General features: G+C 45.1%; 16 protein-coding genes and 4 long non-coding RNA genes across 55 annotated transcripts; 9 read left to right on the top strand and 11 right to left on the bottom strand.

Moving 5' to 3' along the window:
- Positions 1–8,842: 8,842 nt before the first annotated feature.
- On the bottom strand, positions 8,843–12,571 carry LOC135421847 (uncharacterized). Its single transcript, XR_010434236.1, has 4 exons — positions 12,378–12,571; positions 10,171–10,397; positions 9,297–9,502; positions 8,843–9,039 (listed from the first exon to the last, which is right to left on the bottom strand). It is a non-coding gene; the product is annotated as an uncharacterized LOC135421847 (long non-coding RNA).
- A 347-nt stretch (positions 12,572–12,918) lies between these two features.
- Positions 12,919–52,017, top strand: CBFB (core-binding factor subunit beta). 2 transcript variants are annotated; one of them, XM_064670639.1, is made up of 6 exons: positions 12,919–13,052; positions 13,245–13,331; positions 17,680–17,796; positions 34,540–34,656; positions 38,784–38,879; positions 49,755–52,017. In XM_064670639.1, the coding sequence occupies exons 1-6, from the start codon at positions 12,975–12,977 to the stop codon at positions 49,821–49,823; spliced, it is 564 nt and encodes a 187-aa protein (XP_064526709.1). In that variant the 5' UTR covers positions 12,919–12,974; the 3' UTR covers positions 49,824–52,017. The 2 variants fall into 2 exon arrangements, with proteins under 2 accessions (XP_064526709.1, XP_064526711.1); XM_064670641.1 differs by having other exon boundaries at positions 38,784–38,910.
- Positions 50,191–61,685, bottom strand: LOC135421846 (uncharacterized). The gene is made up of 2 exons (XR_010434235.1): positions 60,621–61,685; positions 50,191–53,214 (listed from the first exon to the last, which is right to left on the bottom strand). It is a non-coding gene; the product is annotated as an uncharacterized LOC135421846 (long non-coding RNA).
- Positions 61,672–95,278, top strand: PHAF1 (phagosome assembly factor 1). 3 transcript variants are annotated; one of them, XR_010434234.1, is made up of 18 exons: positions 61,672–61,759; positions 62,019–62,140; positions 66,832–66,914; positions 70,526–70,609; positions 75,246–75,289; positions 75,556–75,635; positions 80,139–80,233; positions 82,717–82,814; positions 84,420–84,532; positions 85,336–85,469; positions 86,071–86,154; positions 86,844–86,926; positions 87,662–87,705; positions 89,627–89,670; positions 91,021–91,079; positions 92,576–92,648; positions 93,096–93,559; positions 95,192–95,278. XR_010434234.1 is itself a non-coding variant. In XM_064670633.1 (17 exons), the coding sequence occupies exons 2-17, from the start codon at positions 62,077–62,079 to the stop codon at positions 93,183–93,185; spliced, it is 1,272 nt and encodes a 423-aa protein (XP_064526703.1). In that variant the 5' UTR covers positions 61,672–61,759; positions 62,019–62,076; the 3' UTR covers positions 93,186–95,127. The 3 variants fall into 3 exon arrangements, 1 of the variants encoding a protein (XP_064526703.1); XR_010434233.1 differs by lacking the exon at positions 95,192–95,278 and adding an exon at positions 94,886–95,127; XM_064670633.1 differs by lacking the exon at positions 95,192–95,278 and having other exon boundaries at positions 93,096–95,127.
- B3GNT9 (UDP-GlcNAc:betaGal beta-1,3-N-acetylglucosaminyltransferase 9) lies at positions 94,513–112,050 on the bottom strand. Of its 2 annotated transcripts, none has more exons than XM_064670635.1 (3): positions 111,693–112,050; positions 104,932–104,974; positions 94,513–104,126 (listed from the first exon to the last, which is right to left on the bottom strand). In XM_064670635.1, exon 3 carries the CDS (start codon positions 104,061–104,063, stop codon positions 102,816–102,818), a length of 1,248 nt encoding a protein of 415 aa, XP_064526705.1. In that variant the 5' UTR covers positions 104,064–104,126; positions 104,932–104,974; positions 111,693–112,050; the 3' UTR covers positions 94,513–102,815. The 2 variants fall into 2 exon arrangements, with proteins under 2 accessions (XP_064526705.1, XP_064526704.1); XM_064670634.1 differs by lacking the exon at positions 111,693–112,050 and adding an exon at positions 108,643–108,929.
- A 2,243-nt stretch (positions 112,051–114,293) lies between these two features.
- Positions 114,294–124,764, bottom strand: TRADD (TNFRSF1A associated via death domain). 3 transcript variants are annotated; one of them, XM_064670636.1, is made up of 5 exons: positions 124,686–124,764; positions 122,584–122,735; positions 120,738–121,015; positions 118,911–119,103; positions 114,294–117,693 (listed from the first exon to the last, which is right to left on the bottom strand). In XM_064670636.1, the coding sequence occupies exons 2-5, from the start codon at positions 122,723–122,725 to the stop codon at positions 117,386–117,388; spliced, it is 921 nt and encodes a 306-aa protein (XP_064526706.1). In that variant the 5' UTR covers positions 122,726–122,735; positions 124,686–124,764; the 3' UTR covers positions 114,294–117,385. The 3 variants fall into 3 exon arrangements, with proteins under 3 accessions (XP_064526706.1, XP_064526708.1, XP_064526707.1); XM_064670638.1 differs by lacking the exon at positions 124,686–124,764 and adding an exon at positions 124,154–124,260; XM_064670637.1 differs by lacking the exon at positions 124,686–124,764 and adding an exon at positions 123,647–123,830.
- Positions 122,557–148,660, top strand: HSF4 (heat shock transcription factor 4). Of its 11 annotated transcripts, none has more exons than XM_064670626.1 (14): positions 122,557–122,686; positions 127,064–127,208; positions 131,928–132,036; positions 133,073–133,200; positions 134,069–134,193; positions 136,433–136,508; positions 137,928–137,992; positions 139,347–139,446; positions 140,207–140,331; positions 142,134–142,355; positions 143,591–143,696; positions 144,993–145,061; positions 145,435–145,522; positions 146,001–148,660. In XM_064670626.1, the coding sequence occupies exons 3-14, from the start codon at positions 132,006–132,008 to the stop codon at positions 146,195–146,197; spliced, it is 1,332 nt and encodes a 443-aa protein (XP_064526696.1). In that variant the 5' UTR covers positions 122,557–122,686; positions 127,064–127,208; positions 131,928–132,005; the 3' UTR covers positions 146,198–148,660. The 11 variants fall into 11 exon arrangements, with proteins under 11 accessions (XP_064526696.1, XP_064526694.1, XP_064526693.1 ...); XM_064670624.1 differs by lacking the exon at positions 122,557–122,686 and adding an exon at positions 124,353–125,210 and having other exon boundaries at positions 145,416–145,522; positions 146,001–146,136; XM_064670625.1 differs by lacking the exon at positions 122,557–122,686 and adding an exon at positions 124,354–125,210 and having other exon boundaries at positions 144,996–145,061; positions 145,416–145,522; positions 146,001–146,136.
- Positions 148,661–149,793: 1,133 nt separating this feature from the next.
- On the bottom strand, positions 149,794–160,664 carry DNAAF1 (dynein axonemal assembly factor 1). 3 transcript variants are annotated; one of them, XM_064670610.1, is made up of 13 exons: positions 160,388–160,664; positions 159,634–159,759; positions 159,030–159,165; positions 158,100–158,191; positions 157,510–157,731; positions 156,611–156,777; positions 156,234–156,355; positions 155,483–155,697; positions 154,747–154,998; positions 154,058–154,167; positions 152,017–152,085; positions 150,535–150,889; positions 149,794–150,236 (listed from the first exon to the last, which is right to left on the bottom strand). In XM_064670610.1, exons 1-13 carry the CDS (start codon positions 160,647–160,649, stop codon positions 150,130–150,132), a joined length of 2,235 nt encoding a protein of 744 aa, XP_064526680.1. In that variant the 5' UTR covers positions 160,650–160,664; the 3' UTR covers positions 149,794–150,129. The 3 variants fall into 3 exon arrangements, with proteins under 3 accessions (XP_064526680.1, XP_064526681.1, XP_064526682.1); XM_064670611.1 differs by having other exon boundaries at positions 150,535–150,886; XM_064670612.1 differs by lacking the exon at positions 159,634–159,759.
- Positions 160,665–160,707: 43 nt separating this feature from the next.
- Positions 160,708–166,194, top strand: HSDL1 (hydroxysteroid dehydrogenase like 1). Of its 2 annotated transcripts, none has more exons than XM_064670618.1 (5): positions 160,708–160,730; positions 161,684–161,916; positions 162,541–162,986; positions 164,756–164,983; positions 165,899–166,194. In XM_064670618.1, the coding sequence occupies exons 2-5, from the start codon at positions 161,697–161,699 to the stop codon at positions 165,992–165,994; spliced, it is 990 nt and encodes a 329-aa protein (XP_064526688.1). In that variant the 5' UTR covers positions 160,708–160,730; positions 161,684–161,696; the 3' UTR covers positions 165,995–166,194. The 2 variants fall into 2 exon arrangements, with proteins under 2 accessions (XP_064526688.1, XP_064526689.1); XM_064670619.1 differs by lacking the exon at positions 160,708–160,730 and adding an exon at positions 160,831–160,851.
- Positions 166,195–166,883: 689 nt separating this feature from the next.
- Positions 166,884–193,872, top strand: MBTPS1 (membrane bound transcription factor peptidase, site 1). 5 transcript variants are annotated; one of them, XR_010434230.1, is made up of 25 exons: positions 166,884–166,977; positions 168,549–169,038; positions 170,117–170,374; positions 170,781–170,984; positions 171,359–171,469; positions 172,680–172,789; positions 173,163–173,279; positions 174,254–174,321; positions 174,913–175,015; positions 175,709–175,860; positions 176,788–176,949; positions 177,514–177,658; positions 178,744–178,932; positions 179,481–179,653; positions 180,291–180,406; positions 182,247–182,403; positions 183,250–183,374; positions 183,792–183,869; positions 185,375–185,515; positions 187,855–187,986; positions 188,483–188,609; positions 189,305–189,435; positions 191,713–191,834; positions 191,958–192,655; positions 193,619–193,872. XR_010434230.1 is itself a non-coding variant. In XM_064670609.1 (23 exons), exons 2-23 carry the CDS (start codon positions 168,852–168,854, stop codon positions 190,648–190,650), a joined length of 3,183 nt encoding a protein of 1,060 aa, XP_064526679.1. In that variant the 5' UTR covers positions 166,884–166,977; positions 168,549–168,851; the 3' UTR covers positions 190,651–191,273. The 5 variants fall into 5 exon arrangements, 1 of the variants encoding a protein (XP_064526679.1); XR_010434231.1 differs by having other exon boundaries at positions 191,958–192,024; positions 193,619–193,868; XR_010434229.1 differs by lacking the exon at positions 193,619–193,872 and having other exon boundaries at positions 191,958–192,024; positions 192,585–193,306.
- Positions 193,873–194,081: 209 nt separating this feature from the next.
- On the top strand, positions 194,082–197,563 carry SLC38A8 (solute carrier family 38 member 8). Of its 3 annotated transcripts, none has more exons than XM_064670614.1 (10): positions 194,082–194,311; positions 194,785–194,983; positions 195,207–195,360; positions 195,494–195,598; positions 195,937–195,994; positions 196,259–196,373; positions 196,486–196,636; positions 196,720–196,919; positions 197,089–197,143; positions 197,281–197,563. In XM_064670614.1, exons 1-10 carry the CDS (start codon positions 194,117–194,119, stop codon positions 197,375–197,377), a joined length of 1,329 nt encoding a protein of 442 aa, XP_064526684.1. In that variant the 5' UTR covers positions 194,082–194,116; the 3' UTR covers positions 197,378–197,563. The 3 variants fall into 3 exon arrangements, with proteins under 3 accessions (XP_064526684.1, XP_064526685.1, XP_064526686.1); XM_064670615.1 differs by having other exon boundaries at positions 194,084–194,311; positions 196,489–196,636; XM_064670616.1 differs by having other exon boundaries at positions 194,085–194,311; positions 196,489–196,636; positions 197,092–197,143.
- Positions 197,492–263,551, bottom strand: NECAB2 (N-terminal EF-hand calcium binding protein 2). Its single transcript, XM_064670617.1, has 13 exons — positions 263,310–263,551; positions 254,301–254,325; positions 230,368–230,476; positions 213,501–213,526; positions 209,736–209,833; positions 202,408–202,544; positions 200,366–200,484; positions 200,158–200,237; positions 199,514–199,570; positions 199,278–199,390; positions 198,877–198,954; positions 198,421–198,512; positions 197,492–198,252 (listed from the first exon to the last, which is right to left on the bottom strand). Exons 1-13 carry the CDS (start codon positions 263,505–263,507, stop codon positions 198,224–198,226), a joined length of 1,161 nt encoding a protein of 386 aa, XP_064526687.1. The 5' UTR covers positions 263,508–263,551; the 3' UTR covers positions 197,492–198,223.
- LOC135421840 (uncharacterized) lies at positions 223,085–226,217 on the bottom strand. Its single transcript, XR_010434232.1, has 2 exons — positions 226,147–226,217; positions 223,085–223,236 (listed from the first exon to the last, which is right to left on the bottom strand). It is a non-coding gene; the product is annotated as an uncharacterized LOC135421840 (long non-coding RNA).
- Positions 263,552–271,343: 7,792 nt separating the features above from the next.
- Positions 271,344–275,844, bottom strand: LOC135421834 (uncharacterized). The gene is made up of 2 exons (XR_010434227.1): positions 275,724–275,844; positions 271,344–271,840 (listed from the first exon to the last, which is right to left on the bottom strand). It is a non-coding gene; the product is annotated as an uncharacterized LOC135421834 (long non-coding RNA).
- A 5,648-nt stretch (positions 275,845–281,492) lies between these two features.
- Positions 281,493–344,062, bottom strand: OSGIN1 (oxidative stress induced growth inhibitor 1). The gene is given in 9 exon segments (XM_064670597.1): positions 281,493–283,891; positions 284,553–284,644; positions 284,946–285,137; positions 285,453–285,589; positions 287,249–287,351; positions 321,507–321,587; positions 321,589–321,635; positions 341,647–341,695; positions 344,000–344,062. Coding segments are annotated over 8 exon segments (1,656 nt in total). The 5' UTR covers positions 341,657–341,695; positions 344,000–344,062; the 3' UTR covers positions 281,493–282,897.
- On the top strand, positions 319,661–336,994 carry LOC135421830 (receptor-interacting serine/threonine-protein kinase 2-like). 2 transcript variants are annotated; one of them, XM_064670600.1, is made up of 12 exons: positions 319,661–319,794; positions 322,127–322,280; positions 322,950–323,103; positions 323,303–323,458; positions 323,578–323,720; positions 323,946–323,995; positions 324,997–325,158; positions 325,910–325,995; positions 327,451–327,519; positions 327,808–327,973; positions 328,863–329,015; positions 330,356–336,994. In XM_064670600.1, the coding sequence occupies exons 2-12, from the start codon at positions 322,129–322,131 to the stop codon at positions 330,658–330,660; spliced, it is 1,596 nt and encodes a 531-aa protein (XP_064526670.1). In that variant the 5' UTR covers positions 319,661–319,794; positions 322,127–322,128; the 3' UTR covers positions 330,661–336,994. The 2 variants fall into 2 exon arrangements, with proteins under 2 accessions (XP_064526670.1, XP_064526668.1); XM_064670598.1 differs by having other exon boundaries at positions 319,714–319,794; positions 322,119–322,280.
- Positions 344,063–344,168: 106 nt separating the features above from the next.
- On the top strand, positions 344,169–371,252 carry SLC7A6 (solute carrier family 7 member 6). Of its 6 annotated transcripts, none has more exons than XM_064670606.1 (10): positions 344,169–344,354; positions 349,974–350,536; positions 352,774–352,899; positions 354,552–354,696; positions 356,616–356,739; positions 367,656–367,759; positions 368,679–368,775; positions 369,022–369,171; positions 369,880–370,063; positions 370,419–371,252. In XM_064670606.1, exons 2-10 carry the CDS (start codon positions 350,014–350,016, stop codon positions 370,511–370,513), a joined length of 1,548 nt encoding a protein of 515 aa, XP_064526676.1. In that variant the 5' UTR covers positions 344,169–344,354; positions 349,974–350,013; the 3' UTR covers positions 370,514–371,252. The 6 variants fall into 6 exon arrangements, with proteins under 6 accessions (XP_064526676.1, XP_064526672.1, XP_064526675.1 ...); XM_064670602.1 differs by having other exon boundaries at positions 347,945–350,536; XM_064670605.1 differs by lacking the exon at positions 344,169–344,354 and adding an exon at positions 346,175–348,105.
- Positions 371,253–371,308: 56 nt separating this feature from the next.
- On the bottom strand, positions 371,309–376,337 carry SLC7A6OS (solute carrier family 7 member 6 opposite strand). Its single transcript, XM_064670607.1, has 5 exons — positions 376,129–376,337; positions 374,950–375,411; positions 374,579–374,773; positions 373,555–373,678; positions 371,309–373,111 (listed from the first exon to the last, which is right to left on the bottom strand). Exons 1-5 carry the CDS (start codon positions 376,270–376,272, stop codon positions 372,990–372,992), a joined length of 1,047 nt encoding a protein of 348 aa, XP_064526677.1. The 5' UTR covers positions 376,273–376,337; the 3' UTR covers positions 371,309–372,989.
- Positions 376,195–391,744, top strand: PRMT7 (protein arginine methyltransferase 7). 2 transcript variants are annotated; one of them, XM_064670591.1, is made up of 18 exons: positions 376,195–376,278; positions 377,206–377,384; positions 378,174–378,210; positions 378,719–378,868; positions 380,234–380,342; positions 381,067–381,179; positions 381,921–382,162; positions 382,305–382,482; positions 383,121–383,248; positions 384,432–384,570; positions 384,989–385,072; positions 385,785–385,832; positions 386,627–386,716; positions 387,363–387,524; positions 388,754–388,828; positions 389,575–389,735; positions 390,882–390,978; positions 391,540–391,744. In XM_064670591.1, the coding sequence occupies exons 2-18, from the start codon at positions 377,290–377,292 to the stop codon at positions 391,693–391,695; spliced, it is 2,064 nt and encodes a 687-aa protein (XP_064526661.1). In that variant the 5' UTR covers positions 376,195–376,278; positions 377,206–377,289; the 3' UTR covers positions 391,696–391,744. The 2 variants fall into 2 exon arrangements, with proteins under 2 accessions (XP_064526661.1, XP_064526659.1); XM_064670589.1 differs by lacking the exon at positions 376,195–376,278 and having other exon boundaries at positions 376,789–377,384.
- A 9,190-nt stretch (positions 391,745–400,934) lies between these two features.
- Positions 400,935–465,442, bottom strand: SMPD3 (sphingomyelin phosphodiesterase 3). Of its 4 annotated transcripts, none has more exons than XM_064670594.1 (8): positions 465,327–465,442; positions 434,935–436,555; positions 423,092–423,167; positions 416,223–416,378; positions 412,782–412,871; positions 411,626–411,689; positions 406,637–406,799; positions 400,935–405,494 (listed from the first exon to the last, which is right to left on the bottom strand). In XM_064670594.1, exons 2-8 carry the CDS (start codon positions 436,264–436,266, stop codon positions 405,393–405,395), a joined length of 1,983 nt encoding a protein of 660 aa, XP_064526664.1. In that variant the 5' UTR covers positions 436,267–436,555; positions 465,327–465,442; the 3' UTR covers positions 400,935–405,392. The 4 variants fall into 4 exon arrangements, with proteins under 4 accessions (XP_064526664.1, XP_064526662.1, XP_064526663.1 ...); XM_064670592.1 differs by lacking the exon at positions 465,327–465,442 and adding an exon at positions 447,107–447,192; XM_064670593.1 differs by lacking the exon at positions 465,327–465,442 and adding an exon at positions 447,033–447,108.
- Positions 465,443–482,982: the final 17,540 nt, after the last annotated feature.

Below are 482,982 nucleotides of genomic sequence, written 5' to 3'. Positions count from 1 at the left end.
TTCTCGCACTTAACAACTCGTGATCCTGTTTTCTCACTTCTGTGTTGTGGCAGTGTTGCTTTCCTCGGAGAAAAGTTCTTGTTTGTCATTAAATATCAGTGTTTGAGAAACAAAGCGGAGGAGGATGGTGCTTTCAAACCAAGGGCATCAGCATGTGTAACAGCCTGCCTCTGTGCCTGGGACTGCAGCTACTGATCCAAGGTGCTCAGTTTTGCCTACGTCAACATAAAAACCAGGTGGATTACAGGCAGCTTCAGAGAAAAACGTGCAGACCTGACTTTCAAAGCACTTTGCACGGCCCTCACATGCAGCGGGGTGAAAGCTGGTGTGCAGACAGCAAGGAGCTCCCAGGCAGAGAGTTCAGTCCCTGCACGGTGCTCCTGGGCTTTTGTTAGATGTTTGCTGACAATCACATTATTCCTAAATGCAGTGCTAGTGATAAAAGCCGGGAAAGGGACCCACAGTGGAGCAGGGCTGGGACTCTGTGTACTCCTGTGCCTGGGTGGGGACAGCAGTGCTGTGTGGCTTTGACGCCGAGCTCGGGTTACTACAGACCAGACTGACTAAACCAGCTCTAATTTCAGCATGTGCCAAAGTAATTCAGGGACTGCAACTAATTGAATTTAAAATTACTAGGGTGTTTTTTTTAGTGGACAGAAAGTGCAGGCTTTTCCCGGCTTTGTGGTTCTCGGGGGGAATTTTCTTCCTAGAGACACTTTTAGATATCTACGGCTTCTTCTGTGGGAGATAAAACTCCTGCCATGTTGCCAGTGGGAAAAAACCCACTGAAATTCAGCCTTTAGCAACCGAGATGTACAACGTGGTGGGTGGCACACCTTGAAACAGGAGAGTTGGACCTTAAGGCTCTGCCCTGAAATGCTTTATTGGCAGCTCTTACATGAAAGTTAAAGTGCTTGAATTAATATCTTCTGCTGAGACCAATTTTCTTGGTCACTGTCTCATCCCCTCTCAGCTGAGTGATACCCAGACTATGTCTCTCCTTTGGCAGAGAGAAGAGGCCTGCTGTGACAACTTAGTAACTGTGAAGGAGCTGCAAAGTAACAGTTGGTTAAGCTTGATTTCTCCTTCATAATGACCTGCCAGCTTTGCCTCAGAGGTGATGAAGGACTCTGCTGCCTGCAGGCAGATCTCTCAGGGAGGTAATCCTTGAGTGCCACTGCAGGTTGTCTCTGGCAGGTTTTCATCCAGGCTGCTTACTGGTGAAGCCAAAGGTGTGAGTCCCTTCAGTCTGTGCTTGGTTTTTACTGGAGACAGAAGCCTGGGTGGACAAACATACCCTGTCTTGACCCTAAAACAGCAGCATGAAGAGCACTCCTGGCTTTCATCTTTGGAAATGAATGCTGCTTCAGGTTCCTGCCATCTAAAGACATATTAAAGGGCAAAACTCTGAAGTGGCAGCAGACTCCTTACAGGAGCAGAAAAGAACCCTTAGGATACCATGGTGGAAAACGAGTCCATTGCCAAACTGAGTGTGAGCAGATGTGATAGGGGCCAGGATCCAACACTGTGGGAAATCAGTCTGCAAAGTGCAAAACGAAACCCTCTGGATCTCAAAAGATCTGTGATGCTCAAAACTGATACATTTGTTGGTACGTGATAATATCAAGGAAGCTGCTGTTAAGAGCAAAAGCAAAGAGCTGATGAAACAAGCTGTTCCCAGAGGGATGAGCTGCCCACCAGACATCCTTAGTTGGGTAGCAGTAGGATGTTCTCTGTTGAATCTTCTGACACTCTCAAGTGTCTTCCTCTGATTCCCAAAGGATGCTTCTTTGACTTTCTTCGATTTAAATGAAACCTTGAACAAGAAGGAACAGAAACAGCAAATAAACAGGTACCCCCATTTTATGACACAGTTACACATACAGTGAAGATCTGCCAGGCTGGAAGTGCAGGGATGGAGCTGAAAAGTGGATGATGAAAATGGGGAGGAAAAGCTCCCATCCAGGATCTTTACTCAGAAAGTTCAAGCACAGCAGACTGCGAGATAAAAGGGACACAAACAACCTTGGATCTGAGAGCAGAGTGGAAATCCCCTGGCTGGAGAAAAGAAGAAAGAGAGGATGCAGTAGCTGCAAGAAGATCCTAGGGTACTGGGCTCAAATAAACCCTAGAGCAGAAGAAGCAGCAGTCAAAAAAGGAACTCCATCAATCAGGGGCCATGAAAACGTGTGTGTGAATTTTTAAGAAATTCCCAAGGAGAAGAACAATTTGGGTTGAGAAGAGATGAATGCAGAACTCTAAATACTGGTGTCACTGGCCCTACCCAAACTAGTTTACTATTGAGCATGGGCAGGTCATGCAGCCTCCATGTGCCTCTACTTCACCACTCCTTTCAGATGGGGGTAGAGATATTGTCTCTTTTAAAACATGGATGTAAAAAACTTCAGCAGTTATAAAATCCTTCCACTAAGGGAAGGGTATTATTGCTCACTGTTATCATGTGTAAATGGTTGTGTATAGAGTAAATATTGAGGAGTCTCAATGTGTCACCCAGTTCACTTTTTGGCTGCTCTTCAGTATGTCAGGGATGATTGTACTCCATCTGCTTCTGACAACCTCCCGTGATGGAAACTCAGTTCTCCTGGGAAACCTATCCCGGGATTCAAGTTATCTTTACAGGTAAATATTCTCCTGTTACCTCATCTTGATCTTGCTGCTGTGATTTGAACCCATTCATTAGTGCTTCCCCTATCTGCTGTGGAGTGCAGGTTTCTGTAGATACAGGAGGTGTCTGGGTTTTGTGAGTGGGTTTGTACTGATCGAGTGTGTCGGGTGGTTTCATTCTAAGAAGCAGTCTGACTACTTACAGCTTTGCCAAAGCTCAGCTATTTAGGCTAAAGCCTTTCCATGCCAGGCATTTCCCTCAAGCTCTTTTCCACCCCCTGCTTTTTTCCTCCTCTTTGCCTTTTTGTTTTAAAATGCAGCCAAAAATCTCAGCTGTTTCTGAGAACGAGGTTAGAGAATGATGCTGCTGCATTAGGAGAACATTCAGACACTGCTGAACAGGAGAACTGGGGTGGGACTATATTTGGAAACCTTGAGTGCTCTGATCTGAAATCTGAGGGAGGGGCTGTGACCTGAGGATCACCCAGCCAGGTGCTAACCCCCCAGAATGACAGCTCTCCATGGTGGACACAGGTTGGTTGGTCTAGCTCCAGCCTGGGAGTCTCAGTTCATACTGAGATGTTTCTTGCAAGAGGTTCAGGAGTCACTCTTCTCATCCTGAAAGAACTGTCCATCCAAAAGAGTCTCCCCCTGCACAAGCTTAGTTGGATGCTGGACTCACAGTAAGGCAAGGTGAGGGAGCTCCCTACACCTGTGTGCCTTTTTTCCCTCTTTTCTGTTCTCCTGCACCACGAATTGTTGAGTCTGCAGGTCAAATGCAAGCGAATTTGAGCGTGGAAGGGAAAGCTTGTTTCAGAAATTCCTTCAAAAGCCTTGAAATCACGTGGCAGGGGTGAAAGGGGAGAATGGAGGTGCAGATCCTGAGGAAGTCTCCCTACCTTTGTTTTAGTGCTCTGCAGAGCAGCCTGTGTTTGTGGAAGACATTGTCATGTGTTAACACCCCTGTGACAAGATCCAGATATGTATTTGAGATGTATTTTTCCTCCTTTTCTTTTCAGCATGGTTTGTTGGGGTTTTTTCTTTCCCCCGAACAGTTAAGACTGTTCAAAATCTAAGATCTCTGATGAAACCAGATCTGCCTTCGATACACATTAATCATGGCTGGATTATGGGGTTGGAGTAGCCACTGGAATTTCTTTCTGGTGAAACTGGAAGTGACCTTTGTTTCTCCTTGTTCTGTGGGTCAGTCTCAAGCTTAACTGGACATCTACAAAGGCTGAACTGCTAACAGAGACCACAAAGGTGACTGAGAGGTGAAGAACAACCTTTGCCACTCTCGTGCCTCGATTCTTTTGCTGCTTCTGTAGCATTGGCTCGTAGATGTCTTGCTGGTCTCCTTCCTCTTGGTAAGCACAGCTCTGAGCAGGGGGAGAGAAGCACAGAAATGCAGCAAATTGCAATGCTAAAGACTTGAAGAGGGGGAAAATCCACATCTAATAGGACAATCCTGTGGTAGAGTGTGCTGAGGAGTCTGTCTCGGGACATGAAGAAGGCTGTTGTAAATATACCCTTCAACCTGGAACGTGCAATGAAATCTGCAGGGGGGAAATTTCGGTGCCCTTACGAAGTCAGGGCAAAGTCTACGAGCTTCGTTTTGACCCGGGGCACGCCCGTTTGGATCAGGGTGGAAGGCTGGGGCCATCCTAATTCCTAGTCAGTGAAAACAAATAGCTCCAGCAACAGAGGAGAAGCAGGAAAACAAAGTTACTGTCAACACCACCCTGCCTTTTTGAAATGCCTTCCAAGCTCTCCGAGGATAAGATCAATGCGAACAAAAACAATAAGGGCTCTGTATGAAAAGCAGGTGAAAAGGCAGCTCCCTCGGCAGCACACGCCCCAGAAATGGGCTCTGCTTTGCTTTCTGACAGGAGACCAGCACGATGCAGCAGCACCCCGAAGCAGCAGCCAGGGATTTTTTTTTAACTTTACGAGCTCCATAATGAAAGCAGCGGTCGGTGGACACCCCCTGTGCCAGAGTGCTCCAAACCTGCCCACGATGGAATGTGCTGATAAGGAGGAATGTTTCCTTGCGGACTCGGTTTGAGATGTAAATTTAAATATTGCTAATTTCCAGGATCAGCCTCAGCAAGAGCCTTCACCTCTCAGTGATCCATCTGTAAACGGTGGCAGCTCTCCCCAGCCTTGAATGTCTAATCAGGCAACAGTCTTCACAGCTTTGTCTCCCAGCCTCTGTGTTCTGAGTGGACCCCTGATTTCTCTGAAAGCACAGTAAACCAGCTGCCAATCCATTTGTTACAGTGAGACGTGGCAGCCTGGTGTGTGAGGTGTATGGAAATGTGAAGTTTTGATGTGGTTAGTGAGTAACAAGATAGAAGAACTCCTCTGCTCAGTTCTGAAATGTTCAGCTTGAGAATTAAATTAATTCTTTAGGTCAGAACAAGATTTTTAGAATAATCCAATGGTTTAAAAGTCGACATTTTGCTGCCTTTTATGAGGCAAATTTAAAGTTGGTCATGTGGATGAAGTGTGAGTGACTAGGATGACTGACAGGAGACAAACTCTGACTTACAGAATCTTCAGGAAAACTTTTAGAAAGAGAAGGTAAAAAAAGCTTCACAAAAGCAATTTCTTTCCATCACTGGAGCTGTAAGAGGAAAGAATTATAGCTCAAAGCCTGCAAGAGTAATCTCTTTAGAAGCTGAAAAATCACTTGGACATTATCTGTACCAAGACTGAATCACCTCTAACTGCTGTACTGAGTATAATCAAAAGCATGACAGACTATAACACAGCTTGCTCAGTGATAAACATTCACATGTGAAACCAGAACGGGGCTTTGAGTCACTGTTTAGCTTTCTGCCCCATGATCTCAAACCCACGAACAGCCATCCCTACAAGTGCTTTGTTTCCATGCTTGGAATCCCACCATGGCCTGTGCTGCTCATGCAGGAACAAGGAGGGGAGGCTGCAGGACCAGATAACAATGCAGGACACAAGCTCCTCTCTCACATCAGCCACCACCTTCGTTTATGTCAACCAGTGTCAACAGCACTGTGTGTGTAACAGGAGGGGGGAAACCCAACACAAAACCAAAGCCCAAGACCCCCTGAAGACTGGAAACAGAAGAGGAGCAAATATAATTAATCCAGAGTGATGATGTTGCATTTAGGTTGTCAGATCAGTTCAGCTGGTGGAGGCTACTAGAGCATGTGTGTATTTTGATTATCTTTTAGACAGGGACTCTGCTTGTGGCCATTTAGTGTCACCCTCATTCTTTCATCTGTAAGAAAATTTCAGATATCCTGGGTGGGCAGGTTCATTTCCACTCTGAGCTGCCCAAATCCTACAGCTGACCTGTGCTGGGCCTGAGGAACTGAAACTGTCTGCACTGTCCATTCTCATGTTGCTTCCTGGAGGCCCTTGAGATCTGAAAATCTGCAGGGACTTTCAGAACAGCTACAAGATTACAGCTCTTGTCTGGCCCTTTCATGTCTGATTGTGCTTGATGTTTTTTAAAATGTATAAAAGGCACTCCACTGTCTCATGCCACCCGTTGAAACATGCATGTGCTTTGGAAGGAGTTCAAGGGAGGCGGTTTTGTCCCTTTTTGCTGCTCTGGTGAGACCCCACCTGGATTACCACCTCCAGCTCTGGGGGTCCCAGCACAGGAAGGACATGGACCACTTGGAGCAAGTCCAGAGGAGGATGTGAAGATGATCAGAGGCTGGAGCACCTCTCCAATGAAGACAGGCTGGGAGCTGGGATTGTTCAGCCTGAAGAAGAGAAGGCTCCAGGGAGACCTTATTGCAGCCTTTCAGTACTTAAAGGGCTTATAAGAAAGTTGGGCACAAATGTTTTAGCAGGGCCTGTTGCAATAGGGTGAGAGGTAATGGATTTAAACAAATAGAAGGTCGATTCAGATTGGATATAAGGAAGAAATTTGTTACAATGAGGTGGGGAGTATTGGCACAGGTTGTCCAGAGAGATGGTGGATGATGGATCTTCACTTCTGGAAAAATTCAAGGTCAGGTTGGATGGGGTTCTGAGCAACCTGGTCTAGTTGAAGATGTCCCTGCTCATTGCAGGGGGGTTGAACTAGATGGCCTTTAAAGGTCCCTTCCAATCCAAACTATTGGATGATCCTAAGTTTGTAATGGATTGTGAAATGCAGTGTGAGGAGACAGTGTGGCTGATAGCACAGTGGATAACACAGGAAAAGCTATGCCTGCCATTAGCACTGGCTGTATACTGATAATGGCATCTTCAGACATAATTTCACAAAGGCAGTTTTTAAACATTTCCTTTTATGTATTTAGGCTTGTGTGAGTCACAGCTTGTGCTCAGTTAAACTTTCTCCTCATTGCTCAACATTAGGGATAATGATAGTTCTTTACATAGGGATCTCAAGATCATCATCTGGAGATCTCAAGTCACTTGATAAGTGGGTGAATTGAGGCATTAGAGGTGAAGCCATGTGCCCAAAATCACTTAGCAGGCCACAGGCAAGGCTGGAAGAGGCACCCAGTCCTGGCCTCTGTTTGCCAGACAATGGAGACTCTTGAGTTCAAGTATTTCTTTTAACAGTTTGTGCTGCAATTGGTAAAATGAAAAAAAGAAGGGGGTTAATATAAAACCTTCATAGTTCCATTGCCAAAACATGCAAGGGTAGTACAAAATCATGGAATGTATACCTACTGCAATAATCATCATTGTCCCATTGTCCCAAATAACCAGTATGTAAGTCAAGTAGCCTTCTGGGATAATCTGGTTTGGTTCTCTAACAATTGTGTAGTTCACTCCATTACATCATTTGGAGGAATAATTGGTTCTAACATCCTTGAGTTTCAGTTCAGGTTGGTTTTCCAGAAAAAAAATCTGTATTCCATTGGTTAATTAAATGAATTTAAACAGATTTTCAATTAATTAAGATGCTGTGTGCCAAGCTCAATGATCACAGGCTGCCTTTGTTGCACCAGACTCCTGTACCTGTATCACACTGTACTTTCCTATTTGCACATCCATGACCTTTTTATGAGTAGTTGCTGGCATGCAAGTGTCAGGCTGTACAGCCCATGCTTTTGTGGGATAAGCTGCACATGTAATTTGTTGAAACAAAGGCTATTCCTTTGTGAAGCATGCTGTTAAACTGCCAGTGCTTATGAGCAGAAAGAGCCCAGGGTGTCCAAATCACCCAGCTGAGAAAGGATGGCTGTATTTACTGGCTTTTACTTCAGGCCTGAGCACGAAGAGCCAGGTATTTTGTTGCACTGTGGTAGTAACCCATGTTGAAGCAGAGATGTGGACACAGCTTCTCCAGTATGAGAGTCCTGGTGACTCTGGTGGTCACTGTGGAGGCTGGGAATTTGGGTTTCAACAGCTTCAGTGTGGGAAGGGTCTTCTGTGTCCTTGCTGAGTACTCCAAATGCTTGGGAACAACAAAGGCAGGCAGGAGAGATGTTTTGATAAGGGAGAGTCCCATTCACTTATTTCAAGTAGCACCTGCAGGCATATTGTTTTGGGAAAAAGGTTTCAGCTTTGGTATCTGGAGTGAAGAGCTGCATCCATCTCGTAGCCTGGTTTCGAGAGCAGAGACAGGAGGTGCTGCTTCCTCCCTCATACCTGCCGTGCTTGGCGTTTTTTAACTGCTAGGCAGCTTCCCACTCAGAATGCAAAATTATACACTTGTTTTGTTTAACTGTTGTGGTATGGCTCTTATCTCTCTCTGTGTGCTAAGTAAGATGTTTAGGTATCAGCTCTGGACTTGGCCAAGTCCTGAAAGCTGCACGTTGTTGCCTTTGGAGTCCCTGCATCCATCTCTGCATGAAGTGCTTCCACAGGCACGAACCAATTCTGATAGCTCGTGGTCCTCTGCATTGCCCATATCCCTCATCTGGGTTGTTTTGGGAGTCCTGAGATAAGATAGATCTTTGTGCTGATGTCTGTGGGCTAGACATGAAAGGCTGCTCCGGGGGCGAGTTGCAGCCTTTCAGGATGGTTTCTGCATGTGACTCTGGGTCCGTGAGCAGATCAGCAATAACCCACAGCACCAGGGGGGTGACTTCAGTGAGGATATTCTAGCTGGGAGCATCAGTTGTAGTAGTAGGGAAATTAAATTAGTCTGGGGGAAAGAAGTCAATTAATCTGCTCAGTTTCTCCCCCTCCCCCCAGAATTTCGTGGAGCCCATAAGCACAGACCTTGCGTAAGTGGATTGCATTTCACACCTAATGTGCATAATTATATCTTGCAAACAGTTTATTAATGGATCTATAATCACAGAGTAGCTTGTACATACATAATGCTGGTGTTTGATTATACTGCAGCTGCCATAGATCAATGGATACACAGGAGTCTGGCTTATTACTGTCTCACACGTGGAGTCTAGAGAACAATATAACACTGGTGCCATGCAGTTGTTCATCAAATGCTGCTACCTAGGGAAAACCAGAGGTTTTAAAGACGTGGTAGGGAAGGTTGGAAAGAACAGTACATAACAGGACTTGGCACTTGAAGAAAGCTCCCTTTCTCAAAAACATTCCATCTGCAAATCTTTCAGTAGCCTTCTGTCTCAATTATCAATGTGCTGTAAACATGTTAGATCTTATTTTGGAAAGGGGTCTGTTCTGAGAATTCGCTCTGAAAGCAGCGTGTCTACAAGCTTGACCATTTCTGTTTTCTGGAGGTGACTCACCCAGAGGACTGATGAATAGCCCAAGTTCTTGTGAATCAAAGCCCAGTGATTTGCAGGCTAAGCTGAGTCTCCCACCATCTGAGCAGCCCGAACCGCACCGAAATGGTTTGCAGAGATACCCCCCAGCTGCCTTTGGGAAGCAGTCCCATTTGGTTACGCACAAGGAAAAAGGTTCTAGCTTGTTTTGGGGTGTTGATGATATAGTGCTAAAAGCAAAGAAAAAAAAATAAAAATGTTTGGTGAGCTGCAGAATTCCCCTGAGATTGTATCCCACCTGCAGCACCATAACCTGGGCCTTCCCTCTCATGTCCCCCAGTGCCACCTGCAGAGCTGCCTCTGATCTGTGCTGACTGTCTGGCCACTGGCCAGTGACTGGCCAAACAGGGTAAATAACTGTGCAAATTATCATCTAGCCTTTCTTGCAGCAAAGACATTAATTTGTGTGCCTCTCCTCTGTCTAGCTGGGAACAAAACAATAGGAACTTCTCTGTGTTTAAGGCCTGAATTGCCTTGTGAAATGTTGGGGGGTGCGTGGGGCAGAGAAAGGAGGATTTGGTGTGATTTTGTAGCTTTCCTTGATGGGAAAACAGGCCTAAAATAATAGTTTCCTCACAGATATATCTGTTACAATATACAGAAATCAGTTCCCTTTGCTAAAAGGGTATTCTTCAGAGCAAAAGCTCTTTTTGTTTTGTGAGGGTCAGCTTACTGTAGAGAAAGTGGATGAATTCAGAAGAATAATATGATCCTGTGCCACTATGTTCAGTGTCATCCATTCCAGCTATCCTGTTTCTGCATCAGCCTAACTGAGGCAACAAACAGAGGCAGTGTCTGATCTCTTACTTTATCAGACTTTCTGATAATAGTGACTCACCTTATTTAAAATAAAAATTTTGGAAAGATGAAAACTGTGGGATGACAAATATTAAACAAAGAGCTGCGTGGGGGAAAGCAGACAAACTTGATCTTGTTTCCAAAGTCTTGAAAAATATATGCCAAGGTCAGAACACCAAACTTACTGGGTGATATTGTCTCCTGTTTTCATTCCAGGGCTTTACAACCACTCGTCTTGCTTTTGATTTTGGTAATTTTTTTTGCAAACTGTAGTTTGGAAGAAGGCAGAGTCAGTTTTGGGGGGTGAGGAGGTGGAACTGGGTGAGGTACTAGCAAGTAGTGAAAGATTATTGGAGGTTAAGAGAGCAGATTTCTGCCTTATGAACTTGGCAGTTCTCCTGCAGGCCTATGCTCTTGGTATTGATCTCGTTGTAAGATGAATAGTGATATGGATTTTTTTTTAAATGTCTTATTTTGGGACCTTTTAAATGTGCCTGACATTCACGAGAATTTTGCTTAAGGGTTGGTATTAATCTAAATGAATCAAGATAATACATAACATTTTATGTTTTCAATCTCAGTGTATTTTCTTTTCAGATTTGGTTACTATCGAAAAAACCTTTTATAACAGTTCTTTTAGTGCTTTTAACTTCTGAATTTACCCATATATCTGCATTACAGTAACATACCAAAAATCAGAAGATACAGCTTGAACACGTACAGAGTTATTGCCTAAATCTGCAGTTCCTATTGATCAGAAATGTATTAAGCATATTTTCTACATTTAGAAAAAAAGTCTAAAGTTTGTTTTTATGAAGTCTGTATATAATTAGTTAGGGGATACAGACACTTCCCTCATTTTTTTAATTAATTTGCTCATACTTCATTCAAATCATGCCTTCTGGCTAACCTTAGCATTGCCCTCTTCAATTTGCATGACTACGTGTAACGTTAAGATTGTAATACTGAGAGATTAGAAAGCCTCATTTCTTTATCAAAAGATCTAATACACTCTAATATTTTTATGTTGGCAATAGGTATTGCAATAATCCAACAGCTTTTTGGCTCGTGCAGCCATTCTTATGATGCTTCAGAGCTGTTAAAAACCCGGAGGAGTGATTGCAGGGAAAAAATCAGAGTTGGAACAGACCTACAAGGATCACTGAGTCCAACTCTTACCCCTGTGTGGGACAGCCCCAGGAATCGTGCCTATCTCAGTGGCTGAGCATTGTCCAAACCCTCCTGGAGCTCTGGCAGCCTTGGTGCTGTGCCCGCTGCCCTGGGGAGCCTGGGCAGTGCCCGGCCACCCTCTGGGGGAAGAACCTTTTCCTGAGATCCAACCTAAACCTCCCTGACACAGTGTAAGGCCGTTCCCCTTGGTCCTCTCACTGGTCACCACAGAGATCACTGCTTGCCCCTCCACTTCCCTTCACAAGGAAGCTGTAGCTGCAATGAGCTATTGGGGTATAACTGGGGTATGTATGAAAAAATGGATTTAGGGACACGTGATGTATGTCCTGCTGTGCTTCATGATTGAATTGGCTCCAGTAAAATGGATATTTGTGAAGATGAAGAATCAAAAGTTCAGGCTGCTGTGTTTTTAGCATGAAAGTGAGCTTTCCAAGAGCTGGGGAAGCAAAGTGCTGTTTTTTTTTTCTCTGAGCTGACACCACAACTTCAAAGACAGTGAGCAGCCCTGCTGGGCTTCCTGAGGTGGCGGTGGGTGCTCCTGTTCCCCTCGGGAACAACCCAGTGTGGGGCTCCACAGCGGCCACCGGGCAGGCAAAGGGGCTGGGGCACCGTGTTTGGGGTGGCAGCCGGAGAGCAGCCTGTGTCCTCTGACAGCAGTGGGGTCAGGGATCACCCCTGGGGCTCTGGGACCACACTTGGGGCTCTGGGACCATCCCTGGGGCTCTGGGACCACCCTTGGGGCTCTGGGACCATCCCTGGGGCTCTGGGACCACCCTTGGGGCTCTGGGACCACCCTTGGGGCTCAGAGACCACCCTTGGGGTGCAGGGACCATCCCTGGGGTCAGGGACCACCCTTGGGGCTCAGGGACCATCCTTGGGGTGCAGGGACCATCCCTGGGGTCAGGGACCACCCTTGGGGCTCAGGGACCATCCCTGGGGCTCTGGGACCACGCTGGGGGTCCGCCAGGCTTTATGCTGCCCCCGGGGCCGGCCCTCGCTGACCCGGGGGAGGGAGCCAGAGGAGGCCGGTGCGAGGCCAGCGCTGTCCCTCCCCACCTGCTCCATCCTCACGGCCGCCCCGGCGGGGGGGACACGGCGCGCCCACCGCCCGCCCTCACGCCGCGGCAGGTGCGGGGCCCGGCCGGGTCCCCGCCGGGAGGGGGGCGCGCCCCATCGCCCCCGGGGCGCGGGATGCGGCCGCTCCCCTCGGGGCAGGGCGCGGGGCAGCGCGGCGGGGCGGGAGCCTCAGCTGAGACCCGCCCGGGCTCTGAGGGGGCCCCTCGCCGCCCCTCGCCCCCCGCCCGGGCGCGGGGCGCATGCGCGGCGGCGGCGCGGAGTTGTGAATGGCGCGGCTGTTCGGGCCGAGTCCGGAGCGGGAGGAAGTCGGAGCGCGGGGAGGGAGGGAGGGAGCGGGCGGGGGGCGGGAGCGGCGGCGTCGGGCTCCGGCAGCGTCGGGCTCCGGCGGCTGCGGCTGCTCCGCGTGCGCCGCGGGAGGAGGAGGAGGAGGAGGCACGGGAGGAGGGGAGCGGGGGCGCCGCCGGCGGGGGCTAACAAAGGGCGAGGCGAGCGCTGGGGCTGGGACAGCGCGGGGCGGGCGGGAGGGAGGGAGGGAGAGGAAGGAGGGCAGCCGGCGGCGGCGGCGGCCCCACCACCATGCCGCGGGTTGTCCCCGACCAGCGGAGCAAGTTCGAGAACGAGGAGTTCTTCAGGAAGCTGAGCCGCGAGTGCGAGGTGAGGCGGCGGCGGGGCTCCCCCTTCCCTCCCTCCCTCCCTCCCTGCGCGGGGAAAGTTTCCGCGGGCCGCGGAGGGGCCGGGGCAGCCCCGGGGCTCGGCGGAGCCGGGCGGGGACGCGCAGTCAGTGCACTCCGCTGCCCCCTTATCGCCGGGGCTGGCCCCTCTGATTGCGCGCCCTGTTCCCCGCAGATTAAATACACCGGCTTCAGGGACCGGCCGCACGAGGAGAGGCAGGCCCGCTTCCAGAACGCCTGCCGCGACGGCCGCTCCGAGATCGTAAGTGGCGCCGCGCTGCCCGGCCGGGCCCCGCCGCCGCTCCGCGCCCGGCCCCGCTCGCCCGGAGTTGCGGGAGCCTTCGGGGCTGCGCGGGGCCCGGGCCGGAGGGGCCGGGTGGGACGGGACGGGACGGGGGGAAAGTTTTCCTCCGGGAGCGGGGTGACACCGGCCGCCTTTCGAACAGCGAGGGGCAGGAGGGGTTCGTCGGCAGGCAGCGTTCGTGTGCCTCGGCAGCAGCTCCGCTCCCAGGTGCCGGCTCGCTCCGCGGCGGGCACGGAGCGCGTCCGGAGCGCCGGGTGACAGGGGAGGGAGGGAGATCCCCCGGCTGTGCTCCTTCCCGGGGCACGTGCTGCAGCTACGAGCTGCTTACTTCAACATTCAGCTTTTTTGCCCCCTCTCTCTCTCTTCCCCCCCCCCCCCCCCCCTCCGGAAACAGTAGCCTTCAGAAATGAGTAACATTGTTCAGAAGGCGATGTCTAAAAGCCTTGGGTGAGCTGTTTGATGTATTCGTGAGCTAAATCAAATGCTTTTAGAATTAGGCTTTGAAACTTGCAACTTCAGCCCCGTTTCTCTCATTCATTAAGGTTAGTTACAGACTGCTCTCTTCTGAATTAAGAAGTGAGATGAAGTATGGCTTGGAGTAGTCAAGAACTGACTCGGTATTTCCTGATTTGATCTGCTGTAGGTTGCTTCTATAGGATCAGTAGCTCATAGCATTGTCAAGTTTGTAACTCTTGTCTATTAAAATGCAGAAGTAACCTCTTTTTCATTTACAGTATATAGTGAAAGACAAGGTAAAATAGAAAATAAACCCCACTTTCACCAAGTTTGGTTTATGAGCATTCTTTAATTTCACATGGTATATGTATTGCTAGTCAATTCACAATGAAATTATTTTTACACACAATGAAATTACTCTTATACTCCAAACAAAAATAGTTAAATACCCATTACTTTAGCTGATCTCATCATTTGCATTTGTCAGTAAAAGGATACACACTCAAGAACATGATTACCTTTTACTGAGTAACTTTATTTTAGCTGAATCTTAGCCCTGCTTGTTACCACTGGTCTTAGAACCTGTAATATTGTCTTGTGAGAGGCCCTCTGTAGACAGGTTCTTAATTTTACTGTTTGTTTTACGTTCAATTTTCGTAGTGCGTGTTTGCTTCCTTTAAGAAGTCACCAGGGAAACAATAGGTAGGTAAGGAAGACATAGTTGGCTAGCATTGGAAATTCCTGTACGGGTGAAAGTGCATAATATACTCGAATCCCTCCCTAAAAAAAAAACAAAACCCAAAAAAACCCCCATGTAGGTTATAAATCAGCTTGCTAATGCAGCCTATGCAGCTATTTGTATAAGTAGGAAATCGCTGTAGTTTCACCTTTGTGCTTCTAAGCCTGCTGCTGTCTTTTTCTACCACAGCTTCAGCCCTTGGAAGCAACCAGTGATGCCTGTTCTACATATTTTCACTTCTACTTAATTATAAAACAGGCTCTATATTTCTTGATCTGAAACATCTGGTTTTGTTTTGTGAACAGGGCGCGAGTAGTCAGGTTTATTTAGAAATGTAATGTGTGTAATGACTGATGTTAAAAAGAGCTAGTAATTTTACATTATTTTTTTTTTTTTTTTAGTCTTGAATGTTTTTCCAGACATCAAGGATTTATTCTTTTATCTCCAAAGGGAGCCTTTGCAAATGACCTTACATATTTTTAAGCAGACAAAAAAGCAGAGAGAACAGCTTAGGGGTTTAATGTAGAACCGGCAGTGTGGTGTTGGCTCTGTCTGTCAAATAGCTCTTGATTGAATAAAAAAAAGTAATTACCACTGTTACAAGAAGTAACTGTGAAATATATTAAATAAGATTTCATGTTTGCTGGTAATGCTTTGATAACTTGAAAATACCTTCACATGTTTGGTTTGTCTTGGAAGGGGCTTGTATTTACGTTGTCTACATGTGGGTCAGGTCACCCTTGGAGTACCTGAGAAGCTTTTTGCAAAATTTTGGACTTAAATGTCTGATAGCTTTTCAAACTGGGCTTTAAAAGGCTCTGCATAGAAAATTATAATTTTCCTACTTTCAAGTTTAAAACTAAACTAGTGGTGTGACTTTTTTTTTTTTTTTAGTTTAATTTGCTTGTTACTTGAAAAATGTTGGTCCTGTGTGGTTAGAAGCGAGTCTGTTCTCAAGTTTTTCAGTACTGACCTATGATTTGATTTGAGAAGCCCATGAGTATTTTAACTGGATGGTTTTATCTGTTCCAAGGGAGGGAACAGGCTTCAAAAATCCAGAGAAAAAATATCTACGTAGCTTTTTAAATACCCTATGGTTTAAATGTTGCCTGCATGACTCCACGAGGAGGTGGAATTTGGGTACTTTTGTTTTCTTTTTTTTTCTCTTCTTTTTCAATGGTTTTTCCTGGCCCTCTAGCACACACAGGGGTGGGAGCAGGGAGGCAGGGGCACTTGGCTGGCTTTCCCAGAAGGCAAGAATAATCCTTCTGAGCCAGCACCAGGACTGGGGTGCTCTGTAGGGCTGCAGTGCTCAGCTGGTTTACACTCAAAAGATCTCACTCTTTGGCATTTTAAGTGCATAAATTGAGGAATATAAAACACGTATTTGCTAAAGATGCTCGGAGGTAGGAAGGTAGTTCTTGAACAGACTGAGTGGTGAAGACTTACAGTCACAAGTATTTGGAGATGATATTTTGTTGGTAGGTAAATAGAATCCCTCAGAGGGGCCAAGGGACAGCACAAGGTAGTCAGGCTGACAGTGATGGTCTGCAGCCCTGGCAGTTTGGATGCCTCCTATTTATGCAAGTGTATCCTTGGTAAAGCTTCTATTTCATTGATTGAAGTGTTTGAGTATCGTAGGGCAAACAAATATTAATGTACCAGTGCAGTATTCCCCTGGTATTACTAGGACCCATTTGTTAATTTCAATGACATTGAGAAAATGCTTACAGGAGGTTTAAAACAACAAACAAACAAGCAAAGAAAACTTACAGAATCTGTTATTGAGGATAGCCTGGAATGGGACCTGCTTGCAGAGCATGAGCCTCCCTTGGCAGAGGGGAAAGAGTCAAGACAAAGCACTGCTACTTTGGAAGTGGGAGGTATTAATCCTGTGGCAGACTGCATTGCAGCCCATGACTGGAACTATCTTAAATAACATGTAGAGCTATTGTGTCATAGGTAGCAGTACAGTTATGCCATGAAGTTCCTGAATTCTGGGTTGCTTGAAAGAAATCTGCTTCTCAGGAAATTCCAGCTATTAGGGTAGTAGTTGTATAGCTTTTAAGAAGAACTATGTTCTAGATTAATGACCATTTAAATCTAAGTGATCATGGTAATCAATACAGTTGTTTGATTGCAACAAATTACAGTTAACCCTGGGATTTTGAGTAGAGTGATATTCTGGGAGCATGTGTGAGTATTCTGGTTCTTAGGGGACGATGTGCTCACCTGTACCAGAGAAGAGTATAAATACTGCAAATCCAACTTCTGCTTGCAAAAATAATTTTTCACATCATGTCTGTAAATTGATGTACTCTTTATGGCTTGGAGTTAAGATATGCAAATAAATACAGAGAACTATAAAGAAAACTGAAGCCTATTTTCGTTTGAAATCGTAGAAAATTATTTGCTTGGAAGCAACGTGTGCTTTTTGTATTACGATTAAGTCGGTCCCTTTAATGATTTCACAAAGGGCTGCAGCTGAGAATTCCTACAGTTGCCTGTTCTCCCTGCCAGCATGTGCTGGTCTGGATTTCACGGGTGCCTCAGTGTGGCACGAGGACTTGGTCCTGTGAGGTTTGACTGAGCCGTGCCAGGAGATGATCAAACAGGAGTTTTTACGTTTCAGTGAAGTGTTTCTCTAGGTGTAAGTAGATTGTGAAAGGAGACAAGTAATTTTCTTTTGAAAATAGTTGTTCCTTAGTCTCAGGTCTCGGGAGTTAATTTTCCCTCAGCAGTACTTCTTTGAGAGATAGGCAACCTCTCTAAAATCATGGGCAGTTTTTAACGTTGCAGGTACTAAGTTGGTGCAGGGTATCCAGACAGAACTGAAAGGACAGATTCTAATGTCAGCAAAACTGATTTGAAAGAAGTATTGATTCCATGTTGTATTTTATATCCGAAGCAGCCAATGGCAAATGTTGTCAAAATGGAATCAGATGTTTGTAACTTAATACTTAAGAAAAATGATGAGTGCATGTTTTTGACTTTAAGTATTCTCTATGCTGCCTGGCTTAAGACATAAACTGATGTAAAAATAAATGACTGCCTGCATAATTTATGTAATGTCTTGCTCCCTGATCCTGTTTGTATTGATTTTTCTAAAAGGCTTTTGTGGCCACAGGAACCAATCTGTCTCTCCAGTTTTTTCCGGCCAGCTGGCAGGGGGAGCAGCGGCAGACACCGACCCGGGAGTATGTCGACTTTGAAAGAGAAGGAGGCAAGGTAAGAGGGAAATTGATGTGACTGAAGGAAGTTTGTGTGCTGTGCTGCTGCTGTTGTTAGTATGGACTGCACGTGTTGTGCAGAATTCCTGGTATTTCACGTCCCCACGCAGGTAGGTGGTGACGGGAGTGCAAGGGAAAGCTGGCAGGATAAAATCTGGCATTGCTCTGTTTTAAAGCATCTTGATGTTTCTGCAGGGAAATGTGGCCAGTACTGGTGGCTTTTTATTATTTTGAAGGACGAACTTTAGTTCTGCTGCCGCGCTGGGATAAAATTTTGGGGAGCAATTTAAATTTGGTGTTGTGCAGCCGCTTCTAAGGTGGTTCAGAAATTAGACTTTGTCCAATGAATTGTGGTAGGCTACATTTGCACTTTCAACAGGTTATTTCATTGTGTCTTTGGCTGCCTGTTGATAAAGCAAGCAGTCAGTGTGCTCTTAGTGGGATGAATCTCTTTCTCAGTTTCACCATGAGCTCTAACACAGAAGCAGCATCACTTTCAGAATTGATTTCTGAATCTCTCTTTTCTGGGGTGGTTGTCCCATAGACTGATATTGAAAGCTAGAATTCCCTGGTGACAGTGATGGTTACTGTGAAGCTGTATTAGATTTAAAGTCAGAAACCTTGCTTTGTCTCATCAGACTAAAGTTACTGAAATCACTTACAGCTGGTTTTGTTTTACAGGAAAAACATACCTTTAAAAAGTAGACACTGCCTCTTATCTATGCTATTGTAGGTGCTTTGGGACTAATCCAAAGATCACTGAATTCGATAGGAGACTTTCTGCAGACCTCAGTGGGTTTGGACCAGCACTTAAGCCCTCACAGCCTTTCTCTTTCAGGCTAATTTCTGTATAATTTTTTGATTTTAAAGACTTTTAAAGGACTACAAAATTCTTCATTTGCCTGAATTTTTTTACCTACCCTTATAACAAGAAACAGCTAATGCTACCAAACCTACCAGGCTGGAGGAAATACTTGAAGCCTATTCAGGTTTAATGGCATATTGGGTCTTTTAAATACTTCTAGGTGGAAGATAAATATTTCCTATAGTGGGAAAAGTTGATTGGAAGAAAAAAAAATTCCTGAGGGCAGTTATGGTATTTGGAATTCAAGTTAATGAGTTTTTTTGGAAAAAATTGTTTTCCATTTAGTCCTGTGAGGCTTGCAGAAGTTTGACAAATTGGGGGAGAAGGAGTGAAGCTGGCTGTCTGGGTACTGGCTGCTTTGCTAAGGAAGCTGAATTGAATCTGGCTCTTACTGAAAAATATTGATTCTGGCTCACAATTGAATGAGGAATTTTTCTTGTAATGTGTAAGAAGACTGAAGTCTCTCTTCTTGCCAGTTCAAAACTAATTTTATTTACTCCTATGATTTTTTTAACTTTGTTTTCTCTGAATGAATCCTTGAAGTACTGAACTACTTCATCCATTTTCTTGTGTTGCCTTAATCATGTAAGAGCGTGGTAGATGTGCTGTGTATTAAAATAGAACATGAGCCTCATTAGTGAATGCCACTCCCTCTTTTATGTGTGTTTACAGTCAATTTAGAGTGCCTCACTAAAACCTTTAGGAGAAATCTTCTGAATGAGGCTGGAGGTGGACAAACTGATAAGTGGGAATAATGTTATAGTCTGGTATGAACAAATCACAGATCCCTGGTTGTAATCAGACCTTGCTGGGTAAATCACACATGAATGCAGGGCTTGCTCTGCACAGAACTGAACTTCTCTGAAAGGGAGCCACTCCCACGGCCTGGGCAGAATGGGAGAGGGTTTCTGACGTTATCAACGGAAACAGTTCAGTGTTTCATGACAATTGTCTGAGATTTTGTGCTCTAGATTTTTGTCATTTGGCTTTATTAAGAATTTCTTTCATAGGCTCGAGCAGTCTCTTAAGACCATGTGATTTTTTGTAGCTCTGTGCAACATTGTTTTATGAGCTTTGATTCTTGAGGCAGTGCATAATGTGTGTTTGTTCATCACTGGATTTATGCCAGCAAGGCATGTTTTTAATTATATGAATAAAAAAAGGCTATGGGGGGAGCTGTCAGTTAATTATTATCTTAGGCATTAGTTTGAGATCTAGAATGTAGATAAAACTTACCAACACTAGAATATTTTTATTCTGGAATTCTGCTTCAGTGTTTGGCCAAGCAAATGATGGCCCAAAATAGTTTATCCAGATTTAAAGTATGTCACTATTGTGCCTAAGCAGTTTTGTACACACATTGACAAAGCTACCAATGCAGCATCTGCTAGAATTGCTGCTTAAATGATTGAATTTTGGAAGGAACAACACCCTTGTGAGAGTTGGGATTCTGAAAATACATACTCCATAGGCTTGAGATTTTTCAGTCTGGTATTTCTTAACTGAAGGGGTTTTTTGTATGCTTAATTTGCCTTTTAATTTGATGCATCTGATGTTCACAAGGGGTGGGTAGGCCTCTGGTGGATACCCTGTCTTCATTAATCCAAGAATTGGATAGCTTAGTGTTCACTTAATGTTTCTACTCATTTTAAACCCAAGTTTAACATTTTTTTTGAGATAGCTTTAACATTCTGTGCTGTCTTTGACCTGCAGCAAATTTAATTGTGTATTTGAGCAATTTTTCAGGTTTGTCATGGCAAAAGAAAACACAGCACTAAGAATAGGTCCCTAGATCATAAAAATCATAGAACATTGTATTTCATTGTGATTGTGGGTGTGTGGGGGGTGTGTCAGACTCAGTGTATGTCCCATTTCTGGAGGACTGAACCATGAAAGGCTTCATGATCCTTTGTGTTGTCAGCCAGTGTCCAGGTTAGTTTTTTTTTTGGTTAAAGAATAAGTGAATAGGTGTTGTTAAGAAGTTCAGAGGTAGACAGTGTAGTAGTCTAATGTATTGCCTGAAATCTTACATGATGAAACCCTGCAATTAAATGGAGAGCTGTGTTTTCACCTTGGATCTCCGGTATCATTAATTACTTAGGCTGGTTTTATTGTGGTTAATGAAGTTCTTTAATTTTTATTTCGGTTTTATACTGGTGCTATATGAACTTCAGGCTGAGCTCTGTGTGTGTGTGGACTTCAGCACGTCTTAAAACCTAATTTTATCCAAAGCCCTTTTGTTTTATTAAAAGCTGTGTGAACAACTTTCTTTGCACGATTCATTTTGTGTCCTTCTCTCAGCAAGATAAATGTCCTGGGTTCTCACTTGTTCCTCAAGCTGTTTGTACAGCTCTGCTCTCCCTTACTTGAGAGAACATCAGTTCTCCGATATTCTGTCTCGCCGTTTAAACACCGGTCACTGATGAAGTGTGTGAAGTTGCTTTGCTTCCCCTCCCCTTTATAATACCATTTATAATGCTGTTCTCCAGCTCACTCGAGTGCAGCTTTGCTTCCTGCCTGTGCTGCTTGGGGGCAGCTGCTGGTAAAGCAGAGCCTTCCCCGCTCACTGCAGGGAGATGTGCTCTGAGCTCTGCAGCCCGGGAGGAGAGCACAGCAGACAAGATGTGCACTGCTTCAGAGTGCCTGCTGTGCCACATGTGAGCTGGGGTTTCTACTCATTAACCATTAACTTTGTTCCAGCCACAACGAAAGAATTCCAGTTTTCTTCTTGGAGATGCTGCACGTTTCTACTCGTGCAGTTTTTTTGTCCTAACTGAGAAACTTTATTTGGCTGTAAGTTGTTGGTAACTGCTTGGGTGAATCTGTTACAGCAGTAGCAGAAGTGTCATGAGAAAGGTGCTGTATTTTAATAAAAACTGTATTTTAATAGTTTTTAAATAAAAACTATATTTAAATGGCAGGCAACAGCATCAATTTTCCACTTGTGTCTTGTTTTCCCACTAGAGGTTTGATAGATAGGACTTGCCCACAGATTAACTTGTCCACAATTAACAGATTATTGGAGTGGTGTATTGGCTGCTCCATTTCCTGAGCAAATGCAATTTCCAGTCAAACACAGGATCACGAGTGTTTGTAGTAGAATTTGCTTGGAAGGGGAAAGCCTAATTTATGAGAAATACCTGAACATCTGTGCTAAGATGTATTGAGTCAGAAGTTTTATTTTAATCTCTTTGGTCATCACCATTTTCTGAAGAATTTAGGTGTAACATTAAGTCTTTCACAAAGCTTTTGTTTTCCTTTCTTTAGGTGTGCTTACTTTTTGAAAAAAGGTGAGGTTGCCTGGAAAGCCAATGTACAGTTTCAGCTCTTGTTTTGCCCTCTCTGTAGTGCTAATGAGCCCTACTCCACCAGTCCCTCTATTTTCAGTCCTGTAGTATTTGGGGTTTTTGCATTGTCATCATCTAAAATATTCTCACAGTTTGCAGTTACTTGTATGTGTTCCCTGCAATTCACTGAGTCTCTGGACAAAAGGATTTTACCTTTTCCCATATCAGTGGGAAAGGGTGTCTGATGGTAGGGATTTATAAAAAAAAAAAAGCCATAATATATTAATTAAAGGTCACACTGTGGTGTGCCACCACACAGGGCAAACCATCTCAGCTGTAAGATGCTTGTGGTCTTCACAATTATCAAGATTTCATCGCTCTATTTGTAGTAATTTAATGCTCCTTCAAATTATTGTGAAGGTCTCGATTTAGAGCATTTCAGGAGAGGTGCTGCAGCCCTGAGGAGCTGGGCATCACCTAAGGAAAGTTCATGGAGCTGTTTGTGTGTGGTGGAACTTATGGACATGTAAGATGTAACTCAGTTAAAACACTAGCAACTGTCAGCCCTTAAGGAGTATCTTGTAGTTCTCTGTGGATCACCTTTTAATATGTGTGGCTGTTCTGTTTCCAAGGAGCTGTCCTGCTCATAAACTCTTTCTCCTGCAGAACAGGAGATGTTTCCAGATCTGAAGGTGAGGAGAGGTTCACTGGGTAGGTCTGTACAGTCCTGGACTGATTTTTAGCTGGTCCTTTAATACCCTGGTGGGTTAGGATAACACTGTTTTGGGGTTAGATTTTTATCATGTTCTTAGTTTCTGCTCACCCCAGGAACGTGGGGCAGGGCAGATCTCACTGGTGCTTTTCCTGAGCACCCTTAAACAATTGCTATCCTCCTACTCGTGCCTACCCGGTGGCCCCACAGCCCCAAACCCTTGTGGTAGCTGGGAGGATTGTTCTGGGGGAGCAGCAGGTGGGCAGTGGAGGCCCCTCAGCTGCTGGGCTGTCTGTGCTCAGGGCCCTCGAGCTCCTTTGCTGCCCGGCCAAGGGAAGTGGTGCTGCCCTGAAGAAACCCCACATCACGTTCCTTTTGATCTTTCTCAGACTTTTTCTGTTTGCCTTAAACAAGAAGGTCAGTGTGTGGTTATTCTGACAGCAGATAAATGGGTTTGGTGGAATATCTAGTTTGTACCCAGCCTGGCTGAACAGCTTGATTTTTTTTTTTTCTCAGAGTTGCTGGGTGGGAGTCCTGCAAAGGTTTGGTGAATGAGAAGAATCCACTTTTCTCAATCACCCCCTTCATTAGTTTTTGTCCAGGATCATCTATATGGTTTTGAGTAAAATATTAGTCTTCTATAGGTACTTGTGATTCTAGAATTTATTATTGTGTTTGTGCTTAAGAGTCTTTTATTTGGCAGAGACTTCTCAGTTTCTTTTTCTTTCTTTTCTTTTTTTTCCAGGTATGTAATTTCTTTGTTTGTGCTCCTAGAACCATTTCTGCTTTAGAGGAGAGTGAAACTTTTTCTTTTCTTTTTCTTTTTTTTTTCCCCCTAGATACTTGGAAGTGTTCTTTATTATGACCTGCTGTTGCATAGAGGAGAGCTATTTAGTCAAAATTCCATTTGAAGCCAGGTAGTGATAGTGTATCTTTGCTTATTGACCTGACCTCTCAACTGGGAGATGCAACTGGGAGTTTATACACTATGAACAGTTAGGAACTTGGATTTTGGGAAGAGCAGTCTTTAGGGCACGTAGATTGCCAGGACACGTTGTCCTGTGCTGGCAAGCAGCCACTGGCTGGGTTTGGACAGTTGTTCCTGCCAGAGTGATTTATCACAGGGTGCCCTCTGCCACAGAGCATGAGTCACACCAGGCATCTCTCATGTGACAAGTATCCCCAGCCTTCTCCTGTAATCCTTTCACCCCCTCCATCTCTGATCCTTCTGTTCCTGTGCTCCCTCGTTGGCCATTCCAGGCAGGCAGTGATGATGCCACTCTGGAGCAGTGAGTTTGGAGCAGTGCTCACAGCAGCACTTGGAGCGTGGCTGTGGGAGGGCTTGAGCTCTGCCAGCAGCAAACCTGCCTTTGCTCAGCTCTTCTTACCCAGTGTAGCAGCAGTTATTCAGTCACAGAACCTTGAACTCTTTCCAGTGGTGTAAATGCACTCATTAGAGTTGTATAGACAAGATTTCAAATATATTCATGTCATCATCCTAAAGTTTCCCAGAGGAGGAACAAAATCAGAGTTAGCAAGCTCACTTCTGCATTTGGGAAACAGCACAGGGCACAGGAGTGCTGTGTGGATAAAAGCAGTACTTGAGATCTCTACAGCACAGATGCTGGAAGAAATCCAGACATTTGGATTGTTGAATCCTGTTGTTTGCATATCAGTCTCCACTTACTGAGCAAAGTTGTTAACATTGTGCTTCTCTGCTCTTCTTATAAATGAACAAGTAAGAGCATCATCGTTGAGAATGTCTGCTTCTTTGTGAAAATCACTTAATACTTCATATTAAAAATAAGAAAATTCAACAGGATGATGAAACATCTGCTACAAGAAACTGTTACTTTTCTGAAAGTTACTGTAATGTTTCTTCGAGTTTTGTTGTCCAAAGCACAAGTAGCAAAATGAGCTCATTAACTTGTATAATTGCAAGTTTGATGTTACTCTGTTAAAGAAAATTCCCAGCCATTGCCGAGGATGTTCTCTGCAGAAGCTGACAGTTTTCTACAGAATATTTGACACTATGAAATTTTATTGAGTGATGAAAGCTGCATAGTTGTTATAGTTTAAAAAAGACAAAAAATTAGTAACGTTATTTTAAGCCTTGATGCAGCACTACTTGTTGAATAAATGTTCACACAGTTTTCCCAGACTTGAATCCTGCTTAAGGGGGAAGAATGATGCTATCAGAGTGCCCAAGAAGGTAATGAAAGCCAAAGGGCAGAAGAAGCAACTTTTCTTGCCCCTCTCCTGCTCGGGTCCGTTCCTGGATGGTTTTTATTAGTTGCTTGCCCATATTGTCAAAGTCAGGTAACTTCTAGTTGAGTATACTTGCATTACATGCTTGAAATTTTCAGTTCAAAAGTAGGGGTTTAATAGGCTGTTTATTTGCACCCAGGTAGCATGGTGTGCAGATGATGACTTCTAGATAAACCTCTTTTTCTAACCCTCTGTTGCAGTTGCTGGTTATAACTCCTTTTTGCTATGTGATCTCCTGAAAGCTTGAAAAGAACGAATTTCCCAAGGCATATTGAAATTTCTGTCTGGAAAATATTCTGTCAACGTGGCAGAAAACTGTGTGTGCCCCTGTTAGTTACTGGGTCTGGGAGCATAAGTATGCATGTGTGCTTGCAGCAGCAAACCAAGCAGCAGTCTCCTGGGCATCTTTTGCTGCAAAAACATTATTCTTTTTAATTGTTGCAACAAAAATGGAGTCTTTTAATGCCTGCCCTCTCCACTATAAAAGGGAGAGTAGATTCCAAATGCAGCCATCTTTCTCGTGTGGAATCTGGTAGTAAGGATGGACTGATAAAAGACCCTGTGGAGTTTCACGGGGGAAAAGCCCAGCAGGTATTTGCCTTTCAGATGCTCCTTATCTTCTGCTCATTGCATTGGGTTGATTTTCAGTTCCAGCTGTGTGGTTGGTTTTGTCTTTGTAAGGTCAGACAGGAGCCTGAGGTGCAGGTCTCCCTGGGAGGCATCAGACCTTTCTGCAGTGACAATGTGAAAACTAGAAGCTGCGACTTTTTGCTTTGTGTTGGGGGTTTTTTGGTGGTTGTGGTCAGGTCTGGTTCATGTTTTCTGCTTAGTCCAGAAACTGCAGTATTTTGGAACGAAGAGCTGTGTCTGGAGAGCCTTGGTTGTTATTAAATGGATGGGTATAACTTCTGTGCAGTAGCATTTTGGTGTTTTTCTGTGCAAGCTTGTAAGCAGAAGTACTGAACAGTGGTCTTAGTCCAGGAGTAAAATGCTGCAGTTTCCACAGATTTTAGTCTGACATCCTTACTGCTTCGTATCTGTTCTTAGTTATAGACTTGTTTTTTAGTTGACTGAAATAGCAACGTGCATAATTTAATGAAACATCGATCTGCTTTCAGAAAGGAGTCATGATTACATACTTGAGCTAACTGTGCAGAAAAACTAACAGATGAAACCAACAAAAAAACCCATAAAAATACCAGGTTTTCTAAAAGGGACTTTCAAATTCTGACTCTCCAGTAAAGTGAGGAAAATTCTTCTGCTATTCTTTTTGTGACATTTTAGAAACTAAACCCCATTACTGTAGTACTTCAGTAGTACAGAAAACATGTTGGGAGAGGGTTTGTCACAGCTCTGATATGACTTACAGAGACATTTTCAATGTGAGTCTGCACGTGGATATTTTTGCTACATGAATTTGTAAAAATGGGTTGTGCTGCCTCTGAATTGAACCTTCTAGGTGGATGCTTTTCAAAACTTTGGTGATATTTGTAATAACAACAGGTGACTTCTATAAGGACACTTCAAAAGTGACTGAAGTCCATAATCCCAGCCCATCAGGTTTTGCTGTGAAGTTGGCAATTGCAGTATGTTCTGAGGTGTTTTTTAGTTCTGAACTGGAGTGCATTGTTTCCTCAGGGAATACACCAAGGAAATACTATCACTTGTTATCCAAACACCTTCTGCTGTAATTAGAGAACTGAAGTAATTTTTTGTGTTGTTGATGTTTTTGAATGGAACTTACTGCAGAAGTTTTTTGAGATTTTTTTGTTGTTGTGAAATGCCTGAAGTTAATATTTCAAGCTGTATATTGAGTCATCCATAAAATTAGCATATGTGTGTGTCTATAAGCATGCATTAATTTATAAGTTTCTATGGAGTAGGGGGAATGCATCTATGAGTCTAAAATTTAGACTAAAAAGAAAATAAATTCCTATGACTCCTGAGTCTGGCAAGTGGAGTATTTTGTTAAGGGTCCAAATAAAAGACCTTTTTGAGAAATTAAATCATAGTTGCAACTTTATTAATTGACTTTAAGCAGGAGCAGAAGTACACAGAAGCAGAACAAACCAGGGATATATTGCTCTAAAGGGGGAAAAATGCAGGAGTTTAAAGTATTTAACAACAATTTTAACTGCTTATGTACAACAAATCTCTGCAGATAATAGTTAACTTACTCAACCCTGTGCTCAGCTATTTTTACTTGTTGCTATTAAAATTCTAGTACAGGCTGTTAGCAATTTGAGGGATATTTTGTATTTCAGCAAATTCTTTTATTCAAGATATCTTGTTCCTCACAGTCAGTGAATTTGAATTTCCAATGCTTTTTGTCATGTTAAAACATCATGGTATGAAAGGCTGCATTTAGAACTTCTGTTTTCTTTTTTTTTTTTCCCCTCTTAAGCATAACAGTCTAGATTGGAACTCTTATCAAGCACACAGTTTTGTTAATATTCTGGGTTTGCTTGAGGAATCAATCTGTGTCAGAGCTGATGAAGCAGAGAAACCTGATTTCATTTTGAATGTTTTGCTCTCTTTCCAGAAATTCTTCTTGTGTTCTGTAAAAACTAATGCCTGGGTGGATGCTTTTTGGTCTGTTTGGTTTCTGGGTGAGCTTTTTGGTGGTGGGGTAGAGCTGTGACATGGGTGCCACCCCTGAGAAGCTTGGAGCTGTAGTCATCTTGAGAGCCACAGTTGGGTCATCTGTGTGCTGCTGTTTAGGAAAGACGCTTGTTTGGTCAGAAAGTATCACTTCCTTCACGTTTTTGGTTTAAATGTTAACAAAACCTCATTTTCGTATAATGGAAGGTGCTCAAAAATCTAGCTTATAAAATAGAAAACATTTTTTTTGCGTGTTTGAAGAAAGAATAATAATGTGCTTTGAGGCATGAGACAGAAGGATTGATCCAAATTAGAAACACTAAAAAGTCTATTTCACTCATAGTGACTTTCTAAAGGGGATTCTTTTCAACTGTTTGTATTTACTGTTTCATTAACAGTTAAAAACCCCTATGTTACAAGGTTATTGTTTTGGAATTAAACCTACAAAGTCAGAAAAGTGCTGTAAGCTCTGTCTGTAACTTGGTTGCTTGTCATTAATTTCTTTTAAAGTAAGAGTGATGGATATCTGACAGTGTAGTCTGAAGCCTTGTGTGGAGTTGTCAGCTTTTGCTGTAACTTCAGCTGTTACTCTTTTTTTGCATTTCATAGATTGCTTCCTCTCCTCTGCTTTGCCCTCTCTTTGAAATCCAGGCTAGACACCCTTCTCTGGGATATGAGAGTGAGTCTTGGCATTTGGAGGGAACCCAGGGATGGGACTGACTCAACCTCACGTTTCAGCACAGTCATGCCACATGTCCATGGCAAGACTACAGCATTTTATTTATAAAGATGTATATATACTCATATAAGGTTCCTGTTAAAGGAAACAGATAAATACATAATTCCTTACTGGAACATTTTGAACAGGCAGTCTCCTTTTGCCCAGCAGTGTATATAGATAATGTAAGGAGGAGCTGAAGTGAGGAGGTCAGCCCTAACTGACTGAACAGCTTTCTCTCTTGGAGGAAATGTTTCCAGCTGTTCCTTTCTCAGTGGTCAGTGTTTCATCCACGCAGTCCCTGGGACACTGCTGTTCAAACATGACCAGTGGGTGTGATCCTGGGGGAGGTGGGTGAGCAGTTGGGAATGGGCAGGTGTGATGAGGCACAGGGTGAGTCAGGGCTGAGCCTCCTCTGACAGAGCCTTCTGCTCCAGAGTGCTGGGAAAATGCAAACAGCAGGGAGGGACTGCACCCCTTCACTGGGGACTGCTGTTCCCAGGGCTGAGCTGGGGGCTGAGCTGAGGGGTGAGCTGGGGGGGTGAGCTGGGGGCTGAGCTGGGGGGGTGAGCTGGGGGGGTGAGCTGGGGGGGTGAGCTGGGGGGGTGAGCTGGGGGGGTGAGCTGGGGGGGTGAGCTGGGGGGGTGAGCTGGGGGCTGAGCTGGGGGGCTGAGCTGGGGGGCTGAGCTGGGGGGGTGAGCTGGGGGCTGAGCTGGGGGGCTGAGCTGGGGGGCTGAGCTGGGGGGTGAGCTGGGGGGGTGAGCTGGGGGGGTGAGCTGGGGGCTGAGCTGGGGGCTGAGCTGGGCTCCTCCTGGCTCTGGCTGATTCAGGAGTGGGTGGGTGGGGAGAACGGGGCAGCCCCTGGGGGAGGAAAGGGCTCAGTTGCTGTGGGGAGCAGGAGCATTGTCTGTAACTGCAGGATGTGTGGATGGAGCTGTGGGGAGCAGGAGCACTGTCTGTAACTGCAGGATGTGTGGATGGAGCTGTGGGGAGCAGGAGCACTGTCTGTAACTGCAGGATGTGTGGATGGAGCTGTGGGGAGCAGGAGCACTGTCTGTAACTGCAGGATGTGTGGATGGAGCTGTGGGGAGCAGGAGCACTGTCTGTAACTGCAGGATGTGTGGATGGAGCTGTGGGGAGCAGGAGCACTGTCTGTAACTGCAGGATGTGTGGATGGAGCTGTGGGGAGCAGGAGCACTGTCTGTAACTGCAGGATGTGTGGATGGAGCTGTGGGGAGCAGGAGCACTGTCTGTAACTGCAGGATGTGTGGATGGAGCTCACAGATAGCCTATCTCCAGCACATCGGTTAAATACCCTGGTGCTGTGAGATAAGGATTTACTAGAGGGCTAAAATAGGATGTGAAACCGAGGTTTTTCATCTTGCACTCAAATAAAGCAGTTTTAAAAAAGTCATTGAGAATTGTCCTCTGCTTAAATGGCTTGGTTTTTAAAATATGAATGAATTGTGTGACAGGAGCCACGTCCCTGCCTATTTTTAACAACAAAGATAACTCTCAGTTAGTTGGAGTTGGAGGAGAGAGTTGCTCATTTAAATGCAGATCAGAAGAAATACCAGATTAGTTGAAAGAGTGCAAAAGGGAGGGTGAGATACACTATATGTTGAAGGTGTGGCACAGAGGTGCTGGGACTCCAGCTGGGACTCCCAGAAAGCACAAACTTAGAGCCCAACTAAGCCTATTCATGCAGCACCTTCTCAAGTTTATGTGTGTTTGTGGTGCTGTTTGTCCTCTGTCCAGATAATCTGTCAGGAGATAAGAGTGTTTACTCTTACTGCTTGTTCAATCAGCAAGCAGAATATTTGTTCTAACACTAAAAGGCTGCTTCCAAAGCAACATGTCTGCTTTTCTCATTTAAAAATTCTAATGCTACTTTGATCTGTAGTAGAAGTTGGAAATGGAAGATGTCGTTTGAGATGAAATTATTTGTACAATAGCCACCTGAACAAAAATTCAGCTGCTAGTCTAGTAAAAATTGCATATTTTGGTATATGACAGTTTACTTGGCTCTCAGTCTGACAAACCAGCTTTGGCCGTGCCAGTGTGTGGAAAATGAGGGTGCAGAATGAGAGAGGACTCACTCTCATCCTTGAACTTGTGTATTTCTTTACTCAGCTGCACAAGTGTCTCTTCTCAGTGTCAGAAAGGCCACACCTCGTGGGGTTTATAGGTTGGGCTACACTGAAAGGAGGCAGCTGTATGATTGATCTCTTCCTCTTGTATGTCCCTGTAGTGGTGTTTCTTTATGTAGCATTAGATTTGTCCCCTGAATATGAATTTGTTAATTGCCTGACTTCCAACCTTCCTTCTGCTCTTTAGTGCTTTTCATCTGTCTCTGGAGTTTTACAGGACTGACTTCCAGGTGTTATTACAAAAAGCACCCAGAGATGTGTGGAGGACTTATAAAAATATATAAATGCAGTTAACCTGGGGTTAACAGTAAAACCTTGAAACAGTTACAAAAGTTCTTTTGTCTACTTCTAATCAAATTATGTAATTGTATAATATTAATGGGGGGAGAAATAACACAGTTTTTGCTTTTGATCTCCTGCTGTGACTGTCTTGAGGCAACTTTCAGAGCAGGCAATTTTGAAATTTTTTAAAAGACCACTTTGCTGGATTTTGAGGTACCATAACAGATCATGTGCTCACAGGCAGAGCAGTAATTTATTAATTATTCTGTTAAGTTCAGAAGTTGAAAGGGAACCAGCATGGCTTTATCGAAAAGAAGGAAATGTGTGGTTAAACGTTTTTGGCTATAGTCTTAGGTGGTTTCTATTTTCCAGAAAGAGGAGAGAGGGGAAAAGGAGTCTAAATTCCTTTCTCTAAAATAAATTAAAAAGTATCAGTATGCTTTATTGTGTTTTAATGAGAGAAAAGTTCCTGCCTAAACTCGTGGGGTTTCAATATGAATTATACTACATTTGAATGATTATATGGTAATTTCAAAACCTGAATATCTTGCTAAGGAATTCATCTTTCAGAAGGGAGAAATTATTATTTATCAGAGGTTTGAAGAGCTGCTGAATGGGTGGTGGCTCTGATTCGGGAGCAAGGGCACAGGATTTATCTGGAAAGGTCAGGCCGTGTGCCAGAGGTTCCCCAGCTGCTGTGTCAGCAGCTCAGCTTTGGGCAGCCTGCTCGGGGCAGATAGCACCAGGAATCACAGACAGAGGGACCAGGGATCCCAGAGAGCAGCCTCAGGGATCCCAGAGAGCAGCCCCAGGGATCCCAGAGAGCAGCCCCAGGGATCACATTGGCTCTCACAGCTTGGTTCCCTTTGACTTGTGTAGATCTCCACAGGATTCCCAGCACTGCTCAGGCTCCCAGGTGATGTGTGGGGCATTGCATTTGAAGCCCTGAGCCCTCAGCAGCTGTGTCTGAGCTCCCTGCTGTTTGCACTGAGCCAGGAAGTTTGCACATAATGCCCTGGCAGCTGCAGTGACCAGGGCAGTGAACAGCCACTGAAACGAGGTAGTGGTGGCACAACATTCCTTGTCAAAGAAACGAACAAGAAGTTACCCCTGGACAACTTGGGAAGGCAGGTTTTGTCATCTGTGGGAAGTTCTAAGTAAATTCTGACATCCCAGGCTCCTGCTGTGGGCCAGAAGGGTAGGGGAGGCCAGGTGAGAAGTAAACCCTAAGTGAAGATCAGCAAAGGGCTTGTTTGCTCCTGTAAAATATAACTAGATTAGAGTACAGGCTGCTTTGTCTTTACAGACCCATAGTTGGCTTGTGCAGTTTTTTTATTTCCCCTCTTGAATTATTCTTCATTCTTCTTAGAAGAGAATGACACTTGATACCAATAGCCTCTTTTAACAGTTTTTCACTTCTAAACTAGTGAAACACATGTATTAAATTGATGACGTGCACTTTGCTCCTTGTGAGATGGGTGAGTGAGGGCTGTTCTGAGAGGGTGGGATGTGTTCTGCGTGTTTGAAATGCTCAGTCTCGAAATGAGGGCTGTGGGAGGTGGTTTCCTGGAGTCCACGTCTCACTCACGCTGGTTGTGACACCTCTGCTCGCAGAGGCCGTGGGGCAGAGCTGTGCCCCGAGCTGTGCCCCGAGCTGTGCCCCGGGCTGTGCCCCGGGCTGTGCCCAGAGCTGTGCCCAGAGCTGTGCCCAGAGCTGTGTCCCAGAGCTGTGTCCCAGAGCTGTGTCCCAGAGCTGTGTCCCAGAGCTGTGTCCCAGAGCTGTGCCCCGAGCTGTGCCCCGAGCTGTGCCCCAGAGCTGTGCCCAGAGCTGTGCCCAGAGCTGTGCCCAGAGCTGTGCCCCGAGCTGTGTCCAGAGCTGTGCCCCGAGCTGTGTCCAGAGCTGTGCCCCGAGCTGTGTCCAGAGCTGTGTCCCAGAGCTGTGTCCCAGAGCTGTGTCCCAGAGCTGTGCCCCGAGCTGTGCCCCGAGCTGTGCCCAGAGCTGTGCCCAGAGCTGTGCCCAGAGCTGTGCCCCGAGCTGTGTCCAGAGCTGTGCCCCGGGCTGTGCCCAGAGCTGTGCCCAGAGCTGTGCCCCGAGCTGTGCCCAGAGCTGTGCCCCAGAGCTGTGCCCCGAGCTGTGCCCAGAGCTGTGCCCCGGGCTGTGCCCCGGGCTGTGTCCAGAGCTGTGCCCCGGGCTGTGCCCCGAGCTGTGCCCAGAGCTGTGCCCCGGGCTGTGCCCCGAGCTGTGCCCCGGGCTGTGCCCCGAGCTGTGCCCAGAGCTGTGCCCCGAGCTGTGCCCCGAGCTGTGCCCAGAGCTGTGCCCCGGGCTGTGCCCCGGGCTGTGCCCCGAGCTGTGCCCCGGGCTGTGCCCCGAGCTGTGCCCAGAGCTGTGCCCCGAGCTGTGCCCCGAGCTGTGCCCCGAGCTGTGCCCCGGGCTGTGCCCCGAGCTGTGCCCAGAGCTGTGCCCCGAGCTGTGCCCCGGGCTGTGCCCCGAGCTGTGCCCAGAGCTGTGCCCCGGGCTGTGCCCCGGGCTGTGCCCAGAGCTGTGTCCCAGAGCTGTGTCCCAGAGCTGTGTCCCAGAGCTGTGTCCCAGAGCTGTGTCCCAGAGCTGTGTCCCAGAGCTGTGCCCAGAGCTGTGCCCAGAGCTGTGCCTCTTCTGCTCGAGTGACCTGAGCTGGTGAGTGTGGAGCTGAGCAGGGAGGCACAGCTGGGCTGCTCTGAGGTGCTGAGCATCCATTAGGCTTGGAGGAGGATGTGTCAGAGCATTAATTTAGAGCTGTTAGAGGAAGAGCTGGGTGAGAATTCCCCCACCTGGCTGAGCTGCTCCAGAAGGCTGAAAAAGCTCTGGATTTGATCTGAGCAGTCTTCCAGTCTGAAGTGGGTACAGGCCTGCGTGCATGGTTTGCCTCTCTGGTGATTCAACACAGACAAACTCTGTTCAACAAGGGGTTTTGACTTGCCAAGTAGGCTGAAATAACCACAGAAGGTTGATTTTTATCTTTGCTTTTTAATTATTTTTTTTTCTGTACAATTGGGGTAATTTTGCTGTGACTTTTGTTTGAGGCTGATGTCATTAAATATAACACATCAAACTCATTTAATGTTGTATTTGCTTCTTTTTAAGTTCCCTTGTGTCATCACTTTGTCATCTGCCATTATCTAGATGTGGGGCCTTAAGCTCATGCATTATTCCTTGCTGCAGTTCAAGGCACTGTGCACATTGGTGCTGTACTTGGGTTTTCATCATCTGGTGTTGCTTCTTTTGAACAGCCTTTCCCACATGCTAGAATTGACACAGGAAGACTTCCTTATTTTTAGCACAATGTGTATATAGAGTGTATTTTATTGAATTCTGACTAGTTCATAGGTTTGAGGAGGACTGAAACCAGTACGTGCTCTTTGATGAAAGCTCTCGTGTGTTGGGGTTCAGTGCAGTGCTTCTTGGGAGTAGGAAGGTGTGTGTTCATTTAACTGTTTAAATGTGCTGTGAAGGATCCTCCCTGTCTGGCACTGTGCCACTTCCTTTGTGACAGGAAGGCTAGCTGACAAGAAAACCAGTTAATTTAACTGAAAGGAGTAAGAGTTCTAACCAAATCTTGATGCATGCCAGTTTATAAAATGAGAACACAGCTTAAACTTGTTCCATCCAGTACAGTAGGCAAAGGTTAAAGCACTCACTTGATTAAAATGAGTTCTTGGAAAGGAGGCAGAAGAAGCTGTTAAATGGAGTCTCATGTTACCAGCTGGTTTGGATGTTCTTCTAGGAATGCACAGAGGAGCTTCCTGGATCAGTCTGTTCATCGTGCAGGCACGTGTGGGAGCGCTTTCAAACTCACAGCGTGTGGTTGGCTTTTGTTTCAGGTGTACTTGAAGGCACCCATGATTCTCAATGGTGTCTGTGTGATCTGGAAAGGCTGGATAGACCTACAGAGACTGGATGGAATGGGCTGCCTGGAATTTGATGAGGAGAGAGCACAGGTAAGACAGCCTGCCCTCGGGTACTGTGCCTCAGACATTTGTTCTTCTGGGAGGAAACACGCAGTCAGGGAGTGATCACAAATTCTAGTTTGCTTTTTTTTCTGCCTTCACTTTGAGTACAAACTCCAAAGAAAACTTATGGTTTAGAAGTTCAGAAATATGTGATCAAATATTAGGGGTGGGGATCACTTGTAGTTTACAGCCACACTGTTACTGTGCTACAGAGTAGTAAATCAAAGTGTTTGAAAAACTATGCATGTATCCTGTAACAATTTGATTGGCAAGTCTATTCTAGCTGGTTTTTTTAGGGTGATAGAGGTTTTTTTAAGTAGCTTTTTGTTTTATTGCATGTGGGTGAGAATGAAGAGTGGTTTTATTTGTCCCCTAACTCTGGTGGACTCTCTGCTCTGTTAAGGTGTGGCAGCCTTTGAGAACTTACCTGCCCACTTCCTACCAGCAAAATTCCTGTCTAGCAGCTGAATCTTTGGACATGTACAAGAACAAAGTCAAGACAGAGGAAATGCCTTTTACTTTAAAATCTTGTCACCTAGACAAGATTCACTTACACAGTAGGATTTAACACTAGGACTTCTCTACTGAGAGCAGACTGATGGGAACATGCACTCAGAAGGAGACAGTGTCACTGCTTTCTAAATTTTTTCCTCAAAAAGACAAGCACCCTTCCAAAAAGGAGAGTGCTCAGGTGACCTGTGGTTCAATTTTTCTCTTCTTAATTTCGCAATAAATATTTTTGCAAGTGCTTAAGCTATTTTAGTTTCTTGATGTGTAAATGCTGTCTTAACAACACCTCACAACTCGTTTTTGCTGTCTGCAGGAAGTGTCTGTGCCCTGGAGCTGTGGTTTGTGCTCTGTCTGTGTGTGAGGGGATGTGTGTGTGCTCCCAGGTGTCAGTGCTGTCTCTGACACTCACCCTGTGAGTGCAGGGTGCTGAGCTGGAGGTATTGCCCTGTGTGGATGTGTTTGCACTCAGTTACAGGCGTGGAATTCGTGTTCAGTTTGTGCTTCCTGGCGATTGTGAGCTCGTCCTTGGTCACCTCATTTGCTACAGCAGTAGTACCCAAGGGCTCCTGGTGCCATGAGGAACTGTACAGGCACAGAAGGAGCTGCACCCTTACATCTGTTAGTATTGGAAACATTTGGGCAATCTTTCACAGTCTTAAGTTTCCTTTTTCCTGTATCTGTCACTCTGCTTCCTTGTTTAAAACTGTGGTAATATTGCTGGAGGCCGTTGACCCAACTGCTGACATTCATCCCAAAATAACCCTGATGTCACACTGGGCTGAAGTGCCTCCTACTCTGCATTGTAGGGCCTGTGGTACCCACTGTCCCTTGTAAGAAAAGGTCCTGCTGGTGTGCAAACACACCCAGTTTCTGGAAGGCTTGCCTTGTACAAAAGTAGTGCTCTCGCATTTTCCTGTCTCTTGCCACTTCTTTACTAATGCTGAGATCAGATAAAACTTCTCTTTGCTGTCACACTTCAGAAATGATACTGTCCTTCAGCAGGTCAGCAGATATTTTAGGAAGAAAATTCACATGCATAACACTGAAGTACTTTAGTTGTAACTGTTAACCTACTGTTTTCCACTTAATCCTCAGCCTGTTCATCTCTGGTTACTGAGCACTTCTACTTTTTATTGCTAAAGGCCCTGATTCTGCTGCTTGTTCAGCCTTTGATGCACTCACACACAGATGTACATATACCCTTGAATATCTTCCCTATTTGGGGCTGAAATTTCCCTGGATTTGATATTTGAGTGTCCTTAAGAGGCTGTTTCTGTCTCCAGCAGTTTTGCATCTCCTCTGTAGCAGAGCATCCTGTTATCTCACCAAACCTTGTCCTACCAGGCTGCTCTGGGGGGTTGTGTGTATAAGTGGGGGGGTGTAAACTTCTGTCTTGTTTTTTTTTTTTTTTTAATTTTTCTGGATTGGGAGGTTTGTTCTCATTCTGTTGTTGTGTTGATACAGCTCATGTTTTGCTTATTCTTTTTTTTCTTACTAGATTCATACCAGGAGCATTTCTGTGGAATAAAACTAAGATGTATAAATTGTTTGGTCTCATACAGCTGCATTCACTAGGCTGTAATTCCTAGAATTGAGTGACATTTTTAAAAGTGTTTGTTAAATTCCCGTTCTATAAGATTGAGACATTGGTTAATTTGTTAGAATGTATCACCAAGAGTGGAGCAGATTTTTTTTTTTTTACTAAAAAAGAGAAAGTTCTGATGCTTTTTTCTTCTGCTTTCTCAGACATTAGTAAACCAGTGTTTCAGCTGTCAGCACATCTTCATCCTGCATGTCAACATACTGATTTTTTTCCCCCCCATAAATTTCTCATTTGGCTTCTTTTGGTTATGACCATTTCTTTAAAATATTCTGGCTGAGGCTGTGTGTCATCCTTTCAGTTTGTGACCACTGTAAATGATGGCAAAATGCAAAACCCTTTGATGATAAAAGAATCTGCTTCTATTTAAGTCTGTTTAAGAAAAGGGTAATAAAGACATAACCCTCTTCTGTAAACCAGGAGGCAGCTTTCCTGTAGCCATCTGGGAGATGAGCTTATCTGTTTTCTCTCTCTCCTTCTGCATTATTAAGAACAAACTTACTTTCTGCTGTCTGACCTTGATTGCTGTGCCTTGGATGAACATTAAGATAGCTATAAAGGGCCAAATTCTACCCTTAAAAATAGCAGGTAGTGTGAAAATGTTGTTGGCAGCTTTCAGCCTTGCCTTGCTCCGTGGCTTTCCTGGGAGCTGTGGAGCAGTGGATTGGCACTGTTTGTGTTTCCCTGCCCCGGGCCCGAGGGAGCCCCTTCCCATCCCTTCCCAGAGCAGCTCCAGGGCCCTGCACTGTGCCCACGGCAAAAAAGGCAATTTAAGGTTTTCTGGGGCTGGGCTTGCTTTATCTGAAATTAAAAAATTGATGTGCTCAGTCCCCTGGTAGGTGAACACTTAGCTGGGCTCTCTGCAGGTTTGTGTCCTCCAGCAGTCAAGGTTGGCTTCTCTTAAAATGATCAGCTTTAAATAACGTCTGTGTGTGGGAGTGGTGAGCAGGGGCAGGGGTAATTCCAGCTGGAGAGCCAGGGGGAGGGACAACCAGCACAGTTTGTCCTCTACTGTTTTGTGGAACCTCTTTAGACTCGACTCCTCCATTCTGAAAATGTAAAAATTCTGATGGGGAACAGAAAATATGTGTTAAAAGACCTCTTCAAGAGAAATGACTTCTAAGCCAATTAATTATGGCTTTACATACTAATAAGAGTTTATTTAAAACATTTTTTTAATAGAAGATACAGTTTGAAGGATTTTTTTATCTGAATGTTAATTTATTAAATCTATTCCTGTGCATAAGCCATTGTTGAAAATAAACTACAGAGCTGTTGAAAAGCTGCAGGTTTCTCCTCCAATGTATGGGAATGTGTGCTAATTAGTGGAGGAATAATTTCTGCTTTACACTTTCTTATGCACCTAAATTTAAATAATAAGGATTTATTATTATATAATTTAATTTATAAATGTATATAATTTTAAATTAAAACTATATAATATATGGATTATAAATTTATATAATTATATGAATTTAAAACATAAGGATTAAGAATGTTCATACTAATGCACCTGCAGCAGCTTTTGATAAAATGAAGGATTTATTTGATTTGTAACTTAGATAATACTTTTTTTTTAAATGCAAGAGAATTACATTACCATAGTTTATGTAGTGATGCTAGTGGACTCTGACTAGCTATACCTGTGAATACTGCCTTCAAAATTACTTTTATAAGGAGAATAAGATGTATTGCCTTTTTCATACAACTTCTGAGAACTCCTAGCTTTTTCAAAGAACAGCAGCATTTAAACTACTTTGGAAAAGCAGCTCTCCCTTGAAAATATATTTTAACCAGAGCTGCCCCAGCCCTGGTTGTCTCTGCTGCATGAAGGTGAGTGTTATTTCATTGCCCTGGGCTGGCATCTGCTGGAGCTCGTCTCTTCTGGCAGGTTCTGTGGGACATTCTGGCCTTGGCTGCCGAGTGATCCTTACTGTGCACGAGAGCTGTGATGTGGGAGAAGTGAGGGTTGCCTTTTGTGTCACTCTGTGTGTCTGTTTGGTAGCAGGAGGATGCCTTGGCACAACAAGCCTTCGAGGAGGCTCGGCGGAGAACCCGCGAGTTCGAGGACAGAGACAGGTCCCATCGGGAGGAAATGGAGGTGAGGGTTTCACAGCTGCTGTCAGTAACTGGTTAGTACTTTCCCAAACCTTTAGATTGTTTCCATTTGTTTGTCTGTTTGTACAATGTTGTGTATTTTCTGTTTGTTCAATGCCGTCATATAAAGATTGCAAAATGCATTGGTTTTAACTCTTGTAAAAATGGATTTAAAGTTTTTAAAGTTTTTATAAGAATTCCCTGATCTTTATCCTTTTTTCCTTTCTGTAGATGGCCTTTTCTATGGGTACTTAAGCTGTAAGGACATATTTATTCACAGAGTTCCATTTCTCTCTCAAATGATACTTTAATAGCAGGGAGAGGGATCTTTTGCCCCATGCATTTCTCATGAACACAGAAAAGGCTTTGGGAGCTGTGGGCATAATTTTGGATCTCACTATCCCATGTTGTGGGAAACATTATCAGTGAATTTAATCAGATGCCACAGTCTGCTTTCTTGCACAGGCTGGTTCTATTGTCCTCTCACCTTCTTCTTGCTGGCAGGGAGCCTTGCTCCTCTCTCTCACTGGTGTAGTTCCCCCTGTGTTGTTCTTTGCTTCTTCAGGGCCCCACAGTATTGAATCTTGTTCTTTCTTGATGAGAGCAGAAATTACTGAGCAGAAAAGAGGAGCCAGGAAAGGGAATGGAAACCAGCTGCTCTGAGATGTCAGAAAGGCAGGAGCTGTAAGAGGACGAGTAATAATGCATGAGGGGAGTTGGCAAGTTAAGGCAGAGAATAGGGAGAACACAGAAATGCTCTGAATTTCCCTCACTAATGCTGTTTCTTACTTCCTGCTTCATCAGTGCAGCCTGGCTTTGCTATAATCCAATCTGATCAATCTGCTGGTGCTCCGGTTTTTAGAAAATTTGATTATTGTTATTGCTAAGCTACTTTTCTTTTGGCATCCCTTCTGATAACTGGGATGATGAGACAGACTTTCTTCCCTTCCAAGTACAATTGGAAGACGCTGAGCATGAGAATGAGAGGGCACAGGCAGACAGAGAACACTGTCTCTCACTTTGCAGGGGTGGCTGGGGGGTGTCTCCTTGCAAACACTGCTGCAGCTGGGTCAGGGATCTGCTGGAACAAGGGTCAAATCCTTGCCTTGGAAGCCTGGCTGCTGCTGGATCCTGGGAGCAACAGCTGGATTAGCTGAGTGATTCTGTCACAGCACAGCTGGAACCTGCCTGTGGGCTCAATTCAGAAGGAAGGTAGAATTAGCTTTAAGCCTGTGGCACCTGCTCTAATTTTAACAACATAGAGTAGGAACTTTAGGTCTGGCCTTATGTCTTTGACCTCAATTTACTTAAAGCTTTTCTTGATTTATTTTCCTTTACTGTGTCCTTCATCCCCACTCCTGTCACTGCAGAGAAGCAGCTGTGTGCATACTGAATGCTGAAGGTTCAAAAAGAATGAGGCTTCATGAAATAACTTCTGCAGTTCTGAGAGACTTAATTTTTCCTCTGAGTGTAGAAAACACTTCCTTACAGCTAAGCTGTGCAAAAAACCTCTTTCAGTTAACAGTGAGATTGAGGTAATACTGAGCATCTGGGGGTTCATGACAGACATCAAAACTCCTGACACTGAGACACAAAAAGCACCGTCCCTGGCTGTCTGCAGGAGCTGGATTCAATAACTACTGAAAAGACTCTTGCTCTTAATAAGGCAGCAGGCAGTTGTCATTAGGTGATGTCCTTATGAGCTATTAGTACCCATTTTCTCTTGAAACAACAATAGTTGTTGTCCTAGCTCTAAAGCACAGGTGTAGATCACCTACAGAAAGGAAGAAAAGGAAAAATTACTGATTTGAAATATGTTTAAGCAGAATAAAAACAATGTCAAAAGGTGCATCAAATTTATGTGATGGCAAATACAGATTTTTAATAATTGCAATACATTTTTGTTCATATTTTGCTATTTATTTTACTGTACATGTTTAATATGTGTAACCAAGAGATTTTTACCTCAAATGTAGGTCTATAATTGGTTTTCACATTTCAGTTTTCATTTGTGTGTTTAGGGTAAGATGTTCTGACTGTGTCCCTGGAATGTTTACAGATGAGCTTTTGCAATCTAGATCTTAGGACTGCATAAAGATTGGGATCTTCTGGGTGGGACAGGGGAGAGAGCAGAGACAGACTTACAGTGCATTCCTAAACAGGAACCAGGTTTCCAAACCAGTCACTGCTTCCTTGACTTCCACTCTAATGCAGCAGCTGGGCAGAGTCAGCTTGGAAATAGGGTTTGTCAGTGGTACCTGCTGACCCTGCTCTGCTGGCAGCTGGAAAAACCCTCATCCAGCTGCCCTGGGTACTGCCCGTGCACTTCAAAGGGTCAAACAGCATCTTTGGTTGTGCTACAGAGATGATACTTGAAGGGTTTTTTATAGAAAAGGTCAGTTCTAAGTGTGCTGAGTGAATTTTTGTGGATGTTATGCTGCACACACATGAAGGTACTGCCCTCACAATCTCTTTAATATGATCTCCACACAGCTCTCAGCATCACTAAAACTTGAGATTTTTCTTTCCTTCTAAGCTTGGCACAGACAGCAAAACTCAGAACTGGCAGCCGTGGAGCAGGATCTCATCAGTGTTAATGATGGCTTTAGGAATTGCAACACTGTATAAAATCAGGATATTCCTGACAGTAGAATTACAGCCAAAGTGCCTTTAATAGAGACCAGATTCTGCTTCAGTGGGGGAGGGAAGGGGAATCCTGCAATATTCCACCCACTCCTACCCAAAACAGAGGCGCCAGCTCTTTGGAAACATTTATCCATCCAAAGCCTGGCAGCATATGAAAATGATCAGATTAAATTCTTTATTTATACAGCTTTCTGGGTAAAAAGGATTCCCTATTCTAAGTCTCTTTGTAGACTTAAAGTGGTATATCCTTGCACAGGAGTGCTCAGTGATAAGTTGTTGAAAGGAGTTAAAGTGGATCGTATGTGGCAATTGGACACATTGAAAGGGGAAAAAATAGGAAGTGTGGTAACAATTTAGAAATTATTGCTTTATTAATTTTCATTTTTAAATATCCTAAAAATACCCCAACCAATAAAAAAAAAATCCCCACCAACAAAAAACCTTCAGAGTGCTGTCAAGTTTGTTTGCCCTCTTTTCTTCAAATACTTCCATTCATGACCACATTAGCACACCAGATCTTTATTTGAATGAACATACTCTTTGCATCTGAGAACAGAATCTGAGGTAGGTTGTGCATGAATTTCCAGTGGTGATTGTGTTTTTGTGCACTCCTCTAATGTAAATAGGGTGTGAGTGGATTTAGGAATTTTCATTGAAGTTTTTAAGCACCTCTGAGTTGAACTGTGTTCTGTTACATTTTTAACATAGTTTGTTTTGAATACAGGATGCTTTTGAGTTTTTGTATCAACTTGTGTAGCTTGGTTGCATCAGATACTGCAAATCCTGCCTCGCTGTTCAGGATTCCTTTGTTTCAAAGATGCTTTTGAAGTCAGTGAGTGTTCTTAGTGCCTTCAAAATTAATAATGTATTCTAATGGCTTTTACTTCTACAAAAACATTGGAATGCTGAGACAGTGAATGTTTAATGATACACACAAAGAAAGACTTTGTCCCTGGTTAAAGATTATTGTAAAAAAAAAATGAAATAAATGATGGAAGCTCATTAAGTTTAGGAACACTGAGCTGCTTGTCAGACTTGGACTATTTAGTGGCTTCACACCAGTCAAAGGCAAAGTTCTCTTTCCATGAGCAAGTGCTACACCTGGGAAACTTGGTCTAAGGCTGTTACTTTAGGGGTGTATTCTGGAACAGGAATATGAACTTGAAGTGTTTGTGCCCCCTTTACCAGACTAACAGAAGAGAGTGAGGAGACTAAAGGGACGTTGGTGAGGCAGGTATTTAATTTTCATTGTGTCTTCATCTCCTCGTGTCTTGGTTGAGAGAGTCAGTCAGTAGGAGCACCTCTGCTGTTTGGTTTCACTCTGAGTGCCCAGGGTTGAGGGGCAGGAGAGGTTTTCTGCAGAAATTCCTGCCAAGTCACCGTCTAGAAACGCTTCAATCTTCCGGTAAAAACCTCTGCTTGTTCTTCAGTCTTCTGGCCCCAGTAACGTGCTGCAAGAACGTGTTCCACTGTCCTGGGTGGCTGGGAGAGACTCCAGCAGCTCCTCCTGGTGAGATCAGAGCCTGCACAAAGCGAGGGCCTGTGCTCAGTGCAGAGCAGCCACAGGCAGGTGCCTCCTCCAGTTCCTGCTGGAGCAATGGCACAGAGGGGGATTTTCCAGGGGTGGGAGGTGAGAGGAGGCTCTCTGGGGTGTTGCTGCACACAGGTCAGGGTGTTTTGGGAAGGTTTGTTTTGTACAGGCACTCTGTAATTTCGGACTTGAAGTGGTCTGAGGTTGCAGTTTGTCTGACTGTGTCACTGGAGCTCAGCTAAGGATGCTCCCACTGCTCTACCTGGGGAGGGGCTGGATCTGTTCTCAGCCTTCCAATGTCATTTCTTCAACCACTATTTTTGAAAAGTCATATTTTTCTACTTTGTGTTCATTTCCTATGTTACTGCCATGCTCTTTGTTTTAGCAACACTGTGAGTAAAGAAGCAGAGTGGTTTGCTTGTCCCTGAGACAGTCTAGTCTAGCAATCTGTCTGTTTGTGGTCTTGTGCTAAATATAAATTACATTAATGCCTAAGCAGAACCATTTTGGGAAACTGCATGAAATTCCCATTTTAAAAACCTTCATTTTGCTGAAAAAAAACCCTGGTTTGAAACCTTTGTTTCTTCCAGTAGCAGTCCTTCTCAATGCAAAGCACCAAAAAACCCCCACCAACCCCAGCCTTTAAAAACTGCTGGAGAAAAATTTACCTACATTTTAAATGCTGAGTCCTGCCCTAGGTTTTTACACGTTTTTGTTGTTTGTCAGGAATGTTTTCATTTAATTGTGCTGAAGTCCTGAACTCTTAAAAAGCAAACAGGATTTTGCTACAGAAATGTAAACACTTTACAGTTGAAAGAAAATGAAGTAGTAGGACTGACTTTTATGCTTTTATGTTCTTCCAAGGTTCTAGACGGTAAAATCATTCTCCCTTCTTTCTTATTCTTTTTTAAAGATGAAACTCTTAGTGTAAATAAATGTTCTAACTAATTATAAGTGTTTTTGTCAAATCTACTGGCTTCAGAAGAAAGTATAGCATAATTATAAATTTGTAGGGGTTTTTGTTTAAATTTTGTTGTTTTTTTTTCTTAATTTTTTTCTCATCAAACTCTATGATTTTTAAGGATTTTTTTTTTCCTCAAAAATTAATCTGGAATTAATTTAACTAATACTTATTGTAGGTACTCTCCAAACTGACAATGACATAAAAATAGTGTAAGCTTTAATCCAGGTTTTTGGGTATGAAAGAACCCCAAACTGTTAATTTTTCATATGCAGTGGGTAGTGTACACTTGGTAAATGCTTCTGTGTGTGCACAACCATAAATAGATGTAATTTGTTTATGTGCAGGAAGAATACAACATAATTTAGAAAGAGGCATTAAAGTGGGTGTGTGGATTTGCCTCAAGAGGTTCTGCAGTGTGAGCACAGTACGAGTAAGCCAGTTATGTTATGACTAGTTTGCTTCACAAGAACTTAGCTGGTGTTTGTGTGAAAGTGCCACGGAATGCATATATCAGAAAAACAATTTGTGCTGTGCAGAATCAATGCTGACTGCAGGAGGGAGGAGATCAATCTTGCAAATCAGGGAATACTGTAATATAAGCGTCTTCTTTCAGTCAATGAAGGTTAGAAAGGGGCTGAGCAACAGAGGAAAACTGTCTGGAGGCAATCAATATTAATTATAAATTTATAACCTTTAGACCAGCCTTCAAACAATACTTTCTAAAAGGGAGCATTTCAAGCTTTTTTTCTTCCCTTGGAAAAGAAGTTCTAATACGAAAGTAAAAATTTCAGTCTCAGCTCGAAGCTCTTCAGAGCTCCTTGCTCTTGCTGTGCCTTCTCCTTTCCTTTCCTTTCCTTGCAGTGTGGTGTACCAGGGTTGGTACCTTCACAAGGGCTTTTAAACAGAGATGCAGCTGTTGCAGAGGTTTGGGGCAGAGGGTGCCTGGGCAGCCAGCAGATGTGCTGAGTGGCCTGGCCCTGCTCTGGAGCTCCCCAGCAGCTGCTGGCAGAGCAGGCTGGGCAGGTGGCAGGGCCGAGGTGTGTCCTTATTTCAGGGCTTTTGGTTTGGGGGGGTTTTATCCTGCAGTTCTCTTCTTTTTAGAAAAGTATCTGCAGTGTATTCTCAGGTTTGGTTGGTTGCTTTTTTTTTATCCCTTTTCAAGAGGCTGACAGTCCTTCTAAGAGAATCCAAATGTTCACTGTTTAGTTTTTCATAACATAGCCTGATTTTTCACTTATTTAGTAAACTATAGATGGCAGATGCCAGGGCACACAATGCATCTGCTCTGTTTCAGCAGGATGGAGCTGCCAGAATCCCATTAAAGAATTGCAGTGGAGTTGTCCACAAGGAGACTTTATTTTGGCTGCTCTTCATGGCAGCCCTTCTTCCTTCCCTCCTCTTCACCAGTGTCCCAAGTTATATGTTGTACTTGTCACGTCACTGCCTGGCATTCCGAGGTCTCAATTTTCCCTGCTGGTTTTTTGAGTGATTCATGGAAAGGGAGGGCCATCTTCATGGCAACCCTGGCCATGCTTGCTAAGTTTGCTCCCAGCTCTCTCAGTTCTGCTTTCTCGGCGCTCTCGTGTAAACCACACGGTGGGACTGCAGCCTCTGTCCCCGATGAGCTCATGTGGTGACAGGGCTTGGCTGCCCTGGGGACATCAGAGGCCTCAGAACACACACAGGAAGGGGGGAGCTACAGAGGCTTTCTCAAAGTCATTTTTAGGAGTTTTGTTGGCACAGTTGAAAGCACCACTGGCTGCAGCGTGGGTCAGGATTGAGCGGAGGAGGAGGAGGAGGGTGTCTGACTCTCTTGGCAGCTGGAGGAACTGCTCGTGTGCCTCCTTCCTTAATTGCCATTATTCTTAGATTTGTTTTTCCTAAGCGCCCCAGGAACAGATGTAAAGGCTCCAACATGGTCCTTTTTCAAAACAGTCAGTGATAAAAATTAATGATTTGACGATTTTAGGCTATCTAATTTATTGAGAAGAAAAATAATATAATACAAATCCTGCATCATGCTCTTAATGTGACTTTCAGTCCATACCAGCTAACATATATTAGGCTTGGAAAAAGCTCAGACATCAGAGGGTTGGAGAGAGCACAGGTGTAAGAGCATTGCAGGGGCCACGTTTGTTTGTTTACCCTCCAGTCAAAACGTTTTTGTTAGTAACTCTTTTTTGTCAGTAACTCTTTTTTGTCAGTAACTCTTTTTTGTCAGTAACTCTTTTTTGTCAGTACATCATTACCCCCGTGGTATCAGCACTGTGAGTTCAGCATGAATAAATCTAGAATAGCAGGTGACAGGAGGCTCTGGGGTGGTTCTTTGCCAGATATGTTCCTGCAGTTCTTTCAGTGGGCCATCAGACCATCTCCAGGGCAGGAGGCTGGGAATGGCTCCTGGCCACTCACAATTCCTGCCCTGCTGCAGATTTGCAGGGCTTGGAGTGCTGGAAGCTGAGTGCCAAGTATTTTTGGGTGTTGAAACTCTTGATGTGTCCACGGCATGAACTCTTCGATTTTAGGACATTTGGAAGGAAACTGGCAATGTTGGTTAAAATACAGTCATTTTTAGGAACATTACAACTCTGGTGGGATCTGTGTGCTATTTACAAGTTTCTCTCATAAGCAAATATTTTTTTATCCTTTTGCTAAATAGCAGATGAAGGACATCCAAAGTAGTGCTCCTTCAAACTTAAAATCAGCATTTGACTGAAAAAAATGAAATATGCAGAGAAAAAAATGAATAACTACTGTTTTCTCATGGCTCATTATGCATGACTCATGGCAGGGTATTCCATTTCCCAATGGCAAAGATAGATGCATCTTTCTTAATTGAAGCAAGTCTCCTTAATCCTTGAGAAGCTGAGCTCATTATTCACTGAGAGTAATTCTGGTGCTTTGCATGGCAGCAAAAGGTATGCATTTCAAAAATTACAGCAAATGCTGCAGTTCAGAGGATTGATGAGCTGTGCCCGGCGTGTGGGACCCTGGGCTGAGAGAAGTCTGGAGAGTGCCATTTTACATGTCTAAAAGGGAAGTTTTAGCTTCCTGTAGTGGGCTGAGAACCAGCAGACACTGCCACACTGGCAGTCACACTCCTCCTGCACGTGGGGTTCAGGAGCTTGTGGCATTTCCTAGGAAAGTTGTGTTTTGCCAATTGCCAGTGAACCAAAGCAGCCCCAGTGCCTGGTGCTGCCCAGGGTGCTGCCTGCCTACAAACCAGGGCACTCCTCTGGTCTTTAAGGAGCAGGTTTTATTTCTCCTGGTGTTCTCTGAGTGCGTGGGGCACAGTTGTGGTTCCTCACTGTGCCTTGGCAGGGTGGTTGGGGACAGAACCAGCGTGTTCCACATGTGCTGTCCTGCAGAGCAGAAGAGCACAAGCAGAGGAGGGTGTCTGAGCCAGAGCTGTCATTCTAACACATTACCATTGCTTGTGTAAATCCCCACTTACTGAATTGCAGAATTACTCCTTTACCCACACACACTGGTGTCAGATATTGTAATGAGTGCCTCTGGTGCACTGGAGGGTCGTTTGTTGTGCCTCCTGCACAGCACTTGAAAGGGCAGATCTGGTGGTGGTTCAGCAGTGGCTTCTGCACACTCTGCAAGCAGCAGTGAGGTCACGAATCACACAGCTTCTTTCATATGTTTTGAAAGAAAAGACCACTTTAAGCAAAGCATAAATGCAACCATATGCCCGTATCCTGGAATCTTCACTGAAATTTGACAATAAAATTGCTGTGTGTGTGATTTGCTTTCTGAGGAAGAAACACTGTTGCTTTTAGAGCAGCAGTAGAGCAGCAATTAACTTGCTGGTCTTTTCTAGTTAAGTGTAAAAATGTTTATCGAGTGCAAAATTGGTAGAAGATTAGTAGAAGTAAGATTTTGGTAATTCTTATAGACAGTGCTTGCCTTTGTTTCCCTCTAGAAGAAAGAGGCAACAGTTAAAACCAGAAGAAATCTTGTTGCAGCCAGTTCAATAGGAGAAGAGTATGCAAAGTGGAACTGTTTCTGTTTTGTTAATCTTGTAGAACTCTATGTAGATACTGTCACACTAATTTAAGACTTGTTGAACAACCATTTCATATTAAGAAAAATCTTTACAACACAGTTTACTTTTCTGTTGAAAGGAGAAAAAAAAAGTGTGGGCTTTCCTTCATTAACCTTTCCACAGTGATTTTGATAGTCAAAGCTGAATGGTTTGCCTTTTGGAAATTATGTAAAAATCTTTAATTAAACACCATCTTCTAATATTCAGCATCTCCACAAAGAGGACAGCTTGCAGAAGTTGCTTCAGGGGCTGAAAGGAAAATGCCCTTAAACACTAAAATCGTCAGTGCTGTGTGTGATTAGAGCCGTTTGCTTTAATGTGATTCCTCAGGAAGATTACTGAGAAATCTGGGGGGTTGTGCACCAGCAGTGATGTTGGCTGACACCTTCAGAGTTCTGCATGGAGGAGAAGCAGATTGTTCCCTCAGTCAGAGTGTGACCCACCCAGATAGAACAGAGTGAAAAGATTGACTCACCCCTGAACACCTAAAGTGCAACCAAGGGCAGCACTGGATACATAAAGGTAGCAGGTAGCAACTGTGATATTTAAGACAGTGGAGGTGTTTCCAAAACAGCAATGGCAATGTGACCACTAAGGAGAGTGCAGGAGGGAACTGTCTGCTCTGGAAACATGTTGGTTACTGGGGGATTTATTGAATGAGGTCCGTGTGCATCAGAGTGGGAGCACTGCCCATGAAAGGAAAATGGAACTTCAAATCAGTTTTTAAGCAGAAGGAACAGCAGCTTTTAAACAGCAGTTCCCTGGGTGCAGTAACCAACTGGGAGCATCCAACTGGGCAGACAAGAAGAATGGTAGATAAGGGAGGCAGAAGTAAAGAAGGACAAGTCAAAGGTAGCCTCTTTAACTGTGACTGACCATCCTTAATTTCCTCTTTACAATGCCATCAACTCAAACTGTTTAACAGAATGATTTCTTTAAAGGAGAACTTACGTTTGTTTTAATACAGGGGTGCAATTATCAGTCCCAGAGTTTTCTCAGTTTGATATTCTTGCCAACTTTGCAGGTGCACTGAAAAAGAAATTATGTGTTAAAATGTGTGTCAGTCTATCGATTAAATTATGCTTGTGTGTTACCATGTTATAATTCCAGAATTATATAATTCCTGATTCCTGAAGAAGCTGAAGTAAATGTTTCCCACGTAAAAATGCTGAGGGGAGATTTATTTGGAAATGATGTGACATGCTCTGCCATCCTGCATTGTAGCCTTTCCCTCTAAAATCTTGGTACTGAAAACATTTACAGAAAAGGCTAACAGAAGGGGAATAAAATTATTTTGGAAAAAGAGACACAAAATTGTTACCTAACTGTTCTGGAAGTCTCTTGCTGCTTGTTAAGGTGCTGTTTGAAGCCTGGCTGCAGGAGGGCCTTTGGAGCAGTGGGATGTGCCCACCCTGCCCAGGGCTGGCTGGGGAGGCAGAGCAGAGCTCTGCACCCCTCTGGCTGCTGGTCCCTCACCTGGGATTCCTGCTGCTTATGGGGGATCATTGAATTGAGGGGCACAGAATGATTTTGGTGTTAAAAATTAACGCTTTTGCTACTGCTTGAATTGTAAAGTTTCTGCCTTAAATTGGTTGTGGTTTTAGTCATGTTAATGCACTGAATGAATTGACTGATGACGTCGGGATTGCCTTTTTTGATCTCCACCGTGTGTTTGTTGCTGCAGGCAAGAAGACAGCAAGACCCTAGTCCTGGGTCTGCCCTGGGCAGTGGAGATGATCTCAAACTCCGTTAATGGGCTGCACACGTGCATTGCTTCTACTTGGCAAAGGATTGAATAAAAGACCAGAAACTGTGAGAACTGGGTATATTATGGTCTGTTCCTGACCTGCGGCAGTCCAAGCACCACCAGCTGCCATGGTTTGCACTATGTTTATGTTACAATACCTGCATTTCCCATTTTAAGCATGTAGCCAGTGGCAATTTGAAATTTTGTTTTTTTCTATGCAAACTTATTTTTGTTGGCACTATTTTAGTGAAATGGAAACTTATGCAGCTATAAAACCGTTTTTCTCAACTGTAATAAAAATTGTCACTTAAAAATAGGTCAAGATATTGCAGATTTAGAACTTTTTTTGTTGTTGTTTTGTTTTTTTAAAAAAAAAAACTGCTGGAAGCCAATGCATTCCAAGCTTAATTTTTTAATATGGGCTTTTGGAATTTTCATTGTCCTAACTGTGCTCCTGCTTTATTTTAGATACGCATTCTTATCTTTCTTTCAGTTTTCTTTTTTTTTCCAAATTTGCAAGACCTTCTTAAAACTGCTGACATTATTTTGCGTTATTTCCAAGCTAAACCCAGTGAATCAGAGCTGTTGGAATCAGTTTTCAAACTTTTGTGGGTTTGTAAACGTTACGGTTGCAGTATTCTTTTAACTGCTAACGATTCATTAGTTCCACTTTTTAAATGATAAAACTCTTCCAGTGTATATTTTCAGGCATTAATGCATCTGCCCCGGTCTCTGGCCTGGGTTTTGTCTGTATCCCGTGAGTTTGGGTGGCTCTTGGCCCCTGTGTATAGTGCTTTACTGAAACTCAGAGGAAGTCGCAGGCTGGCTTCTGCTTTATTCAGGGATTTTTTTAACTCCTTCTGGAAAGGGATACTGCAACTCCACAATCAGATCCAACAGCATTTCAACTGGGAACAAAATGATCAGCTGCCAAGGTGATATGTATGAAATCATGTTTAAGATAACTGCTTTAAGTATATTTTATATCTTAGGCTTTTTGTAAAAGTTGTGCTGGATGGTGAAAAGCTGAGATGAGGTTGTGTGCAGAAGCCTCACCCTGCACACAGGCCACTGCTATTAAATCTTATGCAAGTTAAGACTACATTGCAGTATATATTGCATTTTCTAACAGGGTAAGATTTGGGATGAATTAATGTGCGAATTAATCTTGGTTTATTTGGGGTGATGGTGAATGGACTTGTTCCAAAGTTTTCATTGCATCCAATATTTGAAGAAAATTGATTGGAAATGTGATGTCATTTGGCTTTGTTAAAATGTGGTGCTTCCTGTACAGCCTGATTGATTAAAATGTCACTTAAATACCTTTTTAAAATAGGTGATCTGACTTCAGTATTTTAAGAATTATTTTGAAGCTAGAAACTCTGTATGGTTAGAACAGTTAAATCTTTATTAAATTCTATAATTAAGACAATTACACGTTCTTCATTAATGGCAAAACAATTGATGCAAAAGAGGTCTTGCAAAAATGTAAGCAGATGTCAATGTGAAGGAGAATCTTTGTATGTTAATAATATGAATATTTAACATTCACTTAAAAATGTCATTAACTGTAAACTGTGAGAATCTCATCAAATAGAAATATTTTGATACTTCAATTTAAATGTGATTCACCTGAAAGATAATCTTTTTCACTCTGTGGCCACGTACTCTTCTTGCTTTTCTTCCCCAAAGAAGTAATTTTTCTAAAGTGTTTCTGCAAAGAGTTATTTAAGGGACACACGCATGCAGCTGCACGCAGCCCTAGCCTTGGATCTTCTCTGCCATCTGTGTATTTTTGATGGAATAGTCTGAAGATTTATTTTAAAAGGTTTTCCTAACGTTTCAGACGGTGGTTTTGAACCAGAAGTACACAGGAAATGACGCTCTCAGATATTAACGTTGCTATCTCTGTGTAAATACTGAACTTTCCCTATCATCATTTAGCATTCTGCTGCTTCCCATATCTTAATGCTGGCATTAAGATCACAGCCCTTCCCCTCTGCTGGTTAGTGCAGACTTTTTAAAGTGCATTTTAAGTTATTGATGCAATTTGATATTTTTCATGATTTCTATTTAAACTGAAGTTGCATCATCTTTCTCGAATTCATCTCCTGTAAGAGTTGCCTTAAGCTACAGGATTGCTTTTGCTACTTTTTGTGTTGTATGTTTAACTTTCATAATAAACTTCTGTGTAGTGAAACCGAGGTGCTATAACGTTCTTTCTGGCTGCCTGGCAGTCCGGGCTGAGGTGTTGGTGTTTGTGGGGTGCCTCTCCAGCCGTGCCCGTGCAGGGCTGCCCTGCTGGCCATGCCTAAAGCAGCAGTGACATCCAGTGGTCACTCGACTCACCGACCCCCCTCCCTCGTGTTCAGCAGCTCTCCGGGAGGGAACCTTTAATAAAAGGTCTGCACTGGGGAAAATGTGGATTTTGCTGCCCTAAAATCCTTGTTTCTTGGGACTGCTGTGCCCTGCTTGCTCTGAGAGCAGGTCGGTGCTCCAGCGCCCCAGGCAGTCGTACCTGGTTGGGTTGTGCCCTCACAGGAGGGTGTTGTTTGTGGCACGTTGTCATAGCAGCCATTAAACCTTGTTAATTGGGCTGCTTTGGGCCAGGGAGAAAGAAGGGGGTTTGCACGTTGGAATTCAGGAAATGGGGAAATGTGATAAAATACTGTGGGCAAAATATGAGTATTGTAGTGCTGCCATGAAGCTGCTAAAATTTGAGGTGGTATAACTTGAAATAGTTAATACTGAATGACTGACAGTGCTGGTTATGCACTGAAATCAAGCAGAGCATTGCCCAATAACTGGAGAGCTGCTTTCTGCTTTGAGAGCATTTACATGCAAACAGACAACGTGTAACCTCGATGTATCCTTTCACAATCTGACTGTGAACAGATCAGAGAACAACTCCTAAAAACAGCCCTGCTGTGACCTGTGGCTTTCCTGAAGATGTTCTTCAGTTTGGGAGGTAGCTTGTAAAAGAGACATACAGGGAAGAATTTCTTCTGATATCTAATCTAAACCTCCCCTTTATGTCAGTTTGAAGCCATTTCCCCTTGTCCTCTCACTTCATGCCCTTGTTGAAAGTCCCTCTCAAACTTTTGTAGCACTTTTAGTTACTGAGGGGGCTCTAAGATCTTCTTGGAACCTTCTCCTGCCTGAACAACTCTATACACAGGAGAGGTGCTCCAGCCCTCTGAGCTGCTTTATGGCCTCCTCTGGACTTGCTCCAGCAGGTCCATGTCCTTTTGTTGGGGACCCCAGAGCTGGATGCAGTGGTGCAGGTGGGAATCTCAATGTTTAGTCCATTTGCTGAGGTTCTCAAAGCCTGGATGAGCAGATTTTCCTGGTCTCTCTCAAGGGGAACAGCAGCTGTCCTGTGTTCATGGTCTCCCCTCTGAAAGCAGAAAACAGAAAATGAAACTGGGGGTGAAAACAGCAGCTTTTCTGTTCCTGAAGATCTCTGGTGGTTTGTCCAATAACAAGCCTTGTTCAGGTAAGGGCTGGGAAGTTAAATGAAGGAGATGTGGTTTTGGAGACCTTCAGAACTGCCTGGCCTAGCACAGTGTCAGCAGGACTTCAGCATTTATTTTTGCCTGTCAGTAGTTCAGGTCTCCACTCTATCACAGATGTAGTAAAGAATCCATCCTGTCTGCACAGAAGAAGGACCAATTTCGGTGAAGTTACATTATTTTTTTACTACATTTCCAATGCAAATAAGAGAATGACAAAAATGGCTTCAAGGATGAGAATTACAGTGAGAAATTGGAGCAGAGTGAACATTTGCATGGGCAACATTTCTCATAGCTCATTTGCTTGACATCCTGTCTTCACACTGCCATGAAATGCAAATCCCAGGCCATGCATATTCATCAGCTGTTGCATGCTCAGAGCTGCTCCGGGTTTAAGTAACTATTAAATAGGTTTCTCAATTACAGGTTGAGAGAAGTGAATTTTCAGAGTTGCCTCGGGCTCGTTTCTTAAAGCTCAGGAGTGAGAGAAGGAAAAAGCAGCGCAGAAGAGCCGAGTGCTGCCTGGGCTGGTGCTGTCACCGGGCACAGGGGATGGCTGGGGAAGGAGGGGGAGCTGAAATGCTCCTTGCTCAGCTGAGTGCCTCTTACTGAGCCTTGTCCATGGTCCATCACAGCTGGAGAGACTTTTGCCAAGTCTGTGGTGCTCCCCACAACTCTTCTGATGTGTAACTCTGTTTTCCACCCTGTTGGACTTGACAATGTGGGCTTGGAAGATGTGGCTTTTCCTGGTGCTCTGCTTTCCCCTGTTCCACAGGCTGATTCTCTGTTTTTCGTAGGAACTGGTGCCATTACTGCGTTTCCCCCTTTGCAATCTTCTTTCTTCCCCAGAGCAGATGATGGGTTTAGCTTGAAAACAGAAAGACCTTCTAGAGCTGGAGCAAAGTTTGCTCCTGAAAGCTCCTGGCTTTTCCAGCTGTTACCCACTGGTTTGCTGGGAGAGTCTGTCCCTTTGAGCCTTTTCCAGCTGCATCCCCAACGCTTTCAGCTTTTGCTGTTCCTACCTTACAAAACCCCAGCAAAGTATAGGTGTAGAGAAACAAGCACTGTAAGAGAACTAAAGCTTTTTGGCTGTGGGATGCTCTTGGCCCTGATCACTTCCTGTGTGACTGACTGTTCCTGGAGCAGATGACTGGGGTGGCTGTGCTGCTGCTGCTGCAGGATTTTGGAAGCATTTCAGGGCTTCAGCCCTTCACAGCAGTGATGTAGATCATGGCTGTTCAAGCCATGCCCCTTGGGAGAGCTCAGACATGAAGAGGTGAGGTTGGTATGGGGAGAAATAAGTTGGTTCAGGGAAGAAGCCCTGGGAAGGTGGATTTAACCACATAGGTTGAGTGTAAGCCTTTGGCTTTGGGAAGTGAGCAGGTACTGAGCACACCAGGGTGGAAGGGAAAGTGGGGAGGGTGGGGAGGAAGGGGTCCCACCAGTGCAGGTGTTACTGACACTGAGCCTCCCTTCAGTGGGCACTGTTGGCTCTGCCCCTGCTTTTCGGTGGCCAAAATGGTTGTGGCTCTTGGTTTGAGTCTTGGGCAGAGTGGGCCCACACGGTGCTGAGTGCTCATCCCCAGTGCAGTGGTTCTGGGTGCTGAATACAGGACTTGTTCCAGTCTATGGATTTGATGAGGGAAGTGGGAGGGATTTCCCTCAATATGAGCAAGGATGCAGAGTCTGGACCCCCTGCACCATGTGTGAGTCCCTGAGCTGTCCCACCTCTGCCTTCGGCTGGAGACACAACATCATGTCCCTGCCCTCCCCTCCCTGCTGCTCTGAGCCCTTTGCAGAGGGGTGTGTAATCTTGGTTGTGACCATATATCACAGCTTTTCAGGAGGTGGGGCTGAGCAGGGCTTGCCCCAGGAGCTGGTTGCCACCAGGGCAAACAGTGTCAAACAGGGACAACGTCCCTGCTGGGAGGCACTTGCTGCCTGCCTTGGGCCTTCAGCGGCACTCGGTGGCCAGAAGTGTTGAATTAATTGCCAAGGCTCATTCCTGGCTTGTTCAGTTGACTTGTTCATTATAACTCAGCTCCTGGTTTGCACTCTGTCCAGTCGTGGTGCTGTGGTGCTCTGCTCAGCTCCTGAAGGATGTGGGGCAGGAGAGGGACTGGCAGCTCCATGTCCAGCTGCAGGTTTCTCTTCTGCAGTAGGTGTCCATGCCTCTCGAAGTCCTCCCATCTGGATGTTGAAATTGCTCTCAAACACCGGCCTCGATCTGCACCTCAGTGGCCTTCCCTGGTGCCCCAGGATCTCTGGCTGCTGTCTGTGCCTTGCCACCAGCCTGCAGCTGCTCAGGGAGCCTGTCCTCAGAGCCAGGAGCCTGTGCCCACAGCTGCTGCAGTCCAGGAGGAGGGGGACAGCTGGGGATGCTCAATCCTACATACAAGCCAGCTGTGGTCCAGCTCCAGGTCATAGAACCAGAGAATGGTAAGGTTTGGAAGGGATCTTAAAGAGCATCCAGTCCAACCCCCTGCCATGGGCAGGGAACCTTCCAGGTCATTTTCCCTGGCTGTGTTTGGGGTCTGGGGGCCAGGGTGAGGAAGGAGGGCAGGGATAGGCAGTGCTGCAGGCACAGACAGCTCCTGAGCTGCCCAGGGATTGCCTCCTGCTCGGGTCAGAGCAGCTGCTGCCCCCGAGGAGTCCCCGAGGGCTTTCCTGGCGGTGATGGCCCCAGCCCGGGCTGCTCGGCGGATGCTCCCACACAGAGGAGAGGACAGATCCTCTTTTTAGTTCTGCTTTCGGTTCTGCTCTGCAGACACGTCTGGTGTGTGACTGGGACCTGGTGCTGGTGGTCCTGGGGGCTGCGTGACTTCCTGAAACCACCAACGCCTACGAGGTGCCTCAGCCACCAGCTCCTTCAAACCCTCTCAGCACCCTCTGCTCCTGCACCCAGGGCAGGGGGTGCCAGCAGGACCACAGGGGCACTGGGGAGAGGCTCCTTGAGCACCTCTGTTGTCGGTTCTGTCCATCACAGCCCATGATTTGAGTCACTCCCACACTGCTCATTCACCAGAAGTCAGTGACAAAGCCAGAGATCTTCAGGGGCTCTGAGAGGGACCCTGCAGCTCTGACTCATCTCCTGCTAAATGAGAAAACCTTGAGCACCAGGCCTGGAGCAGGCTGGTGTGGGGGCTGACCCCTCTGCCCCCTCCTTGTGCACTTTGACCCATGGCCCTTCCTCATCATCTGCTCTGCCACTCAGACACCCACTTTGGAAACATCTCTGGAGGAGAAACTCGGCCCACATGAAAGCCCTGCCACCCATGCAGCACTCCTGGCTCCATAAACCCTTGGAATAAGGGGTTTGGGGATTCTATAGAATTGTAAATAGGATTCTATAGAAACCCCAAATCCATCTGTTACTTTTTTTTCATAAAACCCGTTGCTTTAAACAATTTTATTTTTACAGAATCCCCCTGCTTTGCTCCAGGGCGAATTTCCCCTCGAGTTTTTGATGCACGATTAAAACCCCAAGTGCCTAGCTGGGCAGCAGCCAAAGGGGCTCGCTGGAAGGACAGACGGCCCCCTGGCAGCAGCTGCTGACGCCGGTGGCTCTGCGCTGACCGATCCGGGAAGGACCGAATGCCCATCACCTCTGCCCGCTGCCCCCGCGCCCGGCACCGCCAGCTGGGCATCGCGCCCTGCCCGCGCCCGGGCTAAACCACCCCGAGGAGGAAACAGAAACCAGCGCATCTGTTTCTAATGAAGCCGAAGCCAGTTTAGATCTAGCCCTGCACGAATGAGAGCTTTTAAAACACATCTGGAAGGGACGAGCTGTGCGAAGCGCCCTGCCCGCGCCGGCCCCGGGCCGGGAGCGCTGCGGGGGAGCTGCTCCCTGCGGGGAATGGCCCCTCCATCGCGGCTTTAACGCTGCTCCCTCCCTTCTCGGAGCGCTCCATCCTCACCCACCTCCTCCCCCTCAGCCCCTGCCCTCGGCCCAGCCCTGTAAAATGCCCCGTGTGGGGCAGGAGCCGCGCCGGCTGCGCTCCTCGGGCAGTGTTTGACAGAGCCTCAGAGCATCGCAGCATCCTCGGGATAGCGCTGGGACCGGCCCGTTTCTGCCCATCTCCCGACACCAAGCGCGGTGCAAAAATACGGGGGATCTTTTGTAGCTGCCAGGAACCCAGATCCCGGCATGTGAGAAGTGATGTCTGTGACCACCTTGGTCCTGATAGAGCACAGCGTGTGCCAAAGCCTTGCCGTGCTCCCCGGCCCGTGCCAGGCTCATCACCTGCCTGCTCCCGGGCAGGCACAGCATCACCTCAAAAACCTTTATTGCCCACGGCTGCGAGTCCCGCACCCCCGGCAGGGAGGAGGACCCTCTCCCGGAGCATGTGAGCCCCAGCGCAGGGAGGCTCCGGGCAAGGCTCACCACACGCTGGAGACTCCGCGTGTGCGGGCAAGCGGCCCTTTGTGCCCCCCAGCCCTGCGGGTGCAGAGCAGCTCCTCGGACCCCGGCAGGGAGCTGACGCTGCACATCCTGCCCGTGTTAACCTTGGCCGCCGCTCCAGCGGCTTTCTGGGTGATTGAAACCATCCCGGCAGGGCAGGGCAGGGCAGGGCAGGGCGGGCTCGGAGGGCAGAAGTGCTGAGCCAGCGAAAAACAGAGCCAGGGGTCTCCCCTGGGAAAGGCCGGGTTCAGTGCTGCCAGCCCCTGCCCACGCGGGGACCCCCACCCTGGCACCGCTGGGGCACTGCCCACGGTGGGCCCCCAAACTCCTGGCTGTGGGATAAATCCCCCTGAAGAGGCGGGATAACCCTCCTTGGAGAGTTCCAACACTTCCCCCAGCACACGAGCAAGGCTCCCCCCCGCCTCGGGAGCTGCCGGCGCTGTTTGGATCCATTCCTAAGTGCCATCCCAAAATTCTCAGCGGGGAGCGCACCTCCAGAAAGACCAGACCAACTTCAGAGCTTTACGGCAAACATCCTTCCCGCGGCCAAACCAGCGCTGCCCGGCCCGGGGCCGTTTCCAGCCCGTTTTTCCGGGCAGCCCCAGGGCAGGTTCCCGCACAGCCCCGGTCCGTGTCCCTGTCGCATCCCGTCGGGAGAGGGCAGCTCTCCTTCGCTCGGAGCCGCCCGGCCTTTCCCCACGCGCGGCTCCGTCCCCCGCAAGCCCTGGTGAGTTTTTAGTCCCTCCTGGTAACTTTTGCATTTTTTCCTCTTTTGTTTTTGACCGGTTGGACTGCAAAGCCCAGCTCTTCCCTACCGACACCCACCCACAGATGTGTGGAATTTAGGAAAAATAGGTAAGAATCCAGTAATTCCCTGAAGCTGTCGCTCTCACCCCAAAATGTGACAGCACCACAAGGCTTTGGCACCAGGGGACATGGATTGTCTCCGATGGATGCACCCACTGCCATTCCTTCAGTCAGAAACATTAACAGCTCAGCCAGGCTTTAAAAATTGATTATAATTTTCAGAGAGCTGCACATTGCTTCCTGAGCCCCGGGGCTGAATTTGGGCATTTTCCAAGAAGTGCTCCATAATCTGGAGAGCGAGGAGGGTAATTTTATTCTTTTAAAATTTAATTTTTGCCTGTCACGAGCAGTTGCCCAAATGATGGTGGTTTGTCCAATCTGCCTTGAAAATGCCATCCTGCCTGGAGTCACTAGGGAGCCAGGGGGGCTTCTCCAGTCACTCTGGGGGGGTTTGATTTCAGCTGCCCACGTTGATCCCTGCTCAGGACCCTCAGCACTCTGGTTCTGTGGTGGGGGCAGGCAAAGGGGGCTCCATCTCAGCACCCCACAGACAAGGCTGCTCCACACCCCTGAGTGCAGCTGCAGCACAGAGCTGCCCAGGGGGAGAACATCCCAGTGTCCCTGGGCAGCTTGCTGGTTGTTGCTGGGTTTGGGGCAGAAGAGGTGTTGGAAGGAGCTGGGAATTTTCATAACTGCTGGCTCAGCTGTGCAAAAACCATGAGCCAGCCCAGCCTGCAGCTGGATCTCCGGCTGGGACAGGCTCTCCAGGCGGGAGGAGCAGGCCAGAGAGGGATGTGCCCAGTGGAGCTGGGGTGGTTCTGGGGGTCTCCAGCTTCCCTGTGGAGCTGGTGTTCACCTCTGCAAACCAGCCCCTCCTGCTGCTGTTGAAGTGAGGGCTCAAAAGCAACCCTTGAGCTGTTCTCCTTCGCTGGTGCAGCTGAACACCAGCCCTGCAAACAGCCTGGGGGGGGTTTGCTGCCTCCTGTGACTTCAGATTTGGTTTCTTCTTGTCTTGGTTGTTGGAATGAGAAATGTGGTCTGCATGGAAACCAGCTCCTCTGGGAATCCAGGGAGGATGCCTCAGGTGCATGGGGGAGTTTTCCTCACCGATGGAGAGGTTTTGGTCTCAGTGGTGGGCATGGGTGCAGGGGATGCTCCACCTCAGCCCTGCCTGCACTTGCTCCCCTTCAGGACACTGTGTGGGATCTTCAGCCAGCTGGGATTTCCCACTGATCTGTGCCTGTGCCTGGGACTTCCCTCCTCAGCCTGGGGAGCCACTGCAATGACCAGCAAACCCCCAGGGCTGTTGGGTGCCACTGCCCCTGCCTGCCCCTGCCCAGCTCACTCTGCCCTCCTGCCTGGGTCAGGGCTGTGTTCTAAGCTCGGGGGTGTGGAAGGGGCTGGCATCCACCATCCAGCATCTCAACCTGAGGGCTGCCTGTGCCCTGGGCCTGCTTAAAAGTGGTGCTGCGTGTCCTTCATGCCCTGTTAAATGACTGGGATATGCACATTTCTCTACATATCTATTCTCTCAAACACAGTCCTTATGGATGTCACTATATGAATATATATATAAAAATAATATGTCAGTATTGTATATATACATATTTTATGTATATAGTGATTTGGAGATAGTGGGTGACTCATAAGGGTTAGCCCATGCTCCTGGGAGAGGAAAGGCTAATTTCTCTCTTTGAGCCAATAAAGATGTGTCAGAGGGCTGGAGTGAAGGGGAAACATTGGCAGCACCTCTGTGCTTTTCAGCATATTAAGATGTCACCATGCTTGCATAAAAAAAAAAAAAGGCAAGCAAGGCATGAATAATAAATAGAGCAACGTGCAGCTGACTTCAAGGGAAAGCTAATTTCCCTGGGGCTTGCTCCACGCCATATACATTAAAATCTCACCTGCTTTGACAGCTCTGTGACCTGAACAGAGATGCTGAGACACGTGGTGTTCAGAGCAGAGCCTGGCCAAGGTCCTGCTCCCAAACGTGACTGGGATTTCTTTCTAAGGCTTTGATTCCCCCTGCCAGCAATGGCTTGCTCTGCCTGTGGGAAGGAGGTGTAGTGGAAAACCTACCTGAAACAACGTTTGACTCTCTCTTTTTCTCTTTCAAATACGAGATCCCCAAACTCCTGTGGCTGTGGCTGTGGCTGGCTGCCTGAAGGGAGTTCTCAGCTGATGTTTTCTGTCCTGCTGGGGGATATTCCATGTGATGGGGCTGGCCTGCTGCTGACCTTGCTGGGACATGGTGGGCACGTGGGCAGCCCATGGATGGTGGGGTCAGGCTGGGACTGAGCATCACCCCCCGCAGGGATGCAGCAGGGATGCAGCACGGGAGAGGGGACAGGAGATGGGTATCGCCCAAGGAGAGGCCTTCTGCTGCCACCTCTAATGAACATGGAAAAAATGCATGTCCTCACACTCCCTGCCCCTCCTGGAGCACCGACCCGCCACCAGAAGGGGTTACAGCTGCTTCCACACCCCCTGCACTCTCCCAGCTGTCCATCGCTGGTGCAGCCCCGCTCCAGAGAAGGTGTCGCTTTGCACGGGCCTGGCACGGGTCTGGAGCCTTGGGTTTTCTCAGTTACTTTTAATTATCTGCTTATTTGAGCAATGCTTGACCTGGTGCCTTTCATCTCGGATGGAGTTTCCACTGTAAAAAGGGGTGATGGTCTGCCAGGGGGTGTCCAAGGGGTGGCACATCCCGGGGAGCTCAGTCTGCTCCTGGGCTGTGTGGGTGCTTCTGCCACCGGGGTCTTTGGGTGTGAGTAAGGCAGGTGAGCCCCCCCAAGGGAAACATGGGCTTCCTTGGGGTCAGAACGCTGGGGTGGCTCAAACAACATCGCAGAGTCAATGACTTCGTTACTATTCTTCCTTACTGAGTCATTCCTGTGCTTGTTCCAGTAACTTTGCTTGGGCCACTGACTAATTCCTCCTCAACTCTTCTCTCCCCCACCCTGGCCCTTCAACAGGAAAAACTGGATGCAACCGGCTTGGTTTGGGCTGGTTGTTTTTCCCTCAGTCCAGAGCTCACCGGCGCGACCGGGCCCTGCGCTGCGGGTCCCACACCCGCCCGGCGCCGGGACTCGAACTCGAGGCCTCCCCGAGCCACCGCCCTCCGCCCTCCCTCACGGCCGGCCCCGCCCCCGCCCCGCCCCCCGCGCGGGCGCGCCTGACGGCAGCTGCAAAGCAGTTTTTCAGCAGCCGCAAGTGAGGTGAGTGGCGGCCCCGCGGCGCGGGGGGGGTCGGAGCCCCCCCGGCCCCTCAGACGGGCCGGGACCGGCCGGGAAGGGACGGGACGGGCGAACGCGGCCGCGGCCCTGCCCCGCGCCCCGGCAGCGGGCGGGGGGCGCGGGCGGCGGGGCCACGGGCCGGGGAGGGGCGGCCGGCGGGTGGCCGCGGCGGCGCTGCCCGCGGGGCCGGGGCCGGCGGGACCCCCCGGCCGCCCGCGCTGCCCTCCCGCTCCCTCCGCAGGGTCCGGCGCTGCCTCCCCGAGCCGCCGTGCGACCCCGCGGCCCCGCGACCGGAGCCAATGCTCGATCTGGAGGTGGTGCCCGAGCGCTCTCTGGGGAACGAGCAATGGGAGTTCACCTTAGGTAAGTGTGTCCGCCGCCCCCGGCCCCTCGGGACGGCCCTGGGGGCTCTCCCGCAGCCTTCTCCGAGTTTCAAGGGAGAAGGCTTTGGCTCTTTCCCCCTCACCCTTGTCTGTCGCTAAAAGTACTGATTTACGAGCTCCGAGGATTCCCCCGCAGTGTTTAGTTTCATGTTTGGCTCTCGCACGCCGGGTCGTGCTTTGTTTATCAGCTCCTGCGCTCGCTTCTGCTCGTTTGCCTTGTTTTGTCTTGGCCATCTTAGGCTGGTAATTTTTTAAAATAACTCTTGAAAGAGGAAGCGTGAATGTCTGACTGTCACCTGAATACACATCGGGTGATACCGGCAGCCTCACCTGTCACTGGTGCTCAGCCTAAACTCTGCTTTTGTGGACAAACTCAGCATAAACACGAGTCGAGTTTCACAATTTCTTTGTTTTGTTGCTGGGTTGCGACACAGTGCAGAAAGTAAACTTATGAGATGTTTTCTCAGGGTTAGATAACAAGTATTTCTCCCCCCAGTCGCTTGTATTTCTGGTCTCACTGAGTAGTCCCTCCCTCCTAGTCACTGTTTACTGCCCTGAGAGAGACCTTTCCCCCCGCTGGTGCACATTTGGGTGGTGCTCAGCCCAGGGCACTTAAAGGTTCAGTTGGGACTCGGATGGTGTGGGTTCTTCAGGTGACTTATGTTCTCAAGCAGGTAGTGGTGGTCTGCAAACTCTCCGAAAGTGCCGCAGGTGTCACGTTTTTCCAAGTGGTTGTGTGAGGTCTTGGAGCTGGGCTCTTCCTCTCCGTTCTGCACTCTGCTGTAGCTTTGTGTGAAGCACAGTTAATGGAGTCTGGCAGGTGTAAAAGGGCCCTGGGTGTCAGCCCTCTGTGTCTGCCTGGACTTGAGCTGCACTGGGGCTGCTGCTGTCACCTGTGACAGCAAGGGGACAGACTGTTCCCTAAAAACCCTGTTACACAGCTGAACTCAGGACACACCAGAGGAGTGGGGCTGGGCCTGGAGTTGTTTATATGAAAGCCATCAAACACAAAGGGCTGTTTATGCTGCTGTGGCTGCAGAGTCAAGTACAGCTCCATGGTTGCAGGGAGTTAGAATGGCTGTTGCAGGCTAATTATAGCCCCTCAGGTCCCAGCCCTTGAAATCTTGGTGATCTCCCTGTGCTGCCAATGGGTGCTGTGCTCTCAGCTCTGGGTGACCTTCTGCCCCCCTTTAGAGCCTGTGTTACCCAGGAAAAAGCAATCTCTGACTCTGGAGCCTGACAGTCTTCATAAATACAGAGTACCAGCTGCCCCCCATTCTCCTTACCAAAACGAAAAAAGGGAAGTGAAAATGGTTTTCATTTTCCCAAGAACCCCCAAGGAAGCCTGTTGGTGCAATCTCATGGTTAAACTTGTGTCCTGTGTGTCTGTCTGTGCACACACACACATGCTGAGATGTGAGAGGGAGGAAGCTCAGCTGTATTTCTTGGAGTAAACATAGCCACCACGTGATGTGGCCAGTGTATAATTAGCATGACCTGCTGGGGCAGAGCAGGAGGCTGACTAGGTATTAAGATACTTAAATTGTCCTGCACCAGGGATGTTGTGTGAGGATTGTCCCTGCTGGCAGGGCTGGCTCAGCTGTGTCGGTGGCAGTGGGGTTGGTAGTGGTGTAAATGGGATTCCTGCTGCCAGCGGTGTCCTGCTCGTGGTTTGTTTAGCTCTGCTCTCAGCAGAACTAATGGCAGTATTCCTGAACTGCTGCTGACTCTGGCTCCCAGCATTGTGCCCACAATGGGGATGACTGAGGGGAAATGCCAGGAAAATTTTGTACATGAGTTCTTGGATTCTGTTTCTGGCTCCAGCGTTGACTCACTGTGTGACTAGAGCACAAAAAATTTAACCAAGGCTGAGTTTAGATACCTGTGTCACTGCAGCTCTCAGGCTATATTCCTGCCATTTTAAAGGAGGACAATTAAATACTTATTCTGGAGTGCCTATAGCTGTGTTATTAGTGTTTGAGATGTATAATTTCTAAGGCACACTTGCATTTCTCTTGCTTTTTACATTTTCCTACTGAGTTTCACATATCTTTATTTAATGCTTAGTGATTCATCCTAGATTTTCTTTTATTCTTTTCTTAATCTTTATTCACTTCTCTACCCTCCTTTCCCCTTCAGGACACACAGTCTTAGCACAGGCTAATGTTTCCAGCCATGAAGTTCCTGAGCAGTGTTGGGAGAGGAGAGTCTTGTGCTGTTGTGTCCCTCCAGCCTTCAGGAGCGGGGAAGGTCTGGGATAGGGGAGCCCTCACACTGGTCCTTGGGGGTGTTACTTGCCATGGCTCAGTTTGGTTGACTGGAAACCACGTTTGCTTCCCTGTTCCCCCTGGCTGGTGAGCAGGGGAAAAAGAATTCTTTGTTTTCCTCTTTGACTGCAAAGGCTGACGAATGTTGAGGAAAGGGGGGTGTTGTCTGTGAGAAGGCTGGAGAAAAATAACCCATTTTTTTACTCTTCCTTTGGCTTTCTGCTAAAAGAGGCAAAGGGAGGATACTGGCTCTTCCACACATGTTTTTAGGTTCTGTGAGCTGTTCTTGGAGGACTTGGGTTGCTCACTGTAGCTTTGCTGAGCAGCTGTGTGCCAAAATCTGGTTGCTGAAAACTGAACAAAGTCAGTCCCTGTGCATTTGCTGAGAAAGCTGTGAGTAAGAGAGTCACATGAGCCATGTGTTTGCACACTTACCAGCCCAAGATTGCATCAGTTTACATCGGGCTACAGACCCAGCTTGGTGTTTCTGTGCACTTTTTTAGCCAAATGCTTTTTTACTGAAACCTTAACCTGCTGCAGGCATTGCCATTGGTGTCTGGGTTCTGTCAGCTCAGCCACAGGCTTTGCTTCAGCCTTTGCCACTTGTTTGGTTTTTAAATGAGTGCCTCTGCAAGTCTTATATGAATACTGGCTTAGAAAATGGGGTTTATAGTTTAAATCATCTTTACTTTTACTTTTGAATCATACTTTTTACTGGGTTAAGAAATGTGAAACTTGTACAGGAGCATCTTTGATCTTAGCTTCTTGCTTTTATTCATGTTTCTGTTCCATTTTGAAAATATTATCTAAGGCATAACTGTCATCTTAAAACTCAGCTGCTTATACTACAAGACAACTGCTATTTCCTAGATAATAGGAAACAGTGCTGCTTTATTGTGTGTCTCTGTGTTTAATTGTATTACTGTCATTAAAATAATAACTCTTCTTGAATTTTATTTTATATCATCTACTGATGTATAATTTCTAGCTGCAAAACAAATTGTTTCCAGGATTATGGGCTAAGGTGAAAACCAGCTTCACAGACACGTCTGGATATGGTATTTACAAACTGGATCACTGCAGTTCTAACCTGTGTGTCTGTTTTGCCCAAACCAGATTTCATAATTGGAGGAAAGCTGCAATGCATGGGCATGACAGTGACAATGATATTCTGGGGTTTTTTTTAGTGCTGTGCTAGTATTACTTTAAAGCAGTGCCTGTGGTGAGCCAGGTGTGTGTGTGATGTATAGATATATATGGAAAGAGGGAAAGAGTTTTCTCCCTTTGATACTGTAGGTAGAGCCTAAAAGGTCCTTTGGAACATGATGTACAGTCTGAGTTTGAGAGTTGTAGCCAGTAACTGAAAGTTTGAATGTAATAAAAGTGTTGGTTCCAAGGTAAATTTTCCCTAGTCCAGGCAACTTTCTTATTGTTTAAAAACTAGAAATACAAAAGAATGGGGAAGGGAATGGAAATAAAATGTCAGATAACTAATCTAAGTTGACTTGCAGCAATTAGTAGGAAAATAAAACTTTACAATTAGGAGCTCATAATCTCTCTATAAATGCCTGCTTTGAATCCAGGAGTGTGATCACACTTCATTTGGAAAGGCAACAAAGGTTTAAAGTGTGATAAAGGATGAGATGGTGTGGTGCTATTCTTTTTGCAGAATCAGCTGTTTCATTCCACTTTCAAAAATTTATAGCTGTTAAGATAAGATATACACTGAAGGGGAAAAAAAAAGCCCTTGAAAATGTATGGGAGGGTGAATTGAAGTGTATTATTTCAATTGAATCAAATTGTTTAGTATGTTTATCTTGTCTGTAAACTGAGAAGCTGAAGTTTCTTCCTTGACACAAATATAGCCATATTGGCAGCTAATGTGGCCTTTTAGGGTAAGGAGAATCATTGCTCTGTTCTACTATTTGTGTCTATCTTGTGCAGATGCTCAGTACTTTATCAAGGTTAATAAAAAATGGGTGCCATAAAATGCTGCCTGGGAGCCTCTTGCCTGTGTCCAGGAGTGCTCCCTGCAGCCCCAGTGCAGTCTGGTGTGGGCTGTTACCCCTTTGCATTGGTTACCCCACAGAGCAGCAAAGTCTGTGCACTGCTGGTAGAAAGATCTTTGCTTTTTCTGCCTGAACTTTGCTGTTTAATTTTGTCTAGAGATCCTTTTTCCATATATGCCAAACGAACTGGTAGGTCAACAGTGACTTTTGTGTTTCCAAACACCAGGTCTGTGCTGATACCATGACTGGAATGGGCTGGTTTATTGACTGCATATCTTTCTGTTCTAATGCACTGGGTGCTCCTGGGGCTTTGGTTACCTCATCTGTAACCTTGCTGGTAAAAACCCCTGTTCCTGGTGTCTGTGCTGAAGAAATACAACTGCTTTTATTTCCAGGAATGCCTTTGGCTCAGGCTGTAGCAATTCTTCAGAAGCACTGTCGCATCATCAAAAACGTCCAGGTTCTCTACAGTGAGCAGGTGAGTAGTGCATGGGCTGGCCAAGAAAGGCACCTCAGTGTGTCCCAGAATTAAGACATGTACGTGTTGTGGGAGTTGTGGGGTTATTTGAAGTTGAATTACACCAAACTATGGCCATGGCATCAGAGATGTAGCTTTTGTAACAGTTTCAGCACAGCTGGCAGTTCTGTATGTGCAGTGGTGGGGTAGCATTGCTCTTCCTGTAAGAAGCAAAAGTTATGTAATTAGCTGGATAATTTAGTTCTGGTCTATTTACTTTATCCTTGTCAAGTGTTCCTAATATGTTTGACTTCCATCAAAAAGGGGACTAGAAGTAAAACCTCTCTGCTAGACTGAGTAAAATGTGTTATACGCCCACCTTTAGAAAGAGGAGATGGGACAAAGGAGGATTGTGACTCTCCAGATGTATTTTATGTGAAATGCAACTAATCAGAAGATGATATTCATATGTTGCAAATAACATATTGGCATGAGAAAAGGGCAGACTCTGGGTGGAATGTCAGTTTGTATCAAAGCACAGATTGAGGCCTCTGTTTGCTGTGAATACAGAATGGCTGAGAACAACGTGGGCTCTGTTCACTGCTGGAGATATATTTCATATTATTAATGGAATTATCCTTTTTTTGTTTCACATTATGTAGATTTATGGGGTTTGTGATGGCTGAATGGCAAATGGAAAATCTGGCTCCTTGTACTCCATCCATGGGAGCATCTGCCTGGCAGGGAATGCATTCCGTGGTTCCTGTGCTCTTTGGAGGCTTTTAGTTTTTCCTACCACGGTGCATTTCGAATTATTTCTAGGTTTGTTTAGGTAAATGATGAGATTCCTGTTGCACTCAGATTTGTAGAATCACAGAAGGATCAGTGGTGCAGTGCTGGAAAGCAGGGTGTACCACTCCTTGGCTCTTTACACCTCTTGGAAAGATACTTTGTGCTGGACTGTGTACACTGAACTTCTATTCTGTCTGCAGAGGGCAGGTTTAGGGCTTTTTTTCTCCAAACTGTAATGAAGGTAAAGATGTTTTTAACATCTGCATAGTCCAACAAAATAGTAGCTCTTAACTTCCTTGAATAGTTGAGGCCATTATATTTTTTTCTGTCTTTTATTGCAATTCAGTGCCAATTATTGCAATTGGTGCAGTTTTTCCACAGGCCCCTCAGGGTCTGCAGTTGATTGTCTGGCTCTATCCTTGCCCTCAAGCAGAGCATCATGCCCTTCATTAGCAGCTGAGCACAAAGAGCTCAGTTCTCAGAAGATTCAAAGCTTTAAATAAACTTCACCATGCTCAACTTCTGTCTAGCTAAACTGTACCTGAACAGCCTTCATGTCTTTCCTCTTTGCTTTTTAAAAGAATGCCTTTGAGCACAGTGATCAAGTGTTATTTAAAGCTGTTGCATCTAAAGCACTGAATTTCTGATCCTGGAACTCCAGCAGTGAGTATTTCCTTTCAAAAATTTATATGGCAATTAAATGCAATTAGATCTGCCCACGGTGCTCTCTTTAACTTGACATAAATGGGATGCCCAAACTGTGCCAGAAAAGCTTGATGACTCCTTTTCTGTGAATGAAAGAATTTGAACTCCTTTTCGGTCAGTTTAAGCAGGGTACTTAATTGCCTTTGTTTGTTTTCCTAAGCTGCTTCCTCTGGATTTTTGTTGATGGGATTGTTCAGTGATAACAGTTTTCCCTGCATCTTTATGTAGATTAGCAGTGTAACTGCACATCTGTGGTGCTTCCTTCAGGAAGGACCCTCCTGTTGCTTCTTGGCATCATCATTCATACTCGAGCCTCTATTTCGTGTATTAGAAGTCACATGAACTAAATTTGTGCCCTTGAAACTTTTTCTGCTATTAGAAAATATGCCAGCATAGAACAGAAGATCTTTGCTGTACTAATTATCAAGCTTTTCCTTAGATGTTTGGTTTTTTTTTTTCTCCACCTACTCAAAAGTATTTGTAATGCTCTTGTTAATTTTGGAATAACCTTATGAAAATTTTGCTTAGAAACCAGTGAAATGCAGAGCATATCCTATGTCAGAACAACTCTGTTGGTGTGTTGGAATGCAACAGTCCAAGGTTTTTTTGCTCTATCTGTAGCTTTTCTAAATTAGATTTATAAGGGATTTAAAAAAAAGACTGTCAGGATCAACATTAGATCTTTTTATGTCAAGCTCATAGTTCATTTGCAGTGCTGCTTCAGTCCTGCCCAGCCCCACCCAGGTTTGCCAGCAGGAGTGAGGCACTGATGGCATTGATGCCATTGTGCAAAGTGCTGTGGAGGTGCCATTTAGGAGACAGTTCACAGGCCAGATCACCTGTGTTTGAGAAAGATGAGCTCCAGCTGAACCAGCTGCAGGGAGAGCTGCTGCAGAGATCAAGGGGAATGGGAAATCTGCCTCACAGGGCATGGAAAGCCCTGTGGCTTGTTTTGACCTAGTGATGTGAAGTCTGGGGTCTGTTTCCTTGAGTACACAGTTTGGGAAGGGGTGGGAGATGCACGTGGAAATGCTCAAAATTGTCCAGGCTAGAAGGTAGTGCTGATGTGAGAACAAAGAGGTGAGAGAATTTAGGATGAAAACTGGACTTCTGACAGTCAAAACCCAGAGCCTCTCCTGGTAGAGCAAAATAAGATAGCTTATGCTTAATTCATTAAAGGGTGTGTCTGCCACTGTAGAAGCCTTTCTGTGCCCCAGATGTCCCATCCCCATTCTGTCTTTTGCTAGATAACTGCTGGGTGCAATTCTAGGGCATGGATGTTGCTGCCTGCCTCTCATTCAGCCCTTTTTCTCCTCTGAAGAGACAGTTGGGGAGGGTAGAGCTTTTTGAAGCAAACGTGCTTTAGATGGTACGTGATCAAATAGCTGAGCTGGGGCAGCTGCCCGTGTGTGTGTGGACTGTACTGGTGCAGCAGTGAGCAGCTTCCCCAGGCACAGGCTGAGAGGGTTGAGAGCCTTCCCAGACACCAGGACAGCCAGTGGAATGTCTCCTATTGACTCCAGCAGACTGCAAATTAAGCCTTTAGTTGTTATGATTCACAGTAACTAAGGAAACCTAAATTCACAACGTAAGAGTCTGAAGGCTTCCTTTTGAGGCCTGAAAAAAGGCTGTGACAGTTTGGTTTTTGAAGTGCAAAGCTCTCTCACCATCTCTTTGTCAAGCACACCCTGGGTTCTGATGTGAGACTTGCTGAGGTGGGCTGTTATTTTTGTGTGCCAAGAAAGCAACAGATTCCCTGCATGATGCCTCTGATGCTAAACTTGGAATGTTAATTTTCAAGGTGTTGGGGTTTTTTTGATGAGGGGTGGGGATTGTTTTGTTTTGAGCTTTTTGGTTTTCCCCCACTTAAAGTAATGGACAAAGTACCCTTGGGGAGTTCTGGCAGGGTGCAGATCTTACATGGGCACTGCTGTTTCTATTTCAGAAGCAAACTGAAGAGTTGAGAGGTTTGGCCAGATGTATTTTAGTTATGCTTATTTGTTGAGTATTTTGGGTGATTTTCTCAGGCAGTTTTGTTTTTCCAAAGTAACGCATTTATACTTTTACAGTGATATAAATCTTAACAAAGAAGCCTTGAAATTAAAAGCCTAACAGCTTTTTTTTTTGTTTTACAGTCCCCTCTTAGCCATGACCTCATCCTTAACCTGACTCAGGATGGAATCAAACTGCTGTTTGATGCTTTCAATCAGAGACTTAAGGTAATAAAACACCCTTCGTGCAAAGAGACAGTGCAACCCAAAACTTCTAGGATATATTGACACTTACCACAGCATAACTGTGGAGCTCTTTTAGACATCTGTTATATATATCTAGTGCTCTTTTGTGATTATGAACTGCATTTCTTCAGTTCGGGAGTTAAATCTTTGTTTATAGGATTAAGGCACATTGTACTGGGGCCTGTCTGAGTGCCACAGGAGTGTGATGGTCCAGTGTGGTCTCACTTGCCCATCCTGTCTCAAGTTGTACAGAAGCTGCAGAAGGCCCTCACTCCAGCTGAGCCTTGGATATGAGATGGAATCATTGGTTAATGCAGACCAGACTGTGTTGTTTTCTGCCCAGGTTGTTCCTTTACCTGCACTGCCATTTTATTTATGAAATTAAACTTGCTCCTATTTGTAGTTTTCAGCTGAGTTAACTTCACAGAGCACTTGTGTGGCTGTGAATGTGTGCTTTCCCCCAGAAGGCCACATCCAGGCCTGTTGTGAGCAGCTGCTTCCTGCAGTGATTCAGTTCTGGATGAGTTTTTATTCTTGTCATTGATGTGTTCAGTTGTGCTTGTGTGCTTTTCGGTGACCAGGTGTCGATCTGCCTCTCTCTAGGATGCTTTGTGGAGTTAAGATGCAAAATAAAAGGCTGGTCACTACCCTCCCATGGCATTTACCTTTGCAAAATATCTGTGTTTCATCTCTACAAAATGGGCAATTGTGAGACTGTAGAGGTAGGAAGAGATTGGTTCAAAATTTTGAAAAGCTCTTAACTGAATCATTTAAAATACCTGGATGTAACTTCTCAGTTGTTCAGGGTGGTCCTGTCAGCAGGAGCAGCCCTGCTGAGCAGTTGTCACTGTGGTTCTCACGTGGTGCTTGTAAATGTTTTTGTGATTTAAGTGCTTAGGTGTTGATTTGCTAATTGGGTGCGAGTGAGCTGCTCCAACTGCTCTAACATTTGAAAGCAGAAGTGTGGGGTTAATCGTAAAAATTGGAATGCTTGTCCTGTAGGTAAGTCTGGAGCATGTTGCTCACATCCTTACTTCCAGGGTTTGGAAGAGTGGCCTTGTGCTCTTTGCTCACTCATGTCTGAAATAAAACCAGCAGAAGAACACTTCTCTCCAAAGTTCAGCCTAGTGCTTTATCCCCAACCTTACTGCAAGAGTGTGCTATCAGCTGAAACTTGAGCTCTTTGTCTACTTTGTGTATATTAAACGATTGAATAGCAACACGGATTAGTTGTTGAAGTACTTGCTTCTCTAAGAATAACCTGTAACACCAGGGTGTGCTTATATTTTTCAGAAGTTCTTTTACATTAACTAGAAAAATACAGATTATGAAGAACAATTTTTGGTTCAAATTGAGCTCAGCTGGGGGACAACTGAGCACCTCTTTTTCCAGTTTGTAATTGCCTTATGGTAGTTTCTGTTCATGAAGTCATTTGATAGTAATGAAGTCATTCGGTATTTTTATTTTTATCAAGTTTTTGAACTTTATTCAGATTGTGTATGTGAATTTAAAATTTTTAAGAGAATATCTTGAAAATTCTTTGTCAGAGGGACCTTTTCATACAGCAGGTGTAGCTTACACTGATAATCTTTCCAGTTATATTTTATTCTGAAGGAGACTGAACTCAGAACTGGCATAATCATTTCAAGTGCCTGACTTGCTTACTGACTTTTTTGGGAATGTTACGATCCTGTAGTGTTTTTGAAATGTTGTAAGTAGTGTATGCCTTGTCTCTTCATTTCCAGTTTTTGAGGGTCTGATTTTGTCATTTCAGCACTCAGTGCTGAAACTAAGCAAGAGCTTTCCATGTCTTTCTCCATGATGTCTTAAAATTTGTTTTAAACTAAAAATATAAAACTCAAATTCTTCTGGTATGTATTTTTAGGTTTGTTTCAAAAATAAAAGATACAGGAAAACCAGTCTCTTCTGGTATGTTATGGTTCAGTGGCCTAGTGATACCTCCTGTTTGTTTGAACTATGAAAAGTCAAGTTGTGTAAATGCATAGAGTGCTATGAAAACCTGTACTTGTAAGAGTGCTCAGAAAACTTTATAGAAGAAATCCAGTGGGATCAGTTCAGCAGTGAGCCACAGGACTTGTTAAAGGATAGTGTAGGTGTAGAGTAAGTAATGCCTGGGTTTAAGATGGTGTGACTGCTTTCAGTGTTGCTCAGCAGCAAAACTGGAAAAATCAGGAGGCCTTTTTTTTTTTTTTCTCCTTTGTGTTTTGGCTTTTAATACACAGTTGCTATTAGATTTGACTGTGAAAAAGAGATTGAAATACAGGTTGCTAAAATGGAAAGTATTGATAGTTCCAAGGAAGATGGTGCAGGAATAAAGTCATAACAGTATTCCTAAGAAGCTTCCTTCCTTTTCCAGGGAGTGGGGAATAGCTTGTGCATAGTCTCTGAGCTCACCTTCAGCAGCCAAAGCTCTGCAGGAGTTGTCACTATTGTGGGCTGATGTGAATTGGTAGATCCAGGACCAGGTTCTGAAAACATTGCCATGAATTTTAGCATCAGGGTCTCTCATGTGCTCCCTCTGGGATGGAAAAAGAGTTCAGTTCCACAGGGCTGATCTGTTCCTGCTGCTCAGTGACACCTGAACATTTTGGAGTCTTAGCAGTGATTGTCAATACAGTGAGTGAGGAAACATCAGGGTTTATTCATTTAAACCAACTGCCTTCTGGCTGTGTAGGAAACCCATCACCAAATAGTCCTTGGTCTTCTCAGTTTTTGTTCTCTGCACATAGAATCACATTAATCCCTTTGTCAGTGTAGCTTCTATAACTTAGAAAACCTTTTTTAGTGCTCTGTCCAGTTCTTCCATATATGTCTTTCATGACTTTATGAGATCCTTTGACTGCCATTAATTTTTGCTAAGTTGTGCTTGTTTCTTCCTCTGCTGTTAGTAAAAAAAATGTTGAGATGAATAGATCAGTCTGAGTCATGGGAAGGGGATGGAAGGCAAACTGGTGCCTGTTGTTGGCTGCTCTCAGGGTGTTTCTTTTGTGGGGAACCTCGTTTGTGCAATGTGCTGTTCCTCCTGCACTGCTCCTGTGGTTCAGCTCCTCCTTTTGTCTGCCCCCACTGCATCTGTTTGAGCAGAACTTGAGGGGAGTGCCCCGTGCCCTGCAGTGGTGGCTCCAGGCTAGATCTGGGGTGGGGCTGCTTCTCTCTATTTTCAGAAACATTTTGTGGGGGGACAAGTTGTGCAAGGTCACTAAAAAATGTAAAATCATTCCTAGCTTTTCGTAAAAGTAGCCTTTGTTTTTATGTGCAGTAAAGGAAACCTGGACATGTCAAGCTGCATTTGAATTAAAATACTAGATAACCAGGTTTTCCCAAGAAGCATAATTCCAAGTGTATTTTATGAAGAAGAAAAATTTATTTTCTCTCTGAGGTTGGTTTTGCGAGAATGTTAATTTGTTACTTGCTTTGTGCTCTACTTGTTGATTGTATTCTGAAATGCCTTCAAATGTTGATTTTTTTTTTTCTAAATATATATAGGTATAGTGGTTTAAACATGGCAAGTTGTTTTATTTAGGGCTATTTGCTGGGCATCTCCCAAAACCAAGACTTCCTCCTTAGCTGGTGATATTTTTAGGCTTTAAAGCCACATTTGGTAGCAAGCTCCCTGGGAAATACTGCTTTATTTTTTAGTTGGAAAGTGAGTCCTCTCTAAATCTGCTAATGATTTGTTGGAGGATTATTCAAACCAATAAAAAGTGCTTTACTTTTTCTTTACAGCAGCTATGATGTGCTGTACGTGTTTTCTTTTCCTGCTGACATGGGAACACGTACGTAGGGTGGAAGAAGCTTGCATTTGTCCATGGTTACTTGCCAAAAATGATCTGCTTAAAGCCCAGGGTAGCCTCAAAATCCAGTAACAGTCACATAAAAATCATATGAAATCAGTGTCAGGGACGTGTTTGCAATGTTGTATTCAGAACAAAGGATCTGTACCTTGGAATATTCAGTAAGGTCTAAAACATTTAATAAATATCAGAACTAGGTGTGTTGGCCCACTCTGTTTCTTTGTGGGCTGCTCTTCTGATTGTGTTCTGCAGTGCTTGGTGAGATGGCAGGATGTCTTTTTCTGTAGTGCTGAAATGGGATCCTGCTGCTTGGTCTTGCTGGGTACACGTTTTACCTCAGCAGGAGCTGGAAGGTTATGGCAGTGCAGTCAGTGCTGGGACTTGGTGTCCTGCACAGGCATCCTTCAGGGCAGCCCCAGCAGTGGCCTGCTCTTTGACACTCATTAGAGGATTCCCTAATTAGCTGATCTTTGCTGCTGCCTGCCTTTGAATTCGGTTAAGAGTAGATGTAGTAGCAGTCATGCTGCTGCTGTGTCAGTGCAAACCCTGCTTCCTGCAGGCAGTGCTGGGGTCCCTGGGCCATGGGGTTCTCTGCTGAGCCCAGGCTGTGCAGTCCTTGGGTCACATGTGCAGCTGCTGAGTCGCTTTTCGTGGTTCCATCGCTGACAGTGGGATTTATCCTGGCACAGCTCTGTGAGGGCACTGAGCAGCATTGGCTACTCTTGCCTTTTGACAAGAATTTCCCTCTGTAATGATTTGCAAATGTGTGAAGTATGATAATGTTTCTGTTTCCTGTGTTTCAGGTGATTGAAGTTTATGACTTGACTAAGGTGAAGTTAAAATATTGGTAAGTGATTTAAGACCTTTCATGATTTCTTGGTTAGGCTCAATTTTTAAAATTCTGAATTCATTTTTTCAGTTATTCTTTTTAAAAGACCAAAACACCTGTCATAAAGTAGTTTACATAATTATCCTTCCTTGAACATAGCACTTAGTCAAATTAGCAGTTTACTCTTTTCTTCAGTCTTGGACATTTCTTACAATTTAAATGTAGTATTGCCATGAATAAATGTTTGTAGCATCTGTTCAGATTAATTCTGTTTCCTTTTTCAGTGGTGTCCATTTTAACTCTCAGGCAATTGCTCCAACCATAGAACAAATTGATCAGTCATTTGGAGCAACACATCCAGGAGGTAAGCCAAAATATTCCTCAGAAGCACACCTAGACTGACAGACTTCTTTCTAGGAAAGCTTTCCTGTCTGTCTGCCTAGAGCAATGTGTAGGCAGCTCTGTTGTCAGCTGATCTGAAGCTGTGTTCCAGAATGGCTGTATTCTCACAGCTGGAAGATCATGGCAGATGTACTGTAAGTTCAGTTGTGACTTGTTCTACAGTGAAATGGTGAGGCAGAGAGTCACTGACACAGGATGGTGTATTCAGATATCATTAGAGATCTGTTTGGAACTGCCAGTACCAGCAAACTGTGAGCTCTGTTGGTGATGCTGTTGTTTTTACACATTGTTATGCATGGTCAGCTCTCGAGTGTCCTTAGGGACTGTGTATGCCATGACCATACAGACACGGAGCTGAGCTCTGTGCACACTCAGCCAGGGCTGTGTGCTCAGGCTCTGTGCTGGGGCAGGGGCAGAGCTGAGCCTCTGGGAACTGGTTTCCATCTTGCTGTGCCTCCCTGCTGTTACTGGGAGCACTGGGGGTGTGAAGGCAGCCTACGTGCAGCAGGAGCAGCACCGGGACAGGTTTGTTTAACCTGGCTGAACCCGCCCTCACTCCTGCACTGCTGCCTGGCTGTTCACCAGCTCTGGAGCAGGAAAAAGACTGTCTTTAAGCTCCCTGTTTATATATGAAAATGGAGAGTGTATTTGGGGGGTTTGTTGGGTGATGAGTGTCTTTGAGGGGTTTGTTGGGTGATGAGTGTCTTTGAGGGGTTTGTTGGGTGATGAGTGTATTTGAGGGGTTTGTTGGGTGATGAGAATAAGGCAGTGGTGAAACTTTGAGGAGGATATTTATAATTACCCAGGAACCTTCCAGAAATGGAGCCCCAAGAGAGAACATTAACTCCATATAGGCAAGACATTGTTTTTAGAGCCTCATTCCTATTTTTAGCTTAAAGCCAGTCCATTTGCAGTAGTCAGGCTGATCCCAAGCAGGCGAGTGTTCTTTGTGATGGATGGCACTTGCACATCCAGGCTTTGTCTCTGTTCTCTGCAGAGTCTCTTGCACGTTACAGAACAGGATTTATTAACTGTGGAGGGTCATGTGGCCAAAGCAGCATCATTGCAGAAAAGCCTGCAGTAGTGGAGGAATATCAGATTGAGATAAATGGAGGATTTCTAGCCATAATACTCCAAGGATCAGAATTAGCCTTTTGAACTTTGGTTGTGACCTTAACATTTCCTCTTGGGCAGAAATTGAGATCTATGGTTAGATCTGTTATGGGAATAGTATGTACAAGGGACTGTAGAATTTAGGAAGGGTAAAAGTGGTTCCATATCCTGCACAGCTTATAATTTTTACTTGTTATTTGATCATGGTTTATTTGCAAATGTTTAGAGGTGAAGCACTTCCAAAATTGTGATACTGTGATCTATAAAAATACAGACCCAGCTATAAGCATTGCTTATGGTAGTAGTAGCTTGTTGTCTTATTACTGCCTAAAATCATATGCAAGCACTTAAAAACATAGTCTGGCACCACATGTCTTTGTGCTGAATTTGCAGAACTTGTGCACCTGTCATGTTTAATTATGAAAACTCGCATGCTTGCTTCATCTGATGATAGTTTTTCATAACATCTTTTCATCTAAGGACATTAGATATGAAAATTTGTTTATTAAAATGTTGGCCTCTGTTACCATTTCACCGGTGCATTTGCTTATTCAGCTTCCTCCTTGGAAAGATACTTCTTCCATTAACAGCCTACTTAGCAGAAGTAAATGCTCTATGTCAGGCTGCCTGTCATAAACAGCTTGAACTATATTATACAACACAAGTCTTTGATAACTTGATTTGCATTTTCCAAAAAAAAAAAAAAGGCAAAAAAAAAAAGGAATAGTTTTCAGACTGTGGGGTGGATGGTGATGGTGTGTTCATGTCCCACAAAAATTGGGGCTGGGGTGGGAGGAGAAACCTTCCTCTTAATGTGCTAGTTTTGACGAATGAAAGGGTCATAACCATCCCTTTTCTTCTCTGTACTAATACTCCTCCAAAACTCCAATGGAAGCACTTTGAAAGTATTTTGTTGTTTATCTCTATGTTCACCTCCACTAGAATTTCACACAAAATGTTGTCTTTCACTTAAAACCAAGGTGGTTGCAGCAGAACTTTCCTGCAACAGGATACAGTGCTAGTTTCAAAATGTATTTCAAAATGTTAGCAACAGTTTTGTGTTGAAACCAGCCTTCAATGAGCAGGTTTGGTTTTGCCAGATCAGTGGTTTTAAAAGAGAAGAGTCAGAAAAAACTGTAACCAGCTTCATTACTTTTTGGCTGATGTTAGTTTGAGACATTGCACTACCTTTGTCATGGGGCTTATTGAAATATGACCACTTTGTTGGTCAGCACCTTCATGAAAGCCAAGATTTTTATCCCACGTTTCCATGAGTCTCTGACCTGCCCTCCTGCTGGGAAGTGCTTGCCTTTGCCAGTGGTTCTGTTGAAATCACATCCTGTCCTGAATCCTGATGGGTGTGGCTGTTTGCCAGGGTGCCATTCAGGGTGGATCAGGGAGAATAAAAAGCCCATCCTTCCCTCCTACCCCAGAGGCCTTGCAAGGATGGGGAGGGGGTTCCTGTCTTCTGGCCCTGTCACTGTTGGACTGCCCAGGCTCCCCTGAGGTGCCAGCAGAGTCTTGTGCTTGATACTAGTAGGACTTGACTTTGGATCTGCCTCTGCTTTCACTAGAACTGTGTCTGTTCTGCAGCCTTACTGGTGTTGGTGGCTTTGTCCCCTCCTGCTCTGCAGAAACATTTCCCAGCTGGTCCCACTCTGCTGCCTTCCTGGAAGGCAAACTCCCCCCTTCCCCACCCAGAGTGCAGCAGCAGAGAAGCAGTTGTCTAATTCTGTCAGCAGTTTTGGGTGGAGTTATTCTGCAGGTACCTGTGTGATTAATAAATAAATAAGAAAAAAGAGAAATAGTTAAAAAAATCTTTACCTTGTTCAGTCATGTGGTTGTGACCTGTGCTTTTGAGGGAGACATGAGAGAACTTCCCAAGAATAAAAGCATTCCTTGCCCTTTAAGCCCAACAAACATGGGGATGGGAACTGATGCGATTTGTATAATCAGATATCACACTTGGCATGACTAGGGGAAAAACAGTTCTCCAGCTGGCTGTGGGCTTTGGAAAAGATGTATCATAATTTATCACATGAGAGAGATTTGTGTAATTTTCCTGCCGATCAAAACATTTCCCTCTCCCCACACGTTTTCCTTCGACTGACAAGCATGGAAAAGACTCTTAACCAGCACATTCTGCTAGAAAGGCAAATGATGACTTTTGAAAGCTTAATGGTTATTGCTCAACTATTATTTTTCTATCCTGGGTGGCCTGGCATTGTCCAGATATCTTGTAATATGTCTCTCAAGTTGAACATTTGAAAGATGCTTTGGGAGGGAATAAAATATTTATTTATATGCATTTTGTCTCTATGCTATGTCATCTTAAATATAAAACTGTAAGGGAAAAAAGGGACTGTTGAACCAATTTCCTTTGGTAAGGTGGAAGAAAGCAACTTCTCTTGTTAGAGGGTTCCTTTATTGTTTTTAGCCTCTGCTGTTTTCAAGCTGTCAGGTCCTGTGTGTTACAAAAACACTCTGTTCCCCTGGCGGCTACCGGGCACAGGTTGAAGTTCGTAGCACCAATCCCAAAACAGTTCCCAAGCTCCCAGTCTTCTGGGATTATTTTTTAATCTTTCCACAGTCTCAGAAAACAGTATGTCTTGTTGGAGTCCAAGTCCTGCGATGACATTTATTGTTGTTTATAGCTGATGTTGTGCAACCGATTGCAGTGAATGAGGACATCTCGTGATGTGCTGACTGCTGGGAGCCTGGGCATGCTCTGCTTTATTGGTGCTCTCTGGGGGAGCTGACCGGGCAGCTGCTGGTTCTGGGCACGTTATTTGTAATTATGCTGGTAAACGGCCCTGGGCTGTGTGTCTGAAGCACTTCCTCCTTGTGCCGGGAGGGCACTGAGCTGATCCGGGCACGGGAGCTCCTCTCCGGAGGAGGGGTGCAAGGGCAGGTCACAGGGTGAGCTGCCCGGTGGGGTGAAACAGGGAATTTGTCAGTGTTCTGTGCACATCTGCCTGAAAGACTTCCTGGTTAATGTTGTACGGTGCTTTACATAACAATGGACAGAATTGTGTTGTGCTAATGATGGCTGTTTACTTTAGAGATATTAAGGTATAATTGATTGTGTCCTACTGTGTAATTGTATCGTTAGGGATAGGTTAGTGCCTGCAGGCTTGTGGAGGCAACTGTAATGAATCCATGGTTTCTCTTATTGCTGTGTTTTTACTGCAACAAATTAAATGCAAAACTATGATTGTCCTGTGTAATTGTGTCCCTCCTGCATTTTGAGATGTTGCAAATTCATTGAGGTGATGAAGGAGCTGTTACATGTGAACTGGAGAATTCTTAGATTATTTTGGTAACTCTGCTTTTCCTTTCTTTTCCCTTTTAGTGTATAACTCAGCTGAGCAGCTCTTTCACCTCAATTTCAGAGGACTGTCGTTTTCTTTTCAGTTAGACTCCTGGACTGAAACTCCGAAGTACGAGGTCAGCAATCATTCTTAGTCAGTGGATGGTCTTTTTGCCTCTGTGGTACTTGCAAAGTATCACCTACATTGTGTCTCACTGCCTTTTGCAAGCAAAAGAAACCAGTAATTTGAAAGGAATTTGACTCCTCAGTTGTGCTCTTATTCATGCTATGTAACCATTTCAAAGTTAAAAACCTCCTTCCTGTTAGCAGGAGGCATTTGCTCAGAGGTTTTGCTTGCATCATGAACTGGGACCAGCAATTCTGTTGTTGAAAGGAGTCTTCTAAAAATATGAGTGCTGTCTATGCAAATACATAAATATTAAGCAATCTACTGGGAGGCTGTTCTTTTATCAGATATTTTTGAATCTCATCAAAGTGATTATGCAACTAAAGTAGGATAGGGTTCATAAAATGCATTTTCATCTTAAGTGCCCTTCAGTGTGAGTGCTTTTAGCAAGCCAAATGAATGAGCTTTATTTGTAATGCCTGTTTGCATATTCACCAAATGTTTGGATGAGTTACTGAATAATTGAACATACTACTGTGTTCTCTGAAATTTTTAGTAATCACTGTCTAAAGTAGAAACAAGATCAGGTCCTCTGTGGTATATGTACATATAACTTGGTTTGTGTGAGAATGAGTTGTATAATCTAGGCCTATCAGTTAAAAATAGAGGAGCATCTAAAGAGCCAAAACAAAGGGGGAGAAATAACCAGCATGAGGACACATGTTTTATGTCACAGCCTAGTACTTTAGTGGTTGTGGTTGGCATGTGAGAAAACAGGGGGGAACCAGGGGATGTTATTATTTAGCAGTAGTGAAGGTCAGTTGGGTTTCATAAATATTGGTCAGTAAATAGAAACCAACTAAGCCAAACAAAAAAGCATATCCCAACAAAGAGTAGTTGCTTTTCTTGCAAGAGTTCCCAGGGTGCTGATGAATGAAATGGCCAAGCTACTGAAAAAGTCAATTGTTACACCAGAGATTTGAAAAGACAATAAAATATCTCGAGTTGGAGGGGACCTGTAGGGATCATTGAGTCCAACTCTCTGCTCCTTGCAGGACTACCTAAAAGATGTTAAAATAAAACTGCTAGAACAGTGAGAAAATAATTTTGCATTCTCCAAGTCTTTCATTCAGTTGGTCTAGTGAGGTTATAAAATGTTCACACAGAGTGAAAGGCCAAAGTCTTCCCAGGAATATAAATAGGTAGAAGTAGGATTGTTAAGAAAATAGTAGTATGAAACAGTCCACAGGGAAGATGATTGTTTGTGGAGCTTTTTAGGTAGGAACATTAGGAAAGACTACAGAATGAATTCAAATTTGAGTATATCAAAATCTATCAAATTCAGGGACAATGGTATATGAATGCTGAACTGCTTACAAAGCAGTGTAAGCTCTGCTTATGGAAGTGAACAAACTCTGAAGAAGACTTTGGAGTTTTTTGTATAGGTGGTAACAAGTTGTGAGAACATGAAAACCTACTCACACTGTTTCTATTAAGAAATGAGGGCCAGGCACTTCTGTGGCTCTGTTGCTAAGACACAAGTATGTTGAAAAGTAATCTAAAGTCTGACTACTTTAGGAAGCTAACATTGTTCACGTTCTAGGCAAATTCAGGAAGAGAACTGAAATCAGGGCACCTCTAGATCAGCTGAGTAGTGGAGGGTTCCCTTCCAAACACCTACAGCAGTGAAAGGCATTGCTCTAGGTTAGTCTTTTTTCCTAGGAAGAATTTTTTGTGTTTACCCTTATGTGATGTCCTGCTAAAGTAGACCAGGTAATAGTTTGCACATTATGCATCTTGGTTTTGTGGCAGAGTTAGGGTTTTTTCTGTCTGGTGACAGCAAAGTAAGTATATTGTCAGTCTTGAAGAAGGTCCTGTCATCTTCAGAGCAGAAAGAAATTCATTCTTCTAGTGTGGTAAGAGTCAACCTGACTTCCTTAGCATGCTTTTTATTTGCTGAGAGCACTCAAAATCCCTGTCAAAACAATATGTGTGAGAATGCAGTGATAAGGAGAGCGGAAAATCTATTTAATGAACGAGTTTCTGTTCATCAGATAGAGGCATTTTGCAAACCAGTGAAAATGTTAAAAGGCTGAAATTAATGCAGAGGGAGAGAAAAAAAAAAAAGAAGTTTTCCATTCAGACAGATGACTTCTTAGACCTCAGATGCAGCACATCAGTACAAACACCTTGATTGTGCTGGTTGCCGGTGATCAAACAAGAAAAACTGAAATTCTCACTACACACCACAGCTGATTGTCAGACTAATGCCTGATGGATAAACCTAGTGAGCATTTCACCCCAGCTTGGGAATCCAGGGCTGGTGTAATGTAAAGAAACACCATCTAGATGGTTGGGGCTTTTTGTTGTTTTCCCTCCCTTGTCTTTGGCCAGAGACTTACTTGAGCTGGTAAGCATACACCATATTTGTCACGTAATTTCTGACTTTGAGCTGAAGTGTTGTGTAACAAGAGTGATTTTGTGTTTCCACAGCCTAACTTTGCCCATGGTCTGGCCTCTCTGCAAATTCCACATGGGGCGACTGTGAAGCGCATGTACATCTACAGCGGGAACAGTCTGCAGGACACCAAGTATGTGCAGCTGCTCCTGCTCCTTTGAGCACTTATGTAGTGTTTGGCAATTGCTAAATATAATCATGTATGTTTTTAGCTCAGTTTGGGTCTTTTATGAATTTGGTAATGTGCAGGATGCCTTTAGATACCGACCTCTTTCACATTTCCCTAGGTGTTGTCCTCAGACCTTATAATCCAATGTTGATTTGATTTATGTTGCTATAAAGTCAGCTCGGTTCAGCTGTGGTAGGCAAGTTCAGTTGGCCTGAAAATGAATTAATTAAATAAAGTAGAAAACATAATGAATCAAGTAAGACATGTGGTTAGGCTGTTTTTAGTCTAGATTTTTGTTTTGTTAATGACCTCTCCCTAAGCAAATCAAACTTGGTGCAGGCAGTCAGTCAGCTGTAGTGTGTTGGTACTATGTGTGTCATGTCAGGGTCCTACAAGGGTCTTAAACTCTCTTGCTATACAAAAATAATAAAATATGCCATGTGCATATATTCAGTGCATTTGCAGATACCTGTCTGAGCTGTCTTCAAGGCCAGGCTGGGTGGGGATTTGAGCAACATGGCCTAGTGGAAAATGTCCCTGCCTGTGGCAGAGGGTTGGAACTTTGGGGTCCCTTCCAACCCAAACCATTCTAGGATTCTGAGAAAACTAATCTTCATGCCTTAATACTGAGAGTAGTTTATTTTACTGTGGTTAATGTTTTCTGTGGTATTGTATTCTGTCTTTTTTTTTAAGCAGTGACTTATTGTACAACATCTGATGTTTTGCTCTTTCTAAAAACATTGTTTCCTTACTCAAGGAAAAATTGAAGGCACTTCTGTAAATTCTTCCTTTCAGCTTATAAATATCCAAACTGATAAGGTGGTAATTTTTGCAGAGACAGTTATTTTAATACCAGGAGAGAAACACATCCTGGGATTACTGCTCAGGAGGGGAACCTTGTTTATGCATATTGTCTCCTAATTAGAAATAAGTGCACTTCAGAAAAATGCTGTTGTCTGTACCCATCTGTGACGTGTTGGGCTTTAGTGAAAGCACTGATTGTCACATGGGGCTCTGCTGTGTGTGTGTGTGAGGGAGCTCAAAGCCAGACTTGTAGCTCGAGTCGTTCACCTGGAGGAGGAATTCACATAAGAACAGTGAATTTTAAGGAGCATGTGCAAACTAATACACAGAAAAACAGCCTTCCCATTGAAAATATCTTCTTGGGGCTGTTACTGTTTTCTAAAATAATATTGTTGTTGAAGTAAATGGAGAACTTTCCCAGTAAGCAGCACAATTGCATTTGGTGTAGCTGTACAAGCTGATTTCATGTTCTGGGTTATGAAGTACCTTCCCAAGAGCAGTGAGAGCATCATGGAGAAGGCTTTGAAACTTGCTGTTTGTTTCATTAATAGTAAAGATCCTGCATTGGAGTGCTGTCTCGTTCCCCTTCTTTTTTCCCCAGACTTTCTGATCCTTCTGTTTAATATAACTTTTCATCTTTAGTCTCAGTTAAATGCAGCTTTATCAGAATTCATGTGCTCTGTTCCAGTGAACTGGCACCAGCTTGTTAATGGATAATTTGCAGCTGAAGTGAGTGTTGTGCCCATTTTGTGTGGTTGGTTCCAGGGCTCCCCTGATGCCTCTCAGCTGTTTCCTTGGCAATGTGTACGCCGAGAACGTGGATGTTCTGCGGGATGGAACTGGACCCTCAGGTTTACGGCTTCGCCTCCTCACTGCAGGTATGGGAGGCACCCAGGACACTGAACTGGCTGCTTTCCTCAGGAAAGGAGGGGTAAACCTGGATAAATTAAACATAGGTTATCTGTCATGATTCTGTAGGTGATTTCAAAGTGTTCTATCTACTTTATTTTGAACTACTGGAAACAAAACCAGTAAAAACCTTGTGAAGTTGAATCTGCCTGCTGCCACATTTTCCTGGCCCTGGAGAAATCACAGAACTGTAGTCCTGTGCTCAGATGTTCCAGCTCCTTAGAGTCTGTTTGCAGAAATTGAATTTGTCTCCAGGTGTGTGTGTAGAATAAAACAGATCCCTGGTTTTAATGTTGTGCAGGAACATACTTGCTATTGATTTACTAAGTTATGGGAATCTTGAATAAAGAATGTTTTGTGATACAGTTAATATGGATACAGAATTTCACTTTATGGGATTGACTTTTTTAGCTGGAGATGCATCTCTAGACTGCTAAAGCAGAATATTTTAGAGATAGAAATCATTTAGTGCTAATCTGATCAAACTGAAACCGGCTAGAAAACCAAGTCCTGTTCATGTGAAAGGCAAGTAAGTGAAGACAGTCTGACTGAAATTGGAGGTTAAAGTGGGGAACCATCCAGCAGTCAGTGTCGGTGTGACAGGAGTGTCGAAGCTGTTGTGGAGTGCACGGTTACATTAGTTTGGCACTGTTGTCTGAGGAGTGCAGCTGTTTGGTCTGTGATAACCAGAGGAATGCCACCCTTGTGGTGTTGCTTTCCTGCTGTGTTCTGTGATGAGGAGGGGTGCACTGTGAGCTGTTTCCATCCCCAGGCTGTGGCCCAGGTGTTCTAGCCGACGCCAAGATGCGGGTATTCGAGCGCTGCGTGTACTTCGGCGACTCGTGCCAGGACGTGCTCAGCACCTTGGGCTCTCCACACAAAGTCTTCTACAAGTCCGAGGACAAGGTGAGGGAATTGCTTCAGGCACAGCACTTTGTTCAGTGGTGTCTCAGTCTCATCACAGGGCTTGTGTTTTGCAAGGTCAGTGAAGATAAACTGCCATGTAGCACAAATTACAAGTGCTTCACTTGACACAATAGACCAGGATGAACCAATATATAATAGGTTTTAAAAAGCTTTTTCTTAAGCTGAATTGGTGCCAATCTGTTTAAATTTTTTTTTGAAAAACATCTAATTGCATCATTTTAACTGGTTTAAGAATTGATACAAATGGGAGCATTTTGAATCCAAACGTGCCTTAGCAAGTGTGTGCTGCCTGTTTCTTCACTTATAGTTTATGTACAGTAACCTCAGCATATACTTTGATCCTTTGCTAATGTTTTTACACAGCAGCATGTAAGCAAACCTTTTAATTCAGATAACTGAGTAAGCTGATGTGTCATTGTGCTGCTGCAAGCAGGTGATGGTCACCTGCAGGCACAGTATCTTACATATTTGAACAAGGGCTTCAAATGGCACTATGGCAGTTTGTTTAAATGTAGTGATGTTGTTAATGACATTCATCTCTGAGTGTTATTGAATATATCTGAAAACTGTGTTTTTGCAGATGAAGATCCATTCGCCCTCGCCCCATAAGCAGGTCCCATCGAAGTGCAATGACTACTTCTTCAATTATTTCACACTTGGAGTGGTGAGTGGGGAGTTTCCCTAAACAATTCCTATGAAGTTTTGATTTATTACACAGCAATCCTCTCAAGAGGCTAAAGGCTGTGAGAAATGAGAGCCTGCAAAACTCTTGATTGCTGCCTTAGGAATGTCTTTATGAAAAGCTACACTGACTTTTCTCTAACACAAATTTCATCAGTCCCGTTTTATCTCCACCAGTGGATGGAGGGCTCTGTGCACTTTTGCATCCTCTTAGGTTTTCTCCTTTTTCTGCAGTGCCTGATGCATAAGTATACTAGTTCTTCTTTGAGATCCATGGCCTTATCCCACAGTGCTGAGGCAGGTTTGCCATAACATCATGTGTGAAAGTTTACTGAGCTGTGGGATGTGGTTCAATCTTCATGTCCCTCCTTACAACTGTTTTGCTTTAGTCTCTGTTCCTGTAAATAATATGCAGAAAAACAAGACCTCCTTAGAAAACTTGCCAGCATTAGCAAGTGAAGCTGCAGTTGTAATTGAGTGCTGGAGGAGATGTGTGTTTATTTGAATTTACAAATAGTTTTATTTTCAAATACTACTTCTCATAGTTCAGTTCCAGTATATAGATATATATTACTCTATACTGGTACTATTATAACTAATCTCAGGTTAGTTTGGGGAAAGCCATCTTCCTTTATCCAAATTGCTTCACCTGCCTTCTTTTGTCTTCAACAGGATATTCTCTTTGATGCAAACACTCACAAGGTGAAGAAATTTGTCCTGCATACAAATTATCCTGGTCATTACAACTTTAACATGTGAGTGTGCAGAACTGGTCTCTTAAAGAGTATGTTAAAACATCTGAAAGGGAAATCTTATGTTCCCTTTTTAGAATTCCAGTGTTTTTTCCTAAGTGTCTTTGGTGTATCTGGGAACCCGTGGAGGTTTCAGACATCATTAGTAACATTTTTATTAATATTTTCTTCTTACTTCTGCCTTTGTCAAGTATGTCTTAAAGCAGTGAACGAGGTCAGGTAGCTCTTGGTCCAGCTATAATGTGCTAACTCTTGCTAGAGGCAAACTTCATATTAGCAGGAGTATCCATTTACTGGTCAGTTAGTGATTAAAAAAAAATTCTCTCATGCTTCTGAAGATGTTTTCAATACTTTTTAAATGTAAACTCTTTAGAGGAGGAATATGAGTCAAAGAATAAGCGATTTGATGTCTGATTAAAGCAGTTAGTGACAGAGAAATCTATAGTGCTGCTTCTAAGCTAAATATTTCTCCATCCTCTCTGTGTAACAGCAGAGTAATTTGTGCTGAAGGACTTTTTGTGTCCTCTAGAAAATTGTGCTAGGACATTTCTAGGCTGCTGCGTTTTTTGATGTAGAAGATCTAAGTGAGAGCTTAATCTGCTATCATAGATTCTCACTTCCATTTTGTTATTCATGTGACTCTTCACAAAGTGGGTTATTAAGAGCCAGGAGTCTGTGGCTGTGCAGTTTCTATTGGCTCCTCTGTTTTCTGACAGCTTTACCATTTGCACTTTCTAGTTACCATCGCTGTGAATTCAAGATTCCCCTCGTCATTAAGCGAGGTGAGTGTTTCCCCTGCTGTCCTGCCTCAGAATGCTCCCAGGGGAGGGAGGATCACTTCTCATTTCCAATGTGTCCTTCCTTGCCAGAGGATGCTGTGGTCATTGAGGCAGGGGAGAAATTCTGGGACTAGGTTTCTATTTCAGTGGAAAAGATACTTCAGGGCAAGTTAGCAGTTCTCTGATTTTACTTACACTACCTTGTTTACTTATTTGGAGCACACAAATATTTGCTGCAACATCACTGATTTTCTGTAATGCTGCCCCTCAGCTAAAATCCACTGCCTTGTACCTGGAGGCTCAAAGTCTGTAAGGCAGTGTCAGTCTGAGCTCATCTGTCCAGTGCACCGATCTAGTGCTGGCTTGCTCTTGAAAGGCTTATTTGTGATATTTAATATAAACTGGTTTAGCTGGGAATGAGAATAAACATCCAGAGTACGTTGGCTCTGTGTGCTGTAAACAAAATATAGCTGTTGTTGGTCACCTGAAAATCTCTGCTTGAAAAAATACATATATAAGGCAAGGTACTGAGATGTCCCCAGCTCTGTGCATGTAACTCATCTCAACAGAGCAGGGGAACCCTGTTTGAAGATTATAGTGATTGAAGTTGACTCCTTCCATGTAGGAATGAACGTGTCCTGGGAAGGTATGTTGATTATCCTGGGAATACCACATGCTGGCTAGGTTTTTGGCCAGGGATACTTTCTTTGTTCCAATTGGTTTTCACTGAAAGCACTTTCCTGTGTGAAGTTTAGCTCTCCTGTGGCTGTCACAGCAGTTTGAGCATATGGAGGATTAAAAACCTGAACAAACAATGGCTGTGTATACAAGCTTTATATGAAAGTTGATTTGTACTTCAGCCAAGAGAATAAGCATGAAAATTCTCACTTTTTAAATTATTTTGCCTTAGGTTATTGTACAGTACTTCAAAGCATTCATTTCTGAATAATTTCATTCACCTCAAGTAGCATCATGAATTTCTTCTGAATGTGTCTGGTTTTTTGTTTGTTTGGCATTTTTAACTTGCCTTTCTGGTCTCTAGCTCATGTTCAGGACATGTAACAAGTTGTAAACAGATGTTATAACCTTTTTGAGAAGCCCAACTTCTTCCCTCTGGTGGCAGTGCCTGATGCAGTTTTATTAACTCCCTTTTGTAGTTCAACACCAGACGATAAATTGAGAGCCAGAGTTCAAGTTGCACAGACACTGAACTCTCACACAGAGAGCATGTTTATTTAGCAGGTGGAAAATAAGAGGAGCAAATGGTCTTTAACTTGATCAAGAGCTGTGTTCAACTTGTTTGGTGCGTGGGAATGTGCTTTCAGTATTTAGAGTACTCAAATACATGTATGAAAGTGCTTGAAACCACCACAGTTTCTTTTTAAGGCTCTAAGTGTAAATGCAGTGCTGTCCTTACCTGCAGCTTTCTTTACTAGCCAGACTGCAATTCCCAAGCTGTCTGCCATCCTTGTTTGGAAAGAGGGTGTTTTAGCTGATTTCAGGCCTGCCAGCTCCTGGGTCTCAAAATGCCAGTCTTAGCTGGCATCCTTTCCAAGTGCAGTGGAGTGTTTTGGACCTAATGAGTGACACTCCTGTTATCTCCACAAGTGGCTGTTCTAGGCCCGTTAACTTGGTGCAGAGAGATGGAGTTTATTTTACAGTGCTGTTCTTCCCTGGGAGTTACAGCTTACACATCTGTAATCTTAGAACTGGGAACTTGCTGGAAATAGGCAGGTTTGTTTAAACACCTTAACTGGCATTTAATCAGTGTTACTGACAATTCTGTTTGCTGGTAAAGGCTAGTAAATTTGTATATGAACAGATTTATGTCTCCTCCTACCTGAGCTAACATCTCAAAATAAAGGAATATATAGGGGACTTTTCAAGCACAAGCTATAAAAGCTTTTTTGTTTCTTTTCAACAGACAGTGCTGACTCACAAACAGAAACATGTACAACATACAGCAAGGTAAGCCTGTGCAGAACTGAGTGTTTTCCTTATTTTCTTAAACCATGTAAATGATCTATGCCAAATTTACAATACACTCTTAAGAAATTATAGCAGTGGTATCATGTTGTTTTAAAATGGAATAGTTGAAGGCCAGAAGTTAGAGTATGTTTTGTGATTTAAATAGTTTGGTGTGTTAGGGATTGAAGACATTGCACTCTTCAGGTAAAGCAAATTACTGCATTATGGCATGGCTTGCATTTTAACAGCTGCAGGTGGAAAGAGAACAGTAGAGTAAGTGATCCAGGAAATGACAGCAGTGGTGGCTGAATGTTAGCTGGAAGACATGTCTCTAAACAAAATTTTCAGAGCTGTTCTACTAAAGAGAGCTCTTGAGGACATGTAGGGTTTAACAAGACAGTCCAGTGCCCTTCCACTTCCTTCTGAAGGGTGCCAGCAATGGGATGTTCCTCAGGCAGCCGTGACAAAGATGTCACTGTCAGTGTGACACCTCCTGGTGACAGCAGACTCCTTGGACACTGTTTAGCCTTTCCACCTAAAGGAAACTCCCAGCTGGGCCCTTGCTGCTGCATATTTGAGAGCTACATTAAGTTGAAAAGCTTCTCAAAAACTGTCCCCAGCAATGTGTCTGCAGTTAACGTTCAGCCAAGGTCAGTGTTGCTCTCTTGGCTCCTGGGGTGCCAAACGAAGGCTTTCCTTGGTGAATTTTGGGTCCCATACTGGGAAGAAAAATTGGAGCCAGCAACCAGGAAGCTGCCATTCTGTGCTTTTTGGTTTGATCACTTAGACCCTTCAAAGTGCTTTGACTTATTTCAGTCCTGTGTGTGAAACTGCAGCTTCTTAGATTCTGGTTAGTGAGGAAAACTGTTGGGCATTCCCAGTTACTAAGTAGTGCAGCTTTCTTCCTCAGTCTTGTTGCTTAAATCAAGGGAAGACTTTTGGGAGAGGTAGTAGCAGTGGTATTTTTCCCTTCTATAAAGGTGTGTAAGAGGATATTTTGTTGAAGTTCCCCACAGCTGCTCTGTTCTCTGAGGTGCTCCTGAAATGCTACAAGACTTTCCAGCTACATTTTGCCTATAAGACCCATAGAATTTTTTATAATAATAATTCTAATTCCAGGCTATTTTTAGACAATAATGAGAAATACCCTGAGAGAAACTCCTAGCCTTAGTAATGGATAGTTCCATTACTGAATATGGCTCCAGTCACAAAATACTTCTGTAAATACAACCCTTGAGGATATTTGGGAAATGAGCGTGTCACAAACAAATGTACTTAACACTCTTCCTAGATAAAAAGAAGTGTTTTGCTGTGCCTTATTTTAACACAAAGTTCTTGATGTATTTACAGTGGGACAGTATTCAGGATCTACTGGGGCACCCTGTAGAGAAGCCAGTGGTACTTCACAGGTAAAAATCTCTCTTTATTTTGCTTAGCAGGGATTGAGCTGATAACAGAGGATGAGGAATAGTGTTTATTGCATTAGTTACTTTTGCACTACTTTGCTGGTTAAAGATTCAGGTGTTTTTGGCCACTAACCAGACCAGATAGCTACTCTCAGAGGAAATAAACTGCCATGCTGCATGACAGCATTTCCAAAATTCCTTTGAACTGCTAAAGCCAGAGAAGAGCTAAGCAGCATATAAAACAGTCTCTCTCTTTATAAGTAATAAATAGTGCAGAGGTTTTTTACTTTTTCTAGGCATTTCAACACTATATTGTTCAGCACAGTATATATGGATATGCTGGTATATATGATACCATGGTTGTTCCACAGTTATTTTAGGCTGCCTGAAAATACAATAGTCCTTAAATTTGCTCTGAATTGAGCTGGATATTGGGTTAAATGGGCATTTCTGTTTGCAGAGTTATCATTTTATGATGTGAAACCATGATTTTTGTCTCAGGACAAGTGTAAGCAATGGGTACTGTGAAAATGCTACAGCAGTTTCAAATAAACCAAACAATGTATTTTCATCTGACTTTCACAGGATTTTGATTTATTTTTTTCCCCTTAATCACTGTGCTCTTTGTTCCCCTTTACTCCTGTCTTATGCCAGTGAGATTAGAGCAGAAGCCATGTCAGTGAAGTAAAGGTGAGGTGAAATAGTGATGACACAGAGCCCTTCTAGTTTTTCCATCTGTGTTGTAGAGAGTAGTTCAACCAGAGAGCACTTTACTGAGCACATCTCAAATGGCTCAGAATGCAGTTTGAAAAACTGAGCAGTTTACAAGAAAGGACAAGAGGTAAATATTTTCTACGGGTTTTTTTGGCTGTAATCTAAAAGTCATTGCAGTCAACAGAAGTCTGCCATTGTCAATATATGATACAAAAATGTCAGAAATAGCTGAAAGGCAAGTGATCCATAGATCTTGAAAAATACTGTTTAGTAAAACTTGGTTTATTCTGTTTCAGCATCTTACAGGGTAATCTTTTTTTACATGCTCAAACCCATGGATTAATAGACAGTATATAGTAAATATAAATAATCGACTATATATGGTAAATACCTATGGTAGGGGCTGAGACATAAAGGGAAGGATCTTGCACAAAAAGTACGTGTAATAAGTTACATGGTGCTTCTGTCTTCCTGTGTGTCTATTTATTTTTAGGGTTCTTCCTGTTCAAGTGAAGTGCAAGAGAGTTTTCCTGTAGAGGTCACTAGTAGCTTTTTGATTACTTTCTCCCTGAGTATTAATAATGGCTCTGCCATCAAGCAGAGCTGTCCTCTGGCTCACTTGGAGTCTAGCAGTGGGATAATGTAGATTTACTTTCTTTTGATGAAAGCCATGATAAAGATGCTGTAATTTACCTTACATGACTGAGTAGTTCTTCTTCCCTGAGGGGTTTCTGATCCTCACACATCCATTTTTAAATTCTTCTTTTCCCCTCTCTCCTGCCCAGGTCATCATCTCCGAACAACACTAACCCATTTGGGTCAACGTTTTGCTTTGGACTGCAACGAATGATCTTTGAGGTTAGGAAAATACCTTTATTTTTGTCTGAGCAGGGGAGAGTGAAGAGTTTGCTGTTATTATGGGTGGCCTTTTACTCCCCGTTGTGATAAAAGCCAGTGCTTGGGAGTGGCCATATTTTTAGTGCCCACTGGCAGAAAGAGGAGACTTTCCAAGCTCTTCTCTGAGGTTGTACATTTGCATGTTAAAGCTGGAACTTTGTCACCTGGAACTCGTGCCAGCGGGAGGTACATGGCCGTGGCTCTGAGCAGTGGTGGAGCATGCTGGTGTTTAGCTGTGTCACAGAAATCCAGACACTGTTTTTGGGAACCAGCCAAGCGCTTGCTTTCTGGCGTTGGGATTCCTTTTTTCGGGCGGATCAGTTCCATATTCACCACTTTCACCCTTCTGGGTTTCTGTTCCCTGTACCAGTGCTTTTAACTCGCCCTTGTCCTGCTGTGCCCTTGCAGGTGATGCAGAATAATCACATAGCCTCTGTCACCCTGTACGGCCCCACGCGGCCCAGCAGCCAGCTGAGGACGTCGGACCTCCCCCAGTGAGCCTCCCCTGCAGAGTCAGCTAATCTCAATGCTACACAATTAGTACAGCGTGCCTTGATTTGCTGCCACTTATAATATGGAAAGCACGTTATGATTTATTTTTTTTTTCAATAAGCCTTTCCACCCAGGAGCGGTGTGGAGAGGGAATTCTCTCAACCCTTCATCATGGGGCATGGAACTGTTGCTGGAGGAAAGCAGCTTAGGTGCCTGTGCCGTCGTTTATTCCTCTCCGTTGCCCTCATCCTATGCAGCACAGACCTGAAGAGACTGTCCCCCCTTCTCAGCTGGCAGAAGGGGGAAATGGAAGAGGGGCACATAATGACTGCAAGAGTTAGAAGCACAAACTTTCTGAGCCTTGGAGCATCTGGAAGCAGGTATTGATTTTAGTCTGTTTGTGTTACTGTATTGATGTGGTGGTCACATTTTAAGAAAAACGTGTGTGTATATATATATAGATATAAACACATCGGTATTTCTGTGGCTTAGGACATTGTACCAAGTGTGACAAGGATGTATATATGTCCATGATTTCAGGCACCACATCTTTGTGTAACTTTAAACCAAGCAAGTAGCATGTGCATAATACTTGGTTGTAACATTTGCACTACATACACTTTAATTACTTGATAAATGTTTATCTTCACTGAGGAGCATCTGTGTACTGGGTGTGAGTGGGGTGTGATGGTTATTTAATGTACACTGCGCATAAAGCTTATTTATACAGTGGATCAGATTTATCCACCTTCCTGCACTAATATGTACTTGATATGCTGATACAATTTTTTTCTTTCATGGCTGGTTTACTAATTTTTTTCATACGCAGTTTCAAAAAAAAAAATAATTCTGGAAGAAGTTGTTTCTATGATTGAATTATGTTTTAGTGAAAAGATTTGATACAATTTTTCATACTAGTGAAAAATTTCACAAAGAAATAATGTTGCCTCATTTGCCTCTGTTGCAAAATCCTTTATTCCTACTCTGTTTCCTTAGAGAAAGAGGAGCTGTATATAATGGTATCTCAGACAGAAATCCCCGAGTTCTGCCATCACCAGGAAAACCTTTTCTGTAACTTCTGATGTGTGATTTTAATTTATGCCAAAGGTTTAGCCAAAGACATCCTTGTTGTAGTTCCACCATTTCTGTACATATATGCTAACTGCACACCCCACCCCAGCAGACAGGATAGAGGCTTCTTTCTAGTTGGGAGATGCTGCTCGCGACATTTTATCCCAGGAGGATACTTTAGGTTTCTAGTTCTCTTACCAGTCTTATTTGGGAGAAATAGATGGTCTGTCTTTGAAACAATGAACCCTTTTTAAAAATGGACAAGAGAAATGTATAATTTTATCCCATTTTTAATATTTTGGTGTCGCAACTTGTGATACATAGATGACAATTTTGTGAGTTTTACTATGTGTGTACAGATTTTTGTAAATATGACATTTTTGTAATTTTAACTCCATGTACAGTGTAATCCTGTATAGTTTATCAATGAATGAGAGATAGGAAATCGAATGTTAACTGAAGTTTTGGATCCTGGACCAGTAGCAGGGATAAATGTGTGTGTGTGTGAGATGTTCTTTGCCATTTAGTCTTCCTGTATACTGTGATACTCTAAACTGTTTTGCTAAAACAAACAAAAAAGCCCCATGGAAAATCTAATGGATAAGGAAAAAGTTACTGTTTACCTTTATCCCTAGGTGTCACTCCTGTTGAATCCCTGTTCAATCTGTGCTGTCTCCCGTGATCGTTGCTTGCTAAGAAAATTCTATGCCTCAACCTTCCTTTTTGTTTCCTCTCTAATTTTAATTTCATTTTACATAGCCCTTCTGTAAATTAAATGGAATAATAATGAGCATGTACACTGAAAGAAAAAATAAAAAGAGACTCTCAGTTACTGTTTTTGTGTTAAATACAGTTGCTGGGTGTTTTTGTAATAAAATCATGGATGTTCTTGCTTTTTTTTTTTCTTATCAAATAGTTCTTTTTATTTTACTGTCTTTCAGAGATCATATTTGAAGTACCTGACTAGTGTTGTTCCTCTATAGCCAATTCAGTGTGTTCTCCAAAGAAACAGTAACTAACAACTTGCAGTCTGTTTCCTGGCAGATCCATTAAAGTGTTTTATAAGTGTTGGCCTGAGGTGTGGAAGGTCGGTGTGACTTTGGGGGATGGCCCGGTGGGTTCTCACCGTGCTCACAAGGGCAGTTGTTCTGCTCCTGTCTGCTCTTGGGATCATGGGGATGGATGGAGTTTCCAGGAGTGTGAATGTTGCCCATTGGGAGGGAGGGAATGCCTGCAGTGACAGCAGCAAATGGGAATTCTCACCCTGTGTTCTCCTGCCCGAGGTGCTCCAGGAGAGCACGGGGAGTCTGCAGAGCCTGCAGGTGTAAGGACAGGGCGTAAGGAATGGGACTCCTGTTTCTGTTCCTCCACACTGGCTGTGTAATGCAGGGTACAGCACTTGGCCCTCCTCGCACATCCCTGGGTGCTGGAGTGTAAAATGACCTTGCTTAGTGCTTGGCTCAGTGTGCTCCTGCAGGATTTTGTGATCTCTGAATTGAGATGGTGGGCGTGCTTATTCTTGTTGCTAAAATATGACAGCAATCCTGATGCCGACTTCAATTAATTTTATTAATCCTTTTCTAATGAAGGCTCCACAAAAGCTGCAAGAGGAGATAAATCCTTGATGGGAATATTTGACTAATGGCTATGCAGATGCTGCCAAGATCCTTCTCTCAAGCATATTCAGTTGAAATTCTTCAGAAGAGTGAGGTCAGGCCTGCTGCTGTAACATGCACCCCAAGCCTTAGGGCAGGAGCAGCACCAAAGGTGTGTAACAACTCCTGGGACTCCCATCTTCACTTGTAATGCTCCCGTGTGTCCAAGTGACTAAAACAGTGCTCTCCTGACAACCCAGATTCTTCTCTAGGTCAGTCCCTTCATACTGAAAATTTCTCTGCACAGACAAAAAAATAAAAGGCAGCTTTGCCTGCTGGCTGCTGCTGGGCTGAGCACAAAGCCTTTGACTCTGGGGAGAGGCAGATCTGAAGGAGCACCCAGGGAGGTTGGAGCAGCTCCTCTGGGTTCCCTCACCCTTCCCTTGTGAATGCAGCTGTTCCCAGGTCACTCCTCTGAGATGTTTGCTCCTCTTTGGCCTGAACAAAGCCAAGCTCTTCCTGTGCTAAAGCATTAGGGAAGCTACTGAGGAGCAGCTAAGGACTTGCTGGCATGAAAAGTTTAGGAATGGGTGGAGGGGACTGATGGTGGTTTTGAAGCACCAGAAAGAAGAGAGCAAGGAGCAGGGAACAGAGGAACTCTGGGGAGAAGGTGAGGAAGGGAGTGTGACAAGGAGGAGGGGCTGGCACAAGGGAGTTTGTGTGACCCAGAAGGTGTTCTGTGCACAGGGCTGCTCAGGGTGCAGTGTGTGCCACCTCCAGCTCTGCCAGGGGATCATCACCTTCCCCTCCCAAGGAAATGAGGTTTGGGCTGCATCAGATCCCATCTCAGCAGGTGCCCTTGTCCCTTCTCAGAATTATGTGTGGTTTGATACAGATCCTGCATGTTGGCAACATGTGCATTGGTCCATCGTTTTGGTTTCATATGATAAAACTGTTTGATATAAAGTTAAGTACAATTGCATTTTTAATAAAACACACAGTGCATATTTTGATGTGTGCCTTCCTCCTTTGTAAAGAAATGAAGAGTTTATGTGTGTGTGTCTGCTTAACTTGAATATTGCACTATTTTCCACAGAATTTCATTTGTTTACACCTAATAAAACTGCCTTTCTTTTGGAGGTGAAGCTGACATTTCTTCCTGTGTTCTTCAGGCCTGCAAGCAGTCCCTGGGCTCCTGTGAAGACTACAGGCAGTGCTACATAGATCAGTGCTGCTGTGTAATACTAGAACCCTCTGTTCCCCAAAATGCAGTTCCTGTAGAGAAAACCCAATCTGCTGTTGCTGGGAGCTGTCACACTTGTAATTCTAAACAGATTTTTTTGCTGGAATAGTAATCAGGTGGTGTGTGAGAACTGATTCATGTGCTCATGATGGTTCATATTCCAGAGCTCCCATCAAACCTGTTTAAAACAATCTTTCCTGGGGCTCAGCATTCCGAGAAGATGGTGACTCATCGTTCCTGGGGGCTGGCTGGAGGTGAGGGGCCAGCTGGTGTTTTCCAAAGGGACATCCTGGGTGTTGCTGCCCACTTCACATGGGTTTCTACCTGTTGTTAGAGCCTGTTAGTCACTTCACTGCCAAGTTGGACTTGTGTGAGGTTTTGTGTTTGATGGCTCAAAGTGTATATTGAGAGTGAGCCTGCAGGTGTGAGTCAGTGTGGCTCTTCCTGGAGAGAAGTGCTGTGCCCAAGCCCTCAGTGCTTTCTTGCTTCAGAGTGTTTGGGCAAGGACCAAGTTGTCTGATTTGGCACAATTTCACATGGGCTGGTTGTGTTTCATAAGTCTTTGAGTTTGGAATAATTCTTGGTGTCATGCTGTAAGAAACATTATTCCATGCTAGTTACAGGTGGTCCTTTTCAACTTTTGCCCAATGAACACCTTTTTTTTTTCTTCTTCTTTTTTTTTTTTTTTTTTACTGTGAGTACACCAATGCAAAGCCTCCTCTGTGACTCTGTCACACATAACCTGACACAGCACATGGAGCCAAGTAAATGCCTCACTTTGTGTGCCTGGGGAGTTAAAGTACAAGTTAGTTCTGGTTGGTTCTTTTCATGTAAAGGTTCTTTTAGTGGCCCAGGATGTTTCAGAGAGAAGGTCGAAGCAAAACAGGGAGAAGTGAGTAGGAGTTAGTGAATCAGGGGGTTTTGTCACGGGCCATGGTGGAACCAGTTCAGAGTGAAAACTGCACCACGAAGGGATTTGGTTTTGCTGGGCTGTGTTACCTGGGGGGCTCGGGGGCAACTTAAATATATTCTTTACCTGTGTGAACTTTTGCTGTAAATAGTAAAGTCACTGTTTAAGTGTTCTGTCTGCCAAACCTTACATCCAGCGCTTTTGTGGTGTTTGCAGGGATGTCTGTTTTTCCAGCAGGCAAAATCATTCCTTCTCCTAATCTGGGAAAACCAAGTGCTCGAAACAGCAGGAAAGGTAAGCTGGAGTTTGCAGAGCAGGTCACTCACTGTGGTGTAAGACAGCATTGTAACAGTAACTTTTGTTCTGGACTGGTTGTAATGATTTCATGTAATCTTTTCTCTTTGATACACTAATGAATTCCCCTTTAAATGTTACTCCTTCAGTTATTTTAAAGTACTGCATATTGCAATTCTGGAAGCTGGTGTTAAATGCCTTAATGTTTCACACCTACACTAGATATTCCACTGAGTGCATAAGTTTCATGCCAGTATTATTATCCTTCAGAGAGACATTTAGTGTAAATACCAATCACAAAAACCCCTGCATGATTATGCAATGTGCAGTCTAATCAACTAAATAATCAAAACACTCTGATTCACTGTATTTTCACCTCTGCTCGTCTCTCCTAGAACTGCAGCCCTGAAATCCCGAGTTCACCCCACCCCTCACTGGTAGCTCTGTTGCACCCACAAGTATAGAGGCTGTGGAGGTCATTTCACCCCTTTCTTCTGCTCCCATGGCTACAGACACCATTTGTTTTAATATCATGCCTTGATTCCCACTCAGCTCAGTCAGCCCCTGGGACAAGGCTGTCACTGCAGACCTGTGTTATTTTGTACTTTTCCCCTGTTTTTAGCACAGGGCTTCTCAACAGATGGGCTGGGAAAGTGAGGGAGAGAGAGAGAGAGAAGATCCGTGAGCTGGGTTTGGATGGATTGGAGGGAGCATTGGGCTGGTCAGGAATGGTGGGGGAGCTGTTTCCCACTCTCGGAGAGACTCAGATGTGCTTCTTTGGGGTTTACTTTCCCCTCTCATGTCTCACTATGGTTTTCTTACTGACCATAAGCCTGGAAAGTAGTGACAAGTTGTATTTAAAAGTTCTACTGGTTTTTAACACTGTCCATGGAGTCAGTGGCATCGTTAAGAAATGTGGACATTTTCTGGGCTGCTGAGACCTGCAGCTCCAGCTGGAAGAGGTGCAGCCCAGGAGACTGGCAGTTCTTCAGGCTGGGCTCTGGGCTGGACTCTTTCTCTCTGATCTGATGGTCTTCCAGCACTCTCCAGGGAATGTTCCCCGTGCTAACATTCAGTGAGGGCTCTCGGAGCTGTTTGATTATTTTGTACTGTTTGAATTTGCAGTTGGGCTTTGCTTCCGAGAACCTGCTGCAGAGAGATGAATAATTAAACTGCAGACAGGAAGAACAAGATTTTACCACTCCATTGCTCAAGCCATCTTTGGCTTTCTGTTTGATGGTGCTGAGCCTGCAGTGGCTTGACTGACTGACGGATCTTGGCACTCACTGCCAGTTCCCGTGTCCAGAGACGCACTCGGAGGTGTTGAATGTGAGGTTCAAGCCAGCTCTGCTCGTCAGAGTGACCAAATCTGGCTACTTATGTACAGTAGGAATAAAACATGACTCTGTGTGGATCCCTGGGATTCAATAAAACCTACTGTACTTTATTAATTTCAGAAGTCTATGCCTGTCCTGAGAAAGTCTGCTTTGCTTTTTCTTGCTACTGGTGGAACCCACTTGGGATGTTTTTATGTTTTCTCATCATGGGTTAGTCGTGAAAAAAAATTGCCAAGCAAGGCTTTTTAGCAGACATGACTGGTGTGTTGAATTAGCCAGTTAATTAAAGCTACTCAGAATGTCACTCTGAAATGGATGGTTTTGTTTTTCTGAGGTGCATCAGAGAAGTCAGTAGAGGGTCCTTCCTGCCAGCTCTCATGCACACAGGATTTTCTGAAAAGACCCTCATCTTCTAGGAAACAATCTCCAGCTTGTGTGAAGTCCAAGATTTTTTGCCTGCTGCAGCAGTAAGTAGAATGTCATGAACTGCAGGGGCTGAGCCCTGTTCTCCAGCATCCCCAGAGCTCACACACAGGGCTGGGAACTTCCTGCTCAACTGCAGAAGCAAATGGGAACTTGAAGCCAGGTCAAACAGGCCATGCAGCAGAGGCTGGGGAACAAAAGCAGATGTATCTTTCCTTAACAGAGACTCGATTTAGTAATCACTGGATAAAAGAAATGAGCTGTTCCCCAGCCTGAGACAGTGGAGTAAACAGTTTGCTCTGGTCTGGGCTCTGCCAGCTCTCAGGGTATGTGCTGGCACAGACTGTGTCAACACAGATGTTGGGCAGCAACTTTGATCTGGGACAAAATGCACTCATTATTGCTGTGTTGTGGTAGATTGCAGATCTGAAGACAGTATAGAGGGAGGAGCCAATCTGTGCATCTCCAGGCTTAAAAGGAAGACCTTACTAAGGACTGCTGAACCTGAACAGCTGCCCTGTGGGAAATGGGAAGGTAAGCCATGTTTATTTTTCTGTCATTGCCATTAAATCAAGTCCAGCACAAGGAAAGACCAAGTTATCCGAAATAATGAATAATGTATTTTTCATGTTAATGTCTTCCTGAAGAATCCCTGTGGTATCAGTCTTACAACGTGTGTGCAGGTGTTCTTGACAGACTCACTCCAACATCCAGAGGCATGTCTGCATGCTGTCTTTTAATTATGGTATAAATAACCTCCAAAACTGTAAACTAATCACAGGTAATACATTCTTGTACAAGCTCACAAATACACAAGTATCACACGTGGTAGCAGACAGGGGCAAGGGTGACTTTCTCCCACCAGCAAGGCTCTGGCTTAGTTCCACTCCCTGCAGAGCTCCTTGTGCAGCTCACATGAGCATTTTGTGTTTCAGGATCACATCTTGAAAAGATCTCAAATGTAGGAATCTTTTGATTCCTATACAGCTGACCTCTCCTTGGAAATACATTACTGTAAGGCTTAAATTCATGGTGAAGATGAAGAAAATGTGAGACTGTTGCTAATAATGTCCCAGTGGGTACCAGCAGTGTCCCAGTGCTCCGTGGTGTGCACAGCTGGGACAAGCACTGAGCCTGAACTGCTGCCTGGGGGGAGGAAGGTTCTACACAGGGATGGAATGCAGCTGCTGCAGGCTCTGTTCAAGGGACAGCAGCTTCCTGGATGTTTATGACTGATAGTAATTTCCTCTGAAGCTGTGTTCATGTGGCACTGGGGCTTCTCTGATGGATAGGAGTTGTTTTTTTTTAAAGGGAAAAAACTGCAAAAGAACTAACAAACACAGTATCAAAGGTTAATTCAGGCTCTTTGCCCCATGAATTTAGTAGCTTTTTAACCCTGATTTAGAGGAATTTACTTCTGCTCTGATGTCTAAAGAAAGGATATTCTTTTAAGGTAGTCTACTGTTGGAAAAAACAAAATGCAAAGTATTCACTATTCTTTGAAAAAGCATGTAATCCAGTGTTCTTGCCTGATGCTTAAAATAGTTAAGAAGTTACTGACTGGACCTTGGAAATCCCAGCAGAAAGATTGCTCTGTGGGTTTGATTTCTTGCAGTAAATTTAGACGGGCTTTTATTCTGAAGCCCTTTGGTCTGAAAAGTACTTTTCCCCTTCACGACTCCCACAGCAGCATGAAAAGTCTTGGCTGCTCTTTGCAGCTGCCTGTGTGCCAAGCAAGAGGTCTAGAGAAAGCAGCCCAGTCCATTGACAAGTTGTTCTTTGGTCTGAAGCAGCTCCCAGATGTGACGCAAGCAGCAGCTCTGTGTGGTTTTACCCTTAAAAGCAAAGGCCAGAGGATCTCTGGAGTCAAACCTTCTGAAGATGTGGATCAGCTGGTGAGAGCAATCAAAAACTGCTGGATGACTTTTGAGTTTTCACTGAATGTCAGTCAGCACAGTGCAGAGAGCCTGAGCTCAGGGAAGTGTCAAAAACTGGCCCTCTGAGTGCTGAGTGTGTCAGTGGAGCAGGTATTTGAGCAGAGGAGTGCTGGGAGTAACAGAAGATCAAGGCTTAGAGGGATCAGCTCAAAGTTCTTGTCCTTCTTTAGAGGCCCTTTGGAAGTCTGTTCCTTCCCAGTTATCTGTGTACCTGTCCTGTGCTCAGCCAGCCTCAGCACCCAGTTTGATTCCTTGTAATCCAGCCAGTCTGCACCATACAGGCCCCATTTCAGCAGCTCCCAGTTGTTCTCCCAAGGCCTCCAGAAAAGCAGCCAGGCAGCAGTGATTCCAGCTGAGCCCACGCTGAGGTGACCTGATTTCCTTTGCCCTCATTACTGTGTGGTCGTTTGTCAATGAGTCCAAGTCAAGTAGCAAGCTGACAATGATCCCTGTGCTCCCTGGTGTCTGTGCTCTTACCTTGTATCTTCTTTCATTTCTCACGTTTCTAACAATGCTGAAAAACCTCCAAGGACTGCATTTTTCAATGTCCTTTTACACAGTGTCCTGCTAAGCACTAGTATAATCCTAATAAATAATAATAAATTACATATATTGCTATGATTATTTGGACTCATTAATAGAGGAGGACCCACATGACATGTATGTGCAAATGTGGAATTTGGGCAAATTCCTGCAGTTGTTTGCTGTGTTCTCTTAACAATAAGATGTGCTAAAATACTTGTGCAGTTGGTTTGTCGGGCTGCACCAGCTCCAGGTTCCCTTTCTCAGCTGGTTTGCTGCGTGTTTGTGCTGCAGTCTGCCTGCATCATCTCAGGGGTGATGTTTGTGCTGTAGTTTGAGCTTTCTTTTTCCACTGGAAAGGCTTTTTCACTTGCTTCTTCTGAGTGCAGGAGAGACGTGGGCTGTGGAGCAGGTTCCACATCAGCCAGACCTCGGCGACTTTCAGACTGTGAACTACCATGAGGTCCTTGTAAAAACAGGGGTCGAAGGTCTGCAGGTGTGGGGCAGCAGAAGGCTTGACGATGCCAAAGGTCTTGAATCCTTCATGCAAAATGGGCTTGAGGTTGATTCTCTGTAAGCACATGCCCAAGAAGACGTCGTCGATGGGGAAGAGTTCCACCTCCCTGCAGGCCCTCGAGAGCCTCCTCATGGTGCGGCTGGAGAGCAGGAACCCTCCTCCCCCCGCGTAGGCCGGGTAGATGCTGAGCCCGTACATGGTCTCTGGGATGTAGTATTTGCTCTTCTGGACGCGGATGGGACGGGCGTTGTAGATGATGTCCCCAACAAAGAGGTCCTCAGTGGGGTCGTGTCTCTTGAGGAAATCAACGATGTTCTCAATGTTGACAAAAACGTCGGCGTCACCTTTAAAAATGAATTTGACGTCGTGGCAGAACTCGGCAGCCCAGCTCAGGAAGTGGATCTCCTTCAGGGTCAGGTTGAAGAAAGTGTCCATGAAGTCCCAGAGCAGAATGTCCCGGTATGTCTGACTCTCCTGGTGGATCAGGGTCTCCCACGTGGCCAGCACTGTCCTGTTCTTTGGTGTTCCCAGGAGGAACACTCGCTGGATCTGCTCCCCGTTCACCAAACCCTCCCTGCCCCAAGTTTTCCGGACGATCTCGCGCCTGTCAAAGTCTTCAACCACCGATTTGATGGCAATGAGCAGGAAAGGCCCCCCAGGTGTTTTCCGGCATTTCCTGGGCTGGTTGATGAGGAGGTTGAAGTTCCTCTTGTCCTTGTTGAGGAGATAGTGCTGGAAGTTGAAGGCAGAATCAGTCGGCGGGGGGGGAGTTGTAGCTTGGACCCTGTTCTTGGCCACTTCTGCTCGTCTAATGACAGGGGTAACTTGGGGTCTGGGTGCTGTTGCCTCTGCTGGCATCAGTCTCTGAGGTGCTCGGGGATCTGAGGATACTTTTGGGGTTGCTGGAGGCTTCTTCTGTGTTGGCTCCTTGTTTCCTGCCCGGACTAAATATTCCAGCTGGGAGTAGAGTAAAGAGCAAAGTGCTACCAGCAGGAGGAGGGTGCAGATCACATCCCCTTTGAGGCGAACTCTCATTGTCTCTGTGGTGTTCCTGGACTGCTAAAAGCCTTGTTTGAGCTGCCTGGCACCAATGTCCATCTGTAAATAAACAGAGGGTGTCAGCAGCAGGGATTTGGCAGGTCTGGGGCATGCAGGAAAGACTAACTGACAGATCATTTAAAAAAACCAGCAGCCAAGTGTGTTTTACTCAGACAAGCACTGAGACACCTTGAGGAACTTGCCCATGGGGTTGCAAACCTGACCCTGAGCCTGGCACTCCAGCTCTGTGACCTGGTTAGTTCAGTCATCATTCATCCTGAAAACCACTCTCTAAGCACCACCCAAAATCAGCCCTTCCTCCTGCATCCCTTGCTGCTGAACACGTTTTGCTGTTCCAGAGATTTCCCTGCTTTGGGAAAAGCAGGATGGAAAAGGATGAACGGTGCCATTCTTCCATAAGTCATTACTTTTTTCTTTTTCCCCCAGCTTTGTAACTGTTACTTGCTGCTTTTACCCTTTTTGACTCAAGACAGGGAGGCCCAGAGCTGAGGGGCAGACTCTCCAGTGGCAGTGTGTTGCTGGTGTTTCCCTGCATACAGAGCCAGCTCTTGTTGAACCTACAGTGATTTATATTCAAAATGAATACATCAGGCATGCTCTGGAATGCACACAGGGCGCTTTTCCTGCCAGTAATCTTTATAAAATATTAAACCATTATAAATAACTTCCATTAATAAGGTTAGAAGGGGCCACAGGTGTTCTTCCTCTGCCACATCACCCTAAGCAAGAGGTGGGGAAATAAATCCCAATATGCAGAAGCAAGACAGAGCCTGGGGTCAGGAACGTTTTGTTCACGTACGATAGATGGGGCTGCCCTGTGAAACACAAGATATTCCTCACTTACCCTCTTCCTGGGGATCTTCTGTCTTACTCCATCAGTTCTTCAACTGCAAACAGAAAATAACAAGGGAAGAGCAGTAAGAAGGCAGCAAGGAGCAGGTAACCAGCTCAGGGAGGCAGCTGGCCAGGCGTGGGCAGCAGCACAGGCAGGTTCTGTCCCCAGTGCAGGAGCAGCCAAAGCTGAGCTGTGCAGAGGGCAGAGACAGTCACAGTCCCTTCAGTCCTCAGCAAGGAGCAGTTCCTGAGTTTAGCTCCACCCAAAGGTTTTCCCCCAAGTGCATGTAAGTGTTTTATACCCCCCTGACAGTGTGTGACACTCACACGTGGCACCTGCGGGATCTGGGCAACATTTCAAGACTTAGAGGAACCAAAATGATGACACTGGTTGGTTTCTTGGCCAGCCCCTTTAACACTGTTAGATGGACATTACTCAGACCTCATCATTTTAATATTGTGCTTTTTCATTACTGGTTAACTGCTTCTCTGAGTTATGTTGAAATAGAGAGGATTTCATCCTCATATGCTATCACCTGTCTTTTTCTCAAGTGCAGCTCCAAAATGTTTATTGACCTCATCTGCTTTGTCTCCGTTGTTTCTGAAACCTTTATTTTGGCAAACAGCAGGTCTGTGCCTTGGTGTAAGGCTCTGGTGCATTTAAAGTCACTTCTTCCTCGTCCTGATGACAATGGTTTTTTCTTCAGGCCTTGTTTCTTGCCTTTTTCTGGCCTCTCTTAGAGACCACTGGGGTTTTCTTCTTTTGTTGGCTCTTTTCCCTGTACCTTTCACTCCTCTCCCAGCCTGGGCAGATGTTTTAACTGGCACAGCTTTGATTCTAATAGCAGGAGTGTAGAATTTCCTCAGACCTCTTGTAAATTGTTGTTAAAATATTTAGACTATTCAGGATCTGTTTTCTGTTTATGTTCTTTCTGGCACATGACTTGGCTGATAACTATTTTCAGCCTCATGAAGCAGTCCCTGTGACACGTAGAGGATGTGTTTGCATTTCACATCTGTCACATGCAACCCCCCCCCGGCAGGTCCTGGTTACTCCAACATGTCCCAGTCCTGCACTAAATCTTCCTGGTTAAGATGTGGTTCCCAGCAGGCTTTCCCTCATGTCGCCTTCAATAATTTTCCAGAAGTTCTGGGGACATGAAGGGATGGTCTCACTGCACCCAGGATGTGCCACTGAGCTGGATCTGCTGAGGAGAAGGAGTCTGTCCTCCTTTGGCCTAATCACAAGCAAGAGTTTTTGCTGGGTGCTACTGAGATACCTATAATAGGGATCCTGTCTCAAAAAGTTCATAAGAACTAAAAGTGAGGTATCTTTGGTCCTTGTGTTGTGCTGGAAGGAGCTGCACTGAGGTGCTGTGCAGCTCTGTGTGTGTGGTTTCTGAAGCCAGTGGGAGATGCACATCCCCAGTGGGATAGATCCTGACTGCACTGGGCTGGTCGTGTCTCCCCTTGAGCTCCTTGTGCAGTCCCATCTCTTCTCTCACAGCAATAGCAAATTTATTTTTTCTTTTCTATAGAAAAGTCTGATCTTATTTCAGCTGCCAGACTCCAGATGGTAATTAAGGAGCTGGATGAAAGTCCTGGCTCTTTCCTGTGTTTAATTTTATTGTCAAGGGTTTGGAATAAATTGTGTGTGTCATGAAACTCGTAATTTCCATGGCTTACAGATTTATCCTGCCAGTATCTCAGACTCTGGCAATAAATGCCCTTGGAAAAGCCAAGAAAAACCCTGAATTGTTACAAGCCTGGGCTGATAGCCCGGATTTTCTTCTGTGTATTCATTTATTGAAAGTAAAGGATCTGAAATGGTGATTTCCATGCTGAAATAAAACAGTTCAGTGCTCAATACAGACATCTCATTTTCAAATGAAGTTGCCAGCCCTTGAAGTGATTCCTTGATCTAATTATATGGATTTTCCAGTCTTTGTTAGATATTTCTTCCTTTGGAAGGAAATACCCTCGGTTATTACACAGGTGTAAGCTCTATCCATGGATGGCAGTGTGGGAAAAGCTGTCCTGTTCTGGAATACAGAGGGACTGATGATTCTGGCCAGTGCTCTGGTATGTCCTAAAGCCAGAAAGATTATTCATCCATCTTGACACCAGGGGAAAAAAATTACAGGGCTATTGAAGTGAGCAGGAAATACTTGATGCCAAACTAAAGGGGTGTGAGCACAGCAGAGCATTTCTGAGCACAGCATATCCCTGAGTATATCCCTGAGGATCTGCATCCAAGGCAGAGGCACCTCTGCTTCCTTGTGGGGCATCTCCATCCAGCTTGTGAAGCTGGGCTGGGCTCCCAGGCTGCTGCATCCCTTGGGGCCTCAGGGGACATGGGCTCAGCTGCCAGCACTGCCTCCCGTGTCCTCTGGGCTTGGAAAGGCAGGCAGTTGTCCCTCTGTGGCTGCCTGGGGATGGATGCAGAGGGATCCTGGGTCTGACTGGGACAGTGCAGTTTGTCCCCCCAGGACAGCAGGGTCCTGGGGAGGGAGGGGGCTGTGAGCCCCAGTGATGTGAGAGGGCTGAGCTGGGCAGGGGGAGCAGGCTGACAGGTCCCATGTCCAGGAGGAGCCCATAAATAAGGAATGTGCTGCAAGAGCCAAGTGGGGCACAGCCTGCGTGGCCCAAGAGGCTACAAAAGGCTGGAAAGCTGGAAGTGGCCAGAGCTGGGCATGGCACCCTGGTGAGCATCCAGGCAGGAATCCGACCTGCACTGCTGCACGCTCGGGCAGAAGGCCCAGTCCTCTGCCTGGTTTTCATTTATGTGAGAGGAGGATTCTGAAATATGGCCAAGAACAGCTGCAATAAAAGCAGTTAAATGATGATTTAAAACAAAAATTCCTAATCCTTCTTTCCCAGTTGAATGACGTGAAGCCTTGAGCTCATCCTGGAAATCTCCTTCCCTTGCATCACTCATCACCCCTCCAGCACTTGGCACTTCTGTTCAGGGCCAAGGTGGGAAAAAGTCTCTGGATGCTGTCCTCGAATTCAGTCGAGAATGGTGATTCTGGCACGTTGCTTTGTGCCTTGAAGAGCAGTTATTTGACCCACCCAACCTGGGGACAAGCAGCTGTGACAGTGAGGTGAGCTGAAAATGGGGTTACACCGAGCCAGGGGGTCCCAAACTGGCACCACGCTCTGCTGGCCACTCCCAGCCTGGCTCTGGGCACATCCATCCCACAGGCACGCCCTGGCTGTCCCTGGTCAGCTCTGCCCAGCTCCACCTGGAGTGTTCTGGCTCCCTCCTGACCTGGAGCTGCCCCTGGTGGGTTTGGGCTGGGCAGCAGAGGGGCCATGCACTGTGTGGCCATGCAGCACGTGGGGCTGGGCCTGCTGGTGGAGGTGTCTCACCTGCTTCTCTCTAAAGTGATCTAAAGAACACATGTGGGATCCAGCAGTGATGGGTTTGAGGAGATTTTTTTTGTAATCATCAGGGAAGCTTGTAAAATTCTGGTTGGTGGGGTGCTCTGGGGCAATGCTTCAGGTTTGGGGTGTTTGTTTTCATTTCATGTGGGTTGAATGCTTTTCATGAGAACAAAGCCATGTGGTAACACCCAGGGCTGGATACTGAGACCTGCCTGGGCTCTGGCCTGCAAGGGGAGAGGTCTGAGTGCATGTCTCCCTCCTGCCTTGTTTCCAGTAGTTTTTCCATCCTCATTCCCTCAGCAAGAGCAAAGCAAATTCCCAGGACTCTCCTCACCTTGTGCTGCTGTTCCTCTGCCTCAGGAGGAGTCCTGACAGTGTTCAAGGAACAATAATGCCTAGGCCCATCCTGCAGCTGGACCTGTGTAAAATAGATGTGTTCAGATGAGCTTCATCCCCCCAGACCAGGATGCTGGCACCAAAAAGCCTGCCCTGCCTGAAGCCCTGCAGGGAGGCTGCATTTTCCCACTGACTTTCCCTTGGTCCCATCTTCTGAGCCCCTGAGGGCTGGCAGAGTGTTTGACTTCTGTGTCTGCACCAGCTTAGTTTAGATGTCTTGCTGAACACACAGACATGAGAAGCACTCTGTTTTGGGTAAGGATCACTGGTTTTGCTCTCTTCAAGCTGCCATCCTTCCCTTACCCTTCTACAGAAATCTGAAGGGCAAAGGCCAAGGCTTCAAGCTCTCAGCTGAGTTACCCTGGTTTGGGTCTTGTGGTGGCAAAACTTCATTTTTGCACCTGGGCTCTGGGGTACCCACAGAGAAATGTGTCAGCTCCCAGCACCGGGTTTGTTCTGCCCCCCACACAAAAACATGCATGAAACAACTTGGCTTTAACCATTTAAGATGTGTTAGAAGCATTTAAAGGGGAGAAATAGCTGTGTGTGTTGGAGCAGGGGAAGAAGCTGTCTTCCATTTCTGTGTTTGGGTGTCATGTAATGGGTTTTATTCCTGCCTGGTTTCTTTTTTTGTTTCTTTGTTTTGGCACACCCCCTTGGCAAAGTCAATAACCTCCTCAAAGTTACTGCTTTAAGTGGCTTTGGTGCCAGACAACTCCTCTTTGCATTTCAGGGTGTTTGTGAAGAGGTCTCATTTGGAGTTACAGGATCACAAAGTGATGCTGATTGATTGGATCCTCTGCACTAGAAGACAGAGGAGGCCGAAATACAGAGATGCCCCTGGGTACACTGGTTAATGCAAAGCCCTAAAAAATGGAGTAACCAAAACATCTGCTGTGCTGCCTGACCAGAACAAAGCTCATCTCATTCAGCTGCTTAGAAGTTCTGAAGTCTATAAACAAAGCAAGAGCAGGCTGTAGGATTTAATTAGCTGAATGTCTTGAGAGCTATCCCAGGAGGTGGGGATGAAGCAGAGCCCAAGGAACACAGCACAGAGGGGCAGAGGTTCAGTGCCCAGCTGCACACCAGGTTCTGTCACACACTGGGACAGTGCCACAGTGGCAGCACTGTGCCATCACTGCTGCTCTTACTTGCTGTTGCAGCACCTGGAGGCAAAAGCTCTGTTGGGTCAAATGCTGCAGAAGCAGGTAACAAAAATGCAGGCCCCGCTCCAAAGACAATTTCCAACTTCCCTATCAGAGCTGCTTTTCAGACTTTTTTTGTTTTTCCAGGCCAGAGCAAATGAATGGATGAAATCCATGCTGTTACAGGACAGGGGGCCCTATTTATCTGCTTGCCCCAGTCCTTAAATACGTGGTTTGCTCAGCTTCCCAGCTGGCTGGGCCCATTTTATTGCAGTCTCTCCTGCTGGCACTGCCAGCCCTGCCCTCACAGTGCCAGTCACAGTCAGGTAACCCCCTGCAAACGGCCACTGCTGTCACCTCCTCTTACTCTCCACCCCACCTTTATGGAGTGTACAAACTTAAATGCAGAGGAACTGCAGAGCTGCTGTGTGAAGGCAGCAGTTGGATGCTGAGATGTCTGTTTTCACATACAGGGGTCCCAGGAAGGAACTTGCAGTGTCCCCACTGTGGTGCCCTGGCAGAAGGAGGTTGGGATCCTGCTGGCCCTGGGCAGAACCAGCTCCTGCCCGACAGTCCCCAGGACCTCTGGGCAATGCTGCTCCTGTCACCCTGCTCACCCGGGGTAAGTCCTGGCGTACACGTGGCACACTTTGGGGGCTGCAGCTCTGCTGGATTTAAGCAGTGCCTGATGTTTTGTGGCCCTTTCAGGGCAGGATGAGCCATTGTGGCAGTGCCTGGGCAGGATGAGCTGCTGCCCAGCAAACAGGGAAAACTGCGGCTCCTCCTGAGCACCACGGCTCTAACACTGCTCAGCTGCCTGCAGGGTAGGAGAAGGTAACACACCATCCCCTTCTGCAGGCTCAGCAGCCTCGAGAGGTGTTTCCCTAAGTTCAGACACAGTCTGGTGTGCTGGTAACGTGATTTTCAGAATTACAGAGAGCTCAGCTCACAGCTGAGTGCTCTGGGGAGATGGGCCCCTCCTGAGCAGCCAAGCACAGGGTGAGGAACCTGCCCTCTCTCTTCCAAACATTCATTTTTCTTGGCCCCAGGAGGAGAATAAAGCCTTGCAGGCTTGTGAAGGGGTAAGAAACAGTCCCACTGAAACAACCACCTTCCTTTCCCAGCCCTCCCCAGGCCATAGCATTTGCTGCCTCTTCAGCTCACAGACCCTCTTCTGATCTGATAAATAATTTCCCTGACGTGCCCCAAGCCCCAGCAATCACAGTGCATTAGCATGGATGTATTATTACACCCAGACACAAATGGGAAAGGGAGCAAGTGCTGGTGAACCCCCCTAATCTCAATAATTTTATCAGAATCTGCCCAAAAGCTATTTAAAAATGTGATCGGTGACTGCCCATTTCACAGGGATTGAATTGTTTTCTTTCTATCTTTGTGACACTCGAGAGGTTGGAAATTCCTGTGTTTTGCTCAAACATGGGAAAGATTCGTGTCCTTTTACTGATGAGGAATGGCTTGTAAATGTAACGTGCCACCACTGGAACGTGTTATTGCTTGAGAGGAAACCCAGTCTGAGAGCACTGGAGGCACTGTGCAGAGAAACCCCAAGCTTCTGTAAAAACAACTGAAAAGTTCTTTGGAAGGTACAGTGTAAAGCAGATGTATGAGGCTGGAGGCTGCGTGTTCAGAGCCTCAGCCGACCCTGCCGTGTTACCCAGCACGGCTCCGGCTGCTGCACGTACAGCATGGCAAGAGCTAAAAGGCAACCAAAAAAAGAGCCGCGGGCTGGAGGCAAAGGGAAGCAGCGAGGACAGTCTGCAGGTCCCCCCGCTCGCTGCACAGCTCCCCCAGCCCACCCCGATGGACACACACAGGTACTCACAGCCCGTTCCATAGCGCCGATCCGTCCCCGCCGTGTCCGGGCAGCGCCTGCCAGGGCGGCACATCTGGACAGTCAGTGCGGGACATCCCGCGCCCTCAGCGCAGCCCGGGAGCTCCGGGAGCTGGGAGCGGAGCTCCGGGAGCTGGGAGCGGAGCTCGGGGAGCTGGGAGCGGAGCTCCGGGAGCTGGGACCGCTCTCTGTTCCGCTCTCCGTTCGCTCGGGCCGTTCTGGGGCGGCCCCGAATCGCCCCCGCCCGGCCGGGCCGGGCCGCCTGTGCCGGGGCCGCTCCCGGAGCCGCTCCCGAGCCTCCCGCGCTCGGTGCCGGCAGCGAGGGAGGAGCAGCGGCCCCGGGGCAGGAGCTGGGCCCGGTCCAGGCCCGGACACGTGATGGGAGCGGGGCCGGGCCGGGCCGGGGGTGTCCCTCAGCCCCGACAGAAGGTGCGGCGCCTTTTTCTTTTTTTTCCCGTAACTTTTTTTTCCAATAGGAAACGCGCTAATTTTTTTCCCCCTGACTTTCTTCTTTTCGTTCTGCAGTTTGGGGTTTTTTGTTTGTTTAGTTTTTAATCCCCTTGTGAGTATTTACCTCTGCAAGGAGTCAAACTGAAAAACTGAGGTTGGGTCCAGCTCAGAAGTAAAACCCAGTTGGGGGTTGGTTGCTGTTTTTCCTAGTAGGGAAATAATGGGAGGGAGTGAGAGCTGAGCAGTACAGAGGCTGAAGACAGATTCGAGGGTCCCTCCCAAAACACTGAAAAAAACCCAAACCCCACCTGTTTTGGTTTTTTCCCATTTAATTTGAAATAGTTCAAAACAAAACATTTGTATTTGGAGCCAAATCTAAATTGCCATCACTACTCATCTGCCAGCTGAGTGCAGCCGTAGCACTTCCAGTCTCTGTGGCTGTTTCTTTGTCTCTGCAGTATAAACAATGACCCTCATTCCTCTAACAGAGGCCAAGCATCTGGAGAGTGCCCAGACCACGGCCTCTTTAGAAAGCAAAGTTTTTTGTGTACAGTGAACTTTTCATAAAGGCAGGTTTTGATTTACTCTGTTGTTTTCACAAACAACTGACTGTTTTTTAAACATAATGTAAAAATCTCTTTTTGTCAGCATCTGTGCTTTTTTGAGGTATTTTTGATTTCAGCTCCAACGTTTTGCTTTACTGAACACAGTGTCATGGGGAAGGGCGGGTTCCTGGTGAGACACCCTCGGGCCCTGCACTGAGGGGCTGCAGCCTGGGAAAGCCCTTTGGTGCTGATCAGCAGCCGGACCTCAGTGGCTCCCTGAGCTGCTCAGCTCATCAGAAACCTCAGCCAGAGATGTTGTTCAGATTCACACTTTCCCTGTGCCAGCCCAAGGTACCTCTATCCTTTTTCTTTGCAGCAGCAGCCCCAAGGTATCTTTCATCCCTCCTCTGTAAGGATGCAGATGATGGTCACAAACAGTAGGTTGGTGTCTGCCTTTGCTGGGAGGGACTGGCTGTGGAGGGAGGAGACAGCTCCCTAAACCATCAGGGACTCACAGCAGGTATTTCCTCCATGATCCCCAACCAAGGTTTTGAGGCCTGCTCCCCTTTTCACTTGCTCCCATGGGGTGAGAGTGAAAACAGAGGCTTTCCTTGATGTGTGGTGCCTTTGTGGCTGCCGTGGCTTGGAGAGTTGTGCAGGCAGCTTGGGAGGTGGAGCAGCTTCTCCATGGGTGCTTCTATGTGCTGGTTGTCTCACCTGGACCTTGTTCCCTGGGCACTGATGCACAACTGGTTTATTCTTCTCACTCCCAGCAGAGGTGCCCCTGGTCTGTCCCGTGCTGTGTCACTGTGTCACCAGGCTGGGTCAGTGGTCTTGCTGACCCCCATCAGGTCAGCCCTGTTGACCCTGGGCTGGTGTGTCCTTCCAGCTGCTGTAGGGCAGAGCCCTGCTCCCTGTCACTGTATTCCTGCAGGCATCAAGCCATGCAGTTGAGAAATACAGCTTTGTGGTGGATAAAGAAGGGCTGATCTTGTGATTTTCAAATGGTGTTTCAGATTTAAGTGATTCAGGGTGAGATACAGCTCTGCTCGAGTTCTTGGCAAAAGGAATTTCCCTGGATTCAGCTGTCAGGTCAGCCAGTGGCTTCCTGTGTAAAGCTCCTGGAGATTCCAGGTCCAAGCTCCTTGGCTCCCCACCTAGGGAGCAGGCAGCCCTGTGGCAAAGCTCAGTACCAGCGAGGCACTTGGCTTTGCAGTGGGGCCGTGGCCTCAGAGGAGCCCCAGGTACCTCAGCAGCACTGAAAGGAGCACAGGGAGCTCTGCCAGGTACCAGGGCTGGGAGAAACCTCCCCTTCTGGCCATGGTTGCTAAGAACAGGCTCATCAGAGCAGTAACTGGAAGCTGAACAAACAGGGTGGCTTGGCTTGGTTTTGACCTGCAGCCAGAGCCATCCCCTTGCAGGTGGGGCACCCTTGGGGTGTCAGGAGGAACATCTGACCTCGGGCAGGACCCTGCTGTGCATCCAGAGCCTCAGGCTGGATGTTCCTCCGAGAGCTGGGGATCGCCAGTGTGGCCAGAACTGCAGTGAACCCCCTTCTTCCTCCTGCCCTGAGTGTTCAATGAAAGTCTCTGAGGCATTTGTCATCAAAAGTATGTATTTATTTATAAAAAAAGAATAGAGAAAAAATATACCAGTGTTTTTTTCTATAAAAGACAATTCCTTGGAGGTTAAATGTCCTAGACCCAAAGATACATGGCATTGCAGTCCATAGCTGTAGATGGCTGATCCAGATCTGATGCTGAATATCATGGGAATTTGGAATTAGAAGATTTGCAAGTGATTTTCCACTGACAACTAAGAGACTTCAACCACACATCTCCTGCAGGTTTCAGTTAGAGATGTATGGCCAGATCCCTTCAGTGACTAAAATTCAATCCACAGAAGGCAATAATATATAATTTTTGACTCTAGGCCTTAAATTGCTTCACTGTCTGAGTCCATCTCCATACAAAGGACAAGGGCAGACCTTGTCTGGTGTAAAGCCAAGGATCTCACCAGTGTCCTGCACACACTCCAGTGTGTGGGTTACACTCACAAAACCCTCTTGACTCCTGTTCTAGTTCCTCCTCAGTTCAAGGTGTACAATACCAGGGGTTCATGGCTACACCAGAATTTTCAGTTAAACTAAATCATCAGTGTAAGTGAATTTAAGAGAGGCTCCTCATTGCTGTGCATACTTGCTTTTGGTTTCAAAGTGCAGGGGTGTGACTTGGAGGTGGCTCCCTTTGGAACTGCAGGTGGGAGGTGACACAGTGACCCAGGACAACTTCTCAGTGCCAAACCCAGGTTTGAAATGAATGGGAAATAAAGAGGTATTTTCCTCTGAGATGATTTCATATCAGAGTATCCTGACAGGTTTGTCTCTATCAGATGCCTCATGTCGAAGTATATCTGGTGAGCATTTAACTTTCACTCTCTTCTTTATTATCATCTGTTTGAGCACTGTAGCTCAGCTATGCCAAAACAAATCATTCAAATTCTCCTTTGGATGGATCTTTTATTCCTTCTGGCAGACTGAAAGGAGCCTCCTTCAAATCTGAAACATGGTTAAAACTACAAAAACAATCTGCACCACAAAAAAAAAGCCCTCTTGGATCCCTTCCTCTAAGCACATTTTGGGCTGTTTTTTTTCTGTTTTATATTTTATCTATTTCAGGTCTTATATGCAACTGATTAGCACCTTTATTTGCTTTTAATATTGTGTTTGATTCTGAAACACCACCACCCCCCCGAAAATATCTTTTTTTTCCCCAGTGCCAGGTGTGTCACCAAGTGTCCCCAACATCTCGCTCTCTGCACTCCACTCACTGCATTGCTGCCCAAGGTAAGGACATGCCCCCCATTTCTTCAACAGTCTCTGCTAAGGGTTTTTCCTTTGTGAGTGCTTCTCCCTTCCCTGTGTGATAAGAGTTCCCTTGTGTTTGCACAGTGGTGTAAAAACGCTGGAAAATCTTCTGGGTAAAGCAGAAGTAAACTCAGAGTGGAGCTCCAGCCAAATGCCACACAAGGCAAATGACATCCTGTCCTCACCATCCAACTGACCATCCAGCTTTCATTCTAAGGCCTCTGGGAAAGTTGTTTATTTCTGTGCCAGATAATAGTAACAAAAGCTGCTCTTTCAGCAGGAAGGAGTCCACTTGAGACCAGAACTGAAGTTTTCATTGCACCTGATGCTGATGACTGATCATGGAAAAGCAGGTATGAAACAGCCACTGCTATGGTCCTAAAACATGCAATGCACTTAATTTCACCATGGAATATCCCTGGAAAACCCTTTTCCTGCAAGTCTCTGCAATGAAGGCACCTGTGAATGCTGTTAAAGATGATGATATTCCACAAAGGTTGCCAGAGGCTCCAGCACTTAATGGCACTTTTGAGAGGGAATGTGTGAGTAAGAGGCAATACCCATGCCAGTGCTGGCAGAGAGGGACAGTGCACAGTGCCTGCAGCCAGGAGAAAGCATCCAGGCTTAGTGCTCTGTAAAACAGCAATGGCTGCAAAGAAGTTTTCTGGACTTGAAGGTGATGCTGAATAATACAACTTTCTCATTTTAAGCATTAACAGGTACTACAAAAACTAGTAATTCTCACTACTCAGAGGCTGCCTTATGTGAAGGTTGTGTACATGAATACCTAGTCTGAGAGCTTAGAAAAACTTATTACAAATAAGACAGCAGGCTATGCATATGACCTTGTCTTCTTTAAAAAATCATTTCTGCAAAATCAAGAGCAAACCCTCTTGCTGTTGAAGTAATTTCCGAGTTTCTGATTTTAAAAATTTTTTGAAATACCATTTGTATGCAGCTCCAGCCCACGATGGTCACTCACTGACCAGGAGACTGCTCTCCACAGCTGAGGCTCCCTCAGCTGCCAGGCAGGAGCTGAGCACGATGTGCTCAATGTATCACTGTCCACCACAGACCAGGGAAAGCTGAGAATCGTTGTCTGAATTTGAGTTTGTCCGCACTGCTTGTTCAGTGCCTGGAATTTGTTCCACAGCAGCAGTCTTGTGCCCTGTGGAAGATTATGGCTGTTCCAGCTGGAAGGGAAACCTTCAGGTGGTGAGTGTGGGAAGGAGCTATAATAGAGCAGGGCAGGACAGATGCACTTGCCACAGATATTTTTCAAACAGAAAAGGAAAATAATATAAAATAGACTTTTCCTTAATTTCCCCTCTCTTTCCTTGATGTCATGCCTGAGGGCATAAATGTCTTCAATATAAAAAATATATTGCAGCTCCCCAGGTGATGGCCCTGAGACACAGCCTGAGAAGCAGTGGCATTGTCTGCTTCCCAGAAAAATTCTCTGAGATTCCTTGCTTGCTTTTCTCCTCTCCCCCACTCTCCCCTAGGGCTCTCTGTCTGGCTGCTTCCCTGTGACAGTCCTGAAGGAAGCTACCTTCCCTTCCCTCAGTCCTGAAGGAAGTCAGGCTGGAAGCCTCTCTCACCAGTTCACAGGAAGATAGTGCTGACTTCTGGAAACACAACAAAATAGGGAAGGTAAGAGGTCCATGCTGGCTTCTGTGAGCACAGAGCCTCTCCCCTGGACATTCCAACCTAGATGGAAACCTGTGGTGATTTTCAGGGCTTCACATTCCCAGAAACTGGCAGCAGTTTCACACAGTAGCTAAAGCAGGAAAGCCCTTAGCAATGGCACTGCCCTTGGGGCTCTAGGAGCAGTCCTCGTTGGAGTGGAGGCCCAGGAGCTCCTCAGCCAAGCTGATGAGACCGTTTTCTTCCAGGGCTGTGATCAGCCGTGCTATTGTGGCCTTCTTGCCCTCTGACTGGATGAACTTGAGGAGCAGCTGATAGGCCTGTTCATAGAGTCCCTCTCGCTCGTACTCCAGGGCCAGGTTGTCAATGACAGGATCCCGCAGGGCCCGGCAGCTCTTCTGCAAAGAGCGACCCACCTGCTTCCACTTCTTGGACACGAGCTTGGCAAATTTCTGGTGGTCATCCAGGGTGATTGTTCTGTTGTCTGAAAGGGACAGAGGGCAGGTAAACACAGAGCTTTCATGGCTGATGTGATGCAGCTTGGGCCGGTCCAAGGTTTGGTCAGTGTTCTGTGGAGCAGGGAAGCTGTTCAGTGTCCACAGCACGTTATTACACTGCTGTGAAGCTGCTCTGCCTGTCCTCTGGTGTCTCAGCACTCTGAGGTTGGGGCAGTGAAGTAAAAAGGACTGTCCTGCTGGGAGCAGTTCCCCCACCACTGGAAAGGGAAATCCAGCAGGAGTTAAGCCTCCCTGCTCACCGTGCATCAGCTGCACATCTCAGTTCTCCACACTCTGCCAGCCCCCAGGGTGCTGCTGCTGCCTCGGGGGCAAACCTGTAGCACGCGGTGACACAATTACCTGCTCACAGCCATGTGCCCTGGCACCTCTGAGCTTCTTGCCTTGCTCATGCTGTTCCCTTATTGAAATCCTCCCACAACATCATCAGAGCATCTGGGCTTGCCCCTACCCTGCAAGCTTGGCAATGCCTTTTTTCTTTTTCTTGTTTCTCCCCCAGGACTGTGCTGTTGTTTGCCAGAGCTCTTTTTTTTCCTGATGGACATCCTCTTCATTTGTTTTAGCCTTTCAAAAGCAACTTGGTAAGTCCAAGTCTCCTGTTCTCTACCTAAGTATCCTCCAAATACTGAAACCTAGACAAGAGCTCTCTCCTCAGCTGTTTAGCACTGGAGCCTGCACACAGCTCAGAAGTGATCTAGCTGATCCAAGCTACCATTGCTATGTGAGACTGTCTGAAAGCTCTCTGTAGGGACAGACCCCAGGGGCAGCTGGTGTACTGCAGGGAGCCTGGACAAATCAGTCCTGTCTAAAAGCAGGGCTGAGGGTGTCCATAGTAATCTCCACAGTCTAATCCAACCTATGCTATTAACTCACCTCAGCCAGTGACATGGAGGAAGAGAAAAATATATTCTTCCTTTCAGTATCAACTTTAAAATGTGAGGAACCTGGAAGGGACACAGACTCTGAAGCATCTGGTTTTGTGCCATCCCAGAAAAGAAAACAGGTTGAGGCCTGATCTGAAGCACTATGACAATATTTTAGGACCATTATAATTCCTTCCTTATGGGATGCTGGGAAATCCTTGATTTATCTGAGGTAGACCCCCAATGTGCAGTCATGCTAATCCTCCCTCAGGCTGGGAGGCAAGGAAGACCAAGGGTTCTCTTGGTTAGTTCTAACTACTCACCAAACTGCTGTCCCTGGAAGATGAAGGTGCCTGGTGGGGGAAGGGAGCTGCCTGGAGAAGGATAAGGCAGAGATGGGGACTCGAGAGGTGCACAGTCTTTTATAGCCACATTGTTGTTGGTGCTCTGGTGGACAGTCAGGCTCTTGAGGTGTTCCTCCAGCTCCGTGAGCTCCTCGTCGCGCAGGCGGTCAGGCTGCAATGCAAACACCCTCAGGGACTCCTGCCAGGGGCACCCTCCTGCAAAGCTCTGGGTACTTAGCTAGAAGGTGCAGCTTAAGATGATGGTGTCAAGAGGAGAGTGATGAGATAGCCACAGCATGAGCTGTAAGCCAGCTAAATGAGACAGTCTGATGGAGCTCTGGCTGTTAATGTGTGAGTTTGAATCTGTAATGTGATATGACACAGACCATCTCCCCTCCTGGGTTTCTCCTGTGCAGTGCTTACAGGTTGCACAAAACTGCTTATTTTCAGCAGCCTTCTGCAAGAATTAGGGTGCACTATAGGCAGCAAGGCTCCTCCAAACTCCACGAGGGTCAGACCCACAGAACAGGGTGACCTGATCCAATGGCTCATGGCCACCAAAGCAGGCAGCTCCTGCTTCTGTCTCTGTCCCTCTGTTCCCTAAGGTTTGTTGTTCCTGGGTCCTTGCCAAGCCAGTTTTTCTCATTAACCAAGGGAAAACTAGTCTGACCTCCAAAAAGCAGGTAATGGGGAAAGGAGTAAAGAAGGCAAAGCACATGGGAAGAGTCAAACCTGGTGAGTGACTCAGTCAGAGCTAACCACTAGTTCATCATGTGCAGCAGGTCCCAGCACTGCCCTCAGCTGCTGACAGCTGGGCCCCACTGCCATCTTTCTGACTGTGGCCTGTTAGGTGAGGTCAGACTGAGACAGACACTTTTGGGGAACTGAGAATAAGCCCATCTCTTTTGTCCAGTCAGCTAGTTCAGCAGAGGGAGGGAGCAGCAAGCCAAAGCTGACAGGGTATGGGATAACACGTGTTTGGTCCAGGGATCAAAGGTTTGAGTCTCATTCTCTGCTTGCAGAGAAGCAACCTGGCAAAACTTGCTCGTGTGCTTATCTTCCTGAATACATGGTGACTACCTGTTTCTCAGGACCTTCTAGAGGAGCCAGAGCTATAGTTCCAGATGGAAAAAAAGGAAGGTGATGAGTTTAATCATGTCAGGTGCCTTGCTTTTGTGGTGAGATGACACGATCTCACAGTTCTTGCAGGCAGGACTAGAGTGCCAGTGCCCAAGTGTGTGATGTGGGCTCTGAGAGATGTTGCTCTCAGCAGGGCAGCCCACTGTGCTGGCAGCAGGTGCTGTGTGTCCCCACTCTGTCACAGGGGGTTGGTGTGACATGCCCAGTGTTTGCACTCACACTCATTTCTAGGTGCAGTTGCTGTGGCTGCTCTGGGAGCAGGGGGTGTGAGAGGCAGGGCAGGAAGGTGCTGAGCAGTGCTGGTTCCACACAGGACCGCTGTGCTCTGTGCCCCCTCACAGCTGTACCAGGCACAGCTGTGCTCTCAGCTGCACCCTCTAGCATTCCTCCTCTTAGTGGGGATAACACCATGCTGTTACACACAGGAGCCACAGGGATTCAGCAGGATCTCTGTAGGATGTTTTAGGGAATGCTACTGCCCTTCTGCAAAAGTGTACGGCTCTTTTCTGGGGAAGGGCAGAGCTGTTTCTCCACATTACAGCTGAGAACTAAAGGAAGAAGTTTGTCAACCCAACATGCTGCATCAGAACAATATCTGCAGCCACCTTCACAAGCCCTGTGCCACCACTCCTCATTGCTGCCTGCCCTCCCTCCCCTCCCATTCACCTTTTCTCTGTAGATGCACTCCAGGCAACGATCCTCATCCTTCAGCATGTTGTCAAGGTGCTCACTGCCAGTCTTCAGCTCCATTTCCAGAGGCACAGTGGTCATGGCCAAGGAGAGCTGGAGGTGATTCTGGAGGGCCCTCTGGAGCGCTCCGTCGCGGTAACTGCGCAGGAAGCGGCGGCAGTTCTCCTGCCTGCAGAACTTGAGCTGCACTATCAGCTGGGGGTGGCTGCAGTGCACCTTCAGCATGTCCACACCATTCATGCTGCCCGTGGAGTCTGGCAGGGAGAAGTGAGGAGAGTCACTATCCAGGCATGAGACAGCCCACCCAGACCCACTCCCATCCACCACCAAGCCTGCAATGGAGCAGCTTCTGAATTCTCTTTGTGACAAAGTTCTCTGGGATGAAAACCCTGCACGTAAAACCAAGAGGGAAGGATTAAGTTCTTGCTGCCACCATGGATCTCCATGAAGTAAGGTGTCCAACTGAAGATGTATGGAACTGCATCCCAGGTAATTGTATCAACACTGTTTATTAGGGGAAGTTTTAAATTTGAGGTTCCATTTCCAGGGCTGAGATGGTTATGCTAAATTGGTAGCACAGGAAAGTTTTACAGATGAAAGCTCAGTGCTCACTCAGTCTTCAGTCCTTGTGACTGGAGTTTTATGCAGTGATGAAGGTCCTCGAAAGAGACCCAGTGTTTCCTCTCCAGTCTGTGCCTGGAGGTAACTTTGGCTGGTGAATGACAGATCCAGCCATAGGAATTAAGCTGCTTGAGACTGGGTCTTGACTTGTTAAGGTCTTTTGCACAGAGGATTAATTCACAGTAAAATCTTAGCAAGGAGAAGCCAGGGATGTACCCTCTGACATTACTATAGGAGGAGCAGGAGCAATGTGGACAACAGAAATTGCCAGGCTTCCTTTTCCCAGGAAAATTTAATTTTTATTAGCTGTGAATATTGATCTTGTCTCCACAGTGACTTTATATGCTGATGATGACAGTTCAAAGTATATGGTTTTTCTTTTTTTGCAGCAGAGGCCCATGGGAGGCTGCTGTACTGCTTCCAGACCTGACTCAAACTCTTGGCCTGTCATTACACAGGGCTGTGTGGAGGCACCAGCTCAGACTGGCACTACCTCAGGTACTGCTAAACCACACATCATGGCATGGAGGACAATCCCAAGGTAAGAACAATCCCATGCTTGGAGGACAATGTGTGCTCCACACTAGGCAGGACAAGTGATCTGCCATCTAACAGTGGCTTTACATGTTTACTGAGTCCTGGTTGCATCAGAAAGTCTAGTTTGGACCAGATGTGTAACTGGGACATGGGGCATTTTAATTCACTGTGGATGACCAGAAGTGTCTTTATCTCTTCCTTTATACTTTTTTTTTTGTGAGTGCTTATTAAACAAAAGCTGCCATAACAGGATAAGAGGGATGGGGAGGAAAAGCTGCACAGACATGGAAACCTTGATGAGTAGTGTTCAAGAAGCTGTAAAGCTACCTTGAAAGACAGGACTTTGCAACTGCCTGTCTTCATGGGGAAGACATGTCCTTCTGTCTGGTGTCTCCCTCTCATTTCCCTCTCCATCTCCCCCTCCCTACAGGTATCAGCAGGCTGTTTGCTAGGTCCCCTGAAGCCTTTCTTCCCCAGGCTGAACAGGTCCAACTCCCTCAGCCTCTCCTCACAGGGTGAACCTCTGCTGAACTTACTCCACTTTCTTGTCTTTCCTAAACAGTGAGGACAAGCTTTCCCTGCCCTTGAGTGTGAGATTAGAGAAAGGTGTGGCACTGTGTGAAGAGAGGAGGCAGCACACCAAGAGATGAGAGAGAACAGATACCTGCCAATGCCAGCTTCAGTGCCCTGAACACACCGGGCTTCTCCTGGGAGCTCTCATAGAGGGATGGCAGAACGACGGTCTTGCTCGTCGACTGGAGGAACAGGTAAGCACTGCCAATCCAGGGAGTGGAGCTGCCTGCCATCTTCAGCACCCTACAAAATCACACAGCCAGCTGAGAGACCATAGGGAAAATGGCCTGATGCCAGGGGAGTGCTTACAGCAAACACTGAGCCACAGGCATGATGGAATTATGGGGATTTACCCTTATTTCTTAGAGCAGTGCTGATGTTGTTAAAGCAAGTGTAACCTTTGAGGACTTTACTGTTACTCTGCAAAGCACGGGACAGCAGGGACATAGTGTCCCAAAAACAGCAGCTCACAAAGCTTTGCTTTCATTTTCCACTGGAGTCCATTCATTTCATAGTCCAAATATACTACAAAGCAAAGAGTTTCAGTCCTCAAGAGTTTCAGTCCTCATGCCTCTGACTGACCAGCCAAGCTGACAAACCCTGAAGATGCACGGTTGAGGTGCTCCAGGAGTCCTGGTTCTGGCACTTTCCCATGGACTGAAGCCCTGCTGCTGGCAGAGGCATTCTGCCTGAGGTCCCAGTCCCCTGGTTGTCCTCAGTAAAGGATATGTTACAGAGCCCAGAGCTCTCGTAGCAGAACAGTCTACACAAATAGGACAAGGGGTAATGGTTTTAAACTAAAAGATGGCAGATTTAGACTAGATATCAGGAAGAAATTTTTTACAATGAGGGTGGTGAAACGCTGGCAAAGGTTGCACAGAGGGGTAGTGGGTGCCCCATTCCTGAAAATATTCAAGGTCAGGTGTGACAGGGCTCTGAGCAACCTGGTCAAGCTGAAGATGTCCCTGCCCACCACGGAGGGGCTGGACTATGCCTTGAACGGTCCCTTCCAACCCCAACCATTCTGTGATTCTGTGACTCAGGACTACTCCTCTGCTTTGCTTGTGCCCTTGCTGTCGTGCCCCTGCAGTGTTATCCCAGCAGGTGAATTGTGCAGCCCCGTGAGCGCTGCCCGCCCCAGTCCCCACTCCCACCCTCGTGCTGTCGGAACACCAGCCCCGGCTGACAGTCTCGTTTGTGCCCATGGCTGTTGCCCTTCTCGCCGACTCCTGGCAGGCTCGGGCGCTGCCGCTCCCTGCCCGCCCCGGCCTCGCGCCGTCCCCGGGGAAGGCGCTGGAGCAGCGCTGCCCTCGGCGGTGCCGCCCGCGGGGCCCCGGGTGTGCCCCTGGTGTGCCCCTGGTGTGCCCCTGGTGTGCCCCGGGAGTGCCCCGGGAGTGCCCCGGGAGTGCCCCGGGTGTGCCCCGGGTGTGCCCCTGGTGTGCCCCGGGAGTGCCCCGGGTGTGCCCCGGGTGTGCCCCTGGTGTGCCCCGGGAGTGCCCCTGGTGTGCCCCGGGTGTGCCCCGGGTGTGCCCCGGGTGTGCCCCTGGTGTGCCCCTGGTGTGCCCCAGCCCCTCGGGCCCGGCCCGGCTCTGCCCGGCCCGGCGGGACCCGCCCGCCCCCGGCCCGGCCCGGCCCGGCCGCAGCCCCGGGCCCGGCGTTACCTCGTCCCGCGCTCGGCCTCGGCCCCGGCACTTCCGCCCCAGCGGCACCGCCCGCCGGGCCCGGGCTGAGGGAGGGGAATCGGCCCGGCCCGGGACAGCCGCGGCACCGCGCCGGCCCCTCAACCGCCTGCTGGCCCGGCCGCCCTGCCGGTGTCCTCCCGCGGGGCCGCCCGGGGCTCCTCAGCCGCACACCCGGCCCCGGTGCTCGGCCTCTCGTGTGGGTGAGGGTGTGACACTGGTCGGGAACGCTCCGCTCCGGGGCCGCAGAGCCGCCCACGGCTGGGGCCGCGGGTCTGTCCCGGGCCGTCGGGTCGGAGGCGGGGGGTCCATGGGAGCCCTGCGGACACACGCGGGGCTGGGCCCGGCTGGCACCGCTCCGCTGCCCCGCGGTGCTGCTGAGGAGAGCTCCGGCAGGGAGGGAGGATAGACCAGCTTCTCCCGAGTCCATGGGAGGGCCAGTGCCAAGCAAAGCAAGATTTGGGTCTGCATCACTGACCCTCAGGTCACAGCCTCCTGCCCAGGCTGCGTTCACCTTGCACAGGTGTCCTGTGAGCAGAGGGGTAACTGCAGCCCCCTGCTCTGTCCCCAGCTGGCAAGAAGCTGGCGTGGACCTGGGGCCGGATTTTGTGCGAGCTGCCATCGTCCCTCTGGCTTGGCAGTGATTTGTGCAAACTCCCTGGGGACCTGAACTTCAAACAAAAGCAGGAAGCATTATAAAGGATTAAAAATACCTATGCATTTGATGGTATTTTACAATAGTAGTATTTTAACAATACAAACTTAATTTGTTTGCCAAAGGGAAAATGTGATTGAAATAGCTCTGGGAAGGGGTTAATCTAGGCTGGCTCTGCTGGGTGCTCTGGTTTACAGGTGTCAGAACAGCACCCACAGACCCTGTCAGGGTCAGCAGGCCTGGCAGTGCCAGCACTCCTGGAAGCCAGGCAGGTACTTGCTGACAGTTTAAGCAAGCAAGTTCATGCATTTAAGGGCTGATGGGCTTCAATGAGCCCAGACATCTCAACCTTCCCCTACAAAACCCAAAACTGGGAACCACAGGGTGAGTTGCTGTGGGGAGCACCACCCAACCGTGTCCTGTGAACGTTTTTTCCTTGAAGCTACTCTGTTTGCTGCATATTGTGGGGACAAAAAAGAAAAGGGTAGCTGAGACCTGAGTTTCTCATCTGCTAACCCTTGCTGAGTATGTGCTTTCAGGGAGCATCCCATGGGGTGGGATAATGAGCACTTAGAGTTTTATCCTGTTGTTTCCCACTTGGGAAGTAAAGTTGGCCCAAGCCTGCTGTCCTCACTGGGGTGGGCTCTGAAGGGGGGCCCAGGCCAGCCTGCAGTGCTCAGAGACCATGAACCCTGTTTCTGGCTGACCCAATCCCATTCAGCTGCTTTAACTCTATTAACTTTGCCCTTCTGCCTCCCTTCCTGTGCTCAGGCCATACTCTTCAGCTTTTCCAAGCAACCACCACAGGTAAAAATGCACTCTTGCTGTCTAAGAGATTCAGGATCCTTCTTAATGGCTCCAAAGGCTTTAAAGAAATCATAAAATGAAAGGAGCTGAACACGCGAGATCTCACGTAAGGCCTTTGCCTGGTTTGACATTTTGGCAAACATGTATTAGAGCGAGTATTAAAAGCAGCTCAAAGTAGAAAAGCAGGGTCCGAGCAGTCAAGGTGATTGTCAGAGAAAATGCTGAGTTCCCAGGAAGGAAGCAGGACCGTGTCACTTGGCTGCTCGAGCCCTGCTGGGTGGAAGGGGGCTGATACGATGGCAGATAAGATAGTAGAGCTGTTGTGCCGTTCACACTCAGAATAACCAGCTATGCTTCAGAGCCTCATATTCTACAAAACTGTGCAGTTGTGTTCCTCTCTGTGTTATGCTTTCTGCCTCGCTGCTCCATACTTGCTTCATGGTTTTTCAACTCTTTCCCTGCTTTGAGGATCTCTGGATGCACAGGTTTTCTTTTCAGTGAGACCTGTGATGCTGAGATAATGCTGTGACTCTGAGACCTGGGGCTTCCAAAGCAAGAGGGAACGCCATGAATTTCAGAGAAAGAGTAAGAGACTTGGCCCATGCTCCAGTGCTGGTCTAGGAAGGGGAAGGTTTGCTTCTAAAAATCCCTTGTTTGGTCATGAGAGGGCTGAAAAAATATGTCATGGTGGTGGTTTTGTTTGTGCAGAAATCTCAAAGATGGATACAACGCATTTTGGAAGATGGATAGAAAAGGTCTGATGCTCTGAACCTCAGCCTTCTTTCCAGTTGGTTATTCTTCTGCATTGTAGTTCACAGGGAAGGTTGATCAAAATATACTTTTCCCTTTTTATATCAGATGTGTAAATGCAGTTTCTACAAACTGGAGTCACAGTTATAAAACGTTTTTATTTCCAAACTGTAACATCTCATCACAGGCAAGGACCACTGTCATTATGCTGCTGATTTCTACTCTAGGCCTTGTGTTGCACTATCAGTAAAAAATGGATATGTGGGGCTGTTTTCTGTTCAGAGCTTCTGCTTGCAAAGAGGTTTTTTCCCCCACAGTTTGAGAAATCTGTCTCAGCTTTTTGAATACCAGTGCAGCAGTACTAGAAAATTCCCTTGCATTTTTATTACTCAGGGTAGCAAAACCTCACTGTAGGAAAAAAGACCTTTTTTGCCCCCAAAGCTTTGATCTGGCATCTTTAACTCTTGAAAAGTATCACTTAGGTTCTTAGGATTGATCAAAGAAAACTGTGTAAAACAACTGGCCAACAGATTTTCCTTGGGTTTTGTGTTCAAATTCGAAATTGGGTGAAATTTCAAGTTTGAATTTTTTTTTTACCTCCTCTGTGGTCCGGTTGCATTGCTTTGATTTGTTAAATAGATCCTAATGTGTGCTGTGTCTCTTCTGTTTGTCTGCTGCAGTTCCAAAGCTGTGGAGCTGCATCCCAGAAGAACTCCTTGTGCAAACCTTCTGTTCTCTTCTGGAGGTGGATGCCCAGTGCCCCGGGGTGCAGCCCATGGGCTGCAGCTGATCCTCCCGCTCCGGTGGCCCCTGCACAGAGCTCAGGTGAGAGCAGTGGGTTTCCATATCCCAGCATCTTTGCAGGAAGAACCAGGTCATTGTTTCCAGTGCATATCAAACCACACACCACTCTGCTATGACATTACTGACATTGTGACTTCTCTGTGGGATGATGTTATCTTCATGACTGACACCTGCTTATATAATAGAGAAATTTGTGTTTATGCTGAGTTCTTTCAGTTGCTGCTGATGATTCAGGCTCTAGGGGAAATGTTCCATTCTTAGATACCTCGTTCCAAGTTGCCTTTTGAAAATGGCAAAGAAAAGTTACTGAATTGTTATCCTTATCCTGTGTCTTACTTATCTGATGGGTCCTTCTGGTGACTGATTCTTCTCACCTCCTGACTCCTTTGGTGTTTGGTCTTAAGGGACTCTGCAGGCTTCAGGTGAGAAGAACTCTCTTTCATTTTTTTGCAGGAATGTCAAGCTTAGCCTTTGCAGGTTTTTGCTAAGGACCTCAGGAAAATTTAATTTTGATTTTACATGTTATTATGTTATTTGAAGAGCAGTTTCTGAGTAGAAATGATCCTGGCATTAGGCTACACTGCGAGCATGTATTTAGAGCTACCTAAAGCATTTATATTGATAATAAAAGCATATTAGATTCTATATGTAGCTGTTTTTAGCACCCTCTCTTCTCACCTAAGAGACAGATAATTTCTCTTGACAAATACTATGGGATCTGTGGCCAAACCAGCTTAAAATTTTGACAGCCCTGAGGCCTGGCCAGCCCTTGTTCATCCATGCCAGCCAAAGCTTAGGACAGGAAAATTCCAAAATAACAATCCAGATGCCTTCACAAACCTGGCCCTGCCATGCCTGGGCATCCCTCGGGCTCTGGGCAGGTGGGTTCCCTGCGGTGACTTTGCTCCCCTGCCAGCAGAAGGTGCCCAGCACGTGCCCCCTTTGCATGACGCTGCGTGTTTATTCACCGCGCCGAGATCGGCTGCAGTGCACTTTCATTCTCTGCTTTGTTCTCTGGGCTGGTGATGCCATCGCTTTGTGCTGAGTTTTGAAGAGTGCGAGCAGCACTGCTGATGTGACTCCCTGGACGCCTACTTTCCACTGGCCTGGGATAAAATTGGGTGGCTCAGTCCGTGCGGGACGCAGGCGCGTGCGGGGAGGCAGGTGCGCCACAGCCATGGGGTTAGTGGGGCTGGGGCACTGAGGAGCTATGCAGGATTCCCCCAGCTCTCTGGTGATGGATGGGTACTCCAGCAATGTCCCAGCCTTCCTAACGAAACTCTGGACGCTGGTGGAAGATCCTGAAACAAACCATCTCATCTGCTGGAGTTCTGTGAGTACAGGGAATGTGGGGTGTCGCTGGCGCCTGCAGCACCAGGGAGAGCCCAAGCAGTGCCTGGCCCAGCAGTGCCTGGCCCAGCAGCTGCCCCTTGCTGTGCAGATGCTGCCCAGCTCACTGGGAGAGTGCAAGGCAGTTCATTTAGGGCCCTTTTAGCTATACTTGCTATTATTTGCCTGCAATATTGTGACTTTTTTATTTCAAAGGGACAACAGTTTTGGGAGTGTTTTAATAATAATATTTACACACTTCACTTGAAACATTTTAAAAGGTGTCCAATATTTTCATTCTAAAAATTCCAGACTCTTCGAGAGAGAGGTTTTTCACCTTGTTTGAATCTGCTGCTCCCTAAAATTTTCTAGAGAAGGTGCAAAGACCTTAAAAAACTTCAATGCTGTTTGTATTATTTCACGTGTGTTTCTTAGCAGCCTTTCACAAATGTCTTGGGAGAAGGCAGCAGATAAATAGTATTCAGATCTCAGATTCCAACCTAGAGTTTAAACAGATCTCAGACTGGCACCCTAAATCACTCATTTTGTAAGTGCATTACTTGATTTTTCAGTGAGTCTGTGTGATGGTCGTGGTGACGTGTGTATATATTGTCTGTACAGCTTCATAGGGATAGATTGCTTTGCTTTGGCTTCTTATATGTCACTGAGGCATTACTATGCTAAGTGCAATCACAGAATTAAAATGATTTATTTGTTCCCTTCCGACAGCACTTTGATATCACCACATTGTGCTTTTGACCTGGCTGAGACTTGCTGCAAATAACATGATTTGTTTTCAGTATGGAGTTATCAGATGAGCTGTGTGCATAAACTTGTTCTCCAGTGTGAAGAATCTATAACAAAAGCAGATGTAAAGGGGAGGGGCAAAAAAAAGGTCTAAAGCACCCTTTCTGTCCTGTGTTTGTGTCCAGTAGACTTTTCACTCAAAACTTGAGATAGGATTTGAGCTGCATTGTTGTCTGTGCTTTGATGCTGGTATTACATGGTCATACCTCTGAGAACCACCAAGTTTTGCTAAGGTGTGTTTTAAATAAGGATTTTCAAACTAGGAATGATTTTCTAACCTGTACAAATAATCCCCTCTCTGTTACACTTAGAACATTGTTATTTTTGACTGACCACCACCATGCCCTGCTTTCCTGCAATCTAACATAGGCTACAACTTCATTCTTGGAGGTTTTGGTAAGGCTCTTAGATGTTTAAACTTCCCATTGTCTCAGGTTCCCATGTTTCCCATATCTTCTATACATCAGTGATGTTGGAGCTGAGAGATTGTGTGCATGCCTAAGATTTCTGGATGTAATCAGAACTTGTAGAAAATAGGACTTATAAGGACCTATGAACTGTTTCTTAGCGTGAAGAAGAGATGGAGAGGAAATGTAGTAATGGTTTATATACACACTAAAGGCTGTTAGGTGGAAAGGAAAAGTCTGCTCTCTGTGTCTGTGGTAGATAGGACAAGAAGTAATTCAATTAACTCTTTAAATGGAAGATGCAGTTAGGAAGAACTCCTGGCAAATTCCTGGAGTAGCACTTGTCTGGTTAGAGCACCGAGTGTCTGTCATGGTGAGACTGTCAAAAGCAGTTGATAAGTGTCTGCCACGATTGTCATGCTGCAGAGTCAGTTTTGCTTTGGGCAGAGAAGACTTTCAAAGGTTCTCCCACCTTGTGTAAGACAGACAAGGCCCAGCTGCTGTGTGGGAACAAGCTGGCATATGCTCAGTTCGTTGTGAACACACAGTAACTCTGAAGTCTCTTTGCTGTAGGAACCTTTTTGGATGTGCCAGCTTCTGAGAACACTGGCCCTGAATTCACAGGAATGACCTCTCAAGAGAGGCCATAATGAGATGCTGAGGTACTGAAAACCCTTGTGCTCTTCATTTTCCATCAGTGGATCCAGCTGGGATGCACAGCTGTATCCTTAACCAACCTTTGGTCCTGCTGCGGGGGTAAGGAATGATAGGAGAGACACTCAGAATGGTCCAGTGGCACTGCTGAGGCACAGTCATGGGTGGTGTTTGCAGCAGGGAACAAGGACCAAGAAGTGCAGCTGACCCAAAGTGGTGTGTGTGTGGGTGTTAATTGTCAGAGCAGCCAAATGAGCCCGAGCAAGAGGGAACTGGCACCATCTGGGGATGGAAATGGAGCGGCAGCCAGTCGGGCAGCAGGGTTTGCCAGCTGCCTATTTCCTGGTGGCCATGGGCAGGCTGCAGGCACTCACCAGCCCTTCTTCACTCACTGAGCTTTCTCTTGGCCTTGACTCCCTGTTTAGAAGTTTCCAGGCTGCCCTGAGTTCACCTGTGCAGCTACAGACCCTGTAGTGGGGGCGTGGTGGGACCCACACACCACAGGTATCCTCTTCCTGCACACAGCCTGAGGGCTCTGATTCAACACTGTCCTCTGTCCCAGCCCAGCCCTCTGTGAGAGATCCCCCCGAGCTGACACACCACTGACTGCTGGTACTGACACAGAACTCAGCAGGAGGATGACTCTGGGGTGCTGGGCTCAGACTCCTCCCTGCCAACACTGGGCAGACCTTGGTGTCTTTAGGTAGCTGTCCCTCAAAACTCAGCTGAGCTGGGAGGTCCCTCATATCTGCTGATGTCTTTGCACTGACAGAGCTGGCAGCAGGTAGAAGGCCAGGCAGGGAAAGCACATGGCCTGCAGTGTGTCTCTGACAGCACTCCCAGGCAGTTTGCCTTGGTTTGCAGTCACAGATCTTTGCAGTGCAGCCCCAGACACGGATCCTTTGGCTGGTTAACATGTGTGTTGCTAGTTTGGATGGCAAAGCATGACTGTCAACTTTTTGTGGGTTGCCCTTGTGGCTGTGTACTTTTAAAAATAATCAAGAAAAGGTGCACAGAGCTTCTGGATTTGTGTGGTGTCTTCAGAGCCGATTTGTTTCTTGCCTTGCTGTGTTTCTTGTGCCGTGTCTCCAAGCAGTGCTCCCACTGGGACTGCTGTGCTCTGCAGCAGATGGGTTGGAGTTAGAGCTGAACAAGCAGATTGAGGAGTTATGATGGCAATTCCTACTTTCCAGGCCTTTTTAAGATTCCAGAGTCTTTCTGTGAGGTCCACACAAGGGGGGATGATCACAGACTCCCAGCTATTTGGACACAAGTCAGTGGTTTCTTTCTCACATCCACATCTCACAACTTAGCACTGGCAGAGCTTGGTGGGAAAAGGTCAAACCTGCAGCTGTAGAGGACTGAGCAGAACTGCACCAGAACTGAAAGGAGCACCTCTGTCACCAAGGGCTGTTGTCACTCTTCTTAGCTTCCAGGTGACAACTCAGAGAGAATGACTCCCCTGCTGTAGGACTCCTCCTGGGCCCCTCTCGTGGTCAGGGCTGCTGCTCTGACTTTGCCTTTGTCCTTGTCTCCTTTGCAGAATGGCACCAGCTTCCACGTGTTCGACCAAGGACGCTTTGCCAAGGAGGTGCTGCCCAAGTACTTCAAGCACAACAACATGGCCAGCTTCGTGCGGCAGCTGAACATGTGTGAGTGCCACAGGGCCCTGCAGGCAGGGGGGAGCCACAGGAGCTGGGGGGGGGCAGGAGACATGGAGAGAGCTGTGGAGGGAAAGCTGAGGTCTCATTGACCTTGAATTCCAGCAAGAAATTTCTGTTAGATCACATTTTAAGATCTGAGCTAAGAACTTTCAGCCATCAGGTGTTCTGCTTCTCTTGCATCAATTTGATGACCTATTATTATTTATTTTTCACTTTATTCTATATGGAGCTTTTCCAGCAGCCTGATACTGTGACACCTCCCCAAGGAACTGCTGCTTTTGAGGGTTGTGTGCCCAGAGCTTTTCCATTTCACCAGCTGTATCCCTGAACTAATAATGGACAGCACTTCTCCCTGCAAACCTGGCCTCGCTGATCAGACATTTTCACCCCTTAAAGGAGTTTTAGGTAGTTTTCAGCCACTTCTACACCATGATTGTATTACACACAGCTATTTTCTGGTAGTTCTTGTAATTTTTTCAATTTACAAAGTTCCTCAGTCAAGTTTTAGCTTTGCTATTTCACTGTGCAGTAGCATTATTGTAAATTTTAGGCCAGTCCTTAAATACAGTTCAGAAACCTTTCCAGGATTTCAGAGAAATACTCAAAGCAGATTTCCAAATGTGCATGTGACTCTTTTTTCCTGAAGTGGCACCTGATGATGGGCTGTGCCTTTGAAAAACCTTCTGAATCCCTTTGGCTTGCAAATTGAACTGGAAATTCCCTAAAAGCTGGCATTTTGGCTCCTGGTTGACCAAGGTGCCCATGGTGGCAAGGTTTTTGTGGCATGGGCTGTCAGCAGGGGTGGCTGTCAGCAGTGGGATGCACAGGGCTCTCCCTCATTTGGGGTCCTTGTGGACATGGCCCCAAAACGTGCCCAGCTGTGGCAAGGGGCACGACTGTGCCCTGAGCACCAGCAGCTCAAAAAGTGTGGAGAGTGACCAGAAATGCCCTCAGAAGCGATGGGTGTGGGAGGCAGAGGGAGTGCCAGGGCCTGGTGGCCCTTCAGCCTGTCCTCTCTGTGCAGATGGCTTCAGGAAGGTGGTGAACATCGAGCAGGGGGGGCTCGTCAAGCCCGAGCGGGACGACACGGAGTTCCAGCACCTCTGCTTCCTGCAGGGCCACGAGCACCTCCTGGAGCACATCAAGAGGAAGGTGAGGGGTGCTGGGTGGGCAGGGGGAATGTGCTCCTGCTCAGTGGGACTCAGGATCACCCTGTGCTCTTGTTCCTGACCTCTCCACATACATGTGCAGCTGGGACAGGGGTTCTTGGTGTGCAGGGCTTGGCTTTCAGCAGAGTTTTATCTGTGTTTTTTTGCTCTGTTGCTCAGTATCACAAGACTTTCACATAGTGCTGCATGGCCAGGCTTACTTCCCACGCCTCTGCCTTTGAATTGTTACCCACTTTCCTAGAGAAATACAGCATAACTCCTTCATGGACCCCAACAGCCATCTCCTTTTCTTACAAAAGAGAGAACCTACTCCTGCCCTCTGTCTTCTGTCTTTTAACGTGTTATAAATGCTCCAAAAGGGCTGTTCTCTTACTGAATTAGCATAGGAACTTCAGGAAAGAGACTTCAGCAAAAGCCTTTAGTTTAATATGTCAGTTTGAAGCATTACCTCAGACTCATCCCTGCAAAACACGAGGCTGGATTGGGTATCTCTGCAGAATAGAAAGATTAAATCAAACAGTCTAGTTCAGTTCCTCCCTGGTCCTCAAAATACTTTTGTTTTCCCCCCAGGCTGATTTGAAATAGGTCCCCACTCTGGCAGGGAATGTTCTTCTGCCAGCAGATGTTCTGTATGAATAGATTTGTCCTGCACTTTGCTCTATTTTATCCTTCTGGCCCTTGCACTAGTACTGTGAGGACAGTTCAGACTCTTGTGCACGTTGCCTGTCCTCGTATTTCAGCCCAGTGGAGCCCAGCTGGTGACAGTCCTGCCCCTGAGCCACCACAGGGCTCTGTGTGTCCATAGCCCTTCTTGCACCAGTAAAATCCCCCTGTGATCTTTTCCTCCTCAGGTGTCAGTAGTGAAAAGTGAGGAGACCAAGATGCGGCAGGAGGACCTCAGCAGGTTGCTATACGAGGTACAGATACTGAGGAGTCAGCAGGAGAACATGGAGTGTCAAGTGCAGGACATGAAGCAGTGAGTTGAATCCTCCTCAGGCTGCTCCTTACATTTGCTTCTCTGGAGTTGTGGATTGTGGGGAATGGTTGGAAGGAGGAGCCTTACACACCTCCCTCCCAGGGAGCACGTGGTGAGCCAGGGGCTGATCACAGGGACTGGATCTGTTCAGACAGCAACATGGAGAATTTCTGTGCACACCTGATCTACAAAGTATGAATTAGTGCTCAGCCTCTCTGTCTTTATGTTTTCCCTTTACAGATGAGGAGGGCACCAAGGAGGTCATGTAGGAAATATGTGTATAACCTGGGGGCTTAACTCAGATAACTATTTCCTCGAGATAGAAAGGATGGTAAAGATGTAACTCTCTCACATGTAGAAGAGTCCTTGGCAGAGATGTGGTGGACTCCATTCCAGCTACTAAAAAAATAAAAATATAACTCTCTGCTATCCTCCACTTCCAACATTTATCTGCTTTACTGACCTAAAAAATATAGTACCTTATAATATATAATACAAGAACTGCTGTAGTGTTTAGTCTGTGGAATCATCTCTGAAGACTGTGTCTTCTGCCACGGCCAGAATTGTTGTGTAAGAGCAAACCAAGCAGATGCAATGCTTCCTGCATGTGGCTCCCAGACCTCCTGCTGTCTGAGACTCTGGGATCTTCTGAGTCAGACATGGTCACTAGAAGCTTAGTAAATGGATAAGGTTTTATAAATCATGCATTTGAAGAGGTTTTCATTTGCCTCCAGATTTTATTAATCTTTGCAGAGATCTTTGTTTAAGAAGCACTTGAATAATCAAAAAGACCCAAAACCTTTCCCTTATAATGAGAGCTGATATTCATACTGCACGAGATTCATTCCAGCTCAGCACCTTATGTGCAATGGATAAATATTTGTATCCTACATAATTTTTTAATAACTCCCACACTTAGCACATGCATGAGATGGCACTGTGAAATCCAGGTACAGTGGCAATGAGTTTGTGGGCTTGAATTTGTTTTAATTTTTAAGGAATTCCAGTATCATTTATTTGGCCTTGATTTTAATTTATTCTCCCTTCTTATTTGCTTGCTCCCTCCCTCCATCTGGCACAAGGCAAAATTGCATTCAAATAATGAGAAGAATACAATTTTTATAAACTATGACAGAGGAGAAGTCCCAGGCTGAAAGCATGTTAAGGAATTTACCCTAGTGAAGAAGCATTAGTTCATAACTCCAGTACGAGCTGTCAGACTAAGGAATGCTGCTTTGCTGGAAATCCTGTCAGTGCCAGCACAGAAAGTTCACTGCAGGGGTTCTGGCTGTACAAGCTGCTCTGCTGTGCTCTTTCTAGCCCTGGACCTTATCTTCCCAGTTCTAGCATCCTCACTGGAAAGACTCAAAAGCAAAAGGATTTATTGGTTTCACCTGTACGATGGGTTTTGCTGGCCTGGCAGTTCTGCTACATCCATATACTCTGGAGATAAATTGACTGGCAAAACCCTTTGCAGCGTGGACTTGGCTGGCATCCAGTTTGGAGGCAGCACAGTAAATAAATTCTGCATCTCCCCATCCCACTTACTGGGGCTGGCTGTTAAAGGAGGCCTGTAAGCTCCCCTCTGTGCTGCTTCATCTGCAGACAGAAAACAAGTTCTCTCTGTGCAATGTGAGCACAGGTCTGTGCTGGGTTAAATGAGTCACTCCCACTAATCAAATCATTACAGTCCTCTTGGTTCAAGGCTCTGAGGGGCAGAAGCATCTCTTTAGCTGCTGCTCCAGTCACTCCAAACGTGCCTTTATAGCCCCATGTGTAGGAGGTTTCAGCAGGGAGAATACACAGTGTCCCTCTATCCATAGGATCTCGTTGTCTTTGGGAGAAGTGGGGCAGTTGTAGAGAGGTTGGACTTTCTTGGCTCTTGTGGAAGGATAGTCTTGGTGACCTGAATCAGTCACAGTCACAAATCAGGCCTTGCTGAAATTCCTAGTTTGGCCCAAATGTTCCACAAAAACTAAATGCACTTGTTCTTTGTTACCTTCCCCTATAAACGTTGGCATTTCCTTGTTTGTTTTTCCTCCATGCTTTGGTCTATAGTTCTTTTGAGGTCAAAGAAGAACAAGGAAGGCAATTGTGTGACCCTATTTGGGACACCTGACAAGAGCCAAGCACAACAGGAGCCCCAGAGTGAGGCAGACTTTGCACAGATGGGTCATGGCAGCACCATGGGCTGTTGGGACGTTTCTGTGCTCACAGAAAATTTCTGTTTCCCTTCCAGACAAAACGAAGTCCTTTGGCGGGAGGTTGTTTCTCTCCGGCAGAACCACTCCCAGCAACAGAAAGTGATCAACAAGGTAGTGGTGACAGAGACCCACCCTCGCCTGTCCTGCCTGCCCCACCTCCTCCTCTGATGCTTTTCTCCTGCCCCATAATCTCCACGCTCTGATATCGCAGTGAATTTATTTTCCCTTTCTTTCAAGCTGTGTTATGCTTTTATGTGTCCTGTGGAAAGTGGGCATTAACAAAGCATAGACTCTGCCCTAGAGCAAAAGATTTTCATTTCCCTGTCAGTCCTTGCTGTGGTATTAGAAACCCCTTTTATGTTGAAGTCCTGAGTAAGAGAGCACAGCTGTCACTGATTGCCCTATGTTAGCTGTGTTCTGGTTGTACCAATGCCTTTGAGCTTCCCAAATCTTTCCTCTTTCCTTTGTGCAAGGCAGAAGCCCCCCTCCTGCCAGCACAAAGCTGCAGGTGGCACGTTGGCCAGCCATTCCCCCACTGGGACTATTACATTTTCTGGTGTGACAGGTATAGTCAAGGAATTACTGTACAACCTTTTAGATTGTGGAGCCATCTCCCTTAAAATCTGGCATGACCAGTATAGAAAAGGCCTGTCCAGTGATTCCTGGATGGTGCTGACATGACTGAGCACGTCACATTTCCCAGGGCCCGAGAGCCATGTTCTGACCCTCACGTGGCATCACTGAGTCACAGGACTGGACAGAAATGCACGAGGCTATCAAAGCCTTCCTCCAGCTCTGAGGCTGGACCAGCCACACAGCTCATTGTAGAGAGGCTTTTATGCAACTCTATTTTGTTATATTGAGCAGTGAGTAAGAGCCAGCTGTGATATATAATAATAATGCTCTCTTTGTTTGGAGGTCAAAGCAGAGCATTAAGTTCAAGCTGACCTGGGAATATGTTGCTAAGTGATTCCTCTACAAAGCCATTCTGCATCCTTTTTAGTGTCCTGTTTTCACAGAAGTGAAAAACTCAACTGAAAGAGCTCAGACCTCCATGCAGGGTCTCCTCTCCTGAGCTGCCTCTTTCACGTGCAAGAGCTTTGTCAGACTTTACAGCACCTCTTATAAACATCTCTGAAGACTTTAACAGAGTCCAAGTCTAATTCAGGCCTAGGAATGTTTGCATGTGCACTTCACAGGCGTATTCCCAGGTGTGATAGGACCATCTGGAGTTCTGCATGCACAGAAGGGGTGAGAGAAAGCCCTGAGCACATGGATCCAGCAGCCTTTGCACAAAGCAGGCACTGGGCTGTGTCCCTTGAAAGCCAGGCAGGCTGTTTGAGTCCTTGGACAGGTTATTTCTGTTTCAGGCTCCAGTGTCTCGTGCAGTTTGGCTCCTGTATGTCATGGCTGCTCCCAGCTTTGGGGTGCTGCAGGGAGGGAGGGACGTGTGAGACAAGAATGGCTGCGGGAGCAGGGAGTGCTGAATCACTCTGCTGATTAACACCGGATTTTGATCTCTCCTGACAGCTGATTCAGTTTCTGTTTGGCCAGCTGCAATCCAGCCCCAGCAGCACTGGGATAAAGAGGAAGCTGTAAGTACCCTTGTGTGGGTGCATAATGTGCCCCTCGCTAAAAGCACAAGCTCAGCTCGCCCGGGCAGGCGGTCACCGGACCAGGGCTCCATGGGTGGGCAGTGAAAGGGCTGAACTGCCGAGTCAGACCTGCTGACAGGCCCCATTCACTGCTCTTTAGAGAAGCACCGTGTCAGCTCGTGACCTTTATCTGGGGAACACAGAGCGTGAGGGGAGATGGGAACGCTAACTAGTGGGAGACTAAAGGGCAGGACCCTGCTGCTGGTCCTACACGTTCCAGTTTTGCCACTTGACATCAGTAGGAGCAGGGCTGGGCCCAGCCAGCCCGTGGACACCTTTGGTTTGACCCACAGTCACTGAATGTGGTGTGTATCCAACACAGGTTTGGTGGCATGGAACCAACAGAGAGGAAGGTGGGGAAAAATTTTAGCCAAGGGGTGTCTTTAGATAAGCTCTTCCAGGCAAGTGAGTAGAGGAGCTTGAACTAGGAAGCTTAGTGCCTTCTAGGAAAGCAGCCATGCCTTTGGTGCTTTTGGAGAAAAGGAATTTTCTAGGCATTTTTATAGGGTCATTACAGCAGTGGCAATAGTGGGTGTATAGCAAAATATCCCAGTTCCCTGCTTCTCTGGGACTGTATCGCAAAACCAAGCTCTGCCACCCAGGATGTTTCATGATGGAAAAGCAGTGCCATTTTGAGGCTCCTTCATATTTTTTTCTTGATTTCAGTCAAGAAAACAGACATTCCCACTACAGGACCAGCCCACAGATCTGTTGCTTCTTGTTAATGACCATCTCTAAAGGCCTAGTCAGTCACTTTTTGAAAGCCCATATGCAATGAGTTCAGGCTGTGCTCTGCTTTGTGTCTTCCTCTGCTTTATGACTTACCTAGTGGGTGGCACAGGTTCCTCTTATGAAGTGCTGTGTATGGGGATGCAGTTTTGCCAGAGAGGCTCTGAGTGTGAGGGAGTTGTAAGAAGGAATACAGATTCCCAGTATTGCACTAATCATGTCAGCATAACTACCTCCAGTAAAACAAGCTGAGGATCCAGCCTAGAGCTTGAAATCACTAGCAACTAGGGGTATGAATTGAATTTGTTATTTTACTGGCATCTTTCAAATAAGATCCAGAAAATCTGCACCATCCCTTCTCTATATGGTAGTGTTCTTTTTTAATGGTGACCTCCTACAAAACTTTTCCCTTTCTTGTCCATAACACTGGACAAGAAAGACCCTCACAGCTGAGGAAAGACAGAGCACCCAGGGGAAAAGAGCCCTTGGCTGAGAGACATTTCTTGTATGAGCAACCAGGAACCAGTCAGTATGTGCTGGAAAACAAACCTGTTTCTCTTCACAGACCTCTGATGCTTGACAATGGGATCTCAACTCCCCCAGTGTCCAAGTTCAGCCGGCACTTGTCTGCAGACCCCCTGCACGACCCCTATTTCATACAGTCGGTAGGTTGGCACCGGCCCCTGAGCTCGGGGGGGTTGCTGTGCCCGGGGGGGAAAGGCTTAAAGCAGTAACAGAGATTATGGAATAAGTAATTTGGCAAGAGTTTGGCAGTGAAAGAGGTTTGCAAAGCTGAGTGACGTTTATAATTTCTTCAGCTCCCCAGTTTCAGGGATGTCTTTGTGTGCTTGTGCTGCTGTGTTCATGTGGGAGGCCGTGGGAGTGAGGGGGAAAGGTGGACCCTGTAACCAAACTCTCCCTGGTGTTACCCCAGCCTGGTTCACCTCAGGGGAAAAGAGGAAGAACTGTGTTCTGGAAGTGGGTACTATGATCTTTCTGACCAGAGCCAGATTTTTGTAGCTGCTGAGGGATCCCCACCATCCCCCTAACCCACCAGAGCAGACAACAGACACTTCTATCCTGCAGTTAAAATATGTGGGTGGCATGAGACACCCATACTACCCTGTTGGGTTGGATCTTTCCCTCCAGAGGAAGCTGAGCAGTCTAGGCAAAATGTCAGACATGGTAAAACCTCCTGGTAGCTGACACTTCAGTCCCAGTGCTTATTTCACACCTGTAACTCTGTGTGGTTGAGGAAAGGTGAGAGGAAATTAAAATGTTGCAGGGTTGGTGAAAGCGTGGTTGGTTTCTGTACAGGGTGGACTCAAGGTCCCAGTGAGTAAACCCCAACAATGTCAGATAGGGCCTTGGACTTGTTCTGGGGCTCAGAAGGATAAATCTGTATGATTTTTGCTTTCCTTTTAGCCATCAACAGAACCTGCCTCTTGCTTAAACAGCCCTGGAATTGCTGGAGGACCCATCATATCTGATGTTACTGAAGCATCACCATCCAACATAATAAATATGCAGCCCCCTCCTGAAAATGACAGGTAAACATGTTTGTGATTAGAAATGGGGAGAGTCAGGTCTGGACACACTCATGCAACTCTTCAGAAGAGGTTTTTTTCATGGCTGTAATTCTACCAAAGTTTCTGTCTGATACACAGACCTCTATAGAGATGGTGGGATGAAATACTTTTTCCAGTTTGCAAAGTGGGTCAGATTTTCAGAATTAGAGAGGGATAATAACAGCATAACTTTCAAAACAAAGTCCTGAGTTTCATGTTGAGAGCTTCCACTCTTTGAGAAATATTCTATGTTTCTCTTTATATTTTGTCCTCAAGACAGGGGCTGTCTCAGGCTTAATCAACTAACTAGATACTAACACTTGTTGGGTTTGTAGAGAGAGAAATAATGTTTCCTTTTGGCTTTGGCAGAGAAGAAACAATCAAATTGTACATCTTTCTGCTAATGAGAACAGAAAGGTTGCATCACAACAACTTCCGATTTTTGACAACTTTTCTGTGAAAAGGCCCCAGTAACTTAAGAACTGAATGCAGAGGTATTTTAATGCTTATCTCTTCCTGCCACAGACATGCAGTGTGTTTAGGGCTAGTAGCAGAATAGCTACAGCTATGTCAGTGGAAAGTAAGTAGACAGATGAATCATGGAAACAGTTTCTGAGGCGTAGAGGCGAGGCAGTTATACTCTAGAAATTGCCTGTAAATCTGCCACATAATTGAAACCATAGCCATAAAATTAGCTAGGAGCATGCAAAGAGCCTCAGATTAAAAAAAAAACAAACCAACAAAAAACAACCAACCCTGGAAGCCATTTCTAAAGCAGAAAAACTTTAATATAACCTTCAAGTTAAGTTACTTATTTCTGCTAATTACTGAGTGCCATCTGGTGGCTCCTGATCTATGCTGCTGATGATCTGAGTCAGCCCTGGCCCTCATCAGTTCAGGTGTGGTACTTGCTAAATCCACATGAGCTGCTGGTGGGAGCTGAGAACCCAGGAGACCAGCAGATGATCAGAAGGGGCTGTTGAGGAAGGCTCTGCAGTGTCACACACCATCCTGTGTGTGACATGGTGTTGTCTCAGCAAAGCAAGTCTGTGAGTGTTGGGTGATAAGAGTTCTCAGAATGGCTTCCATGCCCTGTGCCTGTTGATCTACGGGCCTTTGTCATTTTGGCTTCAGCTCTGCAGGTTCACAGGGAGCTGTGCAATCTCCTGTAAGTGATGTAGAATAGACCTGTACATCCAAAATGCTGCTAATAAAAACTTCATTGGTACATGTCCATGTGGGAATAACGTGGAGTGCCTCTCCCACTGGAAGAAGACAAGACTCCAAACAAGTAAAACTGACTGGACTGTCAGATTGTGATAGCTTCTGTTCCAAGCCCTGGAGAGCCACGAGATCCTGACCTGTGTCACTGGGATCTCTAGAGTGCTTGCCTGTCCAAACCTAACTCCTGCATGGGAAGGTCTTACTGATCCCATTCCTATCTCTAGGGTGGAGACTTTTTCAGGAGAACCTCTCTAGCCCAGTGACCCTTTAACCTAACACTCCCCCGAGGAGTGATCAACCCATGGAAGTGCATTTCCCATGTTTGCAGAACAATTGAATGGGGCAAATTCATTTTAACTAAAGATATTTCAGCTGAGCACGTTTCTAGAGCTTGCTGAGAAGAAAACAAGGCTGCTGGTTCCTTCTGCTCGTGGGGGGAGTGGAAAGCCCTCCTGGGGCAGTCTGAGGGGAAGTGGAAGCAGCCCTTGTGCCCCTGCCCTGCCCAGCAGCAGGAGCCCGTGCAGAGCTGTGTGAGGTGCTGAGCCCTGTCTCTGGTGCAGGGAGAAGTGCCTGATGCTGATCAAGGAGGAGCCCGTGAGCCCTGGCGTGAAGGGCACGGCCGAGCCCGACGTGCCCCTGCCCGGCTGCCGGGCCTGCCCCGAGCCCCCGGTGCTGCCTGTTGCCATGGTCCAGTCTGTCCTGGAGGGCAAGGGGGGCTGTGCTGCAGCCCCAGGGACCTCCCAGCCGCCAGAGAGGAGGGGCAGAAGGGCTCTGCTGGACAGGTGAGGCGAGGAGGGACAGCTGTGGCCCTGCCTGTTCCCATGGCCCTGCCTTCCCACTCGCAGGGTGGGGAAGGGGGGAGTTGGGGAGGGAAGGAGGGAGGGTGACTCCAAGTTTCCAAGTGCAGCCTGGTACCTGTGGCACCTGCTAGAGGAGCCTCAAAGTGCAAGGGACAGCTCACAGAGCTGGGGGGTCTGTGGGTGACTGCCTGAAGGACAAGCAGAGCTGTCAGAGGATGTGCAGCAGAGCCTTGGGAGCAGGAAGAGGGGGATTTGCCCAAGGCCCAAGTGAAAGCTGGAGCCCAGAGCAGCATCTGTGCTGCAGGCTGGCAGGCCACTGGACTGTGCTGCACATCTGCAAGGGGCACCAGCACAGTGCCCCTGGGCTCAGCCACAGGGCAGGCTGGGAGAGCCTCTGCTGCAGCTGGGGGCTGAGGCTGAAATCCCAACAGCTCTGAAGTCACCAGCAGAAGGAGAGCCTGGTGCAGCTTGGTGGATGATGTGGAACTGCAGGTCATTCTCTATGGCAGCTGCAGCACTGTAAGGAGGACTGGGGAGGAATGGTGGGGAACCCAAAACACTCATTAGGGTTATCAGAAAAGCTTCCATTTTCCTTTAGGTCCTTACAGAGAATCAGAATCCTCCTTCTGAATCCACTGGATACTTCAAAACATTTTATTAGAAGCAAAATAATCCTTTTTTAAAGACCTGAGTTTAAGAGACATTTTTTATAGCTTTTGGGGGGATTAAACCCAGCAGGGCCTCACTGTTGCTCCTTTAGCTGAGTATTTCCAGTAAATGCAGCCTGCAGGCTGAATGCCTGCAGCTAAAGGTCACTCCTTTAAAAAGCATCAGTTAACAGTAATTCTTGGACCAGTAAGGACGGCAATGCAGCCTGTTCTGGTTTCAAGTGCCTCTAAAAGGATTTCCTCTAAGGAAAGGTTTAATTTTCCCAGTCTCAAGGAGGTGCTTACAGACTATCCATCCCCAAACCACGTGTGTCACCCAGGAGAGGGGGAGTCTCACTTGTTTTACCATCAGCCCAGTCTCCTGTGTGCTCTGCTGAGTTGTGCTTCTGGGATTAAACCAAGTTACATGGCATAAACCCAGACTGGCAGTGGGCTCTTGGTTTTCAAAATGAGATTCAAGCACCCTGCTGGAAGGCTGCTCAGTCCTGCTTTCTGTACATATCTGTGCAAATGTCCTTTGTGGCAACATGTCCCGTTGTGTTTTCTCAGAACAGATATTTCAGACCCGTTGGAGGGCACTGACTGGAGCCTGGAGGGGCTGCAGCTGCTGCTGAGGAGCCAGCAGTACGGCCTGGAGCCTGCCAGCCTGCTGGATGTGAGTGCTGCTGCTCGGGGTGGGGCTGGGTCACAGCTGGGAGGGTCACAGGGCTTCCCTTGGGCTGCAAATCAGACCATGCTGCTCCTTCCTGTGTGGCATTTTGTCTGCCACATGCTGCCTGTGGAGTCACAGCCCTGTTTCCACCTGCTCACAAGAACTAGCAAGATCTCAGATTAAATGATGCTTTTTCTTTTTGCACTGAAAATAAACATATTTGAACTTCTCAGAGCACAAAACACGGTGCATTTGGTAAAGAAATCAACAAATGTATGTAAAATAGGTTTAACATGACTCTCTAGCTAGTTTGGTAATTACTTTGTGTGGGTTAGTTTGCTTTCTGCATCTTAGATACTCCTAGATAGTGTTTAGCTTTTACTGCCTTCCCCTTTCCCCCTTTCCCACGTTCAGGGAAGTGTAGCCAATGCCAAATTCTCTCTCTGCTGAGGCATTTGTCTGTCTCAGTTCTCAGGTCACCTCTCCTTAGAAATGGATGGTGGCTTTTTCTTTGCTATACATGCAGAAATAGGAGGGTTTGTTTATTCTCTATTGTACATAAAGTTAGTATGTGAAAGGTTTTTGCCAATAATCGAATAACTCTGTCCGTAAGGAAAGAATCTGTATGTCAAAGATGTGCTCCCTTGAGGAGGTGCTTCAGATAAGCTTTCATGGATAAATAGGAATGAAAAATCATTTAAAAATCAATCTTATTCTCTTCAAGTCATTTCCCAAGTGTCTGTGATTGATTTTGACTTTACAGGGAGCATTTCTAATGGGCTGCTCTATCACTGGCTCTGTTGGTTCCTGTTTCTTGTTTCTCATTAGGAAATGTTTCTCATTTTCCTGTTACCCACACACGTCTCTCTCTGTGCAACTAACGTCACGAGAGTGAGAATGAATCATGGAACTGTGCCCCAGATCAACAGCTCCTTTTCCCAGACTGCTCAGACTGACTGCCATGGAAGCAATGATGCAACAGGAACCTGCCCTCTGCTACTGAGTTTTGGAATGCTTTTAAAGCCCACGTGGCTCTGGAGGTGTCCTAGAGCAGTGAAAAGGGCTTTAAGTTGCATGTGCAGTGACACAAAGAGCTGCCCTGGTCTGTGACCCCTCCATGGCACCCGTGTCTGTGCTGTCCCTCCAGGCAGCAGCAGGGCCTGGGGGTCTCACAAGTGCCCCTTAGCCCAGCACACAGGAGCCTTTGCCTGTAGCTTCCCTTGTGCAGGGCTACAACCCTCCAGCAGACAGGGGAGGACCATTCCACCCTTCAGAGCCCTGACTGTGTTTGTCTCCCAGCAGGTCTTTAATCCCAATCTATCTCTGAGTGAGTGGAATATGACTGAAATGGAGGCCAGTCTGTCCCCGGTAAGAGAGGAGTATTTCTGAGCTATGAAGATAATAATCACAGAGGCACAGAATGGCCTGGGTTGGAAGGGACCTGACCCAGCCACGGGACACCAGCCTGGCCACCTCAGGTGACAGGAGCCACGTTAGCCAGTGCTCCAGGGGGGATTGCACCTCCCTGCAGCCTCTCCTGCAGGCAGATCTGCCCTGGAGCCCTGGGTTTGGGGCTTTGGGAGGTGCAGTGAGCTGGGGGACAGGCAGGGCAGGAGGGTGGCTGCTGCTCCTGGGGGGTGTTGGGAGCGTGATGAAGCACCGATGCTCCCAGTGGCCTAGTTCTAACGAGCTCCCCTGTCTTTGTATAATTGTACATTGTAGTTTATATTTTTGCATCAAGATGCAGCGACTCACAGTGGATCTGGAGAAGAATGCAACTGAGCTGCCCCCAAAAGTGTTCAACGCCCCGTTTAACAGCACCTGCCCAGGTAGGAGCAGCAGCTGGGAAGGGATGTCACTGAGGTGCTCACAGTGGCAGCAGTGGATGCCACCTCCAGCACTGACTGTTTGCCAGGGGAGTTGTTATTTACTTCCAGACCACGGTTGTTATTTTATTCCATCATTGCCAGTCAGCAGTGTTGCCACAGCAGCTACTGAGCCAGTTACTGCACAGTGGGGAAAGTGTGAGGGATAAACTGAGGTGTAAATGGAATTGAACTGCCCCCATTTCTGCCATGGGTCCTCTCCAGGTCTGTCAAGCATCTGCTTTCTCTGCCTGTTCGTGGCCACCTCAGGGCACTGTGGTGATCTCCGTGGGTGGGGTGGTAAGAGCTGCACAGGTCCTGGGTTTCCTCTGCTCCTCACTGCTGTTGCAATGAGGATTTGTCACTTTTCAGTTCCACATAATAAAGTTGGGTAACTTGCCCTGCAGAAGCTGAGTTTTCTCCTGTGTGTTTGCATTCCCAGGGAAAGATGTCATCCTGGAGAGTGCCCAGCAGTTCCTCATCGACCGTCAGTCCATCTTTGGAAACGACCTCCTCAGCTTGCCTGAGAGTTCATCCCTTTATGTTCCACCTGAAAATGTGGCTTCCTACCTGTCCTCTGTGGGGGTCCAGGGGGACATCCCTTTAAACCTGAGCTCTTCAACAGACAACAGCCAGTGATTTTGCTTCCAAGAACCAACATCTCCCTCCCACCCATCCAAGCATCCACAGGTTTGAATGTAAAGAAACCAAAGTGACTCAGAAACCCACTAGAGAGTTTCTTTTTGTGCCCTTTTTTTGGAGTAGATGGAAATGGTTGGTAGCTGTTGCATTGCTCTCCCTGCACCTGGTTTTCAGTGTTTTTTAAAACAAAATACTGTTTCTGGTGCTTGCTCCTAGGGGGAGTGAAAACTTGGCAGGATTTTTTTTTTCTTGAAAATGCTTTTAGAAATTTCAAAACTTCTAACAAAATTTAAGTGAAAAGTAGCTTGAAAGTCCATCTGGGACCTCATAAAATAGTGATCCTGACTAGTGTCTGCTGCGGCAAACTGTGGGATTTTACAGGGGCAGCACAGATTAGCTAAGATGCCTGACCCTTCTCCATGCTCTTCTTGAAACAGGAAAATAATCTAATGCTCTACAAATATTTTTTTATCCATTTTCTGGGTTTGATGGGATGCACCTGTGCCTCTCCCTTGTCCCCCTAGGGTGAGTAGGAAACAGATCTCTCAGGGTGTGCAGAAGAGAATTTTCTGAGTGACCCCCCAGGACGTGTCTCTGTCTCCAGGGGAGCCACAGACCATCACAGGCCACAAAACATCCCACGCTGAGTTGAGAGCCTTTGTTGTTTGGGATTTGTTTTGCCCCAAATTTCTTTTCTCTTAGATAAAGGCAGGGCACTCCATACTTAAAAACATAAAAAAGGGATAGACTCTTCTGCACACGCAGTTTTTCATGTGCAGAGGGGACTGAGGGAGCACACTCTGGGGTTTGGTGCTGGCTAAGTATTCCATGTCCAGTCCAATGGTTTTTTTTCCCTTGGCTTTGACCTGTTCTATTTCCTCTGAAGATGTGCCCGTTGGTTTATTGATGTATAAAATCTGATTAAAGAGTTCAATTGATTGGATCCCCCTTTTAGAAGGACTCTCAGCTGCTCAGTGTAGGAGAGAAGCAGAAGGGTTAGTCCACCATGTCCCACAAACTTTTCTTCTGTCCTTTGTGCATCTGAGACCAGCCTCAAAGGCTGAACTAATCTCCCCTTTCCATGTGGTTTCTGATGACTGAGTTTCTCAACAAAGCAGAGCTTTGTTTTTTATGCTGTAGTTCTAATGAGAACATATTATTTATCTCAATATCCTCTGCCTGAGTTGCTTTTCCTTAGGAAAGCTACTCAAATGCAGTAGAACAGATCCAGGAAATTCAATTAACTCAGGCCTCCTAAGGGCTTAGACAGGGAGGTGTAAGCTGTGCCAGTGTCATTTGAAGAAATGCTCTGTCCCCTTTCATTGCCATGACAGTTCTTGGTTATAAACCAGATTTCTGAGCATCTTGGTCAAGCAGCATCCACACCAAAATGCAGTCAATCAATCAAATGAGTGCAGGCTCAGAATGACAATAAGATGAGCATGTTTTAAATGGACCTTCCTGTCACAGCCCTTTCCTCCATCCATTTATCATTATGTGAACAGATGTGTTAGTTCAGAAATGTTCACTTTTGAGCACATTTTCCCCCAGCTGACTCCTGTGTGCTGGGAGCTCTGTCACTGCCTTGGTGGTGCAGTCTGTGCAGGAGCAGGGTGTGAGAGCTTCTGAATTAATCCCAGCCACTGTTTTTGTGTTCAGGACTAAGGGAAAATTCTGGCAGCCCCCATTGGCCTGGTACTTAGATGATGTGCTTGAGTGCATCCTGGAAAAGGTTTTCCTTTTCAAGGGATTTGTGCTCAGAAAGTTCACCTAGATCAGCCCATTTGCCACTATTTTGCCATTTCCAGCGATGGAAAGTCATTGAGTTGCACTCTGATTAATTCTTTTCTCATAGATAATTGAAGGCTGGCTGGTGTCTGCTGACACCCAGCAGTGTGTGTTCAAGATTCACATCCTTCTCTGAGCTCCCACACTCTCGGCTGCTGAAATGTTAACACTGAATGTATTGATCCAACAAGGTATTGAAGCACATGCTTAACTTCAAGCTCCCGAAGCCTTTTTCCGAAGCCTGTGGCATGCTTGAGGTTGGCTGTGGGTTCAGTGCCCTCCTGGCTGGGGCTGAGCAATGACCCACCCTGGGGAGCTGCCTGTGCAGGGCCGGCTCAGCTCGGCCCAGGGCCCGACACCGTCCCGGGCTGCGGCGTCTGTGCAGGGGCAGCCTGAGCTCGTGGGGAGCAGCCTCTCGGGAGGGTCCCTGGGGTTTTCTTTAGGCTTTTTGCTCTACTATAAACATGGGATTGGAGCTTGACAGGGAGAGAGGAACCTCCAGGAAGAGAACTTGGGAGCCACTCCTGTGAAGAGCCAAGCTCGTGTTCTCGGCTTCTTACCCTGTTAACTTTACTCGAAGGTGACGTGCTGAGACTGCGTTTTGCACTATGCTGTACATTTGTAAAGTTTTACAGAGAACACTAATTAAACATGTTTCCTTTTTCTCATTTAGTCCTGCTTTGGCATTTCTCTCACTCCTTTCGCCTACCCCTCACTCCTTTTCTCCTTCCCAGATGCAAACCTCCCGTAAGATTCAGGGGATTTACCTGTGAGCTCAAACAGGCCCTGCTGGAGGGTCGTGGTCACTGTGGACACACAGGACCTGGAGACACCTCACATGTAAAATGTGGCAAAGTAAACACAGCTCAGAAAGCTGCTGAATTCTCCAAACTAAAATGCTGGTCAGGGTGGGTATATCTGTTTATACCCACAGTAAAGGAATCTGTACTTCTTGAAACCACTTGCTGCCTTTTTTTTTTTTTTTTTAATGTATCCTGGTTTTCTTGCTTTCAGTGATAATAGAGCTCAAACTTCACTCTTGGATTTCTTTTTTAAAATCTTTTGTTTACAAACATAATATAGTCCCTCCTTGTTTCTAGTATAGGAGGAGGGTACCAGGACAGGCACTAAAACACAGCACAGAAAATGCACAACCCAAAGCCCTCAAAGTGGTCCTTATCCAGCTTCCAGAAAAGGAAGCAGCTACTTTTTAGGAGAAAGCTCCCACAGGTTGCTGGCAGCATTTGCAGCTTTCTGAAGGGCAGATTCCTTTGCTGGTCTTTCAGACAAGCCTGTTCTCCACAGGCCCTTGGCTCACCCTCCCACCCTGTCCTGCAGCCCAAGGATTTTACCAGCATGTTTTAATCCATGGAAGGTGGAAAATGGCTGAAATTTAAAGCAATTGTGTTGTCTTCCCTGAGGGCTTTTACAATTACTTTGTGTCACTGTGAGATCCAGTTCTCTTGCCACCAGATGGCACCTAAGCCCAGCTAACTGGAAATACAGCTTTTCAACAAGCCCAGAGTAATATGTTATTTCTCTAAATCTGCACATCTACAAGACCTGTTTATCTATTTATTCTATTATTTATTTATCTGTTTATTCTATTTATTTATCTGTTTATCTATTATTCTATTTATCACGAATTATTAAGTATTTATAGAAACATGAAAAAAGACACTCACCTGAATTTGAGCAGGGCTTAGTGAAGTGAGGTCACTCAGAGCTGAGGCCATTGCTGATGTGGTGGTGGTTCTGTCACAAAAACATTGTCAGCCCTTGATGATGAGGCCACTCTCACAGGGTGTGGTTACAAGCAGAATCTTTATTTGGTTCAAATGACAGATACATGTTACATTTTGCTTTGAAACTACATCTGTATTGAAACCCTGAGATATGAACATTTAACTAAGTAATTTCTAGAAGGATGCAAAGGCACAAAGAACAGGAGGATGGAATTTAACCTCAGAACAGCAGTTTGCAAAGCAGAGAACAGCCCCTGCCCTGCAGAGCCTGGGCCAGGGGGTTTGTGTGTCACGGGGTGGTGCCAGTTCCAACTGATGGTCCCACTGCTGGGCTCCATCCTTTGGGATGGTCCCATGCACACAGATCCAGATTTGGTCCCTTCTTTTCCAAAGGGATTAATCCAATCCACTCTCAGTGTCCTTGTCCCCTGGTGCTCTGTGAGGACACCCTTCACCCTCAGCCAGGCCCTCCATCACTGGAGCTTCTCCATCACTGCCAGCCCCTGTTAAAAGCACAGAGGTAACACACAGATAAAAATCACTTCGTGGTCTTTAATGCTGAAAAAAGAAACGTAGAGCCCAATTTTTTAAAACCATTTCAATGAAACTCAGCAAGAAATCCTCTGTAGAAAAAGAGAAAATACCATTTTAATTCCTAATTTATTAGGATTCCCACACAAATAAAAGGAAGAGGAGATTGTAACTAGCAATCTTCAATGAGAGCTGAACAGACCCTTACTTTTAGTGTGCATGTGCCACCCACCTTTTCCTCTGTGATCAGTAATGTCACTGTAATCTTACCATCCTCTTCCCATGGGCTTGGGTCATCTGGTTGATGGCAGACTGGTGACAACAGCAGATGGTCCTTGGGCTCAGTGACTACCTCTTGTATCAAGGGTTTCAAGGGGGCTGCTTTTTGATCTTTGATCTCCAGGTGTCTTTCTGAATTAGCAGGCTCTGTAAAGAAGCTTTCAAGAAGGGGTCTTAAGTGCTCCTCCTCTTCATGTTCTTTATGGCTCTCACATGCATTTGAAAAAATTGCTGTTGGAACTTCCTCTACTGATTCCTCAAACGTGCTTTTATTGTTTTCCTCTAATGCAGAATCGCTGTCATTTGTCACTTCAGAAATTATTTCAATCTTTGGGTGATAGTCCTGCTGTAAAGGTAGAAAACATAATTGAAAATATATTATTCTTAGATATAAAAGCTAAAGGATGGGTAACTATCACTTGGATCCATGTAACAGTTGTCAGCTTCGATGTGGTGTTCTCCCAAAATGTAGGGAAGATGTGCTTCCCCCCCAGCCCTGCTGCTATTAGCTCTCAGGTTAACTATTCCTCAGGCTTCAGTGACCAACTGACCATAAACCAGCAACAGTTCATAAAAAGCCCTATTTCAGCAATTCAGCAGTGTGTGGGCTGCACTGGATTACTTTACTCCAAACCTGACTAACATCTTCATTTGTCTTCAGTCAAGAGCTGAGCACCCTTTGCAGCATGACAGCTGCTAACACAGACTCCTTCACTAATCCTTGGTTCCCTTCCCTTGCCTTCTTTTAATTGGAGGCTTTGTTGGCCAAGACATTTTGCAATGCTGCTGTGAGTCTGTGACCAAAAGAGAAAATAAATTCCATGCCTTGTGCTGTCAGAAAAGTTACCTTGGAGAGACCTGTAAGAACATGTCCTGTACCAGCCCCTGTCTCCAGCAAGGCCAGGATGATTCTCTGATTAGCAGGAGAGCCAAAACTGTGCTTTTAGTCTTTGGTGCCTTCTTTTTGCCCCTTCTGTTTCTGCTTATAGGCTTTTGCCTAAAAGATTAGCTTGAGCAAAGCAAAGTGCTAATGTGCACGAGGACTGGCCTGCAGTGGAGCAGAGGAGGGTCAATCTCTGTTTTCAGCTGAAATGTCAGATTTTATTCAGCAGCAGGTGCTTTGTTCTCTCTATTCAGTCCTTTGCAGCATAGTAGTACTGGTAAAGTGTATTTTAAGAGTAATCTTCATTATAACATTACATACTGCTAAGAAATTAAACTTATGTAACTGGTGCATTACTTGATCTTAGGTTTTCATTCTCCTATTTTTGCTATAGAATAATATAAAAACCAAATTAAAAAAAAAATTTACAAGTGGATATGATCTGCTGAAATCATCCATTTTAGTTTATAAATGCATAACTGATTGCACCTCCCAACCCAGCATTTCACAACTTAGATTATCCTCACTTTGCAAAACATTTGTGAATGTGTTTAGGCAAGCTTCATTACTGGAATTAATAAACATGTTACCTTCTGAACAAAGATTTCCTCTTCTGGGGGAAATTCAGTTACATCTACATCTTCTAAATCAGGCAATTCCTGAAGACAATCACAGATCATGAATCAGGGATTAGCTACTGTAACCCATGAAGGAGGACACCTCTGCTCCCTGGGAACCTTCTCCAGGGCAGTGCTGTCAGGGTGTGAGGTCACGGCCAGCAGTGCCCCCTGTCCTCCTCTCACAGCTGGGGCCAGTGCAGCATGGCCTGAGGTGACACAGCTTACAAAACCAGCATTCAACAAGTACAGCTTAAGATCTGAGACTAATGTTAGTGGGTGGAATGTGGTGCCAGCAGGGAGGTGAAGTAGCTGTTATTGTTGCAATCAGCAGGCTGCACCTGCAGACCAAACCAAAATCACTCACTAAAAGTCCTCCTGGTTTAGTACATGGAATGTCGTCGAGGCCTGTGCAGCAACAGGAGCTTGTTTCTGCTTGACAAAGGGATGTCACAACCACCACACAAATCCTCCCCACTCCCCTCCCTTATCTCACTCCCCAGACCATCCACAGTCGGGATCCGAACCAGGACAGCTGTGCTGCTCCAGAGCTCCTCAGCAGCCCTTCCCAGCCCTTCCCAGCCATGGCAGCACTCTGGCTCCTGGGAATGTCTGCACTGACGTGAGTACAGGAGGGGGTTTGCTGGGAGAAGCTCTTGCTGTTACTAAACGTGGCTGGAGAACAAAGTAGCAAAGGACACTGAAATGTGCATTAGTGTGTGATCTGGGTTTGGCTTTTCTCCTGCAGAATTAAAATAGTCCCTGTTTAAGATCTAAAGAAACCCCAGGGGTGCATGCTGAACAGTTCTTTATGTCACAGTTTGTGCAAAGGAGCTTCCTATGGTGCCACTGAGCACCAGGGGAAAAACAAACACTGAACTGATGAGTTCCTCACATTGTGGGTACCTACAGTATCACCACATATTTAAAGCCTTTATTTCAGACCCTGCAAGATCTGCTTTTAAAGATAGTATTGTGTATGCTTTGAATTGCTGCCAGTTCTCTCCACTGTGTTTTTTAAACCCATTATTAAAGACAGCCAAGCAGGAGGAGGCAGCAGCAAACCCTCTACTGAAGCAGTGGGTTGAGCCCTTGGAGAACATGGAATTTTTTCCTGGGAGATTGAGAGCATGGCAAAGATATGAGACTTTTCTGGCAGTAGTTAAGCATGGCAGTGTAAGGTATCAAAGAGTATATGAAGTGCTCTGGGAAATGGTAAGGCCAGAAGTTTGTTCTTGCTGGTTGTGTCACAGTGTGACACTGTCAGTGCAGCAGCAGAGTCCTTGTCAGGACACACTGAGCAGTTCTGCTCTGAAGGGAAGGTGTATTTCTCAGTGGTATCCATGTCCTTCCCAGGGTTAAGTGTAAACATGTTTACACTTAAACATGTAAACATGTTTAAAGGTTGCATCATCAGGTAGCAGTCTTAGATAATACAGGACCATATTCCAAATGTCAGTGACTTATTATATACCTGAATAATGCAAATTCTGCTTTTCTTGGAAATAGACCTCCAAGTTCTATCTTGAGAATTAATTTATAATACCTGATACTGGTAGGTAACATTGACAATGATGGGGTTGCTATTTCTTCCTTATGCTTTTTCTGCAATAGTTCACATTTTCAACTGCATATTTCATTTGAGTTTTGCTTAAGAGGATCAATGTACCTACTTGATTCTTTTTGATATGATTTGTTTTTAAATGAGAGCCCTCATTAGCTTCTCCAGAGAAATCAAAGAGATAGAAGGTCAACTTCAGGTGATTTATAGGACAAAAGCACTTGTAGGACAAAAATTTTAAGGACAAAATAAACTTTGGAAGCAGTGGTAAATTCTTTATATATGCTACATGGACAGAATGAATACCTCTGCAACTTTACCTTTTGGGTTCCTTTTACTTATCCTAATAGTAGAGCTCTCTTAAGAACCTGGGCATACTGGCCTGGATGTTACAGGAATTACCTTGGAGAATACCCACATGTAAACTTCTCAACATCTCAATCCAATACATACATCAAGATAAAGTTTCTCCAGTGTCTCCACTTTGAACTGCTCCATTCCAGCATATTCATCCCCTTCAGGAAGCAGGGCCTTGTCAGTGGCTGCCTCCTGTCTTGGCAGATCTAAAGAACAAACAACAGTCAGTTGGAGAGAACTAACTGAATAAAACAATGTCTACATTGCAAGGGCAAGCACTGCAGAACCAAACTGCTGGGGACTGACCACCACTGCAGAATTCACAGCTGAATCCAGCACTTGGGCTTTCCAGCACATTCTTGGTCTCTCTTATATCTTATATTGTATAAATTCATATTTTCAATTGGCAATAATGGATTCCACAATCTATAAAGCATTCTTCCATGTGTGAAGGCACAAACCCACCTCTGGAGGGATGACCAGCTTCTGCTGGCAGACAGACTGCACAGTGGCACCAAGGGCAGCCTGTCCTGTCACTAAACCTGGCATCTTTGAGAAGTGCAGTTCCACCCTTAAGCTGCAGAAGTTGCAGGTTAAGCCCTCAGAATTTTTTTATTTTTGTATTTAAAGAATATTTTATCCAGTATTGCTTGATTTTCCCTAGTCACTGTGGAAATCTAATGGAATGTTCTTATCTATGAATCAGCAGAGGCTGCACTAAGGCAGAGTTTGGCTCATCATCTCCGCACCCTCAGTTTGCTTTGGTTCCTCACTGGGTACGTTACCATCTGTCTCCTGGTTGAGATTTGCACATTTGTAAAAGTCTGGTTCCTGCACATCCTCTTGAACTCCAGCAGGAATATTTCCAGATGTGTTATCTTCCCTATTTGGCAGAAGTGTTATCACTTCATCACTAACATCGAAACCTTCATCTTTAAATTTCTCAGTCTTCTCTTGAGCTTCTTCCTCTTCTGATATATTTGAAGGCTTTGATGTATTAGAATTTCCATCACCATCTTTTGAATTTGCAGGTGCTCCTACAGAAGAAACAAGTTCATTAAAATTGCTAAGTCAATCTACCACTGCTCATTCTAAATATCCAAACATTACTACACTGGCCTAAAATATGCAGCAAAAGCTCCTACTTTGTTTGAGCAGCTATTTGTGGATGAGTAGTCCTCCCAAGACTGCAGCAATGTTGTGGGTTTTCCCATCTCAACTCCCCAGCAAATAAAGTTCCCAGGCAAAAAAAAAATCATCTAGAGAAAACACTGTAGTAAACAACTGGCTGGTCCTTATAGTTAACTTTGAAAAGACTCACAAGTGACTACATATTTACATATATGCTTGAGGACTTTGATGAATCAGCAACAAGTGCTGGTTGTCCTCTCCTTTGTGCAATTCACTTGCTTGCAGAACAAATTTTACTTGTTAGTCAACCCAAAGAATATCAGATAAAGACTCCTCTGCACATTCAAACTGAAGTGATTACAGACAGCTTCCAAAGTTGTAAGCACAAACCTTCTAGGATATCTGTTGCATCTCCATTTACAGATCTTGCACTTGTATCTCCTTCTTCCATGCACTTTTGTCTTTTATTTTCCTCTGCTTTTTGCCTCATTGCTGCTAATGCATCAATGCTATCTTGGATTTTTTTTCTCTCTCTGGTTTCCCATTTTTCCCTTTCTACTTTCTCAGCTTCAAGCCCTCCAACAGCCCAGGCTTCTGCACAGGCTCTAATGAAAACACAAAAGCTCACTGTAATACAGCTATAAAAGCCCATCTTTGCAATGACAGAGAAATTTAAAATAGCTTGAAACAGCACAAAATAGAAAAAAAAGCATTTAGCTGTGACAATCCCTTATGCAACAGGGATGAAGGTGTATCTCATCCTGTATGTGGCACTGAAACAAAAAAATAAAGCTGGCCAAATGCTGGGGATCCCAGCCCCAGAGATTGGGCTGGGCTTGGCTTGGCTCTTCCAGACACCCGCTCAGATTCTGCTGAAATCTGGATTTGCCTCTGCTCTACAGACTTGGCCTAAGAGCATTCTGCTCAAGAATTCTTTTGTGAAAAAATAGATTGCTTTTTTTCTAGGTATGTTAGATGTAGAAGTCTGCAGTACAATACTCTTGTCCTCTAAGTCACCCACCTTCAATAAATTATACTGGTCAGTTCCTTTCCTTCCATGACAATTTTGACAAAAAGTGTGTGAGTGATCATTAGCATTTGATCTTTACTGCTGTGTAATGAAGAAGGCTGTGTTTCTTACCTATCCTTTGGGAAAACTGGTCTGTCATCCAGATATGTTAGTTGTTTTAGTCGAACAATAAGTGTTTTTCTGTAATTAGCAATTTTCCTTATCACCTCGTTTCCCATCAAATTCAGCACGTGCTAGAGAAACAAGGGGAACCATTTTTAAAGTTGAGTAGCAAAATACCCCAATCTGGGTATGCACTTTCCCTGTCATTTCAAAAACAAGAGGTGAATAAAACACCCTGAATGTTACAGGCAATCAACAAGAAATAAAACAATGGTTAATAATGTTTCTTTTACACCAATGCCTGTTGTGCACCGAACTACCCACCCAAAGCACTCCATGGGGCTCACCCACACACAGGACAGGAACCTGAGCTGTGTTTGCCTTACCAGGTTAGGCATGGTCTCCAGAATAGTTACAATACTTGGATCACTGAGGCAGTTGTGGGAAAGATCCAGAACAGAAATACTGGGGCACTCCTGCAGGTGCTGGATGTCCTCCACTGTCCTCAGCTTGTTGTGAGCAATCTGCAGAGTCTGCAGGACTTTCAGACAAGCTGCAGGACAACAAGGACAAGGACAGGAAAGGTAAGAGTTGTTGCTTCACAGAGGGGTTCCTGGAGCAAGTAAAAAACTGCATTGTCAAACTAATTGTTTGTACCGAATTTGGAGATTTTTTTGAAATTTGTTATTCTGCTATATGCACTTTTTGGCTAGGCCTCCAAAGCTGCTTTCTTCACCCTGGGAGAAACAGCTGTTTGGTTTTGGGATAGTGGTTGTCCTTCATTCACATTTCAAACTAACTAGTTACACACGTTTCAAAATTTTCCAATGTATGCAAGTGGTAATGTAGAGGAATTGTTTTTATTTTCTGCTGAAGACAGAATAAATCTTTTAGCAGACATAAGAGATTCAGTAATTGTGTCTGCAACTGCCAAAGCACATCTTAACTGTAAAGTAAATAGTGAAAACTGGATTGTCAGCCTGTCTGCAACACAGATAAGACTGAGATGGCACTAAGAAGTGAGGAAAAAAATACCTAATTATTCTAGGTATCCACGTGAAAGTAGTTCCTACGTATTTTCTCTTTTTTTCATCGATTTAATTTGCAAAATACATAGGTTTGACTCCTCAACAGAAGCCCTGTGGACTTTGGTATGGGATATTGTGCAAAATTCTATCATGAATAAAATTATCCCTTGAAACTAGTGCCACTGATAATAGCTTAGTCAGAGCTTAGGAACGTGGGCTTGGCCAAGGTTACAACACATTGTACCAACAGTTCTTACAGAGATTCTCAATGGTCTTAATGTAGTTGTTACTGATGTTGAGGGAATCCAGCTTCTGTAAGGGCTCAAGGTTTTCAATCTTCTCAATTAAATTGAGTTGCAAGTAGAGGCAGCGCAGCTCTGTCTGGGCCTGCAGGTTCTCGATTTTCCTCAGGCCGTTGCACTGCAGCCACAGACACTTCAGCCCCGTGTACTCCTCCAGGTTCTCCAGCCGGTCAAACCCTGCACACAACAGCTCTTTGTACCAGCACATTCAAGGAAAAAAACATATATTTTCCTCTGAATGCAACCCAGACCAGTATTTTAAGACACTTCTCAGAGGCTGTTGTTTTAGGAAAAAAACCCAAAAATATGTCCCTTGATTGCTACTGATCCCTTGAATGGCTACACAAAGTGAATTAGATGTATAATCAGTTTATTTTTCTACCTTCATATTGAGACATTTTGTTTCCCAGTTCCAGTATTGTATAAAATTATGTTTTTAATTTAAAAGAATGACTAGATATCTTACTTTAGTGAGCCATGAAATAGCTTCTCTGCTAAAATGCTACTTGGAATGATAAATCTAAACAGTCATGTCCACATCTTACCTTTATAATGTAAGTAAAGTGTATCATTTAAGTAGGGGGTCCAGTATAACTTCTGCTGTTTACAGATGTCCAGCAGAGTCTTTTTTGTCATTCTAAAATAATAACAGAAAGCAGAACAAAAAATGTATTTCAGTGCACATTCTGAAATCTTTTGCTTCCTTACAGATTCCAATGCAACACAACTAATAGTTCTTTCACACAATAGAAATAGCTACAGCTTTCAAAACTATATTCCAAATTAAAAAAGCAGTAGGTTTTTTTAGAGTGGCTTCTCATTTCTACCTGTTTAAGTGAGTTACCAGACCCTTCTGCTAAAAACCAGAGAGTACGTAGGAAAATGGGTGGGGAATTAGAGAGTCCATCTTCCTGGAGAAGAGCAGCGTGATTCTATGTCAGCTTCTCCTTCCTTCCTCTCCAATCCTTTCCTCTGTTCCTAGTTGCTTTGGTACAGGACCTTGGGTGGCACAGCCACTATGCAACATTTTTTCTCAGACTAGAAAAATCAATAGTTCTCAGCCCAACTTTTTAATGAAATGCTGACTCTGAAATAGCACTCAATAAAGTTTTACTGTGCAGCTGTGGCTGGCTGGGAATGCCACGAGGAATTAACACAGTGCCTTGGAACTGATGCTGAGAAATGGTCAAATCTACTGGCAAATGACTCCCACAAGAGTTTGCACAATTTTCTCCAGATCCACTAAATAGACTACCTCATGTGGTTAGAATGTAGTTTGCTACTGTGGCCATAAAAACCCCAAACATCTGGACAGATGCTGGAGATATCACTAATTCCTGATTCATCGATTATTCTTAAGTTCATCTGCAAAATTGTTCTCCAGAGTTAAGATCAACATGCAGAGCAGCAAAACTCCCACTGACTTCAGTGATGCCAAGATTTTAAATAAAACACATCCACAAGCAATGCATTACCTTACAGAGCCCCTCTTTTCTGCTGTCCTTTGACTGGATGAGCTGGTCACAGACTCGTGATCAACACCTGACTTTTGTTCATTCTGTTGGTCTGCTCTGGACATGCAGTTGACGGCTTTCTCTTGAGTTGTAACATCTTTGTAAGTAAGAAAAGGAGTTGCAATTTAACAGCAAGGGTGGGGAAAATGTGTCATGTTGCCAATTGCTTTAGAGAAATATTGAAGAGCACTTGAATGTGAATTTCAGGAGGAGGAGGGTTTTAACCAAGATTTTTGCTGACAATTTTAATGAAACAATGTTTTTAGAAGGCAAAGTAGTAAAATAAGTAGTAGCAAATTTAACTGCTGAAATCTGCATTTATTTTTTTTTTAAATCTGGAAGTCAGGTAATACCCACTAGTCTTAAGATTATTATAATGTGCAGTGACAATAAAGTACTGGCATCAATGTTCTTATGGTCTTAGACATCTACTATGTATTACCATTAATTAACACTAATTTGCATTTAACAAGACTCTTAACTCTGCATGTAGAGAGACTACAGTAATGGTGTCTCTGAGTCATCCCAAGCACTGTCTGTTAGCTTAGCTCTTCTACAGATTTACCCTTTTGCACTCCTTGGAAGGTGTCTGCAGAGCTGCACTCATTCACACTGTCTTTACACTGCCTTTGAGTAACTGGAATTTCAATGTTCTTCTCTTCAGAATCTTGCTCTGGACCTTCTAGTTGCACTTGTAGTCCGCACATTTAAAAAGAGACAGTACAAACAAGATGACTGTACCAGCTCATTTAAATATGATTGTAATTGAAACATAATAATAGGACTTATTTAATAGGACAAGAGGCAACGGGCAGAAACTGATGCACAGAAGTTCCACCTGAACGTGAGGAAGAACTTCCCTGCTGTGGGGGTGACCATGCACCGGGACAGATTGCCCAGAGAGGGTGTGGGGTCTCCCTCACTGGAGATATTCCAGAACCTCTGGATGCAATGCTGTGCCATGAGCCCTGGGATGGCCCTGCTTGGGCCAGATGGTCCCAACCACGGGGGTCCCTTCCAGCGTGACCCATTCTGCAACCTGTGGTGTGTGATTTAGAGGTCAGGCCAGCTGTGTGATCACAACACAGGAAAAAGTACCTCTCCGGCAAGAGGAAAGTAAAGAAACAGAGGTAATGGTAAAAAAAGGGTCAGGCAGGTAGCAATTGAGCACGCCTCAGGTATGGCAGGATTTCCATGACTTTGCTGGGAGAAAGCACAGCCTCGCATGGCATCCAGGTGAGTAGTTAACAGACGATGCCAGCGCATTGTGTTGGCCAGAGTGTCCCGAGCTGGTCCTGGCGAGCCAGCCCGGGGCTCACCTGTGCTGCCAGCGCTGCCCTCACGCTCTGAGGGGGCAGCTCCGGCTGCGGGGTCGCCCGGCGGCGCCTCTGCCGCCTCTGGCGCTGTGATCTCCCCTCCGCCGCCGCCGGCCCGCTCTGTGGCGGGCGCTTCCATTCTCACAGCCCCCGAGTCAGCACTGGACTCACGGCCTGACTTCTGCGGACGAAACGCCCGCAGGTCCCGGCAGGGCCGGGAGGGAGCGCGGCCCGGCCCCGCCGCCACAGCCCGCACCGTCGCCATGGCGACCGCGCGCGACGGCCCACAAGGCGGTGCGGCCGCTCCCGGCGGCCCCGCGCGGCGGCGGGGACGGAACGGCCCGCCGTGAGGGGGGACCGCGGTGAGGGGGGACCGGGGTGAGGGGGGACCGGGGTGAGGTGCAGGTACAGAGGGTGAGCGGGGACCGGTACAGAGGGTGAGGGGGGACCGGGGTGAGGGGGGACAGGTAAAGAGGGTGAGGGGGAACAGGTACAGAGGGTGAGGGGGGACCGGCCCGGAGGGTGACGGGGAACCGGCCCGAGGGTGACAGGGGACCGCCGGGGCACGGCCGGGCTGCGGGGCCCCTCCGAAACAGCCCGGGCCGCGGAGGGGCCCGGACGGGTCCGTCAGGGCTGCGCGGGCGGGGCGCGCCCGGCCCCGCTGTCCCTGCTGCCTGTGGCGGCCCGGGGGATCGGGCCCGGCCCCGGGGATCCGGCTCGGCCCGGGCGGCGGCGGTGTCTGAGCTTTGTGCTTGGTTTGCAATTGTATCTCCCAGTAAAAGGCGTGAGGGCTCGGCAGGCGCGGTGTGCGGTGTGGCCGATGCGCTGCACCGCGCCCTGGTTCGGGGGCGGCGGGAGGTGCGGTGGGAATGAAGTTCTGCCTCAGGGCTTGCGTTCTCTCCCGCGTAGCTTTTCGGCCTTCAAAGAGCCCGTTGTTTCTTTACGTCTCAGCTCTGTCCTGCTGATCATCCTTGCCTCTCTTACAGGAAGTTCTTCATCTTCCAAAATTAGTTTTGACATGTTGGGCTTCTCCTGCTTGAATAGTTTTGTTTGTGGTGTCGTTGATCAGTGTCATTGCAGTGTAACTGATTAATAGCTAAACAAGAGCTAAACAGTACCTATATCAGTGAAGATGATGGTAGGTGATACCCAAGTTTTAGCAGGCCAACTTGTGGGTTTTCTGTATCAAAACAGTGATCAGACTGTAACATGCTGAATCTCAAAGGTTATCCATTCAGTCTGAAAAGTTTACATGGCCCAAGAGCTGGTTGTAATTGCCCATATCTCTCTTTTTTCCAGGCTTCTAATCACCATGGCAGCAGTGGATCATTTCTCCCTCTTGTACAGGGAAATCAGTCGTTCCTGCAGTTTCTACATGGAAGCCCTGGCTCTGGTTGGAGCTTGGTACACAGTCAGAAAGTGTGTGTCTCTGGCGTGTGGCACTTACAGCATGCTGCGGCTGCACGTCATCCCCAGGCTGGGCGGTGAGGTTGATCTCGTCAGGCAGTATGGACAATGGGCTGTGGTCACTGGTAAGAGAGGAAGTGTCATATTTGCCTATATTTATGTGACATACTGTGCCAGTACTGTGAGACTTATAGCTTGTGCTGCTGGGTGAGCTTTATGTCACAACCTGGGGCCTGTATTACCTCTGGTTGCAGGTTAATCTGCTCGAGTGACAGTTGCTCATTGCCTTACTAGATTCAGTTCCTCAGGATATGGACAAGCTAAGTGATTTGACTGACTGCTGAGAAGGAATTACAGCAATTTTCCCTCAAAATTTACAAGGTACACCATGAACACCTGCAAGTGTAGACAGAGATGCAGACGAGATCCTTTTTTTGCTATGATGTTTTCATATGTGCTCTAGTCCTTCAACACAGTTCGAGTCCTGTACCTCTGACATCTCTGCCTGTCATTAAGGTTCTGCTTTGAGCTCTCTCTTGTCATAGAAACTATAAAACTTGTGTGAGGGGGATTGCAGAAGGTGGCTACTGACAACGTTGTCTTTAATGTTGTGGCTTTGAAATCAACATCTTCAGTGCCACATGATCTCAGAAAAGAGACTAGAGCTATAATTGAAAGAACTGTCAAAGAGAAGGCTGGGGTTGCTCTGTTTCTCACCTTGTTCATCCTGTTGTTGTTCTCCCTGGCAGGTAGCACGGATGGCATCGGGAAGGCGTACGCCCAAGAACTGGCAAAGCGGGGAGTCAACATCATCCTGGTCAGCAGGAACAAGGAGAAGCTGGAGGCCGTGTCCAGGAGCATATCTGAGACCTATAACGTGGAGACAGAGTTCATTGTAGCTGATTTCAGCAAGGGGCGTGAGCCTTACCCGGCCATTAAGGAGGCTCTGAAAGACAGAGAAATTGGGATTTTGGTGAATAATGTGGGAATGTTTGCTGGCTACGCGAACTATTATACTGATCTGACTGAGGACATGCTGTGGGACACAATCCACACCAATATTGCCTCTGCTAACATGATGACACATATTGTGCTGCCAGGTATGGTAAAGAAGAAGAAAGGGGCAATTGTGAACATTTCTTCTGTATTCTGTAGTCAGCCGACACCACTGGTAACAACCTATGGAGCCTCTAAAGTAAGTTGGGGTGTAATTAATGGTATGCACTGGAAAGTACATTATAGTTTGGTTGTGGTATGGGTTTTTTTAAACACTTGCAGCAAGGATATCAAAGTACTTGAAGGTTTTCTAGGGATTTGTTTATATATTGGCAGTGACTAATATATGTATTATGCAGTAAACTCTTCATCCTCACCAGTGCTGGGCTTTGAACCAAAGTCAATGCTCTTTGATTTTGGGTGAACTGTGGCTTAACAGTAATTCTGGGAGAAATGTTGCCTTTCTCAGATGCACAAAGCAGAGTGGCAGAATTTAATCTCTCTCTTATTCAGCTGAACTGTGCAGACATAGCTCAAGTCTCTTACACACCAGTATTTGGTAGCTAGAGGGGCTGTACTCATGCTCAAGCCACCATTGTGACAAGGGCTGTGGCCAAATCAGGCCAGTGCTTCACCTGACACCAAGGGGTGGAAGGCTTTTTACACCATTGTACCATATGTACAGTGAGCCAGTTGTGTAAGGGAGAGCATTGGCATGATCCACATCACAGGATCTGCTTCTTATTGGCCTTTTCCCTTATCTGGCTCAAAAAACAACTTGTTTCTAAACAAAGGTTGATTTGTTGTGGTCATTCTCTGGTCCTTACACCCTCTGTACCTGGGCTGTTACCATGCAGGAAGCACCCACTGCTTTTGCAAATTGTTTGAGCCACTAACCATTAACATTTCAGTCTCTATGCCAAGGTGTAAAATTCTTTACGTAAGATTTTCTTCAGTGTGGAAACTGGCTTAGGATTCCTGTTTCTGTGCAGAGTATCTGCCTCCTTGATGATGCTAAGTGTGTGTAGAACTGCACTCTGAACTAAAACAATTAAAAAGCTTGAATGAAAAAGAAGGAACAAACCCAAATATACCAAAGTTTCTTTATTTAGCTGGCATCATTAATGCAGTTCCTAGATCAGCAATCCAGTCTTAAGCCTGGCCTGGGAACACAGAAGGGAGAACAAGCTGCTCTAGTGTTCTCAGCCTCTTTGTGCATTAACAATGCCCAGTATTTGAAGTGATTGCTTTAGTTTTCCTAAATCACTTGTAAGAGCGTTTGTACAAGGTGCTTTCCCAGCAAAGTGTTGGGAAAGCCTTTTGTGAGGCCATTTGGGAGCAGAAACACGTTTGCTCACAGGCTGCTCTTTCAAATGCCTTTTCTCAGGGGTAGTGGCTGTGTGACAGGGCAGGAGCAGCAGCCTGGCATCAGTGGTGCTGCCCTGATAAGGCTGAGCCAGGCTCCTTCTGTCTGATTCCAGCAGTCCCAGTTACCAGTCTTGTGCTTTTTTTTGCTATTCTGTAAAAGTAAAATGAGCTAAAGGAGGTAACACAGGTACACATAAACAAATGAATAATTTTGCATAAGGGAGTCCCTGGAAGTAACTAACCTGCCTTCTGGGGAAGACAGTTGAATGCAAAATTCCCCTGTAAATGTATTAAAGAATGAGACTTTATTTTGGCCTTCTAACTGGGCATAGCTGGCTTTAATGCCTCCGAACACCCCAAAGATGTTTGTTTTAGATGAAATAAATGTTTCTGTGCTGTTTTTAAGCAGAAATTGTCAGATTTTGTTAAGCAGCACTTTGTCCTGCAAGTTACTGTACTGTGGCAGGTTTATAGCAAACAAATAACACATAGAAACACACTTAAAAGTGCACTTTTCTCTAATTTTAATAAGACTCTGCCCTGACATTTGGAAAAAAAGAAAAAAGAAAAATAAAGATGTCTCTGCTTTTGTCTTTCTAGATCTACTTGGACTATTTCAGTAGAGCAATACATTATGAGTATGCCTCAAAAGGAATTTTTGTTCAAAGTCTAACCCCAAGTACAATTGCTACAAACATGGTAGCATTCAACAGCTGGTTGAACAAGAGATCTTTCTTGTTTCCTTCTGCTGAGGAATATGCAAGTCATGCTATTTCTACTCTTGGGTTATCCACAAGGACCTCTGGTTTCTGGAAGCATGAATTACTGGTAATGGAATTCATTCAACTATTTTGTGTGGAAATATTCATTCAGCTATTTGTCACGTAGAAATAAATCAAATTTTTACTTTCTTAGGAGTCTCAATCAAAACTCTGCTAATATTCTGAAAAAGTGCCATGTGTATTGTAGGACCTCAAGGCATTGTGCCATGTTTTCTAACTAGTTCTGCTTTAGAAAATTATGCTTGGGCATGCTTATTTTTAAGATGGGAGAGTGAATCCAGTTCCCACTTGAAATGCGCTGCAAAAATGGGAAAGTGACAAGTTTTTATTAATTGGCACAGAGCATCTCATTTCACTTGGGGTGTTGCTGACTGGCCAACTGTCTTCTGTGAACAGAAACAGCTTTTTTCAGTCTTAATGTATTGAGCATATTTCTGTGTTGGGGAAGAGTGGGTAGGGAGCATGCATTAATAGCAGGGAAAAACTCCATACTTTTGTTCTAATTTATCTGAAAGCAGGTTCTCCATTTGTTAGGGTTTTCATTTTTGGGGGGCAGATAGTTTTATGCACATTGGTCACATCTCACGTATCCTGCCTACTGATTTCCTGTACCATGAGGTTGATAGAAGGAAGTGAAGCAGTGGGGTTTAGTCCAAAGGGAATAAAAGAGATGGGAAGAATTCTGGCAAGATGTGGCAATTAAAGCCAAGTGGACAGTACTGGTGTTGGGAACTTGTCCAAACTGCTTTAGGATTTATTTGCAGAACTTTACTGTTCAGCTGTGGGTGCTCCTTCCAAAATGGCTAAATAGCTTAACTTCCAAGGGCTGGAATTTAAGGCTTAGTTGCTGATGCTCAAGCAGGTTTTGCTTTGGTAGTGATTTGAGAAGCAGTTGAATGGAATGTATCCTAACATGTCGCTCCCTTTCCCTGTGCTCTGTTCCCCCGTTGCCTCTCCACAGTTCGCGCTGGCCGAGCGCCTGCCGGAGTGGATGTGGGCACGGCTCGCCCTGTACCTCGGCGGCATCGTACGCGAGCAAGCTTTGCACCCCAAGTGAAACAGGGGCACCCACATGTCCTGTGTGACACATGGTGTGCTCTGATCAGTGCTGCAGAGACGTGTCATGAACCTTGGAGGACTTCCTGTAACTTACCCAGACCTTGTTAAACAAGCTATGTAACCTAGACAGCAGGAGTCTGGATCCTTTCTGTATCCTTGTATTAAACAGCTCCTCTGGTGCTTTCCTCTGCAACAAAATGCTGATGTTCTTGGTGTTAATCTCTGTTCACTTTCTCATTGAGGTAGCTGGGCAGCAGCATGTACAGTTTTATTTCTGACAGTAAGTGACCGTCTCTCACATGATGTCCATTTATAAAGCTGACAGAATCTGAGAATCCTTCAAATCCCCCTGAACCGGCTGTTCACAAAGACAATCCCAGTCGACTGAAGAAGTTGTGAAGACAGGGAGCAGGCTGGGGGGCACAGGGGCAGGGACCCACGACATGGGTTTGCCTGCACCAACCAAACCCCACCTCAGCTGGCCCTGAACACCTCGTACTTTGTGCAGTATAAAACTAGGGGTTGTATGGCCAACAGTGACTTAGGCTCGTTTACAAAGGGGAGTTAAACACAAGTAACTTTAGCAAGGCCTTAAATGAACCTTGAGACAGGTGAAGCTGGAGGATATTTCTATCCCCGTCTCTGGTACTACCCATGTGTTCCTTGAGCAGCCAGACCCCTCACCCGGCCCCGTGTCCCCACATTCCCGATCTCCCTCACCCAGCCCCGTGTCCCCACATTCCCGATCTCCCTCACCCAGCCCCGTGTCCCCACATTCCCGATCTCCCTCACCCAGCCCCGTGTCCCCACATTCCCGATCTCCCTCACCGGCCCGCTGTCCCCTCACTCCCAACTCCCTCCCCTCGGGCAGCGGCTCCGCCCGGTGCCGGGCACTGCGCGTGCGCAGCGCGGGGCTCTCGCGAGAGCTCGGTGGTAAACAGCGCCCAAGATGGCGGCGGGCCGGGCGGCGGCGGCGGAGCGGTGAGAGCGGGACGGGAGGGGGCGGGGGCGCTGCGGCTCCCTCAGGGCTCGGGGGCGCGGGCAGGGCGGGCAGGCCCGGCCGCCCTTCCCGGGGCTCGCTGCCCCTCGTCTCGGGCTACCTCGCCCGCCGGCTGTCAGTTCAGCTCCGCCCTGCCCGGGTCGGTGCCGGCCGCGCTCGCTGCTCTGCCCCGGCACCGGGCACGGCAGCGCTGGGCTCGCCCGTTCGCCGGCGGGGCACCGGCACAGCTCCCGGTGCTGCTCCCCGCGGCCACGGCCGTGCCCCCCGGGGCTGTCCCAGCCCATCGCGGTCCCTGTGCCCGTCCCGTGGTTCGGGAAGAGCTGCGGCGAACCCCAAGCGCAGCTGTCCCGGGGCAGGTTGGCAGGGTGAGCCCCGTCCGGCCCCTCGTGAGGAGGGCGTTAAACAGGGAACTTGTGGGCGTGCTGTTCCTTTGCGCTTAGTTTCCATCGTACTTCAGCATCGTGCTCGCGTACAACCTGTTATCAGCCTTAAGCGTGTTTGCCTTGCTTATTTGTTTGGTTGTTTTATTTTATTGCCATAAGGGTTATAAGCGAGGGAAGTGATAAGGCTGGCAAAGCTCGGCCAAGACCAGCAGTCAGACTACTGTGCTGTAACTGTGTCGACTTTAGGGATGAAGGGGAAACTTTATAATCACAAGCCGTCCCCAGCCTATCATGGTGTTGTCAGTCAAGGGAAAACTTAGTAATGCTAAATAAAGTTAAATAAAAATGAAGCAACAGCTGTCACATTCAGACCGGCTTCCTTCTGTGGCTGTGCTGTGAGGTCAGTCCATCCTTCCCCTAAATAGTGTGAACCCCCTAATAAGGCTCCTCCTTTCCAGCCCTGGTCACAGCTGCAGTGTGCAGTTCTGCTCTGCTTCTCCAGGTGGTGTGACAAACCAGGCATAAATGTTCCTCTTTGCTTATCTCTTAATGGCCTTTAATCTAGCAGTTGCTGGTTAAGTGTTTGGAATGCAAAACAATACTAGCATTGCAATTTTTCCTGAGTGCATTATGCACTTTGGAACGGGGAAGAGGCTGTCCCTCCAGGTGGGAAACACTTCCAACACGTTCCTTTAGCTTCACATTATTGCTTTCTGTAATCAGCCCTTGTTTTCTCGGGTGCCCCTGTTTAGTAATGCATGTCCCAGCTCAAACAAATTTGAAAGACTTTTTTCATACTGCTTTTCAAGCACAGGGACTGCAAGTTTACCTCCTCTTCTGTCTCTTGTCCTTACCAGGCCTTGACATAGAGTTTGAATCTGATTTTTTCCTCTTTGCTTCCCTTACACAAAGTGTGGTTGAGTTTGGTTGTTGCTGTTGACTGTTCTATTGTCAGATTAACACCCAAGTGTTCCACATCTGCTCTGGTCTGAGCAAGGGAGAGACTTGAGTGTTACTGAAAAATTATTAAGTGACATGTGAACATTTTTCCTGATTATTTCTAAAATGAGCTACCGAGGGTGTCGTGGTTTGGGGTTTTTTTAGGTTGTCAGATTATACAGTTGCACAAACATCAATCTAATTATTTTCTATATTGCCCTGCCTTACAGGTTGGCTTGCAATCAGCTTTGCTAATTCTAGGGAGTTAACTTTGCCATCAGAAATGGAATACAGGACTCAGCTACCACATCCTGAGTGACCAAATCGTTTAATACAAAATGGAGAAGAAGCGTAGAAAGAAATGAGCCTGTTTGTTAGGCTTGACCTGGAAAGACCATGAAATCTCCACTTATTCTGGACCCAGCTTTAAGAATATCCAGTTGATCAGCACAGCGAAAGCAACGTTTACTGAAACAAAAATGAACTAGTTTATAAAGAAGAAAATTGTGATTTGAATATATGGAATTTTTGGAATGAAACCATTTTCTTCCATGACCATGAAGTTTGCAAACATCTGGTTTGTTCTGGTTGTTCTTTTACTCTGTGGCAAAAAACACTTTGGTACCAGACTAGGGAATTCCTCTCAGGAGGCTCACATTTGTCCTGGATGTTCTCGCCTTACTCTGAAAGTGGAGTTCACCTCGACAGTCGTGGAGCATGGTAATAAAGAGTTAAGCAGTAAAAAAAATCCATGTGAAGTTCAAGTGTATGGTACTGATTTGTGGTGTTGTGCAGTTGTAACATTCAGGGTTTCTGTAGAAGAATCATGTGCTAAATTCTCTGTATTCAAAAAGAGAAATGCTTTTTCTGAGGTTCTTTGCTTATCTGGATACTGTGTTCAAAGAACAGGGGAAGGGAGAGGGAAATAAAGAGGGTGTTAAAGGTGGAAATGGAGTGTGAAGGCTCAGTGGGCAAGTTTGGTATGTTCAGTAGCTGTTTGTTTCGACCTGGTGCTGTGGTTGAGGCTCTTTTATGAAGTGTAACTGCACAAGTGGGCCTCGAAGGAGTGACAAAGGCAAGAAGTCTCTGTGGATTTGCTTAAGTTTGAAAGCGACAGTATGTGCATGGGAAAAGTGCAGATAATTGCACAGGGAGCAGGTGAAAGGCCAGGTGAGGCAGCTGTGGCTGCTGAGATGGCAGGGGAAGCAGTGGGACACCTTGGCCCTGCCTGCCCTTGCTGCCTCAGGTCCCTGTGGTGTCCCCAGGGTGCTGTGCTCCAGGGAGGGTGGCAGCAGTGACATTGCTGTGCCTGGGGAATGTGGGGGGTGTGCTGGGGCTGAGCCCACTCCCAAAGCACTGCTGCACATCAAGGACTGCACTGTTGGATTGGCTTCATTGTCTGAGCATGTGATAGTTGGGAAAGTCAGTAATTTGCACTAAAACTCAGTACCATGCAGAGTCTTAAACCTTACCTGTTAAACACTGAATTGGCAGATAAGTTTGTACTGCTGGATGTAACAGTAAGCCTGTTCCCTCTCCCCTGCTCCTGCTGCATCATTTCATCTTCCATGATACTTAAAATTCTACCTTCCTTTCAAAGGTTTTTATCACATCTTGCAGGTTTCCTGATGCAACACCCCCCCCATTATGTAGCAGAGAAATAAATTGCAGATTTCTAAAAGCAATTAAAAAGTGCCTCAAATTGTGGTTATTTGCTCTAAGTAAAGAAAGAGTCAGACTTTGTGATGTGAATGCATGAGTAAGCTACCAGTTCTGATAAACTGTGCTCTTGTTGCAGAGTATATTGTGGCTTTTAATGGATACTTCACAGCTAAAGCCAGAAGCAAATTTATTTCGAGCGCGCTGAAAAGTAGTGATATTGAGAACTGGAGGATTGTACCTCGCAACAACCCAGCCAGTGACTACCCCAGCGATTTTGAAGTCATTCAGATCCATGAGAAGCAGAAGGATGGGGTGCTCACACTGGAAGACCACCCGAACATCAAGCGTGTGACACCTCAGCGAAAGGTCTTCCGCTCGCTCAAGTATTTGGAGTGTAAGTGATTGTCTGTGATCAGAGATCATGAGATCTGCTTTGGAAGTGTTCTCAGCCTTATTCCAAACCATCAGCGGAGCATTACAGAGATGAGAAGTGTCCTGCAGTTTTTCTTTCATTTACAGAAACCTGTTGTTTTGCTTAGAAAATTACCATGGTCCTGTCACAACCTTTGCCAAAGCATGGCAATGGTTCTGTCTACAACACAGAAACACTTCCTTTGCAGCACTCAGTTACCTGAGACTATGGACCTCTGTATCCCTAGCAGATAAACCAGAAGCTTTTACTGATTTTGATGAGAGAAAATAGATACTCAGTAGTAACAATATGATGTGTATATTTGCATAAAAATCAAATTTTTTGTGTTTTTCCTCATACTGTTTTTCTTTATCCTGATACTGCCTAGCTGATCCAATGCTGCACTGCAATGAAACCAGATGGACTCAGAAGTGGCAGTCATCCCGCCCCTTGAGGAGAGCAAGCCTCTCCTTGGGTTCTGGCTTCTGGCATGCGACAGGGAGACACTCCAGCAGGCGCCTGCTGAGGGCTATCCCTCGCCAGGTTGCTCAGACCCTGCAGGCAGATGTCCTCTGGCAGATGGGTTACACAGGTGGGCTTTTGCTTGTTGGCTTAGAACAATAACCTTGGAAAAACAAGTGAAGTGTAAGGAGAGGCTAACTGACTTCTGTGTGTTTATCTCTCATTGGGTGCCAGATCCGGAAAGACAGAAATAATTTGGTTTGAAATGCACTGTGTATTTATGGAGTGCTCATCTCTCTGTGTGTGTACTGTGTTTAGGAGAAGCTGGTCATATTTATGATCTTTGGCTGAACTTCTGAATTGGAGTGGGAGTTTATTTAAGATCTGTGACTTACTGAGGTTGTAAATCGCATGCTACATTAAACAAAAGTTCTCTTTAACTTGATAGAATAAATTTACTGTGGAGCTGAATCAGAAAAAGTAATAATGCTTTTCTATTAATAGGTGCTGGTGTGAGAGTAGCAGTGTTTGACACTGGCCTGAGTGAGAAACATCCACATTTCAAAAATGTAAAGGAGAGGACAAACTGGACTAATGAGAGAACCTTGGATGACGGTGAGTTACTGTGCAGTTTTCCAACTATTCCTGACCCTGGTGTGTTTTGCACTTGCTGCTGTGCTGCCAACATCTGTTCAAGCCTTATATTTTGAGATTTGAAGCTGAATTCTGCGGTGTCTCAAGCACTTTGTACTCAAACCAAGTTCAGCAAAGGGTATTAAGGTTCCAGGAGGGTGTTGCATAAATCTCCTTTGAATCATACGTGACACTCCTCGTGGCTGTGGGAAAATGTCAGGGCAGGAAGATGTTGTGTAGGTGTAAATGCACTGTCACAGTAGGTGGCAGTGAGAGCAAAGCCCACAAGGCTGTTTGCTTTCCTACTCCTTTTTATGTTGCTGTTTCATACTTCTGGGGGAGAGCATTTACCTTCTTTACTGTGCAGTCCTAAACTGAGCAGAGTTTTGGCACCTTCGTGGAAAGTTTTTCTGTTCTGTATAATTGAACTTTTTATTTTCCACAGTATGTTTATGTTCCTTTTTCAAATGTCGTCCCTAACCTGCCCTGACTGTGTGCTGTCACAGATTATTAACTCCACACAGTTTGGGTCAGTGAGTCAGCTGGCAGTTTAATCTCTCTCGAGTTCAAGGCAGATGCTTGTATTGCTGAGTCTGGTGTGCATCTCTGTGGTTTTATCACATGTAGTATTTCTTTACATTGCAGCAGCTGCTTTTGGTAGCTCTGTTCTGTGCCCACACGGTTGCTGCACAGGCAGACTTGCAGTACAAAAATATAATGTAGGCAGTCCAATAAAGCAAAAGCTAAATTACTTTTTTGAGGAGAGGGGAAAAAAAAGGTGTTTCCTTGTCTCATTGTTCATACTTAACAAAATACGGTTAGTGCAGAGTCGGGATAAAAATTCTTTAAGAAGTTTACATTAAACTGCATTGACTTTGTGAGTTGCATTTTCCAGAATACTGTTTTTCTCTCGTGATTCCATTGGTAGCAATCAGGAGTGGATGGACTGCAGAGTGTATCACTCAAGTTTCAGCAGCTGGTTTTCTGGCTACCCAGGGCTGCAAACTCTGTCCCCACTGAACCTGGTACCAAAATGCAATTCAAAAAGACTAGGACTGAACCCAGTGTTTGTGGTTGGTTGTAAAGTCTGATAAATTGATGTGATTTTTGCTGTAGGTGATGCTTAACACTATAAATCCTTGGCAATGTTTGTCTTCTAACATCTTATTTTGTTTCCTTCTCCTGGTGATAGGTTTAGGCCATGGGACTTTTGTGGCAGGTGTGATAGCCAGCATGAGAGAATGCCAGGGATTTGCTCCAAATGCAGAACTGCACATTTTTAGAGTGTTCACCAATAATCAGGTAGCTATTTTACATGTGTTTCAATTTCTGCCTTTCTGGGTTAATGCTGTATTAATCCTTTGGGAATATTGCATGCACTTGTAAATGTAGACATGGATAAATAGGAAGGACAGAGATATTTGTAAGAGACCTACCACAAGATTTCTTACAGTTTGCAAATCTGGTATATTTTTCAGAAATAGTATGTGGAAGTCTGATCTGTGTAGTGTGGGAGCAATCACTCTAATGTACTGAGCACTAGAAATTTAGGGAGACCACTGTCACTTTTGTGCTTTATTCTGTTGTTGCTTCTGCTCTCTCTCTGCAGTCTGTATTGCCATGGAATCACTGGATTTTTTTAATGATAACTTTTCCCCCCTTTTTCTTTGCATAGGTCTCATATACGTCTTGGTTTCTGGATGCCTTTAATTATGCAATTTTAAAGAAGATAGATGTGTTGAATCTAAGTATTGGTGGGCCAGACTTCATGGATCATCCATTTGTTGACAAAGTTAGTATGAGGAAATAAAGTGGTCCTGGTGTTTGTATCCCTCACACAAATGCTGGACTTGCAGAGCTGTTTGTTTGCATCTGGTCCTGCTGACAGTTTCCATGGAGGCTCATTTGATGAGAGAAATTTTGTGCAGTGTACAGGCTTTTAGGAATATATTTAAGGAATGGATTAAAAAAACCCAAGCACAACCCAGATGTTCACAGAGCCATGGAAAATACTCTTTTACAAAATGCTCTGTGTACTTCTAGGAGGTGACTCCCAGGCAGATAACTAAGAGGACTTTTAAAGAAGATGCTTAACTGAAATCCACCCTTCTTTGGTTTTTTTGCATCTTTGCATGGTTAATTTATTTAATGGTAAAAAATATGTATAGTGTGAATTTAGTGAATTTCCTAAACCAGTTTGTTTAAGAGCAAATAGGTAAAAAGGTACAGGTAGTTGATTCAGCTGTGTGGCAAGATATTTGTTTCAGGTTGGGATGGAATTAGGTTTTTGTCTTTGTAAATGTCATGGTTCCCTGAATCGTTGGTCTGGCCTTCAAAAGCATTAAGTGGATAATTTAGTTTTTAAAAAAGGATACAGTCTTTCTTTGTAAAGGGTAATTAAGAGGTTTGAGGCATACAAATTCTTCCTTGTTTTTTTTATGATAACCTACATTGAAATGTGGTTTGACAGTGACATCACACTACTGGAGGGGATTCATAATCACTGCTTGGCTTTGGCATCTGGACTACTTTGTTATGGACAGGAGTTTTTCTTTGGTGTAGTATAAAAGGGTTCTGTCAGCAGTGTCACATAATCTTGAGTAAGTTTGGAGCTTAATACTGGATATACTGGATGTATTTTGTGAGTCTGAGTAAGAAAGAGGTGTTGGACTAATCCTTCACTTCTGTCAGGCCCCATGGGGTATTTGTTTTTTAGAAAAGACTTTTTTGGTGGCAGAGCCTTATGGTGAACGTTATTTTTTGTAGGTTTGGGAACTGACTGCTAACAATGTCATCATGGTCTCTGCTATTGGCAATGATGGCCCTTTATATGGGTGAGTTTCAGTGACCACTTCAGAGAAAACCAAGCATGTTGTTATGTGGTTTTGGAAGTAGTTGTGCTTGCTCAGGAAGTTTTCTCTCCTTTTTTTTCTGTGATCTGTTTATAGAAAGTGACTCAAACTCTTTTCAGTGTCCTTATTGCTTGCATTTTGTGAAGTACTTAGCTAAATATTTTTCATTGAAACAGTGGAAAGTCAGTAAAAGAAGAATGGCAGTGCTTCCAGCTGACATTTCTCTGTTAGTATGAGCAGACTGACCTTGGACTAAAGGGATACAGAAGGGATCAAGCCACAACAATTTGTGGTATATTTCTAAAATAAATGCCTAAAAGGGGATTTTGTTTTGTCTTCAGGATGTGTGGTTTGGTGGTTACTGAGTTAGTGACTGCCTGATAAGTTGCTCTCACTTGTAAAGTATAACTGTATCTGTTTAGGCCAAAATTTGTTTCTGTGGAGATTAAAAAGAGTATCTGACAAAAATCTGGTGGCAGCGTGTCTGTCACCAAGATAAATTTACTACTGTGTCTTGGGGTTTGGGTGTTGGTTTGTTGGGTTTTTTTGTTCCTATCTCCCAACTTGTTGTAGGACTCTCAATAATCCTGCTGACCAGATGGATGTGATTGGAGTCGGTGGCATTGACTTTGAAGACAATATAGCTCGTTTTTCATCTCGGGGAATGACCACTTGGGTAAGACACTGGCCAGCCACACTTGCACTTTTTCCAAGGGGTAATCCTGTGCAGATGGGGTGTGCTGGAGCACCAATGAGAAAAGATTTTGTGAGAGATCAGAGTATTAGAGACTGTAAGTCTTTAAGCAAGAAACTTAATGTTCTTTTCAGGGTGTCTCCTTATTAATCCTGACCACTACGGACATTTTTGGTAAATTTGGTAAAATATCCAGTTCCTTTGGATTGATGGTGAGGACTTGTCTGTGGGGTTAAATCTGCAAACATGAAGGCCTGGCCATGTCCCTTAGTTTAAAAATCCTGGGATTTCCAGATGCTACATGTAACATTGCACTTACTTACCTGTAGAACTGAGGTCATGGTTGCTGCACACGTGATTTCAGATGAGCTTGCACTGTGATCTTGATGGAGGGGAGTATCACATGGTTTTGTTTGTGGAGCCAGGTGGTGGCCAGGTTCTCATTTTGTCAGTGGTTTCATGCTTAGATACTGATCAGCAGTAACGTTGAAATGTTGAGAACTTCTCATGAACAGCCTGAGTCTTTCTTTAGGTTGCTGTTCTGTGGTGCTGAACCTCAGCTAATTTAGGTGATAATTTTACTTCTGAGTGACCTGCAGTTACTTTAAATGCCCAGGTGAAGCAAGCAGTGTTCATTATGCATTAGGGCAGTAACCCATCTGTTTTCTTTCCCAGGAGCTGCCTGGAGGTTACGGGAGAGTGAAGCCTGACATTGTCACCTATGGCTCTGGGGTGAGAGGCTCTGGCATGAAGGGTGGCTGCCGCTCCCTCTCTGGGACCAGTGTGGCATCTCCCGTGGTGGCAGGGGCTGTTACTCTGTTAGTGAGGTGAGTCCTAAATAAGAACCTCTGAGAAGACAGCAATCAGGAGGGTCATAAAGGAATTCACTGAGTAAAACTAAGCTGGGTTTAGATGTAGGAAAACAAACTTGGACTGTTAAATCACTCTTTTTCTGCCTGACACATTACCTTGTCTGGCTACCTCTAAGTTTCCTGGGAGAAACTTGAGAACTGTTTTGTATAATAGATAACTGGAAAGAATAGTACTATAAAACAATTTTGTCCCATTTTTTAGTCATCTGGAATTGCTGGGCTTATATTAATTGTATTCTAAAAGAGCAGGTGCTCAAAGTAGGCACCTGTAGCAGATAATTATCTGCACACTTGTGAATTTTTTAGGATGTAGGGTTTTATGGCTTTTACCCAGTTGCATAACTCAGCTGTTGCAGATGAAAGAACTTGGAGGTGAGAATGGCAGGTGTGTCCTTCATGTTTGCCATAGCTACATAAGGATGAAACAAACCTTTTTTGGAGAAACATGCTAAAAATTCAAAGTCCTCATTGCATTTCCCCTGTAAAATGGTGCATTTTTCTTTGAACAACAAAGCTATTTTCTCCCCTTGGAAGACAGAGTATTTTATTTAGCATATAAAGATACTGCCCTGATTGTAATGACTGCGGGTCATGGAGCACACTGTAAGGAGAAAAAAATCATGTATTACACTATAAGGAGAAAAAAATCATGTATTACTAGTTTTTAAGAGAAACACATCAGAAACTTGTCGCTGTTCTACCTGTGAATCAGTGAGAAATCAAGCAATAATAGACCAATATGAACAGAAGATGTTACAACAAACTGATTTTTTTGATTGGATTTTCTTTAAATCAAATGGGTGCTAAGGCAGAACATTAAACAAGGCTGGCTAAAAACTAGAGTAAAGGCCACCTAATGGGATTTATTGTTTCCTCCTGCAGCACAGTGCAGAGGCGTGAGCTGGTGAACCCAGCGAGCATGAAGCAGGCGCTCATTGCGTCAGCACGGAGGCTGCCTGGAGTCAACATGTTTGAACAAGGACATGGCAAATTGGATCTTCTGAGAGCTTATCAGATCCTCAACAGCTATAAACCACAGGCCAGGTTAATTTTAATCCTTAATTAATCAGTGGTGCACTGTAATGTGTTCTGTTCTTCTGAGAGCAGGCGGTGCAGGTGTCGCTCTGTGGAGCAATCTGTGCTTGGGCACCAGCAAGGACTTGCACAGATCTCACGTAATCCTGAGGCACAAATTTGGAGAAGGCAATGGATGAAAAGTCTAAAGGATTTTCTGCCTAAGTTATAGCAGTGTAGGGGATGCTTTATTCTCTCTTATAGCCTTAGAAGTTATGAGTAATGTAACCTGGAACACGGCAGAAAAGTACTTAAGTTTTAACTTTTGGGGATAAGAACATTCTCCCTGTGCTGAAAAGTTTCTTTTTTTGTGTGTGAAAATCTTTTCACAAAACATAAAATGTAGAAAAAAAGAGAGGGAGGGAAGAAGATTTTAGGGCAGATTTGGGAAGTGAGGTGAGAGCTTGATAGAGCTCTATGACTGGCATGGTTTATCTGTAATTTTTTCATAGTTAGTTATATGCAGTTGCATGTTCTTCTTCTGCCTATTGATTTTTTTTCTCTTTAAATTTTCCCTCCTCCTTCCTGCTGTAGTTTGAGTCCAAGCTATATTGACTTGACTGAATGCCCCTACATGTGGCCCTATTGTTCTCAGCCCATCTATTATGGAGGGATGCCAACTATTGTTAATGTTACAATCCTCAATGGTATGGGAGTCACTGGGAGAATCGTAGACAAGGTAAGTATTAACATTGTTCCAAGTTCTCACTGTTAATGTTGCTAAAAGCTCCCCAGAAAATACTCCTTTAGCTATGCATTTCCTAGAACAAATGTCACTGCTGAGAGCAAGAGATGCAGTGTTTGATTAAAGGGTGCACCCAGATGGGTACATTTGTAAACATGGGCTGTCCACAAGTGTTCAGGCAATGCACTGGTTTCAGAGGTGTGTAGCCTTTTATCTTTGTAAAACCAGTTTGAATTGAGATGGACTTAGAGATTTCTTTGTATTCTCTAATAGCATTTAAAATCTTTTGGATAGACTTTCCTCTTTTTTTTTTTTTTTTTTTTTTTTTTTTTTTTTTTTTTTTTGTCTGGAGCATAAATGATCTTAATAAAGAATCCTGACACTGTAAATCATGCCTCTTCCATGGGTCAGAGTGACCTGAATGTATGGACTTAACCAAGCTCTGCTGCAAAACCTGTTCTTTCACACCAGTGATGTTGAGCATGTTCGTTGGGTAGGGAGGATTTTAATTAAGTTTAAATGTAGAATAGATTTGGGAATTGAGACAAGTTAAATAAGGCACCTGTTGGATAATTCTAGCCTATGTAGATGAGCCCAATTTCCATATTTAAGGGTGAATCCAAGGGTGTGTGTTGGATTCAAGCTCACATTAAAGGGTGTTGAAGCTCGTGCCTGAGATCGTTAGCTTGTGGTGATGCTCACCCACAGCTGCTGTAAGTTGGGGTCTGTTGCACTGTTAGCTCTCTTTACTGAAAGGAAATTCTGTGTCCTGACCAATAAACCTTTGCACAGGACCTCAGAACACTGAAGCAGGTTCACTTGGGCAGTGTCCTGGTCAGGTAACTTCTCACAGTCCTGCCTCTGAAAAGCCTGAGGTCTGGGTCATTGGGCTGTCACAATTAGGTGATTCACTGACACAATGCCAGCCTTTTGAGCTTTGTGGGCATTTTTAGATTTGACATAACCTTCAGAAGAGCTAATGTTTGTTCCTTCTTTGTGCAGAGGAAGAGGGCTCTGTGTGTGGAAATTGGGGACTGCAAATGCTGTGTTACCAACGTTGTGTGTTCTCCATTCCACAGCCAGACTGGCAGCCCTACCTGCCCCAGAACGGGGATAACATTGAGGTGGCTTTCTCCTACTCCCCTGTGCTGTGGCCCTGGTCTGGGTACTTGGCAATTTCCATCTCTGTGGCAAAGAAAGCAGCATCTTGGGAAGGCATTGCTCAGGGCCATGTTATGATCACAGTGTCATCCCCTGCAGAAAATGAAGTAAGTTCTGTGTGTTTTGGGTTTTCTGGGTTAAGAAATGTTTAAACTGCATCCAGACATAAAATACCTTGTTTTTAAGGGTTTGCTCTGGTCCTGTCATTTGCAGCATAAGTTAAATTGGGGTCAGGAAATTGAAGAGTACGAATAGTGATCTTTATAGTTGAGAGCAGGATTAACTGCAAAGTGGATATAATTTAAAATCAGAAAACTTCTCCTTGAGACTGACTTCATAATTTTACTTGTTTATGGTGAATTTTTATGTGTTTTGGAAAAGATTACTCAAATATGTTTCTTCTAGAACCACGTTTAATTGTTCCTGAGAAGCTTTTAAGGTTTTGAACAATTGAACCAAATCACAAAGTTGTAACATACGTTAAGTATTTTACATTCTGAGCATAAATATAAACTGTTGAGTGCAGAGAAAAGTACTGTGGTGACTCAAGGCAGAAGTCACCTCTCTGTCTCTAGAGCTGGTACTGGTGACTAAAGGTAGATTTGGTCCCTCCATTTCTCTGGTGTTTCACACTGTGGTTGGTTCTGTCCCTCAGTCCAAGAACAGTGCAGAGCAGACCTCAACAGTGAAGCTGCCAATAAAGGTGAAGATCATTCCCACCCCCCCTCGCAGCAAGAGAGTCCTGTGGGATCAGTACCACAACCTGCGCTACCCCCCAGGATACTTCCCCAGGGACAACTTGAGGATGAAGAATGATCCCTTAGACTGGTATTTGTCTCAGGTTCTATTAAATCAGTATTTCTTGATGTGTTGATGCTATGGGATAACTTTACTGAATGCCAGAGAGCTCTGGCCTTTTTCAGTGTGGCATGGGATTACCTCTTCTAAGAAATCCATGGACAGCACTTGGACTCTGTATGCTTTTGGTGCAGGATTGTTTTTTGTGCTTTATGGTTTTATTCACATGAAATGAAAAGCTTTTAAAATGCACATTTAAGATACTAAGATTTTTGTTTCACTTTTCTGCTCTAATTTCTCCCAGGAAGTTAAGGGGGGCACTTTATTAACTGCTTCAGCACTCACTTATCAAACAAACATGAGAATTTAAAAGACTGAATCCCAAAGAACAGACCCCTTGTCTGTTGAGGGAGACTTGGTTGAAGCAGGGAAAGGCTTGGCTGAGCTGTTACCTTTGGTAGATGGAGGGGGAAGCATCTGTAGGAAGGATCATGCAGCAGGGTCTCAGTGAGGATTGCTTGGGGCAGTGACCAGGACACAGGCTTTTGGAAGGCTGCTTGGAGCATGTACACACAGCAGGTGGACAGGATTTCAGGAAATCAGAAAGGTGGAAATCAGATTTCTGCATGCCAGATTTAAATGTCTCCAACACTCTTTTCTTTCTAAGGAATGGTGACCATATCCACACAAACTTCAGGGACATGTACCAGCACCTGAGGAGCATGGGCTACTTTGTGGAGGTTCTTGGTTCCCCGTTTACATGTTTTGATGCCAGTCAGTATGGTAAGCATGAGTTAATTGCCTTGCTCTCCATACTGTTAACTTCCTCCTAAAGCAGCCTGGATTTTGGAAGACCTGAAGTGTTGTGGGTGTGCAAATAAAAGTTCTCATGGTAGTAGAAAAATATTATGACAGTGAGTGTATTTATTATTTATGTGCTGATACGTCCTTATGTCAAGTGTTGCTGGAGAAGCTTGCTTGGCAGTCCAGGGGAGTTACTGCAGTTCTCTGTCCTTAGCATGAAAAAAGGAGAGGGAAAGCCCACCTCTGAGTGGCTTAAAAGTCCCTCTGTATTCAGTCCCACAAAGTCAAAACTGTCTTTGCCAAAAGATTTTGGCACTGTCAAAATGCAGCATGACCTGTTTAGCAGCCTAAAATCAAAAGTGTCCATCCTGGTTCTTTTTTTCTGTTCAGTGATCTTTGGTTAGATGAAACACTGGGGAAAGTATTCATCCAACCATATGTAATAGCAAAGCAGAGTGGGGCTTGTTTCTGTGTTCTTCAGGAAGGAAATTTGATAGACTGGACAGGGAGGGGATGAACCAAGCTGTCTGTGCTGTCTTCTGCTCCCTTGTGCCCCTCTGTTTAACCATGGTGTGCTGCAACAAGACCCCTTCTCTTTTGGGCTGCAGTGTTCTTCACTGCACTGTAAAGTCAGAGTGCATTCTCCTGACAGTTTTTTGCTACTTTTTAAAAAAGTAGCAAAACAGTTTTTCTTCTGAGACCACTAGTTTTATAGTTGATAGAGAACATCATTAGGGAACTTCTCTCTCCTCTGATTCACCACTATGTTGTACCTCATTTGATGAGTAGTTTTTTGGACTTCCAGAATTTCCAGAACTTCCTCAAGAAGTGAGAGGAGGAAAACTCAGTGATCTGTGGTCCATCTGCCACTTCTCCCGGGGTTGTACTGTTGCACACTTGGGTGAGAGTGCACCCTGTCCCATCATCCATGTCATTAGCATGGTTTCTACATGATCTTTATCAGAAGGCTTTCCAAACACAGACTGCCCAGACCTGTGGAATTGGCTTGGTTGCGAGGGACTGTGAGACATGGAGCCAGTGTCAGTGGTTTATCAGGTTGCTCAGGGTGTCATCCTGTCAAGATTTGCATTGTCTGTGAGGGTGGAAATTTCACCACCTCTGTGGGCAGTCAGGAAGCCAAGAAGCAGAATGGCTTGGTGTTTAGAAGCAGTCTAAAAGCATAAGCACGTTTTCAGGGAATAAAAATATGTTTTTCTGGTAGTGTTTTTTCAGTGATGCAGAGAAGGTTGTGCTTGCATGTTCACAGGAGTGGAGAGGATTATATGCAAGTGGCAGTGGCACTTTAGTGAGGTCTCCTAAAATGCAGCTGTAGTTTTCAAGGTGTGAGTCAAACCACACTTCAGTGTGATTGCTGTCTCCCTGGCTGCCAATCTGAGTGGTGAGTGGAGTACCTTGTAGAGTAGTAGCAGTGAAAAGCTTCTAACCACGGTGCATCTACATTAACACTTCAGTTTGGATCAGTGGTGAATCCCCCACAGTTTGGGTGAGACCAAACTGCAGAATGCACACCTGACATACACAGCATTTGGTTCATGAGACCACAGAAGCATGAGTCATAAGTAACACCCTAAAAGCTTACTGTGCTGCCAAAAAGATTTTTGGATACATTTATAAACCAAAAATGTCTTATATTTTCCATCCTTAAATGTGACTTCATTAGGTGAGCTGTCAGAGCAGGGTACACAGACCAGATATTGCCAAAATGTGCACTTGTGTTGACTCCTGCCTGGGGTGTGTGAACAGTGATAACATTGTAGGGAACAGCCTGGTGAGCTCCTGTTTCTACCTTTACACACAGGGACTTTGCTGATGGTGGACAGTGAGGAAGAGTATTTTCCTGAAGAGATCACCAAGCTGAGGAGGGACGTTGATAATGGACTTTCACTGATAGTCTTTAGTGACTGGTACAACACATCTGTGATGAGAAAAGTCAAGTTTTACGACGAAAACACAAGGTACTGATTTATTTCCCAGTTCTTCAGGAAATAAAATGCCACAGAACTGCCATTTTATGCAGTTATACCCTAAAAATCCCAGATGTGATATGCTGTACTTAGCACTTGGATGCTGCCCATAAGAAGTGATTACCTGAAGAGCAAAACTGACCTTAAGCTGCAGCTTAATGAGCATAGCTATGTTATTATAATTGCAAAGGCCCCTTTGGTAATGTAATCTTCTGAAGCCTAGAAAAACATTTACAATGAAAAGAAATAAGAAATGGGGGAGTGGCAAACAAAGAAAAATGGATGTGTTTTCACATTAGGGGAGCAGAATAGAAAGAAAATGTGCATTGCAAGCAGCCTAACCAGGTTGTGCACCTGTTACTGAGATTATTCCAGGTATCATATAAAGAAAAAATACTTCAGTATCCCCAGTGAGTAACTGCTGTAGTTGCCAGGCTGTTCTGTGTTACTGTTGAGCTAGAGAGATCTGTTCTGCAGTTTGTGAGCAAGTGACATTTTGCTTCATTAGAAAAATGAGAAGCAGGTAAAATGACTGTTGGTTTTGCCTCAGCTTACCAAACAAAGAGCAAACACTGAATTCCTTCCTAATAAATTGAAGTTTTCCATGCAAGTGAAATGCACTGAGAACTTTACATGAGTATTACTTAACTTTTGCTCAAAATCACTGGTGTCAAAGAGAGACAGCTGCTCACGTGGCCCTGGACTTAAATAAGGCTTTGAAATGTAGTTTATATCTAAGTGACTTTGAAAAAGTCTGTGTGCAGAAGACACATGACTTTTGGTTATCCAAGTATATTCTGTGTATTAGTAAACAGTGTTACACTGTAATTTTCACAGGCAGTGGTGGATGCCTGATACTGGAGGTGCTAATATCCCAGCTCTCAATGATCTGCTTTCTGTCTGGAACATGGCCTTTAGTGATGGGCTGTATGAAGGAGATTTTACCATGGCAAGTCATGAAAGTGAGTACTGGAGTCCATTGCCCACACAGGCTACAGTGGGGTGTTTGGAAAACAGTTTTCTGAAGGTGTGAGTTGGGTGAGAGTGAAGGGAACCACTCAAATTCAGTGACAAGAGGCTCATAAGATGCTTAAGCAATTAATTCCTTTGTAGACGTTTTCGTAGTATTTGATTAAGCTTTTCAGTTTAAAAAAAGATAATGCCAGTCTCCTAAATGGAAAGATTTGAAAACAGTGTGTAAAGGTGAGCTTGCAAAAGCTGTGCTGAGAAGTGCCTCGTCTGCAAATACACACATTGGTCAAAGTATGCAAATTCATGCACATAAATGTGCAACGTTTTCTTCTGGGCTTGTTTTATGGTGGGAGGGGAGAGAGTGTTGTTTTTGGTCTAAACTGCAATTTTATGGTGATGTCTTTCAGTGAATTATGCATCAGGGTGCAGTATTGCAAAGTTTCCAGAAGATGGCATTGTCATTGCACAGACTTTTAAGGATCAAGGTATGAGCTTCTTGTCTTTTCTCTGTGTTTTAGGTAGAACTTGGGAGTCGGTGCACAAGCAAAGATGCAAAGTCTAAAGGTCTAAAAACAATGAGTGTAAAACCCCATGGACAGGGTTGGTGTTTTTTCATTTTGCCTTGAACATGTAGTTCATGCCCAACAGGCAGCTGCAACATGACTCTGTATACAGTTGTTCTGTAGTACAGCATCCCAGTGTGTATATTCAGTTTATTGTGATTGCTGTGTGTGAACACATCCACATGGACATGTTGTGCATCTCTGAAGGGGATGTGTTGTAATTGTGTCACTTTTTCATGTTTGTCACGAATTTCAAGTGCTACTGAAATATATCCCCTAATCACTGCCATAGTGAGCATGAGTGTCGTGGTAGCTGTGGTGACCTAAGGGTATAAGTAAGGAAAATTTCAGTAGACAAAATGTCAGCAGCTGGACTCTCATAAGGGACAATATTCTGCATACAGGAGGCCTGTGCTCTCAGACTTCAGTGATCTGTGCATATCTGTTCTCTTTTATCATAATATCTTGTGAGGTGGAAATTCAGAACTGTAATGGCAGCAGGCAGTTAAAGAAAAAAAAAAAATCTTGTATTTGCTGGGCCTTTAGGAAGTGCTGTGCAGGAGCAGAGGAGCAGAACTGTCAGTGTGCTGCAGGTCAGGCTGGTGTCTGTGGGTGTGCAGGGTCTGAGTGAGAGCAGAAGCACCTGCAGAGCTTCTCATACAACTCAGCAGCTGCCAGAGAAGATCAGTGAGTTCATCAGATTTTTGACTTCTGATGTGCAGTGGAGATGATTACCTAGTGGAGAAACTTTCTGGAACAGTGAGGAGATCATCCATGTGAGCCTTTTGGAGGAAAGACAATATCCCTGTATGCTGATGACTTCCTATTTCCTTGTGTGAGAGAGAGGAAGGCAGAGTGTCAATTTGACAAGTAGCCTGCTAGACCTGCTTTTTCTGTTGAATCCTTTTCGTTGCATTTCATGAAGCTGAAGAGCTCTCTGGTTTGCTTCTGGTGTCTAAATGCAGTGTCTCAAGCAAAGGGAATAAATTTCAGATACAAATTTGAAATTTATCGGTCTTTATTTTTTAAAATGGGTGTTCGAGGTGGGAAACCTTTAACCTAAAGTCAGCTTTCTGTGGAATTCTGCAGAAGGGCTGAAACAACATAAAGAGCAGAACATTTTGGTTTTAAACCTTTTGCTGAGGATACTAGAATTTTTCATCTAAGCTTGTTCAAGATAATCCAAGTCGTGAGGTCCTTTCTTCTTCTCCACCAAAGAAAGAAAAAATTTATTATCAGTAGGAAACTTTACAGCCAGGGTCCTGAAGCAGTTTCATTTTTATCATAACGTCATGGGGGCTTTGAAAACTTTTCTGTGAAGGTGTGTGCCAGGGCCTGGGGCAGAGCTGCCTTTGCCAGTTTGCAGTGGAGGGGAAGTTGATATTGATGCTCTGCAGGCTATGGAATTTATTTGTGCTTTGCTCTAGGTCTTGAAGTTTTAAAACAGGAGACTGCTGTCATTGAAAATGTCCCTATCCTGGGGCTTTACCAAGTTCCCTCCGAAGGCGGTGGCAGGATTGTCCTGTACGGAGACTCCAACTGCCTGGATGACAGCCATCGACAGAAAGGTGGGGGAACCTCGTTGTCTTAAACTGACAGCTGTCCTGGGGGGGTTTACAGCTCCATCAGAAATAGCTGGGGTCTGGGGACTCTAAATACTCCTTCCTGGGGATTAATCCCAGTTCTGCAGAGCTCTGCTGGGACGCTGGAAGGTTCGGTTAAACAAAAGAGCTCCCACGTTCAGTGGCCCTCTGGGCCCTCTGGTAGATGGGACTGTTTCTCCCCCACACCATATTTTTCTGTTCCACAAGCTTTGGAGGCTGGTTTGGGGATGGTGTTTTTTGCAAGGAGGGGTTGATTGGGGTTTTTTTCCTTCTTTGGGGTGCTTTTGTTTAAAGAAAGCACAAACAGTTACACATGCTTGATTCGAGCTGTGAAGGGGCCTTTAGAGGATCCCTTCACTTGTTCCCTAGTTACATTTCCAGAATATTTATATGGAACAATGCATTTTATCTTCTGAGTTTGCTCATCAGCCTGCCTTGTTCCCTTTGCAACATTTCCTGTGAGGATTTGTGGTGATGTTCAACATTTCAGTTGTGCATTACTATTTTCTGTTTATTCTGCTTTGACACAAACCAGCTGCTGAAAATGTGTCAGAAAGTAGGAATTCCCATTTGTGTTGTCAAAGTGTTTGTTTGCAGCTCCAGGTAGCAAGTGTGTGAGGGGGGGTGTGTGTGGTTTCTGTGACTCCCAGAGGAGCCATGCTCTTTGCCTACACACTGTGGGTGATTTTTGTAAAACATTTTTTTTTCTAACACTTTGTTTGATCTGACTTCTCAAGTTTTTAAGAGGTTGCTTGGGTGTCTCATAACATGTAAAGCACAAGCTGGTAGAACTGTGGCTTCAGGGGACAAAGATAATCCAATATGCAAAGTCTTTCTGCATTTCCACTGAACAGAACTAGATTTTCCTTTTGTGATCAAAAGTACATCTATAATATTTTAAGCTTTTGTCACTGATATTTTAAAATATTAGGTTATGCAATCCATCCCTTGCCTAATTTATTTAAGTTTAAAGGAAGTTACTGCCTAAGGGAGCTCTCCCATCTGTAGCTCATTTCTTTCTCTCCACACATTTTGGGGTTTTGTAAAAGTTCTCCAGTTTCTCCTTATCTGTCTTTGAATTGCTCCTGTGAGTTGCCCTAACACCTGCCTAGCAGTGCCTCAGTGCTTGCTTTAGGTTACTGAAAGCACAAAGCATAGGAGAAGATACATAGCTTTAAATTAAGTAATAGAAAATAACTCTTTGAGACCTCTCAAATGCCATCAAATTCAGTGTGACCTCTGAAGCAAGAAAAAGTGGAAGGCTTTAAAGAAATCCTTTAAAATTAGCTTTTAAATTGTGAACCAGGAGCTGTGTCTCCTGCAGAGACATCGGTGGCTTTAACTGAGGTAAATTCCTAACATTTGTGAATATAAATCCTTAAAATCTGATTGACCTCTTTAAAAAATCAAAGGTGAGGGTTTAAGGGACACCAGGATTATGAAGATTAATTCCCATTCCCAGCCAAGTGTTCCCAGGGGGAGAAGTTCTGAGAAAAATAGTTTGCTGTGTGGTGGAAATAGCTAATAAGGCACAGTCCTCCTCCTGCAAAGGGAAGTCTTAGAGAGTTGTGGTGTTAACTGGCTGGAGTGCTTGTTTGTTAGGAGGAGCTCTGGATTAAGGTAGCAGTAGTTCAGGAGAGAATCAAAACCAGGGATCACGTGCTGTTGAAGTGCAAAGGAAAACCATGATCCAAGTGTATTGTAGCATTGATTCCCAGGCTGGCCTGTACCACAGCTGCTGTGGGTACTGCTTGTGCTTTGCCTGGGATGTAGCCAGAACGTTTCCCCTTTGTTTATTTATTTTTTAAGCTTGTGGAAACAAATGAGTCATAGCCTTGCACTGAAAACACTACCTTGTTCTTACTTTTCAAGGTATTTATTTTGTCCTTTAAAAAAAGTAGTTAGTTCTCCGTTTTGCTGTTTAAAAATGATACCAAAAGCTCTGAGCTTCCTGTGTTTCCACACTGAAAAACCTTGTGATTTTTGTCAGGACTTGGACGGCCTTGCACAACCTGGAATTCCTCTATTTGAGGCCTGCTGTTTTATGTCCTGCTCCCCAAAGGAGCCTGGTTTGGTACAAAAGAGAAGATATTTTAGGACTGACCAGATTAATTTTGTGTTTGGGGATAGTGTGTGGGAAGTTGCATCTTTCTGAAAGATGAGTCCTAGAACTTCAGGAGAAAAGCAAGAGCCAGAAAAATGGATTGTACTTCTGAGTGTCATTGGAGCCTTCTTAACAGAAAGATAAGCCATTTTAAACGTGGCATAATGCATGTCTTGTTTTGGGGCTGTGAAATCCACAGATTGCTTCTGGCTGCTGGATTCCCTCCTGCAGTACACGTCCTACGGGGTGATGCCACCCAGCCTCAGCCATTCCGAGAACAGGCAGCGCCCGCCGTCGGGAGCAGGACACTCCCTCCCTGAGAGGATGGAAGGTGAGAGCCTTCATCACCCAGCAGAGCCCTCAGCTGAGGGACTGGCAGGGTAGGAAGTCTGGGGCAGACCCCTGGAGTTACATGCCAGTAAGGGCAGTTTGTTGTGAGCTCTGCTATGGTCTGTTGTTTTACTAGAAGAGAGCACTTACTGTGAGGTTTTGTCGTGATGTAGTTGTGGTTAGACTAAACAAAGTGTTCTGTTCTTACAGATGGAATATTTAGATGCCTGGTTCTGCTAGGGAGCATTCTAGTTACTGGCTACAGAGCAGTTATAAAGGATTCAGTCTTATCTCACGTGCTGCCAGCAAAGCTTGGGTCACCTGCTATGGCAGGTGCAGACTCGAACTGTTGTGTAAGGTACCCTTTGGTTAATTCTCCCTGAGATGTAACTGTGAGTCACAGTCACTAAGCAGCACTGTTTGGCCTGGGGTGAATGTTGGTAACTCTCACCCTGCCTGTGTTTGGTAACCCAGCCTCTCTCTGCTGTGAGTTGCAGGTAACCATTTGCATCGATACTCAAAGGTGCTCGAGGCTCACTTGGGAGACCCTAAACCCCGGTCCCTTCCTGCTTGTCCTCACCTGTCCTGGGCCAAGCCACAGCCTTTGAATGAAACTGCCCCCAGGTTAGTGTACATCTTTCTTACACAAGAAGTCTCATTTTCGAGTTCAGCTGAAAAATTGTTTTCTCCATCTGCTTTTGAAAGGGACAACTGGAATGCCTTTCCTAGAGAACTACCAGATTGCAAAGAGGAAATAATCATAAATGCCTCTTCAGTGAATAATTGTGACTCACCTAATAGCTACACTGGGAAACTGTGGCATTTTAAAAATAGCTTCACCAGTCACTGCTGTGATCGAATGATCCCAGCTCTGAGTGAACAGTGTTGCCCAAGCCCCTCATCACTGTGTGCCTTTGAAATTTCTGAAGCAGCTTCTTGGACAGCTCTCCCAGTGCTGCTTCTGTCGTGTCATTTGTCAGGCACTCAAAGGAATGTGCGTTAGCACACAGCCCTTACCTGTCTGCTGAGCTGGTCATGGGTCCTCTTGGTAGTCTGTGTGCAAGAAAGAGAGTTGTTAGTAAATAGTTGCTCATCTGGGTTGTGTCCCTGTGGTGTCTGAGTTTAGATTTGGAGACCTGCAAACTGCAGAACCTAAAGAATGGAGCAGATTGTCATCTGGGTCCAAACTAGTGAATTAGACGTAGGTTTCAACTGTCACTTTCTGTATGTGACAGAATTTCTATATGAATTCTCTTGCTAGAGAATTCCTTGCATTACCAGTAAGTGGGCAGACACCTCTGTCTTTAAATTTTTTCTAGCAACCTCTGGAAACATCAAAAATTACTGTCAATTGACTTGGATAAAGTGGCACTGCCCAGTTTTCGACAGAACCGACCCCAAGTGAGACCATTGTCCCCTGGAGAAAGTGGAGCATGGGACATTCCTGGAGGTAAATACTGAAAACTTTGAAAATTGCTGGTTTGGTTGTGCTTTTTGTATAAGTTGTGAAAAAAACCCCAAAACCCAGCACAGCCATATGAGAGGCCACTGTTTATTTTCAGTTGCAAAAAACACACAAGTAAATGTATGGCTGTGTTAGAAAAGGCTGACAGATGTGAACTTTTTTTGCATATGAAGAGTTTATTCAATACAGAGCGTCATGACATGCTGGGAGGAGGATTGTGGTGGGTGCATTTTGTGTAGTTGAGATTTGTTTTGGCACTGTTCAGACTGACAGGTGTCAGCAGCAGCCCCTGTCCTTGGGAGCTGTGGCCACATACCCACTGCTAATTAAAGTTCCTTCTGTGAGTGCCCAAAAGCAGAGTCCAGAAGCGTTTGTTGGATTGGTGCCTTGGGCAAGTTATTACACTGGCAAATCATGGTGAGGACTCAAACCAGCTTTCAGTCTAATGGTGGGCTGCTCTCCTACACAAGCTTGGCACTGAAGACCCAGCTGGAAGCAGTATGAAAGCCTCATATGGACTCTTCCCAGTTTGAGCTGCTAGACCAAAGGACACCTGTAAAAATGAAGGGTTTGTTTCTACAGCTCATTCTCACCGTGCCCACCCCCAGTGTCTGGAGCAAGCATGAAATCACTTTCCTTGTTCCATCAGGACTGGAATTGCAGCAATCACTTCCTAGTAAGATTATGGTCAAGCATCTGCATCTCTCTTCTAGTGCAGAACAGAAGATTGTTGTTACAGGGGAAATCTGGGTTACACTTTCATGTGCCCAGATAGATCAAGGTGGAAGTGCTGGTGCTTTTCTGTAGCGTTAGCATCCTGTCTTATTTTCACTAATCGGTCTGCAGCTGTTAATCTCTCTGTCTGAAATGTAATCTGATTAATGGCTGCCTGCTCTTTGAACAAGAGTTCCCGTCGGGTGGTTTAGGCAGGTGGCATGAACAGCACACAACCATTGGAGCTCACGTGGTAAGGACTTGCCTCCAACCCCCTTTGCCTTTGCAGGTATAATGCCCGGCCGGTACAACCAGGACGTGGGACAGACTATTCCGGTCTTTGCCTTCCTCGGTGCCATGGTGGTCCTGGCGTTCTTTGTGGTGCAGATCAACAAAGCCAAGAGCAGGCCAAAGAGACGGAAACCGCGAGTGAAGCGCCCGCAGCTTATGCAGCAGGTTCACCCACCAAAGACACCTTCTGTGTGACGGCTCTGCCTCGCCAAAGATGAGCTCCTTCCACCGGCGGCTTTCCTGGCCATGGATCGCTCCCGGGGAAGGTGCAGCAAAGGCAGCACTGATGGGTCTAGTGACGTGCACCTGACATCATCTCATAGTCTTTGGCTTCTGGAGAGAAAACGAAAGGACCTCATTTGATCATCTGTACATAAAACTGCAGCTTTAAGCAGCTGAAGCCACCAAAGACTTGAATACTGTTTAAATGGCTGCTTAGTCACTACATATCCCAAGAGGGAGAAAATGGACCTTTTTTTTAAGCTGACCAAACTAAAATTTATTTGTTTAGAGGCTATTTTCTATATTTATTGTTGGGGAGGGCGGGGGAAAAGTCACTTTAAGGACCTCTGCTAAGGAAAAACAAGTGCATTTTTTTGGATGGGATGCAATTTTCTAGAACGGTATTACGCTGAAGAGTATAACGTGCACCATTAAAGAAGGGAGGGGGCAAGAGAGACCAGTATAAATCAGTGAGGCATACTCCTGCAGTTTATTTTTATAAAGCCAACTACCATGATGTTTTGTAATTTTTGGTCATGATTTCACCGTTGTTGGTGAAGCAGATTTTCAATAAATATGTTATCTATATGAAGCAAGGACAACGTGCTAAGTGGCTCTTCTTTCCACTGGCAGTCACAGAGAGCAAGTTGTTGAGTAGAGGAGATACTCATGTCTCCCCTCTTCCCACCATATCTTTATCCTTACCAGCAGCATCCCAAGCTGCAAACTTTCCTTTGGATCACCAGCTGGGCAGTTGTACAAACGGTGCTTGGCCTGACTGAGCACGAGGTTCTGGAAACCTTCAAAACGCAGAAGCTTGTGGTGAGAAGAGTGCTCCCAAAGAGCTGAATAAAAAACTGTCCTGGGGATGGCACCTGACAGCACAGTGTGGTGTGTCACAGAGCCAGAAAGCTGGTGTCCTTTGGTTGGTCCTGCCTGAAAGCCTGTGACTTGTCATTGACTTCAGTAAGTTGCCCCTGTCCATGCGCTGCTGGTTAATGTTGCCATCACTGAAATAGCTTCTCTCTTTTGTAGCAAAGCTGTGAGGTTTTCCCTGCCAACTGCTGCTATCACTGCTCCACATGAGCACCTTTTCCCAGGAGGAGCCAGGAGCTGGTGTCTGCTTCTGTTGGTCAACAGAATTGCAACCTGGGCAGGTAAGTGCTCTGCACTGGTGAAGGGTCCTGGGTGAGCTCTTGGGCAGCCCTGGGCACAGCTGGAGAAAGAGAAGGGGACAGGGACAGCCCTTCTGGGTGGTCTGACTGCACCCATCCTGTTAGGGCTTACGATCCTGGATGGTGGTGCTGGGCCTTGGAAAGGGCACTGCAGGAGAGAGCATTCCTCCATGTAAGCTGGGACAAGCCTTTCAAGGGGTGGCTGTGGATAGGGTTTGCCAGTGCATGAGTATCCTGCAAAAAGGATTTGGAAAAACCCATTTTCCCTAGCCTGGAGAGTGGTAGGTTTTTCCAGCATGTCTCTTCTGAAGATGAGGATGCACTCGGTGCAGGAAGAGTCAGAGTCCTGTTGCTATGCCAGAGAAGGCACTGAGCTTTTGCATTGGAACCATTAGTTAGAAGCTCATTGGGGCTGAGGAGATGGTCCCAAGGTTGGGCTGCTTGTGCCATCCCAATGGGATTGGAGCCCGTTGCTCCTCTATCTTCAAACATGGCCCTATGATGGCAAGGGAGAGGTTTTCACCATCACACCTGTGGCATTGGGGTCTCTCATAGGGCCAACCAGCAGCAGCTCTGCAAGTCATCCTGGTTACAAAAGATCTCTCAGTAAAGGTGTGAAATCTCAAGGGCCAGACCTCAGAAAGGGTTGCAGGTAGCAAAGTGTAATTGTGGCTGGTGTTTTTATTTGTCCAAAACGAGGACTGTCCATTTGCGTTTCTGTACCTTTGACAGTCTTCAAAGACAATAATGTGCAAAACACATCAACAGCCCCTTTTCCACCTGCCAAGAGGACACAGCAGCAGGTAAAGCTGCCAACCCACAGGGACCCTTGGGTTACAGCTTGCAGCTCAGGGACTGGAGCACCTAGATAAATGGGAGAAAGAGGGGAAAATATAAGCGAGGGAGCCCAGAGCCACTGAACAGAGAAGCCGCCTGGAGCTGCTGTGCCATCGGGGGAGAGGAGCTGCATCCCTTTGGTCTGAGGTCCTCTGATCCATCAGGGGGAGCCTGGAAAGCTGTCACTGCTCAGGTCAGTGCTAATGAGGAGTCTTGCTCCTCTCATTGCAGCACTAATGAGAGATTAGAGCCCCACTGCAGCCGTGAAACCAGAGTCAAGCTGTATCAAAGCCCCAGTCCGAATTAAGAGCCTTTCCCAGTGGCTGGTATTTTACAGCCCAGTGGCCAATTTCTAAGTCGTAAAGGCCAATTATTTCCGAAGCCTTTGGTGTGCAGCTAATGAAGGCCTGGAAGGGCCCTTCTAAGTGGTTATAAGCCCCGTAGGTGGCAGAGATGTAATGGAGGTGGCAGGCACAATTAGCCATCCATAATTCCGCCGAGCAGCTGATTAAAGTCTCTTTATCCGTCTTACCGAGATCAGAAGGGCACATATTTGGGAAATCAAAAATGTATTAGAGGCTGTCAGCCAGGGTCTGTGTGCTGAGCCCGGGGCAGTGGCAGAGCTGCTGCCTGTGCCCCACGTTGGGATGGGACCCCCACCCCTGTGGGTGCAGCCTCCTCTGTGCGGGTCCCCGGTGGCACCAGTCACTCCATCCTGGTGTCCCAGCACCCCTTCCCCTGTGCGGAGCAAGGGGTGGGATGGGGTGGGATGGCTCCTCTGCAAGGTCTCTCAGTGCAGGAAAGTGCCACTGAGCTTTTAGATGCTGTGGAGACATGGAGGGGTGCTGGGCTCAACAGCCCAGCAAGTGAGGGAGTGCCCACCAGCCAAACGGGCACTTAATGCAGCCGCCTTCCCTCGCCATTCCCAGGGTGCTCCAAAATGCCCCGTGGTGGGAATTTCATGGATGGGGTGAACACAGCAGGAAGAGGGAGGCCCCAGCCCTGTGGTGGGAACTTCGTGGCTGGGAAGAACGCAGGCGGAGCGGGGAGCCCCCAGCCTGCCCGCCCCAGCCCTGCTCTCGGAGCTGCTGGGGCTGCTGCGGGGTCTGTACGAGCTCTGTGAGCCCTGGGGACGCGCAGGGACAGCGGGACTCTCGAGCCGGGGCGGTGCAGGAGCCCCGCGGGCTCCGGGACGATGCCCGCTCCCCGCGCCGGGGTGGGAGCGGGACGGGGCTTTCCGTGGGTGAGCTCCTGGGAGGGGGTTCCCACGGGCGGCTCCTGCCCGGCCCCCGCCGCCCCCTCCCCACTGCCCGCGGGGGCGGGGGGTCCGCGCTGCCCGCGCCCGCCCCCGGGGGCCCGGCGGAGGGCACGGGAGGGCACAGCCCCGCACGGCCCCGCACACCCGCACGGCCCCGCACAGCGCTGCGATGGAGCGGGCGGCGGGCGAGGCCCGGCCCCTGCTGCCATCCCCGGGGGGCTCCGCCGCGCTCCCCGCCCCCGGGCTCTCCTCCGCCGGCGCCGTCTTCATCCTGCTCAAGTCTGCGCTGGGCGCGGGGCTGCTGAGCTTCCCCTGGGCCTTCGGCAGAGCCGGCGGGGCCGTGCCCGCCCTCCTGGTGGAGCTGGTAAGGGGGCACTCGGGGGGGACACGGGGGCGAAGGGCTGCGGCACAGGGAGCCGAGGGGCGCCGGGATGGGATGGGATGGGATGGGATGGGATGGGATGGGATGGGATGGGATGGAGAGGGGGGTTCACCTGCTCTCGTGTTTGGGAGCTGGCGGGGACCCCCCTTCGCACAGCACCCCCGTCCCGACCCCGCCTGGGGCAGGGGTGCAGCAGCCTTAGGGGATGCCCTTTGCAGCTGAAGCCACACTTGTAGCCGGCTTGTGGCTCAACCTAAAATCAAATTGGTGTGCGCTCCCATACATGTCCCCAAAACCCAAGTCTAAACCCTGTGTCTCCATCCGTTTGCTGACCTGTGTTACCCGGGGCCACAAGGCAACCTGGCTGCTGACCTGGGCCCTGGTCGTGGCCCTGCTGGGTCCCCGCGGGTGTCGGGGGGTCGGTGAGGTGCTTCCTGGCGGTGCTGTCCCCGCAGGGCTCGCTGGTGTTCCTGGTGAGCGGGCTGGCCGTGCTGGGCTATGCGGCGGCTCTCAGCGCCCAGCCCACCTACCAGGGGGTGGTGCGGGCGGTGTGCGGGGCGGCCGTGGGGAAGCTCTGTGAGCTCTGCTTCCTCCTCAACCTCTTCATGATCTCCGTGGCCCTTCTGAGAGTGGTGGGCGACCAGCTGGAGAAACGTGAGTTGTTTTCCCCCACCGCGTTTGGGGCTTGCTTGGGGCCGGCAGCCCTCGGGAGTGAGGGGGAGCTGGTCCCAGGGTGGGCTACGCTCAGCCCGGGGTTCTCCTGGAAATTCTGAGGACGTGGCGCTCCCTGGTCCTGGGGCTCCTGCCACAGTGTGATGCTCCCGACCCCCCTGGGCCACCTTTCAGGGTGCAGCTGAACCTCCACTGCCCCCCACAGTGTGTGACTCCCTGTACCCCAATGGGACGCTGAGCGGGGCCCCCCAGCTGCCCCCCTGGTACGTGGACCAGCGCTTCACCCTCTCTGCTCTCTGTGTCCTCGTCATCTTCCCGCTCTCTGTCCCCAGGGAGATTGGCTTCCAGAAGTACTCCAGGTACTGCCTGGGCTATCCCTGGGTCACCCCCGGGTACCCTGTACCCCAGGTCTCCTCCCAGGAACCTGCAGGGCCACGGGACCCCCCTCCCTTTCTCCCAGCTGTGTGCTGACCCTCTGCCATGTCCTGGCAGCATCCTGGGCACACTGGCTGCCTGCTACCTCACTCTGGTCATCATCCTGAAATACTACCTGCAGGCAGAGAGCCTGAGCTTGACCAGCCCCCCCCAGCCCTCCAGGTAAGGGGGTCTGCGCCGTGTCTCTCCTGCCCTGACCTCCATGACATCAGCAGTGGTGTGGGGCAGGGCTGGAGGTGGGGCAGGGCTGGAGGTGGGGCAGGGGTGGTCCTGGGCCCTTGTGTGTGGGGCAGAGGGAGCTGGGGACAGCACACAGTAGTGGTAGGTGAATGGCAGCTCCCAGTCCCATCTTTCACCCCAGCAATTCCTCTTTCTCCCAAAATCACTGTGGAGGAGGTTCCCATGGTGGCATCCAGGCTGCACAATTTATGCTACCGAGGTTCCCTCTGCTTTTTGAGCCTCACACCCTCTGCTCTGTGCTTCCTCTCTACATGCCACAGGTCTTCCTCCTGGGCCTCTGTCTTCAGTGTCATTCCCACCATCTGCTTTGGCTTCCAGGTAGGTCACCCTGGCCCCCCGGTCCCAGCTGCCAGGGCAGTGCTGGCGGCCTCCCATAGCATCCCAGACTGGGGATGCCATCCCTTGAAGGGGAGGCTGCAGGGAAGGGGACCTGTAGCTGTCACCAGAGGTGGCTGCAGGGCAGGATGCAAGTCCCTGGGGATGGGACAGAGCAGGGCAGGGCACCCATAGGTGACAGGGAGGATGCTGGGGGTGGGGGTTGTCCCTGCATGGGGCTCCAGCACCATCCCCCTTGCCTTGCAGTGCCACGAGGCGTGTGTGGCCATCTACAGCAGCATGAGCAACCAGAGCTTCTCCCACTGGGTCACCGTCTCTGTGCTCTCCATGCTCGTCTGCCTGCTCATCTACTCCCTCACGGGTAACCCAGCACCAAACCCTTCACCCCTCCTTGCCCCTGGGGTGCCCTCCCCATGGCTCACCCCTCCTCCTTGAGCTCCCCCCTCCTCCTTGGGCTCTCCCCTCGCTGTCAGCAGGGCTCTATGGCTACCTGACCTTCGGCGAGGCCGTGGCCTCCGATGTCCTGATGTCCTACCCCGGGAACGACCCACTCGTCGTCGTTGCCCGCCTGCTCTTCGGCGTCTCCATCGTCACCATCTACCCCATCGTGGTGCTGCTGGGCAGGTGAGGGTGTGGTGACGGGCTGGGTGCCCCCCAGCCGGTGCAGCTCCTCTGAGTGCCACAAGCCCCCCGATCCCCTCTTGCAGGTCGGTGGTGAAGGATCTGTGGGCAGCCCCCAAGCGCGGGGCCGCGGCGGTGTCCGAGGCGCAGGAGCGGCGAGGCCGGGTGGCACTGACTGTCACCTGGATGGGCACCACCCTCGCCATCGCCCTCTTCGTCCCTGACATTGGGAAGGTCATCGAGCTCATCGGGGGCATCAGTGCCTTCTTCATCTTCATCTTCCCAGGCAAGAGCAGGCAGTGGGAGGGGGGGAAGGGTTCTGCCAGTGCCGGGAGCATCGCTGGGGTGGTGGGTGGCCCGTCCTGGCCCCGTTTTGGGGGTGCAGGGCCAGGAATGCCACAGTGGGGCTGGGTCGGGGGTGCTGTGGCAGAGGGGCTGAGCTTCTGCCCTGACAGCAGGGCTGTGCCTGGTGTGCATGACTGGGACCCGCAGCCTCAGACCACGCAAAAAGTGAGTTTCTGTGTGACTGGCAGCGGTGGGGGGCTAGACCCTGCAGAGAGCCCCACGCCAGGGGGACTGGGGCACAGGGAGTGGCCCATTCCTGGGGTCAGCTCTGCCCCAGTGGCCCTGTGCTGGTGTCCCCACAGGGCTGCTCTCATCGCCTGGGGTGTCCTCTCCGTGCTGGGCGGTGCCTTTGTCTGCGGGCAGAGCGCTGCCCTGGCCGTGCTGGGGCTGCTGCGCTGAGGGCTCACAGCCCCACCGGGACTCCCACCAGGACCCCTCCTCCATGGCCCCTCCTCCAGGGCCCCTCCAGCGCCTCCCCCAGCCCACGGCCCCGGACAGACCCGGACACAGCACTGGATCCCATCAGGTTTATTTGGCGTCACGGCCCCGTTGTACAGTGGCTAATAAAGACAGGACAGGGTATCAGAGAGGGTCCTGTGCCACACACCCCGAGGGACCCCCGTGCACGGGGGGCTGGGTGCAGGATGGGCACGGACAGACAGACACACAGACAGAAGTACAGACCCCAGGAAGGGGTGGGGGGGCAGCCACCCTCACGCCTGCAAGGCACTCACTTCGACTGCACAAGGAAACCCCTTGGGACCCTCCCTGCCCAGAAAAGACTAAGGGTTGCCTTGAGAGCAGGGATAATTCCCCCTTTGCCACCACCTTGACTCCCCCAGGCACACACACACTGTGCCAGGCACAGCCTCAACTCCCCCAGCCCCTTCCCTGGGTGGCCCTGGGAACTAGCACGGACCCCCAACATACTCCCTGCATTCAGGAGGGGCTCCAGCCTCCCACTCCCACCTCTACTTCCCAGTGCCTGCCTGCCTATATCTGGGGGATGTTCCCCTCCCCAACCCCTGCCAGCCCCTCCCTGACAGACCTTCCCTTCCCAGGGACCACCTCATGCCAGGGAGAGACGATCCAGGTGATGGGGTAGCTGGGGGAGGACTCTATGGGGTGGTGGGGACACACATGGGGGTTTCCTTCACTCCAGCCAGGTCCCACCCACTCCCCACCATGCAGGGGGTCACGGCCACCCTGCAGAGGGGCCGGTCTGGTGGCCCCTGGCACCGACGGTCAGTCTCTGCTCAGGGTGCACCAGGCAGCTGCAGGGGAACAGCACAGGAGGGTCACCCCTGCCCAGCCCACCCCACCCCAACCCCCCTGCCCCAGCCAGCCCAGGCCCCCTGCCCACCCCTGACCCCCAACCACTGCAGTGGGGCTGGCTGCCAGGGGCTCCCCGTCCCCCCCAGGGCAGGGCACTGCCCTCCTACCTGGCACTGCCACGCTGGACACGGCCTCGGGCTGGCTCAGCGTGTCCACCTTGACGTGCTGGAAGCCCTTGCAGGTGGCACTCTGCAGGTGCCTGCATCCAGGTGGGACAGTGGGTGACCCCCCACCCCAGAAACACCGTCCCAGCCCCCCACAGCTCCGTGGGCTCAGGCAGGGGCCGGGTGCCAGCAATCCCACTCACCTCCCCTTTAGCACAGCACCCTGCCTCGCTTCAGGACAGTGATGCCTCCCACATGCAAAGGCATCCCCAGGTGGGAGGTGCAGAGAAACCCACCCCAAGCCCCTGTCTCATTTACAGGGACAACCCCAGGACAGACAGACAGCTCTTTGGCCCTGCCATCAGACAGGGGACAGAGCTAGGGGCTCAGCAGCTCCAACAACCCTCCACACCCCAGCATCCCACCAAAAAAATGGGCTTTTTGCACCCCCTCTCCTACCTCTTCCAGTCCTCCTCGGTCTCCCAGAACTCGTAGACGATGAAGGTGACACCATCAGGCAGCTTCACCGCGGTGACACTGCCACAGGCAGGGAGAGGGGGTGAGCCCCCAGCACGGGGCATCCCTGCCCCCTGGGCCCCTGCAGCCACAGCTGTGCTGCAGGCTGGGCTACCGAGGGGTGACCCAGCCCTGACAGCCCGGGGAGGGGCAGCCCCCCAGCCCAGCACTCCCCAGCCCGTGCAGAGGGTGTTGGTGACCGAGCAGGACCACATCCCACATCTGGGCTGTTTTGCCCAGTCCTTCACTCGGTGGGGTGCCCTTTGCTGCAAGGGCAGCTGAACATCCTCTGCCCCCCCCCCAGCCTTCCCAGCACCCCCCGTGCGGCTGCCGGTGGTACCCACTGGAAGCAGTCCCGCTCCCCGGCCACGCTCTTCAGGTACTGCTTCAGGGAGCTGCAGAACTCGCCCAGGTGCTTGTGCGACACCGTCATCTCGTTCCGCACCAGGAGGAGGTACTGCCGGCCCCAAACAGCACACGTGAGCCCCGGGGCACAGGGACCCCGAGCCTGGGGCTGCAGGGACCCCCAGCCCCGGGGGGACACAGGGACCCCCAGCCCCGGGGGGTCGGGCACACTCACCGTGCAGGCGGAGCTCTCGCTGTCCGACAGCCGCTGGTGCAGGTCAAACCACAGCGTCTGCAAAGGGGAGGGAGCAGTGCTGGGGGGTGGATTGGCTGAGGCTGCCCGTGGGTTTCTGTCCCCTGCCCAGTGGGTTTCTGTGCCCAGCACTTGGCATGTCTGGCTGTGCCCCCTTCTCTGCAGGGGACAGCTCCAAGAGCCATTTGCACCTTCATGCCCTGCAGGACGCTCTGCAAGAGCTCCCCGTGCTCCCAGCACAGCCAACATCCCCAACACCATGTCCTCGCCCCTGCCCCAAAACAGCTGTCACTTTTTCACAGTCCCTGAACTGTCCCTGGAAAGGCAGGACCAGGGGGTACCCACTCCTCCTCACTGCCCTCTCACCCTTCCTAGCTCTGGCACAGTCTTAGCCCCTCTGGTAACCACACTCACAGTCAATTGTTCCACATTCCATAGCTGCTGTCAGCTCATCAGAAAGAATATCCTCCAGCACCACCAGCAACCCACCCGTGGTCCCTGCACACCACAGCACTGGGATGGGCATGGCCACCTCTTGGTCACCTCTGGCCCAACGTAGCAGGGAGGTGGTGGGGCTGTGGGGACACCCCAGGGACAGTCCCACACAGGGAAACACTGGCTCTTACCTTGTCCTCCAGCTTGCCAATCAGCTTGGCCAGCCTGTTGATCTGCCCTTCCAACCCCTCTGCCTTGGTGTCGGGGGAACCTGCAGAGGCAGGAGGCAGTGATGGGGTGAGGGGCACTGTGGGCACTCCCTGAGAGCCCTGTGCTGCTGCTGGGACTGCAGCTCCCGTCCCTGAGCCCTCCCAGCCACCCCAGGCAGCCACCACTTACCAGCCTGGAGGTTCTTGCCGTGCTCTCTGGGGACCACCCAGGTGGTGGGAGTGTAGTTGGGCACAGGGCTGTCATACCAGGGGTCACTCAGGCCATGGCCAGCCTTGCTGGGGTAGTGCCTGCAGCCAGAGAGCACAGGGGCAGTCAGGATGGCAGAGCTGGCACACCCAGCACGGCACGAGCCAGCCCCAGGGAGCCAACAGTCCTGGCAGCTCTGCCAGTGTTGCCAGACCCTCTGCAGAGCAGCAGTGCCCACACTGTGCCCAGGCAGTGCAGGCTTCCCTCCTGTAACCACAGAGGGAGAGGCTGAGCAGCTCAGAGGGTTTCCAGAGTCCCTTCCAGCAGGAGCAGCTCTGTGCTGGCTGACCAAGGTGCCCAGGAGCCCCAGCTCCTCTTGGCACCTTCTGTGGTCACACAGCTCCCAGCTGGAAATGGGATGAGTGCCAGGGAGCTGACGGGCATCACACCAGCCAGCGTCCTCCTGCCCCTCCCCTGGCTCCTCCAAAACAGGTGCCCTTTCCCAGCCACCCCACAGAGTCCTTGGGTGCTGCAGGAGCAGTGCCCAGGCTGCTGCTGGCCCCAAAAATCAGCCAGTGTGGACTCAACCCTACACAGGGGAACACAATGTGCAGATCTGGTCCCAAGGAACGTCCCCAAGATAAGGAAGCAAGAACAACAATAAAGGTGGCAGGAACATCCTTTTGCTGTGCAATAATCCCACTGCTGGTGCTGGATAATCCCCTGTCAATAGGCAGGAAATTAGGTGAAAACAGACAGAGATTTATTTTAATCACAATTTAATGAGGTGTTTCAAGCTTGGACCTCTGCCTTTGCATTTTGGTGTTCAGCCCTTTATTTTGGTGCTTTTTAGGCCACCTCTTTGTCTTCATGTGGATGCAGGAGATAGATTTTTTGGGTGACTTATTTTTCTTTTTGGCTATTATCTTAGTGAGAAAACAACTACAATACTCCCCACTATGAACCAGGCCCACACATCAGAAATAAAAGCCAGCAAAGTCTTTCAGAGGCTCTAATTGCTCTGCCTGATGTTGGTTTTTTTTCCTCCTCATAGTTTCCCACGAGCTCCTGCTTTTTTTCTGTACAGTTTGCCACAAAATAGGGAGAAGAAGGAGATGTGAGATGAGGAAACCCACAGCACTCCCCAGGAAAGCTGGTGAGGTGGCACCAGAGCTGCCCAGGGTCTCGCTGTGTTCAGGGAGTGGTGTCTGAGCAGGGAGCTGGTATTTTCACTCTCTGTGGTCCATGTGCCTCTCTCCCTGCCCACAGCCTGGGGAAGCCAAGACATCCCTCTGGAAGCATCCTGAGGCCTCCTGGCTGGCAGGTATGGCAGGAGAGGGATTTGCTCCAGGACTATCTGACAAATGGCTTCCGTGGCAACCTGTCCTGTTACAGCTGGTGATGGTGGTACCTGGGGGTGACACTGACCCCAGGGGGGTGACACTGACCCTCAGGGTGCTGTGCTTCACGTGAGACCAGGGGACAGCACTACCTGTCCTCAACAAGCACCTCTAGCCTCTGGACGATGACACTTGCTGGGTGCTCTGGCAGGAGGAACAGCACCCCTGGCAGGGAAAGCTGCCCCTGCAGGCTGTCCTCAGCACAGCCCAGACATGTCCACCCCTCTGGGGGTGCCTGTGTCGTGCCCTGGGTGGGACTGGTGGCTTTGCTCAGAGAAGCAGCCCCATGCCCCAGCCCCAAGCCCCCAGCCCAGTGCCAGGGTGCTGCCCCTTGTTTGCCTCCCCACACACTGCTCGTGAGCTAAAAGGGATCCTGAGGGCTGTGGGAGAGTGTGGGCAGTGCAGGATAGAGTGGTGGAGAAAAGCCCCCCAGCTCTCAGGAAGCTGGGAAGGGAGGCAAAGAGAGAGGCAGCTGCTCCCCCAGCTCCCCTGTGCCCCACACAGGGTCTGCTGCGCTGCCCTGGCCCCGCAAAGGCACCTTCCTCCTCCTCCTCCTCCTCCTCCTCCTCCTCCTCCTCCCCCTTCATCCCCCCGGCCCAGGGAGGAGGGTGCAGTGCTGCAGACCTGCTGGGGTTGGTTTGCTCGTCGATGGCATCCACAGCACTCTCCACGGAGCTCAGCAGGGACTGGGTCTGGTTCGCTGTCTCCTTCAGCAGGAACCGGGTCACGAACTGCTCCACGTTGGTGCCGCTCTCGTACACCTGCCAGGCACACAGGGATGGGCTGAGCCCCAGCACCTTCACCCAGCACCACCACCCAGCAGTGAAAAGGGGCCCCTCCTGTGCTTTGGAGATCCCTACTCTGAGAACTTGAGCATGTTTTACAGTGCTCTAGTCCACAACCGCATGGCCAACCCAGCACTAAAGAAAAAGGAGTTTGGGATGATTAACAGAGCTGGATGTACTCTTTGAGAAGCTCCCAGGGTAATCCAAACCCTTCTGAGACAGAGAACATTCTAAAATATTTTAATAGCACAGTTGATCAGCTTGAAGCACCCAGGGCCCCTTTCCCAAAACAGCTTTGCTGAGCCCTGCTGATGGCATGGTCCTGCTCCTCCACCTCCTGCCAGCCAGCAGCAGAGGTGGGACACTGGCACAACTGGAATGACCCCAGCACACCCAGATGGACACTGGCACAGCACATTATTCCTGTTTTATGGCAAAGAGATTAGCAAGGTTTATTTCCATGGCAACTGGAGCAGCTCTGCGAGAACCCAGAGGGCCTCTATCTTTTATATTAAATCATAAAAGAAGAACGAGCTGAAGGAAAAACCCTTGGGGTTCTGATCACAGAACTGATTTCTCACCCTTGAATTTGTAGGGAAGCACGAGATTCTTGGCAGCTCCTTGAGCATCCAATTAGCAGAGGTTAATGACACCTGTCTAACACAGACAACCCTGCCCCTCCCATGTGGGGCCCTCACCCAGGCAATTATTTCATCACCTAATACATCTTCCACTGGCCACACTCGGGCCAAGGTGGGTGTATTAAATGGATACATTTCCTTGACAAACACATATCACTGCATTTGGGATCAAAACCAATTTTTTTGCGGTCTCCCCCTCCTTGGCTGCTCCCCCCACAGCCAGCCCTGCCTGCAGCCAGCACTCTGCCCGTGCTGAAGGCACGAATGCACTGATCAGACACTCCAGCAGGCCCTGCTGTGATCACAGATGGCTCTCACACCCAGCCCAGCTCTGGCTGCTCAGGATCTGGTTGCTGCCTGGGCAGAGGGCGGCTGCTCCCACGGGCTGGGGGCTTTGTCCCCCCCCTGCATTTGGTGCAGACCTGCTTTCAGGAGGTGCCCCCACTGAACACAGAGCTGGGTCTACTCCTTCCCCTGCTTGACTGGGCTGTGCAATCCCTTGGGCTCTCCTCTAACATGATTTCTTTGGGATTGCAAAAACAAGTCATTAAGAAGACCGGCTCCAAAGGAATCCTTCCCATCGTCTTATTAAAACATTCATCAGACTGTCCTGGTGAGATTTAATGAGGTTTGTTCTTATTAATCTCACCTTGAAGAGTTATTTCTTCCTTGCTTTGCCTGAGAAGTTAAAATATTTATGGAGATAAATAATAATTGCTGCTCAGTGAAGCTGCTTTGTGCCAGAAGCTCTTTGACATCTCCAAGCCTGCTCTTCTCCATCCATCACTTCCAGGCTGGAAAGTTCCAGTCCAACTGCCTGGCCTTGATGTCTGCTGCAAACAGGTGCCTGTGCCCATTTGCAGTGAGCAGCAAATGTGAAAGCCTCGTTGAAATAATGGCCTTGAGAATTGTGTGTTGATGGCTCTCAGGAGAGCCTCAGAAAGCATCACCACCTGGGAAACCAGGGCATGAGCCAGAGACGTGGAAAAATGAAGGAAAAGTGGGATAAGGAAAGCTTGCTTTATCAGGGAGATATTGCACAGTGCCAGGTCAGCAAGATGAGGTCCAAGCCCCAAATCTCTCCCCCCTCTTCACATCACAGGCTTTTCATGTGTCTGCAAGGCACCTTTCCCCACACAGCAGCAGCAAACCTCGGGCACAGTCTGCTCAAAGCCCCACCACGGCTCTCCAGCTTCTCATTTCCACATGCATCCACCCAGAGCTGACCAAATTCTGGAACAGATTAATTAAAACACCCTTGGGATGTGTTGCCTGTGCAAATCACAGCTGGGACTTTGATTTTCAGGTTATTCTTGAACTGCAGAATTCCATAACCTATCCAGAAATCCACATCTGGTTTGTGCTGTGGAAGTTGATACAGAAATTGTTCAGAAATATCATTCAAAATACACGGAAAGATGACTCAAACTTTACCAATTCACTGACCCATCACCACTCCCTTCTTTTTTCAGTCACAATCATTCACCATGATTACATTTTAACTGCATCATAGGAATGTTTCATCATATAATCACCCATTCAGGAATGGGGGGAAAAAGCCAGTGATAATCCCAAAAACAACTCCCTCCATATGAGGGCAGATCTCTGTGCTGCAAAGGTGAGGACAGGAAATGCTCTGAGCCCTCCAGAAAAGGCAAACTGGCCTTTTGAGCAAACAACTTGGCCCCTGAGGAGCCAAATCCTTCCCAGGGGGAAGATACCCTCAGTGTGACGACCAGGTTGTTCAGCAGAGCAGGAGAAAACCTGCTCATGTAAAATGAAAGGCTGAGATAAAGGATTAGCTGGAGCATGGAAAGAAAAGATTTTTTTTTTGAGGCTTATTTCTACTGACTATTTTATCTGGAGGTGTCATCGTTGAAAAAAGAGCAATATCACATTTGGCAGGCTTAATTTTGACAGGTAGGGATGCGAGAGCAATCTACATTGCTGGTCTTGGTTGTGCTAAAAAACAAACAAAAAAATCCACCATTTTTAGCATCCAAGGCTGCTGGCAGATGGTGCTTGCTCTGGGGCTGTAACTGAGCTGCTCAAACGAGCACAGCTTTGAAGTTTGCTTCTGAGGGCTGAAAACTGGGAGAGACCCACGGCCACCCTGGCACGAGCAACAGGGAGAGCAGGTCTGATGGAGCAGCAGCAGCTCCCACTGAGCCCCAGGGCCTGACATCTTCTGCTCACTGAGATGACAGCTCGTGAGGCAGAGACAAGAAGGCTGGATTGCTGCAGGAACATTTTAAATCACAAATAACACATGCAAAACTATTCACCTGTATGTAGATACCTCTGAGCTCCCTAGTGCTGCTGGAGCAGCAGCAGCTGGTATTGAAGGTCAGTGCACTCAGTTTTCCCTTTATGATTTACATATTTTTCATCTAAATAATGATTCCCAGGGGAAAACGTGTTTGCAGCTGTTTTGGGTACAGTGCCAGTCCACAAGACACGTGTGGTGTCTGGCACCCTGACATGAGAAGGCTCTCAGAGGGTGATGTGTCACCACATGGTCATATTCCTGCTCCAGGTCCACTAATGAGACAACTGATAGACTGGCAGTGGAGCTCTCAGTAAGCAAGCAAGAAGTAAAACACTGTCATTCACATCTCCCTTTTTCTCCCTGTCCAGGACCAGCTGCTGAACATCAAGCAGAGGTTGGTCCAGGGCCCCCTCAGGCCCTCAGGCCTCCTCCATAAACCCCTCCTGCAGTACCACCACTCTTCCCTGAAGCCACTGTCATTGCAGCATGTGCATGAGGGCTTGCTGCAACTTCAGCTGCAATTTTGGGCAGTTTTGCTTTCCAAGCACTCTCCTTCCATCTGGGACAGGGCAGGCACCAAGGTCAGTCACCAGTTCTGGTGCCCAACAGGAGCATCTCCAGGAAGGAATGATTTGACTTTAAATCTCAGCTGTTTTGTCCTTGAGGGCATTCATCACTCAGCATTTTTCTGGAGCTTCTTTGCATCTTGCTTTTCATAAGTTTGACTCACCACCAAAGGTCAGCCTTGCTGATGTTTCCATGGTCAGTCCTGAAAATGCTTCCCTGGCAGGAGCTGGAGGCAGGACAGCCCCAGTGCAGCCGGAGCTGTGCCCGGCAGGAACGGGGCTGATTGAGCCTCTCAGGTTCCAAACCCCACAGCTTTTGTTAACCCAGCTGAGGCACATCCCTGGGGTGCCCAGGTGAGGGTTTGTTCCGTGGTAACCACCAGCTCATGCCATCCCTCTGGCTCCCTGGGCACTGTCCCCTGGCACCCTCGGAGCTGGCAGGGAGGGTGCAGGCACTGGGTGGGCACTGCCCCACACTGTCCCCCAAGGCTGGGGGTCAGGGACTGTGGCAGAGGAGCAGAATTAACCTGGCTCTGCTCCCCCAGCCCCCCCGTACCCACACACCCTTCAACACTCCCCAGTCACACAAACCACCCTCCCCAGTCACGTTGGGTCTGGTATTTGCCAGCAGCACTACTCAACAGTAAAAAAGAATTATAAAAGAACATCTCCTGCTGTCAGCCTTTTTTAGATCCCGAAAGTTCATTTCCTCTCTCTCCAATTTCCCTTTGCATTCCCACCGTCACTGACAGTCATGTGAACGCAGCACAGACATCACTGTATTGGAAAATAATCACACTGACAGATTTTGTTTGGCTGCATGAGACCTTCCACCACCGAATCTAATTGCTGCTGATGCTTTATGAGGTCCTCCAGCACGAGATAATTGCTGCTTTCTCTTTTTACGGGCAAGAAATAATTGTCTTTGAAGGTGAGAAATATAAACAGCAATTAAATGCTGTGGTTCTCCATGCCCTCCTGTCAGCTGGCACCTCTCGCCAGAAAGGCAGCACAGAAGAAGGTTGAGCTTCATTCATCATTTGCACTGAATACACTGTTTGAAAGGGAGGGAATAGGAACACTTCTAAATGATCAGGAGTGATCTCCAGCTTCTGAAATGTGTATTTGTTATGGAGAATCAGGAGCAGCTCACCAGCAAAGCAGTCTGCTCACAAGTCACAATGCTCAGCATCATCACCAAGCCCTTTGCAGGATCTGGCCACAGAAAAGGATGCAGAGACAGCAACCTGACCCAGTGGAATGTGTCCCTGCTCACGGCAGAGGGGTGAAACCAGATGAGTTTTAAGATCCCTTCCAAACCAATCCATGGTTCTGTGATTCTACAAGACCTTTCTGGGGGCACCCATTGGGCAAGTGGCAGCTGACACCAGCTTTTGTAATCCAGGGGTGTGAAAAGCACTATGGTTTGCACCTGGAGAACCTTTGGATGCTGCTGCCTGGATGTTTATCCTATTAGAACACTGGAGATGAGTTTCTCTACCACCCACAACAGCTTGTTTTCTGTTGGATTTTCTCTTCCCCCGCTTCTTTACCTGAATAAAGTGCCTGTGTTTGAATAATTCATTCATGAAGTTTGTACCACTTTGTTCACAAAATCACAGCAGGAGCAGTGTTTTTGATTAAATCCCTCTTTGCCAGCTCCTCTCTGTGATGGAGTCTTGCTCTTGTTCTCTTGCCAAGAGTCTGCCAGGCAGTGAAGAGCAACAGCCCCATGGGCTGATAGAGTGTGGGTGCTGAGGGGATGCTGGGCTGGCACTCCCTCCTCTGGCTTGGGAAGCGTCTGCATTTGAGATTAAGGGTGTTGTGATCCTTCAGTGGGGCAGGAGGAAGATGCCTCCAGAACTCCAGCTCTCCCTGGTCCTCTCCACCAGCTCCTGATGGAGGTGACCAGCTCAGGTTTGGGTGAATACCCCCGACCTGCTGCAATTAAGGCAGGAGAATCCTGCCACAACCTGCTGAATCAGGGAGGGACAAAGATGCTCTTCTTATGAGTGGACTGAGATTATGAATAACCATCCTGCTTCCACTGCAGATGTCTTATGCAAGGTAATACCCACATGCTCAGATGCCTAATTTATGAACAGGGAATAAGCCATGTTCCTCTTGCAAAATATTGGGAAGAATTAGTCATATATATTAACCTCACATTGGAAAAGCAATGGTGGAAGGCATCATGGACAGCAAGGTGGAGTGAATTACTGAGATCTCTATTAGCATGTTAATATTTATTTAAAATACATGGTTGGCAAATCTGACTGTCAGAAAATTTGCTAATAATGAATATAAATGAGGCACAAGCAGACACAGCAACTTAATTAGAAAAAAATGAACTATTACTGTTGTCCTGAATTTTTTCATCCTTTCATAATGTTGATAAAAAATTCATGAACACTTCAGGCAGATCAGTGATGGGCCAAAGGCCCTTTAATTTATTATGGCAAGACATCAACATGTGAAATACGTGCCTTCACTTTCCACTTCACAAACATCAGAAGGGATGGAATTCGATCAAGCAGGAAAATCAGGCTCTTTACTCAGCAGCAAGATGGGAGAGAAATTTGCTGTTTCCCACTCTAACTCCTAAAACTTCTTATCATTACCACACCTTTAATGTGGAGTAATTTGAGTTTCTCCTCTAGCTTCAAAGATAAATGCAAGGGAGATTTCAATTTGGATTACTTGCAGGAGTGTTGTGGTTGGACTAGGAAGTCCTTGTGGCTGCTTGGAAAAAGCAAAACCTCCCTCCTTGGCTTGGTCCTCAGTGTACCCCATCACTTGTGAGTGAAGAGGGACACGACTTTTCACTCACTGTGGCACAAAAGAACAAGGCAAATATGGCTGAAGGTAGAAGTGGGAGAAGGGATTGATTACTCTGAGGTAATAAATATCACCAGCATAGCCCAGTTACATTATTCAGTGGTATGGAAGGAAAATGATTTCCAAGAAATTATAAGTCTATAAACACTTCTCTCATCCTGGTAAGACAACAAATGGGTGGTGCAACTCTCAGCAGGGATATTCATGTGGTACCTCAGCTCAGATTTTCTAGGTATTCATAAATAAACTTCAATATGCGTCTTGACCAGTGTCATTGTCTCTATTAGTCCATTATTAACACTATCATTAAGGTATGTGGTGGATTTTTTAAGAACTTGGGGCTATTTTGCATATATAAAACAGGACACTATGTCTTAGGTTTGGTGCTTGCATGATTCCCCTCTGCTCTGTCAAACACAGCCCCCTTGTTTCCAGCACAGCAGCTGCACATGAGGGACTGGATTTCTGGAATGCAGGATGCCTTCCAGCATGGAAACAGGATTTCTGGAATGCAGGATGCCTTCCAGCATGGAAACTGGATTTCTGGAATGCAGGATGCCTTCCAGCAAGGAAACTGGATTTCTGGAATGCAGGATGCCTTCTAGCATGGAAATGGGATTTAATGGCAGCTCTACAAAATGAAGTTTCCAAAAGCCCTCCCAGTGGCACTAACAAGACCCTGTGCATCCAAAATCCCACCCAAGAGACCCTTGGGCCATGTTGCCTGTGGAGCAGGAGGAGGCAGCACTGCTGAGGAGGATGAGGACCTGGAGGTTTCTGTGCTCTGATCACACAGCTCTGACACCATTCTCTCCAGGCCTGTGGAACATGAGGTGCAGCAAAGGGCACTCACCCTCTTGGTGTAGTCCATTGCCTTCAGGATGGAGAGGTTCAGCATCTCCAGAGAGGCCAAAACATCTTCATAGTCTCCCATGTGGTCAGCAAAATAGTCTGGGAAAACCAAGAGGGACATGACAGGAACATGCTGAGGAAATTTAATCCTTCAAGGCTGCATGACAGCAATGTCTGTTTATTGGTGGTAAGGTAAATGTGAGAGGATGGTTTCATGGACATTTTTATACTCTAAACACCGAGACAAAGTCACAACTTGTCCTGCAGGGATGGGAAGTGGTGTGATTCCCAAGAAGTTTGGGACCATTGCACAAAGGAGGTGCAAGGCCCAGTAGCCCCCACTGAAAATAACTCATGCCCACTTCTGCATTTCATTGTATCTGGTCTCTCCCCTCCTGTTGCAGGCATAGAGGGAGAAGTCTCAAAAGAAATCCTCTTTCCACTCCCTTGACATTCTTTACCACCCAAAGCATCCAAACTCCTCTCAAGTTAAACCCAATTTACATGAGCTGAGTCTGGTCTCACATCTTTCCCTACATTCCTGTCACATTTGCACCTCAGCCAATGACCAGAGGCTGAACAAGCTTCTGAGAGTAAAATGTGCCTCCAGAGGAAGAAGAGAAGAAGAAGAGAAGAGAGAAGAGAGAAGAGAAGAGAAGAGAAGAGAAGAGAAGAGAAGAGAAGAGAAGAGAAGAGAAGAGAAGAGAAGAGAAGAGAAGAGAAGAGAAGAGAAGAGAAGAGAAGAGAAGAGAAGAGAAGAGAGAAGAGAGAAGAGAGAAGAGAGAAGAGAGAAGAGAGAAGAGAGAAAAGAGAAAAGAGAAAAGAGAAAAGAGAAAAGAGAAAAGAGAAAAGAGAAAAGAGAAAAGAGAAAAGAGAGAAAAGAGAAGAGGAGGAGAGCTGCAGGCTGGCCCCAAAGCACACGTTCTCCATGGAGAGGGAGCCCACCCTCCCTCTGTGCCACCCTCGTTCCTCTGCAGGAGTGGAGATCACCCCAGGCTGCACCCCCACCCCAGCAGGGGCCTGGCACAGTCCCAGCTGCCCCTCACTGACACAGAACACAGTCACCACTGGTGTGTCCCGGGGCTGATGGCTCCCTGACACACGTGAACACAGTTCTCTGCTGGAGTTCCCACGTCCTGGAATTCATGTTTGTGATGGGAACAGCAGCAGAGGAGCAGGACAGCCAGATGTGCAGGGAGTTTGCAGCACAGACCCAAAGTTTCCCTGTTTCTGGGTGACTGACACAGAGTAGAGCTGAAAGCTGTTCCTTAAAAGCCACCAGTGCTGCTCCTCAGCACTGAGACACGAAGCTTCACACTGAGGTGACATCTCTGTGGAGTGCAGCAAGACAGAAACTTCAGGAAACAACTCCACTAATTAGGTTCTCTTGGCTTAATTAGAAGTGCCTATAGCTATTTACAGTCTGAGAACATATCCAGAGGGAAGAGGATTTTGGCAGAAAGAGGAATGTCACAGCATGACTGACAGCAGCTGTTTGCTGTTCCACGATGAGCCAAACAGCTTATTCTCATTGCAGGGTGTTTATTTGTGTTGTTCTTCTGACTTCATTTGGGAAAGAAAACCTGAGCAGATCTGAAAGGTGAAGACTTTTTGTAAATCCTGAAATAAAAAGCTGGACTCACACATTTCAGGAGAAATGAGCTGCTGTGGGCAGAGCACAGCCCTTGAGCCTGAGCAAGGAGCACCTGGGAGCAGAACAGTGTGGGCTTTAACAAAGTTAAAGCTGCTTTAGCCTCGTTAATTCATGTGAACACCTGAGATCAGCTCTTCCAGTCCTACAAGGTCCTTGCTCAGGGCTGCAGAGGCAAAAGTCAATGTTCAGAGGAAGAGCATCACTGCCACCCCAGACTGGTGTGGGAGGGGTGGGTGCCCCACAGCTGCCCCCAGGAGATGCCATCACCCTGATAGTCTGTAAGAGGTTGATGTGCACCCCCTGCTCGTGGAGCACACTCAGTTCTCAGGACACTTTGCACCATTGCATGACTGTGCACTGATGGAATTAGAAGTGGCAGGTACAATTTGGCTCCTGTACTCACATTTTCTGGGCTTATTAAGAGCTCCTAGCTATGGCTGGGAGCTCCTCTGCCAGTGAAGAGCTATACAACCACCTTTAAGTCAATCAAGCTGCTGGTGATTGTTACATTCCTTGGCAGGAAAAAAACCCAGAACTTTTTAAGATGCTGCCTGATATGGATTAACAGCCATATCAAAGTTATCACATAAGCTGCAGGGCTCAAGAAATCCCTTTTAAGATGCTCCCAACATCTTATAATACACAACCCATTTCCAGAGAGACACCACAGTTCCCATTTAGCCAAAATGAGGTTTTATGTTTAAATTAATACTTGGAAGAGAACAAGCAAACAAGAATTTGCAGGCAAGGGCAGGAACTCAGCAGATAACAGATGCAGGCAGGAGCTTGTGCTGATCGATCCTTCCTCCAGCTTTCCCAGCTTCCCACAGGAGGTGATGGGTTTATCTCCCTCCTCTCCCAGCAGCTCCACCCCTGGGAGAGGCAGCAGATGGGTGACAGCCATGTAATTTTCTGATTTTATCAGAGTGATGGAGAAAGCAGTGTGGGGTCAAGCAATGCCGTTATTACCCCTGGATTTCCTGGCAAAGTTGATGGTACAAGCTGTGGGGTTTTGATTTCTTGGTCAGCTGGCAGGGAGCCCTAACACAATAACAGTGGAGTGATGGGAACAAGCCCATCATATCATCAGCAAACCAAAAGGATTTTATGGAAGTCTTCGTTTCTTGCATATCAAAGCAGGGATAACCAGCAGAAAGGGGAAATGTTGCTGCTTTTGCTGCAGGCCTGGATGCTCAGAAAGGTGTGGGCAGGAGTTAAGCACTCCAGGAGCAGAGAAACCCCGGGCAGTGTCCTGTTGCAGGCAGACCCACAGACCACCATCAATGGACAGGTCTTTCAAATATCAGGACAGGTGCACAGGCACACAGCAACCACCTCTCTGGCTGCACAACCCCCTCCCAGCTCCCTCTGGAGGCTTTAACTGGTGGCAAAGCAGTGAAGGTCAGTGGTGAACACCTGCTGAGGGGGCTTTATGTCTTCTTCTGATCCTGGCACAGGAGAGGAGCAGCAGAGATGGATGAGCCCTCTGCAAGGCCACACAACTCTGCCTCCTCATCTCTTCCCCAAAAGCTGGGGTGCAGGAAACATTTCCAATACCAAGCATCCACGAAAAAACACACCCGAGTGAGCAGCACGAGACATCTCCCACTGAGGCAAAGCCCTTCAGGAATCCCGGCAGGAAATTCTCCCTTTCTGGCCAAGGTGTGGGACAAAACATTATCAGAGATTTTCTTTTCAGCCTTTAATTCTGGTGAGCAGTGGGAGGTGCAGTAGGAGAGGTGTACACCTCAGGCAGCCTGCTGGAAACATGGAGGCTGGCCTAAGGACAAACATGTCATGGGTACTGCAGAGGGATGAGGGTTTATTGAGCTGCAGAGCAGAGCTGGGAGCCATGACACCTCCAGAAATTAAACTCCAGCTTGTTCCTGAATGGGAGCCAAGCACTTTGATCAGCTCTGACCCCATTTGTGCTGCAAGAAGATGAAGAAAAATTTTGCCAATTTTCCTGTGGCATAAGGGGCAAAGCAGCAGGAGGGCTGAGATTCCCCCTGCCCTCAGCTGCCACAGCACTTTGTGCTGGGTTTCATGCATCCTTCAGAGCCCCACATGCAGCAAGGATTGCTTTCACCCCAAAAAAAGGGCCACACTCACCACACAGCTCCTTGGTGTCCACATTGCTGGCAGAGGGGGAGAACAAGGCAGGGGAGGAAGCAGGAAAAAAAGAGAGAGAAAGAAAGAGAATTTTAATGTAAAGGACAGATGATGGCTACATTTAGGATTCCTGCAGGCTTAACCCCAGATACCCACCTGTAATGTCACCCACCCTCTGGGCATTGCCCAGCCACCAGTGTGGACAAACTGTGCAGAAGGAAGGGCTGGTGCCACTCAGGGCATCCACCCCCCACTGCACCTTCAGCATCTGTGCAGCTGGAACTGGTTCACACGTTATTTTGGATATTCCCTGAGGGGCAGATGGGTCCTTGTGCATCCTCCCCCTGCCCAGAGGGAACCTGTGCTTGAGGGGGACCCAGCACACCTGACATGAACTGCTCTGACCTCCTCCCAAACATCCACCCTGGCAACACCCTGGTGAGGCACTTGATGTGCTGGCATTTGGCACAGGAATGTGCCAAATGTGCCCACTCAGTCAGTAAAAAAATCTGCAAAATTTACTTTTCTAGATGGATCAATTCTCCTGTTTCTTCCCCTGCAAAGCAGCTCCTGCCCAGGACTCCCTGCAGACAAAACTGCACCATTACTTCCTAACACACGAACATTTAGTTTACATAACAACATCTCAACAGACGACCTGCTTGGGAAATAAAGATTGCTGCTAATCTCTTTGTGCCTCTGATTCCCACACAATTGTTAGTGCCATTCAAGCACCAGAATGATCTCTTAACAGAATTATATTTTATCAATCCATTTATGTCCTGGAAAAGTTATTTCTTTAACTAAACTCATCCCTGCTCTGTCTAACCTGTCAACATAAGTGGATTAGGGAAGGAGAAATTTTCAATAGCACTTTCATTGACAGCATCTCCTGCAGCCCTGCCTTGATCCCCAAATCAAGGCAAACACCAGCATCAGGCCCTGGGAGATGCTGCCTGCCAGAAAGGTGCCACTGACCTGTCTGCTGCTGCAAAAGCACATTCCTGGAACACAGCCTTTTGGTGAGTGGTGTTGGTCATGTGTAAAGAAGTCACCTCTTGCCTCAGAGAGGTGCAGGACACGTGGCTGCTGCTGGCAGACAACAGAGCTGGGTGGGCAGCACGTGCCTCTCTCTGCAAAGGCAGCTTTTGCACGACTTTATCTTCATTCTCTTCAAGATTTATCATCTTTCTCAAACCCTGCCAATACTTCACTGAATCCTACAGAACCCCCTGGGGGTGCTGTGAGCTCTGTTTCCCTGGCTTGGTGTTCTCATGCCCAGACCCACTGACCATGCAGACACAAACCCACCAGCAGAGCCCAGCCCTGACCCAGGAGCTCTGGCAGCCCCAGTGCCCTGGCAGCACAGAGCCTCAGCAGTGCCCAGGCAGAGCAAACCCAGGGGAACCCCTTTCCCAGCTGGCACAGCCCCGTGCCAGCCTGAGCCCCACGGCTGCGGGTTCATCAAAGTTCTCTCCAGGGCAGGCCCTGGGAATTCACCTGCAGCTCTCAGGCACAGCCATGGGAGTCATTTGCACATCAGCACTGTCCATAAAGTGCTTCAGTAATATTTTTCAGAAGACAGTGTTTATAAACACCTGCTGAAGTGGTTATGGGTTTGCAGCTAGGGCACGTTCCTGAGGAAAAACGTCTATTATTGTATTCCACATGGTTTTGCATTGTAATAATTGATCTGCTGCTGCCAAGAATGGTCTTTTATTTCCTCACATCTTGTCATCCTATTTAACTGAATTGTGCTTGAATGTTAGCTTGTCTGAGAAGTTGTTTTTAATTTTAAGCCATCTTTCATTAAGAATAAGATGAAAGAAATTACTGAAGTCACAAGCTGACAATAAAAAAATATGATAATGTTCAGATGAAAATTTGTCAGGAGAAATCAGTGGGTACTTGAGCAGGATGTTTCCACCCCAAGGAGTGTGCCTGCTGGGAACATTGCTGGCACAGCCACGGCCCCCTTTGTGTTTCTGGGGCTGTTCCTGCCCACTGTGGGAGCTGCACCTCTGACCAGGCAGTGCAGGGCATGGGCAGTGCCCAGCTACAGCACCAGTTATGAGCTGATCCAGTGGTTTAATGCTTCAGTAACTAACCCCCACCACGGGCTATGCCAGGAGGATTTTATCATGTAAATAGTCAGAATCTGGGTTTCAAGCCCCGTGAAATGGGAGGTGGCACCTTTGTCATCCCCAGCCTTTCATCCCAGAGCTGCCCTTCAGAACCTGTTTTTGGAGCAGCCACGTATCACAGGACTTCTCAGCATGAAAACATTTAGGTGAGAATTAGTTACTGATTTTTTTTCAGCTGCCAAATATTCAACATTCCTGTATGCCACAACAAGCTAAAAAGAAAAACGGCAACAAGTTGTTTTCGTGTTCTCAGAAAAAAAAAAAAATTAAAAAAATCTTTCAGCCAGAATAACACTTGGCTGTGAATTAGCTTTCAATTTTAACTGTAATTACATTGATAGTGTGACTAATTCAAGAGCTTATTGAAGCCATGATCCAACTAAGCAGAATATCATAATGTTCAAGTTTAAATGAAGAAATCATTAAAGATTTCTGTGCTATATATTTTTTTCTGCATAGTAAAGGCCACATCTATCTGACCTCTCTCTAAAACAAAAGTCTTTCTTTCAAATGAGAAAAAAACCCCAAGAAAATCGAAGTTGTTTTGGTTTCAGGCCTTTTCTCTGTTTTCCAGCCACTGAGGCTGTAGCAGCACAACCTGGCACTCCCAGTCTTACCAGGGATGTGCACCCTTTGAGGTTATTTTCCAAGGCACTTTGAAGATCCTCCATCTGCCATTTGAGACCTATTTGCTCCAACAGAGGTACCAGGCAAAAACAAGAGCTCAGATTTCAACCCTTCTGAGAAGTCAGAGCCCAAGCCATGAACTGCTTTGGCCACAAAAAGGACTGTTTATCACTCACAATGTGATAGTTTGACCAGATAAACATACTGGCAATAGGGAAATAGTTTTCCTTCTGGTTCATATCCAACTATTTCAAAGATTAAGAAAAGACCTCAAAGTGTGACACCACTCCTGTGCATGTGGGAGTTTAAAGAGTGACGACCCTGCTGTGAGAGCATCTCCTCCGTGGGCTTAATTAGGGGAACTTGCCCAGAGAGTAATTACTGCTGCGTGATTAGTGAGAGGAAGAGACTGCTCAGAGCCATGGCTGTGCCTCTGTGTGCTCCAGAGACAAAGACATTTCTCCCCCCAAAGCCCCACCCAGCAATAAATTGCAGTTTGATGACACCTGAGCTAATGAGGATCCCTGGGAAGTCACATCTTTCCATGCCCTGTCCCTGATTGCAGATTATCCAGTGGATGGGCTTTTATCAGTTTTCCTGTACTGACTTTTTGCTGCTTTTCTTTTAGAAGATTTTTTCCCTCCCTGCCTGCCTTTCTTGAAACAAGATGCCCCCTTTGACACTTGGTGGCAGGGAGCAGGCACTGCCAGACAGAGGACAGGCTGCAGCAGGGTGTCCAACAGCCCAAGGATCAGGGGCTCAAGGTGAACATCCCAGAGCCAGACCCCGGGGGGTGATGGTACCCAGTTACCTCCAGGTCCTGGCTCAGAAGCTCCAGCCACACTGATCCAGACCAGCCCAACACTTGGTTTGAGCAAATCAGTGTTTTCCGCAGGGAAAAAAAAAGGTATTTCTGGAAATCCCCCCGGAGTTATTTGTGTTACCTCTCAACAAGCAAGGCCAGCCCAGCACAGGGAGGGGTCACCCAGAGAGCATCCCAGGAGCTCTCAGCATGGCAAAGCCAGGGATGTCCTGGCCCAGTGCTGCTGCTGACCTGCAGAGGACCCTTCCAACAAACACAGCTGTGACTCTGCCATCCAGCATCTCTCCCTCTCTTTCCCAGCACCTCCTGCCTCCCCAAGGCCAGGCTGATGGCCTCTGACTTGCTGTCATTAACACACTTCTCCAGGCTCCAGCCACGGAGAGGAGAGGAGAAGTTATCTCAGAATGGGGGAGATAACAGGGAGGAGCAGAGTGTGAAATTCCCGTCCTGGGTTCCAGCTCAGCCAGGGGAAAGGTGTCCCAGGCTCTCCCAACAGGCAGCTCAATCAGAACCACGATGGCAATTCAGAAGTTGCAAATACATCAGAGTCTCATCTTCACACTTCTCATGCAAATATCTGCCTGGATGTGCTGCTCAAAAGCTGCTCAATGCCCCACGGCTTCAGCTGAAGATAATCACCCTTTTCCTTGGGCAGATGAAAGGTTTGCATCAGCAGCCCCACGGCTTAGTCACTTCACCAGCACAGAAAATGGAGGGCTTTTTTTTTCTGAAATCACGTTCTACTTTTATTTCCATCTTCTATTCACAGCTTTGGGTTTGCTGCAAGGCTTCAAACGAGCACGGAAACAAATTATCCTCTAGCATTAGCCACCTGCAAAACTCATTTTCATTTAGGAAAGACTAAAAAACAACAAGTGCAGCTGGAAAATATTATTACATTTGATGATATGGCTTCTAGTCCCAGCAGCAACAGTGCTGTGTTATCTTAACACCTCAGAAGTGCAAAATGTGCACCCAGATGCCTGGTAAGGGGTCACAGATGGTCACTTTTGATCATTAGTTTCTGAACTCAATTAAACATTTTTACACAAGCCCCAGAGCGAGAGAAATTATTCCAGGCAGAGCAAGCAAAATACCAAATACTGGATGATGGCCAGGAGCTGAATAACTTCAATTCTAAAGAATTAAGTAACTTTCCAAGCCCATCATTGAACCCTTCTGGAGAACCCCAGTAAATTCTTCCCAAGACCTACCCAAGTACCTCCCCTTCCCCTGCCCACTTGCTTAAAAAAAAGCCCAAAACACTCTTATGGTATGACTTAAAAATGGACTTCCAAAACCTGAAGTGCCACATGCAAAGGAACAGCAGAAAGCATATGTGAAGGCTGTCCATGCCCAGAAGGACGTGGAGCCAACTGCAGCTTCAAACGACACAGGCAGAGGAGGACTCAGAACATATGTCACTTCTGGCTTCCATCTCCTGAGCTGTGGCAAGCTGGCAGTCAGGGCTCTGGTGCCTGCCTTCTTACTTTGAAGGATGGTTTTCTCTCTTGCCAAATGTCCCTGCTTCCTGCACGACACAGATTTAAAGTGTATTTCGTGGTGTGCTTCAGCAGGGGGAAATCAAAGGTGCTCGTACTGGTGCAGGCACAGCTGCCCTGCTCACTGTTCAACAAACAGAGAGAGCAGTGAGTCTGAAAAAACCCAGCAGGTCATTTAGCTCTGCTTTTTCCAGCAGGGCAGAAAGTACCACCTGTCTGAATTCCCAGAGGGAATGGAGGAGAGCCCGTTGGCATGAGCTGAAAAAGGTTCACCACTCACTCCAGACAGGGGCTTCTCCAAAATTCCCTGTTCTGTGAAACAGGCAGGGTTTTGCAGAGTCCATTTGGATCACCACCTAACTGGGACACTTCCAGCACTGGAGCACCATGATTTAGATTAAAGCACCTACAGAACAGCTCCCACGGGGACCCTGAAAGGGAGGAAAATGCTGCCTTCTCCAAAGCAAAACTAATAACTTTGTCCTTCCCTTGGCATGTGCTCCATCACTGAGCACCTGGGGAGCTCAGCACGGGCCTCTGAGAGCCCAGCAGTAAATCAGGTTTTCTCCAAAGCCCTGGTACCACAGAGAAGAAAAAACAGGGACAAAGAACTGCCCAGAAACAGAGAGAAGCAAAAGGAAGACAAGAAGGATTTTTTATGAAGTTTCACATATGGATTTTGTATTACAGAGTCTCATCACCTGTGGTTTGGGATTGTACATTCCATGTACTTTGGGAGATGGTCTCTTTCCTCCTACTTGCCCTTGCTATGGGCAGGATTTTCATTCCCCAGTTTGAAGGTTGAAATCTGGTGTCCTCAAGGATGTTCTGCTCACCTAAATGCAGGGTTCAGCACCTTCCTGCTCCTGGCACCTCTTTCCTTGGGATTTAGGCAGATGATGACCAAGACAGGGACAGTTTTCCATCTTTTCCACACTGTGACAACCACGGCTCATACTGCTCAGCAAGACAGAAGGTGAGCAGCAACAGGGCTGCACAGCAAACCTGTATTCAGGCTCATTTTAAATATTAATATTTCAATATTTAAAATATTTTAATAATAATATTTTCATACGGCTTTCTCTGCAGTTCCTTGCCTTTATGAGCCATCTGCATTCTCACTAACACAGACACTGCCCAGAACCAGTTTCCAAACCAGACTCCCACGTTCACTGAAGTGCTGATGCCCAAAGCTGTGTGCTCTGCAGCTCGTGCTTTGCTCCAGAGCACTGGGGCAGCAGGCTCCTCATTAAAAGCCAGTAATCTGGAAAATGCTGATTTTTCAAGGTAAACTGAACTGACCTTCAACACAAACAAGCACAGTAAATCTGGCAGGCTCAGAGCAAAACACGCTCCTTTACTCATCCTGCTTCAAGGCTGTTCCCTCCCTGCACGTGAAGCTGGTGCAGAGTCCAACAGGGAGCACAGGATGGATTGTTCTACCCACAGGAGCACAGGATGGATTGTTCTGCCCACAGGAGCACAGAGAGAAACCAGGAGGTCCCAGCTCTCCCTGCCCAAGCCAGCCCAAAGCATCTCAGCCATCCACATCCCTCTCAGCATCACAAAAGATGCTCCTCTAGGTGACCTTCTGGCACGATGGGAAAGGCCAGGAGAAGACCTTTACTCCCTTCTCCTCCTCCTTGTTGGGGAAGGCCCTGGGCAGACCCCTGGGCGTGGCTGGTGGCTCTCCTGGGACAGTCACACCCTCACCTCAGGGCCACTGTGCAGCCCAGGGTGTAGGGTCCACAAGCAGACCTGCCCACTGGCATCCTCCCCACCATGGCAGAGCCCGAGCTCAGCTCAGAGCAGCTTTCATGCCCCCTCAGTAAGGTGTCTGTGTTACAAACCCTATTCCAGCTCTGACTGCAAAGGAAAAGCAGGGGGGAAAAAAACATGGTTAGCACTAAATCCTGACTCCTAATTGATACCTCGTGAGGTTGAATTCCCCAGGTGGGTTGCTCTCCCTTTGGAGAGCAACAGGTCCAAAAAAGCAACTTGCTCCACAACCAGTGTGCTGCTGGAGTGCAGAAGCCCTGCCTGGCAGTGTGGGGCACAAAGGGGCTGCCACAGCACTGGACACGAGCAGGAATTGGGGCACGACAGGAAAATGTCTCTTGTCCAGCCAGTGACCCTCAATACGGTTGCATTTCTCTTGTAGCAGTAATAAACCTCATTAAAATGATGCAACAAGGCTATTAAACTTGCTAAATACAATCTCTGAAGCCCCAAACCATCCCAGCACAGGTATGGATGCAGCAGCTGGAGGGAGCTCTGCCCCCTGTGACCCCATCTCTGCTGATCCTCTCCCATGGGATCCATCCCCACCTCTCCTGGCACAGCCCCTTACCTCCACCACGCTCTCACACTCATCACAGTCCTCAGTGAAAGGGGTTTGACGTGGATTTTCCTGGCTTTGAAAAAGGGAAAGCTCTTCAGCAATGACAGCTCACACTTTGTCAGGGGCTCCCACGAGTGACCCCTGCCAGCCCCCAGGGACCCCCCTCCCCTCCCCAGGCGTGGGCACGAGCTGGGCACGAGGGGTGAGGAGCAATGAGCTTGGGGCTTGGTTTGCCTGTGCTGGCAGAAACATTCCTGCTCTTGCTTGTGTGGCTGATCAACCAGCAAGGGCACCTGTCAGGGGGGAGGACAGAACACTGCTTTTTGCAGCACAACTCTGTTTGTTTCCTTTCAGGGACTCAATATTTACCATAAAGATGAAGGCCATCACAACATAACACATTATTTGCTGGTTTCTCATTTTCAAAGACTGCTGCTGTATTTCAAGGCTGGTTCAGCTCCTCACTCCCTTGGCATACTGATGTGTTCTGCAGCCACACACACTTATGAAACACGGGGTCACAGCTAACCCAAGCCTCCCTGTAACCCAGTTTCCTACATACAGCCAGAGGTAGAGGCCAGAAATAGCACAGTGAAGACCCCAGTTGCCTCTCCCCCATCCTCAGAAGGTCCCAAGCTGCAAACCATCCCCGACACAGACCAGATGCTTTCTGTCATCAGTAGTTTCAAGACAACCAAAATAACATCTTCTATGTGGTGAAGATTTGACAGAACAAAACACCCAGCTCCAATCATCAAGGGCACCAAGAAAAGTGACTGAATATGGATAAAAATGAAACCACGCTCTGGATGTTGTTGGAAAACATACTCTAAGCTCTCGCTAGTTAAGAGAAATATATGTCACTTTAAAAAAAGGCAGGAGCAATAAACTGGCACCTGCAGAGCACCAGCCATTTGTTTGTTCATTCAGCAGCAGCTGCAATGTGGCATTTCAGGCTGTCAGTTGGTGCCACCCCCTCTGCTCTGCCACATCTCCAGGGCTGAGTCTGGGCACAGCACATGGGCTGGGCTCAGCATCAGTGGGGTTCTGCCCTCCTGCCCTCCTGCTGCCATAAATTAGCATCCCCAATGCACCACAAAGGTGCAACTGTCCACAAAGGGGTGACCACGAAGCCAAATCCCCAGCAGGAGAGCCCTGAGGGCAGAGCTGGGCTGGGACAGCACTGCCCTCTGCAACCCCCCTGCCATGGCCAGCCGGGCCACCCAGGCTCTGCATGTCAAACACTGGTGCAGTTGTTCATGCCCATAGAAGAAAATTTGGGGTATTAAGGCGAGATCCTCTTGCATCTCTCCTTGTACCTTGTAAAATCACTTCACAGCATATTAAAATTAATTATTGTCTTCTCTCACTGCTTTGACACAGTTGGCCAGAACCTCTCACCACTCACTCACAAGTGAAAAATCTCTTGAAAAGCTCAAGAAAACTCTGAACAAGATGACAACACAATAAAATGCCTGTTTATAGCACAGTTAATATCCTGAAAAATATATCAATGCAGCACACTGATTTGCTAACCTTAATCAAACGGTTCCTAAGCACAGTTGCCACCTTAAGTAAAACAGACATTTAATACAGTATGAAACATTTTCAAGTCTCTACAAGTGCCAAATTCCTCATAAATTGCCTCTAAACCCTCCTTTTTTTTTTTTTTTGATGGATGACTTGTTCTTGAAAATGTCACTCTGCCCACAAGTGCATCAAAGAAAACAGAAGGCAGGTTTAATTACAGCCTACAAGCAACTTAACTGCTAGGTGGAACGGCACTTCCAAGTTTATTAAGTTGATGATCACTACATTCACACTGGGGCCCAGTGTGTGCATACCCGGGGTTATATCCCTCTGGTTGGATTTATCCCTGGGCAGTGCCAGCCAAAACTGGGACTACAGGCCTTGGAAGGCTGGGTTGGCCATGCCATGGCCAGCACAGAGGCACCACAGGCCACCCTTTTGCTCTCAGGTTTCCCACCCAGGGTGATTTTTTGATGATGATATCATCGTGGGGCATTGAGATAACGGATTATTTAATTTGGACATCCCGGCCCCACGCAGAGCCAGCCTGGATCCTGCACCACAGCCCACCTGTAAACCCAGCTCTTCATCTCCCCGTGCATTACACAAGCAGTAAATACAGCAGTTAACAGCACATCTATTTTGTTGTCAGGCTTATTCCAAGTGATCAGCCTCGAGACAGCTTTAAATACCAGCTGTTTGCGTTTGGACCGCTGGGTAATGTCAACCCTGTTACTGGGAGAGCTGCAGTTTGCAAAACAGGGATTTCCTGCTGGAAGAAAAATATAAAATAAATAACAGGAAGGAAAAAAATGGTTTCAGGCTATGATGCTCATTCCCAAAATCATGCCATAGCCTTCCTGTCATGGAGTGCTCACTGAAGTCCTTTAAAAACCAAAGAAACAGAAAGTTGTCCAGAAGGGCTCCCACCCCACTGCAGCAAACACAGGGGCACCAAATACCCCTGCAGGGAACCCGGGGGTACCAAATACCCCTGCAGGGAGCACAGGGGCACCAAACACCCCTGCAGGGAGCACAGGGGCACCAAATACCCCTGCAGGGAGCACAGGGGCACCAAACACCCCTGTAGGGAGCACAGGGGCACCAAACACCCTGCAGGGAACCCGGGGGCACCAAATACCCCTGCAGGGAGCCCAGGGGCACCAAACACACTGCAGGGAGCCCACGGGCACTCCCAAAGCTGTGCTGCTTGTCAGTGCCCACCACAACAGGGACAGACCACGACAGGCATGTGAATGCAGTGATAAACGAGTTATAAAGGTGGACAAGATTTAAGCAGGCACAACAGGGACTGGAAATCTGCCTGGATTTCAGAGTGTCCGTGCTGGAGCCTGCAGGGCTGAGTGACCCAGGGAAGAGCCACTTCCATAAGGGACTGAGGCCCTTTCCCCACGGTGCTGCTGGGGTCCTGCTCCTCCCTGGGGCAGGAAAGCCAAGGGATGCTGTGATTTTTCACTTTCACAAAAGAAGGCCAGTGGCACAATAACTCTGCCTTGCAGCAAAACTATACTTCAGCTGTTTTTTCACACACTTCCCTTCACTCCTTGGCCCTCTCATATCCATCAAAAGAAGTAATTTTTAACCCCTCATTATTTCTTTTAGCTCAATTTTCAAAGGAAACCATTAAAGCAAATAAATACTCTTTCCTTTTTTGGGAAGCAGATGATCTCTCAGGTTTTTATGCACAAACTGTCAACAGTAAGGAACAGCCTTTTTTGACGAGTGAATATTTAACATTTTGCCTGTTTCTACTTGACATGGAAGCCTGGGCTAATCTGATTTCTGTTTGTAATCTCTGTAATATTGAACTGCAAAAAGACAGGGGTAAAGTAATTGCTTGGAGCTCAGCTGAATGGTTTGCTAATTGCCAGAAGCAAATGGCAAGATATTGAGAGCATGAAGTAAAATTAAATCAGCCTTCTCCTTCTTTCAGATTTTGCAGGTATCTTGTTTAACACCAAGGTTATATGTAGGAGAGGAAGAAATCAGAGCATCAAATGTGTATGTTTGGATATCTAACACAACTGGCAGGGAACTAGTAAAAGAACAGTGAAGTAAGAAATCCCTGGACTCTGTTGCTGTATTTTCCTCAATATCTTTGTTTCTCCTGTATTCTCTTCTCCTGCCATTGGAAAATGATATTAGAAAATCTCCTGTTAAATCCAGTCCCAAGGCAGAGAGCTTGCTCTGCCTCCCAAGCAGCAGCTGGACACCTCTGCTGTTTGGTGCTGGTGCCCTGTGCAGGTTTACTGAGAAAAAAACACAGGGATAATTTTCTAAGACTGGATTTGAAAGCAAAGTTTCCAGTCTCTTTGAATGCCTACATGACTCAAACACAAGTGGCTGATTAGAATGAAAGATCTCAGTCACTTTTACGGTTTTAATGCAAGATTTTGGTATCTTTCCATTCCCTGGAAAACTTCTAATACAGAATGGCCCTGCAGTGTCAAAAGAAGGTGCTGAGCTGCAGTGCCAGGCAGAAAACTCTGATGTGATGTGATCCTTCTTCCCTCCATTTGCACAGATAAACCCTCCTGGTCCTCGCCCTCTGCAGCAAACCCCAGCCTGCTGCTCCCAGCCCAATCTCTGGCTGTCAGATTAAACAGCTCTCCCCAGGGATCCTGCAGAGAGCCTGCCCGGCAAAACACCTGGGAAATAGGATTAGAAACAGAAAAATGTTCTCAAATGTTAGTTCAAACAAGATTCTCTGCAGTTTTTCAGCTTTGTGTTTCTCCCAATGACCTTCCCAGCGAGTGATTTGTTTTTTAAGCCCCTTTTCTTTGGTGAGGCTGAGAGGTTTTGTAGCTCTATCAGCACAGCACCAGCATTGGAACCAAGTATTTCTTCACTTAAATGAAAAGTAGAGCACAGTACAGTTTAAGTGACACGTTGGTACAGAGAAGAATAAGCTAGGACTAAAAAACATCTTCCATATAAACAAAATCCACCAAATGCCCATGCTCTTGAGAGCCAGAAATTAGAGCCAGACATGTAATTTTTGTGCAATCATTTTGTCCCTTTCAGAAGAGACAAGAACTGTCTCTTGAATCAGTTAATCAAAACCTCAGCTGATTAAACAACCCGTAGTTTGTTTCCCAGAGAGCTAATTGAGAACATTTGATATTCAGAAATGAAGTTGGTTTCAATGGGCACAGCCATCTCCACAGTGCAGGATTCAGCTCCCAGACAAATCTGGCACTCCACTGAATCAGGTTTGCAATGCAAATAGCCAAGATTAGGGAGGGGGAGAAAAAAACAGGAAAAAAATACTCAATCATAATCATCATTGTTCCTTGCCCAAGAAGTGAAAGCACTTTCTGTTCAACCTGGAGAGCACTGGGCTGCAGAAACCTGGAGAAAAGAATGGGCAGCAGAGCATTGCTCCAGAAGTGTCTCTGGCCACAGTGGACCCATCAGATGGAATCTTCTCACACCAAAGGACACCAGACCTGATGTGGGTTGTGGGAAGGCAAAGCATCTCAGAGGATGTGCCTGGAGTGACTGTGGCATCCAAACAAAGCACTAACAATGGACCTTTTCCAGCAGCAGGACAGGAGGACAGCAGGACAGCAGGCTGCATCACCAAAGGTACTGGAGGTGTTCAGGTCTGGAGCAGGACTGTGTGCTGGAAGGAGGGTGTGGGGAACCTCATCCTCACCTGTGCTGATGTGCAGCTCCATTTCTGCCCAGGTGGAAGCAGGGGGTGTAGCTTTAGCCTGCACTCAGCTGCTCCTTGCTTTATATTCGGGAACAGATTTCGAGCTCCTTTACCTTTGCCTCTGACCCTGTCAAACTGTCACACTGCTTTTATGCAACACCAAACCAGGAGTTTTCAGAGCTCAGAGAGCTGCAAGGCTGCTACCAAGGCATTTTAGCTCCTCTCACAGGGAACAGCATCAGTCTGGACCCCAACTACACCAGCAGCACCTTGCCAGCATCTCCTCCCACTCCTTGGCTGCTGTTAGCTGTTGTAGAGCATTCAGCTTCATAGCCATGGGCACAGTGTTTGTGTAAATCAACTTTATTCTCTGGGTATCAATGCATTTAAAGTCACAGAGAATCAAAATTCATAGATGGAAGCTATCAGACCCATTTTGAGAGCTTCTGGCCCAGCAAGTGCCCAGATGATGTTGGTAAAGCAGGGGCAGCACAAAGCTCCCCCCTGTCCTTGCTGGCTTTGCAGGTCTCAGCATGCAGGAGCTGAAGGTGCTGCTGGCAGCAGCACAGTGCTCTCGGGGTGACCTGCTCTGCTTCACAGTGGGACTAATTAGTGCAAGCAGAGAAGCTCATCAGCATCATTACCTGCTCCTGGGGTGGCCCTGCACAGCCCTGTCCCCCCAGCTCTGGAGCTGAACAGGTTGGTAGCTGCCCTGACCATATCCCACTACATCTCCCTAAAGTGATCCCAAATTAGTGATTTATAATACAGCTCCCTGTGGCATCTGAGCAGCTGAGGGTGCAGAGGAGGAAGGTGGATTCATGTTCCCAAAAGGATGTCGTTCAGCATCCCCAAGGCAGGTGACCACACCCCCCCTAGGCAGTGGCTGAAGGGATGGGAGGTGGCACTGCCAAGTGCAGAACAGCCTGGAGAACCTGAACAGCTTCAGTTCTCCATTGGCACAATCCTCTGGCAACAGTGACAGCCTGGGGAAACTGTGAAGGCTTCTGAGAAGAGATTCCACTTCTGTTAATTGTCCTCCATGCACATTCCAGCCTTTGCTGGTGTTTGCCAGCGGAGAGAAGAGCTCATTTAGAGAGGGGACAAGGGGAGAATAGAGCCATGAAAGGAAGAGCTGTGAGCCTGAGGAGAGGTAACAAAGGCAGAGCAGCAGAATGCTGGTGCCACAGCCTTGGCTCCCCCTGAATGGAGCTGTGCAGCTCCTGGCAGCAGCCCTGCTCCAGTGAGCAGATCCCTCCCCACAGGGCTGTGCTCTGCAGCTCTGAAAAATGGACGAGACAGAAAAGGGATTTTCAAAATCCCCTGCAAGGAATACATTTGTTCAGTCAACCACCACGTCCGACCTCTCCCTGCTTTCCCAGGGGCTCAGAGGTGCTTCTTCCTTCCCAGGGCATGCAGAGTGAGTGCCAGCCCAGGGAGCTGGCAGAGGGTGGGAGCTGTGGGTCTGACAAAGCAAGCTTTGTCCAGGCTCATGGTAACATCTTAATGAGCTTCACCTCTTCATTCATGAACATAAAACTTGTTTGACTTTACATTTGCCATGACTTTTTCCTTTTAAAATTGATACATCTTGTTAGGAAAAAATAAGAAGAGTTGTAGATAACTCTGCAAATATAACAGGATTTCCCAGGTAAACATTAATCTAATGTTTTATAGCCCCATTCTGCCACTAAACCAAATGTATATATTTAATTATGTGTGGCCATACATCCTTATGCACAGATATTGCACATTATTTGTGCACAGCAGTGTTGTTATTAATAGTAACATATCATTCCCTCCCCAGTAATCTTCAGGCAGCTCCCCATAAAGCACTGTTGAAACCTCCTGAAACAACAGCTAAAACCAACAGTGAAAAATCACCCAGCAACATCTTGGTTTTGCCTCCTGCTTCAGCTGGGAGGAGGGAAGGAGGGCAGACGGTGTGAGCAATGGAGAGAAAAATGCTGCTTGGTCATTGTTTGTAAGGAACAGCAGGTTTGTGAATATCATTTTGCCAAAACACCCAAGAGGAACACATGACACATTTAGGATGCTCCTACTGCCAGATGAAACAACTGGTAATGATGGGACTCACAGCACAGTTCCTGCACGAAGACACCTGGTAAAAACCCCAGCGTGGATGTTTGGAACTCATGCTCACCACACCATTAACCTCCCACAGACACTTCCCAGGCAGTCAAGGAGAAAGGAAGGAACTCATTAATGCCCCTGGGTTATTTTGGAATGTTTTTTTCAGTTCAGCATCCTCCCAAACTGCACCTTGCTGCCAACTGGTTGTTTCCCTGGGGCCTGGGCTGCCCAGGACAGAAGCACCCACTGCTCCAGTCACAGCTCCACAGCAGCACAGCTGCTCCTCCACCCCTGACCCACCTCATCTTCCCACTCCACTGCCCAGCTTTTCTCTTTTCCACTCTCTCCCCAGCTAATCCAAGCTATGAAACTGGTACAGACATTCATTTTATCCACTCCAGCAAGGCAGTTTGCTGCTTCTAAAAATACCCCAGGAAATTGAATCAACAGTTTGTAATTGGCTGGTAACAGCAATTACTAATAATAAGCAGGAACATAATTTTCATCATTTTCTACTCTAGCTGTAATGTAATCTCAATAGCAAACTTTGGTTTGCACACTAAACAAACATGATGGCCACTATGAGAAAAACAGAGAGACAAAATGGAATACCAAAAACCAGCCTTAAAACTAAACAAACTTCTATCAAATAGCAAATTACTGTAATTCCAACAGCCTCTGGGAAAGATAAAGTTAATATTGTTCCTATGTTCCCCTGTAAAATGGAAACCCCAAAGCTGCTCTCCACTCCTCCTTGCTCAGTGGCAGCAGCACTCAGAACTGCCACCCCAGCACCTGGGCATGCTGGAGGCAGCTCCTGTCCTGCCCAGCTCCCACAGACCCCCCAGTCACTGTGCAGGGAACAGGAGGCAGAGCAGGGTGAAGAGCACACACATGACCTGAAGGACTGCACTGGAGGCAAGGCTGCAGTCAAGCAAACCACTCGTTTCACAGTGAAAAACACTTTTTCAGAAGGAAGCCCTGCTCTGAAGTAGGTTTTCTGGAGAATGAGAGAGCTCTTGCACATAAGAAACAAGGAATATTTTCCTTCCCCAACCTGATGAATTTGCTGTAGGTGTCTATGCTTTCCAAATCAATAAGCAAGTGCCAATTCATGCAAGGATTTAACTTGGAAGGAGGTTCAGCTCATTTCTTTTCCTTCCAGCCAAGAACAGCAAGATGCTATGCTGCTCTCTGCAAAGCACTTGCACAGGGCTCAAAAACACCTCAGACCCCACCAAAGGCAAAGGCAAAGGCAGGTAGAGGGGAGGGAGCCTCAGCTGCCAACCCCAGCTCAGGCTGTCAGCAGGGTTTGATAGCTCAGCACAGCCACAAACTCCTGATGGAGGGAGTGAGGGCAGGGAGGTGCCACCCTTGGCTTCAGCTTTGGTGCCATGTCACACCAAAGCACCCCTAGAGCCTCCTCTGCCCCTGTTCTCCCTGCTGCTGCTGTGGCTGTGATGCTGACAGGGCAGGGTGCTCCTGGTGCAGCCCCTCCTGCCCTGCCCAGGGTCTGTGTGGGCAGAGCAGCCACCCCGGGCTGTGGGAGCAGAGCAGAGACAAAGCACCCACAGCAGGGGCTGCAGGGTTGGGCTGAGCCTGCCTCCAAGAGAGGGTCACTTCTACCAAGTGCTGAAGTGATCCCTGCTTCCCAGGGCACAGTTTGGACAGGAGGTGAAGCAGGCAGGGTCCAAGTGCAGGAGATACAGAGACATCACAGAGACAAGACCACAAATAATAAATTAGCTGGATAGGACCATGCTTAGAGAGATTCACACCATTGCCTTTTATAGCACAGCAAAGCTTTTAGATAAAGTGAAAAAGTTCAAGAGACATTTAAATGCCCCCGTGGGTAAAACTAAGCATAATTTCAGATGCTGTTAAGGATCAGGTTGCACTAAAGAAAATGGCCTAAAAAACAAACCACAAAGACAAAAGGAGTCATGGAGGCTGCCACAATGAGACACAAACCAAGCAGAAATGGAGAGTGTGCAAAGTTTTGCAAAGCAAGTTGCAGCCCTGCAGCCTGTGCAGGGCTCAGCTCCCTGGAGAAGCAGTGCTGCTGTACCCCCACCCCACTGCCCAGAGGCACTGGGAGATGGGAGAGCATCAGCATGAGGGACTTACTTAGTGTTGTCTGAGTCAATGGTGTGAAAGAGCTTCTCGAGTTCTTCTTCGTTGAGTGTCCCATCCGAAAAAAAGGCCTGGAACTCCTCCAGTGACAGCTTCCCATCGTCTGCAAACAGCAACACAGCCCAATGAGGGAACCAGCAAAGACAGGGGCAGGACTGAAATTATGGAGCATTTTTTCTCCCCTGTGTTCAAATGCTGCAGGACACTCATTAAGGGACATCTCATAGATAGGACAAGGCCCTGGGCTGAAATTAAAACAGACTCTGCAGTACCTTCTGCCATCTCCATCCACCTGCATCTTCTCACAGTCTGTCTCCCCACTCTGGACAGAAACCCAGGAAGGGGCTATAATAAGGACTTCCTTGCAACTTTAGCTGATAAGGTGACAAAGGCTTACACTTAACTGATAAATCTGGATAAATCTGATAAAATTGGATAAAACCAAACAAACTGATAAATCTGACAGATCTGTGCTCTATGGACAGGCACACAGATGGATGTGAGAAAGCCTGGAGAAAGCTCCTGGAAAGTTCAGCAGTAAAGCAACAGGAGAGAGACAAAAGAAACTTTAAGGAAACCTTAATTTACCTGTGATTTCTTGTTCAATCTGCTGGCACCGTGCTCTGGTGTGCAGCAGTGCCTGGGAGAGAATAACTACCCCAGGTCACATATTATTTAAAGTCTTTCCATTCATATCCACAGAAGAGCCATAGGCTGGAAATGCTGCCTACTTTGCAGTAGGAGAATATATCATTTATTATTTAATCAAATCAATTGTAAACTCTGTTATTTCTTTTTCAGAAAATGACGCTGGAGGACAAAATCAGCCACCTCACCAGGTACACATCAATATTTCTTCCCCGAAGTACGTCAGTCTGCTGCTCCTAAAACATACCTGCATTGCCCAGTGCTAACCCAGCTTCCCTTGCTGACCCACACAAATTCAGACTGGTGATGAACTAAGATGCCTATTTAATTGGCAATTATGGAAGGAACACAGCCAGAGAACAAAGTCTCCAGCAACACGGGGTGAGGAGGGCACCGTTTCCAGAGCACCACAGTGGTTACAGACAGGCCCAGCTGCCTGTATTGTTTTTGTGTGTTTCTTCCCCAAAACGTGCCCTCCCTGCAGCAGGCAGGGAGCAGAACAGCAGGGCCCAGCTCAGCACACGGGTCCCAGGTTTGCTGCTGCTGGTTACAGAACACTGAAGCATCTGTACTTCAGCAAGGACCTGGTTCTTGGAGCATCCAGCAGTGCCACCTGGACACCCCCGAGTGGTGACACTCACCTGCCCAAGGAGATGAAAGGAGCACGTCTGGAGCAAAGCTCCACCCACACCACCCATCTCCACCTCTGCTTTCTTCTCATCCTGACTGGCAATGCACCAACATCCAAAGGGTAACAGCATTTCTATCCCATGAGGGCTAAACACTTCTTTATATACAGAAAACTTTACCTGTAAAAACCTTAAATCAGCAACTTGTTCACCTCAAAACTGTCCTTCCACACAGAGGGCAGGCAGAAATAAATTCCCAGGAAAGTCACATAAATCAACTTACTGGGAAAGAGAAACTGTAAAGTGAAGTGGATTTTTTTTCAGGAGAGTACTTTGATCCAAATTTACAGCTTGCTCAACTCTGGAAGACACAAAGGTGTTTCTAACTTTAAGGAAAAAAACCTTTTTCCTTTATCTAGTTTGTATCTTAAAAATTCTCTCTTTCATTTTACTCTTGCTTGATTTGTTTTGCTTTGGGTTTTTTATTTGTGGAGTAATGTGCTCTAGGGCACATTTTTATTGCAGCCCCTGAAATGTCAGTGTTTAAAATCTGTGCCAAAACATTGCTGTGACTCCCATCTCACGGCCCCAAAAGAGAACAGGGTGGCAGTTACCAACTACCATGACAGGCTGGATCTCTGGAAACCAGCATGCACTGAATTTTTGTAGGCATTTAGCAGCCCAGAGCAATACAGGATGATCAAAGGATCTAGAGAAAGGTGGAAGTGACAGTGACTTTTATTTCATTTTTATTGTTTGGAGACCCCACAGAACTGCTTGATTCCTGGCTGGAATTTGAATAAAAGCACTGATTTTAAAAGCAAGCAGTGCTCAGGGCTCTCATCCCCCAGCAACCATCACCACAAAGTACCAGTCAGCCTAAAGCTGATGGCTATTTAATACAAACTGGAATCCTTGTCTGCAAACACACAAAGCAAAAGCCTCCCCAAGCCAGGAGCTAATCCTTGGGCTGCATATCTGTAATTGTGGAGTGGCCTGAGAGCTGCTGTGGCTGGAGCCCAGCAGGCAAGGAGGCCTTCAGGGAACCCAGGTGATAAGAGGGAGAGGACTGGGCTGGGATTTGCCAGCTCAAATTAAACTGGTAAAACTGCAGGGCAGAGCAGCCTGACCCCAACATCAGTGATGCCAGGCCTGCTGTGATAAGGGCTGGTGGGACACTGTGCTCCAGGAGCAGCCTTATCAGGACAGGCACAGCTCTTCCTCACAGCACGAGTATCTACACTCAGTGGAGAATGGATAAGTCCTCCAGAAACCATCTTTATGCTGGAAGCTCCTGGGCTCAAGAGATACAAAATTCTCCAAATGCACACGCTGCACCAGCTCACTGCCTTTTGATAGGGAGGATAATAGAAAACCTGAGATTCCACACCAAATCTCACTAAACAGAGTTTCCATCTTTAAGATCTGGATCTACAGAACTATTTGTGACTTTTTCATCTGGATGACCATACTAAAAGCCAGGCAACATCCTTTCACTGACTCACCCTCTCCCCTTTAAATCCAGTACTTGAGGTCAACACCTGGCTGGCAGCAAGGACAAGTGCCACTAACCAGAAATCAGCTCCACTGGCACTGATTGGCTGAGAAAAGAGATAATCAGGCCACAGCTATCCTGTCATCATTTCTTCCTGAGAGCAATCCTCATTTTACTCTAGCTTTTCAAAATAATTCAGTCACAGGCAAAGGCCAAAGCAAATTACCAGCCCAAGAGTCATCAAAGTTAAAACTAAGTGAAGAGAGAAGGACGTAACAGAGAACATCAGAAAGCCCCAACTGGGATGTTATTATATCTCCATTTCCCATCATGAAAATCTGAGTCCAGAGGTGGCTTTTACACCTCCTAACTCACACAATCAGGCTGTTCTCACAGCCCAGGGAAAAATCAAACTGAGCTCATAAATCGTCCAAAGTATGGGAAATCTGATGGCTGAGTCTCTGGAAATTCACTCAGTGATACAAATAGCTTAAAGGAGCTACAAAATAAGGCACTGTTCTGAGCCTAAGTTTCCTAAATCTGTTTTCAATTACATGAGGCTGAGACTGCTCATATATTTTCTGGCTATATTATGAATATATTTTCTCGCTATATTACAAATATATTTCATTACTTACTCCTATTACTCTGTGAGTTCTGAAATGCTTTAAGCTCCACTTAGTGTGCAAGCACCCAAGAGTTATGAGTAAGTAAATAGGATCTTATTGTGGCCTGCGAATAAAAATGATAACTCTATTTTTTTATTCTTTCTTGTGTGTGTGTGGGCACAGATACACGAGCCAGTGGGAACAGGGACTGGCTTCTCCCCTGGACCCTCCATCCACCCCCCTGGAAGCCGTGGGAGCAGCTTCCTTCATTTAAACCAAGGTGGATACAGGCTGGAGTTTTCAGCTCTGGGCTGTTGGGAAAAATTCCCTCCAGGTGCACAGATGTGCTCTGTGCTGAGCCCTTCCCCTGGGCAGAGGAGGGCTGTGTCCCTGCAGCACCCAGCCCACCCCCAAAGTCACCCCCAGCTCCTCACCCCTCGCTCAGGCACCAGCAGCCAGCACAGAAACACCCACCCCTTTGGTTCCAGTCACACAGGGGCCTCTGGGGGCAGCTGCACTGAGCTGGAAGCAGGGCTGGGGATTCACCCCCACACCTGGGGACTCACCCCCACACCTGGGGACTCACCCCCACACCTGGGGACTCACCCCCACACCTGGGGATTCACCCCCACACCTGGGGATTCACCCCCACACGTGGCTGAAGCTGCAGAGCCACGGGAGCTGTGCAGGAGCTGTGCAGGAGCTGTGCAGGAGCTGTGCAGGAGCTGTGCAGGAGCTGTGCAGGAGCTGTGCAGGAGCTGTGCAGGAGCAGCACAGCCCACATTGGGGTGGCTCCATACCAGGACCCTGCCATTGCCACTGGAATGGAGCCCCTGCAAATGGCTTTGCTAATGAGATGTAACACACATCATTAGAAGGAAATTACTACAATTACAGTCATTTTCTAGTGAAAGAAATTTACAGAATATCCCCAAAATCACTTTTTTTTTTTTTTTTTGAAACTTAACTAATGCCCAGCACAGATGTTTTCACAAGGGTCAGCACAAACCAAGTGATCTGCATGGATAACCTGAGGCTGACTGATGATATGAAGGACATACTCTGTTCCTTCACTCTCCCCTACCAGGAGATCATTCCCAAGATGTTGCAGCCATCAGCAGACCCAGCTTATCTCCAGACACAGCAGCCACTGCCTCTCAGTTATTTTTCATCTTAGTTGACCTCAGACTCTCTTTTATATTGGGTACTATTAAATGGATGACTGACTTGGAATAACCATAGCTTTTTAGCACCCCTGATTTACTTACCCAGTCTAACTGTGTGCTGTGATTACACAAGCCCAAGCCACCACAGCAAAGCAGCAGAACCCTGAGCAGAGCTTGCAGCTTCCTCACCCAAACAGCCTGATTGTCCCTCCCCAAGGGTTTGATTCTCCACGTAGCCAAACATCTGCCTTGCTCTCTCCATGGTTACCCAGTCCCACACCTCCCTGCCATCCTGAACATCTCCTTCCTTCTCCATCAAATGCCTTCAGCATCTCCCCTCCCCACACTTCCCACCTTCCTTTCCTTTTTGAACTCTTAGATGTAACATATAAGATGCTGTAGACACATCTGTACAAAAGTAGGATTTCTGTTTTAGAGGAGATTCTATGCAGAGAAAAGGATGAAATATCATCAACCTTTGATGCCTTCCACTTGATCCCCAAAATTTCTGGTTGTTTCCCAGGCAGCCTTGTGCTGACCTGTTCTTCAGTCACCCCCCTGGAATGGCCTCAAGTTGCAGCAGGGGAGGTTTATATTGGATATTAGGAGAAATTTCTTCACTGAAAGGGATGGTCTAACATTGAAACAGCCCAGGAAAGTGGTGGAATCACCCTCCCTGGAGGTATTGAGAAGATGTGTAGATGTGGCATTGGGGACATGGTTTAGTGGTGGGTTGGCAGTGCAGTTCATCTCACAGGGTAGCAGTTGATTTTACAGGGCTTTTCCAACCTTAGTGATTCTATGATTTCAAAAACATCAGCAAGCTCCCCACTACCAAATCCCCAGTCAAAGCCCACGAGCTACTCACAGCCTCTCTAAATGTTTGATCTAAAGCAGAAATAAAACACAAAGACAGCACAGCTTGTCATTAATAGGAGATCACTCCATGCTCCAACCATCCCAAAGCTGTAAAACCTGACTTCAAAACTTCCTCCTTCCATTTAAGGTGAAATTCTCACAAGGAGAACCTGCCTCCTTCAGTGCCCTAAAAACAACTATTCTGCATGGGAACTACTACAGACCACGAAAAATACAATAAAATAAACAGGAGGAGAAAAACTGATATTTGGATACTTATAATAAAATATTAAATAGTATAGCTGCTGTTTTCCTATGCAAAAAAAAAAATAGTTAATCTCTATGTATCAGCAAACTGCAGTGCTACACATAATTCCCTGCAAGGTTAAGTGTTTCTTTGTGTGCACAATAGAGGTGGCCTGGGAATCACAGAGAGATATTTAAATCTGCTCCTGAGCTCTGCCACATCAAAGCAAAGCAGTGGGTTTATTTGGGAGAGTGTTTTCAATTCCCCCCACACACATCAAACACCACACATGGTCTCAAGCTGTTGCAAGGCTCTTACTCCTGCCATGCCATGGTGCTTCTCCAGATGCATCCCAGTGGATATGCTGAGAGGCAGAAACCTTGGCGTGATGGGCAGAGATGTAAAGCCATGGAAAAAACCTCTGTGTGAGTGTGCTCTCTTACAGGTCTCCTACAAGAACATTATGGGATCTGAGGCAGCTCAGGCTTTCCTGAGCTCCAAGTGACATTCACCACATCTGAAAATAAAAGCCTGAGAGAAGCTGCCATGGGTAACATGTTCCAGATCCCCTCTGTCCAGGCTGGCTGAGGATGGGTCACACCCACACCAGTGCCTGTCCTTCAGCAGCAAGGATGGAAAGCTGGGTTCCTCTGTAGGGACAAGACAAAATATCACTTCTGAAGCTTTTTAGGTCACTCACTCCCAGTTCCTGGAAGTGTTCAGGGTGAGGCTGGATGGGGCTTCAAGCAGACTGGTCTAGTGGAAGGTGTCCCTGCCCACGGCAGGATGACTGGAACTAGATGAGCTTTAAGGTCTCTTCCAACCAAAGCAATCTATGATTCACTTCATCTCCCTCTCCAGGTGGGCAGCCAGAACTTTTGTTTTGCTGGAAAGCAGCCCCTGGAGCTCCAGTTCCTGCCAGCCCCTGGACAGCCCAGGAGAGCACAGCTGATACTCTCAGGTAGCTGCTGGAGCACAGCAAGGGCACAGCTGCTCTGGGGCTGGAGCACAGGGTGGATGTTCTGTGGAACCCATCAAGTTTGGGAACAGCTCAGAGCACTGAGACCAGCAGCACACCCAGACCATGGAGCTCACCCAGCTCTCAGTCTCCCTGGAATCAGCAGTGGGCCCATGTCCAGGGCAAACAGGGAAGAGAGAAGGAAGAAAACTTTGGCAAGTTCTTCATCTTCAGTCACGGGGGGAAACTCCACAGTAACCTCACACACTCCTAAAACACTCTGGAGTCTGCACAGGGCCCTGGCACTCCCAAAAGAGCAGCAAACCAGGCAGCCCTCTGATGAGGTCTCATAACACCAAATTTGGGTGTTACTTCACTGGAAGAGCAAGAAGGGAAGGCATGGGAATCACCTCAACCTCCCCTGCCAAATAATGTCTCCACTTCTGTCTGAGGACAACTCAGAACACAGATTAAGAAAGACAACCTGTGGAGTTCTGCACCGTGTCCCAGCTGGGAACATGTCAGCCAAAAGATTCATGAACTATCAGCTCCAGGCAGACTGCCAGCACTGAAGTTTTCAAACTTGCTCATTAAATTTGGGCATAAACATAAAAAAAAAGTGAACCCGGGATGATCTACTGGAAGTTTCAATCAAACTGAAGCAGAAGCCAACACTCTCAACTCCAGTACATCCCTGCTCTGCAACAGCCTATTAAATCCAGATTCCTTGAAAAGCTCAGAAATAGGCACCAAACATCCCCAATCCCCCTCTGCTCCTCATTAACCAGCCTTCTCTCCTGCTTCTTTTCAAGAGCAGATGAATATTTCAGAGTGCAGGGCAGGGTGTGCAGCATTTTCAGCTCATTACATCCAGCACTCAGCTTCCAGGAGAGGAAGGGGCAGGTGTTTGAGCAAGAGAAGGAACATTTATGAAAATACATGGTGTTGCCTCCCTAAAGCCTGGTCCTGGTGTGGCCAGGGCACATCAGGGACAGGATCTCCCTGGGCTGGGGCTGCTCTTGGCAGGGCTGGCAGCACCACAGTGGGTCTGGATGGAGCCCTGTGCTCTGCCAGCTCCTCCACGGGCAGCCCAGCAGGGATCAGAGCTGCCAAGTGGGATCACAGCTGCCATCCACAGCTCCAGCCTCTCCCAGGGACAGCCTGGACTGCAGCTCTGGGCAGCATTTCAGCTGCTGCCCTTCCCAGGGAAGCACATTGCTCAGCTAAATAAACTGCCTGGATAGAACTACAACACCTGGTTTGGTCTCCTGATCTCTGCCAGCAGAAGCTGCATTTCAGCCTCGCTGAAGGATTTAGTACAAGAGCCAGAAGCAGCCCCAGGGTGCAGTGGCTGTGCTGGGTCCCTGTGGGATGGTGGCATGTGGGGACACAGCCACAGGCAAGTCTGAAAACTCACCTGGGTTCTGTCACTGCAACAGTTACCCTCTGAATTTTCCCCCTCCTTGTGAAATGAGCATTATTCTGTGCTTAGTGAACTGCAGTGGATGGAAGCACTGCTAAAGGTGCCCTTTCACTCAGAGCAGCCCCAGGCAGGCAGCAGCGGGGCTGTTCAGATGCTGTAGCCACTGGAGCTGTTGACTGTTGACAAATTAGCAGCAAATTAGTGCAGATTAGAGAGCTACAAACTCATTGCTTTCTGCAGTCCCATGAAACAATATCCAGATTGCACTGGCAGCATCAACAGCTTTCCATTCAGCTAACAAGCTGTGCAGAGATGAAGAGAGCAAATTAAACCAACCCAAAAAGCAGATTCCTCATTTGCATTCTCGGAAGTTTTCCTACTGCTTTATCATTTGCAGCATACAGGACATCCAGCTCCTTGTGCCAGGACTCAAGAGGTGCTTGAATAGCAAATGCAGAACCTGAATAATTAATTACTTGCTTCCTCCTGTTAACCCCTGAACCGTGAAATGCAGGTGTAAGCCAACAACAGTGACCTCCTGCAACACAAATGTTTCATTTCTTGAAACTTAATGGTCTCAAAATTTCTGCTGAAAAAAGTTTCAGGCTCTAAACTGAACTGCTGCTCATGTTTGATGTTCTCTCTCTGAGAAACTTTTGCCAACAGCTGAATCTGCTCCTGAAACTTCTTTTTTGGGGTAATCTTTGCTTTAGGACCCAGTATAAACGTGAGCCTGTGGTCCCTCCCCACAGGATGCTCCTGGAGGTCTCCAGTGCTGTCTGTCCTGGCTCCCCAGGGCTGCCCAGGGAGCACAGACAAACCAAACCTCACTCAATCCCTCACAGTTGCTCTTGTTTTTTAAGCTCCCACTTAATAAGCTTCTGCATTTCCCATTTATTTTCTCAGTGAAAATGTGAGCCCTGTGCTCAGTGTCCCCAGCTATCTGTCCAGGGCAGGATGGCTCTCAGCTCTGTCAGAGATATTTAACATCTCTAAGGCAAACAATGCAGATCTTCTTCATACTCTTTCATCTGTTTGCTCCGGCAAAGTGGCTGAGCAGCACAGAACAGAACAGTCTTGCAGAGAAGGCACATCTGCTCTGAAAAGATTGCAAAGAAAAAACAAAACCTAAATACGTTTTCCTGCTCCGGTGAATTAAACAAGCACAGCTCTAATCACTGACTTCTGCTTTTAACAAAGCTGCAGCATTAATAACTTTTCTCTTTATTTTTTTTAGCTCGCCTGTTTCAAAAGTAGGTTATAAAAACCCCAGAACTCTTATCAAGCTTTTTGGTTAAGGGAGGGCAAAGATAAGATACTCTGCTGTCTTTGCTGCGATGCCTCACATTGTAGAGAATAGAGAACAAAGTACGAATGGCAAAATATAAATTTAAACAAATGATGAATAAAATAAGAACAAGAGTCACCCCAGCATGGAGCTGCACAGTGAGAACCCCCCTGGCCCACCCCCCCGGGAGCTGGTTTGACAAGTAGGTCACTGCAGAAGGCAGAGCTGCTCCCTCTGCTCCTCCCCACATCTAACTGCAGAAGCAGCAAAGCCCCGTTAGAGTCGGCACAAAAGGCAGAGGGGGAGCTGTGTGCCAGCTCAGGGCTCCTGCTGGGAAGCACCCCCTGACCCCCCCGCCCATCTCAGCATCTCCCGGTCAGTTCCTTCCGTCCTCGGCATCACAGCCACTGACCCGGGGGCTCTGGGCTTCAGCCCAGCCTGCTTTGCTTTGGCTAAATCTAAGATTTAAGAGGAAAAAAAGTATTTGAAGGACAAAGCCATTGGAAAAATGCCTGTAAGTTTGTTGTGGTCTTTTTCCAGTCAAAAATGGGGTCACCTGGCTTCTCTTCTCAAAGAAAGTTTTCAAAGGAACCTTTGAAAATCCCTGACCTGAACTATCTCAAGTTTTGTTTCAGTTTAATCCTTATATCTTCCCCTGAACACCGACAACGGCCTCTCAATTTTTAGCTTACTTTTCTACAGCAAACCTGACCAAGCTGACAGACTTCCTAAGTATGAAAAGAAAACAAACCCCCTCTGCTGCAGTCTGAGAACCACAAATGCACAAACAGTGGGGTGACCAGTGCATGGGGCTGTTTCCTAGCACAGCCCTGGGGAAGGGTCTCCCTGCCCCCTCAGCAGTCCTGCTGCAGCTCATCAGAATGCTTCTGTGAACACAGAAGGCTTCTTTGGGAGCCTGTGTTCCAGAGAAGCCTTTGTGAATTTTTAATGCCCTGTGCTACTTAACGTTTGCTGAATCCACGATTCTTCCACCCCATCTCAGCAGCACCTGCTGCAGTTGTGGGACCTGCAGCAGCACCCAGCCCTGCCCAGCACAACCAGGAGCTGGGGATGAGCCAGAGCCCCAGGAGAGGCACAGGGGGCACTGCAGGGAGGTGCTTCCAGACCCTTCTGTGGAACCCTGCGATGCAAAGCCTCCCTGAGCCACCCCCAGGTTCAAGCTGGACTCCAGGGGTGCCCCCACAGGAACACCCAGCGATGTGTGGGTGTGTTCAAACCCTCCAGGGCAGCCCTTTGTGCAGCCCCTGACAGGAACTGCTGCTCTCATCCCTTCTCTTCTCTTTAGGGTCTCACAAAGCCCAGAGGTGATGGCTGGAGAGCAGAGGGGGAGGCTGGCATGAGAAACCAGCTGGGTAACCAATGCATTGTGCTGAAGGAGGAGAAAAGGGGAATGTGGGCCATGAAAATCAAGATACACAACCTGTTTGACACAAATGACCCATCTGCTTTTGGCAGAACCAAATTTACTGAGGGCCCCCAGCACTAAGGGTGATGCTTAACAGTTTACAACACAAATCACACTCATTTGAGCTTTCTTCTGCTCCACTAGGCTCTGACAGCAAAATCATTGGAATTCTTTTATAGTTAAAAAAAAAAAAAAGAAACACCACCAAAAAAAACTTCCACCAAAACCCAACAGCATCTGGATTTCACAGAGGTGCCATCCCAGGAAATGCTACAAAGATACTCATAAGAAAACCAAATTGCTAACACTTTTTTCCCAAAGCTGGGGAGCCCTGAGATGGGGAGCACAGCCCTGCTATGTTCTGCTCAGGACTTACAAACAGGAGTAAAGATAACTCAGGAACCAAGAAAGAAAAATCAAGAGCCACTATGCTCGTGGAGAACTCACTGCAGGTTGCCTGGCTTGCCCATGGAAACGCCTGAGGGAAGCCTGTACTCCTTTGAAACACTGAACATTACAAGCTTTAGCTAATGGAATAGAAAATGTTAGGTTTAGCCCTCAATGATATCTCCTGTGATGTTCCATCAAACCCTCCTCGTGTGGAGGAGGTGATTCATTAGCAGAGAGTGGATCCAGTTGAAGGAAGGAGCATCCTGGTGCAGGAGCAGGCTCATCTGAGAGCTTCATCAAAGGAGTAGTTTGCAGAGATGTTTTCTGTCTCCCAGTGCTAAAAGCTCACAAGTTACTGCCAAACTTGTCATGCAAAAGCTTTTCAGAGAGCACACAAACATTGCTGCAGCCTCTCAGCTCTCTGCAGGAAACCCACTGAACACACCTGCCTTCCCAAACTATCAGCACAGGCTGCATTTCTAGACCAGCCCAATGCACAGAGGCATGGTGACTTTAGCAGGATTTCTGAGCCACTCCTCTCCTTATGGACCTGTTTGCCTCTTTGTACACATGTGAGCCTGAAATATTTGTGTCTTATTTACACATAAAAAGAGACAGAAGAATAATCTAGGATATAGGAAACAAAACAGTCCCAGCAAACACAGTGGGGCTGGTGAGGGTCATGGTGCTGGTCAGGCCATGCCAGGGTGCCAAGCACTCAGAGCAAACCTCTGAACAAGGGCTCAGATGACATCTGGTGTGGGAGACAATATGACATTTGCTATTTCCTGCTATTTCCATCCTAATTCAAGAGGTGCTGATTCCAAAGCCCATCTGTCTCTCTCATGGAGGGCACTGCCATGTTCTGCAGAGAGAAGGGAGCTCACAGATGATCAGCTCAGTGGTTTCCTACCTGCCCAAATCCCACAGGACCTCTGTGCTAAGGAACAAGTTGGTTCCTGCTGCAAGATCAGCCTCTGTGAATCTGCACCGATGCTGCAACAGCAGTGCTGTGATTTAATCCTCATTCTTGTTTTATGAAAGGATCAAAATGCTCAGCATGTTGACGATTCAAAGGTTTAGCAGTCCCAGTCCCGACATCCAAGTACCAGAGGAGAGAAATACATACTGCAGGCTTGTAACTTGAATACCAAAATGGGAGAGGACAGGAGGTGAAAGGAAAAAACCCTACTCGTGCTGTACTGCAGTGGCCCAGTCCTGTTCTGTGCTGATTTATGAATATATGAAAACCGCTTTCTTTTACCTTGCCTTGGTTATTCAGCTGCTTCTGTATGAACACATTTGCTCAGGTCAGTGTGGGGCTCTCAGGAAAAGCCCATGGGAAGGCAGTGAGTGGCTCCAGTGACCCAGAGTCCAAGGCTCATGATGTGGACAAAGCCATGGATCTGTTTGCCCAGCTGATCTTTCCTCGGGCTGCACCCAGCCCTCAGCTGGGTTCTGCTCTGGGAGCCACAGGAGAGGGCTCTCCCTGCCAGGGTGGAGCAGGGACATGCTGAGGTGCCCCCTGTGACACATCACCCAGGGACCCAGCTGCCAGCCAGGAGCTGTGTCCCTGCTGCCCTGCCCTGCAGAAAGGTCCCCCTGCCAACACACACCTTCTGCTTCCACCCTCTACCCAAATCTGCCCTCAGCATCCCACGGGTCTGTCTTTGCCCACTTCCTCCTTCTCCCTAGAGGGAGAAGAAATGGGAAAAATATCAGGTATCCTTCCTCAGTTGGGTATTGTAAATCTGTCTTAGGAAACATCTGCAGAAAGAGCCTTCCCAGGCAGTGCCGCAGCCCCAGAGCCTGCTGTGAAGGACACGGCCAGGGCGAGCACAGTGTGACTGCATTTGCTGAACAGCAGTCACCCTCTCCCTGGCTGCTGACCTTTAAAATGTCAGGCTCCTCATTTAGAAAGCAACAATTGGGTCTGAAAAGTTTTAAGTGCCTGTATTTTGCTCCAGCCACTTTTGCAGAAGATGCTTTGCAAGAACGTCTCCCACTGCTTGATTTTCCTTTCCCCTTCATCTCCTCAGGATTTCAGCATTTAGCACCTCGTTTGCCCTCGCTGCTGTTGTTATAGGAGGATTTAATATTCCTTAATACACACAGTTCCATTTTTATAACTTCTTTTCAGTTAATTCTGCCTCCAGGTAAATGATAGAAAACCATTTTTTTTCTTTCATTTCCAGCTTAGGAATTTCTTTTCCAAGATCTAAACTCTGCTGTTTTCCTACAACTAGATCACAGGATACAGAGGAGAGGAAACTAGTTTGGTTCCTTTCTTTGAAAAGATATAAATATTTTATCTTGTTTTTACAGTCTTATGCAAGTACTTCCATTTATAGCACACATTTTTCCCCACTGTTTGACACATAGCAAGCGTTTTAATTGATACCACTATCACTCCAGCTACAAAAGACAACAAGACAGTTCTGCACGTGGCTGTGTTTGCACATGGTTAAAGCCTGAGCTCACAAAGCCCAGGGGCAGCCTCACATCCCCATCCCCTGCTCCTGGTCTCCAGTTTGAAACGGGGCCAGGCGAGCTGTGCCTTCCTGTCACACGGGCAGAAACACTTCAAATTCATTCCCGGTCCCTTCCTGCCCCTGCATCCTCCCTCTCCTCTCATCCCAGCCCTGGGGATGGCACAGGGGTTGATGGGTGCTGCACGTTTGCTCTCTGCAGCTGGTGCTGGTGCCCAGGCAGGTGGTGCTGGGGCAGCTCTGCTGCTGCCTGCCAGGGGGGCAGATTGCTGCCCCAATTATTATTGTTATTATTATACTGTGAGGAGCCTATTAATGTGAATACACTCATTTTGGTAAATCTTGAACTATTTGCCAATATGAATTCAACCTTTTTTAGAAGACAGGGAGGGAGGTGTAATGAGACAAAGAAAGCAACTGTTGGTACCACAAAGGCAAGGAAGGAAAAACAGCCCTGCCTAACAAAGTGTAGCGTGTATGAAAGGCAGCAAACCAGCCAGCTGGAAAAGGAACATCTCCATGATGAGCAGAAAATCCTTTGCAAAGGAAAATAAGCCTCAGTGCACTTATTTTTATTGGCAGACCAGGCACAAACCTGTGCTTTGGTGGTGGTACAGCAGAGCAGTAAGGAACTGAATCCCCCTGTGCCTGAAGAACACACAGGCTCTGCAGGCTCCTGGAGTCAAGTATCTGAAGGAAAAGAACCCCTGTGTTCCCATGCCAAGCATCAGAAGCACCCAAAAGCACCCTCTCTGATCATCACTGATAACAACTGGTCCCTTTTACAGACTGAGATTAGAAAGCCATGAGCAACAACAGGGCTGGAGGCACTGGCAGCTGTGCTGTGCCAGGCTGGGGGCCTCAGTACCAGCAGCCAATTAAGGCAGAGACTTGGCAGCAGGAATTATCTTGGATCCAAACCCCAAGTCCAGGCCAGGTCGGTTTTGAAGCCGAGCCCAGCCCGTCCCAGCCCGTCCATGCTCTGCTGAGCAGCACTGGGAGCACGGCCAGAGCATCTTCTTGGGCACACAGGGACCTACCTGGGGCACTTGGCCAACACACAGACAGCCTCCACCCCTGCCCTGAGGCTGCAGCAGGGTCACACAAGAGAGAATTCCACTAATTTTAAATTATTTCCACCTGTAAAACTTTCTGGAAGCATTGCAGGCTTTTTCCAGAGCAAACACACCACCTTCCCACAGTGCAGACAACCAGCCATGAAACCAAAGACACTTGGGCTCCTGCTTCTCGTGTCTATGAACATCCATTTTCACTCTCTGCTAACACATCCTCCCAGGAGAACAATCAGTTGTTCCTGTCCCCCAGATTATCCTTGTTGGGAGTTACAGGTTCAGATGTTTCACTGTTCCTACTTCAGACATGTCTTTCCCCACTGCAAGTCAGTAACATACTCATTCCCCTCTCTCCAGTATATGTTTTCTGGTATTTTAAAAGAGTGAGAAACAGAAAGAAAAATATATACATGATCTATAGGTGTTCCTGGCCAATTGCATGAGCACAGGCTGCCAGAACATATTTTCTCACAATTGCCTGGCCAAAATTGCTAGCAAATTATAAGGATAACTTCCAGCAGTGTATTTGTTCTGGATTTAATTTTTGCCTTATTCAATTTTAACAGCTATAATAAAATATCTTCAATAAATACAGCTGATCTGCAGAAGATACCTAATTAAAAACAATGCTGGAGCCCAGTGCTGGCTCCTGCTCCCACGGCAACGAGAGCAGAGGACAGTGTGCAAGAAAAAGGAAAAAGGAGTGATTTTGCTCCACTCAGGATCTGCTTCACTTTCCCTGAGGGAACTTCCCACAGATTAAACTGAAAAACAAACACAGGAAAGTTCTGCTACCAAGAGAGAGAAGTAGCAATAGAAGCTCTAAGTGAGATTTAGGTGCAGTAGCAAGAGAAATAACACAAGCTGAGGGTCACACCAGAAGCCTGTGGTGGTGGCAAAGGCAATGTTAGGAGTTCCCACAAGCTGGTCACCTCCACCTGGGTGTGTATGGCCACACTGCACCTTGTCACTCATTTGTAGTTCACTGGGAGCACACAAACTGCAGCACTGATCAGTTAAAAACAAGGTACAGCATCCAGGCTGGACCATCTCTCCCCCAAAGGCAGCATCGTGCCCAGGTGTCTCCAAGGGAAATACACTGAACACTGATGAGAACCTTTGCATCAAAGTCATCTCCCAGCCTTTGAATGCAGTTCAGGAAACACTTATGGCAGTGACAGCCTCCCACCACGGGAACAGCACAAACCCAAGCCTTCTTTCCACCTCAGTTACTGCACATGAGCCCAGACCCCGCCAGGACCATGTCAGGGCAGGAAGGGCAGAGTGCACCACAGCTCTGCAGCCTGGCAAGGTCTCACTGCCTGGCACACTGCCTGCATCCCCCTGCTGAGGGACAGGCATGGGCCATGGGATGGTAACAGAACAGGGAACAGCAGCTGGGATCCCTCACACTAGTATCTAGCAGAGAAACCAGGTATCACAAGGATTTAATCAAAATGCTCAGAGCAGAGCTGCTCTCAATTTTGATGCACAAGAGAGCAGCGAGCTCTTTGCCTGTCCTGGGTGAGAGTGCAGCACGTTGTCTGAGGAAGAACACAGCTCCACACTTTGTACAGTTCGACTCACAACACTCAAAGGGCAAATGCCCACCCCAGGAGCCTGTCCTTACACACAAATCATGTCCCCTGGTCACTGCCACACACCAGCTGAGTCCCCAAAGCCTGCAGTCAGCTATTCAATCTGTCAAGATACTACAGCAAGCCAAGTTGCAAAAGTCCTCTCCAAGCACTTCAAAATTTCATATCTGTCAGGGAAAAAAAAAAAAAGAGAATAATTTAGCAAGAGAAATATTGATTTGTTGTATCTACTTTGAAAAGTTTCCCAGATACAGCAAGATGAGATATTAATGAGATAGATCAAAAAGGGCCAGGGAGTTAAATCCTCAATGTCCATCACAGAGACTGACCCATCAATAAGGAAAATACACAACTATAATGTTTCAACTGATACAGCCTTCAGGATAGCTACAGCTGTGCCTCTCCAGGCCAATAATTCCAGAAAATGCTCCAGAAAAACCAGGGCAAGAACCATCACTGTTAATGCACTAACAATAAAACTCACATTTTTTGGGTAGGGTATACAAGTAGGTAATAGCTCCATAAATGTTTCATAGTGCCTTTTGCTGGTTGTCATCATGCCATGTAGACACATTTGCTGTGCAGCCCCCAATTAGATCCCTCAACTTTGGCTCCAGAAAGAAATGTCTTTAAAAATCCTCTTGACTAATTGAGCAGTTTTTCAAAGTCTCCTTGAAAAACCATGATCCCTTATTCCCACCCTCCAAAAATTGCAACATGGCCATTAAATCTTTTACAATAATATATTCCATTTACTCCATGTCCAGCCTGAAGCCTCTGATGAGATTTGCAAAAGAAAACCCACATCTCCCAAAGATGTTACCAAAGGGTAACTGAATATACAATAGAGAGAGCTTGGGAATGATACAGGAGTCCAAACAACTAAAAACAGATTCAAACCTTCTCCTTGTAAATAAAGGTCATTGTGCAGTCTTACGAGGTGTCTTCTGATTGCCACATGAAATCTAGACTATCTAAATGCAAATATTTTTTATTTATTAAAAAAAAAAAAAAGATAAATACATTTAGACTGGTTATCTGGTCATGGAAGAACCTACCAGATTTATCCATACTTAAAAAACCTGATTCATCACTGCATTTTTCCACTGACATGTGGGTGGCTGCTAATACTGCTTTTGTTATGCAAGAATTATAAATATTCTCACTGAGAACTAATGATTTAATTTGGAAGCAGCAGCAGGATATGAATAGTTCAAGGTTTCCCCAGTGTGTGAGGAGCAGCAGCCACACAAAGGTGATTACCCAGGTCTGGAAAGGAGGGGGTTTGAGGAGGGCTGGCCCATTCCAGCAGGGACTGCAGAGCTCCCAGAGCTCCCAGGAAAAGCACCATCCACAATAGGTGCAGAGTTGGGACTGTGGAAGGAGAGCTGTGTGTGAAACAGAGGCTCATTAGGTGTTCAAGGTCTTTTTATTCTGATATATATATGGAGGTATCACAGCCCTAACTTGGCATCTTTTTAAGATCCAATAAAAGCACCCAAAGCTACAATGCCCTAATTTTTTGTCCTTGATGCTTTGGATGGCCTGTTACTGAAGTCCCAGCTGCTCACACCCATTCGAGTCCTGGGCAAGTGTATTGTCCAAAAGGGCCTCAAGTTCAGGGGGAAGGTTGGAAGATAAGTATTTCAAGTCTTAAAACCACCTTATGGGCAATTACCATGCTAAAAAAGGGTCTTTGAACCGTTTGCTCACCAGTGCCAGTTTTCTCCATCCCTCTCTCCATGAATGTGTTCCCACACTGCCAGAACTGAAGAGGCATTTTCACCCATTTTGTCCTAATTTCTGCATTAATAACTAAGGCTCAGCAAGGGGCACTCTCAGAGCCAAAGGGGGGAAAAGAAAACGTTTACACAATGATCTGGGTTCAGTTGCTGTGAATTTGAGCTCTAAGCACATCCACAGACAAACACCTACCCCTTCCTGTTCCAGGCTCACCAGAGGTGATCAAAATAATTTCTCCAAGTGGGGTCTGGAAAGCGTGGGTGAGACTCTGAGAGTTATTACCACTAAACATCTTGCAAATTCCCCAGATCCTCAAATTCCTCAGAAGAATAGTCCCTGCCTACAAGACCTTGAGGATGAGGACAGACACACAGCACTTGGGAAGGGCTGGAAGTTGCTGGTGGCTTCACCCACGTGTTCTTTGGGAGACCCACCACACCAGGACTCATTTAGCCTTCTCTCTCTGCTGAAGGCCCAGGACTTTCCTTGCTCTCTCACCACCATCCCTTCATCAAGAAACCTCACCCATGGAAGAAACCTCCAGGCTCAGCCTCTTCCTTTGCATCCTGGTGATTAACAGGACTGATTTCTGCTCTGGTGACACAACATGCCCCCATTCTTTAACATTTCAAGCCAGGGCTGAGAGATGTGCCTGAAGCTTTTCATTTGGTTTTCTTTTTCTGCCTTTTTGCAGCTTTTGAAGCCTCTGAGCTCTGCACCCCGAGGGGACAGTGGTGGCCCAGGCAGAGCAGCACTGCTGGTCTGTGTGTGAGAAGCAGAGCTCACCCTGCTCACAGGGCACAGCCCCCCTGCCAGCTGACCCAGCTCCCCAGCCCCTTTGTGATGATGCTGATGTGCAAAGATATTCCTGTTCCCTGCTTTTCAGAGGCTCTCCAGGTGCCCCCAAGGTTTGTAGTGTGATTTGCTGTCAGGTTTGTAACACTGGGACGTGCAGACCTTGTCTTACAGAGAGGAGCAGCATAAATCTCCTTTAAGGAGCTCTTAAGTGACTAATAGATATCTGTGTGCAACTGTTCAAAGGACAAGCCCTCCTGGGACAGGGATGGGCACAGTGCCATTGCCCTCGGTGGCTCTTAACCAAGGAGCCCTTTCCAACCAATTCCTGCTGCATTCATACTTCCTTTTTTCCCCTTTATTAGCTCTGCCACGTCCTCTGCAGACCCTCAGCTGATCATCCAGATCAACTGAAAACTGAAACCTCCTCTCAGCATTTGTACTCCAGATCTCTGTGTTAAACTTATAAATTAACTTAGTTTAATCCATTTTCACAATTTATTGTATTTCATTTTTTATAACAGCAGAAGCTATTCAAGAAAGTATGTGCTCAGTGGCTTCATTCCCATTCACACCTTCTCTAGAGAGGGTAAATTCAAGGGAGAACCACAACAGTTCTTGGCACAGGAATCACAAGGACAGCAGCAATGGAAGGTACCGAGTTGAACCACAATAACTCATCACTGGTCACCATCAGGTGAAATACTGCACCACCAGCTCCTCCTGCCATCTTCTGCAGGCATTTCATAACCATATGCCAAGTTTTTGGCATATTTTCTTTTGCATCTCTCCTCTTCCATGGCAGAGGTCCACATGAAACCACCTAACCCCCAGTGACCCCCAGGGATGGGCCAGGCTGATGGCCCATGGGCAAGATCTAACAACCATGGCCAAACCAACTGAACCAAACCACAGATTAAATCCAGATACACTCCACATTTAGTTACACTCCAGGGTGGGAGTTGGGCAGTTGCAGTGGGTTGGAGATTTCCAGATAACACATGAATTGTTATCAGTTGGGCTGTTCTGTCAAAATAAAACCAGCTTAATCTTTCCAAGAGAATCCTGGCTATTTCATTGATTAGCAGCTTTCTAATGAGAGGATTAAGTCCAGGGTAGATAACTGAGGTGATTGACAGCTCTGCTGCACCAGCCTGAAACAAGATGCCTTTGTTTTCCCACCACATGCCAATTAAACCATTGAGTATTGTTTACTGGCACTGGGAGCATTACAAGACAGGAGGTGGATTTATTAGCAGAGAAAGGAAAAACACTCCTACACAGAAGAAAAAGCTTATTTTGAATGACTAACAGCCATGCCCCTGCAAAGCATGACTGGAGCTGAGTTATTCACTGTCAGGAGGTTGCAACCCAGAACTTCTCCCTTTTTCAGACCATTTGCCACATTGTCAGATATCTCCAACGTGCTCATCATTTCCAGGTGTCCTATGCAGATCATTTGCCCAGTTTAAGGTGTAGACAGTTGTAAATCCAACTCCTTCATATTATCACTGGGCAAAGGTTGGGAACTTAACTCACACTAGAGTCAGAATCTCACTTTTCTGGGGCAGGAGACCAAGATGTCTTTTAACAAGCAAGAGCTCCTTCATTAGCATCCTCTCAGCACATGTAGGCACTGAATCAAATCAACTAAATACAAGTACCTGAACATGGCAGGAGCAATAACGTGGTTTAGCATCTTGCATCAAGAACATTCAATTTTACATGAATTAACAATTTATGTGGAGGAGCTTTGGAAGGAAGGGGGAGGAGGGAGAAGCTCTTGAATTCAAACGATCAGGCTCCATAGTTACCATGTCTGAACCAGCCACGTTGCTTTAAAACAACATGTCCCATTTTTACCAGGCTGGGGGGGGAATCAAGATGCTGAAAAGATTTCCAAATTTATAACCTCTGGACTGTAGGAATCTGCACATTAAATGAGACTATTCCTTAAGCTTACAATCCCCCCCCTTTGTCTTTTAGGAGACCCTTTAATTAATCTTCTGATCTCTGCATGGCAAAAGTTAAGGGAAATATTCCAGTTAAACTGGATGGCAAGAGCTGAAGTTTTTTCAGGTTTTCCCCCTCCCCATTTCCTGCACAGGCCTGTAAGAGTGGCTTTAGCACAGCTGAGGAAAGCAAGAGTTGCCATCTGTGGGTGAAGCTGCCAGCACTCCCTGCCCTGGGAGCTGTGTCCCCAGGTTGTCACCATCACACAGCCCTGGATAAGGACCCAGCTCAGCTGGTTAATTAGAAAGGGCCAAGTCCCTGCCAGACAGGACCCTCTGCAGGTGTGGAGACCACAGAAGGATGTTAACAGAGTAAAATATTTTGGGAACCTGTGTACTTGCATTTTTAGCAGCCTGTGCAGGGCTCAGGGCCCTTCCTGGGGTTCTGACAAAAATGGAAAGCACAAGATTTTCATTCCTCCACAAAGGGCTGTGCACGGCCCCTGCTGTGAGCCTTGAAAGCCACAGGCTGGGGCTTCCACTGTGCCCTGCAGCTGCACCAGGCAAAGCCATGAACACTCTGAATTTCAGCAAATCAATACATTAAAGGCCGGGATGTCAAAGAGAAAACGGTGAAAAAGAGATCCCCAGGGATATTAAATACAAAGATATTACCTCTGGCTCTGGAAATCTCTGAGCCCTGGTTTGCAGGGAGGCTTTACCAAGGGAGATATCCTTGCCCGTCTCCTGCAGCAGCTGCTGTGAGCTGCAGGGGGCTGGGGGGGTTTGTGGGGTCTGTGACCCCAAAAAGGCTGCAGAGGAACACACTGAGCTAATTACAAAGAGTGCAAAGTCTGTTACCCAGAGCTCAGCAAGCACGAGTGGCTGGGGAAGCTGGCACCACGGCTGGCAGGGGCTGCCTCAAGAAAAAAGCAGCATCCAGATAAATGTAGGGAAAACCACTGCAGGACACACAAAGGGCAGAACACCTAGGGAAAAGACTGTGAAGGAGATGGGCAGGTTTTTCCCAGGGTGAGGGTCAGAGGTTAAAATAACAGGTTTGCTCTTGCTGACCAAAGCTCCCTGTCTGGCCTTTAGCTGTTGTTCATGTTAAAGTGCTGCAGGACTGTTTGGCCACCACCAGGAACAGAGGATAAGGCTGCAAAACCAGTATGGGGTGAGTGTCACCAGCAGTAAGGGAACTGGTCAGAAAAAGTCCTCAGCTTTCCAAAGGTACATCTTTCTTCTCAGAGACCCAGAGCAGAACAAGTGGGTCCAAAGGTTCATCCTTTCCCAAGTTATCACCCACATGACAAGACAGACTCATGGCTTGTCACTGGCACCTACCAAATACAGCAAGAGAGCTGGCCCTGTGGTGAAAGCTGCACTAAAATTTAACCCCCACAACCTCACGATGTGGTAAACACAAAAATGACAGCTCTGCCCTCTGGGCTGGGTTGGAAAGAGGTGTCTGGCAGGCAGCAGCTCCTTCCATCATGAAGGAGAAAAGCCTTAATATTCACACAACAGCCAAGACAAGATCTTGTACTTCGAGTTCTGATTCTTCAGCCTCATCACAGCTGTTATAATTTTAATTAAAACTAAGACAAAAGTGCAGCATTATTTGACAGAGCTCAAAAAGCAGTCCCTGGAAATAACTATGTCAAGATTGGGATGTTGAAGTGTGTCCTCTCAAGCTTTGTTCAGCACAGTAATATTTGGTACTGAAAGGAAAAATCACTGGCTTTGATTTCAGCTGCCCTACCCAGAGGCTGTCCTGGAGGAGGAGGCTAAACATGGACTCAGCAAGGAACAGTCTCCCAGGCTGAAGTTTGGAGAGGGATTTTCAACTTCAAACAGGACTGGGACTAACTGAGCACAGGTTTCAGCTCGGTATCTCCATGCAGCAAAGGCACTGCCAGCTGCAGTCCCCAGACCTCACCAGACTGCTCCTGGTGAAGGGCAGTAAGGGTCCATGCCAGGCTGGCAGCCCCAGCACTCAGCTCGAGGGCACCAGGCAGCAGAGAGCAAGCAGGCAGCTTCTCTGAGGCAGCAGCTCACATCTCCTCAGACCTCGGGGTCTCCAATCACACACCAATTCAGTGCTCAGGAGGCTGTGAAGTGTGTCCAGCTGGGTGACAAAAGCACAAACTCGTTTTTTCCTACGAGCAGCATTGCAGTGCTCTCCCCTCATTCCCTTGCATGGCACAACTGCTCAGCTTTCCCAAGCAACGAATTTCAATGTCTCATTACTGTGTCAGTCCATGACCAAAAGCCCACATTAGCAGGGCATTTACTGCCCATTTGCCAGCTGACAGCATCCCTCACTGCCTTCCCTGGGCAGGGAGCACACACTGGGAGCCCCTGCAGGCATCAGGTATCTCACTTTTCAATCTGGAAGGGAATAAACAGACTGTCCCCTGTGCTCCTCTGCACAACCCTCCCACAGGGCCCTCTGCAAACACACACCGTTTTGATGCATATTTAATTTTCTTCTTGTACTACAGGGAAAGAATAGATACTAGCTCTTGGGATTTGATCTAGTAGCTAAAATTAAACTGATTTTCAGGGTGGAGAAAGATCCTGGGATTGCACTCACTGGCTCTTCTTTCCTTAGGCATGTTATCTCACAGCAGAGCAGCTCTCTCCTTCCAAGTGAAGACTCGTGCATGTTATCCCCTGTGTGAGGACATGGATGGGCTCAGCACAGCTGTTCAGCTTTCCCCAGGTACAGACTGAGAACACACATCACTACATGTTGCTCCTTGATGGGTCCAGCCATTCAGAACCAGACTACTGATATTCACAATTAGGTCTGTTTTGCAAAGCTATTCCAAGATTACCCAGTGGTGGATCCTCACTTATCACTTACCTGTGATTTATTTTTACGTGGGGTTTTTTTTGTGAAATTGCCCCAAGTCTGGTGGGTTCTGCTGTGCTGACTTGCACACTAGTGTCACTTCTGCTCTAAGAACATCTTTTCCAAAGAAATACCAAAACCTTTTCTGGTGCTTTGACTGTATCACCATCAGATCCAGTAAACTGAAGGACATTTAAACAGTTGGATGTTACTGTCAGGAAAAATGGTAATACTGGCAATAGCCCAATGAAAAAACGTGAAATATGAATGTACAGACTTACCATTTTTGTCAGCTCTTCTGAAAATCTAGAAATGAAAGAGAAAGAGAGAAACATTTTTACTGTGCTGTCCATCAGGAGGGGGTGAAGCCCTGGGCACCAGGGCCATGTTCAGCCCCACACACGGGGCAGCCCCACGAGCTCCAGCCCCCAAAGAGCCAATTCCCTGAGCTCCCCCTGCCCCAGGCTCAGCTCTTCTCCCCCAGACCAACAGGATGGACAGGCACTGCCAGGGCAGAGTGTCAGCATGGCTGCCTTTGGAATAACTGGTGGAAATGCCTCCAGCACCTCCCTCACAAAGGGAAGCTGAAATGTGGATCCAACACCAGAAAAATACACATTTAAAAAAAATATTACAACAGCCTTGCAGCCAGCCCAGCCAGTTCCTGTAGCATCAATAATGTCTCTTAAAGCAAGTTTCACAGGTCTGCACTTCTGAAAAAAATTATTTACAACATTTTTTTTTTTGAAAGCAAGTCTCCTGCGTGGGAAGGAGATTATATTTAGACTTAAAACTACAGCGTGGAGGAGCAGCCCACAGAGAGGAATCAGATAGCCATTTCAGGAGAAAAGAATTGCAATAACGTGTAGTACTGTAGAACTTGCCTGGGAGAAAGACAGCTACAGAGAAAGACAGAAACAACTGCTATTTTTCTGACCATCTCATCTGAGCAATAGCCCCCTGACACAATGCAGGTAAGAACAAAAAGGATTGTGCAAAGCTTGAAAACTTACAAGTTCCTGTCAAAAATGGCTGCTAGCACAGGTTTGGCCATAAATTACCAAACAATTAGCATGCTCACAAACTGGGCAGAAGAGGTAAAATATTCTCATCATCCCTTCAGGCCTGACCCTATTGATTTGAGCAAGAGCAGAGATTTTGGTTTTGCACAGAAATTTCCCTGTGGAGGGAATAAAAGCACGAGCAAGACAGATCAGAGTCAGCTGTAAAATAGAATCTCTTATTTTCTGGGTCACGAAACCATTAAAAAAAAATCAGAAGAGAAACTGCTGCACAAAACAAGAAACCCAAGAGACAAATTGAATTGCAGAATATGCTATTTCACTGAATATGGCTTAATTAAGGAACATATTAATCATTCTTTTGTCCAAAGCTCTTCCCAGGCTGTGCAGCCCACAGCAAAGTCAAAGCTGGACTTTCTGCTGTGCTTCAGCAGAGGCAGAACCCCTCTGCTTGGGCCAAACCCAAGTGGTGGGAGTCACTGAGTCTCAGCTTCAAAAGAGGGTCAGAAAAACCCCACAAGGATTACAGCTTGTGACCACTTCAAAACTCCTTCATTTTTGGGGCTGACCATTTTTTTTAGAGCCATTAGAAGGTTTGGGGGGGGAATCCTACATGTCTCCTTACTCACAGACTCCACTGAGGTTTTGAAGGGCCAGCCAGTCATGGCTTGTCTCTGGGAAGATGGAATATATCCCAGCAGGACCCCAGGAAGCTGTGGCTCCCCTGTGTGCAGGATGCCCTGCCCACCACACACAATACTCCTCTTTTCATGGTTTGGACACTCCAACTCCTCACTCCCCACGAGCACCTCCAGATGAGGCACCTTTCTTTTTAGATGCTGATTATTTCTGGGCTATTTGTTTCATCAAAACATCCCCTTCTGTTACTCTTCCCACTGCTCTGAAAGGAAGCCATTGCAGCCAGTCTAACACAGAAGCAGAGATGACTATTTTAAGATCACCACCCCACTAAGCCCAGCTGAGAGAGGGAGAATGGGAAGGGAAAACCAACAGGTGAAATATAACTTAAATTGAGAGAAAGGCTCAACCTGCAGTGCTCTGCTCCACAGAGCTCTTAACCTTGCAAGGGATGGTTGGAGCAACAGGAAAAACAAATAAATTAAGAAATGAAAAAAAAACCGTTTAGAAAGTGAAGTGTTTATGTCCAGCTTCACTAAGTGAGCATTTTAGAGCTTTAACTCCCCCAGCTACTCCTTAAAGGTATGACTATTGCAAATGAACATGTTGATAAAAGATCACATTGGCTGTATTATTTATCAAAGTTTATTCTACAGGACCAAGCTGCTTGCTTTTTTTATTGCTAATGGGCAGGATTTATTCTTCCAACTTAATTGGACCATGTAAAATTTGCCCACATAAAAATGTAAAGTGGGACACCTGGAGGGAAAGCAATTTAAGACAAAGTCATCTGTCAGCACAGGCAGGCACTGCATCAAGGTATGAACACTGGCCTGAGCACTGGGAGGCTGATAAAGATGTAATATACTCTGTGATAGCCTGGTAGTGCTGCCAAAAGTGCTGCTGCTGGGAAGCCCCGGGATTTATGTTCTAGCTCATCAAACAAGAGTGCCCTCCCACACAGAGCCCAAGATGCTCCGTTCTGGGCTGGAGTTTGTGGTTCCCCCGCGGGAAGGAGGTGCTCTCTGCACAGGAGAGGTGTGAGAGCTGCTGGTAGAGGGGAAACCACAGCCCTCACCAGCCCTCACACCCACCTAGGGACCAGAGGGCAAACCCCAAGGGCAGCTGGGTGCCAGGCTCCCAGGGAGCTGGGGGAAACAACAGCTCCAGCTGCTCCCGAAGGGAATGCAGGCCAGGATGCTGCAGGTGAGGGTGCTGCAGGTGAGGGTGCTGCACCATCCCCAGCACAGGGGCTGCAGAGCCCACCATGCACAGGGGCTGCAGAGCCCACCCTGCCCAGTCCCCGCGGGCTCTCCCGGCAGCTCCGGCGCTGACCCCTCACTCAGCAGCACCAGCACTCAGACTCGGGCACTCAGACTCGGCCCAGGCAGCAGCCCTGGAGGTCAGGAGAGAGGAGGTGATGAAATATGGATGGAGAAGGGCCCTGTCCTGCCAGGCCCTCGGCAGTGATTGGGCTCCCCTGGCCCCGGGGGAGGGAGAGGCTCCCGAGCAGGAGCCGCAGCTGCACAGCCCGGCAGGAGCTGAGGCTCGCACATCCCCGGCCGGGGATGCTCCTCCTGCTCCACCGGCCCCAGCTCTGCAACCCCCGGGGCAACGCACGGCTCTCACACGGCAAATGAGAAATTATCCGGTTCAAGAGGTACTACAGCAACCATCTCCCCCATCGGCTGTGCTCTGAAGCTATTAAGCAAGTCTCCTGAAGCACAGGCTGTCTCAGGGGGAGCCCACAGGATGCCCACAATAAGGGCATTAACCCCTTTTACAGGATTTACCCAGGCAGTGCATGCACTTTTCTGTCTGCAGCATACTTAGCCCATTGACCCGATGTTTAGATGAATATAAACACTATTTTCTCTAGAGCAAGGAACTTCTCTCAAGATTTCCAATAGGTTTTCTTTAAATATGTGTTTTAGCTGTACTCTCCAATGGCTACTACAGATATTTGACTGGCAGAAGTAAGCAATTCAAAACCCCAGTGGTAATAATAAACTTGAAAAAAAAATGATGGTTTCAAATTTTAACATTGAGTTCTGCCTTCTCAGAGCTCCTGGATGAGAACATGCAACACTGGAGGCTGCTTAATGGAGGTTTTCTCACCAATTTTATTAAATTCACACAAGCACTCCCCTAAGAAGCCCAAGAATTATTACAGGGTTTGTAGAGTTTATTATCCCTTCAGCAGGTTAATATGATGTTGATTTAAAATAGAACGCAGCTGAGCTGAAATTTTGTTTTCCATCATAATGTTGGTGCAGAATCAAGGACAAACAAAATCAAGTGTCATGCATGAGGAAAGCCTATGGATGAGAAAGCATTCAGAGACCAACATATACCTAAAAAAATTATTAATCTGCTCACTATGTTCCTACATTCCTGTTCCTCTCCCTACAAGTCTCGATGCCTCCTTTGGAGCTGAGACAAAGCTTTATATCAGGTATGGCCTTTCCTTCTCTAACTCCAGGTACCAGTTGGAATTCCTCTCCTACAGCCTCTCTGTGTTGCTCTTTCTGGTAATGATGTGAGAAAATAATGACCTGAGGGTTTGACACTTTGGGCTGCATCTTTAGACATCCTCAGGCTAATGAGCATTTCCCCATGCGAGGAGAAAGGTTTGATTTTGGTGTTTCAGTAAGGAATATGCCACTGGTGTGGAAACACTGTCCCACCTGGAGTGGCTCCCCACAAAACAAAGCTGCTACAGAGCTCCAGGTCTCTGGGCATTTTTCCCACTTCAAAGCAGATCTTTTTCTTTCTCCCTTCCTCCCCAGGAGAAGGGCAGCTGACACCACGTCCTGGCCTCTGCTTTCACTGTTACCTTCTCTTTAGACTTTACCTAGCTGTCCTAAATAAAAATTGCATGAGGCAGGTAAGAGTTGCACTTGGTGTTCTGACCTGCTGATGTTCAGCACTAAAGTTACTTTCCCATAAAGATCAGCCCTGGGTGCAGCTTCATTTCAGGCACCCACTTCCAAAGCCCTGAAGAGCAGAAGGGAAAGGACGGGCTCTCCTGTGAGATGATGTCCCTTGCAGGGAAGGAAGAGAGCCTGGCTGTGCCCTGCCCCTCCTCCCCAGCTGTGCCCTCCTCCCCAGCTGTGCCCTCCTCCCCAGCTGTGCCCTGCAGGTGGCTCCAGGGAACGATGTGGGAACGATCTCACAAAGGGAGGACTAAGGAGGAGGGAAACTGCCCTCCCAGTTCACTCCAAGAAGTGAGAAGGTAAACAAGGGCACAAGAAAGGGAGGGAACCAACCTTAAAAACAAACAAACAAACAACCCAACAAACAAACCAAAAACAGAGGAAAAAGGTTAAAGCAGAGAGGATTGAGAAGGGATTCCTGAGGTTCCTGTGGCTGCAATAGCTCTGCTAGCAGGGCCTGCACTGGAAATAGTGTCATTGATGAAACAGGTGGAAAACTGGCAGTTCTTGGATCTACATTTGAAAATGAACCCCTGGCACAAATCAAATTCCCTGTATCTTCCATCCAGACACCTCACTCAATCCCATGGGGCTGAAGAAGTGCAAATCAGATTTGGCCATGTTAGAGAGGGTGCAAGAGGAGCCATAAGCAGGAGAGATGGATTAGAAATGCTCTTTCTGAGCCTGTCAAAGAAGAAAAAAAGTCAGATAAGGATCAAAATTAGTTTTCAGCAAAAGATGGGGTAGGTAAAACAAAAAGCTTCATCTGACCTGAAATGAATGGCACTGCATTCTTCAGGAGCATTGAAAATAAAGCCAAAAAGCAACAAATTTAGTCCCCATTGGCAAAGCCAGAAAGGGGGGCAGTGATGCTGTGCCACTTGGAGCACAGTCCTGCCTTGGGAATGCTCTCCCATAGCCAAGGCTGATCCTTACAGAGCATCTTCACCTGCAGCTGCTGTGGCTCACCAGGCTCTGCACGTGCTGGACTTCACTCTCCTGCTGCTTTTGGCAGTGACACAAAGGCAGGAAGAGATGAGCAGGGACAGTCAGTCAGGCAGCACTGAAGTGCTCCCAGACGGGCCAGTACCTGCCTGGACACTTCCTACACCTCAGGAGCCATCCACCTCAGCTCCCTGTTGCACAGGCACTCATCCACCTCAGCTCCCTGTTGCACAGGCACTCCTCCACACCCAGCAAACGTGCTCCCACACTGGCTCACACACACCTGACACACCCACAGCACATGTTCTCCTCTTCACAAGCCTTGTGACATTTGAGGGTTTGTTCTCGACTGGAAATGCCACCATCACCACACATGGACTGGAGCAGCAGCTGAGCATGACAGCTTTTAGTGAAGGGGGTTTGTCCTCGTGGGTGCAGAAAGCTCCAGAAACCCAGTGAGTGTGCCCAGCTGGGAGGTGAGTGGTGATCCTGCAGTGACTGCACACCCTGCCAGCCCCAGGCCCCTGCAGCCTGAGAGCTGGGTGTGACCCAGAGACAGACCTGAGGAGCACCAGGATGGGTACAGGCTCCTTGCTCAAACCCAACCCCTTATGCTGATTTGACCAACACTGTAAAAGCTGACCATTAAATCCAAATTGATGTTTTCCAGGCTCCTAGAGTGACACATCACCTCCATTTCTACTGCCACCAATGAAGAGCAGCTCTCATTGCCTGGTTTTACTTGCTGCCTATTTTTGGCAATGTTTAGGACTTCAGTATCTTCTTCATTAGATTGTTACCAGGGTTCAGTTAATCTCCAACTTTAGCTATTTTTTACACTTGGAAACCTACAGCTTTGAGCTGAACTAGCGAACATTATTCAACCTTTTTTAATCCTTTACTTAAAAGGCCACAGGCAAAATAAAAGAAAACCAGTGAAGCCAGCCCAAAGTTACCATTCATCCTGCAAGTGGCAGCAGCCAGCTTGATGGCAGAGGACATCTAACCTCATTTCTTCAGCCCTCAGTTTTGCCCCACAATGGCACAATTTTGTTTCTTTGGTGGAAAGAGCCCAGGGAACCTTGGTCTGACCCACCAGCCACCCTCGTGGAGAAGTCAGAACAGCAACTCTGGGAACGGCTGAATCAAAAGAAAGCCAGAAAAGGAAGCAAAAGTGACGAAGGTGCTCTCAGTGTCAGAGCCATCTTATCTAATTCACAGCCAAACCCAAGCTTAACCCTCCCCCAGCCCCCAAGGGACTGCCCACACAGCCCCACCAGATCACGCAAGAGTGAGTTAAACATAAAATCTTACAGGTCTTCTGCTTCATCCTCCCCCACCCAGAAGCTGCACTGGGTTGTGCAGTAATGAGAGAACCTGAAGAGTTAACAGGCAAACAGGTTCTCACCCCTGAGCATTCAGTGGGATGTTTGTTACTTCCCTGCTAATGTGTCAAAATTAACCTAAATACATGTTCCCATGTTTAAACCCTTTGTAGGAAAGGAGGGTCTCAGTGCACTGGAAGAGCCTGTTCCAGTGAAGCCACAACTTCAATTGGCATTGCTATTGTGACAGGAGAAAAAGGAGATAATCGAGTTCTAGGGGAGGAGGAAACAAAAACCCCTAAGCCCACAAGTCTTACATTTCCAGCATCCACTTCTACTTTCAGCAGGTGAGAAAGGGCTCCCAGTACCATTGTGAAAAACGATCAGGAGCTGCACAGCCAGTTCTATTGTATTTCCCACTGAAATAATACAATACTTCACTGTGCTTCCCATTCTGAAAGTTCACAGCTCGCTTTCTGAGCTCAAACCTCAAAGTGGAAAAAAAATTCACCTAAAAATATTACACTTGAATGGAAAATATACCATTTTGGTGGTAAAACAGTCCTAATTCAAGAACCTCTTTTATAAACTTAATGGTGCTCCCCAATTGTATTTAATTTTTGTATTATTATTTATATTTATAATTGTATTTATGCTCTGAGGTCCAGATTCCAAACTGGGGTAAGACTTCGGTAATTTCAGGGCAGATGAAAAAACAAACACACATCATGAAAAACCAAACCAAAACAAAAACCCAAACAAAACAAGGACAACAACAAAACTCAGAAAAAAAAAACCTCCAAACAAGTTAATTTAAAAAACACAACAGCATTAGCTGCACTTGTCCTTTCTGTTTCTCCACGGAGCCCATTCCCCACAGCCTGCAGGACCATCCCAGCAAACACTTCTCTCCCAGCTGCTTTGGGCAGCTCAGCAGACACAGACACGATGGTTCCTCGGGGAACTAAAACGCTCCTCAGCCCAGGGTGCTCAGAGGTGGAAGAGTTTTGGACTCTCCAGCCCTCACCAACGCCCACAGGGGACATGGCAGAAGATTCAGCACATTATTTAGAAATGCAAGGGCTTGTTTGGAAGAGCTACTACTGCCTATCCTTTCTTTGAGGAGGCTGGAGGAGAGCCTGAGCTATCCTTTACTACAGCCAATGCTTCACTAGTTTATTTTTGCATTCACTACTTTTTTTTTTTTTTTAATATAGGAGATGGCAAAGCTGAGGATCTGTGTGTTTAATTACTGGATGCTGTAGAAAGACTGTAATTACACCGTTTGCACTCTGGTTGATTCCACCCCATTCTCCCAATTCATTTAAGTGCAAATAGCCTCGTTAGCTCCCTAATCAGAAAGTCTATAAATGCAGCAGTTGAGGCGCTCAGCACCTCCCTACCAGCCCCCCCCAAACCTGGGAAAGGGACCCGGAGTCCTGCATCTCCATTCAGCCAGGCTAATACCTGGATCTAGGACCTACAGTGCATCCTCATCCCACTTGATTCAAGGGATGCAGGACCTGGAAAAAAGACTGCAGAACCTGGGGTGCACACCCACCCCCAGCCTGTTCAGAGGGTGCAGGAAACAGGGTGCACCCCAATGCACAGCTAATCCGAAGAGTTCAGGATCCTGAAGGATATAAACTACATCCCTGTGCCCAGCTGGTCAAAAAAAAAAAAAAAAAAAAGGCAGCAGGACTCGGGCTCATGGCCAGCCACTCTGGGTGCAGGACTCAAGAAAGGAGGGACCGGATCCGGTCTGCACCCCGTGCCCAGCCTGGGTGATGCAGGAGCAAGGGGCACCTTATTCCCAACTCTCCCAGTGAGTGCGGGGCAAGGGGCCGCGGGACCCAGGCTGCACCCTCAGTGCCCAGCCAGCCCAGGATTGTAACCCCCGCCAGCCCCGGGCACAGAATCTGGAAAGGCGTTGCTGGATGTGGGCACCCCTCCGCCCAGCCAGCCCGGGGGAGGCAGGACCTGGGCTGCATCCCACCCCCAGCCAGCCGCGGGTGCCGGACCCGAGGAAAAACCCTGCTGCCGAGTCGCTCGGGGTGCAGGACCCGGGGTGCAGGACCCGGGGTGCAGGACCCGGGGTGCAGGACCCGGGGTGCAGGACCCGGGGTGCAGGACCCGGGGTGCCCGCAGGATCCGAGGGAGCAGCCACAGGAGCCGGGATGCGCCTCCTGCCCGGCCGGTGCGGGACTCCGGGAATAACGGTGATCCCGAGGGGGTCGGCTGGGTGCGGGACCCGGGCGGGTGCGGGACCCGGGCGAGGGGATGCAGGACCCCCCCCGCCCACCCAGCCGGGGTCGCAGGACCGGGGCGCAGCCGGTCGGGGGGTGCGGGAGGCGCGGAGCGGCCCCGCTGCCGTGCGGGGCGCGGGCAGGGGATGCGGGAGCCGGGGCGCGGGGAGCACTCACATCGAGGATGACGGAGGTGCCCTTCCTCTGGGCGGCGGCGGCGCCCGGGGCGAGCAGCTCCCGCTCGGCGAGGCCCTTGTCGCCCATCCTGGCGGCCGCCCAGCGCAGCAGCCCGTCCAGCCCGCGCAGCGCCGGCGCGGGTTTCCGCAGCAGCCTCTGCACGCCGGCCCGGCAGTACCGCGCCGCCTGCTCGCACATCGCTCAGCGCGCCCTCATCCCGCCGGCCGGGCTCCCCCGCCTTCGCCGCCGCCTCCTCCTCCTCCCACAGCCCTCGGCGGGCGGGTCCGCGGGGGGACCCCGGGGGGGCTGCTGCCCCGAGAGCCAGAGGGGGGGTTATTTTGGGGCTGGGGGCAGGTCAGCCCACCCGGGTTCCAGCACAAACCACCCTTGTAGTTATTTTCTGTCTAAAAAGACTATTCCTATGGCGTGTTCTCTCCCCTCCACAGCCCTCCTACATCCATAACAGATTTTAGTAGCTCTTTGTAAGGACAGAACACATTTCTTGCTAGTAAATAAAACTTGCCCCTGACTGCTTATTCATACTCCAGAAAGCCCCTATACAACCAACAGCCAGCAATTCCACCTGGGGTATTGCAGCTCCCGTGGTTACAGTGCTCAGCTGGACAAACATTTCTAACCCTATTTTGCAAGGATATTCCTTTGTGATACTCTCGTCCTCAGCTACACAGGTCAGGATTCAGACTTGCAGCAGGGGCAGTAAGTCTTCTGGACAAAATGGCACTGAATCATTTCATCTCCCACTCCCCACCAGAGATGCTCCCTGTTGGAGTTCAGACCCATAAAGGCACCAAAGCCAGAGAGCTCAGACTCAGACACTCTTGGAGGGTTCCCTAGAATTCCAAAGCAGCCACAGGCTCCAAATGGCCTTTCCCACATGCAGCAGCCAGACCCCTCACAGGCAGCTCTAGGGGACTTAATGCTCCACCAGGGCCATGTCCCCAGATTAGAACATCTCTGACACAGGAGCCAGCAATCCCAGCACCCCATGCAGTCATTACACACTTCCCACACTGAGTTGTGTGCCTGACCTGCAAATTAGGAACAGCGTGATCGCTCCAAAAGACCTGACCAACTACTGCTTGAAGAGAAACAAACAGCAATAAATTATTTCTTTCAGCAGTTCACACGTTGCAGTGCTCCAGAGCCCAGACCCCTAGCCCAGAAAAGCCTACCTAGAGTAATTATTTAGCCTCCTCTTCTAACCACACATCTTTATTCAGGTACATTAGGGTGAAAATTCTGTTTTGGAGGTGACAGGTGGGGAATGTGCATTTTCCTTTCAGCTGCTGCTCAAAGAAAAGTGAGTGGGAGCCTGGTTCTCTCTGCTGCAGTACATGCATAATAGCTGGAAGCTCTTGAAAGGCTTTCAAACAAATGGGGCACAGAGCAGTCTAGCAGTAGGTCAGGACACCCATGGGCTGAGCCCCTCTTTCACCAACTCTCACCTTTCAGGGTTTCTTTAGCCAGCAATAAAAAATGCATGGGCCTGTACCTCTGGTGGCCAGAACTATTGTGCTCTTTTGTACTTCTACAATCCTCAGATTATTCCTGTGCTTCTTTCTCCTTTAGACTTTCCTCCACTAAATGGCTGGTTCAGACTGTATTGATCATACCCAGTGTAGGATTACTACATAAGCTTGTTAATTAAAACTATTGACTGAATAAGTTTATAAATATGGTTCTTTGGATTTTCCTTCCCATTTGCCATGAATATTCACAGAATATTCTGAGCTGGAAGGGACCCACAGGGATCACCAAGTCCTTAAGTGAATGGCCCATACAGGGATGGAACCCACAACCTTGGCACTGTTAGCACCATGCTCTAACCAGTTCAGCTAACCTCAGGGTTTTATTCATTACTTGGATTTGAATTTTGAGGCTATTTCTGTGCTTTTGTCGAAATCAGTTCTTCTAAATTCAAAACCAGTTCTATGGCATTTAAATACTCATTTTTCCTCCTAAGTGGATCTAGATAGAAAAAGTTTTAGCCATTCAGGCATTAGGAAGAAGCCAGCCATTTGTACTGGGTTGTGTTCCTTGGGGCTATTTCCAAGTTTCTATGAAGCTGAAGTCTTCCTTTGAGGAAACAGTGGGAAAGACTGTTTGATTCGGGTGAGGAAACAGAGGAACCCTCAAGGCATATGCTCAGGCTGGTGCCAGCCCATGTCACACCACAGCCAAGGGGGAGGGCAGGGGCACAGACCTCACGCTTTGCTTTGTGTGCCAAATATCCTCCCCTGCTCCTTGCCAAGGGAGACAGGATACTCTGTGTCCTGTGCAAATAAACACAACTGCAGCCAAGGCACCCGGGCCTTGCCAGCCTCTCTTGCCATCCCGTGTGCTGGCTGTGGCACTGAGCAGCCCCAGCAAACAGCCACTAACCAGGGCCAGAAGAGGAAACCAAACAGGTGATGGACAAGTGGAGACAGCAGAGTTCTCCCTGCTGCAGAACATCCCCTGCCTCTTTGGCTGCAGCTCCCAGGCATCCACGCACTTGTTGCTCTTCCACTGAAGGTGGAGAGAGCAGGACCAGCAGCAGCCACTGCTTGCCCTGGAAGCTTTACACATAATGCAGATGCTGAGTGGCACAGGAATGAATAGGAGAGAACACAACAAAACCAGCATGGATAAATCCAGACAAAGGGCTTCCCAGGGAAAGCAGCAAGCATTAATGACAGGTGTTGATGGACCCGGAGTGCCCAGGCCCTGCAGAGCTCTGTCTGCTCCCCCAGCCCGGGGGGCTGCAGCTCCACCTTCTCCTCCTGGACACCTAACAGTGAGCCTCCCCACAGCTGCACCAGCCAGGCACAAACACAGCCCCAGACCACCACAGTCCCATAAATGAGGGATCAGCAGGACTGGAAGGTTTTTGAAGGCTGGGAGAGACCAGAACTATTTTCCCTCACCCTCAGCCCCACAGTCAGAAACTCCATGAGATCTCAAAAAAGGACTATTTCCATTCCAGTTTCAAGTCTGATCATGACACAACAGTTTTTCCTGCCTGGTGAATGTGGAGCTCAGCACAAAGCACTGGTTTACCCCATCCCTGGTGATGTTTGCTCTACCATCTTTCACACAGGGCTTATTCAGGTGCTACACACAGTATTTTCAGCCACTTCTAGAAAGCCTGTTAGAGCAGGAGCTCAAACCATGTGCTGTAATTTCAGATGAGAGGCCACTTGAAAAGCCCAAGGGCTTCTCTGAAGCCCTTTGAATTCTGCCTTCTCCCTCCTGCCCCTCTGCACACAGCAGGCAGCTTTATTTAATTAAAAACTTCCAACAGGCAGGACCTGCAGCCGTGCTTGGTGCAAAATGTCACAAACGACTTGCTAATATTGACTAATGACCGAGGGATTGAGGTTAATCCAACAGTTAATGGCGGGAAGAGAAAATGGCAACCCTGTCACAGAGATGGGAATTAGGCAGAGGCTGCCTGCCCAGCCCAGAGGCTGTAATGACACTGTAGTGCCTGTATTAATTTCTGTTTATTGTAATGCAGCATGGAATCACCAGTGATTTTATTACAATTCATACCCCAGCTTGAAAATGCCACACAGCCAACAGCACCAAGGTAATTTACTGGTCTGAACTGAAGAAGATCCACGTGCAGCAGGTGTTAACTCCTAAAAACACAACAAACCCCCTTCCCTCTGCAAGCTGGGTAGGGCAGAGCCCATGGTTTGGGGAACACAGCTCACCCACACAACTAATAAAGTGTTAAGTCCACCCCAGTCGCTGGGACCGTGGGCTTCTGCTCCAGCCCTGCAATCGGGGGAGTACAAAGCTTCAAATGCACCATTTTATGCCAGATTCAGCTCAGAAGTCTAAGTTCTTGTTTAAAGACAAAATGTAGTCTTAGCCTTTAAATACCTCCAGAGCATCTTCCAACCACAGTTATTCAAATAGAAAAAAAAACCCTTTTCAAGCACTTCTGCATCCATACACCCCTTCCTGCTCCAGGACCAGCACTGCAGCCAAGGGGGAACAAGCAGGTCCAGCACAAGGGGAGAGAGCCCGAGTTTTTCTGAGGAATTACTCAGCCCACCCAATGCTGCAAACGGAAACCAGGCACAATTTGAGTTCTGCTTATTGCTGGTCATGATCCTAAAGGAAATCTGGTAAAGGGGAATTACAAGGACTACCATCAAATAAAACTGCTGCAGGATAGGCTATCGTAGTTCTCAGATGTCCAGACCCCCAGAGCTCTAAGACAATTCTCCAGACCACTATGAGGAATCATCACCACAAGAAAAAAATAAAGTAAAAAAAGAATTTCTGAAAACAAAAATCAAAATCAAGCTCCAATTTGTAAGAGACTTACCTTCCAAGATGTAGGCTCATCCTGGAGAGGGCCTGGGAACTGTGTGGCTTCTCCCAACCCCTCAACAACAACAGAGCCCCTGGCTGGGCATCCTTTAAAACCCAGGACACCTGGGCTGGGGGCTGCACAGCTGCCTTTCCTCCACCATTTAGTGGGAACCTTAAAACCCAAAGAATATTGCCTTCTTGTTATTCTGAGTGCAGGAATGTAGGCAAACAACAGACAAAACCCTTGTGTTGATGGCTGCTGACACCAGAGGGTGGTGGATGGTTTTGTTTTGGTGTTGCCTATTAAGGGGCATTCCTGATCTCTGTTGTTTTGATAATTAAGTGAACATTTGACACCCAAACCAACACACCTTGATTACAGTTACAGGTCATTGACCTGACAGAGCTTGTGACTGTGTAGTTGTAGGGAAGAGATATTGTAACATTTATCTTGCATGTTTATTACTTGCAATACCGTTCACCTAAAGCAGACCAAAACATTTTTCCCTTCAACATGTAATTTAGGTCAGAACTATTAAGAATAAGCTAATACATTTCTGATGACCTTTCATATTTACCCTTTGTTTCTTTTGCCCCCTACACCTCACTTCAGGTCGCATATAACAGGATAAAAAGCATGGAAATGGGGAATTGTAGACTTTCAGATTTCTAAGCCTGTGTGTTGGCATGACCACCAATTTAAGACGTTAAAGTTATTGCACCTAAATAAAATATTGCCTCTTTATAACTGACCTCCCCAGTTGCTACATAAAACCGATAATTTACACAGTCTCAATGGTCAAAATACATCTGCAAATTGTTGAAATTAAAGCTCTCAAGCTTCCTCATAGCAAGAGGGGGGAGAGAGGGACTGGCACTTTTCCCATTGCCCATACCCTTTGTAATTAATTTCTAAAGTAATTTCCTCCTTTGCCCAGCAGATATCATCTCTGCATTGTGCATTTGTGCGAGGAAAGAAGATCTCCCCGGTTTATTTCTGTCGATAGACACGGTTAATTAACGTTCAGAGAGTGAAAGCTGACAGCTTTCAGAGTCAGTGGGACTGCCCCTGGGGTACCCCGGGCAGCGGGATGGCAAAGCCCCCGGTGAGAGCCCACGGAGGGATGCGGGGGGCACAGGGCAGGGCAGGATGCTGGCCAAGAGCTGCCCCAGGGCATGCTCAGGTTAGAGAGGTAAAATAGAAATCCTTCTTACTCTTACATATTTAGCCCGTGGCTAAAGCTGTGAACACGTGAGGGCTGTTCGGAAGGATGGATCGCTGGCCGGGGTGTTCACAGGTTGTTCAGAAGGGTGGATCGCTGGCCGGGGTGTTCACAGGTTGTTCAGAAGGGTGGATCGCTGGCCGGGGTGTTCGCAGGTTGTTCAGAAGGGTGGATCGCTGGCCGGGGTGTTCACAGGTTGTTCAGAAGGGTGGATCGCTGGCCGGGGCGCTCCTGTGCCTGCAGCGCTGCTCTGCCCTCACAGCGGTGCCGAGACCGCGGGACGGGAGCGATTTGGGCACAAAACCTGCGCTGAGAGAGACTAAACCAGAAGCCAGGCTTGCTTCTCCCAGCTCAGCAGCCCAGCTCAGCCGGGACCTGCTGTCCCAAGGAGGGGTGACCGAGGCCATGGGGCCGTCGCGCTGTGCCCACATCGGGGACCCCTCAGCAGCTGCTGCGGGGCTGGAACTGCCCTCAGCCCCTGGAACTGCCCTCGGCCCCCTGGAACTGCCCTCGGCCCCCTGGAACTGCCCTCGGCCCCTGGAACTGCCCTCGGCCCCCTGGAACTGCCCTCAGCCCCCTGGAACTGCCCTTGGCCCCTGGAACTGCCCTCAGCCCCTGGAACTGCCCTCGGCCCCCTGGAACTGCCCTCAGCCCCTGGAACTGCCCTCGGCCCCCTGGAACTGCCCTCAGCCCCCTGGAACTGCCCTGGGCCCCCTGGAACTGCCCTCAGCCCCCTGGAACTGCCCTTGGCCCCCTGGAACTGCCCTCGGCCCCTGGAACTGCCCTCAGCCCCTGGAACTGCCCTCGGCCCTCGGCACACGCAGCACCACAAGTTTCCCGTAGCTCCAGGGTTTGCTGGTGTATTTACAGGTGGCCCCGCTCCCAGACAGGACCCCCAGGGCTCCCTGTGGTGAATGAGGTGTGGGGAGAGCCCGTGGCAGTGCCCATGGACAGCCAGGGCAGGGCTGTCAGTGCTCCCCAAAGGACTCCCAGCAGCCCCAGGAGTGAACTGCTCTGTCAGTGCCCACCATCTCTTCAGCAGCCTGCTCAAAGGCTGCTGCTTTCTGCTCAAGCACCAGCCACGCTCATTTTCCCCACAGCAGTATTTTATTTGTCCTTATTTTCTGTCCTCGAAAGTGACAGAGGTGAGGAAATTATTTATATCTTACACTACTCCAGTAATTATTCACCAAGAGTTTGGGAGAGTAACATCTTCCATTTCTCCAGTCCTGCTCGCTGCTGGACACACACACACAAAAATCACTTTATGAGCATGTTACTGGGTTTCCTGGCTGTGAAGCTGTTTTAAAATGCTGCTGTGTTTGTCACTTCGGGATCAAACTCATGTAATTTAATGGGTTTCACTGAGACATCAACAGGCCCTCAAGGAAGATATCGATTTCCCACAACAAAGGGCTGCTCTTGAAATAATTTAATGGGATCACCAAGAAGTGACTTTGAGCTGCAGGTGCTGGAATGCTCATGGACTGCAGCTTGCTGGGATCTCAGCGAGGCAGCCCCTGGCCTCACATCCCCAGGAGAGCACGAAGATGAGCAGTGAAACAAGTGCCTTTCCCTCACAGATTCCCTCTGTCTCGTGAGGGCAGAGCTGGAAAAGGGCCACCTTCATCCAGGGGTTGTCACCCTCAGAAATGTCCCCTGCAGCCTGTGCAGCGCTGGAGGCTCTGCACCCACAGCACGGCGTGCGAGGACATCTAGTGCCTGCTGCTGCTGAGGGGCTCTGGCTCAGCTCTGTGCTGCACTGGCAGCTTTGTCTTTGTCTTGCCCCTTCCTTGGGCAGCAGCCCTGACTCTGGAAAAAAGAGATTTTCTTCAGATGAGACTCGGAGAAGACAGTTGGAGACAGGGAAAGTCCCACTGAGCTACACAATTCAACAGAGAACCTGAAATAATTACAGATTTGGGATGTCTTGATCTCGCCATCCTCATGGGTAGGGATGGATCCCTTCGTGCTTTAAAGGACATTTACTGTGCAGAAGCGGACCTGTGTCACGGTGAGTGCAGTAACCCCTCAGCCGGGGAGCTCTGCAGTCGGGAGAGGGAGCTGTGCTGCTGCGGGACGGACACGGGGGCACCGCAGCGAGGGTTGCAAGCCTGTTTCCAGTCAGACCTTGCAGCATAATGTGCTTTGAATATTGCTTTAAAGAGGTTTTCATAGAATGAATCAACATTGTTTTAGTTGTCTTCCCCTCTTTCCTTGGAAGTTTTAAAAATCCATCATCATCATCATCATCACAAAATTGGCACAAGTTATGTGTAACTTTAGGCCCCCTAAAAATCATATTTTTAACGAGCTTACTACCCCCATCCCAGTGCAGCCCTGCTTGCACAAAACCTCTCTGCAGCATCCCAACACCCCTGGGCACCCATCCATCCTCCCCCATCCCATCTACCAACTCTTTATGAAGATAAAAGACCCAGCTCGACCTTCCCACTGCCAGTGGCATCCTGAGTCACACACATGGGTTTTATCCTTTTAACTGGGGTTTGAATCACACCTTCAGAAGCCTGAAACTGTTTCCCAGCAAAACCTGTCCCAGCAGCTTTCCCACCCTGTGTAAGTCGAGCTCGGTGCTTCGGGGCTGACACGAGAGCTCCTCCCCTCCTCGGGAACGTGTCTGCACAGCCCAGGCCCGGGTGACTGCACAGCACCCTGTCCCAGTTACCCTGGTGGAGATCTCCCCGGTGTTCCTGTGCCAACCCCCTGGGCATGGCTGGCCAGGCCTGGGCTGGCTGCTCCTGCTGCCAGCCCAGCCTGCAGAGCCCTCAGCCCAGCAGGGAACAGCATCTTCTCAGGCTCCCAGGCACAGACTTCCAGAGAAAACATTCTTCCAGCACAAGGGATGGATGTCTGGAGGGGGTCACCCTTCCTCTGTCTGCTGCTTCGTGGTTTCAGATGGCAGGACACAGCATGGCAATTAAACTGCAGGAAACTTCAACTTGGCAACTTCTGGAAGATCTGGTAAAAAAGATCCAAAGCAAAACACAAATACAAATGGTCCAAGACCCACCTACCTTCTAGGTGCACCTGAGAGTCCATACATTTTGGCAGGAGATGATGCAGTAGGAGACACACTGGCAAAAATATGAAGCTAATTATTTATCACTTTTCCCCATGAAAATGGCAGAAATAGAGCAATTAAATGAAATCATGCTAAATTTATGACTGCAGAGGACTCCTGGTCTACCCAGATTGTCCGAGTTCATTGCAGCAAGCTCAGCCTCAAAAAGAGAGATTTCTTTATGGGGTTCCTTAGCACTGATTCTCATGTGGCAGGAGCCAATTCTCGTGATGGACACCCAGAAGTGTGTCCATGGGTGGGCTGTCAGGTACCAGGCACAAGGCTCCCTGCTGGCAGATCTACCAGCAGTTCTCTTCAGGTGTCACTTTGGATCTGTGAAGAGTGACTGTATCAAATAGCAGAATAAAGCTTGTGTCCATGGCTGCAGAAATAGAGAAATCTTAAATTGCAACGAGATCAACTACCTGAATAACTGTTTTAATTCCTGGCAGAGAAAACAATGCTTATGGGTTGCATCCACGGGTTGTTTTGGCTCCTCATTTGGGTTCCCTTTGTTTCTGAGCAATTTTAGAGGGATTCTCCCAATGCACCTCACCTGCTGTCTCCAGAATAAATCTGCTGCCTTCCAGTGATGCTTCTGAGGGTTTCTCTGCCAGGTGCACACTCTGAGTCACAGCAGATTTATTGCTTCACCTTTGCCTACAGGATTATAGCAGATGATTCCAGAAGCCATCCCTGTATTTGTGGTGCCAGCAGACAGACTATCAGCACAACACTCCCGTGGTGCTGGATATTCTTTGTGGCTGTGAAGCATTCCCAGCTGTTAGTCTCCAACTTGTAAAAAAGAAATGCCAGAGTTGTTTATTTTATAGCATTTCAGGGCACACTTTAATGGCCCACTGTAAACATGAATTACATAAAGCCTTTGATTCCAGGGAGATGTGAGTCTCCCAACAACCACCCCTGAGAGGAGCAGGCATTTTTGGTCCCAGAGAGCTGGAGGACACTGAGACTGCTGACATGGAGAGAGGTACAGAGGGACTGGGAGAGGGCACAGGGCCTGGTGAAAAGCACCTGTGGGGCCCTGGAGTGGGGCCAGCAGGGCTGAGTGGCTGCACAGACTGGGATTCCTGGGACTAATCTCGTTGCCAGGAAATTCAGGGATCAGGAGATAAATTATCAGCAAGTGCTGGAGTCATTTGGCTGGAATTACAAGGCCACATGTCACAGTCCTAAACCAGTGGGCAAAAGTCCCTACAGGCAGCCAGCTGGGGCCCCACCTTCAGGAGGGTGGGAGTGTGCTGGAGCCAGTCCAGGGACAGCCACGAGAATGATGAGAGGGCTGGAGCACCTCTGCCATGGGGACAGGCTGAGGGAGCTGGGGCTGTTCCACCTGGAGGGAAGGGGCCAGGAAGACATTAAAGCACCTTCCAGTACCTTAAGGGGCTCCAGGAAAACCGGAGAGGGACTTTGGACAAGGGCATGGAGTGATGGGACAAGGGGGAATGGCAAAGAGCAGGGTTGGATGGGATGTGGGAAAGAAACTCTTCCCTGTGAGGGTGGGGAGGCACAGGTTGCCGGAGAAGCTGTGGATGTCTCACCTCTGGAAGTGTTCAATGCCAGCTGGGACAGGGCTTGGAACAACCTGGTCTAGTGGGAAGTGTCCCTGCCCATGGCAGGGGGCTTGGAATTACATCTTTTAAGTCCCTTCCAACCCCACCACTCACAGGTTCTGTGATGACTGTGTAGTTTTGGAAAATGGCTGTATGGGTGTTGCTGGGTTATTGACCCATCCCTTCCCCAGTCCCATTTTGTTACTCTCACCCGTGTTCTGTCACAGTGGCAAGCTCTGTGCTGGCAATCCCCACATTCCTGGCAGCAGACCTGCCTCCTACACTGCCCAACACAGACACCAGTGCTCACATGCCCTGGCAGGCTGCAAAAAAATTGCTGGATGCTCCATTTTCAAGGTAAAATACAGAACCTTTGGGTAACACAATAGTCCTCTCTGAGTTCACCTGCCCAGAGGAGGTTTTCTCAAAGACTTTTGGGGATGGGGTTATGACAACATAACACCATCATGTGTTCTCCTCCTCCTGAATGACATGCTGGCCATAATGCTGTGATGGTTCACGTGCCAACACCATACACAACCCTCTCAATACAATACAATGTGCCTGGCAACAGCCTTGCCCAGCATCAACCACAAAATGCCCTCCAGCTCTGACAGCTGGATTAGGCACTGCCAGGAGGCCATATCTGGGGCCGTTCCTTCCACAAATAAACAGTGATTTCCTTTAGTATTTCCAGAAATACAAGCACCAGCTGGCAGCAGCACAGTCAGATGTCTGCAGTCAGGTAACAGGTGAGCTGGCTGGGCACTGGAGCTCAGCAGTCCCACCCTGGGCAAGCAGCTGCCATAAATACAACACTGGCTTCCCAGCCCAGCACGAAGATGCTCCTCTGTGCCCTGCACTGAAGGGGTTCTTGGAGTAACTGAGCTTTACCAGAGCTGAAAACAGAGAGAAGAGCTGCAAAGAGAAAGGCACCTGTGGCTCCCACAAAGGCCTGTCTGAACACACCACCTTTACCTGTCAGTGAAGCAGTGCCCCTCCAGCAGATATTTCCTAAAATATCTGCCCTTCACAGACTAACAACATAGTTCATTTTCTTCAGGGCCCTCCTCTTTTGGCCTCTTGTGTCTTTACTGCCCTGTTACAGATTTTCCTGCAGCTCCCTGTTCTGGACAACCCTATTTGCTGTACCAGGCACTGCCCATCACTGGGACATGTTGAATCCTCCTCATAGTTGGGGTGCCTGCCTGTGGCCACTGTAAGGATTTCTAAGCCAATCTTGGCTGGCAGTCAGATTTCCTAGGATGAACTGTTTATTGAGAATGTAATTCCCATTTGTTACTGTAAGAGCTGTCACAAAAGAAAAAAAACCCAACACATCCAGAGTATGATCAACTGGACTGTCCAGCTGGCTGAGCCTTTTCCATGTAATATAAACTTCAAAGGAGTAAATAATTCATGAAATATCATCCTGACAAAGCTGGGTAGTAGGGAATCAGAGGAATATGGAAATTGCATTTCTGCATGGAAGATGCTTAGTATTAGTTCTTTCACCAAGCAGGGGCCATTGGGACCTTCTAGCCTGGAGTGGGAATGTGGGGATCAGTCATTCAGCCCTAACAGAATGAGCACTTTTATCCCATGCAGTTCCACTTCCCTTATCAGTGCAGTGTCCAAAGACTGTTGGCACTGCACACATGAGGAGAGAGGGAAAGATGGTTCATCCACAGTGATATTTAACTGCATTGTTTTAGCTGTGGGATTGCTTTTAAAGCCCTGGAGTTTTCTGGACCTAACGCTGGGAAAGTGGCACATATTCCACTTGCAAGTGGGGATGTGCTCTGGCAGAGCCTCATCCCTTCCTCTGCAGAGCCTTTCCCAGCGGGACAGGGGGGATCCATTGCACTGTTTAAAGGAAGAGACCAAAAAAAAGCCTTTCCGTGGAAATGGATGTAACAGAGCACAAGGAAGGTCACAGGGGACAGGCAGCCTGGGAACAGGCAATTCTACCTCCCTTTGATGCGTTTTCCTTTGTTTCAGGGTGAGAACATTTCACTTGGCCCGCTCTCCCAGCTCCCTGTTATGTCACATCCAGATTACTCAGTGGAGGAGGTATTTGGAGTGTTACATCAGACAGATAACAGTTGTTTATATAACTTGATCTTTTTCTCAGACTTGTTTCTCCATCTTCTCGAAAAATATTTATGTAACTATTTATATTTTCAGGAATGTGAACTTTACCAACCTGAGGATGACAGTCACCTCCACTGTAAATCAGGATGAGTGTTTGCTGCAGAGCCCTGCAGTGCTCCTGGGATCTTCTTCTGCTTCCCATAGGCACCAGTTCACCAAACCAAGAATTCTGCAGGGGAAGAAATCAGTTCTGGTGTAACACAGTTCTGAAATTTCTCCCATCCTTGAGATGGAAGGGCTAGTCAAAAAGGGAACCAGAAACCCACTGTAAAATCTCAGAGGTTACACTGCAATGGCTGAGGCTCTGCCATAAATCCCTGATCAAATGCATTTTCCCAGTAGAAAATTTCCAAAGGTCTTACTTTCCCCTCTGTAAAGCAGAGGGACTGTTTTACAGAGGGATTTAAAAACCTTTGTTTTCAGGGGAGAAAACCTTCTTAATGTTACACATTTCATCAGGTCAGTGTATTGCAGAGGTTTTATCCTGCATGCTTTAATGTGCTGCCTTAAGCCATCCTGGTTATACTCCAGCCAGCAAAAACAGTGCCAGTTATTCACCCCCCTGAGAAATCTCTTGCTTAAGCTTCATGAAGGTGCAGTAGGGGACATGGGAATGTTTTTGCAAGGAGGTTACTTCAGGCAGTGTCAATCACCTGTAATTCATTCCTATGAGATGCCACCCTTCCCTCTCACTGCTCATGGGTCTTATTGTTCATTAATTACCTTAATTTCCCCAGCAGAGGTTCCATGACAAGAGCAGGATTTACAGAATAGCTGCTCCAGCAAGTCCAAAGGGAGTTTGGCAAACAGGTGCTGGAAAGGGCTCAGGGAAAACTTCCATTGCAACATCTGAGCTTGGAACTGTGCTTTCCCCTCCATGCCCAGGCCTGGCCCTGCCTTTCTGGCCATGCTGACACCATCCTTCCCAGCTGGCTGCAGGAAAACTGGGGAGTGATACCCTGCATCTCCAGTTTCCTTTTCCTTGGAGGAGGAGGTGAGACCTGCCAAACCTCTCCCATCCTCGTGGCCCACAGACCCACACAGACACCCACCCGTGCCCTGGGGAGGGCTGCCAGCTCCAGGCAGGGCTGGCACCCACCACCCTGGTGGGAGGGACCCACAGCACATTGCACCCACAGAGCTGTGAGATCCCTGCAGCCCCCACATGGCAGCACCTGCTGGCACTGCCTGCCCTGCCAGGCTGCAGGTCAGTCAAACAGGGAATCCACCCTGGCATCCCAGCAACCACATCAGAGGAAAAGAAGGAAAAGAAACCTCAGCTGCACAGCATGAGGGATTCACATGGCATAAACTTTCCACCAGTTCAGGTTTGCTTGGTAACAACACTGCCACGTTGACCTTGTGCAATTCGACCCATCGTTCATTTTATTTGCAGCCACCTTTGCAGCCTGGAAAGACAAACCTCTCCCCTGACCCTGCGTCACCACGTCCATCACACAGTCCCCTGTTCCTCCCAGCTGGACAAGGCCCTGCTGTGTCCCTGCTGGTCCCCAGGCAGGATGCCCTGGGAGGGATGGGCAGAGCCTGTGGTGCTCTGGGCACTGCAGCCACTGGGGCATCTGCATTCAGCATCCCACCACTGTCATTTGCTTGGTTTTGCTGGAGCTTAATGGTTAAACTGAAAAGTCCATTATTACCCCAGGAAAACGCCAAGGATTTTTTTCTCTGACATACAAATTCCCTGGGATTTTCAGTAGAAAGATCTGTTGGCTGGTTTATGAGCTTTGAAAGGTATCTGTGCCTCTGAGGCCTCTGCTGACCTGGAGTTACGGTAACGCTGAATAACTGGGGTGTCAATGCCAAGTTGCAAATGAGGTTTGCTCCACTGGGCTGGCTCTCAAAAAGAATGAATGTTTTAGGCCTAAAACTGCGTCTGTGGTCTCATAAAAATGTACAGCTCTCCTAATTTTCTATTTATTTGCCATTAAAGGAATGATTCCATCCTGCCCTTTGCTTGCCCTCTGGTCAAAGTTTGCCTCCTTGGCAGAGGGTTCAGTGGGATATAAAAGCACAACTCAAATTTGGAAACTGATCCAATATAATATCCCAAAATCAGCACTTTGTCCTCACAGTAACTTTACACGCTCCCAACCCCTGTTGAACTGTCTCTGCATTCCCAGCTCATCAGCTGCCACCTCACTGAGCACAGCCCCTCTGACCCGGCCCCGGGCTCAGGCTGTGGCCAAAGGGGCTCTGTTTCCCCTGGAGACTGTGGGGCTGAATCCAACCCCCAGCTTGGCCCCAGGGACTGCAGCCCTTGGCAGTGGGGGCCCAGTTCACAGAGGGGGTTCCTGCAGTTATTCCCCAGCCCCTTCGCTTTCAGTGAGACAGAGATGTGGGAATTCACCTGTGGGGGAAATATCTTCAGTGAGGGGTTCTTTCAACTGCCAGCCCAGGTTTCCCTGCTGGCAGCAGTGCTGGTTATGGAGCAGGGCCACCCTGCCTGTGCGTGGGTGCTGCCTGCCCTGGGATTCCCCTCCTTCCCCTTGTTCCCAGCTTGCTGCAGAGAACTATTGACAGCACTTCCAAGAAATTAATGCAACCAGAAAAAACTGGCCTGCAAAACAAAATCCATTCTGCTTCCCTCACAAAAGTTCCTGAGAGCTGCCTGCTCTGCTCCTGTAAATGACGTGTTTGCAGCTCCTTCTGCCAGCCAGGCTGGGTAACAGGTGCCCACTCGGGCAGAGGGCACGTCCCTCCAGCCAAGGGCACAAAAGCTGGGAGAGATTTTCCTTCTCGTGCCAGAGCAGAATCTCTGTCTGGGAGCTGCACAGCAGAGGCTCCAGGTTTGTCCCCATGAATGGCAAAGGAAACTCTTCCTGGACAGCGGGTCCGTGCAGCCTTCCAGGCTCTGGCAGAAGGCAGGAGCCAGCCAACAACAGCAACAAAATTTGCCCTCCCTTTTCTTCCTCCCCACTTAACCACTCTAGCCAGGACCTTTTCAACCTTCACAGGTTGCTTCAGAGCCCTGGAAGTCAGATATTTTTCCCCTGGAGCTGCCAGGTTTGGTTCCACTGGAAACCCCTTCTGCTGGAAGACCCCCCCCCACCCTCCACTGCCCAAGTGCCCCCAGTTACAGCAGCTCAGAGTGACCTCCAGAGCTGTCAGTCAGCACTGGTGTGCTGGCTGCTGGCCTGCCCACAAATATCTGTATTTCACAACTAAAGCAGGTTAATTTAAGCCACCACAGTCTGCAACAGCCTGACAGCTCCCTAGGGGCCCTAGGCAATCATCAGACTTTCAATATACCACAATGCTCTACAGACCTCTTAAATAGAGCGGTCTGGACAAGATATGGTTGGATTTAGTCCTGCTCTCAAAGACAGAAGTGCAGCCAAAAAAGTGAATGCTGAACAACCAACGGGGTTCCCAAGATTATTTCACAGAAATAATTTCAATTCAGGTGATACATAAAAGATGGCTTCTTTTAAAAAGAAGCTACCCTTCCCTCACTTAAGAAGCAAAAGCTCACAATGAACATGCTCTGACATCTCATAAGATCCTCACCAAAGCAAAAAGCAGAAGCAGTAAGTTTGCAGGTTAATTGCATAATAAAAGGTACCTGAGTCCAGACTTGTACAGTCAGTTCTGCCACACCTGCAGGTGAGTCTAAAACACATCAGCCCTGACTGCAAGGACTCACAAGCACAATAAAATTAGAAAACCACAATTATTTTTTGTCTTGTAAACTTCAAGACAAACTTCAGACCTTTGTTTTGGTTCTGGGGACATCATTTCCCATCGTTCTTGGCAAGTACCAGCAGGTCTCAGGAGCTTGTTCTGCAAGGACACACAAATAGGGACCCAAAGAGGCTGAGGAGCATTGGACAGAAAATGGGGGCCTGAAATGAAGCTCTTGTTGCAGAGTGATGGATCCCTTAGAGGCAGCCAGAGGTCTGGATGAAAAAAACAACCTTTTCTACCCAAACTGAGCTGAGCAGGGAGTTGCTCATGGCCTCCCTGGCTGACCTGCTCTGTCCCCGTGGCCGCAGCACAGAGGACACCGGGTGACCTGCAGGGGACAGGAACAGGCAGAGTGGGCAGAGTGCTCTGCCCTGTTAAACACCAGCTGACTCTGCTCACCTCAGGGCTGGCCTCAGCAGCAGTGGGAAGGGGCTGGAAGCACTCAGGGTCACCCCAGGGACTGTCACACTGCAGGGGCTGGAAGCACTCGGGGTCACCCCAGGGACTGTCACACTGCAGGGGCTGGAAGCACTGAGGGACTGTCACACTGCAGGGGCTGGAAGCACTCAGGGTTACCTGAGGGACTGTCACACTGCAGGGGCTGGAAGCACCCAGGGTCACCCCAGGGACTGTCACACTGCAGGCACAGCTGGTCCTGAAGAGGGCCCAGGAGGAGCTGCTTTTATTCCTGGTCCTTCACACGCCTCAGGTCAAGGTTATGATGCTTGGGTGAATTCCACACACAACAAAGCTGGTATCTGTTGACTCTCACAGCTGATTGTTTTGGAACAATAATTCATAGCTGCCTCCCTGGATACAGAGAATGGAATGACAACTTGGATTAGCAGAGCACAGCCTTGCCCTGAGGACCTGCTGTTGACGACTAAAGCACCACTGCTGCTGTTGAGATCCTCTGCTCTGACATGCCTTGGGGCAGAATGTGGGATATTAGCTAAGCATCAGTTGTGAAAAACCATTTCCCTTTCCAGTCCTGCACAGGGCAGGCAATTAGCTCATCCCTCTGGGGCAGGAAAGGAGGTATTTAAAGCACAGACACCCAAGCTCCCCTGCCAGAGGCTCAGCCTTGGACCTAGTTAGGAGCTCTCCCGTGCAAATTCGTTCACCAGAATGTAACATGAGATACAGAATGGTCAGCATGAACACAGACTTTGATCTCAGGGATGGATGGCAGCATTTCACCTGACACCAATCCTATGCCCTTACTCCCAGTGCACTCCAATGCCCCTTGTGTTTGCTTTAAGATGCTCTTTGGCTCTTGTCCTCCACTTCATTTGCTTTTGAGGCCAGAAGACCCAGCCAAACCCAGGATTTTCAGAAAGGTGTACATTGATCACTGAACTCTTTTCTAGCAAAGGGTAGCTGCAGAAGACCACAGAACCACATCATTCCTGCTCAGGAATGCCCACATTGCCAGGATAAGAGAGTCTAGAGAACCAGCTCATCTAGAGTAATGCTGCCAAAGAGACCCCTGGGGCACTGCCACCCCCCTGGCAGTGAGTGATGACACAGACCAGGGAACTCATTCCCTCCATGTTTCTGTGCTCACAAAATACTGAGGGACTTTCAGTCTCAGCCTGCAGAGAAGAATGAGTATTGATGTTTTAACTCATTGAACAAGACTCCTCTCAGGGCTGTGCAGTAAAAAAAACAAAAACAAAACACCAAAAAAACCCCAAACAAAACACCAAACCAGGAGGCACAAGTTACAATAGGAACACTTCAACTAGTTAAGAAAATACCCTATATTCCCAGGAAGAAAAGTGGTCAAACGTGGAATGGGGCAATCAAATGCTGATAGTGCAGGCTCCACCCTGGAGGTACTCAGAGCTTTCCCCAACAAGGCAAGAACAAAGCTTGGCAAACAGCTTGGTTTGGTATTGTCTTAGCCTCACAAGACACTGCCAAAGCACTCTACAAGGGTTCTCCATCCTACTGGAGAGGCAAAGATACACAGAGAGCAAACCCCCAGCAGTGCTCCCAGGGAACAGACAGATGCAGGATTTAGGAGGCTCAAACCACACCTTGGTACTCACCAGGAAGGTGTTTCATTAGATCTTCTCCGAGTCAGAGACTTAGAATTAAAACAGACACAGGCTAAGTCTGAAATCACTTTATTGATAAGTTTCATACAAGAATAGTCATTGGGAAACCATATTCAAGTGTGATACAGCAACACCACAGACAAGCTCCTCTCACATCTCAGCTTGAGGCCAATTCATTTACAAACAGCCACTGTCTCCACACACTCAGTTCTCCATCAGGTCACATCAGTGGGTTTCAGTGCAGCACAGGGAGCACAGTCTGTCTTTATATCAAATAAGATGAGCTATGACTGCAATTTTTCCTGTGAGAGGTATAAGAGGCCCTCTAGGTCTTTTGAGAACTGTTTGCAACATAAGGCATCATCCCTATCCACCCCAGCTCATTCAGAACATTGACTGAAAGACTGTAACAAAATATTCTGCCAATAAAAATCTTTTGGAAAAACAGTATAAAAAAGTAGAGATATATATAGCATAAAGCTATCAAAAAGTGACTGTGCCATTTCCCCCTTATAAAAATATTGTTTTTTAAAAAAATCATAATACATTAGAAATCCACCCCATATATAACATATTGCACCTTTCCAAAATACCCTGTGCAGCAGAAGCCCCATCCAGTACCTGGGCAGTTACAAGACAGACCAGTAGCTCCCCTTCAGTTCTGCTCATCTCTACAGCAGCTGCCAACAATTTGGCTGTTGCATTTTTAGTATTCAGAAAGTAGAAAGCGGCAAGATGGCAAACCAAGTGTTAGTAAGTCATTACCACTCCTTCTCAGGAAGGAGAAAAACCCATCACAGAGATCTCTTGATTAAAAAAAAAATTACGTATTACTTGCTGTTGGTGTCAGTAAGACAATACAGCTTCAAATGTTCAATACAGCTTCAAACATTTGTATGTCAGTTTTTATTTGCAGAGCACCACTTCATGTGCCAGAGAGGTACCTGCAGCCCCTGTCAGTGATTTCTGGCCTAATAAGAACATACAGCCAAACCACAGGGGCAAATAAAAACAGGTCAGCTTACTTTGTTTCATGGAAGAAACTCTGTAAGACACCAACAGATGCAGGGTTGGGAACCTGCTGTCTGAAAATAATTAACATTGATTGATCATCAGTTCAATTTTCAGTCACCTGGAGGGTTTTAGATAGAAAGGCAACCCCTGTCTTGCCCCCTGCTTTTCCAGGCACAAGATTCAGCCCCAGCAACCACGCACAGCTATGCAGAAAAGGAGCTGAAGTCCCAGGAGTTGAAGATTCTGCTGTGTGTGAAACCCACTCTGGATTTGGTGACTTAATCTTCTCAAATAACTCAGCAAGAACTTCCAAACTCTCTGTATAACCTTGGAGAATACCAGGAATGGGCTTTAGATCTGGGGATGTACAAATCAGATGACCTGCTCCTCGATGGCAAGAGCACTGACCCATTCAGCCACAGCTGGTACAGGGATGGGGGTTTGTTAGGGGGGATTTTTGTTTGCTTTCCTTAGCAGAGAGCTGGCAGCAGCCAGAGCCCCTCCCTGCACAAAGCGAACAAAGTTATCCCCTGCCAGGGGCCCCAGGGCATAGAGCCCCTTCTCCTGGGTGCACTCGTGGCTGAATGGGTCCACATCTATGGGATTCCTCTTGGGATTGACTGGTTGGTCACTGGCCATTGCCAAGTCAATGCCATTATTTGGCAGAAAGGAGAGGTTGGGGTTTGAGCCAGTGAGAACAAGAGCCATGGATATTTTATAAGCTTTCTGACAGCCATTCTTGTCTTGAATGATACATTTCCTGTCCTTGCCAAAGGACAGCACGTGATGCTCAGGAAGGCTAATGTAACATTCATAAGGCCCAGCACAAGCAGCTGTCTGTTCTTTCATCATCTGATGGACTTTGTGGTACTCAGGATACATCATTTTGGGGAGCTGGTTAAAGATAAGACCCGGATCACTGACTCGCCTCCTAAAAACATGTATTACTGGAATATTGCAATGGTGAGCAAAGAGAATTGCATCAGCAGCTGTCAGACCAGCACCTACAACCAAGACTGGGTCTGACATGATGCCAATGCTGTTGTTCTTCACTGCTTCTTCTAGGGCAGACAGCTGGTGATGGACATAGGAGAGGTTTTCCCCCTTGACCCCGAGCCAGGTGGGACTGTCGTACGTTCCTGTGGCCAAGACCACATTCTCTGCATAGATGGAGAAGGGCTCTTTGTCACCTTCCACAGTTTTGAAAAATCCATCCACCTGAAAGATCTCTGTACTCTGTTCACTGGAGTTCCAGAGTGAGCCACTGTTCTCCTGCAGATCGCTCTGGGTGTGGCTGGAGATGCTCCCTGCACTCACTTTCCTCACAGAGGTCACGACAGTGCCACATCTGAAATTCTTCTGCAGTCCCTTCTTCACCACATAGTGTTGGTAATACTGAGCAATGTCTTCTGCTGTGGCTCTGTTGTTTCTGAGGCCTCTGTAATACAGTACAAACAAAGGTCAAGTGGCAGTTAAGTAAGAGACTGGAATTTTTTCCCCTCTTCCACTGAATATATCCTAGAGTAATCTATCCTGGCACTACCAGAGACTTATCTAGTTTCCCTGACTTCAGCAAAGTTATTCCTGATATATAGACCTAGCACTCAAGTCCAGAAGCTGTTGGACAGAGGCAGCTTTCTCTAGCATTCATCTCATCCACATGGCTGTTCATTTATGCCTTCCTTTCATACCTCACTTCCTTTCCATTTTTAACTCCTGGACTTTTTAAGATTAATTATTACACATGTCAAGAGCAGAAGCACCTGAGAGACTGGAGAGCAGCTGAACTGATTATATTTGTCATTAGGGACAGCAGCAGTAGACACAGAAGCCAGGTGACCATGCTTTTCCACTCAAGCTTTACTCAGAATTCACAGTCACTGATCCATCTCCCCAGTGGTTGTTGGGAAGGACACTTTCCAAGAGGCACTTTATCTGAATCACTGAATGTAGAATGGACCTTTTTTGGGGTGTGGGAGGGTGTCCTTTCTCTCACTAAAACCATCTATAACAGATGGGTAGCTACATTCCAGAAGTGCACTCCAGGTTTGTTGGTAACCTCCAGAAGTCTGCAAAGGATCACACCATGGGTATCTTACCTTCTCTTTTGCTTTAGCCATTCTTTGAAAGGCAGATCTGGGAGTCCCATCCATTCCCCTCTGCTCAAGGTAACCATAGAACCCTCTATAGACTGGAACAAGCAGAGCAAAATTACTTAATTTTTACATAAAAAGTGAAAGGCAATTTTTTCACGATTCAATATAGCACAGATCATGAAATCTGTAACCTCCCCGATCCACTGTCATGGATGAAACCATCCATGTCCTCCAAAGAGAACTAGAGACAAGAAAGGCCTCTCATGCTTCTTTTCCTTTTAAACTTTGTCCATAAACCCAGCCATGGCTGGCTGGCATTTGGGCAGAGCCGTTCCCTCTCCAGGGAACACCTCTGGCTGTCACCCAACACAGCCCCAGCAGCTCCCCTTCACTCACGTGCCAGGCCCCTCCAGGAGCGTTCCTGCCAAGCACCAGGTGGGGGATGGCTCTGCTGGGCTCGTGCCTCCACCTGAGCACAGACTCTGCCGTGCCACCCCAGTCGGTGTCCGGCCGCTGCAGCGCGTCCAGGAGCAGAGCCACGGGGCTGTGGGAGCGGCCCTGCAGGCCCTCGGACAGGTAGTCCAGGTCCTGCAGAGGGGAGAGCAGCTCAGAGGGTGTACTGCCAGGCAGCAGGCTGACTGTCACCCCAGTGTCTCTAATCAGTGGTTCTGGTGCTCTGGGAAGCTCATTCACTGGCACACAGACCTGATCTTTCCCGAGGAAAACCTCAAGGATCTCAGCAGGAATGCTGGCATTTCACACAAGGCAGATCTGGATTACAAAGCAAAATTTGCTTAAGGCTTATTCTGCCTGTGTATTTTGAAAATTCAAACAAGGTTATCACTCATAATATACCCCAAGGATGCTTTACTGGGATGTTATATTGCTTATCTTTACACAAACCTGGTCCAAAATGGAGACTTCTGGTGCCTCTTCCAGTTTCCTCTGAAGAATAGGATTAGGATGAAGAGATTCTCTTTTGAAGTAGGGGGTGTAACCTGACAGCAAATATGAGAGGCAGATTCCTGAAGGTCCATTCCCTGAAAAGACAATGGAGAAGAATTTATACTCCTGCAGACAGAGCTGTCCTTTGAAAAGTGTTTCTAATATCCAGACCAATGCAAGAGATATGATGCTGTGGATACAGGGGATTTTCTCTCCCAGGTTAACCACTGACCTATTGGAAGGAGCTGGGGAAGTCATTTTACCCTCATATGTCCCCTCCTCCTCCTCAGGAGGGACTGGAGCAAAGGCTGCTCCTGGAGGCTCTCAGACAGAGCCAGGGCAGGGCTGGAAAGCCAACAGGGAGCTGTGGGAAGGGCAGATGTGTCACAGCTGGGGCAGAGCTGCTGTGCTGAGCAAGCACCAGCTGCAGGTCAGTGTTTGGAACAGTCCACTTGGAGAAAAGTTATCCAAACCCAACAGGAATTGAAAACAAACTGAACTGCAGCTATAGTAAAATATAACAAATTCCAGGTTACTGCTTTACTTTAGGAAGTACAAGGAGATATCTAAGCCAAACTGAACCACCTGAGTGCACAACACTCAGGATTCACTCTGAGCCACATCTGAGGGTGATGTGGATGGCTACAGGAACAGCTGTCTCTGGGGCCCAAGCTATTTTGGAATGCAACTGCTCTTGTGAGGCTGCCAGCCCAGCTGAGGGAGCACACAGCCCCCTGGGGCAGGGGCTGGGCAGCAGCTGGACCTTCCTGCAGTGTCCAGCTGCAGGGAACAGCTGAGCTCCCTCAGCCCAGCAGCATCTTCACACAGGGGCTTCCCTGTGGGACACCTCTGCATGGATCCCTGCCCAGGGACACTGGGGATGTACCAAAATATCCTCCCTCCCACCTAAAGACTTGTGCAACTGGGCAGTGCAAAGTCACACTGAGACAAAAACCTGCTGGTAGAAGTATCCTTGTCAAACTCACTGTTAGCAAGGGTTAGAGTGATTCATGTGGTGCATTAACTTTATCAGATGCCAGATAAGGAAGAAACCCAGCTCTACAAGGCATTTAAACACATGCTCAGATGAACAGGGTCCAACCCCTGCCCTCGAGCACAGCTCATGATCTCAGAGGAGGGCACTGACATCACTGCTTGTGCTTTGCTCCAAGAATCACCTCAGGTGACAAAACTCCCTCTTGCAAGGGAGACAAGACCGTTAATACATAACCTGTTCTTTTCTAAAAACTGGTAGAAAACACACAGCTTTTTATTAGTCTATTAAAACTGTGCAAAATCAGTGTAGCTGACACATGTTTTAAAAGAAATCTGTGAAAAATTTCAAGAAACTTTAACAGCATTTGGAGCACTTTCTAAACAGACATAATGGTCAAAAAAGATCACACAAACCTGCCTCCACTTCAAACACTACAGATAATCATAGCAAATTGATTAACTATCTGTAGGGAAAAGGTTTCAAATCTTTCTAAGTGTTCAACTGAGAAAAAATGGGCCCAGGCCAATTTTACCATTGAAAACAGGTATGTGTTTTGGTTTGTCCAATACCTGGGTCCCTACCTCCCACAACTCTCAGTGCTCTCCCTCTACAGGAAGTCTGGCTGAGGGAAGGATGCACAAACAGGGGTCAGGGATTTCTGGTTTGAGTGAGAACACGTGGAACAAAAGCCAAAGACAGCGAGTCCAAAGCAACAACAGCATAAGAGAAACAGTGATGCTGGCAGGAGAAAGCTCACCTATGATCACAACAGGCAGTGGCTCGAGCCCACTCCTGTGGGAGGGTCTGGTCAGCAGTGGATACATCTTCCTGTCTGGAAGCATTTCTGCTCTGGAGTCCACCTGCTGAAACAAATAAGTTTGGAATCACTTGCATTTTTTAGCAAGAAAAAAACAACAAGACTTTGTACAGCCCACAAACCCAGGTTGATCTAAAGTATTATCCTTGCATTACATTTCCATACTCAGGACACACCTCCTTATCTTTTTCTCCTCCTGACTCCAAAATCAAAGGCTGGTTCTCTGATTATACAACACAAAAGAGGGAGAGAACAGTTATCTTTCTCCTCCAGACATGAATTCCAGTCCCTTCAGAACACTTGGCAATTTTGGTAACCCCCTGACTGCATTAAATGAAGTGTTGCAGCTTGTTAATGAAAACTTCACAGTTTTCTTTACATACTGTGTGGAAAATTGTCATAATGATCACAAATGCAGCAACCTGTGCATTTACAGATAAGTAAAAAAAAAAAAACCTCACTCAAGACTTCTGCCCAGTGGCTGGAAATCTCCTGGCTGCATTTTCAAGTAGGTACCATTCCATCCCTACAGGATTTTTTGAGTAGTTTAGTTCTGGAACCTTTTTTCTTATTTTTCCAGAAAATAGAGAGTTGTATGTCTGAACAATAACAACAAGTCTTTAAACAAAATATGCATCCTAATTATCTTGGAAACTAAGGTGTCACTGGAGTAGAATCTACAAAACTAATCTAATAATTTTGCAGATATTCAATGAACAGTGAATGTTTTGGCCATTATTGCAGAAATCCTACCTTGTCAAATAATGGCTTCTTTAGTTTTCCTGGGAGTAGAGTTGTCTACTGTCACTAATCTAGAGAAGTTATTTTTACTACAATAAACATGAGATTTCTGAAATTCAGCATAAGCTTTTAAGTTATTCTACAGAAAACACTCTCTCTTATAAAAACCTTATTTTCATTTTGGAAAGCCAAGTGAAACTCCACCAACAGGCATGACTTCATTCAGTGGGGCACGTTCTTTGTACCCTTTTCAAGTGCATGAAGCTCTTTGGCAAGCACAGTGCATGCCTCCACCAGGTCTGGCACATCACTGCCCTGACAGGGCTCTTCACCAGATGTCTTCCTACCAGTGTAATGCCCCACTTTAGGGCTGACATTTATGGCACAGCAGCTACAGCAAAGCAGTAAGAGCCTGGGGGCTGAATGAGCTGCCAGGAAACCACAGGTGAGTTCACAATTTGCAGAACTGCAGGCTTTAGGAGGAGTGTTATAATCGAATTTGCCTGCAAGGATGTGACAATTGTCCCAGACACCAACACACAGCCATGGCTCGACAGGATATTCCAAGAGCCCTGGGTCCATCCAAGTCAAGCAGCACAGAAGGCTCACAAGCTGAATTCAAAACTAGCAGCTTTGTCCAAGGTTTTTGATCACAGTTTAGTCCCACTTACTGGTTGCCTGTTATCACTTAACCAAGCATTGTGCCCAACAGGGCATGAACCATTTAAAAGGCATAATAGCTGTGCTTTCTAATTTAAGTGATTTCAGGCATCTAGCTTTGAAGAGAGTTGGATCTCAAGGAAGCTTATGTTCCCAGTTTAACTGAGACTCAAAGGTCACTGCATTCCCTGCAGAAGAACATTTCAGTGTTGTGTCCATATCAAAGAATGCATCAAGGCCTTAAGGCATGTTTGACCCAGCCCTGGGAGCTGTGGGGGCACAGCCAAACTGCCCAACCATCTTTCCATTTTTTTGGGTAGTTCCTGCCACATGAACCAAAACTCACATCACCTTCAGGAGATTGTAAGTTTACCCCCAAATAATTCCTTACCACAAAGCTTCAGAGTTGCAATTGGCAGAATTCAGCACTAGCACCTGGCAGGGCCAGAGACACCAAAGGAACTAGTGTGACCAGTGAGGTGTCCCCTCCAACCAGCCAAACCAGGACCCAGCTGAGGGTAGCAGAGGTTTCTTCTCCATGGTAACAAACAAACCCCTCCCCTCTGCATTACACAAGAAGAAAAGGTCTTATTAATTTTTCCTAACGCAGAGTGCACATGTCATTTCTGTGAAGCTACTGGGAGGCTGGAAGAGGAGAGCAAGACCTCTGGAAGAGGAGAGCAAGACCTCTGGAAGAGGAGAGCAAGACCTCTGGAAGAGGAGAGCAAGACCTCTGGAAGAGGAGAGCAAGACCTCTGGAAGAGGAGAGCAAGACCTCTGGAAGGGATCTGCCAGGTTTGTGCTCCACAGCTCTGCAGCAGCACGCCCAGAAACACCGTGTGCACTCTGTGAGTGGCACCCCAGCAACGCCCACGGCATTTCTGCTGGAAGCAAGGACTGACCCAACCCAGCCCAGCACATGGACACGGTGCCAGGGGAGCAGCAGAGCCAGCAGACAAACATCAACCCCATCTGGGTGCACAGTCCCATTACTGTATGCCAACATTTTCTGGGGAGACTGAAGGGGACAAAAAAGGCCCCAGACAGTAGAAGTGGGCCTGGCAGCCCTGTTTGCTTTAGAGGAAGGTTACCTGGGCTCCTGGCTGTTGCACTGTGCCACCCTTCCCCACCCTGATAAAGCACAGAGCCAGCAGCTGAAAGGTCCCTGATAACACCCTCCTCCTTCACCCTCCTCCATCCTGCACCTTTTGACACACAAAAAAGGAGCGTTTGCTGGAATAAACCCAATTTTAATGGCTAGAGGAACACAATTGTTAGTGTAATGAAATTACTAGATCTGTGCACATAATGACCATTTTTAGCCATGGATTTCTTCAGTATCTTGGTTCACAAAGCCCCTTAATGACATTTGAGTGCTATTCACTTTGCTTCTGGCAGTTCTGTCACTGGTCAATTCTATCAACACGAGATTAACCAGAGATGCTTCTGTTTATCCCAGCATCTCTCTACAAATGGGAGAAGGCCCTTCCACATCCTACAGCTGCCTTCTCTGTAATTCATAGTTAATAATTCTTTTTCAGTAGAAAGTGAGCCAGATGCTGAACCTGTTTATAGCTATTCCCCTCCTGTAGGCTAAATGTTTGACTTTGGGGGTAAAACTGAGCTCAGATCACCTCAGACATTTCAGTTTCAGGCCAAACATCCACTTTCCCTGCCATTAGAAGTTAAGATGGATTATTTTAATTACTTTTCTTTTTTTCAGTCAGACTCCTGTACCTCAATAACCTGTACAGCTAATGCAGTGCAGCAGAGGGAAGCCTGTTCTTGCAGAGACTATTGGAAAGCATACAGGACATTGAAGTTCATTTGAAGTCTGTACAGAACTAGTCAGCACCAAGAAAAAGCCTGAGACAGCAAGAAACTCAAGATTACTCTTCTCAGCCTTCTTTGTTCTAGTGCTGGATGCTGGGCACTCACACTTAGCCAGCTTAGTGACACTGATTTTGGCTCCTGCTCTGGCCTTCCAACTTTAAATGGATGTTCCTTTCCTTTCTCTTCATTTGGGACAATGCTGCAAGTTTCACAATCTGTCTTCTGGCTGCTTCCAAAGCATTTCAGTGTCTTATGTGATTTTACATAATAGTTCTGGCTTGGAAAAGCACCCAGCTCCTTCTGAGCCAAACTCTGCATTCCTTCCTGACACAGCCTCATGTCCAGAGGGACCTACAGCTCCCAAAGTGGGGCTGGAGCTGAGAGTGGGTCAGTGTGGCCCCAGCAGGCCCAGGCTGCATGACAAACAGGTCAGAAGTCAGCAAAAGCAAAGATATGTTTAGCTACACAAGGCCACTGATCTTTAGAGAAACAAAGAGCCAGGTTACATCAGCCACGTGCAAGCAGCTCTCCCTGTAAGAGCCAGGAGACTTTTGCTTGAGGAAGGACCACCAAGTGTGGCCTGAACAGCACATGGGGAGCGTTCAAGAGAGCAATGCAACCAGTATATAAATACTGGAGAGACTGAAAGAGCCACCACAACACTCAGTTTTAAATAAGAACAACACCAGCACAAATGCAACCACAGTTTTCTTCAACTTTGCTGCTTCATCAACCCACTTCTTTCACCAGTTTAATATTTAATTAATTTGTACTTTTTTAAAAAAGCAAAGATCTCAACAGCTTTTACATTTTATACTTCCCTACAAGTTTCAGGAGTCAGCTCCCCCCCTGTATTATTACTCACATGTCAGACCAGTTACCACCCAAACACAATAAAAGTACGTGGAAAAAATTCAACTTTATGGTTTGTCATAACGTTCTAAACCCAGCCCTGTGATATTCAGAAAGCAACGTTTTAGCACCAGACAGAGCCCTCCGTGCTTGGCTGGAGCCTCCTTACCTTCAGCAGGTCTGAGCGGTGGGATCTGGGTGAGAGTCTGCAGAGCCACCCAACCCTCCAACCCTGAGCGCTCCCTCTGCCCTGGGACAGCGGTTTAAATAGCGGAGGCAGCCGCCGGGAGGGAGAGGAGGAGCCACAGGGAAGGAGGTGGAGCAAGGAAAGTGTTTCTAAGCATGAGTCAGCAGGAATTTCCCTGCCCGGCTCTGCATGAATGATGTGGTGACTGTTCATCTGACTGTGTCCTTACCAGCGTTCATCTGACCGTGACTGCAGCAGAGGTTGAGAGGAGCCGTGCAGGGCACAAGGCCTGCACTGAGCAAATATATTCATTTTTAACCCTGGGGGTATCACAGAGAGCTGGTGTGTCTGAAAAGAGAGATTTCAGTTTATATTTCTTTCTCTTCAGCGACGTAAAGTGTTATAAACCTTTTGCACAGTAGCAGTAAAATGAGTCAAACTTCTTCCTGTAAAGCTTAAACCACAGCAGGATTTTCATCCCAGGTATCTCACTCAATCCAGGGCCTGATCGATCCAGCTGCCAAATTTAAAGTGCCCGTAACAAATGAAATCCTTTAACAGCAAAGTGTTCAGCTGGAGCAGGAAATGCAGCCCAGGTTTATCTCTGAGGCCATCTGTTCTGAAACCCCCATTTCCAGGGAATCAGGACTGCTGATGGCCAGCCAGGATGCACACTGTCATCCATGTGATCTCAAAGATAAAAGCTGTTCATGAGGATTTCTCTGCTCTCACAACCCACATCACAGCAGAATGCTCAATACTTAATATAATACTCTATTTTAATTCCAACAGAATAAGTCTTTTTTAATAAATATGAACCGTTGTTTCACTTAAACTCCCAGTCAACCCTTTGACAAACCTGACTGGGCAAACACTGTCAGACTGAGGGGTGGGGTTTTCTTAAGGTCTCTTTCCAGTTCCTGGGCCTTTATCCAAGGTAGCATTTGCACAGAGCTCTTAAACAACTCATACTGGTTTTTTGACAGCAAAGGCTTTTGTATGTGTTATTCAGCTATTTATTGGCATGAAACCACTTTATCCATATTAGTCAAGGAAGAATTAGGCTTTCAGAGAAAGTAAGGCATTTGTTTGCTCAGGTGATGTAAGACTGCCCTCTTACCAGGTTTTTCAAAATCTGTCTTCAATGTGTTGACGTGCAGCATTGCATGTCAGACATTTTAGAACAAAGATGTTCAAGTCAATACTTGCTGGTACCATGGATGCAGGAGGAAACCATACACGATGCTTTGGCAGGCTTTTAATAAGGAAAATCAGGGATACTTCCTATGTGTGCAAATCAGCAGAAATAAAGTTGTCCTTCAGGTACAAAAGTAGGAGTCCCTCCCCATTTCCCACAGGAATTTTTAAAACTGTCATTTCTATTACCTTCACAAATAAAGCCAAAACCACGTGAAGTCTTTCCAAAACCACAAGCTCTATCATAGTTTTGTGTAAAGTACAATTCTTTGCAGGAAAATGTTCATGTACAATAACCCACTGTCCAATAAGACTATTGAATAGCAATTTGGGTGTGGCTTTTTTATAGATATCCCAACAAACATCATATGGAAAATATATATATATATCTCAATGTTAGTGTTTCTCCTTGTGTACCTTGCCTGGAAACAAATAATTCAGCCCAACACTTTGCATAAACTTTCCAGAAGAGGAAGTAATTGTGCAATCTGCCCTTGGCCTGGCAGCCAGCTTTTGACCTACTAATTTGTGCAATTCACTTACTTTTTGCTGAACTGACAAAAACATTTTATAGGTGCACAGATTTGAAGGTCTTTAGAGAGCTTCTGACTTTTACAGAAAATAACCCTCTGCTAAACCAGTGCCCAGGTTTATGGGCTCACTCACTGGGTGCATTGCACTGTGCTCAGGGAGGAGTCACACCTCTGTCACACGGGGTACAAATAGATCTGTCAGACTTAAGTGGAAACTGTCAGTAAATGAATTATTTGCAAGGGTTTCTCCTCTGTTCTTTAAAGTGCAGTACCTAAAGCCCAGCTTCACTCTGTTGCTGCTTAAAGCATCTCCACCTTTCTCACCCAGGGGAACTTAACACTTAGAAGTTGTATGTTAGCATATGTACCAAACTAGAACCCACATATGTAATGATAATGAATGATTTGACATCAATACTGAAACAGTTTACCTGGTTGCTTTTTGCTGTGACTGAGAAACCCCCCATTTGTCACCAACACCACAACCCAGACCAAGATGAGCGAGATGCTCCCTGGAAATGTCCTGGCACAGCTGTGGTCGTGCCACCTCTGGCAGCAGCTGGATGTCAGGACTGTCACTGCTGTGCCAGTGACAGAGCTGGAAGCCCCAGGACAGCCCAGAGAACTGCTGGTGTGACAGAAAGAGCCCTCAGGGAACTCTGCAAGTGTGAGACCCACTTCTGCTCCCAGTTACACTCGTGCCTTCCCACGTGTGTTTGTGCTTCCACATGGCTTCCTCTAAAGAAATATCTGGCATACAGCACATGTCCTAACCTTCCCATGTCCCTGCCAAGGCCATGCCTGTATTCATACCTCTTTTTGCAGAGTTTAGGCAGCTGGGTCCAAGGGGAGAGAAGTGAAGGTTCACTGCACCCTTTTGTTGTTCATAGGAACACTGACCTTCCAGTCAGATAAATACTGAAATGGTTTTATCTTAGTAACTTGGAAATTTGTTTGAGGAAAGTAAAAAGCAAAACCTTACATTTTTCTGGAACTATTTTTAATGAGTGAATTTTGGTTTTCCCTGTTCTGAATCCATTACCTTGAAATCATTCTTTATCTGTTCCAAGAGGGTTGTCTTCTCAAATTAATGAGACAAACACAAAGATTTTCACCACCCTTCGTTGGCCAAGGCCATCAGCCACTTCCACCACTTTGTCTTGAAAACAACTGTTAAAAAATAAACCTGGGGAGGTGAGAATCAATCCCAGTACCCAGGAGGGCTGTGAAGCTCTGTCTGCTTTCACGTAATCCCATCTTTGGCCACTCTGCAGTAAGGGCTGGTGTGGGCACTCTATTGCACAGTAACAATGACCTGCTGGGACATTGCACACATCTTCTCTGGCAGGCTAAGGGAGCAGGAACAGAGATCCAGAGATCCCTCTAAACACAGCCTGAAAGATGTTCCTGGTGAGGACAAAGGAGCCCCTTGTGCTGAGAGATAACTGGGTGTTTTGCAAAAATATTCCCTGGGAGTTCACATGTGAAGTGTCCGTGCAGAGAACTAGCAGAGTGCTGGGTGGCTGTGCCTGCATTCCTTAGGAACCAGGCCAGGATCAGCATTTCCCTCCTTGGCTGACAGCAGAAGGGGGTGACAGCCAGATCCAGTGCACTTTCTGCTTCCCAGCACATGTGCTCCCTTTCAGGGACTAGTGGGATGCAGAGAGGCACAGTCCTGGGTTCCAGGGACTGCAGCCTTTCCCAAGGGACTGCTCCTTTCCACAAGGACTGGGTCTCTGCAGATTCCTTGTTCCCCAGGTGCAACCCACAGAGGAAAGCTCAGCTCATGTGCTCTGCCCTCAGACCCCCATCACCATCTCCACATTGATGTGTTTGGGAGAAAAAGTAACCACATGCACTTTCATTTCAAACAAACAGCAGCCATGACCTAGTCAAAGATTAAACTGCTCATGAAGCTGATAGGGAATTTTTCTCTTCTTATCCTAATGTCAATATATTCCTAAATATTTACATGAGTTACAGATAGCAGGATCATTTTAAGATACCGCCTTTAGCTTCTACAAACTTGAAGTCAGTGTTTGGTTATGTTCTTTTAGTCTATTTAATCATTTAGCAATTGATAGCTTAATTTAATAAACTGTGGTAGCATATTATGATGTGCACATATGCTGCAAATCGGAAAATATCCTACACAGAAGTGGATGCTCACAGTTTCTTGAGAGGAATAACCAATGGAGAAGAAAACTTGAAGTGATAGGTACAGGGGAACATGAGCACTGAGCATCCTTTCTGTACATATCTTCCCTTAAGACAAAACAGGGCTTTTCAAATACAAGTGAGTAATTCAAAAATGGAAAAGAGGATGCAATGCAAAGAGCTTGTTCAACTCAGCAACACAAACTTTCATAAATGAGGCTGCTGCAAGCCTTTGAAGTTTCCTGGATTCATTTTCTTGCCACAGCTTAAGCCATTCTGTAGCTCTTTCACCTAACTTTAAACTTCTTTTTACTTTATCAAGAATCACTTAATCAAGATAAAGGATTTTGTAGCATTCCTGAAAGGCTTTGACACATGTACAGCTCAGGGCACCCAGAGCTACACAGCCAGCAGTTCCATTGCCTCAAAGACAAAAAGCTTTTCTGCAGCACAGCACAAGAGGTTTTAGCTGGGAGGGTTTAGAAGAGGACTGGGCTGGAGTCATCCTGCAACTTCCTACCCTCAGGGTTTATTTTCATCTGCCTCTTAAGCATCTGATCCTATCAAAGGAGCTGCTGCTTGAATCCAGGTTACCACATCTGATATTCCTGACTTGCAGCATTTCCTTTCTGCTGTGACTTTAAGAGTGTCTGGGAAATTCTAAGTGCTTATTGTGTGCAAGTCCTTTCCTCTTAAGAGGACTTCCATGCACACTGAGAGATCAGCTGAAGTGATATATTCAAATGGAAGTTTCTCAGGCCCCAACTTCCCTTCACAGTAACACTGACTGCCAGGAGTGAAATAGAAAGTCCCCTGGAATTATTCTGCATTAAACTGGATGAACCAATATCTTTTACAGACATAATCTTATCACTTAGTCACATGTAACAGTAATGCATTAAAGTGTAACAAAATTATTCCTAGGTCAAGGTTTCTCACCTGTAATTGTCAGCTGTCTCTGACTAGTTTAAGGAAGCTGGAATATGAAAGGAGCTGCCACTTCCTGTAAAATAGAATGTGCTATTTTGAAATATAGGCCAACATTCTGGGGTCATTTCTGTGGTTTAGGAACATACAAATTATTCACTATAGAGTCTGAAAAGATTTGGCAGAGTGAATTTACAGGAAAGAAAGAAGCTGCATTTCTGCACAGGAATAAAGCTGTTCAGTTACTACTTTACCAATGCATTTGTTTTAGAAATACCTGGCTATTTGTGTAATTCCACATTTAACTGACAGACACCCCTTTTTGCACATGTCAAAGCCTAAAGCTGAGCACAGGTCAGTGAAACAAGTGTGCAGTGCTGCTGTAGCGAGACTTATCTGTCAATATACATATCCAGCTTCTGTCAGATTAAAACCCCAAATCCCCTGAAGATCTTGTTCAAGTTGTGCTTCTTTTTTTGGAGAAATTTCACTAGATATATCTTCCTTGTTTCTCATTCCCAGCTATTTTACAAAAAACTTACTATTTCTGTTTCAGGTGTATTCCTTTTGTTCACACTTTATTGTTGTTTTGTTGGGTGAGGAGAGGGGTGGTTGTTGTTTTGTTGTTTGTTTTTTTTAGTGTGCTTCATTTTTTGTCCATCAAGCAGCTATTTCTAGGCTAGAGGTGAGAGACTGGATTAGTCTTATGCCTTTGCCAATAACTATTCAATCGAGAGAGGTAACTTATTTCCAATCCCCTCTGATTTTTGGCAGCTCTCAGGCCAGCAATGGCACACCCCAGGGTGGTTTTTTCCACAGAGAAGTTGTTCCAAGCCCAGATGAAAAGAAGGTGGTGTTTCTGGTCAATATTTATCTTGATTGTGAAAATGCTAAGGTTGAAGCAGGGAGCAAAACCTCTGCAAAGAGCCTGAGCCCTGTACTGTTGGGTGACCCTTCGTGTCCAGGCTGAAGCCCCAGAGCAGTGCTGTGACAGTGGGCACCTGGTTTGCTCTGTCTGTGGGACTGAGTGTGCTCAGCAGGGCACAGTGGGGTAGCCCCAGGGTGCCCAGCAGTGTGGGCTGTCTGGGATATCTGGGATATCAGCTCCCAGGGAGCTCTGCCCAGGGTGTTATCCAAAGCCTTCTCTTGCACTCCTGCCACCCTGGAGGGGAACATTCAAGGCTCTCAGCAACAACTGCAGGTCAGACCTATTCTGCCACGTCCCAGGAAACTTGTGCCCTTGTCTGTGCAGGTCCCTGTGCCCCCATGGTCACACAGGTGACAGGGTTGTCACACACACACAGAGCTCAGGGTATCTGCACTGGCTCTTGGGACACACATAGGACAGGCCAGGTGGACTCAAAAGGCCCATCCAACCTGGGATCCCACCCTCAGCAGTGGGAATTAGCAGACACCCACAAGGGAGAACAGGACAAGCATGTGATGCTTGTATTTTGTCTTCCCCTGCCTCCAGGTATGTGCAGCTGAGTGAACTGGCTGCAGTCTGATGAGGTTTGTTCACCTGTGAGTCCCTTCCATTTGTTTTCATCTAGTTCCCAGTCCTTTCACGTGTGGCCTCTAGTACTTGTACTAAGGGGAGATTACACAGCTGATACCTCTCCACACCACTTGAATTTATACATTTCTGTTATATTCCTCTCATTCTGATTCCCAATACAGAAATTATTCCATATCTTGTATCAGCTTGCTTTACCTTCTCCAGATCTCCCATATGCTGAGATGAGAACACCACCCTATAATCCAGTAATCTGTGCACAGAGGAGCCATGGGTTTAAGCACCAGTCTTCTAGTTTGGCCTCCATCCTTTCCTAGCAGTTAATTTGCTGCAGTATCAGAAAGCCCTGAGCTGGCAGTTCCACAGGACTATTTGTCACAACCTTAGATTCAAGTTCAAGCTCATCCCTGCTCTGACTGAGCTTCCTTGCCTGGACCTGTGCCAGAGCATGAGAAAACCCATAGGAATTGTGCAAAAGTGTGAAGCAACATGACAGTACAGAAGCACTGCACACATTGTTCTTCAGACCAAGGCAGTCACCCACACGCCCGATAAAAGCAAAGCAACAAGCCTTGGAGACTTTCTGGATGCCTCTTGCTCCCAAAGAAACCTCACCAAAATAACTGAAGGGCATGTGGGAAGGAGCATGTTCTCACCTGGTACCTGGGCAGGGAGGAGGCCCTGGGTAAACACAGCAGAGCAGCACAAAGAGCTCTTAATTGCACTCCATCCCTTGGCCTGATCTCATCTGCTCTTGTCCTCTCACCTGAAAACAGCACGTTTGAAGAGCTTATGCAAAGTCTCCTCTGGGTTTCCTCAGGAGGGGCTGTTAGTCACAGATCTGAGACAAAGTACAGGCACAGCCAGTGACTGTGCTGAACTCTCAGCTAACCTGGAGTGGACAAAATGGATATAAAGAAGCACAAAGGTGACATCCAGGGCTTCTAAAATACTCCCTATGCTTATTGTACCTGGGAGACATAGATGAGACTCCTGAGCCTGGGACAGCAAAGCTTCTGTGTGTGTGTTACCCACACTGCAGTGTTACCCCCCTTTGCAGGCAGACTTGTCAGAAAGTTTTACACCTGTATTATTAATACAAACTCTTACAATGGAACACAATTTTAGAAAATGCTTTTTTTTTTTAGGTTCCCATAAAGCCTTGCTACAGGATTTTGAATACCACTTAGCTTTGCAATGTTTTCATATCTTGAGAACAAGGTGCATTCAGTATAAAGTCTTGACAGTTTTCTCCTTGTTCTGACATTTGGGAAAGGATAACCAAACCTGTCCTGCTGCTGGTCTTGGAACACAATGAAAGCCAGACTGTCATTACCAAGCTGCATCCTGAGAGTGCACCAATTACCTCAAATACACAAAAGCTTAGTAGAAAAGAAAAAACATCCAATCAAATAAGCAACTGGCACCCAAATGAACATGTAATAGCAGAAATCCTCTTACAAAACAATAGGAGAATTTAGCAATACAAGGAAAACCTCTGATCTTAACAGGTTGTCAGTTTGCCCCATGTGACCCACACATAGGTGTGACTGGGTGTTACATAAATACTTTCAATCATTTAAAGACACAGAAACAGTTCAGAGATTAAATGTCTGCTTAGTAATTGCCATTACATAAGCAAGGAGTGAATTTAGATCTCCTGCCCTGTGCTTCAACCACACGACTACTCCAGGACAGAAATTGTCCATACAAGTGAATCACCTGTGCCACACCTCTCTGTATCTGATCACAAATACTGAGCACCTCATTAAAAAGTGATAAAGCTTTCTAATACAATAGACTATGTGATTTATAATAGTTACTTACAATACTGGTTCATTTTTAGCTGTAGCACATGACCCCCCAGAAATTAATTCCCATTTGCTTGCTGTGCTTTTTGGCCTGAGACATCTCAGCCATGCAGCCTCCTCAACATCCCAGCACTGCTCAGGCAGTTCTGCTGTGAACAGGCACCTCTTCTGCTCCCGTGCCCAAACCCTTCAGCATCACCAGGCCAGGGTGCATTTCACAGCACTCAGTCCTTGCCAAACCCCTCAGCAATCCCTGGGCAATTGGCCACTCTCTGGGTCAGATATTCCTGTCTCTTTAGAGCTACATTAATTCTTAGTTTCACATCTCTCCAAGATGTTGCAATTTCCTACAGAATTGCAGTTTATACAGTTTGCACATTTTCCAATACACAACCTTATTTCCTAGTATATATGTGAATAACTAAAACAAGTAGTCTGTTTCAGCATATTTGCTGAACTTTGTGTTAAAATTTTTTGTGTGCTGCATTTATTCTGGAGGCATGTTTGTCCCACAGATTCTGATCTTATCTTCAGCCTGTACTGAGAAATTACTTCCATGACCTTTGGAAGGTCAACTTGTTAAACATCTATCCACTCTCCCCTACTCTTTCTAATTGTCTAGAAATAATAATTAACTTAATTTGCTGAGATGGGGATGACTACTTTATTACCCAATTCACATTATGTGTTTCAGATGACCCATATACTGCAACTGTGCTGCCTCCACGGGCTTTTTCCCTACTAAAATTCCTCACTGAAACTCACAAAATTACTTTTTTTTCTGCTCCATATTTCTCCAGCCAAGAAGCAAAATTCTTTTCTAAAGCTCACAAAGGATGGCTCCATGCCATGGCACAGGTAAAGGCTTGTCCACAGTAACGTGCCACGAAGCAGAGCTTGATTTGGGACTGCTGGGAAATGAAACGACTGAGTCAGGCAGAACTCCACACCAAACCTTCCCTGCTCCACATCCACTCTGTAAGGGTTCTGCCAAAGTCCTTGGAAACCTTGTTATTCCCCTTTGGGAATAACACTGGCATATCCACTGGTGCAGAGCAGACATTTCAGCAGCTTGCTGAAGGAGTGTTTGGTGCATCCAAAGGATGTGTCCAGCAAGGGAGGCAGGTTCACTGGGGACAGCTGGCAGAGGGAGAAAAAGAGCCTTAAGGGAAACAATCCCATCTCCAGCTGATTAGGGGAGACAAGGCCTTGGAGGGACCTTGCTGGTTTAGCAGCACCCCTGGACAGAGGTGCCCCACTTCCATCCTGTGCCACAGGACACTGCTCAGCACAGAGCTGCTCTGAACTGGGAAATACAGATGCCAGTGTTTGCACTGGAATGGCCCCAGCCCACACCTCCAGAGGGGCCCTGTCCTGAGGAAATGCTGCTGGGAGGACAGCAGGGACCCCACCAGCCTCTGACTCAAAAACCTGCCTGGCTTATTTGACCTCACAAACATCAGGCTGTTCTGAAACAAGTCCAGGACATACAAGAAGTGTCTGAGCAGCACATTAAAACAATCCTCAATTTCAACTTCATAGAGTGTCATTATAACATTCTAATATCAGGCATCACAAAGGAGATAATTCTGGCTGAGTACCAGTGAGGGATGAAAGGGAATTTGTTAGCTGAGGTACCATAAGATAGCTGCCAGAATTGCATACAACCTTAGCCAGTTCCTTACATTTGCCATAAAAACAAGGTCATTATCCTCCAGGTTTCACTCAGTTTAGTGTTGAGCAAGGCAGTCAATCTTTAAGGGATAAAACAGTAAACTTTTTTCAGCATATAAATACAGCTCATAAATGTTAATTATCCACTTCAGTCTCCTCATCTGAAACACTACCAGGAGAGGCTGTTGGTGCTGAAGGTGGCTGTCAACATTACCAAAAACTTACTTTTGGAACATCTTGTGTGTTTTGTTTTCAGAAAGGGTCTGAGCCAAATCACGCCACATTAAATAGAAAGGCCTGTTGAAGCAAAGCTAAACATTCCAATTAGCTCTGAGGGCATTTGGATTAGCCTTCCTACATAATTGATACATCATGATGATTTGTAATATAGAAAAAGGTACAGTGTTTTTTGACACACCAAGGCAGTAATCTCACAGTCTTAGAAGAAACTTGATAAAGTGAAGATTAATCAAACTAGGATCAGATTGCTGCTTCTCTTGTAGGGCTTTGCATTTTCCTTGAGTTTCTAAGCATGGAAAAAGACAAATTAATACTAAAAATGATCATGTCTTGTCTAAAGCTTTAAGCTAGACCAGTCTCCCTCCATCCCAAAACTATCAAAGGAAAGCCCAGAGTATTTTTAAGTCCCTGTACAGAGGTAAAACACAGTAACACTAACCAGTTAAAATGGTCATGCCTATGTGGGCTGCCAGTCCCTCTCCATTTCTTAGGGATGTGCTCCTAGCCTGTCCTGCAACAACCTCCTCAGACTCTTCTCAGAAAACAGCAGGACTGAAACAAGGTGCACAACTACTCCCACAGTCAATACACAGCCCTACATGATGCAAGACTATTAAATGTTTGTCCAAAATATTGAGTTAATAAATAAAATAGATTATAGAAACCTTGATGTGCCTGCAGCCCCATTTATGGTAGCAGCTTCTTTAAGTTACAGCTGCAAGTCTTTCCTTCCTCTGGCTCACAGCAGCAGCCTGCACAGATAATTCAGAGTTGATCTGAACAGTCTGCTTCAGTCCATCACATACTGTGTCCATTTATGTGAAAACAGAAATTCAGAGGTCCCTTTCTTGCTTTCATAACGTCTTCAGCTGCTCTTTAAATTCCCTAGCTGCTGCTGAGAGCAGCACAGAAGGACTCTAGTTTCTCCAGTCTAACATTTTCACATTTTTGGCCCCTTCCAAAAGCAGGGCAGCCAACCCCTGAAGTGCCAGTGTGAGACCGACGGGTGCATTTTTAACCTTTCAGCTGCAGGGTTCTGTTCATGCTGACAGGGCTGGGCTGCTGCCCTCCCCCATGCAGTGAGGCCACACTGACCAGCTGTGTCCTGGCTCCCTCCTCCCACACTCATTAAACCCCTGCCAGCAAGTTCCAGTCACCTTTCCCCTCGTTCTGACTGCCCCACTCAGGGCCTTCGTCATCTCAACAGAAAATAAAAGCCAAGCTGGGTCTGAAAAGGCCTGGTTATATTGTAAGCTGGGTTTTACCTGGATCTCTCACACACTGATGGAACATGGGATGGGCAAACTCCTCCTGCTCAGTGATAACCACCATCCACTCCCCCAGTTTGGTCCAGGAAAGGCTCACAAAGGCAGTGCAGAGGAGAAGCTCAGCTGCAGGTGGTCCTGCACCCAACCAGGGCAACAGCCCCCACAGCTGTGCAATCACATTCCCCTCACTCCCAACACATAACCAAAGAATGGAAAGCTCCTGTCCCAGCATTCCGAAATGGAATGTTGGATGCAAAGGCACCGCCTCCCCCAGCCAGGGAGCTGGGGCAGAGCAGAGAGCACTGGCACCTGCCCTGCCAGGGACAGGGGCTCTGACTGCCCTGGGCATCACAGCAGAGAGCACTGGCACCTGCCCTGCCAGGGACAGGGGCTCTGACTGCCCTGGGCATCACAGCAGAGAGCACTGGCACCTGCCCTGCCAGGGACAGGGGCTCTGACTGCCCTGGGCATCACAGCAGAGAGCACTGGCACCTGCCCTGCCAGGGACAGGGGCTCTGACTGCCCTGGGCATCCTCAGGGAGATCAGGCAGGAACGACTCCCGTGAGTGGGACAGAAAGGTTTTCATCCCTGTCAATGGTACCTCAGTTCCACAGCTCCCTGCAGGCTTCTGCTCACTGTGCAGCACTCCAACCGCACCACAGTCACTGTGCAGCAGCAGGAGCTTTGCTTCAGTCTGTCCTGTCCTTCAGAGCACTTTTCAGCTCTGCCTAGATATGAAAAGTGTTAATGTAAAATCAGAATGTGATTTTAAAAGCAATGGGTAGAAAGATTTCTGAGTCCTATGTCTCGACACAATCACTCCAGGATAAAGAGTCCTTTCCTGGCCTCTTCCTACAAGTGGGAAAGATGCTGAGGAATAACAGAAGACATCTATGTGAAAGGAAGAGTCTACACTGTTAATTAACAGAAGCATTACCTGATAGACAAAAACAACCTAGATATTAAGGTTACTTCCAGACTTGAGTGACATTTCATAAGTCACTTGAGCTCTCTGAATTTCCTACCCCCAATTGCAGTTCTATTGCATGGGCAGGGAATATTTTTCAGAGCATGTTTGTACAGCACTGAGAAAAACGAGATCACAACCCCTTCAAAAGCTAATATAAACAGTTTAAACAGAACATTTCTACAGACCTGTAATGACGAACATCTGACTTTTTTACCACATAATTAGAGGCCTTTTTCAAAAATTACTCATGCCTCTGGATGAGTAATCTGAAAATCTCAGCACTTGGTATATTAACACCACAAGAGAAACTAAGCATATTCCAGAATTACGTATTCATGGTTTCTGGAGGGCTTTTAAAGTTATATACAGTTACATTAGCATTGTATCAATCAGATACATTACCCTCCATAAAAATCCTGCCTCTCTTCCCGTGGTAGTTGGTCCTTATTCCTCTAAACCCAGCCTGGCCCCTGTGAACTGCAGCTGCCCCACTCCCAACACTTGTGGCCACATCCGTGTGCAGTGACCTGCAGCCACCCCCCCTGAGCTGCCACCCCTCCAGCTGCAGCACTGACAGAGCCTTGCTGGGATGCACTTCCCAGGGAAAACAGCCGACAGGCACAAAAGCTGAGCAGGACAGTCATTGCACAATCATACCCCACACAGTGTGCCTGCATTCCGAGGGCTGGACCTGGGGTCCAGGGCTCCATCCTGACCCCAGCCCTGAGACACTGACAGCCAAAGGCAGCGCGTTACAGGTGAGCTCTCGTTTGATGTAAGGAAGCACAGAACAGATTCCATCAGGATACCTGAAGTGCCACCTTGTGGAAGGTCAGTCTGAGCGACTGAGAGACACGAGCAGCCAAACGAACCACTGAGGACATTTTAAATGCAGTTACAAGAGAAATTCAGGTGTAGTGTCATGGTCAAATTCAGATTTTATCGTTACAGCCTGGGAATTAGCAAAATACAACACCGTTCAACAAGAGCTGGCCCTCACTCCAGTATTATTCTCAACTACCAGAAATGCTTTGCTTTTTATCATTAGTGATAGGAGAGAAGAGTATGCAAAGGTATTTTGAGAAATAAAATTCATTAGATGAAGGAGCTGTTTTCCCACAACACATGAATAGTTAAATAACTTTGACATTCCTGTCTTAGCTCAGATGGGGTCCTCTATCCTTCTCCGTCCTCCTCATTGCAAGGATACATCTATTTAGGAATCTTATTTACTGTCCAATAAATATTTACTGTACTGGAAGCTCAAATACACCCAGATCAGCATGCTGTGCTAAATAACAGTCAGTGGCCTTGTTGTTTTCAAAGGTCAGTGTCCAAATAAAAGTACTGCAGAATTAAGTTGAAGACATACTTATAAAAATGTAGATATGTGGAAAAAAAGAAATGCAGAGAAAAAACCTTCCTTCAGAAATTTAGATACTGAAAAGGGTAATTTAAGTTCACCTACCCGGGACAGTGTTAGATAACTGGAGGAAAGGAAAAAAAACCCACAAAACACAAAACCACCACCCAGAAAAATGACTTGGCTTTCTTGTTCCAAAGCATTCCAAAACCATGTGTCCTTGGAACATTCTAAATAAAAAATCCCCCTTGTACAAAGCTTTTCTGGCACCCTGGTCCAGATCTACTTCTGCTCTCTCAGCTAATGCTGCACTCACATTGTTTTTAGAACGTTGCTGAACATAGGACTGCCATTTACAAAAGCAAAATCTTTGTTGTGCAAGTTCTTTTCTACCTGCTGGAACGTGTCAGGACCCCGAGAGCACCAGCAGGTCCTGATTTCCCTCCCCTGAGGCTCTGCCCAGGATCTGCATTTCAGCCCCTTGCTCTCCCCTTGCTGCCTCACTGCTCCTGACCTGCTCTCAGAGCCACCTTCCTGCTCGGGGTTTTGTCCACAAACAGGACAGGGAAATGGGTTCTGGAAGCCGTGGATATTCTGGAAGCCACAGATTCACTACCTGGGCTTAAAAATTCCTTCTAGCCCATATTCTAAGTATGTAGCACTTTGTAGACAACAGGCAAACTGACATTAAACCTGTCCAAAGAAGCTTAAATAACTGTGCCTATAGATGTAGTTTGTTCTTAGTGCCTATAGCTCGTGCCATAGATGTGGGATGTTAAATACACAAATGATCTCACTCACAGGCCAGTGCCAGCTTCTTCCATCCCCTGTGATGTGCACAGGATACCACAAAGGCTTAAGTATATACTGGTTTCAAAGTAAAACCCCACAAAGTCCCAGCAGGAATGAAAAGGTCAGTTCTGCTCTAGATGGCATCAGTGATAACCTGGAATAGTCACAGTGTGCTTACTGCAGAACAAAGAACAGTGGAACAATGTACCAACCTTCACCCCGAGAATTCCACACCATAATTTCTTACAGTTTCTTAAAGTTGCCTTCAGATCCTTCCCAGAGTCCACCCAGAAAGCAGAAGATGTATCAGTGATTTATTCCCAGCTTCAAGAACCAAGCCACATGCTGTTTCTACATAATAAATATACAGAAAATAAAGTACAGTCCATAGAAAAGGGAAAGTGAGAATACTGTAACACCCACAGTGACCGAAAGAATTAGGATTGCTCATTCCAGCCAGGGAGGGGCTGGGGCATGATAAGGAATTTTGAAATGCAAAAGGCTGCTGCAGAGCTCTGTGAGGAGCAGACAGGGCAGGATGCAGTGCTGTAAAATCACAGCTGCTTGGTTTGGTTCTTTGTTCTGTGCTTTGCACTTTTACCGAAGCAGACATTGGGCACTGACAGGACAGAGGAAGGAGCTAGGAGAGAGAACCATGAAAAGGGATAAGCCAACACAGCAGGCTGGAAAGACTTTAAAATAAATACCCTTCCATAAACCCTTCTGGATTGCTGAGACAACTTTTATCGGGGAAAAGGAAGAAAATACCTCCGGATGAGAATTCGGTTGCAGAATGAGTCCTGGTGAAGGCTCAGCTATGGTGCTTGTCCTGCAGCAAGAATAGCAGAGAACCTGGAGACCAAGTCTAAACACAAAGGGAGCTCTTTGACAAGAGGGACAATGATCTCCACAGGAACTTGGATAAAATGACTTGCAGAAGGGGGGAGGAAGCTGAGCCCTGCTTTTGCTGTAAAGGTGAATGCTGGAATAGTGTTTGCAGACAATTCCTGCACACATTTAAAACCCAACTGCTCGTGGTCCTGGGCAACCTGCTCTAGCTGACCCTGCTTTAAACAAGGGCAGTTGGACTAGGTGTTCAACCTCAATTATTCTGTTCAGCCAGGCTGAATGTAGCACATGGTTAAATTATTCACAACTATAACTTTTTGCTAAGGCTCTCTTCTGGATAGAATATAAAAATAAAAAGGTAGTTTTCTTAGTCCTCAACAAGGGATGGTGATGATTTTATATGTGAATCATAGCCAAAAAATGGGGCAGAAAAGAAGCATTTGGGCCTCCCACGTACAGAAAGCTGGAGAAAGGATTTGGAATAACTACCGAAAATACACCGAGGGGAATGATCAGAAGGAGGGTGGACAACCAGGAAAACACCAGAGTGAAGGGAGCAGGAGGTTTCAAAGCTGTGTTTCAGCATGGTTAGGGGTCATGAGGGTGAGGCACCACTCCTGACCCAGTGTTCACTGTAGGCTTTGGCAAGAACAACTGTTGACTCAAGAAATAGCTCACATTTTTTGCTTTACTTAAGAGCTAACTAAAATATTAAAGCAATGTTTTAGTTTGGTTTTTTGTTTTTAAATCACTAATCATCTTTTATAGCTCAAATTGTCCCTACACACAGAAGTTTCTGGGTAAAGTTTCCAAAAGCACACAGGTCCACTGGATGCTTCTAAAAATCTCATCTCCGTTGCTTTGCACTGTCAGTATTGCAGACAACTGGACCCTTAATCTGGCCCAGACACTCCTGGCTGACTGAAGCATGACTGCAGCACATCTCTAGTGCAAGCCACTCCAAAACACCAGCACATTCTTGCACTTATTCCCATCCTTGATTAAAACCTACCCTGTGATTGCTCTCTCCAGCCTGTGCTGCCAATGGTTTCTGTCTTTCCCAGCTGAAGGACAGTTACATAAAGGTCTCCACAGTCCCTTCCCCAGAGCATCAGGTGGGAATTTATCCAAGGTGTTCAGTTTCTTAAATAATTAGGAACAGAACAGACTATAATGGAACAATATAAAGGACTTTTAAGGCCAGGGACAAGTGCCAAAATCACTCTGGAAGAGTGTTAAGATTTCCTGGGACATCCTGGTTTTATTTATTAACTGTAGGAATTTTTTCCTCATGCCAACACTTATGTGTGAGCATAATATGTAAAAATCTACTTTCTAAAACCTGGTGAAGTTCCAGGAAAGAGTTACACAAGCTCCACATGTAAACTGATGATGTAATCCACATTCAATCCTGCTTCAACAATGTCCAGCTAGAACTGAATTTAGCAAGATCCATAATGACTGGAGGCTTCCCCTCTGTATCCACTGCAGAACTGCCCCTGGTATGGGCAGATTCACATTTGTTAGAGGTTTGTGTTTGCACTTTTATCCATCTGTGCTGGTAACTCATTTGATAAATAAGTCAGACTGGCTTTTCAGAGAGCCTGAGGACTCACAATGCCAAACAGAGCTGCAAACTGTTAGCTCAAAGAGAAAGCTTGTGACCTCTATTGAAAAGAAGAGATAAGGATCTGAAAATCCAGAAGTTCCTATTGAAAAATATGGCCTAAAGATGTGATTCTATTAGCCAGTTGTTAATAGAATCACATGAAGAAAGTCTTGCTTGGTGGACTGAGCAAGGGGTGCAGAAAGTCTCAGAGCAGATTTGGCCTTGACTTGAGAGCTCAAGTCTTGATCTCCCAACACACCTCCTGAATTCTACAGCTCTCCTTAGGCAGATTAGGGACACACTTAAATAACCCACTAGATTGGAGCCAGAACATACAGCACTGTGAAATGAAGCTCAGAAATTTACTGTAATTCTAACCTGGCCCAGTTGTGATTGGAAATAATCTCTGTGTAAATACTGGTCAGAAGTGGCTTGGACACTGCTGCTGCTGTTTGTGAACCCTTTATTCTATACACCCCCTTTCACTTCAGTGAGCTTTTGCCACTAAGGTTTCCCATAACCCTAATTTTGGTTATAATTTTTTTTGCATTGCTCTCTGGGAACAAACGAGGGGTAACAAAACTCTTCTTCCTTGCCCCTGTGCTATGTTCTTATAGGATTATGCTTGGGAACAGAGAGACCTGGTGCTAGGAGAGGTAGTTTGGCTACATCTGAAAATGCTACTGAATTAAACCTAATTCAAGCTCCTGAAATATGACAAATGTCCATCAAATCCATGACAGGTCTACCTGAATTCCTGCCTGCAGCACTCCAGGATTTGGTCTCTTTTCCATCCTTCCCAGCTGTTCAGCTCTGTGGCAGAGTCCTGGCTGTGCTCCAGACCCCTGTGTCCAAAGCAGAGCTGCCCATGGACAAACCCCAGTGCTGTGCCCTGTCCTGCTCCAGGCTCAGGCCCTGGGGCTCTGCAGGACTCCCCTGGTTCCTCAGCAGGACCTCGACCTGCAGGTCAGGGGCAGACCAGCCCCACTCTGGGCACACCACCAGCCCCACTCTGGGCACACCACCAGCCCCACTCTGGGCACACCACCAGCCCCACTCTGGGCACACCACCAGCCCCACTCTGGGCACACCACCAGCCCCACAGGGCTCCTGCCTGAGGATCTCCACCGTGGGACTGGGGGCCTGAACCTTCTGGGTGCCCTGTTTTAGGGCACAAACAGACACAAACCGGGTCTGGCATCTCTAAAAGTGACCCTTGTCGATTCTGTGGGTGTTAGCAGTGAAAGACATGACGGGAAAAGCTGTTCTGTCTGTCTGTGAGAGCTTCCTACCAGGCTGGGAAAGGGTCGAGATGAAGGTTTTCCAACAGCTGCAGAACCCTGGGAGTCCAAGCTCTGTATATGTAGCTCATCTTGGGATTTTTTTCTGTTTCAAAGACATAACAATTCCAGGGAAATGTTAATTTCACCGAAATCCCAATATTTACTGTTTGGTGAGGCCTATCAGCACGTGGCAAAGTTTGTTCAAATAATGCAGCAGCGACCTCTGCTGCACAACTGATGCTCCTTCCTACTTGTTCTGCTCATAAACCTGCTGTCAATACTCTTCCAGATAAGATAAAACAACAGTTTTTTCAAAACCAAGTATTTTTACCTCAAGGTAAGAGCATTCCTCTCTTTACTGATAAAGGGGAGGGCTTCAAACAGGAGAAGGTAATTTTTGAAGTTACTGGCATGAAGATACCACAACTTACTTGGAATGCTTTCCCTGGTTATCAAGGATAATATTAGCATTAAACAAACCTTGAACTACCCTCATAAAAATATTTCTGTTAATTTACTGGGAAAGAACCTGAGGCAAAAGCCACTGGGTGATGTGCCAACAGACACACATGACATCTGTGGCAGAGGCACCAATGTCAGGGAGAATAACAATTTCAAGCCCTATTCTTTAATCACAAAATGACCCTTTCCCTTTCCTTTGCTGGATCAGAAGAATATCAACCAACTGTAAAAGACATGTAAAAGACATCATGCCTGGACACGCTGCTCCACACCATCCATGTGACAAGGGAAAGCAACAGAAACTGGAAAAACAGTGTGCTTGTTTTCAGCTTGTGACTTTACTTGATCACATGAGAACACAAATGGTAGTATAAGCAGTCACAAGCCTGTTGGTTTGATCTTAATGAAGTGTTGAGCAACCACAAATTCTGCCAAGTCACAGAGGCAACATGGAAAATGGTGTCCTTCCCCTTCCCTGCCACGACTACCCCTTCTCTTCCCACTCAGTCCTCCAAGGGAGCACATATTGCACATGTAAGGAATTTGGGTCTGGCCCCTGCCGTGGTCCAGCATTACTACACTCTCCTCTGTTCCCAAAGAGTTAAAGCTGGCACAGAGCAAAGCTGGGTGACCTCACACCGACCCTGGTGGTGACACCAGGTGGAGCAGCCACCTTCACAAACCCCCAGCCAGGAGCACCAGGCTGTCTGGCAGCACTGGCAAGTTATTACTCATTTATTACTCCAGTGACATCCAATCAGTTGATAACAGGAGTAAAAAGAGTTTTCAAAGTGTTCATCTCAGGAGTGCAGTTGTAGTCTCCAAGGCCAGTGAGCAAGGCTGGGGTGGCCCTGGAGCACTGGAACATTGGAACACTGGAACACTGGAGCACTGGAGCACTGGAACACTGGAGCACTGGAACACTGGAGCACTGGAGCACTGGAGCACTGGAGCACTGGAACACTGGAGCACTGGAACACTGGAGCACTGGAGCACTGGAGCACTGGAGCACTGGAGCACTGGAGCACTGGAACACTGGAGCACTGGAGCACTGGAACATTGGAACACTGGAGCACTGGAGCACTGGAGCACTGGACACTGGAGCACTGGAACATTGGAACACTGGAGCACTGGACACTGGACACTGCCCACTGTGTCTGTGCTGCACTGCTGTCCCCTCACACAGGCCTGGCTGCAGCAACAGCCACAGTGGTGACAGTTTTAGCAAAGCAGCAGAGTCCTGGGGTCAGTCACAGTGTTAAAAAGCTGTGCCTCTATTTCACACTGTGTTTCTGTCTCAGGCTTTTCTTCACATCCTTGCTTTTTCTGTAAAAGTCCCATTTTCCTTTCTCATGGAAGAACTTCAAACCTCTAAAGAAGCCACTTCTTTTTCTCTTTTTGATAAATGAAGCATACAACATTCTTCAGTGTCTTGCTGTGAGGTGTTTTTGCCAACCCTAAAGTTTTCTGGCAAACCATTCTTTGCCCTTTTCAGTTTTTCAATATTCTTTTCTCTTTTCAATTTTTTGACATTCTTTTCAGAGCTGTGCTAGAGCTGTGTGTGGATTTCCACCTTGCTGGTGCTCTCTATATAAACATCACCCTATTTCTATCTCCCTTGCCCTCATTTCAGTTTTGAAGGTATTGCCTTCCAGGATAACTCTTATTGTCTAGGCAAGCTCACATTTTTTTGCCACATGATGCACTAACTTCAGCCCCACCTTTATGAAAAAAGCATTTTACAAGAACAAGCCCAGCAAACAAACCACTGATCCTCTTCTGTATTGCTTTTTAACCTTCCACCATTTTTTGGCATCAATCATGGCTTTCACATTTACTCTCAGATTAGAGGACAAGGATATTAGATCTTCTACAACCCACTGTGAAACCCTACAAATCTAATTAATCTAACCCTGACAAATCTAATAAATGGCAGTTCTCTCCAACAACTACTTTCTTAGATTTTCATCAGCTTCATGTCTGCTTAACATTTGTGAAGGGCCACTTCACTCCCATTCCCCCACAAATCTCACTGGTTTAGCACTATTTCTGGGAGTGCCTTCCTCTTTGTATCTCTCCATCATTTCACTTTATACCTACTTTTTCAGCACTGTTGCAGTGACTCTCTGATCTATGACCAGAACTTTTCTGTGCTAGGCACTATAAATGCAGATCAGCCTTGTTTGAGCCACAGCTCACAATCCTCCCAGGCAAGGAGGGAAAACAAGTGGAGAGAAAGCAAACATATGGAAATGGCAGCAAGAGAAAACAGCATCTGCACAGCCCAGCCCAGCAGGGAAGACGCTGCTCTCAGCACAGGAACTGCTTCAGGGTTACAAACAAATCAACAGTTTTCCACCCTGTTTTTTTAAATTGCAGTTTCCTTACTTTCCACCTTACATATGCAACAGTTATAAGTATCTTGAGATTAAGCTTATAAGCAGAAAAAAGGAAAAGCAATTATGTTACCTCATGCTGAAAGGGACAGTTTTCCCTCTAAAGTGAAACCAAAATTAGCTTCCACGTGCTCAGAATGAAAGCGGATCTTTTGCAAGTCAGGCTACGCAAATTTCCCTGAAAATTCCATTTATGAAATACCAGAAAAGAAACAATACTGAAAGTATGAGAGAGAAATAGTAGTAATGTGGTAGCTGGACAAAGTTAAATTATGTCAAGGCACAAGAAGGTAAAATACAAAAAGATTTCCTTTAACACCTTTTATTCTTTGGATATAGCATCGTGAACCCGGGGGCTTTAAAAATGTCTCAGATTTGAATGCTCAGACTAGCACAGGTGAGCTCATGAACCACAGTATTGTTGGCTTTGACATTCAGCATCTACACTGATTTTTCAAAGTATGCCTGGTATTTTCTTGGCAGACAAAGAGCAGCAACCTCTCGAGTGGTATGGAAGGTGGTATTTTCACATGACAAGATTAATTTATTTTTAACATATTTGTTATCATTTCGTTCTACTCATCCTGTCCAGGGATCTTTGCTTCCAGCACCACAAGCCCAGTGGCAGTCAGGAGGCACCTGGGAGTGGTCCTGGGACTGCACAGGAGCTTCCTGGACAGGGGCCTCCTCCTCCCCCTGCCAGCCAGCACTGACCCCTGGACAGGCTGTGGTTTCCAAACACCATCCTCACACCTGCCCCTGGGCATGGCTTGGGGATTGTACACACTGACCAGACCCACTCCTGCACAGGAACAAAGCCATCACCTTCTGGTCCCCAGCAGCCTGCAGGCAGTGAACTCCTAGTTTGGGAAGAAGGTAACTCACAGAAAATACTTACAGAAACTGGTTTTCTTTGATACTTTCCTGGTGGTTTTCCACCTCCTGATGAAGTTCCTCTAAATAAATCCCAACTGTTTTCTCCAGAAGGATAACACAGACATGAAACTGGCAATGACTGTGAAACATTCCCTGTGCTAAAAGAAACAAAACTTACTCACTAATGTGTCAAAATATGCTTATTTTAGGTTTATCACCAAAAAGAGAAGGAGACGGCACTTAAAGCATTAAAATTACAGACTCGTTTGGAACAGTAGGAATATTAAATTCTACAGCTTTGGAAAATAGCTAATGAGGACTGCAAGAAAGTAGCACTGTAGCATGCACAGCTATTAAAATTATTCTTTTTAAGATTAGTGTAGATGTTCAGAAACAGATCCCACCAAAGACTGCTGAAAAAGTACAGATTAAATATTCATTATAGCCTAGAAAATCTACATGAAACCCTTTAATACATACACAGTACTTTCAAAGAGCCTTCCTACAAGGGAAGATAAGCTATGACCATGGGAATTTACCTTCTGTCAGTGCCCTGAGAGCACCAAAACTGTCCCCAGCAGCATCATGTGGGACCTCCACCCACGTGCTGTCTGCCCAGAACTGCCTTTGAGCTCAGCCCCCCAGCAGTGTTTCCTCTCAGAGCAGTTCTGTCGCTGTGTTTGGGTCCAGCCTGGAACCTTGGTGGGTGGGTTTGCCCTCAGACTTGCCTCTTTGCTCAGGACTTCCATCTGACCCCAATTTCCTCATAATGTTGTGGGGCAGGGAAAAAATATTTTAAAAGCCCTGTTAGATAATCAGAATTAAGGTTATCTGTTGAAGCTGTGTGTGAAAACTGAAGTCAAACTGGACTGACAGGCCCAGCAGAGGTTTTTCCTAAGGCTTATCTACCAAGGACTCCACTTTGCTGCACTGCTGAAGCTGAGAGGAAGTGTCACTCCAGGACATGGCTAAGCCCTGGTATTTTTTGTGTCTCGCAGTACAATTGGGGAATCTGTAACAGGTTTCTTTCTGTTGCCACTTCCTGGAAAGGACACAGCAGAACAAAGTCCACCCAGTACAGGCTGTTCTCCCTGGTGCCACTCTGCTACTTTCAGCCTTAAAAAGCAAAAATCAATCAAGTAGGTACAGTGGTATTATTAGAACAGTTTACTTTTCAGTGATGTTCATTTGCCTGTATAAAAATGGATAGATCATTGACAAGAAGAATATCAATCCCAAAAGAAGATTATGCTGCATTGTTGCAACATTTTCTTAAACCATTGGAATATTATATTTTGGCTCAAGTGTCTTGGCTACAGATGAAATGCTGATTTCTAAAGAAAGCCAGCAAACAGGATCACACTCCTGAGGGCAGACAGCACTTGGGCTCTCCAGCCTGTTTGGACACTGCCTGCATGTCTCTCTTGCTGTGTGCCCCTGTTCTCTCATCACTGTCACAGTGACAATTATTGTGATCTCCATGGACCAAGCCATTAGAAAATTTACTGGAAGTAATGCCCAGCAAAAGTCAAAGAACTGCCATGTTTGGCCTCCTTTGAGGAGCTCGTTTGCAACGTTGCCATCCCAAACATTCAAAAACTCAGCTGCTCAAACTAATAAGCTTTTGATGAGATGATGTGCAATAAACAATGCCTTGTGTTCTTCTCAGTTGTCTTCCAAACTCCTGGGGCTCTAATGAATAGTTCCACATGGGTTTGATTTGGCAACCTCTAAATGAAAGCTGAAACTTGTACTTAGCCCCTTAATTACTGCAAGATCTGTTGAAACTACTTTATTAATAAATTTTGAACAGGATTGAAGTTCCATAAGCAGATTCTTTTGGTATAGAAATACCTCCTTTCATTTTTTTAGGTGCTGTCTGTTCACATCACTTGTGCAATTCATGGATTCTTGCCCAGCTAAAATTTCTAAGGTTGACAAAGGCTCTTTTGATCAGCAAAGGGTTATGAGATTCGTGGTGGGAAAAACTGCTGGGAAACCAAGGTAAATCCTCCACTTTTTCCATCCTCTGTGTTAGCTGGCTGCTTTCCATGGAAGAGAAGGAAGTGCTCCTCTCCAGCAGCCTTGGACTGAATTCCAGTTCAGTATGCTAATGACCAAATTCAAAGAATATCTTTCACCACAAGCAGAGTGTTTTCCTGGATGACTGAGAGTTCACTGACGTTCACTGCAGTAATTCAGAAGTCTGTCTCTGGCACTAAATGCAAGTGGCCTACAAGCAGGCTTGATTATCCCAACACTTACAGGAAATCCGGAGAAATCTGTAGCTTTCAGGTGCCTTTCATGTACGTGTTGTTGTAACATTGAAAACAAAAAAAAACCCCAAGCAAATTAACCCAAACCAGTCCCACAACCAAAAAACAGAATTGATTTTAGATCAGACTTTTTTTAAAACTCATTTTTGATTATTTATACCCAGATGCATATTTTCACACTTCAGAATTGCCAGGTAGAGAAAACACAGCACTTGGGATCAAGCCAATTAAAAATTTGTCTGCTTTCCAGTGGAAAAACCCAGGAGACAGGCATGGCATTGGCAAAGTTATTCATGTTATGCTGTTTTATAGGAAGAGCTTCTTTTGGGGATTTGGTGACTAAGGCTGCACTTTTTCTCACCTTGGAACAGGTGTCTTTAGGGGAGCAAGGAGAGAGTGCTCACTGTGTTCTTTTGCCTAGAAGAGCTTGAGCTTTGCTTGGTGTGTGTAAAGGCTTTGAAAGCTCCTTATAATCTCCTACCTGTGTCACACATTCACACAAGGTCTCACAATCCAGGCCTCTGACATTTCAGCATTAGCTCACTAGAACTATTTATCTGCAGGGACATAATTGATGGACCTGGAGGTTTAACATTCCTCCACCCTGTCTTAGTACTGTTTACTTCATTGTGTTCCCAAACAGATCACAGCCAATTGGGATGAGGACTAGGGCACTTTAAACAAGTATGATCCACTAAGCTCTCTGCAGTCTAAGAGTTCTTCATCTTGTTCCCACTGACATGAACTGTTATGTGATACCCATTTAAGATTTCACTATTCAAACAGTTGGATAAAGAATTAACAACTTTCTTTGGCACAATTTAATTAGCAGAGGTGCTTGGCACCACTCACCATATGGAAACTGCCCAGGGCCAGAAGCTGTGATACTCCTGGTTAGTCATCTCACTAATGACAAGATGAATGTAAGCAATATTTTCCAAAATAGCATGGCATGGGCATTTGAAGAAACAGAAAAGAAAACATAAGAAAAAAGAAAAGGAAGCCTTAGTTCAACTGCAAATCCATAAAATGGAAAATGGACACCATAATTTTGTTGTATTTTAAAGTATCCCCTTACAGTGGGCAGGTACTGGAGTTTGGAGTCCTCTCTCCTAGAGCAAGGTGATCATATCACTGGCTGCACTCGTGCACTACAGCTTAGGCTTTGTGAAGATGAACTCCACAGCATTTGTAACCCACAGATCTGAATCCTACAGCATCCTAACATCAGCTCCTGGTAAGGCCTCCTGACCCAGACAAGATGCCAAAGAAAGTGGCACCTTTGAACCAACCTCTCTGCCAAAGTTATCCTGCACAGATGCTTAACTGGAATAACCAGATTGAGACATGATGCTGGGAACTGTGCTGAAATATTGAAGTGTTTACTGATCATGCATCAGAGGCTTTGGTATTTGGGTCATCCTAATGCTTTGGTCTCCTGTTCCTGTGTCATTCTCTCACTGTGCACACTCACTCTTTAAGGCTTTGTCTAATGCTGTGGTCCTTTAATGCTGCCTCTAAAAGATCCACTTTGTTCTGAATTTGATTGTAACTGGGTTCAGTCTGTGTGACTGTCAAACTAAACTTCTGTTTTCTTAACTAATTACTGCACAAGACAGTCCTCATGGGAGCCTAAAGAGGTTTTTCCTTGCCTGTTATTTATAAGCTTCTGTATTATGAGAGAGGCTTTAAACTTCTCTGGATAAATTATGTATAGGTAAAATACTGGGGGTTTTTAATTAACATGTTCAATAATAATTATGTTTAATTAGTTCAGACCTGCACTGCTTGGCCTGTATATTTCTGGTTTCTCTAATTATGGATTAAAATTAAGCTTTATAGTTTTATACTGAAGGGTTTTTTTTAAGCTGAAAACAATAGTTGAAAGGAGTAAACAAATGCAGGATTGTTCTACTACTCTGTTTCCCCAGCATGTGATAGTCTACAAATACAGAAGTACCTAAAACTACTTTAAATGTCAAAGAATTTCTGTAAAATTCCTTAAAACTCGTCTACAAACTCCCCTGAAGAACTTCCTTTAATTAGCTGAAAGGCTTTTGAACAGTTGTGATTCAGTCTGAGCCTGACAGGCCGATTCTTTATACAGGGCAAAACATTTTTAATGGACTTCTTAGGGAAGTGTAGGCTATGGACAAAAATGAATGTGGTGTGGATAAAGCCAAGGGGAAGGGGATCCTGTGGCACAACAAAACAACTTGACATACTTCCAGCCTTCTCTAGGACTGTTCCAGCCCACTATTTTAACTTTTGCTGCTACTGCTCCCCCAGAGTGGTTTCACTTTTGGAGGGGTGTGCTGGGCAGGGAAAGCTGATGCTGGTCAGAGCTGCCAGCAACAACCCCTGCACACTTCCCCTGCAGTGCCCCCTCTGGGGCCACACAGCACCAGCCACAGGATTCTCTGATGAAAGGGAATTTCCCATGGTCACAGGAGGATTAGGCAACTGCCTTGCTCCTCCTTCCTTCCCTGTGGAGGGGGGTTAGGATTTGATCCAAAACAGAATTTCATTCACTGACACTGGTTTTATGTCAGCCTCTATAAATAGAAAATCTTCCCGGAGCAGAAAGTTTGCATAAGTGTGATCAGCTGAAAGGACTGCTCTTTCCTAAAGTCCCCACCCTGCACCCAGCAGTCCCACCAGCCTTCAGTGGGAAGGTACATGTTGGGGGCCCAGCAGGGACACAATTAGGCCTTATAGGATTTTCACAAAATTAAAAATACACTGGACTTTTGGCATTTTCTAGCCCAGCCTCCTGCTCAAAGCAGGACTACCAGCAGTGCTGGGTCAGGTCAGCCATGGTTTGTCTAGCAAAGTCTAGAGAACCTTTTAAAGGATGGAGACTCTGCAGCCTGAGTGGCCCATTCCAGTACTGCATTACCCACCAGTGAATGGTTTTTTTAGCATCTGGCTTGAACCTCTGAATCAGAGACATCTGCCTGTGCCACTGGTGGTTGTCTGCCACTATGGAGAGAATTTGTCTATCTTCATACCTGACCTAGGTATTCTAGTTGACATCCCCTCAGCCTCCTGCCCCTGCCTAGGCAGGACTGGCTCACTCAGCCCCTGGTTGGCAGGTCTGTGCTCCAGGGCCCCACCTTGGTGGCTCTGCTGCATCCTCTTCAGTCTGTCCACATTTGCTTTGAACTGAGGGCCCTAAAGTTGACTCTGGTATTTCAGCTGCAGTTCCACCATTCCTGACTCCTGAGGTGTGGTGACTGCTCTCCCTTCCCTGCCTGCATTTCTGGTGTGCCCAGCGTGCCATTGCCCCTCTCGTGATGAGGGCACCCTGACTGTCACCAGAACCCCCCCTCCAGCAGGGCTCTTGCACAGCCAGATTTCTGTGCCCCCCCCTCGCCCCTGTGCCCACACCTACAGAAACCCGGCACTTATTTCCTGTTTTGAGATCGACCGGGTTTAAAGAGTTTGAGGGTGTTTTGCTTGTGCTGTCAGCCTGACCCAGGGCAGAGCTCAGCACCGGTGTGTGCAGCCCTGCCCTTTCCAGCCTGGCTGGATCCAACACGGCGCTTTTCCCTGCCAGCTCTTTCCTCCTGGCATTCCTCCTTGAGGGAAAAGCGGCTCTCCCAGCCCTGCGTGTGTAACCGCGCTCGTGTGCGGTCACTAAAGAGTTACAGTCTGAACCAGGAAACACCGAGGGAAGGCACAGCAGCACAGCCGAGGGAAGGCACAGCAGCACAGGCTCCAAGGGAAGGCACAGCAGCACAGACTCCAAGGGAAGGCACATCAGCACAGACTCCAAGGGAAGGCACATCAACACAGGCTCCAAGGGAAGGCACATCAACACAGACTCCGAGGGAAGGCACATCAGCACAGCCGAGGGAAGGCACATCAACACAGGCTCCAAGGGAAGGCACATCAACAGCCCTGACTCAGGGCAGCACAGCTCGGGCTGTTCGAGCCCAGCTCCCAGCCGGCTCACACCTGCAACAGTGTCACTCCATCCTTCCACAGTTTTTATGCTTCTCTTTCCAGAGGTAAGCTGATTTTTATTTCCAGTTTCTTTTCCTGAGACATCTATATATGTTAACATAGAGATTCTCTCGTACTAAGGAAATATCTTTGCTATGAGTTATTTTTAAAAAGTTACTTTATAATTAGAAACTTGAAATGAATAGCTTTATAGAGTCTTCCTCATGCCCCTCCCTGCACAGCCGGGACAGGATGGCAAAGTTATCCCAGACTCTTAGTGTCTTACTGAAAAATAATACTAAACTGTTCCTTGCATAGGTCACCTACAGAATACTGGTTTGGGGATTTGATGGTGAGATTTTAGAAGGATCTAGGAGAAAAAACATTCAAAAGAGCAGAACTATTGAAAAAATGTCTTTGTTACCTTGCAATCTGGAGATTACAGAGACTGTTATCTGTAGTTCCTTGACAGTTCCATATTCAGTGATTAGACCTTCCAACTGCTTCAGGAATTTGGGTAGCACCCTGCATGAATAAAACATTTCTCATGTTAGGGTTAAACTCTTTTGGAGATTTTCAGCAAATCACTTGATGCTGAGGTATAGAAACAGATGTACCAACTCAGACACAGGGAGAATGGTCCTTGGCATGTCATGACATGGTTTGTAACTATGAAGGTTGAAGTGGTTTTCATTTTGATTTTAAAAAATCCTTAGTTAAATTAGGTTTTGCAAATCCAAAATAGGACCTGATGATTAGCTTTAATTTTTATCTAAGTAGCCAGTTAGCAAGAGTTTAAAAAATTCTTATATCTTTATCTGATTCAATTTTAAATAAAAATAACTTATTTCAGGAATGGTTTAGGTGCTAAATTCATTACTTGATCTTCCTTGCACTGTGTTTGGAGTTGAGTACATTCTTTTAGCCATTTAAATTATTACTTATTGCTGTATATAATAAAAAGGAGACATGATTTTGCTGCTGACAGCCTTTTGATTACCTCCTTTATATTTAAGATTGGTAGATCTGTGTGGTCTGTCTTTGCAACTTTAAGGGATAAATGGCTCATTTGGAAATTTATCTTCATTCAAAGGAATATTTTCAAATTTTATGAAACTGTTAAACTCTCTGTCAGCCTCATACCATACTGGGTTTATTCTTTAAGGAAGCCCTTAGAGAAGCACTTAAGGCAGTTACTGCTTTCAAGCTACAATAATATAACAAAAGGCAAAAAGTTCAACTGTGCTTTCCTATCAGAATGAAATGCTGTCAAAGCTGAACTGGTAAATCAGCTGCTGCATTTTTATTTGCATTTTGAGTATGGTTGGGTGCAAAACTGAGCTTAGTACCCCTCTGGTTGTGGATGTGCCTGCAGGGAGAGACTGAGGTTAACTGAAAGTAAATTGGTCATGAACCACAAGTTCAGCCAAGATCAGGGGCTAATTTATCTTCTGGTTTTTGTTTCTATTTCACTTCTGCTCAAAGTCAGAAGACTTTCAGGCCTTCTGCATCCCAGGAACTATTTTTGTAGAGCACAATTCACACTCAATAGTCCTTCACAGTTACTTCAGTCCCCTCATCTCATTCCTTTTCTAGCCCAGGTCTGCTGAGCTACACTTTGAGTTCTGCCCCACTGACTGCTGACCCTGCAGTGATCCTTACCAATGCTTTTATGCCATGTGTTTTCTTAGATTGCCTGTTTTCCTCCTTCACCACTGACTTGTTGTTACTTCTAGTCTAATGGAGCTTCAGAGATGTAATTAAAACTGGTACTCACATGGTAGGACAGTGATGCTTTGCAGAAGTTCTCTCTAATCCACATGTGTTGCCATGCAAAGTGTCTCAGATGTGCAGCTGGGCCTGGAGAGGGGCTGTACAGGGACTGTACTGGCCAAATTAGGGGCTGCTGTAAAGACACAACTCCATTTATCAGAATTCTGCCTGTCTACAACAGCAGAAAATTTGCCTTTTACCTTGCTTTTGCATTCACATGTGATTTATTAAAGAAGATATGCAAGAATGATGCAGAACATGCTGACATGTGTTACTGAATAATTGTCTTTTCAATCTAACTGTAAGATGCTAGTTTGTTGTCCACATAAATTCAGTATCACTTTAAAATCACACATTTTAATATAAATAATGGCCTAACATTTCAAAGTCATCAGATGGAAATAATGATGAGCAACTAATTAGCACCTTGCAGCCTCAGATGGCAAGTTAGGTCCAGACACTCCTTGGCAATTAGTGCATTTCTCCTGTCTTTATACAGGAAGGCTTTTGCATTAGTTATTTGGGAAGTAAGGGGTGGTGCAACTTCACTGTGCTTTGGTAGTAGTGACAAAAAGTAGTTCTTAGAACATTTTTCTTTTCTGCTTTTTCCCTCCAGCCATCAAGAAATGGCCAATCCACTGCCTGTGGTAGCCCAGGAAGATTTGGAAAGCTTTACAGTGACCAGAACAGGCTCAGGCTTTGCACTCAAAGCCTTCCACATCTCTTGGAACACTCCCATCTCTGTGAAGCTGCTGAGCAGCCAGGACACTACAGAGAGGTGGGTGTCTGATCTGCCAAGTGACCCCTGGGGGAGCCCAGACCTGCAGCGGGGCCGGGGCCGTCTGACCCCAGCACAGCTCCAGCCTGGAGGCACCTGTGCTCACAAACAATGGCTTTGGACAATTGTTGGTAGGAGTAGAGCTTACTCCTGAAGTAATTAATTGTGTACTATACTAATGTATACAAACCCTGATCAGTAATCCCAGCATGGTGTGGGATTATCTTTCTGGAAGTCCCTAAAGAGATCTGAGCTGAACTTAATCAAAACCAGCACGTACAGGTGAGAGTAGGAAACATGGGCAGGATTACAGTGCAGTGAGATGTGCATGGAAGAACATCATTTCCTGGGAAATGGGAATGTCACTTACAGCAAAAGGACTCAATACAAGCTTTCTCCTGCCTTCACACTTCAATCCCACTTCAAATTGTACTCTTATGTCCATATTAAAACATCCAGAGGTCTTTATATTGCAAAAATACACTACACGAGGGATTGCTTCATTTTCTTAGAGTTGTTTGGAAGATTACATAATACGTGTTTATTGGTAGAATTAATTGCCTTGTGATCAACCATATGGTTCTCTCTCATTTCCACATCCTGCAGTGTCTCATCTCCAGCTGGAACCCCCTTCACTCTCACCTGCCTCTAACTGGGTCTTTTTTACAGGGAGTGGAAGTTGCTGCTTCAGGATATAGCAGGTGTCAGAGGTTGTGAGTCTGAACGTCTCCTGCCCCCCCTGGGGATTTACCAATGCCATGGACTCGTGGGGTTGGTGACTGCATGGATGGACAATGGATCCCTGCACTCGCTCGTCCATGAGGTACAGAAAAGGTGTCATCTTCTGGCTGGCAAAATTAATTAAAAGATCAGCCAACCAAGAACAATCAGCATGTAAATTATGGTCACAATCTGTTCTTCAGTTTCTGGATTGTGCTTCTGTTTGGTGGTTCTGTTTGTTGTCAAATGAAAACATAAATAGCACCAATTTCACACCAAACCCTGTATTTTGTGTAACTCAGCGTCAGCTGTACCCAGAACTTCCGTGTCCCTTACTCCTGAGGATCCTGTCAGATGTGGCTGAAGGGCTGCATCACCTTCACAGCCTCCAGCCTGCCTCCTGCCACTGCAGCCTGAAACCTTCCAATGTGCTGCTGGATGGACAGTACAGAGCCAAGGTAGGAGCTTCAACTTTTCATCTGTTAATGTAAAATCCAACTGCATATATTTATCTGAAGAGTCAACATTTAGTACCAAGACTTGATGTACTGTTACTCAAATGATTTTTTCTCTGTAGATATCAGATTATGGTCTAACCAACTGGAGGAAACAGCAGCTGAGGTCAGCACTGCAGAACCAGAGGAGCTGCCAGGATTTAGTGTACCTCGCTCCCGAAATCCTTGAAGGAGGCCTTCCTTCCCAGGAAGGTGATATTTACAGGTGAATGGAATTTTAAGGGCAGGTCATACCTAGTCCAGGCTACGCTCTACAATGTTGCCAAAATACTTATCTTCAGACATTACAGTAAAAATGCCAGACCTTGGATAGACTGTCTTGAAAAAACTCCTTTTTCTTAAAACAATAAACTTGCTCTTAGAAATGAGAACACAGATACAGATTGCAAACTAATGAATGGTCTTTCACTGTTTTGGGTTTTTATTTCAGTTTTGGAATAATGTGTTGGGAGAGCCTAAGCAGACAGAAACCTTTTGAAGGTATTTATCTCTGTTATTCATGTCAGACCTTTTATTGTCCGAATCTTGTCCACAAATTCCCTTATTTTAGGGAAATTATGATACAAACAGCACTGTCTTTTCAGATGTCCCTTTGCCTTCTCTTACAGCACAAAGCTCCACATTCCAGGATGTAAAGATCAGGATTTCTCAACAAACCCTCAGTGTTTCCAAAGAAGTGATCTCTCTTCTCCCATCTGTAGCATGTCCCTGTGCTTGCTGAGGCACCGTGTCACTGAGCTGGGTTTCAGCTTGCCTGTAGGGAGCAGGAATATCACTTCACCTTTGTCAGTTATTAACTGACAGGTAGTAATTGAATGGGCATAAGACTAATTTTTACAGTTGCCATGAGTTTTAAATACCAATCAAGAAATGTCAGTTCATGCTGAATCCTCTTCAGGAAGCATCCTTACTTTCTTTGTGTAAGGATGCAGGTGTAAGGCTCTAGGAATGCTCTCTGTTCCGTGCAAGTGGAGATCAGTGAAAGCTTCATTCTGCATGGCAAAATTGATGGAAGGACTCCTGCATTCTACACACTGAGAACCCCTGAAAAACACTGCCCAGAACAATATCTCCATGTGTGTACAGCTTGTGGCTGCCACCTTGAGGCTGCTCCAGCTGGGGGTTTTGTACAGTAGGAGTTCTGTTCTTATAATGCAAGAGTGAGGCTTTTTACAAAACTATGCTTAGAATAATCACATGTATTCCTGAGGTTCTGTGCGTGTAGTTTACAATGCAGGTTTATATATCCATTTATGACTCAGTGTTTGGACAGAAGTGTTTATCCTGAAATATCCTGTTCCAATCAATAAGTAGCTATAGCTACAGTTAAAGGTTATGGTAAAAGAGTGTTAATACATTTTTGCTTTTAAAAAAGCAGTCTTTGTTTTAAAAGACAAAATATGACTTATGCTGAATGTAATTTAAAGAGAGTTCTGAGGTCTTTAATATTTTTTGCAGTGACATTTTCTTTTAAACTGCAGGTCAAACAGCCCTGCTGGAGGCTCTGACAGGAATCTGCTGCAGTTCCCGGCCTGGCCTTTCAGAAGAGTTTATACCAAGCAATTGTCCTGAGAGGAACAGACTATTGCACCTCATTGCTCTGTGCTGGCATCAGGATCCAGCTGACAGACCACGGACTGCAGGTGACATTCAGGATGTGCTTTCTGTGTAAGATCTGTGATGGAGAGGGTCCTTCCAGGACCATTATTTAGCGCTCCAGATGCAGCACAGCTGAGGTGGGAGGGGGCTTTAGACCCTTGGAGTACCTGAGATATTCCTTCTGACTGAAACTTCTTACCAGAAATTGCCTTACTTGTCTCCAAAACTGTTTAGTATAACGTAAAAATACAGGAAGGGAGATTATTGTTCATATATATACACATATCTAATGTATCTACACTAGCTTAAGAAAGATCAAACTGCCCTAAGCATTTCTCAATTCCAATGCATAACCAGTTCCTTTTGAAGTGTGCTATCATTGTCTACTTTAGTGGAATTGGTATGTTTAGCATCTGTTTTTAAAAAGATAACTGAGAAATGTTAAAATTGTGATATTTGAGGGCTTTTGAAGTTGAAATGCTCAGGAAATAATTTGCATATAGCTTTATTGTGATGGATTTCCTGAGTCCTGAGTAAACATTCTGCAATTAAGTTTATACATCTGTGTGAACATTTAAGAAAATATGATTTTCATGTGACTGGAACCGTTCTTTAAAATCAGGTCAAAGAGGAAACCAAGAAAAAGTATGAGGTGGAAGTTGTGTTAAACTCATTTTGCCTAGTTCATACATCTTCTCAATATAATAGTGAAGTTAGTTGCAACATGCTGATGTCTAAATATATATATGTTTTCATACACAATGTGGTATTTATAATGCTTTATTACCCCTGCAGAATGTGTAGATCTGCTAAATGGAATTTTGACTAGTATAAATAAGGAGGTAATTTCCACAGCAATCTACAGTCTGATGGATGCAAAGGTTAGTGCAAAATTAAGTTTCATTCTCCTACAAGGATTTTACTTGATTTGTTCAATTACAATCTTTATGATCCAAACCCAGGAAAGGCCTTGTGTTGATTGCTTTAATGGCTGCACCAGAGAGCTGGAGCATACCCTTTGGCACTCCAGGCTCATTTAGAAACTGTAGAAAATATATTGGGAGGTTCTCTAGAAAATAAATCAATTGATACCTGCTATTTTAAAAATATGAGAGCTTCTTTCCAGTCACCACCTGTCATCAGCCTGGTAAACCCATGTGAGTAAGAACAAATATTAGCCTCAAGTCCTTCAGAGTAGGGCTAGAACCAAGGACAGTTTTGTGTGTACTGGTTCCAAACCAAGTAGTTCCAAACCTGGACAGTCTGTACCTGCTGCAGCAGTACCACATCAGCACTGTTCTGTGCCCTGCACTGTTCCTACACTGACATGCTTTCAGGAGCAAGGCAATTCTTGTCCTACAGCCTCAGAGGGTTCTCTGATACCACAGGGATGGGTTGGCAATGGCCAACAGCTGAGGGACAGCTAACTCCATGTATGTCTACAATGCCATGGGAAACCTGGCCCAAAGGTGACTGCCCCAAACAGAGCTGTCTCCTACCCAGGTAACTGAGCCAGTGGTGGTGGGGAAAGCAGGAATGAGCTGCAGCCTCAGCCCAGCCCTCTGACTGTGCCTGCAGTGACACAGCCCGTGCTGCACCCTCGCTCTCATTGCTGGGCCTGGGAGTGTTCTGTGAGGGATTATTTCTACCTGTTGCAATCACATTTTGGGATTGTAGAACAGACTTGATCAATGGTTTAGTAGCTGGCATAGTTATAGTCAAAGTCATTTTTGCTACTGTTGAAGTTTATTACCAAATATTCCATAATCTAATGCTTTGGTTGCCCTTGAGCAAGGTTTTATTTTTCTATTTGCTGAATTAGTGAAGAGCACTATTTATTGTTCAAACTGTTCAAATTACTGTGAAAATGATACTGAAGTTTCTTGAAAATTCTTCACAACTGTTGAAGTATAAAACTAAAAAATAGTTTAACAGTCTGTTGTGGATGTAGGAATGGGAAAACAGTTACAAGTATTGACACACCCTTACTGCAGACAGTTTGGCACACTAACAGAGCATGGCTGTGCTGTTTGGATCCTTGAAGGAAAACATGTTATAGCTAGCCCAATCTCTCTCAATATAGGCTTATTTTCACCTTTTGCTGCATGAGTCAAAAATGGGTTTTAAAATAAATGTGAAACACCAGAAACAGTAAGAGGGTAGAATTTTGTGTCAGATTCTATGCCCACTGACATGTGTTAAAATGTAAAATTGCTCAGTGCAATTCATTGTCAGCACATATGAGGACACCTTAGAGTATAACATCCATTGTCAGTATAAATTCTTGAACAACCCACATCTCTCCTGACTGGAGTTCCTGTGCTTTCTCCTGCCAGGAGAGAGCGCTTGATGCTTGCAAAGGCTCAGCCACGTACACCCTGCAGACAGGCACCTGCAACTCAGAGGTGAGTACAGGCAGGAGAGTCTGCAGGAGCTGCTGCTCTCTCCTGACAGCCCTGCCAATGCACAGTGCAAACACAATGCATAGTGCAAAATGTCCCTGCCCAGGGTAACTCCCCCAGGCAAACCACAAACCCCACTGCTTTACCTGGTTCACAGAACTGCCCCTGACGTGGCTCTTGCAAAAACAACATCTTCCACTTCAGATTTGTTCTGAACCTCTCCTGTTTAGAAAAGGGTTTGGAACAAAACTTTCCAAGAAGGTAACTCTTCTCCATTTTGGTCTCTTTCAGATCATCAGTCCACCAAAAAACAACCGCTTAATCAGCAAGAAAATTCCTTTCATAGTGCCAAGCTCAACTGGCCTACTTGATAGCAGTGGAAATAATGCAGCAAGAGAGAATATTCTTGAGATGGGTCTGTCAAATACTATCCCACGGAATGCAAAAACAAGAAAAGGTGTCTATCTTGAACTATGTTTAGCTCCAGCTATTATAAGAAAAGCATAACTATTACTAGTTGTTCAATATAAAAATGTTATTTTCCATGTAAAATTGTCCCTTCTCAGAGTAAAGCTGTGCCTTCTGCTGGTATCATCTGAAGTGTGAGTTCACTGCAGGAAACCAGAGACACCACAATGTTTTTTGATTAAATGTATAGATAGAAAAGCTGGGTTTGCTAATTTTTTCTAGAATACTGAGCTGTAAATATAGAGCTGCCTTTCCCTCACACATCAAATATCGAGTGTTGGTTTTGACAGAACAAGTCCCTCCTGGGAATCCCACTGCTTTGTGCCACCAGGAATAACTGCTTTTTCTGTAATTTGCTAAGAAAAGGAGATATGTTTTAAAAAGCCTATGTTGCCAGGAACGTGTGAATGATTCCTGATAATCACCATTCCCATGTAAATAACTTCCTTTATCTTTCCAGTGTGGATTTGTCCTATCAAAGTGCTTACATTTGTGTCAATAAGTGATTTTCTGTACTTCCCATGCTTTTGGATACAAAAGTTGAGACACAGGAAATCAATTCACTTGTAGCAACATCTGCATTTCCAAGCCCTTTAGTTCTGACCAACAGCTCAGACTCATCACAGCACAAAACGTTCCATGACTTCAGTAACAAATTCCTGCAGGCAGTTTGGAAAAGTCTGGTGTGTGTAGTAATATACACCAAAATCTTCCTAGGAATAATGGTGTAGAACGAAGAGCCAGAAGAAGAGCCAGTAATAAGTAAGCACTCTCAAGTCAGTCCTAAGTACCAGTCTTCTGCAGTGGGTGACAAATGTATAGTGGTTTGTTGTTGTTCAATTCAAGGGTCTAATCTTGCTCATCTTAACCTTTTCTAGATCATCCAGGCTCTGAGAGCAGAAAACTACACTTGTTTAGGAAGATTCCTCTATCTGGTTCAGCTGCAGACACACGAAGCAGTCAGGATGTGGCCCCACTGCTGGCTCTCCAGCACAGCCCACAGCCAGTGCACCCTGGACAAGCAGTGACAGGTGAGGCACCACTCCCAGCTTGAGCTGGCAATATTTGCCTTGGCCAGATCTTAGCGATAAAATTGTTTAAAATATTTCTAAATATTAAGATATTTCTAAATTTTGTGCACATTTTTAAGTATTTAGTGTAATAGGTGCTCCTAATTTGATACAAATGTCTCACGAGTCTATTTATGTATAACTGCTCCTCTCTTCCCAGAAGTCTTGGAAATGACCATTGAGAACATTGGCTCCAGGGTCATTGCCCAGAACATTCTTTCCAGGATCACTGTGAGGCTGAGAACGGTTCTGAAAAGACCATAATAAAAATACAAAATATACACCAGACATTGAATGTGAAATACATTAGTTGTTTAAGTCTGGGATTATTTGTTTTGCAGTCTTTAGCTGTGCATTGTATACCTCTACAAGAGTAGCTACTGACCACAGAAACAGGTGACAGGGTGCCCTCTGTTCCCTTACTCACATGGTCTCAGGTCTCCCTACAGAACAGAGGCAGAAAGGCTCAGCTGCTGGTTTGGGAAGCCTCACTCTGCCTGTGGGTGAACCTTTGGGAGCTGGTTTTGCTAACTTTTTGCAATCTGGCTTATGATAGTTCTCAGCCTAGCTGGCCATCCTTCTCCATGGCAATTCACTTGAGTGATGACATAATTTCTGAATAAATCAACAGACTAGATCGTGCAGGAAAAGTTCGTCACACAACACTACAGCAACAATCAGAATGACAGAGGCATGTTCTCCAAAGCAACATGGCTTCTGGTTCTTAATTTTCTCCTGTACACTAAAAACCCTGGTATCAGTACTAAGTGTTCTAATCACTTTGTGAAGAGACAGAACCCAAAGCTCTCGACCATTTTGCCAAGAGTATAACTTTTCTTATCAGTTTGGCTTTGATGTATATTCATTTTCTCAGTTTCATGCTACATGTTTCAAATGCTCCCGCTACCCTAAGCTGTTGTCTGTCCTTCCACTTTTGACAGGAGAAAGTTTTCTCATCTGTGTCAAGCCAAGCTGCTTTGCATGAGGTTCGATACAGATGCTCAGTGAATAGCACAAAAGACCTGAAAGTCTGCTCCCCTAAAAAACTGAGCACTTAATGATCTTTAGAAAGATCTGTAATCTGATCTTCATGAGTTTCAAACAAAAGATGAAAATACTTTGGACTAGTTTTGAACATAGAATGCAAATAAACTAACCCTTCCCACTTCCTTCCTCTACTGAGTTTATGTTTCTGGTGTTGATGTTACCACTTGCTAAAAACTTCTGGAAGAAAATAATACTAGTTTAACACGTTTTGTTTTCTTTTCCCCTTCCACTTCCTTTTCACTTTTTGTTTCCAGGTCCTTGCTGCAAAGGAAACTTCTGTCAAATCCTCACCTGCCAGAGAGAGAGCATACTGAGCTGCATGACAGAGGGACGCCTGAACCACGTGCTGGACGTGCTGCGCTCGCAGCAGACGCTGTCCCGGCCGGACTACGAGAGCATCACCTCCCACCCCACCGTCAGCGGCCGGGCCCGGGCCCTGCTCGACACCTGCCTGTGCCTCGGGGAGAGGGCAGCACAGGGCGTGCTGACTGCACTGTCAGGGACCAAAGGCAGTCCTCTGGGACAAGTCAGCCAGTGCCCAGCCTGCCCTCTGAGGTGACCAGGCTGCTGCTGTGATGCAGTTCTTTGCAGTGTTACACTCCTCTGAGCACCAGTGCTTTGTCAGGGCAGTGACTCACATGGGCTCCTCATACCAGCGACCAAAGGCAATCCTTCCTACAGCCCAGGAGTTCTGTAAGATTGAAAGGCTTCAGAGAATCAAGAAGTATTTCTTCAACAGGGCCTTAAGGAAGACTTGGAAGTTGTACTCGGATGGGAGACTGCCTGGGAATACTGAGTGCTGGAGGCTTCCTTGCCTTCTTCTGAACTTCTCCATGGACACGGATGCTTTGGAGTGTCCTGCTGCTGCCTGGACTCATCCACAGGTCACAGACCCTTTGAGTTCACCCTGGAGTTCCAGTTTGTCCAGTACACAGAAACACTGCTGTTACCAAAATGTTCCCAGGCCCAGCAGAGTAAGATAAGTGGTACAGCAAGCAGTGACAGCAAAAAGCCAGCCACCAACAAGCACTAATGTACAGGAGGCAGCAAGCCCCATGGCAAGCACAGAGCCTGTCAACAGCTCCACAGCAAGAGCAGCTATAAATGGGATCTAGCACATTCCAATCAAATCTGGTGTTGCCTTGGACCCTTCAAGCCTTGTATTGGGTGCTGTGACTGTGCAAGCTCTGCTCAGCAATAACAAAAACACCCCTGAATTATCGGCACTGTTCTCGGCACAGATCCAGAGCACAGCCCCAGAGTGGCTGCTATGAAGAAAATTAACCCTACCCCATCCCAAACCAGCACGACTGTGAAGGAAAATAAGATCACTCTAATTATAATGAAAATGATGATATAAGATGCCAGTTTTTTGAAGGCCCAGTGGGATTTCAAGCTCCACGGCACCAGATTAACATGAGAATTTATACAATCTACAGGTATTTCAAACACAAAAGCATGTTACTCTGTTTCTCTATGTTGCTTTTGTTCTCTCTGCAGTCTCAAAGCGCTCACTGAATTCAGCAGTTTGGCAGATTGCAATTTTAAGTACAGTAATATGTTGTCTAGGCACACTTAAAGAGATAAGGAATTTGTTACATCAAATTTCCAGCTACAGGACTGCTGAAAGCACAAACGTAACTTTCTTTTACATAACTTAATTAAACTTTGAGATTGCCTGGAGATAAAATATTGTTACGATTAAAAGCAATGTCTATCAGGATGTGTTGACAATAGTTTTGCTTATTAAAGGAGCTAAATATCTATTTCACAGTTAATTTTTTTTTCAATCTACACTTTAAATGTGAATTTTCAACAGTCTCTGCTAAAAAAGGGATGTGAGGAAAAGAACTGCTGTCACAGGGTTTTGCCTCTTTAGAAGGCATAAAATAATCTGAGCAAAACAAATAAACATTCACCTGTGGGACACAGTCCCCAATTTTTAAAAGAGAAACTGGCAATACTGCTGAAACAATGATCAGCTTCTGTTGGACACTTTATGCTTCTGTGACAGATGTGCTGGCTGGGAGGCTATGCTGATTTTTTGTCATCATGTTTTTGATACAGAAATAGTTTCAGCTCTTTCCTAGAAACAGCTGCCTACTTCAGAATATTATCTGATGCCAGGCCTAAACCCCGTCTCCAATGTTAAATGCAGAACTGGCATCAAATCAGTGGGAGCACAAGTTATCAGCGTGGTGGTTTTGAAGGGATGATACCAGTTTGTTGGAATGACACTGCTGTTGATATAAAAAGTTTTGATCCCAAACTAAAATACAGTAAAGTGAAAGCAGCACCATTTTGTCTCACCAAAAATCTAAACTCTCTTAAGGCCTGTAGTGTGTTGGCTGTGGAGCAGTGTCTGATGCTGCTCACTGGTGTGGAACATCCAGCTGCTCAAAGCCTGTGGTGCTCTGAGTGTGCCCAGGCTGGTGGAACATCCAGCTGCTCAAAGCCTGTGGTGCTCTGAGTGTGCCCAGGCTGGTGGAACATCCAGCTGCTCAAAGCCTGTGGTGTTCTGAGTGTGCCCAGGCTGGTGGAACATCCAGCTGCTCAAAGCCTGTGGTGTTCTGAGTGTGCCCAGGCTGGTGGAACATCCAGCTGCTCAAAGCCTGTGGTGTTCTGAGTGTGCCCAGGCTGGTGGAACATCCAGCTGCTCAAAGCCTGTGGTGCTCTGTGTGTGCCCAGGCTGGTGGAACATCCAGCTGCTCAAAGCCTGTGGTGCTCTGTGTGTGCCCAGGCTGGTGGAACATCCAGGGGCTCAAAGCCTGTGGTGCTCTGTGTGTGCCCAGGCTGGTGGAACATCCAGGGGCTCAAAGCCTGTGGTGTTTGTGTGTGCCCAGGCTGGCTCTCCAGCTGAGATCCTATGGCCCTTGTGCTGCAGTTACCTTGCTACTGCAAAATAGGGTAGAATAAACAGCAAAGACAGAAGAATCAAACTGTTCTTTAGTATCTGTGGGAAGGAACAAGGCTTGAATGTGAACAACTGGAGTTCCAGGAAGGAACTATAAAACATGGGAAACTCTAGACAGCAAAGAGTATAAAAAACCAAAGTCACTTCAGGACCAATTAGGAAAGCTCTCTGCTGCAGTTACTTAGAAAAAACAAAACTAAAATAAATAGATGTTAAAAATTACAAGTCATATTCAAATTTCATGAAGGTATTTAAACTTATTAAAGGAACAGTAAGTGGGGTAGGCAGATGGTTATTTTCCTGACTTATTGTAATGTATTTTTCTTCTTGATGCTGGTTGCAGCTATCTTTTGCTGATTTGCAAAAAGATGACTGTCCCTTGCCCTTTGTCCTATCTATACAACACTTTTATCTGAGCTGGGATACTTCCTGCAATGTAAGAATGTCTGCACTAGAATTTGCTTGAGGTTGATTTGTGGAAAATTAATCTGAGATACTGGAATGAAATGTTTAAGAGATTAGTTTTTCCAGGAGAGAGCAAGACAAACAAAGCTATAAATACCACTCAAATGCTGTTACCAGTACCTGCTAAACAGTTCCAGAGAACTTCAGAGGAAGATAACAAGTGCATATTCATAAAACACTAATCTACAAAATTTCAAAAAATGCATTAATGGACTGCTGGCATACACAGAATTTTACACCATGTGAGTAGTCCAAAATGTGCAGACCCTAAAGCACTAATGAAAACATACTAACCCTCAAGGGTTCTTATTTTATTGTTTCAAGTCTGCATTCTACATAACCTTGTAAACATTTTTCCTGCTTGCACAGGTTTAGTCACTGGAGCTGTTCATGTGCAGACTGGCAAGGCAGGCTAAGTGCAAGTACCAATACTGTGCTAGGGAAGGAGCCACACATCCTGCAGGCAGGCACGGCCTAAGGCTCCTTCCCTGCTGTTTGCTCAGTGCTATACAGCTGGTACCCAGCACCTCCTCAATAACATGCTGCCTCTCAGCCTGCTGGGGCTTTTATGCTTCAAGAAATTTTGTCTTGCACTATATTCCTTTTCATTCTTTTCCTGCCCCCTTCTTTGCAAAATACTTTCTGGCTGCTCAAAAGGCCTTAGCATAGTTTGATTTTTTTTCCTTTTCACGACAAGTAATCCCTTCCTTGCTTGCCTGGTCCTACATTCCCTTAGCTGAGCACATGGTTGACTTGACAGCTGGTATGTCAGCTGAGTTAAACAAAACTCCTGGGTTTTGAAGGTAAGTCCACCATAAATTAAACTACCTGACAAGGTCTGAAAAGAACATAATTAATGAGTTATTTGTGTTACACTAAAGTCAGCATAGCTGCAAGAACATATTAATTGTAAGCATTTTACTTGACCCCAGCATGACACAAATGGCAGACAAGAAGCTCATACATACTGTTTCCAGCTCTTGTAATGACAGAAATTTGTGATATATTTCCTTATTTCCTGCCTTTATTTCTCTTTGCTAAGAATACATCCCAAGTAAGAGTTACAGAACTCCTTCAACCAGGATGAATTAAATGGCAGTGATTTAGAATAAGAACTTATTCACCCCTTGAAATGTGACAACATTCCAAAATACCTCAATACCACATAGCAAGCAGAGCCTTCCAATCCATACATGCAGAAAGCACAGACGAATTTCACCCTCTCAGAAGTAACCTGCCTGTAGTTCAGAAAGGTCTGTACAGTTAATCCTTCCCTTAGATTTCAAGAAAAAATGTCATATTAGTTAACAGAATGACTACCAACATTCTATTTGTTTGTCCTTTTGGACGAAAAAGGGCTCAAAGCTTTTTTTCAGCTCATTAGAATGTTACCAGGGGAAAAAAATAAAAAATGAGAGAACTGACTAAGGAATACACCCGGAAAATTAAAAAACCCCTGACTGCATGAGACTTTTGACAGCCCTCAGCTCTAAGCATGGACTGAGGAGAACCCAGGAGGGGGAGAAAGGCAGGGAGGAAACCTGATGTGTAAGGACAGGTTGATAAAGTTGTGTTTGGTCTAGCAAACAGGAGATGAAGGGCACAGCAAAGAGTGGAGCGGGGTGGTGAGCATGCAGTGAGGAAAGAGAGCACCTGCTCTGTTCTTCTGGCTTTGTGATTCTCGAGTAGCTTTCAAACGGGGCTTAAAAAAGATTTAAAGGCCATTCTGAAGACAGGCTCCTTCCCCACAGCCAGAGAAATTAGCAATATTCATGGAACTTGTTTTTTCACCTGGTCAAGAGTTCTTTAGTCGACAAAATTAATATAAACAACAGTGATTTGCTAAGCTTTGTTACCTCAGGCTGTTCAGTTTATTTAAGCAAGCTACAAATGTTTAAATGGATGTAAGGGAGAAATGAATGTATTTTTGCTGGGAGTTACATAACATGAATATTTATAAGTGGTGTAGGCACTCACTATTTATCTCACTAACACCTACCTGTGAAGTCATGTGCCTGTTTAGCAAGTCAGCTACCAGGACGATGGACTAGAGAGAATTTGAATTAAAGAGCCCTGGAGATTACTTCCACCCTTTACAGAGTTTCTGTGAATTCTAAAAGGAAAAGAAGGCTTTCCTACGTTTTTGCCTCTCTGCAGATAATGGTTGGTCATCTTCTCTCAAATGCAATGAAAATCTTTTCCATTTTTATTAAAAGGCAATCTTTATTAAGCAAGATCTCTGTCAATCCATTAAATGTTTGCTGAGAGAGCCACTGAAAAACATAATCTTTTTCATGTAGAAAAATTAACTATTTTGAGACTATTTATTACCGTGAACTTTCTCTTGCCCTCTTTGTCAATTTTTAAAATGGGATTTTCTTTGCATTAATGTATTTTCCTTCTTCTTTTTGCATGAAATTGCAGGAATATTAAAAAAAACAACAACCCACCCTTATGACATACAATGTTAAAATGCAAACAAGATAATAGGACAGAAAAATAGGTCCTTACTTGTGCTGAACTGGCATGACCTCACACAGAAATTTGATTGTTTTTCTGATAAATGCATGTCTCAGACAGGTTTTACTAAACCCTGTATGAGACTGAAAGATTTACAGCCAAAGAAATATTTCAACTCGGGGAGGCTTTCTGCAAAACCAGCTATTACTGCTCTGCCCTCCCTTCTGCTCTGACTCCTGCAGAGCTGGTTAAAATGCAGTCTGGTATGTCTGGGTGAAACCTTTTCTCTCCACTGAAATCAATCACCTGCTGGTATTCAAACCTGCAGATTTATTTGTTTAAAGAAATCTCTCACTTGGGTAGAGGACTCATGATATGTACAAGAGAAGACATATTTGTATGCTAGTTTAAATTATGTCTTTCAAAACTAAAATTACATTTCATTTTCTGTGTGATATATGTCGGGGTTTGAACTCAGCTGTTGAATTTTATTTTATTTTAATGTGTTCAGTAGGAATGTTTTCTTCTATTCCATTTACCAGCATACCAATATAGCAATTTAATTCATTCTTAGAGTCAGAGAAGCATTTAGACTGGAAAAGAGCTTCAAGATCATTGAGTCCAGCTGTAAACCTGACAGTGCCAAGTCCACCACGTTCTTAGCTAGTCTGAGACTATTTATTTTGTTTTAGACCCAGTGGTAACTCTCAGCTTCTTCACCCAAATTAAACCCCACCTGTGAAAGCTGTTGGGCTCCAATGTTCCTTATGCCTACCTTCAGCAGCAAGAGAAGGTGCCCCTGGCCTGTGGCCAGACCTCTCCTGCTTCTAACAGTGCCAATTAACTATATCAGTTAATTGTGCACAGTGACAGCTGCACAGGGAAGGGTGCAGGAATGATTTGTTACTTTAAGATATGCTTGGGCATGAGAGGATTTTTCTTGTTTGTTTTTACAGCTGACTATTTAATCACAGATGTTTTTTCTTGCACAAAGGAAGCCTTGCTAAAGAACAAAATCAAAGATAATTATCAGGATTTCACAGCTGTAATTTTACAGTATGGTATATACTGGATTTAACTCCAACAGCATGCAGTGTAGCTATCTCCTGTCTCTTCTGATTGTTTCAGCACAGCCACCCAACATAAATATTTGGGGTTTGTTTTAATAACACAACCTCATGGTTAACTACAACATATGTTACTCTAGCATAGAATAATCCAAAATAACAATTTCCCCAGTGATACAACACTTCAGTAATAAAATTTGTCCTCTGCAATAAGGACAACTAGGGAGTTGTCCATGGAGTGTGACACGGAGCAACCTCCGTGATCCCCTGCCTGAGGTGTGGGGTGAGGACACCTGCAGGACTCCAGCCACACAGTCTCTTGTGTGAGATGACACTGATGGCCCACCTGAACAATTAACCTGCCATCTCCTAGAGTTTCAACAGAAGTTGAGGTCTTCCACATTTTCCCATACTGACACTGAGGTAAAAATAACTGCCTGCCCTCCCCGAGCAGTAACACGACACCTGGAACCACGAGGTGGAGTTTCCTCTCTCCCCCTGCCCAAGCTCTCGCTCAGTGCTTGCTCTCACTTTGCTTACTCTTCCAGCTCCATGGAACAGTGAAGACAACAAAGTCACCAATGCTGCATAAGTGACCGTGTCTCATTAAATCAATGTTCTTGGTATTAAGAATGCCAATATTGTAGCTTGTGAGATTTAAACTAAGAAAAAATAGTACTGAAAAAACAGCAGTAAACTTTAACAAAAGCAAATATTTCTTCTGGAACTAAAGTATTCCCGTAAGTGTCTGTAGCACAGCTTTGAGTGTTTTCAAAAGTTTGATTTATGGCACTTCACAGTATGTGACTGGGAAGCTGAAAAGGCTTTTCATAGTTGTGGGGATCTTGCATAACTTGGGAAACTCCTGGTAGTTCTTAATTAGTCCACTACGACTTGCTCTGTGGGACACTGGACACACCAACTAATCAAGTGTGGAACAAAGGAGGGAAGTGCAAAACACTCAAATAGACTGCTGAGAAATCATTTCTGAAAAGTTAGCAAAGCCAACCATCATTTTAATTTCAGGCCTGAATACCTTCTAATATTAGCAAAGAGTGGATTAGACACTGGAACGACTGTGCTGGCAGAAAAAAGACTAAATCCATTAATAGAGATCCTATCTACTGCAAAGGCAAATGGACTGGCAGCAAATCCTCTGTGTTTTGATAAAACACTTGCCCTAATCTTAAACACTCTCTTGGCATTAAGATATTTTACAGCTCAATTTTTAGGGTGGATTTTTAAATATTGAGACATTCTGAAAATCTTACTCATGGAACATGAAGTCTTGGGCAAGAACTCAGCAAAAATGTCCAGGGTGCTCTGATCTTGTATTTGTGAAACAACATGGGCTTCTTTATTTTACAAGGTGTGCCTGTGCTGCACAAGCTGCAGAAACAGAACTTATTTGTCACTCTTTCCTCACATACACATGAGTCTGTTCTCCTTATAGGCAAGATGCATTAGGTCATATTTGATTTGCACGTGCTGTGTGGAATCTGTGCACAGAAAGGTCTTTGGGATTATGTTTTGGGAAACTTTACTTTTAAAGACAACCTAAATTTGGATCGAATACAAATACAGAATCCTGCAGAAGTCTGAAAGTTTAGGGAACAAAGGCTCTCCTTACTATGTGTTCACCCAACCATTGTTCCCACTACTGTAAAGTATCTCTAAATAAAATAGGAAGGAACCCTTTTAATAAGGGTACAAGTTTATTTGCATTGTACAAACATTCCAGGGTAATTCAGTAATTGAGAGAAAGGCAACAGGAGTGCACCAAAAGCAAGGGTGCAAGAGTGGGATCAGCACTGATGGGGCTGTGCTGCAATGTGCTGGATTCAAAGTGGCTCTGCTGAGGGACATCTGGTCGAATTTAAACAGCAAAGTTTGGACTCAGCATGATAACACAAACAAAATGATGATATTGGCTGCAGCCTCTGGTAACCAGCTGCTTTCAAACAGGGTATCAATGTAACTACTGCTGAGTATTAGCAGAATCTTCTAAGCTGCCATACTCCTGCTTTTAATCAGAGACAGAGAGACAGGTACCACAAGTATATCAAAAAAAGGACTCACAATAATACAGGGGAATCTATAACAGAAAGAAATTTTGCTGTTTCGAAGAAAGTCTGAGCAGTCACATTAGAAGGCCAGAGTTACACAACATAAAATAAATGCCAAACCCAACAGATGTCTTCAAACTGTCTCATCCAGAAGAAATTTATTTAAATAATATCAAACTGGGTTACAAACATTGTAACTAAGGACTTCATATTCTTCAATACCCACATACTAATTTGGGATCTGAAACAAGAAAAGGATATTTATTCTTAAGAAGCTATTTTTACAGCCAGAAATCCTCCTTAGTTTGTTTTTTACATAATCACTTTTAATAGCCTTCAAAATAGACATGGACAAAGAGCATTATCTTTAAAAATCCCTGCAGTGTTATTAGTCTTGGTGAAACAATGATTCTAACTCCCACGTTGTTTCCCAAGAAAGTGAAGCCATGATTCAGTCACTCTCATTAATAAATAGCCAGATCCTAATGAAGTTAATTCAACACAGATAAGACAAATTGTATGATCAAAGGGTAGGGCCCCAAAGTTGAATGGTTTAGTTGTCTAAAACATCAAGTCAAAGCATCTATTTAAAAATAAGTATAGCTACAAGGGATTATTTTTTCCAAATAAACCCCCAAAATTGACCAGGAAAAACTTGATGTATTGAACATTCCACTTGTAATAGAGAAGATTACTTGAGCAAATGAAAATAGAAAGTGTGTGGTATTAATCAAAATAGTTCCGAAAAAATACTATAAACCTTTGATGTTTATCTGAAAATGTGGATTTTTTTTGCTCTCCTAGCAAAGTTTTACTGATAACATTTGAAAACTTGTCCATATATTAGAAGATATCTATTCCCACTTTTGTTCTGCAGCATGGACAGCACGGAACAAAGCCAGCTTATAATCAAGTGCAGCAAAGATATGCATAAGCAAAAATTTTGGTGAGACTGGGTGAGTCAGTGAAAAGGAAAAGGTACCTGAAAGGCAACAGAACTAGACCAGAAAAACAAAATTTAAGATGGGGTGTTAAATCTTATTTAGAGTCTGTTTTTAAAAACCAGTATAGAGAAGCTAAGGTTTCCATAAAAGAAGGACTAATGTTAATCTTCAGAGTATTTAAATAAATGCAGTTGGACAAGACAGAGACATTCCACAGTTTCTGTTCCTTAAAGGGATATTTTCCACTACCTCCTCCTCCTCCTCTTCTCTCTGCTCCTAGCTTACTCCACACTTGTACTTTTGTGATTATGACAGTCAAAAACTTATCTTCACAAAAGTATTGTTTTCTGCCAGCTTAGTGAGCAGAATTGTCTCACAGAGGGGGCCAGGCAAGAGCCAGAGCCAGTCAGATGCTGAAAGCCATTGGAATAGGAGGAGACATACAGCTGGGATCAGGGGAAGATAAATTTAGAAGCCTAAATTTAGACCTTTCCCTTTAATTGCCTAGCACTTTGGTGCTTGTAGTCACTCATTTGTAAATAACACTTACTCTGCCTAAACCACCTAGAGTAGAAATTTTTATAATGGAAAGAGGGTGGTAAAAAGAAGAGGAAAAGGATCAGTGAACCTGGGTTTGTAAACAGTCACTCAGCTGTAACCAAAGAAAAGAAACAGGGACACTTGCATTTTTTTTTTAAACTGTTTCTGTTGCTCTCCTGAAAGACTACTGAATATGTGGCTGACACTGTTCTTTGAGACCATGAAGGCTGAAAAACTACAAAAAAAAAATCTCTGCTTTTAAGTACTTATAAAAGTTGTAATTTCCTGGGAGCTGGCTAAAGCCACAGATTTATTGTCCCCAAAAATTTTATAATCCCTATGAATAACTCTTCTGTCCACAGAATGTAGAGTTCAAAAGAAGCATGAAGGTGGTGCCAGGACTCACTGTGTATGGTAAAATTTCAAAAGGAACCAATCCAAATTGTCAAACCCAGGGCTGGAAGCAAATGTCCATTACAGTCCATAGCATAAGGTCCCTGTTGCAATGAGTCCCAGTTACACACACGACACACCTTCAGGGCTGACTTTAAGGAGCTCAGTACATGCTCATTCTTCCATGAATTAAGTGCATGAGCAACACGTTCTTGGGAGACTCATGCAGTTAAGGATAGGCTTAAACTCACTCTGAACACCAGAATGAACTTGTGTTCACAAGTGTTCACAAAGCCAAAGTTTAAGGATTCAGATTCAGCAATTTTTACCTTGGGTCTGTCATGTTCTAAAACCACTCAGTGAACATCATGTGGACTTGGCTTCCTGTAATCTGATGCAAGTTCAATTTGGTTTGTTTAGGAGTGTTTAATCTGCTTATTCTTCAAGCTTTTTGAGTTGAATTACATTTTCTCAGATGTATCTAAGTGGCAATATTAGACAAAAAGAAAAAGATAGGGCAAAACCCACAGACTTAACCAAAACTCTGTTTGACTTCCTTCTGATTAGCTAAAGGAGATAAAATCTTAACTTGATTAAATTAGTATCAGATAAAATCCGAGTGGAAACAAAGTCTTTTAAAGCTTTCTTTCTCTCCTACTGCTTAGAGAATAGCACTTCTGTGTAAACATAACTTACCAGTGGCCATTCATGGAGCACCAGGGGTGAACCAGACAGTTTATGTCATCTGTAACAAGAAGAGAAGAAATAAACTAAGGAGTCCACACTTATATTTGGCTTCCATAGTGAAACTGAAGAATTAATTTATAAAGTATGAACCTTTCCGAAATGAACAAAAATATCTATTTGGATGATTATTCTGAAGTTTGCTTCTGGTCACCTGCAAACATTTTAGAAGCATCATCTACCCTTCTGATGCTGTCCTAACTTGGATCTCTCATACCAACCTCTACAGTGTTCTAAGTTTTCAGAATTCACAAGGTGAACTTCTATTTCGAAATCACCAAATGGGCATTTTTTCCAATAAATATTTTTCGAGGTTCTAAAATAAAATGTCATCCTCTATACTTCCAGTATATGCCTAATAATTTGTTTCCTATGCCTCTTCAGTTCTTCAGTTCCTAAAGGCAATTTTAGAATTAGTTCACATTTTACGAGTGCATTTTTTGAGGAGTGAATGTTTTCTTCAGTAGATTCAATTATGAGAGAGCTTAAAAGGCAGTCTAGCAACAGCTGAAATCAGCTGCATCTTTTGCATTCACACTCAATCCACGTTTTGATTAATGTGTGAGACGACTGGTGCAAATCCCCACCTCCCTGGGAGATGCTGTGTCAGTCCTACAGAACACAGAGCACCAGCAATATTTGTAGCAATGACTTAACACCTCATGACTGTTTTCTGGTTCATATTACCTTTATAACAGCAATTAGTTTCATATGGCAGGAATTGGAGTTCTACTCTCGGGATGTCTTTTAGGGTTTTTTTATCTTCTGTCAGTGCAGTATAAGTGGCTTAAAAACAAAGACGTTGTCTATCAGGACTGTTGAGCTCCCAGAAGGCAGCAGACTGGTTTTGTTTGCTGCTTTGCAACACTGTCAGTAGTTTTAGGAGGTAAAAGATTTAGTGTAGTTTGTGTTTGACAAAAGCCAACCAAAGAGTTGAGACAAAGATAATTAAAGAGCTGAGATGATCAGGCTCTTCAGATTATGATCTGCAATTGACAGTTTGTTTTGCTATGGTGCTGTCTAGTTTAGAAATTAAGTCTAATGTAATTCTCTTCCATATATGCACTTAAAAAGCCAACTTCCAGGAAAACAAAACAAAACAAAACAACAAAACAACTTTCTTAATTCATTGTTGTCTAAACCCAATGGAAGGAATATCTGGAGGTGTAGAGGGGGGCAGCAGTCGCCTGGTAACCTAATTGTCTCCGTGGCAATGAAGGAAAACAACTCTTTGATAAAACACACAAGCTTTGAGAGATGAAGTAGGATGGAAATTAGAAATGTAAGCCTTGTGGCAATAGAATTGGACTCCACTATGACATTTACTGGCACACTTACAGATATTACAGTCCATAGTTTGCCTTTCTCTTCTCTTTTATAGCCTTATAATTTTTATTTGCCCCCAAGGTTTTTACCCTCTTGAAAAACGCTACCTCTGACTCATCTGAAACTTTAGATAATAAGCTTGGACCGGTGGAGGAGTAATTAGATTGTTTAGAGCAAGACAAAGACTGATGTCTCCTGAGCCCTCTGCCTCGCAGGTAACAGCAAAAAGGGCAATAAAAGAACATTAAGAGGGGGCTGTTGCCTGAGGTTCACTGCCTTAGACTTGGGAAAACTATTAACCTGCCAAAGGAAGACAAGAAAGCCTTAATTACACTACCAAGATAAATCTGCTGAACGGCAAATTGCTCACCATTATTTTCAGACACCACGGGCTATTTTTAATCGTGATTTTGGGAGACCGTATTTTAACAGAGCCAAATTTCGGGTGTAGCTGTGCCTCTCCTGAGGGCTGAAACACGCTAATAGGAGTATTTAAAGGGTTCCCTTTTAATTTCTACGTCAGCTATGACTGGCGCTTATCACCTATGCAGCGGCAACCCAAAATATCACCGCATTTCACGTTTCGACCCTCTTGGGCCCCTCAGCCCCGAGCCTGAGGGCCCCTCAGGTGTGACTCGGGCGGGTTTAACTCGTGCAGCGCCGTCCCCGGGTCTCAGGGGAGCTCGGTGCCCCCGACGCCCTGAGGGACCGAGGGACGGGCCGGGACCGGGCTCCGCGTTCGTACCGTCAGCGCTACGGCTGCTCTCCATCCTGCCCCTGAGGGAAGGCAGGCGGCTGGTCCCCCGCTCCGGGGGAAGCGCTCGCCGCTCTCCTCACCCGCCAGCCGCGGGGGCGCGGGGCACTCGGGCCCTGCCAACACCTCCCGCCTCCGCCGCGGGTGGCGGCCGGGCCGGCGAGGCCCCGGCAGCTCCGGCCCCGCGGCTTCCCCGTCGGGCGGGAGATAGCGGCCGATTCCTACCGGAGAGGGGCGGGGAGGCAACGGAGGCGGCGACGGCGGCGGGGCGGGGCGGCGCGGCCGCCATCACACGTGTGGCAGCGTTGGGGCGAGCATCCCCTAAACGGCCGCGGCGGGAGCGGGAGCGGAGGTAACGCGGGGCCCGCGCCCACACGGCCGGACGGGGCTGCGGGGGCGTCCGGGGCTCCCCCCGCCCTGAGGGGGGGCTGGCGGGGCTCGGAGCGGGGGCTGCCGGCGGCGCCTCTCCTGCAGCATCCAGGGCTGGCGGCCTCGGCGCCCCGGGGGCTGCGGCTGTACGGGAAGGAAGCGCGATAAACGCCATGAGTTCTTTTTAAGGGGTGATTCAGTGGCAGCACATGTGAGTGCCCCAGCCCTGACAGTCCCCGGCTGAGGCGGGAGCCTGCAGCAGCTTCCTTCCTGGGCTGCCGTGACGCTGGCAGTCCGTCTGAACCTCGCCCCTCGAGGGACGAGATGACACCCGGGCCCCCCTCCGGCGGCCGGACCCCTCAGGGTCCCCTCCCCGACAGCCCGGGGCTCCCGTCCCGAGCGCAGGGTTTGATTTGGTTTGGCGGCGGGCGGTGCGAGGGTCCCGGCGGTCCCTGGGCGGTGGGTGCGGGCGGGTGTCCCCGGGCGGTTTAACCGCTCCGGTAACGCCTCCAGGGGCCGCTGAGACCCTCAGGCCGGACTGCCTCGGCTCACCGGCGCTTGGAACTGATTTTCATTGCTTATGTGTTTTTAAGTGTCATGTATTGAGTACAGTCTGTTCAGAGTACACGTGGGTGTAGATCTGCAGGTAAGAGTGTGCCGTTTGGCGTTACTTTCCCCCCTTTTGGGAGGTTTTCACTTTTCTGCCCCAGGATAAAAAACAAGTTATTGAACAGACCCTTCTGTCTTTACTTGAGCCTTATGCTGCAAATTTCACCAGATGTTCCGCTCCTTGCAGTTGCTTCGTGCACGCCCAACCGCACCTCTTGCTAAATCAGGACTGTCACCACAAAGTCCATGCTGTGAGCTTGCTTCTGTTTTTTCCCTTGGAAATATAAAAATAAATTAGAAGTATGAAGAATATAGTGGCAAATTGTTTTCCACTTGGAGCTGGCACAGTTCTTTAATATGACTGAGTTTAAAATCTAGGTTAGCATTAATGATGTGGGTTTGTCTAGGTTTGGTAACTTAAGAATTTTTGGGAAGTTTCTGAGACGTTGTAACTGAGTATCTGTTGTGAGCTGATGATAGGTCTTTCCCTGATTCGGTGTTCACAGCCTTATTCAGGATTTGTCCAAACATGTGGGTAGTATGTGTATTTGCAGAGCATCTCTTTCCAGCTGTGTCACAGGTGTGTATGGTCAGGACTTACTACCATCACTGATAAACTATCAAGTGAATGATTGACATAGTAACTTCTCTTTCATACCTTTTTACATGGTAAACATATCTGGCCATGTTTTTAAAAAATGGGTGTTACAGCCAATTCTATTTGATTGAAGGTTTATGTTGTGTTTTTTTTTAAAGTCCTAAAGATGGTGAGTTTGCATATGCAAGCACAAAAGACTTGGTTGAAGAGAATAATCTTTACATCGGGAATTGCTTTTGTTTCAAGGGCTTCCTGTCTGCTCAGCATATGTATGTATGGCAGGGAAGTGATTCTTCTCTCACCAGCAGAAAGGAAAACACGTGCTGGACAAACTCTAAGCCTTTCCCATGTAAATGTTCAGACTGTGAAGTGCCTAAATATATACATTGCAATGAATAAGCATTTCTGGGACTTACAACCTTTGCTCTGTTGGTGCTTAACTCCCTGAAGACTTGGATGCTGTTTGCCTGTATAGAGCAATCTTGGCTCTTACTTGAAGGGCCATTCATTGTGTTCAGAAATAGGAGTCTTACATCTGGTGACTTATTTATATGTGAATAGTCCAAGTATGGGGTAAAGCTGTGTTATGGCCAGAGTTGTTTTAGGCAACCAAGGCAACTATGGAAGACAGGCAAGAACAGTAGCAATCTTTGGTGATGAGCAGGTACTGTATAAGAAAGCAGCAAAACATAGTCAACTTTCAGCAGTTTGGTACTTCACCTTGGCCATTAACCCACGTGCAGGTTCACCCCAGGCTGAGCACATGACAACTGTCCTGTTCAGTGGGAGAAAGGGGATCTTGGTGGAGGGTTCCTCTTGCCACCCTGTAATGCACTGTTAGTGCTCTGCTAATGCATGTTAACCTTCATTAGCTCCTTTGGTACCTGGCCAAGGTGGGATAGGCCTTACCAGAATGTACAGTTTTGGTGAAGCACTGAAGGGATCCTGCTTTCAGGTCACTCTGTCCCGGGTTCATATTAAAGCCTTTTCTATCAACGGCAGAGTCATTTCAGTAAAAAAAAATCACATATCAGCAAAAAGATTCCTCAGAGCTGCAACGATCAGCAAGAAAAAAGAGTTGGAAGACTTTGTATTGCACAAGGGCCAGCGATGAGGAAATCCGTGTTAGTTAGCTTGTGTGAAAGCATAACCCTGCCTTAGCCGCAGCAGTCCTGTGGCCAGGCTTTGGCAGCATTAGAGATTGTTCTAATAGTATTTTTAAATGCAGTGTTACAGGATTATTGTATGTTAGAAAATGTATACTATTTATCTCTCGTTCTCCTCTTCCAAGCCTATCTTCTGTTACCACAGAAGTAATGATCGTGTGACAGAATCATGGATTTTAATATATGTGTTTTTTCTGTGTGTTGTTAATATTGACATAGCTTCAGTTTTCTAGTCTTTGCTCTCCCTCTTCATTGTTAAGTTTTTTCTTCCATTTGGTAAAAGCTGCAGATTTTAGTTACATTTAAGATAAGTGAAGTGCCAACAGTTTTGTTTCTGTCGCAGAGGTGGTGTAATAAGACACATGACTCAGGCAAATAAGCAATTCCTGCCCTCAAGGCTCTAAGGGTATAAAACAAACAAGTGTAGAGGAGAGAAAGAAATGCCAAATGTGGAGTGAGCTGTTGCACACACAGTCCTTAAATCCTTGTCGGCAGATACCTGAAGCTGGGAATAACAAAAGCAGACTTGGAGAGGAAGAAAGAGTACTGGGGGACAAAAGAGGCTGGGCTGAGAGAGACGTGATTGATCTTGTGATTGATCTTTCCTGGGTAGAGCAGATTAGGGCAAGAAGCAGTCAAGGTCACCAGTAAAAAACCTGTATAGAACTGCAGTCATGTGCTGCTAATTGAGGTGGAGGCATTTGAACAGTGACAGTCACTGGTAGTTGCAGGTAATTAAATTTACCTCTGAGCTTCAGACCATGAGGTAGATCACGGTTACTCTTAGTGCAAAACTGCCTGTGTGTGAACACATCAGATTTGATGTGATTTGAATTATTCAATTGATTTAAATCAAGTCAAACCATCACAATGCCTGAGTATTCAAAGTAAAGTGTATGCTTCTTATCAAACTGTACTTTGAAAGGTGTTCCAGGAAGAAACAGGAATGATGATTAGGATATGTGGAGTGAAAATCATGTGTGAAAATCATCACCAAAATGATGTTTTACGTTTGTGATGAATTCTTCATATTTACAGAGTTTTATCCTTTAGCTGGAAAGGCTGAAAATGAACATGGCATATTTCCAGGCTGGCAGTTGGATGTCGTAATAATAGCTGTAGTATTCTTGATTTTTCCACTGACGTTTGTTCAGGATGACTTGCCTTCTGAAATACATTTGCAACTAATGTTCTGTCTGAGTTCATTTCGTAGACATGAGAAGACTCAATTTGGAATTAAATGTTACTTTTATGGGTCACAAACATTCCCTTAAATCCACTTTTTACAGCCAAATTAGTAATGAAAATATCTGCTTTGACTGTTTGTTCTGCTGTTTTACACAGCTTTCAGATGATTGCATCGTGTTTACAATTATTATAATAATTATATTCATTTACAGAGTAATAACTGATCTTTCTGTTGTAAAGCAAACCAGATTATCTTGTGAGCTCATAGGCCACATGTCTTTTTGAAGACTTAACTCTACTACACCAATAACAGAAAGTCAGCCAGTATGTGATTGCAAATGAATTTGGCACAAGATAGATGGAAGAGCAAATAACAAGGAGAAGAGGTAACAACTGTTGAGGTAAATATGCTTTCCTTTTCTTTTGCAGTTTTGGGCACACTCATCTGTAGAAACTGTGTGGATCCCTCTCTCGGTTAGTTTTATTTTGTTGGACGTGCCTCATTATAACACTCAAGCTTTTAAGTTCTGAAATAGCAGAGATCAGTTTGTGGAAGGTTGAAAATTTTTAGTCTAATTGTAAGTGTGAAATTTGATGGCTTCTGATGTATCTATGACACCAGATAAGATGTTGACTCATGTATAAATGATAAACTATGTATTTAGTAATTAGCCATCTTTAAAGTGTTTCTTTGGAGTACTGAGGGGAAAATAAATCAGAAGGCATCCAACTAAACAGATTGAGGATCTCATTTTGCACTCTTTAGAAGAACACTATCTCTAAGGATTCATGAGTTGGAAATGAATGATGTAACATTTCAATAAACAATTTGTACTCCATTTCAGTAGAAGTTACTTTTTGTTACTTGATTGAAAATAATCTTTATCATTTTCACATCTTTAAAACTATTCTGGTTTAGGGATGTCAAGTCAGATTTTCTGTACTGTAGTATACAGGTGTTGGCTTTATGATAAAGGAATAATATTCCCTCCAGAAAGGTGTGTCCCTCTAAGTGAAGGGAAGACCTTGTATGTTCCTGTGTTAGTAGATGCACAGATATACATCCAGTTTGGGTGGCTGCATGCTGACCTTTCAAAATCCCCATATTCAGGGGTTTGGTTCTCTCAGCTGACAAGTCTATTGTTGCAGTAACAAAACCTTTGGTAAAATTAGTGTTACCCCAAAAAAGCACAAATTCATCCCTCCCTCCCCTACTTTATTCTAGTTGACCTCAACTTCGTTTTTTCTGTTCTATAGTTATTGACTGCAGTATACACTAAGGGTTTGATGAGGCCCAGGGTAAATGAATGGTCATGAAATTAATTTTGGTAATTATGTAGGGCCTACTCTTTATGCAGCTGATAAACTAGTAATCAGATGTTCATTTCTTCATACAAGATTGTTCCTGGAATAGATTATTTCTTACTTGAACTTCTATAAAATGGACATTATTCAGAATTATCAGTATATTCTTGTACTAAGAAATCTTATTAGCAGTGATTTGCTTTTGGAAGGCATGGAGAATTTTCTGGAGACTTGAAAGAAGGTGGCTCTTTTCCAAATGGTCAGTTCTGAAGCAGAGGAAAGAGATTATTTGATTTCTGTGTTCTTAGATACTGTTCAGTATAGCTGCTAATGGAGGAATTTGGATTGAAGCTACTCTGGGTTTTTTCATGTAGAGCCTGCAATCTTAGGTAACTTTCTTCTCCAAGAAAGAAGGCAGTGAGATCTGTAAATAGTTTTGGGGAGGGAGTGACCCATAGTGTTGGTGAGAAGTGCAGAGTTGGATCCCAGGGATTCTGGAGTAAGTGCCTCTGCCCCCCCTGCATGAGTAACGTGCAGCCCTGGACTGGAGCACTCCTAAATTAGGTGTTTGGTATTGCAGTACCTCTGGCTTCATGCTTACAACTTCATCTTGGTCCTGCAGTGCTTGCTTTTCTGTGTCATCTCACTGTGCTTCTCTGTTCTTTCTTCTATTTTGCTCAAAAGTGGAGTCCCTGAATTCCGTCAGTCCTATGGTTTTGTTTGTTTGTTTTCCTAGAGGTTAAGAACCCTCTCTCGTCTGAAGTTGTATTGGAATTTGTCTCTTTCTCTGTTGTGAGTCGGTTTTCCTGTTTAACTGTGCATGAATTTGTGTAAAAAACAATATGAAGGCAATTTCTTAATTTGTATTTGTAAATCAGTGTCCAAAAGGATGGAAAGAAGATTTTGCAAGAAAGTCTTGGGATAAAAAAAAAATAATGATTTCAGCTGTTTCATTTTGTTTTAGATTGTGATTGGAGTCGTGGAGAATTCCCAACCCGTCCACAATGGCAGAAAGGACAGATGGTACAGAGTCCCAGGTGTCAGGGGCTGAATACAGCCCTGTCAGTAAATCAGAAAGGACAGATCCAAGTGCCACGCAGCATGGAAGTGAAAATGCTTTGCAACTGAAGAAAGAAATATCTTTGCTAAATGGGATAAGCCTTATTGTAGGCAACATGATTGGTTCAGGTATCTTTGTCTCTCCCAAAGGAGTTCTCCTCTACAGCAGATCTTATGGATTGTCTCTGGTAGTTTGGGCAATGGGAGGGATATTCTCAGTCTTCGGAGCTCTCTGCTATGCTGAACTTGGAACCACCATTACGAAGTCAGGAGCCAGCTATGCATATATCTTGGAGTCTTTTGGGAGCTTCATTGCTTTTATTCGTTTGTGGACCTCACTGCTCATTGTTGAGCCAACCAGCCAAGCAATTATAGCCATCACCTTTGCTAACTACATAGTTCAGCCCTTCTTCCCTTCCTGTGACCCTCCGTACCTGGCCTGTCGCCTCATAGCAGCTGCCTGTGAATGTGAGTATTTCTGGGGCTTCACTGGGGGCAGTGTTTTATCCACGGTGAGTTTTAGTAAAACAGATCTTACCAAGTTACTTACTACTCTGGTAGGGTTTCAAAGAATCATTCATTCCAGATTATGCTTGTGATGAACCATAACATCAGTACTACAGTACCTGTTTGTAGCTGTGTTGAGAAGGGGAGGTGTTGTGTGCACAGAAAACCTGTGTGCTGCAGAACCAAAACTTGACAGTTCTCAGGAACTTTAAGTAGCTAAACGATAATGAAGTTGAAGAAAGCATGAGAGATTAATTTCAGTAAAAGAAAGAGAGAGGAGGTGTGGCTTATTAGATTCTTGATTATCTATCTTTCTTTTTTTTTAAGGTGTCAGAGGCAGAGTAGCATTTCATCTGAAGTAGAGACCAAGCCCTAACTCAGTAATAATAATTACTCCCAATAAAAGTTGCTTTGAAAAAAAAGGCTGAAATAAACCTCAAGCAAATACTCTGATCACTAAAACTGAGGAGCAGAGACTGAGCAGTTGGTTGTTTTCCTGAGGGCTCTTTGGGAGCTGCAGCAGTCCTGGCTTTTGAAATTTGATACAACTGTTTTTTCCCCCTCATCTTGCCAAGCTCAGTGGACTCAATAGAATCTCGTTTAGCTACTCTGCTTGGCCCGACTGTCTAACATGCCAGTGCTTTTGAGATCATTACCTTCTTTTTGTTACCTCTGAAGAATCAGTGCTTTTCAATTTGGTAGCTCATTTTTAGCTTAACAGTACCACAGTATTCTTGGATTCTGAGAAAGGAAATAATGTATCACATCTTTTCATTTGATTTTTATTTGCTACTACCTTACTCCTGAAACAATCCAATTTAGTGTCTATTTATATGCATATTTTAAGTATGAGAAAATTCTTTGGAGATAAAAACTATGGTAGATTATGACCACTCTTTTACTACCTAGAGAAAATATGAGATTTGGGGGAAATATTGTTTCCAACACAGAAGTTTAAATAATGTAGTGATAATCTAAGAAAAATATGCACTGAATTAGGATTTTGTTAAATAAATGAAGATACTGAATCCTGTTCAATATTCAGCCCTTCAGTTAAGGTAGAGGTTGTCTGGCTCTCCCCTTTAGAAAAAAAAAAGTAAGAAATACAAAAGCAAAATGTTGAGAGCCATGAAAACATTCTTGGGGAAGCTGATCATGTGCGTAAGCTTAGTCAGCAACTCTAAAATATTGGTGAGATCTGCAAGTCTCATTTCAAATTTCATTGCAGTCTTGTGAAACAGGTCTGACTCTAACTTATTTTGGGGTAGAGGGAGAAGTATACTCAGAATACTCATGACTTATTACCAGTTTTGAAGTTCCAGGTGACTGTTGTGTTAACTAAAGCACTTGCTCTTAGAACCATGGAATGGGTTGGGTTGGAGGGGACTCATCTCATCCCACCCTGCCCTGGGCAGGGACACCTCCCACCAGCCCAGGTTGCTCCAAGCCCCATCCCACCTGGCCTTGGACACTCCCAGGGATCCAGGGGCAGCCACAGCTTCTCTGGGCACCCTGTGCCAGGGCCTCCCCACCCTCCCAGGGAACAATTCTTCCTGATACCTAATCTATTCTAATCTAATCTAATCTAATCTCCCTGCCTTCCTAGAGCCGTTACCCCCTGTCCTATCAGTGCATGTCCTTGTAAATTCCTTGCTCAGGCCTGTTCTCTCTTTGAAATACAGTTCAATAGAACTGGAGAGGGGTGTTGAATCACCTGGGACCATACTTGGTGTGGCAGCTGCTCCATGGATGTTGAACTCATCCTGAGCCTAGCAAGGAAGGATAATAAAACTTATCAAACACTCTTTTAATATGTTTGCCTAAAGGAATTTCTAATCTTTCATTTATCAGAATAGTATTGATACATTGAAATGAATTATTTCATGTAACAGTTTCTTTAATGTCAGGATAGTTGCAGAGTGCAGCTGATGAGGGGTAACATCAGGAAAATGGGCATGTAATGAGAGAAGGGGAAGATCTTTCCTTCCATCTTTTGAAACAGTGTGTTTAGAACTGTTTTTTGCTGTTTTGTTTGATCCAGTGTGTTTTCAGTACTAGTGTATTTGGCTTAGTTGAACCTAAGTAGTTGTATAACAGGTAAGTGTGTATTTAGATTGCAATTAAAATCTTTGAAAAATGAATTAAATTGAACATTGTTCAAATGGTCTTTTAATTTGTCTTCTTTTTTCCTCCCCTAGGTCTTTTAACATTTATAAACTGTGCCTATGTTAAATGGGGAACACGTGTGCAGGATATATTTACTTACGCCAAAGTTATTGCTCTCATTGCCATCATCATAGCTGGAATTGTTAAAATATGCCAGGGTAAGCTTGTAAAATTAAAGCAAAGGTTTGTATTTATCAGTTAAACCGAGGAACTGTCTACAGGCTGCAAACTATGTTTTATGCCTCAGTAGAAGGATGATATAGCCCCTTTGAAAACAGCAGTAACCCCACTGTTGGGCATTATCATGGTACTGTATCGTGAGATATCCAGCCTATCTCAGTTGACTTTGAACTGCAGAAAAAAAGGTACTGGATGGCTCAGCAATCCTGTACTTTACAGCCTGCAGGATGGGATAATAAAGGACATTAAACAGTGAAATACAGAGGCAGCAAAATACAATGGGAGTGGAGACATTGTAAATTCCTGTAAAAAACATACTGCTTTACAGTGAGATCAACTGAATATGTGTTTTTACAGAAGGAATTTTATGCAAGTCTGAAAGTGTCTGAAATTAAAGCAAAAATAGAATATGTAGGAAGATTTGTGAAATAACAGCTCTGTTTTTGCTCAAAGCCTGAGTTTTATTATAGCTGTTAAGAATTAGAGAGCGTGTGTGTGTGTGTGTGTGTGTGTGTGTTGGGCATTGGCCTTTAAGTTATAGAAATTCTGAACTTAGTTTTGTTCTCAGCCCTTCCTTTGGGGAGAATTTATTGGTGTGTTAGCTTAAAAAACTGACCCTGCTGCCATAGAGGCTTGTCTTTCCTGCAGCCTGGCAGTTTATGTCCTTTGCTCTAACTGGTTATTGTTGAGAGTTCAAGAGCAAGGTAATTACAGTGAATGGAACAAGGACATGCAGAATGTGAGCCCCCTGGGAGGTGTTTCATCCTCAGCACACCAGCCCAGCCCTGCTTTGCAGATGCTGAGCTCGTTCTCAGCTCCCTTCACATCGTCTCCCATCTCCCTTTCTGACTCAGCAGTTACTCTGCCAGTGTCTGTGCCAAGGGAATAGCAACCCTATATCTGATTGGGATAAAACCAGGGAAGAAAAATAAATAAAGATATTTGAGAGGCTGCAAATATTGGCTTACACAGTAACTGGCCTTTCTGTATTTGGTGGGTTTGCATGTTTGTGTAAAACAGTCTGAATGTATAAACTGTGATTGATGAACTTGTCTTGAGTTGCTTAAAGTCAAAAGATGGCACAGATTTTCACAAATACTGGTGCAAAGACCGTAACTTTTCCTCTTAGCTTGGGAAAAGTAACAGTGATATTTAAAGTTCTGTTAATTTTTCTCAGTATTCAGTTTTTAATAGCAAAAACTTTAGCATCCACTTAGATGTTTGCGTGGGGTTATTTGTCACAGTTATCTAAAAACACCTGCATAGGCAAAATATTTGGAAATTTAAAAGGGTATGGAAGACTAGAGTCGATTATCTTATAAATACATATGTTATTAAAAATTCTCTTAGCCTGAGTACTGTTGTTGCCAGTTGTTTGTAGCTTAGTCTGAACTTAATATTCCTGAACTTGTGCCATTGTGGACAAACGAGGTGTTTAATTGTATCATCCACATGCCATAATTTTTAGTAGTTTTAAATGCTTGTTTTCATGGCTAAAGCACAGAGAAGAACTGGAAGAAAGATCTTAATAAGCAGATTTGAAGGAATTAGGGTTTCTGAGGTTTTTTTGTGCACATTATTTGCTGTATTTTAATTATGCTGTCCTTCATTGCATCTCTTTCACACACAGGGCATACATCACACTTTGAGAACTCTTTTGAGGGATCCTCTTCTAATATTGGAGACATCTCCCTTGCACTGTATTCTGCCTTGTTCTCTTACTCTGGTTGGGATACGCTCAATTTTGTAACAGAAGAAATCAAAAACCCAGAAAGGTAAATTGATTCAAGCTTTCTAAAACCAGATACTTCCTAAGTTGCTTTGTTTGTGGCTGTCATTCACTAATGGGTTCTGAGCTTATACAGAAACAAGTAGAACTGCTGGATACTTAGATGGTGAGGCTGTGAACAGCCACTAGCAAAGATTTCCTAAACTCCATTAAAAATGGGAAAGAAAGAAAAGGTAAGAATAAATACATCTAGATGACTGGTGGATGCTGTATTCAGTGCTTGATAAGCTTTCAGTTCAAGATGTTGCTGCTGTTTATTACAGCAGTTGTCAATATTGCAGTGGAACAGGTACCTGACTGTAGTCTGTGCTCTGTTTATCAGTGTGGTCATTCTGATTTTCTCACAGGGTGTGCAGCTGATAAAAATTTCATCATAGTCATTTGCTCTCTTTAGGCTTCAGTGCCTAACACAAGCTTTGTTCTTGGTAGAACTGCAGTTGTTAAGGTGAACTGCCCATTTCAGCTTTCTGCATGGACAGTTCTGGGTGATAAAGAGGGATTCCAGACTTCTGTCAAATTACTGCAACAATTTCGTGTTTTTCACGTTCACTTGACTCGTAGTGCCCTCGTGCTTGTCCACTCAAAAGTTGCCATCCACAAGTTTAATTTGACATAGATGCTTGGCTTTTAATCTTGGATGATGCAAAGTCCTTAAAATACGATTTCAGCTTTTTGTTACTTTATGTAACATTTCTGAACTGATTTCTCAGTGATTTTCTGGTTCTGTTTCTTCTCCGTGCTGAGGTTCGTGGGTCTCTTACTGTGAGTGTGCAACCTGGAAGCAGAACTCCCAGTTACTAATTTACTGATTTTATATGGGGTACTGTGGTGTATGTTTGTTTTTCTGCTTCCACAGCATCACAGGGACACAGCTGCACTTCTGGGCCTCAGGAAGTTTTTGAGGAAGCTTCCAAAGTTTTAGTCAGACTGATAATTTTTATGCTTTGTTGGGGTTTTGTTGTTTTTGTTGTTGCTGCTGAAAACAGTGTTCCTGGCAGATGCTCATTGATGTCACCATGCTGTGTTTGATTTCATACTGGCCAAGTGTGAGAGTGACACACTCAGTTCTGCTTCCCTTTTTGAAACATTTGAATATCCCTGCAAGGTTTGAGGAAAGAATAAGGCTGAGAAAAGCCAAAGCCTACCATCAGAAATTTGCTTTTGCTCTCTGGTTTCTTTCTGTGGAGCTGCAGACTCAGCACTGTGAGTTTATCTCACAATTAAATCTTATCTGTTTACATCTAATGGTTAGCAGTGTTTCCTTATTACTCTTGACTCTTTCCTATTGCTTTCTAGAGCTGTGCTTGCTAGTGAGATACCCCACACCCTGAGCTCCCAGCTGTGTGGCAGTGCTGGATCTGCACCTCTCTTCTCTGCAGTTATGCAGCCATTGGTTGTTCTCTGCGTGGTGGGGGACATGGAAGGTCAGGGCTTTGGTTTGCTTTAGTAGATCTCCCTCCATCAGTCCTAGAAGCAGGTGGTAGAAGAACAGCTGCATTTCCCAGGGAGAAGGAGTGCAGTGACTCAGTGCTCTGCCTCTTTGGGTTCTGGTTGTGGTCATTAACATGGAAATAATTTAAAGCATGTAAATGTGAAGGCTGTTATTACAGATCTGGAAACCCTGAAGTTGGAGTATTTGAAGAACAGTTGCACAAATCAGTTTTTACATATAATTTAGGCTTTAAGTTATTGTAAAAATTAGATTTTTTTTCCCAGTATTCTGTATTAGAATTTCTAGTTTTAAGAGAAACCAAACCCTGGTTCCAGAGATACCTTTTTTGAAATCTGTATTCTGGCTTCATAACTCTTCTGTCATTTGTAAAGGATACAAATAAATTAAGTTTATTCTGTTATTAATGGAATTTTTTCTGCTCTTGTGGGGTTTGGGTGTTTTTTGTCTTCCAGGAACTTACCTCTGGCTATTGCAGTGTCTATGCCAATTGTGACTATTATCTATATTATGACCAATGTAGCTTACTATACAGTGCTGGATGCTCAAGCTGTTCTTTCTAGTGATGCTGTGGCAGTGGTAAGTCGACCATGTGGCATTTTGCTATATTATTAACTTTGCCCCTTTTAGGGATGCATTTCATTTTCAGGGGCAAAACAGGAAAAACCTCTAGTTTATTACAGTACTTAGTTGACTGAATAGAGGGGGCAGAACAACTCACCATGAATAATTTAATCCTAAGCAGAAAAGCAGTTAATAAAGTCATGTCTAATAATGTATTATCAGATATATTAAAACAAGCAGAGATGCATCTTGTAAAGGTATTTTGCAAAGTCTCTAATGAGACTGGTGCACTTAGAGCAGACTGTAAATTAGGAGTCATTAGTAGGTGATTGTCCTGTGTGTTCCCTCTGCCTCGGTGGAGTGCTGGGAGCTGAGGGGGCAGTGCCTGTCTGTGCATGGGCTGTGCCAGCCCAGGGGGCACACATCAGCTTGGGGTCTGTACACCCAGGGGGCACACACATCACCTTTGGGTCTGTACACCCAGCTGGGACAGACACACATCAGCTTGGGGTCTGTACACCCAGGGGGCACACACATCACCTTTGGGTCTGTACACCCAGGGGGCACACACATCAGCTTGGGGTCTGTACACCCAGGGGGCACACACATCACCTTTGGGTCTGTACACCCAGGGGGCACACACATCAGCTTGGGGTCTGTACACCCAGCTGGGACAGACACACATCAGCTTGGGGTCTGTACACCCAGGGGACACACACATCAGCTTGGGGTCTGTACACCCAGGGGACACACATCACCTTTGGGTCTGTACACCCAGGGGGCACACACATCAGCTTGGGGTCTGTACACCCAGGGGGCACACACATCACCTTTGGGTCTGTACACCCAGGGGGCACACACATCAGCTTGGGGTCTGTACACCCAGCTGGGACAGACACACATCAGCTTGGGGTCTGTACACCCAGCTGGGACAGACACACATCAGCTTGGGGTCTGTACACCCAGGGGGGACACACATCAGCTTGGGGTCTGTACACCCAGGGGGCACACATCAGCTTGGGGTCTGTACACCCAGGGCACACACATCAGCTTGGGGTCTGTACACCCAGGGGGCACACATCAGCTTGGGGTCTGTACACCCAGGGGGCACACACATCAGCTTGGGCTCTGTACACCCAGGGGGCACACATCAGCTTGGGGTCTGTACACCCAGGGGGCACACATCAGCTTGGGGTCTGTACACCCAGGGGGCACACATCAGCTTGGGGTCTGTACACCCAGGGGACACACATCAGCTTGGGGTCTGTACACCCAGGGCACACACATCAGCTTGGGGTCTGTACACCCAGGGGGCACACATCAGCTTGGGGTCTCCTTTATAACTCACAGCACTGGCTGCCCAACAGCATTCATTCCAACAGCTTGGAATATTCTGAAAGTCATTTCTGTATGTGGAAGGAAGTTGGAATCCCATTAAAATATATAAGCTTCTTAAAAGTAAAAGCTGGTCGAAACATGTTTTATATTTAAGCTAATTATTAAACAAAAGTGAAGGTTTGGTTTTTTCCCCTGTAACTAGTAAAATATTTGAATAGTTCTGGTTACTATATCCTTTAAAGTTGAGGCTTGGGAAAATTTAATCTTCTTTCTGATTATTTAAATTGGAGGAAAAGAAATAATACCATACCTTCCTTTTAGGTTCCTAATTGGCTTCTAAAATTTAAGTAGTTAGACAATGGACAGAGAGTTTTAAATACATCAAAATGAAGGAAGTATTTGCTCTGTTCCCACAAAGGATTACTGTGATTAAAAACTGGCTTAGCAAACTAGGAAAGTCTTGTTTAAGGTATTTGGGCAAATGGTTCCACAAAAGCACTTACTTGACTTTATTTCAAACTTCACAAATATTTATATTTAATGTGAACTTTCAAAATAGTTTATGTAAATGTGGGCTGTGACTTTTTATTTCAAATGTAATTACACAAACAAAATGTATTGAAAGTAAATAAACTTTAATTCTTTACATCTTTTTAGCTGAAATGTGCAAATACAAATTTGTTGTGAAATATATTCTGAAAGACTTCCTAAAACACTTCAGAATGAAACAAAAGAAGGACAGAAAATATTTATTTTTGAATAAGCATATGCTAAGGGGTAATAAAATATCCAGGAGTATTTATTTTTGTTGTAGGCTATAGTATCCCATGTACATTTTTATGGGTTTATATATGCTTCATTTAGTTGTTCTTTGACATTGTTTTTTTTTACCAAAAGTGACTATATATTTGTACATTTATGTCTGTACACTGCTGTGTGATTTTACATGGAATTGTAATACTCAGGACTGGACAGACTAGGTCTTCCTGTCTAGTATAGGATGCATCTGGGCATGGAGGAGAATAATGGAAGACATAAGAATGATATCAAGTCCTTAGTCAATCTGATTGCATGCAGAGAGATTAAGTGACCAGGATAAGAATGAAAAAATATGTGTGTGCATTCCAAAGTTATTTTAGAAGTTTTGCTTCTTGGGCTAATTTTAATGGAACTGAATGAACGACTTTGGAAATCTAGAACCATAATTTTTGACTAGATCTTGGGTTTGTCAAACACTTGAACTTGAGCCAGGCTACTTTTCTATCTAAAGGCATTTTTGCTGAGTTGTCTCATCAGCAATGGTCTTCTGACTGTTGCTGCCTGTGTCCCTTTTAGAAGGATCAGTTGAAAGTGCAGCTGAAGTTCAATAGTACTTAACACTTAATTCCTTGAAGATTCTTTCTGTTGCTGATATAAATTCAATTGCCCAGCTTTATGAAACCAACTTTAGGTTTGATCTACTAATACACTGGCAAGTTGTGTGGGCCTCTGGAAGGGTGTGTGTGGAGTGGAAGAGTTGACCCTGAGGGTCTGACACGTGCACTGCACCTCTGGTGAGGTCTGCACTGAATGCTGGGTGTGCTTGGATTGCAGTGGGGAGTGCAGCAGGTTTGCTCTTGCAGCTCCTCTTCAATTTAGCCTGGTCCAGAAGGGAACCTCCCTTTAGCTCTGGTGCTAAACAATGGAACCAAAAAGCAGTTAAGTGGCCATAATTTGGAGAATTGCTTCAAAAGTGTACAGGCAGTCCAAATTCAAATACTCATCACGCACCCATAGTTTTTAGTGAATTTGTGGGGGGAAAAAAGCTAATGACTGTATTTGAAAATCCCTCTATAATACAAAAATGTAAAAGTCTTTATGGTGAAGTTTCTCTGGGTGGTGGAAGAGAATTTTATCCTCAGTGGAATCTTTAAGAAGACTTGGGGCATTGTGCTTAGTGGATGAATGAAGAAAGGAGGTGAGAATTAAGCTATTCAAAAAACTTAATCTGATGAAAATGAGCCACTTTGATCTGCTCACATATTCTACATGTGATACAGGACACCGAATACTGTAGTTTCCTTACTGCCTTTTATGTAACTGTAGGGTGAAAAGGACATTAATGAATTTTTAAAGAAACATGATAGTAATATTTCTGCATTTGAGAGTCCTTCGTGTAGTAAAGCAGCAGTTAAATTTAATCTTGTTGCTATTTTGGGAAGGAATGGAGTGGCTTTCCAGTCAAAAGGCTTTGAGCTGTAAAAAGGGGGCGAGGGGGAAGCTATTTCTAGTTTCTGAATGATGGGAGTAAAAGTTGTAAGTAAAAGAAATATGAGTGTATCTTTGAATATCACCTTGCTTACTATTTTTCTTGAGAGGTGAAATCTTACCGAGGGATTATATAAAAAAGAAGTGATAAAATGTCCTCCTTTTACTTCAAAATTGGCTTCATTGTAGTATAGTCTCAATGCTGGGGCTGAGAAACTGATTTTTTAAAGCTTTTTTGTTGAAGTAATTTGAATAATACAGCAACAGGTACCTTAAAATGTCTGCAAATGCTCTTCAGATGGTTGCTGATCATGTCAAATGACTTCCCTTTTCAAAGATTCCTGTCAGTGTCACACTTGCCTTCTGATTTACCTCCTTGTGCAAACCATCACAACCTTTGCTGTTCAGCCTTACGCATGAAGCAGTTACTCTGTAGCACAAACACAAATCAATAAAAGCAGACAGCTCACCTTCCACTGTCACTGAACAACTTTGTTTTTCATTTGAGACTGCTGTTGTGGTTTTTGTTTGTGAAGGGTCATCCTGTTCCACAAGCAGTTCATCATCTGACAGGAGAGACGCCCCGAGTGCCGGTGCCTTGTTACCTGCTGCCCGTGCTCGGGCACGGCTGCACTGGGGTCATACCAGAGGGGACACCTGGCAGCTTCCTGCTGTTACTTGGAAGAGCTGAAGGTGCTTAGAGCAAACAGCTGGTTGTCCTGCATAGCTGGTGGTTGTCTTTGTGGAGCAGTACAGCTTTGTCACTAAGCTGGGGATAAAGAGATGATTGCAGTTGCATCTTTAGATATCATCTCATGAGTCAGGGTTGATCAATCCAATTTACCTTGGTGGTCTCATATTCCAGAGCAGACCTGCTCCCTCCATGAACTGGAATAAAACACACCACTGGGAAGTGCTGTGGTTTAGCTGTTTGGTTCTTCTTTGGTGTATAGCTGAATAAATGATGAGTCTCTCTTTTCTAACTGAATTCAAACAGAAATTTTTGTTAGTCTGAGACCTTTTGGAGATTACTTCTCTCCTTCATTTGGTTAGTCACTGGCTTCTTTTCTAAAGAGGAAAAGCTGCTTGTCTTTGGCTGTCAGTGTCATGTTCCTATCCTCTGCCTGCACTGGCACTTCCCAGTAAGGTTTCTTTGGATGAAATGCACATTCTGTACCTTACAGTTGAAGACTCTTCATTAGGGGCAGGTGGTTGCTTTTAGAGGAGAGCTGTTTAGTAAGTCATTTGCCTTCTTTCTTGGAGCTAGCTGTAATTCACTACCAGTGTAGCATTCCTGGTGCCAGTTATGTGGTTCTCTGGCTTTGGAGTCCAAGCTGAAAAGCTGAGCCAGAACTTGAAATAGTGCTATATAATATTTTCAGTGTGAGAAGGGTAAAAGACTTTGGAAAACACTGAACTCCTGTTCAACAGCTAAATATTAGAAATGCCAAGAACAGGACAAACACCTGAGAAAATTTAGGTCAAGTATCCTCAGCACCTCCATGAAAACATGAACAAAACTATTTTACTGTAGGAGCCAACATCTGTTATCTTAATGTGGGCCATGCAGAAAAGACAGGTTACATGCAGTAGACCTGCAATATATTAATGCAGCAGAGTAATGCTGATTTCTCTTACCATAAGATTGTATTCAGTGACCTAAAGATGAGGAGGGAATTCCATGCTGGCCCTTGCACTGCACTGGTACCTTTTCCTCCTAGAAAAAGCATTGCTAATAATACAAGGAGAGGATTATGTCTATTTGAGCAAAATCAATCAGCAGTGTGGTGGTTGAAAAGAGAATTACAAGAAACACGAACATTTAAATTGCTTTCTTTTGGAGCTTTACAATTTTCTGACTGTTTTTGGTTGATATGCACTCTAGTATATGTGATGTTAAATCTAATTTGGTCAAGGTGGGGAGATGTCATACAGTATCTTGACGATGTAATCTGTGGCAGTGGGAGAACTTCATCTACTCAGTGGCTTTTTTTGCATGGACAGCTTCCTGATTGCCTTAAATCAGAGTTTGGTTCCTTTAGGAAACAGCACCTTAGAGGCCTGAGAAGCTTAAAATGGAGAAAAAATACTGTAGCTCTGACTGACAAATCTTCCTGTAATGTGTGAGTGTATTTATACTCTACCTCACAGGAAATGTCAAAGTGGAATTACCTGCACTTCCAAAATACCACTCAGATTGCGCTTATATATGTGTGTGTGTGTGTATATATATATACACTATATATATATATGAATCCCCTTACTGCTCTGTATGATTTTCAGGGTAAGAATGTTATAGAACTGAGCCTGGAAAAGCTCCTGTGCGATAGGATCTTGAAAAGATGCCTTTTAAACATTCCTAATAGAAGCACCTCATAATCTTTGGGTATAGTTCTGTATAAGTTTCTTATTCATGTTAGACTACAATCTCTTGGCATTTGTCCCTCCAGTCAATGCTGTTGAGTGCTTTGCCAGCCCAGCATGTGCTTGCAGCTCCACACACACTCAGTGTAGTCTGGCATTTTTTGTGTGCCTCTAAGTGCACTTTTTGTGTGCAGCTCAGTGTGACAAACACTCCTCATCTTGTGATGTGTAACATGACTGTGGGTCCTGCTAACCATCGGTGTGCCTGAGTGACCGACTGTGAGGCAGCATTCTGGGCAGATTGTTGGGGCAGCTCCTTACACAGGGCAATTCTCGCTCATTTTAGTTCAACCCGTTTGCACAGAACTGTGGGTTGGACCTTTAAAAGGACAAAAAAGTGTTCTTGCAAACCATGCACAAGTTACCAGCTGATGATCATGAGATCAAACTAACCCAAGATAAAAAGAAAATGTAGTTAAACCAGTCATTCATGTCTTGAAACAAAGCTGTAATTCAGTTTTTGCCCATTCTTCTGGGAGTAATGTAACATTTTAGCCATGATGAAATAAGGGCAGTTCAGCTGAGAAGTGCATGGCTGGAAACATCTTCCTTCATCTTTATTCCCTGTTGATTTGGGAAAGAAAAAAAGAGAACTAAGGGGACCATGGAGGTGCATGTCCTCCAGTGTGCATGTATGTGTGTATTCCTTACGTGTCCAGTGGATGGGAGGGCATTAAAGGACTTTATCTGTAACTGCAAGTGTTGTATCAGCCACTGAATCTCTGTTTCCTAACTGGTAAAAGCAGTTATAGTTCAAGTCTGGACTACAGGACTTGTCAGACTATAGCAGAGATGACAATTTAATCTGTTAATCCTTCTTGCTCTTTAGACTTTCTCAGAAGGAACCCAAGACGAAGTCCATCCTCATAGTGGTGACTTTCTCCTGTTGTGGTGGACTAAATGCTTCTGCTTAGAGCTGCCTCCAGGTAGGCTCCTCTGTCATCCTCCACATACCCTCGAGAATGCTCCATTCTTCCCCTCGTGCCACCTCATTTGTTTTTATAAATGCACTTCCCCACTCCCAGAAGCAGTGGCAGTTAAAGTGGAACTGGTGAGAGGCTCAGTTGGGAGCCCAGGTCTGGCTCATTCGTGGAGGATCCGTGACTGTACAATAGCAGTTGGAGCAGAAAGCAGCCACTAACTCTTCTCCTCCCCTTTTTTTTATTCTCTTGGTACAGTGCACTTGGTGTATGTGCTTGATAATTTGATTGCTTGTTGGACTTTTCTTTGCCCTACCTTCTTGTGCAAAATAATCCTCTGACACACGCACACAGTGAATGTTTATTGTGGCTGCTTTTACTGACACTTCAATAACTCTTTCAGCAAGAAACACTGCAGAGACCTTTGGGTTTGTCCTTGGTCACAAGACAAGATAGCTGAGCTTTGGAGAAGACATTTCTTGGCATCTGTTGAAAAGAGAGTGTTGAAGGATTTATAAATTTGTACTCAAGTGTTGAGTATTAGTATGTGAACTTGTTAGAAATGAGGGTGAAACCCTGTCAGAAACACCTGTATAAAGGCAGGTGTTCTTCATGTGTCACATTAAGCTAGTTAGGATCACTGGAAAATTTAGCCCAAGTTTAGGTACCTTTCAACTTAGTTTTGCTGAAAGATCATTTTACAGGCAGATCTACTTGGCAAACCAAGCTGAACTTTTTTTAGATCATTCTCAGTTAAGTCTTTTACATTACCTCACTTAGGGAAAAGTTTAATTCTTGAAGTTTCTCCACCGTTTGCTCTGTCAGGAATTCCACCCACAGCATTAGAAAGTACATTGGAAATGACAGTGCTTGGTAGAGGCTGTCACTGTGCTGTTCTCTCTTTTCAAGAGTCTCACTTGTACAGATGTAGGGAAATTACTTGTTTAGGCTTTCAGCTTGATTAACAGTTGTTGTAGAACATCCAGAACACATTGAATCTTTAACATTTTGATCTGTATATAATTTGTGGGTTTTACTGCTCATATAAATGATTGTTGTTTTCCAAGATAAGTGAGGCAACATTAGCATATCTTAGAAAAATCAGATATACATTATGGGATGGAAATGGCCCTGGAGTAGTTAGTCCTGCACCTGTCATTCCACCCTGGCCCATTACTAGATGTTTCCAAAGGAAATGGAAAATGCTTGCAAAGAATGCCTTTTGGGGGGAAAACATTTCTCCAAATGACATATTAGATAATTTGCATCCTTCAGCATAAGGTTACATTCATACATTTTCTCTCTCTTCTTTAACTTTAGCTGTTAATATTACTTATCTAAATGCTTATCCTTTAGGCAATCTTACTAAACATCTTAATTCTCTAACATCTTGTTGAGTGAACTCTGTATCTTAGCTTTGTATATTTAGAAATCCTCCAACCGTTTTCAGTTTTGTTTCTTGTAATTTCACTTGCTGTTTGGCTTCAGAAATCAGCAGTCCAGGTTTAAATAATCCTTTAAACTATTACAACAATTGCCTATAAGAGTTTTCATCTTGTCCTCATTCTTACTTGTCTGGAGAAGTTGTCTTAGTTCAGTCGTAATGAAACACGTTCTGCATCGGGGTGTCTCAGAGCTGCATTTAGATCCAATAAGGATCTGGGAGAAGCACTTTGGGTTCTAATCACTGTTTGTTCTTGGGCTGCAGAAATCTTTTCTGTACAATAATGTGAATGGTTAGTTGCAGTTTCAATTGACTGAGAATTGGTAATCCATGGTGTACAGAACACATTCCCTAGGGCATGGGCTTTTGCTGAACTGAAGTCCCGATTTCAGCAGGAAGTAGAATTTGTATGTGGATTAGTTCTTTTATACTTTTCCTGTGTTGATTTTTATAATATCTGTGGGAATCTCTGGGCATTTTTCCACCCCATGTTGAAGCTCCATTTTGAGGGAACCTGTGCTAGTATGTGTAAACTGAAGAGCTCAGGAAGGGAGGTGCCTTTGAGAACCAGGGTGACTAACACGGTGTTGACTTTGAACCTTTTGGCAAGGTTCCCACTGAAGTGATTGTATGGTTTGCATTGTCCTTCAGCAGCAGGAAATCCTATCTGCCTTTGCTGAGGCTCAACTAAATTACACAAAAGGATGTTTTAGTGCTTTTTAGTGTAAATGATGTTATACAGCTAAGCAGAGCTGGATTCTAACCTTAACCTGGATAATGTGCTGAGCACAGCATTTTGTCAGTGCTGGCAAAGAGCAGGAAACTTGAGCTGGCCAAGCTTTGTTTTATGTCAGTGAATTTCTCAGCATTTTATAGGTTAAAGATTGACATTATATACAGGGTTTTGTCTTGTGAAAATCAAACACTCATTTAACAAACCCCCCAACTATATAAAGTCATTTAGGCTTTTTTGACCTACAAAAACATTAATCAGACCATAATGCACTGCTCTTGATGATCTTGTTCCTGCAGTAATTAATCAAAATTTGACCACTGTTAAATCAATATAACTTTATATGGTACAAATAAAGGCCAGTTCTGAATGCTGACCACCTTTGGCTGAGCTCCTTAGCTCATAAATGTTATGGTGAAGACCACTGGTTTAAAGGGGAGGTCAAGGGGGAGGTGTTTCAAAATACTAAAATATTAAAAACTGAAGCAAATGTTTGCAGTAGACAGCCCTGCAGAAAGCTGAACTACTATATATGCTTTGTCTGTCTGAGGATCCTGAAACTGAAAAAGCAAGAGAGAGGTTAGAAAGTGATTTAGAGAAAGGTTCATACAAACATTAGGTTACTGCTGCCTGCTAAGGTGTACAATGTTCATTTTGAGGTTTGTTTGAATCCAAGGAGGTATTAGGTACAGGAAGGTACTTACAAAAGTATGTACCTTTCCGTTTCTATAAATAGTTATCTCATGCTGCCTAGGGTAGATATGATTCTTTTTCTACCATGACTGTTGGTTTGCTTCTGTGAAAGCAATCCTGGAAGCAGTTTAGGTCAGGAGGTAGAAGTGGGATAGGTAGGAAGGTTCCCCCCACATCCTCTGAACACAGCCTGAGGGGTTTCTGCCTGACTCCACACTGGTGCTGACCTTCACATGTGTGCAATGCTCACACCAAGGTGGGGCTTACAATACCCTCAGTCTTCAGGATGAAATGCCTTCATTTTTCAAATGTGTTGTCTGATGTTCTGAGTCTCTCTCCCTTTTTTTCTCCATCCAGGAGGCTGAACAGAATTGACCAGGACAGTATCTTGCAAATTATTACCCATTTTTGTTATAGATCCAAGATCACTGGTAATCAGTGGCTCTTACCACTTGCTGTGAAACTTTGATGCTCCTGATTTCTTGAGTTTAGAGCTCTGTCATGGAAAGTCACCACAGCTGGCTGGCAGTATTGTCCAGCAGCATTAACAAATGCTGATCAGAGAACTTGCTCTGTCATTTGCCATGCTGGGAGAGTAGAGCCCAGAGTCCCTGCTGGGGAAGCTAAAGGAGAGGAAGATGTTGCTTAGGAAATTGCAAAAGCAGGAAAATAAATCTAGATTCCTAGAATACTGTCTATAAACAGTAGGTGTGATGTTGGTTATGTGGTTATGTTTATCCACTGCAATATGGCACCTCCCTTTTTGGTCATGTAATGACATTTTTGTCCTTTATTCTCTGTAGTCCAGAGAATGTTCAGATGAGTTCTGTAGGTCATTTAGATTATAAAATATATTGTTGAGAAAATTCTCAGACTGGTTTGTTTTTCTTTGTGAGCATTATTTTTGTGAGCAGAAAATGTGAGTTCAGGTGCTTGGCTAAAGAAGTCTGTGCTTATTTAGAATTCATAAATAAATAAGAAAGCTGTGTGCTTCTTTGTGCTGCATTATGGGTTGTCCTTACTGTATTGCTGTTTTTCCATACAAACTCATTACACAGCTCTGATGTCGTTGTTTTACATAAGCTTTTTCACAGGTATTTTCATGTTTCCTTTTTCTTTTCCCTTTCATCAGACATTTGCTGACCAGGCATTTGGTAGCTTCAGCTGGACAATTCCCATTGCTGTAGCCTTTTCTTGTTTTGGTGGACTTAATGCTTCAATTCTAGCATCATCAAGGTAGTGCATATCTCTTTCAGTTTGACAAATGATCATCAATATTTTTACATGTTACTGTTATGCTCATCTATTCTGACAGTGGCAAAAATACTGTTGTTACTGAACCTGTAATAAATAGCCACAATAAAGTAAACCTCTGTGGATGTTAACACTACTTTCCCAAAGCATTCCTGAGAGCACACAGAGCACAATTAGAGATCATATTAATGTTGTCTGTGTGGTGAGTCCTCAGGCCTTCTGATTACTTGGATTACCTTCCATTTTACTTGGTACAATAATTCTAGCAAGTTCTTACTTTCAAATGTATTTGCTTAAAACTTGCTGACCTTTTAAAATCAGTATTTTAAAACTTTTTACTGGGAAAAAACCTTAAAAAGTTGCTACTGCTATGAAACTGCAGTCAGAAAGCTTAGGATACAGTACAGAAGCTTTTCTTTGAGCACTGATTGTGGATGTGACTAGCCAAAATTTTAAATAGATTTATTGAGGCAAATGGGAACATCATCTGGTGAAGGAGTCAATATAGAACAGTTGATATTAAAATTATGTGTGGGTTTTTGAGCATGTGTTTGAGTGACACCATTTTAGTGACTTAAAGCTCTTCTGGTGGCCAGTGAAAACTATTCCTCTATTTTGTGAAACAACAGAAATTTGTTTCTGTTACTGTAGATGTGTCTATTTTACTTGTAGCATGATTTTTTAAAAACAGATGTTAACAGCATGTTTCCAAAAGCTTATACATCTTTTAATGGTTGTTGTACAGTACACCTCTAAAAGAAGGGTTGAAGTTTAAGGGTCACAGTTTAAAGGATGGAAATTGAGTGGTGTAAATATTATACTGGTGTTATTTTTTTATTTTCTTTAATACATTCCCTCTCCCCTGTGGCCTCACCATGTGTTTTCTTACTGTTTTTTTCAGGCTGTTTTTTGTAGGATCTCGAGAAGGTCACCTTCCTGATCTGCTGTCTATGATCCACATAGGGAGGTTCACACCTGTGCCAGCACTGCTCTTCAATGTAAGTTGTTATTGCTTTCCTTTTCAGCTTCTCAGATGTGAATTATTTAAAAGAAGACTTTGAAAAATTCACAAGAGAGAACTTCAAATTTGCTGTCATCAAGGTGATTGGTGAAAGAGTGATTTTGTGAGGCATAAAAGCATGCCAAACCCCAAGGAGTGTAAGGTGTTACTTTAAGCAAAAAGCAGCATAAACAGTAAGTTTTGATGTTTTGTCGTTGTTCTCACACTTGTTCTTTCCCAACAGTGTATTATGACCCTTTTTTACCTGGCTGTGGAAGATGTCTTCAAGCTTATTAATTACTTCAGTTTCAGTTACTGGTTTTTTGTTGGTCTGTCTATTGCTGGACAGTTATATCTGCGCTGGAAAGAACCAGATCGACCCAGGCCTCTTAAGGTAACACTGAGGACACAACTGTTTGAAATCCCTGTCTTCCATGGAATAAGATATATAAAAACACAAAAGTGCTGTCTAAAATCTGGAGCATACATCTTGTGTCTGAAGGTTACAAATTGATCAGGACATAAAGCATGGTTTCCATTTTATATTGTACCATGAAAGTTAGCTTGTCTGCCAGGGAAGAGTCAGGGATTGTTGGAATAGTATATTATTGTGTGCTAGTTCAATCAGTATCCCTTCTCTCTGTCAACACAAGAATGTCTCTATAGGCTTACATAGGAGTCAGCTTTTATCTTGCATTAGAAATCTCTGATGGAATGCTTAAATAACTCTGTCAGCGTGGCCCACATTTAGCTCTGATGATATCCAGTCCTCTAATGACCTTCTCACACTTTGAGTTAATACTCCTCACAAAGAAGTCATTCTGGTTTCCCAAGTTCTACTGGACTTTTCTAGAAACACTTCCTGCCACTATACAGTTGCTTTCAGCACAGCAGAGTTACCATACTTGTTAATTTCTGCAATTTTTAGCAGCAGTTCTGTTAAAAATAATTCCACAATTTGCTTATGGTTCTAAATAGCCAGATATATAAGAGGAAGAGCAGATAATTTCACAAAGTGGGGTTGAGAGGGAAAAGTCTGTATCTCAGTGTTTGTAGGCAATGAATATTACAATAACATTCTGTTCTGTTTTTCTGTCTCCAGCTGAGCCTGGCATTCCCAATAATATTCTGTATATGCACAATATTTCTGATAGTAATACCACTCTATAGCGACTTTATAAATTCAGTGATTGGAATTGGCATTGCTTTATCTGGAATTCCATTCTTTCTCTTGGGAGTCTATTTACCTGCATCGAGGAGACCTCAATTTATTAACAAGATTTTAGGTAAGTTTCTTTCTAGCTGGAGATGTTGTTAGGAAAGAGGAAAACTAAATGGGTGAATCTGGGTCTGCTGATGGAAGGGGTTATGGGGGGCTGACCCCAGCCCCCAGCAGAGTACCCACAGAGCAGGGTGCTTAAGAAGAAAAACACCATAGGATGTCAACAGAACACTTTTAAACAGTAGAATCTGTTTAAAAAAAGAAAACTGAGTGGAAGACAGTTATTGTATTAACTCTTAGTGTTTGTTTCCCTGGAGGGAGGTGAGGCAGTTCCTGACAGCTGTCATTAGTCAGATCTGTTGTGTAATTAGAGTTGAGATTCGTGACTGTTGTTCTCATGTCTCCAATTTCTTGTGCAGGTGCAGTCACACGAAAGGTGCAGCTGCTCTGTTACTGTGTTTTAACAGAGATGGACACAAATGAGGAAAAGAAGTTAGAAAGAAAATCCAACTAAAATTTAAAGCCATTACAAGAAGCAGGAGGGAGGACACAGCAGTTAAAACAACTACAAAGGGAAGAGGTAGAACTGGAAAAAATGGGAAAACTGTTTCCAGTGGTCTTTTAGAAATCCTGAAAACGTCCTTACAGTTGGGTTCCCACAGAGATCACGCCCCCACGTCATCCTCCTGAACTGGGCATGTTGGCAGGGCGTGTTTTCCTGGGATGAGGAGTATCTGCCCATGTCAGGCACAGCAGCTGTGTCAGTGGTTCCCTCAGAACTGTGTTAGCATGGGAAGAGCTCCCAGATCAAATCCAACTGCTGCACAGCCAGGCAGTGAAGTAAATGCATTTTTAAGTTAGACTGAAAACCACTTTGACTCAAAAGACCAAGTCATTTCCAGCTTCATTCTGATGGATTTTCGCATGAAATGTTTTGCTGTGCTATCTCAGTTCTTACCCCAGAAGACAACTGGTTACACCTACCTACCTAATTCGTCATTGAGAAGAAAAATGAATAAAGTTGTGCTCCATTATTTAAAGACTGAACCAGCTTTTCTCCCTTAGAGATAAGTATTTTATGCCATATACTACATGGAATGTGGTATCTGACCGTGGCAAAGATTTAATCAACAAGGCACCTTGGCACTAAAAGTTTGATTAACATTTGATGATTCTTTCTTGTAAGCTTGTTTTTGGTGAACTTCTGCTAGGTTTTATGAAATTTTCACAATAAAAAATATGTTCAGTTTGAAGCAGGTAAGCATTTGTTTCTGAGCTGTTGCAGTGAACACACAGTAGCCTTGTGACCTCAGCAGTCAGAAAATTCCCTTTATTACTATCAGTACTGCTCACCAGAAAAAGACTACCTCACAGAAGAAACCACTTTCTTTTTTTTTCCTCTCTAGCAGAAGTTCTGTGGCAAAAACTAGATCCTGAAAGCTAAGCAGCAGGAAGAGAAAGTAGAAATAAAAATGGAAGTAAAAGTACTACTGCAGCACAGACATGCTAATGAGTAATATTTGTAATTCCATAGCTGTAAGCCTGACCTCAGGACACCTGTAATACTGAATTTTAGTGCAGCAAAAGGCAAGAAGCAGCAGCCTCTTTGGCTACAAGAGTGAGATGTACTTCAGAAACAAACCTGGAATCTTTACCTTAGTTCAGAGTGTCTCCCTCAGTTGATCTGAGTTTGGCCACAGGTACTGTTTTGTGCACTTGAGCTGAACTAAATCCTGTAATCAGATTATGGCTGAAGCAATGCACACTTCTAATGGTGCACCACATTTGCATCAGCCACTTGAATAACAGTGGGAATATTTGGATTTTTGCACTGCCCCCATGACCAAGGTTATCTTAAAAAGTGCAGAGAAGGGCACATGGTGGTGGATGGTGAAGACTAACATCAAAGGGAGCCCTGGGATACGTTTATGGAGCAGCACTGGGATTTAAGGGAGTTAAATTCTAGCTGAGGAAGTTATGTGCCAACTGTGCATAAAACATGTCTGGTCTTTTCACTACTAAATAAAAACTATAGTTTAGCCATTTTAATCCAGCTTTTTAATCTCGTATATGGTTGGAATAGATTCAGTACCCAACTGAGCCATCTGTCCAGTGAACAAGCAGAGCTTCAACAGGCACGGGTCGTGGCAAAGGTAACAAAGGTTATCTGGGGCCAGATAACCTTGCTCTGAAACCAACAATGAAAAAATTTTGCCTCCACTACTCTGACTTTACCAGTCAGAACTAACTGGCCTAAAGCCAGTGCTGCAGCCTAAAGCTCTTGCATGACATTGATCTCACATCCTATCAGCCATTCATTACAGACTCCAGGAGGATAGTGCTGAAACACTTGGTGTGTTCAAACACAGAGGATTAAATGGTTTTAAAGGTGTATAAATGCAAGTTAAGATGGTGTGGCTTATGCTGTACCAGCTTCTTATGATCTTTAAGTTAGTACAGAAAACTTAGTCAGAACATTTTTATTTACAATTTAAGCATGCACTGTTCAACTACTGGGAGAGCAATGGACAGGTCAGGGCATTTCATATGCTCCAACACTTGTAAAGAAAGTCACTTACACTTAGAAACAAAAACAGTAGAGAGCACTAGGACAGTGCCTTTCTCAAGGACTTCACTTGCCATCAGGGCAGACACACTGATCTTCTTGTGAAACCTGGCACATCAGCCATGACCAGAAGGGCTGCTTCCAACAGCACCTCCATGTGACGTGGAGGTCATACATGTATGACATGGAGGTATGGGCACTACAGGTACAAATGCTTGGGCAGGGAGCTTTGGGGGAAAAAAAAGTTCCTTCAGAACCTCTGTACAACACTTGTGCTTCAAACAAAAATCTGTGTTGTCAAGTGGCCACACTGACACCCATCTGTTTGAGATCTGCCAGCTGCAGCTGGCTGTTCCCATGGTGCATTCTCCTACCACAGCAGAGTTTCACCTTGAGCACACGTTTCATCTTCAAAAAAGAACTTTTAGTCAGAACCCAGATCTTCCATCTCGTCGTATCCGAACTCCCGTAGAACCTCCTGTCGGTATTTGTCCCACGTTCTTCTCCTGTAATATTGCTCCTCATCACTAGAGCTCTCTTCAGGCTCTACAAAAAAGAGCATCAACACTTAGAGATTATCCCTTCTTTTTAGTTAAATAAGTTAATCAGACTATTTTAAGGTACTTTTGGAACTAACAAAGTCTGAACAACTTCTGTATTAGGTGAGGTTTGAACTGTGCTTGGAGTACTCTGGGATGGGGACTTGAGAAGGCAGAGGCAGCATTTCACAACCATGTGGACCCAAGTCATCAACTCCTCAAAGCAAGCAATCCTTTGCAATTGCAGCAGTCTGAAAATGACTTAATTTTGACTTTGCAAAAACACTCTTCTAGTTCCAAGAAAGATAATCTTCCTCTAAGCAGATTTTACCCATTTTAAGAGCAGAACACTACCCCAGCAGTGCTCAGTTAAGTTGCTTTTTTAGCATGTAAAAAGAAGAGGATTTATGTGCACAGCATGAAAGCAAACAGCATTTATTATAGGTGTACCTTTTTCTCCATCTTCCTCGGGTAAGAATTCATCTTCTTCGGGATAATCATTCCGCCAGTTATTTTCATCATTTTCATCATCTTCATCTTCATACACTTCCTCTGGAACAGGATCATCATTTACCTGCATGTCAACACAAAACATAATGCTGGGAGTCTGTATTTGTAGTGAATGTTAAGTGGGTTTCCATCCACCTGTGCAATACTATACAGATCAGAAAGAGCCAAGAGACACTCACTGATGGCACAAGGAATTCTGCAGTTACACAAAGGACACTGCAGAAAAATCAGACCTGTCACTGTGTTCACCATAACACTTCAAATCTGCTTTAGGTGAGAAATGACTTGAGTTACATATTTACATGTTCCACTTCAGCATTTAAATGTTAATGTCTAACTTAATCCCACTCACTTCAGCAGTAGTGTTATAGATCAAGGAAAAGAAAAAGTAGCTTCAGGTTTCCAATATGTAAGTCTATTGATCACAGTATCTATAGAACAAAAGACTGAAGCTTACATTAAACTTCCTAACTCCACAGTCACTGAAGGACAATTTTACTATGCAAAAGTATCTCATATGAAGGTTAAAGTCCAGTCTTCAAATACTGAAAAAGTTGTGTGTCTCCTTGCTCCTCTTTCCACTCAGACATATTAACAATATTTTAATATTTTTACTTTGTTAATATTTAATATTTTAATTACTGCCTCCTAATCACGAGTGAGGCGTGAATTACTCAAGTTTACATTTGTGTGCCAAAATGTAATGGGCAGTTTGAAACCAGCTGGATTTTTCTGAGTACATGAGCACCATCCCTTCAGTTTTCATTGTCATATCATTTAATGAACGAACAGTAACCTGCAGGAACACAGCACACCAGAGGCCTAAGGCAGAAGTCACTGAGCACATGTGTAGTGTCTATCTCAAAGGACCTTTCTTGGCATGGCAATTTTTAATGATAGGACTTAAAGCATGTTTATTTGTGACCTTTCAATTTAAGAAAGATCCTTTTTTCCACACCCTTACCCATTCATATTCTTCTCTGTAGGGCTGTACAGAAAGGATATTTTCGATCCAACCAGGGGCTGATGTTTCCTTATAGTAGATGTCATAAACATACTCATCTTCCTTCTCACAGTGCTTTTTAGCATCTTCAGAAACATTTAAACGCTCACGGATCATCTCTACTGCATTGCAAAGAATCACATCTGGATCAATCTTCTGCTAAGAAAAAATAAAAAAATGCTTATTTCCACTCAAGTCATGCAGACAAAGTCTTGGTTACAGCCACCAGTTTTCTTTGCAGCTAACTAAGGATGACATCCTGCAATCTGAGAGCAAAACACTTTCCCACAGCAGGATCACAGTATTCAAGAACACTGAGCTGATTTGCTGACCTGGGGGTTGGCAAAGGTTACGCTGCAGTCTCCCACCATCTCCTCTTCTTGGACAATATCAAACAACTGGAATTTCCCACAGCAGTCCGAACTCTTATCAGCAGCACCGCTCTCCTCTTGTGAAGCATCTTGCTGTGCTCCAGAGCCTGCCCCGTGCCCATCCGTGTCAGCCCCAGCCCCTGTGGCAGGCACGGCTGTCTCAGCACAGGTGGGTCGGTGGCTGGCTATGACACGGTACCGGTTCTCCTTCCTCCTCTCCTGCCTGGAGGAGCGGAGCTCCTGGAGGATCCGCTGCGTGCTTCCCACAGGGGGCTGGAGCTCCTGGAGGATCCGCTGCGTGCTTCCCACAGGGGGCTGGAGCTCCTGGAGGATCCGCTGAGTGCTTCCCACAGGGGGCTGCAGGCTCTGAGCTGCTCTGTCCCGTGTGATGGCATCCTTAACGTACTTCTGAACTGGTTCATTCTGAGTAGAGGAACAAAAAGGAGGAGTATAATGACACCATCAACATAGTAAGTCCTACCCCTTCCTAGAAGGGATTAATGACTACTAGTAGTAGTGCAATAAGAACTGCAGCTCTAATATTCCTAATATCAAATTAACTTCCACTATTGCTTTAAGCAACACAACAATCAATATTCTCTTGATATCAGGAGAAAAAAGCAGAAGATATAGAAGAAAAGTTCTAAGACTGTTTCAATTTGATTTTTAAACTACTTTGTCGTATGGAATAACCGTCCAAACAAATGCCTTTGGAAGACCGCGATGGACCTGAATTTAAGGCAAAATATCCTTTACGATGTCCTATAAAGATCATTTCCCACGACATCCCAGTTTGATTCAATATAAAAGGCCGGATAGCGGATGGCAGTTGTTATCCTTGGAGGGCTGAGGTTCAGCACCTCAAACAGCAGACACTGGGGCTTCACTTGCTGACTGTTCCGTGGTCTGTGAGTGAGGAACAGCCTGTAAGTGCGAGAAGCGAGCGCTGAACAGGCTGTGCAGTGCCCGTCACTCTGTCCTGCCCCGCGCAGGGGCTGCCCCTCGGGCCCGGCACAGCGCCCGCCGCTGCTCTGCGGGGCCGCACCCACAGGGACCCGAGAGACCCGCGGGAGCAGCACCAGGGCCAGCGAGAGCCTCCGGGAGCCCGGCTGGGCCGAGCCGGCCCCGCGGCCGCGCTACCTTGGAGGACACGGTCGCCACCAGCTTGAAGAGGCTCCGCTCCGGCGGCTCCTCGCGCCGCCGCTTGCAGGCGAGGAGCAGCGCCTCGGCCGGCTCGGGGCCGCCGCGCTTCCGCCGCACCCGCAGCACGGCCGCGGAGGACATGGCCCGGCACGGAGGGCAGGGAAGGGAAGGGGCGGGAGCCCGGCGGGAAGGGGCGGGAGCCGGGCGGGGCCGGGCCGGCCGCGGTTCGCGCGGGGCGGCGGAAGCAGCGGCGGTGGGTACCGGCTGGGCGCCGTGAGGGGGCACAGCCGGGGGCTGCCGTGAGGGGGCACAGCCGTGGCTGCCGTGAGGGGGCACAGCCGGGGCTGCCGTGAGGGGACTCGGCCCGGGGCCGCCGTGAGGGGGCTCGGCCCGGGGCTGCCGTGAGGGGGCTCGGCCCGGGGGCTGCCGTGAGGGGGCACAGCCGTGGCTGCCGTGAGGGGGCTCGGCCCGGGGGCTGCCGTGAGGGGGCACAGCCGTGGCTGCCGTGAGGGGGCTCGGCCCGGGGCTGCCGTGAGGGGGCTCGGCCCGGGGCTGCCGTGAGGGGGCTCGGCCCGGGGCTGCCGTGAGGGGGCTCGGCCCGGGGCTGCCGTGAGGGGACTCGGCCCGGGGCTGCCGTGAGGGGGCACAACCGGGGCTGCCGTGAGGGGGCTCGGCCCGGGGCTGCCGGCGGGAACAGCGGAGAGCGCCCTGTCCGCCCCCGCCGCAGCCCCGCGGGGCGGGAGGTCGGGCCTGCCCCGGCCCCGGGCGCTGTGCGGGCTCTCGGCCCGGGCTCCGCTGGGCCCTCCCCCGGCACGGGCTGTGCGGGCACCCGGGACAGGGCGGGAGGAGTTTTCCCTGAGGATTTACCGTGAGGGGATTTCTTTTTTGCGCTGAGGTTCCTGAGCGGGACTGGGTGACATGTTTTAGTTTAAAACATCGTTGTAGAAAAAGCGTAAAGCGGTCACTTGGCTTCTGGGCAAGGCAGGTGTAACAGGTACCCAGAGCTCAAGTGATGGCTGAAGTTACAGTTGTTTTCACTGGGAGTTTTGTGTTTGGTTTGTGGTTTTTTCACAGCCAGGGTCTGGTGTATTACACTGAAGTGAAAGCAGCAAAACTGCACATAATACATCAGTAATACAGTACAAGTTGAGACTGGTCATGAAGACCTTTTGTGGAAGAGCTAATCCAACCACTGGTGCCATGGAGTGGTTAGAGGAGGCTGAGGACTATGACTACCACCAGGAGATTGCCAGGTATGATGGAAAAAGGTGCTTGTTCCCCTAAAGCCACCAAAAAAGAGCAAACTCAGCTTGTTTTCATGTCAGTTTTGGGGTTTATCTTTGTAGAATTTCTAAGGGGATGAGTTGATCGGACTGTAGGATAACCTAAGTGTTAGTGAACGTGCCTGGTGTTGTGCAGGGCAGAACTGTCAGTGTAAAATTTTGTGAACTATTCTCCAAATAAATTCCTTCTAAACTTTTTAAAATGTTTTCTGAGGTGCTGATCCTGATACTGACAATGACTGAGTTGTGGCAAAATGCATTGACTAAATTTCTTTTAAATCCCAGTGCAATAAATAATTGCCAGTTGTCTGTTACTGTACTAACTTTTTAAGAGCTTAATGTAACAGCCAGGGTAGGTGGGAAGATTAGATTCTGGGGTATTTTTAAGTAGTGCAAGCCATGAAGAAATGGAGACCAAAGAAATTTAAATCTCTGTATTGGTCTGTATGACTCTGCATCTGTCCCAGCTGTTACTTTGCAGTTTGTGCATAGGTCTGTGTCTTGGGTCATTGCTGAGGGGAGGGTATGTGCCAGCAATTAATTAATTCATTTATATGTCGATGGCCAGATCATTGAAATGACATTATTCCTCAGATTTGGTGAACAGTTCAGATGCTCAAAGAGCACGTCAGCTGTTTGTGCATTTATGGGCCATGGGGACCAGTTGCCTTAGTAAGAGGAAACAAGGGAGGCTCTCTGAGATCCTGCAGTTTGTGCTTTACAATATGGAATATTTTGACTGGAATTTTGTTGTTGTAGGTCACGCTATGCAGATATGCTTCACGATAAAGACAGAGTAAGTACAGAGGCCAAACCCTTCTGAATGGTAAGAAAATGGCCATTTCCTTTCTCTTGTAGCCCCATTTAATGGTATGTAACCAAAACCCACTATTTACACATGTTGCTTCTCATGTATGAACAGCAGATGAAGAGAGGAATCTAAATCCAAGACACTGTAGCTCCTGTACTGTCAGAGTCAGTTTTTGATTATTTGAATGCTGCTGCAGGGGAAAATTTTTTTATTATTTGCTCCAGAAAATGTATCACATTTGGAAATTATGCATGTGGTCTGAATAGCTGACTGATCAATGACAGTGTGAACTTGGTGATAGAAGTTGATGTGCTTTAAATGGACTGATCCCACCAGATACACCTGCTTTTGCTGAAGATGGCTTTGGTGTGACTGTAAGGCATAAAGAATGTCTCCAGGCCTTTTTCTGCTTATAAAGTTGTGGTTGGAGAATTCAAGACTTCTGCACAAAAATGGAAAGTGTAAATGGATTCAAGTTTTTTCTTCTCCCCAGAATGTGAAGTACTACCAAGGTATCCGTGCTGCAGTGAGCAGGGTGAAGGAGAGAGGTGACAAAGCAATAGTTCTGGACATAGGCACTGGCACAGGACTCCTGGCCATGATGGCAGCTTCAGCTGGGGCAGATTTCTGCTATGCAGTCGAGGTGAGCATCTGGTAGGGGCTGCACATGTGCTGCATGTGTGTTCAGAGCTGCCTTTTCAGGCTTCAGTGCAGTTCTGGCTGCACAATCAGTGGACTGCATGCATTTGTTATTTTCTGTGGTGGCTTCTGAAGAGCAAACTCGAACCTTTCATGTGTCAAAACCACCTAGGTCTTACAAGAACATAGTTGAAAAGGTATAGTATATTTTTCATTTTTAGGACAGTTTCTGTAAATGTACAGATTGAAATTTCTGAGTCAAGTTTTCTGGTATTTCATTGTCTCTACTTTTTATCAAAAATCAAGTGTAATATAGAGCTTCAACCATGTTTTTGAAAAATGTCAGTATTTTCTAACCATATTGCTGATCTTTAGAAGTTTTAACTCTTGGAGATGGATTCTCAGACCACTTAATCATAACATGAACCACGTTGTAATAAGGAGGCCTTTTCATGAACGGACTTTTCCATCTCTCTGGGATGAGATAGAACATCTCCTTTTTTATTGGCACTTGAGAAACATCCTGATGGTCATTAACAGCCATTACTCATATTAAGGATAATGACAGGAACATTTTGGCCAGTTTAGGGTTTTTTTTGATGCATTTGAGGAAACAAAGAGAAGATCTGCTTGTCTGTAGGGTCTAGTTGAAAGAGTACTGTGGGATTTCTACCCAAGTAGGCATCTATGTTGGTTTTTTAATTTAAAATTTTATCTGATGATCATTTTTCAGGACAGTCCTCTTTCATGTAGACACACAGGAAGCCATCAGAGAGGTTTGTGCTGGTTTCCAGAGTGGCCACAAGTGTCTTAGTAAAGTCATGTGACTGGATGGAACACTGAAAATTTTTGAGCTTAAAAATGGATATGAACATTAAACCCTTTCAACATATTCTTGGTCATTTTGTTATTTTTGCTGAAGGAAACAAAAATTCTTTTCACATTTATGCTGTTAATAAAAGCAGATTTTTGGCATACTTCAGTGACTGTTTCAGTGCTGATTGTTTTGAGTTCATGTATTTATTTAGATATTATCTTGGGCACATGTAAGTCTCTTGTGGCTTCTCTTGATGGATATACGTATTTTTCCAAAGAAATAAATAAGTTTGCTTAATGTGAATGCTAAAATACTCTTAATGTGTGTTCTTGTCTTTCAAAAGTTCAGTTGGAACAGCTTTGGGAGACAGTTGGTAACAGTGACATTGGAGCTCTATGAATTTTTCAGGCAAGGCTTGCTGTCTTGTTTCATGGACTTCAGACATGGAAGAAGATACAGAAGTTGTTCATTTGTTTCAGAACTAAATATGTTGCATTTTGTGCTGGTGTCCTTCCACTTTGGAAAGCTGATGTGAGCTCTTGCCATTCACAGGTTTTCAGGCCCATGGCTAACGCTGCTGTGAAGATAGTGGAGAAAAATGGTTTTTCTGACAAGATCAAGGTCATCAACAAGCACTCCACTGAAGTCACAGTTGGCCCAGGTGAGAAAAATAGGCTAGGCTTAAAAAAATTGGCAAGTGGCTGAACACCATGAAGGAGGATGTCTTATTCTCCATGTGTCTGCAATCAAAACTCAGGCAGGGTCTGCAGCACAGGTGTTTTGAGGAGTGGCTGAGGGGCCTGGGGCTGTTCAGCCTGGAGCAAAGGAGGCAGAGGGGACACCTCATGGCTCTGCAGCTGTCTGAGAGGAGGCTGTAATCAGGGGTTGAGCTCTTCTCCCACATAACAACTGACAGGACAAAGGATGTGACCTCAGGTTGTGCCAGGGCATGTTTGGATTGGATAGTAGGAAAAATGTTTTATGGAAAGGGTTGTAAAGCATGGAGCAGAGTGTCCAGGGAAGGGCTGGAGCCACCATCCCTGGAAGTGTTTGAACAACGTGGATGTGGCACTTGGGGACAGGCTGGAATTGTGAACCTGGTGGCAGTGCTGGGTTGATGGTTGGACTTCATGGGCTTTTCCAACCTCAACTGTTCTGTTACTCTAGAAAGTAATATTAGAAATTTACTTCAAAAGGAAGTGTTCTAGTGATATTTCAGTAGTCATTTGTATTTCATAGTAGACTTCTAAAGGAAAATAACTTGCAGTCTTCAGCAGATTCTTTAACAGGAATAAGTTTTTTAATTACTTGTGTTCTTAGGATAGCATTTTCTTGAAAGACTTACATAAAGGCTCAACATTACAATATTAATTTGTATCTTTTAGATGGAGATATGGAATGTCGTGCAAACATCCTGGTCACAGAGTTGTTTGATACAGAGCTGATAGGAGAAGGAGCTTTACCAACATATGAGCACGCACACAAATACCTTGTACAGGTAAGAAAATAGAAAATGATGGTGTGTCACATCTGTCTCTAGAGAAATCCTTCTGTCTTTTTTTTGGACTAAGACAGAGATTATACTTAGGCTTCTGCATCCCTTGGTAAATACACCATCAGCTGTGTGTTTCTTATTCAATGAATAATTTACTAGGCTCATTCCTGGAATAAAGCTACTTGAGTTCGTATTGTAAATCACAGGCTCTGAAATCACACCTAGATGCTTTGTGTTGAAACCAACAACTTGCTGGTTAACAGATGTCTTTTGGTTGTGATTTGAAGCTCTCCTTAATAACAGCCTTGTTCCAAGCTGTTTTAAAAAAATTAAATCCTTGTAAATTTGATGGGCTTCACCTTCTGGGCATTGCTTTTGTTTTGGTAGGTTTTGTTTCCTGTCATGCTCTTACTACTCCATATGCTTTTTGCCTGTGGAAATATTTTAAATACTGTTATCTAGTATCCTTCATGGACATATAATCTGTAGGTATAAGTTTAGGGCTTCCTCTTTTACCTTTTCTGATACTATCTTTTAATAAAATGTGGATGGCAAAACTTTATTTAGGTTTCTAATTTTTCTTTCTGATGTTACAGAAGTCTCCAAAATAACTTGTGTTTAAGATTTCAAAGCTCCCAGTCCAACTTTTCTTTAAATGGTTTTGCATTTCAATTGGTTTAATTCTCATTCATGTTAATAAGTCTAACCCACTGAGTGTATTTACCCTTTGTTTTGAACACTCAGGAAGGATGTGAGGCAGTGCCTCACAGGGCAACAGTGTATGTCCAGTTGGTGGAATCCAAAAGAATGTGGGCCTGGAACAAACTGTTTCCCATTCATGTCGAAGCAGAGGATGGTGAAAAAATTATTGTTCCCCCTTCAGAAATGGAGAACTGTCCAGGTGTTCCTTCTGTTTGTGATATCCAACTGAACCAGGTGCCCTCAAGTGACTTCACTGCCCTTAGTGATGTGGTGACAATGTTCAGGTAAGGGAGACATGGCTTTGGTCAAGACAAACTTGTCCTGTTCTGCCTTTCCTAGAAGTTGTGTGTTCAGCCTAGGAAGCTGGTGAGAATTTCTGAAGAGTGCTGAACTGTATCTTTTTACAATTCTTATGCCTCTCTGCAGTGTGGATTTCAGTAAGCCAGTACAGAGTGCTTCAACCTCCTATAGAGTGCAGCTGGAGCCTGTTAGATCTGGGAAGGCACAAATTGTCCTTTCCTGGTGGGACATTGACATGGACCCCTCTGGGATGATAAACTGCACAATGGCTCCCTACTGGGTAAACCCCACTTCTGCTTTGCAGGTAAAACACTGAGCCTTCAGATAGCACTGTCATGGCTGTGAGCAGCTATCCTGAGGAAAGGCCTTACTGGGTGTCTTACTTTGTTTGTTCACTCTCCAGTGACTGGGACTGGTTCCTGAGGGTGTGTGTCTGTCCCTTTGCAGTGGAGGGATCACTGGATGCAGTGTGTGTACTTCCTGCTCTTTGTTCACTCTCCAGTGACTGGGACTGGTTCCTGAGGGTGTGTGTCTGTCCCTTTGCAGTGGAGGGATCACTGGATGCAGTGTGTGTACTTCCTGCTCTTTGTTCACTCTCCAGTGACTGGGACTGGTTCCTGAGGGTGTGTGTCTGTCCCTTTGCAGTGGAGGGATCACTGGATGCAGTGTGTGTACTTCCTGCTCTTTGTTCACTCTCCAGTGACTGGGACTGGTTCCTGAGGGTGTGTGTCTGTCCCTTTGCAGTGGAGGGATCACTGGATGCAGTGTGTGTACTTCCTGCTCTTTGTTCACTCTCCAGTGACTGGGACTGGTTCCTGAGGGTGTGTGTCTGTCCCTTTGCAGTGGAGGGATCACTGGATGCAGTGTGTGTACTTCCTGCTCTTTGTTCACTCTCCAGTGACTGGGACTGGTTCCTGAGGGTGTGTGTCTGTCCCTTTGCAGTGGAGGGATCACTGGATGCAGTGTGTGTACTTCCTGCCACGGGAGGAGCGGGTGCTGCAGGGGGAGCGGGTGCAGCTGACTGCCCGTCGGGATGAGTACTGCCTGTGGTACTCCCTGCAGAGAGCCAGGTAATGATACTGCCTGTGGGACTCCCTGCAGAGAGCCAGGTAATGATACTGCCTGTGGTACTCCCTGCAGAGAGCCAGGTAATGATACTGCCTGTGGTACTCCCTGCAGAGAGCCAGGTAATGATACTGCCTGTGGTACTCCCTGCAGAGAGCCAGGTAATGATACTGCCTGTGGTACTCCCTGCAGAGAGCCAGGTAATGATACTGCCTGTGGTACTCCCTGCAGAGAGCCAGGTAATGATACTGCCTGTGGTACTCCCTGCAGAGAGCCAGGTAATGATACTGCCTGTGGTACTCCCTGCAGAGAGCCAGGTAATGATACTGCCTGTGGTACTCCCTGCAGAGAGCCAGGTAATGATACTGCCTGTGGTACTCCCTGCAGAGAGCCAGGTAATGATACTGCCTGTGGTACTCCCTGCAAGAGCCAGGTAACAGCTCTGGGGGGGAAAGGGCTGCTGTTCACTCCAGGCTCGAGCACCTGCTGCTCTTAGAGCGTCTGTTTTTGTAGAAGAGCAAGAGAAGAACCTAAAGACTAGAAAATTATGCAAAGCTGCTTCATGGGCTATGTACAGGTGCAAAATACACATTATGCATAAAAACATAGTTGGACTGCAAGGTCCTGCTTTGTACCTTGTGCATGCTGTGACAGAGAAACAAAAACACTCCTGGTTGATTCCTGGAAATCCTAAAATACAGCTCAGCTGAGCTGGCATGTAGGTAAAGAAGTGAAATAATAATTCTGTCTCCATTTTCTGTTTTCTTAGCACTGTGTTTTTGAGATTGCTACCTTTTTCTCAGGTTAAAAGGAGCTTAATCACGTTGGTTGTGATGGCAGTAGCAGCTGACATGTTTAAAAATCAGTGCTAGCTATAAAATGTCTGAATTTTCTATGCCTTTTTTACTTAGGAATGCAAATGAGTACCTTTTTTCTAAAAGAACAAAACCTAAAAACCTAGCCATCACAGTTAGTGGGTGGGTTTCTTGGTTGTGAAGGTGAAAATTGGTTCTTTTTGGCCTCTCTTTGTTTGGAAATGCAAAGTTACAAAAATGTCATTGAAGAACTAGTAACTTTGAAAAAGTAACAGCAGAGTCCCTATGCATTAGTGTGCACTGTGGCACAAATGCACAAGCTGTTTGCATGTCTGTGGTGCTGTAGTTCACACTTCACTGACATCTCTTGCAGAGCAGAGGAGGCTGAAGCAGCTGGTGGTGTGGAGAGCCCTGTGTGCAGGTGTCACGCTCACCTGCTGTGGAACAGGCCCCGCTTTGGGCAGCTGAACGACCAGGCCCGGACACGCCAGTACATCCGGGCACTGAGGACAGTGAGTGCCTGTTCCTGCAGGCTTTGTCAGCTTCTGGGATGGATGCCCGTGTTGTTTGATTTGCAGAAATTATTTATGGAGTTTGTTTCTCCCCTGCAAAGGACTTTGCTCACCAAGTATATTTTTTTTTCCATCAGCGGATCTAGGTTGTACTTTTGTCATGAAAACTTTAGTTTTACATTTTTAAGTTGTAAGCAACCATTTCTGCATCGGAACTTGTAGCAGCTCTGTGTATTTGTTAAAAGTAGTATTGGTAGTTGAATAAAGATACCCAATACATTTTTGTGCAAACTTTTTCACACCTAAGCCAAGGGGACTACATGAGCATTTTTTACCCTTATTTTACCTGAAAGTGTATAAAGTGGGGAAAACTTTTTCATCTGTAATAGGAATAACAATGACTGTTTATTTTCTGTAGGTTCTGAACACAGATAGTGTTTGCCTTTGTATCAGTGATGGCAGTCTGCTGCCTGTGCTGGCTCACTATCTTGGAGCAAAGCAGGTACAATACTTCCTCCTGTTTATCAGATTTTTACATTTTAGCTTGGTATTTTTCTCTGTATAGTTCATTTCCAGCTCATTATTACACTGAGTCTGTGTGTAAATGAGAGCTGCCTGGCTGTCTCACCTGTGTGTCTGTACCTTACTTAGTCTATCCTGTCATGGGGCTCTTCAACCTAAGATCTATTGCAGTTGGACTGAATATCTGGGAATGTGTAATGTAATATAATCCTGAGGAGTGTAGCATATTGCCTAGCTTTTCACCAATTATGAACAAAACTTCATTTTTTTTTCTTACTGCAGAAGGCTTCTGAGCACTTTCCATCTGATCCAGTCAGGTGGGGTAAACACTGCTCACAGGGAGTGAGCACTGCTGGAGCTTGATTTGGCCCACTGGCAATATGCTTGCATTTGTTCAGGAGTAAATTTGTGCCTAGAGCAAATGTGCATTTTAAAAAAGGAAAATAAAAGATTTGCATTTTGTTTGTGGTTTTTTTCTTGTATGGCTGTGAAAACAGCATTATTTAGCCTGTAGTTATTGGGGGTGTTTAGCTGTTAAAAAGGTTTGTGGCAGTGGGCTGTGGAATAGATGCGTGGTTCTTGTGAACTGTGCTCACTAGGGCATCAAAGTGTTCCTTCATTGTTTAGTTAACACATTCTTTTAATTAAAAGCTATAAAGCTAGTTTCACTAATTGTTGTGTGTTTTCATTAGGTGTTCACAGTAGAAAACTCTGGTGTGTCCTGTTCTGTCATGGAGAAAGTGAGTATTCCATTTTCTGTTAAAGCAGTAAATGAACCCCTGGTGTTACTGAGGCCGGAGTTGATGCCTTTGTTTGTTGTTCTTGCAGCAATTGTTTAGAAGTTCAGTGGGTTTAATGAATGTGTTTGAGGATGCTGTTGCTCTTAGGAGACACGGGCAGTGGCTCTTCACTGCAAGTGCTGTTCCAGCTGCTGCCCTGGGGAAGGGCACAAAAGGCTCTGCCAGTGAAGTGGAGGCTGTTCAGGAGAGGCAGCTGGTGTCTGAGAAGTGAATGGAAACAGCTTCCTGGAGTCATCCTTGGCTGTGGCTCTTTTAGTTGGCACTGGGTATTTGAAAGAGGTCTGGCTCAGCCTGTGGCTCAGGAGTACAAAACAGGAACAGCAGGCACGTGAGGACCCAAACCTGCTCTTAGGCAGAAGCCAAATATGCAGTGTATTCATAGCTGAAGTGATTCTTGACTGTTGTTCCTATATGTTTCAAAGTACAAATGAAAGAAAGTGAGACAATTTCTGTGTTACCTGCCTTTTTATATACTTGTGTGAAAGAATATGGAGGGCACGTGCTTTAGTTCACTGGGTGTGACACGTTGGCTCTAAGTGTGTGCATCCTTCAAGAGCAGGATGCACAGCAGATCTCATCAACCTGATAAGATATGGTAGGCAGTTTTTTAAAAATATTTTTTTGGCTATTGGGGTTTTTTTATAATTTATTTTCAATAAAATGATTATTTTGGTATGTATTTGAGTCTCAGCTGTGACTTTTGCTAAAGACAGTGTGCTACTTTTTGGTTTTAGCTTTTGAAAGCAAATCATCTTGAAGATAAAATTAAAATAATGGAAGCACGTCCTGAGTTGCTGAAGCCCTCTCATTTTGAAGATAAAAAGGTATGTTACAGTTGTCCAATATACTGACTTTCAGAGGGGTGGTAGCAGAAGTTAAAAATTGTTTTTGCTTTTCTGCTGTGCCATTGTAACCACACTGAATGCCATTATATCCTGCTTCTGCAAAATGCAGTGAGTAGATGGTTCAGATCATGTGCCACTAAAACTAAAGGAGACTGAAGACTGTGGGAGGATTGTTGCTTTGTTTTTGACAGGATGTGACTTTCCCTTGCTGCATAATCTGCACCAGTTGTTCAGGCAGTTTAACTGGTTTAACTGTGTATGTGCTACAAGGCTGGAGCTCTTTGCCGAGCCCCTCAAGAAGATGGCAATCTCTTTGAAAGTACTAACATCATTACATTAAAAATTTTAAAAGTACTGTGACTCATTACAAAGCCTTCCAACATCAAAATATTTTCTCTCAAACTTTGTTGCAGGAAAATTCATTTTAAGATGTGCTGACTAAACCCACAGAAATATGTCTGGTGTGCCCTATGTGCAGTGTACAGGAATTAAATCTTTATGGACAGTAGCAGTTTTGATCTAGATGATTTCACTCCTTGTGTTGTGTTGGTAGCTGTTGGAAGATTGAGACAGCCTGTGTTAGAGTTGTTCTTATGATGCTTTTATCTCCTCCTTTCTTTGCCAGATTTCTGTTCTTGTGGGAGAGCCATTTTTCAGTACCAGTTTGCTGCCATGGCATAACCTGTATTTCTGGTATGCCAGGACAGCTGTGAGCAGGCACCTCAGCAGCAATGTCTCTGTCCTGCCTCAGTCTGCTGCCTTGCACATGATGATCGTGGAGTTCCAGGTGAGCTTGTTTAGAGTTATCCATGTGGTATTTACACAAATCCACTGACATAAGTCCTCCTCTAGGACTTCTTACTGACAAGTGTATTGCATTTTAATACTGTCCAGTATGTACTTACCACCTCAGAAAAGAATATTTGATATCTTGAAGGTGAGTTGTGCTATTTCAGCCATCTCTTGTCAGCAAATTAACTCAAGTAATTTTGGCATTTAAGATGGAAGGGCTGAATGTTTTAAAATATTTCTTTAGATTAGAAATTGCTGGAGCATGTGACAGTAGTGGTTACTTATAAAATTAGATATTCTGCTACATACCAGTTTTTGAAATGGTGCTTGATAAGACTGGAGGCAGGATTCCTAATTGCATGTTCTTTTTTTTTTTACCTCTTTGAGGCTGTGCACAGGTCTGAATTTGAGCACATCTTAAAAGTAATTTGAAAAGTCATCTTTCAGAAATTGTACAAAGCTATAAACTTCTTTTTTTCCACCATTAACTGAAGTCATTAAGCTCCTTAACTGAAGGCTGTGAAATGTTTACCTACAATGATAATGGAAATTAAATACGTTCTTTCATCATTAATATGCAAAGACCAGTAGCTTAAGTGAGGGACTCTGTAGTCTGAATATAGTAAATAATGTAAATCTGTAAATAAAAAAGGCCTATAATCTAATGAATTTTCACATGAACATAACCTTCAGTTTATCTGTTAAAAATGCAAGGTGTTTAATACTAATCAAGAGTAATCAGATTGAAATAAGCAGTTAATTTCAATTCCATGATTTCTTGTCTAGAGGACTCGCTCCTCTAGAACTCAAAGCATTTTGGAAGGAAGTCAGCATTATTGTGTTCATGTTCTGGGTGAGGAAGCTGAAGCCTGCAGAGTGATGGCAGAAGATTATTCAGCAATCTAGTAGCAGAATGTAAAGTAACATTCGTGTCACCCGAGCCTGAGTTTCACCCTTTCATGAGGGTTGTGTTCAGAGCTCATTCCACATAGCTCTTTTGGTAGAACATTTAACTTGTATTTCATTCCATTAAGCTGTTCCCAAAGCTATTGCTTTAATTTTACATTTCCTTCTTTGTGCAGTAGTTGTAATGGTTTAGGAATGTATAGATAGGAAAGAGTCTTTATCTGGCTTGCTATCAAATGTCTGCTCTACAGCTAAAATTATGTTAAGATTTCCTGTTTCCATTAATAAAGCCAAACAAAATCCTGGGGTTTTTTATAGGACTTATGGAGAATCCGGAGTCCATGTGGCAGCTGTGAAGGTTTTGATGTCCAGACTATGGATGATATGATCAAAGTAAGAAGACTGAAAGTAGTTTCAGCACAAGTCTCAGCAAAACAAAAACTCACCTTGGCTTAATAAAGCATTTTGTGACTGTTGGAAAACCTGTATGTTAGGCAGAACACCATTGTTTTAGTCTTTCAGAACTCTGGTGACTGTTTAGTTCTTGTAAAACAGTCCCTTTCATGGTGTGGGGCTTGGAGTTGGCAGTTACTTCTTGTTTGTCAAGTTCTTCAGTGTTTTGCTTTGTTTGGAAAATAATTCTGTTCATTCAAAAAGAAAATACTGTTCTCAAAATGGGAGTTGTTTATAGATGAATCCTGCTGCCCTCACTTGGAGGTTCTTTTGAGAGAGAAAAAGGCTTATTGACTGCTGAGAACTAGATAGGAAGGGTGAGATTTATTTGTATCTGTTTCTGGAGCTGGACTGTCAATATCCATATTTGAGTTTAGATTACCTTGACAGTCATTGTGGAGGAGTACAGGCAGTTGTAGAGTAGAATTCCTCTGGAGGGAGAAGAAAATTTAAATGCATTTTCTTTTGAAAGTGCCTGGTTTTGTGTCATTGCTGAGGGCCGTTGTCACAGCACTTGGTTTCATGCATGTAGGACATTTTTTCCCTTGTGCCTAAGAAGTGCAGTCCTGTCCTCTTGCAGCTTTATTGCTTAAATACTCTGGGTTAAGGACATGTAATTAGCTTGAAAACATGGACTATTTGCCTTTTGATTGTCTTCAGATAATTTTATTCCTTTCTTTTTTCAGGATTCTCTGAATTTTAGGGAATCCAAGGAAGCAGAACCTCACCCTCTGTGGGAATATCCTTGCAAGTCACTGTCTGACCCCCAGGAAGTTCTGGTGTTTGACTTCAGAGAGCCTGTGCCCCAGCAGTGCCTGAGCACGGAGGGCTCTGTGGATCTTCTGCGGTCAGTGTGCTCATTGCAGTAAAGATCCCTGTCAGCATCCATGGCTTACCTCCTGTTCAGGTTCTGTGGGTATTGCAGTTCATGCTGGGAACATACTTGACAGTCTTTAATAATGTGACCCAAAGTTGGGGAAGTTATTCTGACACAAATTTCCTGTGGCTGTTCCCAATAGGCTATAACAATAATATTAGATATTCTAGATTGGATAATATGCCTGTGTTTCAAAACCAGCATTTTTCTAGCTGTTACTGTGATTTAAAATTTAAATAGATTAATATATGATGTAGAGAAAGTAAAACATTGTCTGGATGTGTTTAGTCTTTGTTTGTTCCCTGTTGCTGAGTTCTTGCAGAAAAGGCTCCTATTTAGCTTTTCAGATTATTGTGTTTAATAAATTACTGTGTTTAATAGCTTTAAGTTATTGTGTTAATAGCTGTTAAAATGTGTGCTATTCTTCCTTCTAACTATAATTCTGGCAATTTTGATGTTTATAATATCTTCTGAGATATTTTTCACTATAATGTAACTACAAATTATCCCTAATTCTGTTCAAGCTTAAAATGCTGCTTAAGAACTAAAAATCAGGGGAAAGGTTTTTTGGGGTTCTTTTTTCACTGTCTAGATCTTGGATAACTCAAACACTGCTGTAACTGTATGTTTCTCATTGTGAAGCAAAATTCAAGGTTTCACAAAATCCAGAACCACCTGTGTGGAGTCTCTGCCTTTGCAGCAGTTGTATTTGTAGGCAGCACACTGGCAGCACGTCTGCTTCTTGAAGTGACATGGTATGTGTGGTAAACATTTCCTCAAAATTCAGAAGCCATAGAAACTGGGGGCTCTAAAGGAAGTGCTGTCTGAACATGCAGTGTAACTTATGCCACATTGTTCAGGGCTGGTTAAATGACTGTGCTGCTGAGCAGATGTAGTTATGACATATTCTCCTCTTCCTTGCCTTTTTTAGATTTCATATCTGCAAATATTTTAAAAGTTGCTGCCCAATTACCAAATCACTCAGCTGTTCAACTTTTTTTCCAGGAAAGCAGTTCTCCCTGGTTTTCCAGCTCTCCCTGAACCACTAGTGCAGTGTCTCTGTGAAGCTGTCAGTGCTGTAGGAAGTAACAGGTTTTATCTTCCACCTCTCCCCAGGAAAGGAAAGAGCCATGGAGCAGTTTTGTGGATGGAATATCATCTTGCTGCAGATATCTCCATAAGTACAGGACTGATGCAAATTCCAAATGAAAAGGTACATCTTCAGTCTAGATTATTACATCAAAGTCCTGTAGGATTACAGTGCTGAACAATGGGTCCCTGTTAGCCATGCCTGGGTTGTGTAGTGCTCTGTGTTACACTGCTTGAATACTACATAGACAACTAGTAGAAATATCTGTTCATGTTTTTGCAGGGAGCAGGAGATGTACCTTAAAATGGGAGAATCTGAAGTGGATCAAAATGCTCCACAGTTTGGAATCAATTCAGAGTTTAAATATGATGCTAGCTCAAAGTAGAGTTTATTACAAATACCATTTCTCAGTTTAACAAAAGCAAAAACTGGAAGGGGAAGGAGTATTTTTGGTATTCTATCTAAATATTCTTTGACCAAAATGCATTTTTTCCTCTGCCTTCTCTGTGCAGAGCAGCACATGGTACTCAAGTGAGGTGTTCCTAGGGTGGGGTGGATGGCAGTGGAAGAGATGATGCTGATCCTTGTGGGCCCAGCTGGGCACAAGGGCTCTTACTGCATTGTTACTGTGTGGTAAGAATTGGTAGAGTTTTAACTGCTTCCACTTTGAACTGTCTCCTGTAGGGAACTTGTGCCTGGAACCCCCACTGCAAGCAAGCTGTGTATTTCTTCAGTTCTGTTCTTGAGTCAGAAGCTCTGTCAGACCCTGCTGCTGTCACCTATGCCATAACTTTCGACACAAAGACAGGGGAGATTGCCATGGATTTTAAGATATTATAAAATACTTTACTTTTGCTCATATTCCTAAATTATAATAAACTTTTTTTTTTCATACAGCAGAGGGATTTTTTTATTGTGCCCATAGAACAAACTGTTCTGAAACATGCTTTTAACATTTTTGGGTTTGTTTTCAAAATATGTAGTTGGTGAGGTAGAGAGGAACCATTTCTTAGGGACCAGGTGTTCTTGTCAGGATTTATATACATATATGCACATTCTTGTAATCATTGTTCCAGTGTTTTGCATAATGCCATGGAGCTGAAAGGCTTGCTGCTTATTGCTTGGCATAGCACTAGATGAGGACACAGCCCTTCACTGACAGTAAAGTGAGTTACACACATCTAGTTCAAGCTTTGCTCTTGTCACTGTAAAAAGGGAGATAATCTTCAGAGTGCTCAAAAAGAAATCCCAAGTCAAGCCACACGTGTGTTAGTGCAGTTACTGGGGAGCAGGAAGCAGCTGAGCTGCTCACAGACTTGGCCAGGCTGTGGCTCCTATTGACCTGAAATGGTCAGTGAATGAAGGGGGATGCACTGACAGTCTGCTGAAGGCTTTAGATGCTGCATTTCTGGAGAGTCATTTCCCAAACAGTGACCAAAATCTGTAAAGCTGTAACCAGAAATCAGAAAATGTACATATTAGAGTTAATTGGAAGTGACAAACTGACGGGAGTCTGAGAAACAAAAGAAGAAGAGTTGTAGTCTAAAAAACTTGCAAATCTTTTGGAGATATGACATATGCATTATATGATTAAAAATGTGGCCTTATACTCATTCCATCAGAGGCCTAAATAATATCTACCACTTCAGCCAAGTTGTAGGCTGCTCTGAATGCCATGTCCTCAGCTGAGGTTTTCTTAGTTGCATTGCAAATCATGTTGGCAGAAATTGTACTGTTGAAATTAATTCTGCTTTAGATGAACAATCAACTGATGTATCTGTTTTGTATGTGTGACCTATTAAGGGAAATGGAAAATCAATGTACTGCCTGCCCTGAATTGTGTCAGCCAGCCACAGGGATAACTGCTTACCAAAGCTACTCCTGTTTCCTCTGAGCAGCAGCTTTAGCAAAGTGACAGAAATACCATAAAGAAGCCATGAGGGAGCACAGCCCACTCTGCTCTGCTTTCCTGGTCACCATGATACATCAGTCTTGTGAGTAGGAATTTTTTCTTTTCCTAATGGTGTGGTTATATTTATAGACCCACAGGCCATCTGAAATATTCCAAAATTTTTCAGAATCATTTTCCTGACAAACAGAAACCCTGCAGCAACTGCTGAGATATGTGAATTTCACTTTTCAAAACTACTTTTAAGATGCTTAACTCCAGTCTGTCATTTCTTACAGACTTTGCTGGAGTGTAGAGGTTACTGTTCATTAGACATTTGTTTTAATTTTTATACACTGTGCCTAGCCCACAGAAAGTGTGGTGGCACAAGTCTGTTATGTGTTGGGTATGTGAGCAGTGCAGTTGTAAAGGAAACAATATTATGGCCAAGCCTGTAAAGTAGTAAAGGCTTGGCCCTTTTTTTTTTAAAGGCACAGGCACAGTTGTGCAAGCCTGAAAAAAGCTTGCATTATACAGCTGCTCTTCTGCCTGTGTGCTCTGACACAGAAAGCACGAGCTGCTGTTCCCCTTGTGCAGGAGGAATAGCTTCTGACAGTGCAGTTAACTGCACAGGTGATTCTGGATCCAACAGAACAGGACAGTGTTTCAAAGGGAACACAGAACTAATAGACAGCAATATATTAGAATTTATAGTTTTGAAAAAAATAAAGTAAGAACAAAATCACAACAAAACTTAGAGTATTTCATTGGGTAGTATTAACTTCCTCAAAGATAACTGTGTATGTATGTGCCTGAATTGTACTTCCTGAGAAAAAATAAAATATACATTTGCTGCAGTGCCAAAGGGAAGTAATGCACATTGGTGGGAATTTGTATTTTGCTGTCAGTATTATGTATGTTGAAGTTATGTGGGCACTGCAGTAGATACCAGGCATGGTGACTGAGAGGCATCCCTGTTAAAGCTCTTGGTGTTGTGAGGCTTGGCACTAGTGAGGCTCTCAGAGGTGGGTGAGTGCAGGCCAAGGGCACAGCCAGATGTAGCAGCAGCACATCTGCTGAGCTGTGGCAGTTCATGGCATCTGCTCTATGTGCATATGAGGAAAAACATAAATTTCAGTATACCTGGAGCAGAAATTGTATTGCTGCTATCAAAAAAAAAAAAGCTGGAAAGATTGAATGCTGAGCATATTTTAGCACCTCTGGTTTCCTTAGAGGACCAAAATCTGATGGATGTGCTCAGGAAGCCTTGTGCCTGTTTTAATTCACTGTGAGTGTTATCAGCATTGCTGATGCTGGCTGGTTAGGCTTGTGCATTTAGACAGGCACTGGAACTGCCTTCAGCATTTGGTTTAGCATGCTGGAAGCTGCTGTGTTGAGGCAAACCCTTACCACATGTGTGAGTAATTAGGACTATTTATTGTATGTATCAGTCTTCCTTGACTTCTGTGAATTCCTCAGATTGGACTGAAAACCTTAACGTGATCTGTAAATTGTGTGGAAAACAGCTGCTTGCAGGGGGATCCTGGCCATTTCTTATGCATGTGTGCAAGAACAGAATAAAAGACTACTTCTATCTCTGTCCTCTGCCACAGGGCATCTTACTGTAAGAACACACTTGGGGGAGGAAAGCCTCTTAATCAAAAAAATCCCATCTGCCCAGTGGCAGCATCCAGCTCCCATTTGTTCCCAGAGCTGATAGAAGCATTGCAATGATGTGCTGAGCTGCAAGAGCTTCTGGCTGTGGGCATCTTAATAAGCAGAGCAAGAATCCTATTTTCTTTTGGAAGGAACTTATTCTGTGCTGCCACCACAGGCAATTTTTTTTCTAAATGACAACAGCTTTGATCCTGACTAGGCCTGCAGGCACAGCTGCACGTTCTAATAGAAACAGGATCCCCTGCCACCACTGAACGTCATAGTACTGCAGTTCATATATTGCAATGGAGCTTGGCAGCTTTTTTAGTGTGGCACAAGAGATGTTTGCACTAAAGACACGGGTTTTAGTCAGGTATTAAAAATAATAATAAACTACCAAGTGTTGCCATTCACATTTAGCTTCCCAGTTTCAGTTTTGCTGCAAAAGTAACTGTATAGCTTTGAATTGCAATGAAATGTTACTAATATGTAGTGGTTACCACAGCACAGATCCACAAGAGGGTGCTGAGAACCCACTTCTAATTTTCTAGCATATTAGAAGTAAGGAAAATGCACAGACTTGCAATGCAGCTCTCTCATCTTATGTGCAAATAAATGCCTCTGATGTTACGAGACACACTCTATGTACATGGATGGAAATGGAAAACTAGTTCAAAAAGTGAAACTCCCAATAAAACTAATCCAGACTTGCACCTACTGCTAAGGCAGGCAGGCAACAGAATTCTGTGTCCCCTGCTGAATACACAATGAATGGTACTCTGAGGACAGTGAAGTTGTCATGGTCCTGATGAAGGACAAGTCCTGCATTCTAAAGGGTGTTCTCTAAGTCATGGCAGCTGCAAGATTTGCTCCTTTATTTGCAGAACTGGTACCTTTGTCTGAAGGCTGGGCAATTCAAGGACTGAGAGCCTGGAGCTTGCTTTTCTCCTTCATTAGTCCCTTTGAAACTGCTCTGTGTGGGCTTCCTGCATTTAACAAGATAGAGGATGCAGTTCAGGACTGATTCATTTAGTCACTCATCTTTTGTATTCTGTTTGTAGTTACAGCTGGTTGTTAGGAGGGGAAGAGACTATTACAGCTTCCTAGGGTTGGATTTTTCCAGTGGTGATTGGGAGCTGAATACAGTGGATGCTTGTGTTGTCATTCTACCTTATTGACTCTGATGGCATTGCTAAATGTTAATTTGGTTTTGTACTTAATCATTGTAATACTGCACATTTCCAAGCATTTAATGTAGATTAGTGATTAAGATGCTTCTCCGAGAGGTATTTGTTGTCATCTCCATTTTTCAGAAAAGAAAAAAACTGAGGGTGCTTTTTGTGGTGTTCAAGTGTTTCATCTGCCCCAGGCTCACTATAAGATTAGGGCCTCAGAGCTAAAAATTACTTGCTCAAGGCCATGCAGAATAGACTAATCCCCTGACTCCCTAGCTCTGCTTTAATCATTTGTTTTCTTAGCACAGTGTGATTTCAAATGCAACCTTAGGAGCTTTGACCGAGATACAGCAGATAAAGGCTCAGAGGCAGTAAATCCTTGGATACTTCAGTAATTAAAACCATGTGGTTTTTGGCACATATGTACAATATATTTATATATTATATATAAATTGTATTTTTAATATAGTTATATATATTTACAAAGCTATAGCACTTTGATTTTGTTTTCAAAGCCTGTCATGAAGATGACCCACTTTTTTTCCCCCCCAGCAGGATTCTGTCTAGGATTTGAGAGCCCTGAAGATGCCTCTGTTGTGGACAAGGGCACTACTGAAAGAGTGAGAGCTGATGATGTCTCTGGTGTGAAGGGAAAGCCCTGCACTGCCGCTCTGACGGGCTCCTGGCAGGGCTGTGGGCACAGCCCCGGGGCAGCTCAGCCTTGAGTCACACAGCTGGCCATGGGACCTCTGGTGCTTCCTCTGGTTTTGCTCAGGTGCAGCTGCACAACCTCCTGCAGCAGCTCCTTTGCTGAGGGTTTGTCTCACTCCTGTCCTTGTGCACAGCCTCTGCTCTGTCCTGCCTTGCCCATCGCTCCCATCTCCAGGTGCAGTGTTAGGACTGTGCTCTGGGAGGAACAGTGGGTGCTGCAGTCACTGAGTGGAGTCCTGCTTCTCCAGGGGGGTGGTGGATCCTGCTGCATCTGTCTCACAGAACGTGGCTGCTTGCTTCATGTTAGGGTATCTAAGAAACCAGTGACTCACCCCCTGGCAATCAGCAAACAAATCAAGCTGCGATGAGTGGGGTGGGAGGGAAGGAGGGACAAACAGCCTTCACTGCAGCACTTGAAAATGTCATATTTCTTCTCGACTGCAGTGTTTCTAGGAATGGTTGCAGTGACTGTACAGCAGGTCTACATGTATAATCTCCTGCCTGCCTCACAGGCAGCAGCAAAGTCATTTATACCACAGGGCCGATGATATAGGGTGACATACCCTCACGTTGGTGGAAAGGGCTGGGAGCACCTCCAGGGTTTGTAATAAACCAGCTGCTCTGCAGCCTCCCAGTGCAGCAGGAGAGGGACAGGCGGCCCTTCCAGGGATGCCAGCGAGTCTCTCAGCCCTGGTGCCCCTTTCCTTGGGGATTCCTGTGGGGCTGAGCCTCAGGGCAGGACAGACACGTTCTCCTTACCCCTGCCCTGCCGTGCCTGCACGTCCCAGCACACCGGGCAGTGTCCCACCTGAGGGAAGGTGTGTTGGCACCTGCTGCCAGCCCCGGGGGGCAGAGGGGCTGGGGGAGATGCCAGCTGTGTTGTGCAAGCAGTGGTGGGGCCTGAGAAACAAGAGTTCATGTGGAGTGTGGGTGTGACTCCCCACGGAGGGGACCAGGCACGCCCAGGCAGTGAACCGGTGTGCAAAGCAAACTCAGCAGACGTTTTGCTGGCTGCTGTGCCACACGTGTGTCCTGTCCTTACACTGGGACATTGTGCCACAGACCAATGGCTTTAGTGGCTTTAGTATTGACTGCTTGTGTTCCTGCTGTTCTCAGGCAGCAGTGGTACCTCCTGAGCTGATGCTGTTTGAGTTCCCCATAATACTTCTCCTTGCCTGTTTCCTTTGAGTGGAGCCTTAATCCTGTGGCCGTTGAATGGGAAGCTTACAGAGAAGAAACAATGTTTTGAACACGCTCAGCCTCTTTCTTCAGAGGTACAAACCATGACTACCTTTGTTTGTTTGTTTTAGCATCACTCAGCTCCTGCTGAGATTGTGCTTTTAGGTCTAGTTGCTTTTAGTTTAGATCTAGTTGCTTTTAGGTCTAATTTGCTGTAAACTTTTTTTCCTAGATATGTCTTTACAAATAACAAAACAAGTCTAAAGAGCTGTTTTTCAAGTCATGCTGACTGACACAAAGGCAACCATATGTCATAGGTTTCTGTGGGTTCTGCACCCCTTTAAAGATACCTTTCCATGTTATGTATGGCATTTGAATCTTTGCTTTCCATGCTTGAGTAAGAAGGGAGAGGGCAATGTAGGGTAAAAGGAAAATATTAGCTGCAGAGCTCAGCTGTGGGTTAAATTTAGGGTTAAATCTGTTGTAATCTGTACATGCAAGACTAAAAACTCAGGAGAAGGGTTCATGATGTTAAAGTCTGTTCATCCCTGGTTTGTTTTAAAACATTTTTCTCCCCACCCCAATTTTAATAACAATCACAGCAGCTTTATCATACCTTATGATACAGCCTCAGCTGCCTACATGTACAGCTGTCTCTGGTGGTGTGTTCTCTTCTGAGTGGTTAAGATGGTCTTTGGACTCCAAATGGAGTAGTTTCATTCTGGTAATGGAATTTAAGTGATGGTCCCTTAGGTGACCCTGTTGGCATTACTTCTTACTGAGCCTTGGCCTTGCCTTAAGGCTTCTCCTTCATGCATTAAATAAATTTCTTTTTAGATTTCAGGTGTTTAGATCCTCACCACACCCTGGCCCTTCTCTTTTTGTGGAATACTGACTAGTGTTCAACAAAACCTGACAGGTCCCTCTGTTGCACAGTGCACTGAATGAAAAACAAACTCAACTTCTATATTAAAGGTTACATTTTCACCTTTTCCTGCATTATCTTGGCATGTACCTTGCAACATACATCAAAAAAGTTTTCAAAAAGGGAGGAAGGAAGAGAAATATCTAGGAAAGGCTGTGTCTTCATATTTCAATACAGAACAGGCTTTATGTCTGTTGTAGCAGAGTGCTCTGCTCCACAGGTTTCATGGGGGTGTCCTAACAAAACAGTTAATTTTGGGGTGTTTTCTTTTGTGCTTGTCACAGCCAGGAAGCTCTTCAAGGCCAGTGTCTCACTGAGTTGGTGTGCTGTGCCTGTGCTGCCAGGCTGGGGGGCTGTTCTTGCTTATGGATTACAGGAACAGGTCCAGGAATAAGCAGCATTTCCCTGATCACCTGAGCAGTTCTTCCTGGCCCAGGGGAGTGTCCTGTGGAGCTGCTGGGGCTCATGGGGGGAGTGCCAATGTCCAGGTGTGGTTGGCAGCGTGGTCCTTGTTCCAGTGGCATCATCAGTGGCCCCAGCAGTTCTGTGCTGAGGCTGTGCTGTGGCCCTTGGAGGTGCTCTCTGTCCAGTTCTCTCTCTTTGAAGGCTCCCTCGATGGCAGAACGTGGCCCCATTGAGAGTGGGGCCGTTTCTCTTCTGTCTCTGTGCCAGTCAGCCAGGCCTTGGAGCTGCCTGGATAAAGAAAGGTATTTTCTCACAGGAGATCACCTGTTCAGATTGAAGCAGTGCCTTACATCCACTGCCAGCTTCCTGCTGCTTTCTTGGATGCTGCTGCCCCATATCCCTTTGCTTGCAGGGAGAATATTCCACTTGTGTCTCTGCCTCCAGCTGGGAACTAGATACACTGCTCCATGGTTTACCTCCCCTAGAAGCTCTCTTTTTGAGACAGTCTGTATTTGCATTCCCTGGGCTGGCTGGGCAACAACTAATCAAATAATTACATTTAAAATAAGCTTTAACAAAAAAAGCATCTCTAAAAATAAAGGCAAGGTGTAGTCATGCTTCTCACCAACAAAACTAGTCAGCAATGTACATTCTGTGGAATGTTTCCCAAATAATTGAGGGCCATTTAATCTTAATATTCTTAACTTTTTTTGTTGCATTTTTTTAAAATCTTATTAGATGTTCTCCTATCTTTATAGTATGTCTGCAGATCAAGTATCTCCTCCTTCCATCCCTTTTCTTTCCATCCCCCCTGCCCCCGATGCTTCAAATAGTCTTCTTGCACAGAGCCTTGACAAGCAGCTATTCATACTTGAAGAGTTTCTGCTAGTAAGCTCCAGTTCTGTCCATGTTTAAAACATGAATAGAAATAGCAGTGTTTTTTTCAAGATTAAACTGAAGGTCCCAAACAGATAATTTTGCTTGTACTTATAAATAACATTACCCAGAAGCAGAAATGCTGTACTTTTCCCCTGGGCTCAAACCAAAGATGGGACCAAGTGGGACCTTCTGGGTTCTGTGTCGTCCCTTCCTGTAGTTGGGCTCATGCATGGAAACCCTTTAAAAATGCATTCAGCTCTGTTTGAAAAGCATTGGGGTTTCAGAGAGGAATTTTTGTTTGTTTGTTTTGCATTCCATTGTGGTCATCTGGAAGCTGGTTTTGAACTTGTCTGGTCTTGTGGTCAGAAACTTTCTTCTAATTGTCAGCCCAGGAATCCAGGCCTGGACAAGGACCTCTTGTACTGGTCAGGAGCCATTGCCCAGCACTTGACCAGACTCAGCATTTCTTTCAGCCAGTGTATAATAAATGCTCCTTTTACAGCTTCTAATTTGCTCTGCCAGTGGAGCACAGAGCTGCAGGGTGGTGAGGCCGAGGTCTCTGCACTGAGGTGGGAGGACACTCAAGGTCAGCTGTGGGCAAAGGGGATCTCACCAGGGTAAGCACCCTTAGTTCAACAGTGACACAGTTTCAGGAACACAGAGCTAATAATTAGTGAAGGAGCTACAGTCCTTCTTATGTGCTAACTGTGGCATACCAGACACGTTTGGTTACAAGTCTGAGTGTGTTGTATACAAATATCTTCTCGGCAAATGTGGAAAAGAGAAATCAGATGACACCAAGGAGTAACAGAAAAAAGAGTTTAAAATACTTGTTTGGTAACAGTCTTATTTTGGGGCTGAGATAATGGCCCGGGCTTTGTGCTGAGAGTTAGTTTGTCTGGTGTGATGCCCTTTCATAGGAATACATGTAGCAAAGTGCTTGGCACCCTGCGAGGGGGGATCCTTCCAGTGTGGCCCTGGGGTGAGGCAGGGTCAGGTTTGCAGCCTGCAGAGGCTCTGGGAATGCTCTGCATGGAGCTGCCCAGCTCCAGAACTGCCAGGGTGTCTGTTGGGCAGTGGAGGGCGAGTTAAAAGGACTCCTTTCTTTCCCCCTTGATTTTCTGCAGGTTCACCAGAACACCTGTAGCACAGTGAGACTGTACTTGACCCACCCACTTGATCACCCTGGGATTTGGAGCCAGATTTCTGTTGGTGACATCAGGCTCCACATCATAAAACCAGAGAAAGTGACTGCACAGAATCATTTGAGCCTTGAAATTTTATTACCTTGTTTGCATCAACCAGTTATTCCTTTCAGCACCAATAGAAGACAAAAACCCCTCCATATTGTTTAAAATACCTTGTTTTTATCAGGTCTGCGATTGTGGTTTTCTTGCAGATAAAGAAACCAATGAAAATATTTAAATTTTTCTCTTTTTTCGTACGTTTTTAACAAAATGTTGGAAGGTGTGTGCTTACCATATAAAAACATTAGGTTCCAGAAGGATACAATACCGAAAAATCATCAAAATAAAAAAGGTTATTCTTATTATAGGATTTCTAAACCTTAGCAATATTACAAGTCTTTAAAAGCATTGAGATTATATTGAAAATAAGATGGCATGGAAAAGTGAGACCTTCAGTAACAATTTGACCCTCGTAATGGATGATAAAATTGGGAGCTTTTCAAAGTGCTTGAATTGTATTTCTCTTCTCATCCTGTAGTGCCAGGAGGAGGCCAAACCACTTCATTTCTGAGCTGATGATATGTGCTGACACTGCTGTGCTGCTCTGGGATCCAGGGCAGCTCAGGGACCAACTGGGCACGGTTGCGTCGGCTCCGGCTGGAGCACCAGGCAGAGGCCTTGGAAAAGATTCTTCAGTGGAATTGTATGTTCCCTAAATCTTACTGTCTAACCCAACAAGTAGGACTGCAAGTCTAGCCAGCCTGACTGAGAGTGCTTCTGGGCTAAAACTGTGTCACAATACTGGCACAAGGCAGGTGAACTCATTCTCCAGCCAGCAGGACAGAGACTGGTGGGCTCTGGGAGCCAGGCTGGGGCAGTGGGGCTGGGGGCTTTGACAGCTCCCACTGAGCAGCCAGACTGGGCTGGGACAGACCCCCTGGGCTGGAACAAACCCCCTGGGCACCGCTGGAATTGGTTCAAGGCCTTTGCCCACAGCACAAAGCTGGGTGTTCCCACCCTGGTGCTCAGTGGCTGGAGCGGAGCCGGTGGATCCATCGGACAGACAGGGCAGGGACTGACTGGAGCTGGATGTGCCTGAGAGGCCACGTTCTCTAGGGAGTGCTCTGGAGTGACCTAAAGTTACTGACTTTGTCAGGACCTGACACCCTGAACACTTCTGGAAGTGCTTACTTTTTGACTGTCCTTATTTGTGTCTTTTGCTCACTTATTCTAGAAGTGATGTTGTAAAATGCAAATTGAAATGAGAAACAGGAGATGTTATATACCCTTTATAAAAAGATGACCCTTGCTCTGCAGTGTCCCTGGTGCATTACTAAACCAAGAACAGCGTTATCTCCCACTTCTAGAAGATGCCTGAAATCCCAGCACAAAGTGGGGTAAGCATAGGACAGGAAGTTTAAGTCCAATTCTTATAAATAACATTCTACTAATAAATTGGGTCATGCTATCCATAAGTAAAGAGAATTGACATATAAACAAACTCTCCAGGGTTTGATCTCCTGGGCATGTTCTCACACCCAGCCCTGCCCTGCCTTTGTTGTTCTTTTCAGTGCAAATATTCCATGATCCAGTCTCTGCCTAAGGCTGGTGATGACTGATGTCCTGTACAGGCACTGCCTGAGTGACTCTGTGGGGCTGAGGGAACTCTGGTGGTTGCAGTGGTGGAGACAAAACTCATTTTTCTCCCAGAGGTCCCCCCTGGAAGGGAAAGCCTGTTCATTCCAGCTCCCCTGGACAGACACTCCCTGACCCCTGCAAACATGGAAAGGCACAGGAGCACCGTGAGAAACCAAGGAGCATCTGTCCAGTGGTACCACAGTGCTGCACCTCCAGCATCACTCTGGCAAAGTCACATCCCTAAGACAGTGAATTAGAAAGAACTACTGAGACTGGTTAAATGTGTGTGTATTGTGTAAGAGAACATTTCACAACTAGGCTGTTCTTGAGCACTGAGAAACTAGGAAACATCAAAATCTAAAACAGTTTACTTCAAATTTGAAAAAAACATTTCTCAATATATCTCAATAAGTTGACAAAAGTGTCTCGTTTTTAGTCAGCACAAAGCCACAGAACGACTTTTAAGGTAATTTAGACCATGTTAGTTTTACTGTAAATAATGTAACGTTGTTTGGCAGTAGTTTTATGTTTATATCCCACACAGTGTCAAATTCAGCTCCTGCAACTGATACTTGGTGAAGTTGATATCAAATTGTAATTTACATTGTTAGGAAAACTATTAAAAATAGTGTAGTTAGTTTTACTACTGAGAAATAGCTGCTGGACAGCACACACATTGCTACTGATACTGTTTGGATTTTTTAAAAAAGGTTAATAAAATACAAGTAAGGTAGAAAATAGGATTAAAAAGCATTGGTTTGGGTACAAGTTTTTCTGAACTGGGTGGAGCAATAAGAAACCAGAAAAACACATTGCACATATGTGCACCCTCTGTATAAAGACAAACATACAAAGTGGGAAACTGGTGGTGCACGGGGTAGTACACTCAAGTCTCTGATGCTGTAAACTTGAATTCCTAATTTTATCAAAAAGGGGAACTGAGTCTGGTTCCATTTTTGAGTCTCCATGGGTTACTTGCAGATTACCCCTGGTTTGGCACAGCACACTTTTAAGAGGCAGCTTCTGCTCAAGGGACCCTGGGACTGGAAAATGAGGCATAAAATGTGTCAAGACCAGGTGCAGTGGGAGAGTGGGAGCAGTGGCCCTGCTGCCTACTTGGAATTAGCCAATACTGTTAGTCCTGCACTCTCATGACTATTAAGAGTTTCTCTATTTGCAAAATCAGGCTGATTTAAGTAAAAGCTCTGTTGTTTACCATAGCTAACTAAGCCAGTATCAGAGACTGTGCAGCCTGAGATTTCTAATTTAAATCTATTCAGATTTAGCTCAAGCTGATTCCTAGCAGGTGTAAACTAAACCAAAACAAGAGCATCTTCAGGAGTTTGTGGTCAGCATAACTAAAACAGGTTACTTAATGGAGTAAGTCAAATATTGGATTAACTCTTCTTAACACAGGGAATGTAATGTAAGAGGAAATAACACTAAAATTGAACACGACATAGGCAGAAGAAACTAAGTAATGGTTAGAACACAGGGGTTTTCATTGTTCTCTCGAAACATAAACCCTCTGAAATTAAATCCTCCCAAAAAATGCCAACTCTCACTATGGACCTGATTCTCAGTTTTCATTCTTTTTGTTAAGGTTGCAGAGGCTGGGTCGGTCAGGCCATGGGGAGATGGCAGAGGGGAGCCCCACATCTGAGGAGCTGTAGTGGACAGAACATGTAAGTCAGATGGCAAGACCCCTCTTCAAGTCTGTGGTGCATAACAAATGGAGAGTTGTGTCTCAGACACAGGAACAGCCTCTGCTCCAGGGAGGCAGTTCCCTAAGGCCAAGAGTCCCAGCTCTGCTCTCCAGCTGGCCATGCTGCACTTCCCCTTTAAGTGTACTGATTCCTTTAGAGAATTGTTAGGTTATTCTGCCTTATCAATCATACACAGTTCTACACTTTTTTCTCCCCAAATGTCACTTATGTTTATGTTTACTCTATATCTAGCATGCATTTTACAATCCATTTCCCACTTACCCTTTCTAGCTAAGGCAGAATGTTGGCTCTGGTGTTACCAATGGTACTACAGGAATCTATTCACTCTACTGTAACATACATATCCCATATCATAATTCAGAACTGTCCCACACATGGCAAAGAAAGAAAAGACATTACAGGGAAACTATGTTTCTTCTTAAGGGAGTAAGTTGCATTTAGAAAGCTGAAGGCCTGATTCTGGAGTCATCATTCAGACAAAACACTTCATAATTTCAGTGGGAACACAGCTGGAATAAGGGTAGAACTGTGTTCTTAAAGTCTTAATTCCAAATCTTTTGTGTGTCCGTAACTCAGACAGGAAGATGTTGGTCTGCAAATTGAAGAGAGCTGTTGTTTGGTGTTGGGTCTATCTGTAGTGCCAGAAGGTTTGCAGTCCCAGAGTGGCTCTGAGCCCTGCCCTCTGGGTGCCAGGCTGTGTGTGGAGCTCATGCAGGGCGGGCCATGCGGCTGCTGCGAGCGCACAGGAGAGACAAAGCTTCAGCTTCTCAGACAAGGAAATGATGCAAAGACCATCGAGCAGCACTAACTCACAGACTAATTACAAACTAAATTGTGCTATATATTAGTATAAAAACATGTTTGAGTAAGAATGGCACTGGTTCAGAAGGAATTAGGACTTCCATCTTGGTTCTGTTCGGTCCACAGTGAAAGTGTTGTAGTACAGGCCTGCCCTGTTGCCTGAGCAACTTGTGACAGTGGCTTTTGGCCACAACCCCTTCCATTTCTTCCTTTTTTAAATCCACATTGTTGGTACATTCTGGAGGTAGCCCAGGTCAGGTCGGGTCACCTTTCCTAACGTGGCACCAGGATAGTTCGCTCTTATCCTCTGATATTTTTAAAATATCATTAATGTTTCCCTCTTCTGATTCTCAAAGCTGGTCAGTTTTAAGGATCATCTTCTCCTGTAGACACCATGAGACGCATTGCTACTGGTAGGTGGTCTGTCAAGCCTGCTAATTGGGTAATAAAGCTGAACTCTTCCACTTCCTGCAAAGGAAAACAAAAGTAAGAAAAGGAATTGAAAAACCCGTCTGTTCCAGCACACACCAGGCTTTGAACTACCTCAGAGCATTAGCAGAGGTGTGGGACCAGTCTGGCTTGGCTGGGCTCAGGATAAACTGTGCCACACAGACAGTCAGTGTGGTGCAGCTGCTGAGGTGAACCACTGACAGGTACTGGGATGAAATCTGGTTTACCTTTTCTTGCCACTGACAGTAACAGCTTGTTGTTCCCAACAGATTTATCCAAGCAGGTGGGGAGGCCCTCAGCTGGGAGAAGGGGCTGGCTCTACCATCCTGGGCAGGGCATGCAGCTAAAAAGGAAACCTGTCTGCATTGGATTGAGGTGTTCAACTTGGGTGGGAATGTAATGCAACCAGGAATCCTGCTCCTTCTGTCTCTGAATTCCAGCCCTTGTTCTGGCATCATTTCATGTTTGTAAGATGGATTTACCATAGAAGTGTGCCATGGGCATTTGTGCCTCTGAAACAGGAAGCCTTAAAAGAATTTCCCTGCCAAGCTACTCTCACAGAGCCTGTGCAGAGAGAGCCCAGGCCGAGGTATCCTGCACTAAGCTATGCTGAACTGCTCTGCTGCCTGCTCTTCTACAGCAGCTGCAGTGCTAAATAGGTGTGAATGAGCTTCTCATTTCCATCATGGAATTCTGTACAATTCTGGCAAGGTCCTACTCTAGGAAGCAGACTGCACTCTGCAAGTTCTCCTGGGCAGCTCGTGTCAGCTCCTGCCTGTGCATCACAGAGTGGGAACTTGGGTGGGTTCTTACAGGCACAAAAGAACATCCACACCCTTAAAAGATTAAAAAATATTCAGACTGCAGGCACAGGAAAAGCATCCAGCAAAACACTCAGTCTGGTAGAAAAGTTTAAGGGGTGAAAATGAGGTTGGTTAGTTGGTGAGTTTGGAAGAGCAGCACATCTCCCAGTGTTGCTGCTGGAATCCTTGAACTCAGCTTAACTTGGTTGGTAGTAGGTTTCCAATCAGGACTTGCATGCAAAAGTGGAAAATAGCAAAGCAGCAGGTCCTCCTTGGAGTATGATTTCAATCCAAGCAGAACAGGCCACAGTGCCATTCAGACAAGTTCATTGTGTGAGTTACAAGTCAGGAACTCACCACTTTCCACTCCAGGTAGAGACCTTCTTCTGTGTACAGCATATAGTCAATCCTCCTCCCATTTCCCTTCAGTGATGCCTTCCTCCCTTTTTGACTGGAACTGTGGTTCTTGCTGGTGGGATAGACTAAGTATCCTTTTCTTCCTTCTTCACTTTCCAGCACCCTATTTCATTAAAAAACCAAAACCAAGCACTTTAAATGGTTTGCTCATTCTGTCCACCTGTGCATTACCCTGGATTCTCTCCAAATCCCCAGTAAGGGTAATCCCAGTTCAAAAGGACTGTTAAAATGTAAAGCACATCTTCTTCCAAATGTTTTCCAATATGAGGCTGTCCTAACTGGTGACAGGGCTCTCAGAGCCTCCTGGCAGGCTTGGCATCACTGGTGCAGTGCTGGTGGAGCCAGGAGCAGGGCCCTTGCCTGCCTGCCCCCAGCAGGGTAGGGCAGCCCAGAGCCCCTGCACTCATCTCCAGTGGGGCTGAAACTGGCAGAGGAAGAAACTGTTCCCTGGATTATTTTCATACAGACCTGAGCACTTAGATACAAACCTCTCCATTCTGATCAGAGCAACTCCTTCTGAAATGACACCAGCTTTACAGACAGGTATGGATGAGAAAGGTTTTTCAGGAGCACCTTTGGGCATGTGGTAGTTGGTTTTGAGCAAGCTTCAGCATCAGATTACTGTGTCTTGGACCCCAAGCCTCACTTCACTAGAAATGACAGCCTGTTTGACTCCTGTATGTGACACTCTCCAAATTCCTCCACAGGGATGGACTTACTCAACAGGTGTGTTAGCACTGCCCCCACCTTGAAAGGAGATGACCTGGCCCAAGACCATCCACTGAAGCACTTAAAACTGAGAACAGGCTTTCTAAGTACCAGTTTCCAGGCAAATAAGATGCAGCTCTCCCATTAAAATTTTTAGTTTGAGTGCTTAAACCTGAACAGTAGGTCTTATAGAGAAGACTATTAAAGCCCCAAGCAACTTGATCTAACTCTGAAGTTATCCCAGCTTTGAACACGACTTTGGATCAGAAAGTGCACAAAGGCCCCTGTCACTCCATTTTTATAGGTAATCCTGTGTTTTGCTGTTGTGTTGGATTTCAATAGAATCTTGGCTTACCTTGTGTTCTCTTTCAAAGCTGTACCCAAGAGCACTGAGGGTGACAGACCCATGGGATGCCCAGTGCCTGCCCGTGTTGGGGTGTGCAGAGGTGACCCCAAGCACAGCCAGGGCTGTGTGGCACAGCTGTGCTGCACAGGGACAGGCTGGGCTGTGGGTTTGCTTTCTGGCTTAAACACAAACAAACCACCTCCTCAAAAACCACTTTCCTTTACTTACCTGCCAAAACCTGAGCTCAGGGTTCTGTGGTTTCCCTGGTAAGAGTTGATTACGCCATTAAGCAACATCATCAACTGTCGCAGGAGAAACACTGAGCCATGAACTTGGGTCCTGGCAGGTACAAAGCCTTTAATTTCACCTTGGAGAAAAATAAGATATTTTTGATCACCCAGTTTTTGAGACTTGACTTGGATGGGTTTTATGGGGTTGGGTTTAGGAATTTTTTAATGCATGAACGTGAGAGTACAGGATGAAGGAATAACAAGGGACAAACACCAGACTCTCATGATATGTTTTAATGTGGGAGATTCAAATGGCTTCTTTGTCAAATCTGGTCTCTTTGGAAGGACCTGAGTGGTGGCAGAGGGGCACTGGCTGCAGGTGATCAGGTCTCAGTAGTGTTATAACCTGTTAAGTTTGGGTCAGTGGATACATACGAGAAGCACTTAATGTGCCTTCAGAAGGTAACAGACAAAATTCTGACCATACAGTTATTTAATCAGAACTTTTCTTAACCTCCTCTGGACTTAGTGAGGTATTGAAGGTTCTTAGAGTTTACTGTAATCAGTTTCTGCAAGTAAACTTTCTTTCATGTGTTACTTGGTTTTAATAATAACTCACAATAAATTAGCTTACTCTCTGCACCCTGTTTGCAAGATGATTCTACAAAGAGCAAATGGTTCACTTCCTTAGATTGTTTTTCTAGGCTCAAGGAAGCAAGTTCTTTGATGGGACTGACCTCTTTCAAAAATTATATTTATATTTAGCAAAGATAATTAAGTAACAAAGTAGAAGAAACTGCTGATTAGCACTGCAGTACTACTGCAAAAAAAATCTTACTTGCATTAATTTAATAGATGATTTTTTTAAGCTTCAATTATGTCTTTTTTAAAGTCTGTGAATGCTGGGTATTCACTTAACCTGCACAACTGCTCACAGAAGAGAAATGTTCATTTCAAACACATGAAGGAAACAAATTGTAAATGTGCAGCATCTGCTGCTGTCTCAAAGTGGTACTGCTCTGCCCAGGAGTTTGCTGTTTGTCCCTACAGGAAGCAGACACAAGTGTGGACATCTGGCTCTGCTGTGCTAACAGTTCAACACTAATTGAGTGAACAGAATTAATTATGACTGAGTTGCTCAACTAAACCTGAATCTTGTTTCTTAGCTGTGCTGTGCTCATAGGCCTGACTGTTCAGGGTTCAGAGATGAAAATGGGCTTGGAGATGACAATCACCTTTGTGAGATGGGATTATTTGTGAGCATTTCACAAAGCCTTTCTGAGCAGAAGCTTGTGTGGTTTCCAGCACTGTGGCAGGGCCCAGATTGTTACATCTATCTAATTAATTGTTCTATAATTATCAATGGCTTGCTCATTATTTGTACCAAGTATGTTGTTCCAGTCTGATGTTTTACGTATGCTGTCCTTAACATGAAAGAGAGATTTAAGAACGAGTTGTTCTGCTGCTTTTATGGCCTAATTGTTTTAGTAATGAGAACTACTTAATTTTATTCATAAAGTAGAGAAGAGTGCTGATGAAGAAATAATTCTCTGGATAGCTTGCACTGCCAATCTAAATGTCTGTAAAGCTTGATTAAGGTTCATTATTGAAAAATCTGAGAATGGATCAGTTTTAGGCAGTACTCTGGTTTGCTGTGTATATGAACAATATTTCTTAACTAGACAGTGCCCCACAGCTACTGTGCTATTTACCATTTAAATGTCTTTAAAGCCCTGATTCCATTAATTGCTTTCCATTTCCCTGAATTTCCTGGCACTGTCCTGTTTCCAGCCCCGTGCAGAGTCAGGAGGGCTCCTCACCCCCCCATGGAAATGAGGGCTGCTCTCACACAGGAGCACATGGACATGTACCCATGCAGAGCCCTGTTTCCCTGCAGAGCTGCAGGAAAAGCCAGTGCAAATTATGGTCTCATAGAGGGTTTGTTCATCAGTGCAAAAGAATTATAACACATTGCAGAAAACTGAAAGCCACACTTAGCAGGGAAAAAGTCTTACGTGTATTCTGTTCCCAAGGCCCAGAATATTTTCCAGTTCTCACATCCTGAGGTGCTGTACATGCACAGAGGTAGCAGAAGTAATATTCTTAAATCCTTATGGATCATTTGATGGTTCCCTATCCAATCAGTCGTGTTTGTAGGTGGAACCTAATTGCTGAATACAAGTAACTCTTCAGGGAATAAACTACAATACCCCAAAAGTAATTTAGTGACACATTGTCTGAAAAGGCCTCTCGGAAATACAGGGTTTGTTTGGGTTTGTTTCTTTCGTTTTGGGGGTTTTTTAGGTTGTGTTGGTTTGGTTTTTTTGGGGACCATAAAATGGAATGTTACACCCACACAGAGATTTGCATTTGCAAACTTGATTGTAGGGCCAAATCACCTTATTTTTGCATTCCAGAAATCCCTTTCACATGTACCAAATTTATGTTTTCAACATATGAGTAGAACTGCTTGGGAATTTTGCAAGTTCTCAAATGTGCAAACTGGGACTTGCTGTAGCAAATCTTTATTTTGGACATAAACTAAGCCCAGACCTGATGTCTAGAATTCCGTTTCTTTGTTCAAACTGATACAAAGAAAACTTCAGGGGGTGACTTCACCTAACCCGTTCAACCAGGTGTCCATCTATTCCACACAGAGGAAAGTAAAAATGCCAGCATAAACTGCCTATAATGTACCATTTCCATTATGTGTGTCAACAGCAACATCAGGACAGACTTGCTAATTCAAATAACTTTCCCTCTGTAGTATTATTTTGGTAACAAACAGCTAGAACATCCTTTACAGTTAGTCATGATGATAATGTATTTAGTCCAGTAAACTTCCCTTCAAGGTAGAGAAGGTGCAAAAAGGATTGCTACATTCATTAAGTGCTGCTCTAAAATTTACAAAGCTTATTAATTTCTCTCCACTGGAATATTGTTTAATAAACAGTACAGGTATTCAAGGAATTTATCCTAAGACTTTGGCAAGTTAAGGTTTTTTTGTATTTTTCATAACTCCACTAGCTCAAACCAAAGACACCTGTTTTTCAATATCAAACACTCCTTAAGAGTAATGCTGCACTAGTAATCACTGAAAGATGTTAAGCCACATTCCTAGTTCTGTCTGATGTGCTATTTAATTCCTCTCTGTATCTGTGAGCTGGGAGGTTTAGGTGTATTCAATTCTGCAAGCTTTCTAAATGGGTACTGTAAGCACTAGTTGGGTTGGGGATGGTGTTTTAAACTTCATGGGCTTTTTATCTGAGCAGAACTACACTTCCTTTTGCTGCTGTGAGCACAGAACTGGCTGCCTGCAGAAAGACTTTGAGACAAGCTGCCCACCCACCCTTTGTGGCAGTGCTTGGAGTTCCTGTCCTGTGGGCCTGTCCAGGCAGGACCAGCTCTGGAGACACACAGACATGCAGCTGCTCTCAGCTCTTCATCCACTGCAGCCAACCCTTGACTTGGAGACACAGCCACTCTTCCTTTCCCTTTTTCCTCTTCCCCAAACACCCTCGAGTTAAACTTTGTTTTGTCTTCCAGTCCTAAGCCACCCCTCAATTTGTGAAATGTTAAATAGCAAGTGATGAGCTCCCTTTTTACATAACTGTCTAAAACGTGGAAAGATTAGGAAATGCTTACTTCTGCAGGTTGTCTGGGGTGCACACTTCTTCATCATATAATCCTTCAGGATCCAACAAGGTGCCTGGGAACAGAAAGGGAGATGTGACTGCCCAGCATTGCTCCTGTGCTGTGCTGGGGAGGCTCCCAGAGGCACAGCTGTGTAAAGGCAGGATCTGTGTGGGAGAGAGGGACTGCTCTGACTGAGAGCATGTTCTGTTCACTGCTCCTCTCCCCACACCTCCCTGCCACCTTTCAAAATGTCTCCACCCTTCCACTTTCTCAGCTCTGCTGTCTCTGATTTGTTTTTCTGTTACCACAGAGTAAAGCCCCATTATTAAACAGTTCCACTTATCTTTAGTATCTTCATAGTTATCATTGCTGCTCTAGAGACACCATTAATTCCAGATCTAAAACTTCATCAGGTTCAACTGAGTTTCACCAGGAATTAATACCTCAGAGTTCCATAAAATCCTTTATAATACAAAACCTACAAGTTTGTAGTGGTGTTGATCTGCTTTGTTACATCCTCACTGACAGTATTTATGGAACACCAAATGGAACATTCTGATCAGAAGCTCCAGGCTTTCACTGCAGGCACACATTACAGAAACAATACTTTGGCTTCCTCCCCCACAAGTAATCTAGAGATTTTTTTAGGAGCAGGATAGGTGGGGGGAGGCACTCAGGTACCTTGAGATGTGAGCTCTAGAATGTGGACTGCAGTTTGAGACCTTTGGTTCTTAATTATAATTCAACAACGTATGCTAAGGTTTGTAAAATATAATGTTACAAATCTTTGTTCTCCACCAAACTCCTACTGCCAGTGAGCTGACCTGCCTGCTGCCTGAGCTGTGTGTGACAGGAGTGTCCCCACCCTGCTGCCTGAGCTGTGTGTGACAGGAGTGTCCCCACCCTGCTGCCTGAGCTGTGTGTGACAGGAGTGTCCCCACCCTGCTGCCTGAGCTGTGTGTGACAGGAGTGTCCCCACCCTGCTGCCTGAGCTGTGTGTGACAGGAGTGTCCCCACCCTGCTGCCTGAGCTGTGTGTGACAGGAGTGTCCCCACCCTGCTGCCTGAGCTGTGTGTGACAGGAGTGTCCCCACCCTGCTGCCTGAGCTGTGTGTGACAGGAGTGTCCCCTCCCCAGGACTGTCCCCACCCCCAGGGAGCTCTTACCGATGGCCCAGGGCTTGTCCTCCCCAGGGCCAACCCGACAGGGGTCTTTGTAGTGTGTAAACAGAGAGTGCTGCTGCTCCAGCTTGTCATCTGCAGGGAAAGAACAACCCTCAGAAAAGGTGCATCAGCTGCCAGTCCTGAACCTGTGCCCAGCTGTGTGTTCTGCACCACGGGCTCAGCAAGGCCCCACTTCTCCTCCTAAATACCCAGGTTTGATTTGAGCCAGTTCAGCAGCAGCTTTACTGCACAGCAGGAGCTCTCCTTGGCCAGAAATCCCAACAAATGCTTGCTAATAACAGTGCTTTCCTACCAAGTCTTTTCTAGGAAAGACCTTTCTGATAGTTTTTAGCTCTAAATTGAAGTGGAAGTTTTCCAGTGTATCTCCTCCCACTGCCACTGCATTGCCTACATTGGTACCAAACCCTTGTTGGGTGGATCACCCAGTGGACCCACTGCCTTCCAGTGGCAATCCTTTGCCATCTCCTTATTCAGTCATTCATACAGCTGACTGTCCTCCAGCTGCTGCATCCACACCACTTCAGCTGTCTCATCACATCTTTCCAGCTCGCTCTCAATCTGGAGAACATCCTCAGAACTGCAGGGAGATTGAAAAACTACTTTGTCAGGGAATCCTGGAGTTGTGGCAGAGGATTGGAGGACTGACCCTCCCCAAAGTTTGCCAGGTGGACAATGCAGAGAATTGCTTTTTCTGTCTGAACAGCTAATTGGCTTGTTTAATGTTTATGGAAAAGTAGAAGATGAAATCTTTGCAATTTTTTGTTTGTCCAAGTTTTCCCTTGTTGTATCATATGTCAACAGAATTTCCCTGAAAACCAAGACAGATTAAAAATTATTAATTTGCAACTGAGACCACGATAAGTCACAGCTGGTGACACAAAACTTTACCCATCTGATTGGAAAGCTTTTTATCTTATGCTAAAAGGTTTTAAAAACAAGTCAGTCCAAAGTAACATGGCAGTAAGTAACTGTCTAATAACATTTCCACTAAGTGTGAATTCTCTGTATCAATGTTGCCATAATGTTCTGTAAAGCTGAAAACTGAGTTACAGAAAATTTGTCATCAGCATAAGGTCACTCATGGACCTCAATATCTTCGAAAACTGTACTGTCAATACAACTAAGAATAGAAGCTTGGTATTCACTGAGACATTAATTAGCTGCTGTATCAGTCTGTGGAGTGGGAAAGGACACAGAAAATCATAAAGAGAATTACAGGAAGCTGATTATTGCTTTACAAAAACCTAAGATGTTCAATTAACCTATAATGCTAGAAATGTCCCTAAAACAATGAGTAATGTAAAAATGGAGGAGAGAACTTTGAAACACTGCATTAATCTTGCTTAGCACATAAGGAAAGAAAGCAATCTAAAAGTAAAAAATTAAATAGCCAGCTTAATTCCAGTTTCCAGGCTGAGTGCATTTTAAAGGGGAGGGCAATGTAAATAAGTGTCAGAGATAGCAAAAATAAAATAAGCTTTTATAACTTGCTTTTCAACCCTCTTTAGCAGTAGTTGCAATGTTTATAACTATTATTTGCAAAAGCAAATAGTTGGGTTCACCTGTCATTTCAAACGACAGCTCAGAATCGCACTAGTTATACTCTGTGCTTCCTGTGCAAGACCGTGGGTAGGGAGCCAGAACTCCTCAGGTAGAGAGTCCTGAGCATATGTTCTGCCTCCCAGCTTGGCTCCCCTCCCTCCCCATTCCCTTTGGATCTGTGATCTGCCTGGGCACTCTCCCATTTGCTGGGCAGCAGCTCATTTATTTCCTTGATGGACACCTTTGCCTCCAGGCCACTCCTCCCCTCCCAACGAGTGCCAGTGAAAGGGCCAGAGCCCAGCAGAGTTCAGTTTGTGTCCTGCAGCTCCTGCTGCCTCTGCCAGCACTGCTGCTGCTGCCTCTGGGCCAGTCTGGGCAGCAGCCTGGGCAGCTGAGGGGCTGGCACTGATCCCTTCCTTTATCCTTCCTGCATCCCCTCAGCACTCCCTGCACTGCCTGGGCAGCTGAGGGGCTGGCACCAACCCCTTCCCTCCTGCACTCCCTCAGCACTCCCTGCACTGCCTGGGCAGCTGAGGGGCTGGCACCAACCCCTTCCCTCCTGCACTCCCTCAGCACTCCCTGCCACTGCTAACACTGGACTTTATCCTAAGGTGTGTTTGTCCAACTACAGCTTCCTGGAGCCACTGCACTTCCTGATCCCCTCCATGTGCAGGAGGGATTCTTGTGCCACTCAGAGCACTTGCCAGCACCTTCTCAGACCATTCTGAGTTTACTTTGGGTCATACAGTTGGGACTGATTTACTTCTTGTACAAATGAATTGGAAATGAGTGACAGAAGGGCTGGGGTTTAGGCTGATGGTCTTTTCTATGCAATTAAATGTTTCTATAACTTTGCTAAAATTCTCCATTTCAAGTGTCTGATACAAGTAATGAAATCAGAGATAATAGTGGGGGGTTTTAGATAGACAGTGGTACAGTTGTTGCTCTCTGCCTAAGTTACCTGATGCTCCTCATAACGGCTCAGAATTCACACTGGATGCTGTTCCACAAATGCACCTGGTCATCCACAGGCCCTGGTCTAAATTGCTGAATCCCACCTGGAATGCTGGAGCCCCAGCTCAGCTGTGCAGTGACCCCTCCTGTCCCTGCCCTGGGCTCTCTCTGGGGCAGCACTTCAGTGACACAAGAGCCCTTCAGCCCCAGCCAGGCTGGCCCATGTGCCAGCTCCAAACCAGCAAAGAGCTCTGGGATACACAGACACAGTGCCACTGAACTGGTAACAGAGCATAACAGTTATGTCTGGAAAAGGCTTCTATTTCTGTGAACTCACCACCCATTAATTATGGTTTTGTGGAGTTCTTTTTCTAGTACCCTCAGCATCCAATTAAAGGAAAAACCAGATTTAAAATTTCTCAAAATAAAAAAACCTTAAACTACATAGCATCAGTTAACTTTTTTCCAAGACTGACTCAGCAATGTTGAGTTCTCTCTGCAGCATTAGTCTCCTATGTCTGTGTATATGCACTATGAAACTATTTTTAACTGCATGAATGTACTTTTTCTCCACAAAAGTCCCATAACGTACATGTCTCTCATTAGTAATTAAAACTGTAGAACAGGAAGTGTCTACCTAATTCAAGTAAGGCTAAACCACTGTATCTGTCCTCATTATTGCTACATAAGTCACAAATTATTGCTCTTTGTGCCTTAAAACCCATCATGCTTAATAACTCCACAGAGCTCATGGGATGAGCCAGGCAGAGTAACTCACACTCAAAGCTACTTTAGAAGTGTTTGTAGCAATTAAGTTTTTCCTTGCAAAAGCCAGTCTTAATCCACTGCTGTAGCCCACAGGGATCAAGAACATTCCTATTCCTCTCTGAACAGGCAGACACCAGGAAAAGGCAAACCTTGTCTTACCAGAGGAGCAGTTATCAAAGTTGAGATCTCCACAGATGACATCAAAAGCCACCAGCTCCTCTGGATTGGCTGTACTGGAGGAGGAGGTAGATTTTCTGAATTCAGACAGCCAATCTTGAAGCATATCCAGTTGCTCACATCGAACAGTTGTGTCTCCTGCAGCAAAGAAAGACACCAGTAACCAAACAAGGAGTGGGCTCCTGGCAGGGACTCAGCCACGTGGGAGTTGCTGAGCTCTTGGCAAACACCCTGAGGAAAAGGCTGCAAGGCAGGAATGGTGCACTCAGAGTAATGAACCTGTTACACAGCCATGAGGAACCACACTGAGGAGATCTCAGTATCTCCTTCTGGAACCAGTCCTCCCAGGCCTGCCTGAAGAAATGAGAAGACAAGGCACCTGTGCTGCAGACAACCAGCCCAAAGGATGATGTTTCCAGCCAGAGGAGGAGCTGATGCAGTATATTTGTGATCAGGAATTCAGAGTTAAAATCCTGCTTCAGACAAAACTAGACAGTCTGTTCTGGGGTAAATCACTTCATCTTGCTTTGCTTTCTAATTTTTAAAAATGAAAAGTTTAACTTTCAAGTGTAAATAGGACATATACATCAATGGTAAATTCAGTTTACTCATCCTGTAGTAGTCCATCTGAGGAAGGGTTCTATTTGTGTTCAAGTAAGAATGCCTGAACTGGAAGTACTTTTTCATAATTTTAAAGGTACGTCTTAGATACATATTTAGGTAGGCAGGAATTCAGAAATAAAGAACTGGATTCTTTTCACCAGGACAGTGAAAAGAGTGATACAGGAGTGATATGAAAGGGCTGAGAATGATTGGTTGCCAAACAGTTTTTGTTTGTGAAACCATCTGACACACAAAACAGCTCTTTAATTACAGCAACTAACCACACTTAACTTCAAGAACATTAGGTGACATGAAGTCTAATAAAAAATTATTACTGTCTCTCTTTTAAAATGATTACACCAAAAGCTTGATGTGGGGAAAGGAGCAGAAAGAGATACGTTCTAGAAATAATTCTTTACCATATTGTCTTCCTTTTCTTTTGTTTTCACTGTACTGACAGTTAACAGTTATCATTTTGCTTGTTTCAGACTTGAAAAGATGTATCAAGCCAGAGCAACATTACTTTTCTTCAAAATAAAGAATCTGTTTTCAAATACCACAATCAGAAGGAAAAGCAGCTAATCCAAAATTACTTATTCTGAGTAGAATTTTATTTTAACTTGATTTACTACTTTGTGCTAGATATTAAAAAGATATAAAACCTAATTAAAACATCAGTTACATATGTCTGGAGCTGCTTCCAGTGGCCGTTATGGAGATGTTGAATACTGGAGTCTGCCTGCACACAGGTCAGTAATCACTCTTCTCAACTGCAGCTCTCACCAGCACTCTTTAGACTTTTCAGATGTGAGCTCTGCAGCACAGTCACTACCACTACAGCCCTGGGCAGGCTTGGGTTTTCAAAAACATCTCAGGGCAGGGGTGGGGGAAAGGTGTTAAAACAACAGTTAAATACAGACAGAAATGTTCAACCAAGCATGGCTTGGTACAATGCTAAATAATTTAAATATTGAAAAGAACAAGACCAGGGAAAGAGAGTTTTAAGTAGGTTCTTAAACTGACTCATCTCTTCAGGCTGCTAATTCCAACAGCAAATAATCTGATTTTTTTTCCTGCTTGTGCTATTCCCAGCAAATCTTTAGCAGTTGGGCTGTAATATAAAAGCAGCCACAAATGCTTCCCAGATCTATCCCCAACCTGCAGTTTCTAGTGACTCAGGTTCACATAGTACACTACTCACACAGCTTGACACAAATCCAGAGCAGTGTATTCTTGGGAAAACCCCTTGCTATGACAGCACAAGAAAGCCCCACAGTGAAGATGCAGCTAAACAAAAGCCCAGGAAATAGGTCACATGGAATCAATCCAGCCTGGAGCAGGTGACACTCACACAAAAGGTGTGCGTGACTAACACAGACATTCTGCTGAACCAGAGAGACAGCAAAGCTCCAGCTTCACAGCAAAGCTCCAGCTTCACAGCAGAGCTCCAGCTTCACAGCAGAGCTCCAGCTTCACAGCAGAGCTCCAGCTTCACAGCAAAGCTCCAGCTTCACAGCAAAGCTCCAGCTTCACAGCAGAGCTCCAGCTTCACAGCAGAGCTCCAGCTTCACAGCAGAGCTCCAGCTTCACAGCAAAGCTCCAGCTTCACAGCAAAGCTCCAGCTTCACAGCAGAGCTCCAGCTTCACAGCAGAGCTCCAGCTTCACAGCAGAGCTCCAGCTTCACAGCAAAGCTCCAGCTTCACAGCAGAGCTCCAGCTTCACAGCAGAGCTCCAGCTTCACAGCAGAGCTCCAGATTCACAGCAGAGCTCCAGATTCCCAGCAAGGGTGAGCCTGGGAAAGAGACCCCTGGAGATCATCCAGTCCAACCCTCCTGTTCCAGCAGGGTCACCATCCAAGGTTTGCCACAAACCATGTCCAGGCAGGTTTCGAATCCCCCGAGGCTGGAGGACAACCTCTGGGCAGCCTGTTCAGTGCTTAGTCAGCCTTGCAGTTAAACCCATTCTCCTTTGCTGAAATGGCATTTCAGTTTTCCCCGGGTCCTCTCATCCCATCACTGGGCCCCACTGAGGAGAGGCTGCTCCCTCTTCCTCACACCCTCCTATCCAGTATTCACACACTTTGACAAGAGCCTCCTGAAGCTGTCCCAGCCTTCTCATTCCTGGTGAAACTTATTCAAGTTGATGGACTGTTCTCCTTGTGAAGCATCTCAACTATTCTCTCCTCTCTCCTCTCTGCACTTTCTTCTGGCTACTCTTGTTTCCTCAGAACGCAGGTTTTAAGCTCAGTGCTTGTTAACGAGGATGCTGTAACATCTTGTTCCCCACAAAGTCCCAATTGCATAAATTACTTAATTTTCTAAGACTGGTTTTTACATCCCTGAACAGTCAAGGGTTTTTTTTTCTCATTTTATGTGAATTATCTGTCATGGCTTCACCAAGAGCAGTAATTAAAAAACGCGGCCGTTACCACATGGGCATGAAACTCAGGCAGCAACCTGGTACAGATCAGCTCGAGGAATGCAGCAAGGCCACTTAACTGAAACACACCACGGCAGAATTCTCCAAAATAGAAAACTCTTGAGAAAAACAAGAGACAGAGAGACAAAAATATTTTAGGAGGATGTTGTGTCTGATAAGATGCATAACTGTTACTAAAAAGGCATTAACTGCGTAGTGACAGACATCTCCCCCTGAGGATCCTTTGTAACAGCACTGCACAGCACACAGCCTCAGGGCTCCACAGATAACAGGAGCCTTGGAGCTCTAGAAACAGAGGACTTTCACCTCTCTGTAGCAGAAGTGTAGAACTGGTGACAGTCTGGCATCCCTGACTATCCCCACTAGAAGTCACAAAGGTGATTGCACCTGGGTGCACTGCCAGGAGCAGTGTCAGTGAAATCAGCTACGTTTCCAGGACACAAGATGGGATCCCTCCAATGGCACTTGTTTTCCAAGATAGGTATTATCCAGCTCACTGCAGCTGCTCAGCAGGTACAGCTGTATCTGTATGCAAAAGTCAGACTCAAGTTTTAGCAGCTCCCAAAGAGCTTTGGAGATGAAAAGAACTCAACTAATCAGACACCTGAGTAAAAGAGAAGCCAAACCCACATCCAGAACAATCAGGGGAACAGACATTTCAGAAGCTGCTACTGAAATGCAATCAGTAAATAGCATCAGTAAATATTAACAGAAGAGAACAGGTAGTAACTCCCAATAGTTATGTTCAACTTCTTAAATGTTCAGACAAAATCACTGATCTGACTGACTGCCACCAGGGATTAACCAGAGAATACAGATTTGTCCTAATTGCTATGTGCTCTTTTCCTCAGTAACTGGCCTGGAAAAATGCACATAATTGTGTTGTGAGTGCTTCCTGCAGTCAGCATTTCCAAATTCTCTGAAAGTTCCTTTCAGCTTCAAATGTTGTGGATGGATGAAAGGGTAATGTGGGAAACCTCAGCCAGCATAAATAAATACTTCTCCTTTTTTAGTTGTAGAATAATCATACTTGCCCTTTCCATTCACCAAAATGCTTAAGTGAAACTCTGGATTTAGAACTGCAGGCAGGTACTGTACACTGGGGGAGAACTGTTCTGTCCTACTCTGAATGATATTAGAACAAGCACTATGGTGGTAGGACAAAGCAGCTACAGACCTAGTCAGAGAAAATTAAAAGGTCCAGTGGAGGCACTGGTGAGCAATATGGGATGTATTGGCAGGGAACCTGGGGAAGAGGGGCAAAAAAACCTTGTAAAGTGTAGGATGTAAAGCCTAGTAAAAAGGAAAAATTGTTTCCAAGCCACAACCCAAAGGCTTCAGTTCAGCCATGAGACAGGCTGTGTCACATCTGACTTGTGCAGACCCCTGCACTTGTGACATACTTAATCCAGGGGAGCTGAGGAAACAAACCAAAGTAAGAACAAGCCACCCACAAAAACCAAAGGAACAACCCCCCCTTTTATTCTGCTGGGTTATTTTGAGCTGGGTCAGGTCCCAGCCACAGCACAGCCTGCAGGGGCCAGGGCAGCACCCTGAGAGGAGGACAAGGCAAGGGCAGGTGCCATGGTGGGGACATTCAGAGACCTGTGGAACCACTGCCTGAGGGTGCTCAGCAGGGAGTCCCTCCTGATGGCACTGCCACAATTCTGAACAGAGAGCTTGCTCAGGGCTGAGCCCAGTGCTGAGCTGAGCTCTGCTTCAGCTGGGGGAGAACCTGCCCCTGGTCCATTCCCACCACACCCAGGACAGGGCCATGCCCAAGGTTAGGAGACACATCCCCACACTCCAGCACTGGCACTGGGGCTGCAGGAGCTGGAGGCTCACTGGGGATGGATGGATGGCTGGGCTGTCCCAAAGCCATGGCTCAACAGGACCTGGCATGTGGGTGGATTCAAGGCAGCAAAACCTGTCCAGAACATTAATCACTGACTAATCAAGAGATATAAGAGAACCATGTAAACCTAACAGCCCTTGGAAGATAATTACTTCAAGTCTCATTAAAGGATCCCTCATTTGTTGCTGAAATGCAGCCATTTCCACAGTGGGAAGGAAGAGCTGCTTCACAGCAGCAACCCAGCCCAGGCAGAGAACTGAGAGCCACAGCTAACTCCAAGGTTTCTGGAAAAAGTTGAGGGTCAAGTCTGAAAAAATAGTACTTGCTCAGAACAGAGCTGAGCCATCACATCTCTTGAAAAAAGCATTAGTAGCTGGTCCCTGATAAGCAGCCGGATCACTTTATTTTATACTCACAGAAGTATCAGAACTGTCAAGTGTAAGTTTGTGTATCCTAAAAGGGAAACCAGGCTGCACTCAGCCATGAGATGATTTAAATGGCTGACCTTTGAAACAGTGCTAGTTTTTATAGATACCACATCTCTACACTGCTGAACTGGGGTGTTGGGACAACTTTTTAAATGTGTGAAATGTTATGAATTAGATGATGCAAATCAGAAAGCACAGCTCTGCCAAACTTAACAAATGTTAGTTTTCCACTTCATTACAGAAACAAATATAATATATCTAAGGAGAAACTCTTAAATCATTGTCTGCTCTATTTCAATGTATTTTGAACCAGATAAGCCTAAAAATGCAAAGCATGAAATGAAAGATTGTGTTTTACCCTTGAAGAAGCTTTAGGCTGACTTTGAAAATAGAACATTGCTTCCCCCCCCATCCTCTTCCTCTTTAATATTTTAGGGATTTCACAATCTGGTTATCAAGGACTGAGAATTCAAGACTAGGAAGTAAAAAGGAACAGGACTGAAAACTAGAAATAAAAAACAAAGAACCAAAAACTAAACTAGAACAGCAACAAATCTCAGCTCCACAACAGTAATCTCACAGTGCATTACCATAAGTTAAAAATAGAAGAGCAGAGAAGGATGTTACATTGTTAAAAAGTAGCTGAAAAATTCATTAGTCGTTTTTAGAACTCTGCAGTCTCTCTAATGCACTTGAGGGCCGGGCAGGTTTGTTCCCCAGCTGCTCTGTGACTGAGGCAGTGACAGGGCAGCAGCACTGGCTGCCTGGGAACCAGGACATGCCCAGCAGGGGTGGAAGTTCCACCATTCCCAATGTCCCCCATTCCCTGCCTTGCCCTGCAGCACAGGGCTGTGCCCAGGCAGCCTGGCAGGGCTGTGCCTGCTCTGCAGCACCAGGAGCACAAGAGTCACAGTCAGATTAGGTAAAATGAAAGATATCCACACCTCTGGCTAGATTAAATTCTGCTCATACTCAAACTAGAGGGTTGTACATTTGGCTTTTATTACTACACTAAGTATGAAACTGCTTTTAAACGTGAGCAAGAGACTTTTCCAATGAGTGTATTAACCTGCTAGTCATTTGAAATTTGAAAGTCAAAAACTAGAGAATTTTGGCTTTTTCCATCAGAAATCAGCAGCTAGAATAATTGTCCCAACTTGTATCTTTTGATTATCCCCTGATTATCCAATACAAAGAAATTTTGGGTTATATGCTACTACTCACAGTATGGGTTAAATGCTGTTGGGTAACAATGATAGTGATGTATTTCTAAAATAACAGTATTTGGTTAAGAAGGAGCAAAGAGAAGAAAAGCTCTCGAGGGATTTTTTTGTTTGTGTCCTATCCTACTTGATTACTCTGAGCCTGGAAATGAGAAAGGCTGGGGATACTTGTCTACCCTTCTTTGCAATGCTCCCTGCACTTTGTCAGAAACACAGGAGGAGCAACACCTGCTCCTTTTGCACAGGAACCCCCCCAGGGCTGGAAACAGAGACAAACTGAGAGATGCACATGAGGACAGTACCTGCAATAGCTTGCAAGTGAGTGCAGGAAATGTATCCCACAATTCTTTGGTCCTGAGGTGTACTTCCCACTTGCACCTGGAAGGGAAGAAATAAAAAGGTGATTAATGGGAGAGCTCTTAGAACTCTAGTGCCAAGCCTGTCTCTGCAGCCTCTGTATTGGCCTCTTTCCCCACCCTGTCCAGCTGCACTTAGAAAACACACACACACAGCACCAGGGACACTGCAGCTTACTGGGATCATGGGGCTTGCTGCCAGCACACTGACACCTTTCCCAGCTGCCATGTTCAATGTTTTGAGTTTGAAGTGAAACATGTGCAAAAATTTGACTTTCTCCTGTTCTTTGCAGTCCCACTGGTTCTCTGTCCCACTTGTGTTGTCACTCTTTGGTATCCCAGCCCGTGTTCATATGCAAGATTCAGGCCCACCACTCAAGTGCCATATAAAACTCATATTATCAGCAGCCTAACTGGCTTGGTATCTGTGTACAACTAGAATGAAGACCCCAAGGGAGTCTGAGAAAAGGATGGAACATGAAATAAATATTGATTTTGACAATGTTTTCTCCATTCTACAGCAAGTTTTGGATTTGAAGGGATTTTTACATTCTTCTACAAAGGTGTTGGGGATTTTGGTGTTCCTCAGCAGGGTTTACATCCTTCAGCTCCCAGCAGCAGCCCCCCTGCCTGCCAGGCAGATGAATACAATGTGGGCTCCTGCTCTTACAGAACAGGCAGGGCTGCCAGGGAAACCAGAATGCAGGAATTCCTCATCTGTAGCATATGTTACAATCTTTTTAAAATGTATTTGTGGGTGGACACACAAGCAAATTAGAATCAAGTTCTGGTTTAGGTTTTCAACTTTACTGACAGTTTTGGCCATTGAGGACTTACACATCTGCAAATGAAAATTCCCAGTGATATGAGGATCAAGTTTTGGATTGTGGAAGGCAACTAGTTTGAGTGTGTGGTTTTCTTGTTGCCAGTGAATGTGGCAATACTGCATGGATCAAAGAAAATGTCCCCAGAGGAAAGTTGTACCCAGAGCTCAGAAAACACCATCACAGATAACTCTCCTTCACAAGGCTAGGCTCAAATTTTATCTGACACCCCTAAATAACAAGCAGAGCTCCATTTCATACAGACACAGTTTTGTAAGCTTGGTTGGTTTTCTTATTTTTCAGCTATCCAAGAACCATCTGATTCATTTTATAACTGGAAAGTCAGCTTTGCAGTAAGTGAATTTAGAAGTCATTTGTACTCAACAATGCCTTGTTATCTTTCGAGGGTTTGTGCCAGCCAGGGGAGTGTGTAATAACCAACTGGCATTATTCTGTCTTCAGTCTGTTCAGTCCTTTTTTAGACCATCTTCCAAATGGATATTGATGGTGTTTTTATTGCTGTTCCCATTCAGCTAACCTGCTTCAGGGAGGGTGAAGGCAGAGGAAAACAAGGAGAACACAGGCAGTCACTGCTGCATCTGCTCTTCCATGAGGAGCCTGTCCTGAACTGAGGGGATTGCAGCAGTCTCAGAGGATGGGTTGATCTGCTGGGTGGCTGGCAGTGAGTGCTGCAGGAGCTTCCCTGCACAGACTCTTCCCTCCTCCCTCAGGCTCCCTGGCTCTGAATGTCTCACTGTCACGGGGGAATCATAAGGAGCATTCTCTCCAGCTTTTTTTATGCAATATATGCCATTCCAATGGAAAAGTGGGAAACCGTTTATTTCCTCTGCTATCTAGGACAGGCAGGTGTAGGAACTATATTTTCCAAAATTAGTAATTCAAAATTGGGGTTTCTCTTCAATGCTGCAAACTATAAAAAGTCTCCACCAGTGCACTGATCTGAGTGTCTCATGCTGCAGGGAACAAGTGCTCCTGTCACATGCCCTTCAGTGCCATCCACAGCAAGCACACTGAAGGGAAACCACTGCCTGGAGAGTGCTCTGCCTTACAGCAGGAACGTGCTGCTGTAATCCCCTTATTGACTAAAGCAGATGGAATAATCTCAGCATCTCTATCCAAAAAGCATACAAGATTTAAGTCTAAAAGCTGAACATCCAAATGTAAATCACAGTCAGCTGAGAAAAAGAAGTCAACTCAAATTGGCTTTAGGCTCTCCTGTGCAGCCTTCATGGAGTGCCTGCCAAGGCCTCGTGCCCATCACCCATCTGTGCCAGGATCCCACGTTTCCATCAGTCACAAACAACTGTGGATCGGGCGGGTGGCCATGGGCACAGCTCTGCACTGAGATGGACTCGGGGTCTCCTGTCCAAGAATGCCCAGGATGGCCCAGGATAGAGCCTGGCTGTGCTGGAGCAGGGGGTGAGGGCAGCACAGGCCCCCGGGGTTGGCCCTGCAGGGACAGAGCCCAGGGCTCTGCACACACAGTCCAGGGGAAGGGAGGGCTTTGGGAACACACTGGTGCAACACACAGAGCTCAGAGCTGAGCACATCAACATCATCACATCATCAACATCATCCCATCATCACCATCATCCCATCATCACCATCATCCCATCATCACCATCATCCCATCATCACCATCATCACAATGTGCCTGCATGGAAGTGCATCCAGAGCAGCTTGTCTCCTGGATTTCACATTTCCTTCAGCTTTTTTTGGCTTTGGGGGGTTTGGGGTTTCTTTTCAGTGGCAGTATTGATGGAAACCATGAAGCAGAGTATATTTGGTGTATAATCATAATGGAGGCAAATATTTGTGACCACTACTAGGAAAGTAAATAAATACCCTTGCAGGGTCCTCCTCAGTTCCCAGCTACAGTAGAGGCTCTACTAGATTAAATATGATCTGAAGTAAAATAGTAAGAAAAATCTGTTTATTCAATCTAATTTGGTATTTCACAGATGGACAAGGACTATGGGTTGTGCAGACAGGAAAACTACTCGACCTCTGGGATATTACAAGCCCTGTAATTCTGCATAAAAACATTCTTTTGTGTGGCCAACTGCTGTAGCTACTTTTAGACTGTTCCATGTCCCAGGGTATGTTACATTGTGGTGACTCAACGTGGCAGTCACAGAACACAACGCTGAGCCTTCAGTCCAGCTGCAACGTGGATCTTGGCACAAGGGTTCTGCTTCCACCACACCAACTCACACTTCACAAGTATCATTTTTGCTGCTTAGCACAGAAGAACCCTCTGAGCTCACATTTACAAAGAAAATATATGTAAATAAATAAGCCAGAGTGGCTCCTTCACCATAAGCCTGACTTGAGTTCACCTCAACTGCCCTGCATCAGTAGTCCTGTGTCAATAACATGCACTGAATTAACCTTCTGCAGAGAACTACTTCTGATACTGATTTCTAAAAATCACCATATAGTCTTAGTTGTGCCATGAACAACTCTTCTATGTCTATGGAAATGTACAGGAAGGTAATATCTAAATATAAAGTCCCAATGTTTTAAAATAGGATAATTATTACAAGGGGAAAAAATCATATGCAATGTCTTGTTAAACTCTAATGTTACCTAGAGGTAAAATTAAAACTAAGAGAATCTATCTGCAGTTTAATAAAGTGTCCCAGTTATATAATTTTCACATAAACAAATTAGCATTTTTCAAAATTATGCTGAAATATGCAAAATATACTCCGACTTTCACAACATTTGCAATAATCAAACCAGTCAAACACTGGTAAGCTAAGACTGGATTCAGACTCCTGTTACACCACTGACCATTACATTTTGCTTGCTTTTGGGAGGGGAGTGTTAAAAGCTCATCACAGATGGGAAAGAGGCTTTTTCCCTCAATGGGGAAAGCCTACTAAGGGTGTGTTTGGAATCCAAAATGCCAGTTTCTGCTGCTACATATTTACATTTGTCCCCTGCCTGTAAATAAATAAATAAGTGCAAAACTCTGAATTTTTATTTTCCAACTCTGTCAAGCACACAAAAGTATTTGACATCAAGTCCTTTCTATTAAAAGATTTCATCTCCATGCCATTGCATAGTAGTACAATCTGCTGGAGAGACCATGCTGGGACTGTTCTGTACTATGCAAAATTGTATATATTCCCAGACTTGTTTTTCAAAATCCAGTCCTGTATGGACTAAGGAGTGGTTTGCCCTCCACTGAGGCTGCTATCAGGTAGTAAACTGCTCATGAAAGAAATCAAGCCAGCAAGGTTATGGCAGAAAGATTCTTGTTGACAAGAAAAAAAAAATTAATTAGTAGCAACAATTGCAATTTTAGAGCTACAGCAAGGGAATTAACTTTAAATTCAATCCCATTGCTTGCTATCATGGGAATTTTCTGAGCTAACTGGAAAACCATGCACATCTCCTGTGGATACTATGCTAGTTTAGTAAGTACCCAAAGCTGCAAACCTGACAAATACCTCACCTCTAACATTTCTGTTTACACACATCTGTCCCAGCAGTGCAAACCAGTTCTGCTGCGTCTGGACGTCAAGAAAAGCATCAACAGATACTTAAACAAAACCCAGAGAAATGCTACCTCAGTACTGGGGTATTTCAATGACAGCCTGAAAACCAGCTTCAAACATATCATTGCTGTGTTAGTAAATCATCAAATGCTTGGAAGGAAATGTTCTTTAATGACTAAAAATCTGGGCCATGCCACAGATGAGATATCTCACTTGATTAAAGAATCAAACTAGAGTCTCAAATACTGACCAGTAATATGTAGACAAAAACAAAAGGTTTGTTTTGAGGAGAATTTAACCTTTAGTGACATTTTCTAGAAGCTTCACATTGCCAGGAGGGAGCCATTCAAAAAACCTAAAATAAAGCAGGCAGTTTCTTAAATATGTACCCTTAAAACCAAGGGTTACCTACAAGTCCAAGCATTTGCCATTGCCTCTTCCTTCAGGGGAAGCAAACCCTGCTATGCAAACAGGAAGAGAGCTAAAATTTTGGCAAACTCCTAGAAAAGGATCTCCCCAGAGTCTGTCACCCCACAACCTACACACAGCCAATAAAGCCAGGCTGGGAAAGGTCAATAATCTGACTGAAACCCTCAGACTCCCTCAGGAGACAGGATCTACCAGCCCAGTTCCAGCTTCAGCCCTTACAATTTAATCACATCTTGGCCTGTAAATGAGCAAACCCACCCATTTCACCTGCTCAGGTGACCATGAAGGTGTCATTTTGCCACTGAAATAAATGTGACATATAATGTTGCTTCCTGCAACCCCCTTCTGAAGAGAGTAAGTCTCCAAAGTACAGAGCTCTATGGCAAACAAACTGACAGTCACAACAAGAACCTAACTAATGATGTCCATATTACAGAGGCAAACTAGGCAGGCTGAAAGCACCCCTGCATGCTCGGGGGGAAAAACCTCTCCCCCTAAAAACAAAAGCATCAACTCTGCATTTGTAAAGAATCATCTGCTGGGCCTGGAGTAACTGTTTGTGCTGGAAATGAAACACCCCAGACAGAGAGGAAGAGCAGGGCCCAGAAACAGAATTTACAGTCAGGGTGACAGGGACTGACTCCCACAGAAACGTTCATCTCACCATATGGAGCCAATACTGTTTAAGTTCAAGAGAAGCTCCACTGGAAATGCAGAAGGCTGAGATTCAACTGAATTACTGTGGATAAAGCAACTGTACAAGCACAAGGAGTGATATTCACACACACACTGCAGGCTCAGACCTCCGAGGCTGATGCTGCAGGATGTGCTAACAGGGTTTGTGCCCCTCTGTTTCCTGCTGTGGGATAGCATTATGTAATCCCATGGAATTATAAGGAGCAGACAGAGAGAGGAAGAGAAAAGGAAGTACAGTTTCCACCTTTCCAGTAGAACATTTCTGTAACCTTCTGTAACTGTATCAACCCCTCCCAGCCCGGGTTCCCATTTAGTGCTTTTCCAAGAAAAGCAGGAGAGCAGGCACTGAGAAACTCCCTGGAAAACCAGTCAAACCCTGTCCTCACTCCTGGTACTGCTCAGAGAAGATACCAAGGAGAACTTGCAGATAATCACATTCCCAATTCAAATATTCCTGTCCCACAGAGATGACTTAGATTAGTCCTAACTCCCAAGAAAGATGTAATTTTGGTATGCTTAGACAGCGTAAAAAGATTGAGCTTATTTTTAGTCTTTTGACAGCTCTGCCTTTTGCCTTCAGAAATATGTAGCAGCTTCTAAAGAAGACACTAATTTATTATTATAAATATGTTATTTAAGTATATTAAAGAAGTTTAAAATGTTATAGAGGTCAGCTCAAAATTCTGTAATTCTTTCTAGCTACATTTGCTCTTGATCATTTCAGAATCCTATTTTTCCCCACCTGCCATGTGACAACAATGTACTGTGAACTCAGAGAATTTATTTGGCAAAGGTTCATTAAGCTTACATGTGAGGGAAAGCAGCTGTAAATTGGTGCCACAAATGTAGGCTCTTCCTCTTCTGAAGAGGATAAAGCCCACAGCTCACATTCTCTCAAATCTGTATTTCAGTCTGCACAACAGTTTTTATTTGTCCCCTTTAATGAAGGGGAAAAAGACCATGATTAGTAACATTAATTATAACAAAGTGAAGGAACATGGTACAGTGCCATGGTAGGGTCTTTTTGTTCTTTTTATAAAAAGTCTCAGGCAGTTTATTGGACTCCATCCAATTCCTACATTAACATTTTTCAGCAGAAACTGAGCCTGTGGAAAATGTTTAGGTTACCCTCCTGCCTTAAATGGCACAGCTTTAGAGTCATCTAAACAAATTCAGGAGCAGCACTAGACCTTTCTTTTATACATCTTGGGATAACTGTAGTTGCTGGTCAACTGATCAAGGACAAGAAAATGTAAGCACTGAAAAGTCTCCCTGTTGTTTTAGTGGGGTCAGAGAGCAGGCACTGCCCTTCCTGTGCCATCCCCCCAGTGCCAGACACACACCCTGGCTGGCTGGGACAGCAAGGCAGCCAAACCACCCAGGCAATGTGTCTGCACCAGGAACATAAACCAGGGAGCCACAGAGGGTAATTCAGGGAACCCTCATTGTCTCACACAAAGCAGGCTCCTCGAGAGGAGAAACCAGTAAAAACTGTGCTTCAGAGCAGTTCTGCAATCAGAGCTGCTGCTCCTTCTGCCATCTGTTACCACCATATCAGCTCTCTGGAAAACAAGTGGAGCTTTGCACACAAAGCAAAGGTTGCTAGGTTTCCTTTAAGCAATGAATAATAACATGTTCCCTGAACAATTCCTGCACTCCCTGAGAACAGCATTAATTTTCAGAGAATTTGAAAAGTAAATCTGTTAATAACCTTAGGAATTGCTATTAATTAAACACAAATTCTTCCAGAAATTTAGCAAAATGTACAAGACTTCTTTTTCCTTTTGATTTCTTTTGATTTTGAAAAATACTATTAACTGTTCAAACTACCCACATCAGACTGTAGTTTTGCTTTATAGTCACATACTGTGTTTTACGTGAGAATTCTTATTTTTGCTAGAATTTGCTCTCTTGGCAGATGTAAAAAATCAGAATAATTTCCTACTAAGAATGATAGGAAGGGCAGCCTTCTACATGAAATACTTCTGTATCTCCCAGTTTCATTGGGAGGAAAAAGCCTCCAAACCCTCTCTTCAGTTGATAGCCATTGTGAATGATACCTCTTTCACTCACCTCCCTACCCCATGTATGCATTTACATGTCTTGCATAGCTTAGATTTACATTACAGTTACAGCTATTACAATTTAAGAATAAGAGAGGCAAAATCTGTCAGCAGAAGTGAGTTTTTGTTAGATTGATACACCTGGAAAAATATGGACAAACTCATCAGGTCAAGTTAAGGATGCTTTCTTTTGTTGCACCACTGTCCCAAACTGACACAGCATCCCTGACAGACAGTGGAACTAAGAAGGCTCCACACTAAATCCTCTGTCTAAAGATGGATGTTCCAAGTTTGAACCCAGTAAACTACAGACAGGTGATGCATTACACAGTTCCTGCTCAGCACTCACTGATATCTTTTAAACTTGATTTGACTGCAAAATGAACATCCCGTTTCTGAAAAGGATGTGTGTTTTAAAACTGCCTTTAAACTCATCCAAAGCACTGTGAATTAGTATCAGAGGTGTGTCCAAGCAAGTAGCAGGGTAGCTGAGCCCACTGCAGTGTGCCCATGTTGCAGACACACCCCAGCCAGCCTCCAGCTGGAATCCCCAGCACAGCATCTGTGCCAGCCCCACTCCCCACCTCTGTCTGCAGCACAGGCACTGGGAGTTAGAACACCTCCAAAGGAGACTCAAGGGCTCTTCTCTTTGGCATTTTAAATTAATGTGAAATGCAATGCTGGAACAGAGTCACAGCAGAGTCTCCCAGGGGCCCAGCCTGTCAGAGGATGAAAATGGATTGGCTGATTTATGGATTTGCTAACTTCTCCTCCGAGTCTTTAGTGGCAACTAGGAACAGTGGTTTAACACTTCAGACATGAAACTGTCACTTGGATGTAAGTGACATTTCCCCCTTATTATATGCTATTTTTCCTGGGACTGTGTCCCTCTTACATCCCAATGAGACCCTCAGATTAGAGGCAGAAACACTGGTAGAGTTTGAAGAGTTCCAAGTGCTCAGTGTAAATCAGCCCTCCAGTTTTGCAGAAATGGACTTTACACAACAGCTACTCACAACTACATCATCCTCATGAGTTCCCCCTGACCTGGAAAGCATCAGCCTACAAAGGTGGAAAAACCAGCCTGTGACCTCTGTCAGGAGAACACCAACAACAGCCCCCTTTGTGGCAGACACCTCTGGGAGGAGAACAGACCAAGGCTCCGAAAGCTTCCTTTGCACAGGTCTGCAGACAGCTGTTAGAAGGCACTAAACAGTGCTAAAAGCCTCTGGAATGCATTTCCCACTTCATTCCTTGGTTGTGACACTGGAGGTGTTAAGCCACAATCAAATCACTCTCCCTTCCCGTGCTTTAGTTTCTCCTTCTATTAAGCAGGTATTGACCTTTCTTCATTAAGCACCCTGAGATGTAGGAATGAGGAGCAAGTAGGTAAGAGCTGATTGTTATTAGAGCTACTAATAATAATCCTTGAGCTCTGGAAGTCTCTCAGGTAAAATAATTTTGTATGACTAAGTACATCTCTCAAATCCTTCCAAATCTCTACCTGAACTTTACAAACAAGATAGTGAAGATAGGGCAGGGAAAAGGGCAGCAATGGAAAATCATTTCCTCCTCACTGGAAACAGAACACATTGCAAAATGTAAAAAAGTGCAAAACCCTCGTACCTGGGCAATAGGGGTCTGTCCCCCAAAATAGTTTTGTCTTTTTCAAAATATTTAAACTTTCATTGAATATTTAGTTCTGAGACCTTTAATTTATCTCCTTAACAGTTATATTTATAGTAAGGAGACAAATCATACTTATCAAACAAGAACCAGTTTCTTTCTCTGAACATTCTTCTGAATTTAGATGTTGAGACTGTCTTGAGGCTCAGAATTATTTGAATAAAGGCTTCATCCTCCCAGTGAGTGGAAACATTGACTGGCTTTATCCACATTTTCAAAACAAGAAAGTCTTCTCTCCCCTCAATCAGCACTTTTCACAACTTTTTGGTTTTAACCAACATGGAGAGCAATTGCTCCTTTACTCAGAGATGGAAGCTGTGCAAGGGGAACAGTCTTCACAAGGACCCTTCCAAAGCAACACTCAGTTGTTGTCTTTTCTACTTCAGCAATGGAAACACTGTGCTTGCCACAGGAGTCAGGAACTTAAAAACACAGAGTTTGCATAGACAGAGACACTCAACTCCATTCCACCATGGAATGGGAAGCAATCAGGGTTCCTTTGTTCTGCAAGGCTCTCTTACTTTCTTTAAAACCAAACTGAGAGAAACTCTAATGTAGGACTGGCTTGTATTATATACATTCAAAATGCTCTAAGAGCCAGGAAAACTACCACCTAAAAATAGGGATATAAGCTGCTCATTGCTGGCTAGAATGACACTTGTCAACCAGAGTTCTGATACCTTTTGCTACCCCAGTGCGAGACCTCGAGGCTCCTGAAGTTAATGGATTGATTCTCACTGACTTCAAAAATAAACCAGGCTTTTACTTACTGTAGCTTTTGTCTCTGGAGTCCACACACACTCAGTTGCTGATTAAGAACTACATCAAGAAAAACAACCTTCAAACCTACTTTATTTCAAAGATAAAATTAAATAGAATGTTCCTACTTTTTTTCTTACTGTTGCTGTCAAAGAAATGACCGATGATCACTTAATGTATAATGAAGACAGAAAGTAATTTCATATCAAGACAGACTTAACTCAGAATGAAAAATATTTTAGGAATGAAGCACAGTATGTCAAAATGACACAGAGAGGAGAAAAAATGGTCTTTTGGTTGGGCAGAATTCTGTTATATTTAAAAGAACGGAGTCGTCTTTGAATCTTCTTAATAATTGGTCTCTATTCCCTGCTCAACTGTAACATTATTTAACTACTTGGATCCATAATTAAGTTCATCATCCCAGTGGAATTTTGAAAAGAGGCTTAATTTTCTGCAAGAGAAATGGAGACATTGCAGCCTGCCTAGCTGGGTGGCAAATCAGTGACTCAGCAGTGGGCAGCTGAAAACAGATTGGTTTTAATCTCCTAATCCCCACTCTGTGCATATGTTGAAGGGTAGTCTCTGTGACCCCAGCAGTATTTATACTGCACAACATCTAGGTCTGTTTTTTGCTTGCAGCACTTTATGATGAAAACAATAAATTGCTGCTGTTTCTAAACACATAAGAGTATAGCACAGAAAGCTTAGACCCAGTGTTTGGAAATCTGTATTCAAATATGGATAGGCTCTTATGTCAAATATATGTGAAATAGTGAACTATTATCAGAATGCAAAATCTAATATTTGCCTTTTTTTTTTACACAAAGCACAATATCAAGTTTTTGCTTTGTTTACAAATTACAAACAGGGGGTACAAAACCCCACACTGATCCTTATTCACAGTCCATGTTCTTAATGGCTACTAATGCTTATGTTGAGGACTTGGGACTAGAAAATACATGTAATTTGAGCACCTGGTGTACTTTGCTAGCATTAGAAAAAAGTTCAGGGTTTAGTTAGGGAAACCTATTCCAAAATCTGAGATCCAGTATTCACAAATTAGAAGAGACCTCTCTCCAGTTTAGAAAGAGACCAGCCAGATTCTCCCAAGAACTAAGCACAAACAGCCTTGGAAAAGCAAATCACTGCATGCAGACTTTCATTTCTGCTTTTCATGATTTACAGACATATAACCCCAGGCTTCCTGTTCTCTCTACCATTAGTTAATTTAAGTAAACTGTTAATAAAGCAAAAAAGCTCTGTGCTCCCCAGTGTTCCAGGCACTTCTTTTCTCTTGTTTATTCTTCCTATCTTTCCTTACTAATCCTTTTGCAACCAAGAGAGAGAAGTAGCCACATATTTCACTGCAATTCTTTCAGTTTTATTATACTGGCATTTAGACTTTTAATTGTCTTTTGATTGCCAGACAAGCACACAACAAGCATAAGCTGGTTTCCAACAGTAACACCCATTGTACTGTGCTAATGTTATGAAGCTTAGAACTCGGGCATTTTTTTAAAGATATTTCTGCAAAGAAATAAACTAAAATTACATGAAAACTACTTCAAATTTTGACTTTATAAAATTATACTTGAGTTCTACCTCCAAAAGTCCCTCATTATTTCATGCACATCCATCATTTTAATACAGTGTCTAGGTGACAGGACCCATATATAGGTTATATCAGGAAATCTAAATCTGAATATTGCCTCTGAACTCTTAACAGAAAGGAGAAAGTAATTTAACATTATAACTTCTCACAGATATAGAGTCAATATTTGTGGCTTCAGAAAGGTTCTTACCTTGAGAAACAAGGCTCCCTTGGAAGCCAGGGAGTCCATTCCTCTTCCGTTGGGGTAACAGTGATAGGCAGCATCCATGACAGGGTAGCGGCTGGCAAAGAGCAGGCCACTGTTCACAAACTTAAAGCTGCAGCAGCCGTGGCAGCTGTAGACCCCAACATCATAGACAATGTATTCAAAGTAGTGGTGGAGCTGCTCTTTCAACTTCTCTGCAGCTCTTTTGTCAAACACTTCCTGCAAACACAGAAAGTCCAGGTTGGCAGGGAAGAAAGCAGAGATCTCATGGTCGAAGGTCTCGTCCGTGTGTTTCTTTTTCCGCACCGACGTTTTCTTCATGATGGAAGCTTTGTAGAGGAGCTTGTTGTTGACAGTGCTTTGGTCCACGGTGCCATCTCCAGCACGGACCTTCACCAGGGACTCTCGTGAGGCAGAGTAGCTGTCTAAGCTCCCGGAATCTCCTTCCTTCTGTTTGTGGTTTGGTGTTTTTGAGCTCTCTGCATCCCCCTCCAGCGAGGGCTCTGCCGGGCCGCTGGCGTGAGCCCGGCCATTGACGGTGTCTGGTTCTGGGTCTGACATGTGGCCATTGTCCTCCCCATTGATACGGACAATGCAAGTGTTTTCTTCTCCCTCAGCTGGCTCTCCACTTCCACCTTTCTCTTCTCTCTCCTCGCTGTTGTTCGAGCCAGAATTGTCTCCTTTGTACTCCATTGACGTTGTCCTTTTGATGCCAGCGTTAACACGGTTGGTGTTCTCTCCCCCCTGGGGGGAGGCCAGGCTGCTGAAGCTGGCGGCACTGATGGAGGTGTTGGTAGGAGAGTCTATGTAGATTTTGATCTGGGGTCTGCTGGCCCCGTTGTGGATCCTCCGGCCGATCTCTTTAGCCCTCGCCTGCGTATTGAAAACATTATTGAACCTTGCCAGCGAGTCGGGCAGCAGGCAAACGTTGGCAGTGCCAAAGCAGAAGCTCTTCCCGCTCCCTGCAGCCTTCCATTCGGTGAGCAGCGTGGCTCCATTGGCACGGTGCTTGTCGCGGAGCCTGGAGTAGATGTACGGCCTCCGGGCCGACTGCAGCGGGGACCAGAGCAAGAAGCCGATGAGAGCGAAGGGGAGAGAGGCTGCCAGCAGTGCCAGGTAGATGGGAGTGGTGATGATGATGCAGAGGGCATGGAAATAGCAGGGGTCATCTGCTCTCTGCCGTTTCTCGTAGGTGGTTGGAACAAAAGAGCCCACGAGCCTGTCTGCCAGCCAGTAACATGGGAAAATCAGGCCCCAGGAGAAAGAATGCAGAACTGACAGAAAGCTGTTGGGAAAGGGAGAAGTGTACAAAACCATTGCAGCTCAATTACAACAACACTTCAGGGCCTACTACATGATGTCACTGTGTCAAGCATCCATACGAACACTGGGAGAGGGCTGGGGAAAAGAGGTCCAGTCAGCAGTTTTGGGTTTTTTCCAGTGAGAGTCAATAACAAAACTTTAAGAGCACCATTTCACTGTGTTGGAGTGAAAATGAAACAAGGCCACTGTTTTCGTCTGGCTTTTTGGCATCTATATTTGTCAAAGGATGTCATTGTTCACTGGGGGCTGCCATAATGAAACACTCCAGAGGCAAAAGGGAAACCTATAAAAAACAAAAGACAAAACATATGTAATGGTTATTGGAAGTTTAAAGCAGATTCAGATTTTCTCACAACAATTAAAGGCTTATTATGTAGAAGGAATATTTAAGCAAAATATACATTAATTGTCATTTACATTATTGTTTTTAAATTCCAATTTTCAGCTCTGAAGGAAACAATACTAATCAAGTGTAAATCACAGTTTCACATCTTTCCTCTGAAGAGAGATTAGGTCTTTCAAAAGCAGTCTTACCACTTGGGAAATTCTTTACCTGAAGGTAAATTTGACTTTTACTATTTTAAAACAACAGACCACAAAAAATGCAGAAGCACAATGGATCCATAAAAATTTGCCTAATTTGGTCTTCTATAGATAAGCGTTTTCTTAAGTCTATGATGACAGGGTGTTACAACTCCTAAGGGAACACGACATCAGGTGACAATTTGTAGATAGAGCAGTCAACGCTGCTCAGTGATGTGCTGAAGTCAAAAAAACCCCAAATCAATCCAACACAACTCTTGCCAGTTCTGTTATGGACTGCAGTGTCAATAATCTGCAAGATAAACAGCTACCCAGCAAACCATGAAATGCCCAACTAAAATAGCTCACAAGAGCAATTATCCACTGATGGGGACACACGGTATGGAACAATTCCTGCTTCCTGCAGATCCAACATGTGTGTTAGTAACAAAGGAAGAGAAAAGAATGCAAGCACAAATGCTTCCGGGGGGTAAGACTGCACAGCAAATGTCAGAAAGCAAATTGGTTGACTGAGGTTTGTTTTAACCACTTTTAGCAAGAACGTAATTCTTTGTGAACATTAAAGACTGAATGATGGTTCAAGGCCACACTGGAGACTCCTACACTTCCTCTGCCTTAAAAAGGGAGAGTATCTTCAGAAATCAGAACAATTTTTGACCAGGTGCCAGCTGTATTCCTCACTGCCAGTCTGCTGAAGTGGAGAGGCAACAGGGATTTGAGTACAGAGATGTATTCCACCCATTTTATTTCATGAATTCTCATAGAATCCCCACAACTAATGATACAGAAGTTTAAAAACTCTGGCAAGTTTTAAGATATCATTGCTGGAGAAAAAGGAGAACAGAATCATTAGCTGGATGTCCTTTACATTTTTGCATATTGGAGACAGAAGACATGGACACATCAAGATCCTAATTAAAAGCACTCTTCTTCCAAGTAAATTATTATCCTGATTTATTACACTTACAGATGAAGGAAATCACACAACTTCCCAAAGCTCTGTTACAGATTCACTGTTTGCTGCAAAGTCACATGTATACTGGTGTCTCAAAGCCACACAAAAAACCAGAATTAAGAGAGTCATGAGAGCCAGATTTTATCTCAACAAGATCTTAAGGGGTGAGGGGAGGCACCGTGCGAGTGCACTGGCCCTTGGCAAACATGACGTCAGTGACATCTCTGCTAATGCAGGTTCAGAGGGAGCCTAAAGCCAAAGTGCCTAATTCCTCTGATGAGGGGCATTACTTGGTAATCCAATGCTTTATTCATAGGGCTTTGAGAGATTAAGGGAGAATTTAAGATATTGCAATGAAACAGATATTTTTGTATGCTACAAAGACGTAAACTGCAGTCTTGTTTAGTTGTTTTTATTACTTTCTAAGTGTTTGAAGGCTAAAAATAGACCTTATTTAATTTTTTTTATGGTGGCAGTATAAAACATCTCAACTTCAGTGATAACAGGACGTCAGGCGGAAAGGTTTGAAAGATTTTTATGATTATAATTATGCCCAGAAGTATGCTAGAGACACCATAGATCAAAAGACATGTTCCCAGCTCCAACATCACTTGCAAACTAAACAAAGGACTGTACAAGTCAACAAGTGGTAGAGAAAGAGAGGCAAAACAAGAAATGTTGCCATAATAAGGTTATGCAGACAGTCTAGAAATGGTCAGAAAATTTTTCCTTTTGCTAAGAAACTAAAATACACTTTCAAATTCAGACAACTAAGATTTCTTCAAAGTTCTTCAAAGTAATATCTCATCTGTATTTTTTAAAATACTTGTAAATCACTGGCAGACCAATTATTTTTTAAAAAATGAATAAAACTGCTGAAATGACTGATTTGGAAAGTTACCTTACAGGTAACTTAGCAGTTTCTGCCTGAACGTTCTCCTTTCTTTCTAAAGAAGGCAATCAAAGGTTGCCTTGCCTTGCTCTGCTCTGTCTCTTTTATGCCCACAGGCTGCCATCAGGCAGGAAGTCAGTATAAACAAGAGGTTTAACTTCATTGAACTAACCTGTAAAAACCAGAACATTAAGAAGTTTGAATTGACAAGTCTCATTAAATATTGGTGATGTCAGCAGCTAAGTAGATGTCTGCAGGAAAAAAACCAAATACCCCCCAAACTGATGAAGCTGCTCAAGCCTCTGGAGTATTTGTGAATGAGCAATGGTGCAATCTCTGTTCAACACAAGGAGGTATCAAACACCTGGGCTAAATTTTCAAAAGGAGTCTTGGGAATCTCAGTGATGCCTTTCTTCACATTTCTGTAAAAGGTGAACATGAGGGAGACGTGGTGCTGTTATTACCTGCAAGCTTGGCAGCTCCAGGGACTGACCCAGGCTCTGAGTCCATGGGGCCCCTTGTGTCCCAGAGCCCACCCTGCTGGAGTTGGACCAGGGGCACCCATCAGACACTGGCACTGGGAGCCTCTCAGCCTCCTCATTTGAAAAAACAGTGGCTGCAGCTGCAGAGAAATTAGGCTGGCATGGTACCCTAGGTACCCCCAACCCAAATGGGACCTTTTCTCTCACAGCACTGAAAATTTGCTTATGATCACACTGCAAAACTTGCTTTGTGCTTGACAGTTAAGTGTGGCATGGTAACAGATTCTCATTTCCAAAAGCCAATCATCCCATTTTGGTAGTCCCAGATCACATTCCTAGAACAAAAACCATACCCACACACCTTCTGCTACCTGAATTAAACTGGATTAAGTTTTAAACTTCATAAAAAAATATAAATTCAATTATGTTAATGTATGGAAACACAAATGTTAAAAATCTATCTGAACTATTATATAACACACTGAATTACATTAAAAACATGACAGTTTTGTCCCTTTTTTCTTTCAAAATGGATGGAAAATTGAAGCTGAATTCATTATTGCAAAACCAGCTTTTATATTCCTGCAAGCAAGACTGATTCTACTCTGACACAACAGATATTATCTGCTTAAAACTCATGTGCAGAATCCTAAATGCAGAAGGGATACACCTTATCTTTCAAGCCTGGGAGAGGTTTATTCTTTACTTTACACCCCCCAAGTGTGACCCCAGCAATGAACAGCCAGTTGGTGTATTAGAACACCAGCTGTACTCCCTGGGGGCCTGACCCAAACCTAGGAAACGTCACCAACCCAACTCCCAATTCTAAAATATACCTCCAAAACTTTGTGCATTCTCTTACTGAATGTGAATGCACCAATACCAGCCTGGAAACATCAGCTGACTGGTCAAACACATGTCCTGCAGGAACTTTTTACCAGGGCATTTATTTCTACTTCATTTTAAGGCATGAAGGCTCACCTAAAAATCTGGACACCAGAAACTTTCTTCAATTATATTTATTTCAGTGGAAATAGAGGCAGACTGACAGTTTCTGTTGTTTTTTAGAGGGGCCAATGCCATGAATGCCCTAAAAATATCCTGGTTATGCAAACAAAGTAACACAGCAACCAATGCCAGTTATGATCAGTTATTACTCTAAAATATAAATTTAATTGCATTGTTTGAGTAATTTCTTGGAATTCATACCAAGATATCCTGATCAGCAGAACTGTCTCTTCTCATATGGAAGACAATCATATTTCCAAGTGTCAATTCCTTTTTATGGCCTTAGGGACTGGTAAGAAATAGAATCAATAGCATCCCCTCTAAGGCTGAAAATAACAGCAAATACTTCAGACAGCTTTACATTTTCAGAAAAGCTTTGCTATCAGGCAAGATTTAGACAAAGCAAAAGTTCATCTGCCCAGCTGGTGATCTCAGTCAGCACCTGGAAAGCTAAACACTCTATTTTGAGCCCTTATTTGGTGTACTTGGTAGTGAGACAAGTGCAGTGCACAACCCCAGAATCTGTGACACTGAGCTCTGTTTATACAATAGACACAGAAGGGGCTCTATTTACAAAATCACCTTTTAGTGTGCTTTAGCCTCGTATTTTACAGGAGCTGGAGTAACTCAATAATGGCTACATAAATCTGATCTTTGTAGATGGTTTGTTTAACAAATCTTAGTGAGACAGAACAGTATTGGCTTTAGGTGCCCAATACAGGAGTGGAGATAAAATTTTTCCTACTTATGTTTCACCATCTCAAACCTCCAGAGCCTGACTCCAGCCCAGAATTTGTCAGGGGGCACAGGCTCCCTGGAGAATGAAAAGCTGTACTTTCTCAAGCAGCACTTGGAGCCTTCAGGCTTCTGGTTAGTCCAAGACAGCTCAAGAGAAGTCTAAAGTAACCAATTTTCCCTGGAGTAGGTATTTTTATACTGTTGAAATTGGTCTTAAAACTGGCAAAGAAAAGTTACCCTAACTGACAGTAAATCCAACACAAATCTCTGCCAATAAATATCAGTTTCTCTATAAAAAAGCTTACCTCCAATTCTCAAAATACTTTATAAAGGAATTCTCAAAATACTTTGTAAAGGAAATTAAAATATAACGAAACTGAACTAAAACACAGCTACTCCTATAAAGAAAGTTAAAGGACATTTATTCATGTTCTACTTTTGGAAAATTGGAAAAAGAGAATTTTTAACCTGAATAAGTTTTCATGGAAACCCTGAGACTGCACTCCTTAACTTGCAATTTCCAGCTCTACTGACAAAGGCATATTTCCTCAGGATTCAGAGACCCAATTGTATGGTGGGTAATCACACAAAAATCAGCATTACTCAAAACTCAACACAGAAATACTGAAATACTGGATCTTTCCCCCAAAACTTACGACTATGTCAATGCAAGAATTCAAACTCAAGATTTCTTAAGATCAAATTGCTCTGAGACATGCAACAAAAATACTCAGCCTATTTTCAAACAGTTAAACATAAGTCTATTAAAATTCTCTTTTTAAAAACAAAACAAAACAAAAAATGACCCCAAGCACTCCACACTTGCAGCTTTTCAACCGTGGTGACAAATTCAAGCAAAACTATTCAGTTTACTTCTTTGTAAATGGAGTCTGGCAGCCCTGCTGAGCAGAAGCAGCCCTCGGGCACTTGGCACCACGCTGCCCAAGAGCCTCTGTTTGCTGGGGGCAGAGCACATCCCAGCTCCCACCTGGAGCTTTCAGCCTTCCAGGCTCTGTGTTCAGAGACTGCCCCTCCTCAGACACCACTGCTGCTGGGCACGAGCCGAGGGGCAATTTGGTAGAACAAAGTGAATGCAAAATTTGAGGCGGGATAGGAAGAGGGGAATCTCATTTCTGAGCCAGATTTTTTTGTATCTCTGTGGAAGAAACAAGAATAAAGGGTAATCTCATTTTTTGTAGTATATACAAAATTATGTATATACTTGAAATATCAAAATTGTGTTGTTGGTAATCAAAGTGGTCCCTGTTTAGAAACAAACCAAGAGAAGATGTGCTAAATATGGAACATTCTACCACTTCTACCACTAAATAAGAGAGTAGTACAAACCAGAAAAAGAACCTGACAAGAATCTGAAAAGAAAAAACAATGAATAAAAGCAAATGAGCGGCTACTTTGTTAGGGTATGCATATGTGCATACAGAGCTCCTTACTGTTCTAGGGACTTCTATTTTCCTTAAAAATTCTGTGTTTTTCTGTTATCAAATGCATTTGTAAAGATCAGGACAATCTACAGATATTTCATTTTACACCCCATATTTTGATTACTCTTGCAACTGCAATGAAAACAGGGAGTGTCCCGTCCAGAAGGAGCAGGAGGGGCAGAGTATTTGTACACATGTCAAAGTCCTGCAGGGTTCTGGTGTGATCACTAACAGATGATGCACACTAGATGCTTCTCTTAGCCATCAGCAGAAAAAAATTCTTTAAATATTTAATATGCTTTTGAAAATATCTACTGAGTCAAACTATTACTAGTTTTTTATTGTGATTGAAAGTAAAATGTTTAATTGAAACAGCTGTTCCTTAATAAATAACCAGAAGTTCTGTGCACCAATGTGTGGGGTTTCCAGATTAGATTTTCGTGCACAGTATTTCATGCATGATATCTCCATATACTAGAAGATAAGTCTAAACAAGATCTCAATCCAAATAAAAAAGCTGTAGAGAATCTGAAGTGCTGATTCAAAACAGACCTAGGCCTATCCCCAGCATAAACAACTGGATCTCAGTATTAGATTTAAGATGCAAAGCACACATCCCTGATCCTCCCTGCTGCTTTCATTCACTCAGACAAGCTTTACTGTTACAACTGTTCACCCAGAAGACAAGGTACTATGGATAGATGCTGCTATTCCGGGGGAAAAGTATGGAGTGCACTGAAGTTTGGCCCAAACATAGTCAGAAAAACCACAAAGTGGTTTCTCTATTTTTTTTCTTTGCCAGCTCTGGTTCCATATTCACAGTGCAAGCAACTACTTTTAGCTTCAAAAAGGTTGGGTTTAGTAACCACCACACACCCAGTTCTACCACGCCAAGTTACACAGGGGGGTGGTTTTACAAGACCTTCACTGAGGTATTTGTCAAGCTTGTTCCATTCTCCAGACTCACTGTGCAGTCCGTTATTTTCAAAGAGCATTCTCAGACATGTCAAATGTCTGTGCAAATTATTAGGTTTATAGAAGTGCTAAGCAGTGCAGCATTCACAGGAGGACTGTTAATGCAATGCCTAAACTGGAGAGCCTTTTGCTACATCTTCCAAACCAACAGAGGCTTGTCCTGCTATTAAATAAACTCATTTTGCCCTGTGATTCACTTCAGAATTCAGTTTTTAAGAGTCATTTTGTAGAGCAGAAATATATTTCTAAAAATTCAGTTGTCTTTACTAGAAATGCAGGCTTTCATATATTGAATGTAATGATCTTGGAAATGAAGCTCTTCAGCACTGAAATGAAAATCATATTTCAGTGCAAGTTTGCATTATCTCCTGCATGTAACAGAACAGTTCCCAAAGGAAAAGGTGCAAGTTGTGAAAGGAAACGTTTCTGATACTGTTATTTTTGGGGGGTTATCTGATTCTCCCTCCACAGCTGAAGATGTCACATACCAACAACTGAGAGTCTGTGTCATGAATGGTACAACTCCAGTGATGAAACACAAATGCCTTTTTGTTTTTAATTATCTTTAATAGCTATTAGTTGCATTTCTACCTCTGCTGGCTGCCCCCTGCCTATGCTACACTTTTCAGGACATACTTTTATTTGAGTATTGCAGGTAGAGATGCCATTTGTTTTTGGCCAGGGTTTGTACTCCTATATTGTCTTTAGTAGGACTGCTCCCAGAGCTAAATTTGCTTTAGTGAAGCAAATGCATACTGGGAAAGTATCAGAGAATTGTTAGATGGAATAATATTATTTGTATAATTCTGATTATTATGCACCCCAAATTTTGTAAGACCTGAAGTGATGCAGAAGGAACATACTGTTACTATCTTACATAATTCATCCTGATCACTTAAATAGTTTCTTAAAACAGCATCCCCTGGATGCCAGTTTTGAAGTGTTTAACGAGGTATACATAAAGAGGGTAATAATTACAATGGGGGTGTAATGAGCTTCACTATCAACGGGAGTCAAAGTACAGTAGATTTTTATCTCAGATAATTTTTGTTATGTGCAGTAAATGCACCAGCAAAACTGAAAAAATAGAGTCTTTGGATTTCCTCTAGTGAAAGGAATTCACAAAAGAGAACACTAATTTTTGTTCTTGTTTTGTTCTATGAATCTGACAGGTGTTATCTGCAAAAGGAAGGGCCCAGAAGCCTCGTGCAGTGACATAGAGCTGTATTGTACAGGACAAAAACAACTTCAAATTCCACTGTGTCTTGGCTGCAGGTAAGGAAAACCCACTTATGTCTATGCAATTAAACATCAAACTTTTCACACCAAAAGGACAACCTGCAATAGGATGAGGAGCAGTAACTCCCCCAGCTGTGACAGAGACACCCCAGGACCAGCACAGCCCCCCAGCTCCTGTGAAATGAGTGACCTTCTCCTGGGGCACAGCAGCTTTCATTTCCAAGCCACGTTCATTCCCTCCAGAGCCCCACAGCCAGAACAGCCACAGAGTCCCTAAATATTGCTGGTACATTTTGTAGCAAGTGTTGTCAAGCTGGGCAGGGCCTGGGAGGAGATCACTGAACTCACACAGGACACTGAGAGCAGGTACCACCAGCTGGTTACACTATTCAATCTGGTTAAAAGGATTATTGATCTACTGGGACGGAAAATACTACTGAGCAAAAGCCATAAGGCCAGGATATGCAAGATCCAGCCACCTCATCCTTCCAAAGGCGAGAAAACTCTTCTACTAAATTTTAAAAGTTTGTGTTCTGGTTTAACATGCATGAACAATTTTTCCTTTGTATCTCAGAGTGTCTTGTGCATTTAAAGAAGTAATTTTGTAGCTGAGATCAAAATTACTTGCTGAATTTATTATCCTGAAACTAACTGACAATTCTGACTGGCTCACCAAGACAAAGAAGCCCAGCTGGCAGGTACTGAAGGTGGTAAGACTTCCCTGCTCACCCAGCTGACAACACAACTTGATTTTCAGCAGTGAGACTCAGTAAACAACTCATGTAGGTCAGTTGGAGAGCTCCAACCTAATCTTGTAAAACTGCTGTTGGTAAACCACTAACTTGCCACAGTGCCTTCCCATGCTGCTTGGCCCATTAATTCTGTCCTTGTTATACCATGTTTCCAGATACACTGCTGATACATTTACAGATCAATGAAGTTACAAGCAGCTAGCAGAAGAAAGGAAGGCATGAATACAACCTAAGTAAATTCAAAGCAAATTCACTTCAGTTCCAAAACCACTCCTCCAGAATCAAAGATGTTCTTTGAAGTCAGCTGTTACTGAAATGCAGGTTTACTGATTTTTCATTTTCTACAACCCAGGATTTTCTGTGCTCCAACATTATCTGAAAACAAACAAAGCAGAACAGCAACAAATAAAAGCACTAATTCTATGTTTGTGAGTATTTCTCGGAAACCAAATAGCTGCCTTGTTTTATCACATTCAGCCCTCTTTTCAATTGCAAGAACTCTGACAAACAATTTTTGAGGAAACAACTGCTTTTGTAATTAACATGGATCTCTACAGGCCCATGTGTATGGGCTGCCCAAGGCCTCTCTAAGCTATTTGCATTCCCCAGGCACATCACAGCTGCTTGCTGGAGCTACAGAACACACGTATACATTACATTTAGAGAACAGGCACATGCTGCAAACTCAAGGATTTAAATTAGGACCCTATTTTGAAAGTCCTTCACTGAGTCCACTTGCAATGGCTCATACCCACAGATCTACACAACAGATCTGCAACAAGTACTTCAGGCAGGTGGAAACCTTGTTCAGCTGTAGCTGTGGCTTTTCAAGCCTGCCATGTCAGTAAGGGACTCGAGGAACACTCAATAGAAAATTCTCACTTTGCCCTTCCTCCCCTGCAAATTAAGCTGATTCCAGAGCAGCTGAATGCCAGCTTCTGTCACCAGGGCACAAGAGACCTGGACATGGGTGTCAGCTCCCACAGACTCCTCCATGGGAGATCTCCTATTACTGACCTTTTCTTCCTTGATTTGATTGCCTTTCCAAAACAAGGCTTGTTAAAAACAGCATGACAAAGGCTAACAGAGTTACATGCAGAGAAGCCAAATGGAATTGAATTGAAGACAGCTCGTACATATCACCTGCAAGCCCAAACACATGGGAGCACTGAGCTGAATGACTCGGTCCTTACTCCACTGGCTTCTTGAAGTCTAAATGTATAGGGATGACTCACAGGAATCTGAATGAAGAATTCACCTATAAAATCCTAGGCTTCAGTACACAGTACCATAAACAGAAATAAAAGGTTGCCTTAAACAGAGTGTATGGAAGGCTGTATAAATTAATTTAGTGATTACATTCCACTGTGTGGAATGACCCTTTCTTAAAGCCCACCACTGCAGCAATCATCCACAGGGACCCTTGCTGGCACTGACAATCTCAGTGTTAGATTTTAAACTGCACTGATCCAAAGACTGGACCTTGTGTTCACCATTCTGGACGTGCTCCTGGCTAGAAATGAGACAACTGAGAACAAATGACTTCCGCACGTATACATTTGATTCAAAGAACCACTTGTGACTCCTACAAACATATAAACCTCTGACTTTATTTTGAGGGCAGAGTGATGGCATATCTTAGATGCAAAAGCTTAGAATGCCACTGATCATGTTGTGTCAGCTTGCCATGTAAGCATTAAGATTTTTCAGTGTCCAAATGCTTTAAGTACTCACCAGAAAAACTGTGTTTTTTCAAGGGAATAATCTCTGGGATTATATCTCTGGGATAATCAGAATAATCAACTAACCATGCATATGTTGGTTACCAACTGTTCTGACACTGGTGGTTTGGTACTTCAGCAGACTAACATTTCTTTTAAACTCAGTTGTCTCCCTAAGTCACAATGTAAAGAGAAAAGAGCTTCAGTTAGTTCTCCTCTAACTACAATTTTGCTTGCATTTACAAAATATACAATGCTTCATGCTCAAATACCATCAGCAGAAGAATCACACCAGAACTATCACTATAAAGTAATTTTTATGCTATGTAAAAATCATATCCCCTTACGAGCGACCTCCCAGACTGCAGCACGTTTGCCAGTCACTGAGCAGCCAAACCCTCACATATCAAACCACCCCTGTCATCAGCACACACACAGTTCTTAGAAACAGAACAGATTTGTATTCTGAATACCCTCAGCCTGAACTCTGCAGCTCCCTATAAAAGAAATGGTCTCTGCCTGAAGCAACACACTTGAGAGCTGCCAGGAAGCAGAGCAGCCACGAGCTGCTTCTCCATAGGGACACTGAGGAGCAGTGGAGGATTATTTGATATTGTGCCTCAGACAAGGAGGCTGAAAGCTGAGGAGGTTTAACTACTGTAATTCAGTTTCACATGGTGAGGCCAGGAGAGACTTTATGCTGTAAGGCTGTGAGAAAACAATCTTAATTATAAGTGGGTATCTAGGCAACTTTCCCATCAAATACTTGAATTAATAGTAATGTAGGATGTGTGACTTAACTTTCTGTTTTGCTTTATGATACAAACCTGTTGGGCCTAGGTTTTAGTGATTTACTAGGTACAGGACATATTTGTCCTCATTTCTTTTTCCCTGTGAGCTGACCACATCTTTTTCCCCTTAGAAAAACCCTTTGAATTACTTTTATTTCTTCCTATTTGAGGGAGTATAACTGAATTATCATTATTGTTACTTCATGGAAATTCCCCCAACAGGAACAGGTTCAGTGTAACTACACGAAAAAGCTCATCACCAAAAGACTTTGCCATTCACACAGCAAGAAACCCAAATCTTCCAACGTGTCTTATTTTTAACTCTGCCTAACATTTTCTGTTTCACAGTTCTTTTAATGCATGCAGACATGTAAGTACTGCTAATACAGCTTGTTTCTACTTATTTGTATTTATACAGCATAAATCTGCTCTCAAAGTAGCACTTTTACCTGCTTTTAGGTTTAGAACCCTACCTTCAAGACATGCTAAATTGAGGAGAAATATTACAGGAATGACCCAGAGTTGTATCTCTTGTCCCTGGCTTTCATCTCAAAGAGACAGTTAATTCCATCATTACCACTAACTCGACTGTCAGCCAGGACAGAGGGTGACCTCTCCACAACAGCCTAACCCTGTCATACTACACAACCCGCATTCCTTTTTTCTATTGTATCAGGAGGATAAACCTGATGGCTAGAGGAAAGAGCAGGTTATGGCAACCAATACAGGACAAACAGTGATTCCCAAACTTGGAGATATGCTTTACCATCTGTGACACCCCTGTGTGCCCCAAGGGCCCAGTCAGACCCTCCCTGCCCTTTCCTCCTTGCAGGGCACAGCACGAGCAGCTGCCCCACAGTGACCCCAACCTTGGCAGCAGCAGAGCTGGGGCAGAGACACCCAGCAGAGGGAATGACTGCTCCTGTACCTGTCCCCTGCCCCTGGGGCAGCTTCTGGGCCCCGTGTGCACCTCCTCAGTCCCTGCCCAAGCTGCCAGGCCAAGCTGACCCACCTGCCGGAGCCCTGCGCTGGGACAGAGCTCGAATTCAGGCCCAGCTTGGCAGGGAGGAAGAAGCCCAAGGGGTGGTGAACCTGCAGTCACTGCACAGAAGACAAGCTGCCCTCTGAAAACAGGCAATGTGATTCTTTGAGGCAACCACCAGCTGGGTAATGCTAGTCGAGCAACTTTCCCCTTTGAGATGACTCCGTTCTTGCCTTCTATCTCACCCCTTCCCACAGCTTTTAGGAGAGCAGGAACAGCCTATTTTGGTGTCTTTGATGGAAAAATTATTATTCATTGTACAAGATTTCCCATCATATATACAAAATCATTTATTTCATACTCAACATAGCAAAAACTGATGTATTTTCATCAACATAATTAATGTTTGTTGTATTATCACTCAAATAACTATATACAGTTGTAGCTGAAGAACAACACTCAGCTCTGAAATAGCTCTCTTCAGCTGCAGATCAATGCAAATGCAGCTGGTAACTCAGCTTTTGTGAACAGGTCAGCAGCATGACTAGCATATTAACATCTCAGCCAAGGAGCAACACTTAGAGCTTTCTTGTAAAGGTTAATGAAAGGGCTCAACATGTACTTCAGCAGTGATTATTTCCAAGAAATTGGTTAAAGGGAAATGGGCCTCACTTGAATTTTAATTTAAATTATAATTTTAATCTGAACACTTAATAGAGGTGTTGTCTGACTTAAAAATATATTCTTGCTCCTGATCCCATTGTAACCTGCTTAGATTTGTTCAAATTAATTGCGTATGGTGTTACCGATTAAATTCCCGAGAAAAGACATAATAGTCATATATAATGACTAATTCTCTCAGCTTATTGATTCTAAGATCAGAATCATTATGTCAGTGCAAATGCAGAATACAGGAAAGACAGATGCTACACTTGGATCATAGAGAAGGCTCACACCAACAGCAGCAGCTCATAGTAGCCATAACTATTTAACATTGAAGATGTACGCTGCTATCTACTTCATTTTGCATTACTTTGACCTCCCCACCACCAAATATCCATTTGGAAGCATTCAGCATATTAATATATTTTTCACTCTAAAGACCCCCACTGGAATCCTCCAGTGAACTGCCATTAGAAACCCATGACACAGCATCACCTGCAGTGACCCAAGGACTGAGGGACAGCCCAGCCTCCCACAGGCAGCCCCTCCTGCTGCTCCACAAGAGCCACAATTATTGGGCATGTTTTTTTAGCTGGGCTTTAGGTCTCTTGCAGGGTGATCCTCACTTTTGCAGTCTGAAATCTTTGAGGCCTGCTAAGAAATGCATGCCCAGACAGATCAGAGCCTTGAGGCAGAGCTGTTCCTGGGTTCCCAATGCCCAGGAAGGCTCCATTCCCCAGCTCTCAGCACAGGCCAGCAAAGGCAGCTCAGCTACCAGAGAGCTGAGAGCATGGTGCAAATGCAGAGAGCCAGAAGGACTCTTTCAAAATTAATACTGTCTAATTGCACATGGGAATAGAGTAAACTGAAGAAGGAATTAAAAGAAATTAATTCTCCCAAATTCTTCCTATCTCCTACTGAGGGAAAACTTATCTTAGCCTCATTATCTTCTAAGGACAGGGTTCTGCCTGCTCAAAGGTGCTTCTCAGTCTCTTCTGGGGCTTTTATTTTTAACCAGAGAAGGTTTGTTCAATCCAAGTCTGCTGAAACTCCTCAGCTCATATCTGGTATCACACCCTGAGACACTGGAGATAGAACTTAAAGCACTGTTAGCACTCAGCACAATCTACTAAATGTTGTCAAAGGGATTATTGAAAGCTACTCCTTGTCTGCTGCAGACAAAGGATGGGAACCCAGCAAGAGATAGCCATTTGCATGCAAATAGCAAAGCAACATGAAACAATAAGAAACAACAATAAAGAGGCAAGCAATATTATATTCTTCTCTAGGTATCAAAAATCAACTGACAGTAATATAAATCCTTTTAAGCTTGCAGAAAATGCTGTGGCCCCGTTGGGATGCACAGGTTGGTTCCCCTGTGGCAGAGCTGAGCAGAGCTGTTTTCACACCAGCCCAGCACAGCTCAGTGCAAGGCTGACCAAGAGCACTCCCCCTGGGGGTGTTCCCAACCACCCTCGGGGATGAGGTAACTCCAGGAACAGTCCTGGCAGTAGACAGGAGAACACGGACTGGGGTCCTGCACTCTGTCCTCAAAACAGTGGGCTGTTTTCCTTCCTTAATCCTTAAACACTCGCTGAGGAATCATGGGGAGACAATGACAGAGTAGAAACACCACCCAAATAATAATAATGCCCATCTGGATCATTTTATATGACTACAGTCATATAAAGAAGAGAATGGAGAAGCAATGCTGATAAAACACACTACATAAAATAAAGAGTTAAAAAATTGGGTAGGTGCAGGACAAACACTAAAGAAAGTTTTCCGAAAGTAAAAAAATACACTTTTTTTTACTGACTGCAAGGAAAAGCACCCAGTGTCCTATTGAGATCCTTGTGTTATTCTTCTACTTTTACGAACAAATATTGCAGAAAGAGGAAATTTCTTTTTACATATAGCTTCCTGATTCTCTGGTTCAATAAAAACCATTACAAATTCATTTATTCATCTACCTCTATTTACAGATAGAATCAAACTGTTAAAAATTTCACCTGCTGATAGCAACTATGGAAGACTTTGGGAAAAAGCCCAGCACATTACCAAGATCAACTGATCAAATGCTTTCAGAATCCAGCAGCAAAAACCAGAATCTTGACAAGAGCACTGCAATCAGAGTGCTAATGGAACACATGTTGCCATCACAGTACAGACAAAAGAGGTGAAATGCTGTTATTATTTGTTATTCCTGAACCCTGCATGCCTGGATGCCCATTTGTGCCTGCAAACACTTGCAGAGCATAAGCTTCAAGGAAAATAAAACCACAAGAGTATCAGAAAAAAACCTGCACCATAAAGGAGAAAATCCAGCCAGGCCAAGCTCTCCTCGGGAGTTTGCACTGAACAGGCAGGGAAACAAAACCCTCCCGGAGTTTTCAGCTCCAGTGTTGGTGTTTTTTTCCAAAGGTCACTAGCATAGACTTCCACTCTCTGTGCATTCACTCTGAAGTGTTTTAGAGAATCCACAAACAAAAGAGAATGTCTAATAACATCTCTTATGTATTTGTTAGTCTTTTTATGAGCTGTACGTGATTGCACTTGCACTGCTCCTCTCCTTCCCTGGATCACCTTGTGTTCTGCATCCTTTATCTCATCAGCTCTCCCATCCAAAGTTAATATTATTTTTACTACCACTATTTTTTCATTATTTATATAGTTCCTTCTCTCTTTCTCCACTACAACAATTCATACTTGATTTAGATATTGCTGTATATTTTGATAGGTTAACATCTAAAGCCCCAGTTCAGTAAATTACTGAAGTGACTTATATGTTAGGACCAACCCTACCCAACGTGTTGATGGATTATGTGGATACTGTTGTATATCAGTTTTTTCAAGATGAGCTGCATTATCATTACTTTAGTTCTTGAATACTGTGACTACACTCTTCACAGCTAAACATGTTCAACAGCATTATGGTAAAACATCACAAAAGAGTGACAATTATATTAAACTTCCAAGCACTTTGACAACCAACATTAACAAACTGAAATTTTAAGTCCTGGCATTAAGACAACACCTCTCAAAAAGAAACAATAAATAATTTGAAGAATTTGGTGCTTCATTAAGTACCTCATTACCAGCACCAGCATGAACATAAGACACTGAGTTTAGGGATTTTTCATTTTTGTCAATAGCTAGCAAGATCTGCCAGGGGTACTGAAGCAACCAGCTTTCCTACCAGCAAAAGCAAGGAGACAGGCAGCACTGAGCCCTGGCAAGCAGCAGCATAGGAAAACTCAGAACTACTTTCCCCTGGCATCAGAAGTTACCAGCACACTATAGAGGCCTAAATTAATAATTTTTTCTCAGGCATATAGTTCAACTCTAGCTTTTTTGCTTGGGCAGTAATTAAGTGAGGTAAATGTTATTCTTAGATTTTAGAATTGCACGGGGATAACAGACTTTACTATCATCTTGAAAGTCCTAATCACTCAACTCTGCTGCACTGGCTTTCAATATTCAAAGAGATTCCTATGGGAGCCATCCATTGCCAGTTTTATATAGCTGCTAACATTTTTACTATAATCCCTACTGCCAGCACTGGACTATGCTCAGCTGTGCCCAGCTCCTTTTTAGCTCATTCTTTGACTGTGATTTTCTCCTTCACTCTGCAAACCAAGGCTTATTTGGTCCCGTACAATCTCCATTTCAAGCACATCTTTCAGGCTTTAGCCTGGAAAACAGCTCAGCATATAAAGATCAGCACACAAGCACATGCTGTGATCAACTGCAAACTCCAGGGTCTGCTCTTCATTTGCCAAACAAATCCACCACAGCAAAGTCGAGTGCCAGTCTCCTGAGAACACTCCTGAAGGAAACGGGAGTGCATGAGGGCTAACACACGTAAAGAGAAGGCAGCTGTTTATTAACCAGAGGTTGTAATAAGCTTTCTATTTTCCCAATGCAGTTAGAGGCAATATTTACAAGGCACACCTTCAATCAGGGGGGTAATTTCCGCCTTCAGACAATCTGAAGGGGTTTAATTCAGAGGCATGTCTTCACATCAGCACACCCAGCTCATTTCCTGTGCAGTGCAAGGTAGAGAGATGCAGTGCACAGAGTGACCACTCAAATGTTTCCAGGTGCTCTCTGCCTGACAATGCAGAATTAAAGTATCCTCTGTGAGCTGGTTTCCTGTGATTCACAATCACAGAGCTTTGCTCTAACCACTAGATAGGGCTAAAAATTTCAGTTTAATTTCAGGGACACATGACTCACCTAGCTGTCATGTCCCACTGCTGCCTGGCTTCTTCCATTAACACAACTGCAAAAGTGGCATTAGTCTCTACAGAAAGTAAATTTATACATATTGTTTTACAAAGTTATTACATTTGAGGCCTGCTCAGTTCATTAGCTAATATGACCAAATGAAAGTTTATCAAAAAACAGATTTTTCCTCCAAGTTGGGTCACTAATGCAATAGCAGAATGCTTGTTAATATAGTACCAGCAGGCATTCAAAAATAATGTCAAGCAGTCATTCCATTTGGCAACAGAAGTTTCATTTGAGTTCCAGCTGCAAAATTTGGCCCTATGCAATTCAGCTGTCAAAAGACCAACAGAAATCCAAAGCTGATGATGTAAGATTAGAGCCAATGGCTTCTTAGCTTACAAGAAAAATTCTGCTAAGTTGATACATGCTTTTGGACATTTTCAAGTGAAAAGTTCATTACATTTATTCAGTTGATCAATACACAATCCCTACAGGCTACCACCTGAAAAATATAATCAGTTCAAGGGAATTCTTTAAAAATATGAAAAGAGTAAGTTTTAGTAACTTCTAGCTACAGATCCTTCCCCTTAGCTTAATTAATTCATTGGTTTTGCAGGAAATGATTGAGGCTATGAAAATCTTTGTTAAATCAGAATTACAACTCCTGTCGCTTCCATAGCCAGATTTTGTGGACAAATAAGGAGCCTCAACTGCTCAGGGAATTCCTTCATCATGTGGAGTCAGAGAGAAGTAGCTTACTATGCAAATGAGGCAGTCAAAGACAGTGGATCTCTAGATGTGTACCCAGGACAGGCAACGATGTGTGTCACACATCAAACACACATATATCATACTGATCAGTGCCCAGCAGCTGGGTGTTGTTCCTGTGCCTGTGCTATGTTGAGGTAACAGCTGTTATGCAGTGGATCCTGAGGAGATTTTCTGCTCTCACCCACCTTGCTATACTCCAGCCTCATTACCACGATGCTTGCAGATGTCAAGAAGAGCTCCATCGAGCGTGACAATAAAAAGGCTTAAACACAGGAAGCTGTAGCTGCCATCTCAACAAAACACCCCCAGAAGAAAGCCCTGGCTGACAGGAGTCGGAGGCTTTAGTATCTCAGTTAGTTTTAAATTTTAATTCCTAAGTCCCCAGCACACACAGCTGCACCCAGCAGATCTAAACCACAAGCCACACATTTTGGTTTGATAAGTTTCTACCCACTGACAGACTGGCTTTTTAAATGTCATTGCAACGTTTATTAATCCCTTTTATACCTCCACATAACTAACAGGAACAGATTTAGTTACCTTTCTGGCCGAGTTCTTATGTTTTAGCTGCTTTTTGAATGTTAATTATTAACGCTAACAAAGTGCACTTGCTGCTGTGCTGAACATTTCTTAGTGTAGCTGTGGTTGCAACGAAGGAAACCTCATTGGGACATTATATAAGTGCAGTTACCATCAATTCCACTTTGTTGGTTTATGACTTCAGCAAAAATCAGCATGCAAAAACATTGCAATTTAGATATTTTTAATCAGCTGCTATGAAGTTAAAGCCTGTTCTCTTTAATATGACCCACAAAAAAATCTAAACAGACTAAAAATTTTGGAGGCGCATGAGCTTTATGATGTCTCAGTCTTCAAGACTGACATTTCTAGTGCACAAAGTAACCTCTCAGAGACTTGAAAAAGTGTTAGTAAAACATCCTACAAAATTTCCACTTACATAACCAATCCACAGCCTTCCCACAAAGTTCAAGTAAGTAACCTTGGCAAGCTCACCATGTTATCAACAGCTCTGCCTGTGCTTTGCATTTGTTTGTGAGTGGAGGATTGAGAAACAAATGAAGTAGACAAAACAAAACAAAACCCCCAAACAAACAAAAGGAAACAAACAGAAAAAAACCCTGAGATCTTGAACTCCTAGAGAGGATTTGCTTCAAGAAGTAGGTTTGTGAAGGTATTAACAAGTGCTTTTCAAAGCAGTCACTAAATCAAGATATTCAAATGGCACAACGTTGTAGAATTGTAACATACAATTCTAATCAAGGTTTGTGATGGTCATAGGGATTTATGACCAGCTTAAAAACTTACTGAGAATGATACTCCCTAATCTCTTGCTATGTCCCTCAACCCAGAAAGCACAAACACAGAGCAGGAGAGAGAATATGGAACAGTGCCCTTTCCTTGAGTCTAAGGAAGGAGTGTTTGGGTAATGAGGAACAAGCTCTGACTTCACAGAATGATGGAACACTAGGTAAACACATCATGTCCATGGGGAAAAAGGAGGTTTGTCTTTGATGTTTGACAAATGCCTAAGCATCAGCTATAAGCAAATGTAGAAAAATCACAATTAAAGAAATTTTGTCTTGCACCAGTCTCATGTGTGAGTTCTGCTAATGGTCCTCTTATTTGGTTTGTCCCCATATTGTCACCACCAAGGCTGTGCATGTCAGAAGGGAGAGCAGAGTACAACTCCAACAGCTTTACAGAGACAATTAGATGGTAGGCAGACTTCAAGGCAGAAGCCATTCTTTCTTCATCACATCTTACCCATTGTATAATTAATTTTTCATGGAACTTACTATATACACTATATGTTTTGAAATGCCATATTCTCTCATACTTGACAAAAATAGGGAACTGTGATGTGCAGAGAGAGAGAGAGAGAGAGAAGGGAACAATAGAAAGACCAGATTAGTGCATAACATTAAAAATACAAATGGTAAAATATAATGCACATGAAAGCTTCAAGTACTGCACAGTCACATGCAAAGGTACCTCCTACCTATCACACAGATCTTAATTTCACAGCATCCATCTCTGTGTGGCTACATTCCAGGGAACAGTGTTGGCATGGTAACTGCAGGCTCTATGGCTTGCTTTTTTTCCTATTAGCAGTCATATGAGTTTTTTGGTAGCTTCAGGATCAAGTAAATTTAGACTGATAGCACTGTTTATTTGGGGAAAAAAAGAAGAGGGGGGTTGTCTGAAAATAGAACCAATCTTGCAGGGGGAAAAAACAGAAGCATAGTTTAGATTGAAAAAAAACCCCAAACCATAAGGAAAAGTTTTACATGTCTGTACTCCTCCAAACAGTGCCAAGAAAGAATATACATCAAGAGCTTTGTGGATCTGACCAGAGTCATGCTAAGGACAGAATGGGCTAAACTGCATTTTCACTCTGATGTCTTCATTCTCAATTTCAGTACAAAAGCAGAAGAATAGACACAATTGGAAAAGGTCTGTAAATAAGTTACCTTAATAGCCATCATATTGGAAGATCCACTTTTATATACACGAAAGATGGCAGCTTAAACAATTTTAACCGAGAACAGAGTGCCTCGTGCTTCCGTTATTGTTATCACGGAAGAGTAACCTGCAGACTAATGAAACACTACATGTCAGAAGGCTATCAGAAAAATGTCTGGATATCACAATGCATGCAGCTTAACCTTAACTATCACAGGGTCTCTAAACTTCCCTCAGTGACCAAGCAAATGATTTCCTGTTAGTGCAGCCCCTTCCCACACTCCATCTGCACAACAGACACTAACCCAGGCAAAGACACAACACACTGGGAGTTCATCAGACAGTGCTTGCAGTGGCCCTGCTGAGGGGCTAAGGGGCTGTAAGAGATCCCCATGACAAGTGCTGGCTGAGTTAAGCAGTCTGGTCACCCTCAAGGTTTCCATAACTCTCTCTTGTACATACCCAAGGGTTTGCTCAGGAGTCAGAGAACGCCCTGAATCAAACAGTGCTCAGGCACTACAGGCACCCACAGAATGGGATGCCTCTTTGCACCACCACGCAGGAGTACTGCCATCTCTTCCTGCACAGAGAACACAATTCTGATACCTTCTGGAAAGTTCTGTGATTGTCAATTAGCTGTGCTGTCACACTGGGATCTCAGCTACATTTTAGTCTTCCAAAGTATATCTCATTTGCCAGATGATGATGTAAGAAAGAGAGAGAAATAACAGATTATCTTTTTTTTTAAAGTCAAATCTGTTTCAAAGGCACTTTATCCATTTTTTTCATACTGCAGTCTAGGCAACCATTAATCAAACCTCAACTTCATTCTTTTCCAGTTCCTTACAGCTTGCGAAAAAAAACAAGAAAAGCAATATAATTAAGAGAAGTGTCTTGGCAATATAATTAACAGAAGCGTCTGGCTTGCTTGTAAGATCTCTCCCATCTCTCAGTTCTTCCACTTCACCTCCCCTAACATTAGATCTCTAAATCCACTACCCTTTCCTGCTACCCACCAACATAGCCGACCTTTCTCAAAGTCAGTGGGACAAGTGGATGTGGAAATCCCTCCATATTCATGTTCAATAATCTAACAATTGCTGTCTGACAAAGAGAAGCCCTAATGTCTTGTCACTCATAGGTGCTGTGTGCCTGATGTTTGCAGAAATGGCATTTCTGGTGATTGCAGACGTATGAGGGGGGTGATGGGGGGGTTCATGTGATGCTCTTACTGTTACTTTACTGTTCGATTTTGTAGAACTCAAAGTGCAACCAATTGCAACTCAATGCTAGAGCAGTCAGAGTATTGCAGATCCTCTCTGTAAGAAAGGTAAATACTTTAAAACAGGCAGTTCTTCCTCTCCCAAAGAAAATCCTGTTATTAAAAACAAGAAACTAAAAGAGAGGGGATATTACCTATTTTTCGAAGAAATGTTTATGATATGAAGAACTGAAGTGTCTTGGTGCATTTACACTTTTATAAACAGGAAGAAAAATGCAAACCTGATTAGTACATCCAGACCCTACTTTTCAGGAGAGCCCAGTTTTCCCTAGTAAAGGTTATTGGCAGCATACTGATTAAGCAGCTGTGGCCAAAAGCCAACCAGGAACTCAGTAAGTATTTCAGAGCTTTTCTTCTTGATTGAACAATAGGGCCCCTCACCTCCACTTGAGCTCCATGAGCCTCACCTTGCAGAAATCTGCTGTTTCTCTTGCTCTGAGAGCCCAGGCTTGTCAGCAGGGGTTACCCAGCACTCCTGACTCACTAGCAGAGCTCTGGACAGTACCTGTACAGCAGCTTGGGAGTGAACCCACATAGAACTGAACAGATGGCTTCTTAGATGGACATGGAGAGTGAGAAAAAATTAGAATTTAAAAAAAAACAGAATATTTTCCCCCATAAAGTTTGTGATGCCAGTCAATTCCATATTGTTCCCGTTGACCAGAAGCACCTTTAGATTTTATTACAGAAATGAATATGATCATCCACTTCCTTTTGTAACTTAGCATTTTTAATGACTCACACAGTTTGTGTGTTTGTGAGAGAGAGAGGACACCTTTGGTGCCCAAAATGGAAGTGCAAGATTAACTTCAAAAAACCTAGGAAAGAGTTGTTCATTTGCAAATTGCAAATATAGAACTTGAAGCAACACTGGGTGCAAATGTGTGCCTTTTTCTATTATCAATTTCTTTTCAATAAAGGTTAGAATTGTAGGCAATAGTGCTCTCTTGCTTCCATAGCTACTGTAGTGCCACATATAGCATAGGATGTTAAACTGAAAAATCAATGTATTCAGAGTTCATAAAAAAGATACAGTGGCAAGTGAACATGAATCTTCACAATTTCTTCAAAATCATTTTGGAACTCTGTCTATGAAGCATTTGAATGACAGAATGACAGATGGTCAAATAAGCATCCACATTTCAATGCAAGAGAATCAATAAGCCTCTGTCAGCTATTACAAAAAAGCTCAGGTCCATTCATCCACCTGTGTTCCATGCTAAGGCTTTGACTGTAGCATAAGACCATGTCTTCTTATTACCTAAGAAGCGCTAAAATTACATAAAACTAGATATACAGAGAATACTGAAGATCTAGTTATGTCTGGAAGTTCTTACCCAAATAACTGTTAGACCAGGTTGTTTATCATCCTGATATTTAACTGCCAATGACCTGAAATAATGACGTAATACTACAAGCTATTTGTAAGCATTTCTGTGTTTTATATGTAAATATTTATCTTCATATACATCTAGTCTTCGCTGTCTAAATCATTATGATCAAAGTTATTCAATACAACCCTTTATAACATGTTATTTCATAGCATGGCCTAATCACATGCTATATCAAAATAAGATTTGGTAAAGGCAGTACAGGAAATAAAGGAAATAAGATTACACTAATTCAGACACTGAATAAAGAATGGAATGACTGTCTTAATTCAGGCAATTTGAATTATTAATGAACTGTTTGCATCTGTAAAGATTCTGTAGAGACTTACTCTATTAGAAAGATTTCCTCAACCATCTGGATCAGGAAATTGGAAAGGTCAGATGCAAGATGCTGGAAAGGGCTGCTCTTTTCCACAATTTCCTTCATTGACTCAAACACTGGTACCAGGAAGCCCATCCTCACAAGTGGGTAACAAAGTGCCACAGTAAAGAGTGTGATGCTGAGACAGCAAGCTATTCACATGGTTCCAGAATTATTCTCCACCCCAGAAGAAGGGGGTGTTTCTCCCACTGAAACACCAGAGCAGGAGAGCAGCAGCTGCAATGGCAGTTTGGGATCTGAGGTTTCTAGGTCTGTCACAGCAAGAAGAGAAGTCTATTTTCTCCTGCACCTCGTGCCCTCACCTTTCTGCTCCAAAAGAGAACATTTGTTGTGAAAGTTTCTAGGCCATGGCTGTTTTATTCAGCCCATCAACCACTGAGAACAGAGAGAAGGATTTTTACTCACGAACAAATGCTGATTTTATTTGTTCATTCTTCACATTGGAGAATGCTAACACTTCACAGAATCATAGATGTAAAACCACTCAGAATATGGAAAGTGATTTGTATATTAGTAAACCTCTGGGCTTACAGAAATAATCTAATTTGCTCTCTGTACCTAGCAAATTCTACCTAAAGAACAACACTATTTGTCAATGTCTAAAATTGACTAAGAATTCCCATGAGAAATTTATTATTACTGACAACAGGACTGAAAGAAACCACTAGTCCTTTACATTAGATATTTTATTCCTTTAATCTTGCTCAATTATACATTTTATTGAGTCTGTTATTTATTATTTTTGACCTCTCTGCATGCTACTCTTTTGGCAATTTGCCAGTCTTCTTTACAGACAGTTACTTACACTTCAAAAAATGTCCTCCTTCCTTCTGATACTGCTCTTCCCCTTTAAACTGAAACCAACATTCAACTCCTACTGTGTTTTGGAATTGCAATGAGAGAATTCCCTCCTAGCAAACCAGTAAATATCACAAAGGTTCAGGTAAAGAAAGAGAGGTGATCTTTAGGAATTGCTGTTAAGATTTACAATCCTGACCAGAGACTGTCTCTTCATGACAGATGTATTCGATAGATGTATCAGATGTATTTGATAAAAAGCCAGGTTACTGCCATACACACCACAGAGTGTACTGCAAATAAGAATAAGCCCCAGTATTTCAAAGAAATCTAGTAACAAGCCTCAGAATTTTGCATACAAAAGTTAATAAATAACCCATGCATATATGTCTCAGCAGCTGGTCAAACATCACATGCCTTGTAATTGTACAACCTTCAGCAGGGATGCACAGAAATAGAAATTTAGGCATATCAGTTGGGAAATAGATATTAAATGTTCCATAAGGTAAATATGTACAAAATTATACCACCATCTACACTAAAAAAAAAAAAAAATCACTTTTTATAATGCTTTAAAGTCAGGTGGCTAATGGTACTTGAATAATTTTCCCACCCATATTGTAGAAAACTCTTACAGCTACAGGGTCCTGCACATTCAACCACTGCAGCTTTACAACTATGCAAACAGAAATCCTGAAGTAAGATAAATGGATAGATGGTATGAGCAGTCCAGCATCACCGGGGCTTAGAGTAACCTCTTCCTTAATAGAGATCCCTCAAATCTCATCCTATCCCACTGCATCTTTTAGACATCTTTTAAATGACAGAGCAATTCTCATTATGCTCTTGGCAAACCTTCCCCATCAAATCAAGTACAGTATTCCCTCTAGTAATCAAAAGTTATGTTTCCAAGTCTGGATTCACCAAGCACATTTGTCATACATAATAGACACCTTAGATTTTCCTGAGGAGTGCAAGTCACAAAAGCCAAATAAATTGCATTACATTTGTTTTGTACTTCCAACTTCATCACTCAGCTCTGCCATTTGTTTCTTGCATGAGTGAGCTGTTCCCAGCATCGTCCTTAATATTGTTAAAACAAATCCACAAAACAACAAAAAAACCCTCAACCAAAAAGCACGTTTTTACCAGCAATGCTTGCCTTGCTATCACTCACATGAGACATGGTTCCTACCCTTTCATAAACCTCAGCAATGCCTGTGGAAGAGGAAACCACAAGGGAAACAGCAGATTTCTGCTGGAAAAGAACTGTGCAACCACCACTGGCATTTTCAGAGGCGTGTGCATCTACCTTTGCAAAGCAAAACATAGGAAAGGGACGTGCCAAAGGGGGGCCGTTAGAGCTGCTTTCAGCAATCAGGTTTAACTTTATACAGTGCATCATTCTTGCCATTTTACTGTATGGTTTTGTTCTACCATCAGGTTCCACAAAATCCTCGTTGGAATTACTGAGCACCTCGTGCACAGTCTGCCGTAATCGGGGCTTTACAATTAATATTTCTGAAACAAAATGTGCTTAATCACTGCAGAAACTTCTTGTTAAAAAAGTGGCAAAACCAAAATGCAAAGTACAACTGAGTTCCAAGTTCAACAGTTGCCACAAACACTTGTCAGACAGCCTTTCCACAGCTCCAGACCATGCTGTACCCAGGCTGGACAGTCTTATACAGGCCCCGTTTGAACCGAGGCAATGAACACACGGCACAAAAGTGATAAGACAAAACAGTGGCTGCCTTTCATTGTGCCTCTGAACAACTTTGTTCTGAAGCAGCCAGCCAGAAAGACACACAGAGTCTTCTCCATATTACTATTCTGAGACACTGACTGATTCAACATTCTGTATAACAACACAGGAAAAAGTTAACTGTGCAGATGTGTCTCAAATCCACAGGTATCAGAACACATTAACTCCCCAAAGGCTTCAAAAAATTCATTTCTTTACAATATTAAAACCTCACAAATAAACAAAGTTTATGAATATTTCTAAACAATGTTTAACATTCACATCAGAAGTTTCAGGCCCTGGGTTTTTTTTTTAAAAGATGATCCATTTTCCTCTCCCACATTCAGCAGCCAGCTATGGACATTTCCAGCACTGTGCTCGGAGCCCTCTTCTCTCAGCAGCAGAGTTCAGCTCATCACATCTTCCTGACACTGCAGACAATTACTGCAGCTTTGCAGAGAGATTTGACTACAACCAGATCCTGCTGTACTGATAGAGTACATGCAGCTCCAGGAATGCTGGCCACATCAGCAGACCCATCTAGCAGAACACGGATCCTGAGCTCCCTGCACGGAAGATTTGGCTCCTGAAGGAGTTTGCTGTGTTATTCTGTTAACATCAACAGGAATCACACAGGTGAATATCCACCTGCACTTTTGATTTTAGCAACTAATACCAGCGCAGCAAAGGGAGGAATAGTTCTCTAGCAGGTATTAATGGGAGAAAGATTATATATCACTTATGATGAGCACATAGTAATAACAATGTGGCTATTCAAATAAGGCTTTAAGGAAGAAAAAGTTTCTGCAATGCTACAGATTTTTATCATATAAATACCCATCTCTGCTTCTGCAAGTCAACTTGCATGCACAGATCTTTCTAGACTCAAACAGCTTTCTTGAAAAGAAAAAAGCTCTCTCAGCAGCTTATTTTTATCAAGATTCCACAGCTGCTTGGTGTAAACATTCCAGAACACGTTCCCTTATCAAATTCTTGAGAAGATTTGTAACACAGAACAAAACCAAATGACATTCCCAACCCCAATAGTTTGGTGTTTACTTACAAAACCATGACTATGCTATTGGTCCCTCAAAAGAATAATTTCTCTCTCTGTAGATACTGCAACACAGACAACCTAAGGTTCCACAAAGTATTTCTAATGCAAAACTCTCAAATTTAATACCAGACAAGAAGAACTTTGAAGAATTTCCCAATAAACATATTGCTTTCTAATTTTAAAGACCTATTTGGAAATCATTATGCAGCAACCTTTTCTCCTCAGTGGGATTCAGCAACAGATTAGCAAGCAGTTAAAAACCTGAAATTTGTACCCTGTGGTTAAGCAAAGGAAAAAGCCACTCTGGTTGCTAATATTTTGGTCAAATTTGACTTTAAAGAAAATAGGAAGGTTGGGACTACTGACTGTGATTTAAGTACTATTCTACACGGGACACGTTTAACCTTTGCAATAACAGGACAAATTTCTGATGACAGGCTCTAGGACCATTGTAAGGCTTTCTGCAGGGGAACAGTTGGACATTCACGAGTCATGCTGCTAATCACTGCAGCCAGTTGGGAACTTGGTTCACACACAAGTGAATCCCATTTCCTGCTGACTGCTCTAGCAATTACATTTGGCTTTATACAAGCAACACCTGCAAGTACAATTTTAACATTTCACTGTGAGTATGGCTGAGCTGAATATTGATAACTTGAGCTCACAGTTTCTGTGAATTTTCGTGAGATAAAAAAACCCCTATATACACAAACATTATGGTTTCCAAACACAAAAAATACTTAAATATTGTGAATCTATTGTGAAGATTTTTGGAAAACGTCAACAGAAAAGGAAACTGAGCTAGTAGCAATCTCCCCAAACAATATAAAAGAAACAAACAAGCTGAGTGGATCATGTTGGTCACAGAAATAGCTAAAAATGGTTTTCATCTTTCTCTGTATGTTCAGGAAATGGGCTCCAAATCTCTGTCCCTTTCATGCCAGCAAAGCAAGCAATAGCACCAACACCTTACTGGAGCCCTCAGAGATTGTCAAAGGCCTTCATACCCTGAGGGCAGATTTCCTTTCCAGCTTTTATTCCAGAAGGGCTCAGCCCTGCCCAGAGACTGGTGCCATATGCATCTCCTCTGCATCACTATGCCCCCCTCTCCTCTCTGGGCAAACAGCCCCCAGGTTCCCCATGGAACAAGGTGACACTGGCCCAGTTCTTCCCTCTCCCCATGCCTGGCTGGGCACAGCTGCTGGGCTCCACGCTGAGGAACATCAGCCTCAGGCTTCACATTTGGCTGTTTTGACTCCTCTCATTTCCACATTCAAACTGTGAAATCTTTGGCACACACCCTGTCTTTCACATATCCTTATAAAAGTTATTAGGAATTATTCTGGCCCAGTAGCAGCTAAAAATTATGAGCAAAAAAATGGGGGGAAAAAATAAGAAAAAAATAGAGAAAAAATGGGGAAAGTATCTGATACACAATGAAGCAAGCCATACTGAAATATTTTCTCAGAAGTGGAAAGTTTTCAACTGTTTGCTCTCTTCATCTTAATTTTGGTTCAAAGTTGGTAGCTTAATATTAAATAATTCTGGTTTGATTTTAGAACTTTTCTTCTCCAGAAAATAACTGAAATTTAATTAATGTAATTAGTTTTCAAAATATAAAATTTTAAAGTTTTGTTATTTTTCGTTCAAGGTTGGGAGGTGGGAGATTAATGGAAAACAAAATACTGGCAAACGATTTTGCTTTTAGTTAATCCATATTTTGACATACGTGGTTCGTGTAGAAAAATCATCAAGAAGGTCTGTTTCCTTTGTCTACAATATTCTTCAGTAGGAACTGATGATGATTCAGAGTCTGCATAATCAGATTTTTAATTTGCACAGAGGTTTCTGCCTCTTGGGGGAAAAAGAAAAGATTATTTGCCTGGAATACAGAATGAATACAGAAACACTAACTTTTAAATGCACAATATAATTTAGTGAAGGAGAAACAAGTGTGGCACACACAGCCCCAGTGTGAGACTGCATTGGCTCAACTGCACCAGGACTTTGCTAGTAGAAAATAAATTCAAAGGCTGAAGTTGCAGGACAGGAAGTGTGGATAGATCTTCAAGTTTCTTGCTGCAGTCTTCAAGATTAAAATTTAAACAATTCAGAGTGAGAATGAGCAAACTTTTTATTCAAATATTTCTGGCTGTTCAAATTTAGTCTCCTGTTAAAGCTCTATTAAGAGCCTTTCAGAGGCAAACAATAGGCTTTTCAAAAATGAGACAGTAAATCTGATAAAAAGAACCACCTCTGAGTCAAACAAGTGAAGATTATTAAACATTTTTTTAATAACTGAAAGCATGAAAGAATTTTTCCCCTTAAAAATGTAAGAATTCACACATAGCTAGCAGTCAATAAATATCAATAGATTTAATGTAAAAGCACTTAGGAGTTTTCTATTTTAAATCGGTTCGTACGTGTCTGAAATAATCCAATTGTATATTACATAGTTAAAATAACAAAGTGCCTTTGTGTATAATTTTTAAGGTGACTGCCAATTTTGAGAAGTGATTATATTTCACATAGATAAAAAAGAGTTATAAAAGAAGTTACATAATGAAACAGCTTCACTATATAGGTAAGGTCCTTCCTCTTTGTATTAAGCCTGAACAAAACTTCCACCACAGTAAAACACGAGAATCCCCCAACCCTGGGCTCCAAAACTGCAGCTGAGGAACTGCCTCTGTGCAGCTGCTGCTTCACCAACTGCCTGGAGAAGTGCCCAGGTTCTGAACCCTCCCTGCAGCAGCTCAACACGAGGGGCAGGAGAGGAAAGGCGGGCACAGCCCCGGAGCCTGGGCTGCCTGGCAGGGACTGAGCACTCGCTGCTCTCCTTCATTCAACTGCTGACTAATTTTCAGAGTAAGTGTCTACACACATGCTGTCACTACAAGCTAAAAAGTTATGCCCAGAATGTCTCAGCCAGTCTCTGCCGAGCGAGAACAGTGAACAACTCCCACCAGTGTCACGGACACAGGAGCAGGAGCTGCTGCTGTTCCCCCAGCTCCCAGGCTGCTCCCCAGAACAAACTGCAGCCTCTGCTCCAGGTTAGTACCACACTGCCTTCTGACCAACTGCCAGCCACACAAGTACAGGGCAGGGCTTTGGGGCACATGGGCAGCTTGGGTTGTGACCCATTTGCCAGCTGCAGTCTGTGAGAACACAACGTCAGCCATGAAAGGATCACAAAAGTCGATTAAAAACCAACACTTTGCCTGCAGCACACATTCATAAACATGAAAAAATGGGAGGGAGGAATGAACACGAAACACATATTCAAGTATTAGTCCTAGTTTTTGGTAAGGAAAAGATCTTTGTGATTGGATTGCAAAATAGCACATAGATTTTTCTTTCAGTAAAGTAACATGACTCACAGATATTTTTTATTTACTTTTCTGAAGTCAATAAGATCACTTTATATTAAAGAAGGTGCATACATGCTACAATAAAAAATGATGCCAGCAGGTATATAGCATACACAAACATGTCTGGTGCTATATGATCACCAATACAAAGCAAGAAAAAAAAAAATTTCAGCCCGAGAAACCAAACTTCTGATACTTCCCAGGTCCTTCAGCAGGATCAGTGCCAGACAATAATATTAAGCTTTGTATACTCTAGGAGAAATTGTTCCACCCCAATGGAGATCTTCAAGTAAGACAGTATGTTACACACATGCAGCTAAGTAGTGGAAGATGTGCTATATTTTCCATGAACAAAACCTTAAATATCTTCTTGCAACTTCAAAAGTAGTTTTCTATATGCAATTCATTTTGAAGAGTAGTTCTTTTTTCCTCTTCTTAGAAACATTAATGCAAGTCACTTCCTTTAGCAAATGAAAATATCCTAAAATTCCTCAGTCTCTTTGAATTTTAATATACATAAAAAATTCATGCCGAGAAAACCAGCAAACTAGAATGCAAATTCTGGAGTTAAGTCATTTTGAACAAAACTTGTACTTAACTGTGCTCTCCCAGGTGTAAGTCCACCAGCAGAGACTGGCATGTAACTAGAACTGTGGAGTGAAAGCAGTGTGGAAGTGTAGATGCCATCCCTCCTGCAGCTCTCCAAAGGTTAACCTGCAGGCACAGGCAGAGGCAGCACGAGCTCTGGGATAGGGGCACTGCTGTCCCTGCCAGGCCATCTCTGGGATGGGGGCACTGCTGTCCCTGCCAGGCCATCTCTGGGATGGGGGCACTGCTGTCCCTGCCAGGCCATCTCTGGGATGGGGGCACTGCTGTCCCTGCCAGGCCATCTCTGGGATGGGGGCACTGCTGTCCCTGCCAGGCCATCTCTGGGATGGGGGCACTGCTGTCCCTGCCAGGCCATCTCTGGGATGGGGGCACTGCTGTCCCTGCCAGGCCATCTCTGGGATGGGGGCACTGCTGTCCCTGCCAGGCCATCTCTGGGATGGGGGCACTGCTGTCCCTGCCAGGCCATCTCTGGGATGGGGGCACTGCTGTCCCTGCCAGGCCATCTCGTTACTGCACTTCTGGGCATCTTTTACCAGGTCGGGCCCCTCCCACAGCAAAGCACTGAAGCCATATTTAGTTGAACTATCAACTGCATCTACAATTAAGAGGCACGGAAGAGTGCTTCCCCTTGATACTGGAGTTCATTCCCTTTAGTTCAGCAGGACCAAGCTGTGCAGCAGCTTCATATTATTACTGTTGCTACTATGGTATTATTACAGAAGATTATATATACACGCCACGGACATTGTTCACACTCCAATCAGACAAGTTGACTCAGAGACTGTACAGGAATCAAGTCCACCACATGCAGTTATTACTGTGCTGTGTCTAAAAGATTTGAAGTGCTTTAGTGCTTATACAAAATGGTCAAAACCACTCAAAATTACAGAATTTGCTCAACCCCAAAACTCAAAAACATTGTGGTCCATGTGAGCAATTGCCTTTCTAACTGAAATGGCTCAAACCTCAAACAGCATTTAGATAACCTAGAAAAAAATTAATGACCTAAAGCCTTTCCCATTGAAAATACAACCATGAAGAGAGGGAAGAAAACTACAGACGACGTCTGTACGTGTCCAACAGTGTCTGTAAAAAAATATTCCATTAAAGAACATTTCTTTTCCATTGTGCTGCCTGGCAACGTGCCTAATTACTGTGGTAAAAAAGAAAAGTGGATGAAAAATGATCCTGCTCAGCTTGTAACACTCCATAAGCTCTTTCTAACTTGAAAATTTTATTTGCTCTAAACAAATGTTAATTTTACCACTTAAAAAATATCTATCTAGGATTGTTGAGAGGTTAACAAGATATATTTTAAGTAGTATTTTAATATATTTTATTACAGCAAGACAGTAATTACATTTTATTAATAAAAAAGAAGTAAATCCAAAGTTATGCTTTTTATGGACTTATTCCCCTAAACACCTGCAGTAATTTTGTAAGAATTTACTCAAAGCCTCTACCTAAATAAAATCCCAAGTGGAAACTGCTTCTTATCTGGCTCCCACAGTGTTTGGTTCTGACTCTAAAAAAACTGATTTAGTGGTAAGACACTAACTAACACGAACTGATTTAATTTTCAATTCTGCATTTTATGGGGTTCTTCAGGTTTTATTTAATTAAAAGCCAGATGCTCAAAAGACTTTAACTCTATCCTGCATTTCTTCCTCCTTGGTCTGAACACGCTGTTGTGTCCATTCCAAAGATTAACTGCTGGTTTGAGCACCCAGTCAGTTCCATAATTTAATATTAAGCCTATTTAACAGGTGGTTCAAACCAGGGTCTTAAATGTTTTAGCCATCACCACAGAGCAAAGCAGTGAGTGGAAGAAAAATGATGCTTTAATCCTCCCAGTACCTGCACAGAATGTTCCACACTCTGAAGGTCCCAGTTCAGCCTGACAGCAGGCAGGCAAGTGTGCAAGTCTAACAGAAACAGGTACCTCTGACAGCAATCTAGCAACTCTGCTAGCTAACTCTTTTTTTTTCTCTCCTCAAGTGAAAGCATAGATAACAAAAGCTACATGTATTTCCACTAGAACTTCTGATATAAACCTGAGACATAATTCAGAAATTGCCAGCTTTACCTGAAGGAATTCACCTTCAGGGCTGTTGCAGGACATCAAGTTGGAATTGTCTCTTCCATTTCTTCCACGAAGCATAACAGCAGTTCTGAAATTATGCTTGTTCTGTATCCTGTCTGCATTCTATTTTATGAATTCTGCCAATGAGAAACAGATGCTATGTTTGTTTTTTTCCTGACAGCATTTCACTGGGGGAAGGCAACAAGCTTGAAGACAGTTCCACAGTGTTTAATTGCTTTACAAAATGGGACACTACAGGACTCACCCTGAGTGCACAGTTGCAAATAAACAAAATACCTGTCCACTTCAATAAGTTCAAGGTTGTTCCCTAAATCATATTCCTATTACACTGCATGGTGACAACACTCCATGGGAGGAAGTCAGCACCTCTGAGGAGGTGCATGAGGAGCATCACTGCCACTGTGCCCACCTCCTGAACATCAGCTATAAAATCAACTGAGTTATTCACTGACTGTGACAAGCACCACTCCCAGCAAGTCAACAACCAGGGGGCTTTCTCCTTGCTCCCAGGTTTCAGGAGCATGGCTCTGCCCCCATTTTTAGTTGCTAGCTATAATAGGTTTATACAGATTAGCTGCATTAGTGTTGTGTCCCTGCTAAGCTCTGATGCTGGGTTGCTAATCATCTTCTCCCCTGTTCCATGACCCTTCTTCAATACAAGTTGTTCTTGGGCTTGTTTTTTTTAACTGTCCCACTCCTGACCTTACAGACCTACTGATCTCAACATTTCAGGACACAGCTGTAGAAGGTGGAACAGGCTCTTAGTTATCTTGTTGCATCTTAAGAAATGAACGATTCTGTTACTAACTAACTCAAGCATAGTCAGGGCTATAATTCCCATTGTAAAGGCTACACAGTTAAATCAGTGTCTCTGTTTCCCAATCACATCCAGAACTGCTGTTACATTAAAAGCAAGCAAGAAAATAGAGTTACTGGTCACTAGGGGTAGATTTTCTTACCTTATTTTTCCCCAATTTTCAAGTCAAACATGGTTTTACTTGTCAATATTAGTCAATTGGAGGGAACAAACAGATGGCAATAAAACTTTCCCACCATTCTTAACAGCAAATTACTGTGGAAAACAGTGTTGACTTGTGGAGTAATCACTTCCTGTACCAGACCATGCCTGTGAATTCTGGATAGCACGGGACAGAAAGCAGAATCAAGCAGACTTAGTGCTACTCCTCCTATCTTATAAGTAATTTCTAAGGCAAAGAATATGAAGAGCCAGCCAAGCAGCTATTTAAAGGAGAAGCTATCCCACTACTATAAACCATAGTGTAAGTAAGCTACAAATATTTCATTGCAGAGATAAAATTGTTCTGTGTGGCTGTTGGGAGGGTTAAGTATCATCTGGAAGATATGAGCACTCTGTTCTTGCACAATATCATTTTGTACAAAATGGCAATGGAAAGGATTTTCCTCATTAACGAACCATGATGGGAGGAAGAATGAAACTTAAGCCAGCTAATTTTTCCTGGATCATAATGTTCTTCATTTTTAGGTCATTTAAGTTCCATATTAATTCCAGAAAGATGGAGACTCTGCAATCCCCCGCTCCCTCTCTCATTACATATGTAATTGTAAAAGCTACCCTGCTGTAATAAAACATTCATCTCTGTACTTCTCATTATGGGATCCCAGACTCCCAGTGATGGATGAGCATGCAGCAGAGCACATTTCCACAGTGCACTGGAATATCACTGAGTCATCATTTGGAATAGGAAAGCACAAGGCCAGAACTTAGGCTACACCTTTTTGTTTGTTTGTTTTAAACCTACACTAAAGTAACTTCTGAGTCATATCATATACAGAGATACCTGAGATGTTATTTAGGCACAGTTGTACCCAATTGAATAATTCTGCATATATACAAATACAAGAACTTTAACTAGCTTCTGAAATGTGCCTTCCTTGCAGTGTTAAAGACAGAATTCATTATACCCAGGAACACCAGCACATGACATGGGCATAGACAAACATTATGCAGATTTAAACAAAAAAGACTGGAGAGCTACTACTTCATTGCAGTTGATATGACAGTACTTGCTTTGTAATACAGTAATGACAGAAATTAGTACACTTCTTATCTGAGGATTTATCAATGCAGTTTATTTCATCTGCAGACATGCAGAAAAAGAAATCCTGCACTTATCTTCATGCAGCTGGTGTTCAAATATAATTTCTAATGTGGATTTTTACTCCTTTTTTATGTGTTCTTTGGTCCAGGATAGCCACAGTCTACAAATATATCTGGAAGATACATTTACCTACTGACAATAGCTACTTACAACTGCTTTTAGATTAAACACAAGCAAACAAAGCAGCCAACCATCCCGGACTGAAAAGGCCCATCAGCCAGCAGTTTTCACCAAACAGAAACAAACCCGTGCTTTCCCAGCTCAGGAGCCTTGGCTGGAAGCTCGAGAAAGTCTAAGCTCAAAATGACTGCGTTCTCTGAACAGAGGAGTCCTAAATCTTTAATTAACCATGTTCACACAAAGTTAAATAGAGTTCCTTCAAATATCCTACTTCTCAAAGCTCATTGCCCTGGTCATGGAAATTGCAGTGTGCATCTCAGCCAATATAAAAGTCCTAAAATCAGAACTCAATTTCTGGAGAAACATAGAAGAAACTCCTTGGTCCCTTCATCTGAAAGAAAACTGGGGCCTAACTCTAGTTAGGCTACTGACCACAGCTTTTATAAGATGAATACACATAGATATCTAAATAAGATTTGTATACTGTAATCAATGCTCTGGCACATATATATATATATATACACACAAACACAGATGTATATATATTGTCAGTGAGTTCAATGCAACTTTCACAAACAGGTCTTTTAAAAGAGGGCAGAAACCAAAACAAAAATCTAAAATTTAATCCATTATTTAATCCATAATCCATATAAGTATGCAGAAATCAGTCTCTCACACACACTACTTAGACAGAATGTGCAAATCTCCCACAACTCTGAAAACAGAAAACAAACTGCAAAATCATCCCATCTACCTTGTTGATTCTTACAAAAAGGAAGGTTTCCAGTGGGAAATCCCCATCTTTACACCAAAACACTCAAAATCAACGTCACATAAGCCTCAATGGGATGGTGTTGTTTTGCCAGGCTGTGTAACTACACTAAAACACACATACCCTTCACAGTTTATTTCTTCACCCTATCCAACACAAAATGTTGAGTTTCACATGCCCTTCAGTGTGTTCTCTTTTGTAGAGCAACACTAATACCAGTTAAATTTTTAAAAAGTGTTGGAAGTTCTAAGCCTTTAACATTCTCAGTGCTTATCCAAACTGTGACAAATATGAAGTTCTTTTACCTTCTCAATAATTATCAAACAGAAAATACAGAGCAGTAAGTATTCCTTTTTAGAGAAAGATCTTAAGATCACGCAAACTGAAAAATAAAGGTATGAAATTCACTATCACTAGACATTATTCTCATAGCAGGCTTAAAAACTACTTGCAGAAGAGTGACTGTAAGAAATGAAAGCTGCCCAAAAGAGCCATCTTCTGCAAAAGCAAAAGTGCCTTGATGGGGGACAACAGCCATCTGAGAGACCTCTGCAGTGCTTTTGGATTAAGGCTACAGAAATACATGGGAAGACATTTACTGTAGATAAAAAGGACACAGGAATGGCAAACTCATTATGTCTTACTATCATTCTATAAAAACTCAGCATTCATAATCTAACATGTATCACACCATAAGGATTCAAAAACCCTTGAGTTCCTTGGTATTTTACACTTTCTATCACAGTCCACCAAACAAACAAGGCAAGAGTAACCTTTTGAAAACTGCAACTTTTCTTTTCTGTGTATCAGATGTCTGCTTTAGTTTTTAAGTAACACTGCAGTGCTCTCTTTCCCTAGATATGTTGTTTCCTCCTATTGTCTTTTAGTTCTGATTTACTAAAATTAATTGTTGTCTTTAGCACAAGCATCAGAGTTAACACATCAACATCCACCTGACATCAAGAAGCAGGGGTAAATATAGATTGTCATTAGCCAAATGCTCCACTTTTAAAATGAAAGTACTGTAAAGTGCATCTGACCTAAAAAGCATGTCCTGCTGGCAGCACAGCTCCCTGGAAGAGATGACAGTCATTTAGCTGGGCTGTGTATCAGCAACTTCCATCCCTTACAAGTGGCTGGGTGTGGACAAAACCTATTCAAAGCAAAACCATCGAGGTTTAAGCACAGCCAGATTAAACAACACCTGAAGTGATACAAGACACAGCCAAATGTGCTGTGCTCTTCTTTCCCTTCAAACATATCCAAGAAGTTTTAGGGGCATAGCAGGCCACACTGCTCTGACCTCTGCAAAGCAGCTATTTTTACCCTCTTCCAAAGCCAAAATACACTTTGCACAGAAGCCCTTGTGTCTTTCCACTGAAAATGGGAAAAAAAAAAGAAAAGGTTGTGCAGATGATTGGCTCAGATGCCACGAGCACAATGTGTTTATACTGTAGTTGCACAAAGCTACACAAGCTGAATATTCCTCACAGAAGCGTCCCCTGCATGTGTTCCTTGGCCTTTGAAACTACTTGGAACTATTTTATTTTGAACTTTCTGCCAGAACACCTGTTTCTTTGTCCTTGTTCTCTTGAAGGTACCAGCAGAAAAGGTCACTTGTACTAATAAATCCATGCCAGTTTAAAAAATTGGTTGTAATTAAACTGTAGAAAAGCACTATCATGAACAGAAAAACACCTAGATGTTTAAAGAACAGCTTTATATGTACAGAAAGTACTGGCAGTTTTCATATATAGGGGGACAGCACAAGGGCTCACACAGCTCAAATACCTAAAACCAAAGCTAAACTTTGTGCACACTGTCTGTCATCTATAAATCAGCACGTTTTCTGCAGATAATTCATAAGAATTTCTATAAGCAGAGGGAAACAATTTCAACATGCCACACAGAGAAAACACGAAGTAACATCAAGGAAAGAATCCAGATCTCCCAGTTCCTAAATTTTACATTCAGTACATCAGGCCTCTTCAGTTTTTCTAAGAACCACAGTTTAACATAAAGATAGTTTAAACTGAGTAAATTCACCTCCCCAAAACTTAATTAAAATTAAATTTCACTGTTTTATACAACGAGGACTAAGAGTAAGAATGAAGGTTCCATACACAAAAGGGAGGGGGAAAAAAAAAGCTGAAATTATTATTTTGCTTTTGTCTGAAAAACAACAGTTTTTTTCAGAAGTCAGATTTATAGCAAAGGAAAATGAAGAATTGTGAAGTTAATAATGGAGCAGAACTAATTTCTGAAACCAGCAAAATCTTTCAAACAGGATTTATTAAGGAGACAAAAGCATGCTACACAGAATGCTATCTCTAATAGGGATTAGAAATAGGAAACCCTCATGTAAATTCTGCTTTTCTAGTTAGTGTTCAATCTGTCTCTGTAGAAATCTGCCAGTTCTATGAGATGTCACCACTAAAGTGAGAAAAGGTATAACGTGTCTTAGGTAAAAGTACTCCTCTGGTGATGTAACACTTGAAAACACCTCATTTCTGATTTAAAACAGTACACCAAAGACACTAGAACCAATAAGAACAGTTTTAATGTTATCTTTTCTTTTTCAATTTTTCAGTGCCCTGCAGTAAAGAATGAAGAATACAATGGTAATTATCAATAGGCAAAAATTCAGGATGTGAAATATTGATAAAGTTTGATATAGCTGTAATTAAACTTCTAATACTCAGAATCAAACAAAAAAATCTCTACTACAAACTAAAAATGTCTTATTTCCCCATGTATTCTCTTCTCCCTCTCTAGAGTGTTTTCTATTCTCTCTCAATGTTTCTGACAAAAACATGAAACAGCTTGGTCATACAATAGGGTAGTTCCACAGACATTTCAAAGAACACTTAAATATTAAGAAGCTGCAAATACAATCTAGCAACAAACACTTTTACAAATATTTATGACCTTTAATCTTTTGCAAATTCTTCTAGTTCTGAAAGTTGGAGTGATACACCAGCTTATTTGAAGGTTTTTATTGGTTGATTATTTGACTTTAAAAGGAAAGGGCAGATTTAGGTCAGATATTCATTTATTATTTCCTTTATTTAAAACTTTATATAAAAAAGTCATCAAAATGGTCCAGAAGAAAAAACTCAGTCAAAGGAAACTCTATTTTGGAATCCAGATCTCTGATAAACCAGCTGCATATGGCAAACCAGCTGTTAGCTGCACACCTAAGTAATTCCCAGCTAGCTGCTCATCCATCAGCTGCACTTCCACTCCAGTTCCACCTGGAAGTCAGGCTTCCTACTCTGGAATCAGTACTATCATCCCAAAGGACTCTGTGCTACATTTGTAGCTAGTAACCAGGTCCTGTTTGCTGCCAAACACCAGCAAAACAAGCCCTGACAGCATAAGCCACATCAGCTCTGTCTCAGGCAGAAACGCTTGCAGCCTCACCGGAGCCCAGCCATCTGAGGAGAACAGCTCAGTGCACTGCAGTCCTTCCTAACAGCAAACAAACAGAACACAGGAGCAGGCAGGGCTTTCCACTGGCCTTCCTCATCCTCTCACTGCTGTAAGAGCTGCCACGGACTCCCAAGTGACCTAAACATTAGAGGTTTATTTCCAATGAGAAACTGTAACTGGGGAAAATATCTATTATGCACGATGCAGTCAGGCCACAGTTCTGCCCAGGAAGAAATAAAATCACTTGTCAATATTTTCCAGAACCACAGAAGACAACCTATAGGCATTATGCCCATTTATTAGGTCCCAAATCCCACTTTATTTCATCGTGAGTTATTCAGGCCAGACCACCGGAATGCAATGACAAGACAATGGGATGAAGACTCTACTTGCAAAATAGGTTGGATGCTTCTTCTCCTAAAGTCCTAATGGAACACAGATTCCTCCAGAGTCACATCATCCTGTATTAGTCGTTCCCTAGAGGAGGAGATGTGCTTTGGGAGGAGGAGGAATGACAACAAACAAAAACACTCGTGCAGGTTATCCTTTATTCCTGCTTTACTAAAAAAAGTACTGAGTAGCATTTTGTAACAGCAGAATTAAAAAAAAAAAAGTAAAAACACTAAAATATTTCTTTTGTTCAAAAAATATCTATGCACAAAACTCAGCTTGTCCACACACTTCTGAAATTTCCAAGAAATGTCAACATTTTGTTCCAATCACATGTGGCAGCAGAAACTCAGCACAGTTTCATTTTCCTGATGGCAAAGTTTGTGGGCATAGTTTGGGAATGGCTGTGGCATAGAGATGGACACTTAAACTCCTAGCATACTTTTTTCTTCTAAGGTTCCAGCAAATTGTAGGAATATTAATTCTCTTAAAATAAAATATAGTCTGTCAAGGACTCTACTCCCCATGGCCAAAGAGATGAGCTGGTAATCTGTACTGTGCAGGTCCTAAAGACAGTGATACACAATACAGAGAGGAAAACTAAGAGGAAAAATTATAAAGCTAAGGCACTTATTTGGGGCTATAAAGAATAACTTTGTTCTCAAAAATTTCATCAAGTCACCAATACTGGAGAAGTATATATGCCTTACAAATGTTAATCTACATACATGTATGTACTTCTGGTAGGAGTTGTTCTCTGCTGGTCATGGTTTATATACGTCACCCACTAGCGATTTAAGCTTTTGAAGTTATGAATAATATTTCTGAAGTCTTAAGGAGCTAATAGTACCTTTGGCCAAAGGATTATTTAATATTTTATAAGGAACATAACACAAATAAAAATAAATAATACCTTTCACATCTTTAATTACTGAAAGCTACAGGGATTCACATGGAATTTTTCAAGGTAATAGAGCACAACTGGTGCTCATAGCTCCATTAGAAACATTTATATGCAAAACAGTCCTTTTTCCAATCATGAATTTCTTTTAAGATTCATTATTGCCCTATAGTACTTTTGTCTGAAAAGAGACTCTGGGGAGATGACACTTCTTTGGTTAGCATTGTTGTAGCTGACAGAATGCATAAAAGGCAAACTGCTTTTTCTCCAGCTTTCAGCCCGAGCCAATCAAATGCAGAAATTCTCAGCCTCTTCTCATCTTGAATTCTGGATTTTGAAATTTACAGAATAATTGTAGCTTTCCAGCACAGAATCATTTTGTCACATAGCCCAATCTAGCTGGCATAAATGCTGCTGGTGCCCTAAATACCATTAATACATCAGCCTGATTAAAAATCATTGCATATTGTTAGCATTAATGCACATTTCATTATGAAGAAATGATCTCTGAAGGCACCCTACACTTACCTTCCTATCAAAAAATAATTTATACCTGGAAATGGGGGGTATTTTCCTCTCTCTTCAGCTGGTATTTCAGGCCCCTCGCTGGATTTCTGAGCCCTACTGTGTTAAACACTTGCACAAAAAGTCAGTCTCTGTACTGAAGAGCTTACAGAATCTTTCATTTCATTTTTAGACAACTGAATAAAGTGACTGGAAAGTACAAGTGAACATCATAATATGCACTGTTTAATCACTGTGAAGTCTTTATAGATATCACAGCAAATGAGAGTTTCAAAATTATGGGCTCGAAAGGAAGAAAGGTGACCTCAAAGGATATTTAGAGCCAGCTTCTTCTAAACACAAGGAAAGGTAAAACAAAAGAGGACTGTTAGAAAGCTTGATAAATAAACTATCAAGACACTTTGCTCATTTGTAGTTCAGAATAAAATCTAACAGCAAGAGAGGCAGAGCCCAGCCAAGCAGCTGGAGAAGCTGGAAAGCTCCTGCCACTGTGTACCCAAGGGGTACCAGGAGAACCACAGAGAGGCTGACTCAGGAACCAGGCAAACACCCTGAGCAGCAGCACTGATGGCAGCTGCACACAACTCCATCAACCTTCAGAGAGGAGGGGGTTTTTCTCAGTTTGGGAGAAGTCTGGAGTTTGGGAAGCCTTTTTGATGGTACTTTCTGGTTTTGCTTCAGTTCAATGCAAGATACTGCAACAAGTTACTAAGGGCAACTGCATTTAACATCACCCAAGAGTTCAATACTTAAAAAACCCTCAAGCATTTATTTCATCAACAGCAGCACTTCGAGCTACACCTATACTGTCTCTTAACCCCTGGGTCATCAGGTCTTTTAAAGCCCCATGAATTGAGAAGCCACCCAGAAAATAAAGGTCTATAAAAGTCAAGACAACATAAGTACCAGAAAAATACTTGATCATATACTGGGAGAGAAGAAAAGCCAGCCTTGAGCAGGCAGTATAACTGGCCCAAGTGTGCAAACAGCACAAACACCTGAGCTGGCACCAGTTCAAGGAACGCAGCCACATGGGGTGCCTCAACCCAGTATGGACAACAGGACACACAAAGAACTGAGTTAACACAGTCCTGGGGGTGAGGCAACAACCTGTGCCTCTCTGCAGGCTCTGCCACCTTCCCAGCAGTCTGGCACATCCCTGCCAGCCCAGCAATGCTGTGCTCCAGCAGTGCTGCACTGCACTGCTCAGCGAGGCACCAGCAGCCAGCCCCGCTCCCCAGGAACTGCAGCCATCTGTTTGCCTCTGCCAGGCCCCACTGAAACCATCTCTGACATCAGCACTGTCTCCATAGCACCTACAAAACTTCAGTGACTTTTTCCAGCATTAAAGCAAACCAGAGCATAAAACTGGACAAATTTAAATGCAAGATGACATTTAATAATTTAATAAACTACTCCAGATGGCAAGAAGTAACTATGTGCAAGTCCATTTTTCATTTCTTCACAGAAATCATGACTTAGCCACTGTGAATCTGTACCAGGAAGGACTGCTTTGCAGTTCTTCCCACCTGCTCTATGTGTTTTCACTGTACCCTTTGCACTGACATCTGGCACCTCAAGCAGCCCTGCATAGTCAACTAAACCAAGGAATTGATGCAACTAATAACTTATGTAGCAGCAGTGATTTGCACAATCTTAAAACTGAGCATGTGTCTGCATCCCCAAAGTACTACACTGTACCACAGAACGCCACACTGCAGCTGACAGCGTCAGAATCTTTACGGGACTACTCGTAGGTAAACTGGTAGAAGGGCAGAAAGAGGATTGAAATGGAATTCACTATCACCTGCTGTTCTCCCAGTCAGCAATCTTACCATTCACATGCCACTGGATCCCTTCCTCTGCCAGAAGTACCTCAACTTTGAGATACATCCTCTGAAAAGAATGGGCAGGTTTTGCCTCTGTTTCTACCTGTTTTCTTAGATTTCACTCTTTGCTGTACCAAAAGGAGTATTTGTTTGCGGCACACATTTATTCCATTTTCTCTGGCCACCAGTCTTCTGTGGGTCTGTTTTTTCTTTAGAATGAAAATACTCATCCATTTGAAGCAGAGTTAAACTATTCAGTACAATGTAACTCCTGTGGACTCTGCCTCCTATGGAGGGTTATCACCCTGCTGCCTCCTCTCAAGCGTTCAGTTAGTTCACTGCAACCCCAGAGCAGCCTCAGTAGTGATCCTACTGCACGCAGCAGCTGCCCTAAAAATGTATCCTGGAAGATCCCTTAACAGCCAGTCTCACAAAATTCTACTCACACAAGAGAAAGGACATTTTGGAAAAGCAGACAAAGTCAGTTTCTAATATCTTAAACCACAGAAGACAATCAAATTGATTGAATACCAAATATTTATTTTGCTAGTATTTCTGTTTTCTAGAGCACATTTGATGCCAAATATTTTATCTTCAAAACTAAAAGCACATTCAGCACTAAAGCAGAAAATATGCTTCCATGTTAGATTTTTTTGAACTGTAGCTTAGACATTCTCACAAGTTCAGTAAACATTAGGATACCAAACTGCTTGACCTTGTTTCAGTACAGGTGCTATGCAGTACATGGAACTATAGAAATTGTAGGTATCTGCATCCGAGACAAATTCCAGAGACAGCACAGTGATGCCTAGCAGCACCACTGCCTGGGGACTCTTTCAAAGAAGGCACTTATGAAAAATGGCCTTTTGATAGATATCGGTGTAGTAAATTTTTTTTTCCTTTTGCCTCATTTAAAATCCTTGCTACACTGCTCTGGGTATGTACCCTTCATTACTAGGTCACTTCTTACCTTCATGCCTGTAATTGGAGAGTAATGATGCCATAATGGGCTCGCAATGTCAGTGAGGTGCGAGCTGAATCAAAATCAGTATATTAGCCTCACCAAATTAAATCTGAATTTGCAGAAGGATATTCAAGGGATACAGATGTAAAACAGAGCTAAGTTATCCCCCCCACCCCAAAAGCGTGACAAAGGAAACTGAGTCTCATCATAAGCACGTCAAATAACTAGCCAGAAAGACCACATGAATCAATATGACCACCCTTTAACAGTTCTGCCAGTATAAGGGATGGCTGATTTAAATAAGTTTCTTTCCAACACAAAACATTCATTTTGTTTGAACTACAACTGTTTTAACATAGGACTCAACACTGCTAAATCCAAGTCAGTAGGAATTGCACCGCTGATTACAGGGATAGAGCATCAAAATGGTTATCCCAGGCTGCAGGTCAGAAAGCAGCACACCTCTAGAAGCAGTTGTGGTACCTCAGAACTCACAACACTACTAACAATTGCTACAGTAAATTTTAATTAAAGCATTTTCCTCTTGTAGTTTCCTCAACACATGACATTTTTGCACTCATAACCTGCAGCTTTCCTTTCCCAAAAGCTAATGCTTTAAATAAACACATCCAGAACTGAGGTAGCAAAACAAAAGCTTTTTTCACTTTCAAGTCCTAGAAAATTATTTGCCTGCACATGCCAGAAAGCTCACCCCTGTCTTACTCTTACTCAGTTTTGGGGTACTGAATTGAGTGGGGGTTGCTGTATAGCTTGTTTCTTTTCTTTTTTAAGTGTTATTACTGCCCTCACAGCATTCTAAGATCGTCATGCCTAGCTACAGAGACCAGATTTTCAACAGATCAGTTCAGTTAGGCACAAAATCAAAACGGACAAATCTTCACAAGAGCTCAGAACAGTCAGTACTAACCTCTTTTGAACATCTGCCCCAATTATAGATGCCAAGTACTTGAAAACCTGGCTCCAAGCTCTTAAAAATCCATTTTCATATGCTCAAAACCCATACTACAGCCAACAAAGGGACTCCTGACACTGGTTTTCTACCAGGGGAGAAGCAAGACAAGAGGTAACCTAGAACAGAGAGTAAATCTACTGAATAAATGCACTTCAAATGACAAAGCTTACTACTACTGCATTTAGTGGCACAGTCCAGTTTTGGGTGTAGCTCCTTTTTTATTTATATATTAGCCTGTCTGAGCCAGAACTGAACACCCTTCCTTTTCCATTCCCTCCCTGGTGTCAGCCTGAGGTGTTGCTAGAGACAGCAGACAAGGGCCAGAACAATGAGCTGGCCGAAAGAAAGTGCAGCTATCCCTCACACCTTTCTCCTCCTGTAACCAAATCAGGTTCAATGTACGGGAATTAACTGAGTTTACAAACCTGGGGGAAAAAGGACAAAACCAGAATATTCATCCAACTGTAAATTTATACAGCTGGGAAAGAGAACATAACCATTTGCTATTTCAGTGGGCTAGAATGTTATCACTTAGCTTTAACACACACTCCAGGAATCACTTCCTAAAGAAACTGTTGTGCAAAATGAGATTGAATTATACATTTTGAAGCTTTCACACCTTTGAACTTTCATATAAAATATGAAATAACAAGGCCAAAATTCTGCCCTCAGCACAATTCTTTGTCCTGAAGATATGAATAAAAGTTGTTCTTTTATTGGAGTTTCTTTGAGGATATTTGAATTTGCAGTACAATAGTTGTTCACACTTCTATGTTAAAATATAAAACTGAAACGACAGTTTTGGCCAATTCATACAGTTATTACACTAGAAAGTCAGTTTCCATTAGTTCCCTGAACTGCCATACAGAAAAAGTAGAATCATCACTTATTTTTTGCTGTGATCAGACCTATATGGAGAAGTCTCCAAGCATTTGTTAAGGAACTCTTGCCTCTAAAACATGTGCATGACATCTAACATAGAAGCGTTTGGCTTTTTACTTCTACCACCTGCCCTGATAATTTAAACATGTTATTTTCTTAACACAAACTATATCTACGGCAGTTTCAAATACAGACTTCTCAAAGAGGCAGTGTTAATTCTAGCTTATCTAAACACAGATAATTCTTATGAGAAAACAAAAACATCAGGGACTTAATGTAAAAACCTTCTAATACCCTAGCGTATAATTACATTATTCATTAGCAAGTGACTTCAAGTGGGTGTAATTTAATGTTTACTTCCTGTCCCTTGAG

Source organism: Pseudopipra pipra, chromosome 14, assembly GCF_036250125.1.
Source record: "Pseudopipra pipra isolate bDixPip1 chromosome 14, bDixPip1.hap1, whole genome shotgun sequence".
Classification (NCBI taxonomy): domain Eukaryota; kingdom Metazoa; phylum Chordata; class Aves; order Passeriformes; family Pipridae; genus Pseudopipra; species Pseudopipra pipra.
The sequence above is the reverse complement of the archived record's forward strand: the minus strand, read 5'-3'. Positions and strand labels throughout refer to the sequence as shown.

Coding starts and splice junctions, on each gene's coding strand:
- SLC7A6OS (XM_064670607.1), bottom strand. CDS start 376,272: ATGTCCTCCGCGGCCGTGCTGCGGGTGCGGCGGAAGCGCGGCGGCCCC. Junction 373,679..374,578: donor ACAGAGAAGAATATGAATGG/GTAAGGGTGTGG, acceptor GTTGACATGCAG/GTAAATGATGATCCTGTTCC. Junction 373,112..373,554: donor CGAGGAAGATGGAGAAAAAG/GTACACCTATAA, acceptor TCTTTTTTGTAG/AGCCTGAAGAGAGCTCTAGT.
- CBFB (XM_064670639.1), top strand. CDS start 12,975: ATGCCGCGGGTTGTCCCCGACCAGCGGAGCAAGTTCGAGAACGAGGAG. Junction 13,332..17,679: donor GCGACGGCCGCTCCGAGATC/GTAAGTGGCGCC, acceptor TTTTTCTAAAAG/GCTTTTGTGGCCACAGGAAC. Junction 17,797..34,539: donor TTGAAAGAGAAGGAGGCAAG/GTAAGAGGGAAA, acceptor CTTTTGTTTCAG/GTGTACTTGAAGGCACCCAT.
- TRADD (XM_064670636.1), bottom strand. CDS start 122,725: ATGGCAGGCAGCTCCACTCCCTGGATTGGCAGTGCTTACCTGTTCCTC. Junction 121,016..122,583: donor ACTGAAGCTGGCATTGGCAG/GTATCTGTTCTC, acceptor TCTCCCTGCCAG/ACTCCACGGGCAGCATGAAT. Junction 119,104..120,737: donor AGTGCATCTACAGAGAAAAG/GTGAATGGGAGG, acceptor TTTGCATTGCAG/CCTGACCGCCTGCGCGACGA.
- MBTPS1 (XM_064670609.1), top strand. CDS start 168,852: ATGAAACCATTTTCTTCCATGACCATGAAGTTTGCAAACATCTGGTTT. Junction 178,933..179,480: donor CATCCCCTGCAGAAAATGAA/GTAAGTTCTGTG, acceptor TCTGTCCCTCAG/TCCAAGAACAGTGCAGAGCA. Junction 187,987..188,482: donor CCTCCCTGAGAGGATGGAAG/GTGAGAGCCTTC, acceptor TGTGAGTTGCAG/GTAACCATTTGCATCGATAC.
- SMPD3 (XM_064670594.1), bottom strand. CDS start 436,266: ATGGTTTTGTACACTTCTCCCTTTCCCAACAGCTTTCTGTCAGTTCTG. Junction 423,168..434,934: donor AGGGAGCCTTGTTTCTCAAG/GTAAGAACCTTT, acceptor CTTCCCTTCCAG/GTGCAAGTGGGAAGTACACC. Junction 411,690..412,781: donor GGACAAGCCCTGGGCCATCG/GTAAGAGCTCCC, acceptor TTCTGTTCCCAG/GCACCTTGTTGGATCCTGAA.
- SLC38A8 (XM_064670614.1), top strand. CDS start 194,117: ATGGAGCGGGCGGCGGGCGAGGCCCGGCCCCTGCTGCCATCCCCGGGG. Junction 194,984..195,206: donor GGGCGACCAGCTGGAGAAAC/GTGAGTTGTTTT, acceptor TGCCCCCCACAG/TGTGTGACTCCCTGTACCCC. Junction 197,144..197,280: donor AGCCTCAGACCACGCAAAAA/GTGAGTTTCTGT, acceptor GTGTCCCCACAG/GGCTGCTCTCATCGCCTGGG.
- PHAF1 (XM_064670633.1), top strand. CDS start 62,077: ATGCTCGATCTGGAGGTGGTGCCCGAGCGCTCTCTGGGGAACGAGCAA. Junction 75,290..75,555: donor AAGGTGAAGTTAAAATATTG/GTAAGTGATTTA, acceptor TTCCTTTTTCAG/TGGTGTCCATTTTAACTCTC. Junction 92,649..93,095: donor TGCAACGAATGATCTTTGAG/GTTAGGAAAATA, acceptor GTGCCCTTGCAG/GTGATGCAGAATAATCACAT.
- PRMT7 (XM_064670591.1), top strand. CDS start 377,290: ATGAAGACCTTTTGTGGAAGAGCTAATCCAACCACTGGTGCCATGGAG. Junction 378,869..380,233: donor ATTTCTGCTATGCAGTCGAG/GTGAGCATCTGG, acceptor TGCCATTCACAG/GTTTTCAGGCCCATGGCTAA. Junction 389,736..390,881: donor GGCTCTGTGGATCTTCTGCG/GTCAGTGTGCTC, acceptor ACCTCTCCCCAG/GAAAGGAAAGAGCCATGGAG.
- HSDL1 (XM_064670618.1), top strand. CDS start 161,697: ATGGCAGCAGTGGATCATTTCTCCCTCTTGTACAGGGAAATCAGTCGT. Junction 162,987..164,755: donor CAACCTATGGAGCCTCTAAA/GTAAGTTGGGGT, acceptor TTGTCTTTCTAG/ATCTACTTGGACTATTTCAG. Junction 164,984..165,898: donor TCTGGAAGCATGAATTACTG/GTAATGGAATTC, acceptor GCCTCTCCACAG/TTCGCGCTGGCCGAGCGCCT.
- DNAAF1 (XM_064670610.1), bottom strand. CDS start 160,649: ATGGCGACGGTGCGGGCTGTGGCGGCGGGGCCGGGCCGCGCTCCCTCC. Junction 158,192..159,029: donor GAAAAGAGGGGCTCTGTAAG/GTAATGCATTGC, acceptor TTATTATTTTAG/AATGACAAAAAAGACTCTGC. Junction 154,168..154,746: donor TCTCAACCAGGAGACAGATG/GTAACGTACCCA, acceptor TTTGTTCTTTAG/ATCTGCCAAGACAGGAGGCA.
- NECAB2 (XM_064670617.1), bottom strand. CDS start 263,507: ATGTGCGAGCAGGCGGCGCGGTACTGCCGGGCCGGCGTGCAGAGGCTG. Junction 200,238..200,365: donor CGGCAAGAACCTCCAGGCTG/GTAAGTGGTGGC, acceptor CTGCCTCTGCAG/GTTCCCCCGACACCAAGGCA. Junction 198,253..198,420: donor GTCCAGCGTGGCAGTGCCAG/GTAGGAGGGCAG, acceptor GTTCCCCTGCAG/CTGCCTGGTGCACCCTGAGC.
- SLC7A6 (XM_064670606.1), top strand. CDS start 350,014: ATGGCAGAAAGGACAGATGGTACAGAGTCCCAGGTGTCAGGGGCTGAA. Junction 367,760..368,678: donor TCAATTCTAGCATCATCAAG/GTAGTGCATATC, acceptor TGTTTTTTTCAG/GCTGTTTTTTGTAGGATCTC. Junction 368,776..369,021: donor TGCCAGCACTGCTCTTCAAT/GTAAGTTGTTAT, acceptor CTTTCCCAACAG/TGTATTATGACCCTTTTTTA.
- LOC135421830 (XM_064670600.1), top strand. CDS start 322,129: ATGGCCAATCCACTGCCTGTGGTAGCCCAGGAAGATTTGGAAAGCTTT. Junction 323,459..323,577: donor ATGGACAGTACAGAGCCAAG/GTAGGAGCTTCA, acceptor TTTTCTCTGTAG/ATATCAGATTATGGTCTAAC. Junction 323,996..324,996: donor CAGACAGAAACCTTTTGAAG/GTATTTATCTCT, acceptor TTTAAACTGCAG/GTCAAACAGCCCTGCTGGAG.
- B3GNT9 (XM_064670635.1), bottom strand. CDS start 104,063: ATGAGAGTTCGCCTCAAAGGGGATGTGATCTGCACCCTCCTCCTGCTG.
- HSF4 (XM_064670620.1), top strand. CDS start 125,146: ATGGGCTTCAATGAGCCCAGACATCTCAACCTTCCCCTACAAAACCCA. Junction 143,697..144,992: donor AGCCTGCCAGCCTGCTGGAT/GTGAGTGCTGCT, acceptor TTTGTCTCCCAG/CAGGTCTTTAATCCCAATCT. Junction 145,523..146,000: donor GTTTAACAGCACCTGCCCAG/GTAGGAGCAGCA, acceptor TTGCATTCCCAG/GGAAAGATGTCATCCTGGAG.